Source organism: Pinus tabuliformis, chromosome 5_1 (genome assembly GCF_031772625.1).
Source record: "Pinus tabuliformis cultivar Carrire ecotype Pingquan chromosome 5_1, CPIR1, whole genome shotgun sequence".
NCBI lineage: Eukaryota > Viridiplantae > Streptophyta > Pinopsida > Pinales > Pinaceae > Pinus > Pinus tabuliformis.
This window is the reverse complement of record NC_142305.1, coordinates 811379848-811956563: the sequence shown is the minus strand read 5'-3', so window position 1 is coordinate 811956563 and position 576716 is coordinate 811379848. Positions and strand designations below refer to the sequence as shown.

The 576716-nt window shown below is 36.8% G+C and overlaps 2 protein-coding genes and 1 pseudogene across 2 annotated transcripts; 1 reads left to right on the top strand and 2 right to left on the bottom strand.

Annotated features, from left to right (window-relative positions):
- Positions 1–266831: 266831 nt before the first annotated feature.
- LOC149167403 (transcription factor RSL2-like) lies at positions 266832–267447 on the bottom strand. Its single transcript, XM_089430472.1, has 3 exons — positions 267247–267447; positions 267053–267118; positions 266832–266909 (listed from the first exon to the last, which is right to left on the bottom strand). The coding sequence occupies exons 1-3, from the start codon at positions 267445–267447 to the stop codon at positions 266832–266834; spliced, it is 345 nt and encodes a 114-aa protein (XP_089286598.1).
- A 55569-nt stretch (positions 267448–323016) lies between these two features.
- Positions 323017–323937, top strand: LOC149167402 (inactive LRR receptor-like serine/threonine-protein kinase BIR2 pseudogene; annotated as a pseudogene).
- A 224895-nt stretch (positions 323938–548832) lies between these two features.
- Positions 548833–549426, bottom strand: LOC149167401 (GAG/POL/ENV polyprotein). The gene has a single exon (XM_089430471.1). The coding sequence runs from the start codon at positions 549424–549426 to the stop codon at positions 548833–548835; it is 594 nt and encodes a 197-aa protein (XP_089286597.1).
- Positions 549427–576716: the final 27290 nt, after the last annotated feature.

Genomic DNA, 576716 nt, shown 5'->3' with positions numbered 1-576716 from the left:
GGGACAGTGTACTATCAGTTGCAGGAATATTCCATGGAGGATATCCCTTACGGGCAGAAGGAATTCATTCCTTGGAGATTGTGCAATTACTTCTTTAGTTTAGTGAGTGTGTGATGAGGCCAATCACACAGGTGGCATCACTGGATCCCAAGAAAAACTGCGCAAGGAAATAGGAGGCTTGGAGGGCTGAGGGAAGGCATATCTACTATCAATTCAGTTTGTGAGTTGTATTTTTTTTTATTGCAGAGAGAGCAGGATAGCTTGTGAGCTGATTCTTTTTGTAATATGAACATATTTTCCACTTGTATGATAATACAGAGATTAGGGTTTTAGGCTAGGGCTTTCCCCGAGTTATTCTTCTATGTTCATGTGTGATTGATTTCTCTTCATCTCTTATATGTGTTCTATTTGATCTTGCTCATATTCGATTATGCTTCCGCAAGTTTGTTGTAGAAGTAGATCTTGTATTTTTCTTTAGTATATTGCATAATCTATTGATCTACAGTGGGAATTTCTACATGGTATCGAAGCAAAGGTGATCAAAGGGAAGAACAGTATACAAGAAGGGAGAAGTTCGAAGTTTGAGGTTCCTGAATATAGAAATCGAGTTCTTATCACATCTCAATTTCACCAATGGCATTCAACGGTTTAAGACTCGAGTATGCCCTTGATGGCAACTCGAATTATATAGCCTAGAAGGATCACATGGAAGTAGTATTAGAGGATAATGTTTTAAAGGACTTCATTGATCAAGAAGTCCCCAAGTCAGCAGCAACCGATGCTACAGAATTGGCGGAATGGAAGAAATGTGTGGCTAGAGCAAGGAGAATCCTCCTAGAGGGAGTTTGAGACCACATTGTCTCAAGCCTCCATGGGAAGGAGACAACATTTTTGATGTGGAAAACATTGAAAGATCTATATCAGAATAGCAGCGATCAGAGGAAGTTGGCGCTGAAAGACAAGCTTCGGAAAATCAAGTGTGAAAAGGGCGACACGATCTCTACATATCTGAACAAGCTCACCACCTCCAAGGATGAGCTTGGAAGTGTAGGTATCACGATAGCTAATGATGACATGGTGAGTCTTGCACTCCTCGATCTTCCTAAGAGCTGGCATAGCTACCAAGACTCAGTCAATGAAAGAGAAAAACTGCCAGATTGGGAGTGACTTTGGTCGGACCTGTTGCAATAGATAAGAAGAAGCACCAGAGATGGATCCTCATCAAAGCAAGATGATGAGGAAAATATAGCCTTAGCGAGTAAGGCGAGGAAAGGGAAAGGGAAGGCGTCCTATTCCAAATCCAGTTCTTCCCATGGTGGGAAGAAGTTTGACAAATCAAAAGTATGATGCTTTCATTGTCATGAAGTGGGCCATTATGCTATGAATTGTCCACAGAAGAAATCCAAGAAGGGATCCTCGGAGGGATCTGATGGTGAGGCACTGGCCTCACAGTTTGAGTTGGATTTCTCTCTTATCACATGCATGGTTTCATCCATCGTGGGATGTGTGTGGTACCTGGATAGTGGAGCCTCTTTCCACATGTCAGGTGACAAGAATCTTTTCAATACCTTGGAGGAGAAGGATCTCTAGATGTAGATCAAGATGGTGATGATGGAATGTACCGTGTTTCAGGTGAAGGTACGGTTGTGTTTCAAAGGGAGCATGGAGCTCCTCTCACCCTGACTGAATTAAACTATGTACCAGGTCTGAAGAATAATCTTGTGTCCATTGCTATGTTAGAAGATAAAGGCTATGATGTAGTCTTTAGTAAAGGAAAGGTATTCCTGAGGCATATTGGCACTAGACAGACTAAGTGAATCGAGATTCGAGTAAAGAATCTCTACAAGCTGGAGGTAGACGATTGTGCTGCATTGAGTTCCAAAGCTGAGATGGTGTAGAGCCAAGATGTTGGCGAGCTATGGCATAGAAGATTGGGCCACTTGCACCATGGAGCCCTGAAGATCATGTAGCAGATTTCTACCAGACTTCCCAAGGGAAAAATGGAGCAGACGAATACATGCAAAGGTTGTACCTTGGGTAAGTATGCAAAATCTTCCTTTCCGGATCGAGACAGTAGAGTTGGAGAAATCCTGGAGCGAGTTCACTCAGATGTTTGTGGACCATTCTCTACAGCCTCCACCGCTAAACAAAGGTACTATGTTATTTTTATTGATGATTTTTCTCGTAGATGCTGGATCTATTTTATGCAAAAGAAGGATCAGACCTTCTTGAGGTTTTGTGAGTTTAAAGCCTTGGCAAAGAAAGAATCTAGAAAGAAAATAAGAGCCTTGCGTAGCGACAATGGTGGAGAGTATGTCTCCCAATAGTTTAAGGACTCCCGCACTGCAAAAGGAATTAAACGGGAGTTAAGGGCACCCCATAACTCACAGCAGAATGGGGTGGTTGAAAGGAAGAATAGATTGATTGTGGGAGCAGCTTGAACGATGTTGCATGACCAAAGCCTACCACTTCATTTGTGGGTCGAGGCATGCAATACAGCAGTATCCTTGCAGAACAGAAGCCCGCACCATATACTGGGAATGAAGACACCTATGGAGGCCTTTTTTGGGAAGCAACTAGATGTGAGTCATTTCTGAATCTCTGGATCATCAGTTTACTATCATGTGACCAAAGATGCCTAGAAGAAGCTAGATCCAACAGCTAAGTTGGGAATACTTGTGGGGTACACCGATACACCCCACAACTATCGGGTGTACCTTCCTACCAATCAAAGGACAGTTGTACGCAAGGATCTGAAGTTTGACGAGCAGAAAGCCATGCGAGTATCACTTGAGAGGGAGCTCAAGTTGCATGCAAAGGAGGAACTTTCAGCTCCTAAGGAGGAGGAGCCTCAGATTGATACAGAGTAGTGGCATGCAGAGGATCTGGGAGTGGAGACATCCACTCATGTTGAGACTTCCAGAGATGGGCAGAAACACTCAAGGGAAGCTTACAAGTTGATGTTGGATGCGCAAAAGAATGTGGGACAACCATCTTCTCAGCACAGACAGAGGAGGTCGCTCGAGTGGTACACTGGGTACATGGCCCTGGTTGGGGAGTGTGTAGAGTCCAAACCTTCTTCATTCGAGGAGGCAGTGCAGCAACCAGTCTGGGTTGATGCAACGGTAGAGAAGTACGACTCTATCATTCAAAACAATGTGTGGGATGTTGTCCCAAGGCCTCAGGATAAGTCAGTGGTTAGTTCCAGATGGCTTTACAAGGTAAAGCAAGCAGCTGATGGCAATGTTGAGAAACATAAGGCAAGGTTTGTTGCCCGAGGTTTCTCATAGGTTGAGGGGATCGACTACGATGAGACCTTTTCTCCTGTAGCAAGGTACTCATCTATCAAATTGATGTTGGCACTATCAGCTCAGATGGGTTGCAAGATCCATCAGATGGACGTGAAGACAACATTCCTTAATGGGAAGATTGAGGAGGAGGTGTACATTGAGCAACCAGAGGTTTCGAGACCTTCAATCTTGAGTCGCATGTGTGCCGAATCAAGAGGGCTTTGTATGAGCTGAAGCAAGCACCCCATGCCTGGTACGCCAGGGTTGACAGCTATCTCACTGGGTTGGGCTTCAACAAGAGTGAAGCAGATGCAAACCTTTACCACATCATGGTAGAAGGTAAGCCATTTATCATTGTTCTTTATGTCGATGATCTGATTTTGATAGGTGATGATCAGTTGATCTAGTCTTGCAAGGAGGACCTTGCAAGAGAGTTCGAAATGAAAGACATGGGTCTTATTCACTACTTTCTAGGCATGGAGGTGTGGTAGAAAGATGGTGAAGTATTTGTGTCTCAAGGCAAATATGCCAATGAGATACTCAGGCACTTTCACATGGAGAAGTGAAAGCCCATGCAGACTCCTCTAGCTGGGAACTAGAGGAAGGAGGATGCTAATTCAGGTGAGGTAGTAGTTGCTACTGTTTATCGGCAAATTGTGGGTTCACTTATGTATCTGGTAAAAACACGACCAAACTTATGCTTTGCGGTGAACCAGCTTAGTAAAGCTATGGTTCAGCCTACCAATTTGTTTTGGAAGGCAACGAAACATGTACTGAGATACCTTAGAGGCACATCTCAGTTCAGATTGTGGTATAGACGGACAGAGGGAGTGAAGCTTCAGGACTTCACAGATGCAGATTGGGAAGGGATTCCATCAAACCAGAAGAGCACTTCTGGATGAATCTTGAACCTTGGTTCACCTGTAGTTTCCTGGTACAGCAGGAAATAGAGATCAGTTACACCTAGCTCAGCAGAGGCTGAACACATGGCTGCTAGTCAGGCTGCATGTGAGGCCATTTGGATGCGGAAGATTCTAGTGGGATTGTTTGGTCAGAGGATGGATCCAATCGTGATATACTGCAATAATCAGAGTTGTATCAAACTCTCTGAGAATCCAGTTTTTCATGACTGGTCCAAGGACATTGATATCTGGTATCACCATCTTCGAGACTGTGTGGTCAAAAGGATCATGTTGTTGTTGTATGTTTCGGCCGAGGAATAGGATGCAAATATTTTGATGAAGGCATTATCAAAATGCAAGTTCAAGTTCCACAGAGACAGGATTGGGGTTACTGATAATCCATTTCTTGTTGAGAGGGAGTGTTGAAAATAGCAACAAGAAATGCTAAATATAGAATTGCTAAAAATAGCACTGCCATAAATAGCATTTCAGGATACCTTCCTATTTTAGCTAGTCCCTAAACTAAAATAGAGAAGTATTCGAATTTGATCTTAGTAGTTGTTTGTAAATTAATTAATTAATTCATCTTGAGTTAATTAGTTGTAGAAAATCAAACACGAAGCCTATGTGAGGACTTGCAACAGTTATCCCATTAATTGAGGAATTTATCCCTTATTTAAAGAGATATGAATGAGTTGTAATTTGAGTTGTAATTAGTTAGCTCGGTTAACTGAGTTAAGTGTAGTTAGATTAGTTCAAATAGTTTGTTGAACTAATTGTGAGTTTAGTTAGTTAATGCATGCATGCATGTAACTACTGCACTTCAAATAACTGAATATTCTCTCATAAATAACTCATGCATGTTAGTTCAGATAGAGACCCAGTTGAGATCAGATGATGGGACAATGTACTATCAGTTGTAGGAATATTCCTTGGAGGATATCTCTTGCATGCAGAAGGAATTCATTCCTTGGAGATTGCGCAGTTACTTCTTTAGTTTAGTGAGTGTGTGATGAGGCCAATCACACAGGTGGCATCATTGGACCCCAAGAAAAATTGCGCAAGGAAATAGGAGGCTTGGAGGGCTGAGGGAAGGCATATCTACTGTCTATTCAGTCTGTGGGCTGTATTTTTTTATTGCAGAGAGAGCAGGATAGCTTGTGAGCTGATCCTTTTTGTAATCTGAACATATTTTCTACTTGAATGATAATACAGAGATTGGGGTTTTAGGTTGGGGATTTCCCCGGGTTATTCTTCTGTGTTCATGTGTGATTGATTTCTCTTCATCTGTTATATGTGTTTTATTTGATCTTACTTATATTCGATTAAGCTTCTGCAAGTTTGTTGTAGAAGTAGATCTTGTATTTTACTTTAGTGTATTGCATAATCTATTGATCTACAATGGGAATTTCTACAATAAACCCAAAAAATAAAGAATAAACCTTAATTTGTAGAGATGGTGAGGAAATTTTTTATTCCTACCATAATCCCAAAAGCACAAGACATTGTGACCTACCTATTGGCGGACAAGGATTAGACATCAATGAATGCAACACATAGGCAATGTATTTTGCATGTTTCAAAGATCCTCTTACTCTATCATGCAGTTCTAGGGAACTAGAAACAATACGACAAGTAACTTAGTAGTGGATGTATTGCAAATTATGCATAACTACAATATATATTAATGAAAACAGTTAGATTATTTTTAAACTTCCTTAAATTAAAACATTCAACACACATTCAAATAAGCAATAGAATGATCTTTAGACTAAATACACACATAAGAGCATATAAATTGTTCATGAATTCTTAATAAGCCAATATGCTATGCTTTTCATGAGGAAATAGCCAATTTTATAATTTACCACACCTCATTATTAACAACAGTCTTCATTGATCAATTTTTAGGTTGCTTCAATTTGCTTCTTGATGCCAATCATTTGCACTATCCTTTCTATTGATGTATCTCCCTCATGAAGATGTAGTGTTATTCACTGAAACATAAAGATGATGACTTAGAAAACATTGATATAATTGAAAAAAAGTTAAAAAATTAACATCAATAATTCAATCCCACTAACTTGGATTCAAGCCCTTGTTTTTCTTTGGAGATTCTTTATAGTCTCACCCCCTATACAAATGATCAACCCAACTTATCATATATAAAGATGATTACTAATGTAAGAATTAATTATTATAAATACCCAACACATAAAAAGGCATCACATTACATATCCACTTACAGATTATAAACGTGACAAAACAACCTTATTGTTTGGAACTTTTATTTACACTTGTTTTGCTCCAAGTTGCACATTGTTGAAACCTCATGCAAGAAGTGTAGTTTAGCCTCCTGCATCTGCTTGGATGACATCTAAACAATGTCAAAGAGACTACCTTACTATCAATAAGTAATCAAATAAAATGATTAATTCTAGTTGGAAGTCATACAAGTGTAATTTTGAACTTGTCAGGTTTGAACATCAAAGTACATAATGAGAAATACCTATGCAATGACATCATTGATTAGCTATTTGGTCCTAATGATTTTCTCCAAGATTCCCATCAACTCCACTTACCTAGTCAAAGAAGTTGGATTAGAATTTGTATCTCTAATTACTTGAATTTTTGCACCTGATTGATGTTGAAGATACTTAATGGTTTCTCTATATTTCCAAGTTATAAGGCCAACTTGTACCAAATGAATACATCAAGAACATTTCTCAAAGAATTCTACAAAAATGAAATCGTGCAAAAAAAAAAAAAACCAACTAGATTCTATATACATGTAGTCATATATGTAGCTTGAGCAATCACATGGAAAACAACTGTAAATTTCATTTGCTTACTTTGGCATTGGGAACATCCATTTTTAGAGCATATGTCTAAAAACCAAAATATGACCTTATTTTGTTGATTAACCAACATCACCATGTTGTGAATTCCAAGTAAACTAGGTTTGAGACTTTTGTACAAGAACATGATTTGTGGGCTTCAACTACATGAGTGGCAGCAAGCCATTGGTTTTTCAAAAGAAGTCCTTGAATCTCTTGATGTTGAGCCACAAGCTTCTCCTCTAGAAATGAAGGGTGTGGAGGCAAAGGGCTTGGTTCTATTCCACAGAGGCCATCACGAATCTCACCAACAAGAGTAGGGTGAAGTGGAAAAAGCCCTGGACCCCTAGCATAAGGGCCCTCTCGCAATGGAGACATAGCCTATGGACCACCCTTAAGGGGTTATGCAAGAAAATGAATTCTTCTAGCCATTATGAAAATTTGAAGTAGTATATTTCCTTATTCAATTGATTACATAAATTTTTATATAAATTATTTTTAAAGCCATAAATGTCTTAAATATCCAACATCCTTAAATTAAATTCCGCTCTAAAATATTTTTAAATCAACTTAAATGGAAGGTCCTAAGACTAGGTATGTTATGAAGGTTGTTTAAAGAAAAATGGTAAACAAAAAAAAAATGATCTAGAGTGTGGAACCCAACTACTGACAAGAAAATTTAGGAACAAACAATTCTTAATAATGTACTACAATGTCCCAGAAAAGGATGTGTCACTTCATCAAAAAAAAAATTCAATAATTGGCAAAGAAAAACTTTATCTGCAATTTTTTGAAAGTGCTTCATCTATAAATGAGAGGCATTACATTGCTTGGAATATATCAAGCATATCAAAACCAACTCATGTGTGGCTCATTCTTTAGCAAAATCGTTGGAAATAAGCACTTTCCTAAACTAAACTATTGCAAAAAATATAGTTCTTTGATGTCAAAGACACCCAGTACTTACACATGGCCCAAAAATCTTATTTAGGATTCTGGGAACCATTGAAGCGACGTCTATGGCTTCAGATGCCACCATATATAGCACTAAAAATGTTCAACACCGAGCCATGACCACAAAAGTGATTGTCAAGACAATAGAAAATAGCATGCAATAAAATATTTGTAGCAATAAACAATGGCATGCCATGCACTAACAATTTAAGGAAAAAAAAATACTAGGGTCTATTTCTATTCGAATTAATAAAGAATCAAGATGGATAATCTTCTCTCCAAAACCTTCAAGGTCTTCTGAGGGTTTACAACGCATGCATCCCACAAATAAACAAAACTTCAAAATATAGCAACCAGATAATATTTATCAACCAACATATGAGAGTTGATGGATTAAACCCAAGTGATGTGATAGGGTGAGGGATGTGGATAGGTGGGAATCTAGAGATGCTAAACAAGGTTTGAAAAAATGAGATTGCATTGCCTACCATTATCCATCCTAAGAGTGGTTATTTCCTATTCGTTTTGATAATTTTGAGTGAAGAGTTGTGTTATAGATGTGGATAAATATTGGGGAATAAAAATGTCGAGAGGACTATGTGTATTTTGTGGTATCAAAGGGGAATAATAGATTTTATAGTTGATTGCAAAAATTTTGAGCAATTTACGATATGGACACCATGGGAGCGAGTGAGGGTTGGACAGAGTTATTTTGTCTAAGGTAAGAGAATTAAGGTTAGGGTTAGAAGGTTCCACGAATATATATTTTTTTAATGGAAAATTCACATTAGAAGGTTTGATCCATACTCAATTTGTCAAATCAAAACAGTGCATGATGAAAAACTAGTAACAATCCATACTTGAATTTTAGGAAGAGTACATTTTTTTTATTCTTTAATCTAAAGATGAATCCTAATTTTTTTTAATAGGGATATGTACTGCTGAATTATTTTTCCTCAATTTTAGTGCATCTTTAGTCGTTAACACATGGATGGTGTCTGTATCGTGGTGGGTAGAAATTATTTTTGACAGTTATACACAGTGAATCACATGTATTGATGGGGTTTTTTTATGGATTCGTTATATAAAAAATCCACCATGCTTGAGAGCTATGGACTAAATGTAGTTATATAATCAAGAGATGTTGAGGTTCTATTATATCAAGGCAGGTTTTTAAATAAAACCGCATACTCTGGATCTAGGAATCTAGTATTGTTCCCTACATTACTCCATCATATCTTCAACATCTACACTAAAATAAATGCATCTAATGCAAACAATCAAATAAGATTAGAAATGAACACCTACACTGAAATCATTTCATCTAATGCTGCAAACAATCAAATAGGATTACAAATCAACATCTACATTGAAATCAATGCATCTAGTGCTAACAATCAAATAGGATTAGGAATCAACATCTACACTAAAATCACTACATCTAATGCAAGCTCAATCAAACAAGATATAAATTAACATCTTTAATGAAAAGAATGCATCTAATGCAAGCAATGAAATAAAATTAGAAATCTACATCTACATAGAAATCAATGCATCTAATTTGCAAGAAATCACATAGGATTAGAAATTAGCATTTGTACACTTAAATCAATGCATCTAGTGTAAGAAATTTTCTTCCCTTTCTCTCCCCCTCCATCTATATCGATATCGCCCTCCATCTCTCCTTATTTCTCTCTCTATCTCACCCCCCACAAACACACTCTCTCTCTTCATATCTATCTATCTTGACCTCCCTCCCACTATTTATCTCTTCTTCCCTCTTTCCCCCTTCCATCCATATCTTTATCTCCCTTTGTCTCTCCATATTCATCTCTCTATATCACCTTGCAAACATACACATTATTTACCCATATCTATCTATATCTCCCTCCCTCTCCCTCTCCCTCTCCCTCTCCCTCTCTCTTCCCCTTCTCTCCCTTTGTCTGCCCTTCTATCTATATTCCCTCCTACTCTCCTCTCTCCCTATCTATCCATATCCCCTATCACTCGCTCTCTCTCTCTCTATCTCTCCACTTTTCTCCCTATATGTATTTCTTCTTACCTCCCTCTCTCTCCCCTACAACTCCATCTGTCTCTCTCCCTCCCTTTCAATTCCTCTCTCTCTTCCTTTCTTTCTCTCCTCCCTTTGTCTCTCCCCCTCGCCACTCACTCACTCTCTCTCTCTATCTCTATCTCTATATCTCTTAAGCTTCATCCTACAACTCAGTTGACTATCTCCCTCCCTCTCTCATTCCCTCTCCCCCTTCTTGTCATCACTTCTTCTTTGTCTTTCTATCTCACCCCCAAACAAACGCACTCTCTCTCCATCTCTCCCTTGTCATTCCCTTTCTCTGTCCCCACCTTTCTCTCTCTATACATCTTGAACTTCTTCCTCCCCTATATTTTTCTCCAGCTCCCTGTCTTTCTCATAGACTCTCTCCTCCTCTTCCTCTTTCCATCTTTGTGCCCCTCTCTCTCTCTCTTACCCTTCTCTCCCACTCTCTCTCCTCTATATTTAGAAAATTTTAAAATACTTTTACAATTAGAATATTATGTTTAAATATTTTTTTATTTTGATGTCGTGCAAAAATTTGTTTTTTTTATATAATACATATTTAAAATGTAAGATTTCAGATGTGTGTTGTACATTCACCTCGAGGGAAAATGTTAATTTTCCATTGAAATATTATCTAAAATTTCAAAAATATTAATGTTCCATCTACCTCCATGAGAGATACATAGAGTGATTCATGTCTTCCAATTGAAACTATTTAGGTTTTATTTCTTTAGGTAGCTTTAGGTTATGATTACTTTAGGATTTTAAAAATATTATGTATTTCGTTATTTTATATTTATAAAAAAAAAATAGGTTAAATAAAATTAACATATTGAGTCAACTTGTATGACTCTTTTTGCGTTAATGACTATTTTTCTAATGCCTACGGCATATATCAACCACATTTATTAACGTGGTTGTGCTAATATATATTATAATATAAAAAATATATATATTATATTAAATTTAATAATATTATATTAATCCAAAATTAATAAATTTAATATTAACATTAAAATATATTAATATTAAATTTGTCATATTAATATCACATTTCATAATTTAATTTAGTAATAATGATATTTTTTTTAACGCTAATATTAAATTTAATAAGGTTTATACATGACATGATAACAAAAATTATAATAAAATTTGGAATTTTAAAATGAGGAAAAAACTTAAATTTTAGATCTTTATTAATTCTACAATCTAAATTATGGGATTCACAAAAAAAATTATAGAGCCTCGATCGAGTTATTTGAAATTTAAAAGCTTTATCAAGCGCTTCAAGCACTCGATTGCCCCTCTAAATTCCTAAAATCCACACTTTCAACAACCCTTTTGCAAAATTTCCTGCAACACCATTTTGTGCCCTAGCAGACTTAGGGAAAATTTTTTCCTTAGGTGGCATAGTTGATCATGTTGGATTCATGAAGGAATCATCTACCCAATGGCATATGAATTTGACATTTTAGAATTCATATGATATTTTAGATCTAATTTATTTTTTTCTCTTTTTGTAAGCTTGGTAGGACTACATCTTCATCATGTCCAACTTCTCACCCCAGTCAGGGGGGTAGCACTAGATTTGAACCCTAGGCTTCTGGTTCAGTGAGATTTCATTTCCACGGTCATTTCCAATTGAGCTACCCCAAGTGGACTAGATCTAATTTCTTTTAAAAATAATGCTTGAAATTGTTTTGAACAGTTTTAAAGAGGTTGAATTAAAAATCAATATCATAAATTATACACAACGAAAAAAATTCAAAAAATGTCACTATCTTCGTTTACGAGTCCTCTTCAAAAGGGTACTCTTGGTTTTTAAATTCATTTAAATATTTGAAAAAAAAACTTATGTGAAAACATGTGTCTGCAAAATGTAATTGAAATATTACTTCGCCAGTTTCGAAAAATAATAAAAAATATAATTTTGCATAAAAAAAAAAAAAATTAATATGAAAAACTTAACTTTCTCCATGTACACATGATCATAATTATATTTTTTTTAAATTACACATATTAGACTAAGTTATGTTATGTGAACACACACATACATCTTAGGATGTGTGAAAATTTGCAAGGACAAGCATTTCATTTAATGGAAAATTGACATATTATATTACTCTAATTTTTTTTCAAAAAATATCATTAGGACAACAACATAATTCTCCATAATTTTTATTTTTACTCTGAATCAAGATTCACAATGGTTATATGAATTTTGAGGGATTGAATTTGATAAAAGAGGAAAAACTTGAAATTTCGTCACCACATTTGACCAAAAAGTGTAACCCATCTTCATGCATTCACCCAATTACACTAACCTACTACTTCACGGCTCTTACACCTAGAATCAAGTATTCTTATGAGTCATGGAGCACCCCCTCGGAGAACTAAATGAGTTCTAACTAATGCCTGCCTCATGTAATATAAGGACGCCCCTCTTATCATCACCTCTATAAGGTCCCTAAAATAATGACCACTAAGAATACCACATATAACGACCTAACCTATGGGAATAGTAGCTAGTCAAGTCTACATGCAAGGGAAGGGCATCGAGCCTAAAGCCTCGCTAGGTAGACCCACTATAATACATGCAAACCAACATCACCAAGACTAAATGAAGCAGGGTCGATCACTCTGCTAGCCTTAATGTGACCTCGTGGTTGACCATTGTGTTAGAAGGGCTTCCCAGGAAACATGCCACTACAAATGCATTTTCTCTCCCTAAATAAAAATAATAGGTTTGTTTGCGTGGTATTGGAGAGTTTACATCACTCCCCTAATCCAAGACCCTAGCACAATCTACTATGGGTTTGTTGCCAAATAAACTAAAATATCTTGAGTTAATTTTAATTAGGCGTTAATTTAAACAATCGCTTAGTATGTCAAATATGTATGGATGAAACATGTATTGTGTTTTTAAACTCATATTCAATGAGAAACCATGCATAGAAATGCTCATGCAAATATTGATTTTAAGTGAACCCTGATTAGAAGAGAGTACGATCTTTTTCTTTTTACAAATGCAATGATGAGTACAGTCCTCGCACACTCTCATTAAGCTCTCTAACACATAAAATAGATTAGAATCACAACTATAAAATAACAACAAAAGAAAACAACTAAAAAACCTAATCAAAAACAAAGAAACCTAACTAGAAATCAAGCATGCACTAAAAGAAAAAATCCAATCAATAAACACGTTCTTAAGAATCCAAAAGAAAAAGGTTGGCAAGATGATGTTGATAGAGAGTTATCTAGCTACCAATGCCACTACTGGGAATCAAACCCAAGAGAGTTCAAAACCCTACAAAAAGAGAAACAAAGTAACTTATTGTAATAAAATATGAGTATTTTAATAGTAAAAAGACACAAAAAAATATGGAGCTAAAGATAAACACCAAGTGGGAAAAAACATGTACCAAAAATAAAAATAAATTATAGGTAAAACCCTACCAAAACCCTAATTTAAAGGCTTCAACACTATGGTGTAGACTAAACTAATAAATGTTGGGATATTAACATTCTGGTACAAAGTTAGCTAAGCAACAAAATGCCTATGAATGCTCTGGTACTAATTGGAGCAAGGAATTGGTAGGGAAAAATCTTGATCCTTGGTTTTTTAGCATCAGGGTTTCAAATCCAAATTAATTCTATGTCTCATGAGTTTTGTATAATGTTGAATAAATTGAAAAAATTAAGCTGCAAAATCAGATAAAGGCTACAAAATTGCACTCACTAGAACTCCCCACTAGAGTTCCCAATTCTATTTAAGGTATAAATTTCACTTGCAATAGAAAGTTACTTTAACCCTAGCAAGATTTCCCAAGATTAATATAAGCAAATACCAATTCATGCATTCCTATATAAGAAATTATAGAGAGAGTAAAGAAACCATACCTGTTATCGGGAATAGTTGACTAGTCTATGCATCCAACTTACGGAAACCTATGAAGATTTCTACTGATGTCCATACTCCTGAATACCTACACAGAACAGAGAAAATAGCCAAACCATATACCTTGCAATATTTGTTAGCCTTAACATAAAACCAAATTCATAATCAACATGTCAATACAAGAGAATTAGCATGATAAAATGTGATAGAGGGTGAAACACTATTTGATTTTGTATTCGAACCAAAGTTTGTACATTGTTGTGCATTTCCATGGCCTTCATCAGCATTCCTTCCCTCACTAACAACTCACTATCTAATGGACCTGTAATGATGGATTATCACCAGGAAAACTATGAGAGATTACTCTGGCAACACTTCGATATGTGTTAATTTTTCCTCTAATGTGATCTATTGAGAGACTTCTTTTATATATTTTCCTAGGTAGTGATCACATCGAATGTTGACATCTTCTCAACCATCTCTGGTCCTTTGATCCTTGTCCTTTTTAAGTGATCAATTTTAACCTTATCCATGCAATTTCTCACTCTCTTGCTCCATCACAGTGTAACTAAGGCATTGTTGGCTCATTGTTGTGTGAAGCCAGTGTACACAATGTGTTGTTTGGCCTAGTGTTGCTAGGCTACAAATACATGGGAGCATTGAATACATCAATTCATATTTTTTGGAGTTTTCCACAAATAAATTTTGACAACCTCATTTTACAGATGATGCTCCCTTCTAGTAAACCCAAGAGAGTGACTTTTTAAACTATAACAGAGTGCATTGTCAAGATATTGTTTGTAATGAATTATTCATTAAATAATAAATTAACATAAAAATATATTAAAATAGAACATTTGATTTTTGAGTTAAAAATAATTATTATTTATTTTTATAATTTAATAAATTTTATTTTATTCTATAAATACAAAATAAAAATCATAAAACAAAACAAAAACAGAAAAAATAAAAATTAAATAAAAGAATATTAAACATAAGAAACATGAAAGAAATATAATAGGGATTTTTATTTTATTATTATACAATTTAGTGCTTTGAAACTTGAAAATTGAATTTAATACTTTTGTTAAGGAATTCCAATGATTTATCGAACATAAATTTATGATGGTAATTGTTTGTTATAAATAAAAGAATATTAAACATAAGAAACAGGAAAGAAATATAATAGGGATTTTTTTAATTATTATACAATTTAGTGGTCTGAAACTTGAAAATTGAATTTAATACTTTTGTTAAGGAATTTCAATGATTTATCGAACATAAATTTATGATGGTAATTGTTTGTTTAAAATATGAAAACGTATATATGTATTAATAGTTTTGATATAACATTCATTGCCGCATTTTGTTATATTAGAATTATTTTTATAATATATATTATTTTAATTATAAATATTTATAATTTATAATATAAGTATTTGATAAATATGGTATATAATTTGGATATTTATCTTAATTGATTTATAATGTCAAGAATTTGATAAATATCGTATATAATTTTGATACTTATCTTAATTGATACATTAATTTTAATTTAATTTTTATAATGAAATTAATAGATCAATATATTGATGATGTTGATAAGTATGTTTATTTTGAAATAGAGTTTTCAAAAATTTCATTTAACTATCCCTAATTATTAGGTGAAGGGTAGGGATTTCATTTTTTTGGAATATTTCAAAATATTTTTAGTGTATATACAAATAAAAAATTTGAGATTTATTGATTTTTTTGGGTATGTGGTATTGATAATCCATAGTATTATCCTACAACATTGTAACAAAGTCTACTTACATGTTAAAAATCTCTATAGTAAAATGGGGCTAAATCTCCATGGATAGAAATGGTGTTTCATGTGTTTTCAAAGTATATATGATTAACTTATACATTAATTCATTTTATAATTAATAAAAATAATAATAATTTAAAATGAAGTTATTATTTAGTTTATGAATTTTTTAATTTTAACATTATGAAATATATTATGAATTAAGCGCTTCTATGGTTATTAGTCTTTGCCCAAACAAAATTCTAACAATCTATTTGCAATTTAACTTTTATCAATTTACCTTTCACTTATCGAAAACTTAATGTAAACATATTTAAAAAAATGTAAACACTTGATTTGACAAAAAATTTGATGTTTTATTTTAGCTTTAACATTATTGGTACACTCTCACCAAAAAAACCCTTCCATAACTCTGACGAGTCAAAATTTTTCATAGTGTCATCAGCCTCCGTATCCACCTCTACCTATAATGTTTTTTATTTTAGGGCCCGATTATCGAGATCCTGTGGGCTTCGGTGCGAATGCCATGTCGGTAACCGCCTTGAAGAACCTCACACATATGATGTTGAACCACCTCTCACTTATGTTGTTTCGCCATCTAGTTAACTGCCTTTAACCACCTCGCTCATACGCTATTGGCAATATTAACTATGAAGCGATATATTTTATTCCCACATTTTGAACTCTCCACACATCCTGAGTGGTTGCTTTGATGCTTTTTTCAACACCGGGTGCCCGATACCATTTTCTCAAACTAGGAAACGGAGCCCATGGCGTCGCTCTGAGGTTATGGTGAATATGTTAATGAACCATCAAAAAATTTGTTAATTGAGCAAGAGACTCGTCGCCTCCCAAATGGACTTTGTTTTGGTGATCATGGCTTTCTACGCTCCTCGAATTTCAAAATTAGAATTTATATTAGTCCAACTGGGATAGCTCATTTGAAGGGATGGAAATGATGTGGGTCTTGTCTTCAATGGTTGAGCTCATCTTTATCTGTATCAATGAATTATCCCTGCAAGGAAACTAAAGATGTTGGTCACTGTAAGCTTAAACTCAGTCTTGATCTGTAAGCTTAAACTCAGTCTTGATGTGTAGACTTAATTAACTCCTCCCTCTCTTTTGATATTTGTTATTTTTTTTAAATTTTGTAATATGAACCATGTGGATACTTAATTTTGCAATTTTGGACAATATATGTAAGGACCTATGATTCGTGCAACGGGCGAGGTGACCTTTTTCGTGCAAAGGCTAGGCGAGCCGCAGCAAAACAGGTGAAGTACAACCAAGGGCGAGACACATACACGCGTATGGAGGCTTGTTTGTGCCAAGTTTATATGCGGGCGAGCTGGGCGAGCTACCCGCGAGCTGACCAAACGATGGATTGCTTTAAGCGAGTTGTGGGGGGGCGGTCCCATGAGCTGGGCGGGGCGACCCTCCTCACGGGTGAGAAGGAGCATGTTTGGACAGTCGACTGGACGAGTGAGACAAGTTCGTTGGGTGGCACGACTCGCCCCACCCATCATATATATTGTTGAACGGATGGCCGAGTTGGAGGCATTCATTCAGCCAACGATCAAGCATCCGATCATCGCTCATCAAAGGAGTCGAAGTGAAGTGCGAGGAGTAGGCATAGCAGGCGCAGAACCGTGGGAGTTCATGCACCCACCCGCCGGGCAGACAAGCACGGAGGCTTGCACGAGTTTGGTGAACGGGTGGTGAGTCGGGTGGATGGCTGCAGGAAGGTGCCCGCCCAATGGTTGAACAGGTTGAATGGGTGGAGGGCTGCATGAAGGCGCGTCCGCCCGTGTTGAACGAGCTCGGGTGGAGGACACACGAAGGCGCCCGCCCGACGGGTTGAACGAACTCGGGTAAGGTTGGCACAACTGGATGGAGATGTGCTACAACGTTGGGTAAATGGCACATGCCTAAATCCCTTCCATATGTCAACGAACACAATCGCAAGCTAAAGGGGTCTCAAAAATGAGACTGCAAGTAGGCAGTAGGTAATATATTTTAGCCAATTCATTTCAGCATTCGTTTGAAGTTTATGTATTTTATCATCCTTTTAGAAAGAATAAGCAAAAGTGTCAATGAGGTTGCGGAAAAATTGCCATAATACTGCAACCCATTTGTGGTCGGGAGGAATAGGTAGATTTAAAAGTCACTCATAAGTGCATGTATTTCCAGCTCTTAAGTTACACGTAGGCAGACACTTTTTCAGTCTTTATGACCACACCTTGTATCCGTCCTTTCTGTCGTACGAGCAGTCATTTCCATAATAAGTAACTAATAGTGAAACTGTTGAGTGGAAGTCATAAAATATTTTCTCGTTAGGAACAGATTTAGTTAATAAATATCCTCCATCATGGCAAATTTAATAAGCCATGTGGCCCACTCTGTGCTTTACGATTCCACGTCGGAAACATCAGGTCCAGGTCAACCGAAGATGGCAAAGAATGGTTAGGATACATGGGGAAATTTTTCATAGTAATTAGTTGCCAAAGTCCAGTTAGGAAACATCATGTCAAGCCTGCATACTTAATTTGCAAAGATAATGAAGAAAGCTACAGAATTCCAAGTGTAGGTAGTAGAGAAAATCCAAGTCCGCTCTGAAGAACAGCAGCAAAAACGCAAGAGTGTGAAGCCTGAGGTGACGATTGTCCATCAGATACGCAGAGCAATGGAAAATGGAATTCTTTTAGTTCAACAGGATGAGCTATATGAGCGAATTGCATTGCTGGAAAATATATAAGGAAAATATGACAATTCGATCTTAGTTAACAATGACCTTACTGATTACTTCCAATTTCTGATGCTAAAAAGGGAGGTATATACAGAAGAAATCCAGAAGGAAGATGGCACCAAAATAGATAGAGTCAGGGAGGATTTCAAAGGATTGCAGAGGTCAACACTAATCAATTTAAGAAGTTTACCAGTGTTTAGCACCCAACTGGTTGCAATGCAGCGTACCAAATTACTAGCCAATAGAATGCATGGGGGGTCCCTGTGGATCGACAATGAGTACCCAATTCACATAGACGATATTCATCATCTCATAGGGCTGTCAGTCGAAGGAAATGCGGTAAGCATGGCATTCTAGGCAAGTTCCAAAAGAGTAAAGAAGAAGGGAGAAGAGAATTATTATGAAAAATATGGAACGAAGCGAGGCGGAAGGGGAGCAAAAATTAACATGATCAGAAAAATTGAGATAAGGTTCACCTACTACATAATAGCAGGTAAAACCATGAAACACTTTGCGAGGAATGAATGCACTCTAGATGCAATTTCGGTTGCGAAGCACTGCTACAATGGGGAAGTGCTCAATTGTTCTGCTTTCATCTTAAAAGAGCTCTTCGAAGCATGTGAAGATATTTACAGGTGGAGTACCAATTTCCTATTTGGATACATACTGATGTCTCTGGCGATGTGGAAATGGTAGCCACCAAGGGGGAGGGAGATGATGCATGTCGTTGAAGGACAACCGTTAGCACTCCATTAGGAGATAGGGAGAGCTTTGGGGATCTGAGTAGTAAAGAAATTAATGATGTAGCTTTCAAAGAATGGTATGAGATGATGATGATTACAATCAGGTCAATAGAGAGGATACCCAAACCACTACTAGATAAGTTCTCTGAGGAAATATGGTTTGGAGCCTCGCATGGGCACACTTACCTATGACAATGGTGCATCCATCTAAACACTTTCAAGATGAGAACACAAAAAAAAAAAATTAGACTGAAGAGGCACACCATAGCGAGATTGGATCATGGCCAAGGGTCGCGTGCGAAATTACTAAGGGGAAGTACCGATATCTATTTGGTAGATTGAAACCACAGTTGCAAGCGGGAGAAACAGGGGAAAGCAGCAAAAAGAGGCTAGTTGAAGATGACATTCCCCCAATGGTGTTGCAAATGGAACAGAAAATGTTTGGCTAAGGAAGAAGATCACAAGCTTCAACGAGCACTCAGGTGAGGCCAACTAGCCCAAGCAATTTCAAGGTTCTACTATGTTTTCGTTAATTATTACAACTTTGTTAGCTATGGAAATCCCTAATAGGGTTGCTCGAACCCCATCCCAACCAATAGTCCCAAAACCAAAAAAGAAAAGAGTAATTAGGAACCTGATCGTTAAGAAGCTGAGAACTACCCTGACAATTCACATTGTCAACCTTACTAATGAGGTCCAACAATCAATCTTTGCATCCCTAGTTATTGAAGAAATTCCCCCCAATACCTCTACTATCCTACCTCAGTCGCAAGAATCTTCCCCCACATGGCCTCCACATCTACAACCTTTTCGGAAACCATCCCTTTCGGCACACAACGAGCAACTATAGAAATGGAGGTTGAGTCAACAGAGTAGTTTAGAGGGGCCACCTCTACCAGTGGCACCCAACAGACCTCACTAGTCTCTCTACTTTTTGTGTCGGACCCACTCCAGGAGAAAGGACCAACCACAATTCTTCCGTAGGAGGGGGGGGCGAATCATACCAGTCACTTTTCCCTATAAGTTTCCCGATGGTCCCTAACCCTAATATCATTCCTCCCACTCCCCAATTCACCCCACAATCATAGCCAGTTCATTCGCCCACCTCCCATTCTGAGAAATCCATCGCTAGGGGCCTACCAATTTAGTAAAATTTTCCAGAATCGAGCACAATGAAATTCGACACCCTACAGCACTGGTCTTCGGCATATCTATTTGCATTTATTCAACAAACGATGCAAAGAGCTGAAAAGATACATGATCATATAGCCAGAGAGCATGAGCAACAAAAACAACAACAATAGGAGGTGACAGAGGAGAGAGATCAACTGCAACAAGCAAGTACAGATTTGAAAACGCAGGTTGATCAAGTAATGGAGAATTTTCAGTCATTATGGCCAAGGATCATAGATGCCAACACGAAATATCCAAGGGATATTACAGCCTGCACACTGGTGAGCTGTTGTGACCGTATCCAAGTAGCATGTTCAAATCTAGTAGCAACCAATGCTGATATGAAGAAGAAGTTGGAAACAGGAAGATCAACGCTGCCAGACCCGGTCGAAATATATGCGAGAACAATATAGGGCAAGATCAGTGAGGTATAAGCCAAGAAGCAAGCACACGTTGATGTGCTAGCAGATGGATATGCCCTGATGGATAGAGTTCAAGACTAGCCGAGAAGCCTCACATTGAAGAATCATTTAGTATACCCTATGAGAGAGGACCTACAGGGACTGTCTTCCAGTAGTAGGGACTACATGGATTCCAACTAACTCTAGCAGATTGATGAGAATATCACCACCATTCAAGCCCAGGTTGATTAGATTGAAGAAGAGTCAGTGGAGAACAGTGGGACCGCCTGCGAAGTCAAAATCCAACTAAATTAACATCCAATACAGCCGAAGACTTCACCCAATAGGCTGATGCGATCATTTCTGAATTGGAGGTTGCCCTCCAGAAGTATAATGAATTCAGGTAGTAAACGACCATCGTTGTTTCAGAGTTGGGGCCTTCGTTTGGAAAGGAAGGAAAGTAGATGGAGAAAGGTGTAATGGGAGCGAAAACTACCACTCAAATGACAGTCGAGACAACATGAGCATTAGCTCATTACCCAACAGAACCAGAGCATCCACCACCAGGAGTACCCACTAAGACACTAATAGGACCGGTAGAGCTCGAGATGAAATGACTCGAGGACGAGGCAAAGAATTGTGGTCAGGGCCTGTTGGGGCCTGTTGGGGCCTTCATTTTGATTTTAAAAGATTTTGATTATTTTGAATTTCCATATAAAGAAGAGGAAATGGATGGTGACAGTAATGATCAAGCTGCAATGAAGACAGTTGGGGCAGAAGGAAGGAATAGGCAGTTGCAATATGGTTGTAGCAAAGTGTTAGTAGAAGGTAGAGGCAGCCAAGCAGACAAGACAGATGAGAGGCGGCCAAGAAAATGAATAGTCGACCGGGAAATGGAAGTGCAAGCAGTAGAAGGAATACAAAAGGAGAAGGTCGTAAGGAGAAATGGGTTGGTTGGTTGGTTTTAGTTTGATGGATCAGTTGCATCTAGACGCAGATGAGCAGAACCTTTGGGTTGAATATTGAACCAGTAGCCGAGAAGCAGGCTGAGTCTGTCATAGACAGTTAGATCCTATAATCGGGTATTTCTTGTAGTTACCTATGGCTAAGGCCGATGTATTATGCATTTCTTTTCTTTTGACTTAAGATGAATGAATATATGGACTGGTTTATTAGTATGATGTATGTGTTCACTTATCATATATGGACCCACTAAAATTTTAAATATACTGCTAGTCTATGTATGTGGTAGCTTCATAGTGTTGAATGATATGTTGTTGTCCCAAATTTGTGTATGATTTTGTTTACATACTGATGGTTGATATACCCTTGACCCCATGGTGAACCCTTATTATTTCTGGTCGCAGCACGCCTCGAGTGAGAATTCTTACCCTTTGGGTAAGGTGAAAATGCCAGTGTTGTCCTAGACTACAACGAGGCATTGTTGGCCCTCCGCGCCTGAACCCAGGGTCTCCCCCTGATGACACTTTTATGCATATCAGAACTAGCTCATTTGTGGCTCATTTTTTAGTAAAATTGTTGACATTAAGAACTTTCCTCAGCGAAACTACTGCAGAAAATACAGAGCTCTGATGTCAAATACACCCAGTACTTACACATGGCCCCAAAATCTTATTTAGGATTCTAGGAACTAGTTAAGTGAGGTTTATCGCTTGAGATGCCACCATATATAACACTAGAAATGTTCAACACCAAGCCACGAAATGTTCAACACCAAGCCACGACCACAAAAGTTATTGTCAAGATAACATAAAATATCATGCAATAAAATATCTGTAGCAAAAAACAGTGACATTCCATGCATTAATAATTTAATGACAAAAAAAAATACTAGGGTTTATTTCTATTTGAATTAATAATTAATCAATATGGATAATCTTCTCTCCAAAACGTTCAAGGTCTCATGAGGGTTTACAATGCATGCAGCCCAAAAATAAGAAGAACTTCAAAATATAACAACCAGATAATGTTTATCAACAAACGTATGAGAGTTTATGGACTAAACACAAATGATGCGATAGGGTGAGGGATGTGGATAGGTGGGAATATATAGATGCTAAATGGGTTTTGCAGAAATAAGATTGCGTTGGATGTCATTATCCATCATAAGAGTGGCTATTTCCAATTTGATTTGATCATTTTGAGTGAAGATTTGTGTTATATATGTGGATAAATATTGGGGAATAAAAACAAGGGGAGGATTATGTGTATTTTGTGTTATCAGGGTGTAATAGTAGCTTTTATATTCGATTGCAAAAAATTTAAGCAATTTACGATATGGACACCATGGGAGCGAGTGAGGGTTAGACAAAGGTAGTTTGTCTAAGGTAATATAATTAGGGTTAGGGTTAGAAGGTTTTTTTCATGGAAAATTCACATTAGAAGGCTTGATCCATACTCAAGTTGTCAAATAAAAATAGTTCATGACAAAAAACTAGAAAAATCGATATTTTAATTTTAGGAAGAGTACCCTTTTTGCTTCTTTGATCTAAAGATGAATCCTAAGTTTGTTTAATAGGGATATGTACTGTTGAATTACTTTTCCTCAATTTTAGTGCATCTTTAGTCATTAACACATGGATGTTGTCTATATCGTGGTGGGTAGAAATTGTTTTTGACAGTTGTACATAGTGAATCCCATGTATTGATGGGGTTTGTGGATGGATTCGTTATATAAAAAATCCACCATGCTTGAGAGCTATGGACCAAATTTAGTTCTATAATCAAAATACGTTGAGGTTCTAATATAATGAGGCAGGTTTTTAAATAGACCCCCATACTTTGGATCTAGGAATCTAGTATAGTTCCCTACATTACTCCATCATATCTTCAAAAATAAAATGCTTTTTTAACTTGATAAGGCTAGTGATTTCCCTAGTGTATCTGATTGACTACACACTAGAGCATATTTGAACAAAATAATAAGATGTGAGCCATGGATAGGTTGTGTTTCATGTGGGGTAGGAGGGAAGCCTTAAGGTAACCCTAGACACATTGCAAGAACTTGAAACTATTGTTTGGGGGTGGGAGGATGCCCTCAATAACCCCACAATGAATTTGAAGGTGTGACCTATCACCTGGATAGGGCATTGGTCAAGAAACCAAATCTGTGTTTCTTGTCATTGTTGAAAATATTTCTAGGTGGGGCAATATAGACAAAGGAATTAGAAAGAGAGAGCAAGTTTATACCATTCCTTTTATATAAACTGATGAGAACTCAATCTCATCAACAATATAAACCCTAGATAAGCAACATAGTTGAGATAAGTATTCTCCCTCATAACAATATATAATAAGAGACAAAAGGAGATAGAAAAGTCTCCAAGAATAATAGCTTGATTTATTGGCATAGCTATAGAACCTTTATCTACATTTAAACCTCAAACCAACTTGAAATGGACTTAATCTACATGTTGGTTTATTCAATTTTGTATTGAAAGAAACTAAATGCCAATATCAATTTTCAACTTGAGAATTGTTGGGTTGTTTCAAAAATTACATGCAAAGTATATGCATGCTATAATTTCTAGTCACACATTTTTTTTCCAACCTAATAAATCTTGTAGTAAATTTAAATAGAAACTTAAAGCTATGCAAATGATGAAATCATAAAGTTATAAAGTTTGGTTATTAAAAAGATGAATATTGAGGGTGATTTAGTTTGCATACGTTTAGAGAGTTAAATACTAAAGTAGACGGACTATAAAAGGATGGAAATCAAGTTGATGTAGGGATATAACATTTAGAGGAATCCCTTGTGGGGGATATAAATTTGTTTGTAATACCTGTATAATCACATTTTTTTCATATTTAAATATTAGCTATGTAATACAGTATATGAAATAAGGGAATAGGTTCAAGCAAGCGTAATGGAAAAGTGAATAAATGGACATATTTTCAATATTTTGTAAGAAACAAATTCCTAATAACAATAATGAAAAATTGAATGCTAAATGTAATCTTACCATTTTGATCTATTTGATTATGATAGTTGCTCCACTTCAACATCTGAATTAATACTAGTTTTCCTACACATATTCATAAGACCAATGAGGAAAAATTAAATTAAATTTGACCAAATATTAAATTTAATTGCATGAATAAATAATAATTAAAAATACTCGAGTGCATGATTACCTAAATAAGCTCCTCTCAGTTTCGATAATAAATTATTGGAGTAGTTTAATCTTAGAGAAAGCCTCCCTCCACTCGATGAAGTACCATCGAAGTCAACATTGACTTTGTTATTGATTTGTTGGATCGAGGGTGTTTTTCTCCAAGATCATCCAAATCCTAATTTATTCTCTACTAAACAAGGGCAACCACATGAAGGTGGAAGATTTCATGGCCCCTCCCCCCCTCACATCACTCTCAATTCCCCAGTACCCAATCTATCTACTAGGAAATAGTTGAAGGAAAGACATTAAGATACATAAAGAAACAAATACGGAACATTCATTCATTCATTCATAGATCCACAAAATATTTCATATAAATAAATTTTATCACAAAAAATATGTTTACATAATATCAAACAAGGTCATTCTAATTATATAACAAGTACAATCGTTCATTATTTTCTCTCTTTCTCTTCTTTAGGAATTTAGCAAGGACGTATTCTTCCCTTTCAATTATTATGGGATCTATATGTCTTGCTCCCGACCTGACCATACATCTATGTTGCTACAAGGGGGACAAAGCATCATCTACAATAATAAATAAATGTTAACTTTGTATTTATTACTATTATTACAATTGTTTTATTAATAAAAAGAGTAATAGAGTGTTCTTTACCTACTTCGATAGTGGAGGGAAGCAGAGTACTTTCAGACGTGACCATATGTTCCTCCTCTTTAATGGCCACATAATGTACATTCTTTGGGGTAGAAACAAGAAAGGTTATAATTAATACACCATTTGCATTTAAAAAAACTTAATTGTAATCCATTATACAATTTTTTTATAACACGAGTTACCTCCTGTACCGAGTTGAACATTGGTTTTAAGAGGCACTCCACTATCACTAGGCTCATGTGTTCCATTATTACTTGGGACATTTGTATTGACATTTCTTCCCTACTTTTTACAATCAAGCACATTACTTTATGGAAAAAAAATAACCAATACATTGTAAAAGTAATAATTTATAAATGCTCTTCATTGCTTTTATTTACTTGAGTGTGAAGTTGGGTGTCGGAAGGTTGTGTAGACCCTAAGCTTGTCTTACATTTAACCACAAATTGATATCTGTGCTTGTAAGGAAGCTTGAGGTCTTCCTCTGTGGGAGCCTCTTTGAATTATGACCCCTGCAATTTTGCATGAGAACATGCATTTTTCTTCTTTTGTGATATTAAATTAAAATTGTTAGGAATTTATAATTTGGATGCAATTTTATTTTTTTACTTACAATTTTTGTAGCTAGTTTTATGTAACCACTTGGGAAAAGATGATGATTCCCATTTTTAGCTATTCTAGCATTCATGGTTTTGGATGTATCTGGGAGCCTATATTGAAAATATTGAAAAAATTAATTAGATCACAGTGATGATAAAGCATCATAATTAAATTATTAAATGTGCCTCATACCTTCCTAGTTTGGGTGGTGTCTTTCCTTCTTTTCGAAGCGCCTTCTTGTTTGCATCTTCCATGAGGGTTTTCCATTCCCTCTCTAGAATCATTGGAGAGCATCCTACTTAGTGTTCCTTTCCAAATGAACCCTCTACTAGTCCCACAGATATTTTAAATGTAAGCCTGCCTTTGAGGAACTTTAGTTTTGTTGAAGGTACCCTCATCGAACAATCCAACCATCTTGTTCATAAGTTCATCCTTCAACTTGGAACTTTGGTATTTCTAGCTTGTGGGAATAGTGGGTCCAAAGCGTTCCAATGTTAGGTCATACATGTGACTATAGAATACATGGTTTCTTATAAAACGATATTATCATTAGTTTAAAATAATCACATACTATATATAAATTTCAATTATATTGTACTTAATATTTAAAACACTTCCTAAATACCCGGAAGCTTCTCTAATTTCATGGGTACATGGTCATCATCTACCAAAAACATAATTGGTAGTGAACCTGTGATATTAATATGATAAGATCTAGGAAGTCTCGATTCAAAATGTGTGATGTGATCATGCTCTGCATCCACATCATGATCCCTCATACTCTCCTCTCTCCCTCTCTCTCCATCTCCCTTATCACTCCCTCTCTATTTCTCTCTCCACCTTTCTCTCTCTATATGTATTTCTTCTTGTCTCCCTCTCTCCCCCCCTCCAACTCAATTTCTCTCCCTCCCTCCCTCTCAAGTTCTATCCCTCTTCCTTTCTCTCCCACCTCCCTCTGTCTCTCCCCCTCATCACTCACTCACTCACTCACTCTCTATCTCTCTCTCACAAGCTCCCTTCTGCAACTTTGTTGACTATCTCCCTCCCTCTCTCATTATCTCTCCCCCTTCTCTCCATCTCTCCTTCTTTGTATTTCTATCTCACCCCCAAACATACACACTCTCCCTCCATCTCTTCCTTGTCACTCCCTCTCTCTCTACCTTTCTCTCTCTATATGTCTTGAAATTCTTCCTTCCCCACCTTTTCCTCCAACTCCATCTCTCAAGCTCCCTCTCTCTCTCGAAGACTCTCTCCTCCTCTCCCTCTATCCATCTTTATGTCCCCCTATCTCTCTCTTACCCTTCTCTCCCACTCTCTCTCCTATATCTTTAAAAAAATTAAAATACTGATAATTAAAATATTCTGTTTAAATATAAAAATGTATTTTGATGTTGTACAACAATTTATTTTTTATATATAATACATATTTCAAATGCAATATTTCAAATGTATGTTGTATATTCACGTGGAGGGAAAATGATAATTTTCCATGGAAATATTATCTAAAATTTCCATAATATTAATGTTCCATCTACCTCCATAAAAAATGCATAGAGCGCTTCATATCTTCCAATTGAAACTATTTAGGTTTTATTTATTTAGGTAGCTTTAAGTTATGATTACTTCAATATTTTAAAAACATTATGTATTTTTTTATTTTAGATTTATAAAGAGATAGGTTAAATAAAATTAACATATTGAGTCAACTTGTATGACTCTTTTGCATTTATGACTCTCTTTCAAGTTGAACATCTCAAGATATAATGAAGAGGGAGAGAAGTGCAGAATGAATTTTATTGCATTAAGAAAACCAAGTACATTCCATAACTTAGCAAGGAAGAGATGTACAATACCCATCTCAAATACACAACACATGGCAATAAGTTAATTTTAATATATTATATAATATTTTATCATAAAATCACAAACTAACATGAATGGAATGTTCAAAATCCGTTTTTATAAAAATAAAATATAATTTTGGTTATAAAAATACCAAAAATCAAATATTTGTTTCAGAAAATAAAAAATACTAAATTAAATACATTTTTTAAGAAAAAAATTAATTAACAATAAGTAATAATTATTTTTTTAGATTTTTTTTAAACACTTCCCTCCATTCCAAAATGCAAAAATAATAATAGAAATAGGGAAATATCAAAAATATTCCTTTCCCTTCTCAGTGTTTCCCACCACTCATTCCACTTTCTCTGGCTATTTCATAAGCTAAGTGTTATTTCACACTCTTTTGTCAAAGCCTATTTGTGATATATCTATTCTTTGATAGAGTCTTTGATAGATTGATCAAGGTTTGATTCCCTTGGAGATTATTTAGACCAGACCAAAGAAAACATGAGCACTCATAACTCAAGCTCAATGCCTCTGATGGTGGATGAGGTAAGGGAGGGCGTTGCGGCATATATCAACCACATTTATTAATGTGGTTGTGCTAGTATATATTATAATATTAAAAAAATTATATTATATTAAAGTTAATAATATTATATTAATCCAAGTTAAAAAAATTAATATCATTAGAAAAACAACATAATTCTTCACAGTTTGTATTTTTACTTTGAATCAAAATTCATAATGCTTATATGAATTTTGAGGGCTTCAATTTGATAAAAGAGGAAAAACTTGAAATTTCATTGCCACATTTGGCCCAAAAGTGTAACTCATCTTCATGCATTCACCTAGTTAGACTAACCTCTTGCTTAACACCTCTTATGCCTAGAATCAAGTATTCTTATGAGTTATGTAGTACCCCCTATGAGAACTGTATGAGTTCTAACTAATGCCTACCTCGTGTAATACAAGGATGCCCCTCTTGTCACCCCTATAAGGTCCTCAAGATGATGGCCACTAAGAGTACCACATACACTGACCTGACATGTGGGAATAGTATTCAGTCAAGTCTACATGTAAGGGAAGGGTATCGAGCATGAAGCCTCCCTAGATAGTCCCCCAATAATACATGCAGACCAATGTCACCAAGACCAAATGAAGTAGGCTAGATCACTCTGTTAGCCTTAATGCGACCTCGTGATTGGCCATTATGTTAGAAGGGCTTCCCATGAAACATGCCACTACAAATGGATTTTCTCTCCCTAAATCAAGATACTAGGTTTGTTTTCATGGTATTGGAGAGTTTACCTCACTCCCTTAATCTAAGACCCTAGCACAATCTACTATGTGTTTGCTACCAGATAAAGTAAAGGATCTTGAATTAATTTTAATTAGGCATTAATTTAAACTATCTCTTATTATGTCAATTTTTTATGGATGAAACTTGTATTGTGTTTTTAAACTCATCTTCAACGAGAAACCATGAATAGAAATGCTCAAGCAAATATTTATTTTCAGTGAGCCCTGATTAGAGGAGAGTACGATATTTTTTATTTTTCAAATGCAATGATGAGTATAGTCCTCACACACCCTCATTAAGCTCTCAAACACATAAAATAGATTAGAATCACAGCTATAAAATAACACAAAAGAAAACAAAGGAAAACAACTAAAAAACCTAATAAAAAACAAAGAAACCTAACTAGAGAGCAAACATGCACTAAAAGGAAAAATCCAATCAACAAACACACTCATAAGAAGCCAAAAGAAAAGGGTTGGTAGGACAATGTTGATAGAGAGGTATCTAGGCACCAATGTCACTATTGGGAATTAAACCCAAGATAGTTGAAAACCTTGCAAAAAGAGAAACAAATTCACTTATTGTAAGAAAACGAGTATTGTACATAGTAAAAAGACACAAAAAATATGGAACTAAAGGTAAACACCAAGTGGGAAAAAATGTGTACCAAAAATCTAAATAAATTATAGGTAAAAGCTTGCCAAAACCCTAATTTAAAGGCTTGAACACTACGGTGTAGACCAAACTAATAAATGGTGGGCTATTAACACTATGGTGCAAAGCTAGCTGAGCAACAAAAGGCCTATCAATGCTCTAGTACTAACCGGAGCAGCGCATTGGTAGGGAAAAATATTGATCCTTGGCTTTTTAGCATCAAGGTTTCAAATCCAAACTAATTCTATGTCTCATAAGTTTTCTATAATGTTGAGGAGATTGAAAAAATGAAATTGCAAAATTAGACAAAGACTACAAAAATACACTCATTATGCCTCCCCACTAGAGTTTCCAATTCTATTTAAGGTATAAATGTCACTTGTAGTAGCAAGTTACTTTAACCCTAGCAAGCTTTCCCAAGACTTGCCCATACCTCTTATTGAGAAGAATTGACTAGTTTGTGCATCCAACTCGTGGAAACCTATGAATATTTCTACTGATGTCCATACTCCTGAATACCTGCACACAATAAAGAAAATAGCCAAACCATATACATTGCAAGATTTGTTATCCTTAACATAAAACCAAATGCATAATCAACATGTCAATACAAGAGAATAACATGATAAAATGAGTTAGCGGGTGAAAAACTATTTGATTTTGTATTATACCAAAGTTTATACATTGTTGTGCATTTCCATGGCATTCATCTACAGTCCTCCACTCACCAATAACTCAATATCTGTTGGACCTGTAATAATGGCCTATCACTAGGAAAATTATGAGAGAATACTCTGGCAACGCTTCAATATGGGTCAATTCTTCCTCTAATGTGATCTATTGAGAGATTACTTTTATAGATTTTCCTAAGTAGTGATCACATCGAATGTAGACATCTTCTCGACCATGTCTGGTCCTTTGATCCTTATCCTTTTTTATTGATCAATTTTGACCTAATCCACACTTATGCATGCAAGTTCTCACTCTCTTGCTCCATCACAATGTAACTGAGGCATTGTTGGCTCAATGTTGTGTGAAGCCATTGTACACAATGTGTTGTTTGGCCTAGTACTGCTAAGCTACAACTACGGGGGAGCATTGAAGACATCAATTTATATTTTTTTTGGAGTTTTCTACAAATAAATTTTGATAATTACTCATTAAATCTTTAATAAATTAATATTAAAATATATATTAAAATAAATAAATTATTAAAATTAAAAATTTAAATTTTCAATTAAAAATAGTTTATTTATTTATTTTTATAATTTAAAAAATTAAATTTTATTTTATAAATACAAAATAAAAATCATAAAACAAAGCAAAACAAAATATAAAACATACAAATTAAAAATAAAAGAAAAGAATAACAAACATAAGAAACACGAAAGAAATATAATAGGGATTTTTGTTTTATTATTATACAATTTAGTCCCTTGAAACTTGAAAATTGAATTTAATATTTTTATTAAGAAACTCCGATGATTTATCGAAGATAAGTTTATGATGGTAATTGTTTGTTTAAATATGAAAACGTATACAAGTATTAATAGTTTTTATATTAACATTTTATTGCCGTATTCTGTTAGGTTAGAAATATATATATATATAAAACTTCAAAGTATTTGATAAATATGTTATTTAATTTTGATATTTATCTCATTTGATTTATAATTTCAAGAATTTGATAAATATGGTATTTAGTTTTGATATTTATTTTAATTGAAATAGATAAGTATGTTTATTTTGAAATAGAGTTTTTAAAATTTTAATTTAATTATTAATAATGATTAGGTGAATGATAGGGATTTAATCTTGATGGAATATTTCAAAATATTTTTAGTATATACAAAAATCAAAGATTAAGATTTATTGTTTTTTTTGGTATGTGGTATTTACAAGCACAAACTCAATACATAGGAGACTATAGACTTCCTAAGCTAGCTTTGAATTGCAACCAAAACCACCTAAGGCTCAAACTAGGTTGGTATAAAGACACTAGGGCCTGGTTAAACCATTAGGAGATTGACGAGAATGTTGCATTGCAAAACATTAATAACATTAAAAATATTGTTACTTCTAAGTTCAAAGAAAAAAATGTGGTGTGAGAAAGATTTAGCAGCTAAAAGAAAATTAAGATATTATATCGAGGTCATCAACCCCACCCTAGAAGATCGAAAGTATCTCTCTGTTTTATCTAGCTCAAAGAAGAAAATTAATATAGCCAAGATTAGAACGAACTCTCATGAGCTCCATAGTGAAACAGGTCGTTGGGCAATTCCTAAAACACCATGGATGGAAAGGTTCTGCCATCTCTGTGAGAATACGAACATCGAGGATAAAAATCACTTCCTCTTAGAGTGTCTCCCATACACCCACATTAGATCTCAGTTTCAAAATCTTTATTGCAATACTCACCTTCCTAGGATTTTACATTGTCAAAGAGCTTCTCTCCAAGTTTTTTGAGGATAGGACTAAAATCTTAAATCAAACTAAATAATTCGTTTCTTTATGTCCAATAGACCAAAGTTTGGTCTTAGTGGAGGTTAACCACCATCATTATCATCATAATTAATGGTATTAGCCTATAGTATTATAACAAAGTCTAGTTGCATATCAAAAATCTTTATAGCAAAGTGGGGCTAAATTTCTATAGATAAAAATCTTGTTCCATGTATTTTCAAAGTGTATATGATTAACTTATACATTAATTCTTTTTGCAATCAACAAAAATAATAATAATTTAAAATAAAGTTATAATTTAGTTAGTTTATGATTTTTTTAATTTTAACAATGTGAAATGTATTATGAATTAAGAGTTTAGGTTCTTATTAGTCTTTGTTAACCAAAATTCTATTTGCAGTTTGACTTCTATTGATTTAGCTTTTACTTATAAAAACTTAATGTGAAATTTTAGAAATAAATAATACAATTTACAAAAATAAATAAATAAATAAAACTTGATTATAAAAAAAATTGATGTCTTATTTCAACCTTAAAGCCATTGATCGTAGTATCCCGATAAATTTGTCGATAACTTTGATAAGTTGACATATTTACAGCAACAAGTCTCATCAACCTCCGTATCCACCTCTGCACGTACACTAACGTTTTTTTATTTTACGGCCCGATTCTCGAGATCCTGTGGGCTTCGATGTGAATGGAAGCACCTCACACATATGATGTTGAACCACCTCTTACTTATGTTGTTTCGCCATTTAGTTAACCGCCTTTAACCACCTCACTCATATCCTGATGCGCTATTAACTGTGAAGCGAGATATTGTATGTCCACATTTTGAACTCTCCACAGATCCCGAGTGGTTGCTTTGATGATATCATTTGCTCAGGCTGAAAGAGGGAGCCCGTGGCGTTGCCCGGAGGTTATGGTGAATATGTTAATGAACCATCAGAAAATTGGATAACTGATCAGGAAAATTGGATAAGTAAGCAGCTTGTCATAGCTCCCAAATGGACTTTCTTATGGCAATCATGGTTTTCCACGCTCGTCGAACTTCAAAATTAGAATCTATAGTGGCCAAATTGGGATAGTTCATTTAAAGGGATGGCACATCATGTCTTCCATGATTGAGCTCATCTTTATCTGCATCAGTGAATTGTCCCTATAAGGAGACTAAAAATGTTGGTCACTATAAGCTTGAACTCACTCTCGGTGAGACGTAATTAACTCCTCCCTCTCCTTTGATATTTGTTATGGCTTTTAAATTTTGTAATATGAACCATGTGGATCTTGGTCTCGAGACTCAATTAACTCCTCCCTCTCCTTTGATATTTGTTATGGCTTTTAAATTTTGTAATATATACCATGTGGATACTTAATTTTGCAATTTCGGACAATATGGATATGGAGAGTGGTATGTTATACACTCTGGAATCAATCACATAATTGTTCTTTGAAATGGTTGATTATAGTCTTAAATGGAAGCGAGGTGTTAGTTCATATATATATATACTCGTTTTACCTAACACATCTTAATATAAATTTAAAAATATAATATATATATATATATATATATATAATTACGTATTTAATATAAATTTTAAAATATATATATATATATATATATATATATAATTACGTATTTAATATACGTAAAGCAAATGTATGAGTATTTTCTGTGCTGCCGATCTGAAGATCAAATATTATTTCTGCGCTGCGGATCTGGTGTATAGTATTTCTGCGCTGCGGATCTAAAGTGTTTCTTATCTTCGGTTTTCTGCGCTGCGGGACAGGTAATATAATATTTTATTATATTGTTTCTGCGCTGCGGATCTGAAGTGTGCATTTTAGCCGCGGATACTGAGCGCTCCTGCAGGAAATTTTCTGCCATACTTTTTCAAATTTATTAATAATCATATTTAATCTACGATTTTTGATCTGCCGCAATCTACTGTTCTGGGTTCCACTGTGGGGCAATCTACCATTTTCGAGAGTGAAACAGTTTGTTTGCACATTTTGGATTCTAGATCTAATCTTCTGTGGCTAGATCAAGATCTAGGCGGCTAGGTTTTAGTTCTAATCTTTTGCAGCAAGATCTAAATCTAATCTTATCTTCTGCTTTATTTCTTTGCGGCTGGGTTCTACGGGCAAGTAAAATATGGCTCCCAGCTTCGCGAAAATCGCTGCTGGCTCATCCGCCACTTCTGGAGGGCAAGCTCCTGCCCATATCGTCAGTGAAGCCCCAGCTCCCACTGTCCAGGTGGTCCAGGCCTCACTCGATGAGGCTTTGAAGTTTTCCGAAAGTGCCCTAATCTGCCGGTTCAATGGTTTTTGGCCGCAACTGACAGCTCTCCACGACTGGATCTCGGAGGTATGGAAGCCTGTCATTTCTGATGAAATTAATATCTACCCCTGTGCTAGGGGTTTCTTTATAGTAGATTTTGAAAATCCTGAAAGCAGACAATGTATTCTAGATTCGGGTCCTTGGTTTTGGGAAAAATCAGGCCTATTCATGAAGCCATGGAACCCATCATTCGATCCCTCTACAGCAGTCATAACTTCAGCACCAGTTTGGGTGAGATTGACAAGCCTACCTTTGCATCTTTGGAATCTCTTGTCGCTAAAAGCCATTGGAGATGCAATTGGGAAATTTTACTGCAGGTGCCCAGAAACAGAGGAATATGCAAGAACCACCTATGCACGGTGTGGAAATGGATTTCAGCACTGGATTCCCAGCTGAAATAAACCTAACAAGTAAAGACTATGTGTGGAACCAGAAACTCGATTACGAAAGTGTCCTCTTCAGATGTCGATCCTGCTTTGAGACAGGGCATCTAGTCAAAAATTGCCCAAAAGCCTCCCAGAAAAACTCTGTTAGAAACAACCACCACAGATCTACATGGTGGGAAGGAGCACAAAAAAAACACTATACTGTCACCAAAGAAGAATACTCTGGAGAAAACTCTGAATCACAAGAAATCGAGCACGAAAGAAACAACTCTCAAGACAGGCAAGGAGAAAGCCCCGCCCAAAAAATCAACAATTATGAGGATTCTACTGCACAAAATAAGTCTTCATTTAACAGCAAAGCAGATCTCCTAGACCAAACTTCTTCTCCGACCATCTTCAAAAGGACAAACACAATAAATCGCGAAGCTAAGACACCAATGTCCCAGGAACCAGAAGAGATGAAGGGGATGCAAGATAAAGAAAGTTGGAAGACCGTAGAGAGAAAAAAGAAAGCTACAGCACCAATCTCGCCAAGAAAGACGAGGAGCCAGATAATCAAAAACTAAGAAAGTTATAGGTCCGATAGACCAATTTGGTCTCAGTGGATGTTAATCATCATCATCATCATCATCATCATTAAATTTAAGAAAAGTAATACATCTTCAACAGTAATACATCTTCAACCCTCTCAATGAATCTGTAAAAAATCTTATCCTTATGAATGAATACTATATAAAATTTTTTAAACATTATGTAAATTAACTATATAAATTTGTATTATTTAAATTATGTTTTATATAAAATATAAATAAAATTATTATTTTATATTCTAATTAAAATTTTAATAATTAAAATTTACATTTTTAATTAATATTATGTGGATAATTGTCACAATTTTTTTATAATATTTAGATTTTTTTTGTTATAATTTTCAAATGCAGTTGCAATATTTATGTCATGATTTTTATATATTTGTGCAATGATTTTTTATTATTAAATCACCTAAAATTACTACTCGCTAATTAGGCAAGTATTTGCATAAGAAATGGATAGGTACAATATACAAATAAATATACTTACCAAGAGTTACTACCCACCATTATTTATGTGTTCTTCAACAGTTTAGCTACTATGAGTAAAAAATTAAGTAGTAGACTTACTAGTGGTTACTACACATTAAAATTTATGCAAGTGCTTATCGCCTAGTAGGAAATATTTTTTCTGAGAACATAATTTCCACTTGTTATGGATTGATACCTATTCACATTTACCAACCATTTAATTTATATAGCTACGTTATTATTTATTAACAACCTATTAATAATGGCTTAGAAACATGGTTAAGTTTGTAGACTTACTTGTGGTTACTACCCACTAAAATATATATAAGTGCTTATCCCTTAGTAGGAAGTATTTTTTTTCTGAAAACATAATTTCCATTTGTTATGGATTGATACCTATTCACATTTACTAGCCATTTAATTTATATAGCTATTACTATTTATTAACAACCTATTAATAATGGCTTAGAAACATTACCGCTTATCTTGTTTATGGAACCAACTTTCACCAATAACATGCCAACTTCACAATCTTTATCTAAGTACAATGAATGGGTCCATTCTTTATTGTTGATAATTTTTTAATGCACTACGTTACTATTTATTAACAACCTATTAGTAATGGCTTGTAAACATTACCGCTTATCTTGTTTATGGAACCCAACTTTCACCAATGACATGCCAACTTCACAATCTTTATCTAAGTACAATGAAGGGGTCCATTTTTTATTGTTGATAATTTTTTAATGCAATCATTCCACATTCATAGATTGACCTAAAAATATTTATACTTAGCATGGTGTAAATACGAGTATAGATTCATTTTAAGCACAAAATCTAACATGCACCGAGAGGGATCATCTCTCTCTCTCTCTCTCTCTCTCTCTCTCTCTCTATAGATATTCTAACTTGTATTTTTGAATGCTATATAGAGTGCATAACTTGAGAAAAACTATTTAACAATAAAACCTTTTTTTTTCAATTGCTTTATGTGATATACACATGATTTTTTAAAAATAATATACAAGATGCATAGTTGACATTGACATTTTACGTATGGATTACGGTTATGTTATTAATATGTTTTTAAGTATACATGTCAATATTATTTGATCCTTCATATTAAAATATTTTATTGATAATTCACATTAAGTATTTTTATTATTATGAAAAATTTTAAATGTTGCATATTAATTCTATATTAAGAATCGAATGAATAACGTATCTCCATCTTATTATTTTTATGAGGAAGTATTTATACTTTTAATTTTACTTTTTAACTTTTAATTTATATTTTTTCTTTGGACATTTTATTATATAGAACATTAAAATATTTTCTTTTGACATTTTATTTCTATATATAGATATATATGAAGTTGATATCGACACAAATTAGTTAACGGAAACTAGTTTTGAAAAATATAGAGTTTAAACATCTTACTCACACTTTTTATTACTTCTAATTATTTTATATTTTGTTTAAAGTTGATATCAAATTATATCATTTTATGTGGACATTCAAATAATTTATTTATGACTACTAGTGAAATATTTTTACCACATTGGATTATAATATCAACTAGTATAGATCTATCTTAACCACAGATCTAGCATGCCATATCCCTCTGCACTTGATACATCATGGTTAAGATGGATGGATAAGAAGGAGATCATCTTGAAGAACAGGGATAATATTAAAAATATTACAAATTCCAAATTTAAGGATACGTTGTTGGGTGATAAAGAGTTAGAGGGAAAAGTGAAACATAGATATGGTGAAAACTTTAAATACTCTCAATTAATGTTTTACCTTCTTAAAGTACAATATGTCTTACCTTCTTAATGTACAATAGACCATATTGATCTTAGTGGATGTGTGTATGTGTATGTCTTTGTGTGTGTGTGTATGTGTATGGGAGTGAACGCATAAATAGAATGAACACCTTCAAAGCCAGCTTTTGTACAAAAATGTAAAACATAGATAATTGAAATGATATAAACATATAAAAAAAATGAATTTTCAACTGTTTTATACCAATATACACAATTTTATTTTTTTACAGTATATAACATAAATTGTTGACATTGAAAATTTCTTGTCAAGACATTCTAATATTTTATTTAATATGGATAATAAATCTTTTAATTGTTATGAATATTTTTTAAATATTACATACTAATTTTATATTAAGAATTGAATGAATTAGACATCTCTCTTATTCTTAATTATTTTTAATTGCTTCCTACCTTGTGACATTGAAATATATTGAAATATATTATTGATGTTAAAGCATATGTATGTTTGTTTATGTTTCCTTTTCTAAGTTGATATTGAAATAAATTAATTAAGATGTACATTTGAACTTTAAATATAAGCCATATTTATTTTTTGTATTTTTTAATTACTCTATTTTTTTTAAAGTAAACATAAATTTGTATTACTTAGCAGCACATAGAATTATTGTATTTATAACTGAAAGTAATAGTAAAATAATTTTACTTCAGTTATGATATGAACAACCAAAATAAGTATATTCATTTTCTCAAGTGAGACTTTGTTTTATAATACTTTTAATTAATTATATATATATATATATATATATATATATATATATATATATATAACATTATTTTTTATTTAAAAAATATATTTTATTATTTTATTTTTATTTTAAAAACGACAGGTGCCCATTCTAAATTGAACAAGCACATCAATTAGTTTTTAATTTATATTTTCTAAATCTTATTTCACATGGACATTCAAAAATATTATCTTATTTATTTTTTAATTAATTTATCTTCTAAATATTCTTTCACATAAACATACATAATAAAAAAATTTAAAAAAAGGATTTATAATTAGCCAGCTAAATGCTAACCACCAACTCATATTTATAGAATATTGTTTTTTATAAATTCCGCATTATTATTTTTTAATTTAAAAAATATTTTATTTTTATTTGAAAAAAAAAAATATTTCCCATATAAAACAGAATCTCAAATTGTAAAATACACCTCTCATTTAAAAAAACAGCAAATAGATCCATCTTCATGGCTTGAATATGAATATGGACTCGATTGATGGCTCTGAAACGTCAACTGAAATCAGTGAATACTTCCTCCATCGGTCAAAATTAGCAAACGGTTAGGTTAAGAAAAATATTAAAAATATTTATTAATAATAAAAAATGATTTAATTGGTTTTAGGTTTTAAATTGCTACAATTAAAAAAATTGTTTTTCAAAATTTGTATATGTTTAAAGGCTCTGAAGGAGGACAATAATGGATATCTGTCATTAAATTTCAAAACGAAGGTCTTAATTTTGCTCAAGATTAGCCGTCGATGCTACAAAATTTTTTAACTTAAACTACAACATTGGTTAATTATTTCCAGGATATTTTGCAAACACTGTTCGATTAATTATATGAGAATGGTCGATCTGCATCGGAAGCGGACAGACTGATTAAATCAATTCTTTTATAAAAATTTCCGAAACCAATCGTTGCTAATGACAATGACATTCGCAGCTATACATTCGATTGTTAACGAACCTGTCATTCTAGACGCGTCTTAATTTGTTTGCGTTCCTGAAAATTGTAACATGGAATAACTACAATATATTATATACTCCACGCTTTGCATGGACGAAATTGCGCACCGTGCTCTGCATATTCTACTTTTATATGCCTCCTGCGTTGACTTCTCCAATTCCTCAGTTCAGCAAGGATCCAAAATAAGCTATTTAGGTGGAAAACAACAAAAACCCTTTATACCTTCCATGCTGTGCTTAGGTTTCAGTTTTCATAGATTTAGATTATTGGCATGTGCTTGGCTTGACGAAAGAAGCATCGACAGCGTGAAAGGAAATGGGCGCTTGCATCCAGTGGTCATCCGAGCTCAGAATCTGCATTCACCAGCTTTATCAGAAAACTGCTCCCAGAGAAACACAGATTTATTAAAAAATTGCATCCAGAGATGAAAGCCATTTTACTCACTGCACTGGATCTCTGTCTGTATAATTGGGTTTGGCAAAGCCAAACAAATTAATATCAAGACTGGGACAGCTATAATTTGCTTAGTTGTGTAAATGTGTATGCGGGTTATAAGATTGGAAATCAATTATTAAAAGGAAGGAATCAATTAATGAATAATGATAAAATAGTATGCCATTAAAAAAATTACGAATAAATTGTCATTGATGAAAAGCATAAACTAACACTAAATCGTAATCATGTAAGCCATTTGGTTTATATGTATCCTGATTAGCTCCTCACCTTAATTTGAAGCTGTAAGAATTTAACATAGTGGATAGCATCCTCAAGCATCGTACTCATGTCAACCTGTAAAACAGATGGCATAAACTTGTTTCAGCTTAAATAAAGAGAATGCCAGACTTCAATCAAACCCATTCTTTCACAACAAAATATGAACATACAAAATATCTAAACAGCCTTATTGAAACCTGGGCGCCTTTCATAATTACCTTGGTTCCATTGGGAATAAGATTCTGCAATACTTTCAGACGCTCGTTGATTCTCTCTCTCCGTTGCTGCACACAATTTTTTTATAATGTTATATAACATATACTAAACACAGAGCAACGAATCTGAATCAATCTGAGTATAGTACAGTACGTGCAGAATGCCTAATGACTGGAGTTTTTAGTTGGGTCGTACATACCCTTGCGTAAAGACTTTGAGGATCCGTTGCAGAGCCTCTTCGAGCGCGAGGTTTTCCATCTGTGTTACAGGACAATGTGGGTTCTATGGACGCCAGCATTGAGGAGCTGCTGCTCATCGGCATGTAATTGATACCTTCCTCTATTGCTGGCACGGCATTCACCTTCGCCCGATCGGCCATTAATCGTTCCTGTGCATAGAAAATAAAGAACAAGTGTCATTAATGGCGAGAATTAGTTTCATTGGTAAATAAATAAATAATAATGATGATTAACGTGAATTAATAAATTGATTGACTGGAATTTTTTGAGAAGTAAATTTCCCCTGTAAATCTTCGGATACTCTTATAGATCCAAAAGATTATACTCTGCAGATACTTACAGTGCAATGTCGCTTCAGAGGCGGATGCTGTTCTTCAACAACAACGTCGTTAATTGGTATTTGATATGTTTCTTCTCTTCTGTTCTCCCGCTGAAGTTGATTGACATAACATATTGGACCATCTCCTCCTGATTTTGATTTTAAAACCGCATCTACCTTCTCTATTTCACCTTCAATGACATTTTGCATCACAATGTTGTAAGCTGGCAGGCTTGAAAAGCTGTGCTGAGGCATTGATGATGCAGAAAGCATATTTTCCATCCAGTCTTCACCAGAATGAAACGCTTCTGCTGTCGCAAATGGGCAACCATCAAAGCCCACAGGGAAATCCTTTTGTTGAGCTGACGAGGAAGACGATGAAACAGATGTATCTCTGGATTGATCAGAAGGGCATGAGTTCATGCAACCTTCATGCAAATAAGAAGAAATGGATTTAGGGTCCTGCAAGGAACTGTATATATACTCATTGCTTCCAACCAAATTGTATTGAGGACTTGTCCGCCCAATTTCAGAACATTCATAATTCAGAGATTGCTCAACATAAGGAGATAGAAAGACGTCCGAATATGCACTGATTGTGGCATAGACTTCCATGGGCTTTTCAGGAGCCTCGTATTTTCCGAACATATTGTACTCAATTCCGGTGGAATTGTCATCTGAGTGAATGGCATGAGACAACCATGTGGACAGAAGGCTGTCATACTCGGTCACCGATTCGCTGAAACTTCCCATATTTACCATCAATTCATCAGAAGACCATATTTCAGACATCTTTCTATAATTTTGCAGCAACAAAAAATTAACTTGCAACCCGTACTATAAAGCAATAACGAATAAAGGACATGCGTCACTGTGCAAGAGGGCCCAAAGATGCGAAAGACATTGAAATGCAGAGTGCAAGAAATGACGAGTGACGAGATCATGTCCATCCATATATATATATGGTTTTTCAGTCTCCTGGGTTGCAGATGAAAGTGAGAGTGTGAAGATATTTTACGAAAACTTACCTTTAATTAAGTTTTCCGTCTAGGTTTCTCTCCACTCCACCGTTTTCCCTCTAGGTTTTTGTCTGCTCGATCTTCTCCCTCTAGGTTTTTCTCCACTGCATCATCAATGGTGGAGAGATATGGTGAAACTTATGAAGTAATCTCACATCCACCTCATCAATTTATCACTAAGACTTCGTAATATATGTTCTTACCCGACCTTCATCAATTATAAAATATAAAGAAAAATTGAATTTGAAGACCTATTGATGTGAAAGAAGAAACAGCTATGGATGCCCAGACGGCCACAGAGTACAGACAGCTTAGAGTGGGTCCGCCATGTCGGCGATTTTTTATTTGTGTAGAGCCGGCCAGGGTTGGAGAGAGATTATTAGCTTCACACGTTCTCGCAACGATCCACCCAGTCCATCTTGCCCGTCCGATCATACCGCCAAAGCAATAGGATGTTCCATGCCTTACACGTGTCGTGGACATTACATGAACGTGCACTCATAGAATAACAGAACCCGGTGATCTATTTCGCTCCACCGATTATTTAAACACTTCCATGATTAGATCTTATCCTCTGCAAAAACAAAAACAAAAAGAAAACAAAAATCAACCATATAAGAAAGCACGTAGAAATTGTAAATCTTTTGTGCAATAAATTAGAAATTGTAAATCTTTTGCGCAATAAATTTTTAAACGTTATGTAGAATTAGAACCATAACAAAGCTCGACTCGACTCATATGTAAATTTCTACCAAATGTTTATCAATGATCAGATCAGATTGGGAAGGAAAATCCATTTACAGTAAAATTAGGTTTGATTTTGTGCATACAACATTGCAAGATAGTGACCAAATCAACTTTCTAGAATGCAGGCCTACAGTTCTATTCAGTAGGTTAGAGTGCGCATGCAAATTTCCGGTTGGTGGATTAAGGGTTGGAGTGCCCATTCAAATTTTTGCGTTGGTGGATTGGAGTTAGAGCATTGTCATTGCGTTGGCAAAATTGACAGAATATCAAAGTATATATTGAAAAGGGATGAGATATGAGTTTGACCCGGGGAGATAGGAAATGGCATGACGACGTGGACAAACGATAAGGTGTAAGTTTGACCGAAGAAATAGGAAATGTGACTATGACGGGAGTGAGGAAGAGTAACTTTTCATTCGTAATGTATAATGTAATGTCAAGTTAAGATAAGGTAACGGATAATATCTTTACTAATTTGGTCTAATTTATTAATTTATTAATTTGGTGTTGGGTTGGGTTTGGTTCGGTTCGGCTGATTGTAGTTTAAAAATTAAATTATTATTTTTGTTATAATATGTTTAAAATGAAAAAAGGGAAAGTCAAAGTGAATCATTGGTTATGTTATTAAAAATTGAAAATTTTGTTTTAATAGGTTTTTTTATTAAAGGTAAATGTGGATGGATTTATAGTGAGAGAATGTAATATAGTAGATTGTAAAATATCATTTTATTATTAAATTAAATGAAATATGAGGAAATAGAAAGTTAATATCATATATTAATATATTTTATGGGTCATTGGTACAATACAATTAGAGGTTGCTAGTCATTGGTTCATATCACATCCCCTCGTTGTCCATGAGAGGGCTTATACCTAAATAATTTGTATCAAGAAAAGTTTTTTAACTTTTAATGGAAAGATCTCAAAACCAAAGTTCTATCCATAATGCATAAAAAATTTACCCATAAGAGAATGAGGAAAAACTTCACTTGAGATGATCCACAAGTGGTCATTGAAGCACCAAACCTATTGAGTACTTTCTATATGATTGCTCACTATAATCAATCTATCCAAACAGTTTCATTTAAAATATTCAAGACAAATAATTGATTGGATGCATGTTTTTTATATTTGGATTATAGAAGTATGAACACAACATTAAAAGAATATAATGGACAAATAACTTAAATAATTTCCAAAAAGAATGGCGAAACTCCAAACTTTGAATTTTTTGAACTTGCAATTATGTACAAAGTTGAGTGAACAAATATTCGACATCATAGGATTATTAAATCTTTTAAGAACTTTTAAACTTAAATATAGTATTGAAAGTATTTTTCCTAGATTTCTTGAATACTATTAATTTTGAACTTCACAAAGGAACTTACCAATGCATATTACTTGTTTTGTTTATTAGTCATTGCTTTGCTAGGGATTGTAGCATTCACCTCACACTCAAGTGTGTTGACTTTCAATTATTTGTTTGTGTTTTTGCAATTTTAACCAAAGTTTCAGAAAAATGTTTAATATTTCTATTTTTGCATAAATTCAAAAATAATTTTCTAATTTTTAACAAATATTTTTTCTAATTTTTGATTGGCTAAAGGAGATTTGATGGGACATAATTCCCTTGGTGGAGGGTATTGTGACAATTCATTTTAAAATTAAAATAAAACTAATTTTGTGAGTGGTCATTCCATTGGTGAGTGTTTTCACTGACACTGTCATGATAGTGCTCTGTTCAATTATGCAGTTGCAAGTCCTTTTCATACGTTGATGGGTGGGAGGGTTGAAAAAATATCCAATTAATATTGTTATGTTTCCTATTGAATTTCCACGACCTTGGGACTAGTTTAGAGTCTTAAAATCACTGATGCTACCAAACCAAGAATCTCAACCATAAAACTGCCTTGCACAGTGGAAATATAAAGCAGTAAATCACATATGCACAATATACACAGTTTTAAACAAAATTGTACAATAATGTACAATCACCAATCTTTGTTATATTAATTCAAATATGATAAATACAACAGTCTATGGTTACAAGATACAATGACAAACTTCGTTGCGCAAATTCTATGTTGTATCTTGTCTTGTCGGACCTTCGCTCTCGTACTCCTCACTAGTAGTGCCTTAGTCCATCAAGGCCACTACACATCGAGACTCTGAGAGGGTTGCCTCCTATCACTATTGCAAGTCATGCCTGCTTTAATGAACAAGGGCTCATCAACAACTCTCTGGGTTGACCAATTCCCGAGCTCCAATCTACCACGCTAGCAACAACTTTAGTTCATCAAAGTGTTGTACATCAGCACTGTCCTTCACCCAACTTTTAGTTGCTCTTCGTCCTTCAAGATAGCCTGTATAGGGCTACTTTGGGTAGCCAACGCACTGCCCTCCAACCAGCTCTATGAAACCCAATCCAATCATTGTCGATTTTATTCCTAAGATGACATTCCACCACCACGAAATGTTATCCACATGGCACCAACAGGCTATTGCAATCATGATCCAATCTAGTCACACACTTGACCTAATACACCTCTCCAAAATGTTGTTTTCCTCTTGTTGCACTTGTTGTCACTGCATCCCTGGTTAGGGCACACCACACTTCCCTCCACCAAACACACAGTTAGCCATGCAAGCCTTCTAAGGCTACTAATCACCAAGGGAAGGTGCCTCCACTCCCACGTTTCCCATGTCTACCTGTTTAACCTCAAATGCAGCCCTAGAGACAACCCAGTTGTTGGCTATGGCCTACAGCCTAGCACAGCAACTGCTCTAGGCCTTCGGCCCCCTCCAAAACTCCACCAAATAGCCCCAAAACATAAATGACTTTCTCCTTATCTCCTCAACCCAAACAACCCTATAATCTAGCCCTAAAACACACTTGAAACAACCTTGTTTTAACCCAAAACACATCGATTGCACCTATATCAACTCGGCCTTCAACCACATGCTTCTCCCATGTTGTCCAGGTAGATTTACCACATTGTTCCAAAATCTCCTCAACCTCCTTAATCTAGCTGTGGCTTCCTCCATGAAATTTCAGATCTCTCTATGAGATGTATTGCCTAAACTTGGATATTATAAATGACCTCAATGTGCCTTTTATTTATACACATACAATGGCTCAGCGTCTCACTTGAAGTGACACTTATTAAGTTGGCCTACTTGACAATAAAATTAATTATATCAACTTCCAAAATTCATCTCTCTAACGAAAACTCAAATTCGGACAACTTTTGATGCGTTGGAATCATCTTTCTGAGAACTATCATCCTCATCCATCATATGTCATGAATCCGTCATGTTTATGCCCCAAAAACACAATGGGTGCCAAAACTCCACACTTGGGTTCCAACCCCACAAGCTGCCCTTGTGGCGCTTTGTCCTCCAAACCCTAAACCCTAGGGCTTGGAGTACTTCCCAAGCTACACAATTCAACACTCCCTCTTAGCAAGGGAGGTACTTCCAAGACTAGGAAGTATCTCGTCATCATCATCACTTTTCGCAACACTTTCCCAACTCTTGGCACTCACAATTGCAACAATTCCTATACGGTGAACTACGCCCTTCATGGAAGTGTTGTTGTCACTGCCAGAAGCAACCTGCTTATTTTTCTTATCCTATAACGTCTTCTAGTCTTTCCCTGATTCCTTCTTCGCAGTTGTAGGAGCACCATTACTCACCAATGACCACATGCTCTTCTTGGGTTGCAGAGTCTCCCTCTAAATCTGCAAGCTCCCTCTCGAATTAGACTCCTTATGAGTATCTGGAACCTGGGCCTTCTTGAAAAAGTGTACCTTCTTCTTGGGAACCTGTGTCTTCTCCTATGAAGCTTGCAGTTGCACCTAAACCTAAACTTTCTCCTACTTCTCTAGAACCTGCACCTGTCCCTGCTTCTTTCCATGATCCTGAGGCTTAGCAATCAACCTATAGATTCCATGCTCTCTAACTCCAAGTACAATCCCATCAAACTTAGAGCCTTTGAGCCTGAGTATTGCCTTTCCATCCCAGAACAAGACCTAAAACCCCTTCTTCTCCATCATCAAGATAGAGATCACATTATATTTGAGTCTTGGTACAAACAGTACATCCTAGACCCACATCATACATCTTGTCTCCATTCTTAGTGGCACAACACTCAATCCTTAAATATCCAACTAACTCTTGTCTCCCAACACCATGTGCAACTTTGAGTCCCATCCAACTAGAGTCTCAAAAATATCCTATGACCCTGTCATATGCTTCGTTGCACCACTTTCCACGTACCATCCATCCTCTTTGATAGTACTCTACAAGAAATGAGAAATCATAGCAAAATCCTCCTCTTCTTCTTTCAATCTTCTAGCGAGTTCATCCATCTCTGCTTTATTGGCAATAAGGGTGATCTGCTTCCCTTTTCTTTTCTCATTATCTCCCTTCTTCTTCTTTGAACATCTCGAAGAAAAATGACCCATCTCACCACAGTTGAAACACTTTACTTTACTCAAGTCATTCTTCTAATAACCCTTCATTCATGATTCAAGTGCCATGTCATCATCTGAAGCTTTCTACTTCGGCTGAATATCCTCGTCTTGCAACTCTTCCTGAATGAAGTCATCCCATAGCCTATCCCAGTCTAGCATATTCTCCCTGCAAACAATTCCTTTGATGATAGGCTTCCATTCCTCAGTGAGCCCTTTCAAGGCAATCCTTACCATATCTCCATCTGTGACAATCACACCGATGGCAGCAATCTCATCTTTGACCTGAGACAATATCGTCAAATACAAGGTCACGCTTTCACCCTTTAACATCTTGGTGGACTTCAACTTATCCTCCAATACCAATACTTGATTCTATTTCTTATTCTAGAACAAATTCTGAAGAGACACCCACATCTCATGTGTGGTGTTCTTCCCAAACAAATGAGGTATTAGAGCATCCCTCACACCATCAAGGATGATCAATCTCATGCTCGCATCCAAATCTTCCCATAGAGTTAGCTCCTTATGGTCAGTTGGCTTCTTGAAATATTTTTCAACAAAATATCAGATCTTGTTGACCTAGAATATCAACTTGATCATTTCCTTCCATGGTGATCTAGGTGGATATTGTTGGCCACTCACCTATTCCACTTCGACCCTCACCATTGTTCTGTCAGTTTTTTCAGTTTCCTTAATTCTAGCACAATTTACTAATTTTGGCAGTGTTTCGGGTCCTGAACTTTCGAAGCCATTTTGAGGCCTTAAACGACGTGTTTTTGGCAATATTCCTCTGGGAGATTTCATTCATGCACATCAAACAAAGATAATATGACCAAGGTACAGCCCTGGGAAGTTGGCTTCCCAACTAACACCAATTGGGCCCATAAACTTTTGGTGTTACATCTCCTTGGGTTAGGGTTTTGGTTCTTTATGGTTTTTTCCTTATCGTTCAATAATAAAAAGGCCCTTGAGCCTCATTGCAACTCAGCTTAGAGGCATGTAGCTGCCACATATCTTCTCAGAGATAAGCTACCATCGCCTGAGCTAGTCTCATTTCCATTATGTTTCTAAGCATATTTCATTATTTGATATTAATGAAAGGAAGTGTTATTTATGTTTCATCTCTTTATTTATGGTTAGATCTATAATTTTTTCTGTTCCTATTTAAATTTTGATCAGTGGTATCAGAATGTTCTGCTCTTTCTTTGTTTTTCTTTACATTTCCCCAATGAGGTCGGGATATAAGGAGTTAGAGCTCGAACTGGTCGAAACTTTGCAAGACCAGCCTTGTAAATCCCAACGGCCTCCCATGGGGGAAGAAAAGAAAGACGAGGGAGCAAGAGATCTAATCAAAATATTGCTCAAGGAGGCCCTTGAGAAACAAAGGAACGTGATGATGGATAACTTTGCCCAGATCCCTCAATTGTTGCCCATCGACGGCGCATCCACATCCAACAGCCACTCTAGAGGCTCCAAACCTTTTAAGGTGCAATTAAACTTTGAAATTCCCATATTTGAGGGCCAAATAGATGCAAACATCATAGGTAACTGGTTGAATCTGCTAGAAGGATTTTTTTCTATTCATGAATTTTCCAACCAGGAAAAGATTACTTTTTCTCTCCTCAAAGTTGCTCCCCACGTCAAGGACTGGTGGGAAACCTATTGTGAGTAGAAGGATGAAAATACAACCTCACTATTTTCAGCTGCTCCCACTTGGAATTCATTCCAAGACACCATCAAGGAGCAGTACTACCTTGTTAGGAGCTACGAGGACAAATACATAAAGTGGACCACGCTACGACAGGTAAGGGACCAAGATGTGCTGGAGTTTACCAATGTTTTTCATACCCTTCGTACAAAGTTGGGTATCAAGGTTTCTGAGAAACATTTGGTACTCAAGTACCGCGGTTTCCAACATAGATACATCCAAGATGAGATGGAGTTCTTGGACATCTCCTTGCTTGGCACGGCGTAATGATACTTTGTCAAGATCAAGTAGAAGTTTAAATAGAAGAAGCCAAAATTTGGATCTGAGAATCCGAAGTAAGGGAAAGGTGACCCCAAACCATAGAACAAAGGACAAAGCCAACGCGAGACAGCCCAAGACAACCTGCTAAGGCCACAAGCAATGGAAAACACTACGAAACCAAAGAAGGACGCGGGAAAGTGGTGTGAGTTCCGAATTGAAGGCTTCAAATATGATGCATGTTCTGAATCTGAGGCAGAACCCAACAAGGGGAATGACAAAGGGAAGAATGTTATTGATTCAAAGCCAAATGCCACCATCACCACCGCAAAGATCCAGAAGGAGGAACCCGAAGATCCAGAGGAGGAGGAGCGTCTCTTCCACTCCTAGATATGGGTAAAGGGTTCCCAGCTACAGTTCATTATCGAAAATGGGAGCCAAAAGAACCTCATTGCAGAAGAGGTCACAAAGCGACTGGGCTTACCTACCACAACACACCCACAACCATACACCATCGGGTGGCTTCACCAAGGACAGGATCTCCGCGTGAGCCAACAATGTCGCCTTCCATACAACATCAAGCCCTTCATGGATGAGGTATTATGTGACGTTGCTTCTATTGATGTTTTTGATGTATTATTAGGCCGACCATACTTGTGGAATCGACATGTTGTGTATGAGTCAAGGTCTTGCATTGTTATTGTTACATTGGGAAATAAGTTGTACAAGATACCGGAGGTAGCACCCCCTACCACCATCTCTCTAGTTTCTACAAAACAATGCAGTAAGCTCATTTCCAAAACCAGCAAATTTGTTTTCCTGATGATACACCCTCAATGAAAGAAGAAGACGGTGGCCACGATCTCCAGACAGTGCCCCTCTACACGACAACAATAATTGGACAAGGTCATGGAGGAGTACGAGGACATCTTCACCTCCCCCATTAGGGTGCCTCTACATTGTCAGGTCAAACACTCCATCGATATGACCCCAAGTGTGTGTTACCCAATGGACCAATCTATCGACACTCAATTCTCTAGAACGATGAAATCAAGAGGCAAGTTCAGGAGCTGCTGCAGAAAGGTCACATTCGGCCGAGTTCATTGCCCTGTGGGAGCCTGATCATGTTGGTACAAAAGAAGGATGCGACTTGGAGACTCTAGATTAACTATCGGGCACTGAACAAGATCACTGTCTGGAATAGGTACTCAATCCCATGGATTGATGACCATCTAGAACAACTCAAGGGGGGAAACTATTTCAGCAAGATTGACTTGAAGTTCGGATATCACCAGGTATCAATCGAACCCTCCGATGTGTGGAAGACTTCCTTCAAAGCCAAGGAGGACCTTTTTGAATGGTTGGTTATGCCTTTTGGGTTGACGAATGCTCCTGCAACCTTCATGAGGCTGATGGATGACATCTTGCGGCCATTCACCAACTCATTTGTAGTTCTATACTTAGATGACATCCTGATCTTTAGCCAGAGTTAGGAAGAGCACCTCCACCAAATTTGACAAGTTCTGTAAACACTACGGCAACACAAGTTGTGTGACAATTTGGAGAAATGCACTTTTCGTATGACCCAGATTCAGTATATGGGATACATTATTGATGAACAGGGGTTGCATGTGGATCCAACCAAGATCCAAGTCATTCGGGATTGGCCAACCCCAACCACTCTAACAGAGCTCCATAGCTTTCTGGGTCTTGCCAATTTCTACCATAGGTTCGTGTTAGGGTTCTCTCATATCACTTGGCCCTTGAGTCGAGTCATCAAAGGAGGAGTGAAAGCAAAATTATTTTGGTCTGGATCTCAACAGAAGGCATTCGCAGAGTTGAAACATCACCTCTGCTCTGCACCAGTACTCACATTACCAGAATTTCAACAACCATTTGAGATCGATACAGATGCCTCTGACTATGCTATTGGGGCATTCCTTACTCAACAGGGGCATCCAGTGGCATATCATAGTGAGACACTTCCAGACTATGTCTGGAAGTATCCCACTTATGATAAATAGATGTATTCCATTGTACATGTCTACCGACAATGGAAGCATTACATTTTGGGGAAGGAAATGGTCATCCACACAAACCACCGACCCTTGCAGTTAATACAAACGCAAGGGAACTTGCATAATGATCACCATCATAAGTGTTCCACAAACCTACAACAGTTCCATTTGAATATCAAGTACAAGAAGGGCAGCACAAATAATGTTGTAGACTACCTCAACTGACCATCGATCATGGCATTAACCATTGTTCTCAACTCTTGTGGGCATGAGACCTCTGATTGGCCACTTCTCTACAAAAGTGACCTAGAATTCAACCACACATACCATATGCTCTTGGAGGTTTAGCAAGTTCCATATTTTCATATCAAGGATGCTTTGTTATGCCATCTAGGACACCTTTATGTTCCTTCAAGCAAGCATGCAAATATGATTGGGAAGCGCACAATAGTCAGGCCATTGGGAATTTTGGGGTTGAGAAAATGGTGGCAGTACTACAGAAGTATCTCTATTGGCCGAATCTTCAACAGGATGTCGTGAAGTACATCAGATCCTACACTGCCTGCACCATTTCCAAATTGACCATCAAGAAGAGAGGTCTTTATACTCTGATGCCTACCCCTAATCGACCTTGGGAATCCATCTCCATGGATTACATGTCAGGCCTTCCTTCTACTAAGCATGGAAATGACTATGTTTTTTTGGTCGTCGACAGATTCTCGAAGATGGCCATTATGGTGGCCTGCAAGAAGAGTATCACAGTAGAAGCCATTGCTAAACTCTTCTTTGAATGAGTCTGGGTACACTTTGGGATCCCACAGTCTATCTTCTAAGATCGAGACAACAAGTTCCTCAGTACATTTTGGTCTAGTCTCTGGTCGATAATGGACACCAAGCTCACTAAGTCCACAGCTTTCCATCCCCAAATGGATGGCCAAGCAGAGGTCATCAATAGGATGATCATACACATTCTGCGCATGTACAACTCAAAGAATCCACGCACATGGGATAAGAGACTCACCTATGTCCATCACATCTACAACCGGGCTCTCCACGGCTTGGCTGGCCACAACCCTTTTCAGGTGGGCTTGGGATTCCAACCAATATGTCCCATCGATGTGGCCATACCATTTGCAGTGACTCAGGCAGATTCGGCTCATGTCCAGTCCAAACTCGACAAGGAAAATAGCTTCATTGAGCACATTCAACAGACCTGCCAACAAGTCCATGACATATTGGACAAAGCCAATGCTAAGTACAAGCAGTGGCATGATCAGCATCGGGTGCCACACAATTTTTAGGTGGGCGACAAAGTTTGGCTACATTTGTAGAAGGAGCGCCTCACTAGGCCCCATCACAAGATTCACCCACTTCGATATGGGCCATACACCATCACTAAGGTTATGGGAGATAATTCTTTTGAGCTTAGCATTCCCCCATTCCTTGGCCTGCACCTAGTGTTCAATGTGGATCACCTTCAGCCATACTTTCCACCATTATTGGACACATCTGACATTGTAGAACAGCTCACACCAACAAAGTTAAATCCATACTACATGGAACAAGCTGCAACTGATTAGATCATGGACGTGTAGATCAAGAACACTCACCAGTGAAAGGTTCAACTATATCAAGTTGTCAAAGTTGGCCAATTCTAGCACCAAGTAAAATGGCTCACTAGGGACCAAGTTTAGTAAAAGTTTCCTCATCTCATGGAGGAACTCAACAGAATGGAGACAATTGCTTCCTAAGGGGGATGAATGATCTAGGTGGATATTGATGGTCACCCACCTATTCCACTTGGACCCTCACCATTTTTCTATCATTTCTTTTTCTAGTTTCCTTAATTGTAGCACAATTTACTATTTTTGACAGTTTTTCAGGTCCTCAACTTCTGGAGCCGTTTTGAGGCCCTAAATGACTTTTTTTTGCCAATATTCAATTGGGAAATTTCCTTGAAATTGAATTTTCAGTTGTAGTCCTCAGATAGATCGTTCCAACGAGGTATCATGCACATCAAACGAAGATAATATGACCAAGTTACGACCCTAGGAAGTTGGCTGCCCAACTAACTCCAACGGGGCCCATAAACTCTTGGTGTTACATCTCCTCGGGTTAGGGTTTTGGCTGTTTAGGGTTTTATCTTATTTTTCAATAATAAAAATTCCCTCAAGCCTCATTGTAACTCAATTCATAGGCATGTAGTTCCCACATCTCTTCGCAGAGTTAAGCTACCATCACCCAAGCCAGTCTCATTTCCATATGTTTGTAAGTATATTCCATTATTTGATATTAATGAAAGGAAGTGTTATTTCTACTGCATCTCTGTATTTATAGTTATATCTGTAATTTTTTGCGTTCCTATTTAAGTTTAGATCACATGGACTATAGTTTGACAACCCCTCCAACCTGTCCTCATATTAGATACCTGCTTGCAAATTTGACATTATAGTGAACCCTTCACTCTAAAATGTGACAAACTCCGTCTCATTGTACTTTTCTACGCACAATTGTGATTTAATTACTTTCAAAGTAGCTCAAACACCCTTTGATACCATGTTGAATTTCCACGACCTTGGATCTAGGTTAGAGTCTTAAAATCACTGATGTTACTAAACTAAGAATCTCAACCATAATACTACTTTGCATGGCAGAAATATAGAGTAGTAAATCACGTATGCACAACATACACAGTTTTAAACAAAATTGTAAAAAAATGTACAATCACCAATCTTTGTTATATTAATCCAAATAAGATAAGTACAACATTCTATGGTTACAATATACAATGACGAACTTCCTTGTGCAACTTCTATGTCGTATCTTGTCTTGTCGATCCTTCGCTCCCGTACTGCTCACTAGTAGTGCCTTAGTCCATCAAGGCCACTACACATTGAGACTCCAAGAGGGCTACCTCCTATCACTATTGCAAGTCACATCTGCGACAATGAACACGAGCTCATCAACTGCTCTCTGGGTTAGCCAATTACCGAGCTCCAATCTGCCACTCTAGCAACAACTTTAGTCCATCAAAGTGTTGCTCTTAGACACTGTCCTTCACCCAACCTTTAGTTGCTATTCATCCTTCAAGATAGCTCATCTAAGGCTACTTTGGGTAGCCAACATGCTACCCTCCAACCAGCTCTATGACACCCAATCCAATCACTGTTGATTTTGCTCCTAGGATGACATTTCACCACCACGAAATGTCATCTGCATGGCACCAACAGACTACTGCAATCAAAATCCAATTCAGTCACACACTTGACCCAATACACCTCTCCAAAATGTTGTTGTCCTCTTGTTGCACTTCTTTTCACTGCATCGCTAGTTAGGGCACACCACACTGCCCTCCACCCAACACATAGACAACAATGCAAGCTTTCTAAGGTTTCGGTTCACCAAGGGAAGGTGCCTCCACTCCTACATTTCCCTTGTCTACCTTGTTTAACCCCAAATGTAGCACTAGAGATGGCCCAGTTGTTGGTTATGGCCGACAGCCTAGCACAATAGTTGTTGTAGGCCTTTAGCCCCCTCCAAAACTCCACCAAATAGACCCAAAATAGCAACAGCTTGCTCCTTATCTACTCGGCCCAAACAACCTTGTAATATGGCCCTAAAAGACATTTGAAACAGCCATGTTTTAACCCAAAACACATCCACTACACCTACATCAACTCGGCCTTCAACCACAAGCTTCTCCCACACTGTCTAGGCAGATTTACCACGTAGTCCCAAAATATCCTCAGCCTCCTTAATCTAGATGCGGCTTCCTCCACGAAATTTCAGAGCTCTTTATGAGATGTATTGCCCAAACTTGGATGCTCTAAATGACCTCAATATGCATTTTATTTATACACATACAATCGCTTAACATCTCACTTGAAGTGACACTTATTAATTCGACCTACTTGACAACCAAATTAATTAACCACACAATGTATCAACATTTCAACATTTCCACACATATTATAACTCTTTGCAATTGCTCTTCCCAACAATTAGATCTGTAAAAGTTTTAAATGGAAATAGTTTAAAATTAATTATGTCTATGTGGAATAAACTAATATCTACAACCCCATTCTCCCACACATACCCCATCCTCTGCACATCATTTCACACAGATTCACAGTTGTATGCAACTGCTCTCTCACACAACCCAATCTGTAATTTTTTTTTGAAAGGAAAAGCGTTTTTAATGGAAAATAATACAATCTTGTCTTCATCCTTGTTCTCCCGCACACACCCTATCGTTTGTATGACCTTCATTCTACACAACGAAAACTTATTCCTTAGCTCCATATTCTAACCCCTGTTCTCTCACACATATTCCGTTCTCGACACATCCTTCATTCTACACATATTCATAACTCTATGAAACTATTATTCTGTACAACTAAATATGTAAAAGTTTTATATAGAAAAGAGTTTAAAATTAATTTTGTATTTGCACCCCTATTCTCTAGCACATACTCTATCCTCCGTAAAGTAAAAGCTTCGCACAAAGAAACATGGGAGTGTTTAATACATTTTTTAGTTTTTGACACATACACAACTTTTCATGACATGAATTGCTACTCAATTGACTCACTTGTAGTATGGTTCATATATTCATTTTACTATACAACATTTCTTCCTCACACGAATTGAAAACATAGTTTATTTAACATTGCATAATACATGTTCAATTGACAAATGTGAAATCACTAATGCACTTAGTTTTCGTTAACAAAGTTTGATTTTAGTTTGAATATTCCCATGCAACTTTGGCCAATCATTGCAAATTTATCTATTCTCTTATATGAACATCAACATATTTCTTTCACAACTAACAGGCCTACATATAATGTGTCAAAGGAGATAAGGCATCTAAGTCATGAATTGACATCTAAGATCTGAAATCACTTTGTCGACCGCACAATAAAAACCCCGCTTTCTGCGATAGCACCATTGTCAAAGCACCCTCACCTATGCAAAGGACCCCATTCTCCTGCACATACTTCATCCTTTGCAGAGTAAACACTCTGAATAAGGAAAACTAATAATATTAGTTCAAGACTTTTTCAACTCGCCCGACCTTTGCAAAGGACCTGTAACCGCATTAGGTCTGGCATCATTGAGTAGAGCAGTAACATTAAAAAGTAAGTGTCATGGCACCCTCGCCTATGAAAAGTACCCCCGTTCTCCCACACATACTCTGTCCTCCACACAATAAAATATCTACAAGAGGAAATGTTGAATTGTGTAGCTTGGGAGGTACTCCAAGCCCTAGGATTTAGGGTTTGGAGGACAAAGTGCCACATGGGAATCTTGTGGGCTTGTAACCCAAGTGTGGGGTTTCGGCACCAATCATGTTTTTGGGGAAAAACCATGATGGATTCATGGAATGTGATGGATGAGGATGATAGTGCTCGAAGAGATGATTCCAATGCATCGAAAATTGTCCAAATCTGGGTTGTCGTTAGAGAGATATGAATTCTTGAAGTTGAGATCTCTCGTTCCATCTACGCGTCAGTGCATTATTTAAAGATGTGTGTAAGTGCATAGTCAGTGAATTGAATGCTAAGAGGATTGGTATTTACCCATATCTTTATTTTCCATTAATCAAAGGACATACATAGGGATGATAAAAAAAATCAAGATGGTAGCTTTACATCCGTAATGTGTTTTAGACACAAAATAGTAGTCAGTGGTGATTTATAGGGAAACGAGTCTGCAAGCATTTGAAATAGCTAGTATAGTGATGAAAAAATTTATTTGAAGTGATACAAATAACTCATTTCATCCTGATAATGCTTGTCGACTAGCAGAATGTGTAATATTTTCTCTTTGCAGAATACTTCATTTGCAATGTTGTGGTCTTGCACATAAATTTCCTATTGGAAATTTTCTTTCACACATGCGTTCTTTATTATTACATTGTGAATTAGATACTAATCATAGGATAGACATTGGGATGATAAAAATATATGGATGTCAGCGTTATGTCCAATACAAATATTTCATGACATATGTCAGACACAAAAATGTAACAAGTGGTGGTGATTTATAGGGAAAGGAGTTGACAAGCATTTGAAATCATTTGTGGAGAAAGGAAAGATGTTATTTTCTCATATTGACATGATCATTTTCTAATCAACTACATATTTTGAATAGCGGTTCATGTAATGTTTTCTCTTTGCAAATTGTGTTTAAAAGCTTGGAGTATTGTGCAATATTTTGTTGCCTTACATAAATTGTTATCTTCGAAGTTGCAGTTGCATAAAATCACATTCTTAGCTTCAATAGTGTCTCAAAGGTGTCTCTATTAATTCGTGTTTGGTATAAGTAATGCAGAAATACAAAAGCTCTACCATACTCTTAGCTTTTAAACCAGTTCACCTTTACCGATTTTCTATTCACATTTATTATTGACAATGTCTTAGTTTATTATCATGATCAGGTAGTTTGAAATTATTTTATATGGTAAATTCCTCTTTCTTATGACATGTATAGCAGTGATATTAAAAAAGTGGGAAACTGTAGAGTAAATGGAAGTGATGGCAGTTAGCTTTCGCATGTTTAATTTCTGATTATGGAGCATGTCATGTGTAATAGTTTTGAGATGAGTAATAATAATTGTTCCGAGAGAATGGGTGTGTTGAGCAAGAAACGTAAAAAAATTCATTGCAATGTTTTGTATGTGTGTATGCATTCCATGTTATTATATAGCAAGAGAATGTTATTAGAGGTTAACATTTGAAGGTTGGAAATTTTAGGTTTTTGAACAAATCTATAAACATAATACTAGTGGTAGATTTTCCTTGTGCAAAACTTATAATGAAATTACTTATGTGGGATTCAGATACATTGTAAATGATGGCTAATTAATTAGTGTAATCTATGCAGAGGTACAAAGTGTTAGTTTCTATTCCTTGACTTCTGCAACTTGCTTGAAGTCATTGGTTTTTTATTTCAAATGAATTCTAATGTTAAATGACATTTCCCCTTACTATAGTAGCGATTTCAAATGCTTGCTAATTCATTTCCCTAAAAATCACTATCTTTTATTATTTTTTGTCTCAAACATGTTATGAAATATTTGTATCGAATATAAAGTTGTTGCTTAGTCAATTCAGTGTCCTAAATTTCTACATGAATTATCAATCCAGGAGTCGTAAACTGATCAAGTGTAGTGCACTATATGTGCTAGATAACCCTTGTCTTACCACACTATTTTCAATTTTATGTCGTTTTGGGTTTTTTGTTCTGTTAATCTCCTAAAGTGCTATAATGCAATTGAAATCCTAACTTATTGCTAGAATGAGAGTTCAAACGTTCTTTTAGATCAAATTTGGATGTGGAGTTGTTAAGAAGATGAAAACAAAGCTAATTCTCTTCCTTGTTGTAATATTTCCCCAAAAGTATGAGCTCAAAAGACTCTTAAACTATTGTCTATAAAGTTAGAACTTGAATGAGAAAGTGAATGTGCAACTATATAAGTCAAACTAAAAATGAAGTACTAGAAATGAAACTGCTACCTCTGTTGTCCATTCTAACTATGAATTTAAATTCTAATAAACTACTACAACTGAAATTAAAGGCAAGAAACTTGAAAACTTCTTTTAAACTAGCCAGCCATCTCATTCATAATCATAACATTCTGCCAATGTTGGCATTAAAAACATCATTTATATGGGATGAGAAAGTGACACTAAACTATATAATGCTATACTAATGGAAAGCAAGTTATCTCATTCATAATCATAACATTCCGCCAATGTTGGCTTTCAAAACATCATCATGTAATCATGAGAGAACAAAAGACTACAATAAGCAGAAAGGAAATTAAACAATCAAATCCCATTCATAACTTCACATATCGCCAATTTCATTCTTAAGGAACAATAAAGACTCAATGAGACATGAACTTATGTAATGAGTATCCTACTAAGCAAACTAAGTAGCAAATAAATCAAATCCCATTCATAACTTCACATATTGCCAATTTCGTTCTTAAGGAACTAGAAAGACTCAATGAGACATGAATTTATGTAATGAGTATCCTAATGAGCAGAAAGCATAAACAACTTTGAATTGAAAAAAAAAAAGTACAGCAGAAGGAGTTAGTCCCAAAAATGCAAGTTAAAAAACTATAAATAAGCTCGAGCATAAATGAATTCAATACCTATTGCTACTCTGAAATGCAATCCATCTATTAAATTAGTGACAAGCTGCAAAACTTGTACAAGGTTAGAACGATTAGAAACATAAATAAACGCAATCAATATACAACTGAAATGGAAAGAAACATAAACGAAAATGTATAGAACGAAAATAAAGAACCTCAGCTACACAGGGGCCCTCTGTACAGCTTCAGTTTAACACGCAAAGCTTACTTCAATGCACTCAAACAACCATGTGAAAATAGAGTCTTGTATTATAAAAACTGAGTTTGATATGTCTCGTCTACAAAGCGGAATTACACTATGCAAATAACATTAACAATATTCACTAGTCCGCGTTACAAAATGTTAGAATTTATAGAAGAAATTGCTAACTGTTCTAAGAGGAAATTCTTCAGTGTTGGACACATAAACAGAACATGTATCCACAGGTTCAGCCTCCCGGTTGCTACAAGTAGTAAATCTATGCGTGGTGGATGTTGGATTTAGTTACACAGGTGGCATGCAGGTGGAAAAACGAGTCCACAAGTTCAGGAATAGTTTCAGACTCCTCCTACATGTAGAAACAGAGTTCTAAATGGCATAAAACACCTCTCTTGACTCCCCTTTGACCGGGGCCTTTCCTTCCGAATCTGACCAAGTGGATAGGACCCTATCCATGTGTCAACATTTCTTGAGCTGCCCATGTGGCTCATTCCTCTACTGGACACTTGTAACCTGTAGGAGTATCAAAGTGGCTACGGAATGACCAGTTAGCTGCGTAAACTGGTTACATTTCGTGGCTGAAGAACAAAACCTAATTCAAACAACACACATAATGACATAATTTGAAAATCATTTACGATACACTCCTAAGATCAACATGAAATGATTTTTGATGACTTAAGATGGACTGATATAAGAAAATAGAGGAAAAAGGGTTAAGAAAATGAAAAAATTGTAACAATCCTCTTTCATTACATCTGTTTTGAAACCTCTGCTAGGAAATCTAACCTCTTTTTCTTCTTCTTTGCTGCTACAATCATTCTAGGTTTCCTCATAAGGCATCTGTATTTGAGGTTGATGAGGGACCTGTTTAACTTTTTATTCTTCTTCTTCAACTTTTTGTTTTTCCTTTGCCATAATCCTAAGTGCAACATGGTATTGTCATGGATGATTTTATCCAATTTATTCTACCCCTTGAATGTTTCATTCTCACTTTGGATATGTCTGTTTAAGACTTCTAATTCATAGATGTCTTGCTTCAATGAATGAATCGAAGTTTCCTAAGATGTATCTGGCTAGTTAGATGATGTACCCTGTTCTGCTGTTGTATTCTTTTGTTCCAAAGATTCAATGAAATCATAAGCTTGTTGCTGTGATTGATCAACTTCTGGAGATGCTCTTCTTGGACTAGTTTCAAAGTCAAGTTGAAGAGAAGGTGAATAATGTGGACTTTGCTCAAGTGAAGTATGTTCTGCTGTTTCGGTCGGAGTTTCTCCTCCCAAGTCTATGAATTGAGCTCCTTTTGTTTGTGTTTTCCTCAACTTACCTTTAAGCCTATAGCTTCTTCTTAATTCTTGTGAGCTTATATTCTCCTTTTCCATGACCTGTTTCTTCTTTCCCTTTTCTTTTGCTTTCCTGGACTGTTCTTTAATATGAATTAATTTTTTAGAAAGCAGTTGCTCTTCTTCATTCTCAGGAGTCTGGTAAATTTCTTCAACTTTCCTCTTTTCTTTCTATTTTGTTTGCTTCATAATTGCAGTTAGAGTTTTAGAAGGTAGTTCTTCCTCACTGGTTTCTTTTGTCACACTAGTAGGAGTATCTTGAATTAAAGTTGCTTTCTTCCTCCTACTTTTTCTAACTGAACTCCCTTCAGGTGTTTTAGGTGGGTCTTGGAAGAAGTTCCTAACCAAGAAATTTTCCCATGTATCCCCTATTTCTTTCAAGTGGTTTTCAACTAATATTTTTATAAGACCATGATGGTAGAGATGGGGATCTATATCTTCTACCTTCTTTTGGAAAGTGGTAGAAATTTTTCTTAAACTATTCAGTAGAAAATAAGGGAGATTAATGGTCTCATTTTCTGAAGTTCATTGATAACCTGATTTGATACATGTATATTGAGCCATATCTACCCTCACAAGTGATAAATTTTTGAATGATAAAGAGTAAACTACTCCTCTTCTCTTTTAATGCTGATACAAGAATTCCCTTTTTGAAAATTGATATGTCCATACCTGGGTTAAGAAGAATAACTCTCCAGACCTTTTCATCAAAGTCCTTGTTTTTGAACCACCTTTCTCCATGCTTTGGCAGTTCTGTTGCTGCTGCAATAGAAGTCTCAGTTACTGAAAACTTTACATCCCCAATTTCCACTTCTACTCCATTGAATGCTCTTGCAAATGTTTTTGTAACCTCCTTGTTATGGCCTTTGAACTTTTTGATGAACTTCAGCCAACCAACCTTTTTCAATGTTCCTTTTAGCTATGGGTATCCTTCCATGAATTTGACTCCTTCGGGCTCTGTCCTCACAATGAGACCCATTCTGCCTTTTTCACTGCATAAACACCACTGTAGAAGATGGATATATGAAAACAAAGTGGTTATGTGGAAGCAAAACGGTTATATGAACAGGAATGGAAGAAGATCATGGAGAAAACTAATGGGTATGGAACTAGAAAAATATTGAGTACGAAATGAAGAAGGGTTTACGAAGCGAGAAGACTCGTATGGACAGAAATAGTGTGAGGGCTGTAGAATTCAGTGTACAAACAGTTTACGTAGAGGCAGAGTATTACTCGTAAACAGAACTTGCAAGACTGAGTAGAACCTGAGAAGTTTGAGTTTATAAGAAAAGGCTGCAGGAGTAGAAGTCAAGAATTTCGGTGAGGAAAAGCCGTATTCAACCAGCTTACGTTCCCATCACTAGCCATTTCAATAGGTGGAAGAAGGCTATACAATTACGTATGAGTGAAAATCGGAAATAGATTATGAGATCATTAGGGATTGAATAGGAAGGTATGGTGAAGTTATGGCAGCGATCAAATCAAATCATGACATGTTGAGGAGTAATGATCATTCAAACTATGTAAATTATGCTTTATAGTGCCATTTGAAATAGATTTTATTTTCAGTTTTGGAATCATACCTTTCCTGTTTACTAACCCTTTGACTGCTTGCTCTTTGTAGGTACTTTAAGATGTTGATGTATCTTCATAGAAATTCTTTCTTTAATAGCTGATGTGTCTTCAGAGGTTCCTCCTTAAATACCTGCATTTGATTTTTTTTTTTCTTCCAACAGTCCAACTGTTATTGCAGAGTAACAAAATTAGCTGCAGAATCAGAAAACAACTGCGGAATTGGAAATTAGCTGTTGAATTGAAAATCAGCTGCAGAATGAAACATAGTAAATGAAGTATGACATAATGGATGAAAAATAGAGAATAATTGTATGAATGGAAACATGGATCAGTGGACATGAAAGAAATTTTGAAGGAAATTTTATTGATGTAGTGAGATGGAGTGAACTTTGTAGAGATGAAATGGAATGGAATGAAATGGACAAACCATGAGTGAAATGAGCAGAGAAAATTTTAAGAACCCCCCTAAATTTATAAATATAATAAATGGGCGAATCTCCATGGTATATAGGAAAAATAAAAGGCGATTTTATCAATAATATAATATGTATATATAATTTTTTGGCGAATCTCTCACCAGGCATGGCGAATATTTTACTCAATTATAAAATCTTGTAAGATCTTGGCGAGTCTTTCACTAAATAATAAAACTTTGTAAAGTCCTAGTGAATCTTAGCATAGGCTACATGCTGGTTTAATTCCCCCATTTAAATAGGCTACATTCCAGGTGAATACCATGGGTCAATACCATGTGCCATTTTGGTGAATACCATGTGCCATTTTTATTTTTATTAATTCTAATATTAGGGTTAATAATGGTTTTTTGCATGGTATTAATAATAATTTAGTCCATGGTATTTGTCCCATAGTATTTTGGCCATAGGTTTCACCTAAATATAACCCATTTTTTGAGTGTTCGTAAATATAAGGTGACTTATGGAGTAAATATAAAAAAATGTTTTATTTGTTTACCATACCTCTCGTTTATTTATATTTTTATTAATTTACCATACCTCTTTTACAAATATGGTATTTGGCCCATAGGATTCACTTAAATAAAACCTCTTTCTTGAGCCTTCATAAATAGAACGAGGTTATTGACTAAATATAAAAAGAGGTTTTTATTTACGATACGTCTAGTTTATTTATATTTTTATTTATTTACCATACCTTTTGAGTAAGTATAAAAATACGTTTTATTTATTTACCATACCTCCACTTTATTTATATTTTCATTTGTTTACACCCTTACATGTATATAAGGTGACTTATGGAGTAAATATAAAAAATGTTTTATTTATTTACCATACCTCTCATTTATTTATATTTTTATTAATTTACCATACCTCTTTTATAAATATGGTATTTGGCCCTTAGGATTCACTTAAAGAAAACCTATTCTTGAAAATGGGCGAATGGATTCACTTAAATAAAACCTATTCTTGAAAATGGGCGAATGGAAGGTTGTAAGTCCTAATTTCAAGGGCTAAATTCACCTTTTTTACCCTCTCCCTTAAAATAAGGTGGGCTATTTGAGGTGATTTGTAAAAATGTACTATGATACAAAATATTCGCCCACTAAAAATTTAAAACCCCTTAATTTCGCCAAAGGGCGAACATTCGCCCCTAAAATTATCCTTGGAAATGAGAGACCACTTTTTTTTTTTGGAAAATATAGGGCGTCAAATTCTTCTGATTTTCACCCTATATTTTCTATATTAGAATGCCAATCAATGACTGGTTTTCAAGATTATACATTTTATTTTATTTTTAATGATGAAAAGAACAAAGACTAGGCTAGTGGAGAAGAATGATTCTTCTTCACCAGCCTCATTTCTGAATTATCTTGAAAGATTTTGATAAACTCCTACTTTGAAATTGGCTTCTGATAAACCTTCAATCTATGTCCATTCACAAGGAAAGGAGTCTAGTGCTCATTGATAAATTTGATTCTTACTACTCCATTGTTGAAAACTTTTTCAATCTCATATGGCCCAAGCCAATGAGTTTGAAATTTTCTTTGAAAATCCTTGAACTTGGAATCGAATAGCAATGCCCAATCTCCTTCTTGAAACCTTTTGTCCTTGATGTACTTGTCATGCCACTTAGCTCTCTGCTACTGAACTAGATCAGTTCTTTGAACTGCTTCTTGTCTGATTTCATCAAGTTCCTTCAACTTCTCTAGTCTATACTTCTGAGCTTCTGATAGATTCTTTCCCAACTGAACTACCATCTTGAAATTTTTCACTTGGAACTCAATGGGGAACAGAACTTCCTTTCCATACACAAGTTCATACAGTGTGTGTCCCATTGTGTTCCTCCATGTAGTTTTGTAGGCCCACAAGGCTTTAGGAAGCCTCTCTACTCGGTCTCTTCTATGTAGATGCACAGTCTTGGTAATGATTCCTTCAATCACCTTGTTTGTATACTCCACTTGACCATTTTCTTGTGGATGATAAGGAGTGGATTTTCTATGCTTGATCTTATAATCTTCCACAAGCTTCTCCATCATTCTGAATGTGAATTGGGCTCCTTGATCTATCACAATTTCTCTTGGAACACCAAAGCAAGTAAAAATTTCCTCAAAAATAAAATGAACTATTGCATTTTCATTAGCAGCTAATAATGCTTTGGCTTCTACCCATTTAGTGACATAATCAGTACATACCAATAAATACTTTTTCTGTCTAGATGGAGGATTAATAGGTCCAATAAAATCTAAAACCCATTTTTCAAAGGGTTCGATAAGTACTTGAGGTTGTAATGGCATCTCATTTGAGGGAGCAGGTTTCCCTACCCTTTGGAAGTTGTCGCACCTTCTGACATATTCTTTTGTATCTTTGAAAATGGTTGGCCAATAATATCCTAAAGAAAGGATTTTATAAGTTGTCCTTTTTTCAGCAAAGTGTCCACCGCATGGCTCATCATGACAGGCTTTAAGAATATCAGGAATTTCATCTTCCCTGACACATCTTATGATCACATAATCTAGCCTGTTTTGTACAATTCGTTAGAAATCCATGAATATCTTGAACTATCTTGAATAATCTTTCTTTTTTCCTTAGGAAATAAATGTGGAGGTAACTTCCCTGTAACCAAATAGTTAGCAATGTCTGCAAACCAAGGATTTCGAGTAGTTACTGCAAATAAGTATTCATTAGGAAATTTATCCTCTACCGGAGAGTCTTCTTTGGTATTCTGAATCCTAGACAAGAAATCAGCAACTGTGTTTTGTTTCCCAGGTCTATCCAACACAGTAATATTGAATTCTTGTAAAAGTAAAAGCCATCTTGTAACTTTGCCATTAGTAATAGGTTTGTTCATCAAATATCTAATTGCAGAGTGATCAGTATGAATAAAAGTTTCATAGCCGGTTATATAATGTCTAAATTTGTTAATTGCATGAACAACAGCTAGGAACTCTTTTTCAGTCATAGTATAATTCAACTCAGTGGGAGTCAAATTCTTACTTTTGTAGTAAATGGCATAAGGAATCAAGTCTTTTTGTCCTAGTATAGCCCCTAGAGCTATATCTGAAGCATCTGTAGAAATATGGAAAGGAAGTTTCCAGTTTGGTCCTCTTAAGATAGGTGCTTCAGATATTTTTGTTTTCAAGGCTTCAAATGCTAGTTGGAAATCAGGATTCTACTTGAATTCACAATCTTTTGTAAGCAATTTGAAGAGTGGAGATGCTATTTTAGTGAAGTTTTCTATGAACCTTCTGTAATATCCTGTAAATCCTAGAAAACTTCTAACATCTTTTTGACAATTTGGAATAGGTAACTTGGAGATGACTTCAACTTTAGATTTGTCTACTTTAATCCCATCCCCTGAAATATGATGTCCTAAAACAATACCTTCTGTAAACATCATAAAGCATTTTTCATGACTTAATGAAAGATTTGTTTCTTTACATCTTTTAAGGACTTTTTCCAAATTTTCCAAGGCTTCTTCAAATGTGTTACCATAGACTGTAAAATCATCCATATATACCTCTACACAATCATGTATTAGATCAAAAAAAATTCCTAGTACTACTCTTTGGAATGTTGCGGGTGCATTACATAATCCAAAAGGAAGCACTCGGTAGGCAAAAGTTCCCCATGGACAAGTAAATGTGGTCTTATCCTGATCTTCAGGTGCTACCTGAATTTGATTATAACCACTAAAACCATCCAAAAATGAAAAGTACTTTTTACCTGCTAGTGTATCTAATACCTGATCTATGAAGGGAAAAGGAAAGTGATCCTTCAAGGTTGCTTTGTTCAATTCTCTATAATCAATGCACACCCTCCATTTACCATTCTTTTTAGGCACTATTACCAAGGGAGAAACCCATTGGCTATCTGAGATTGGATAAATGAAGTTTACATTGAGTAGTTTTTGGAGCTCTTCTTTCACAATCTCCCTAAGATTTGGATTCATCCTTCTTTGAGGTTGTCTGTTTGGTTTATTTTTTTCCTCAATATAGATATGATGGATACAAGTCTTAGGGTCAATACCTTTCATATCAGTATACTCCCATGCAAATGCAGCAGAATGTTTTTGTAAGATTTTGGTTAGCTCTTCTTGTTGTAACTTCTCCAAGTTTTTGTTGATATTTAATGTTTTGCCTGAAAAAATTTCAATCGTAGAACTGCCAAACTCTTCCATGGAGTAAAGATACATCTGCCTAGATGACAAGTGTTCAATATCATAATCTATCTAAAATTGTGTGTGATCATATTCTGAAGATTTTTCAAAATTTTCTAATGTGTTCAAAATTTGACTATCCTCACTAATTTCTGATATAGTAAAGACAGGTTGTATAACATCTTCATCATTGAACCATTCATTGTCATCTACTTCTGTAATTGCTTTTGCTGGAGGATAAAAAGTAAATTTATTTGTTGAACTACCATCAGAAATGTACATGTCACCAGATCTACAACTAATAAAAGCTTCAGCTGTGGCTAGCCAAGGTCTTCCTAAGATTAGGGGATGCCCTCCTAGATCATTCTTGGGAGTCAAAATCATGAAATCCACAGGATATTCCCAAGAATATAAAGAGACTGAAATGTATTCTAACACACCATATGGTGTGATTACTGATCTATCTGCAAATTGCAGTAAGGTAGGTGTGTAAAGAAGATTAGGAAGTTTAAGCTATTCCATAGTTTGTCTACTCATAATGTTTATAGCCACCCCTAAGTCAATCAATGTATTTGGAATTTCAATCCCATTTATGTGTGTCTTGACAATTGGACTTCCTGGATCCACATATTTCTGCATGGTAATCTTTCCCATCAAGATATCTACTATTTTCCCTACCAGGTGGATTCTTTTTGTGTCTCTTGGTTTCCTACCTGGGCTTTTGATGCTCAACTCCTTTATTGTTTTTGCTAGAATAGGAATTTCTTTAATGACTTGTAACAAAGGAATCTTGATACAAACATTCTTTAATTCATCTAGGAAATCATAATTGGGCAACAAGATCTGTTTTTCCACTCCTCTGTCAATTTGTAATCTCTCAAGAAAGGGAGGTGTGGATGTAGATACAGGTTGCTCAACTATAGGAGTTGTGTGAGTTGATTCTTTTTGTTTTTCTTCTTGAATTTTTGGGTTTTGAGGAGATGTCTCCTTGAAACTCTTATTGACATTTAGAGAGTCTTCCTCAGAAGCATCTTGTTCTTGAATATCTATAGAAGGTTTTTCCTTTTCTAAAACCCTACCAGACCTAAGTTGAACATCATTAAGATCTAGAGGTACAATCATGTAAGTAGGAAATTGTTGCCCTTCTACCATGTAAGCATTCTAAGGGTTTTTATTATTGGGGTTTGGTAATGGTTGGCTGGTAGATGATTTGACTTTTGTTGAAATGGAAGTAAGAGTTGAGGATTTTGACTTTGTTGAGGAAGTTGTTGTGGTCGAAATGGCAATGAAATATGAGGGCTTTGATTTGGAAGTTGTGGTTGTAGATTTTGCTATTGGTTTGGTGGGGAAGGATAGCTCTGATAAGATGGAGGATATTGATAATATTGAGCAAATCTCCCATAATGATTTTGTACCCCTTGTGTCCATGACTGAGATTGATACTGATTTTGAGGTTGAGACCAAGGTTGTTGCCAAGGATTCCAATTTGGTGGGGCTTGAAGATTCATTGGATTGTTAAATCCTTGATTTTGTTGCCCTTGCCAAGGTCTCCTTGAAACAAAACAAAGAGGTTCTACCGGATTTGGAACTACTTCTTCCTGAAAGACAGCCTTAAGACCTGGGATTGAAGGACAATCCTTGGTCTCATGACTTTCTGAGCAAATTATACAAGTTTCTACAACTTTTGCATCTAAGGGGCATTCCCTTAGAGCATGTTTCTTCCTGCATTTTGGACAAAAGATGGCTAAAACATCAGCTTCTATTTTTTACTTGTTTTGGATTTTGAGGGTGTCTAGTTGCTCACTAAGGCTCCCTAAAATATCAGTTTTGAATTCATCAAGCATATTGCCAATTTCTGCCCTACTTACAGTTCCAGTTGCAAATTTGTTAGCTCTAATAAGAGAAGGATCTCTAGGCCCTTTCCCAGTTTTAGATTTCCTCTTGAGAGATGGACACATAGTTCTAATATGTCATTCAATGGTAGTTGATAGACGTCTCCCTTTCCCATCATATTTATGATATCTATCCATTCATCTCTAATGGTTTTCAACAAAAGGGCTTTTAAGGTCTCTTCCTCTAAATTGTTCATTTTTTCTCTTTTCAGGTTGTATTGAAACATTTCAAGCAAATATTCTAGGTTCTCATCTTCTTTTTGCATAATTTTGAATACCTCATCCTTATGATTGGTAGGCATACAGTAATCCAAGTATCTATCCAAAAATTCATGCCTCATATCATTCCAAGTCCTAATGGATTGAGTGACTAATCCCATAGACCACTTCAAAGCTGCCCCTTTCAGTGTTGAAGGGAACAATTTGAGTTTTTGTGAGTCTTCTAAATAGTCATAGGTTCAGCATAAGACTTCAAACTCAAACAAAAATGTCTCAAGATCCTCACTTCTTAACCCATGAAACTTTGGGAGGTCGAATGGTGAAATGTTTTTCATTGTTGAATGGGTTTCCTCATCTACTATAGGGAATCCAAATGAGTTATCTCCTTCCCTATTTCCTCTACCTCCTCCATTGTTACCTCTACCTCCTCCATTGTTTCCTCTACCTCTACCTCTACCCCCTCCTCGGAATAATGAAAATTCTCCTTCTTACTCTTCTTCTATCATGGTAGTTTCTTCAGAACCTTTAGGTTCTTCTATAAATCGCTGATGAGAGAGAGTTTCTATTTCCTCTTCTTCTCTAGGAGTTCCTATTTCTTCAACTATGATAGGTTCCCCTATAGAGGTGAAAAAAAAAATTTCTCCTAGATTGAGTTTGGTGGATGAAGTGGAAGAATCTTCTGATGGAGTTGTTGCCCCTTGAATTCCATGAATCCTAAGGTTGGGAGTACGAGTTTGGGATGGAGGTGTATTATTTCTAATCCTTGGTGAAGTAGTTGGAGTTGTGGAAATCGAACTTCTGCCCCTAGCGACAAATCTTCCCCTAGAATCTCTCTCTTTATGCATGTCATTTTTTTTTTATTTTTGATGTTTTGTTTGTTTTCTTTTTAATTGAATTGATAATTCTTTTTCTGATCCTCCAGATCACACTAAGTGCAAGACGAGAGCATACTGAAAAATTATTAATTTGATCCGGACTTAAACAGGAACGCAATAAAACACAGAGATAACCATAAACATAGATATGCAGCGGAAATAATACTTCACTTCATTAATGTAAAACACTGAAATATGCTTACAAACAGTAATGGAAATAAACCAGCTAGGGCTATGGTAGCTTATCTCTGAGAAGCGATGTGGTGGTTACATGCCTCTGAACTGTGTTACAATGAGGCTTAAAGGCCTAATTATTGTTGAGAAACAATGGAAAACCCTTAACATTCCAAAATCTAACCCTAGAAGATGAAACGCCAAATTGTGGGCCCCGTTTGGGTAAATTAGTACATCAATTTCCCAGGGTCGCAACTTTGGCATACGATCTCCGTTTGACGCGTACAATAGCTCGTTAGAAAGATCTATCCAAGCACTACAACTTTGGGAGGCAACATGGGTCCATGGACCCATGTTGCCCCAGATTTCCCAAAAAACGTCGTTTAGGGCCTCAAAACGGCTCCGAAAGTTCAGGACCTGAAAAACTGCTAAAAATAGTAAATTGTGCTACAATTTAGGAAACTGAAAAAGCTGAAAGAGACAGTTGTGGGGGTCCAAATGGGATAGGTGGGTGGCCACCAACATCCACCTGGATCATTCCTCCCCCCTTAGGAAGCAATGGTCCCCATTGCATTGAGTTCCTCCCTGAGATGAGGAAGCTTCTGCTGAGCTGGGTCTCTGGTGAGTTGTTCTGCAATCTCTTATGTGTCCAGAAATGGTGGGAAGCATGGTCGACGACTGTCCACATTGAACACTCGGCACAAGCCAAGGAATGGAGGAATGTTGTACTTCAAAGCATTGTTGCCCATAGCCTTGGTACTGGTGTAAGGACCATGTCGGAGTCGCCTGAGTTTCTGATGGGTTCTAGTAAGGCGTTCTCTCTACAGATGTAACCAAACTTTGTTGCCCACCTGAAACTTGTGTGGTACCCCTGTGGGTGAGGAGAAGTTGTTCCTGTGTCTTGTCATGACTGTATCCCTTTACTGTTGCTGCTGCATGGAGGAACCCTTTGCAGAGGTCATGGATGTAGCAACGATCTTCCCCTTACTTTGGGAGTGAACCAGACAAATAAATTTCCTGGTCTGGGAGATGAGCTTGCTCCCTTTCTTAGCAGTGATCAAAGATGTGGCAGTAGGTGGGGCTACCTCCGGTATCCTGTATAATGAATTATTTAAAGAAATAATGACAACATGAGGCCTTGACTCATACACAGCATGTCGCCTCCACAAGTATGGTTGGCCTAATAATACATCACAAACATCCAGAGGTGTAACATCACACAATACCTCGTCTATGAAGGGCTTGATGCTGTAGGGAAGGCGGCACTGTTGACAAACTTTGAGATCTCGTCCTTCATGAAGCCACCCGATACTATACGGCTGTGGGTGTGGTGTAGTCGGTAGGCCCAACCGCTTCACGACCTCTACTGAAACGAGGTTCTTTTGGCTGCCACTGTCGATAATGAATTGTAGCGGCGAACCCTTCACCCACATCTGTGAGTGGAAAAGATCCTCCCCTTCCTCTGGATTTTCGGGCTCATCTTTCTGGATCTTAGCGGTGGCAACAGTGGCGCTGGGATCCACATCAATGATCTGCTTCCCTTTGCCATTCCCCTTGTCAGGTTCTGGCTCAAGGTCCAAACATGCATCTAATTCGGAAGCCTTCAACGCAGCCACCAGCAACTGCTTGGTCCGAAACTCACTTGTGTTACGAGTGGGACTCTTGTGGAACTCACACCACTTCCCTGTGTCCTTCTTCAGCTTCATGGTGTTGTTCTTTTCTTGCGGCTTCGACGGGTTGTCTTGGGTCACCCCACCTTGGCTTTGTCCTTTGGGCTTCGGATTTGCAGATCCAAAGTCTCGCTTCTTCTGTTTGAACTTTTGCTCGATTTTGACAGCGTATCGGTACACCATGCCGAGTGAGGAGATGTTCAAGAACACCATCTCTTCCTGGATGTATTTGTGCAGGCAGCCATGGTATTTGAGTACCAGATGCAACTCAGAATCTTTGATACCCAACTGTGTGCGAAGGGTATGAAAAATGTTTGTGAACTCTGGCACATCTTGGTCTCGTCCCTGCCGCAGTGTGGTCCATTTGATGTATTTGCCCTCGTAGCTTTTGACAGGGTAGTACTACTCCTTGATGGCATCCTGGAAGTCATTCCAAGTGGGTGTGGCTGAAAATAGTGAGCCTGTACTTTCATCCTTCCACTCGCAGTAGGTTTCCCACCAGTCCTTGACGTGGGGGGCTGCTTTGAGAAGAGCGAAAACAATCTTTTCCCGATTTGAAAATTCATGAACAAAAAAATACCCATCTAGCAGATTTAACCATTTATCTACGACATCTCCGTCTATTTGACCCTTGAAGATGGGGATTTCAAAATTAACTTGTACCTTAAACGATGTGGCGTTTCGAGAGTAGCTGTTGGAAGTCGATGCATCGCCTCTGGGTAGCCGCTGAAGGATCTGTGCAAAGCTATCCATCATCGCGTTCCTTTGCTGCTCGAGGGCTTCTTCGAGCAAGATTTTGATAGGATATCCTGCCCCCTTTTCTTTCTTCTCATCCTCCATGGGAGGTCGTCGAGATTTGCGAGGCTGGTCTTGCAAAGGTTCGACTAGTTCAAGCCCCAACTCCTTATATCCCAACCTCGTTGGGGACATGCAAAGAAAAACAAAGAAAAAGCAGACCACTCTGATACCATTGATCTGGACTTAAACAGGAACGCAATAAAACATAGAGATAACCATAAACATAGATATGCAGCGGAAATAATACTTCACTTCATTAATGTAAAACACTGAAATATGCTTACAAACAATAATGGAAATAAACCAGCTAGGGCGATGGTAGCTTATCTCTGAGAAGAGATGTGGTGGCTACATGCCTCTGAACTGTGTTACAATGAGGCTCGAAGGCCTATTTATTGTTGAGAAACAATGGAAAACCCTTAACATTCCGAAATCTAACCCTAGAAGATGAAACGCCAAATTGTGGACCCCGTTTGGGTAAGTTGGTACATCATTTTCCCGGGGTCGTAACTTTGGCATACGATCTCCATTTGACGTGTAAAATAGCTCGTTAGAAAGATCTATCTGAGCACTACAACTTTGGGAGGCAACATGGGTCCATGGACCCATGTTGACCCAGATTTCCCAAAAACCGTCTTTTATGGCCTCAAAACGGCTCTAGAAGTTCAGGACCCGAAAAACTGCTAAAAATAGTAAATTGTGCTACAATTTAGGAAACTGAAAAAGCTGAAAGAGACAGTTGTGGGGGTCCAAATGGGATAGGTGGGTGGCCACCAACATCCACTTGGATCATAATTCCTCTTTTTTTAATTGAACTGATAATTCTTTTTCTGATCCTCCGGATCACACCAAGTGCAAGAGGAGAGCATACTCAAGAAATTATTAATTCTTCCTTCTTTTTTTTATGAATGTAAAAGATAGGCTACCTAGTTACACTTCCCTGACAGCGGCGCCAAAATGTTTAGTCAATTTAGTGTCCTAAATTGCTACATGAATTATCAATCCAGGAGTCATAAACTGATGAAGTGTAGTGCACTATATGTGCTAGATAACCCTTGTCTTACCTCACTATTTTCAATTTTATGTCGTTTTGGGGTTTTTGTTCTGTTAATCTCCTAAAATGCTATAATGCAATTGAAATCATAATTTATTGCTAGAATGAGAGTTTATAATTTCTTTTAGATCAAATTTAGATGTGGAGTTGTTAAGAAGATGAAGACAAAGTTGATTCTCTTCCTTGTTGTAATTTTTCCCCAAAAGTATGAGCTCAAAAGACTCTTAAACTATTGTCTATAAATTCAGAACTTGAATAAGAAAGTGAATGTGCAACTACATAAATCAAACTAAAAATGAAGTACTAGAAATGAAACTGCGACCTCTGTTGTCCATTCTAACTGCAAATTTAAATTCTAATAAAGTACTGCAACTGAAATTAAAGGCAAGAAACTTGAAAACTACTTTTAAACTAGCCAAACATCTCATTCATAATCATAACATTCCTCCAATGTTGGCTTTAAAAACATCATTTATATGGGATGAGAAAGTGACACTAAACTATCTAATGCTATACTAATGGAAAGCAAGTTATCTCATTCATAATCATAACATTCTGCCAATGTTGGCTTTCAAAACATCATCATGTAATCATGAGAGAACAAAAGACTACAATAAGCAGAAAGGAAAGTAAACAATCAAATCCCATTCATAACTTCACATATCGCCAATTTCATTCTTAAGGAACTAGAAAGACTCAATGAGACATGAACTTATCTAATGAGTATCCTACTAAGCAAACTAAGTAGCAAATAATTCAAATCCCATTTATAACTTCACATATCGCTAATTTCGTTCTTAAGGAACTAGAAAGACTTAATGAGACATGAATTTATGTAATGAGTATCCTAATGAGCAGAAAGCATAAACAACTTTGAATTGAAAACTAAAGTACAACAGAAGGAGTTAGTCCCAAAAATGCAAGTTAAAAACTACAAATAAGCTCGAGCATAAATTAATTCAAGACCTACTGCTACTCTAAAACGCAATGCATCTATTAAATTAGTGAAAAGATGCAAAACCTGTACAGGGTTAGAACGATTAGAAACAAAATAAACGCAATCAATATATAGCTGAAATGGAAAGAAACATAAACAAAAATGTACAGAACGAAAAGAAAGAACCTCAGCTACACAGGGGCCCTCTGTATAGCTTTAGTTTAACACGCAAAGCTTACTTCAACACACTCAAATAACCATGTGAAAACAGAGTCTTGTATTATAGAAACAAAGTATGATATGTCTCATCTACAAAGCGGAATTACACTATGCAAATAGCATTAAAAATATTCACTAGTCTGCGTTACAAAACACTGGAATTTATAGAGGAAATTGCTAACTGTTCTAAGAGGAAATTCTTCAGTGCTGGACACGTAAACAGAACATGTATCTGCAGGTTCAGCCTCCCGGTTGCTACAGGCAGTAAATCTATGCGTGGTGGATGTTGGATTTAGTTACTCAGGTGGCATGCAGGTGGCAAAACGAGTCCACAAGTTCAGGAACAATTTCGGACTCCTCCTACGTGTAGAAACAGAGTTCTAAATGGCATAGAACACCTCTGTTGACTCCCCTTTGACTGGGGCCTTTCCTTCCGAATCTGACCAAGTGGATAGGACCCTGTCCATGTGTCAACATTTCCTGAGCTGCCCATGTGACTCATTCCTCTACTGGACACATGTAACCTATAGGAGTATCAAAACGGCTGCGGAATTGCCAATTAGTTGTGGAAACTGGTTACATTCTATGGATGAAGAACAAAACCTAATTCAAACAACACATATAATGACATAATTTGAAAATCACTTAAGATACACTCCTGAGATCAAAATGCAATGATTTTTGATGACTTAGGATGGACTGATATAGGAAAATAGAGGAAAAATGGTTAAGAAAATGTTTGGAAAAGAGGTAGCTTTGGGGCTCAACAATTGTCATTCATATTTTTTATCATTTCGATGTTTTTCCTATGATTAACAAAAAACACAGTTGTGGGTAAATATCATCCCTTTCAACATTCAATTTACTGAGTACACATGTGTGCACATCTTTATTCAATATATTGATGTGCATAATTTATCAACATTTCCCATCCTTGTTGCACGCATCCATTCTCCCACAGAACACTTCTAGTTTGCATGTATTAAAAATATACTTAATCTAATATTCCATGATAATAATAAGTATTTAATCCACATAATATGCATTATTTCTCATTTACAAATCATTATTTCTAGTTGTTTCTATTACATTACAAATTAAAGTTTTTGTTTCTAGTTATTAAATTGATTTCACGTCTACGAATTAAAGTACCCTATGCACCTTATCCTCCATACATATTCACTACTCTATGTGATTCGGAGGATCACTATGCAACTTATCTTTCACAAGGCTAAATATTTACAACCTTCATGTAGACATTTGATTCATATTTGTATGAAACTGCTCTTCCACATAGAGAAATCTATAAAAGTTTTAAATGGAAGAGTTTAAAATTAAATCTATTTGTGTGGAATAGGATCCCCTCTGCATCAAAACCACATGTCAAGTTTTGTGGGACATAGGTATGTGGAAGGTATGTGCGAGGGAATATATGCGAATTTTTCTAGCTGGCTTGAAAGCATCTTGACAATTAGGTTTGCATTGTAATATTCAAAATTGTGTGTTAAGTCATGTGTAAACCAAATTTGGTTTGGTTTTAGAGAGTAGTGGGGACCAACTGTCAAGTTCATCCACTGTAGAAGTTCATTGAATATATCTTTACATAATATTTATATTTGAATGTCCTTGCAAAATTTTATATGTATATCTATTATTAGTAGTTTTCAGTTAACTTCCATGGTCATAATCATAGTCTAAAGAGACTTCACATTTGTCCCGAAAAATAATGGAAATTCTGGCATGTTCTTGATAAAATCTGGCATAATTTTTTTGTAATTCCAGGTTATAACTATCAATATTCAATATTTTCGGTGTCCTTGAGGTTTTTGATTATTCTAAATCCATTTCCACTAACAAAAACATGATTCAAGCACTTGTACCACCAGATTTTTGTTGGAAAAAATGTCAGATTCCAACGATTTTTGGATGTGTAGGAAAACTTACCGCCTTGGTAGAAAACACCTATTATTTTCTATTGTAAATTTATGATTCTTATGACATTTATATCAATTATCTTAAAGCAGGAGAAAAATGCGGAGTAAGTAATTTCAAAAAAAAATTCCATTACATTCCATAAGAATTGCCTTTGGTATGTTTAATTTCTATTTCATTAGAGAATTTTTGAGGTTTTAAATTGGCCTCCTAGGAATATCATAAAATAATAGTGGAAATAATAAAATAAGATTAGATTGCATCATCAAATTTTATGGGGAAAAAGAAAAACTACTCTTTTAATTTGTTTTTTCAACTTATACCCCTACAGTTTTACTCAAATTTCAAGCGGGAGCACTTGTTTATAATTCCTCATCCAAGGAATACCCATGTTGCATACTTTTGATGGATGTTTCTACAAAAAAAATGAGAAATACATGAAAAAACGTGATTGCAATCACATTTTTTCATGTATTTGTCAATTTTCGTGTAGCAGGGTCCATTGAAAGTATGAAATATGGGTACTCATTGGATGATAAATTAGATTCTACATCCAAAGAGTTCTTAAGCTCGAAATTTTAGTAAAACCGTAGGCAGATAAGTTTCAAATACAAGTTGAAAAAGGAGTTTTTTTATCTTTTCTATTTTTTAATCTTCTTACTTTTCTACCCCAAAAATAGTGAATTATCCCCCATGGTTGACATCATCATCTTGAATCCTATTGGTTCTTATAAAGTTGATTTTTGTCGTACATTTTTGTTTTGAGGCCCATGTTCTTCCTCAAAATTTCTCTAATGATTCATAGATGTGTAACACTTTTCACATGAGTAATATTAAAAACTAGTGATTGTGAAGAGAACAGAGAATTGTAAAGTTAAGTGTAATTTGAAAATGTTATTCATTCACAGATTATTTTTTACTGCAAAGAGAAAATGGGTAGCAGACGAAGGAAAGAGGTTATTTGCAGTGAATCATACAGTTAACTCACATACTAATATCAATCGTAGATTTGGCTAGTCGATAACATATGAGTGATATGTGAATCTGTTAACATAAGAGAAAACAAGAAACAAGATTTGGAGTAACGAATTAGCAAAAGTTGGGTGTGTTCCAGAGATCTTTGATTTCATAGAAACTTTTTATCTTTTTGCAAACAATCTTAATTCAAGAATGAGAACAATTAAGCTAGAAGAAAAAAAGGTTCCTCTAAATCCCAAAGCATTCAAATGGTTACTCAAGTTACCATAACCAAACAGGAATTTAGAATTGATTGATGTGAATAGCTACCTCAAGGCAGAAGAAAACGAGATTGACATTGTGGAAGAATTCATTTCTCCAACTTCTGAGGTTCCTTTTGATCTTTCTTTGCTAGATATTTCTTTGTTTAAACAATCGTTTATGGGTTTTTATTTGTTATTTTCTCGCATAATGGGCCAAGAAAGTACAACAAATGTTCCAAAAATCATTTTCTATGTGCTTTATGAGATACAAAAATAATTATATTTTCGATTGGGTTGATGTCATTTCCAATCTATTAGCTATTCAATTAAACAAATTATCTAGGAGAAATAGATTATTTATGATAATGCATCTGATAAAAACCCTCACATCAAGGAATGTGTTTAATTATTTACCCTGTCATCCTAAACTCAATTTTTATGAGGAACCAATATGGTTTTGGTATCCTATATTGTGGAACCATATAGCTTCTTTAAATTTTTTTTAATGTAAGATGTGTTTATAAGGCAAGTCTATTGCATGGTAGCTAGAAAACAACCTCCCTGAATATATGTAAAGGTTGAGGTTTTCTCATCTGAAACTAAAAATTGAAGGTTTCATGTAAAGTTTGCAAGCTAGTTTATGTCTTATGAGCAATGCATCGATATTGCAAAAGCATATATCGGAAATAGACAAAAAAACAACATCACAAAATGGAAATTTGATGACGAAGTTCAACCCTCCTAAGCTACATCTCTGAGTCCAACTTCCAATGTTGGCCCTTTATATTATATGCTCAAATATGTAATTACATCAACATACAATGCTCAAATTGCAAAAATAGAACTGCTATTATGTCTAGAACACGCAAAAACCCTTGTGTAGGCTCTTCTTGGGCTAAAAAAGGATTAAATTTATCCAAGTTAGGCCTCCTTCTTCATTTCCCTACTAACTATTCTGCCAAATCAACCTTTTGTCAAAATTGGCAACAAATTTTTCTTTGCCAACCTTGTATAGTGAAAATTTTATGCGGGTTTGGTCATAAAGCTATCGATAATGGTGCATTTTGTACGACAGTTAGTTTGACACCCACACCCTATTTTTCTACCCCCGGGTTGGTTGTATGGTGCCCATATGATAGGGGAGGCAAGCCAAAGGCCACACACCCCCCCAACCCTGCTCCTGGTCATTTGAGGTGACATATGGCCATGGGATAGGCACAAGCAGGGTGCCACGCGCCTGCCCCTCCCATTCATTCCATCAATGGTTACTTTGGTAACATGGAACCCAAGGCTATGGCATTACACCCTGCCCCTTCCACCTTCATGCACAGTCATGTAATATTCCATATGCCTTGTGTCTAGGCTAGTCAGGCGAGCCCTTCGGCCAACCCACCTCACAACATGCCAACTGGTACACAATAAATTAAAACGACCCACAATTATATAACAAGAACCATGATGGCATATTGGTAGTGCGGTAGTTTGTGTTGTCAAAGTTCATGGGGTCGAACCCTGAGGAGGTCATTTGATCCATAAACTAAAATTTTTCACAAATATCGAGGGCCACTTGGTGCCCTATTATAGGGCCACATGGTTCCCTTCAATTGGCCAAAACCAAAACCTGTCAACCAATAAAAACATGTCAACTACCCCTGTAGGATCACGCCATGTGTCTAGTTCTGATTAGCTTCATGCTACACAGTCACCCTACTAACATCAACGCCACATCAGTGTACGGATTTCCACATGGCATCCATACACTGCCTAGTCAACCCTGCAAGTTGATCTTTTTATTGTTTGCCAAAAAATTCAAAACACGATAACTTCCTCATATGGTGTCTAATTGAGGCAATTCAAGCATCATTGGAATTATAACGATGAGATCTATGATTTGACACCTGTTTCAAGAGATTTTGATCACTTTTATTTTTGAACATATTTTGATCACCTAGATCATTCCTCCCCATTGAAAGATTTTGGACCACCAAAAATTTGTTTTTACTCAACAAGTAAGTGAGGGTAAAGCTCCTTCACTTTTCCAATCTCAATCAACCTTGTTTTACTTGGATTGGTACCTTTGAGCCCCACTCAAAAGTACTCCACATTGCCTCTGCATGAAGTCCTTATCCTCCTATCAAGAATTGAGTCTTCCTACAACTCAATTAAATATTTAGGAGAAAAATATTCTATAGATGGAATCAGAACATTCTCTTATTGATCATCAATCATTATAATCTCATACAATCTCAATTTTTCCACATTCACAACAAAATAAATTTGCATGTAAGGTGGAAAATATAATCAGAAAGCATTGTTACCAATATTCTCCAAGATTTTGAAAGGACCATATCTGATTGTCTTGAGATTTTTACCTTCACTTTGTAGTCTTTCCTTGTTGATATACAACCAAACTTGATCCCCCACTTGGAAATCATGATCAACTTGATGCATGTCATGTCTTGCTTTGTACTTGGCTTTGCTTTTCTATAGTTGTTCTTCTACCCCTTGATGCATTGGCTAAAATTGTTCAATGAAATGTTTGGCTTCATCCACATCACTATGTTTATCTACTGCAATATCTTTACCAAAGATGAAATCCAAAGGAGACTTTGGCAAATAACCCAAACAAGCTTCAAATGGAGATACTTGTGTAGATGAATGCTTGGCACGCTTGTAGGCATGTTGGATGTAATGAAAATGTTCATCCCAAAGTTTAATATGCATACCACTTTATCCTCGAAGAAGGTTCACTACTATTATGTTCACCATTTCTACCTGGTCATCGGTTTGTGGATGAAATGTGGTGCTCTTCTTCAACTTTGTTTCCATGAGTTCCCATAAACTTGACCAAAACTTCCTGACAAATCAAGAATCTTGTTCATAAATAATAGAAGTGGGTAAACCAAAGTGAACCCATACATTTTGGAAGAACATATATGCGGTATGTTAAGTTATAACATGTTTCTTACATGGCATCAACACACACATTTTGCTGAAACAATCCACACAACATATAGATAATCATTACCTTTTTTAGGCATTGGTAGTCCTCCAACAAAATCCATAGAAACACTTTCCCAAGGATGAGAAGGAATAGGAAGTAGAGTGTACAAATCCAATTTCATATTGCTTGGCTTGCTATTAGCACACATGGAACATCCTTTTACATTTTATGAAATGGTTTCATTCATGCGAGGCCAATAGCAATACCTCTAAATTTGAGCAATTGTTTTTCTTACACCAAAGTGAACAACAATAAGAGAAGTGTGGGATTCCCTTATGACATTGACTCTTTCACCCAGTGGAACACATAACTTGCCAAGATGATACAATAACTTTTTATGAACATGATAATCGAACTCTTCAACATGATTTCCTTAACTCAAAGTTGCATAAACATATTTAAAATCTTCATCTTGAGCATAATGTTCAATATAAATTTCAGACATGATTGAGTTATGCTTAAGAATAACATATGCATTGACAATAGGCCTTGATAACATATTTGCAGCTTTATTGTATATATCATTCTTATTCCCTTCTTACCAAATGAAATTGTTGTAGGAATCCCATCCACCTAAAATTTCTAGCTTGTTGTAGCTTGGGTTTTTATTGTAAATATTTCAAAGGTTTATGGTCAGTATGAATAATCGTTTATTTACCCATCATATAATGCTTGCATTTCTTCATGTTGTGTACCAAAGAATACAAATCCTTATCATAAGTTGGATAATAAATTACTGCATTGGTAAAGGTTTTAGACTAATAACATATTAGCTTACCATGCTACATCAGAATTGCTCCCATAGCATATTCGCTTGCATAGGTTTGAATTTCAAATGGTTGATTAAGACCTGCAAGTCCTAGAATTGGTGTTCTACTAATTTTCTCTTTCAAAGCGTCGAAGTATTTTCGTTGCTTTCCACCCCACAGAAAGACCTTTTTCACATTTTTCAAAGCATGTAATGGTGTTGCAATGAGTGAGAAGTTAGAGATAAATTTTCTCCAATATTGGATTGCTCCCAAAAATATTTTAAATTAACGGTTACATTGTTGGGTTTAGGCCAATTCACAATGACATCAACTTTTGACGAATCAATCTTCAATTCACCCCCTCCTACAATATGACCCAAATAAACCAAAGAGGTTTTCCCAAATTCACAGTTAGACATCTTCAAATACAACTTCTCCTTTTTCAAGACATCTAAAACTTGTTTCACATGCTTGACATGCTCTTCATGAGTCTTATTGAATTTCAGAATATCATCTAAGTAGACTATAACAAAATCATAAAGGAATGGTTACAATCATAACTCTCATGAATGTTGTAGGTGCATTACAAAGCCCAAACGACATAACTAACCATTCAAAAAAAACTTGTTTTGTCTTGAAAGAAATTTTCCAAATATCATCTTCACCAATCCTTATCTGGTGATAACCTCTTTTCAAATCAAACTTAGTAAAGTAAGAAACTTCCTTTAACCAATCTAGAAAATCACCAATGTGAGGAAGAGGATAGTGATTCTTTACCGTGCACTACAACAAAACATGTAATTTGCGCCAGATTTAGCTCCAGATTTTAGTGCATTTTTTTCTCAATTGGGATGAGTAGTCTAGCAATAAATCTAGATCTATTGTACAATTTTTAAAGCATCCTTTTTTACGCTAAATCTTTCATCTTTTTTTATGCCAAATTTTTCATCATATTTTGCACGAAAATTTGCATTTGGTTTTACAACAGATTTTTCTTCTAGTATTGTGCCATTTTTTATATCATTTTTTGCTTCCTATTTTGTGTCATTCTTTACTTCTAGTTTTGTGTCATAATTTGCAACGAGTTTTACACCATCTTTTGCATCTGATTTAGTGCCTTTCTTTGCATCTAGTTTGTGCTAGTTTTTGCATCTAGTCTTATGCCATTTTTTGCTTCTAATTTTGTACCTAATTTTACATCTATTTTTGCGCCAGTTTTTGTGCCTTTTTTTGCACTTTTTTGTGCATCCAATTTTGCACCATATGTTGAATCTTATTTAGCACCAAATTTTGCATCCATTTTTGCATCCACTTTTGTGTTTGATTTGTCTCCATTTTTTGCATCCTATTTTGCACCATATTTTACATCTAATTTTGCATCATTTGTTGCATCCAATTTAACATCATTTTCAACACCATTTCTTGCATCCAATTTTGCATCCTTTTGAGCGTCTAAATTTTCATCTACAGTTTAACCATGTGATCCATCCACCTTTGTATCTCCTTTTTGGTCTAATGTTACATTCAATTTTGAGCCATTTTTTTCGTCTACTTTTGCATTTGTTTTTGCACCAAGTTTTGCATCATTTTTTGCATCCAATGTTGCATCTCAATTTACATCCAAATTTCAGCCATTTTTATGCCCATTTTTGCTCCATTTTTTCTACTTTTTTGTCCAATTTGGAACCATTTTTTATGTCCAATTTTGCATCCTTTTTGGTATCTAATTTTTCATCCTCTTTGGCATCCAAATTTATATCCTTTTTTCTACCACATTTTTTGTCCACATTTGCATCTCATTTTGCACCATTTTGCACCTAGATTTGAGTTTGAATTTACATATAGTTATGCATCATTTTTGGCATCCAATATGGCATCCTTGGTTTCACCATTTTTTAGTCCCATTTATGCATCTTGTTTTGTGTCTTTTCTTACATGCTTTTTTGTGCCAATTTTGCATCCTAATTTTACACGTCATTCTTTGCATCCTTATTTTGGTGTCCATTTTATGTCCTTGTTTGCACCCAATTTGGTATCCTTTTGTATGCCCTATTTTTTTCCCTTCGTTGTGTCTAGTGTTGCACCCTTTTTTAATTCTTTTAAAGCCCTTTTTGTTTCATTTTTTGCATCTTGTTTTCATGGCTAGTTTAACATCCAATTCTAGTCCCAATTTTGCATCCATGGTTACATCCACTTTTGGCTTGTTTTTTAGAGTTATACTTTTCTTTCCATTTAAGACCCCCTTCATGGGTTAATTTTACTAATTTCAATTACATAGTGAAATATATTATAGTTTCTAAATATCATTTTAAAAGATATAACAATTCAAATTGATAACTTAATGTTTGAAAACTTTTAAGGGTAATTGACAACATTCATAAAAAATTAGCAGTATCATCATATATAACAATTCTCCATAAAAAAAACATTGAAAATTTTCAATATACATATAGACTTCATAAATTTCTCTACCCTATGGTTAAATATAGACTTCATGGCATAGGTCTTCAGATGATATACCTAGAATATTTTAAGGACCTTAACCGATTTGCATTTCTTAAAATTTCTTGTTGTTCTTTCTACATTTTTTCTCCTGAGCAATGGAATTCAAAGTTATTGGTTGCTTATCAAATGATGCATATATGTTAGAGAGATCCTTGCCAAATTTTCCACAAATAGTGGCTTTATGGCTTTGGTGTAACCAGACACTACCTTGTCCTTTATCTCGATAGGACTATGACCATGAAGGTGCTCATTATTAGTTTCATGTATGTTTTGTCTTTCTTAACATTATTAGTGTGACAAGCTTATCAATACAAGTACAACCTCACTCAAACCTTGGACAGACAAAACATAAATAAATATAATTCTCATAATCCTCTAAATATAATACACTTTTCACCTATAGTAAACAGAAATGTAGAATGTGTTGGAACAAAGATTGAAAATAATTCTTCGCAATATGTCACAAACTATAATGCATTTAGAAAATGATAACTAGGATAAGCCAAGGGAGGCATGGGCAAGGCGCCTCATCAAAATATAAGCAACTATGGCCTTTGATGATATTTAGGTTATTTAAGTATTTTTTTACGAGTCCAACAACAAGAATAACCATTAAAACCTTGAAAGAAAGGGGGACCCAAAATTTAGGCATACAGGCTAAAACAATTGGGGGTTGTTGTAATAGTTACAAGAATTAGCGAACCACTGGTAGAATCGAGCATCTTTGCCTTCATCCATTCCAAAGATAAACACAAGGATGTATGGAAACATACTATGGGTTTCACTTTGAGTTACTTGACCATTTACAGATGTACCTTTCATCTATATCATAGTTAGGTCCTATTATCCATATTCACCAAACTATGAGTTCACATCGTAAGCCTTCAATAATTACACAGATAACATGACGGAGGGTTCATTGTTCAGAACATAAAGTGGGTTTGGTGTTTCTCTACTGCCAGTGAGTGTCCATATCCATGGTGAAGTCACTCAAGAAATCACAAACATTTCTTCATTTTCAGTGAACATCCATATCCCTAACAAACTTGCTTGATCACCTCTCTATGAAGGTAACCTTGCTCATGAATTTATCCCTTTTATTTGATTTTTATTTTACGTGAACTTAGAATTATTTCTTAGGGATTTCACTACACTAGGGAAGATGAGGGATCCTAATTTATTTTATGGGAAAGAGAGTTTATTTCTTATTTTTTAGAAACTAAAAGATTTTCTAACTTATGATCCTGATTTTTAGAATGTTGCTACACAAACTTTTGCAATGAATTAGCTATATGTTCTTCAATGAAATGGTTAGCTATACATATAAGGAGTAGGAACTATGGCATATAACATCAATCCAATGGTTCCAACCACACCATGTAAAATCCACGGCTCTAAGCAACACTTATATGCACATTCCAACACATATGCATTCAACACATAGGAAATTTGGAATACAACATTTAATTAACGTAACACCACAGTTCAATGTCTTCAACGTAGAGTTTTAATTGACAACAGGAAGCTTTAATCATCAATGCACCAGAGTTTTGACGAACCTATATACTAGAAAACACACTAAAATTCAATCAAACACAGAGATATTCACCATCATACAACAAACATTCCATGACCTTCATATGCTCTATATAGAAGAATGCATCATATCCAAATAATTTTGCATATTTATACTCGCTCTGGAATTTCGCTTGAATCGCAGACTTATATTCCATGGGAATCCAATTTACTGTTTATAGGTATTGTAGGATACCTTTTTTACAACATGTCATCAAGTTTTTCATGGGGAGAGGAATCGAGTGAACCTGTATTTTTTATGAGGAGTCATACAGAGACCTGCTCTCAGTAGCACATATGTACATTATATTTCATGAGGAAAATGTTGAAATGTTTCTCTTGACAATCGAACTACACCACTCACGACATGGTTTTGAAGAGAGGAACATCATAAATATCATTAAAAACTCACAGCAAACCTTCAATTCAACATTTATATATGGTCTCGAGCACCATACCAATGTATACATGATTACACATTTCAACTATAATGGCTCGTTCACTATATACATGGTCTTCAATAAAATGAGTTCATCGCATCCAACCAACATATATCATAAAAGAAGAATGCCACATACCATGATACACCATAAGACTTTCAAAAGAAGTTATAACAATAATACTTGAATGTACATACCACCGCCCTTTTAAAGACTATGCTCCATCACCAGTGCAATGTTGTAAATTTCCCATACAACTAGCATTTCACAAATTCAAGGCACAATGCATATGATGAATCCAACATGCATACTATAAATACGTCCACAACGAATTTCAAACCAACATGCCAGAGTTGAAAATCTTCAACACAAAACTAGTTCATAATTCTAGGTGTTTATCAACACAAACAATGTGACCAACCATTCATACAAACCATTCTTGGTTTTAAATCTCGTTTTTCACTCATCTCCTTCTTGAATTCAGATTTGGTGATATCCAGTTAGATTTTGATCTCTCTCAAGTACAAATCAAGGGCATAAATGTAGAAAATGTGCTTGATCCTAATTTTTTTTACTACTATAGCTTAATTATTGATCCAAAATCCCTCATGTACAACCTGCTTCAAAGCAATGTTCTCAGTTATAGCGTCTTAATAATCTTTGACATGAATTTTCCATCAAAATAAATTGATGGCTGGGCTACAGAGTTGTTTAATAGGCATCAAGAATGGAGTGGTATTACAAGGAATCACATGAAGCTTGAGCATAGGGATAACTCTTTTGAGAGACTTGGTCTACACCAGTGAAACGTTAAGTGTGAGTGTTCTTATAGGGTAATAGTCTAGCAAATAAAATTGACATGGAAGTAATGTATGTTGAGGAAAGCGATGCTAACATGGGCGAGACAGATATCCAACGTGGAGAATAAAAATGAAATGGATTCTAGTAGTGATAATGGCTAGGAAAAAGTAAGGTTTTTGCAGTAAGGAGAGTGCAAATTGGCAGAGAATTCGGCTCATAATTCTTATGAAGAAGATAGTTAAGCGCACATAGGGCTAAGATAGTTTCAAGATTTTAGATTCCCTTCAATACAGTACATGAACAAGTGACCTTTTCAAAGTGCAATCATTCACTTCACACTCTCCAACTAGTGCATAGAGCCATATAATGCAAAGGTTCTAAAAATTTCATACCATGAAGAGGTAATGGGCCTCGGATAGAATAAAATCACAGGAGCAAAGGGAAAGATTACTAAAATTGGAGACCTTGCTGACAGATAGAGATCACGGGGAGTGTTTTTTATTTGATTTTCAAAATTTTATGCAACACACGCCAGTGTTATTCAAGGAGAAGCTTAAAGTAGGGACCTGCAAACCTGATACTCTGATACCATGTTAAACACACATGGAATGTGGACAAAAGAAGTAGGATAAATCGTGAGTTAAATTTAGTCACAAGTGATATACATTTATAATACCTTGTAATGACCCTTTGTTTCCATATACCAAGTGGTCTCTTGGACTCCCTTTGACTATTTACATTCCACACCAACTCTTAGATGATTAGGTGTCCAACAATTAGATTAGTTTATATGTATATATGTAATATTTTGAGGCATCCCATATATGTGCCCCAACTACATGCCATCACAGTGTGATAGGTTATGTTATACATGGCCGGGCTCATAATAGTTCATGTAGCCCACTAAGAGTTCATGTTCCCCTCGTAGATCCTGTCTCTAATTCCAGTCAAAGTGTCATAGGCAGTGCTTTTGTCTCTTTTGATGAAGATGCTACATCGAGTAGACCTTCTTTATCCATTTCAGGTACACCTACATTTTTAAATCCTCTTTAAATTTTATGTGTTTATCTCTTAAATTGTCTTTAATTTTTAAATTGTCTTCAACTGATGTGTTTGAATTTAATGTATATTTTATTATGCTTCTATTTTGTTAATTATATATGTTAAAATATGTTTATGATTTACAGGTCCTCAGTAGGTCGAATCTGAGGATCAGAGTGCAGCGTTGATCCCTCTATGGGATGATGTTATAACTCATATCACATTAGAGGATGTTACAACCCATCATACATGGATCACATTAGAGATAAAGAAGATACCTACCAATTCACTCACTCATCTTGCATTGTATTTTATGTTGGATATCATCACTAGGTTTATCAACACATATTAGAGGTCAGGCCCACATAGCCACATATTACAGTATATATAGAGGATCAGGAAGCATGAAGTTAGAGACTTAGATTCTTAGGAGGTGTTTTAAGAGGACACCAAGGAAATTGATGATTTTGGGGAGTTGTTCAACATCCCCCTGAATCTCCCTGCTAGATATAAAGATTTTATTCCATTAAAATAGTTTGGTAATGTTCATGAAACCCCTTTCATGTATGATAGATTCATTGGAGTCTGCGTCAAGTACATAGATATATATATATATATATGAAAATCTTGACTCTTATTGTCAATTTATGCATAATTATTTATATTAAAATTTCTAATTTGTATTATATTGAATTTATATTATTAAGTTCATGATAACATGTAGACACAAAGAACTACATGGATGCGCTTATGAGGTCATCTAAGGGGGTGGTTGATCAGTCAGGCCATCCTCGACTAGAGCATGTTTCCATGGATCCTCCTCCACCTCCACCTTATATGTTCACTAATGTGGAGAGTCACTATGTACAACCACATGGACCAATAGTTGAGGTAAACTTTTTTATTCCTAATATTTCAACATTTTCTTTTTTTAAGTTACACATATATGTTAATTGATATGTAGACTAATTATAATTTGTCCTTGTCATTGTGTACACAGGTCCATATGCAGAGGGTCGTTGATTCCATTATTATGTGGAGACATGTGTGGAATGTTGGATTTATAGGCAATGATGATGTGGGTCCATCAATGCAGGTCTCAATCATCGAGCCACAAGCAGGGGAGCACCAAACTCGTATTCATGATCAAACCCCCATCCTATCTTACTTGCATTTGGACTTGAATAGGGTTATTAGATTCATGTATATATAATTAAAAATGTGGTTCAATATCATTTATTTTCATATTTTTTATTTTGTTCAAATAATGATCTAATTAGTCTGAATTTGAATGTGTTATATTGCAGTACCAGCTTATGGACACTTACTCTGTAAAACATAACTCACATAGGAGTTCTAGTGGTACTTAGAGTGTTATAGTTTGTATATTTTTAGACTCATTTCATCGGGAATATTCACATGTGTGATACATACTTTGTATATTTTCACATGGACAGTTTATGGATGTACATCAAGGACATTAGTTTAGTTTATGGATGCTTATTATTTCAGTTTATGGATGTTCATGTGATATTTGTAATTTGTATATATTTTCATATGGATAGTTTATTGATACATGTATTCACTATTTCAATTTATGGATTTGTATTAATATTGTTTATAATTTCTCATTAATTTTTTAAGTTTATGGATTTGTTAAAATTATTTCACTAATTTAATAATTTTCTATATACTATAACTTTTATTAGTAAAATATATGTTAAATTTTGATTTCCAATTTCATAGACTAAGAAAATAAGTACAATCTTAAGTTATGATGCAAGTCACTTTGATACTTAAATGAACTAAAATATATCATGTATCAATTTAATATTGAACATGGAAATAACTATAATCATGCTTCATATTAGCTTGTAGAGCGTGTCTTTAGTGCAATCAATATGTATGTTATTACAATTCAATTTTAAAAATAAATTATTTGAATTATAAATTCATTTGTGTGTGTGTGTGTGTGAAAAAAATTATAAGCCACCTATATCCCATTGTATGGACAACTTTTATAAGTATTTCAATCAATTTCTTATCTCAAGGTTCAATTAAAAAACACAAATAGGATTGAAATAAGTTTTATTCAAATTTAATATTAAAAGATGTCATTTAAACAACAAATAGGTTTTATTCAACATTATTTACTTTGAGATTATCTACAAGAGCTTAGTCACAACATGATATAAGTCAGTCATATTGAAATTTAACATATAGGTCAAACAACAATATATGGAAACATTTCTATAATTTTATACAATGTTATCAACTTTCTTAAATTACAAGTAATTAAATCCAAGTATTTCAATAAATTCCTTATGATGGAAATAAGTTTTATTCAATTTTTAAAAACTCAAATATGATTGAAATAAGTTATATATTTAATTTTAAAAGATATGGAGATGTAAAAGTTGCAAATACAAGTTTTATTTAATTTTATTTTGTTTGACGTTATCTACAAAAGCTTAGTTATAATGCACATCATCAATATTTGTTTTTGCTTACACTGAAATCAATGCACAATGTTAAACAAATTAGCTTGAGATTAATGTACACCATATATCTAGTTACATCATTATAAGAAATCAACATCTTCACTGAAATCAATGCATCGAATGCAGGCAATCAAATAGGATGAGAAATCAACATCTACACTAAAATCAATGCATCTAATGCAAACAATCAAATAGAATTAGAAATCAACATTTACACTAAAATCAATGCATCTAATGCTACAAGAAATCAAATAGAATTATAAATCAACATCTATATTGAAATAAATGCATCTAGTGCTAGAAATCAAATAGGATTAGGAATCAACATCTACACTGAAATCAATGCAGATAATGCAAGCTCAATCAAACAAGATTATAAATTAACATCTTTAATGAAATGAATGCATCTAATGCAAGCAATGAAATAGAATCAGAAATCAACATCTACATATAAATAAATTCATCTAATTTGCAAGAAATAAAATAGGATTAGAAATAAACATTTGTACACTAAAATCAATGCATATAGTGCGAGCAATTTTCTTCCCTTTCTCTTCCCCCTCCATCTATATCAATATCTCCCTCCATCTGTCCTTATTTGTCTCTCTATCTCACCCCCCAGAAACACACGCTCTCTCTATTCATATCTACCTATCCCGCCTCCCTCCCACTATCTCTCTCTTCTTCCCTCTCTCCCCCTTCCATCTATATCTCTATCTCCCTCTCTCTCTCCTTCTTCGTCTCTATGTATTACTCTACAAACATACACATTGTTTCTCCATATCATTCTATATATTCTTCTCTCTCTCTCTCTCTCTCTCTCTCTCTTTCTCTCTCTCTCTCTCTCTCTCTCTCTCTCTCTCTCTCTCTCTCTCTCTCTTCCCCTTCTCTCCCTCTATCTCCCCTTCTATCTCTCTTCCCTCCTACTCTCCTCTCTCCCTTTCTCTCCATCTCCCTTGTCACGCTCTCTCTCTCCATATCTCTTTCCACTCCCTCTCTCTCTCCACCTTTCTCTCTCTATATTTCTTTCTTCATACCTCCCTCTCTCTACCCCTCCAACTCCAATTATCTCTCTCTCCCTCCCTCTCAAGTCTTCTCTCTCGTCTTTCCTCTCCCACCTCCCTCTATCTCTCCTCCACATCACTCACTCACTCTCTCTCTCTCAAGCTTCGTCCTGCAACTTTGTTGACTATCTCCCTCCATCTCCCATTCTCTCTCCCCCTTATCTCCATCTCTCCTTTTTTGTATTTATATCTCACCCCCAAACATACACTCTCTCTCTCCATCTCTCTCTTGTCAATCCCTCTCTCTCTCCACCTTTCTCTCTATATGTCTTGAACTTCTTCCTTCCCTATCTTTTCCTCCAACTCTATTTCTCGAGATCCCTCTCTTTCTCAAAGACTCTCTCCTCCTCTCCCTCTCTTGATCTTCATGTCCCCCTCTCTCTCTCTTAACCTTCTCTCCCACTCTCTCCCGCTCTATATTTCAAAATTTTCAAAATACTTTGACAATTAAAATATTAAGTTTAATATATATATATTTTTTAACTTTGATGTCATACAACAATTTAATTCTTCTATATAATACATATTTAAGATGAAATATTTCAAATGTGTGTTGTACATTCACCTGGAGGGAAAATGATAATTTTCCATGGAAATATTATCTAAAATTTTCCAAATATTGATGTTCCATCTACCTCCATCAAAGATACATAGAGCACTTCATGTCTTCCAATTGAAACTGTTTAGGTTTTTTTCTTTAAAGGTAGCTTTAAGTTATGATTTCTTCAAGATTTAAAAAATATTATATATTTCATTATGTTATATTTATAAAAAAAAATAGGTTAAATAAAATTAACATATTGAGTCAGATTATATAACTATTTTTGTGTTAATGACTCTTTTGTTGATGCTTAAGGCGTATATCAACCACATTTATTAATGTGGTTGTGCTAACTATATATATATTATAATATAAGAAAATTTATATTATATTAAAGCTAATAATACTATGTTAATCCACAATTAATAAATTTAATATTAACATTAAAATATATTAATATCATTTCATCATTTAATTTAATAATAATAATAATATTCTTTTAATATTAATATTAAATTTAATAAGGTTTTTACATGACATGATAACAAAAATTCTAATAAGATTTGGAATTTTAAAATGAGTTAAAAACTTAATTTTGAATTATTCAAAAAAAAATTATAGAGTTTTGATCTAACTACATAGCTCGATCTAGCCATGGCACTTGATCAAGCCTCTTAAGTCCTAAAATCTACAATTTCAACACCCCTTCTACAAAATTTCCTGCAACTCCATTTTATACCCTAGTGGACTTAGGGCTAATTTTTTCCTTAGGTGGTGGAGTTGATCATGTTGGATTCATGAAGGAGTCCTCTATCCAATGGCATATGAATTTAACATTTTCAAATTCATATGATATTTTTCATCTAATTTCTTTTAAACATAATGCTTGAAAAAATTTTGAATTGTTTTAAAGAGGTTGAATAAATAATCAATATCATAAAATATACACAATGAAAAAAGTTCAAAAAATTCCATTATCTTCATCTACAAGTCCTCTTCAAAAGGGTACTTTTGGTTTTTCAATTTATTTAAATAGTTGAAGAAAATCTTACGTGAACACATGTGTTTGCAGAAAGTAATTGAAATATTACTTCGCCAACTTAAGATGTTTGACTAAGTTATGCTACATGAACACACACATGCATATTAAGATGTGTGAAAATTTGAAAGAACAAGCATTTCATTTAATGGAAAATTGAAATAATATAGAACACTAAATATGTTTGCAAAAAATATCATTATGACAACAACATAATTCTCCACAATTTGTCTTTTTACTCTGAATCAAAATTCACAATGCTTATACGAATTTTGAGGGCTTCAATTTGATAAAAGAGGAAAAACTTGAAATTTCATTGCCACATTTGGCCCAAAAGTGTAACCCATCTCCATACTTTCACCCAAGGACATGGTAGAAAAACAATAATAAAAATATGCTTCAAGAGGAATCAGTTAGCTAATACCATCAAAAACATACCAGTAAGAAATTACTAGATGTTAATTGAAAATTAGTTCACAATAGGTTACTAGCATTAGCATGGAATAAATAGAAAACATTCAAAATAAAACATATGAGTCATACACCATGAGTTATTACATTAACATATAAGCAATATGAAAGCACACACGCACACATAATTGGAGTATCAGTTAGCTATTAGAACTATTATAGAAATGTGTAGGAATATGTGCCAAAAATGAAGAACATATTACTAATAATGTTGCAAATTCAAGTACAAGTTCCATAGGCCCATCAAGATACAATAATAGAATGATGGTTTCTCATATCATCTCAAAAAAAAAAACCCTAGCCTCACCAACACATCCTAAAATATTCCAAGAGAGAGATTGCTCCCGCTACCAAAGCACAAAAACATTTATCTAGATGCTAGTAGATCTCAAGCACTGAAATCCCCCTTCTGTGAGGTATGAGGACATATTTATATGAATAGGTTAGGTGATATTTCACCTTCCCCTTAATTTTTCATATGCCTTATGACCCTTGAATCCTAATGAATTTTCCTATTCATATCAACTCACATGACTTTAGAATTTTTAATTTAATAATTATGACATAAAATAACATTTGCAATATAACAAAAGGAACACAATGGAATTCGATGTTACGTCAGATTTGAAATTTGGATTATTGCTATGGTTGAGAAATCAAAGTGCCATGTCGATCATTATTTTCTAATGATTAAATTATGGAGAATCTAGAGATTTATCCTCTACTTGTATCTCTTGATGTAAACTGATCATGCTTTCATAAATATTGTATGGTCCTTTAACTTGTTTTCATGACTTGTGTTTCTCGCCTAGTGTATTTCCTAGTGAAGCTTTGATAAGCCCAATACCTTCTAAGGTGATCCACCCCAATGTGTTTGAGTTTCTCCAAATCCATAAGGCGAATCCTTTCCTTTGGACGCATATGCTTCTACCATATCCTTAGTATTGAATAACTCCTTTAAAAGCTTTATTTCCTCTTCTGCCACCCCCTGAGAAAAAATTTCAATCATAAGGTCAATAGATTTTTCGTTTTCAAGTTGTAATGAAGCACAATGATAAGAATAAAATCATCTCCACAAATTAGAGCTATAAAAAATCACCGTTTTCCAATTCCCACTCTATGTCTGAGCTTACCATATGACATATGGAAATGATATCTTGTTCAATCATATTTTAGCAGTGACATTGCATTCGTTATTCTAATCAATAACAAATACATATCGGGGACCAAACAAAGCACTTTTTCTAGAACAATTGAAATCAAAATCTAGTTTTTGCTACCAAAGTAATAGAGTTGGAATGTGTATGTGTACAAGACGTGCTTTGTATTCTTGCCCATTTTGTCTCTCAGAACAAGTTCTAAAACTATATATATATTCTTCATTTATGTGAAACTAGTCACCTACAAGAAAATCATGCACCTTCTTATTGACCTCAATCCAACTACATCTGGGTGCCTTTTCAATGTCTTTTTCTTTCATTGTCTAGTGCATATTTCTCATGTCTTCCCACTTTTAAGTAGCTCATAAGGTGTCAAAGAGTTTAGTTTGAAAAGCAGTTGTTCTGCACATTTTGTCATCTCTGTATTGTTATGAATGCTAACAAGCACCAAGAAAACAAAGCCAAAATAAAGCATTAGGTTCTATTGGCATTTTCTCATCAAGTCTAGTGCTTCATTGAGATCCTTAACACGGTTAAGAAGGTCGACCATGAATTTTTGGTGTTCAACCTTGAGTATAATGTAATAATCATAGTACCAATCAGCTGTCAATCCTTCATTCACATGGCCAAAATGGATTCGCTTTTAATTATGTAAGCATGGACTCCTTTGTCGTGTTTTAGAGCTCGTGCATCTGAAAATTCTAGTAGCCAAAATGCCCTGATGACCAAGCTAGGTATAACATATTCAAGAAACAATGTCAAGGTTGGGTAGGCATGTCCATTATGTGCATAAACACCAATCAATGCATTCCATGATACCACATCTAACCAAGCCACAACCATGTGATCTTATTATTCCCACACCTAGCATTCATAAATATAAGGAAATTCTACACAGAAACATCCAACTCAAATCCACTTTGAATTACATAAACATGAATCGACTTGTCCTATTTCAAGGCTTTGACATACACATGATAAGAGGTAGTTGAGTTTGTCTTCAAGCCTACAACCTGCACAAGAAAATTTATGGCATGCTATCTATATACTTGGAATCTCACTCCATTTGTTTAATGCACAATAAATATACAAATGTTTTATAAATATTTAACAATACTAGTATCATCACATAAATAGAAGTTTTCTAGGCTTCACGGGACATAAATAGAAGTACTAGTATCATCACATAAATAGTTGAATCTCTCTTCATGGGACTATGCTTTGGTGGAAGTGATTGCCATTTACCACATACATAGTTAAGACCCTACCAATGAGTTATTTGGGTATTTGTATTAGTCATCAGTACATAAATCTATTCGTCCATGGTATCTACGATTTTTCTCATCATATAGCTTACAAACAGACCCCAAAAGCTGGAAATTAATTGGTTTCATGGCATTTGCTGATATAAATCCCAGTGGCATCGACTTTAGGTTTTTCCTTCTATAGTTTTTTCAGCTATATCTATTTGCAAAATTTTGCAATGTTTCCTAACGCATCACATGGGAACCTTGCCGGTGATTCTGATCGCATCATTCGCTAAAGGGGAACGAAAAATTGCAAGGGTTTCTTAGTTAATGTAGATCACTCGAGTTGTAGATCCAATATTGTGAATCCTCTCCCTAGATCAAGATTCATGTTTGTGTGTGCTTGATTTTGAGTTGTTGCACAAAGAGGCTATTATTGTTACTTCCTGCAATCTGATGTACATCATTTCCCATTGTTGTGTACAATTCAAGCAATCAATCCTCCTAAGAAATAATTTACTTACTAAGCTATAACATAAGCTTGGATATAAGTAGCTCCTTGCACACAATAAACTTATCAAAATCTTATCAAAAATTTAATTAGTGTTAGTCTTTATAATGTAATATAAATTTTATCATTGATGTATTAATCGTATTCATTATTTCGAAAATGTAACTATCTTCATAATGTAATATAAATTTTAACATTGATATATTTATCATATTCATTATTATACCTATCGAAAATGTGACTATCTTCATAATGTAATATAAATTTTAGCATTGATGTATTTATCATATTCATTATTATTATTATTTATTTTTTTCAAAGCATGTTCTGCATACTTATAGAGTCAAAAATAATTTATTATGACTCAAAAAGAAAATGTATTTGAGTCAATTCCCATTTCAACTTTTGAAAGAAGAGAAAAATATTTTTTATATTGAGTCAAAGTCTACCAAAGTTGCCAAGTCCGCTCTTGACAACCTTTTATAATTGTGCAATTATTTTTCATTATTAAACCACCTAAAATTACTACCCACTAATTAGTAAAGTATTTGCATAAGAAATGGAGAGGTAAAAGATACAAATAAATATACTTACCAAGAGCTACTACCCACCATTATTTATGTGTTCTTCAATATTTTAGAGTAAAAATTAAGTTTGTAGACTTACTAGTGGTTACTAACCACTAAAATGTATGCAAGTTCTTATCCCTTAGTAGGAAGTATGAAACACTAAAATTTATGCAAGTCCTTATCCCTTAGTAGGAAGTATTTTTTTTTGTTGAAAACATAAGTTCCACTGCCAGGGACTATGCTGACCTACAACACTTGTTATGGATGATACCTATTCACATTTACTAGCCATTTAATTTATATAGCTATGTTAATATTTATTAACAACGTATTAATAATGACGTAGAAGCATGCTTATCTTGTTTATGCAACCCAACTTTCGCCAATGACATGTATACTTCACAATCTTTATCTAAATACAATGAATGGGTCTAATTTTTATTATTGGTAATTTTTTAATGAGATCCTTCCACGTTATACTTTACATGGTGTAAATAACAGTATAGATCCATTTTAAGCATGAAATCTAACATGCACTGATAGGGATCAACTCTCTCTCTCTCCCTCTCTCTCCCTCCATATATATATTCCAAATTGTATTTTTGAATGCTATATAGAATGCATAACTTGAGAAAACTAACATAAAAAAATATACCTAAAAAATGACCAAAATGTAAGTTAACGAGGCTACTTCAAATTTTTTAATCATTAAAACTTTTTTTTTGAATTGCTTTATATGATATTAACATTAAAATATATATATATATAGTTGACATTAAAATATTTTACATATCATGTGCATTAAGGCATTTTATGTATGGATTACATTTTATGTATGCACTATATTGCCCACATTAAAAATGGTTATTTTGTTATCAATATGTTTTCAAGCATGTGTCAATATTATTTGATCCTTCATATTAAAAAAATTATTGATAACTCACATTAAGTATTTTTATTATTATGAATTTTTTTAAATGTGACATATTAATTCTATATTAAGAATTGAATGAATAACACATCACTCCCTTATTATTCCTATTAGGAATTATTTATACTTTTTATTTTAGTTTTTAACTTTCAATTATTATTTTTCTTTGGACATTGAATATTTTATTATATAGAACATAAAAAAGTTTTATTTTAACAATTTATTTCTATATATAGATATATATGAATTTCATATCCACATAAATTAGTTAACACAAATCTTCAAATACCTAAGATCATGTTTTCAAATAGTTTTGAAAAATATAAGGTTTAAACAACTTACTCACACTTTTTTTTACTTATAATTATTTAATATATATTTTTTTAAGTTGATATCAAATTATATCTTGTTATGTGGACATTCAAATAATTTATTTATGACTACTACTTAAATATTTTTATCACATTGGTTTATAATATCAACTAGTATAGATCCATCTTAACCAGTCATAGGAATCAAATCTCTTTAGGTGGAACCCTTTTTTAAAATATTTACACATCTAAAGATTGATATCCCTCAACAATTGATACATCATGGTTAAGATGGATGGATAAGGAGGAGATCATCTTGAAGAATATGGATAATGTTAAAATATTACTAATTCCAAATTTAAGGATAAGCTGTGGGGTGATAAAGAGTGAGGGAAAAATGAAACATAGATATGGTAATAAGGTGGTGAATCCCAATCTTCAAAACCAGAATTATCTATATATCTTGACTAGTATCAAGAAAAAAATGAACATTGCTAGAGTGGGGGAAAAGGAAACATAGATACGGTAAGAAGGTGGTGAACCTCAATTTTCAAAACCAGAATTATCTATATATCTTGACTAGTATCAAGAAGAAAATGAGCATTGCTAAGATAAGGAATAATAGTATCAAGAAGAAAGTGAACATTGCTAAGGAATAATTCTCATGAGCGAGGAAAAAATGAAACATAGATATGGTAAGAAGGTGGTGAACCCCAATCTTCAAAACCAAAATTATCTATATATGTGACTAGTATCAAGAAAAAAATTAACATTACTAAGATAAGTTATCATGAACTTTAAAGTGAAATTGGGTGTTTGTCAGTTTCCCAAACTCTGTGGGATGAAAGAGTATGTCACCTATGTGATACTAATATGGTTGAAGATGGAAAGCATTTTTCTTAGATTGTCTGGATTTTATTCAACATAACTATGGTGATATGGGAATTCTTCTCTTACTCCTTTTCCAGCATAGAAATAAAACTTTAAATAATCTCAATTAATGTCTTACCTTCTTAAGGTACAATATGTCTTACCTTATAAAGGTACAATAAACCATATTGATCTTAGTAGATGGTATGTGTGTATGGCAGTGAATGGATAAATAGAATGAACACCTTGAAAACTATCTTTTGTACATGGATTGCGTAAATTACATAGCTTAAACATTCAACTCCAACAAATATTGGCTTGATTAATGCTTAAACAAAGAAAAAAATGTAAAAGATAGATACTTTAATGTTATAACCATAAATAAATAAATATATGAAATGAAATTTCAATTTCTTTATATAATATATAAACAATTTTGTTTTTTTTTACCATATGTAATATATAAATTGTTGACATCAAAAATTTCTTGTCAACATCGACATTGGAATATTTTATTTAATATGGATGATAAATCTTTTAATTGCTATGAATATTTTTTAAATACCACATACTAATTTTATATTAAGAATTGAACAAACTAGACATCTCCCTTACTTATTTCTTCTTACCTTCTCACATTGAAATATGTTATTGTGGTTAACACAAATATATCTATGTTTGTTTATGTTTTTTTCTAAGTTGATATTGAAATAAATTAATTAAGATGTATATTTGAATACTTTAAATATAAGTAATATCTATTTTTTGTATTTTTTTAATTACTTTATTTTTTAAAAGTAGACATAAATTTGTATTACTTCGCATGCATATAGAAATATTTTATTTATAATAAGAGTAAAATAATTTTACCTCGGTTTTAATATCAACAATCAAAATAAGTGTATTCATTTTCTCAAGTGAGACTTTGTTTTATAATACCTTTAATTAAAACTAATCAAATATGTATATCCAAAGAATAATCCCAAGAACAATGTACTTAGTTTAATAATTACGGAGTTTAATAATAAATATTTTTTTATTTAATATAATTTTGTGACTAGTTTAATAATTTTCAACAATGTGCTTAGTTTAATAATTACGGAGTTTAATAATATTTTTTTTAATATAATTTTGTGACTAGTTTAATAATTTTCAACTTATTTTAAAACGATTCAAATTATTAAAATTAAATTAAATTTAAAAAAAATGACATTTCAACTAAATGATAAAGAAAATAAGATTTATTTCAACCAACTTAAATAATAAAGAAGATTAAGCAAGAGTAATCATTTTGACGAACTCTAATTTAATTAAACAATCTTTAATCATGTAAATGTGTCACTACCTATAAGGCATAACTAACTAGTTTAATAATAAATATATATTTTTTTCCTCAATTTAATAAAAAAAATTGTTAGATTTATTATTTTACTTGATTAATAAGAATTTTAATTTAATGAGATTTTTGTTGAATCATTTAAAATATATTTAGTTATACTTTAGACAGAAAATGTAAATCTTTTTAGAATAAGTTAAAAATGTAAAACTTTATAACTTTCAGCAAAGACATTATCAACATTTGCAGAACTACAATTAACAAAATACCTCAATCTATTAATCACTAAAACTTAAATTAGCTATATTTAAACTAAGTGGTTTATTTTTTTAATTAATTTATCTTTTAAACTTTATTTCACATAGACATCAAAAAAAAATTATCTTATTTATAACTAAGATTGAGAATGAAAATTTTTATGAGTTGAACATCAACCACCAATACACATTTATAGTAAGACATTGATTTTTATAATCCTACATTATTATTATTTTAACAAAAACATTATCACTACAATAAGACATTATTATTGTAACAGGTTGGGATTAAATTCTCCACTACCACATTGCAGAACAACAATTAATAAAATACCTCAATCTACTAATGAGTGAAGCCTAAATTAACTATATTTAAACAAAGTGGCAAATACTAGTGACTATGTAAGACTTATTTATTCTTTTAATTAATTTTTTTAAATCTTATTTCAAATAGACATAAAATAAAAATAAAAAAAATAAAATATATATATATATATATATATATATATATATATATATATATTAATATTATCTTATTTATAATTAAAAATAGAATGAAATATTTTATTAGTTGAATGTCAACCACCAACACACATTATATTATACTAAGACATTGTTTTTTATAATCCTACATTATTATTATTAAATTATTTAATGAATATTTTATTTTTATTTTAAAAAATAGGTGAAATATGAGACAAGTAAAATCTACCCAATCTAAGTTAAACATAGAATCTCAAATTGCAGAATGCACCTCTTCGAGGAAAAAAAAAAACAAATAGATCATCTTCATGTTTTGAATATGAATATCGACCCGACCGATGGCTCTAAAAAGTCAACTGAAATCATTGAATATGAACGTCAAAGTGAAACCGGTGAATACTTCCTCCATAGGTCAAAATTAGCAAATGGTTAGGTTAAAAAAATATTACAAATATTTATTAATAATTAAAAATGATTTAATTAGTTATTGATAATCCATTGAGAGTGTTTTTAGGTTTTATATTACTACGATTATAAAATTTGTTTTTCAACATGTTTATATGTTTAAACTTGAAAGGCTTTGAAGAATGACAATAATGGGTTTCTTTTAACTTTCAAAACGAAGGTTTTAATTTTGGTCAAGATTAGCCGTCGACGCTACCAAATTTTTGAACTTAAACTACAACTTTTTGAACTTAAGCTACAAACACTGTTCATTGCCTGGATTGATTATATGAGAATGGTCGATCCATGCATATGTGCTGCATCGGAAGCGGACAGGCTGATTACATATTCTTTTATAAAAATTTCCGAATCCAATCGTTGCTAATGATATTCGCAGCTATACATTCAATTGTTAAGGAACCTGTCATTCTAGACGCGTCTTAATTTGTTTGCAACATGTAATAACTACAATATATTATACTCCACGCTTTGCATGGACGAAATTGCGCACCATGCTCTGCATATTCTACTTTTATATGCCTCCTGCGTTGACTTCTCCAATTCTTCAGTTCAGCAAGGATCCAAAATAAACTATTTAGGTGGAAAACAACTAAAACCCCGTGTACCTTCCATGCTGTGCTTAGGTTTCAGTTTTCATAGATTTAGATTATTGGCTTGACGAAAGAAGCATCGACAGCGTGAAAGGCAATGGGCGTTTTGCATCCAGTGGTCATCGGAGCTCAGAATCTGCATTCACCAGCTTTATCAGAAAACTGCTCCCAGAGAAACACAGATTTATTAAAAAATTGCATCCAGAAACGCAACCCATTTTACTCACTGCACTGTATCTCTGCCTGTATAATGGGGTTTCGCAAAGCAAAACAAATTAATAAAATGAAAAAACAGAATATCAATAGTGGGACAGGATTAGTTGTGTAATGTGCATGCAGGTTATAACAGAAAAAGATTGGAATTCAAATATTTAAAAGGAAGGAATCAATTAATGAATAATGATAAAATAGTATGTCATTAAAAAAATAGTTCAGCCAAGTTGCCATGGTTGGTAAATATCGTGTTTGCCAGGATATTTGGCAAACACGATTCACTGCCTCGATTGATTATATGAGAATGGTTGATCCATGCATCTGAAGCGGACAAACTGATTAAATCAATTCTTTTATAAATTTTTCCGAAATCAATAGTTGCTAATGACATTCGCAGCTATACATTCAATTGTTAACGAACGTGTCATTCTAGATGGGTCTTAATTGGTTTGGAGTTGTATTTGTAATTTTTTGGATTTTTAGGGAATTGAATCTGATAAAATTTGAGGTGAAATTTTGATTGATGTTATTTAAACTGATTTTTTATTATATATGGATTATTGTGCAAGGGTTACGGGTTAGGGTTACTCATTAAGCTTGTAATTTTAGAGAAATTAAACCCAAAAACTTCCAAAAAAATCAAAAAAAGAATTCCGATTTGTGCTTGTAATTTTAGAGAAATTAAACCCAAAAATTCCAAAAATATCACAAAAAACAATTCGAATTTGTTTGCCCTCCCTGGAAATTTTAACATGGAATAGCTACAACATATTGTACTCTTCGCTTTGCATGGACGAAATTGCGCACTATGCTTTGCATATTCTAGTTTGATATGGCTCCTGCATTGACTTCTCCAATTCCTCACTTCAGTAAGGATCCAAAACAAACTATTTAGGTGGAAAACCACTAAAACCCCGTGTACCTTCGTGACTTCTCACTATCATCCGCATCCTACATTTTCCTAGTTGTATTGACACTCTCCTGCTTATCAAGTGGCTATGGACATTCTGGCATCGAACACTTCTGCTCAGGAGGCATTCATCCGTGCCACGATGGATGCTGAGAATGCATTCGGGCATGGGGCCCCTCCCTCGGACACATGGCATTCGTCTACTCCATTGCATCCTCCGCCAGATGGCTCACATTCGCCCTCGCCTCTGCATGGGCGCGCACACGCGGTTCACGACCGTTGATCTCGCACCCCAACCGTGCTATTAAAATTTCTGAACCTGCACCAGCTCTGGTTTTTGGCCAAGATGTGCTAACTGATCATGTAATTAGCCTCTAGAAACGAGCTCTTGTAGGGAAGTGGCACTTTGCCGAAATGGATGACGCAAACATGAGAGTCTGGTAAAAATCTAAATGGTGAATTCTACTAGACTACATGCCTACAATGGTTTTCTCAACGGATGGTACAGCGTCCATTTTCTCTGCCACGAAGACCTCATTAAAATTAAATCCACTCCATGGGTAAATGGGTCTAGTTTCTTGGCTTTATACTCCTGGTACATAGGTTTCAACTCGCTGAAGGAAACTCCGCAGAACAATCTTATTTGGGTCAAGCTACTCGGCCTCCCCATTGAATTTTGGTAGAAGAGGGTCTTCACCGATATTGGTAATGTAATTGGAAAGTTCGTGTATGTGGATCAATGGTGTCTCGGGTGGCATGGATCCTCGGTGTCTCAGGTGGCATGGATTCTCATTGAAAAGGAATACAAAGGAGGCTTTCTGGACCACATTGCACTCAGCTAGGGTGATACAAATCTAATACAGTGATTGGATTTCTGGGGCATCCCATTCCGCTGTCTAAATTGTCATCGCACAGGACATTTACTGGACCATTTCCCTTGGCGTTGGACTCGACGTCCTCAGAATGGATTTTGGCAACAAGCCAAAGGTGTATTTGTTGATGCTTCGTCTCATGGGGGGTCTGAGACACCAACGCTCAGCCCTGGCTCTCCACAGAATGCAGGTATTGCTCTACCCACTGTTTATTGTCAATAGTTCCATCAATCTTCTATTTTTCAATTAGGATCTGCACCTATACCCATATTATCCTCCTCACTACATTCCGAAGGGTTGGATCTCCCTTCCATTGATCCCACATTACACTGGATTGTTCCTCACATTCTCACTCCACGTGACTATCTGTCACCCCCGCAAGCTGCTCCGCGACATCCGACGCTTCGTGATCTTCTCTCCTCCATTCACATTATTTATGTCCTGGTGAATACACCACCTCACAACATTTCCCCTTCCCCGGCTACTGACCCGACTCTCGACCCAATTCTCGTATCTCCACACTCACCCCTTCACTCTCCCACGAATTTCGTGGATAGTGACCTGGACTTCCTCCTCTAGAAGAAATCTTTGGACCTCCGGTCACTCACCATCCACAAACCTGTTGGCCCCTCTTCCCCCAACATTAGCCCTACATCTGCTGGTAACATCATTGTCCACCACAAAAAGCCATGAGACAGCAGGCACTTTCGTGGACAACCATGTCCCCTTCCATCTTTTAGTCCTACTGATTCTCATTCCGTTATTGATGTTCCATTGTTGATTATATCCCTACTCAGGCCCCTGGAGCACAGAAGCCTGCTCAAGGACAAACATGACCTTTATTCTTTCTCTCAATACAAGGGGAATGGGGATTGCTCCTAAATTTCTAGCCCTAAAGGATCTCTTCTCCTCCCTACGCCCCTACATCATTCTTCTACAAGAAACTATGCACTCTGCTCCCTAGGTGATTGATTACTTTTGGAAAATGCTTCCGGACTGGCACATGGTTGCCACAGATGCACATGGACACTCGGGTGGTATGATCGCTATCTGGGATCCTCAATGGGTCAAGGTCAAGGCTTTCTCCTATTTTGCTGGGATTCTCCTTGCTGGTCAAATTCGTGGCCTCTTGGGCCGAATCCATATACTCAATGTATATGCTCCTTACTGCAATTGGGAGCACTTTTGGCAACATCTGGTTAAGTCGAAGTTGCTTGACCTTTCTTAGCTTGTCATGGCAAGAGATCTAAATTTCATTGTCGGTTCACATGAGAACTGGGGATGCACTAGAAGGGTCGATGTCATGGCGGACAGGCTCAAATATATTATCCTCGAACACAATTTGGTGGATATCTGCCCCTCCACTATTAATCCTACTTCGAATAATAGACAGTTGGGCACGAGTTACATTGCTAAGCGAATTGATCGCTTCCTCCTACATGAACAGATCATCGAGCGGCTTGGGATGGTTTCCTCTGATGTTATCAGCTGCCACATATCAAACCATCACCCTATTTCTCTCAATTGGCGCCAGGATGAGTACTATGCTGGATTGCCCTTCAAATTTAACAGGATTTGGCTGGAGGATCCCACATATATTGATCTTGTAAATGATGTATGGCACAGAGATGTGATTCGACACCCCTCCCATCTAAGGTACTTTCTGGATAAGCTCGAATCCTATGGAAGGAGACAAAGCAGTGGGAGATAAGGAAGAAGAGGCACTTGAACAGAGATATTGCAGCTATTAAAAAGAAACTCCTGGAGATCTGCCCCCACTTATCTGGACACTCTCTCCCTGATGACATTTGAAGCCGCATTCATGCATTGGAATCACAAAGGCAGAAACTGTTGCACATCAAGGAGACTATATAGAGATTAAAGAGCAGAACTATCTGGATCCAGGAAGGCGACTAGAACACCAAGTTCTTCCACAAATATGCTAATTACAGGAGTCGGGCCAACTCTATATGGGATATTTATGACACAAATGGAAACATATTCCATACACAAAAAGATATTATTCGGGCCACCATCTCCTTTTTTCAGCAAGCCTACTGTCGTAGAAGACTGGACTGCCTTGAGGATCAAATTTTGGAGATGCAACACTACCCCATCATGTTCGACAATGATGTAAATCGGGCCCTCCTCAAATCTGTCTCCACGGTGAAAATATTGGAGGTCCTCAAAACTTTCAAAGGCGACAAGAGCCTCGGTCCTGACGGTTGGACCGTCAAACTGTTCACTCATGTTTTTGACCTCTTTCAAATAGATCTGGTAAACTTGGTTGAAGAATCCTAGGTACAGGGATATGTTCATCCCCTCTTAAACTCCACCTATATCGCATTGATTCTGAAGAAGCCTCTTTCTCATACCTTCTCAGACTTCTACCCCATTTCACTATGTAATCTTGTCTATAAAATTATCTCCAAGACCATTGCAAACCGTATGTGTCTCACTCTCTCCTCATTCATCTCCCCACAGCAATTCAGTGTTCTTAAAAATTGACAGATACACGATGTCGTTGCAATCACATAGGAATTTCTGCATTCTATTCACACTAAGAAATTAAGTGCTGCAATCATGAAGGTGGACCTTAAAAAAGATTTTGACTGTCTGGATTGGGGTTATTTGCGATTGGTCCTCCACAAGGTGGGTATTCAGCCCTGCGCTGCTGAGTGGATCATGGCATGCGTATCAAATGTTCAATTTGCAGTGATTATAAATGGATACCCAACAACATACTTCAAGGCCGAGAGGGGACTTCGACAGGGTTGTTCTCTTTCACCCCTCCTTTTTATTCTGGCGTTGGATGGACTAAGCCTACACATTTCAAATGTTGTTGTTGAAGGCCAATTTCAACCACTCCACATCGGCAGAAATATTCGGATCTCCCACAGCTTCTTTGTCGATGACATGCTCATCATGGGGATCCTCAACAGGTTTGCTTGGCTACATCTTTTCCATATTTTCACTAAATTCGGAAATGAAAATGGTCTAATAATGAACCAAAGTAAATATTTTATTGTTCATGATCATGGCGATATGTTTATTACTGATTACAGTGCTAGTTTATTTGGGATTGCTTCCGAGAACATGTCTGGTAGTATGAAATATCTTGGCTTCCATATTAAGCCATGTAACTACAGGATCCTAGACTGGCAATGGCTTGTTGACCGATTCTATTGGAAAATTTCAGGCTAGGAATTTAGATGCCTTTCTATGGGAAGGCGCTTCACTCTAACTCAGGCTGTGATAACTCAAATGGGTGTGTAATGGGCACACTTATTCCATTTGCCAATCACCATCATCAAAAAATTAAAGGGGATCATTTCTCATTTCATCTAGTCCGGAATGCGGCTGAGGCATAAATATCATCTTACCAAACTTGATCATATCTTCATGCCAAAGCGGCTAGGAGGCTAGGGCATACTACACTTGAAGATATTTGGCCATGCTCTTCTGCTCAAATCATTATGGTGTGGGATCTTTGGAGAAGGCACCTAGAGTTCAGTCATAAAACATAAATACCTTAAAGACATTGACTTTATGCTCTAGATGTGTAGGGGATGTATTGGCTACAACACTGACTCTTCTGTCTGACGCAACTTTACAAAGATCAGTCATTATTTTCTATCACTGTTCACATGGAAACTGGGTATTGGACACCACATTGCTATTGGATAGGATTGCATCTTGGGCCTTGACGATATTGTCGCAATCTTGGACCCCCTCCTTCATGGTCTTAATGACAAGGGCATATACTTCTGGCAACAAGTCATTTTGACTTGGCATAACAGTTGCCTAATTTGGAAATGCTCCACGGAGCTGGGAGTGTATGGATAGACTGATTTGGAATGGGAAAAGATCTGCACATAACTACAGCTGACCGGGATCCGCAGGGATTCAGAAAGAGATTCAATCTCATGGAGAGGAAAAATGAATGGTGACAACATCATTGTGGCAGATACATATCACATACTCTACTGTTGGGATGCCATTCAACCTGAGCTATGTTGGTTTTCAAAACTTTGGAATTCTCACATCCCTACAAAAAACACTCTTTTTCTCTAGTTAGTCTGGAGGAACAAAAATTTGACATGGGAAAACCTTCAAAAAAGAAATTGGTCCAGTCCTGGGATTTGCATTCTATGCAGGAGTGTGGAAGAAGATAACTAGCAATTGTTCATCATGTGTCCTGTGGTTTCTAAAATCTAGCAAAATCTTGCTACCAGATATGGACTCCAACTCCCACAGTACCATGAATGGTGGAGTCAACAACACATTGCATGGCGCTATATTCCTCCTATTTTCCTTTGGGAGATCTGGAGATGGAGGAACAATATAATTTTCAATGACTACCGAGAAAATTGTGCATTGGTGATGGAAATAATCAGAAGCACACTCTCATCTGAACTACAATTGGGCATGAACACTATAAAGTCTGAAAAAAAAAAAAACAAAACAAAACAGACCCAGAGATCATATACCCTGTGGGGTTTTTTGATGGTTCATCACAATGTAGCACATGCAGATGCGGTTTCATAATCCTATTTTCACACATATCATGTTCACTGGGGTGCAAGTAAAGGAGCCAATACAAAGGCAGAGGCAATTGCATTATGGGGTCTACTCTGGTTTGTTATTTTCATGGATATTCCTTCTATTTACATTTTCAGGCACTCAAAGATCATCATTGATTATGTCTGCGGCCAAGCTACCATATACAAGCCCGCACTACAACGCTAGTTACAACAAATCACAACACTCTGGAGTTCACTCCAACACTCCTCAATTCAGCATATTAGCAAGGATTTCATTTTAGATGGGGACAATCTCTCAAAAAAAGGCATTCTGGACAAACTGGATGGCTTTCACATTGAAATCAAGATGGGAGACACTTGCATGGAGGCCTAGATGCTGCCACTACCGGGATAAAATTACTCATCCATACATACTTCTTCTTTTTTATGATCTGATAGATCTTCTCTGACATTCTCTATCTATTAGTAACTAGTTACAACATTTCAGAATTTCATACGAGGTCTATTATCAGCTATACAAGCCTTAAACTATTATATTAGATCTTTCTACAAATCCACTATTATTATAGGTCAAGATATTGCTACATGGACTCGTTATAGGGATATATACTTGTATGATTTCATGATGGCTGGTATGCACCTATACCATCTCTGATATTGTTGTTGTTTTGGATGCTTCGCTAGGAAGCAAATGTAACTATTTTATGACTGAATATAACGCTTAGCAAATGTAGCTATTTTATGACTGAATATAATGCTTTTTTCATTCTGAACAAAAATAAATAAATAAATAGATAGATAGATTATTGGCATCTGCTTGAAAGGCAATGGGTGCTTGCATCGACAGCATGAAATTCAATGGGTGTTTGCATCAAGTGGTCATCCAAGCTCAGAATCTGCATTCACCAGCTTTATCAAAATATTGCTCCCAGATATTTATTAAAAAATTGCATCTAGAGACGCAAAACATTTTACTCACTGCACTGGATCTCTGTATAATTGGGTTTGGCAAAGAAAAACAAATTAAAAAAAAAATAAAAACAGAATATCAAGAGTGGGACAGCTATAATTTGCGTAGTTATGTAAATGTGTATGTGGGTTATAACAGGAAAAAAAAAATGGAAATCAAAAATTAAAAGGAAGGATTCAATTAATGAATAATGTTAAAATAGCATGCCATTAAGAAAAATTACGAACAAGTTGTCATTGATGAAAAACATAAACTAGCACTAAATCGTAATCATGTAGAGGGTTTGGTTTATATGGATCCTGATTAGCTCCGCACCTTAATTTGAAGTTGTAAGAATTTAACGTAGTGGATAGCATCCTCAAGCATCGTACTCATGTCAACCTGCAAAATGGATGGCATAAACTTGTTCCAGCTTAAATAAAGAGAATGCAAGACTTCAATCAAATCTGTTCATTCAGAGCAAAATTCCATTGAAACCTGGCCTTTAATAATTACCTTGGTTCCATTGGTAATAAGATTCTGCAATACTTTCACACGCTCGTTGATTCTCTCTCTGTTGTTGCACATTTTATAACATTTACTAAACATAGAGCAAGGAATCTGAATGAATCTGAGTATATTACAGTAATGACTTAGTTATTTGGGTCGTACATACCCGTACGTAAAGACTTTGAGGATCCGTTGCAGAACCTCTTCGAGCAGGAGGTTTGTCATCTGTTTTAAATGTTGTACCAGCTGTTGAGGACATTGTGGGTTCTATGGACACCAACATTGAGGAGCTTCTGCTCATAGGCATGTAATTGATACCTTCCTCTATTGTTGGCAGGGCATTCACGTTCGCCTGATCGGCCAATAATCGTTCCTGTGCATAGTAAAGCAAGAACAAGTGTCGTTAATGGTGAAAATTAGCTTCATTGGTAAATATTGCTAATCGAAATATAAAGATATAAAAAAATCTTATATTTTATAATTTAGCATAAAAGAGATATTTTCGCATGATATTACATAATTTATTGAATAAAAATAAGTAAATAATAATGACGATTAACATAATTTAATAAATTGATTGACTATAATTCTTCGAATACTCTTATAGATCCAAAAGATTATACACTGCAGACACTTGCACTGCAATGTCATTTACGTCGTTAATTGGTATTTGATATGTTTCTTCTCTTTTGTTGACATAACATAATGGATCGTCTGCTCCTGATTTTGATTTTAAAATTGCATCTACCTTCTCTAGGTTCCATGCAAGTTCTATTTCACCTTCAATGACATTTTGCATCACAATGTTGTAAGCTATTGTTGGGAATTTTCTGCTAAATTCCAAAACAAATTAACTGAACAAAACAGAGAATGATGCTCTATTTTCCACAGGATCTTTAATACAGGGAAGCAAAAATTGTTTGCTTAGCAGACAGAGTTTCTTACACCCATAAAACAAACTTTGTATACATTAATAAAACAACCTGTTACAAAAGGATCTTCCTCTTAACAGAGGGATTCACCGAGAACTTCCAAAAAAATTACTGTCTCTTTTAGAAATTTTACACTACTGTATGTAAAAATTTCCTTTACATTTACTGCTGTAAATAAAAAAAATCTCTTACATATGCTGCTGATCAACGAACAAAACAAAACATCTGCGTTATTCACATACAAAACATTTTTACTCCCCCTGCTACGCATTCCATTTCATATTAACCAACAAAAACTTTCACTTCATTTTCACTGTTGTGTATATTTTTGTTTTTTCTTCTTGCTTGGACGCTGTTGCGTTTTTACATTGCAATACCTATGCAATGAACAACTCTAACCTTCACACTGTTGTGTGATTTTCATATCACATATCGCACACACCAAAAACATAACAATACATTCGTTTTTACTTGTCCCGTAAAGAACTACACCCGTGAATAAAATTAAAAACAATATAATTGAAATACTATTAGCTATGCCCATACTTCCATGCATGATAAAAAAATAAAATTAAAAGGTTTTACCTATATTCTAAGAATAGGAATAAATACCATTAATTACTTCACTGAAACAAATGGCGGTCAAACCCAAAACTTCACGCAAGGTTCATGGATCAATGGCGGAGACCTGTACAGCAGCTTTAGTTTCAATCGGACGGTGGACAGCTTTGACCTCAATCGAACGGCTATCGCTCAATCAAACCAAATGAGCTTTACATTCCGGGAAAAACCACTTTTCAAAAACTGCCAGCCACGTGTGAGACTATGTACATTATCGGAGCCGTTTGAGAAAAAACCACCACTCGATGAAAAGCGGTGCGATGGAATATTGACGGTTTTGCAAAATTAATAGCGCGGCGGGTGAAATTATAATTTCAACACTCCCCTTTAATTTCAACTGTTGGTTATCAGTCATACCCAAACATTTCCTCAAAAACTCAAAACTTTTCTGTCCTAATGGCTTGGTTAGAATATTAGCAACCTGCTTCTGAGTTTTGCAATGTTGTAAAACAATTTCACCATTGTTTACCAATTCTCTGATGTAATGAAACTTTGTGTCAATGTGTTTCGTTCTCTTATGAAACACAAAATTTTTGGATAATGCAATAGCTGAGCTATTGTCACAAAAAATCACAGTTCCTTTTGTTTACTCTTAGCATAAACTCCTTCACATTCTTCTCATCCAAACTGCTTGACATGCTGCTACTGTAGCTGCCACATATTTTGCCTCTACTGTAGACAATGCTACAATAGGCTGCTTTTTAGAAGCCCATGAAATGGCTCCTGAACCCATGTGAAAAACATAACCGAATGTGATTTTCCGATCATTTACACTTCCAACCCAATCACTATCAGTGTATCCAATTAAATCTGAACATTCTGAAGTAGTATATAAAATGCCAAATCTTTTAGTACCTTTGACATACCTCAGAATTCTTTTTGCTGCCTGCTAATGTGCTTCTTTTGGCCTCTCCATGAATCTAGAAATTAAACTAACAGCATACATTATGTCCGGCCTAGTTGCAGTCAAATACATGAGGCTGCCAACTATGCTCTTGTACAAACTAGGTTCAAAATCCTTGCTGCTGTCCTCTTTGCTGAGTTTTAATCCCATCGTTGTGGGAGTGATTGCTGCCTTGCTCTCCTGCATATTAAATCTTTCCGACACTTCATTAACATATTTTGCTTGTGTGATAAAAATCTCATTTCCATTTTGTTCTACTTCTATTCCTAAGAAGTATCTCAACAAACCCATGTGAGTCATTTCAAATTCTTCTTTCATGACTGCTTTGAAATTTTCAATAAAATAAACATCATTACCTGTGAAAATAACATCATCAACATATAACACAACAATTAGTAATTCACCGTAATTTTCTTTGATGTAGAGGGTAGGTTCTCCCTCACACTTTTCAAATTCATTTTCCAGTAGATAGGAATCTATCCTACTGTACCATGCTCTTGGTGCTTGCTTCAGCCCATAAAGAGCTTTCTTCAATCTGCACACTTTGTGCTCTTAGCCTTTCTTTTCATAGCCTAGAGGATGCTCAATGTAGACCTCTTCCTTTAACACTCCATTTAGGAATGTTGACTTCACGTCCATTTGGTAAACTTTTCACTTGTTTTGTGCTGCTATGGACAACACTGTTCTCACTGTTTCCATTCTAGCAACCGGTGCAAAAGTTTCCTCATAGTCTCTCCCATACTGCTGCTTGTATCCTTTGACAGCCAATCTTGCCTTGTGTCTTTCTATTTTGCCTTCAACATTACTCTTGGTCTTGTAGACCCATTTGACTCCAATGACCTTTCCTTTTGGTAGTTCAACCAAATCTCATGTCTTGTCTCTTTCTATGGCATTGATTTCCTCATCCATAACTTCTATCCATTTCCTATCCTTAATTGCTTCTTCGAAATGATCAGGGTCTTCAACATGACAATATAAAACAAACAAAGAATTCATACCTTCATTTTCTGCCTCTTGTTCATAAATGTCGCTTAAATTTCTGAACTTCTTACCTCTTTCCTTTGGTGTACAAGTGCTTGAAGAAGCACTTGAATTTCCTCCTTGTGGTGTGCTTGTAGAAGCACTTTCATTTCTCCTCAAGGGTGTCCCTTGCTGACCTTGTGTTGGTGCTGCTATTTGGGGATGTATTTCAGCCATCTCCTCATCATCTTCATTATGTAACAAGGAGCTTTTAACATTCACTATTTTCTCTATGCTTCCATCCCAAGCTTTCTCCTCAATGAACTAAACATATCTACTCACAATGAGCTTCTTGGTGGATGGGTCATACAACCTATAAGCTTTGGATTCCTCACTGTATCCAATGAAAATACATTTCTCCTCTTTTCTGACTAACTTCTTCCTTAGCTGATCTAGAATGAGTGCATAAGCCACACATCCAAAAACTTTCATGTGGGTGACTCCTTGCTTTCTCCCACTCCATGCTTCTTCCGGCACTTTGTTCATCACTGCTTTTATAGGGCATCTATTCAAAATGTACGCTACACAATGTACAGCTTCAGCCCAATAATCATTTGGCAAATGCTTTGCCTTTAACATACTCCTTGCCATGTCCATGATTGTCCTATTCTTCCTTTCAGCAACTCCATTTTGCTGCGGGGTGTACCTAGCTGTAAACTGCTTATGAATTCCATTTTCTCTACAAAACCGTAGAAATCCTTTGGAGATATATTCACCTCCTCTATCAGTTCTCAGAACTTTGATATGCAGCCCGCTTTGGTTTTCCACAAGTGCCTTGAAATTGCAAAATCTTTCAAACACTTCACTCTTGTTCTTAAGGAAATAAACCCAAGTTTTTCTTGTAAAATCATCAATGAATGTTAGTATGTAGTGCCTGCCTGCAAGTGACGGAGTTTGCATTGGTCCACATAAATCTGAGTGGACAATTTCTAAGGGTGCTTTTTCCCTTATGCTTTTCCCTGATGGAAAACTTTCTCTGTGTTGTTTCCCCAAGATGCAACCTTCACAAAAGCTGTCTGATTTCTCTATCAATGGTAGTCCTCTTACCATTCCTTTTCTACTCAACAAGTTAAGACCTCCAAAGTTGAGATGTCCAAATCTCAAGTGCCACAACCAATTTTCATCTTTCGGTTCGCTTTGGTAAGCCTCTTGAGTCACTGCTGCGATTTCTTTATTTTTCAAATCTACTTTCATCCTGAGAGGGAACATCCTATTCCTTGTCATCTTCACTTCAGCAATACATTGTTTGCTGGGTGCTCTATCCATGATGGTGCATACATCATTCACAAAGAAAACATTGTAACCCTTTTGAACAAGCTGTCCAATACTTAAGAGATTACATTTCATTCTAGGAACATAATAAACATCTGCTATGGTTTTCTTTTCACCTTTCTTTGTTAAAACATTTACCTCTCATTTTCCCATAATAGAAACTTTATTATCAGTCCCTAGTGTAACTTGTGACTTCACATTTTGATCTAACATAGAAAACAGGGTTATCTTTCCTGTCATATGGTTGCTCCAACCGGAGTCTAGAAACCATATATCTTTAATCTCTTCTGCAGCCATATTACAAGCTAAAAACAAATTATTTTGGCTAATATTTTCTCTAGTGAGATTTGCATTAGTTCTATTGCTCATATCATGCTTCTTCTTCCTACATTCATTTACATAATGCCCATATTTTTTACAATAATAACATTGGACATTGGATTTTTCATACCTTTGTCCTTGAGCATGATGTTGTCCACTTTGTTGGCTCCTACCTTGGCCTTGATTCTGATTTGGATTGTTGCCTCTTCCTTGAGCATTTGTTGCACTGTTTCTTCCACCTCTGTTTTGGCTTCTGCCTCTTCCTCTCTTGTTTCCTCTGCCTTGACCTCTTCCTCTTCCAAAGAACATCTGGGTCTTGAAGGCATGCTCTAGAGATGAGTTTTCATTTCTACTCAATCTCTGCTCATGTGTTATCAGTGATGCATGTAGTTCATCAACTGAAAAGTTTGTAAGATCCTTTGTCTCATCTATGGTGGTGACAATCACATCGAACTTTGAGGGTAGGACCCTCAACAGTTTCTCCACAATCCTCCTTTCTTCAAGAATCTCTCCATGAGACCTCATCTGTGTGACCAGACCACTCACATGTGCGAAGAATGAGTCAATATTATCTGACTCCTTCATGCAAAGACTCTAAAAATCTCTTCTTAGCAACTGTAGTTTTGTTGTCTTCACTTTCTCCATGCCTTGAAAGGTTGTCTTGAGGGTTTGCCATGCTTCTTTGGATGTCTTGGCTGCTGTTATCCTTGGAAACACACTCTCATGCACTGCTTGATACAATAATACAAGGGATTTAGAATCCTTCTTCTTATAGCTCTTCAACAGATCTTTCTCCGCCTGAGTTAACCTATTAAACTCATCTTCATCTGTTGGTTCTTCAAATCCATCTTCAACAAATTCCCATAAATCTTGTGAAGCAAGCAAAGCTTTCATGGTTATTGCCCAATAGTCATAGCTTTTCCCATTAAACTGTGGGAGCTGAGTATTAAAGATACCCATGCTAGTGTTGGTGCTGGAGCCAGGCATTCTTGCACTCTTAAAAATACTTAACTGTGTATTAAAAATCACTGACTGTCTTCACACAAAAAACTTGAGAAATACATTGAATTTTTCTTGACTGAGTCTTCACTCTGCTGGAGAAGGTGTTGCAGCAAAAATCCTTCCTTCAGCTTCTTTGACACCTTCAAAGAGCCTGGACAAACTCTAATACCACTGTTGGGAATTTTCTGCTAAATTCCAAAACAAATTAATTGAACACAACAGGATCTTCAACACAAGGAAGCAAAAATTGTTTGCTGAGCAGACAGAGTTTCTTACACCCACAAAACAAACTTTGTATTCATTAATAAAACAACCTGTTACAAAAGGATCTTCCTCTTAACAGAGGGATTCACCAAGAACTTCCAAAAAAAATTACTGTCTCTTTTAGAAATTTTACACTACTGTGTGTAAAAATTTCCTTTACATTTACTACTGTAAATAAAAAAAATCTCTTACATATGCTACTGCATTCTTCACATTCATTATATCAACGAACAAAAAAAAACATTTTTACTCCCCCTGCTGTGCATTCCATTTCATATTAACCAACAAAAACTTTCACTTCATTTACACTGCTGTGTATATTTTTGTTTTTCTTCTTGCTTGGACGCTGCTGCGTTTTTACATTGCAATACCTATGCAATGAACAACACTAACCTTCACACTACTGTGTGAATTTTCATATCATATATCGCGCACACCAAAAACATAACAATACATTCGTTTTTACTTGTCCCGTAAAAAACTACACCCGTGAATAAAATTAAAAACAATATAATTAAAATACTATTAGCTAAGCCCATACTTCTGTGCATGATAAAAAAATAAAATTAAAAGGTTTTACCTATATTCTACAAACAGGAGTAAATACCATTAATTACTTCACTGAAACAAACAGCGATCAAACCCAAAACTTCACGCAAGGTTCATGGATCAATGGCGGAGACCTGTACAGCAGCTTTAGTTTCAATCAGACGATGGACAGCTTTGACCTCAATCGAACGGCTATCGATCAATCAAACCAAATGAGCTTTACATTCCAGGAAAAAACCACTTTTCAAAAACTGCCAGCCACGTGTCAGACTGTGTACATTATCGGAGCCGTTTGAGAAAAAACCACCACTCGATGAAAAGCGGTGCGATGGAAGATTGGCGGTTTTGCAAAATTAATAGCGCGGCAGGTGAAATTATAATTTCAACAGCTGTCAGGCTTGAAAAGTTGTGTTGAGGCATTAATGATGCAGCAAGCATATTTTCCATCCAGTCTTCACAAGAATGAAACGCTTATGTTGTCGCAAATAAAAAACCATCAAAACCCACATGGAAATCTACATTACCATTACGATGCGCTTTTACATAAGAATCCTTTCGTTGAGCTGACGAGGAAGACGTTGAAACAGATGTATCTCTGGATTGATCGAAAGGGCATGAGTTCATGCAACCTTCATGCAAATAAGAAGAAATGGATTTAGGATGAACTGTATATATAGTCATTGCTTCCAACAAAATTGTATTGAGGACTTGTCCACCCAATTTCCATCACCAGAAGCGCCATCAGAACATTCATAATTGAGAGATTGCTCAACATAAGAAGATAGAGAGACGTCTTAATATGCATCGATTGTTGCATATATAAATTCCATGGGCTTTTCACAACCCTCATATTTACGGAACATATTGTACTCAATTCTAGTGGAATTGTCATCTGATTGAATGGCATGAGACAACCATGTGGACAGGAGGTTGTCATGCTTGGTCACCGTGTCGTTGAATCTTCCCATTTTTCAGACATCTTCCTATAGTTTTGCAGCAATAAAAATTAACTTGCAGCCCATATTATAAAGCAATAACGAATAAAGCACATGCATCAATGTGCAAGAGGACCCGATGATGCGAAAGAGATTGAAACACATAGTGCAAGAAATGACCAGTGACGAGATCATGTCCACCCATATATATATATATATATATATATATATATATATATCTTGGGTTGCAGATGAAAGTGAGAGTGTGAAGATATTTTAGGAAAATTTAAAAGAGATATTAGGAAAACTTACCTTTAATTAAGTTTTTCGTCTAGGTTTCTCTCCACTCCATCGTTTTCCCTCTGGGTTTTTCTCTGCTCCATCTTCTCCCTCTAGGTTTTTCTCCACTCCATCATCATTAACGGTGAAGAGATATGGTGAAACTTATTAAGTAATCTCATATCCACCTCATCAATTTATAAATAAGATTCCATAATAAATATGCTTACCCGACCTTCATCAATTATAAAATATAAAGAAAATTTGAATTCAAAGAACTATTGTTATGAAAGAACAAACAACTATGGATTCCCAGACGGCCGCAGAGTACAGATAGCTTAGGGTGGGTCTGTCATGTCAGCGATATTTTATTTGTGTAGAGTTCGCCGCCAGATATTTGTTGAAATCGTAATTTCAACGCTGCCTACGTACGCAGCCCAAAACCACCGAACGAAACCATAAAACCGCCAAGGGATATCGCACCGCCATCCAACGAAAGGTTGTTTCCGTATTCTTGGCTCCGATGCGTTTTGGTGCAGGCACGTGGCTCTCGCCTGACGTAAGCAACTCTGACATATCGGGAGCTATCGTTCACTCATGTGAGGGCTTCCGATATCTTTGTCCACCGTCAGATTTTCTCCATCGCCCTCCACCGTCGATCAATCAAAGCTGCATGCGAGGTGCATTAAAAGGCTTGCGTGGATTAAGTCTTTGAGTTTGACCGCCGTGGAAGAAATGTCTTGGAATTTAATGGTGGTACGAAGATTTTGGTGGCCCTTTTAATATGAGTATGGGCACGTTTTAATACATATTTTTATATATGTTTCTTATATACGGCATGTATTAATGTTCGTAAAAATATGTTGTATTTTGTTTTAATTGCGTTGACCATTTTTTGTAATGAAACATATAACATATGCTCGCGTTTTTTTTATGGTATATGGGAGATATGTAAGTGTTCGCAGCAGCGAGAGAGAACCAGGATGTATGCACAGCAGTGCACAAATGTATTTGGTAATGTTTTGTGAGGCATTGTAAAACAGAGGAATAGCAAAAACCATGTGTGGTTTTGCACAGCAGTGCATAAAGGAAATGGTGGAGCGATTTTTGTAAGCCTGTGTAAATTTCTTTTACAGCAGTAAACATATGTAAATTTTTAAATTACAGCAGTAAAGTTTTTGTTACAGCAGTGAATGTAAAAGGGGATTTACAGCAGTAAACCCAGTTCAGTAAATTCTCAGAAATGTTTTTTTTATGGTGGTGAATTACTCTGTTTCTCTGTGAATTTTTTTTTAAGCTCCTCTGTGCACAAAAGGATCCTGTGGAGGTAAAACAGAGCATTGCCTCTGTGTGATTGAATCTTGGTTTTTGGTATTTTCTCCATTTAAAAATACCCAACAGTGGTATCAGAGCAGGCTTAGGCTCTTTAAAGAAGTTAAAGAAGCTGAAGGGAGAAGGTTGTTGCTGCAGCAAAACTTCTCAGGCAGTTAGAAGACTCAGACAGCGCAGGATTCAGGTATTCTTCAAAAGCATTTCTTTTGTTATTGCAGAAGACAGTTAGTTGTTTTAAAAAAAATACACAGTCAAGGAATGGCTAGCACAAGCATGGGTATGTTCAACACCCAGCTCCCACAGTTTAATGGGAAGAACTATGACTACTGGTCAATAACCATGAGAGCTTTATTTGCCTCTCAAGATTTATGGGAAATAGTTGAATCTGGGTTTGAAGAAGTAGCAGATGAAAATGAGTTCAATGCACTAACTCAGGGAGAGAGAGATCAACTGAAGAGCAATAGGAAGAAGGATGCAAAGGCCATTTTATTGTTGCATCTAGCAGTAGACCAGAGTATATTTCCAAGGATAGCAGCAGCTAAAACATTAAATGAAGCATGGCAAACCCTCAAGACAGTCTATCAAGGCATGGAGAGAGTGAAGACAGCAAAATTGCAAATGCTGAGAAAGGATTTTGAAAATTTGAACATGAAGGAGTCAGACAACATTGAATCATTCTTCACTCATGTGATTGGTGTAATCACACAAGTGAGAACTCATGGAGAAACAATTGAAGATAGAAGAATAGTGGAGAAAATATTGAGGGTCTTACCCTCAAGGTTTGATGCCATAGTCACCACCATTGAAGAGACAAAGGATCTCTCAAACTTTTCAGTTGATGAGCTACATGCATCACTGATAACACATGACCAGAGGTTGAGTAGGAATGAAAACTCATCTCTTGAGCAAGCCTTCAAGACCCAGATGTCCTTTGGAAGAGGAAGAGGTCAAGGAAGAGGAAACCGAAGAGGAAGAGGCAGAAGCCAGAACAGAGGTGGAAGGAACAACCCATCAAATGCACAAGGAAGAGGCAGCAATCCAAATCAGAACCAAGGTCAAGGCAGCAGCCAACAAAGAGATCAGTATCAGGCTCAAGGACAAAGGTATGATAAATCTAATGTTCAATGCTATTATTGCAAAAAGTATGGACATTATGCTAGTGATTGTAGAAAGAAACAACATGATAAGAACAGCAGACAAAATGCCAATGTTACAAGAGAAAACAGCAGTCAAGACAATGTCCTGTTAGCTTGTAACATGGCTGAAACACATAGTGAAGACATATGGTTTTTAGACTCAGGTTGCAGCAACCATATGACAGGGAATATAGCCCTCTTTTCAGCCTTAAATCAGAATTTGAAATCAGAGGTCACACTAGGAACTGATAGTAAAGTGTCTGTTATGGGAAAAGGGGAGGTAAAAATATTTACAAAGCAAGGAGAAAGGAAAACCATAGCAGATGTCTACTATGTCCCCGGAATGAGATGTAACCTATTGAGTGTTGGACAGCTTATCCAAAAGGGTTACAATGTTTACTTTGTAAATGATGTGTGCACCATCATGGACATACCACCCAGCAAAAGATGCATTGCTGAAGTGAAGATGACAAGGAACAGGATGTTCCCTCTCCGGATTCGGGCAGACTTGAAGAACAAGAAGGAGATGGCAGCAGTCACCCAAGAGGCCTTCCAAAGCGTGCCAAAGGATGAGAACTGGTTATGGCACTTGAGATTCGGGCATCTAAATTTTGGAGGTCTAAACTTATTGAGCAGAAAAGGAATGGTAAAGGGATTACCATTGATAGAGAAGTCGGACAGCCTTTGTGAAGGTTGTATATTGGGCAAACAACATAGAGAGAGTTTTCCATCAGGGAAAAGCATAAGGGCAAAGGCACCCTTAGAGATTATCCACTCAGATTTGTGTGGACCAATGCAAGCTCCATCATTAGCTGGCAACCTATATTTCTTGACATTCATTGATGATTTTACAAGAAAGACTTGGATATATTTCCTCAAGAACAAAAGTGAAGTCTTTGAGAAATTCCAAAACTTCAAAGCACTTGTGGAGAACCAAAGCAGTCTGCACATAAAAGTATTGAGAACTGATAGAGGAGGTGAGTATATCTCCAATGAATTCCTAAAGTTTTGTAGAGAAAATGGAATTCATAAACAGTTTACAACTCGGTACACCCCACAACAAAATGGAGTTGCTGAAAGGAAGAACAGAACCATCATGGAGATGGCAAGGAGCATGTTGAAGGCAAAGCATTTGCCAAATGAGTATTGGGCTGAAGCTGTACATTGTGCAGTTTATATATTGAACAAGTGTCCTACAAAAGCAGTCTTGAACAAAGTGCCAGAAGAGGCATGGAGTGGGAGAAAGCAAGGAGTTACCCACATGAGAGTTTTTGGGTGTGTGGCCTATGCACACATACCAGATCAGCTAAGGAGGAAGTTGGACAGCAAAGGGGAGAAATGCATCTTCATTGGATACAGTGAGGAATCCAAAGCCTACAGACTGTACATTCCATCTACCAAGAAGTTCTTTGTAAGCAGGGATGTTCAATTCATTGAAGAGGAAGCTTGGGATGGAAGCATAGAGAAAACAGTGAATGTCAAGAACTGTTTGTCTCATGATGAAGATGAAGAGGAAGTGGCTGAAATGCATCCCCAAACAGCAGCGCCAACAGAAGGACAACAAGGGACACCATTGAGGATAAATGAGAGTGCTTCTCCAAGCACACCACAAGGAGGAAATTCAAGTGCATCTTCAAGCACTTGCACACCCAGTGAAAGAGGTAAGAAATTTAGAAATCTAAGTGACATTTATGATGAAGGAATGAATTCCTTATTTGCCTTGTATTGTCATGTTGATGATCCTATTCATTTCGAAGATGCAATTAAAGATAGGAAATGGATAGAAGCTATGGATGAAGAGATGAATGCCATAGAGAGAAACAAAACATGGGATTTGGTTGAGTTACCAAAAGGCAAAGAAGTCATTGGTGTGAAATGGGTCTACAAGACCAAGAGCAATGCTGAAGGCAAGATTGAAAGGCACAAGGCAAGGCTGGTTGTCAAAGGCTACAAGCAGCAATATGGGAGAGATTATGAGGAGACTTTCGCACCGGTTGCAAGAATGGAAACCGTGAGAGCAGTGCTGTCCATAGCAGCACAAAACAAATGGAAAGTCTACCAAATGGACGTGAAGTCAGCATTCCTAAATGGAGTGTTGAAGGAAGAGGTGTACATTGAACAGCCTCTCGGTTATGAGAAGAAAGGTGAAGAGCACAAAGTGTGCAAATTGAAGAAGGCTCTTTATGGGCTGAAGCAAGCGCCAAGAGCATGGTACAGCAGGATAGATTCTTATCTATTGGATAATGAATTTGACAAGTGTGAAGGAGAACCCACCGTCTACATCAAAGAAAAAGATGGTAAAATTTTAATTGTTGTCTTATATGTTGATGATGTTATTTTCACAGGTAATGATGATCAGCTCATTGAGAATTTTAAATCAGTCATGAAGGATGAATTTGAAATGACTGACATGGGTTTCTTGAGATACTTCTTAGGCATAGAAGTAGAGCAAAATGAAAAAGGAATTTTTATATCTCAAGCAAGATATGTAAATCAAATTTTGAGCATATTTAAGATGGAAGAATGCAAGGCAGCAATCACTCCCACAGTGATGGGATTAAAACTCAGCAGAGAGGACAGTAGCAAGGATTTTGATCCTAGCCTGTACAAAAGCATTGTGGGCAGCCTTATGTATTTAACAGCAACTAGGCCTGATTTAATGTATGCTGTTAGTTTAATTTCCAGGTTCATGGAGAGGCCGAAGGAGGCACATTGGCAGGCAGCAAAGAGAATTTTGAGGTATGTCAAAGGTACCAAAATGTTTGGAATTTTATATAATGTCTCAGAACATTCAGATTTGGTTGGATACACTGATAGCGATTGGGCTGGAAGTGTAGATGATCGGAAGAGCACTTCCGGTTATGTTTTTAATATGGGTTCAGGAGCCATCTCATGGGCTTCTAAGAAGCAGTCCATTGTAGCATTGTCTACAGCAGAGGCTGAATATGTGGCAGCTACAGCAGCAACATGTCAAGCAGTGTGGATGAGAAGGATGTTGAGAAGCTTAGGCCAAGAGCAGGCAAAAGCGACAGTGATTTTTTGTGACAATAGCTCAGCTATTGCATTGTCAAAGAATTCAGTGTTTCATAAAAGAACGAAACACATTGATACAAGGTTTCACTACATCAGAGAATTGGTGAACAATGGAGAAATTGTCTTGGAACATTGCAGGACTCAAGAACAGGTTGCAGACATCTTGACAAAGCCGCTGGATCAGAAAAGCTTTGAATTTTTGAGGAAGTGTCTCGGTATGACCGAATGCCCAGCTGTTGAAATTAAAGGGAAGTGTTGAAATCGTAATTTCAACGCTGCCTACGTACGCAGCCCAAAACCACCGAACGAAACCATAAAACTGCCAAGGGATATCGCACCGCCATCCAACGAAAGGTTGTTTCCATATTCTTGGCTCCGATGCGTTTTGGTGCAGGCACGTGGCTCTCGCCTGACGTAAGCAACTCTGACATATCGGGAGCTATCGTTCACTCATGTGAGGGCTTCCGATATCTTTGTCCACCATCAGATTTACTCCATCGCCCTCCACCGTCGATCAATCAAAGCTGCATGCGAGGTGCATTAAAAGGCTTGCGCGGATTAAGTCTTTGATTTTGACCGCCGTGGAAGAAATGTCTTGGAATTTAATGGTGGTACGAAGATTTTGGTGGCCCTTTTTAATATGAGTATGGGCACGTTTTAATACATATTTTTATATATGTTTCTTATATACGGCATGTATTAATGTTCGTAAAAATATGTTGTATTTTGTTTTAATTGCGTTGACCATTTTTTGTAATGAAACATATAACATATGCTCGCATTTTTTTTATGGTATATGGGAGATATGTAAGTGTTTGCAGCAGCGAGAGAGAACCAGGATGTATGCACAGCAGTGCACAAATGTATTTGGTAATGTTTTGTGAGGCATTGTAAAACAGAGGAATAGCAAAAACCATGTGTGGTTTTGCACAGCAGTGCATAAAGGAAATGGTGGAGCGATTTTTGTAAGCCTGTGTAAATTTCTTTTACAGCAGTAAACATATGTAAATTTTAAATTACAGCAGTAAAGCTTTTGTTACAACAGTGAATGTAAAAGGGGATTTATAGCAGTAAACCCAGTTTAGTAAATTCTCAGAAATGTTTTTTTTATGGTGGTGAATTACTCTGTTTCTCTGTGAATTTTTTTTTAAGCTCCTCTGTGCACAAAAGGATCCTGTGGAGGTAAAATAGAGCATTGCCTCTGTGTGATTGAATCTTGGTTTTTGGTATTTTCTCCATGGAAAAATACCCAACAATATTATTAGCTTCACACGTTCTCACAACGATTCACCTAGTCCGTCCTGCCCATCAGATCATACTGCCAAAGAAATATGGTATTCCATGTCTTACACATGCTGCGTACATTACATGAAAATGCACTCATCGAAGCACAGAACTACGGTGATCTATTTCGCTCCACCGATTATATAAACACTTACATGCTTAGATCTTATCCACTGCCAAAAAAACCTTCAAATATTGACCATATAAGAAAGCATGTGAAAATGGAAAATCTTTTGCGAAATAAATTTTATAACGTTATGGAGAATTAGAACCATAAAAAAACTTGACTCATATGTAAATTCCTACCAAATACAGATCAATGATGAAACTGGGAAGGAGAATCCATTTACAATGAAATTAGCTTTAATGGGAATGGGATATCTTCCAGCATGATACTGTGCATCCATCATTGCAAGACGTGACCAAATCAACTTTCTAAAATGCAGGCGTAGAGTTATATTCCGTAGGTTGGAGTGCGCATGCATATTTTTGAGTTGATGGATTAAGGGTTGGAGTCGCAAGCAAATTTTTGCGTTGGTGGATTGGAGTTAGAGCATTGTCATTGAGTTCGCAAAATGTAGAGAATATTTAAGTACATTGCCAGATTTTCCATAGATTAAAAGGATATGAGATATGAGTTTGACCTGGGGAGAGAGGAAATGGCCTAATAAGGTGAACAAATGATGGGGTATAAGTTTGACCCGAGGAGATAGGAAATGTGACTATGACGGAGCAAATAAGAGTAATTTTTCATTCGTAATGTATAATGTAATGTCAAGTTAGGATAAGGTAACATATAATATATTCATTAATTTGGTGCGTAAAATATAATATATTAATTTATTAATTTGGTATTTAGTTTGGTTGGATTTTAATTTTAAAATTAAGTTATTATTGTTATATGTTTAAAATAGGATAAATGGAAATTTAAAGTGAATTATTGTGGTTATGTATTTAAAAAAAATTCTATTGAAGGCAAATGTGTCATGTTCTTATAATACTAGTATAGCCCCTTTATTGTTATTGTTGTGTCCATGTAGCCCCCATATTGTTATTTTTGTACTCCATAGAATCTCATTATTGTTATTGTTGTGTCCTTCCCTTATTGTTGTTATGTAGGTTTTGATTATAATGTGATCCCTTAGACACCTATATATACAGAGGTATTGTCATTTGTATCATTCAAGAATTATCTATTTATGTAATGTAAAGGAGGTTTCCCCCTCGAAAAGGATAATTTTTAAGTTGTTGATCTATCTATTTGTGAGTTGGTTGCATAACATTTGGTTGCAAATGTGTCATGTTCTTATAATACTAGTATAGCCCCTTTATTGTTATTGTTGTGTCCATGTAGCCCCCATATTGTTATTTTTGTACTCCATAGAATCTCATTATTGTTATTGTTGTGTCCTTCCATTATTATTGTTATGTAGGCTTTGATTATAATGTGATCCCTTAGACACCTATATATACAGAGGTATTGTCATTTGTATCATTCAAGAATTATCTATTTATGTAATGTAAAGGAGGTTTCCCCCTCGACAAGGATAATTTTTAAGTTGTTGATCTATCTATTTGTGAGTTGGTTGCATAACATTTGGTATTGGAGCTTTGGATTCTATGGTTTCACTGCTTCAAACAGGTCATCGTGGGAGATTGGGCATAACTATTCCTTGAAGAATCCAATCTTTCTTTGACTTGTTGGGTTGCAAAGATGAATTAGAGGGCTATTATAATATGGAATTTCAGATCTTTGATATTTGCAATTATAAATATATAGCAGCTGCAATATCTAGCTCCTAAAATGCAAGAAAAATGTGTGTGTGTGTGTTTTTTAAATTTTGCATAACTTTTGTTTGAAAAATCAGTTTGAAGTGATTCAAAGGGCAGATTGAAGCATAGATATCATTGGTTGATTTGAAAATGCCTTGAAACAAAAAAAATGGACACACCTAGTAAGCAACCAGAAATCTCTTCTATGACACATGAAGAAGAGGAAGAAATGCAACATGATATATCAAAATTATGAGACCAAGTGCAACAAATTTCACTAGCACAAAGAGTAACCAAAAATGAAATGGAAGCTAAGATGGATGGTTTGAAGAATGATTTAAAAGCAGACATGGAAGGTTTGAAATATGGCATAGAAGCAAAAATGAAAGGCAACATGGAATATTTGAAGAATGGTTTAAAAGCAGATACGGAAGGTTCGATGAAGTTGCTACAAGAAATGCTTCCAAATGGAGAAAAGGTATTAGATGAAACTCATGATGAGAACAAAAGGAATATTCCAAAGATCAATATGAGGAAGTTTGATGGAAACTATCTAGTAACATGGATACTACAGATGGAGCAATATTTTGATCTCCATAATGTACAACACACACAAAAGGTACGCATTTCATCTTTATATTTAGAATCCAATCAGTTTGTATGGTATCGATGGCTTTGTTCTCGTAAACCTCTTGTCACTTGGTCAATTTTTACGGAGGAAATGATAACACATTATAAGGATACAAAGAGAAAAAGCTTCTTTAGCCAATTGATAAATCTCAAACAAAAGGGTTCAATAGCGAAGGATATTGAGGACTTCCAAAAATTGAATATCAGGGTAAATGATATTCTAGAGGTGCATAGGATTGATGTCTTCATAGGGACCTTAAAGGATAACATCCAACATGAGTTTTTCCTTTGGGAACCTGATTCATTGGAGAAGGAATTCAAGGTGGCAAGAAAACTAGAAAGCAAAATTATGGCAACAAGCAAGTCTACCACTCACAACTATAAAGACGGAAGTGTTTCTACTCCCAGCCTTCAATAACCTACAAGGTTGACACCACAAAAATTGGAGGAAAAAGGAGAAACAGGGCTTTGTTGCAGTTATGATAATAAATACATTAAAGGTCATAAGTATGTTGAGAATAAATTATTTTACATAGATTGTAAAGAGGAGGAAGAAAAAGATCAAGAAACGTCAAAAGAAGAGGATATACGCCAAGAACCAACCCCAAAAAAGAAGAAATGAATATGACCATATCCTATAATGCATTAGTAGGAATAACCACTCCTCTAACTCTCGAGATAGAATGACATATCAACAATAAAAAGGTAATAGTATCTATTGATTCGAGTAGTACCATAACTTTATTCATTGTAAGATAGCGAGGGAATTGAATTTATTCCTATATCCAGCCCTAGAGTGTCAAGTAATGGTTGCAAATGGAGGAACTATAAATTTCTCTGGAAAGTGTTATAATATCAAGTTGTCCATGGGGGAATGTGTATTGAATAGTGCAATGCTTTCCATTCCAATGGTAAGTGTGGATGTTGTACTAAGAGTCCAATGGTTACAATCTTTAGGGACGATAGCTTTTAATTTTCAAGAACCTTTCTTCATTTTTTTTGGGAAGGAAAGGAAGTTGAATTTAGGGGTAACGTGGGGAAACCAAGAAAGATAATCATCTTTAATGACACGAAAAATATTCTAAATAAAGAACAATGAGGCGTAATTGCACAATTATGCTCACTGGATGTTCAAACATCGAAATCGTCTATTTATTTCTCCAGATCTCCAAAAAGTCTTAGACAATAATTCCAAGGTACTTGAGAATCATAAGGTTCTCTCACTTATTTGTGATCATGATCATGCTATTCATTTTATTCCAAGAAGTATTCCTCCAAACATTAGGCCTTACAGATATCCCTATGCCCAAAAGAGTAAAATTGAACATATGGTTGCAGAAATGCTAGAGGCTGATATAATTCAACCTAGTCAATTTTTTTTCTCTACTCCAGTAGTATTGGTGCTCAAGAAGGATGGATCATGGCGCATGTGTCCAGGTTATAGGGAGCTCAACAAGCTCACTATTAAAGATAAATTTCACATTATTGTTATTGATGAATTACATGGAGCAATTTACTTTACCAAGTTGGATCTTTGTTCAGGATATCATCAAATTAGAATGAAGAATAAAGACATTCTGGAAACAACATTCAAAACTCATGAGGGTCATTATGAATTTTTTTTCATGCCTTTTGGCCTTACTAATGCACCTTCAACATTTCAAGGTTTAATGAATTCCATTTTCAAACCCTTCCTTAGAAAATTTGTGTTAGTATTTTTTGATGATATAATAATCTACAACAAGTCTTGGAAGGATCATTTTCAGCATGTTGACTAGGTGCTCAAACTGTTGGAGGAGAAACAATTATCTGCAAAAACCTCCAAATGTTTCTTTGGATTACAAAAGGTGGAATATTTGGGTAATATTATATCTCATGAGGGTTTTAAGGTAGACCCTAACAAAATTAAATCCATTAAGGAATGGAAAATACCCACAACCATAAAGAAACTCCAAGGATTTCTTGAGTTAACAGGGTATTATCGCAAGTTTATTAAGAATTATGGGAGAATAGTGGCACCTCTAACATCATTATCAAAGAAAGATGCATTTTCTTAGACTCCAGAAGAAACTAATGCCTTTGAACATCATAAAGAGGCAATGTGCCAAGCATCAGCCTTAGCTATGCTAGACTTCAAAAAAACCATTGTGGAATGTGATGCCTCAGCAAATGGAATTGGTGTTGTTTAAATACAAGAAGGAAGACCCATTACTTTTGAAAGTCATTCAATCAAAGGAAAGTATTTACACAAACCTATTTATGAGAACGAAATGTTGGAAATGCAACATACACTAAAGCAATGGCGACCTTACCTAATGGGAAATCACTTCGAGGTAAAAACAGATCATGATAGTCTTAAATACTTTTTGGAACAAAGATTATCTTCAGAAGAGCAGAAAAAATGGGTCACAAAGATGTTGGGTTATGACTTTGAAATCATCTACAAAAAGGTGAAGCAAAATGTTGTTGCAAATGTACTCTTAAGAAAGGATGAGGATGTCAAAGAAATTCTTTGTTTCATTTCTATTATCCAACCTGATTGGATAACAGAAGCAAGGGATGAATGGAAGAATGATGAAGAGGTGTGGACACTCATCCAAAAGTTGCAGTAGGATCCTAGTACATTTGATACATTTAGCTGGAAAAATGATTCATTATGGTACAAAGATCGCTTATATATTTGTAAGAATTCTCAACTCAAACAAAATATTCTTTTGGAATTGCTCTCCTCTCCCTTAAAAGGGCACTTAGGATTTTTAAAAACTTACCACAAGGTCAAAAAGGATTTTTTGGGGGATGGACTTAAATTTGATATTCAAAAGTTTGTGGTAGAATGTTTGGTTTACCAACAAAATGAAGTGGTTACAATTAAGATTTTGGGTCTATTGCAACTTTTAGTCATTCCAAGTCGGTGTTGGGAGGAGGTCTCAAAGGATTTTATCACAAGTTTACCCAAGTCTAACGGAAAGAGTGTCATCATGGTGGTAGTTGATAGACTTTCCAAGTATGCACACTTTTGTGCATTATCTCATCCTTTTAAATCTAGTAGAGTTGCTATTGTGTTTATGGAAACAATTCAAAAGCTTCATGGCAACCCAAAGTTTATTATAAGTGACAGAGATCCCATTTTCACAGGAAATTTTTGGACAGATTTTTTTTCTTGTCTTGGTACTCAATTAGCTCATAACTCATCTTATCATCCTCAATCTAATGGAAACAAAATGAGATAATGAACAAATGTTTGGAAGGATTTCTTCGTTGATTTTTATCTGATAAGAAAACATAATGGGTCAAGTGGTTACCTCTAGTTGAATGGTGGTATAACATTTCCTTCCATACTGCATCAAAAATGACCCTATTTATGGCACTTTATGGATATCATCCACCATCCATCACATAATATTTAAGAGAAAAGTCTAAGGTTCAAGCAATGGAAGATCACATCGAGCATGAACAACAAGTTCTCCAACTCTTAAAGGACAACCTCACTCTGGCACAAAATCAAATGAAACTACAGGTAGATCAACATCGCAGTGAAATAAGTTTTGAGGTAGGTGACTAGGTATTTTTATGGATACAACCATACAAAAAAATGTCCCTCAAGCAAGCTAAGGAGGACAATAAATTATCACCCAAGTACTAAAATCCTTACAAGGTGTTGCAAAAGATTGGTACTATGGCATACAAATTGGAGCTACCTACATCTTCCTGAGTACACCCAGTTTTCCATGTTTCATGCTTAAAGAAGGTTATTGATGACAAGCTTCCAATTCAGATAGTGTTTCCAAAACCTAACAAAGAAGGAAAAATCATATTTGAGCCTGAAGCAGTCACAGAAACAAGAAGCATGCAAAACTACTCAAGAGTTGAGGACAACACTTTTTTTAAGGAGAGGGGCATGTTAGGTACCTATAATACTAGTGTAGCCCCCTTATTGTTATTGTTAGCGTAGTTCACAATAAACCAAAATATTAAAGTTGTGCCTACACTCACCTCATCGGTGAAATTGTGAGAGTTCGTCTTACCAACATATCAACCAAGCCCCATACTTCCTCAAATATGATTTGATTTTTTTTTGGATTATCTCTCAGAAACAAGAAATATGATACAAAATAGAAAAATTCCTAGAAGGGAATTTCAAGAACTAGACAGACATTCACTAGACAAAAACATTTTTTCGAGAGTACAATCTAACAAATAAATTTGTGAAGACCCTAACATGTTTCAAGTATGATAATAACAGATAAAACCAATCCATATAGCATAACCCTATTCTCTAACATAATGACTTGATTAGTCTTAACAATTTCTCAAGAGTAGAGCCTACCAATAAACTTCTAATGTACCCAAACACATTTCAAGTGTGATAATTTCAGGTAAACAATCCAAAATAGTATAGCTCTGAGCTCCAGCATAATGACTTGGTTGGTACTAATTATCTCATCAAAATTGTCTGATGTGAAAAGCCAAAAGAGTTTTGACATTACATAATATAGAACCTAAACATCCAATCCTATCTAATTAGAAACCATGTATTGTAAATTAACTAACAAATATCCATTCACTTCCCTAGAATATCCCACATACTTGAATAAGATTTTACAATTAAGATATGAAATTACACCCCCTTTCTATTATAATTTTGATGACGCATCTTCAAGAGAATACTGTATGTCCACAAGATGCAGAAGTTTCTTCCATTGAATATGTCAAAAACTTTAATAAACTTTAAAAATATGAATTTGTACACCTTATGATCTATAAACCTTCATGGATATTCCATTGGACACTTTGTCACAACAGATTTGACAATATTATATTAAAAATCCAAAATTCTACACTATTACAATTTTATTTAATTTCTAAATCTGTAGATTTAACTATAATTAGTGCATGCGTGTGAATGTAAATTATGAAAAAAAGTAGAGAATGAAAAAATAAGTTCACGCAAACACATAAGAGAAAAGATATGCTCTCTGGGAAACCCTTTTGGGAGAAAACCCAGCTAGAAGGTGAGGTCGCTTCGCTCTCTTTCTCTATCTCGAAATATGGATGCGAGTGCAAAGAAGCAATGCATGTGGCTTGTGGGCTGCTTAAGTGCACAAATCCTATTTGTGTGCTCTACCTCCTACCTCTTATCTCTCCTAGCTACATTTTCTCAACTATGGAATAAAATTCTCTCGAAAGAATGGAATGCTTCTTCCTCTTAGTGGCCTAGTTATAACACAACATGATAGCCTACTAGTGGTTAATTTTGACTACATCAACTCTTAACTAGAGTTACAATATAGACCCTTCTAGTGTATTCTACATCATAATCATGTGGCTAGCCTCTTTTCCATGAAAAATGGGGGTTAACGCGGCATCCTCCCAAACTATAGGTGTGAAAATAGGAAGGTCAACTTTTGAGTGGTATAACATGTGCATATGGACTCCGATTGACACACTTCTTGCGGCGTTGGAAAGATTTTTGTGTGTAGAATAGCATGAAATAGTGTAGCTCTAAAGAGATAAATTTTTACCCCAAAATGACATTGTTTGATTCCTCAAAATGCTCTTGGAAGGTTTCAGACCTCGTTTTACAAAACTGGGTCTTGCCGGTAAAAACGGTCTTGTGAGTTGATTCCTCTATTTTTTTCCACTCCAAATGCATCAATATAGATGAAAAATAATATAATGATCTAATCCAAATCACCTTCTTATGTTGGAGCGCTGAAAATGCATTTCGGAGCACACCATTTTTCCACGAGGCGTAAGACACATGCGCCTACTTTTAGCTTATAGTTGTAGATAATATGAATGAATGAATAACATGGCCATTCAATTACAAACATTGTAACATGATTATCCTTCATGTTGGCCAAGTTGGTTGCAAAGTAACAAGTAATAAAAGGAATATAACCTATCAAGGGCATGTTATAAGAACATATCTTTGAATACTAGATGATTTGATTTCTTTTATACTTATCCAATCTCAAGAGGACCCTTATATTCATAGTATGAATTATCAGATAATAAATAAATTACGAATGTATAACATCAAGTTAATAACATGTTACATAACAAGTTCCCTTTGGAAATCTGTAATTTGGTTGAAACAATTTTACTTTTATTCATCAGAAACATATTTAGGATATTATAGATATATACCTATCTCTCTCTATATATAGGGTTAAATCCAACAGGTAAACATAAAAAAAAGCTTATTTTTGTAGAAATGAAAACATACCATTTAACCACAAGACATAAGATACCTTCACTTATTATAGTTGTCAATGATTAGCAATCAATGAAGATAGGACATTGACATAAGGCATATCAATCAGCAACATATACTAAAATTTTAATGATCCGACAAGATAGGAAAACAAATCTAATACAAGATAGAAAGCTAATGTTGGTTCAAGTGGTAGGCCACGAAGCAAAGAACATGCATTTTCTCAATCCTACATGTTCAATTATACTTCTTGCACACAATTCAAAGGTACAGTTCATTTAAAATTATAATCATGTTCAAATAAGCCTAAAAAAGAGTCATTTAGAAATTATCAAGACCAACAAGAGATTGGATGATTCAAAGATCATACTCCACAGTTGTCAATGGAAAACTAGATTTGTGCATGGTAATTATGCCTAAGAAATCTAGTTTGGGATATGGTTTAATGCTACTGACATGACATGAACCTAAAGTCAGACGCACAATACAACATAATTTAGAGGCAATAACGATAAATCATAAATCATATATATAAGACTACAACTCTATCATAGATGAGATATAATACAATAAAAAATAAAAATAAAAATAAAAATCAATTAGATTTGGTAAACGGAGCTATGAGCATTTGAACCACTATTCTTTGCAAACTTGTTAAGGAAAATCCAAAAGGTACAAGCAACTTCATAACTATTATTTTCAAAAGGGAATGTAATGTAAATAATAGCTTGTTGGGGCATGCTAGTACTAATAGATCATAAGTCTTAGTACCCTACAAGTCGAAAAATGAGTGTATTATGACAACTAATAAAATATGTAAAACCTCCCCAACCATATAGTAAGTGATACAACATGTTCGACCATGTAATTATTCATACATAATATCTCAAGGAGATCACTGCAATCCCTATAGCACATATCTCCATGTACGTATTCAAATGAAAATTTTTTACTGTATCTAACAATATATTATCAAACAAGGAATTACCGATACAAAGAATATCATTTCATATGGCTAAAGAAGCATTGAAAAGAGTCAATGAATGATATAAATGTTGAAAATAGCAACAAGAAATGCTAAATATAGAAGTGCTAAAAATAGCACTGCCATAAATAGCATTTCGGGATACCTTCCTATTTGAGTTAGTCCCTGAACTAAAATAGAGAAGTAAAATTCGAATTTGATCTTAGCAGCTATTTGTAAAATAATTAATTAATTCATCTTAAGTTAATTAGTTGTAGAAAATCAAACATGAAGTCTATGGGAGGACATGCAATAGTTATCCCATTAATTGAGGAATTTATCCCTTAGTTAAATAGATAAGGATGAGTTGTAATTTGAGTTGTAATTAGTTAGCTCAGTTAACTGAGTTAAGTCTAGTTAGATTAGTTCAAATAGTTTGTTGAACTAATTGTGAGTTCAGTTAGTTAATGCATGCATGCATGTAACTGCTGCACTTCAGATAACTAAATATTCTCTCATAAATATCTCATGCATGTCAGTTCAGAAAGAGACCCAGTTGAGATCAGATGATGGGATAGTGTACTATCAGTTGCAGGAATATTCCATGGAGGATATCTCTTACATGCAGAAGGAATTCATTCCTTGGAGATTGCGCAGTTACTACTTCAGTTTAGTGAGTGTGTGATGAGGCTAATCACACAGGTGGCATCATTGGATCCCAAGAAAAACTGCGCAAGGAAATAGGAGGCTTGGAGGGCTGAGGGAAGGCATATCTATTGTCTATTCAGTTTGTGAGCTGTATTTTTTTATTGCAGAGAGAGCAGGATAGCTTGTGAGTTGATTGTTTTTGTAATATGAACATATTTTCCACTTGTATGATAATACAGAGATTGGGGTTTTAGGTTGGGGCTTTCCCCAGGTTATTCTTTTGTGTTCATGTGTGATTGATTTCTCTTCATCTGTTATACGTGTTCTATTTGATCTTGCTCATATTCGATTAAGCTTCCGCAAGTTTGTTGTAGAAGTAGATCTTGTATTTCGCTTTAGTATATTGCATAATCTATTGATCTACAGTGGGAATTTCTACATGGTATCGAAGCAAAGGTGATCAAAGATAAGAGCAGTATACAAGAAGGGAGAAGTTCGAAGTTTGAGGTTCCTGAATATAGAAATTGAGTTCTTATCACATCTCAATTTCACCAATGGCATTCAACGGTTTAAGACTCGAGTGTGCCCTTGATGGCAACTCGAATTATATAGCCTAGAAGGATCACATGGAAGTAGTATTAGAGGATAATGTTCTAAAGGACTTCATTGATCAAGAAGTCCCCAAGTCAGCAGCAGCTGATGCTACAGAGTTGGCAGAATGGAAGAAATGTGTGGCTAGAGAAAGGAGAATCATCCTGGAGGGAGTTCGAGACCACATTGTCTCGAGCCTCCATGGGAAGGAGACACCATTTTCAATGTGGAAAACATTGAAAGATCTATATCAGAACAACAGCAATCAGAGGAAGCTGGTGACATGATCTCTACATATCTAAACAAGCTCACCACCTGCAAGGATGAGCTTGGAAGTGTAGGGATCACGATAGCCAATGATGACATGGTGAGTCTTGCACTCCTCGGTCTTCCTAAGAGCTGGCATAACTACCAAGATGGTCAATGGAAGAGAAAATCTTCCAGATTGGGAGTGACTTTGGTCAAATCTGATGTAGGAGGAGATAAGAAGAAGCACCAGATATGGATCCTCATCAAAGCAAGATGATGAGGAAAATCTAGCCTTCGTGAGTAAGGCGAGGAAAGGGAAAGGGAAGGCATCCCATTCCAAATCTAGTTCTTCCCATGGTGGGAAGAAGTTTGACAAATCAAAAGTACGATGCTTTCATTATCATGAAGTGGGCCATTATGCTACGAAATGTCCATAAAAGAAATCCAAGAAGGGATCCTCGAAGGGATCTGATGGTGAGGCACTGGCCTCACAGTTTGAGTTGGATTTCTCTCTTATCGCATGCATAGTTTCATCCATGGTGGGATGTGTGTGGTACCTAGACAGTGGAGCCTCTTTCCACATGTCAGATGACAAGAATATTTTCAATACCTTGGAGGAGAAGGATCTCCAGATGTAGATCGAGATGGACGATGATGGAAAGTATCGTGTTTCAAGTGAAGGTATGGTTGTGTTTCAAAGGGAGCATGGAGCTCCTCTCACCCTAACTGACTTAAAGTATGTACCAGGTCTGAAGAAGAATCTTGTGTCCATTACTATGTTAGAAGATGAAGGCTATGATATAGTCTTTAGTAAAGGAAAGGTATTCCTGAGGCATATTGGCACTAGACAGACTAAGTGAATTGGGATTCGAGTAAAGAATCTCTACAAGCTGGAGGTAGATGACTGTGTTGCATTGAGTTCCAAAGCTAAGATGGTGCAGAGCCAAGGTGTTGGTGAGCTATGGCATAGAAGATTGGGCCACTTGTACCATGGAGCCCTGAAGATCATGTAGCAGATTTCTACAAGACTTCCCAAGGGAAAATTGGAGTAGACGAATACATGCAAAGGTTGTACCTTGGGTAAGTATGCAAAATCTTCCTTTCCAGATTGAGACAGTAGAGTTGGAGCAATCCTGGAGCGAGTTCACTCAGATGTTTGTGGACCATTCTCTACAGCCTCCACCGCTAAACAAAGGTACTATGTTATTTTTATTGATGATTTTTCTTGTAGATGCTGGATCTACTTTATGCAAAAGAAGGATCAAACCTTCTTGACGTTTTGTGAGTTTAAAGCCTTGGCAGAGAAAGAATCTAGAAAGAAAATAAGAGCCTTTCGTAGCGACAATGGTGGAGAGTATGTCTCCCAATAGTTTAAGGACTTCTGCACTACAGAAGGAATTAAACGGGAGTTAATGACACCCCATAACCCACAGCAGAATGGGGTGGCTGAAAGGAAGAACAGATCGATTGTGGGAGCAGCTTGAGCGATGTTGCATGACCAAAGCCTACCACTAGATTTGTGGGTCGAGGCATGTAATACAGCAGTATACTTGCAGAACAGAAGCCCGCACTGTAAACTGGGAATGAAGACACCTATGGAGGCCTTTTCTGGGAAGCGACCAGATGTGAGTCACTTCCGAATCTTTGGATCATCAATTTACTGTCAGGTGACCAAAGATGCCAGGAAGAAGCTAGATCCAACAGCTGAGTTGGGAATAATTGTGGGGTACACTGATACACCCCACAACTAACGGGTGTACCTGCCTACCAGTCAGAGGATAGTGGTACGCAGGGATCTAAAGTTCGACGAGAAAAAAGCCATGTGAGTATCACTTGAGAGGGAGCTCAAGTTGCATGCAAAGGAGGAACTTTTAGCTCCTAAGGAGGAGGAGCCTCAGATTAATACGGAGCAAAGGCATGCAAAGGATACAGGAGTGGAGACATCCACTCATGTTGAGACTTCCAGAGATGGGCAGAAATGCTCAAGGGAAGCTGACAAGTTGATGCTAAATACACGGGAGAATGTGGGACAACCATCTTCTTAGTGCAGATAGAGGAGGTTGCCTGAGCGGTACACTGGCTACATGGCCCTGGTTGGGGAGTGTGTAGAGTCCAAACCTTCTTCATTCGAGGAGGCAAAGCAGCAACCAATATGGGCTGATGCAATGGTAGAGGAGTACGACTCTATCATTCAAAAAAATGTGTGGGATGTTGTCCCAAGGCCTCAAGATAAGTCAGTGGTTAGTTCGAGATGGCTTTACAAGGTAAAGCAAGCATCTGATGGCAGTGTTGAGAAACATAAGGCAAGGTTTGTTGCCTAAGGTCTCGCAGGTTGAGGGGATCGACTACGATGATACCTTTCCTCCTGTAGCAAGGTACTCATCTATCAGATCGATGTTGGCACTATCAGCTCAGATGGGTTGGAAGATCCATCAGATGGATGTGAAGACAACATTCCTTAATGGGAAGATTGAGGAGGAGGTGTACATTGAGCAACCAGAGGGTTTCGAGACCTTTGATCTTGAGTCGCATGTGTGCCGAATCAAGAGGGCTTTGTATGGGCTAAAGCAAGCACCCCGTGCTTCGTACACCAGGTTTGACAGCTATTTCACTGGGTTGGGCTTCACCAAGATTGAAGCAGATGCAAACCTTTACCACATCATGGTAGAAGGTAAGCCATTGATCATTGTTCTTTATTTCGATGATCTGATTTTGACAGGTGATGATCAGCTGATCCATTCTTGCAAGGAGGACCTTGCAAGAGAGTTCGAAATGAAAGACATGGGTCTTATGCACTACTTTCTAGGCATGGGGGTGTGGCAGAAAGATGGTGAAGTATTTGTGTCTCAAGGCAAGTATGCCAATGAGATACTCAGGCGCTTTCACATGGAGAAGTGAAAGCCCATGCGGACTCCTCTAGCTGGGAACTAGAGGAAGGAGGATGCTACTTCAGGTGAGGTAGTAGGTGCTACTATTTATTGGCAGCTTGTGGGTTCACTTATGTATCTGGTAAACACATGACCAAACTTATGCTTTGCGGTGAACTGGCTGAGTCAAGCTATGGTTCAGCCTACCAAGTTGTTTTGGAAGGCAGCGAAGCATGTGCTGAGATACGTCAAAGGCACATCTCGGTTCAGATTGTGGTACAGATGGACAAAGGGAGTGAAGCTTCAGGGCTTCACAGATTTGGATTGGGCAGGGATTCCATCAAACCGGAAGAGCACTTCTGGAGGAATCTTGAACCTTGGTTCAGCTATAGTTTCCTGGTACAGTAGGAAACAGAGATCAGTTGCACTTAGCTCAACAGAGGTTGAATACATTGCTGCTAGTCAGGCTGCATGTGAGGCCATTTGGATGTGGAAGATTCTGGTGGGATTGTTTGGTCAGAGGATGGATCTAATCGTGATCTACTACGATAATCAAAGTTGTATCAAACTCCCTGAGAATCCAGTTTTTCACGACAGGTCCAAGCACATTGATATCCGATATCACCATCTTCAAGACTGTGTGGTCAAAAGGATCATGTTGTTGTTGTATGTTTCGACTGAGGAACAGGATGCAGATATTTTGACGAAGGCATTGTCAAAATGCAAGTTCGAGTTCCACAGAGATAGGATTGGGGTTACTGATAATCCATTTCTTGTTGAGAGGGAGTGTTGAAAATAGCAACAAGAAATGCTAAATATAGAATTGCTAAAAATAACACTGCCATAAATAGCATTTCGGGATACCTTCCTATTTTAGTTAGTCCCTAAACTAAAATAGAGAAGTAAAATTCGAATTTGATCTTAGTAGTTGTTTGTAAAATAATTAATTAATTCATCTTGAGTTAATTAGTTGTAGAAAATCAAACATGAAGCCTATGTGAGGACATGCAACAATTATCCCATTAATTGAGGAATTTATCCCTTAGTTAAAGAGATAAGGATGAGTTGTAATTTGAGTTGTAATTAGTTAGCTCGGTTAACTGAGTTAAGTTCAGTTAGATTAGTTCAAATAGTTTGTTGAACTAATTGTGAGTTCAGTTAGTTAATGCATGCATTCATGTAACTGCTGCACTCTAGATAACTGAATATTCTCTCATAAATAACTCATGCATGTCAGTTCAGATAGAGGCCCAGTTGAGATCAGATGATGGGACAGTGTACTATCAGTTGTAGGAATATTCCATGGAGGATATCTCTTGCATGCAGAAGTAATTCATTCCTTGGAGATTGTGTAGTTACTTCTTTAGTTTAGTGAGTTTGTGATGAGGCCAATCACACATGTGGCATTATTGGACCCCAAGAAAAGCTGCGCAAGGAAATAGGAGGCTTGGAGGGCTGAGGGAAGGCATATCTACTGTCTATTCAGTCTATGAGCTGTATTTTTTTATTGCAATGAGAGCAGGATAGCTTGTAAGCTAATTCTTTTTGTAATCTGAACATATTTTCCACCGATCTCTTCATCTGTTATATGTGTTTTATTTGATCTTACTGATATTCGATTAAGCTTCCGCAAGTTTGTTGTAGAAGTAGATCTTGTATTTTTCTTTAGTATATTGCATAATCTATTGATCTACAATGGGAATTTCTACAATAAACCCAAAAAATAAAGTAAACCTTAATTTGTAGAGATGGTGAGGAAATTTTTTATTCCTACCATAATCCAAAAAGCACAAGACATTGTGACCTACCTATTGGCTGACAAGGATTAGACATCAATGAAGGCAACACACAGGCGATGTACTTTGCATGTTTCAAAGATCCTCTTAATCTATCATGCAGTTCTAGGGAACTAGAAACAATACGTCAAGTAACTTAGTAGTGGATGTATTGCAAATTATGCATAACTACAATATATATTAATGAAAACAGTTAAATTATTTTTAAACTTTCTTAAATTAAAACATACAACACACATTCAAATAAGCAATAGAATAATCTTTAGACTACATACACACATAAGAGCATATAAATTGTTCATGAATTCTTAATAAGCCAATATGTTATGCTTTTCATGAGGAAATAACCAATTTTATAATTTACCACACCTCATTATTAACAACAATATTCATTGATCAATTTTTAGGTTGCTTCAATTTGCTTCTCGATGCTAATAATTTGCACTATCCTTTCTATTGATGTATCTCCCTCATGAAGATGTAGTGGTATTAACTGAAACATAAAGATGATTACTTAGAAAACATTGATATAATTGAAAAAAAGTTAAAAAATTAACATCAATAATTCAATCCCACTAACTTGGATTCAAGTCCTTGTTTTTCTTTGGAGATTCTTTATAGTCTCACCCCCTATACAAATGATCAACCCAACTTATCATATATAAAGATGATTACTAATGTAAGAATTAATTATTATAAATACCCAACACATAAAAAGGCATCACATTACATATCCACTAACAGATTATAAACGTGACAAAACAACCATATTGTTTGGAACTTTTATTTACACTTGTTTTGCTCCAAGTTACACATCGTTGAAACCTCATGCAAGAAGTGTAGATGAGCCTCCTGCATCCACTTGGATGACATCTAAACAATATCAAAGAGACTACCTTACTGTCAATAAGTAATCAAATAAAATGATTAATTCTAGTTGGAAGTCATACAAGTGTAATTTTGAACTTGTTAGGTTTGAACATCAAAGTACATAATGAGAAATACCTATGCAATGACATCATTGATTAGCTACTTGGTCCTAATGATTTTCTCCAAGATTCCCATCAACTCCACTTACCTAGTCAAAGAAGTTGGATTAGAATTTGTATCTCTAATTACTTGAATTTTTGCACCTGATTGATGTTGAAGATACTTAATGGTTTCTCTATATTTACTAGTTATAAGGCCAACTTGTACCAAATGAATACATCAAGAGCATTTCTCAAATAATTCTACAAAAATGAAATCGTGCAAAAAAAAAAAACCAACTAGATTCTATATACATGTAGTCATATATGTAGCTTGAGCAATCACATGGACAACAACTATAAATTTCATTTGCTTACTTTGGCATTGGGAACATCCATTTTTCGAGCATATGTCTAAAAACCAAAATATGACCTTATTTTGTTGATTAACCAACATCACCATGTTGTAAATTCCAAATAAACTAGGTCTGAGGATTTTGTACAAGAACATGATTTGTGGGTTTCAACTACATGAGTGGCAGCAAGCTTTTGGTTTTCCAAAAGAAGTCCTTGAATCTCTTGATGTTGAGCCACAAGCTTCTCCTCTAGAAATGTAGGGTGTGGAGGCAAAGGGCTTGGTTCTCTTCCACAGAGGCCATCACGAATCTCACCAACAAGAGCAGGGTGAAGTGGAAAAAGCCCTAGACCCCTAGCATAAGGGCCCTCTCGCGACGGAGACATAGCCCATGGACAACCCTTAAGGGGTTATGCAAGCAAATGACTTCTTCCAACCATTATGAAAATTTGAAGTAGTACATTTCCTTATTCAATTGATTACATAAATTTTTATATAAATTATTTTTAAAGCCATAAATGTCTTAAATATCCAACATCCTTAAATTAAATTCCGCTCTAAAATATTTTTAAATCAACTTAAATGTAAGGTCCTAAGACTAGGTAGGTTACGAAGGATGTTTAAATAAAAATGGTAAACAAACAAAAAATGATCCAAAGTGTGGAACCCAACTACTGACAAGAAAATTTAGGAACAAACAATTCTTAATAATGTACTACAATGTCCCAGAAAAGGATATGTCACTTGATCAAAAAATAATAAATGCAATAATTGGCAAAGAAAAACTTCATCTACAATTTTTTGAAAGTGCTTCATCTATAAATGAGAGGCATTACATTACTTGGAATATGTCAAGCATATCAGAACCAACTCATGTGTGGCTCATTCTTTAGAAAAGTCATTGGAAATAAGCACTTTCCTCAACTAAATTATTGCAAAAAATATAGTTCTTTGATGTCAAAGACACCCAGTACTTACACATGGCCCAAAAATCTTATTTGGGATTCTGGGAACCGTTGAAGCGACGTCTATGGCTTGAGATGCCACCATATATAGCACTAAAAATGTTCAACACTGAGCCACAACCACAAAAGTGATTGTCAAGACAATAGAAAATAGCATGCATAAAATATTTGTAGCAATAAACAATGGCATGCCATGCACTAACAATTTAAGGACAATAAAATACTAGGGTCTATTTCTATTCGAACTAATAAAGAATCAAGAAGGATAATCTTCTCTCCAAAACCTTCAAGGTCTCGTGAGGGTTTACAACGCATGCATCGCACAAATAAACAAAACTTCAACATATAGCAACCAGATAATATTTATCAACCAACATATGAGAGTTGATGGATTAAACCCAAGTGATGTGATAGGGTGAGGGATGTGGATAGGTGGGAATCTAGAGATGCTAAACAAGGTTTGAAAAAATGAGATTGCATTGCCTACCATTATCCACCCTAAGAGTGGCTATTTCCTATTCGATTTGATAATTTTGAGTGAAGAGTTTTGTTATAGATGTGGATAAATATTGGGGAATAAAAATGTGGAGAGGACTATGTGTATTTTGTGGTATCAAAGGGGAATAATAGATTTTATAGTTGATTGCAAAAATTTTGAGCAATTTACGATATGGACACCATGGGAGCGAGTGAGGGTTGGACAGAGGTATTTTGTCTAAGGTAAGAGAATTAAGGTTAGGGTTAGAAGGTTACAAGAATATATTTTTTTAATGGAAAATTCACATTAGAAGGTTTGATCCATACTCAATTTGTCAAATCAAAACAGTTCGTGATGAAAAACTAGTAACAATCCATATTTGAATTTTAGGAAGAGTACATTTTTTTTATTCTTTAATCTGAAGATTAATCCTAAATTTTTTTAATAGGGATATGTACTTATGAATTATTTTTCCTCAATTTTAGTGCATCTTTATTCGTTAACACATGGATGGTGTCTATATTGTGGTGGGTAGAGATTATTTTTTACAGTTGTACACAGTGAATCGCATGTATTGATGGGGTTTTTTTATGGATTCGTTATATAAAAAATCCACCATGCTTGAGATCTATGGACTAAATGTAGTTATATAATCAAGAGATGTTGAGGTTCTATTATATCAAGGTAGGTTTTTAAATAAAACCTCATACTCTGGATCTAGGAATCTAGTATTGTTCCCTACATTACTCCATCATATCTTCAACATCTACACTAAAATCAATGCATCTAATGCAAACAATCAAATAAGATTAGAAATCAACACCTACACCGAAATCATTTCATCTACTGCTGCAAACAATCAAATAGGATTAGAAATCAACATCTACATTGAAATCAATGCATCTAGTGCTAGCAACTCAAATAGGATTAGGGATCAACATCTACACTGAAATCACTGCATCTAATGCAATCTCAATCAAACAAGATATAAATTAACATCTTTAATGAAAAGAATGCATCTAATGCAAGCAAGGAAATAGAATTAGAAATCTACATCTACATAGAAATCAATGCATCTAATTTGCAAGAAATCACATAGGATTATAAATTAGCATTTGTACACTTAAATCAATGCATCTAGTGCAAGAAATTTTCTTCCCTTTCTCTCCCCCCTCCATCTATATCGATATCGCCCTCAATCTCTCCTTATTTCTCTCTCTATCTCACCCCCCACAAACACACACTCTCTCTCTTCATATCTATCTATCTTGACCTCCCTCCCACTATTTATCTCTTCTTCCCTCTTCCCCCTTCCATCCATATCTTTATCTCCCTTTGTCTCTCCATATTCATCTCTCTATATCACCTCGCAAACATACACATTATTTACCCATATCTATCTATATCTCCCTCCCTCTCCCTCTCTCTTCCCCTTCTCTCCCTTTGTCTCCCCTTCTATCTATATTCCCTCCTACTCTCCTCTCTTCCTATCTATCCATATCCCTTATCTCTCCGTCTCTCTCTATCTCTATCTCTCCACTTTTCTCCCTATATGTATTTCTTCTTACCTCCCTCTCTCTCCCCTACAACTCCATCTGTCTCTCTCCCTCCCTTTCAATTCCTCTCTCTCTTCCTTTCTTTCCCTCCTCCCTTTGTCTCTCCCCCTCACCACTCACTCACTCTCTCTCTATCTCTATCTCTATATCTCTTAAGCTTCATCCTACAACTCTATTGACTATCACCCTCCACTATCACCCTCCCTCTCTCATTCCCTCTCCCCCTTCTCGTCATCACTCCTTCTTTGTCTTTCTATCTCACCCCCAAACAAATGCACTCTCTCTCCATCTCTCCCTTGTCATTCCCTTTCTCTCTCCCCACCTTTCTCTCTCTATACGTCTTGAACTTCTTCCTTCCCTATATTTTTCTCCAACTCCCTGTCTTTCTCATAGACTCTCTCCTCCTCTTCCTCTCTCCATCTTTGTGCCCCTCTCTCTCTCTCTTTCTCTTACCCTTCTCTCCCACTCTCTCTCCTCTATATTTAGAAAATTTTAAAATACTTTTACAATTAAAATATTATGTTTAAATATTTTTTTTTATTTTGATGTCATGCAAAAAAATTGCTTTTTTATATAATACATATTTAAAATGCAAGATTTCAGATGTGTGTTGTACATTCACCTCGAGGGAAAATGTTAATTTTCCATTGAAATATTATCTAAAATTTCAAAAATATTAATGTTCCATCTACCTCCATGAGAGATACATAGAGTGATTCATGTCTTCCAATTGAAACTATTTAGGTTTTATTTCTTTAGGTAGCTTTAGGTTATGATTACTTTAAGATTTTAAAAATGTTATGTATTTCATTATTTTAGATTTATAAAAATAAAAAATAAAAATAGGTTAAATAAAATTAACATATCGAGTTAGCTTGTATTACTCTTTTTGCGTTAATGACTATTTTGCTAATGCCTACAACATATATCAACCACATTTATTAATGTGGTTGTGCTAATATATATTATAATATAAAAAATATATATATTATATTAAAGTTAATAATATTATATTAATCCAAAATTAATAAATTTAATATTAACATTAAAATATATTAATATTAAATTTGTCATATTAATATCACATTTCATAATTTAATTTAGTAATAATGATATTTTTTTAACATTGATATTAAATTTAATAAGGTTTATACATGACATGATAACAAAAATTATAATAAAATTTGGAATTTTAAAATGAGGAAAAAACTTAAATTTTAGATCTTTATTGATTCTACAATCTAAATTATGGGATTCACAAAAAAAATTATAGAGCCTCCATTGAGGGTTTATGAAACCCTTGATCGAGTTATTTGAAATTTGAAATTTGAAATTTAAACGCTTTATCGAGCTCTTCAAGCACTCAATCGAGCCTCTAAATTCCTAAAATCCACACTTTCAACAACCCTTTTGCAAAATTTCCCGCAACACCATTTTGTACCCTAGCGGACTTAGGGAAAAATTTCTCCTTGGGTGGCATAGTTGATCATGTTGGATTCATGAAGGAATCATCTATCCAATGGCATATGAATTTGACATTTTAGAATTCATATGATATTTTAGATCTAATTTATTTTTTTCTCTTTTTGTAAGCTTGGTAGGACTACATCTTCATCATGTCCAACTTCTCACCCCAGTCGGGGGCTTAGCACTAGATTTGAACCCAAGGCTTCTGGTTCAATGAGATTTCATTTCCACGGTCATTTCCAATTGAGCTACCCCAAGTGGATTAGATCTAATTTCTTTTAAAAATAATGCTTGAAATTGTTTTGAACAGTTATAAAGAGGTTGAATAAAAAATCAATATCATAAAATATACACAATGAAAAAAATTCAAAAAATGTCACTATATTCGTTTACGAGTCCTCTTCAAAAGGGTACTCTTGGTTTTTAAATTCATTTAAATATTTGAAAAAAAAAACTTATGTGAAAACATGTGTCAGCAAAATGTAATTGAAATATTACTTCGCTAGTCTCGAAAAATAATAAAAATATATAATTTTGCATTAAAATAATAATAATAATATGAAAAACTTAGCTCTCTCCATGTACATCATGATCATATTTATATTTTTTTTTAATTACACATTTTAGACCAAGTTATGTTATGTGAACACACACATACATCTTAGGATGTGTGAAAATTTGCAACAACAAGCATTTCATTTAATGGAAAATTGACATATTATATTACTCTAATTTTTTTTTCAAAAAATATCATTAGGACAACAACATAATTCTCCATGATTTTTATTTTTACTCTAAATCAAGATTCACATTGGTTATATGAATTTTGAGGGATTGAATTTGATAAAAGAGGAAAAACTTGAAATTTCATCGCCACATTTGACCAAAAATTGTAACCCATCTTCATGCATTCACCCAATTACACTAACCTACTACTTCACGGCTCTTACACCTAGAATCAAGTATTCTTATGAGTCATGGAGCACCTCCTAGGAGAGCTAAATGAGTTCTAACTAATGCCTACCTCATGTAATATAAGGACGTCCCTCTTATCGTCACCTCTATAAGGTCCCTAAGATAATGGCCACTAAGAATACCATATATAATGACCTGACCTATGGGAATAGTAGTTAGTCAAGTCTACATGCAAGGGAATGGCATCGAGCCTGAAGCCTCGCTAGGTAGACCCACAATAATACATGCAGACCAACATCACCAAGACTAAATGGAGCAGGGTCGATCACTCTGCTAGACTTAATGTGACCTCGTGGTTGACCATTGTGTTAGAAGGGCTTCCTAGAAAACATGCCACTACAAATGCATTTTCTCTCCCCAAATAAAAATAATAGGTTTGTTTGTGTGGTATTGGAGAGTTTACCTCACTCCCCTAATCCAAGACCCTAGCATGATCTACTATGGGTTTGCTACCAAATAAAGTAAAATATCTTGAGTTAATTTTAATTAGGCGCTAATATAAACAATCGCTTATTATGTCAAATATGTATGGATGAAACATGTATTGTGTTTTTAAACTCATATTCAATGAGAAACCATGCATAGAAATGCTCGTGCAAATATTGATTTTAAGTGAACCCTGATTAGAGGAGAGTACGATCTTTTTATTTTCACAATGCAATGATGAGTATAGTCCTCACACACTCTCATTAAGCTCTCTAACACATAAAATAGATTAGAATCACAACTATAAAATAAAAACAAAAGAAACCAAAAGAAAACAACTAAAAAACCTAATCAAAAACAAAGAAACCTAACTAGAAATCAAGCATGCACTAAAAGCAAAAATCCAATCAATAAACACATTCTTAAGAATCCAAAAGAAAAAGGTTGGCAAGATGATGTTGACAGAGAGGTATCTAGCTACCAATGCCACTACTGGGAATCAAACCCAAGAGAGTTAAAAACCCTGCAAAAAGAGAAACAAATTAACTTATTGTAATAAAATATGAGTATTTTAATAGTAAAAAGACACAGAAAAATATGGAGCTAAAGATAAACACCAAGTGGGAAAAAACATGTACCAAAAATAAAAATAAATTACAGGTAAAACCCTGCCAAAACCCTAATTTAAAGGCTTCAACACTATGGTGTAGACTAAACTAATAAATGTTGGGATATTAACACTTTGGTACAAAGTTAGCTAAGCAAAAAAATGCCAATGAATGCTTTAGTATTAACTGGAGCAAGGAATTGGTAGGGAAAAATCTTGATCCTTGGTTTTTTAGCATCAAGGTTTCAAATCCAAATCAATTCTATGTCTCATGAGTTTTGTATAATGTTGAATAAATTGAAAAAATTAAGCTGCAAAATCAGATAAAGGCTACAAAAATGCACTCACTAGAACTCCCCACTAAAGTTCCCAATTCTATTTAAGATAGAAATTTCACTTGCAGTAGAAAGTTACTTTAATCCTAGCAAGATTTGCCAAGATTAATATAAGAAAATCCCAATTCATGCATTCCTATATAAGAAATTATAGAGAGAGTAAAGAAACCATACCTTTTATCAGGAAGAGTTAACTAGTCTGTGCATCCAACTTATGGAAACCTATGAAGATTTCTATTGATGTCCATACTCCTAGATACCTACACAGAACGGAGAAAATAGCCAAACCATATACCTTGCAATATTTTTTAGCCTTAACATAAAACCAAATTCATAATCAACTTGTCAATACAAGAGAATAGCATGATAAAATGTGATAGAGGGTGAAACACTATTTGATTTTGTATTTGAACCAAAGTTTGTACATTGTTTTGCATTTCCATGGCCTTCATCAGCAATCCTCCCCTCACTAACAACTCACTATCTAATGGACCTGTAATGATGGATTATCACCGGGAAAACTATGAGAGATTACTCTAGCAACACTTCAATATGTGTTAATTCTTCCTCTAATGTGATCTATTGAGAGACTTCTTTTATATATTTTGCTAGGTAGTGATCACATCGAATGTTGACATCTTCTCAACCATGTCTGGTCCTTTTAGCCTTGTACTTTTTAAGTGATCAATTTTAACCTTATCGATGCAATTTCTCACTCTCTTGCTCCATCACAGTGTAACTAAGGGATTGTTCGCTCATTGTTGTGTGAAGCCAGTGTACACAATGTGTTGTTTGGCCTAGTGTTGCTAGGCTACAACTACATGGGAGCATTGAATACATTAATTCATATTTTTTGGAGTTTTCCACAAATAAATTTTGACAAACTCACTTTACAGATGATGCTCCCTTCTAGTAAACCCAAGGGAGTGACTTTTTAAACTATAATAAAGTGCATTGTCAAGATATTGTTTGTGATGAATTACTCGTTAAATAATAAATTAACATAAAAATATATTAAAATAAAACATTTTATTTTTGAGTTAAAAATAATTTATTTATTTATTTTTATAATTTAATAAATTTTATTTTATTCTATAAATACAAAATAAAAATCATAAAACAAAACAGAACAGAAAAAATTAAAAATTAAATAAAAGAATATTAAACATAAGAAACATGAAAGAAATATAATAGGGATTTTTATTTTATTATTATACAATTTAGTGCTTTGAAACTTGAAAATTGAATTTAATAATTTTGTTAAGGAATTCCAATGATTTATCGAACATAAGTTTATGATGGTAATTGTTTGTTATAAATAAAAGAATATTAAACATAAGAAACATGAAAGAAATATAATAGGGATTTTTTTTATTATTATACAATTTAGTGGTTTGAAACTTGAAAATTGAATTTAATACTTTTGTTAAGGAATTTCAATGATTTATCGAACATAAATTTATGATGGTAATTGTTTGTTTAAAATATGAAAACGTATATATGTATTAATAGTTTTGATATTAACATTTATTGCCGCATTTTGTTATATTAGAATATTTTTAAAAGATATATTATTTTAATTATAAATATTTATAATTTATAATATAAGTATTTGATAAATATGGTATATAATTTGGATATTTATCTTAATTGATTTATAATGTCAAGAATTTGATAAATATCGTATATAATTTTGATATTTATCTTAATTGATATATTAATTTTATTTTAATTTTGTTTAATTTTTATAATTAAATTAATAGATCAATATATTGATGATGTTGATAAGTATGTTTATTTTGAAATAGAGTTTTCAAAAAATTTCATTTAGCTATCCATAATTATTAGGTGAAGGGTAGGGATTTCATTTTGTTAGAATATTTCAAAATATTCTTAGTGTATATACTAATAAAAAATTTGAGATTTGTTGGTTTTTTTTGGGTATGTGGTATTGATAATCCATAGTATTATCCTACAACATTGTAACAAAGTTTACTTACATGTTCAAAATCTCTATAGTAAAGTGGGTCTAAATCTCCATGTATAGAAATGGTGTTTCATGTGTTTTCAAAGTATATATGATTAACTTATACATTAATTCATTTTATAATTAATAAAAATAATAATAATTTAAAATGAAGTTACTATTTAGTTTATGAATTTTTTAATTTTAACACTATGAAATATATTATGAATTAAGCGCTTCTATCCTTATTAGTCTTTACCCAAACAAAACTCTAGCAATCTATTTGCAATTTAACTTTTATCAATTTACCTTTCACTTATTGAAAACTTGATGTTAAATTTTAGAAATAAATAACACATTTAAAAAAATGTAAATACTTGATTTGACAAAAATTTTGATGTTTTATTTTAGCTTTAACATTATTGGTACAATCTCACCAAAAAAAACTCTTCCATAACTCTGAGGAGTCAAAATTTTTCATAGTGTCATCAGCCTCATATCCACCTCTACCTATAATGTTTTTTATTTTAGGGCCCGGTTATCGAGATCCTGTGGGCTTCGGTGCGAATGCCATGTCGGTAACCGCCTTGAAGAACCTCACACATATGATGTTGAACCACCTCTTACTTATGTTGTTTCGCCATCTAGTTAACTGCCTTTAACCACCTCATTCATACGCTATTGGCAATATTAACTATGAAGTGATATATTTTATTCCCACGTTTTGAACTCTCCACAGATCCTGAGTGGTTACTTTGATGCTTTTTTCAACACCGGGTGCCCGATACCATTTTCTCAAACTGGGAAAGGGAGCCCATGGCATTGCCTTGAGGATATGGTGAATATGTTAATGAACCATCAAAAAATTTGTTAATTGAGCAAGAGACTCGTCACCTCCCAAATGGACTTTGTTTTGGCGATCATGGTTTTCTACACTCCTCGAATTTCAAAATTAGAATTTATAGTAGCCCAATTGGGATAGCTCATTTGAAGGGATGGAAATGATGTGGGTCTTGTCTTCAATGATTGAGCTCATCTTTATCTGTATCAATGAATTATCGCTGCAAGGAAACTAAAGATGTTGGTCACTGTAAGCTTAAACTCAGTCTTGATCTGTAGACTTAATTAACTCCTCCCTCTCTTTTGATATTTGTTATTTTTTTTTATTTTGTAATATGAACCATGTGGATACTTAATTTTGCAATTTTGGACAATATTTGTAAGGACCTGCGGTCCGTGCGACAGATGAGGTGACCTTCTCCGTGAGAAGGCTAGGCAAGCTGCAGCAAAACAGGTGAAGTACAACCAAGGGCGAGACACATACATGCGTATGGAGGTTTGGTTGTGTCGAGTTTATATGTGGGCGAGCTAGGCGAGCCACCCATGGGCCGACCGAACAATGGATTACTTTGGGCGAGTTGTGAAGCGGCAATCCCATGAGTTGGGTGGGCCGACCCTCCTCACAGGCGAGCAGGAGCATGTTTGGACAGTCGGCTGGACAAGTGAGACAAGTTGGTCGGGTGGCACGACTCGCCCCACCCATCATATATATTGTTGAACGGATGGCCGAGTTGGAGGCATTCATTCAACCAACAATCAAGCATTCGATCATTGCTCATCAAAGGAGTCGAAGTGAAGTGCAAGGAGCAGGAATAGCAAGCGCAGAACCGTCGGAGTTCATGTGCCCGCCCGTTGGGCAGACAAGCACGGAGGCTTGCACGAGTTTGGTGAACGGGTGGTGAGTCAGGTGGAGGGCTGCACGAAGGCGCCCGCCCGACGGTTGAACGGGTTGAACGGGTGGAGGGCCGCACGAAGGCACGCCTGCCCGTGTTGAACGAGCTCAGGTGGAGGACACACGAAGGCGCCCGCCCGACGGATTGAATGAACTCGGGTGAGGTCGCACGAAGGCACGCCCTCCGCGGTGAACGAGTTCGGGTGAGGTCGCACGAAGGCGCCCGCCCGTGGTGAACAAGTTCAGGTGGAAGGGCCGCACGAAGGCGCACCCGACGAGTTGGAAGTTCGGGTGGAGGGTCACACGAAGGCACCCGCCCAACGAGTTGGTGACTCGAGTGAACGAGTTGGGTGGAGGGCCACACAAAGGCGCGCCTGCCCAACCGTGTCATGCATGAGGTGGGTACCTGGTGAGGGCGCCCATGCACACGAGTTGGCAAACCAGAAAATTGGCTAAGTGTGGATTGTGGAGGTGACCACCGTGCAAGGTGTGCATGAGGTGGGCAGCTCGTGGCAAAGACACGAAGTTGGAAATTTGTCTAAGTATGAAACTTGGGGTTTCCAAGGTAATACTTGTATTTTTATAAAAGTGGAAAATATATTGAAATCGGGCAGACTCATATTCAAGGAGTTGCCCCTCCCTTTATATTGTTGCAATTGTTTTTCATATGTATAATTGTTGTGGATAATGAATGTGTATGGGTGTTCATTAGTATAAAGGCTAATCTAAATATTTGGTAAAGAAAAATAAACTAAGTATCGAATGTTAAGCCGTAGTCCATGAACATTAGTATTGGTGAAAAGAAAGTGTTCGGTGGTGCCGCACCTTGCTATATGTGGTTGAAAGACTACCGCAGGTGTAGGGGCGTGACAGGTGGTATCAGAGCAGCTGATTTGGGCATTGAAAGGTTGAAGCTGTTGCACACCTACACTATTGTGCAGGTAGTATCAGAGCAGCTGATTCGGGCATTGAAGGGTTGAAGCTGCTGCACACCTACACTATTGTGTAGGTGGTATCAAAGCAACTGATTCGGGATAGAAGTGTTGATGCTGCTACACACCTACACTATTATGCAGGTAGTATCAAAGCTCACGGTTGGAGCTGACTATCAGAGCAAGGCTGAAGACTTTGACAAGAAGTTTTACAGGAAGCTTGATGAAGTGACAGTGGAATCAGGGTACTTGCAGGTGAAGGAAGCTGGTTTCACATACAAGTGGAATCAAGGGCTGGTTCGGTTTTGTAGGGAACTTGGTGAAGCTGGTGGATGGTCTATACTAGATCACAAAGAAGGAAGCTGTTGGCAAACATGGCAGGTGAATCTCATGTTGTAACAGGTGAATCTAGCCACAATGCAACCGAGGCTTTCATAGAAAGGATATTGGAAAGAATGGAGGAATTGGAGTCTTACTGGACTGTGAAGATGGCCGTGGTCATGAGAGATCAAGAAGCCAATGCGAAGATGAGGGAAGAACTCGATGAACTCTGGACTCAGCATGAGTACACTAATCTCAAGTGTACACAACTTGAAGATGAAGTCAAGGAGATTGGAGAAGCAAGAGACTGAGGTTTGGCAGAAATCTTGAACTTGCAGAAATCTCTTGATGAAGCAAAAGATGAGATCGCGGTGTTGAAGAAGGCCGTGAGGCATAACTTAGGTGGAGGAGTGTCTCATGTGAAGATCAAGGAACCGGAATCTTATGATGGTACAAGAAGTGCGAAGACTCTTGGTAACTTTCTCTAGGATATGGAGAAATACTTGGAACGCTTGGGTCTATCCGATGATGAGACAAAGGTGAAAGTGGTTGCTCAATTCTTGACGAAGGATGCTAAGATGTGGTGGCGAAGGAGGATGGATCAGATTGGCAGTGGCAGTGCTGATGACATAACTTCATGGGATGATATGAAGAAGGCTTTGCAGACCCACTTCAGTCCTCAAGATGGAACATGGGAATCAAGGATGAAGATTAAGTTTATTAAGCAGACAGGGAACCTACAGACATATCAACGAGAGTTTGCAAGTGCGGTTCTGGAACTTCTTAACATGGTGAAGAGGGACAAGGTGTTCAACTTCATTATTGGATTGAAACCTTGGGAACACAATGAAGTGAAGAGACAGAAGATAAAGACACTTGAGGAGGATTTTGTTGCTGTGGATGGACTGGTAGAGCATTATGATGAAACTTCTGATGAGAAAAAGAAGAAGTTCGATAAGCCGAAAGAGAAGAAGAAGGATTATGCTTCAAAATCGGATGAGAAGATGAAGAAGAAGGATGATGCTTCGAAATTGGATGAGAAGATGAAGACGAAGAAAGCATTGAAGTGTTGGATATGTGCTAAACCACATACGGTGAAGAATTGTCCTTCAAGACCGAAAGTGGCTGCTATTGCACAGTCTAATACGAAGAAAGAAGAAGCTTCTGTGGGGATGATGCAGATACTTGGAGCTATTGCTGCTACAGAAGTTGTCTCTCAAAGAGATCCTGAGAGGAACAGCTTGGAGTATGTTTGGATGAATATTGGGGGTGCTGATGTGCTCAATATGGTGGATAGTGGGGCTACTCACAACTTCATGAGTGAGGATGTTGCGAGAAGGATTGGGCTAAAGTTTGTACCGGTGAAGGCACAAATGAAGACAGTGAATTCTCCTCCTAACTTTGTGCTTGGTGTAGCTGAAAGAGTGGACACAACACTAAATGAGTGGACCAGGAAAGTCGACTTCACTATAGTGTGGATTGATGACTATGAAGCTGTGCTAGGAATGGAATTTTTGAAACAGTATGATGCGATGATTGTTCCACATTTGAAGAAGTTGTACATTTACGATGGAAGGGAAGATGTACCCATTGGTGTTCCAACCATTAGTGAGGATGAGAAGCGCATGGATGATGTGTGTAAGCGGTTGTCTACTGTTGAGGCAAAGCTTACTGAATAGTCATTGGTTATCGAGACACTATCTAATAGTATCTTGGATTTGTCAAGAAGGCTAGAGGAGGTTGAGGATGATAATGACAAGGATGTTTATGTGAGGCCGAATGTCCAGGAGGAGGATTGAGTTGCATATCTGCAGAGGATGGAGATAGAGGATCCTGACAGATGGATTGAGCTTATTAGTGAGGGTGAGACTTCAGGCTCTACTCCATCTACATCTTCTTAGATGACTTAGAAGATGGGGCTCGTTGTTGGCTGCTCATGGCAGTGAGTCCTTAAAACAGGTTGAGCAGGTATGACAGGTGATGTAGGAATGGTTTGGCATTAGCATCATGACATGTTGTAGATGAGATGGAGTTTCCATGGACTTGAGCATGGGAGAGATTCTTGTTGAGTCCAGGATGTGGCCAAATATAAGAAAAGGTTGATGTAGACATAAGGATGGACATTCTTATGATTTGAGCGTGATAGTTAGATTGATCACCAAACTAGTTCGATTCATGAGGGCTAGTAGTGTACCAGAGAGATGTTGGCATTATGTTGGAGTATCTGACGACAGTTCATAGGATGGGACGACACATGGTGGAGACCGTCGTTTTGCATATCTTGCAGGGATGTTCGTAGTATATGGACTAATTGATATCATGGACCAGGGATGAGATGGTTATCTTTGATAAGATGATGATCTTGGTGGCAGGAGGTTACCAAGATGGCATATTGTCGAGGACGACAATGACTTCAGGTGGAGGAGGATGTAAGGAATTGCGGTCCGTGCAACGAGCGAGGTGACCTTCTCTGTGTGAAGGCTAGGTGAGCCGCAGCAAAATAGGCGAAGTACAACCAAGGGCGAGACACATACACGCGTATGGAGGCTTGGTTGTGCCGAGTTTATATGTGGGCGAGCTGGGCGAGCTACCCGCGGGCCGACCGAACGATGGATTGCTTTGGGCAAGTTGTGAGGGGGCGTTCCCACGAGCTGGGCTGGCCGACCCTTCTCACGGGTGAGCAGGAGCATGTTTTGACAGTGGGCTGGATGAGTGAGATGAGTCAGCCAAGTGGCACGACTCACCCCACCCATCATATTTATTGTTGAATGGATGGCCGAGTTGGAGGCATTCATTCAACCAATGATCAAGCATTCGATCATTGCTCATCAAAGGAGTCGAAGTGAAGTGCGAGGAGCAGGCATAGTAGGTGTAGAACCATGGGAGTTCATGCGCCCGCCCGCCGGGCAGACAAGCATGGAGGTCTGCACAAGTTTGGTGAATGGGTGGTGAGTCAGGTGGAGAGCTGCATGAAGGTGCCCACCCGATGGTTGAACGGGTTGAACAGGTGGAGAGCCGCACGAAGGCGCGCACACCTATATTGAACGAGCTCGGGTGGAGGACGCACGAAGGCACCCGCCCGACGGGTTGAATGAACTCGAGTGAGGTCGCACGAAGGCGCGCCCACCCACAGTGAACGAGTTCGGGTGAGGTCACACGAAGGCACCTGCCCGTGGTGAGCGAGTTCGGGTGGAAGGGCCGCACGAAGGTGCGCCCGATGAGTTGGAAGTTTGAGTGGAGGGTTGCACGAAGGTGCCAGCCCGACGAGTTGGTGAATCGGGTGAACGAGTTGGGTGGAGGGCCACACGAAGGCACGCCCGCCCAATCGTGTCATGCACGAGGTGGGTACCCGGTGAGGGTGCCCGTGCACACGAGTTGGAAAACCGAAAAATTGGCTAAGTGTGGACTGTGGAGGTGACCACCGTGTAAGGTGTGCACGAGGTAGGCAGCTCATGGCAAAGACACGAAGTTGGAAAATTGTCTAAGTATGAAACTTGGGGTTTCCAAGGTAATACTTGTATTTTTATAAAAGTGGAAAATATATTGAAATCGGGCGAACTCATATTCAGGGAGTTGTCCCTCCCTTTATACTGTTGCAATTGTGTTGTATATGTATAATTGTTGTGGATAATGAATGTGTATGGGTGTTCATTAGTATAAAGGCTAATCTAAATACTTGGTAAAGAAAAATAAACTAATTATTGAATGTTAAGGCATAGTCCATCAACATAAGTATTGGTGGAAAGAAAGTATTCGGTGGTGTCGCACCTCGCTATAAGCGGTTGAAAGACTACCGCAGGTGTAGGGGCATGACAATATGGATATGGAGAGAGGTATGTTGTACACTCTAGAATCAATCACATAATTGTTCTCTGATTCATTATATTCTTAAAATCTTAAATGAAAGCGAAATGTTGGTTCATATATATATAGGCTCGTTTTACCATTAAAAAAAAATATGAAATTGGATATTTAATATACATGTATCTAAAATAATATAAATTTAAGAAAAGTAATACATTTTCAACTCTTCCATCTTAATCAATATTATAAATAGGATAAGTTTTTAAAAGTATTGGTATTATCTAAAACATATTTTATATAAAAATTTAAATATATTTATTATTTTATATTTTAATGGGATAATTTTAATAATTAAGATTTATATTTTAAATTAATGTTACGTTGATAGTTGTTTTAAATTTTTTGGTTATAATTTTCTGATATAGTTGTAATATTTATGTTATGATTTTCAGATATTTGTGTAGTGATTTTTTATTATTAAAACCTCTTAAGATTACTACCAACTAATTAGGTAAATATTTGCATAAGAAATGGATAAGTACAAGTTACAAATAAATATATTTATCAAGATTTATTACCCACCATTATTTATGTGTTTAGTCATAATTTTGAGATGTAGTTGCAATATTTATGTTATGATTTTTAGATATTTTTGTAATGATTTTTCATTATTAAAACACCTAAAATTACTACCTACTAATTAGGCAAATATTTGTATAAGAAATGGATAAGTACAAGATACAAATAAATATACTTACCAAGAGCTTCTACCCACCATTATTTATGTGTTCTTCAACATTTTAGGGAGTAGGAGTAAAAAATTAAGTCTGTAGACTTACTTGCCGTTACTACCCACTAAAATTTATGCAAGTCCTTATCCCTTAGTAGGTAGTACTTTTTTTGAAAACATAATTTCCACTAGGAGGGACTACGTTGCCCTACAACACTAATTATGAATTGATACCTATTCACATTTACCAACAACCTATTAATAATGACCTAGAAACATTACCACTTATGTTGTTTATGGAACCCAACTTTTAAGTGACATGTCAACTTCACAATCTTTATCTAAATACAAAGAATGGGTCCAATTTTTATTATTGGAAATTTTTTAATACAATCCTTCCACATTCACATATTAACCTAAAAATATGTATGCTTCGCATGGTGTAAATACCAGTAAATCTAAAATGCATATTAACCTAAAAATGTGTATGCTTCGCATGGTGTAAATACCAGTAAATCTAAAATGCACTGAGATCCCCCCTCTCTATATATATAGAGTGCATAACTTGAAAAAAATAACATTATATATATATATATATATATATATATATATATATATATATATATATATATATATATATATATATATACTTAAAAAAGATCAAATTGTAAGTTAGTGAGACCATTTCAAATGTTAGAAAAAAAAAATGTTTTATGTGAAATATACATAAAAAAAAAAAAAAAATTAAACAATATATAATATACATAATTGACAAAATATTTTACATATCATGTATTTCATATATAGCATGGACTACATTCTCCACATTAAAAATGGTTCTTTTGTTATTAATATGTTTTTTAAGTATATGACAATATTATTTTATCCTTTGTATTAAAATATTTTATTGATCCTTTATATTATGGCTATTTTATTATTATGAATATTTTTAAATGTGGCATACTAATTTTATATTAAGAATTGAATGAATGACACATCTCTCTCTTATTCTTCTTCTTCTTTCTTCTTCTTTCTTCTTCTTCTTTTTTTTTCACGTGTGGTTCACAGATGAATGACACATCTCTCTCTTATTCTTCTTCTTCTTCTTCTTTCTTCTTCTTCTTTTTTTTTTCACTTGTGGTTCACGGATACCCGTGGTCACTGGGGAGCCACTACGTCCATGGATCAACAATAGGGTGGTCCCCACCTGAAGGGGGTCACACCCTGTGACCTCCGGATTGGAGGGGCACTGATTTGAATGATTGAGCTAACTCTTGGGGCTTCTGTCTTATTATTCTTATTAGGAAGTATTTATACTTTTTATCTTTCAATTATGTTTTCCTCGAGATTGAATATCTTATTACATAAAACATTAAAATATTTTTTTGTAACATTTTATTTCTATATATAGATATATATGAAGTTTAGATGGACATAAATAAGCTAACTTATATCTTCAAATACCTTAGTTAGACCATGTGTTTAAATACTTTTGAAAAATATAAGGTTTAAACATATTACTCACACCTTTTTTTAACTTCTAATTATTTTTATCTTTTTTTTTAAGTTGATATCAAGTTATATCATGTTATGTGGACATTCAAATAATTTATTTATGACTACTGGTGAAATATTTTTATCACATTGGGTTGTAATATCAACTAGTATAGATCCGTCTTAACCACGGATCTAGCATGCCTAGAGAGGAATCAAATCTATTTAGGTAAAAACCCTTTTTAAAAGCTTTGCACATCTAAAGATGGATATCCCTAGGCACTTGATATATCATGGTTAAGATGGATGGATGAGGAGATAATCTTGAATAATATGGATAATATTAAAAATATTATTGATTCCAAATTTAATGATAAGTCCTAGGGTGATAAAGAGTTAGAGGGAAAAAAGAAACATAGATATGGTAAGAAGGTGGTGAACACCAATCTTCAAAACCAAAACTATTTATATATCTTGACTAGTATCAAGATGAAAATTAATATTGCTAAGATAAAAACTAATTCTCATGAGGGAGGGAAAAAGGAAACATAGATATGGTAAGAAGGTGGTGAACCCCAATCTTCAAAACCAAAATTATCTATACTATTATCAAGAAGAAAATGAACATTGCTAAGATAAGAATTAATTTATGAGAAGAGTCTTAAGCGAAAATCACATCATAATTCATATTGTCAACACGTTTCGAACCAGAGTGTGGTTCATCCTAATGATGAACCACACTTGTTGGTTCGTAAAGCGTCAACGATATGAATTATGATGTGATTTTCGCTGAAGACTCTTTTCATAAACATGATATGGATCACAAAAGCCTTAATTCATCAAAAATAAGAACTAATTCTCGTGAGCTTTAAAGTGAAATTAGGAGTTTCTCAGTTCACCAAACTCAGTGGGATGGAAGAGTATGTCACCTATGTGATACTAATAGGGTTGAAGATGGAAAACATGCTTTCTTAGATTGTCTGGATTATATTCACATCCCTGCTAAGTAAGCATAACTATGTTGATATGAGTATGAGAATGCTTCTCAATCTCTTTTTCAAGAAAAAAATTTATTTTTAAATAATCTCAATTAATTCCTTACCTTCTTAAGATACAATATGTCTTACCTTCTTAAGCTACAATAGACCATGTTAATCTTAGTGGATGTGTGTGTGTTGTGTGTGTGTGTTGCCTGTCTGCCTTTACGTGTATGTATGAATGCATAAATTAAATGAACACCTTGGAAACCAACTTTTGTACATGAATTGTGCAAATTACATAGCTTAAACATTCAACTCTAACAAATATGTAAAAGATAGATACTTAATGTTATATATATATATATATATATATATATATATATATATATATATATATATATATATATATATATATATATATATATATATATATATATATATGATTGTTTTATATAATATATACATAATTTTGTGTTTTTCACAATATATAATATATAAATTGTTGACATTAAAAATTTCTTATCAACATAGACATTGGATTATTTTATTTAACATAGATAATAAATATTTTAATTGCTATGAATATTTTTGAATACCACACACTAATTTCATATTAAGAATTGAATGGATTAGACACCTACCTTACTTTTAATTGCTTATTACCTTCTCACATTGAAATATGTTATTGTGGTTAACACATATATGTATGTTTGTTTATGTTTTTTTCTAAATTGATATTGAAATTAATTAATTACTTAAGATGTATATTAGAATAATATATATATATATATATAAGTAATATCTATTTTTTTTATTATTTTAAGTATTTTATTTTTAAAAGTAGACATAAATTTGTATTACTTCCTATGCATATAGAAATATTTTATTTATAACTAAAAGTAAGAGCAAAATCATTTTACTGGGTAACCAAAATAAGTATATTCATTTTCCGAAGCGAGACTTTGTTTTAGAATACTTTTAATTAAAACTATTCAAATATGTATATTTTTTTTTTTATTATAACTCACATAATTTTTTATTTAAAAAATAATTTTTATTTTTATTTTAAAAAGGACATTTTTTTATTTAAAAAATATTTTATTTCTATTTTAAAAGGGACATGTCTATTCTAAGTTGAAAGCGCATATCAATTTGTTTTTAATTAATTTATATTTTAAATCTTACTTCACATGGACATCTAAAATTATTATCTTATTTATTTTTTAATTAATTTATCTTTTAAATCTCATTTCACAAACAACATATAAAAAAATTATTATCTTATTATGCTTGCTGCCAATAGTTATTAGATATTTGGTGTTTATGCTGAAGATGTATTACTTTGGTCAAATCTTTCAAATAATTTTCAATTTTATAAAATAAAATTTATGATTTATTTTTAGGCCGATAGGTCTTTCCTATGTATCAACTTTTAGTCAACACTTTTACCCTGATCCCTTCGATCAGGTGATACACTTTCAATCGTTGATTTGAAGTGTCACTGCTTTTCCCAAATATCGGTTGAGTTGCCTTCTTTTCACCTCCGAGTTTTGTTGTGCGCTCCATGGGATGGCAAGATATTTTTACTGCTCTTTCCCATTCTTTTATGTCACTCTTGAAGATATTTTCACTACTTTTTCCCATTTTTTTATGTCACTCTTGGCCTGAGAGTTAATCGTTTCTCCACCTCAAACGCCGAGGTGGCGGAGATTTTTTTATACACCGAAGACGACGATTCCAGGCCTCTATTTCCGCCATGCTAGCAGCCACGTCGTAATATCTCTGGAATACTCCACACGGAGATCTTTTCCTTCTTACATTCCAATTTTTTTTTCTATTTATAGTCCCAATATCACAATATTTCTTTATCGGTTTTTGGTCTTATCCTTTTTCGCTTTTGCCGTGTGAGTTATGGTGTGAAACCCTGTTGATCGATCCATTGTTGAAACAAGTTTTTGATCTAAAAATCTTCTCCATGCTGTGAATGATAAGACGAAATCGTGTGTACTTGTCACCTCCTGCTTGCGAAGGCTTCTTTCGGCGATAAATTTGATGCTGAAAATTTCTTCAGCAGGTTTAAGGCTTAAAGAAACAGCTTTTCCGTGCAGAGATATATTTGCGAGCGATCGAAGATTCACTGTCGGATTTTGCTAGATTTGAGGTGGAGAAAAATGTCTTTTGCAGACTTTTTCCTGTAAAATCATGATTGTTTGAAAGCATTTTTCTGCAAGAAACTATTTTGCTTGTTTATCGGAAGAATAGATGCATTCTAGTGTGGTTTTTCTGGTTCATTCGGGCTTGGATGGTCTCTTTTTGTATGCTTGGGCTTTTCTTTCTGTAAGCGTTGGCTTTATTTGAAAAGAATCCGTTTTTTTTGGGTTAGAATGAATGTTTTGTTTATCTCTATGCATATGTAAGTCTGATAATGTGAGTAGTTGTTCAATTTTGGCTTCTATCTGCTTACAGTCGCAAAGAGTTTGTATACCCTTGATAATGGAGTCTAATTATTGAGTGTTTCTTTAGAGTAAAGGAAAAGAAAAACGAACTAATTAGTTTTTAGTTGTTTTGCATTTACGGATTTGTTTTCAGGTAATTCTGAAAATTTACAGTTAACTTTGTACGGAAAGCACTAATTAGTTATAAATTATATACCCCATACACCAATTAAAACTACCTCCGGCCAACTCTTTAGCACCCCCAAAGCCATGATCTGGTGCATCTTGAAGTAACAGCTCTTTCTGATGCGGTGCCAACATAAAAATCCCTAGAACATTCTAAAATAAAGAAATGTCGATTTGAAGCTCTGTAAGGAGCTTTTCGAAATTTGACTTCCATTCTTTGATTTGCCTCGAGAGGTTGGGCTTGCAAAGGAAACAATTGAGGCAATGTTGCGCCATTAACGAGCGATCAATCAAATCTGTGGCCTTCCGAACTTCATTTTTCCACAAACCAATTAACTTTTCTAGAAAAATTCAACAATTCCAATTTAATAATCCTATCGACCTCTCTTTGTACCTTTTGGGACAATTTCTAGTTTTATATATTACAAATTTTATATTTAACATTTATGTGTAATGCTATTGGTTATGATATTAAGGTCCTTAAGGCGATGCCTCTTGTTTCTAGAATATGTAGCATGTCAAATCCCACATTCAGTAATTTGTTGTACATAAGTAAGCATCCTAATTAGGAAATATTTTTATATTGAATGTTAAATTCTGAGCTTTAATGCCCTGAAACACCCTACTGCACATATAAAAGAAAAGTGAAGCCAAACCAACTACTTAGTTTAATCAATTTTCAAGCTTTGGACTCTTCGAAGATGGCAAGAATTTTATTAGAAAAAAACATTTAATTTTTCTCTTAAATTTCCTCCCTGAAGAAATAATATGGTTGATTAAATCGGTCTTCCATGTTTGCCTTCAATATGCCGTCCACCAGGCTTGAATATGCCACCACCAGTATACGACTGAAATGATAACTGGTTTAGTCGCTCGTACAGTCCCAATGTTGTGAAAGTTTATCACAACATACTTAATTAAAAGTTTTGTTGATTTTGATTTTTTTTAATACAAATTATTTTAATAAAAATCATATTTTTTACTTTATTTTGCTATAATATATATTGATTTCAATATTATGTATACTAGAAATTGTACCAAAAGGTACAAAGAGAGGCCGATAGATTTATGAAGTTGGAATTGTTGAATTTTTATAAAAGGTCGGGCCACCTTCTCCGCTACTATTGATATTGTACAGTTTATTAAATATGAAATAGAGTAAAAGATATAGGAGATAGAATAGACTGGGAATGTAAGATCTTTATACTGGAAGTGAAAAAGAGAACAAAGCAGCATGTCAAAGCAGAAATACTTAAAGAAAACCACAAGACTTTCTATTCATTCACATGTATTTAAAAACGTTGACATGACTGAAACAAAAAAGAAGAGAATTAGAAAATTTCATGTAAATGTATTTTATTTTAAAAACAAACAACTAACCACTCTATAAATGTCATTGCAGAAGCCCATGTAAGGTATACATATTCCTATATATCTTTTTTGAAAACAAAAACAAAGATAACTTAACGTGAGTAGCATAACATCTAGCATTCCATGAACAATAGAAACCACACTCAAAAGGCCAAATCTATGTAAACTGAGTTTTTATTAAAATTGTAGGTACAAAAAAACTTATGACACTCCATAACTATGCATCATGTTTGGTGGAACATAGTAGACTTATTACACTTGAATACTTCTAAATATTTTACTTGGTATTGTGTGTTTATCACAAGCAATTATACAGGAGATAGTTACATGCTTTGCAATGTATTTTTTGAAATTTTACATATGGTCTACACATAGAGACATGTTTGGTAGCTAATAACTAAACATATATACAATGAAAGTATTATTTGGCTTCTAAACATATGTACAATAAGAGCATTTTATTACATATAGATGTAATTGACAATGAGCAGGTAATCATATATGCATGATGGGGCATGGCATCGGCAACAGAGTTGTTCCTGCAAATGACGCTGCATTTTTCTGTGTGTGTCACTTTCATGGATGTGAATTGTTATCTTGAGTATTTCTTTTACCTTCTTTAACAATTCAATGGTTGGATGCAAACGGTAAAGAGGCAATGTTTGCTGGGGCAGGATGCTGAATTTCTTGGCAATACTCATACAACAATCATAAATAGCCTGTATCCATACCTGTTTCCATCCAAAAATAAAATATTGTAAGTGACAATGGATGTGTTTGACGAAAGCATGTTTTTTAAAGCGCTGAAGTAAAATAAATAATTTTTTAAAGAAATTTCTAAATTGCAGTGAATGCTAGACCTTGTTGTTCATGGCGGGAAATATTTTGTTTGAATATTTGAAATAAAATAAATGATTTCAAACTAATATAAAATCATATGAGGTTAAATGTAATAGAAAGCAAATGTATGTGAAATTTGGTTATTGCAGCAAGTGGTGTTTACCATGTGGGTAATTCTGGAAAACAGGTTGTATGATTGGCTAGAGTATATTCTCCTGCATAGATTTTGATGCAAGCAATGATTCCTCTTGTTGTCTACGCTTAAGATATGGATTCTTGTGCATTTCTGCAATGCGTGAGAATGGGAATGCTGGATTGATTTGAATGTCTGCCAATGAACGCACTCTTGAAATTGCAGTGAACGTTAGCCCTTGTCGTTCTTTGGTGCCGATGTCTACTGTTGCTTTGTCTAATGTCATTCCTTGTGACTTGTGTATTGTTAAAGCCCATGCCATTTGAAGTGGTATTTGACGGCGTGCACCCCTTGTGATGGGAGAAATGGGTACATATGCTGGGTGTGAAATGTTCCATGGTGTTCCTTTGTATTGTATAAAGTCGATAACCACGAAGGATGGTAATTCTGGGGGATTTGAACCAATAGAATAAAATATTGAGATGACCTTCCCAAGTGTGCCATTGACGAGGCCTGCATGTACCCATAAGTTGCTGGTGAGCATAACTTTTTGTTCATTGCATAAGAGCACTTTTGCAGGCAAATGCTCATCTTCCGTTGTAGTAGGATTTCTCTGCCTTTGTTGTTCTGCAGAGCAAAGTGCTACTGGGATGTTCAATTTTTTAAGCATTTTCTTATTATGCAAAACAACTGAGTTGTTTATTGCATATAGGTGCATGGATTCTTCAAATGTGCGTTGCTCTTCATGTGTAAGAGATGAACTTGTTCTTGACATTAGGTGTTGCCAATCTTCAAGTGTAGATATTCCATTTCTGAGATTTGTGAGTATTTGTCGGAAAGCAACCTGGGACGGGCTAGCTCCTTGTTGATGAAAAATGGTTGAAAGTGTTATGAATATGTCGAAGCTGCACCAAAGTGCAGTGCCACGCAATGTCCCAGCGTATAAAGGAATGTCTTTTACAGGTGGTAGCTGGCCTAAATCTCCGACAAGGATAATTGAGCGATTACCAAATGGTGCATTTTGGTGAAGAGGGAATGCCTCTCTTAGACGATCATCAATGTGAGTAAGAATTTTTGGACCAATGAAGCTCATTTCATCAATGAGAATGTACTCTACATGACGGAGTTGCTCTTGCAGTTGTAGGAGTGGTTGGCCTTCAAGAGGATGCATTGTTTGGATAGGGATACGAAGGGCGGAGTGAATTGTGAGGGCATTTATGTTGAAAGCTGCAACGCCTGTTGGTGCAAGTAACAACAAAGGGTTTTTGTTTGCTGGTGAGTTTTCCACAAATGCATGGTGCAGACATTTAATCAAATGGGATTTTCCTGTCCCAGCTGTTCCTTGTATGATGATTTTGCATGGGGGTTTTGGCGAAGGGGTTTTAAAGTGTGAAAAAATAGTGGTGAAGGCTATGTTTTGGGTAGGAGATAATGTGTGATCTTGGGGAAGGTTGCAAAAAGAATGATGTTCGTTTTGAATCCTTGAGCGGTTGAATTCAACGAAATTTATCGTTGTTTCTTGCAAGTGGGGAGGGATAGTATTATGTGACCAATTGTGGTTGGCATCAAAGTCGCGGTAGCCAATCATGTCAAGGTCATTAATTGCAATATTGTAACCTGGGTGCAACTGAGAGAGGATTTGCCATTCGTTCATCTGCATGGAATCAGGAGGGATGTCGAGGGTAGTTTGATCTTCAGTATGTGGGGTTTGTGGGTTTTCAATTTCTCGATGGACATGCCATGGTGTATATGTACCCTTTTTTTGTTCCCAGTGTGCAATAATTTCTGCATCAGTTGAACCAATATCATTGGGGAGTGTTCGGAAGGGGAAATACAATAGTAATTCACTCCAGCAAAAAGTGGCATAAGAAGGATCATCAGAGGAAGGAATGACATTGTAACGGGGCAAGACATGTACAATCATTGGTGGGAATATGTGTTTCCATTGGTTTTTTTTCCACTGGGAAGAATATGACCATGAGCGTGAAGCTTCAAGGAGGGGCAGTGATTCCAATGAGACAGGCCTATTCATGTATGCAAGGATAAAGTTTGGTGTCAAACCAGGGTTCTCAGTATCTTGTGAAACACGTTTGAAAACAGACTTGTTGACATTCAAAGACCGAAATGTACGGCTACTGAGAGAAAGAGGTAACTTTTGTAACATATGGCATATTTCTTGTGCTCCAATGTCTCTATCTGCAATGGTTTCTGTAAGGAGTTTTAGGATAACAACAACCGTAGGTGCTTCTGGAATGGCACTTTGTGATAGCCGTGATAGCATTTGACGGTAGCTCTCAGATATTGTTTCTGATTTTGCTGCATATTTTGAAATATATTTTAACACAGCATGGCAAGAAAGGACTGGTTGGCAATCAACATTTGCTCTCGAAATAGAGAGGAGATCGGCATTGTGAATATTCAATCTCTCATCATTGCGTGCAGGGACATAGGTTTTATGACCTTTATCATCAATGAAAAGTGAAGATGTGGACTTCAACTCCCATGGTACTCCATACCGACAGCTAAGTACATTGTCTTTCTTGCGAAGACAAGAAGACTCATGACACTTTGTATGACGTTGAATGCAGTTGACAAGCTCTGTATAGTCTTCAAATTGATTGGATGTGAATATTGATGCTGTGTCATGAAGACATGGGTTATGAATTGTTGATTGCTGAAGTGGAATACTTCAGTGCTCTGCTTGACGTGGATTCCAAGCAGTTACGTAGTGGTCGAAATATTGCTGTGCATTAGCAACTTCTAATGCATTGTTCCAGTCAATTGTGTCCATGTTTGGTGCATTTTGCAGCCAAAGGAAGCCATGAATGTGTGCAGATCCTCTAAGTTTCCATTCGTATCTGAATATAATATGAAGGTAAAATCGCGTTAAAACATATATATGAAATGTAGAAAATTAATGTAGAAGAAAATGGATATTAAAAAATACCTGCACCAATAGTCTACTGCATGGAGGCCTTTTTGCAGGATTTCTTCGAGAAAAATTGTAAATCTGCAATGCATATATTGGGCTGTTAGATGTGGGTTCTTAATTATGTTTTGGATTTTCCATTGGAAGTGGTTGACTGAATTGGAAGGAACACTGGCAGGCATGATCATGTGCAAGTCATGCCATTTAGTATCAGCTGCACTGAGAGTGAAAAAGAATGTAGGACTTCCTATTTGCGTTATCATGTCAGTCAGCTCAGATCGTCGTCTGTTCCAGAAAGATCGTGTTCCTCGTATGGCTGAACCGAACCGCATTATTTGCTCTGGCAATCTTGAATCTGGAGAGTCACGAAGACACTGTCGTAGGTCTGAAACCATTGTTGGCAAGTTGTTCTCAATGTACTTTTTCACAAAAACACTAGCAGTAGTTTGGCTACGATGGCGCATCAGAATGTTATAAAGATAGTAGCGGAATCTTGGGTGTTGGCCAAATCGGTTATCATGGTAGTGCAACAAGTGTAAAGCATATTCATGCATCTCGACTTTTGTAACTCTTGGTTGCATGATCATGGTAATGCCTGTAGGGAAGAGTGTGGGGAATGCCATGGCAAAGAGGCCTATGGTGTTGTATTCATTCATCGTTGTTAAAGATATTGGAGGCCAATCGACAGAGCTTGTTGAATTTGAATGGGTCAAGTGCAAATAATTACAAATGTGCTCAAGCTCAGTACTTGAATTTGGGAGTATTGGAACAAAAGAAGAGGGTTGGATTTCTAACGGAGGTAGCATGACATCAGTATCATAAGTAGAATCAATATTGGTTTGATGGGGTTCAAAAGTGGAGGTGGTTACATTATGGAGAAGAGAAGAAATATCGGTAGGGTGATCTGGTAGTGCAGAAATAGTAGATGAATTGAATTGAACATCAAAGTAGTAAGGGTCATTTTTTGTTTTGTAATCAAGCGTTGTAAGGACACGTGATTTGCAAACAAAGAATTCATAAGCCTTTTCAGATGGATTTTTCCTTTTCACAATGAGGATGTCTAAGTCAGAAATCATTCGGGGTAAGTATTTGGCAATAGTGGTGATGTCTTGAGGGAAGCTAATTGTATGGCCACTATATTTGTATTGACCACCACGAGCATGAGTGACTTGTAGAATGGGGTTTACACGTGCAATGAGCATTTCTTCAACTTGTGTTAACTGTTGAAGGACATAGGGTTGTTCACCAGGGTTCATGTTGTTTAGTTCAGAAAAACGATTGGTAGATTTAGATGATGCACAACGAAAACAAGAAAGTCTACCGTGTAAAAGCTTTGTTTTCATTCCTGGGTATGCTTCTTTGCATATTGTGCAAACATGCATGCTAGAAAGTTCATCAATCCTTTCTCGAAAGCGACGGTGTTCTTCATTAAGGGGAGGGTTATATTGGATTTGATGAAGGTGAGATGGGTTGGTTTGTATAGTTGGGAGAGCATTTGAGGTGGGAAGGGATGTAGAGGAAGTAGTAGGGTTGTTGCGGTTTTTATAAAGTAGTCGTCGCCGTGCATTTATTGTATCCTTTTGTTGTGCATAAAGAAGACATCGCCACTCGTGTTTGTCCGCATTTTGATTGTTTTTTGGCATATCTAAACAAGTACAAAAAATTAGTGTTAGTTTTCATAAACAAGTATTGCATGTTTGGAGAATGTATTACAAGTTCTAGAAATTTTTTTTCTTATTTGAACATCAGTGAATGTAGGTAGATTAGTTAGAAGGAAAAACATGCAATTAGGATTACTATAAAATCATATGTTATTATGGCATCTATTATTGAGAGGAGAGGAGCAAGATAACCAAGATTTTGCTTCCTTCTTCTTTTCTTTTTTTTCAAGTTTGAACAATAGCATGAATAGATTAGCAAGCAAGAGATCAATGTATAGACATGTAAACAACGAACGGGAAAATTATGTAGTAAGTCTTTACAAATGTTGATATCTATATTATGTAAAATGAAAAGTGGTAAACATACATATTTTGGAATAACTGGAAGAGAGTATTTGCAGCAACAGTGTGCATCACAATAACATGGGTGTAATTTACAACAATATGAAACAATGAGTTGTGCAAAAATGTTTGTTTATGTAAAAACAGTGGTGTTTGAAGAGACCTAAAAAAACTTTTCAAAGGCGGCGAACAACAGGTCGTTTTGAAGTGGACATTGCTTGAATGTCATTGAGGGCTTCTTTGCATGCAGAGGCATATTGAATTTCTTCTGAATTTATCAGTATTGGTTGTAAGCGTTGAACACCATTGAAGTAATCTGCTTTAATGGAAAGTGTTAGCAGGAAGTGGTGTCCTGAAATTCGGCCACAAATTTCCTGCAGATCAACTGGTTCGATAGAAAGAAGGAACAGGTCTTTTGCCGTGATGCCCATGAGCTCGTTTCCTGCATAATTGAACCCTGTGACATTCTGCAGATGCCCGGTGTGGTCATGTAGCTCAATTTTAAGTTTGTAACGGTAGTCACATTCTGGGAAGTCGCCGTTACATTTTGTACAATGGCAAAGATTGTTAGAATGCTCCACAACCTTCTTCATGCATTGTTTTCCATTGAAATCTAATGGACATGCTAGAAAGTAGAAGTTGTCCATGTGAAGAGTAGTTATTGTTGCACAAACTGAAACCCATATTGCTTTAGCGGAGGTTTGCATGCCAGCAATTTCATTGAACGTCTTTCGTGGTAGGGCATGTTTCGAAGCAACACCATAGTTTCTACTCAAAGATGGAGAAGAAGAGCTATAACCTGTTTCACGGAACCATGCATGTAGTTGATGAGTTTCTTCAACTTGTGGATTTATGATGAACGAGTTCGGGTGGAAGGGCCGCACGAAGGTGCGCCCGACGAGTTGGAAGTTCGAGTGGAGGGTCGCACGAAGGTGCCAACCCGACGAGTTGGTGACTCGGGTGAACGAGTTGGGTGGAGGGCCACACGAAGGCACGCCCACCCAATCATGTCATGCACGAGGTGGGTACCCGGTGAGGGTGCCCGTGCACACGAGTTCGAAAACCGAAAAATTGGCTAAGTGTGGACTGTGGAGGTGACCACCGTGTATGGTGTGCACGAGGTGGGCAGCTCATGGCAAAGACACGAAGTTGGAAAATTGTCTAAGTATGAAACTTGGGGTTTCCAAGGTAATACTTGTATTTTTATAAAAGTGGAAAATATATTGAAATTGGGCGAACTCATATTCAGGGAGTTGTCCCTCCCTTTATACTGTTGCAATTGTGTTGTATATGTATAATTGTTGTGGATAATGAATGTGTATGGGTGTTCATTAGTATAAAGGCTAATCTAAATACTTGGTAAAGAAAAATAAACTAAGTATTGAATGTTAAGGCATAGTCCATCAACATAAGTATTGGTGAAAAGAAAGTATTCGGTGGTGTCGCACCTCGCTATAAGCAGTTGAAAGACTACCGCAGGTGTAGGGGCGTGACAATATGGATATGGAGAGAGGTATGTTATACACTCTACAATCAATCACATAACTGTTCTCTGATTCATTATATTCTTAAAATCTTAAATGAAAGCGAATTGTTGGTTCATATATATATAGGCTCGTTTTACCATTAAAAAAAAATATGAAATTGGATATTTAATATACATGTATCTAAAATAATATAAATTTAAGAAAAGTAATACATTTTCAACTCTTCCATCTCAATCAATATTATAAATAGGATAAGTTTTTAAAAGTATTGGTATTATCTAAAATATATTTTATATAAAAATTTAAATATATTTATTATTTTATATTTTAATGGGATAATTTTAATAATTAAGATTTATATTTTAAATTAATGTTACGTTGATAGTTGTTTTAAATTTTTTGGTTATAATTTTCTGATATAGTTGTAATATTTATGTTATGATTTTCATATATTTGTGTAGTGATTTTTTATTATTAAAACCTCTTAAGATTACTACCAACTAATTAGGTAAATATTTGCATAAGAAATGGATAAGTACAAGTTACAAATAAATATATTTATCAAGATTTATTACCCACCATTATTTATGTGTTTAGTCATAATTTTGAGATGTAGTTGCAATATTTATGTTATGATTTTTAGATATTTTTGTAATGATTTTTCATTATTAAAACACCTAAAATTACTACCTACTAATTAGGCAAATATTTGTATAAGAAATGGATAAGTACAAGATACAAATAAATATACTTACCAAGAGCTTCTACCCACCATTATATATGTGTTCTTCAACATTTTAGGGAGTAGGAGTAAAAAATTAAGTCTGTAGACTTACTTGTCGTTACTACCCACTAAAATTTATGCAAGTCCTTATCCCTTAGTAGGTAGTATTTTTTCTGAAAACATAATTTCCACTAGGAGGGACTACGTTGCCCTACAACACTAATTATGAATTGATACCTATTCACATTTACCAACAACCTATTAATAATGACCTAGAAACATTACCACTTATGTTGTTTATGGAACCCAAGTTTTAAGTGACATGTCAACTTCACAATCTTTATCTAAATACAAAGAATGGGTCCAATTTTTATTATTGGAAATTTTTTAATACAATCCTTCCACATTCACATATTAACCTAAAAATATGTATGCTTCGCATGGTGTAAATACCAGTAAATCTAAAATGCATATTAACGTAAAAATGTGTATGCTTCGCATGGTGTAAATACCAGTAAATCTAAAATGCAGATCCCCCCTCTATATATATAGAGTGCATAACTTGAAAAAAATAACATTATATATATATATATATATATATATATATATATATATATATATATATATATATATACTTAAAAAAGATCAAATTGTAAGTTAGTGAGACCATTTCAAATGTTAGAAAAAAAAAAATGTTTTATGTGAAATATACATAAAAAAAAAAAAATTAAACAATATATAATATACATAATTGACAAAATATTTTACATATCATGTATTTCATATATAGCATGGACTACATTCTCCACATTAAAAATGGTTCTTTTGTTATTAATATGTTTTTTAAGTATATGACAATATTATTTGATCCTTTGTATTAAAATATTTTATTGATCCTTTATATTATGGCTATTTTATTATTATGAATATTTTTAAATGTGGCATACTAATTTTATATTAAGAATTGAATGAATGACACATCTCTCTCTTATTCTTCTTCTTCTTTCTTCTTCTTTCTTCTTCTTCTTTTTTTTTCACGTGTGGTTCACAGATGAATGACACATCTCTCTCTTATTATTCTTCTTCTTCTTCTTTCGTCTTCTTCTTTTTTTTTTCACTTGTGGTTCACGGATACCCGTGGTCACTGGGGAGCCACTACGTCCATGGATCAACAGTAGGGTGGTCCCCACCTGAAGGGGGTCACACCCTGTGACCTCCGGATTGGAGGGGCACTGATTTGAATGATTGAGCTAACTCTTGGGGCTTCTCTCTTATTATTCTTATTAGGAAGTATTTATACTTTTTATCTTTCAATTATTTTTTCCTCGACATTGAATATCTGATTACATAAAACATTAAAATAATTTTTTTTAACATTTTATTTCTATATATAGATATATATGAAGTTTAGATGGACATAAATAAGCTAACTTATATCTTCAAATACCTTAGTTAGACCATGTGTTTAAATACTTTTGAAAAATATAAGGTTTAAACATATTACTCACACCTTTTTCTAACTTCTAATTATTTTTATCTTTTTTTTTAAGTTGATATCAAGTTATATCATGTTATGTGGACATTCAAATAATTTATTTATGACTACTGGTGAAATATTTTTATCACATTGGGTTGTAATCTCAACTAGTATAGATCTGTCTTAACCACGGATCTAGCATGCCTAGAGAGGAATCAAATCTATTTAGGTAAAAACCCTTTTTAAAAGCTTTGCACATCTAAAGATGGATATCCCTAGGCACTTGATATATCATGGTTAAGATGGATGGATGAGGAGATAATCTTGAATAATATGGATAATATTAAAAATATTATTGATTCCAAATTTAATGATAAGTCCTAGGGTGATAAAGAGTTAGAGGGAAAAAAGAAACATAGATATGGTAAGAAGGTGGTGAACACCAATCTTCAAAACCAAAACTATTTATATATCTTGACTAGTATCAAGATGAAAATTAATATTGCTAAGATAAAAACTAATTCTCATGAGTGAGGGAAAAAGGAAACATAGATATGGTAAGAAGGTGGTGAACCCCAATCTTCAAAACCAAAATTATCTATACTATTATCAAGAAGAAAATGAACATTGCTAAGATAAGAATTAATTTATGAGAAGAGTCTTAAGCGAAAATCACATCATAATTCATATTGTCGACACGTTTCGAACCAGAGTGTGGTTCATCCTAACGATGAACCACACTTGTTGGTTCGAAAAGCGTCGACGATATGAATTATGATGTGATTTTCGCTGAAGACTCTTTTCATAAACATGATATGGATCACAAAAGCCTTAATTCATCAAAAATAAGAACTAATTCTCGTGAGCTTTAAAGTGAAATTAGGAGTTTCTCAGTTCACCAAACTCAGTGGGATGGAAGAGTATGTCACCTATGTGATACTAATAGGGTTGAAGATGGAAAATGTGATACTAATAGGGTTGAAGATGGAAAACATGTTTTCTTAGATTGTCTGGATTATATTCACATCCCTGCTAAGTAAGCATAACTATGTTGATATGAGTATGAGAATGCTTCTCAATCTCTTTTTCAAGAACAAAATTTATTTTTAAATAATTTCAATTAATTCCTTACCTTCTTAAGATACAATATGTCTTACCTTCTTAAGCTACAATAGACCATGTTAATCTTAGTGGATGTGTGTGTGTTGTGTGTGTGTGTTGCCTGTCTGCCTTTACGTGTATGTATGAATGCATAAATTAAATGAACACCTTGGAAACCAACTTTTGTACATGAATTGTGCAAATTACATAGCTTAAACATTCAACTCTAACAAATATGTAAAAGATAGATACTTAATGTTATATATATATATATATATATATATATATATATATGATTGTTTTATATAATATATACATAATTTTGTGTTTTTCACAATATATAATATATAAATTGTTGACATTAAAAATTTCTTATCAACATAGACATTGGATTATTTTATTTAACATAGATAATAAATATTTTAATTGCTATGAATATTTTTGAATACCACACACTAATTTCATATTAAGAATTGAATGGATTAGACACCTTCCTTACTTTTAATTGCTTATTACCTTCTCACATTGAAATATGTTATTGTGGTTAACACATATATGTATGTTTGTTTATGTTTTTTTCTAAGTTGTATTACTTCCTATGCATATAGAAATATTTTATTTATAACTAAAAGTAAGAGCAAAATCATTTTACTGGGTAACCAAAATAAGTATATTCATTTTCTGAAGCGAGACTTTGTTTTAGAATACTTTTAATTAAAACTATTCAAATATGTATATATTTTTTTTTATTATAACTCACATAATTTTTTATTTAAAAAATATTTTTTATTTTTATTTTAAAAAGGACATTTTTTTATTTAAAAAATATTTTATTTCTATTTTAAAAGGGACATGTCTATTCTAAGTTGAAAGCGCATATCAATTTGTTTTTAATTAATTTATATTTTAAATCTTACTTCACATGGACATCTAAAATTATTATCTTATTTATTTTTTAATTAATTTATCTTTTAAATCTCATTTCACAAACAACATATAAAAAAATTATTATCTTATTATGCTTGCTGCCAATAGTTATTAGATATTTGGTGTTTATGCTGAAGATGTATTACTTTGGTCAAATCTTTCAAATAATTTTCAATTTTATAAAATAAAATTTATGATTTATTTTTAGGCCGATAGGTCTTTCCTATGTATCAACTTTTAGTCAACACTTTTACCCTGATCCCTTCGATCAGGTGATACACTTTCAATCGTTGATTTGAAGCGTCGCTGCTTTTCCCAAATATCGGTTGAGTTGCCTTCTTTTCACCTCCGAATTCTGTTGTGCGCTCCATGGGATGGCAAGATATTTTTACTGCTCTTTCCCATTATTTTATGTCACTCTTGAAGATATTTTCACTACTTTTTCCCATTTTTTTATGTCACTCTTGGCCTGAGAGTTAATCGTTTCTCCGCCTCAAATGCCGAGGTGGCGGAGATTTTTTTATACTCCGAATACGATGATTCTAGGCCTCTATTTCCGCCATGCTAGGCCTCTATTTCCGCCATGCCTCTATTTCCGCCATGCTAGCAGCCATGTCGTAATATCTCTGGAATACTCCACACGGAGATCTTTTCCTTCTTACATTCCAATTTTCTTTTTCTATTTATAGTCCCAATATCACAATATTTCTTTATCGGTTTTTGGTCTTATCCTTTTTCTATTTATAGTCCCAATATCACAATATTTCTTTATCGGTTTTTGGTCTTATCCTTTTTCGCTTTTGCCGTGTGAGTTATGGTGTGAAACCCTGTTGATCGATCCATTGTTGAAACGAGTTTTTGGTCTAAAAATCTTCTCCATGCTGTGAATGATAAGACGAAATCGTGTGTACTTATCACCTCCTGCTTGCGAAGGCTTCTTTCGGCAGTAAATTTGATGCTGAAAATTTCTTCAGCAGGTTTAAGGCTTAAAGAAACAGCTTTTCCGTGCAGAGATATATTTGCGAGCGATCGAAGATTCACTGTCGGATTTTGCTAGATTTGAGGTGGAGAAAAATGTCTTTTGCAGACTTTTTCCTCTAAAATCGTGATTGTTTGAAAGTATTTTTCTGCAAGAAACTATTTTGCTTGTTTATCAGAAGAATAGATGCATTCTAGTGTGGTTTTTCTGGTTCATTCGGGCTTGGATGGTCTCTTTTTGTATGCTTGGGATTTTCTTTCTTTAAGCGTTGGCTTTATTTGAAAAGAATCCGTTTTTTTTTGGGTTAGAATGAATGTTTTGTTTATCTCTATGCATATGTAAGTCTGATAATGCGAGTAGTTGTTCAATTTTGGCTTCTATCTACTTACAGTCGCAAAGAGTTTGTATACCCTTGATAATGGAGTCTAATTCTTGAGTGTTTTTTTAGAGTAAAGGAAAAGAAAAACGAACTAATTAGTTTTGAGTTGTTTTGCGGATTTGTTTTCAGGTAATTTTGAAAATTTACAGTTAACTTTGTACGGAAAGCACTAATTAGTAATAAATTACATACCCCATACACCAATTAAAACTACCTCCGGCCAACTCTTTAGCACCCCCAAAGCCGTGATCTGGTGCATCTTGAAGTAACAGCTCTTTCTGATGCAGTGCCAACATAACAATCCCTAGAACATTCTAAAACAAAGAAATGTCGATTTGAAGCTCTGTAAAGAGCTTTTCGAAATTTGACTTCCATTCCTTGATTTGCCTCGAGAGGTTGGGCTTGCAGAGGAAAAAATTGAGGCAATGCTGCGGCGTTAATGAGCGATCAATCAAATCTGTGGCCTTCCGAACTTCATTTTTCCACAAACCAATTAACTTTTCTAGAAAAATTCAACAATTCCAATTTAATAATCCTATCGACCTCTCTTTGTACCTTTTGGGACAATTTCTAGTTTTATATATTACAAATTTTATATTTAACATTTATGTGTAATGCTATTGGTTCTGATATTAAAGTCCTTAAGGCGATGCCTCTTGTTTCTAGAATATGTAGCATGTCAAATCCCACATTCAGTAATTTGTTGTACATAAGTAAGCATCCTAATTAGGAAATATTTTTATATTGAATGTTAAATTCTGAGCTTTAATGCCCTGAAAAACCCTACTGCACATTTAAAAGAAAAGTGAAGCCAAACCAACTACTTAGTTTAATCAATTTTCAAGCTTTGGACTCTTCGAAGATGGCAAGAATTTTATTAGAAAAAAACATTTAATTTTTCTCTTAAATTTCCTCCCTGAAGAAATAATATGGTTGATTAAATCGGTCTTCCATGTTTGCCTTCAATATGCCGTCCACCAGGCTTGAATATGCCACCACCAGTATACGACTGAAATGATAACTGGTTTAGTCGCTCGTACAGTCCCAATGTCGTGAAAGTTTATCACAACATACTTAATTAAAAGTTTTGTTGATTTTGATTTTTTTTAATACAAATTATTTTAATAAAAATCATATTTTTTATTTTTTTGCTATAATATATATTGATTTCAATATTATGTATACTAGCAATTGTACCAAAAGGTACAAAGAGAGGCCGATAGATTTATGAAGTTGGAATTGTTGAATTTTTATAAAAGGTCGGGCCACCTTCTCCGCTGCTATTGATATTGTACAGTTTATTAAATATGAAATAGAGTAAAAGATATAGGAGACAGAATAGACTGGGAATGTAAGATCTTTATACTGGAAGTGAAAAAGAGAACAAAGCAGCATGTCAAAGCAGAAATACTTAAAGAAAACCACAAGACTTTCTATTCATTCACATGTATTTAAAAACGTTGACATGACTGAAACAAAAAAGAAGAGAATTAGAAAATTTCATGTAAATGTATTTTATTTTAAAAACAAACAACTAACCACTCTATAAATGTCATTGCAGAAGCCCATGTAACGTATACATATTCCTATATATCTTTTTTGAAAACAAAAACAAAGATAACTTAACGTGAGTAGCATAACATCTAGCATTCCATGAACAATAGAAACCACACTCAAAAGGCCAAATCTATGTAAATTGAGTTTTTATTAAAATTGTAGGTACAAAAAAACGTATGACACTCCATAACTATGCATCATGTTTGGTGGAACATAGTAGACTTATTACACTTGAATACTTCTAAATATTTTACTTGGTATTGTGTGTTTATCACAAGCAATTATACAGGAGATAGTTACATGCTTTGCAATGTATTTTTTGAAATTTTACATATGGTCTACACATAGAGACATTGTTTAGATAATCTTCGGCAAAATCACATAACCAATCTTTTGTCGACGCGTTTCGAACCAACCAGTGTGGTTCATCGTCAGGACAAGTTGAAGAACTAATCTGGCTTAGCGAGATTAAATAGAGTGTTCAGAGATTCCAACAGCTATAATGCTAACGACTAATTTTGACCTAATGATCCTGGTCAAACCACTAAATTAGTTAATTAATATTTCTTGAAAAAACTAAATTAGGTCAATAAAGGAATTCATTTGTCAATTTTAACAATAAATAGGTATATTATTATTATTATCCCAACTATTAAGAGAAATTAATATTTTAATTATAATGGTCATTAATAAATTATATCACATAATATATATTAATTAATCTATATTCAATTATTATTCCAATATAAATTACAAGTAAAGATAATCCATTACTAATATTTTTAGAATTTAGTTATCCTAGGTAATTGAGTCATAATTATTTAATGGTCCTTGGTAAGATAGATCTTGTTCTTTAGAATATATCATATTTATTGTTTAAATTAAATGGTCCATTAAAATGATAAGTTATATAAAATAATATATGTTTATTAAATAATCTATATCTACTAATAATTAATAATATCAAACAAATTGTTAAACCATTATTAGTTACATTAGGTAAACCCATAATCTAGGGTCGTTAAAGCTAGGTCTATTAATAATAGTATAATCATTTAAACCTAATGGTCAAATAATCAATATTAGAACTATATTTATTATTCCAATAAAATATTAAAGTTAACTAAGACTATAGGTAAATATATTATTACTTACAAGATGAATATCATAATTTAGGGTTGATATATCATAATTTATCCTTTAAACTTAATGGTCAAAATTCTAATAATAATCATTATTTAATCAATATTTATTTATTCCAAAAATATTACAGTTAACTATGTCATTAATATTTGTAAGGTTTAAAGCGGGTCTTTTCTAGTCATTAGTTAAAGGGAAACTTAATTCTAAGGCTAAGAAATATATAAAGTATAAATAATGAAATTATGGAAAAAACAAATCTAATTATAATATGCCCACTAGTATCATAAACAGGTAAGGTTAATACAATAATTAGCCCGAAACTCATTCAAAACTTAATAATGACCCAAACACTCCATAATAACAGGGCAAATCTGCCAAAGGAGAAAAAAGGAGGGGGAAAGACAAAAACCCTAAGACCAAAAAAAGGAAAGGAGGCTAGGAAGACAAGGCTGGGACCCAGCAACTGCTAATCTTCCAGCCAGCAAGGCTGGGACATAGAGACATGTTTGGTAGCTAATAACTAAACATATATACAATGAAAGTATTATTTGGCTTCTAAACATATGTACAATAAGAGCATTTTATTACATATAGATGTAATTGACAATGAGCAGGTAATCATACATGCATGATGGGGCATGGCATCGGCAACAGAGTTGTTCCTGCAAATGACGTTGCATTTTTATGTGTGTGTCACTTTCATGGATGTGAATTGTTATCTTGAGTATTTCTTTTACCTTCTTTAACAATTCAATGGTTGGATGCAAACGGTAAAGAGGCAATGTTTGCTGGGGCAGGATGCTGAATTTCTTGGAAATACTCATACAACAATCATAAATAGCCTGTATCCATACCTGTTTCCATCCAAAAATAAAATATTGTAAGTGACAATGGATGTGTTTGACGAAAGCATGTTTTTTAAAGCGCTGAAGTAAAATAAATAATTTTTTAAAGAAATTTCTAAATTGCAGTGAATGCTAGACCTTGTTGTTCATGGTGTGAAATATTTTGTTTGAATATTTGAAATAAAATAAATGATTTCAAACTAATATAAAATCATATGAGGTTAAATGTAATAGAAAGCAAATGTATGTGAAATTTGGTTATTGCAGCAAGTGGTGTTTACCATGTGGGTAATTCTGGAAAACAGGTTGTACGATTGGCTAGAGTATATTCTCCTGCATAGATTTTGATGCAAGCAATGATTCCTCTTGTTGTCTACGCTTAAGATATGGATTCTTGTGCATTTCTGCAATGCGTGAGAATGGGAATGCTGGATTGATTTGAATGTCTGCCATTGAACGCACTCTTGAAATTGTAGTGAACGTTAGCCCTTGTCGTTCTTTGGTGCCGATGTCTACTGTTGCTTTGTCTAATGTCATTCCTTGTGACTTGTGTATCGTTAAAGCCCATTCCATTTGAAGTGGTATTTGACGGCGTGCACCCCTTGTGATGGGAGAAATGGGTACATATGCTGGGTGTGAAATGTCCCATGGTGTTCCTTTGTATTGTATAAAGTCGACAACCATGAAGGATGGTAATTCTGGGGGATTTGAACCAATAGAATAAAATATTGAGATGACCTTCCCAAGTGTGCCATTGATGAGGCCTGCATGTACCCATAAGTTGGTGCTGAGCATAACTTTTTGTTCATTGCATAAGAGCACTTTTGCAGGCAAATGCTCATCTTCCATTGTAGTAGGATTTCTCTGCCTTTGTTGTTCTGCAGAGTAAAGTGCTACTGGGATGTTCAATTTTTTAAGCATTTTCTTATTATGCAAAACAACTGAGTTGTTTATTGCATATAGGTGCATGGATTCTTCAAATGTGCGTTGCTCTTCATGTGTAAGAGACGAACTTGTTCTTGACATTAGGTGTTGCCAATCTTCAAGTGTAGATATTCCATTTCTGAGATTTGTGAGTATTTGCTGGAAAGCAACCTGGGACGGGCTAGCTCCTTGTTGATGAAAAACGGTTGAAAGTGTTATGAATATGTCGAAGCTACGCCAAAGTGCAGTGCCACGCGATGTCCCAGCGTATAAAGGAATGTCTTTTACAGGTGGTAGCTGGCCTAAATCTCCGACAAGGATAATTGAGCGATTACCAAATGGTGCATTTCGATGAAGAGGGAATGCCTCTCTTAGACGATCATCAATGCGAGTAAGCATTTTTGGACCAATGAAGCTCATTTCATCAATGAGAATGTACTCTACATGACGGAGTTGCTCTTGCAGTTGTAGGAGTGGTTGGCCTTCAAGAGGATGCATTGTTTGGATAGGGATACGAAGGGCGGAGTGAATTGTGAGGGCATTTATGTTGAAAGCTACAACGCCTGTTGGTGCAAGTAACAACAAAGGGTTTTTGTTTGCTGGTGAGTTTTCCACAAATGCATGGTGCAGACATTTAATCAAATGGGATTTTCCTGTCCCAGCTGTTCCTTGTATGATGATTCTGCGTGGGGGTTTTGGCGAAGGGGTTTTAAAGTGTGAAAAAATAGTGGTGAAGGCTATGTTTTGGGTAGGAGATAATGTGTGATCTTGGGGAAGGTTGCAAAAAGAATGATGTTCATTTTGAATCCTTGAGCGGTTGAATTCAACGAAATTTATGGCAGTTTCTTGCAAGTGGGGAGGGATAGTATTATGTGACCAATTGTGGTTGGCATCAAAGTCGCGGTAGCCAATCATGTCAAGGTCATCAATTGCAATATTGTAACCTGGGTGCAGCTGAGAGAGGATTTGCCATTCGTTCATCTGCATGGAATCAGGAGGGATGTCGGTGGTAGTTTGATCTTCAGTATGTGGGGTTTGTGGGTTTTCAATTTCTCGATGGATTTTGTTCCCAGTGTGCAATAATTTCTGCATCAGTTGAACCAATATCATTGGGGAGTGTTTGGAAGGGGAAATACAATAGTAATTCACTCCAGCAAAAAGTGGCATAAGAAGGATCATCAGAGGAAGGAATGACATTGTAATGGGGCAATACATGTACAATCATTGGTGGGAATATGTGTTTCCATTGGTTTTTTTTCCGTTGGGAAGAATATGACCATGAGCGTGAAGCTTCAAGGAGGGGCAGTGATTCCAATGAGACAGGCCTGTTCATGTATGCAAGGATAAAGTTTGGTGTCAAACCAGGGTTCTCAGTATCTTGTGAAACACGTTTGAAAACAGACTTGTTGACATTCAAAGACCGAAATGTACGGCTGCTGAGAGAAAGAGGTAACTTTTGTAACATATGGCATATTTCTTGTGCTCCAATGTCTCTATCTGCAATGGTTTCTGTAAGGAGTTTTCGGATAACAACAACCGTAGGTGCTTCTGGAATGGCACTTTGTGATAGCCGTGATAGCATTTGACGGTAGCTCTCAGATCTTGTTTCTGATTTTGCTGCATATTTTGAAATATATTTTAACACAGCATGGCGAGAAAGGACTGGTTGGCAATCAACATTTGCTCTCCAAATAGAGAGGAGATCGGCATTGTGAATATTCAATCTTTCATCATTGCGTGCAGGGACATAGGTTTTATGACCTTTATCATCAATGAAAAGTGAAGATGTGGACTTCAACTCCCATGGTACTCCATACCGGCAGCTAAGTACATTGTCTTTCTTGCGAAGACAAGAAGACTCATGACACTTTGTATGACGTTGAATGCAGTTGACAAGCTCTGTATAGTCTTCAAATTGATTGGATGTGAATATTGATGCTGTGTCAAGAAGACATGGGTTATGAATTGTTGATTGCTGAAGCGGAATATTTCGGTGCTCTGCTTGACGTGGATTCCAGGCAGTTACGTAGTGGTCGAAATATTTCTGTGCATTAGCAATTTCTAATGCATTGTTCCAGTCAATTGTGTCCATGTTTGGTGCATTTTGCAGCCAGAGGAAGCCATGAATGTGTGCGGATCCTCTATGTTTCCATTCGTATCTGAATATAATATGAAGGTAAAATCTCGTTAAAACATATATATGAAATGTAGAAAATTAATGTAGAAGAAAATGGATATTAAAAAATACCTGCACCAATAGTCTACTGCATGGAGGCCTTTTTGCAGGATTTCTTCGAGAAAAATTGTAAATCTGCAATGCATATATTGGGCTGTTAGATGTGGGTTCTTAATTATGTTTTGGATTTTCCATTGGAAGTGGTTGACTGAATTGGAAGGAACACTGGCAGGCATGATCATGTGCAAGTCATGCCATTTAGTATCAGCTGCACTGAGAGTGAAAAAGAATGTAGGACTTCCTATTTGCGTTATCATGTCAGTCAGCTCAGATCGTCGTCTGTTCCAGAAAGATCGTGTTCCTCGTATGGCTGAACCGAACCGCATTATTTGCTCTGGCAATCTTGAATCTGGAGAGTCATGAAGACACTGTCATAGGTCTGAAACCGTTGTTGGCAAGTTGTTCTCAATGTACTTTTTCACAAAAACACTAGCAGTAGTTTGGCTATGATGGCGCATCAGAATGTTATAAAGATAGTAGCGGAATCTTGGGTGTTGGCCAAATCGGTTATCATGGTAGTGCAGCAAGTGTAAAGCATATTCATGCATCTCAACTTTTGTAACTCTTGGTTGCATGATCATGGCAATGCCTGTAGGGAAGAGTGTGGGGAATGCCATGGCAAAGAGGCCTATGGTGTTGTATTCATTCATCGTTGTTAAAGATATTGGAGGCCAATCGATAGAGCTTGTTGAATTTGAATGGGTCAAGTGCAAATAATTACGAATGTGCTCAAGCTCAGTACTTGAATTTGGGAGTATTGGAACGAAAGAAGAGGGTTGGATTTCTAATGGAGGTAGCATGACATCAGTATCATAAGTAGAATCAATATTGGTTTGATGGGGTTCAAAAGAGGAGGTGGTTACATTATGGAGAAGAGAAGAAATATCGGTAGGGTGATCTGGTAGTGCAGAAATAGCAGATGAATTGAATTGAACATCACAGTAGTAAGGGTCATTTTTTGTTTTGTAATCAAGCGCTGCAAGGACACGTGATTTGCAAACAAAGAATTCATAAGCCTTTTCAGATGGATTTTTCCTTTTCACAATGAGGATGTCTAAGTCAGAAATCATTCGGGGTAAGTATTTGGCAATAGTGGTGATGTCTTGAGGGAAGCTAATTGTATGGCCACTATATTTGTATTGACCACCACGAGCATGAGTGACTTGTAGAATGGGGTTTACACGTGCAATGAGCATTTCTTCAACTTGTGTTAACTGTTGAAGGACATAGGGTTGTTCACCAGGGTTCATGTTGTTTAGTTCAGAAAAACGATTGGTAGATTTAGATGATGCACAACGAAAACAAGAAAGTCTACCGTGTAAAAGCTTTGTTTTCATTCCTGGGTATGCTTCTTTGCATATTGTGCAAACATGCATGCTAGAAAGTTCATCAATCCTTTCTCGAAAGCGACGGTGTTCTTCATTAAGGGGAGGGTTATATTGGATTTGATGAAGGTGAGATGGGTTGGTTTGTATAGTTGGGAGAGCATTTGAGGTGGGAAGGGATGTAGAGGAAGTAGTAGGGTTGTTGCGGTTTTTATAAAGTAGTCGCCGCCGTGCATTTATTGTATCCTTTTGTTGTGCATAAAGAAGACGTCGCCGCTCGTGTTTGTCCGCATTTTGATTGTTTTTTGGCATATCTAAACAAGTACAAAAAATTAGTGTTAGTTTTCATAAACAAGTATTGCATGTTTGGAGAATGTATTACAAGTTCTAGAAAATTTTTTTCTTATTTGAACATCAGTGAATGTAGGTAGATTAGTTAGAAGGAAAAACATGCAATTAGGAGTACTATAAAATCATATGTTATTATGGCATCTATTATTGAGAGGAGAGGAGCAAGATAACCAAGATTTTGCTTCCTTCTTCTTTTCTTTTTTTTCAAGTTTGAACAATAGCATGAATAGATTAGCAAGCAAGAGATCAATGTATAGACATGTAAACAACGAATAGGAAAATTATGTAGTAAGTCTTTACAAATGTTGATATCTATATTATGTAAAATGAAAAGTGGTAAACATACATATTTTGGAATAACTGGAAGAGAGTATTTGCAGCAACAGTGTGCATCACAATAACATGGGTGTAATTTACAACAATATGAAACAATGAGCTGTGCAAAAATGTTTGTTTATGTAAAAACAGTGGTGTTTGAAGAGACCTAAAAAAACTTTTCAAAGGCGGCGAAGAACAGGTCGTTTTGAAGTGGACATTGCTTGAATGTCATTGAGAGCTTCTTTGCATGCAGAGGCATATTGAATTTCTTCTGAATTTATCAGTATTGGTTGTAAGCGTTGAACACCATTGAAGTAATCTGCTTTAATGGAAAGTGTTAGCAGGAAGTGGTGTCCTGAAATTCGGCCACAAATTTCCTGCAGATCAGCTGGTTCGATAGAAAGAAGGAACAGGTCTTTTGCCGTGATGCCCATGAGCTCGTTTCCTGCATCATTGAACGTTGTGACATTCTGCAGATGCCCGGTGTGGTCATGTAGCTCAATTTTAAGTTTGTAACGGTAGTCACATTCTGGGAAGTCGTCGTTACATTTTGTACAATGCCAAAGATTGTTAGAATGCTCCACAACCTTCTTCATGCATTGTTTTCCATTGAAATCTAATGGACATGCTAGAAAGTAGAAGTCGTCCATGTGAAGAGTAGTTATTGTTGCACGAACTGAAACCCATATTGCTTTAGCGGAGGTTTGCATGCCAGCAATTTCATGGAACGTCTTTCATGGTAGGGCATGTTTCGAAGCAACACCATAGTTTCTACTCAAAGATGGAGAAGAAGAGCTATAACCTGTTTCACGGAACCATGCATGTAGTTGATGAGTTTCTTCAACTTGTGGATTTATGATGAGAGTGCTTGTTGATATCGTCCCTATTGTGGTGCCATTAAATTCAGATACACGACCTCCTTTGATTGCAAGGATTGGTGGGTTGTCGAAAGAGTATAATTCAGCAAGGTTTTGTCCTATAGAGTCACAATGGTCTCCCCATAATGTTACATCAATGCTAAAATCCGACTTGTCTTTTAATATGAGTGTTCTCCTTAATGTCTCACTTCTGTCTTTTCGTCGAATTGTTGATGCAGGTGAGGTGGAAGTAACAACACCAATGACATCCACATTCGTATTTGGACTTGCACTTTTTATTTCAGCAATAGTCTTGAAGTGAAAGCTCTGGTAAGGAAACGTTGGATCATCTATGGGACATGGATTGATAGTGGAAGCATCAAACAAGTAAATTTCCCATTTGTTCTTGAGGTGGTTGTAGTTTGGATTTTCTTCTTTAATTGTGCCATTTGAAACAATGTATAGCTGCCCAACTTGAATTAGACTGAAAAGAGATTTAGCCAATTCAGCAAATGCAGAAAGGTGGATCTCTTCCTTATCACGATTGATAAGGTCAAACCCAAAAACTTTTCCTGATCCTCGCACATTGTTGTAAGTCTTCAATGATGTTTTTGCAGATGCTCTACCTTGGATTGACCAGTATTTTCGAGCAGGATTGAGTGCCGTGAATGGAATTGTTGTAGTTGTTGCCGTAATTGGTGGAGTAACTACAGAGGGCAAGGTATCTTCTGTTGATGAAGAGCTAACTTGGGATGTACCTGCCTTTGCATGTAGTAGTGTTGATGAGTCCTTCGTCAATGCTGCTGAGCGCATCACAACTTCAAGCTCAACCACTCGGATGGACCTTATGTAAAAAAATGAGAAATGAATTAATGAAGATTTTTTTATTTTTTTTTGTGTAATGCAGGAAGCGTATAGAAGACAAAAAATAGAAAAGGGTAAATTCAAAAGTTGGGCCTTACGAGGAGTTTTGAAGCACCGTGCAAGCGGCTTTTTTAAGCAGAATTATTGAGCCAATTTGAATGTCTTCAGATGCAACTTGTTGGCTATATGTTGATGGTAGCAAAGTCTTGTGTTGATGTGTTCCATCAAATAGAGTAATGCAAAAGTGCGAGGATGTTGTTTTTAATGATGTAACATAACCAATATCGATTATCTGGAGCAATGGTTGAATATCAGTGGAACCATTCAACAGCAGAGGAATGGCATTTGTAGTCAATGTTGGCTCCATAGCATTAATAGAGGGATTCTATTTCTATGATAGTAGTACCTGTAATTCATCAAATCACCACAGCACAAAAGTCATGTAAAGAATAATGTGATGTGAATGAGGGAACTAATCTAGCAAGGCTAACTTTCGATGGTGAAACAATAATAAGGGCAGAAGGTTTGAGAGTAAATTGTCATTCACAACACTATTAAAGATGAGATGACCTTGTAGGTGTTGTCAGTTAAGGTTAGCTTAGGTAGAAGTACTAATGCATCAAAAGATCCATGTGATGTTAATTTGGACTCATCTGTTTTTTCAATAGTAACACCTATTGCTTCCATCAATTCTGATAAGATTTGAAACAGAGCCGTTGCTGAATCAAATAAACAAATCGTTGGTTGTCCACATAGATCCCGTGTGAAATTTAGGAGACTGATTCCTCGAAGATGAAGAATCTGAGTCAGTGGATCTCGACAGATTCACCACAGTGAGTGGAGGAAGTCCTAACAACCATCTGGATTGACGGTGAGGGACGAATGTAGTCACAATGACTGGTATATTTTATCAGATAAATTTTAAGGTGATATTCTTTAAGTCTCAAAAATGAAAGCACTCAGGTACTAAAAAAGAAAAAATACACTAAAAATGACAATCGGCAAACAAAGTTAAATTACCTTGTCTGATAAACACCAATTACTGGAGATGAAACCCAGTCTCTCAATGAGTAACAGAGAAGGATGGCCAAATGTACGGTTACGGTTACTTTTGAGCTTCGCCCGAACCTCAGATTGAGGGGCCAAGTACTCTCGTGAAGACGAGCACCCTCCCAAAAAATGAAGACAAAGTAGGTCCATCTGTTTGAGGTACCAGGACAGCCCGTCCCAGTCACCTTAGGTAAGTACCTAGAAGTATTGGCCACTAGAGATACCTCAAATCACAGACATTACCAGGGGGGACATAGTCGTAGACAGCACGTTGTGTGGGCAGGATACCTGAGTCCCCAACTCAGTTCCGAAATCCTCGAAGGGACCCCCGTTACACAGAATGCCCAAAGGAGCTGTAAAAGAAGGCAGGCTACCTTCAATTACAATCCAATGTTGTCTCGCATTTCGCTCCGTTGTGAGTGGAGTGGTCCTGGTAATATGAGTGCAGAAGGATTTTTCACTCTTTAACGACACTAGTTTGATTTGCAACCTTGGGTAGTTGACTCACTCTCTTATCCCAAGGTCCTAATATATCTAATGTTGGTTTGCTCTAAAAAAGAGTATCTGATTGATTTTAGTGTAAATTTTAGTGTACTTTCTTATTTGTCTTCAGAGGGGGTATTGACGTATGAATATGATGAGACTCTCGACTCATTAAACCGTGCAGAACAATGCTATAAAAAAAATTTCAATTTCTTATGCAAACAAGTCTTATTCTACACATGTATTATTTCACATATTCATGTATTCATCAGTGCATATAAAGTCATTCAACACTTTGCATAACCAAAAGTTCCTTTTCTCAATATTCCCTAACAACTATTGAACCAAAACAAAGCAGCCTACAACTATTTCGACAGAAGGAGATATACAGTTTATCAGCTTTTCTTTCAACAAAAAATTCTTTTATGAGAGAAAAACTAAAGCATTTTCTTAAAAAATAAATTTTAAGACATCAAATTTGTTAGCATAATAATGTTGCATATCCTAATTTAGCCCTTGGGACAAGTTCCCCCCCCCCTTTTGGTCCACAAAATCACTTGAAAAACATGGAAATGGGTCACTAACGCACAACTGAAAGTTCATTTTATCAATATTCCCTAACAACTATTGAACCAAAACAAAGCAACCTACAACTATTTCGAGAAAAGGAGATATATAGTTTATTAGCTTTTCTTTCAACAAGAATTTCTTTTATGAGAGAAAAACTAAAGCATTTACAAACCGTAAGGTTATCTGAAAAAGGTACCTGTTACACACATGTTCATCTATTTGACATATATTGACAGGAAGTGTAGAAAGGATCACCTTTGGTTCTTTCTAGATTCGTTTGGGGATTTCTGTGCGGTAAGAAGAACTCCTCCTGACCGGCTCCAAGATGATTCCTGCACAAAAGAACGATTGTGACGTTAACTAAAGAAGCTCGAAATCCAAACATGATACTGAGGAATATTAAACTTTATCATGTCTTAGTCCAAGACCATTAGTATTGAGAATCCCAGAGAGGGAGGTATTGGGTATTCTAGCAATAGCAACACGTTTTTATACACTGAATCCTTGCCTCAAAAGCATCATAAAATGTCATGAACCTAAACTTGAAGTCTGATTTTTTTTCAAAACTAAAAGAAACTCACAGCACGAAAACCAAAACTTTGAAACTTAAATATATATAATCGGAACTTACAAACCATATTATTCAGAGGTAGGATTAAATATGAGTGAAAAAGGGTCTCTTCATAGTGAATATATAGTGAATACGTACACATATCACAAGTGTTTGTACTAATCTCATTGATTCTGATGATGAATTAGTAAAACGGTAAAAGATACAAGTTGGATGGATCCCATTCATTACATAAATATTTATTGAAAAAATAAAATAAAAAATAGATGTCGTTGATCAAGAATGACATGCACTATCATATTGATGGGGACATAATTTAAGTTTATAAAAATGTCAAGTTCAAACGCGATACACATTTTGATCATCAACCTTTATTAATCACAATTGTGTGATTCAGCAGCACCGTATTAAAGAGATATGCCTTCCCATGCCTACAGTGAAATGTCTGGCAAAATAAAAAACAATAAATAGTGAGTTTGTCTTAAACTACAGACAAAAACAGGAAAAAAAATTCACCTATGGCAAAATTGCAATCCGCAAGCTTGAAATGTTTATTATCACACCCACATAAAACAACAATGTGTATTAGCTGAAATCTTAATGCATATGCAACGCTGCATCTCATGTTGATTTAGCAATACGTTGATGTTAATTACAATTATTTCTTCACAAAATGCCAGATCAAGAGATATGCCTTCCCATGCCTACAGTGAAATGTCTGGCAAAATAAAAAACAATAAATAGTGAGTTTGTCTTAAACTACAGACAAAAACAGGAAAAAAAATTCACGTATGGAAAAATTGCAATCCGCAAGCTTGAAATGTTTATTATCACACCCACATAAAACAACAATGTGTATTAGCTGAAATCTTAATGCATATGCAACGCTGCATCTCACGTTGACAATGTGTATTAGCTGAAATCTTAATGCATATGCAACGCTGCATCTCACGTTGACAATGTGTATTAGCTGAAATCTTAATGCATATGCAACGCTGCATCTCACGTTGATTTAGCAATACGTTGATTTTAATTACAATTATTTCTTCACAAAATGCCAGATCACTTGCTAAGGCTCGTTCCATCCTTGCCTAGAAAAGCACGGAAGACATCGAAAATGTTAAAATCAATCTATCAACTTGAACATTAGGACTTTCTATGGCAGCTTTCGGAGGGAATAGTAGGCATAAAAAATAGATGTCGTTGATCAAGAATGACATGTACTATCATATTGATGGGGACATAATTTAAGTTTATAAAAATGTCAAGTTCAAACGCGATACACATTTTGATCATCAACCTTTATTAATCACAATTGTGTGATTCAGCAGCATAGTATTAAAGAGATATGCCTTCCCATGCCTACAGTGAAATGTCTGGCAAAATAAAAAACAATAAATAGTCAGTTTGTCTTAAACTACAGACAAAAAACAGGAAAAAAAATACACGTATGACAGAATTGCAATCCGCAACCTTGAAATGTTTATTATCACAGCCACATAAAACAACAATGTGTATTAGCTGAAATCTTAATGCATATGCAACGCTGCATCTCAGGTTGATTTAGCAATACGTTGATGTTAATTACAATTATTTCTTCACAAAATGCCGTTGCGGATTCCAGAAATGTTCAGCACGTTAGGTTGAGTAGCTGTTTAAGGTTCATATACCAATCATTCTAATTTCTATATCAGTACTACTACTAATCACGGGAAAAGAGCGCTGAGCTCCTTACTAATTAGAAAGAAAAGAGAGCATAAGGAAGGAGAACTCCAAATTTATGTAAACCTTACCACTTAAAATACGGAGCAGATCGACATGGCCAGAGGGACATGAACGCAGGAATTTAATTTTGGTGAAGGGTTAATACGTTTGCATTATCTATATTTATATTTATTTTACAAAAACATATTAATTTTTTTAAATCAAACACATTGATTAACGATTTCAGCCACATAACTTTCGAGAGTCACGTAATTTAAGCCAGTTACGAATCAATATGATCTTACTATCGCCATTACTCGTCTTTATCTCTTTTTCTATGTTGACTATATAGTCAAGTTAGGCAAATAATTATGTAGTTTAAATATTCTTAAATTTTTATTTAAAATTAAAGGAAAAGAATGCAATAACGTGTTTAAACTTTACACATATTTAGCTTAGTTGTACGCTGAAAATGGTATTTGGATAATTAATCCTGTACACACATGTATATTACTATTTCTATTCCAATTCCAATTCCAATTTGATTAAAATTTCTACAACAAGGACACAAACAGAACAGTTATTTGATTAAAATTTCTACAACAATGACACACACAGAACAGTTTTTTGGACGGTTTCAATAATGGTTACCATTAAAAAAAATATCGAAAATAAACTGAGTTTTAATTTTTAAGACATTAACTGTACCGGAGACAACTATAAATCGATAGTTAAAGTGAATTATACTAACTATAATTGAAAATGAAAGAATGTATATGTCTGTGTGTGCATTTTAACTATGTATTTATCAAGCATCATCAAATCTGATAAATCTATAATTAAAATGGATTATATTAATTATAATTAAAAGTCCATAAAGCATGAAGAGAAATTAAATCTTATAAATTCAGTGTTAAAATTGATTATACTAATTATATATAACAGTAAAAATAGACACCAAATTAATGTAAAAAACAAAATAAATTATTTCTTGATATAAAAGAATGATATCGGAATTCAGCTGGAAATTATATATTTTTGAAAGTATCACATCTGGTCTAAAGAACTAATGTAGTGGCTCAAAAGCTTGCTGATAAATTACGAATTTAGTAATCGTCTTATCACCAACTTTACTTGGACAACAGATTCACATTGAATTTTGAAAACAAAAGATTATAAAACAAATTTATCATTAGAAAAATGAAATATATTTCTATTATAATAATCAAATCCATACAATATTCACATTATATTGACTCACAAGTTAAAGTGTCTGCATTTGGTCTACCGACGGTCCTATTAATCTTCAATATGAAGTCTCAGCAAGAATCATTATGCGTACTGAATAGGAGCGTTATAAACATATATAACCAGTACAGAGATTATTGTTTTCTTTCTTTCAACTCTGAGAAAGAACCAATATGTCCTCACTAAGACTATTACAAGACAACCTCAATAATGAAAGTTAGAGAGTGGAAAATTTTACTTATTTATCATAAATTTTATTATAAATTTGTTTTAAAATGTTTGGATCTATTTTTAAAATAACTAATATTATAGTTAGAATTTTGAAAAAATATAGATAAAGTATTTTGTGGAAAAAAGAAATCAATATTATTGGAATTTTGAAAAATTATAAATAAAGGTAAAATTGTATTTTATTGAAAAATAAAAAATTGAATTTTTCAATCTTTTAACTCACTTTATAAAAGGTGAAGGTTAGTTATTTTATTTTACATATTATCTTTTTATTTGAATGATTTCCTCTAATGTCTTCTACTCAAAGATTACATTATTTTTTTGCATTTCATAAGTTTTTTCACTTTATTTTTTTGGATAGATTTTAAAGGTAAAAGTAATTTACAATTGGATTCTCCACAGCAAAAATCAATTATAAATAACCAAATACCTCAGTTTACCAATCTAAATTGACCCAATTCTAAATATTAACACTTACTTAAATTTAATATTTTTACTTTAATTTAGTTACCTTTGAATAAAGCATGAAACAATAATTACTACATTATATAATCCTTCTTTATTAGTGTGAGAGTAAAATATTTTTAATAATTAAATGTTAGCTACCAACACATTTATAATAAAGCCGTGTTTTTTATAACCTACATTATTATTTTTTAATTTAAAAAATATTTTTTTTTTTTTTTCAAAAAAGGTCACATCTAAGTTGAACAAAATCTAACAGAATCTCAAATTATAAAATGCGCAAAAAAATAGTTAATAGATCCATCTTCATGTCTTGGATATGAATATGGACCGGACTGATTGGCCCTGAAACGTCAAACTGAAATCAGTGAATATTAACGTCAAAGTGAAACCGGTTATAACAGAAAAAAGGTTGGAATTCAAATATTAAAAAGGAAGGAATCAATTAATGAATAATGATAAAATAGTATGTCATTAAAAAATAGTTCAGTAAAGTTTCCATGGTTGGTAAATATCTTGTTAATGAGGACGTTAGGAGGTTAAATCTCCACTCAACCGTTAAAAAAAAAATTATGAAATTAAAAAAATTACTTGTCATTGATGAAAAACATAAACTAATACTAAATCGTAATTATGTAAGCGGATGGGTTTATTGTTGGAAATAATACTGAGAGGGGGTGAATCAGTGTTATCAAGCCAAATATTCCTTTTTAAAAATCAGAGGATATACGCTACTTCAGTTAGTAAAACCCGCATATATACGCAACTATCTAGAAGGAAACCCGCGTATACAATGCAAACTTATGATTTACTTTATCTTTCAGATGTTGATTATTAATCTGTGTATCTGAGTGAAACAAACAGTAACCAGACCAGTAAAACAGAACAGAAGACAGTCACACACAAGAACACAAGATATAAGGTGGAAACCCAATGTGGAACCATCTACTGCAATTCGTCTCTATCTTTCTTTAATTAGAAACTTCCTTTTACAATGTACTGGTGCAGTCCTTTACCAGTACGCAGGCTACAACCTGCAGAGAGCTACAACCCTCTCTCGTTTTCCAGTTTCTCCTGGAAGGGAGCTACAACCCCTTAGCTCTTGTACTAGCCAAGATACTAGTACGTAGGTGCTGGCCTACTGAAGGCCACAACCTTCTCTTTCTTCCAGGGACCACGTTTCATAAATTTTCAGACCGGATCCATGAACATCAATCAATCATCAAGATTTCTGCTTCAACCAATCTCCTTTCCACCAAACAGAACTGATTCACAATAAACACTTCTCTGACCGTTGTACCCAGAACACAGCAACAGTAACCATATACCAAATTCTGAACCCAGAACACTGCAACAACAAACAAAGGTATCTAGATCACAATAAAATATGTATACGCTACTTAAGCAACCTGAAACCTGCATGCATACGCTCCTGTTTGTGGAGCAATCTGTGTATATGCAATTTTCCTTTACTGAACCTGCGTGTATACGCGCCTTCGCTTCACTAAACCTGCGTACAGATCTATAAAGGGGAATTTACTCTTTCAAACAGTCAAATGCTAAATAACCCAGATTTATAGATCAAGTGTGCGCCTCACAAAACAGATCAAAATCATACAAAGATACTATCATTCAAGCTTTAAAGATTATGACCCATCAATAGATCTTATCCTTCTTTATGCGCTTAAGTTACTCCTTCATTCAGATCCAGATCTACACCATAACCCCAATCACAAAAGTTTCAGATCTAGCACATGTTAGATATTCAATTGATTCCAAAGATACTTTGCCAAATGATCTCCTTCCCCTTTTATAGTCTTAGGCCTTTCTCAATACCACAGTCCAAAACCATAATAACACAATACCATGGGCCCAATACTTGGGATCAACACTTCTGACGAGATACCATGGTCCAAAACCATAGGTTCAAGTACCAAGGACTAACTACCACGGACCAAAGGTAAGTTTTCCAACATATACACGCTTTTCCTTGCGTGAAAGTGCGTGTATACGCATACGCGCCTTTGTAACGTCTAACCCGCATGTATACGCATCTTCGTCTAAATGAACCTGCGTATATGTCTTTTCCTTCATTCTGAAAGCCAGAACTGAGATCTTTTATCAAAGAGAGTTGCTATCAAGGACAACACGTGTGCCATAGCTCTAAACCTGTGCCATAATGCCAACAATCTCCCCCTTTGGACTTGATGGCAACTCCAAGATCCTCAAATTCATTCTCCCCCTTTGTCATCAAGGGCAAAGGGTTGTGCTCCCTCTGAGTACATGCTAAAATCTCTGCCCTGCAGTGCTAACCATGCTCCCCCTGACTGTAGGCAAGATCTACAAAAAGATGTTCTTCAAGAAGAACCATGACTTATACATCATAAAAGACCTTCCTATCACCAAAAGACTCAATACATACATCCATCACCCAACCAAGTGGGGATCATCCACCCAACCAAGTGGGGATACATCAGAAATTTATGACAACCAAGTTCATTACATGATCATCTCAGGCATAGTGGGGAAACCAAAATAGGCCATTACATGACCTTGACACCATAAAAGAGATACCACAAAGGAGATACATGACATAGAGACGAAATATCTAGAACAAGACTTATGAAAGTCACCAATAACTGATAACAGCAGCATCTGTCAATCACCATTTAGATCAGCAACCAAGATTTCCTTCTGTTCTCCCTCTGCCTTTATTCCACCCGAACTCAATGACAGCTGTGAACTAGAACCAAAAGCTTCTAAGATAATGCCAACAATGCATCATTAGAAGTTTATCTACTCCCCCTGAACCTGTGCCGGATGGTCTCTGTCAGACCCATATCAGAATATCTCCAACCAGAGCCTGTCCCTACTGATATCCATCAGACCTCCATATACGCAAATGTCTCTGCACAAACCGGCGTATGTACGCAGATCCTCCTCAGGAAACTCGCGTACACCCATTTTTCTCTGAAACAGACAAGATTTAACAGCAAGATGATGCATCAACTACTCCCAGCTTCTGTCTGAGGTATTCAAAAGTCTCCCTGGGCAGTGGTTTACTGAGAATATCAGCAACTTGTTCCTTAGAAGGAACATACTCCAATTTGACCTTTTGTTCCAACACTTGTTCCTGGAGAAAGTGACACTTGACCGGTATGTGTTTGGTCTTTGAATGCATGATAGGGTTCTTTGAAATGCTTATTGTACTTGTATTATCACATAAGATGGAGATAGGTGGTGTACAAGTGATTTGAAAATCCTGCAAGGTCTGCATCATCCAAAGGAGTTGAGTGCAATAAGATGTAGCAGCCACATATTCCGCTTCAGCTGTAGATAAAGCAATCGAACTATGTTTCTTGCTGAACCAAGATATTAATCTGGAACCCATAAAGAATGCACCACCACTTGTGCTCTTCCTGCCATCCACGCTTCCGGCCCAATCTGCATCTGTATAAGCATGAAGTGTGAGATCTGTTTCTCTAGGATACCATAAGCCATAATTTTGAGTTCCTTGAAGGTACTTGAAGATTCTCTTAACTGCCTGAAGATGAGTTACTTTAAGATTTGCTTGAAATCTTCCAACTATTCCCACTACATGAATGATGTCTGGTCGCGTACCTGTCAAATAAAGTAGACTTCCAATCATAGATCTATAGGTTGGTTGATGCACTGCTGCTGATTCATCATTTGCACTGAGGTTGCATCCTGTAACCATGGGGGTACAAACTGGTTTTGCATCTTCCATGTCATATTTCTTCAAGATCTTCTTGAGATATTTGGTTTGAGACAAAAAGATACTGCCTTCATTTTGTTGGATTTGCAATCAAAGAAAATATGTTAGTTCTCCAAGCAAGGACATTTCGAATTCTTTCTGCATCACCAAGGCAAAGCTTTGACTCATAGCTTCTTCATTGCTGCCAAAGATAATATCATCTACATACACAACAAGTATTAGCAATTTGTCATTTTCAATTTTTATATAAATATTGCTATCTTCTGATCCTTTTGTTGATGAAGGTATTTGTCCAAACAATAGTACCAAGCCCTTGGAGCTTGTTTAAGACCATAGAGGGCCTTCTTAAGTCTGCATACAAGATTTGGATCATTCCCAAGAATGAAACCATCTGGTTGCTCAATGTACACTTCTTCTTCTAAGTCTCCATTCAGAAAGGTTGATTTCACGTCCATTTGAAATACTTTGAATTTTTGAAAGCTTGAGAGAGCAAGGAACATTCAGATGGCCTCAAGTCTAGCAACGGGAGCAAAAGTTTCTTCAAAGTCTATTCCTTCTTGTTGAGCATACCCTTTACAGACAAGTCTAGCCTTGTTTCTAATAACTTCCCCATTTTCATTCAACTTGTTCTTGAAGATCCATTTTGTTCCTATGACATTCTTATCCTTTGGTCTAGGGACCAACTCCCAAGTGTTGTTCTTTTCGATCTGCTCAAGTTCTTCATCCATTGCCTTGACCCAGCATTCATCTTTGCATGCCTCTTTTACATTTTGTGGCTCAGTGGAGGAGAGCAAAGCCAAATAGCTTGAGGCTTCTGCAATTGTTCTTCTTGTTTGTATACCTGCCTCTTTCTGCCCCAAAATTTGAGATTCTGTATGATTCTTCTGAACATACGTGGATGGAGTCTTCTCTTCTATCCTTATCTGTTCCTCTGGTGCCTCTTGAGGTTCTTCTTCATCATCAATCTGATTTGGAGAGTAGTCTTCATCCTCTTCGATATTTTCATAATTTACTTGCCTAGGAATGTATCCTTTTTCATCAACCACTACATCAATGTTGTCAACAATTATTCCAAGTCTTTTATTGTAACACTTATATGCTTTGCTGTGGGGAGAATAACCAAGGAGAATGCCTTCATCTGCTCTAGGTTCAAGTTTTCCAAGCTGTTCATCATTATTCTTAATATAGCATTTGCTTCCAAAAATTTTGAAATGCTTTACCGAAGGAGTCTCACCATACCAGAGCTCATGAGGAGTTTGAGTGTTGTTCACTCAAACATTTGTTTTGTTGAGAATAACAACCGCAACAAATTCAGCTTCACCCCAGAAGGTTGCGGGAGTTCCAGACTCATCAAGCATAGCACGAGCCATTTGTTGGACCATTCTGTTCATCCTTTCCACCACTCCATTTTGCTAAGGAGTCCTAGCTGTAGAGAATTCCCTTCTTATTCCATGTTCTTCACAGAAATTGAAAAATTCATTTGAGGTAAACTCCCCACCTCTGTCGGACCTGAGGCACTTAATTTTGTGATCTGATTCGTTTTTAGCCAAGGATTTGAAGGATTTGAATTTTTTGAATGCTTCGTCTTTGTGCTTCATAAGTCCTAACCAAACCATCCTGGAGAAGTCATCAATGAATAATATAAAGTATTCTTCTCCTCGAGCTGACCTTATCCTAAATGGACCACATACATCTGTATGGACTAGCTCAAGAGGCCTGCTAGCTGATCCTTCCTTCTCAGGGAAGTTAGTTCTGGTTTTCTTACCAAAATGACATGATTTGCATATTGTGTTGTCTGGAATTTGATACCTGGAAGACCACGAACTGCCTGGTATTTGCATGTTTTCCTTATTTGTGAAAAGCTTAGATGCCCCAACCTCCGATGCCATAACCAGTGTTCATCATCCTTGCTCAAATAGCATTGTTGTTGTCCTTCTTCAAATATTGTATAAATTATTTGGAGTTCTTCTACCTTTGATCACTGTTTTTCCTGTATCAAGATCACGAACACTACATCCATTTGATCGAAATATTACCTCGGTTCCTTGATCACACATCTGAATGACACTCATTAGATTACGCTTCAAGCCATCAACATACAAAACATTTCCAGCTTTGACCTTTTCTTTCAACTGCGCAGTGCCTCTTCCTTTTATGACTGCAGGGGTATCATTTCCAAAAGAAACTTTCTTTCCCTTTTCTGAAACACTATATGATTCAAGTTTTTCTTTATCACATGTCATATGCTTCGAACATCCACTGTCGATGTACCATAGATTTTCCTGTCCTTCTGCATAAAAAGCTATCCCACGTCTTTCTGGTTGTGGTTCCTTTATTCTCCATGTTCTGGTGCTTGAGGCTTGTTCCTTTGTCTGCCGAAACCTGCTCCTGCATTTAGAATCTTCATGACCGAAGTTATTGCAAATATAACATTCAATTTCATTTTCAAGAGCCGAAAAGTTGTTAAAGGTCCTTTTCGTAATCCCAGTCATACTTCTTTGTTTTTGAGCTTCTCTAGTCATGATTGTCTTGTAGGCAACACATTGAGCTGCTTTGTGACCAAAGTTATGGCAAGAGAAACATTGGCCATTGAAGAAACTTCTGTGATTATCAAATCTACCACCCAAATGATTGTAGTTTCTATTGTCATCCATTCTTGAAGCAAATTGAGAAGTTTTTACCTGTGGCTGGTTGTAGCTTTTGTTCACCCTTAAGATGGATTGCCCCTAATTTACCTAGTAGTCTTTGTTTATTCTTGATGTAATTCGTCCTTGTTTTACCTGGTGATCTCCATTGGGCTTTTGCTCAGTCCTCCTTGCTACATCAAGATAACTCTTTGAGGTGGATGCTTGAGATGCTTCTCCATTATACCCCAGACATGTCTTGATTAGTGGAGAACGTTGTACATTGATAATCTCATCCAGAGTTTCAGATCCTTTAACAAATTTAAGATTAATAGCCTTTGTTTTCTCAATTTCTTTTCTAAGGCCAACAATTTCACATTCTAACTTCTCAAGAAATTTTTCTTTTTCATCAAGTTGGAATTGCAGAGTATCAATGATCATATCTTTTTCTTCTAAACATGTTTTGAGTCTAGAAATCTCTTCATAAAAACCATCTACATCTATAGCATCCATGTAATCACCATCTTCAAAAGCCATTAAAAGTTTATAATCATTACCTTATTCATCTTGTTACAGGGAAAAGTGTCTATATAGAACTGCTCTATCCCATTAAGGTGTGACAGTTGCCTTAGAAACAAACATAGAAAAGCTACTTTCATTTTTCCTTTATGAATTATAGATAGAGAGGAACAGAAAGACCAACCTCTGTCTTGCGCTAATCTCCTGATTTGATTCCTCTCTTCTTTGATAGTCTTCAGCTACCTGCTCCCTTGCACGCCCAGCTTCACAAAGTACCTGTAATATCACAAACGCATAGCACTATACAAAGACATGGATCTATAATCATAAACAATCTAGGATCATATGTAAATTGACCATACAAATGTAACAAGCATCAATGACACAAAAGCATGGAGGAAAACTCGAATAGCTTTTATTGATAAACAAGAAAAGAGCCAAGAGGAGTTACAACCAGTTGTTCTGACCCAGCATCGACCTCCCAGCAAAGAAGCCCCTCTTCACCTCAAACAAAGCTTAGAACACCCAACAATCTGATGTTTGTCTCAAGAAACCAACAGCAGTTCCTTACAATATGCAAAATTCCAGCCTCTCACCTCTGGATCTCTGGGATGAGAGATCTATATATAGATATTTGTAGAGGTGTGAGTCAGCTCTGGGTTTTTTATTAGTGTCTTCTCTCTGATAGTTCTTGATGCCACTTGGAGATCTCATTGATCTCTTACTCATCCTTGGGCGATTCTGAGAGGCAAGTGTCCCAGGAGAAGTTTCTGGAAGATTCCATGATCATCCACCTCGCAAACTTTCTCCGCCACTTGTCTTTTCCCGTCCATCGCACCCCATAGAATGGATTTTTGAAATGCAACGCACTTCCCGTATGTACAAGGTGCGATGCATCGCACCCTGGCCATGGAGCAAGTGAATTGATCCAGTTTTGACCAGTTTTGAGTAGTTTTTCATGGAGAACTTCTGGGAGAAGCTGTAGTTAGTTGACCTTGTTCTTTTAGGGGTTGGAACAACACCTTTAGGGACTTAGGAGCCCTTAGTTTATGGACATTTATGCTTGGGGTTGTAGTGCCCAAAAATGTCTATAACAGTTGCCCCCTAAAGCATGAGGTCGTTAATCCTTTTGATGTCGGGTGAAATGCTTTATTATGAGGATCCGAAGTTCTTTCAAGCTAGGAGGAGACCTGTAATAAGATACAATACAATACATTATCTTCATAATATTTTCATGATCTAGCTGAGGCGGGCATTCCCATGCTCAGCTTTATAAATTCATTTTCATGTACATAGGACAGACAATCGTCTGAGTGTAGACTGATGATTCTGGTAGAGCCATCATCCCTTTGATTGGATGATTATCTGTGCAGCAATGATGTACATTTAATGTCTTTATTTCCCTGACTATATATCGCAGCCCGGATGGATGAAACTAGATCCGGGGTCTTCAATCTCATTCGATCTTCACTCGAAGTACAAGTCGATCCATGTGAGAGATGTTCTGGCGTCGAACATGGAAAGACATCACCTGATTACCAGCCAATGATGTAAGCTGTTAACAGGCGCGAGAGGAATCACCGATAATGATAATGACCCTCAAGGTACTGCAGCACAATTCACGTGGTGTGAATAAAGGACTTGGCGTCGAACACCACGCAAAATCTTTCGATCGAACCATTGATGTAAACCTGTCGCCGGAAGTGAGAAACTTGCCATTGAGGCATGCAAGCTTCAAAGTACTGAATGGGGTGTTCCTAGATCGACTTCTTGGATAATGAGCTGATGTCGACAAGAAGCGATCCATCACAGGAGGGCCTTAATGAATCCCACATCAATGACACGGAACGGAGCAAATGATTTTAATGGAGGTGAAAACGATCTGGCGACATAAGGTTCAGGGTGGCGGTCATGAAAGAATGGAGTATAAATGTATTGTAGCGGGTGAGACACAGGTGAATTCTCTGAATGACTTCTCTTGAACATATCGGCGACACTGACGTGATGGATTGGTAGCATTAACCCAAAATATGGATGGTGTGATGGGACCATGGTGATGTGACAGGTGAATGAAACAACCCAACCCAACTTGGATGCAGAGTGAAAGTGTCATGTTCAAGAGCGACTTGCTACCAACAAAGTTTCTTCAAATTTTCTTCCCAAATTTTCCCCAGTCATTGCTGACCAGTACCTCTTTATTTTTGTCAATCTTGAGGAGGATAACATATGCTTGTTCTATAATTTGCCCTTCGAGAAAACCCATCGCTATGTTTTAATGAGCCTAGCGATAGTGAAACTCGTTCTCGTCTATAGACAAGTTTGTCGCTATTAAAATTTTAACGAGTTTAACGACAAAGATAACTCGGTCCTTTTCAATTTTAGAGAGTCTGAAAAGGAACGTAAAGGAAACTCCAAAATTCATTTTTCGTCATCTAATCCCTTAAGTCTGAAAAAGTATAAAACAATACAGAAGGGATGAATTTTCAATACTTTTAACGAGCCGAACAAAACAAGCGCTCGATCTTTTTGTGTAATAACCCCTCAGGTCCAAAAATATTAAAATTTAGAGGAGGGATAGCACTTCTGGTCCCTTTAACGAGCTGGAGAGGCCAATGGCTCGGCAATCTTTTCATATTTTATGAGTCAGTTGAAAAGAGCTTAAAGGAGACTCGTCTTTTGAGGAACGAGTGATAAAATTGGGTAGCAGCTGATTCCAGGTAAGGTTTGGAATTTTCCAATCACGACAGTGTTACAAGGATGGCTAGTGAGATCACTCTTCGCAGCTTTTCCTCAAAAGGGGTAAACAATCAAATGGAGGTGAATGATCGGCCAATACAGAGTGAAGGTGATGATGAGAACATGACCAAGGCTTTTAAAGGCTGAAGTACTACATTCACGATGGTTATTTACCGGGAAATAGTTCATTTTTTAATGAGCTTAAACGTGAGGAGAAACATTTGCTCATGGCTTATGTTTATTTTTTAACGAGCTTGAACTATGCGCTAAAACTGCTCGATGCGGGTTTATTTTTTAACGAGCTTGAACCCTGCAGTAACACTGCTCGTGGCAGGTTTATTTTTTAACGAGCTTGAGCCCTGCAGTAACACTGCTCGTGATAAGTTTGCATGCCCCCAGCATAATAACGCAAATCGAGGTGCATGCCCCCCAAGCTTCATTGCATTCATCTTGGTGGTTGGAATGAAGGTTTACCTTCGAGATCTTCGAAAGTCTCGACTTTGATTTTACGAATTCGTAATCAAAGACTCGATTTGGAAAGGGAGTCATTTCATTTTTTAATGAGGTTGACACAGTAAAAGAACTATCCTCAAAATCCACCATATTTACAGTATTTGATAGAAAATCAAAAACTGAAGGATGATTAAGGTTGCTGGAATAATCTTCGTGGTAATCCGGAAGATGGGAGCGATGGTGGTAATCTTCCCATGGTGCCTCTCCTATCATCATTGATTGAACGACTCCTTCATCTGTAGAATGTACATGCGACCAAGGATCTGAAGAGGTGCCATATTCCTTAGATCTATCTATCCAAACACTCGATGAGCGTTGATTTGGGTTTGCCCCCCAAGCCAAGAAAATTGATTGCTACAATATTTCTAAAATGGTGATGATCCATGCTGACAAAATGTTTAGGAATCTTCCGAATCCATTAGATATAGAAGATTTCATATTATAGGTTTCCACTGTGGCCACTTCCATCAAATTACTCGGAGGCGGTAGGGCAAAAGTACCCATTAAGGCAGGGTCTTTTAGGAGGCCTACTCCAATATTTTGAAGCGAATGGTTGCTTCCATGGATCATTGGAATGTTTCCCGTAACTTGTGAACTGTTGGGGAGAAATGTTTGTTGGTCGACGATTGTAATTCCTCCTTGGAAGGGAAATGCAATCTTCCTGAAGTAGGTCGACACAACTATGGCCATGGCATATATCCAGGGCCTTCCCGGTAGGATGTTGTAATCGAGGTTTCCGTCGATTACTTCAACATCAATTTCTACTTTTTTGCCCCCTAGTTCAACTTGCAAGTTACTTAAAATCCCATATGGGGTGTAGGATCGTCCATCAAATGATTTTAACGTCGTTGACGATCTCGACAAGGGTGGTGAACCTAAATTTTTCCAGCAACTCATCGACATAATACATGTAGATGCCCCCTCATCAATAATTGTTCGATCAACAATTTTGTTGAGGGCTTTCACTTGAATAAGGAAAGCTAGTTGAGCTGGTAACTGAGGGTCATATCCTTTATGATCGAAGGCCACAAGATTGGAATCCATTGGGTCAATCCCACCTATTGCTGATGATAAAGCTTGCTTTTGGGAGAGGTAATTTTGCGGTACCTCAAGTGTCAACATAGCGGATGGCGATTAGGCCAGGTCCTCTATTATATTATAATTCTGTGCTACTTTTGCACAAGGATTAAATGTCGATTTGTGTACTACTCCCTTTGGCGACTTTATCATTGGTTCAGGAATGATGGGTGGCACAACTTCAGTCAAAGTTGTTGTCAAACTACTAGGTTGTTCATTAGCCTTGTTATTCGACCGCTGTGGATTCGCGTAATCTTTATTCCTTGTCAAAGCATCATTTTACTGCTTTGAGATAGACAACATAAGCACTTGGGATCGGGAAGCATTTTGATTAGCAACTAGTTTGGTTCCTGGGTTTGGAAACGGATCAGTCAATACTGCTGAGGTTTTTGAACTCTTAAAGAGTTTCTTAACTTCAGCTTTATGTGGACAATCTCTCGTCTGATGATCCTCATCGCATATATGACACCCCGCAGGGGGTTTCCTTTGTGCAGAAGGGTTTGCAGAAGGTTTTCCAGGAGATGACTCATCCTGCTTCTTTTTTCTCCCTTTCTTTTTCTTCTTGCCCTTTGGTTGCTTCAGTTGTTTGCCCTTGTCGGTCGACATGGCATTTACCTCTGAGGCGAGAAGTTCTTCATTTTCATTTTGATCAGAAATCTTACAGGCTTTCTTAGACGTAGCCTTTGTCGATTTCGTGCTTGTCGTACCTATCACGCCATCACCGGCATGAGAGTCTTTGTTTGATTTAGGAGGGGGAGGAACGGAACATTCCGGTCTAGGAGCATCAAGTATTTTATCGTAGAGCATCCCAGACTGAGTATAGATCAAGTCTAGATATTGTGCACGAGCAATAACTTGCTCTTCGGTGACGACTCCTCCCTTTGCCACATCTTCTGTGATAGAAGGTAATAATGACTTAATAAACCATTCAGCTAGCAGCTGATCAGGAACATATGTTTTTACCATTCTACGACGACGTCGCCACTCATGAATATGATCAGATATGTGAGTGGCCGTTGTCTGTTTGAAATTGGTAAGAAGTTTCGTTCCCGTTTCGTACCTTATCGGTAATTGAAAATGGGTTAAAAAGGTTGTGGCTAGGGTACTGAAGTTGTCAAATGAAGCTCTAGGTAATTCTATATACCATTTTGTTGCCGGACCAGTTAACGTTCGCTGAAAAAGGCGAAGCCTAATCGAATCATCGTTTAGAATGTTAGATGAACACCACAGATGAAAGGTCATCACATGATTCGACGGGTCTTCACCCGGATTTCCATTAAATTTAGGAATATTTGACGGAAGTTTATGCGGAATCGCCAGCCACCAAGGGGCATAAGCAATTGGATCATTCATCAGCCGGTTTAGATCTGGTAATTCTAGAGTTGCTACAAAGGGCAACTGTTGATTCAGGTTAGGCGAAGCATACCCAGGATAAGATGAAATCGCCTGAGCAGTGGGTCTTTTCATACCAGCATAATGTATTTGATGCTGGCAACTTTGACAAGGTTGATGGGCATAACCATTATAGTATGGTTGTTGATAACCGCTTTGGAAATGCAGTTGCCCATTACTTACAAAGGCTTGTTGCTCAGGTCCTTGATATGATTGTTGGAATTGCGGTTGTTGAGATTGAACCAGTCCTGGTTGTTGGACCATTTGCTGTTGTCCAATACTGGATGATTGACCAAGATGAGGAGTCATAGTACTTGTTTGAGCCTGAGTCGCTCCAGATAAGGAGGCACTAACCTTAGTTTGTGATTGAGTCGTCGAGACAAGAGGTTGTTGTATTGCAACCTGAGAAACTTGGGGTTGACATACAACAGGTAGCGCTTGTACTTGTGACGCAGTCACCATAGCAGGTATAGTGGGAATATTCGACACAGGGTGGACTGGTTGCATTGAATATACAACCCTTGGTTGCTGAGGCAGTATTGGTACCCAACCGCTGGATGTAATTCCAGTTTGACATGAACTTTGTTGTAAACTCCCATATGGTTGTTCTCCGGGGGGAACAATGAAAAGGCATACTGTCCTCCATATGGTGGCAATCCAGTACTTAAAGGGTAGATTGGCCTTTGAAGACACATTGGATCAATTTGTTGAGTTTCAACATAAGAAATACCAGATGATAATCCGGATGAAGAAATAGGAACAGACCATGTCGTCGAAACAGTCCCTGATTGGACTCCGGCTTGTTGTTGATAACTTGCCGGGACAGATGGTATACCGGTGAACATTGTTGGAGTAGCAGCAGGAGGTTTTGCTGCTGCTGTGTCAGATGACACAGTCCTAGATGTCGATGGTTGTTCAGACATATCTAGTCTATCCAAAAGATTTCCTAGCAATTCTACAAGAACTTGCGATGAAGGGAGACTAACTTTGAAGACCAACGAGGGAAAGGTGATAATTATTCCGTTTAAAATAAATTTTATACGCTTTGACACAACTTGTTTTTTTAGTTTTTAAGAGTCGAGAAAAAACAAAAGATGACTCTAGTCGCCTTCGATTTTTAATGAGCCTGAAGTGACAAGTGCTCAGATGGACCTTTTCCGTTAAAGAGTCTAAAAGGAACGAAAGGGACTGCTCTGGAAATCTAGGTAGAGGGATTACCAAACCAATCGCAAAACTGCAGAATACTTTTTACGGTACGGCAGTCAATCTTCCCGAATGCTATGTTCAGTGCATTGCGATCGATAGGGCGGCAGACATGGCTTCCTATGGATAAAGGTTTAAGCCTATTGGGGTCTCCCAAAATATACTCGACGGTACGTGGGAGCACAAGTCTGTACTGGCACTTATCGTCTCAAAGTGGAGGAATCACCCAACCATCAGTGAGAACAACAGTTACCAGGCTTTACGACGTCGGAATACGTCTCTAGCCTAGACTTCTAAATGTTGTGCGTTAGGTTCCAAAGCATTGTTAGATTCATTGAATTTATTTTATAGTTGATCTTGTTTATGAAGTTTTCCTTTCAGGTTCACCGCGAGATGTAGATGTAATTCCTAAAATGCAATCTAAAATGATAAACAATATTTTTATCTTCTTTGTGCAATGAAAATCCTAGCTACTAAGGAAAGAAAGACATAATCTTTTCACAAAGAGCAAAGAGCACACTCTAAATGCACTTTCCTAAATCAAGCCAATCAAACTGTCTATATGCAAATGCACATGCATGTATTTGTTTTCGACTTTCTTAGTATGTGAATGCTAAAAAGAAAGTTGATGCACAAATATGAATTTCTTTTCAAGCGACAAATATCAACAAGTTTCTTTTCGAAATCAAAAATGGAGATGATCACAACACCTTACGATTTTTAAATGAATACTTGTTCTAGACACTAGAAAATTACAAATTCAGACCAAAAGCAATAGTAACAGGATAATCGACTATCAACAGCAATCAAACTCTTTCCTACGATTGAAATTGACACTTGCGACAGTTTCAAATCAAAGGATGACAACACGATTATGCTACTTTTGCAAAGCAGAACTGTAAATGACTCAACAAACACACAAAAACATCTACAGTTCTTTTGTACAAAGGAGGCAGAATAACAACAAGGAAAAGGGGTTTCAAACATCCATATACTGATCACAGGTAGCAAAATTCAAGAATAAAACTGGAAAGAATGAATCACAGAAGCCAACACTACACAGAGCTAGTCTGATCAGCGCACTTGTAACACAGAGAATTTGAAATGCAGCGCAGCTTGTCCACTCGGGAAGTGCGTTGAAGTTCAGATTCTCTGAACAGTACCTGCGCTGGGCCAGAAACGAGACTCTGTTCGGGTTCCGTATCACAGTTTGCAGTTCAGTTATTGGCTTTTGGCCGAGCAAAAAGCAATCAGTAATGCAACAATCAGGGGTAGATCTAAGGAGGATCTAAGAGCTATCACAAGGGCAATCAGATAGTTTGTGAATCAGTTGTTTAAATCATAAACAGATCCAGTAGATGGATTGAAGTAGCAGTTATCTACTTTGCATTTGCTATGGCAAGTGCAGTTCGAATGCTACCTATAAGTTTATGAAATAGACAACAAAGAATGATAAACAAACAAACTAATTATCTCCCCAGCGGAGTCACCATTTTGTTACAGGGAAAAGTGTCTATATAGAACTGCTCTATCCCACTAAGGTGTGACAGCTGCCTTAGAAACAAACAGAGAAAAGCTACTTTCGTTTTTCCTTTATGAATTATAGATAGAGAGGAACAGAAAGACCAACCTCTGTCTTGCGCTAATCTCCTGATTTGATTCCTCTCTTCTTTGATAGTCTTCAGCTACCTGCTCCCTTGCACGCCCAGCTTCACAAAGTACCTGTAAGATCACAGAAGCATAGCACTATACAAAGACATGGATCTATAATCATAAACAATCTAGGATCAGATGTAAATTGACCATACAAATGTAACAAGCATCAATGACATAAAGCATGGAGGAAAACTCGAATAGCTTTTATTGATAAACAAGAAAAGAGCCAAGAGGAGTTACAACCAATTGTTCTGACCCAGCATCAACCTCCCAGCAAAGAAGCCCCTCTTCACCTCAAACAAAGCTTAGATCACCCAACAATCTGATGTTTGTCTCAAGAAACCAACAGCAATTCCTTACAATATGCAAAATTCCAACCTCTCACCTCTGGATCTCTGGGATGAGAGATCTATATATAGATATTTGCAGAGGTGTGAGTCAGCTCTGGGTTTTTGATTAGTGTCTTCTCTCTGATAGTTCTTGATGCCACTTGGATATCTCATTGATCTCTTACTCATCCTTGGGCGATTCTGAGAGGCAAGTGTCCCAGGAGAAGTTTCTCGAAGATTCCATGATCATCCACCTCGCAAACTATCTCCGCCACTTGTCTTTTCCCATCCATCGCACCCCATAGAAGGGCTTTTTAAAATGCAACGCACTTCCCGTGTGTACAAGGTGCGAAGCATCGCACCCTGGCCATGGAGCAAGTGAAATGATCCAGTTTTGACCAGTTCTGAGTAGTTTTTCATGGAGAACTTCTAAGAGAAGCTGTAGTTAGTTGACCTTGTTCTTTTAGGGGTTGGAACAACACCTTTAGGGACTTAGGAGCCCTTAGTTTATGGACATTTATGCTTGGGGTTGTAGTGCCCAAAAATGTCTATAACACATCTTCATCACTATTTGATAGGCCATCACTGTCTTCATGAGTGTAGTAACTTTGCTTAGTTGCATTCTGTTTGTTGTTCCATCTAACAGGTTCCTTCCCTTTGTCAATCTTATCCTTATGAGGACACTTGGCAGCATAATGACTGACTCTTCCACAAGCAAATCATTTGAAAGGTAACTTACCTTGGAATCTTCCAGCACCCCGTTGAAGATTCTTGACAAATTTTGATTCTTCTTCTTCTTCTGACACATGTCCTGACTCATAGTAGTCTCCTTTGCCTGAAGCCTTGAAAGCAGCTTCTCTTCTGTCCGATGGTCCTCCTTTCCTCATTTCACAAGCAGTTAGAATCTCGTGAAGCTGTGACATGGTAAGGTTTCGTAGATTCTATTTTTCTTCTATTGCAGAAACTTTAGATTCAAACCTAGGGGACAAAGATCTTAGAACTTTTTCAACCACAACAGCCTCTTTTATTTCTTCACCCAAGTTTTTCATACAATTAACAATCTCATCTACACGAAGGAAATAGTTAGCCACACTTTCATCATTGTGCATTCTGAGATTTTCATACTGAATTCTGAGGGTTTGAAGTTTTGCTCATTTTACCTGTTCATATCCTTCATAGCTCAGAACAATCTTGTCCCATATTTCTTTTGCAGATTTATATTGCATAACCTTGACAAATTCTGATTGAGATAGACATCCTAATAGGGTATTGACTGCCTTTGCATTTGTTTCATATTTCTTCTTCTCAGTCGGATCTGTAGGAGTTGCCGATAGAAAAGTGTACCGTGTATCGATGATATCCCAGAATTTTGTACCAAGAGATTGAATATAGGCAGTAACTCTTACCTTCCAATATACGAAGTTTGTCCCATCAAAAATCGGTGGCCTGATAGATGCTTCTCTCTCGTAGTTGCTCATGATGATGGATCTTCCTCCAAGTGATCAAGCTTCTTCAGAAGGACCTGCTCTGATCCCAATTGTTGGAAATAATACTGAGAGAGGGGGGTGAATCAGTATTATCAAGCCAAATATTCCCTTTTAAAAATCAGAGGATATACGCTACTTCAGTTAGTAAAACCCGCGTATATATGCAACTATCTAGAAGGAAACCCGCGTATACAATGCAAACTTATGATTTACTTTATCTTTCAGATGTTGATTATTAATCTATGTATCTGAGTGAAATAAACAGTAACCAGACCAGTAAAACAGAACAAAAGACAGTCACACACAAGAACACAAGATATAAGGTGGAAACCCAATGTGGGTGAAAACCACCTGCTGCAATTCGTCTCTATCTTTCTTTAATTAGAAACTTCCTTTTACAATGTACTGGTGTAGTCCTTTACCAGTACGTAGGCTACAACCTGCAGAGAGCTACAACCCTCTCTCGTTTTCCAGCTTCTCCTGGAAGGGAGCTACAACCCCCTTAGCTTTTGTAATAGCCAAGATACTAGTACGTAGGTGCTGGCCTACTGAAGGCTACAACCTTCTCTTTCTTCCAGGGACCACATTTCATAAATTTTCAGACTGGATCCATGAACATCAATCAATCATCAAGATTTCTTCTTCAACCAATCTCCTTTCCACTGAACAGAACTGATTCACAATAAACACTTCTCTGACAGTTGTACCTAGAACACAGCAACAGTAACCATATACCAAATTCTGAACCCAGAACACTGCAGCAACAAACAGAGGCAGCTAGATCACAATAAAATATGTATACGCTACTTAAACAACCTAAAACCTACGTGCACGCTCCTGTTTGTGGAGAAATCTGTGTATATGCAGTTTTCCTTTACTGAACCTACATGTATACGTGCCTTCACTTCACTAAACCTGCGTACAGATCTATAAACGGGAATTTACTCTTTCAAACAGTCAAATGCTAAATAACCCAAATTATCAGATTTATAGATCAAGTGTGCGCCTCACAAAACAGATCAAAATCATACAAAGATACTATCATTCAAGCTTTAAAGATTATGACCCATCAATAGATCTTATCCTTCTTTATGCACTTAGGTTCCTCCTTCATTCAGATCCAGATCTGCACCATAACCCCAATCACAAAAGTTTCATATCTAGCACATGTTAGATATTCAATTGATTCCAAAGATACTTTGCCAAATGATCTCCTTCCCCTTTTATAGTCTTAGGCCTTTCTCAATACCACGGTCCAAAACCATAATAACACAATACCACGGGCCCAATACTTGGGATCAACACTTCTGACGAGATACCATGGTCCAAAACCATAGGTTCAAGTACCAAGGACTAACTACCATGGACCAAAGGTAAGTTTTCCAACATATACGCGCTTTTCCTTGGGTGAAAGTGCGTGTATACGCATATGCGCCTTTGTAACGTCTAACCTACGTGTATACGCATCTTCGTCTAGATGAACCTGCGTATATGTCTTTTCCTTCATTCTGAAAGCCAGAAGTGAGATCTATTATCAAAGAGAGTTGCCATCAAGGACAACACTTGTGCCATAGCTCCAAACCTGTGCCATAATGCCAACATTTATATGGATCCTGATTAGCTCCGCACCTTAATTTGAAGTTGTAAAAATTTAACGTAGTGGATAGCATCCTCAAGCATCGTACTCATGTCAACCTGCAAAACAGATGCCATAAACTTGTTTGAGCTTAAATAAAGAGAATGCCAGACTTCAACCAAACCCATTCTTTCACAACAAAATATGAACATACAAAATATCTAAACAGCCTAATAGAAACACGGGCGCCTTTCATAATTACCTTGGTTCCATTGGGAATAAGATCTCGCAATACTTTCAGATGCTCATTGATTCTCTCTCTCCGTTGCTACATAAAAAAAAAATTATAATGTCATATAACATTTACTAAACACAGAGGAAGGAATCGGAATGAATCTGAGTATATTACAGTACATGCAGAATGCCTAATGACTAGAGTTGTTAGTTGGGTCGTACATACCCGTGCGTAAAGACTTTAAGGATCCGTTGCAGAGCCTCTTCGAGCACGAGGTTTGCCATCTTTGTTAAATGTAGTACCAGCTATTGAGGACAATGTGGGTTCTATGGACGCCAACATTGAGGAGCTGCTGCTCATCGGCATGTAATTGATACCTTCCTCTATTGCTGGTAGGACATTCACCTTCGCCTGATCGGCCATTAATTGTTCCTGTGCATAGTAAATAAAGAACAAGTGTTGTTAATGGCGAGAATTAGTTTCGTTGGTAAATATTGAAAAAAAAAAAAAAAAAAAAACTTATAATTTTTAATTTAGCATAAAAGAGATATTTTCGCATGATATTACATAATGTATAGGATAAAAATAAATAAAATATAATGATGATTAGCATAAATTCATAAATTGATTGACTGGAAATTTTTGAGATGTAAATTTTTCCCTATAAGTCTTCGGATACTCTTATAGATCCAAAAGATTATACTCTGCAGACACTTACACTGCAACGTCGCTTCTGAGGCGGATGTTGTTCTTCAACAACAATGTCGTTAATTGGTATTTGATATGTTTCTTCTCTTTTGTTCTCCTGCTGAAGTTGATTGACATAACATATTGGACCATCTCCTCCTGATTTTGATTTTAAAACCTCATCTACCTTCTCTAAGTTCCATGCAACTTCTATTTCACCTTCAATGACATTTTGCATCACAATGTTGTAAGCTGGCAGGCTTAAAAAGCTGTGTTGATGCATGGATGATGCAGAAAGCATATTTTCCATCCAGTCTTCACCAGAGTGAAATGCTTCTGCTATCGCAAATGGGTAGTTACCATCAAAACCCACAGGGAAAGCTACATTAGCATTACGATGCGCTTTTACATGGGAATCCTTTTGTTGAACTAATGAGGAAGACGATGAAACAAACGTATCTCTGGATTGATGATCATAAGGGCATGAGTTCATGCAACCTTCATGAAAATAAGAAGAATTGGATTTAGGATCCTACAAGGAACTGTATATATACTCATTGCTGCCAACCAAATTGTATTGAGGACTTGTCCGCTAAATTTCAATCGACCCAGAAGCGCCATCAGAACATTCATAATTCAGAGATTGCTCAAAATAAGGAGAATATGCACCGATTGTTGCATAAACTTCCATGGGCTTTTCACAAGCCTCGTATTTGTCGAATATATTGTACTCAATTCGAGTGGAATTGTCATCTGATTGAATGTCATGAGACAACCATGTGGACAGAAGGCTGTCATACTCGGTCACCGATTCGCTGAAACTTCCCATATTTACCATCAATTCATCAGAAGACCATATTTCAGACATCTTCCTATAATTTTGCAGCAACAAAAATTAAGTTGCAGCATGTACTATAAAGCAATAACGAATAAATCACATACGTCACTGTGCAAGAGGGCCTAAAGATGCGAAAGAGATTGAAATGCAGAGTGCAAGAAATGACGAGTGACGAGATCATGTCCATTCAATTAAACACACACATATATAGATATGGTTTTTCAGTCTCCTTATTGAAATTGTAATTTCACCTGCCGCGTAATTACTCTAAGAAAACTGCTTGTCTTTATCACACTGCCTTTTTACGGACAGTGATATTCTCCGGAGGGGCAGCGATACAATCACCATCTGACGCGTGTCCTCAGTACATTTTTCAAAACAGCTTTTCATCAAAGCATAATGTTCGTTTGGATTGACTGAGCAATAGTCGTCTGATTGAAAGGATGGTGGATGTCCGTTGATTGAAACCAAGCTGCGTACAGGCCTGTAGCAAATGAAATTGATGTGAAGTTTTTGATTTTGACCGTCAGTAAAACAATTAATGTGATTTATGTTTGTTCGTGGATTGTAGGTGAAATGTTTTAATTTTAATATTTTTAAATCGACGGGAGTATGGCACAAGAGTAATGGTAATATCATTATGTTGTTTTCATTTTTTTTTTTTTGAATATGTAATGCAACACACAATAGTGTTGACTATGGGTATTGTGAAACGCACAGCAGTGAGAATATAGAAGAACAGGGGCAGCGTGGAAATTTTTTTTTGGTTGATTGTAATGCAATATAGCGCAGCAGCGCATGGATGTTTTTTTTGTTGATTGAAGTATAATGTAACGCACAGCAGTGCGAGGGTAGCTTTGTTGATTGTTCGTTGAATGCAATATGCATAGCAGCGCGAAGGGAATGTAAGTTTTTTTTGTAATGGAACATGCAGTAGTATAAATATATGTAATTTTACACACAGCAGTGTAATATTTTGCAAGCAGAAACAGAGTAATTTTTTTTGTATGGAACTGGAAGTTCTTGGTGAATCCCTCTATTAAGAGGAAGATCCTTTTGTAACAGGTTGTTTTATTAATGAATACAAAGTTTGTTTTGTGGGTGTAAGAAACTCTGTCTGCTCAGCAAACAATTTTTGCTTCCCTGTGTTAAAGATCCTGTGTAAAAACAGAGTATCATTCTCTGTTCATTATTTTGTTTTGGAATTTAGCAGAAAATTCCCAACACTGGTATCAGAGCTTGTCTAGGCTCTTTGAAGGTGTCAAGGAAGCTGAAGGAAGGGTTTCTTGCTACAGCAGTTTCCCCATCAGAGTGAATACTCAGTCAAAAAAAAAAAATCCAAGGTATTTCTCAAGTTTTTTTTGTGTTGAAGATAGTCAATGATTTTAATACACAGTCAAGTATTTTTAAGGGTGCAAGAATGGCTGGCTCCAGCACCAGCACTAGCATGAGTATCTTTAATACTCAGCTCCCACAGTTTAATGGGAAAAACTATGACTATTGGGCAATAACCATGAGAGCTTTGCTTGCCTCACAAGATTTATGGGAATTTGTGGAGGATGGATTTGAAGAACCAGCAGATGAAGAATAGTTTAATAACTTGACACAAGCAGAGAAAGATTTGTTGAAGAGCTATAAGAAGAAGGACTCAAAAGCCCTCGTATTATTGTATCAAGTAGTGCATGAGAGTGTGTTTCCAAGGATAGCAGCAGCCAAGACATCCAAAGAAGCATGGCAAACTCTCAAGACAGCCTATCAAGGCATGGAGAAAGTGAAGACAACAAAACTACAGTTGCTGAGGAGAGATTTTGAAAATCTTTGCATGAAGGAGTCAGACAATATTGACTTATTCTTCACACAAGTGATTGGCCTGGTCACTCATATAAGGTCTCATGGAGAGATTCTTGAAGAAAGGAGGATTGTAGAGAAACTGTTGAGGGTCCTACCCTCAAAGTTCGATGTGATTGTCACCACCATAGAAGAGACAAAGGATCTCACAAGCTTCACAGTTGATGAACTACATGCATCACTGATAACACATGAGCAGAGATTGAGTAGAAATGAAAACACATCTCTAGAGCATGCCTTCAAGACCCAAATGTCCTTTGGAAAAGGAAGAGGTCAAGGTAGAGGAAACAAGAGAGGAAGAGGCAGAAGTAAAAACAGAGGTGGAAGAAACAGTCCAGCAAATGCTCAAGGAAGAGGGAGCAATCCAAATCAGAACCAAGGCCAAGGCAACAGCCAACAAAGTGGACAACATCATGCTCAAGGACAAAGGTATGAAAAATCCAATGTTCAATGTTACTACTGTAAAAAATATGGGCATTATGCAAATGAATGTAGGAAGAAGCAGCATGATATGAGTAATAGAACTAGTGCAAATTTCACTAGAGAAAATATTAGCCAAAACAATTTGTTTTTAGCCTGTAATATTTCTAAAGAAAAGAGTGCAAATGTATGGTTTCTAGACTCCGGTTGCAGTAACCATATGACTGGAAACATAGCCCTGTTTTCTATGTTAGATTAGAATGTGAAATCACAAGTCACACTAGGGACTGATAATAAAGTTTCTGTTATGGGAAAAGGAGAGGTAAATGTCTTAACAAAAAAAGGTGAAAAGAAAACCATAGCAGATGTTTATTATGTTCCTGGAATGAAATGTAATCTCTTAAGTATTGGGCAGCTTGTTCAAAAGGGTTACAATGTTTTTTTTTTGAATGATGTATGCACCATCATGGATAGAGCACCCAGCAAACAATGTATTGTTGAAGTGAAGATGACAAGGAATAGGATGTTCCCTCTCAGAATGAAGGCAGATTTGAAAAATAAAGAAGTAATTGCAGCAGTGACTCAAAAGGCTTTCCAAAGCGAACCAAAAGATGAAAATTGGTTGTGGCACTTGAGATTTGGACATCTCAACTTTGGAGGTCTTAACTTATTGAGTAGAAAAGGAATGGTAAGAGGATTACCATTGATAGAGAAACCAGACAGCCTTTGTGAAGGTTGCATCTTGGGGAAACAACACAGAAAAAGTTTTCTATTAGGGAAAAGCATAAGGGAAAAGGCACCCTTAGAAATTGTTCACTCAGATTTATGTGGACCGATGCAAACTCCATCACTTGCAGGCAGTCACTACATATTAACATTCATTGATAATTTTACAAGAAAAACTTGGGTTTATTTCTTGAAGAACAAAAGTGAAGTGTTTGAAAGATTTTGCAATTTCAAGGCACTTGTGGAAAACCAAAGCGGGCTGCATATCAAAGTTTTGAAAACTGACAGAGGAGGTGAGTATATCTCCAAGGAATTTCTACGTTTTTGTAGAGAAAATGGAATTCATAAGAAATTTACAGCTAGGTACACCCCACAGCAAAATGGAGTTGCCGAAAGGAAGAACAAGACAATCATGGATATGGCGAGGAGTATGTTAAAGGCAAAGCATTTGCCAAATGATTATTGGGTTGAAGCTGTACACTGTGCAGCATACATTTTGAATAGATGCCCTACAAAAGCAGTCATGAATAGAGTGCTGGAAGAAGCATGGAGTGGGAGAAAGCAAGGAGTCACCCACATGAAAGTTTTTGGATGTGTGGCTTATGCACACATTCCAGATCAACTAAGGAAGAAGTTGGACAGCAACGGAGAGAAATGTATTTTCATTGGATACAATGAGGAATCCAAAGCTTACAGGTTGTATAACCCATCCACCAAGAAGGTAATTGTGAGTAGAGATGTTCAGTTCATTGAGGAGGAAGCTTGGGATGGAAGCATAGAGAAAACAGTGAATTTTAAAACCTCTTTGTCACATGATGAAAATGATGAGGAGATGGTTGAAATACATCCCCAAACAGCAGCACCAACACAAGGACATCAAGGGACACCCTTGAGGAGAAATGAAAGTGCTTCTCCAAGCACACCACAAGGAGGAAATTCAAGTGCTTCTTCAAACACTTGTACACCAAATGAAAGAGGTAAGAAGTTCAGAAATTTAAGTGACATTTATGAACAAGAGGCAGCAAATGAAGGTATGAATTCTTTGTTTGCTTTATATTGTCATGTTGATGACCCTATTCATTTCGAAGAGGCAATTAAGGATAAGAAATGGATAGAAGCTATGGATGAGGAGATCAATGCCATAGAAAGAAACAAGACATGGGATTTAGTTGAACTACCAAAAGGAAAGGAAGTCGTTAGAGTTAAATGGGTTTACAAGACGAAGAGTAATGTTGAAGGCAAAATAGAAAGACACAAGGCAAGATTGGTTGTCAAATAATATAAGCAGCAGTATGGGAGAGACTATGAGGAAACTTTTGCACCGGTTGCTAAAATGGAAACCGTGAGAGCAGTGCTATCCATAGCAGTACAAAAAAAGTATAAAGTTTACCAAATGGACATGAAGTCAGCATTCCTAAATGGAGTGTTAATGGAAGAGGTTTACATTGAACAACCTCCAGGCTATGAAAAGAAAGGCCAAGAACACAAAGTGTGTAGATTGAAGAAAGCTCTTTATGGGCTGAAGCAAGCACCAAGAGCGTGGTACAGTAGGGAAAATGGATTTGAAAAATGTGAGGGAGAACCCACTCTCTACATCAAAGAAAATGATGGTAAATTACTAATTGTTGTGTTATATGTTGATGATGTTATTTTCACAGGCAATGATGTTTATCTTATTGAAAATTTCAAAACAGTCATGAAAGAAGAATTTGAAATGACTGACATGGGTTTGCTGAGATACTTCTTAGGAATAGAAGTAGAACAAAATGGAAATGGGATTTTTATCTCACAAAGGAAATATGTTAATGAAGTGTTGGAAAGATTTAACATGCAGGAGAGCAAGGCAGCAATCACTCCCACAGTGATGGGATTAAAACTCAGCAAAGAGGACAACAGCAAGGATTTTGATCCTAGTTTGTACAAGAGCATAGTTGGCAGCCTCATGTATTTGACTGCAACTAGGCTGGATATAATGTATGTTGTTAGTTTAATTTCTAGATTCATGGAGAGGCCAAAAGAAGCACATTGACAGGCAGCAAAAAGGATTCTGAGGTATGTTAAAGGTACTAAAAGGTTTGGCATTTTATATACTACTTCAGAATGTTCAGATTTAGTTGGATACACTGATAGTGATTGAGCTGGAAGTGTAGATGATTGGAAAAGCACATCCGGTTATGTTTTTTACATGGGTTTAGGAGCCATTTCATAGGCTTCTAAAAAACAGCCTATTGTAACGTTGTCTACAGCAGAGGCAGAATATGTGGCAGCTACAGCAGCAGCATGTCAAGCAATTTGGATGAGAAGGATGTTAAGGAGCTTATGATAAGAGCAAATAAAAGGAATTATGATTTTTTGTGACAATAGCTCAGCTATTGCATTATCCAAGAATTTGGTGTTTCATAAGAGAACGAAACACATTGACACAAAGTTTCATTACATCAGGGAATTGGTAAACAGTGGAGAAATTGTCTTAGAACATTGCAGAACTCAGGAGCAGGTTGCAGACATTCTGACCAAGCCTTTGGGGCAAAAAAGTTTTGAATTTTTGAGGAAATTTTTGGGTATGACTGATAACCCAGCAGTTGAAATTAAAGGGGAGTGTTGAAATTGTAATTTCACCTGCCGCGTAATTACTCTAGGAAAACCGCTTGTCTTTATCGCACCACCTTTTCACGAACAGTGGTATTCTCCAGAGGGGCAGCGATACAATCACCATCTGACGCGTGTCCTCAGTACATTTTTCAAAACATCTTTTCATCGGAGCGTAATGTTCGTTTGGATTGACTGAGCGATAGCCGTCCGATTGAAAGATGGTGGATGTCCGTTGATTGAAACCAAGCTGCGTACAGGCCTGCAGCAAATGAAATTGACGTGAAGTTTTTGATTTTGACCACCAGTAAAACAATTAATGCGATTTACGTTGATTCGTAGATTGTAGGTGAAATGTTTTCATTTTAATGTTTTTAAATTGATGAGAGTATGGCACAAGAGTAATGGTAATATCATTATGTTGTTTTCATGTTTTTTTTTAATATGTAATGCAACACACAATAGTGTTGACCAAGGGTATTGTGAAATGCACAGCAGTGTGAATATAGAAGAACAAGGGCAGAGTAATGGTAATATCATTATGTTGTTTTCATGTTTTTTTTTAATATGTAATGCAACACACAATAGTGTTGACCAAGGGTATTGTGAAATGCACAGCAGTGTGAATATAGAAGAACAAGGGCAGAGTAATGGTAATATCATTATGTTGTTTTCATGTTTTTTTTTAATATGTAATGCAACACACAATAGTGTTGACCAAGGGTATTGTGAAATGCACAGAAGTGTGAATATAGAATATAGAAGAACAAGGGCAGCGTGGAATTTTTTTTTGGTTGATTGTAATGCAATATAGCGCAGCACCGCATGGATGTTTTTTTTTGTTGATTGAAATATAATGTAACGCACAGCAGTGCGATGGTAGCTTTGTTGATTGTTCATTGAATGCAATATGCGTAGCAGCACGAAGGGAATGTAAGTTTTTTTTGTAATGGAACATGCACCAGTATAAATATATGTAGTTTTACACACAGCGGTGTAATATTTTGCAAGCAGAAACAGAGTAATTTTTTTGTATGGAACTGAAAGTTCTTGGTGAATTCCTCTATTAAGAAGAAGATCCTTTGGTTGTTTTATTAATGAATACAAAGTTTGTTTTGTGGGTGTAAGAAACTCTTGCTCAGCAAACAATTTTTGCTTCCCTGTGTTAAAGATCCTGTGTAAAAACAAAGTATTCTCTGTTCATTGTTTTGTTTTGGAATTTAGCATAAAATTCCCAACACTCCTGGGTTGCAGATGAAAGTGAGAATGTGAAGATATTTTAGGAAAAATTACCTTTAATTAAGTTTTCTAGGTTTCTCTCCACTCCACCGTTTTCCCTCTAGGTTTTTCTCTGCTCCATCTTCTCCCTCTAGGTTTTTCTCCACTCCATCATCAACGGTGAAGAGATACGGTGAAATTTATTGAGTAATCTCATATCCACTTCATCAATTTATCAATAAGATTCCGTAATATATCTGCTTACCCTACCTTCATCAATAATAAAATATGCAGAAAAATAGAATTTAAAGATCTATTGTTGTGAAAGCAGAAACAGCTATGGATTCCGAGACGGCCGAAGGGTACAGACAGCTTAGAGTGGGTCCGTCATGTCGGTGATTTTTTTATTTGTGTAGAACCGGCCAGGGTTGGCGAGAGATTATTAGCTTCACACGTTCTCGCAACGATCTACCCATTCCGTCCTGCCCGTCGGATTATACCGCCAGAGCAATAGGATGTTCCATGCCTTACACGTGTTCTGGACATTACATGAACGTGCACTCATAGAATCACAGAACCCCGGTGATCTATTTCGCTCCACCAATTGTCTAAACACTTACATGATTAGATCTTATCCTCTGCAAAATATATATATATATATATATATATATAAAAGAAAGCATGTAGAAATGGTAAATCTTTTGCTCAACAAATTTTTAAAGGTTATGGAGAATTAGAACCCTAACAAAACTCGACTCATATGTAAATTTCTGCCAAATGAAATTTACAGTAAACTTAGCTTTAATAAGAATGGGATATCCTCCCTTCTTTTCCAGCCGATGATACTGTGCATCCAACATTGCAATACAGTGACCAAATCAACTTTCTAGAATGCAGGCCTACAGTTCTATTGCGTAGGTTGGAGTGCGCATGCAAAAATTTGGGTGGGTGGATTAAGGGTTTGAGTGCGCATGCAAATTTTTGCGTTGGTGGATTGGATTTAGAGCATTGTCATTGGGTAGGCAAAATTGAGAGAATCTCGAAGTACATTGCCAGACTTTCCATATATTGAAAAGGAATGAGATATTAGTTTGACCCGGGGAGATAGGAAATGAATGTCAAGGTGAATCATTGTGGTAATGTTATTCAAAAATTGAAAATTTTGTTTTGAACGGTAAATAAATATTTTAAAAGGTTTTCAATTAAAGGTAAATGTGAATGGATCAATTGTGAGGATATGGATATGGATATGGATATCATGCAGTAGATTTTAAAATATTATATCAATCATTAAATTAACTATAATTCGTATTTTTATTTTTCAAGAAAAATAAAATATGAGAGGAAATAGAAGGTTAATATCTTATATTAATATAATTTTGTGGGTTATTGGGACCCGATTATCACCACCCTATTGTCAAAGTAAGTGCCTTTCACAATCTATTTTCACCGAAGTTCAGGCAGTAATGAATGAATAGGGCAGTTACAATTTCATTAATTTATATAATATTCGTTAGTGCAAAGTCTATGAGGAGTCAATTCTTCAATGATTTGCATAAATAAAGATTTATTGATTTATATAATATTTTTTAGTGCAAAATTTATGAGAGAGTCAATAATTTGCATAAAGCTCTATCCATAATGCATACAAAATTCACTTATAGAAGAATGAAGAAAAACTTTTTAATTGACATGATTCAAATGTGATCATGAAAGCAACAAACCTATTGAGTTATTTAATGATTTCTCACTATAATCAATCTATCTAGATAATTTCATTTAAAATATGCAAGGCACAAATAATTGATTAGACTCATGCCTTTCATATTTGAATCACAAAAATATGAATGCAAGGCACAAATAATTGATTAGAGTCATGGCTCATATTTGAATTATAAAAATATGATCATAGCATTAAAAGAATGTTATGGACAAGTAAAGTAAATAATTTCCAAAAAGTATGAAGAAACTTCAAACTTTGAATATTTTGAAGTTGCAAATTTGTACCGTGTTGAGTGACCAAATATTGGAGATCCTTAAATTATTAAATCTTCTTAAGAATTTTTAAACTTAAATATTGTATCGAAAGAATTTTTTCTAGATTTAATGAATACTATTATCTTTTAACATCACAATGGGGTTAACCAATGGGTATTACTTCTTTTGTTTAATGGCTATTAATCTTATTAAGGAAAATTTAAAATTATGGTGTACGTTTAAATTGCAAAGTAAAAGGCTAAGAAATGACAGTATTAAATGTACACATATGATATCTAAACATCCAACTTATTTGAGTAAATAATATTAAGTTTTAGCATACCTTAGATAATATCTTAAAAACATGTGAATTGATAATAAATATAAAATAGTAAATTTAAATTTTGAATATTAGAATAATTTAAGAGTCGATATGTGTAAGCAAGTTTTTTTCTTATATAATAATTGTTTTGAAATGGGTGTGTGGTATTTTTAAATTGTATTAGATATTCTTCTTCTTTTTACCTTTACATATCGCGAATTATTATATAAAATAAGAGTAATAGCTACAACACAGCATAGTCCTTGCCTCTACTCCTAATTAATTCATTAAAGGTTGTACAAAATATGGAGAAAACTTTTCACAAACTCTCCGCACAGTAAAAGCTCTCCACACAACAAAATTTCTCCGCATAAAGCTCTCCACACAAGCATCAAAAATAGTTTAAATATTCATGAATATATAGCTCTGTAAGCTCTCCTCCATATTTATATTTCGTAAGCATTTTCCACATTAGCCATTTCACAAGCCTTGATAGACATTGCTCTCCAATACAATGACCTAATATATATAAAATATTGGTATATATTAAACTCACAATTGGGGGAATAGTAGCTAATAATAATATACTACAGGCAAATATTATAGTCCCTTAATTAATATATACATTATATGCTCATACCATTCTTATTTTCCAAAACAATTCATTTGATTATGTAATCCTGTATAACTAGGTGTCACATTCATTCTAGTTTTGTTATGGTAATAAGTAAAGCATGTTGTACTAAATAATAAATAAATTGTAACTTAATTATTTTTCCAATAATTTAACTCATGGATCATGTAGCAACTACACCAGATAAAGGTGAGATTTTGAAAAAAAATCATAGTACTCCACAAAATACACAGCTAAGGAGAAGTTGAACCATTGTGCAGAGCTCTGAACTCTGCACAAAGGCATGGTTTCCATTATGCGGAGCTCCATACTCTACATCAAATTATTTTCTCAATGATTGTCATCCATAGCATGGTCTTGAGATATTGTACTAACATGGTTATTATTTTTCATTATTCAAGGTCATTATTCCCCTTGAGAGGAACTGCATTGTTTGGATTGGTGGCCCTATTCTTGTCTTTCTCATCACTTTCCAGCAAGTGCTTGGCTTTCTTGGTTTTGGAATTCAAACTCGATTCAATTTTGTTTATTTTTTTACTTTTGATATCTAACGGGATTTGTGTGCTTGCAGATGTGGATTACGAAGGAAGAGTACAAGGAGTCAGGATCATGATAGTAACCTTGAATAGTATTGTATGTTCCTTTCTCGCTTTAGCAGCTATGGTAGTAGGTAATGAAGTGGAAACCATAATTTTTTACTTGAACACATAAAATCACGGTAAAACATGATGGGTACAGATGGTAAAATTTGCTTAATCATTGTTGGCTTTGGAAAAACCAACAAATCATGCAAAATTGTAATTGAAACAAATGACATTGTCATTAGCAATTGTATCATTGGTGATAACTACCAATAAAGTTGTAAATTCGTCGAGTTACACAACATGTGTAGTGCCTCTTCCAAATCTTTTTTGGTAATATCCTTTGTGACAAAGAACGAAGAGAAACCATGGAGCAGAGATTTCTCTTCTGAATATTACGAATTAGTTAATTAAGATTACATTGGAGACATCAACAATAAATAAATGCAATGATACTGAACTAAACTGGACTAACTGAAATTGAACTATGACACTTGGATGGACAGATGTGACACCTAACAGGTGCTTCGAATTAGATTCTCCAATACCCCCCCCCCCCCTTAATTTCAACCACAAAAAAAATTAAACAAAGATGCCTATTGGTCTATGTCTCAGCTAGGTTTACAATTTAAAATTTTGATATCATCTAGATTTCCTTTTCTTTTTATTTTCTTCCAGATCCTATAGCCTCTAGATTGTTTCAACTTTTTCTTTTTGTTGTATCCTTCAAACCTCAATTTCATCGTTTGTTGGTGCAGGTCTTCCATTGTTCCAAGTTGTCTAAGCATGTCCTGGACTTTTCAAAAAATGGTTTATATTGCCACATGTCATCTCTTGTAGTGTTCTTTTCATCATCAATCTACTGCAACATAAGTTTATAACAAAAATTCATCTCTTCAGGACTCCAGTACCTTAAAATTTCATTAATGTTTTTATCATCAAAGTTGTCTTCAAGTTTCACTACTGCAAACTCTACGCAGACCTCATATAGACATGGTGTTGCAAGTCATGCTTAAAGGAAATTTAACTCTTCTTAATAATTGCCATGTTTATCTGCACATTCGAAATCAATGGTAAGATTGAAAACATTTGCAGAACCACATTGGTTATGTTCCTTTTCTTTGTAATGAGAGCTTTCTCCTATTGCATTTCTTTCTTTTCCTCTTCCTCTATCTAAGTTTTGTCTTTGTGGGCTTCCTTCTTTACCTCTTCCTATATCTTTGTCTTTGTCTCTTCTAGTTCTTTACTAACATGTGTTGTTGCAGACAGGTTGTCTTCCACTTAGTTTTCAAACTCAAGTAGGCTTGATCACCAAATAACATCATGTCTATATGATGTTTTTGTTTCATCATATGCAACCATTCATCATTAGCCAGCAATCACTCATCAAAGTTTACATCAGCAATATTAATTGTTGATTCACTAATCTAGAACTCTTTTCTACCAGAATTAACCAAGATCTTTTACTTCTATGATGTTAGCAGAATTTCATGTGAAAGAGTATAAAACAGCCACATGTTCATAATTTAAATAAGAGGAAACATAATGACAACCATCAAATCAAGAACACACACACATTGATAACGGATTTCACCCAGTGTGGGTTACGTCTCCAGGTCCAGTGTCGAGAGTTGGGAGATTGCTTCATTATATGCTGCAAAATGATGATGAGTACATGGTACATTATTTTTCATTACAAGGATAAATTCCCTCAACAAGAGTGGCATGTCTCTCCACAAAACATTCTCCTATAGGAACTCTCACTCATATGGGTCCTCCTTCAACATGACAAGATAATAAATTCTCACATGGTGTGGCATACAAGTATCCTTCAACATAATGGTAACAAGGATCTCAACAACAAAATCATCATATCAGCAAATCAAAAGAAAGGCATGGCATCACTACATCATATACTTCCACTTTCAGGGATGGCCTAAAAATGCATAGCTCTGCTGACGAAATGCACTGCACCTTTGAATTCATGGCACGAAATTGTGTTGAATGACTATAAACTTGGCCCCTTTCTGACACTGTCAAAATTTGGACCCTTGGGAATCTAGAATATTCTCTCAAAGATTCCTTCTTGGAGATGGGTGAAAAATTCGTTGTCCAAATGAAAATTCTGAGCACATCACCGTGCTACTTGTGAAATTTCTGAGAAAAATCAATATAAAGTCAACATCATTATGTCTATCAAAAATAAAACCTCCAAGGGAATCTTTTAGATTCCTCAAGATTCTATAAATATTCCTCACTGCTGACTGCCTGAAATTCTACTGCTCAGATGAGGAAACAGACCACACCATCACGTTCCCTGTGAAATTATATTTCGGTTGATTATAAACTTGGCATGAATCTGAAACTATGAAAGCCACCCTCTAGGGAATCTTTTACATTCCTCATTGATTCTGCATGGAATATTCCACGTAATATTATTTCCTCAAAATTTGTGCCCAACTCGGCATGGTTCCTCCTCATCTCCTAGTTTTGCATGCTCTCTTCCGGTCGTCCTCTCCTCCCCCGTTGGGCAAATGAGCATGGTTTAAATAAATATTTTTGGGAAGACAATGCAAATATGTGCCCATTTGGCACATGGTTGGGTCATTGGTTTGGAGGGAAAAGGTCCCAGGATCAATCCCACAGGCCTCCCCCATATAACATGTATTTTCTTTATTAAAAAAAATAGGCGCGTTAGTTTTTTTGGTGGCATAGTTTATGCGTTTATTTTTTATTTCGGTGGTTATTTAAAGCTGGAGGGTGGACAAGTTGGGTTGCCTGTGGCCAAGCTGGCCACCAGGCTGAGTGGGTTTGAATCTCGTCGACCATGTATGTAGTTATGATACGTATATCAGAGGTGGGTTAGTGGGGTTTGACCACCCACCAACCAATTTTCTTATATATATTTCAATGAGCGGTGGGGATTGGAGGGGGTGGTGGCCTGCCACCCCATATATTATTTTTTTAAGTTTTTCATATATTATAACATATTGGACAAAACCCACCGACCAAAATTAGGAATCACTGGAAAAATTAACAAGGTGATAAATTCACCCATTACGGTGGCTAGAATCTATGCACCGAAAAATTCCAATTTTTTTCCTCGTCAGTGGCTACTAATGAGCCTAGTTTGACCGAAACTTTTATCGTGAATATATTGAGCATACGAACTCAGATTTGATTTTCATTTACATTGTTGGAATCAAGATGACGAGCACTAAAATCTGGTCCTAGTTTGGGTGAAATTCGAGAACATTGATTATTGAGCCTTTTCGGAACCACTTCTGAATTCTGAGCATTTTTGGAGCCACCTGGATCATTCCTCCCCACTAAGGAGCTTTTGGTCCTCCAAAATCATGAACATAATCTACAACTATTGTGTTACATTGTATGCACAACAAGTGTCCTGACAGGCCACACTTCTTTCTCCTTCACCCTTGTTCTTCAGAGCCATAAGTGATGAGCTGACACCTGCATCCTCTGCAAACCTGTAGTACATTCTTTGCAAACTACATGTTCAATTACATGACCAATCATGACCCAAGCATCCCCATACTTTCCAAGAATTTATAATACACACTCTTTGGTCAAGTGTACATCATAATAGAAATCAATACCCCAACTATCAATAAAGGCCAAAACATCATCGTTGCTTTAATAAGCGATGGAAAACACATCATCACTTCTACAATTATATCGCAACACATGATTTACAAAATACGACCATGAAAAGCTACTATATCTAGAAAAACCATATCTCGCTCATTAAAATGAATGGATCATCATCTCCCTATGGTGGATTCACTTGTTGAACGAATTTTCTATTTGGTTCCTGTGCGTGTGATTTTTCCTTAAGATGTTGCTTTGGATGGAGCCTCCAACATGTTTCTCTTTGATTTCCACCTTTGTTGCAATGATTGAAAAAAGTCTTCTTCCTCCAGACCTAATTAACCTTCTTCTTTCCCTGATGTGGAGAAGGCCTTTCACACCTCATCATCTTTCTTGTTGTCATTCTCTTCCAACACTCAACAACCATATGGTTATGAAAACCACAAAAACTATATGGTTTTCTACACCATGATTTCTGGTCATCATTAACAATATGCTTGTAATGAAAATTAACTTTAGAATACTGAAAAGTTGTATACCTCCCTTGACTACCTCTAGTGAAATCCTGGAGATGAGGGCTTCTCTTAGCTCTTCCTCTTCAATGTGCATTATCGTGGGAGGATTTTGATGTGTTCCAATCATCCTCTTTCCTCGATAGTTTCAATAATGGCTTGGAAGCTTTTGCTAACTTTGAGCACTCTCCTTCAGTGTATCCCATCTTGGTAAGGAATCTCAGGTTGTGTCCTGAAATGGGTACCTCAAGGCTTCCAATAGAAATAGCGTCATGTGAATATGAAACTGAAGAATGATCAACATTATTCACCTTAACTTTCGATTATGAAGCAGGTGATGATGGATTTTCTAAGCCTTCATTATGCTTCAACTTTTCCAAGGCCTCTTCCATGGCCCCTAACTAAATTGTAATCTCTGGTTCTCCTCTTTTTCTCCTCATAGAAGTCTCCTCAATTCAGCATTCTCTACTTGAAGGCTCTGATTGATCTCCTCATCTAAATGATGAGAAGAGGATGAAGAAGATGAATAAACACTAGAAGGTGGAGATGGAGCATCGTCCTCTGCTCTTTCTTTCTCCTGTTCCTCTCTTTCCATTTTATCCTCATAATTTGCATACATTAAATCTACCATGTTGGCCATCCTGTAGAAGGCCTCGTAGAGATCTCTGTCATCCTCCATTTTCTTTCTTGTTGCACATCCAATCTCACACTCGCAATTTGCATCAGCAAAAATACCGCTCTCATACTAAACTTGATTTGGATCTCTCAGCTACAGGAATTAACCAAAATCTTTTATTTATGTGATGTTCGCAAAATTGCATGTGAAAGAATATAAACAACATGTGCATACTTTAAATAAGAGGAAACATAATGAAAACCATCAAATCAAGAACACACATGAACACATTGATAACGAAGTTCACCCAGTGTGGGTTACGTCTCCGAGCTCGGTGTTAAGAGTAGGGAGGCCACTTCATTTTATGTTGCAAAATGATGATGAGTACATGGTACATTCTTTGTCATTACAAGTATAAATGTTTGTGGCATGACTCTTAACGATAAGTTCTCCAATAGGAACTCTCACTCATATGGGCCCTCCTTCAGAATGACAAGATAGTAAATTCTCAAATGATGTGGCATACAGGTATCCTTCAACATAATAGTAACAAGGATTTCAACAACAAAATCATCATCTCAGCAAAACAAAAGAAACACATGGAATCATTGCATCATATACCTCTACTTTCGGGGATGGCCTGAAAATGCACAGCTCTGCTGATGAAATGGACTGCATCGTTGAATTCGTGGCATGAAATCATGTTGAATGACTATAAATTTGGCCCCTTTTTCTAAAATCGTCAAAATTTGGACCCTCGGGAATCTCAAAGATTCCCTCAAAGATTCCTTCCCGGAGATGGGTGAAAAATCTGCTGCTCGGATGAAAATTCTGAGCACACCATTGTGCTCCTTGTGAAATTTTGAGAAGAATGACTATAAATTCAACATCATTTGTCTCTGTCAAAAATCAGCCTCCAAAGGAATATTTTAGATTCTTCGAGATTATGTAAAGATTCTTCACTGCTGACTGCCTGAAATTTTGGTGCTCGGATGAGAAAACATATCACACCATCACATTCCCAATGAAATTCTAGTTCGGTTGAGTATAAACTTGGCATGAATCTGACACTGTGAAAAATCACCCTTCGAGGAATATTTTAGATTCCTCACTAATTTTGCATGGAATATGCTATGGTATATTCAAGGGAATATTCCCCTAGAATATTCTCACCTCAAAATTTGTGCCCGACTAGGTACGTTTCCTCCTCAGCTCCTGGTTCCACACGCTCTGTTCTACTCGGCCTCTCCTCCCCCGTTGGGACAAATGAGCATGGTTTAAATAAATATTTATGGGCGAACAATAAAAAGACGTGGCCATTGGGCACATGGTTGGGTTGTTGGCTCTGAGGGCGGAGGTCCTGGAGTCAAGCGCGTGATCCGAACCCATATAACACACATTCTTTTATTAAAAAAATGGGCACATTAGTTTTTTTGGCAGCATATTTTATGTGTTTATTTTTTGTTTTGACGGTTATTTAAGGTTGGAGGGTGGTCAAGTGGGGTCGCCCTTGTGCGAGCTGGACAGTTCGCCAGGCAGGTTTGAATCCCACCAGCCCCGTATATATTTATGATACGTATATTGGAGGTGGGTTTGCGGGGTTTAACTGCCAGCCAACAAATGTTGTTATATATATTTCAACGAGCGGTGGGGGTTGGCAGGGGTGGTGGTCCACCACCCCATATATTATTCTTTTTATTTTTGCATATATTATAACGTATTGGATAAAACCCACCAACCAAAAATTAAGGGTCACTGGAAAAATTAATGAGGCAACAAATTCTCCTACTCGGACGGCCAAAACTTGTGCACCGAAAAATTCTAAATTGTTGCCTCGTTAGTCACTACCACTGGGCCTAGTTTGACCAAAACTTTGACCGTGAATATCTTGAGTATATGAACTCGGATTTGAGTGTTGTTCATGCCATTGGAATCATGACAATGAGAACTACGATTAGGTTTTGGTTTGGGTGAAATTCAAGAGCTCTAATTTTTTAGACTTTTCTGAGCCACTTCTGAATTCTAAGTGCTTCTAGAGCCACATGTATTGGGTTTGTGTTATATTCTTTCCATGAATAATCGCACACGCGGGGGGTCACATGGAGGACGATATCCCCCCTATTCGTTGCACGAGGCGCAACAGGGGGTCATAGGGGGGGCGATATTCGCCCATGTTCATTGTGTCAGGCGCAGTGGGGGGGTCACTACGACCCCCCTGTCGGGGGTTTCATGGGGACAGAAGCCCCCCTTGTACGGGGTTCAGGGCAGCGCCCCAGGAAGAAAACTTTGGACCCTATATTAGGTGGGCAGACCTATATATGGTTTTGTGCATGAGTTTTGCACATGTGCTTGATGGTTTTCTTCCCATGGTATTTTGTAGATATGGTTAAGGGAACTACGGTTATGTTCTAATCCAGGGTTAATGGATTGGGGATTATGAATGCTTTGGCATATATATATATATATATATATATATATATATATATATATATATATATATATATATATATATATATATATATATATATATATATATATAACATTGAAATGAATATAATGAAAAATCAATCTAGTAGTCCCGATTTTTGGATCCAAGGGAAAATCACAGTGTATTTATTTTGTGTTTCTCGCCATTATATACTTTATATTTTTTTTTAAGAATTTGTTTGCAGGTAATTTTTGTACAAGGTTAAAACCTACATTTGGAATTAGATTTGTTTTGGCTTCAAGGGGACGCCTTTTTTGCTGAGGGGTTTTTCTCAGGCCTGTGGTAGACCATGTTCAGTGGGAGATTTTTGGGATCAATTCTTACGGTGAAAGAAGATGGTGAGTAGTGGAAAGATGGAGATCTGTAAATTTAATGGTTAGATTTTTTAGTTCTGGAAGCTCAAGATGTAGGATCTGTTGGTGGATAAAGATCAATGGATCACAATAGATCTGGGTACTAAACCAATGGCAATGTCAACAGAAGACTGCGCGAAGTTGGATCGAAAGGTAAAGAGCATAATACGGTTGTGTATCTCAGATTCAGTATTGTTGAATGTATCAGAGAAGTTACAGGGAAGGATTTGTGGGTCATGTTAGGGACTTTGTACCAATCTATGTCTCTGGGGAATAATTTGTTCTTGCGGAAAAAGTTGCATAACCTGAGGATGAAGGATGGAGACTCGGTGACAAAGCATCTAAACGCCTGTAATACTGTGGTAAGCTAGTTGTTATATGTTGATATAAAAATTTCATATGAAGATAAGTGCATTAGTTTGATGTGTTCTTTACCATATTTGTGGGATAGCCCGGTTGTTGTTATAGCTAGAAATACAACAACCTTGAAGTTTGATGAAATAGTCTCATCCTTGTTGTCGGAGGAGATGAAATGGAAAAATATGGAGAAAGAGAATGGAGATTTATTTTTTGTACAAGGAAAGTCCCAAACAAAAAAAAAATAAGTCCTCGAGTGGGATTTCTAAATCTAGAGGGAGATCTAAATCTCCAGAAAAACCTGTAAATGTATGTTGGAAACGCAGAAAGGAAGGGCACTACAAAAAGGACTGTAGATCTAAAGCTTCTGAGAAAGGAAAGGGATTTGATTATGCTCCTTCTACAGAGGTGAAAACCACCTCAGATAAAGGTGGGGATGTGTACTTGGCTTCTTCTTCAAGTACACTTGTAGATCATGAGGCATGGTTGATTGACTCAGGTGCATCCTTTCATTTCACTCCCCATAGGGAATGGTTCTGTGAGTATGAGAAATATGATGGTGGTGATGTCTTATTAGGGGCTGATAGGAAGGATATAATCATCGAACGTGGAAAAGTCAAGATGAAATTAAAAGGCGAAAGGATTGTAACAATTCTGAGTGTTTTGCATTTTCCTGCATTGGGCACAAATATGATTTTTGTAAGCAAGATGGATGATGCAGGTGTAAAAAACGTGTTCGAGAAAGATACCTGCAAGATGGTTCGGGGAACACTGATATTGATGCAGGGAGTTTAGATTGGAACTCTGTACAAGCTTCTAGGTAGTATTGTGATTGATGGGAGCAACAATTTTGTGGTTCCTGAAAGTGGAGCAGAAAATCTAGTGGTCTCTAGAGAAAAGACCATGAGATGGCATCAAAGGCTTGAACATATTGGAGAGAAGGGCCTTTGAATACTTCATGGTAATGGTATGGTAGAAGGTATGTCTAATTACTCTCTGGATTTACATTTCTGTGAACATAGTGTATATGGGAAGCAAAATCCGATGAGTTTCCCCTCTGGTGTTGAGAGGGCGAAATGGATATTAGAGCTTATGCACAGTGATGTGTTTGGACCTATGTTGACTCCATCAGTGGATAATTTTGTGTACTATGTATCATTTATAGATACTTCTCAAGGAATACATGGATGTATTTCCTCGGGAATAAATTTGAAGTCTTTGATAGGTTTAAAGAATTTAAGAATCTGGTGGAAAACCAAACAGAGAAGAAGATAAAGGTGTTGAGGACATATAATGGTGGAGAGTTTTGCAAGAAGGAATTTGAAGAGTTCTCTAAGAAGTGTGACATAGCACGACAGAAGACTACTCCATAAACACCTCAGTGAAATGGAGTTGCAGAAAGAATGAGCAGTACGTTGATGGAAAAGGAAAGAAGCAAGCTCAGTGGTGTCACGTTAGGATAGGAATTCTAGGTAGAGGTGGTGGAGACTGCATGTTACATGGTTAATAGATCACCTTCATCAGTGTTGAAGGATAAGTCTCCACATGAGGTATGGACTGGTAAGAAACCCTCTCTTTCACATATGAGGGTATTTGGCTATGATGCATATGTACATGTTCCAAAGGAGAAAAGAACCAAGTTGGATAGTAAATCTGAAAGATGCATATTTATTGGGTATAAGGATGATTTAAAAGATTATAAGCTTTGGAACCTAGAAACAAGGAAGGTTTTGTACAATCGAGATGTGGTGTTTAGAGAGGTGAAAGATGTTATTAAACATGAAGTCCTACCAAAGGAACCTGAGAAGATATAGTTTGAGCTAAAGGAGGAAGAATTAGACTCTACAGTAGAACAAGAATCAGAAGATGAAGAGCCACAAACTCCAGTTGTGAGAAGATCAGTTTGAGAAATAAGGCAATCAGAAAGATATAGTCCATCTGCTTTCTGTTCAAATTTTGCTTTATCTATTATTGATTATGATCCCAAAAATATTAGGGAGGCAGTACATTCAGAGGCCATGGTTGATGAAATGGTATCTTTGGACAAAAATGAGGCTTGAGATCTAGTGGAGGTGTCACCTGGAAGGAAACAAATTGGACGAAAATGGGTGTTTAAGAAGAAGATGAATGCAGAAATCAAGGTGGAGAAATACAAAGCTCGGTTGGTAGCAAAAGGTTATTCCTAGGTGTCAGGAATTGCTTTTGGTGATATTTTTCTCCTCTTTCCAAGGTAGCTTCTATTAGATTACTTTTATCTATTTTTGATGCTTTTGATTTTGAGGTAGAACAGATAGATGTGAAGAAATCATTTCTTCATGGGGATCTGGAAGAAGAGATCTACATGAAGCAACCTGAAGGATTTGTGGTGAAGGGTAAGAAAGAATTGCTATGCAGGTTAAAAAAGTCTTTGTATGGGTTAAAACAGTCACCAAGGATGAGGTATCATAAATTTGATACATTTATACGAGGACTTGACTTCACCAGAAGCAAAGCGGATCACTGTGTGTATTTTTAATTAATTAGTGACCATGTTATTTATCTAATCTTATATGTGGATGATATGTTGCTGATTGGAAATGAAAAAGAAATTATCCAGGATTTGAAGACCCAATTTTCCTCCAAATTCAACATGAAGGATCTTGGTGCTGCAAACTATATTTTGGACATGGAAATTAAACGAGATTGGACAAATAGGAAGCTCTGGTTAAACCAGAGGAAATATGTCAAGACAATATTGCAGAGTCTTAATATGTAGGATAGTAAACCGATGAAGGTTCCTATTCCTGTAGGTTTAAATTTATTTGTTGAACAGTGTCCCAAGACACAAGAAGAGGAAGAGGACATGTCCTATGTTCCATATGCAAGTGTAGTCAGTAGCCTAATGTATGCAATGGCATGTACTAGACTAGACATTGCACAGGCAATGGGAGTATTGAGCAGGTTTATGTCAAAACCAGGGAAGGAGCATTGGACAACAGTGAAGTGGGTTTTTAGGTACTTGTGTGGCACTAGTGATAATGGATTTTTCTACCAAGGAAGACCATGATTGGAAACAGTTTTCGACATCCATAGATTTGTTGATGTAGACTAGGCTGGAGATCCAGACTAGAGAATATCTACAAGTGGGTATGTGTTTAACCTATTTGGAGGAGCAGCCAGTTGGATGAGCAATAGACAGTCTGTAGTGGCACTTTCAACTACAGAAGCAGAATAAATAGCAGCCACTCATGCAAGCAAGGAATAAGTTTGGTTGCAGAGATTATGTTCAAGTATGGGGTTAGTAAAACAAGCTATAAGGATAGACTGTGATAGCCGAAGTGCAATTTTCTTGGCAAAGAACCCTGGTTATCATTCAAAGACAAAGAATATTGATGTTCAGTATCACTTTGTGAGGGATATGGTTGAGGACAAAAAGGTGTTGTTGGTAAAGGTGGACACTTTGAAGAATGATGCATATGCATTGACAAAGTCTATGACCACTAAGAAGTTTACTTGGTGTAGAGAAACAATGGGCATTGTAGGGTTGGACCAATGACTAAGCTCTCCTATGACCCCCTGTGTTGAAAAGAAAACAACAAGTGGGAGAATATTGGGTGTTTGGTATTCTTTCCACAATTAGTCGTATGGGGGACACAACCCTCCTTGTTGCAGAGTTTCAGGGGGCGATAACCCCACTATACGAAGTCCGGGGTAGCGCCCTAGGAAAAAAAATTCGACCATATATTAGGTGGGCAGTCCTACATATGGTTTTGTGCATGGGTTTTGCACATGGTTTTGGGCATGATGGTTTTCTACCCATGGTATTTTATAGATACAGTCAAGGGAACTATGGTTATGTTCTAATCCAGGGCTAATAGATTGGGGTTTATGAATTCTTCAACGTGTATATATATGTATTGTAACATTGAAAGGAATGTAATGAAAAAACAATCTGGTATTCCTGGTTTTGGGATCTAGGGGAAAATCTCTGTGTATTTGTTTTTGGTTTCTCGCCTTTGTATACTTTCTGGTTTTCTTTAAGAATTCGTTTGCAGGTAATTTATGTAGATGGTTAAAACCTACAACCCAGATCATTCACAATAACATTCACTGCTCCAATGGCAGCTTCACTGTCATCAGTGAGCACTATTGTTGGATCCACCAAATTGTCATCAAGATTTTTTGTTGGATTCACCAAAGTTTCATCAACAAGCTTTGTTGTTAGATTCACCAAATCTTCATCCACTTACAGTTATGCATAGTGGGATTCATAAGCATCTATGTGCTCCTTCTGTGCTTCTTCTACAAATTTTTCATAGCCATCATCCACGTGTGGCTAAGCACTGTGGGATTCACAGTATTATATTGTGCAGAGGACAAATTATGTGCGAAAGAATGGGGGTACTTTGCATAGGTGGGGGTGCTCTGACACTGAATTTGTTATGTTACTTCTCTACTCAATGATGCCAGACTTGATGCAGTTACAGGTCCTTTGCAGAGGATGGGGGGTTGAAAAAATCCTGAACCAATATTATTATGTTTCCTTGTGCGGAGATTTTACTTTGCAAAGGATGAAGTATGTGAAAAAGAACGGGGTCCTTTGCATGGGCTAGGGTTCTTTGACACTGGTGATATCGTTGAAAGCAAGGCTTTTATTGTGCGGTTGACAAAGTGATTTTAGATCTTAGATGTCAATTCATGACTTAGATTCATTATCGCCTTTGACGCATTATATGTAGGTCTGTTGGCTGTTAAAGCAATCTATTAATGTTCATCTTATATGGTTAACAAGTAAGACAATAAAGCAATTTACAATGATTGGCCAAAGTTGCATGGAAATATTCAAACTAAAATTGAACTTTGTTACCAAATACTAAGTGCATTATTGATTTCACATTTGTCAATTGAACGTGTATTATGCAATGTTAAATAAATTATGTTTTCAATCCATGTGAGGAAGAAGTGTTGTATATTAAAATGAATATGTGAACCATACTATAATTGAGTCAATTGAGTAGACATTTGTGTCATGAAAAGTTTTGTTTATTTCTGCAAAACTAAACAATGTATTAAACGCCCCCATGTTTCTTTGTCCGAAGCTTTTACTGTACGGAGGATAAAGTATGTGCCAAAGAATGGGGGTGCATATATGACTTTATTCTGCAGAGATAAAATTAATTTTAAACACTTTTCTATTTAAAACTTTTACAGATCTAGTTGTGCATAACAATATTTCTTACCTTCTTAAGCTACAATAGACCATATTTATCTTAGTGGATGTGTGTGTGTTGTGTGTGTGTTGTGTGTGTTGCCTGTGTGCCTTTACGTGTGTGTATGAATGCATAAATTAAATGAACACCTTGGAAACCAACTTTTGTACATGAATTGTGCAAATTACATAGCTTAAACATTCAACTCTAACAAATATGTAAAAGATAGATACTGAATGTTATATATATATATATATATATATATATATTCTATTGTTTTATATAATATATACATAATTTTGTGTTTTTCACAATATATAATATATAAATTGTTGACATTAAAAATTTCTTATCAACGTAGACATTGGAATATTTTATTTAACATAGATAATAAATATTTTAATTGCTATGAATATTTTTTAATACCACATACTAATTTTATATTAATAATTGAATGGATTAGACACCTTCCTTACTTTTAATTGCTTATTACCTTCTCACATTGAAATATGTTATTGAGGTTAACACATATATGTATGTTTGTTTATGTTTTTTTCTAAGTTGATCTTGAAATTAATTAATTAAGATGTATATTAGAATAATATATATATATAAGTAATATCTATTTTTTATTTTTTTTAATTATTTTATTTTTAAAAGTAGACATAAATTTGTATTACTTCCTATGCATATAGAAATATTCTATTTATAACTGAAAGTAAGAGCAAAATCATTTTACTGGGTAACCAAAATAAGTATATTCATTTTCTAAAGGGAGACTTTGTTTTAGAATACTTTTAATTAAAACTAATCAAATATGTATATTTGTTTTTTATTTTTATTATAATTCACATCATTTTTTATTTAAAAACTATTTTATTTTTATTTTAAAAGAGACATGTCTATTCTAAGTTAAAAGCGCATATCAATTTGTTTTTAATTAATTTATATTTTAAATCTTATTTCATGGACATCTAAAATTATTATCTTATTTATTTTTTAATTAATTTATCTTTTAAATCTCATTTCACAAACATATAAAAAAATTATTATCTTATTATGCTTGCTGCCCATAGTTCTTAGATATTTGGTGTTTATGCTGACGATATATTACTTTGGTCAAATCTTTGAAATAATCTTCAATTTTATAAAATAAAATTTTATGACTCTTCGAAGATGGCAAGAATTTTATAAAAAAAACATTTAATTTTTCTCTTAAATTTCCTCCATGAAGAAATAGTACGACTGAAATGATAACTGGTTTAGTCGCTCGTACAGTCCAACATGTTAGAAATCTGCAGTTTCTAAATCTTAATGTGACCCGATTAAAGCATTAAAGCGTTAAAAGCGTTAAAGCATTAAAGCGTTGAATTGGTATATGATGGACGTACCAGATTTAGTGTTAAATAATATAAAAAAAGGATTGGGTCCTCTCTCCCCCTGCCAAGAGTCGCATTCTTCACCATCAAGAAGCGCATAAAGAAACAGGGCTAGAAAGAGAAACCGAATTCTGAGAAGAAGAGTAGGAGTCAGAAGAAAGTAGATGGCAGCCATTACATCTTCCGCTGTTAATCAAGGTATGTCATCTTAAACAATAGATCATATTAAGTTTTGTTTGTGAAATATTCAGTATTGATGATCTTTGGGCTGTTAATTTGAATTGTTCATAATTAATCAAGAAAGATTTACATTTGGTATCAGAGCCACCAATCAATAACTGAATATTTCCTATGATTGCAATTGATCTGTTCTGTGCTTTACTCATGATGTTAATCAAATCCTCTGCATGCCCACAATTTTCTAATCAAGTGATTTGCTTTCTTCGCGTATCTGCTTTAATTGATCCACCATCCACTACTTTATTACTGAGTAAAATAATTCTGTCATTCCGTGATAAAATATAATAACGAATATGATACCGGCGATTGCCCATATCCGATTCGTTGGTGAAATGTAGAGCTCAGGAATTTTTTCGGTGGAATTTTGATTCATAATTCGATTCATAATTCTCCACGTATTCGCAACCTATTGCGATCAATTTAGTTTGAATATGCGGGCATGAATATTATCTCGAAAGTCTCTTTTAATAGAGGGATGAATCACTTTGTGCTTGTAGTATACCGGAATGCCGCCACTACGGTTGTGCTTGCTCCTTTCGCCTTCCTCATTGAAAGGAAAGTGCGAGCGAAACTCACTTTTCCCATATTCTGCCAGATTTTTGCATTGGGTTTTGTTGGGGCCTGTAATCGACCAGAATTTTTACTTCGTGGGATTGAAATTGTTTTGAATAAAGTATGTGTTATAAATCATTTATGCACATGAGATTTATGATTTTGTTAATCACCAAAGTGGTCAAAATCAGAATAGTCATTTAGTGCATAAGTGACATAATGATTATTGATAGAAATTGCCAGTTATAATAATACCAATTAACACTGGCGTCACTAATGATAGAACCTGAGAGCTTACCCAAAGGAAAGTCTTGTTCTATAACTAGTTGACATGATGAGGTTTAATAGATATTTTGATTAAATAAATATTGATCATCCAAAGATGTCAGTTCTATTTAATTGAATATATTTATTACCTACTTATGTTTTGGTATTTAATTATGTTAAGTATAAGATAGTATCTACCCAAAGGAGTGCTATATTATGCTATTATGTCTACATCTGAATCGCGTTAGTTATGAGCTTACAGTTATTTCATTTTTTTTTAATTTGCAGGAGTTCCCATGAATACGCATGCTTCATCTATTACATTGTTCACTGGTGTTAATTTTTCTGAATGGAGAGAACAAGTCAATTTCCATTTAGGTGTTCAAGATCTTGACTTGGCACTCCTTGAGGATAAACCTGCTGCTCTTACAAAAGATAGTACTGAGGCAGAAAAATCACACCATAAAGCATGGGAACGCAGTAACAGATTGAGCCTTATGTTTATTAAGATGACTGTTGCTAACAACATCAAGTCAACAATTCCACAAACAGAAAGTGCTAAGGAATATATGCAGTCTGTGGAAGAGCATTTTCGTTCAGCTGATAAGTCACTCGCTGGTACTCTTATGGCAGAACTCACGACCATGAAGTTTGATGGGTCACGAACTATGCAAGAGCACATTATAGAGATGACTAATCTTACAGCAAGGTTAAACTCCCTGGGACTTACAGTAGAGGATTCTTTTCTTGTCCAGTTCATCCTGAACTCGCTACCTTCTGAATATGGACCTTTTCAGATTAACTATAACACTATAAAGGATAAGTGGAATGTTAATGAATTGGCCAGTAGACTTGTTCAGGAAGAAGGACGTTTGAAAAATCAAGTGAATCACTCAGTAAGTTTTGTGAGTAATAAAGCTGGTAAAGAAAAGAAAGGAAAATCAAGTCATTTCAAGAAGAAAAAGGCACCTGCTAAGAATGGGCAGGATAAGGAAAAGAAGGAACTAAAGGATGTTCAATGTCATTTCTGTAAAAAGAAAGGACATTATCAAAGTGACTGTCCGAAAAGGAAAGCTTGGTTCGAAAAGAAAGGTAATTATCTATCTTTCGTATGTTTTGAATCAAATTTAGTTGAAGTTCCCATTAATACATGGTGGCTTGATACTGGTGCTACAACTCATGTTTCCAATAATATGCAGGGATTTCTTATGATCCGAACCATAAATCCAAATGAAGATCGTTTTCTCTATATGGGAAACGGAATGAAATCTTCAATTGAAGGCATTGGGACTTATCGTCTAATTCTAGAAAGTGGATATGTATTAGACTTATACAGTACCCTTTATGTACCTTCATTATCTAGAAACCTTATTTCTGTAAGTAAGTTGGATAATTCTGGTTTTAGATGTATGATTGGATCTGGCTGTTTTGATTTATATAAGAATACTGATAATGTTGGTTCTGGTATTCTAATTGATGGTTTATATAAATTGAAACTGAATGACACTTATGCGAATTCCTTGTTGAATGTAGTAAATAATGTTGGATGTAAACGTAGCATGGTGAATGAAAATTCTGCTTTCTTGTGGCATAAAAGACTAGGTCATATATCCAAAGAAAGAATGATGAGACTAGTAAGTAATGAAATTTTGTCAAATTTGGACTTTAGTGATCTAGAATTATGTGTGGATTGTATTAAAGGTAAACAAACCAAACATAATAAGAAAGGAGCCACCAGAAGCAGCCAGCTTCTTGAAATAATACACACTGATATTTGCGGACCTATGGACACTCCAGCCTTTAATGGAGAAAAGTATTTCATCACTTTTATTGACGATTTTTCCCGTTATGGTTATGTCTATTTGCTTCATGAAAAATGTCAATCTGTGAATGTCCTTGAGACGTTTGTAAAGGAAGTTGAGAGGCAATTAGATAAAAAGGTGAAAATCATAAGGTCTGATAAAGGTGGTGAATATTATGGTAAATATAATGAGTCAGGCCAGTGTCCAGGTCCATTTGCAAAATTCATCGAAAGTCATGGCATATGTGCGCAATACACAATGCCAGGTACACCACAGCAAAATGGTGTAGCAGAAAGGCGCAATAGGACGTTAATGGATATGATTAGGAGTATGATGTCAGATTCTACACTACCTAAGAATTTGTGCTCGTATGCTCTCAAAACCGCTAATTATTTGTTGAATAGGGTTCCTAGTAAAGCTGTTCAAAAGACTCCTTTTGAGTTATGGACTAACAGGAAACCTAACTTAAGACACCTGCATGTTTGGGGTTGTCCAGCGGAAGCGAGAATTTATAATCCACATGAAAAGAAATTAGATTCTCGAACGATCAGTGGGTATTTTTTAGGTTACCCTGAGAAATCTAAAGGGTACGTGTTTTACAGTCCTAATCATAGTCCAAGAATTGTAGAAACTGGTAATGCAAGGTTCATTGAGAATGGTGAAGTCAGTGGGAGTACTCGAAGAGAAATAGTAGAAATAAAGGAAACAAGGGTAAATGTTACATTGCCTAGAATAGTTCCTCCACCTACTATTACTCCAAATGTTGTTCCAACTATTGTAGAACAGCATGATGATAATGAACAACATATAAATGAAGAAGTACTTCCTGAAGGAAATGACTTACATAATGCTGATATGCATGAACCACAACAAGTAGCATTAAGAAGACCTCAAAGAAATCGTAGGTCAGCTATTTCTGATGATTATGTGGTTTATATGCAAGAATCAGATTATGATATTGGAATCAATAAGGATCCAGTTTCGTTTTCACATGCTGTAGAAAGTAAAGAGTCAAAGGAATGGATTAATGCCATGAAAGAAGAACTGAAATCCATGCAACAGAATGAAGTTTGGGATCTCGTTGAGTTACCACATGGCTGTAAAAGAGTCGGATGCAAATGGGTTTTTAAAACCAAACACGACTCTAGTGGTAATATCGAACGGTATAAAGCTAGACTTGTTGCTAAGGGTTACACTCAGAAAGATGGTGTTGATTACAAGGAGACATTTTCTCCTGTTTCGAAAAAGGACTCACTAAGAATAATAATGGCATTAGTAGCTCATTATGATTTGGAGTTGCATCAAATGGATGTGAAAACAGCCTTTCTGAATGGAGATCTTGATGAGGATGTTTACATGGATCAACCTGAGGGTTTTTCTATAGAAGGTAAAGAACAATTGGTGTGTAAACTTAAGAAGTCAATATATGGGCTTAAACAAGCATCCCGGCAATGGTATATTAAGTTCAATACCATTATTACATCCTTTGGTTTTAAGGAAAATACGGTTGATCACTGTATATACCAAAAGATCAGTGGGAGCAAGTTTATTTATCTGGTCCTTTATGTTGATGACATCTTGCTTGCTGCAAATAATTTAAGTATATTGCATGAGACTAAGGAATTTCTCTCAACGAACTTTGAAATGAAAGATATGGGAGAGGCATCCTATGTGATTGGAATAGAAATATTCCGTGATCGATCACAAGGAATATTGGGATTGTCTCAGAAAGGATATGTCGAAAGGATTCTAGAGAGATTTGGAATGAGTAAATGTTCACCTGGGACAGTTCCTGTACAGAAAGGTGATAAATTCAGTCTCATGCAATGTCCTAAGAATGATGTTGAACGAAAGGAAATGGAATCAATTCCATATGCATCTGTTGTTGGTAGCCTGATGTATGCTCAAACCTGTACTAGACCGGATATCAGCTTTGCGGTCGGTATGTTAGGGAGGTATCAAAGTAATCCAGGAAGGGAACATTGGCAAGCTGCAAAGAAAGTTTTGAGGTACTTACAAGGCACGAAAGATTACATGCTCATGTATAGAAGATCCAATGAATCGGAGGTGATCGGATATAGCGATTCAGATTTTGCTGGATGCATCGATACTAGAAAATCGACTTTTGGTTACCTGTTTATGTTTGCTCAAGGTGCCATATCGTGGAAAAGTGCGAAACAGACTATCGTTGCTTCATCCACTATGGAGGCAGAATTTGTGGCATGTTTTGAAGCCACAATTCATGCATTATGGTTGCGGAACTTTATTTCAGGACTTGCGGTTGTCGACACCATTAGCAAGCCGCTGAAAATTTATTGTGATAACTCTGCAGCAGTATTTTTCTCAAAGAACGACAAGTACTCTAAAGGTGCCAAACACATAGATCTGAAGTATCTTGTTGTGAAAGATGAGGTTCAGAAACAAAGAGTGTCAATCATGCACATCAGGACAGATCTTATGATTGCAGACCCTTTGACGAAAGGGTTACAACCAAGACAATTTAAGGAACATGTTCAAAGAATGGGTCTTGGTTGTCTTAGTAATAATTGATGTGTGACATTCTGAGCTCTTTTATGTGTTTCTGATATACAATTATGTGTCTCTTGTTTTAATATAGTAGTACGTATTTTATGTAATTTTAAACAAGAAAGAGTCTTATAAAGATATTATGTTTAATCATTATGATATAAGACATTATGTGGACCATTATGCTGTTTTATATAAATTATGAGTATGAATTGATGGTTTGTTGGTATTGTAGTATATGGAAGGAAATGCATTGAATTAATAGTGCACAACCGCCATAACTCTCAGCAATTTATCATAGTATGATGTTCAACACTTAATATTATGAATAGTCGGGTCAAGTGGGAGAATGTTAGAAATCTGCAGTTTCTAAATCTTAATGTGACCCGATTAAAGCATTAAAGCGTTAAAAGCGTTAAAAGCATTAAAGCATTAAAGCATTAAAGCATTAAAGCGTTGAATTGGTATATGATGGACGTACCAGATTTAGTGTTAAATAATATAAAAAAAGGATTGGGTCCTCTCTCCCCCTGCCAAGAGTCGCATTCTTCTCCATCAAGAAGCGCATAAAGAAACAGGGCTAGAAAGAGAAACCGAATTCTGAGAAGAAGAGTAGGAGTCAGAAGAAAGTAGATGGCAGCCATTACATCTTCCGCTGTTAATCAAGGTATGTCATCTTAAACAATAGATCATATTAAGTTTTGTTTGTGAAATATTCAGTATTGATGATCTTTGGGCTGTTAATTTGAATTGTTCATAATTAATCAAGAAAGATTTACACAACATACTTAATTAAAAGTTTTGTTGATTTTGATTTTTTTAATACAAATTATTATAATAAAAATCATATTTTTTACTTTGTTTTGCTATAATATATATTGATTTCAATATTATGTATAATATTACGATAAAATAAGCGTTTGGATATCAGTTTACAAGAAAATTATATGTGTTCGAGTTTTACTGGTACTAATGTTTTTGCGCTAATACAGATGCCATTGTATAACCTTATGGATTTGTTGGTTTCTTTTCACCCTTTGGATGGAGGTTTCTTCGCATTATAGTTTCACACATAAATCTGGTTTGGAGTTTTTGCAAATAGAAATAGAAGTTCATTAACTAAATTATTAATTATTTTTTCAAAATTTCATAACTATTAAGAAGTTCATTAATTAAATTATTAATTATTTCTTCAAAATTTCATAACTATTAACAATATTTTGGTGAGGCTTGCCTATTTGTACCAATTTTTGTGGGTTTAAGAGAAAATTTAATAGAGTTTTAATGTTATAAATGAAAGTTAGAGAGTGGAAAATTTTACTTATTTATCATAAATTTTATTATAAATTTGTTTTAAAATGTTTGGATCTATTTTTAAAATAACTAATATTATGGTTAGAATTTTGAAAAAATATAGATAAAGTATTTTGTGGAAAAAAGAAATCAATATTATTGGAATTTTGAAAAATTATAAATAAAGGTAAAATTGTATTTTATTGGAAAATAAAAAATTGAATTTTTCAATCTTTTAACTCACTTTATAAAAGTTTAAGGTTTCTTACATTATTTTACATATGGTCTTTTTATTTGAATGATTTCCTCTAATGTCTTCTACTCTAAGATTATATTATTTTTTGCATTTCATAAGTTTTTTCACTTCATTTTTTGGATAGATTTTAAAAGTAAAAGTAATTTATGATTGGATTCTCCACAATAAAAATAAATTATAAATAATCAAATACCTCAATTTACCAATCTAAATTGACCCAATTCTAAATATTAACACTAACTTAAATTTAATATTTTACTTTAATTTAATTATATTTGAATAAAACATCAAACAATAATTACTATATTATATAATCCTTCTTTACTACTAAAAGTGTGAGAGTAAAATATTTTTAATAATTAAATGTTAACCACCATCACATTTATAATAAAGCTGTGTTTTTTATAACCTACATTATTATTTTTTAATTTAAAAAAAAAAAAAAAAAAATTAAAAATTTTAAGGTCACATCTAAGTTGAACAAAATCTAACAGAATCTCAAATTATAAAATGTGCAAAAAAATAGCAAATAGATCCATCTTCATGTCTTGGATATGAATATGGACCGGACTGATTGGCCCTGAAACGTCAAACTGAAATCAGTGAATATTAACGTCAAAGTGAAACCGGTTATAACAGAAAAAAGGTTGGAATTCAAATATTAAAAAGGAAGAAATCAATTAATGAATAATGATAAAATAGTATGTCATTAAAAAATAGTTCAGTCAAGTTGCCATGGTTGGTAAATATCTTGTTAATGAGGACGTTAGGAGGTTAAATCTCCACTCAACCGTTAAAAAAAAAATTATGAAATTAAAAAAATTACTTGTCATTGATGAAAAACATAAACTAATACTAAATCGTAATTATGTAAGCGGATGGGTTTACTGTTGGAAATAATACTGAGAGGGGGGGTGAATCAGTGTTATCAAGCCAAATATTCCCTTTTAAAAATCAGAGGATATACGCTACTTCAATTAGTAAAACCTGCATATATACGCAACTATCTAGAAGGAAACCCGCGTATACAATGCAAACTTATGATTTACTTTATCTTTCAGATGTTGATTATTAATCTGTGTATCTGAGTGAAATAAACAGTAACCAAACCAGTAAAACAGAACAAAAGACAGTCACACACAAGAACACAAGATATAAGGTGGAAACCCAATGTGGGTGAAAACCATCTGCTGCAATTCGTCTCTATCTTTCTTTAATTAGAAACTTCCTTTTACAATGTACTGGTGCAGTCCTTTACCAGTACGCAGGCTACAACCTGCAGAGAGCTACAACCCTCTCTCGTTTTCCAGCTTCTCCTGGAAGGGAGCTACAACCCCCTTAGCTCTTGTACTAGCCAAGATACTAGTACGTAGGTGCTGGCCTACTGAAGGCTACAACTTTCTCTTTCTTCCAGGGACCACGTTTCATAAATTTTCAGACCGGATCCATGAACATCAATCAATCATCAAGATTTCTGCTTCAACCAATCTCCTTTCCACCGAACAGAACTAATTCACAATAAACACTTCTCTGACCGCTGTACCCAGAACACAGCAACAGTAAACATATACCAAATTCTGAACCCAGAACACCGCAACAACAAACAAAGGTAGCTAGATCACAATAAAATATGTATACGCTACTTAAACAACCTAAAACCTACATGCATACGCTCCTGTGTGTGGAGCAATCTGTGTATACGCAGTTTTCCTTTACTGAACCTGCGTGTATACGCGCCTTCGCTTCACTGAACCTGCGTACAGATCTATAAAGGGGAATTTACTCTTTCAAACAATCAAATGCTAAATAACCCAGATTATCAGATTTATAGATCAAGTGTGTGCCTCACAGAATAGATCAAAATCATACAAAGATACTATCATTCAAGCTTTAAAGATTATGACCCATCAATAGATCTTATCCTTCTTTATGCGCTTAAGTTCCTCCTTCATTCAGATCCAAATTTGCACCATAACCCCAATCACAAAAGTTTCAGATCTAGCACATGTTAGATATTCAATTGATTCCAAAGATACTTTGCCAAATGATCTCCTTCCCCTTTTATAGTCTTAGGCCTTTCTCAATACCACGGTCCAAAACCATAATAACACAATACCACGGGCCCAATACTTGGGATCAACACTTCTGACGAGATACCATGGTCCAAAACCATAGGTTCAAGTACCAAGGACTAACTACCATGGACCAAAGGTAAGTTTTCCAACATATATGCGCTTTTCCTTGCGTGAAAGTGCGTGTATACGCATACGCGCCTTTGTAACGTCTAACCCGCATGTATACGCATATTCGTCTAAATGAACCTGCGTATATGTCTTTTCCTTCATTCTGAAAGCCAGAACTGAGATCTTTTATCAAAGAGAGTTGCTATCAAGGACAACACCTGTGCCATAGCTCCAAACCTGTGCCATAATGCCAACAATCTCCCCCTTTGGACTTGATGGCAACCCCAAGATCCTCAAAGTCATTCTCCCCCTTTGTCATCAAGGGCAAAGGGTTGTGCTCCCCTTGAGTACATGCTAAAATCTCTGCCCTGCAGTGCTGACCATGCTCCCCCTGACTGTAGGCAAGATCTACAAAAAGATGTTCTTCAAGAAGAACCATGACTTATACATCATAAAAGACCTTCCTATCACCAAAAGACTCAATAGATACATCCATCACCCAACCAAGTGGGGATCATCCACCCAACCAAGTGGGGATACATCAAAAATTTATGACAACCAAGTTCATTACATGATCATCTCAGGCATAGTGGGAAAACCAAAATAGGCCATTACATGACCTTGACACCATAAAAGAGATACCACAAAGGAGATACATGACATAGAGACGAAATATCTAGAACAAGACTTATGAAAGTCACCAATAACTGATAACAGCAGCATCTGTCAATCACCATTTAGATCAACAACCAAGATTTCCTTCTGTTCTCCCTCTGCCTTTGTTCCACCCGAACTCAACGATAGCTGTGAACTAGAACCAAAAGCTTCTAAGATAATGCCAACAATGCATCATTAAAAGTTTATCTACTCCCCCTGAACCTGTGCCGGATGGTCTCTGTCAGACCCATATCAGAATATCTCCAACCAGAGCCTGTCCCTACTGATATCCATCAAACCTCCATATATGCGGCTATCTCTGCACAAACCGGCGTATGTACGCAGATCCTCCTCAGGCAACTCACGTACACCCATTTTTCTCTGAAACAGACAAAATTTAACAGCAAGATGATGCATCAACTACTCCCAGCTTCTGTCTGAGGTATTCAAAAGTCTCCCTGGGCAGTGGTTTAGTGAGAATATCAGCAACTTGTTCCTTAGAAGGAACATACTCCAATTTGACCTTTTGTTCCAACACTTGTTCCCGGAGAAAGTGACACTTGACCGGTATGTGCTTGGTCTTTGAATGCATGACAGGGTTCTTTGAAATGTTGATTGTACTTGTGTTATCACATAAGATGGAGATGGGTGGTGTACAAGTGATTTGAAAATCCTGCAAGGTCTGCATCATCCAAAGGAGTTGAGTGCAGTAAGATGCAGCAGCCACATATTCCGCTTCAGCTGTAGATAAAGCAATCGAACTTTGTTTCTTGCTGAATCAAGATACTAATCTGGAACCCATAAAGAATGCACCACCACTTGTGCTCTTCCTACCATCCACGCTTCCGGCCCAATCTGCATCTATATAAGCATGAAGTGTGAGATCTGTTTCTCTAGGATACCATAAGCCATAATTTTGAGTTCCTTGAAGGTACTTGAAGATTCTCTTAACTGCCTAAAGATGAGTTTCCTTAGGATTTGCTTGAAATCTTCCAACTATTCCCACTGCATGCATGATGTCTGGTCGTGTACCTGTCAAATAAAGTAGACTTCCAATCATAGATCTATAGGTTGGTTGATGCACTCCTGCTGATTCATCATTTGCACTGAGGTTGCATCCTGTAACCATGGGGGTACAAACTGGTTTTGCATCTTCCATGTCATATTTCTTCAAGATCTGCTTGAGATATTTGGTTTGAGACAAAAAGATACCGCCTTCATTTTGTTGGATTTGCAATCCAAGAAAATATGTTAGTTCTCCAAGCAAGGACATTTCGAATTCTTTCTGCATCACCAAGGCAAAGCTTTGACTCATAGCTTCTTCATTGCTACCAAAGATAATATCATCTACATACACAACAAGTATTAGCAATTTGTCATTTTCAATTTTTATATAAATATTGCTATCTTCTGATCCTTTTGTTGATGAAGGTATTTGTCCAAACGATAGTACCAAGCCCTTGGAGCTTGTTTAAGACCATAGAGGGCCTTCTTAAGTCTGCATACAAGATTTGGATCATTCCGAAGAATGAAACCATCTGGTTGCTCAATGTACACTTCTTCTTCTAAGTCTCCATTCAGAAAGGCTGATTTCACATCCATTTGAAATACTTTGAATTTTTGAAAGATTGAGAGAGCAAGGAACATTCGGATGGCCTCAAGTCTAGCAACGGGAGCAAAAGTTTCTTCAAAGTCTATTCCTTCTTGTTGAGCATACCCTTTACAGACAAGTCTGTCCTAGTTTCTAATAACTTCCCCATTTTCATTCAACTTGTTCTTGAAGATCCATTTTGTTCCTATGACATTCTTATCCTTTGGTCTAGGGACCAACTCCCAAGTGTTGTTCTTTTCGATCTACTCAAGTTCTTCATCCATTGCCTTGACCCAGCATTCATCTTTGCATGCCTCTTTTACATTTTGTGGCTCAGTGGAGGAGAGCAAAGCCAAATAGCTTGAGGCTTCTGCAATTGTTCTTCTTGTTTGTATACCTGCCTCTTTCTGCCCCAAAATTTGAGATTCTGGATGATTCTTCTGAACATACCTAGATGGAGTCTTCTCTTCTATCCTTATCTATTCCTCTGGTGCCTCTTGAGGTTCTTCTTCATCATCATTCTGATTTGGAGAGTAGTCTTCATCCTCTTCGATATTTTCATAATTTACTTGCCTAGGAATGTATCCTTTTTCATCAACCACTACGTCAATGTTGTCAACAATTATTCCAAGTCTTTTATTGTAACACTTATATTCTTTGTTGTGAGGAGAATAACCAAGGAGAATGCCTTCATCTGCTCTAGGTTCAAGTTTGCCAAGTTGTTCATCATTATTCTTAATATAGCATTTGCTTCCAAAAATTTTGAAATGCTTTACCGAAGGAGTCTCACCATACCAGAGCTCATGAGGAGTTTGAGTGTTGTTCACTCGGACATTTGTTTTGTTGAGAATAACAACCGCAACAAATTCAGCTTCACCCCAGAAGGTTGCAGGAGTTCCAAACTCAACAAGCATAGCACGAGCCATTTGTTGGATCATTCTGTTCATCCTTTCCACCACTCCATTTTGCTGAGGAGTCCTAGCTGTAGAGAATTCCCTTCTTATTCCATGTTCTTCACAGAAATCAAAAAATTCATTTGAGGTAAACTCCCCACCTCTGTCGAACCTGAGGCACTTAATTTTGTGATATGATTCGTTTTTAGCCAAGGATTTGAAGGATTTGAATTTTTCGAATGCTTCGTTTTTGTGCTTCATAAGTCCTAACCAAACCATCCTGGAGAAGTCGTCAATGAATAATATAAAGTATTCTTCTCCTCGAGCTAACCTTGTCCTAAATGGACCACATACATCTGTATTGACTAGCTCAAGAGGCCTGCTAGCTGATCCTTCCTTCTCAGGGAAGTTAGTTCTGGTTTGCTTACCAAACTGACATGATTTGCATATTGTGTTGTCTGGAATTTGATATCTGGAAGACCACGAACTGCCTGATATTTGCATGCTTTCCTTATTTGTGAAAAGCTTAGATGCCCCAACCTCTGGTGCCATAACCAGTGTTCATCATCCTTGCTCAAATAGCATTGTTGTTGTCCTTCTTCAAATATTGTATAAATTATTTGGAGTTCCTCTACCTTTGATCACTGTTTTTCCTGTATCAAGATCACGAACACTACATCCATTTGATCGAAATATTACCTTAGTTCCTTGATCGCACATCTGACTGACACTCAGTAGATTACGCTTCAATCCATCAACATACAAAATATTTCCAGCTTTGACCTTTTCTTTCAACTGAGCAGTGCCTCTTCCTTTTATGACTGCAGGGGTATCATTTCCAAAAGAAACTTTCTTTTCCTTTTCTGAAACACTATATGATTCAAGTTTTTCTTTATCACATGTCAAATGCTTCGAACATCCACTATCGATGTACCATAGATTTTCCTGTCCTTTTGCATAAAAAGCTATCCCACGTCTTTCTGGTTGTGATTCCTTTATTCTCCATGTTCTGGTGCTTGAGGCTTGTTCCTTTGTCTGCCGAAACCTGCTCCTGCATTCAGAATCTTCATGACCGAAGTTATTGCAAATATAACATTCAATTTCATTTTCAAGAGCCGAAAAGTTGTTAAAGGTCCTTTTCGTAATCCCAGTCATACTTCTTTGTTTTTGAGCTTCTCTAGTCATGATTGTCTTGTAGGCAACACATTGAGCTGCTTTGTGACCAAAGTTATGGCAAGAGAAACATTGGCCATTGAAGAAACTTCTGCGATTATCAAATCTACCACCCAAATAATTGTAGTTTCTATGGTCATCCATTCTTGAAGCAAATTGAGAAGTTTTTACATGTGGCTGGTTGTAGCTTTTGTTCACCCTTAAGATGGATTGCCCCTAATTTACCTAGTAGTCTTTGTTTATTCTTGATGTAATTCGTCCCTGTTTTACCTGGTGATCTCCATTGGGTTTTTGCTCAGTCCTCCTTGCTGCATCAAGATAACTCTTTGAGGTGGATGCTTGAGATGTTTCTCCATTATACCCCAGACCTGTCTTGATTAGTGGAGAACGTTGTACATTGATAATCTCATCCAGAGTTTCAGATTCTTTAACAAATTTAAGATTAAGAGCCTTTGTTTTCTCAATTTCTTTTCTAAGGCCAACAATTTCACATTCTAACTTCTCAAGAATTTTTTCTTTTTCATCAAGTTGGAATTGCAGAGTATCAATGATCATATCTTTTTCTTCTAAACATGTTTTGAGTCTAGAAATCTCTTCATAAAAACCATCTACATCTATAGCATCCATGTAATCATCATCTTCAAAAGCCATTAAAAGTTTATAATCATTACCTCGTTCATCTTGTTACAGGGAAAAGTGTCTATATAGAACTGCTCTATCCCATTAAGGTGTGACAGCTGCCTTAGAAACAAACAGAGAAAATCTACTTTCGTTTTTCCTTTATGAATTATAGATAGAGAGGAACAGAAAGACCAACCTCTGTCTTGCGCTAATCTCCTGATTTGATTCCTCTCTTCTTTGATAGTCTTCAGCTACCTGCTCCCTTGCACGCCCAGCTTCACAAAGTACCTGTAAGATCACAGAAGCATAGCACTATACAAAGACATGGATCTATAATCATAAGCAATCTAGGATCAGATGTAAATTGACCATACAAATGTAACAAGCATCAATGACACAAAAGCATGGAGGAAAACTCGAATAGCTTTTATTGATAAACAAGAAAAGAGCCAAGAGGAGTTACAACCATTTGTTTTGACCCAGCATCAACCTCCCAGCAAAGAAGCCCCTCTTCACCTCAAACAAAGCTTAGATCACCCAACAATCTGATGTTTGTCTCAAGAAACCAACAGCAATTCCTTACAATATGCAAAATTCCAGCCTCTCACCTCTGGATCTCTGGGATGAGAGATCTATATATAGATATTTGCAGAGGTGTGAGTCAGCTCTGGGTTTTTGATTAGTGTCTTCTCTCTGATAGTTCTTGATGCCACTTGGAGATCTCATTGATCTCTTACTCATCCTTGGGCGATTCTGAGAGGCAAGTGTCCCAGGAGAAGTTTCTGGAAGATTCCATGATCATCCACCTCGCAAACTGTCTCCACCACTTGTCTTTTCTCATCCATCGCACCCCATAGAAGGGCTTTTTGAAATGCAACGCACTTCCCGTATGTACAAGGTGCGATGCATCACACCCTGGCCATGGAGCAAGTGAAATGATCCAGTTTTGACCAGTTCTGAGTAGTTTTTCATGGAGAACTTCTGGGAGAAGTTGTAGTTAGTTGACCTTGTTCTTTTAGGGTTTGGAACAACACCTTTAGGGACTTAGGAGCCCTTAGTTTATGGACATTTATGCTTGGGGTTGTAGTGCCCAAAAATGTCTATAACAGTTGCCCCCTAAAGCATGAGGTCGTTAATCCTTTTGATGTCGGGTGAAATGCTTTATTATGAGGATCCGAAGTTCTTTCAAACTAGGAGGAGACCTGTAATAAGATACAATACAATACATTATCTTCATAATATTTTCATGATCTAGCTGAGGCGGGCATTCCCATGCTCAGCTTTATAAATTCATTTTCATATACATGGGACAGACAATCGTCTGAGTGTAGACTGATGATTCTGGTAGAGCCATCATCCCTTTGATTGGATGATTATCTGTGCAGCAATGATGTACATTTAATTTCTTTATTTCCCTGAATATATATCGCAGCCTGGATGGATGAAACTAGATCCGGGGTCTTCAATCTCGTTCGTTCTTCACTCGAAGTACAAGTCGATCCATGTGAGAGATGTTCTGGCGTCGAACATGGAAAGACATCTCCTGATTACCAGCAAATGATGTAAGCTGTTAATAGGCACGAGAGGAATCACCGATAATGATAATGACCCTCAAGGTACTGCAACACAATTCACGTGGTGTGAATAAAGGACTTGGTGTCGAACACCACGCAAAATCTTTCGATCGAAGGCCATTGATGTAAACCCGTTGCCGGAAGTGAGAAACTTGCCATTGAGGCATGCAAGCTTCAAAGTACTGAATGGGGTGTTCCTAGATCGACTTCTTGGATAATGAGCTGATGTCGACAAGAAGCGATCCATCACAGGAGGGCCTTAATGAATCCCACATCAATGGTACGGAACGGAGCAAATGATTTTAATGGAGGTGAAAATGATCTGGTGACATAAGGTTCAGGGTGGCGGTCATGAAAGAATGGAGTATAAATGTATTGTAGCGGGTGAGACACAGGTGAATTCTCTAAATGACTTCTCTTGAACATATCGGCGACACTGACGTGATGGATTGGTAGCATTAACCCCAAATATGGATGGTGTAATGGGACCATGGTGATGTGACCAGTGAATGAAACAACCCAACCCGACTTGGATGCGGAGTGAAAGTGTCATGTTCAAGAGAGACTTGCTACCAACAAAGTTTCTTCAAGTTTTCTTCCCAATTTTTCCCCAGTCATTGCTGACCAGTACCTCTTTATTTTTTTCAAGCTTAAGGAGGATAACATATTCTTGTTCTATAATTTGCCGTTCGGGAAAACCCATCGCTATGTTTTAACGAGCCTAGCGATAGTGAAACGCGTTCTCGTCTATAGACAAGTTTGTCGCTATTAAAATTTTAACGAGTTTAACGACAAAGATAACTCGGTCCTTTTCAATTTTAGAGAGTCTAAAAAGGAACGTAAAGAAAACTCCAAAATTCCTTTTTTGTCATCTAATCCCTTAAGTCCAAAAAAGTATAAAACAATACAGAAGGGATGAATTTTCGATACTTTTAACGAGCCGAACAAAACAAGCGCCCGATCTTTTTGTGTAATAACCCCTCAGGTCCAAAAAGATTAAAATTTAGAGGAGGGATAGCACTTCCGGTCCCTTTAACGAGCTGGAGAGGCCAATGGCTCGGCAATCCTTTCATATTTTATGATTCAGTTGAAAAGAGCTTAAAGGAGACTCGTCTTTTGAGGAACGAGTGATAAAATTCGGTAGCAGCTGATTCCAGGTAAGGTTTGGAATTTTTCAATTACGGCAGTGTTACAAGGATGGCTAGTGAGATCACTCTTCGCAGCTTTTCCTCAAAAGGGGTAAACAATCAAATGGAGGTGAATGATCGGCCAATACAGAGTGGAGGTGATGATGAGAACACGACCAAGGCTTTTAAAGGCTGAAGTACTACATTCACGATGGTTATTTACCGGGAAATAGTTCATTTTTTAATGAGCTTAAATGCGGGGAGAAACATTTTCTCATGGCTTATGTTTATTTTTTAACGAGCTTGAACTATGCGCTAAAACTGCTCGATGCGGGTTTATTTTTTAACGAGCTTGAACCCTGCAGTAACACTGCTCGTGGCAGGTTTATTTTTTAACGAGCTTGAGCCCTACAGTAACACTGCTCGTGATAAGTTTTCATGCCCCCAGCATAATAACACAAATCGAGGTGCATGCCCCCCAAGCTTCATTGCATTCATCTTGGTGGTTGGAATGAAGGTTTACCTTCGAGATCTTCGAAAGTCTCGACTTTGATTTTATGAATTCGTAATCAAAGACTCGATTTGGAAAGGGAGTCGTTTCATTTTTTAATGAGGTTGACACAGTAAAAGAACTATCCTCAAAATCCACCATATTTACAGTATTTGATAGAAAATCAAAAACTGAAGGATGATTAAGGTTGCTGGAATAATCTTCGTGGTAATCCGAAAGATGGGAGCGATGGTGGTAATCTTCCCATGGTGCCTCTCCTATCATCATTGATTGAATGACTCCATCTGTAGAATGTACATGCGACCAAGGATCTGAAGAGGTGGCATATTCCTTAGACCTATCTATCCAAACACTTGATGAGTATTGATTTGGGTTTGCCCCCCAAGCCAAGAAAATTGATTGCTACAATATTTCTAAAATGGCGATGATCCATGCTGACAAAATATTTAGGAATCTTCAGAATCCATTAGATATAGAAGATTTCATATTGTAGGTTTCCACTATGTCCACTTCCGCCAAATTACTCGGAGGCGGTAGGGAAAAAGTACCCATTAAGGCAGGGTCTTTTAGGAGGCCTACTCCAATATTTTGAAGCGAATGGTTACTTCCATGGATCATTGGAATGCTTCCCGTAACTTGTGAACTGTTGGGGAGAAATGTTTGTTGGTCGACGATTGTAATTCCTCCTTGGAAGGGAAATGAAATCTTCCTGAAGTAGGTCGACACAACTGCGGCCATGGCATATATCCAGGGCCTTCCCGGTAGGATGTTGTAATCGAGGTTTCCCTCGATTACTTCTACATCAATTTCTACTTTTTTGCCCCCTAGTTCAACTTGCAAGTTACTTAAAATCCCATATGGGGTGTAGGATCGTCCATCAAATTCTTTTAACGTCGTTGACGATCTCGACAAGGGTGGTGAACCTAAATTTTTCCAGCAACTCATCGACATAATACATGTAGATGCCCCTCATCAATAATTGTTCGATCAACAATTTTGTTGAGGGCTTTCACTTGAATAAGGAAAGCTAGTTGAGCTGGTAACTGAGGGTCATATCCTTTATGATCAAAGGCCACAAGATTGGAATCCATTGGGTCAATCCCACCTATTGCTGATGATAAAGCTTTCTTTTGGGAGAGGCAATTTTGCGGTACCTCAAGTGTCGACATAGCGGACGGCGATTGGGCCAGGTCCTCTATTATATTATTATTCTGCGCTACTTTTGCACAAGGATTAAATGTCGATTTGTGTACTACTCCCTTTGGCGACTTTATCATTGGTTCAGGAATGATGGGTGGCACAACTTCAGTCAAATTTGTTGTCAAACTACTAGGTTGTTCATTAACCTTGTTATTCGACCGTTGTGGATTCGCGTAATCTTTATTCCTTGTCAAAGCATCATTTTGCTGCTTTGAGATAGACAACATAAGCACTTGGGATCGGGAAGCATTTTGATTAGCAACTAATTTGGTTCCTGGGTTTGGAAATGGATCAGTCAATACTGCTGAGGTTTTTGAACTCTTAAAGAGTTTCTTAACTTCAGCTTTATGTGGACAATCTCTCGTCTGATGATCCTCATCGCATATATGACACCCCGCAGGGGGTTTCCTTTGCGCAGAAGGGTTTGTAGAAGGTTTTCCAGGAGATGACTCATCCTGCTTCTTTTTTCTCCCTTTCTTTTTCTTCTTGCCCTTTGGTTGCTTCAGTTGTTTGCCTTTGTCAGTCGACACGGCATTTACCTCTAAGGCGAGAAGTTCTTCATTTGCATTTTGATCAGAAATCTTACGGGATTTCTTAAATGTAGCCTTTGTCGATTTCGTGCTTGTCGTACCTATCACGCCATCACTGGCATGAGAGTCTTTATTTGATTTAGGAGGGGGAGGAACGGAACATTCCGGTCTAGGAGCATCAAGTATTTTATCGTAGAGGGTGCCAGACTGAGTATAGATCAAGTCTAGATATTGTGAACGAGCAATAACTTGCTCTTCAGTGACGACTCCTCCCTTTGCCACATCTTCTGTGATAGAAGGTAATAATGACTTAATAAACCATTCAGCTAGCAGCTGATCAGGAACATATGTTTTTACCATTCTACGACGACGTCGCCACTCATGAATATGATCAGATATGTGAGTGGCCATGAAATTGGTAAGAAGTTCCGTTCCCGTTTCGTACCTTATCGGTAACTGAAAATGGGTTAAAAAGGTTGTGGCTAGGGTACTGAAGTTGTCAAATGAAGCTCTAGGTAATTCTATATACCATTTTGCTGCCGGACCAGTTAACGTTCACTGAAAAAGGCGAAGCCTAATCGAATCATCGTTTAGAGTGTTAGATGAACACCACAGATGAAAGGTCATCACATGATTCGACGGGTCTTCACCTGGATTTCCATTAAATTTAGGAATATCTAACGGAAGTTTATGCAGAATCGCCAGCCACCAAGGGGCATAAGCAATTGGATCATTCATCAGTCGGTTTAGATCTGGAAATTCTAGAGTTGCTACAAAGGGCAACTGTTGATTCAGGTTAGGCGAAGCATACCCAGGATAAGATGGAATCGCCTGAGCAGTGGGTCTTTGCATACCAGCATAATGTATTTGATGTTGGCAACTTTGACAATGTTGATGGGCATAACCATTATAGTATGGTTGTTGATAACCGCTTTGGAAATGCATTTGCCCATTACTTACAAAGACTTGTTGCTCAGGTCCTTGATATGATTGTTGGAACTGCGGTTGTTGAGATTGAACCAGTCCTGGTTGTTGGACCATTTGCTGTTGTCCAATACTGGATGATTGACCAAGATGAGGAGTCATAGTACTTGTTTGAGCCTGAGTCGCTCTAGATAAGGAAGCACTACCCTGAGTTTGTGATTGAGTCGTCGAGACAAGAGGTTGTTGTATTGCAACCTGAGAAACTTGGGGTTGACATACAACAGGTAGCGCTTGTACTTGTGACGCAGTCACCATAGCAGGTATAGTGGGAATATTCGACACAGGGTGGACTGGTTGCATGGAATATACAACCCTTGGTTGCTGAGGCAGTATTGGTACCCAACCGCTGGATGTAATTCCAGTTTGACATGAACTCTGTTGTAAACTCCCATATGGTTGTTCTTCGGGGGGGAACAATGAAAAGGCATATTGTCCTCCATATGGTGGCAATCCAGTACTTAAAGGGTAGATTGGCCTTTGAAGACACATTGGATCAATTTGTTGAGTTTCAACATAAGAAATACCAGATGATAATCTGGATGAAGAAATAGGAACAGACCATGTCGTCGAAACAGTCCCTGATTGGACTCCGGCTTGTTGTTGATAACTTGTCGGGATAGATGGTATACCGGCGAACATTGTTGGAGTAGCAGCAGGAGGTTCTGCTGCTGCTGTGTCAGATGACACAGTCCTAGATGTCGACGGTTGTTCAGACATATCTAGTCTATCCAAAAGATTTCCTAGCAATTCTACAAGAACTTGCGATGAAGGGAGACTAACTTCGAAGACCAACGAGGGAAAGGTGATAATTATTTCGTTTAAAATAAATTTTAGATACTTTGACACAACTTGTTTTTTTAGTTTTTAAGAGTCGAGAAAAAACACAAGATGACTCTAGTCGCCTTCGATTTTTAATTAGCCTGAAGTGACAAGTGCTCAGATGGACCTTTTCCGTTAAAGAGTCTGAAAAGGAACGAAAGGGACTGCTCTGGAAATCTAGGTAGAGGGATTACCAAACCAATCGCAAAACTGCAGAATACTTTTTACGGTACGGCAGTCAATCTTCCCGAATGCTATGTTCAGTGCATTGCAATCGATAGGGCGACAGACACGGCTTCCTATGGATAAAGGTTTAAGCCTATTGGGGTCTCCCAAAATATACTCGACGGTACGTGGGAGCACAAGTCCGTACTGGCACTTATCGTCTCAAAGTGGAGGAATCACCCAACCATCAGTGAGAACAACAGTTACCAGGCTTTACGACATCGGAATATGTCTCTAGCCTAGACTTCTAAATGTTGTGTGTTAGGTTCCAAAGCGTTGTTAGATTCATTGAATTTATTTTATAGTTGATCTTGTTTATGAAGTTCGCCTTTCAGGTTCACCGTGAGATGTAGATGTAATTCCTAAAATGCAATCTAAAATGATAAACAATCTTTTTATCTTCTTTGTGCAATGAAAATCCTAGCTACTAAGGAAAGAAAGATAGAATCTTTTCACAAAGAGCAAAGAGCACACTCTAAATGCACTTTCCTAAATCAAGCCAATCAAACTGTCTATATGCAAATGCACATGCATGTATTTGTTTTCGACTTTCTTAGTATGTGAATGCTAAAAAGAAAGTTGATGCACAAATCTGAATTTCTTTTCAAGCGACAAATATCAACAAGTTTCTTTTCGAAATCAAAAATGGAGATGATCACAACACCTTACGATTTTTAAATGAATACTTGTTCTAGACACTAGAAAATTACAAATTCAGACCAAAAGCAATAGTAACAGGATAATCGACTATCAACAACAATCAAACTCTTTCCTACGATTGAAATTGACACTTGCGACAGTTTCAAATCAAAGGACGACAGTACGATTATGCTACTTTTGCAAAGGAGAACTGTAAATGACTCAACAAACACACAAAAACATCTACAGTTATTTTGTACAAAGCAGGCGGAATAACAACAAGGAAAAGGGGTTTCAAACATACATATACTGATCACACGCAGCAAAATTCAAGAATAAAACTGGAAAGAATGAATCACAGAAGCCAACACTGCACAGAGCTAGTCTGATCAACGCACTTGTAACACAGAGAATTTGAAATGCAGTGCAGCTTGTCCACTCGGGAAGTGCGCTAAATTTCAGATTCTCTGAACAGTACCTGCGCTGGGCCAGAAACGAGACTCTGTTCGGGTTCCGGGTCACAGTTTGCAGCTCAGTTCTTGGGTTTTGGCCGAGCAAAAAGCAATCAGTAATGCAACAATCAGGGGTAGATCTAAGGAGGATCTAAGATCTATCACAAGGGAAATCAGATAGTTTGTGAATCAGTTGTTTAAATCATAAACAGATCCAGTGGATGGATTGAAGTAGCAGTTATCTACTTTGCATTTTCTATGGCAAGTGCAGTTTGAATGCTACCTATAAGTTTATGAAATAGACAACAAAGAATGATAAACAAACAAACTAATTATCTCCCCAGCGGAGTCACCATTTTGTTACAGGGAAAAGTGTCTATATAGAACTGCTCTATCCCACTAAGGTGTGACAGCTGCCTTAGAAACAAACAGAGAAAATCTACTTTCGTTTTTCCTTTATGAATTATAGATAGAGAGGAACAGAAAGACCAACCTCTGTCTTGCGCTAATCTCCTGATTTGATTCCTCTCTTCTTTGATAGTCTTTAGCTACCTGCTCCCTTGCACGCCCAGCTTCACAAAGTACCTGTAAGATCACAAAAGCATAGCACTATACAAAGACATGGATCTATAATCATAAACAATCTAGGATCAGATGTAAATTGACCATACAAATGTAACAAGCATCAATGACACAAAAGGATGGAGGAAAACTCGAATAGCTTTTATTGATAAACAAGAAGAGAGCCAAGAAGAGTTACAACCAGTTGTTCTGACCCAGCATCAACCTCCCAGCAAAGAAGCCCCTCTTCACCTCAAACAAAGCTTAGATCACCCAACAATCTGATGTTTGTCTCAAGAAACCAACAGCAATTCCTTACAATATGCAAAATTCCGGCCTCTCACCTCCGGATCTCTGGGATGAGATATCTATATATAGATATTTGCAGAGGTGTGAGTCAGCTCTGGGTTTTTTATTAGTGTCTTCTCTCTGATAGTTCTTGATGCCACTTGGATATCTCATTGATCTCTTACTCATCCTTGGGTGATTCTGAGAGGCAAGTGTCCTAGGAGAAGTTTCTGGAAGATTCCATGATCATCCACCTCACAAACTGTCTCCGCCACTTGTCTTTTCCCATCCATCGCACCCCATAGAAGGGATTTTTAAAATGCAACGCACTTCCCATGTGTACAAGGTGCGAAGCATCGCACCCTGGCCATGGAGCAAGTGAAAAGATCCAGTTTTGACCAGTTCTGAGTAGTTTTTCATGGAGAACTTCTAGGAGAAGCTGTAGTTAGTTGACCTTGTTCTTTTAGGGGTTGGAACAACACCTTTAGGGACTTAGGAGCCCTTAGTTTATGGACATTTATGCTTGGGTTTGTAGTGCCCAAAAATGTCTATAACACATCTTCGTCACTATTTGATAGGCCATCACTGTCTTCATGAGTGTAGTAACTTTGCTTAGTTGCATTTTGTTTGTTGTTCCATCTAACAGGTTCCTTCCCTTTGTCAATCTTATCCTTATGAGGACACTTGGCAGCACAATGACCGACTCTTCCACAAGCAAAGCATTTGAAAGGTAACTTACCTTGGAATCTTCCAGCACTCCGTTGAAGATTCTTGACAAATTTTGATTCTTCTTCTTCTTCTAACACGTGTCCTGACTCATAGTAGTCTTCTTTGCCTGAAGCCTTGAAAGCAGCTTCTCTTCTGTCCGATGGTCCTCCTTTCCTCATTTCACAAGCAGTTAGAATCCCGTGCAGCTGTGACATGGTAAGGTTTCGTAGATTCTATTTTTCTTCTATTGCAGAAACTTTAGATTCAAACCTAGGGGACAAAGATCTTAGAACTTTTTCAACCACAACAGCCTCTTTTATTTATTCACCCAAGTTTTTCATATAATTAACAATCTCATCTACACGAAGGAAATAGTTAGCCACACTTTCAACATTGTGCATTCTGAGATTTTCATACTGAATTCTGAGGGTTTGAAGTTTTGCTCATTTTACCTGTTCATCTCCTTCATAGCTCAGAAAAATCTTGTCCCATATTTCTTTTGCAGATTTATACTGCATAACCTTGATGAATTCTGATTGAGATAGACATCCTAATAGGGTATTGACTGCCTTTGCATTTGTTTCATATTTCTTCTTCTCAGTCGGATCTGTAGGAGTTGCCGATGGAAAAGTGTACCCCGTATCGATGATATCCCAGACTTTTGTACCAAGAGATTGAATATAGGTAGTAACTCTTACCTTCCAATATACGAAGTTTGTCCCATCAAAAATCGGTGGCCTGATAGATGCTTCTCTCTCGTAGTTGCTCATGATGATGGATCTTCCTCCAAGCGATCAAGCTTCTTCAGAAGGACCTGCTCTGATCACAATTGTTGGAAATAATACTGAGAAAGGGGGGTGAACCAGTATTATCAAGCCAAATATTCCCTTTTAAAAATCAGAGGATATATGCTACTTCAGTTAGTAAAACCCGCATATATACGCAACTATCTAGAAGGAAACTCGCGTATACAATGCAAACTTATGATTTACTTTATCTTTCAGATGTTGATTATTAATCTATGTATCTGAGTGAAATAAACAGTAACCAGACCAGTAAAACAGAACAGAAGACAGTCACACACAAGAACACAAGATATAAGGTGGAAACCCAATGTGGGTGAAAACCACGTGCTGCAATTTGTCTCTATCTTTCTTTAATTATAAACTTCCTTTTACAATGTACTGGTGTAGTCCTTTACCAGTACGCAGGCTACAACCTGCAGAGAGCTACAACCCTCTCTCGTTTTCCAGCTTCTCCTGGAAGGGAGCTACAACCCCCTTAGCTTTTGTACTAGCCAAGATACTAGTACGTAGGTGCTGGCCTACTGAAGGCTACAACCTTCTCTTTCTTCCAGGGACCATGTTTCATAAATTTTCAAACTAGATCCATGAACATCAATCAATCATCAAGATTTCTGCTTCAACCAATCTCCTTTCTACTGAACAGAACTGATTCACAATAAACACTTCTCTGACAGTTGTACCTAGAACACAGCAACAGTAACCATATACCAAATTCTGAACCCAGAACACTGCAGCAACAAATAGAGGCAGCTAGATAACAATAAAATATGTATACGCTACTTAAACAACCTGAAACCTACGTGCACGCTCCTTTTTGTGGAGAAATCTGCGTATACGCAGTTTTCCTTTACTAAACCTGCATGTATACGCGCCTTCGCTTCACTAAACCTGCGTACAGATCTATAAAGGGGAATTTACTCTTTCAAACAGTCAAATGCTAAATAACCCAGATTATCATATTTATAGATCAAGTGTGCGCCTCACAAAACAGATCAAAATCATATAAAGATGCTATCATTCAAGCTTTAAAGATTATGACCCATCAATAGATCTTATCCTTCTTTATGCACTTAGGTTCCTCCTTCATTCAGATCCAGATCTGCACCATAACCCAAATCACAAAAGTTTCAGATCTAGCACATGTTAGATATTCAATTGATTCCAAAGATACTTTGCCAAATGATCTCCTTCCCCTTTTATAGTCTTAGGCCTTTCTCAATACCACGGTCCAAAACCATAATAACACAATACCACGGGCCCAATACTTGGGATCAACACTTCTGACGAGATACCATGGTCCAAAACCATAGGTTCAAGTACCAAGGACTAACTACCACGGACCAAAGGTAAGTTTTCCAACATATACGCGCTTTTCCTTGCGTGAAAGTGCGTGTATACGCATATGTGCCTTTGTAACGTCTAACCTGCGTGTATACGCATCTTCGTCTAGATGAACCTGCGTATATGTCTTTTCCTTCATTCTGAAAGCCTGAACTGAGATCTGTTATCAAAGAGAGTTGCCATCAAGGACAACACCTGTGCCATAGCTCCAAACCTGTGCCATAATGCCAACATTTATATGGATCCTGATTAGCTCCGCACCTTAATTTGAACTTGTAAAAATTTAACGTAGTGGATAGCATCCTCAAGAATCGTACTCATGTCAACCTGCAAAACAAATGCCATAAACTTGTTTGAGCTTAAATAAAGAGAATGCCAGACTTCAACCAAACCCATTCTTTCACAACAAAATATGAACATACAAAATATCTAAACAACCTAATTGAAACATGGGCGCCTTTCATAATTACCTTGGTTCCATTGGGAATAAGATCTCGCAATACTTTCAGATGCTCGTTGATTCTCTCTCTCCGTTGCTACATAAAAAAAAAATTATAATGTCATATAACATTTGCTAAACACAGAGGAAGGAATCAGAATGAATCTGAGTATATTACAGTACATGCAGAATGCCTAATGACTAGAGTTGTTAGTTGGGTCGTACATACCCGTGCGTAAAACTTTGAGGATCCGTTGCAGAGCCTCTTCGAGCACGAGGTTTGCCATCTTTGTTAAATGCAGTACCAGTTATTGAGGACAATGTGGGTTCTATGGACGCCAACATTGAGGAGTTGCTGCTCATCGGCATGTAATTGATACCTTCCTCTATTGCTGGCAGGACATTCACCTTCGCCCGATCGGCCATTAATTGTTCCTGTGCATAGTAAATAAAGAACAAGTGTCGTTAATGGCGAGAATTAGTTTCATTGGTAAATATTGAAAAAAAAAAAAAAAAAAAAAAAAACTTATACTTTTTAATTTAGCATAAAAGAGATATTTTCGCATGATATTACATAATGTATAGGATAAAAATAAATAAAATATAATGATGATTAGCATAAATTCATAAATTGATTGACTAGAAATTTTTGAGAAGTAAATTTTTCCCTATAAGTCTTCGCGAATTGAGTATAATATATTCGACAAATACGAGGCTTGTGAAAAGCCCATGGAAGTTTATGCAACAATCGGTGCATATTCTCCTTATTTTGAGCAATCCCTGAATTATGAATGTTCTGATGGCGCTTCTGGGTTGATTGAAATTTAGCGGACAAGTCCTCAATACAATTTGGTTGGCAGCAATGAGTATATATACAGTTCCTTGTAGGATCCTAAATCCAATTCTTCTTATTTTTATGAAGGTTGCATGAACTCATGCCCTTCTGATCATCAATCCAGAGATACATTTGTTTCATCGTCTTCCTCATTAGTTCAACAAAAGGATTCCCATGTAAAAGCGCATCGTAATGCTAATGTAGCTTTCCCTGTGGGTTTTGATGGTAACTACCCATTTGCGATAGCAGAAGCGTTTCACTCTGGTGAAGACTGGATGGAAAATATGCTTTCTACATCATCCATGCATCAACACAGCTTTTTAAGCCTGCCAGCTTACAACATTGTGATGCAAAATGTCATTGAAGGTGAAATAGAAGTTGCATGGAACTCAGAGAAGGTAAATGAGGTTTTAAAATCAAAATCAGGAGGAGATGGTCCAATATGTTATGTCAATCAACTTCAGCAGGAGAACAAAAGAGAAGAAACATATCAAATACCAATTAACGACATTGTTGTTGAAGAACAACATCCGCCTCAGAAGCGACGTTGTAGTCTATCATACTCGGTCACCGATTCGCTGAAACTTCCCATATTTACCATCAATTCATCAGAAGACCATATTTCAGACATCTTCCTATAATTTTGCAGCAACAAAAATTAAGTTGCAGCCTGTACTATAAAGCAATAACGAATAAATCACATACGTCACTGTGCAAGAGGGCCTAAAGATGCGAAAGAGATTGAAATGCAGAGTGCAAGAAATGACGAGTGACGAGATCATGTCCATTCAATTAAACACACACATATATAGATATGGTTTTTCAGTCTCCTTGTTGAAATTGTAATTTCACCTGCCGCGTAATTACTCCAAGAAAACTGCTTGTCTTTATCGCACTACCTTTTCACGGACAGTGGTATTCTCCGGAGGGGCAGCGATACAATCACCATCTGACGCGTGTCCTCAGTACATTTTTCAAAACAGCTTTTCATCGGAGCGTAATGTTCGTTTGGATTGACTGAGCAATAGCCGTCCGATTGAAAGGATGGTGGATGTCCGTTGATTGAAACCAAGCTGCGTACAGGCCTGCAGCAAATGAAATTGACGTGAAGTTTTTGATTTTGACCGTCAGTAAAACAATTAATGTGATTTATGTTGGTTCGTAGATTGTAGGTGAAATGTTTTAATTTTAATATTTTTAAATTGACAGGAGTATGGCACAAGAGTAATGGTAATATCATTATGTTGTTTTCGTTTTATTTTTTTTGAATATGTAATGCAACACACAATAGTGTTGACTAGGGGTATTGTGAAACACACAGGAGTGAAAATATAGAAGAACAGGGGCAGTGTGGAAATTTTTTTTTGGTTGATTGTAATGCAATATAGTATAGCAGCGCTTGGATGTTTTTTTTGTTGATTGAAGTATAACGTAACGCACAGCAGTGCGAGGGTAGCTTTGTTGATTGTTCGTTGAATGCAATATGCATAGCAGCACGAAGGAAATGTAAGTTTTTTTTGTAATGGAACATGCAGCAATATAAATATATGCAATTTTACACACAGCAGAGTAATATTTTGCAAGCAGAAACAGAGTAATTTTTTTTGTATAGAACTGGAAGTTCTTGGTGAATCCCTATATTAAGAGGAAGATCCTTTTGTAATAGTTTGTTTTATTAATGAATACAAAGTTTGTTTTGTGGGTGTAAGAAACTCTGTCTGCTCAACAAACAATTTTTGCTTCCGTGTGTTAAAGATCTTGTGTAAAAACAGAGTATCATTCTCTGTTCATTATTTTGTTTTGGAATTTAGCAGAAAATTCCCAACACTGGTATCAGAGCTTGTCTAGGCTCTTTGAAGGTGTCAAGGAAGCTGAAGGAAGGGTTTCTTGTTGCAGCAGTTTCTCCATTAGAGTGAAGACTCAGTCAAAAAAAAAAAAATCCAAGGTATTTCTCAAGATTTTTTTTGTGTTGAAGACAGTCAATGATTTTAATACACAGTCAAGTATTTTTAAGAGTGCAAGAATGGCTGGCTCCAGCACCAGCACTAGCATGGGTATCTTTAATACTCAGCTCCCACAGTTTAATGGGAAAAACTATGACTATTGGGCAATAACCATGAGAGCTTTGCTTGCCTCACAAGATTTATGGGAATTTGTTGAGGATGGATTTGAAGAACCAGCAGATGAAGAAGAGTTTAATAACTTGACACAGGCAGAGAAAGATCTGTTGAAGAGCTATAAGAAGAAGGACTCAAAAGCCCTCGTATTATTGTATCAAGTAGTGCATGAGAGTGTGTTTCCAAGGATAGCAGCAGCCAAGACATCCAAAGAAGCATGGCAAACTCTCAAGACAACCTATCAAAGCATGGAGAAAGTGAAGACAGCAAAACTACAGTTGCTGAGGAGAGATTTTGAAAATCTTTGCATGAAGGAGTCATACAATATTGACTTATTCTTCACACAAGTGATTGGCCTGATCACTCAGATAAGGTCTCATGGAGAGATTCTTGAAGAAAGGAGGATTGTAGAGAAACTGTTGAGGGTCCTACCCTCAAAGTTCGATGTGATTGTCACCACCATAGAAGAGACAAAGGATCTCACAAGCTTCACAGTTGATGAACTACATGCATCACTGATAACACATGAGCAGAGATTGAGTAGAAATGAAAACACATCTCTAGAGCATGCCTTCAAGACCCAAATGTCCTTTGGAAGAGGAAGAGGTCAAGGTAGAGGAAACAAGAGAGGAAGAGGCAGAAGTAAAAACAGAGGTGGAAGAAACAGTCCAGCAAATGCTCAAGGAAGAGGGAGCAATCCAAATCAGAACCAAGGCCCAATGTTACCATTGTAAAAAATATGGGCATTATGCAAATGAATGTAGGAAGAAGTAGCATGATATGAGTAATAGAACTAGTGCAAATTTCACTAGAGAAAATAATAGCCAAAACAATTTGTTTTTAGCCTGTAATATTTCTAAAGAAAATAGTGCAGATGTATGGTTTCTAGACTCCGGTTGCAGTAACCATATGACTGGAAACATAGCCCTGTTTTCTATGTTAGATTAGAATGTGAAATCACAAGTCACACTAGGGACTGATAATAAAGTTTCTGTTATGGGAAAAGGAGAGGTAAATGTCTTAACAAAAAAAGGTGAAAAGAAAACCATAGCAGATGTTTATTATGTTCCTGGAATGAAATGTAATCTCTTAAGTATTAGGCAACTTGTTCAAAAGGGTTACAATGTTTTTTTTTTGAATGATGTATGCACCATCATGGATAGAGCACCCAGCAAACAATGTATTGTTGAAGTGAAGATGACAAGGAACAGGATGTTCCCTCTCAGAATGAAGGCAGATTTGAAAAATAAAGAAGTAATTGCAGCAGTGACTCAAGAGGCTTTCCAAAGCGAACCAAAAGATGAAAATTGGTTGTGGCACTTGAGATTTGGACATCTCAACTTTGGAGGTCTTAACTTGTTGAGTAGAAAAGGAATGGTAAGAGGATTACCATTGATAGAGAAACCAGACAGCCTTTGTGAAGGTTGCATCTTGGGGAAACAACACAGAGAAAGTTTTCCATCAGGGAAAAGCATAAGGGAAAAAGCACCCTTAGAAATTGTTCACTCAGATTTATGTGGACCGATGCAAACTCCATCACTTGCAGGCAGCCACTACATATTAACATTCATTGATGATTTTACAAGAAAAACTTGGGTTTATTTCTTGAAGAACAAAAGTGAAGTGTTTGAAAGATTTTGCAATTTCAAGGCACTTGTGGAAAACCAAAGCGGGCTGCATATCAAAGTTCTGAGAACTGATAGAGGAGGTGAGTATATCTCCAAGGAATTTCTACGTTTTTGTAGAGAAAATGGAATTCATAAGAAATTTACAGCTAGGTACACCCCACAGCAAAATGGAGTTGCCGAAAGGAAGAACAGGACAATCATGGATATGGCGAGGAGTATGTTAAAGGCAAAGCATTTGCCAAATGATTATTGGGTTGAAGCTGTACACTGTGCAGCATACATTTTGAATAGATGCCCTACAAAAGCAGTCATGAATAGAGTGCTGGAAGAAGCATGGAGTGGGAGAAAGCAAGGAGTCACCCACATGAAAGTTTTTGGATGTGTGGCTTATGCACACATTCCAGATCAGCTAAGGAAGAAGTTGGACAGCAAAGGGGAGAAATGTATTTTCATTGGATACAGTGAGGAATCCAAATCTTACAGGTTGTATAACCCATCCACCAAGAAGCTCATTGTGAGTAGAGATGTTCAGTTCATTGAGGAGGAAGCTTGGGATGGAAGCATAGAGAAAACAGTGAATGTTAAAACCTCTTTGTCACATGATGAAAATGATGAGGAGATGGCTGAAATACATCCCCAAACAGCAGCACCAACACAAGTACATTAAGGGACACCCTTGAGGAGAAATGAAAGTGCTTCTCCAAGCACACCACAAGGAGGAAATTCAAGTGCTTCTTCAAACACTTGTACACCAAATGAAAGAGGTAAGAAGTTCATAAATTTAAGTGACATTTATGAACAAGAGGCAGCAAATGAAGGTATGAATTCTTTGTTTGCTTTATATTGTCATGTTGATGACCCTATTCATTTCGAAGAGGCAATTAAGGATAAGAAATGGATAGAAGTTATGGATGAGGAGATCAATGCCATAGAAAGAAACAAGACATGGGATTTAGTTGAACTACCAAAAGGAAAGGAAGTCATTAGAGTTAAATGGGTTTACAAGACGAAGAGTAATGTTGAAGGCAAAATAGAAAGACACAAGGCAAGATTGGTTGTCAAATAATATAAGCAGCAGTATGGGAGAGACTATGAGGAAACTTTTGCACCGGTTGCTAAAATGGAAACCGTGAGAGCAGTGCTATCCATAGCAGTACAAAAAAAGTAGAAAGTTTACCAAATGGACATGAAGTCAGCATTCCTAAATGGAGTGTTAATGGAAGAGGTTTACATTGAACAACCTCCAGGCTATGAAAAGAAAGGCCAAGAACACAAAGTGTGCAGATTGAAGAAAGCTCTTTATGGGCTGAAGCAAGCACCAAGAGCGTGGTACAGTAGGGAAAATGGATTTGAAAAATGTGAGGGAGAACCCACTCTCTACATCAAAGAAAATGATGGTAAATTACTAATTGTTGTGTTATATGTTGATGATGTTATTTTCACAGGCAATGATGTTTATCTTATTGAAAATTTCAAAACAGTCATGAAAGAAGAATTTGAAATGACTGACATGGGTTTGCTGAGATACTTCTTAGGAATAGAAGTAGAACAAAATGGAAATGGGATTTTTATCTCACAAAGGAAATATGTTAATGAAGTGTTGAAAAGATTTAACATGCAGGAGAGCAAGGAAGGAATTACTCCCACGGTGATGGGATTAAAACTTAGCAAAGAGGACAACAGCAAGGATTTTGATCCTAGTTTGTACAAGAGCATAGTTGGCAGCCTCATGTATTTGACTGCAACTAGGCCGGATATAATGTATGTTGTTAGTTTAATTTCTAGATTCATGGAGAGGCCAAAAGAAGCACATTGGCAGGCAGCAAAAAGGATTCTGAGGTATGTTAAAGGTACTAAAAGGTTTGGCATTTTATATACTACTTCAGAATGTTCAAATTTAGTTGGATACACTGATAGTGATTGAGCTGGAAGTGTAGATGATTGGAAAAGCACATCCAGTTATGTTTCTTACATGGGTTTAGGAGCCATTTCATGGGCTTCTAAAAAACAGCCTATTGTAACGTTGTCTACAGTAGAGGCAGAATATGTGGCAGCTACAGCAGCAGCATGTCAAGCAATTTGGATGAGAAGGATGTTAAGGAGCTTATGCTAAGAGCAAGTAAAAGGAATTATGATTTTTTGTGACAATAGCTCAGCTATTGCATTATCCAAGAATTTGGTGTTTCATAAGAGAACGAAACACATTGACACAAAGTTTCATTACATCAGGGAATTGGTAAACAGTGGAGAAATTGTCTTAGAACATTGCAGAACTCAGGAGCAGGTTGCAGACATTCTGACCAAGCCTTTGGGCCAAAAAAGTTTTGAATTTTTGAGGAAATGTTTGGGTATGACTGATAACCCAGCAGTTGAAATTAAAGGGGAATGTTAAAATTGTAATTTCACCTGCCGTGTAATTACTCTAGGAAAACCGCTTGTCTTTACCGCACCGTCTTTTCACGAACAGTGGTATTCTCCGGACGGGCAGCGATACAATCACCATCTAACGCGTGTCCTCAGTACATTTTTCAAAACATCTTTTCATCGGAGCGTAATGTTCGTTTAGATTGACTGAGCGATAGCCGTCCGATTGAAAGGATGGTGGATGTCCATTGATTGAAACCAAGCTGCGTACAGGCCTGCAGCAAATGAAATTGACGTGAAGTTTTTAATTTTGACCACCAGTAAAACAATTAATGTGATTTACGTTGGTTCGTAGATTGTAGGTGAAATGTTTTCATTTTAATGTTTTTGAATTGACGAGAGTATGGCACAAGAGTAATGGTAATATCATTATGTTGTTTTCTTTTTTTTTTGAATATGTAATGCAACACACAATAGTGTTGACCAGGGGTATTGTGAAACGCACAGCAGTGTGAATATAGAAATATAGAAGAACAAGGGCAGCGTGGAAAATTTTTTTTGGTTGATTGTAATACAATATAGCGCAACAGCGCATGGATGTTTTTTTTTGTTGATTGAAGTATAATGTAACGCACAACAGTGTGAGGGTAGCTTTGTTGATTGTTCATTGAATGCAATATGCGTAGCAGCACGAAGGGAATGTAAGTTTTTTTTGTAATGGAACATGCAGCAGTATAAATATATGTAATTTTACACACAGCAGTGTAATATTTTGCAAGGAGAAACAGAGTAATTTTTTTGTATGGAACTGAAGGTTCTTGGTGAATTCCTCTATTAAGAAGAAGATCCTTTTGTAACAGGTTGTTTTATTAATGAATACAAAGTTTGTTTTGTGGGTGTAAGAAACTCTGTCTACTGAGCAAACAATTTTTGCTTCCCTGTGTTAAAGATCCTGTGTAAAAACAAAGTATCATTCTCTATTTATTGTTTTGTTTCGAATTTAGCATAAAATTCCCAACCCAACACTCCTGGGTTGCAGATGAATGTGAGAATGTGAAGATATTTTAGGAAAAATTACCTTTAATTAAGTTTTCTAGGTTTCTCTCCACTCCACCGTTTTCCCTCTAGGTTTTTCTTTGCTCCATCTTCTCCCTCTAGGTTTTTCTCCACTCCATCATCAACGGTGAAGAGATACGGTGAAATTTATTGAGTAATCTCAAATCCACTTCATCAATTTATCAATAAGATTCCGTAATATATCTGCTTACCCTACCTTCAACAATAATAAAAAAAGCAGAAAAATAGAATTTAAAGATCTATTGTTGTGAAAGCAGAAACAGCTATGGATTCCGAGACGGCCGAAGGGTACAGACAGCTTAGAGTGGGTCCGTCATGTCGGTGATTTTTTTATTTGTGTAGAACCGGCCAGGGTTGGCGAGAGATTATTAGCTTCACACGTTCTCGCAACGATCTACCCAGTCCGTCCTGCCCGTCGGATTATACCGCCAGAGCAATAGGATGTTCCATGCCTTACACGTGTTCTGGACATTACATGAACGTGCACTCATAGAATCACAGAACCCCGGTGATCTATTTCGCTCCACCAATTGTCTAAACACTTACATGATTAGATCTTATCCTCTGCAAAATATATATATATATATATATAAAAGAAAGCATGTAGAAATGGTAAATCTTTTGCTCAACAAATTTTTAAAGGTTATGGAGAATTAGAACCCTAACAAAACTCGACTCATATGTAAATTTCTGCCAAATGAAATTTACAGTAAACTTAGCTTTAATAAGAATGGGATATCCTCCCTTCTTTTCCAGCCGATGATACTGTGCATCCAACCTTGCAATACAGTGACCAAATCAACTTTCTAGAATGCAGGCCTACAGTTCTATTGCGTAGGTTGGAGTGCGCATGCAAAATTTTGGGTGGGTGGATTAAGGGTTTGAGTGCGCATGCAAATTTTTGCGTTGGTGGATTGGATTTAGAGCATTGTCATTGGGTAGGCAAAATTGAGAGAATCTCGAAGTACATTGCCAGACTTTCCATATATTGAAAAGGAATGAGATAGTAGTTTGACCCGGGGAGATAGGAAATGAATGTCAAGGTGAATCATTGTGGTAATGTTATTCAAAAATTGAAAATTTTGTTTTGAACGGTAAATAAATATTTTGTTTTGAACGGTAAATAAATATTTTAAAAGGTTTTCAATTAAAGGTAAATGTGAATGGATCAATTGTGAGGATATGGATATGGATATCATGCAGTAGATTTTAAAATATTATATCAATCATTAAATTAACTATAATTCGTATTTTTAATTTTTCAAGAAAAATAAAATATGAGGAAATAGAAGGTTAATATCTTATATTAATATAATAATAGAAGGTTAATATCTTATATTAATATAATTTTGTGGGTTATTGGGACCCGATTATCACCACCCTATTGTCAAAGTAAGTGCCTTTCACAATCTATTTTCACCGAAGTTCAGGCAGTAATTTCATTAATTTATATAATATTCGTTAGTGCAAAGTCTATGAGGAGTCAATTTTTCAATAATTTGCATAAATAAAGATTTATTGATTTATATAACATGTTTTAGTGCAAAATTTATGAGAGAGTCAATAATTTGCATAAATAAAGATTCAATAAATTTTAATGGAAAGATCTCAAGAATGAAGCTCTATCCATAATGCATACAAAATTCACTTATAGAAGAATGAAGAAAAACTTTTTAATTGACATGATTCAAATGTGATCATGAAACCAACAAACTTATTGAGTTATTTAATTATTTCTCACTATAATCAATCTATCTAGATAATTTCATTTAAAATATGCAAGGCACAAATAATTGATTAGACTCATGCCTTTCATATTTGAATCACAAAAATATGAATGCAAGGCACAAATAATTGATTAGACTCATGGCTCATATTTGAATTATAAAAATATGATCATAGCATTAAAAGAATGTTATGGACAAGTAAGGTAAATAATTTCCAAAAAGTATGAAGAAACTTCAAACTTTGAATATTTTGAAGTTGCAAATTTGTACCGTGTTGAGTGACCAAATATTGGAGATCCTTAAATTATTAAATCTTCTTAAGAATTTTTAAACTTAAATAGTGTATCGAAAGAATTTTTTCTAGATTTAATGAATACTATTATCTTTTAACATCACAAAGGGGTTAACCAATGGGCATTACTTCTTTTGTTTACTGGCTAATAATCTTATTAAGGAAAATTTAAAATTATGGTGTACGTTTAAATTGCAAAGTAAAAGCCTAAGCAATGATAGTATTAAATGTACACATATGATATCTAAACATCCAACTTATTTGAGTAAATAATATTAAGTTTTAGCATACCTTAGATAATATCTTAAAAACATGTGAATTGATAATAAATATAAAATAGTAAATTTAAATTTTGAATATTAGAATAATTTAAGAGTCGATATGTGTAAGCAAGTTTTTTTCTTATATAATAATTGTTTTGAAATGGGTGTGTGGTATTTTTAAATTGTATTAGATATTTTTCTTCTTTTTACCTTTACATATATCGAATTATTATATAAAATAAGAGTAATAGCTACAACACAGCATAGTCCTTGCCTCTACTGCTAATTAATTCATTAAAGGTTGTACAAAATATGGAGAAAACTTTTCACAAACTCTCCGCACAATAAAAGCTCTCCACACAACAAAATTTCTCCGCATAAAGCTCTCCACACAAGCATCAAAAATAGTTTAAATATTCATGAATATATAGCTCTGTAAGCTCTCCTCCATATTTCTATTTCGTAAGCATTTTCCACATTAGCCATTTCACAAGCCTTGATAGACATTGCTCTCCAATACAATGACCTAATATATATAAAATATTGGTATATATTAAACTCACAATTGGGGGAATAGTAGCTAATAATAATATACTACAGGCACATATTATAGTCCCTTAATTAATATATACATTATATGCTCATACCATTCTTATTTTCCAAAACAATTCATTTGATTATGTAATCCTGTATAACTAGGTGTCACATTCATTCTAGTTTTGTTATGGTAATAAGTAAAGTATGTTGTACTAAATAATAAATAAATTGTAACTTAATTATTTTTCCAATAATTTAACTCATGGATCATGTAGCAACTACACCAGATAAAGGTGAGATTTTGAAAAAAAATCATAGTACTCCACAAAATACACAGCTAGAGAGAAGTTGAACCATTGTGCAGAGCTCTGAACTCTGCACAAAGGTATGGTTTCCATTATGCGGAGCTCCATACTCTACATCAAATTATTTTCTCAATGATTGTCATCCATAGCATGGTCTTGAGGTATTGTACTAACATGGTTATTATTTTTCATTATTCAAGGTCATTATTCCCCTTGAGAGGAACTGCATTGTTTGGATTGGTGGCCCTATTCTTGTCTTTCTCATCACTTTCCAGCAAGTGTTTGGCTTTCTTGGTTTTGGAATTCAAACTCAATTCAATTTTGTTTTTTTTTACTTTTGATATCTAACGGGATTTTTGTGCTTGCAGATGTGGATTATGAAGGAAGAGTACAAGGAGTCAGGATCATGATAGTAACCTTGAATAGTATTGTATGTTCCTTTCTCGCTTTAGCAACTATGGTAGTAGGTAATGAAGTGGAAACCATAATTTTTTACTTGAACCCATAAAATCACGGTAAAACATGATGGGTACAGATGGTAAAATTTGCTTAATCATTGTTGGCTTTGGAAAAACCAACAAATCATGCAAAATTGTAATTGAAACAAATGACATTGTCATTAGCAATTGTATCATTGGTGATAACTACCAATAAAGTTGTAAATTCGTCGAGTTACACAACATGTGTAGTGCCTCTTCCAAATCTTTTTTGGTAATATCCTTTGTGACAAAGAACGAAGAGAAACCATGAAGCAAAGATTTCTCTTCTGAATATTACGAATTAGTTAATTAAGATTACATTGGAGACATCAACACTAAATAAATGCAATGATACTGAACTAAATTGGACTAACTGAAATTGAACTATGACACTTGGATCGACAGATGTGACACCTAACAGGTGCTTCGAATTAGATTCTCCAATACCCCCCCCCCCCCCTTAATTTCAACCACAAAAAAAATTAAACAAAGATGCCTATTTTCTATGTCTCAGCTAGGTTTACAATTTAAAATTTTGATATCATCTAGATTTCCTTTTCTTTTTATTTTCTTCCAGATCCTATAGCCTCTAGATTGTTTCAGCTTTTTCTTTTTGTTGTATCCTTCAAACCTCAATTTCATCGTTTGTTGGTGCAGGTCTTCCATTGTTCCAGGTTGTCTAAGCATGTCCTGGACTTTTCAAAAATTGGTTTACATTGCCACATGTCATCTCTTGTAGTGTTCTTTTCATCATCAATCTACTGCAACATAAGTTTATAACAAAAATTCATCTCTTTAGGACTCTAGTACCTTAAAATTTCATTAATGTTTTTATCATCAAAGTTGTCTTCAAGTTTCACTACTGCAAACTCTACGCAGACCTCATATAGACATGGTGTTGCAAGTCATGCTTAAAGGAAATTTAACTCTTCTTAATAATTGCCATGTTTATCTGCACATTCGAAATCAATGGTAAGATTGAAAACATTTGCAGAACCACATTGGTTATGTTCCTTTTCTTTGTAATGAGAGCTTTCTCCTATTGCGTTTCTTTCTTTTCCTCTTACTCTATCTAAGTTTTGTCTTTGTGGGCTTCCTTCTTTACCTCTTCCTATATCTTTGTCTTTGTCTCTTCTAGTTCTTTACTAACATGTGTTGTTGCAGACAGGTTGTCTTCCACTTAGTTTTCAAACTCAAGTAGGCTTGATCACCAAATAACATCATGTCTATATGATGTTTTTGTTTCATCATATGCAACCATTCATCATTAGCCAACAATTACTCATCAAAGTTTACATCAGCAATATTAATTGTTGGATTCACTAATCTAGAACTCTTTTCTACCAGAATTAACCAAGATCTTTTACTTCTATGATGTTAGCAGAATTTCATGTGAAAGAGTATAAAACAGCCACATGTTCATAATTTAAATAAGAGGAAGTATAATGACAACCATCAAATCAAGAACACACACACATTGATAACGGATTTCACGCAGTGTGGGTTACGTCTCCAGGTCCAGTGTCGAGAGTTGGGAGATTGCTTCATTATATGCTGCAAAATGATGATGAGTACATGGTACATTATTTTTCATTACAAGGATAAATTCCCTCAACAAGAGTGGCATGTCTCTCCACAAAACATTCTCCTATAGGAACTCTCACTCATATGGGTCCTCCTTCAACATGACAAGATAATAAATTCTCACATGGTGTGGCATACAAGTATCCTTCAACATAATGGTAACAAGGATCTCAACAACAAAATCATCATCTTAGCAAATCAAAAGAAAGGCATGGCATCACTACATCATATACTTCCACTTTCAGGGATGGCCTAAAAATGCATAGCTATGCTGACGAAATGCACTGCACCGTTGAATTCATGGCACGAAATTGTGTTGAATGACTATAAACTTGGCCCCTTTCTGACACTGTCAAAATTTGGACCCTTGGGAATCTAGAATATTCTCTCAAAGATTCCTTCCTGGAGATGGGTGAAAAATTCGTTGCCCAAATGAAAATTCTGAGCACATCACCGTGCTACTTGTGAAATTTCTGAGAAAAATGAATATAAAGTCAACATCATTTTGTCTATCAAAAATAAAACCTCCAAGGGAATCTTTTAGATTCCTCAAGATTCTATAAATATTCCTCGCTGCTGACTGCCTGAAATTCTACTGCTCAGATGAGGAAACAGACCACACCATCACGTTCCCTGTGAAATTATATTTCGGTTGATTATAAACTTGGCATGAATCTGAAACTATGAAAAACCACCCTCTAGGGAATATTTTACATTCCTCATTGATTCTGCATGGAATATTCCACATAATATTATTTCCTCAAGATTTGATTTTCATTTACATTGTTGGAATCAAGATGACGAGCACTAAAATCTGGTCCTAGTTTGGGTGAAATTCGAGAACATTGATTATTGAGCCTTTTCGGAACCACTTATGAATTCTGAGCATTTTTGGAGCCACCTGGATCATTCCTCCCCACTAAGGAGTTTTTGGTCCTTCAAAATAATGAACATAATCTACAACTATTGTGTTACATTGTATGCACAACAAGTGTCCTGACAGGCCACACTTCTTTTTCCTTCACCGTTGTTCTTCAGAGCCATAAGTGATGAGCTGACACCTGCATCCTCTGCAAACCTGTAGTACATTCTTTGCAAACTACATGTTCAATTACATGACCAATCATGACCCAAGCATTCCCATACTTTCCAAGGATTTATAATACACACTCTTTGGTCAACTGTACATCATAATAGAAATCAATACCCCAACTATCAATAAAGGCCAAAACATCATCGTTGCTTTATTAAGCGATGGAAAACACATCATCACTTCTACAATTATATCGCAACACGTGATTTACAAAATACGACCATGAAAAGCTACTATATCTAGTAAAACCATATCTCGCTCATTAAAATGAATGGATCATCATCTCCCTATGGCGGATTCACTTGTTGAACGAATTTTCTATTTGGTTCCTGTGCGTGTGATTTTTCCTTAAGATGTTGCTTTGGATGGAGCCTCCAACATGTTTCTCTTTGATTTCCACCTTTGTTGCAATGATTGAAAAAAGTCTTCTTCCTCCAGACCTAATTAACTTTCTTCTTTCCCTGATGTGGAGAAGGCCTTTCACACCTCATCATCTTTCTTGTTGTCATTCTCTTCCAACACTCAACAACCATATGGTTATGAAAACCACAAAAATTATATGGTTTTCTACACCATGATTTCTGCTCATCATTAACAATATGCTTGTAATGAAAATTAACTTTAGAATACTGAAAAGTTTTATACCTCCCTTGACTATCTCTAGTGAAATCCTGGAGATGAGGGCTTCTCTTAGCTCTTCCTCTTCAATGTGCATTATCGTGGGAGGATTTTGATGTGTTCCAATCATCCTCTTTCCTCGATAGTTTCAATAATGACTTGGAAGCTTTTGCTAACTTTGAGCACTCTCCTTCAGTGTATCCCATCTTGGTAAGGAATCTCAGGTTGTGTCCTGAAATGGGTACCTCAAGGCTTCCAATAGAAATAGCGTCATGTGAATATGAAACTGAAGAATGATCAACATTATTCACCTTAACTTTCGATTATGAAGCAGGTGATGATGGATTTTCTAAGCCTTCATTATGCTTCAACTTTTCCAAGGCCTCTTCCATGGCCCCTAACTAAATTGTAATCTCTGGTTCTCCTCTTTTTCTTCTCATAGAAGTGTCCTCAATTCAACATTCTCTACTTGAAGGCTCTGATTGATCTCCTCATCTAAATGATGAGAAGAGGATGAAGAAGATGAATAAACACTAGAAGGTGGAGATGGAGCATCGTCCTCTGCTCTTTCTTTCTCCTGTTCCTCTCTTTCCATTTTATCCTCATAATTTGCATACATTAAATCTACCATGTTGGCCATCCTGTAGAAGGCCTTGTATAGATCTGTTTCATCCTCCATTTTCTTTCTTGTTGCACATCCAATCTCACACTCACAATTTGCATCAGCAAAAATACCGCTCTCATACTAAACTTGATTTGGATCTCTCAGCTACCGGAATTAACCAAAATCTTTTATTTATGTGATGTACGCAAAATTGCATGTGAAAGAATATAAACAACATGTGCATACTTTAAAGAAGAGGAAACATAATGAAAACCATCAAATCAAGAACACACATGAACACATTGATAACGAAGTTCACCCAGTGTGGGTTACGTCTCCGATCTCGGTGTTAAGAGTAGGGAGGCCACTTCATTTTATGCTGCAAAATGATGATGAGTACATGGTACATTCTTTGTCATTACAAGTATAAATGTCTGTGGCATGACTCTTAACGATACGTTCTCCAATAGGAACTCTCACTCATATGGGCCCTCCTTCAGAATGACAAGATAGTAAATTCTCAAATGATGTGGCATACAGGTATCCTTCAACATAATAGTAACAAGGATTTCAACAACAAAATCATCATCTCAGCAAAACAAAAGAAACACATGGAATCATTGCATCATATACCTCTACTTTCGGGGATGGCCTGAAAATGCACAGCTCTGCTGATGAAATGGACTGCATCGTTGAATTCGTGGCATGAAATCATGTTGAATGACTATAAATTTGGCCCCTTTTTCTAAAATCCTCAAAATTTGGACCCTCGGGAATCTCAAAGATTCCCTCAAAGATTCCTTCCTGGAGATGGGTGAAAAATCTGCTGCTCAGATGAAAATTCTGAGCACACCATTGTGCTCCTTGTGAAATTTTGAGAAGAATGACTATACATTCAACATCATTTGTCTCTGTCAAAAATCAGCCTCCAAGGGAATATTTTAGATTCTTCGAGATTATGTAAAGATTCTTCACTGCTAACTCCCTGAAATTTTGGTGCTCGGATGAGAAAACATATCACACCATCACATTCCCAGTGAAATTCTAGTTCGATTGAGTATAAACTTGGCATGAATCTGACACTGTGAAAAATCACCCTTCGAGGAATATTTTAGATTCCTCACTAATTTTGCATGGAATATGCTATGGTATATTCAAGGGAATATTCCCCTAGAATATTCTCACCTCAAAATTTGTGCCCGACTAGGTACGTTTCCTCCTCAGCTCCTGGTTCCACACGCTCTATTCTACTCGGCCTCTCCTCCCTCGTTGGGACAAATGAGCATGGTTTAAATAAATATTTATGGGCGAACAATAAAAAGACGTGGCCATTGGGCACATGGTTGGGTTGTTGGCTCTGAGGGCGGAGGTCCCGGAGTCAAGCCCATGATCCGAACCCATATAACACACATTTTTTTATTAAAAAAATGGGCACATTAGTTTTTTTGGCAGCATATTTTATGTGTTTATTTTTTGTTTTGACGGTTATTTAAGGTTGGAGGGTGGTCAAGTGGGGCCGCCCTTGTGCGAGCTGGACAGTTCGCCAGGCAGGTTCGAATCCCACCAGCCCCATATATATTTATGATACGTATATTGGAGGTGGGTTTGCGGGGTTTAACTGCCAGCCAACAAATGTTGTTACATATATTTCAACGAGCGGTGGGGGTTGGCAGGGGTGGTGGTCCACCACCCCATATATTATTCTTTTTATTTTTGCATATATTATAACGTATTGGATAAAACCCACCAACCAAAAATTAAGGGTCACTGGAAAAATTAATGAGGCAACAAATTCTCCTACTCGGACGGCCAAAACTTGTGCACCGAAAAATTCTAAATTGTTGCCTCGTTAGTCACTACCACTGGGCCTAGTTTGACCAAAACTTTGACCGTCAATATCTTGAGTATATGAACTCGGATTTGAGTGTTGTTCATGCCATTGGAATCATGACAATGAGAACTATGATTAGGTTTTGGTTTGGGTGAAATTCAAGAGCTCTAATTTTTTAGACTTTTCTGAGCCACTTCTGAATTCTAAGTGCTTCTAGAGCCACATGTATTGGGTTTGTGTTATATTCTTTCCATGAATAGTCGCACACGCGGGGGGTCACATGGAGGACGATATCCCCCCTATTCGTTGCACGAGGCGCAACAGGGGGTCATACGGGGGGCGATATTCGCCCATGTTCATTGTGTCAAGTGTAGTGGGGGGGTCACTACGACCCCCCTGTCGGGCGGTTTCATGGGGGCAGAAGCCCCCCTTGTACGAGGTTCAGGGCAGCGCCCCAGGAAGAAAACTTTGGACCCTATATTAGGTGGGCAGACCTATATATGGTTTTGTGCATGAGTTTTGCACATGTTTTTGTGCTTGATGGTTTTCTTCCCATGGTATTTTGTAGATATGGTTAAGGGAACTACGGTTATGTTCTAATCCAGGGTTAATGGATTGGGGATTATGAATGCTTTGGCATATATATACGGTTATGTTCTAATCCAGGGTTAATGGATTGGGGATTATGAATGCTTTGGCATATATATATATATATATATATATATATATATATATATATATATATATATATATATATATAGCATTGAAATGAATATAATGAAAAATCAATCTAGTAGTCCCGATTTTTGGATCCAAGGGAAAATCACAGTGTATTTGTTTTGTGTTTCTCGCCATTATATACTTTATATTTTTTTTTAAGAATTTGTTTGCAAGTAATTTTTGTACAAGGTTAAAACCTACATTTGGAATTAGATTTGTTTTGGCTTCAAGGGGACGCCTTTTTTGCTGAGGGGTTTTTCTCGGGCCTGTGGTAGACCATGTTCAGTGGGAGATTTTTGGGATCAATTCTTACGGTGAAAGAAGATGGTGAGTAGTGGAAAGATGGAGATCTGTAAATTTAATGGTTAGATTTTTTAGTTCTTGAAGCTCAAGATGTAGGATCTGTTGGTGGATAAAGATCAATGGATCACAATAGATCCGGGTACTAAACCAATGTCAATGTCAACAGAAGACTGCGCGAAGTTGGATCGAAAGGCAAAGAGCATAATATGGTTGTGTATCTCAGATTCAGTATTGTTGAATGTATCAGAGGAAGTTACAGAGAAGGATTTGTGGATGAAGGATGGAGACTCGGTGACAAATCATCTAAACGCCTTTAATACTGTGGTAAGCTAGTTGTTATATGTTGATATAAAAATTTCATATGAAGATAAGTGCATTAGTTTGATGTGTTCTTTACCATATTTGTGGGATGGCCCGATTGTTGTTATAACTAGAAATACAACTACCTTGAAGTTTGATGAAATAGTCTCATCCTTGTTGTCGGAGGAGATGAAATGGAAAAATATGGAGAGAGAGAATGGAGATTTATTTTTTGTACAAGGAAAGTCCCAAACAGAAACAAAAATAAGTCCTCGAGTGGGATTTCTAAATCTAGAGGGAGATCTAAATCTCCAGAAAAACCTGTAAATGTATGTTGGAAATGCAGAAAGGAAGGGTACTACAAAAAGGACTGTAGATCTAAAGCTTCTGAGAAAGGAAAGGGATTTGATTATGCTCCTTCTACAGAGGTGAAAACCACCTCAGATGAATATGGGGATGTGTACTTGGCTTCTTCTTCAAGTACACTTGTAGATCATGAGGCATGGTTGATTGACTCAGGTGCATCCTTTCATTTCACTCCCCATAGGGAATGGTTCTGTGAGTATGAGAAATATGATGGTGGTGATGTCTTATTATGGGCTGATAGGAAGGATATAATCATCGAACGTGGAAAAGTCAAGATGAAATTAAAAGGCGAAAGGATTGTAACACTTCTGAGTGTTTTGCATATTCTTGCATTGGGCACAAATATGATTTTTGTAAGCAAGATGGATGATGCAGGTGTAAAAAAAGTGTTCGAGAAAGATACATGCAAGATGGTTCGGGGAACACTGATATTGATGCAGGGAGTTTAGATTGGAACTCTGTACAAGCTTCTAGGTAGTATTGTTATTGATGGGAGAAACAATTTTGTGGTTCCTGAAAGTGGAGCAGAAAATCTAGTGGTCTCTAGAGAAAATACCATGAGATGGCATCAAAGGCTTGGACATATTGGAGAGAAGGGCCTTTGAATACTTCATGGTAATGGTATGGTAGAAGGTATGTCTAATTACTCTCTGGATTTATATTTCTGTGAACATAGTGTATATGGGAAGCAAAATCCGATGAGTTTCCCCTTTGGTGTTGAGAGGGCGAAATGGATATTAGAGCTTATGCACAGTGATGTGTTTGGACCTGTGTTGACTCCATCAGTGGATAATTTTGTGTACTATGTATCATTTATAGATACTTCTCAAGGAATACATGGATGTATTTCCTCGGGAATAAATTTGAAGTCTTTGATAGGTTTAATGAATTTAAGACTCTGGTGGAAAACCAAACAGAGAAGAAGATAAAGGTGTTGAGGACATATAATGGTGGAGAGTTTTGCAAGAAGTGATTTGAAGAGTTCTCTAAGAAGTGTGACATAGCACGACAGAAGACTACTCCATAAACACCTCAGTGAAATGGAGTTGCAGAAAGAATGAGCAGTACGTTGATGGAAAAGGAAAGAAGCAAGCTCAGTGGTGTCACGTTAGGATAGGAATTCTAGGTAGAGGTGGTGGAGACTGCATGTTACATGGTTAATAGATCACCTTCATCAATGTTGAAGGATAAGTCTCCACATGAGGTATGGACTGGTAAGAAACCCTCTCTTTAACATATGAGGGTATTTGGCTATGACGCATATGTATATGTTCCAAAGGAGAAAAGAACCAAGTTGGATAGTAAATCTGAAAGATGCATATTTATTGGGTATAAGGATGATTTAAAAGATTATAAGCTTTGGAACCTAGACACAAGGAAGGTTTTGTACAATCGAGATGTGGTGTTTAGAGAGGTGAAAGATGTTATTAAACATGAAGTCCTACCAAAGGAACCTGAGAAGATATAGTTTGAGCTAAAGGAGGAAGAGTCAGACTCTACAGTAGAACAAGAATCAGAAGATGAAGATCCATAAACTCCAGTTGTGAGAAGATCAGTTTGAGAAATAAGGCAATCAGAAAGATATAGTCCATCTGCTTTCTGTTCAAATTTTGCTTTATCTATTATTGATTACGATCCCAAAAATATTAGGGAGGCAGTACATTCAGAGGCCATGGTTGATGAAATGGTATCTTTGGACAAAAATGAGGCTTGAGATCTAGTGGAGGTGTCACCTGGAAGGAAACAAATTGGACGAAAATGGGTGTTTAAGAAGAAGATGAATGCAGAAAGCAAGGTGGAGAAATACAAAGCTCGGTTGGTAGCAAAAGGTTATTCCTAGGTGTCAGGAATTTCTTTTGGTGATATTTTTCCCCTCTTTCCAAGGTAGCTTCTATTAGATTACTTTTATCTATTTTTGATGCTTTTGATTTTGAGATAGAACAGATAGATGTGAAAAAATGATTTCTTCATGGGGATCTGGAAGAAGAGATCTACATGAAGAAACCTGAAGGATTTGTGGTGAAGGGTAAGAAAGAACTGGTATGCAGGTTAAAAAAGTCTTTGTATGGGTTAAAACAGTCACCAAGGATGAGGTATCATAAATTTGATACATTTATACGAGGACTTGACTTCACCAGAAGCAAAGCGGATCACTGTGTGTATTTTTAATTAATTAGTGACCATGTTATTTATCTAATCTTATATGTGGATGATATGTTGCTGATTGGAAATGAAAAAGAAATTATCCAGGATTTGAAGACCCAATTTTCCTCCAAATTCGACATGAAGGATCTTGGTGCTGCAAACTATATTTTGGACATGGAAATTAAACGAGATTGGACAAATAGGAAGCTCTGGTTAAACCAGAGGAAATATGTCAAGACAATATTGCAGAGTCTTAATATGCAGGATAGTAAACCGATGAAGGTTCCTATTCCTGTAGGTTTAAATTTATTTGTTGAACAGTGTCCCAAGGCACAAGAAGAGGAAGAGGACATGTCCTGTGTTCCATACGCAAGTGTAGTCAGTAGCCTAATGTATGCAATGGCATGTACTAGACTAGACATTGCACAGGCAGTGGGAGTATTGAGCAGGTTTATGTCAAAACCAGGGAAGGAGCATTGGACAACAGTGAAGCGGGTTTTTAGGTACTTGTGTGGCACTAGTGATAATGGATTTTTCTACCAAGGAAGACCATGATTGGAAACAGTTTTCGACATCCATAGATTTGTTGATGCAGACTAGGCTGGAGATCTAGACTAGAGAATATCTACAAGTGGGTATGTGTTTAACCTATTTGGAGGAGCAGCCAGTTGGATGAGCAATAGACATTCTGTAGTGGCACTTTCAACTACAGAAGCAGAATAAATAGCAGCCACTCATGCAAGCAAGGAATAAGTTTGGTTGCAGAGATTATGTTCAAGTATGCGGTTAGTAAAACAAGCTATAAGGATAGACTGTGATAGCCGAAGTGCAATTTTCTTGGCAAAGAACCCTGGTTATCATTCAAAGACAAAGAATATTGATGTTCAGTATCACTTTGTGAGGGATATGGTTGAGGACAAAAAGGTGTTGTTGGTATAGGTGGACACTTTGAAGAATGATGCATATGCATTGACAAAGTCTATGACCACTAAGAAGTTTACTTGGTGTAGAGAAACAATGGGCATCGTAGGGTTGGACCAATGACTAAGCTCTCCTATGACCCCCTGTGTTGAAAAGAAAACAACAAGTGGGAGAATGTTGGGTGTTTGGTATTCTTTCCACAACTAGTCGTATGGGGGACACAGCCCTCCTCGTTGCAGAGTTTCAAGGGGCGATAACCCCCCTTTACGAAGTCCGTGGTAGCGCCCTAGGAAAGAAAATTGGACCCTATATTAGGTGGGCAGACCTACATATGGTTTTGTGCATGGGTTTTGCACATGGTTTTGGGCATGATGGTTTTCTACCCATGGTACTTTATAGATACAGTCAAGGGAACTATGGTTATGTTCTAATCCAGGGTTAATAGATTGGGGTTTATGAATTCTTCAACTATGTATTGTAACATTGAAAGGAATGTAATGAAAAAACAATCTGGTATTCCTGGTTTTGGGATCTAGGGGAAAATCTCTGTGTATTTGTTTTTGGTTTCTCACCTCTGTATACTTTCTAGTTTTCTTTAAGAATTCGTTTGCAGGTAATTTATGTAGATGGTTAAAACCTACAACTCAGATCATTCACAATAACATTGACTGCTCCAATGGCAGCTTCACTGTCATCAGTGAGCACTATTGTTGGATCCACCAAATTGTCATCAAGATTTTTTGTTGGATTCACCAAAGTTTCATCAACAAGCTTTGTTGTTAGATTCACCAAATATTCATCCACTTACAGTTATGCATAGTGGGATTCATAAGCATCTATGTGCTCCTTCTGTGCTTCTTCTACAAATTTTTCATAGTCATCATCCACGTGTGGCTAAGCACTGTGGGATTCACAGTATTATATTGTGCAGAGGACAAATTATGTGCGAAAGAATGGGGGTACTTTGCATAGGTGGGGGTGCTCTGACACTGAATTTGTTATGTTACTTCTCTACTCAATGATGTCAGACTTGATGCAGTTACAGGTCCTTTGCAGAGGATGAGGGGTTGAAAAAATCCTAAACCAATATTATTATGTTTCCTTGTGCGGAGATTTTACTTTGCAAAGGATGAAGTATGTGAAAAAGAACGGGGTCCTTTGCATGGGCTAGGGTTCTTTGACACTGGTGATATCGTTGAAAGCAGGGCTTTTATTGTGCGGTTTACAAAGTGATTTTACATCTTAGATGTCAATTCATGACTTAGATTCATTATCGCCTTTGACGCATTATATGTAGGTCTGTTGACTGTTAAAGAAATCTATTAATGTTCATCTTATATGGTTAACAAGTAAGACAATAAAGCAATTTACAATGATTGGCCAAAGTTGCATGGAAATATTCAAACTAAAATTGAAATTTGTTACCAAATACTAAGTGCATTATTGATTTCACATTTGTCAGTTGAACGTGTATTATGCAATGTTAAATAAATTATGTTTTCAATCCATGTGAGGAAGAAGTGTTGTATATTAAAATGAATATGTGAACCATAATATAAGTGAGTCAATTGAGTAGACATTTGTGCCATGAAAAGTTTTGTTTATTTCTGCAAAACTAAACAATGTATTCAACGCCCCCATGTTTCTTTGTCCGAAGCTTTTACTGTACGGAGGACAAAGTATGTGCCAAAGAATGGGGGTGCATAGATGACTTTATTCTGCAGAGATAAAATTAATTTTAAACACTTTTCTATTTAAAACTTTTACAGATCTAGTTGTGCATAACAATATTTCTTACCTTCTTAAGCTACAATAGACCATATTTATCTTAGTGGATGTGTGTGTGTTGTGTGTGTGTTGTGTGTGTTGCCTGTGTGCCTTTACGTGTGTGTATGAATGCATAAATTAAATGAACACCTTGGAAACCAACTTTTGTACATGAATTATGCAAATTACATAGCTTAAACATTCAACTCTAACAAATATGTAAAAGATAGATACTTAATGTTATATATATATATATATATATATATATATATATATATATATATAGATATATATATATATATATATATATATATATATATATTCTATTGTTTTATATAATATATACATAATTTTGTGTTTTTCACAATATATAATATATAAATTGTTGACATTAAAAATTTCTTATCAACGTAGATATTGGAATATTTTATTTAACATAGATAATAAATATTTTAATTGCTATGAATATTTTTTAATAATTTCTTATCAACGTAGACATTGGAATATTTTATTTAACATAGATAATAAATATTTTAATTGCTATGAATATTTTTTAATACCATATACTAATTTTATATTAATAATTGAATGGATTAGACACCTTCCTTACTTTTAATTGCTTATTACCTTCTCACATTGAAATATTTTATTGTGGTTAACACATATATGTATGTTTGTTTATGTTTTTTTCTAAGTTGATCTTGAAATTAATTAATTAAGATGTATATTAGAATAATATATATATAAGTAATATCTATTTTTTAATTTTTTCAATTATTTTATTTTTAAAAGTAGACATAAATTTGTATTACTTCCTATGCATATAGAAATATTTTATTTATAACTGAAAGTAAGAGCAAAATCATTTTACTGGGTAACCAAAATAAGTATATTCATTTTCTAAAGCGAGACTTTGTTTTAGAATACTTTTAATTAAAACTAATCAAATATGTATATTTGTTTTTTATTTTTATTATAATTCACATCATTTTTTATTTAAAAACTATTTTATTTTTATTTTAAAAGGGACATGTCTATTCTAAGTTAAAATCGCATATCAATTTGTTTTTAATTAATTTATATTTTAAATCTTACTTCATGGACATCTAAAATTATTATCTTATTTATTTTTTAATTAATTTATCTTTTAAATCTCATTTCACAAACATATAAAAAAATTATTATCTTATTGTCACACTCTCATAACTATATACATAAAAAAAAATTAAAAATAAATATTTCGAAACACATATATGCATGGTAACTCTCAACCATATAATCTCTTACCTATTATGATGCCAATTCATATTATCGTGGTCTAAGTTTTACCGCATAGGGGTTATATATATAATGCATCAATTATATGCACTGCACGGTAGTCGAGTTATGGCGGTTGTAACATGTTGTATAACGTTAGTCTTGCCAACCCACAGTACGTGATTTATGTTAATGGGCGCGGAGATCTTTGGTCCGGCAGCTGCCTTTGCCGGCGCCGAGTCACTGGTTGCTTTTATGGCGAGGGCTCATGCCTTGACAGGTGGCTTGACTTACCTGCGGGTCCATGTGACACCTCGGGCCCCGTCTTCTCGTCCTCCCCGCTCCAATTTCCCGCGTTGCATCGACGGCCGAGATCCACCGTTCAGATCGGAGGGCTGGGATGAGGCCAAGGGCTTTGGGTTAATACTTAAACCCCTTGCTGCACGCCGAGGTTCATTTGTTTCTCCCGGGCGCTCACACATCGTTTCCTCAGACCCTGGTTCGAGTCTCATTGCACTTCCGGATGCCATGATACACCCTTCAGAGTCTCACGCAGGTATTGTATACCTCTGCCTGCATGATTGTTTGCTACGGTTTCGTTTCTTTATTTGGTTATTCGCACTCAGGGACTAAATTGGTCCGCTCGTTTATCTTTTGGAGGCCTATACTAATTTCTCCCTTTTCTGGCAGCGCATGCAGGTGGATCTGTGTGAGCCTCTTAACTGTGTATCTGCAGCGCCTCGACTCCTTCGACATTTGCAGGTATGGTTGCTCTTAATTTCGGTGTTCTCTTTTGGGTGCGAGAGCTCTAAGGTTCCTTCGACCCTAATGTTTCCATTTGGTGAATGTTGCAGTCCGGACCCCTGATGCGGGTTTCCTTTGGTTTTCATGCTGAAGAGGCGTTTTCCCCATGGTTATGGATTTTGGTGATCAGGCTTAAAGCCATGCCGGTTCCAGCAAGATATGATAGGTCGTGAATGTTGCGTGCTCCATTTTGCTTAACTGTGACTTAGATTTGGGCTTTTCTGCCCATTGCGGGATCTAGGGCACTATTGCCTCTGTATATAATTTATTTTCATCTGTGTTTGAGCTAGCTATGTGCCGAACTCATTTGTTAACGGAATCGGCCTGTACATTTTCATGTTTCCAACTATATATATATATATATATATATATATATATATATATATATATATACGAATGTTACGTTCCAGGGTTATAATCTCTGAGTTTTCTATTTTCAATAAAAATGCATTCGAAGTTATTTATTCAGTCTGAGTTCGTTTCTGGGTTACTTGCGTTCTGAATGATAATGATATGATTCCCGGTTTCATTGTTATTAATGGTTGTCTGCCTCCGACTATGATTCCGCTGCATTACTGCGACGGCAGGAGTCCTCAGGCTTACCTAAATCTTATTATCTATTTTTTAGAAATATATGGGGTCATAACCTCTGAATATTTTGCATGATTCGGGTAATCGATGTTTTCGTTTTGTTAATGTGACACTGCCATAATTATTACTTGTTTCGCAAAGGTTAGCTTTATTCCCGGTAAGGGTTATTCGGAAGCATGTACAGTTTTTCCTTTGTTTAACATGGTTTACTCCGGAGATAGTTTTCTCACAGCCGGACTCGCGGCTGTGTTAACGCATTCTCTGGGTTGTTAACCCTATTATGACACTGTTTAATATCTTATTTCCGTAAGCGGTATATATATATTGAACTTCCCTGTTGGCTATAACTCGGTTATTGCTTCCACGGCTTGATTGCATATGGTTATTGTGGTTCCACTATTTCATACGTTTGCAGGGTTTGCTCTTTTCCTTTCCTGAGAGATATGTTAATTCCGAAAGTCGACAGTCACATGTATCTTGATTAATTCTTCCCTTCCATCGATGTTTATGTTTATGAAAAAGATTTATCGGCTGGCATTCCTTGCCTGGCCCAAAATGTTTTATGATGTTACTCTCACTACATGAATAACTGGTTATGTTCTAGCTGCTTGTTTCTCTGTACGCTTTTGCTTTACCAGAGACTGCCCCTGCGTCTCTGTTTGTTCCTTAATATAATTGTCGGTTAATGGTCTGTTATCTAAGTTGAACTACCCTCTGTTCAACTATAATATTCTTTTGATAATCTGGTATTTAAGTTAAACTACCTCTTGTTTAACTACATTTATCATCATAACAGTAATTAAAGAGATAGAACACACAATCATTTCCCGACTACATGAGTACTCCGTGTATTCCACACATATTTTCATTCAGTTTCTCTGCAGTATGAATTCGTACCTGGTTCGCCAGAGTCGTACAGGGGTACTTTAGTAAATTCTTCTGCAAGCAAGTCTGCTCTACCACCCAACCATGAGATCCGTCTTCATGACTGGATTCTCCCCCCGAGCCATCTTGCAGGCCTTCAGCCCTCAACAAGATTTGTGCACCTCGTGCCTGGTTATCTGGTCCTCACCAGACTTAACCAATTTTCTCTTGTCATTTCCTTTTTCCTTTTCCTGGAAAAGGATCCTTCTGTCTGTCCCAACAGCACAGAACTTCCTCCCTACAACCAGGACTTTTCCTGTTTGGGAGGGCAGTTTCAATCAGTTATTACAACTGATCTCTTTCTTTGAAATCCACCTCCCAGAGGCTGCCAGCATTTCAAGAAAAATATTTAAATTACTCAATAAAGTAGTTTATCAAAGTTTTGTTTTTTTTAAACATAAAACAACAACTACCATACTGTCTTTTACCATAGTAAAATTTCACATTTACATCTTCTGGGGTCATTACATCTCCCCCTCCTGTGATTGGACATCGTCCCGATGTCTGTTTCCCTTAAACAAATTCGGGTAAGCTTCTTTAAGGAGTTCCTCATCCTCCCAAGTGGCCTCTTCAGGCCCATAGTGCTGCCACTACACTTTAGCTTGGAAAATAACCCGCTTCCGCAGCCGCACCTCTCTCCGGTCGAGAATGTTCTGTGGTTCGACCAGAACCTCGCCTTCCGGCTCGACCTGCAACAGCAACAGATCTAGTTATTTCCTTGTTTGAGATCAAAGCTTAACTAGAACGACCAGATTAATTCTTACCCGAACATCCTGCCATTGGATCACATGTTTAGGATCGTAGACGTATTTTTTTAGTACAGATACGTGAAAAACATTGTGGATCTTAATATGACTTGGCAGGGCGAGTTGATAAGCTACTGGCCCCACTCTCGCCAGGATTTGAAAGGGTCCAAAATAGCGAGGGGCAAGTTTGGCACACCCACTCCACTGCAAGGTACTCCTTCTGGTTTGAATTCTTACAAAAACATGGTCTCCGACCTGGAATTCTTTGAACCTTCTCTTCCGGTCTGCAAAACTTTTATGTCTGTCCTGGGCGGCCTTTAAGTTGGTACGCACCTTTTTCACCATGTCTTCCATTTCCTTGAGCATTTCCGGACCAAATCTTAACCTATCCTCAGGTCCACCCCAACTTGAGGGTGTGCGGCACTTTCGCCCATACAGGACCTCAAAGGGACTTAGCTGTGTTGACGAGTGATACCCATTATTATACGCGAATTCAACCAGGTGGAGGTATTCCTCCCATTGGGTTGGTTTCATCATAACACATGCTCTCAGCATGTCCTCCACTACCTGGTTCACCCGTTCCGTTTGACCATCGGTCTGGGGATGATAGGCTGTGCTAAAGTTCAGCTGTGTTCCCAGTTCAGCAAACAATGTCCTCCAAAAAGTTGATGTGAACTTAACATCACGATCAGAAATTATTACCTTCGGAAGTCCATGCAATTTGAACACATTTTGCATGAAAATATGAGCAATTTGCACAGCCTTATACGTGGACTGTACAGGTATGAAGTGTGCTGCCTTACTTAACTTATCCACTACCACCATAATGGAATCATTATTTTTCTTCGTTCGAGGCAACCCGGTTATAAAGTCCATGGAAATAGTTTCCCATTTCCATTCCGGAATGGGTAAGGGTTGTAGCAGCCCTGCTGGATGCAAATGCTCCGCCTTAATCTGTTGACATTCCAGGCATCGCGCCAGATATTCAGCTACATCCTTCTTCATTTTTGGCCAATAGTATTCCTTCCGAAGTGCGGTGACCATTTTTTGGTATCCTGGATGCCCGGTGTAGTGGCTGATGTGAAATTCGTCCAGAATCAGTTTTCTAAGACTATCTTCATCAGGTACATACAGCCTTTTATTAAAGTACAGCATTCCAGCATCATCTAATTCATATCCCTGTGGTGTTTCCCTATCAGGAAGTCGCTGTACCTGCTGTTTAATTTGCTGATAAACAACATCCTGATCAGCTGCCATCTTTATCTTTTCGAGTAGGGTACTCTGCCATCTACTGACCGAAATTTTGCACAAGCACTGCACCTTTCGACTCAATGCGTCAGCTACCCGGTTCTCCTTTCCTTTTAGATGTTTAATTTCAAAATCAAAGCCACTTAGGAAGTCTGCCCAACGAGCTTGCCTCGTATTTAAGGTGGGTTGGCTGAAATAATTTGTTAGACTATGATGGTCTGTCAACAACAGAAACTTTCTTCCCAAGAGGTAATGTCGCCACATCTTCAGTGCATGAATAACGGCTGCCAACTCCAAGTCGTAGGCAGAGTATTTCTGCTCATGCTCCTTTAGTTTCCTTGACTCGTATGCAATTACTCTTCCTTCCTGCATCAACACTCCTCCCACACCCTCTTTACTTGCGTCAGTACAAACCACGTAATCCTTATTAGGATCAGCTATGCTCAAAATGGGTGCGGTGGTGAGTAAGTGTTTAAGCTGCTCAAAGCTTCGCTGACACTCTGAGGTCCATTTGAATACCCTTCCCTTCTTTTGTAAGGAGGTGATAGGGTATGCTACCCTTGAAAAACCTTCCACGAACCTTCTATAATAGCCAGCTAGCCCCATAAAGGACCTAATATCTGCCACGTCCTTTGGTACGGGCCATTCCATTATAGTCCTTATTTTTTCAGGGTCCACTGCAATCCCCTCCTTGGTGATTATATGGCCTAAGTATTGTATCTCTTCCCGGAAGAAATCACACTTACTAAACTTAGCATATAACTGATGTTCTCGCAGCGTTTGTAACACTATTCTAAGATGTTCCTCATGCTCCTCCCTTGATCGGGAGTAGATCAGAATATCGTCAATAAATATCAACACAAACTTATCCAAGAACCTGTGAAACACACTGTTCATCAAACACATAAAGGTAGCAGGTGCATTGGTCAGGCCGAAAGGTAGCACCACAAACTCGTAATGTCCATACCGTGTTCTGAAAGCTGTCTTAGCGATATCCTCCTCTTTAATTCTAATCTGATGGTAACCAGACCGCAAATCGATCTTAGAAAACACCGTTGCCCCCTTCACTTGATCGAACAGTTCATCAATCCGGGGCAAAGGGTATTTGTTTTTGATCGTGAGCTTATTCAGCTGACGATAATCAATACACATCCGAAGTGTTCCGTCTTTCTTTTTGACAAATAACACTGGGGCTCCCCAGGGTGATACACTGGGACGTATGTAATTTTTGTCTAGCAGCTCCTGCAGTTGCATTTTCAATTCTGTTAATTCTGGTACACTCATTCGGTATGGTGCCCGTGACACAGGTGCTGCCCCCGGGGTCAGTTCGATGGTAAAGTCCACATCTCTTTTAGGTGGTAATCCCGGTACTTCCTCTGGAAAAACATCTGCAAATTCTTGCACCACTGGAATATTGTCCAGCATAACGGTTTTGTTCTTCTGATCTGCGTAACCCACCTGAATAGCATAAATCTGACATTTCTTTTTGATACATTTAGCTAATTGAGATGCTGTAATGGGTCGGATCCGTACAGGATGCTTGATCCCTTGCAGTTCTTGCTGCTCACCAAGATCATTCTTATAGTAAATGGTTTTAGTCTTGCAGTTTATTAATGACCAGTGTTTCTCCAGCCAATCCATCCCAATCAGGATGTCGTATGAACCCAAGGGTAATACGTTCAAATCCACAACTATTGGCTGCCCTGCTACGGTTAAAGAGCAATTATTTATTTTTGCCAAGACCTGTCTCTTGGCTCCCGTAGCTAGTTGGACCAACCATGGATTTCTGAATTTTTCAGATTGTAACTTACACTGTTCTACTATCTTTGGGCTAATATAACTTAAAGTAGCTCCTGGATCAATGAGAACAGCTATAGAAAGGTTTGAGATTTTACCTTCAAACTCCACCATCGTCGGCTGGTATTCCGCTTGGCAATCATCCAAGGCTGCATTAATCCTTGGTACATTACGTGCCACATCCCCAACAGTCGATGCTTCATGAATCTGGGATATCTGATCCGTACCCTTTCGCTGTGGGCAGTTTTTAACATAGTGAGGTCCTCCACAGCCCCAGCATTGAACTGGAGGTCTGGTCATTCCTTCACCTTCTGGCCTAACAGGCTGTTCACTTACTCTAGTTTCACCTGTTGGCCTTGCTCGGGGCACACTTTTTGCTACAGTTCTGTTGTTTAATCCTTTACCAGCTCCCTTACCCCCAATACTGCGACCTCCTTTGCTGTTTCCAACAATCCGACTACTCCTTCTTTCATTCCATCTCTTATTTGAGGCATCCCCCTTCTGTTTATTCTGCTGGTAGCAGATCCTTGCTTTGCGGATAGCCTCATCCATGGTTCTGGGATTGTCAAACTCAATCCTCTCTCTTATGTATGAAGGTAAGCTACTCACAAACCTTTGCACTTTGGCTTTTTCCTCCTTAATATAGGGTACATAACGTAGCAGAGAAGTAAAACGATTAATGAATTCGTCCATAGTCTACTGCCCCAGTCTTAAATCATGGAATTCTCTTGCCTTTTCATCGTAGAAGCGCTCGGTCAGGTATCTTTCTTTGAAGTATCTCTGAAACTTCTCCCATGTGATGGTCCGTTCACTTACCCCCTTGACAATCTTGATTTCCTCCCACCACAGGGTTGCTTTACCTTGTAACTGGAAAATGGCCAGTCGCGCCTTCAGATTATGATCATACTCATACAGCTGAAAATATTTGTTCATATTTATTAGCCATGCTTCAGCCGCTTCTTCCTGTTCTCCATCAAAATGTGGAGGTTTAATTTTTCGAAATTCTCCCTGCAGCTCCATTCTCTGACGTTTTGAAGTTTGTTGTTCTGGTACATTATCAGAATGGTCCTCCTTATCTCTCGAATTTTCAGGTCCAATCTGATAGTCCTGCTCTTCTGTTATCTTCTGCTGCTCCGCGCTGGGATTAGATAAGGGTGGGTTCTACCTGTCCGACAAACTCTTCAGAATTCTCTCTTGTTCCACCGTCAAGCGCGCGTTGTCTTCCCGTAAACGTGCCATCTCGTTTTTCAACTCCTGAACAGTTTCCAGTATTGCGAGATTGGTACTCCGTGTTTCCTCGCCCAACTGTACCCACAGCTCTGGGTTTTCCCGAGGGGTGCTGCCGGCTCCTTGCATTACGCTTCTTTTTTCCTAGCTTAACTATTAGCTGTTAAATTCCTGCATCTCACCCCTAAGATAAACAGAAACAACAGTTAAATGATTTATTAATTTTTCCTATACAGATGCATGGTGTAATCTTCTGCACAGTGAAACATGTCATTTCTGAGGCCACAGTGTTGAAACTGGGCTCTGATACCAATTTGTCACACTCTCATAACTATATACATAAAAAAAAAATAAAAAAAAATATTTCGAAACACATATATGCATGGTAACTCTCAACCATATAATCTCTTACCTATTATGATGCCAATTCATATTATCGTGGTCTAAGTTTTACCGCATATGGGTTATATATATAATGCATCAATTATATGCACTGCACGGTAGTCGAGTTATGGTGGTTGTAACATGTTGTATAACGTTAGTCTTGCCAACCCACAGTACGTGATTTATGTTAATGGGCGCGGAGATCTTTGGTCCGGCAGCTGCCTTTGCCGGCGCCGAGTCACTGGTTGCTTTTATGGCGAGGGCTCATGCCTTGACAGGTGGCTTGACTTACCTGCGGGTCCATGTGACACCTCGGGCCCCGTCTTCTCATCCTCCCCGCTCCAATTTCCCGCGTTGCATCGACGGCCGAGATCCACTGTTCAGATCGGAGGGCTGGGATGAGGCCAAGGACTTTGGGTTAATACTTAAACCCCTTGCTGCACGCCGATGTTCATGTGTTTCTCCCGGGCGCTCACACATCGTTTCCTCAGACCCTGGTTCGAGTCTCATTGCACTTCCGGATGCCATGATACACCCTTCAGAGTCTCACGCAGGTATTGTATACCTCTGCCTGCATGATTGTTTGCTACGGTTTCGTTTCTTTATTTGGTTATTCGCACTCAGGGACTAAATTGGTCCGCTCGTTTATCTTTTGGAGGCCTATACTAATTTCTCCCTTTTCTGGCAGCGCATGCAGGTGGATCTGTGTGAGCCTCTTAACTGTGTATCCGCAGCGCCTCGACTCCTTCGACATTTGCAGGTATGGTTGCTCTTAATTTCGGTGCTCTCTTCTGGGTGCGAGAGCTCTAAGGCTCCTTCGACCCTAATGTTTCCATTTGGTGAATGTTGCAGTCCGGACCCCTGATGCGGGTTTCCTTTTGTTTTCATGCTGAAGAGGGGTTTTCCCCATGGTTATGGATTTTGGTGATCAGGCTTAAAGCCATGCCGGTTCCAGCAAGATATGATAGGCCGTGAATATTGCGTGCTCCATTTTGCTTAACTGTGACTTAGATTTGGGCTTTTCTGCCCATTGCGGGATCTAGGGCACTATTGCCTCTGTATATAATTTATTTTCATCTGTATTTGAGCTAGCTATGTGCCGAACTCATTTGTTAACGGAATCGGCCTGTACATTTTCATGTTTCCAGTTATATATATATACGAATGTTACGTTCCAGGGTTATAATCTCTGAGTTTTCTATTTTCAAGAAAAATGCATTCGAAGTTATTTATTCAGTCTGAGTTCGTTTCTGGGTTACTTGCGTTCTGAATGATAATGATATGATTCCCGGTTTCATTGTTATTAATGGTTGTCTGCCTCCGACTATGATTCCGCTGCATTACTGCGACGGCAGGAGTCCTCAGGCTTACCTAAATCTTATTATCTGTTTTTTAGAAATATATGGGGTCATAACCTCTGAATATTTTGCATGATTCGGGTAATCGATGTTTCGTTTTGTTAATGTGACAGTGCCATAATTATTACTTGTTTCGCAGAGGTTAGCTTTATTCCCGGTAAGGGTTATTCGGAAGCATGTACAGTTTTTCTTTGTTTAACATGGTTTACTCCGGAGATAGTTTTCTCACAGCCGGACTCGCGGCTGTGTTAACGCATTCTCTGGGTTGTTAACCCTATTATGACACTGTTTAATATCTTATTTCCGTAAGCGGTATATATATATATATTGAACTTCCCTGTTGGCTATAACTCGGTTATTGCTTCCACGGCTTGATTGCATATGGTTATTGTGGTTCCACTATTTCATACGTTTGCAGGGTTTGCTCTTTTCCTTTCCTGAGAGATATGTTAATTCCGAAAGTCGACAGTCACATGTATCTTGATTAATTCTTCCCTTCCGTCGATGTTTATGTTTATGAAAAAGATTTATCGGCTGGCATTCCTTGCCTGGCCCAAAATGTTTTATGATGTTACTCTCACTACATGAATAACTGGTTATGTTCTGGCTGCTTGTTTCTCTGTACGCTTTTGCTTTACCAGAGACTGCCCCTGCGTCTTTGTTTGTTCCTTAATGTAATTGTCGGTTAATGGTCTGTTATCTAAGTTGAACCACCCTCTGTTCAACTATAATATTCTTTTGATAATCTGGTATTTAAGTTAAACTACCTCTTGTTTAACTACATTTATCATCATAACAGTAATTAAAGAGATAGAACACACAATCATTTCCCGACTACATGAGTACTCCGTGTATTCCACACATATTTCATTCAGTTTCTCTGCAGTATGAATTCGTACCTGGTTCGCCAGAGTCGTACAGGGGTACTTTAGTAAATTCTTCTGCAAGCAAGTCTGCTCTACCACCCAACCATGAGATTCGTCTTCATGATTGGATTCTCCCCCCGAGCCATCTTGCAGGCCTTCAGCCCTCAACAAGATTTGTGCACCTCGTGCCTAGTTATCTGGTCCTCACCAGACTTAACCAATTTTCTCTTGTCCTTTCCTTTTTCCTTTTCCTGGAAAAAAAAGGATCCTTCTGTCTGTCCAACAGCACAGAACTTCCTCCCTACAACCAGGACTTTTCCTGTTTGGGAGGGCAGTTTCAATCAGTTATTACAACTGATCTCTTTCTTTGAAATCCACCTCCCAGAGGCTGCCAGCATCTCAAGAAAAAATATTTAAATTACTCAATAAAGTAGTTTATCAAAGTTTTGTTTTTTTTTAAACATAAAACAACAACTACCATACTGTCTTTTACCATAGTAAAATTTCACATTTACATCTTCTGGGCTCATTACACTTATTATTACACTTATTATGCTTGTTGCCATAGTTCTTAGATATTTGATGTTTATGCTGACGATATATTACTTTGGTCAAATCTTTCAAATAATCTTCAATTTTATAAAATAAAATTTTATGACTCTTTGAAGATGGCAAGAATTTTATTAAAAAAAACATTTAATTTTTCTCTTAAATTTCCTCCATGAAGAAATAGTACGACTGAAATGATAACTGGTTTAGTCGCTCGTACAGTCCAACATACTTAATTAAAAGTTTTGTTGATTTTGATTTTTTTAAAACAAATTATTATAATAAAAATCATATTTTTTACTTTGTTTTGCTATAATATATATTGATTTCAATATTATGTATAATATTACGATAAAATAAGCGTTTGGATATCAGTTTACAAGAAAATTATATGTGTTCGAGTTTTACTGGTACTAATGTTTTTGCGCTAATACAGATGCCATTGTATAACCTTCTGGATTTGTTGGTTTCTTTTAACCCTTTGGATGGAGGTTTCTTCGCATTATAGTTTCACACATAAATCTGGTTTGGAGTTTCTGCAAATAGAAATAGAAGTTCATTAACTAAATTATTAATTATTTCTTCAAAATTTCATAACTAGTAAGAAGTTCATTAATTAAATTATTAATTATTTCTTCAAAATTTCGTAACTATTAACAATATTTTGCTGAGGCTTGCCTATTTGTACCAATTTTTGTGGGTTTAAGAGAAAATTTAATAGAGTTTTAATGTTATAAATGAAAGTTATAGAGTGGAAAATTTTACTTATTTATCATAAATTTTATTATAAATTTGTTTTAAAATGTTTGGATCTATTTTTAAAATAACTAATATTATGGTTAGAATTTTGAAAAAATATAGATAAAGTATTTTGTGGAAAAAAGAAATCAATATTATTGGAATTTTGAAAAATTATAAATAAAGGTAAAATTGTATTTTATTGAAAAATAAAAAATTGAATTTTTCAATCTTTTAACTCACTTTATAAAAGGTTAAGGTTACTTACGTTATTTTACATATGGTCTTTTTATTTGAATGATTTCCTCTAATGTCTTCTACTCTAAGATTATATTATTGCATTTCATAAGTTTTTTCACTTCATTTTTTGGATAGATTTTAAAAGTAAAAGTAATTTATGATTGGATTCTCCACAATAAAAATAAATTATAAATAATCAAATACCTCAATTTACCAATCTAAATTGACCCAATTCTAAATATTAACACTAACTTAAATTTAATATTTTACTTTAATTTAATTATATTTAAATAAAACATCAAACAATAATTACTATATTATATAATCCTTCTTTACTACTAAATGTGTGAGAGTAAAATATTTTTAATAATTAAATGTTAACCACCAACACATTTATAATAAAGCCGTGTTTTTTATAACCTACATTATTATTTTTTAATTTATATAAAAAAATAAAAAAAAAAATTAAAAATTTTAAGGTCACATCTAAGTTGAACAAAATCTAACAGAAGCTCAAATTATAAAATGCGCAAAAAAATAGCAAATAGATCCATCTTCATGTCTTGGATATGAATATGGACCGGACTGATTGGCCCTGAAACGTCAAACTGAAATCAGTGAATATTAACATTAAAGTGAAACCGGTGAATACTTCCTGGGTATCTGTCTATTAAATTTCAAAACGAAGGCTTTAATTTTGGTCAAGATTAGCCGTCGATGCTACAAAATTTTTGAACTTAAACTACAACTTTTTGAACTTAAGCTACAAACACTGTTCATTGCCTGGATTGATTATATGAGAATGGTCGATCCATGCATATGTGCTGCATCGGAAGCGGACAGGCTGATTACATCAATTCTTTTATAAAAATTTCCGAAACCAATCGTTGCTAATGATATTCGCAGCTATACATTCAATTGTTAAGGAACCTGTCATTCTAGACGCGTCTTAATTTGTTTGCAACATGTAATAACTACAATATATTATACTCCACGCTTTGCCTGGACGAAATTGCTCACCATGCTCTGCCTATTCAGTTCAGCAAGGATCCAAAATAAACTATTTAGGTGGAAAACAACTAAAACCCCGTGTACCTTCCATGCTGTGCTTAGGTTTCAGTTTTCATAGATTTAGATTATTGGCTTGACGAAAGAAGCATCGACAGCGTGAAAGGCAATGGGCGTTTGCATCCAGTGGTCATCGGAGCTCAGAATCTGCATTCACCAGCTTTATCAGAAAACTGCTCCCAGAGAAACACAGATTTATTAAAAAATTGCATCCAGAGACGCAAGCCATTTTACTCACTGCACTGTATCTCTGCCTGTATAATGGGGTTTGCCAAAGCAAAACAAATTAATAAAATAAAAAAAAACAGAATATCAATAGTGGGACAGGCTTAGCTGTGTAATGTGCATGCAGGTTATAACAGAAAAAGATTGGAAATCAAATATTAAAAAGGAAGGAATCAATTAATGAATAATGATAAAATAGTATGTCATTAAAAAATAGTTCAGCCAAGTTGCCATGGTTGGTAAATATCTTGTTATTGAGGAGGTTAGGAGGTTAAATCTCCAGTCAACCGTTAAAAAAAAATTATGAAATTAAAAAAAATTACGAATAAATTGTCATTGATGAAAAACATAAACGGACACTAAATCGTAATCATGTAAGCCGTTTGGTTTATATGTATCCGGATTAGCTCCTCACCTTAATTTGAAGCTGTAAGAATTTAACGTAGTGGATAGCATCCTCAAGCATCGTACTAATGTCAACCTGCAAAACAGATGGCATAAACTTGTTTCAGCTTAAATGAAGAGAATGCCAGACTTCAATCAAACCCATTCATTCACAACAAAATATGAACATACAAAATATCTAAACAGCCTAATTGAAACCTGGGCGCCTTTCATAATTACCTTGGTTCCATTCGGAATAAGATTCTGCAATACCTTCAGACGCTCGTTGATTCTCTCTCTCCGTTGCTGCACACAAATTTTTTTGTAACGTTATATAAGATTTACTAAACACAGAGCAAGGAATCTGAATGAATCTGTGTATATTACAGTACGTGCAGAATACCTAATGACTGCAGTCGTTACTTGGGTCGTACATACTACATACCCGTGCGTAAAGACTTTGAGGATCCGTTGCAGAGCCTCTTCGAGCACGAGGTTTACCATCTGTGTTAAATGCTGTACCAGCTGTTGAGGACAATGTGGGTTGTATGGACGCCAGCATTGAGCAGCTGCTGCTCATCGTCATGTAATTGATACGTTCCTCGATTGCTGGCAGGGCATTCACCTTCGCCCGATCGGCCATTAATCGCTCCTGTGCATAGTAAATAAAGAACAGTGTCAGCTGAATGCAAATGAGAGAGTACTTCGATTACTCTTATAGATCCAAAAGATTATACCCTGCAGACACTTACACTGCAATGTCGCTTCAGAGGCGGATGCTGTTCTTCAACAACAACGTCGTTAATTGGTATTTGATATCTTTCTTCTCTTTTGTTCTCCAGCTGAAGCTGATTGACATAACATATTGGACCATCTCCTCCTGATTTTGATTTTAAAACCTCATCTACCTTCTCTGAGTTCCATGCAACTTCTATTTCACCTTCAATGACATTTTGCATCACAATGTTGTAAGCTGGCAGGCTTGAAAAGCTGTGTTGAGGCATTGATGATGCAGAAAGCATATTTTCCATCAAGTCTTCACGAGAATGAAACGCTTCTGCTGTCGCAAATGGGTAGTTACCATCAAAACCCACAGGGAAAGCTACATTAGCATTACGATGCGCTTTTACATGGGAATCCTTTTGTTGAACTGATGAGGAAGACGATGAAACAGATGTATCTCTGGATTGATGATCAGAAGGGCATGAGTTCATGCAACCTTCATGCAAATAAGAAGAATTGGATTTAGGATCCTGCAAGGAACTGTATATATACTCATTGCTGCCCACCAAATTGTATTGAGGACTTGTCCGCCAAATTTCAATCGACCCAGAAGCGCCATCAGAACATTCATAATTCAGAGATTGCTCAAAATAAGGAGAATATGCACCGATTGTTGCATAAACTTCCATGGACTTTTCACAAGCCTCGTATTTGCCGAACATATTGTACTCAATTCCGGTGGAATTGTCATCTGATTGAATGGCATGAGACAACCATGTGGACAGAAGGCTGTCATACTCGGTCACCGAATCGCTGAAACTTCCCATATTTACCATCAATTCATCAGAAGACCATATTTCAGACATCTTCCTATAGTTTTGCAGCAACAAAAATTAAGTTGCAGCCCGTACTATAAAGCAATAACGAATAAAGCACATGCGTCACTGTGCAAGAGGGCCCAAAGATGCGAAAGAGATTGAAATGCAGAGTGCAAGAAATGACGAGTGACGAGATCATGTCCATTCTCTCTCTCTCACACATATATATATGGTTTTTCAGTCATATGGTTTTTCAGTCTCCTGGGTTGCAGATGAAAGTGAGAGTGTGAAGATATTTTAGGAAAATTTACCTTTAATTAAGTTTTCTAGGTTTCTCTCCACTCCACCGTTTTCCCTCTAGGTTTTTCTCCACTCCATCATCAACGGTGAAGAGATATGGTGAAATTTATTGAGTAATCTCATATCCACTTCATCAATTTATCAATAAGAATCCGTAATATATCTGCTTACCCTACCTTCATCAATAATAAAATATGCAGAAAAATAGAATTTAAAGATCTGTTGTTGTGAAAGCAGAAACAGCTATGGATTCCCAGACGGCCGAAGAGTACAGACAGCTTAAGAGTGGGTCCGTCATGACGGTGATTTTTTATATGTGTAGAACCGGCCAGGGTTGGCGAGAGATTATTAGCTTCACACGTTCTTGCAACGATCTACCCAGTCCGTCCTGCCCGTCGGATTATACCGCCAAAGCAATAGGATGTTCCATGCCTTACACGTGTTGTGGACATTACATGAACGTGCACTCATAGAGTCACAGAAACCCGGTGATCTATTTTGCTCCACCAATTGTCTAAACACTTACATGATTAGATCTTATCCTCTGCAAAATATATATATATATATATAAAAGAAAGCATGTAGAAATGGTAAATCTTTTGCGCAACAAATTTTTAAAGGTTATGGAGAATTAGAACCCTAACAAAACTCGACTCATATGTGAATTTCTGCCCAATGAAATTTACAGTAAACTTAGGTTTAATAAGAATGGGATATCCTCCCTTCTTTTCCAGCCGATGATACTGTGCATCCAACATTGCACAGTATTGCGTAGGTTGGAGTGCGCATGCAAAACTTTGGGTGGGTCGATTAAGGGTTTGAGTGCGCATGCAGATTTTTGCGTTGGTGGATTGGATTTAGAGCATTGTCATTGGGTAGGCAAAATTGAGAGAATCTCGAAGTACATGGCCAGACTTTCCATATATTGAAAAGGAATGAGATATTAGTTTGACCCGGGGAGATAGGAAATAAAAAGGAATTAGATATTAGTTTGACCCGCGGAGATAGGAAATGGCATGATGAGGCGAACAAACGTTGAGGTGTAAGTTTGACCCGAGCAGATAGGAAATGTGACTACGACCGCGAGCAAATAAGAGTAACTTTTCATTCGAAATGTATAATGTAATGTGAAGTTAAGATAAGGTATGGTATATTATATTCATTAATTTGGTATGTGATAAGGTAAAATAATATATTAATTTATTAATTTGGTGTTTGGTTGGGTTGGATTGTAATTTTAAAATTAAATTGTTGTTGTTATTATATATATAAAGGGGAAATGAATGTCAAGGTGAATCATTGTGGTAATGTTATTCAAAAATTGAAAATTTAATTTTGTTGTGAACGGTAAATAACTAGCATTTGCACCTTATGTTGCAAAGGAAACGCCGTAAGGCATAGAGTGGGGAAGAATAGCATAGAGTGGGGAAGAATGGGGACATGTATAGAGGGGAGAGAATAGAGACATGTGAATGGACATTGTTGAAAACAAGGGTGGATGATAATGAGTTAGAGTTGAAAGTATTAGTTATGTGTATTTTGAACATGAATATTTTGTAAATAATAGTAGTGTGTGGAAAAATGGCAACATGTGAATGGACATTGTTGGAAGCTAGGGTGGATGATAATGAGTTATACTTGAAATGATTAGTTATGTGTATTCGAATATGGCTATTTGGTAAATAATAGTAATGTCTTGTAAAGGTTATCGATTATCCATGTTGTTGTTTTTGTATATGTGAACATGTTTTTGTACATTTTTTTTTTGAGATGTAATTTTTCCATATGCTACCTATTTATGGTGTTCTTAGAAAATACTATTATATTGTAATGGAAGAGGTGAAAGAAACGATACGAGATTTTGAACAACATCATGATCGTCATTCCATATTTGAAAATCCATGAAAAATTGTTGGAGCCATGATGATAATAATAAAAATTCCAGCATGATTTTGAAAAAATCTAGCTGATTTTTTTGAAAATGTCAATTACAGTGGTCAAGCTTCAGTATTTTGGGTACCCAGGCATTCATGATGGATGCTAAATCCATTTCCGCCATCCAAAAGAAATTTAAACACTCCCATAGTCAAATTGTGACCTCTTTAGATAAGATTGGAAAAAAATGGTCTACGTTTGTGTGGGAAACATGATTGAATATCAAAGTTCCAAACGAATGTGTACACGCATAGAGGATTATTATGGAAGATTCCTTCTTCAAGGAATCGTAATATAAGCCATGAGGATATTAAATGTCCTTAAAAATTAAAGCACAAAACTCGGGAGCTTAAGACCCAAGAATGGAATTTGGTATTTGGTAACATTTTACAAGGGAAACATGATTGAACATCAAAGTTTCAAATGAATGCGTACATGCATAGAGAATTATTATGGAAGATTCCTTCTTCAGGGAATAGTAATATTTTCAAACGAATGCGTACACGCATAGAGGATTATTATGGAAGATTCCTTCTTCAGGGAATAGTAATATAAGCCATGAGGATATTAAATGTCCTTAAAAACTACAGCACGGAACTTGGGAGCTTCAAGACGCAAGAATGGAATTTGGTAACATTTTTAAATGGAGTTTCCAATACAAACTCACAGGAATCACCCACAAGCTTTCAAGTTCATGGCCCCTAAATTTTTGCATTCTTGATAATGTGTTCTCACTATTTCAATGTCAATTTCATGATGGTTCCAAAAAAAATTACAAAACAATTTTATAAGTTTTAATTTTTATCTATAAAATAGCTACTCCATCATGAAGAACGAATATTACCTCTCCTCAGATAGAGGTAGCATTCCACATAGCTTTTCATGGCAACATTCTTAGATTAACTTGAGATATAGGCACAAAATATTGCTGAGTATTTACATGATCATGTCTCCTGCAGTTTAGGAACATCTACTTTATCCCATAACAAATTTACATGAAATTGTGTTAATGCATAAATTATCCTGAAACTGATGAAATAGCCTCCGCAAGACATTAAACCACCTTCACCATTCTAAGTATTAGATGATTACTAACATTTATGCCAAGCGTAATGCTGGCACAAAATATCAAATTCACAAATGCGAGACGCTAATCCAATAATTCATATATGGACAAAATAAAAATAAAAGGGTTGCTTCAAACCTATAGGCCTAGAATTAATAAAGGAAGCAGAATTTCACATGTAAAAACTATGATTACCTTGTTAAAGAATAAGTAGTTCTATTTCAAATATATCCCATATTACCTTGGAAGGCAAAAGCAATCCAAAATGAAATTTCACATGTAAAAATTATGACTACCCTGCACAAGAATAAATGGTTTTATTCTACATCGATGCAATATTATCTTCAAAAGAAAAATATGATAGGAGTACATTGGATTACAAAATTGTGAATACAAATCTTACACAACTCAATTCACTACACAGAAAAACCAATACAATCCGCAACAAAATTTCAAGAAAAATTATGAACTATCTATTCTATAAAGGAATCTCAATGACGACATTATCCGCGTGAGAAATTATGAACTATCTATTCTATAAAGGAATCTCAATGACGACATTATCCGCGTGAGAATCAGAATTAATATTACCCATAATATCTAACTGAGGCCCAAGTGCCTGTTCTTCTGCAGGGTTAATCTCCACTGAATTCTGAGGCTTTTCGGTCGATGGGTGTTGATCAACATTAATAATTTCAACACTGCCTCTGCAAATGGGGCATATGGAGCGCTGGGAGAGCCAAACATCTGCACAGGGAACATGGAAACAATGGCTACATTTTGGTAACACAAGGCATTTATCACCATCCTTGAATTGATCAAGACAAACCAAGACTACGATGCAGTGGAGAAGACGTAGTAGTTAATGAGTTGGAGTAATGGTTAGATAGCAACAAAGGTGGGAACAAACTCTATTTTTTATATTAAGTTTTGGTTCTTTGGAACAAAGATTGTGTTTTATTATGTATGCATCACAGTGTCCAATTTTTTTCCCCGATGCAATGATAGTAGCTATTGTTAAGAAACATCTTGACGCTTTGAATATCATAAGAGATGAATCTTGGTATTTCATACAGTGAGAAGAGGCGTTTGGTAGAAGTTAGAATGAACTGAGAATTCAGCTTTCTTTTTCATTGAAGGTTTGACATTTCAGAATCATCCCAGGGATACATTGACAATTTGGCCATGGATTTGTGATCCAACTATGCCAGCTAATTCCACTGAGTGTCAACTTCAATTTCCATATCCAATTTCTAGTAGTTTTAACAGTCTGGTTTGAAGGTGGCCAGGGCATCCGTCCCAATCGATGTTTGGGCCCTTAGCCAAATAAAATATTACCTCTCCTCATATAGAGGTAGCATTCCACATAGATGTTCATGGAAACATTCTTAGATTAACTTGAGATATAGGCACAAAATATTGCTGAGTATTTACATGATAATGTCTCCTGCAGTTTAGGAACATCTACTTTATCCCATAACAAATTTACATGAAATTGTGTTAATGCATAAATTATCCTGAAACTGATGAAATAACCTCCGCAAGACATTAAACCACCTTCACCATACTAAGTATTAGATGATTACTAACATTTATGCCAAGCGTAATGCTGGCACAAAATATCAAATTCACAAATGCCAGACACTAATCCAATAATTCATATATGGACAAAATAAAAATAAAAGGGCTGCTTCAAACCTACAGGCCTAGAATTAATAAAGGAAGCAGAATTTCACATGTAAAAACTATGATTACCTTGTTAAAGAATAAGTAGTTCTATTTCAAATATATCCCATATTACCTTGGAAGGCAAAAGCAATCCAAAATGAAATTTCACATGTAAAAATTATGACTACCCTGCTCAAGAATAAATAGTTTTATTCTACATCGATGCAATATTATCTTCAAAAGAAAAATATGACAGGAGTACATTGGATTACAAAATTGTGAATACAAATCTTACACAACTCAATTCACTACACAGAAAAACCAATACAATCCGCAACAAAATTTAAAGAAAAATTATGAACTATCTATTCTATAAAGGAATCTCAATGACGACATTATCTGCGTGAGAAATTATGAACTATCTATTCTATAAAGGAATCTCAATGACGACATTATCCGCGTGAGAATCAGAATTAATATTACCCATAATATCTAACTGAGGCCCAAGTGCCTGTTCTTCTGCAGGGTTAATCTCCACTGAATTCTGAGGCCTTTCGGTCGATGGGTGTTGATCAACATTAATAATTTCAACACTGCCTTTGCAAATGGGGCATATGGAGTGCTGGGAGAGCCAAACATCTGCACAGGGAACATGGAAACAATGGCTACATTTTGGTAACACAAGGCATTTATCACCATCCTTGAATTGATCAAGACAAACCAAGACTACGATGCAGTGGAGAAGATGTAGCAATCGCCATGGATTTGCCATCGGAAGCTTGCAATAAGGGTGGGAAAATGATAGTTAATGAGTTGGAGTAATGGTTAGATAGCAACAAAGGTGGGAACAAACTCTATTTTTTATATTAAGTTTTGGTTCTTTGGAACAAAGATTGTGTTTTGTTATGTATGCATCACAGTGTCCAATTTTTTTCCCCGATGCAATGATAGTAGCTATTGTTAAGAAACATCTTGACGCTTTGAATACCATAAGAGATGAATCTTGGTATTTCATACAGTGAGAAGAGGCGTTTGGTAGAAGTTAGAACGGACTGAGAATTCAACTTTCTTTTTCATTGAAGGTTTGACATTTCAGAATCATCCCAGGGATACATTGACAATTTGGCCATGGATTTGTGATCCAACTATGCCAGCTAATTCCACTGAGTGTCAACTTCAATTTCCATATCCAATTTCTAGTAGTTTTAACAGTCTGGTTTGAAGGTGGCCGGGGCATCCCTCCCAATCGATGTTTGGGCCCTTAGCCAAATAAAATATTACCTCTCCTCAGATAGAGGTAGCATTCCACATAGCTTTTCATGGCAACATTCTTAGATTAACTTGAGATATAGGCACAAAATATTACTGAGTATTTACATGATCATGTCTCCTGCAGTTTAGGAACATCTACTTTATCCCATAACAAATTTACATGAAATTGTGTTAATGCATAAATTATCCTGAAACTGATGAAATAGCCTCCGCAAGACATTAAACCACCTTCACCATTCTAAGTATTAGATGATTACTAACATTTATGCCAAGCGTAATGCTGGCACAAAATATCAAATTCACAAATGCGAGACGCTAATCCAATAATTCATATATGGATAAAATAAAAATAAAAGGGTTGCTTCAAACCTATAGGCCTAGAATTAATAAAGGAAGCAGAATTTCACATGTAAAAACTATGATTACCTTGTTAAAGAATAAGTAGTTCTATTTCAAATATATCCCATATTACCTTGGAAGGCAAAAGCAATCCAAAATGAAATTTCACATGTAAAAATTATGACTACCCTGCTCAAGAATAAATGGTTTTATTCTACATCGATGCAATATTATCTTCAAAAGAAAAATATGACAGGAGTACATTGGATTACAAAATTGTGAATACAAATCTTACACAACTCAATTCACTACACAGAAAAACCAATACAATCCGCAACAAAATTTCAAGAAAAATTATGAACTATCTATTCTATAAAGGAATCTCAATGACGACATTATCCGCGTGAGAAATTATGAACTATCTATTCTATAAAGGAATCTCAATGACGACATTATCCGCGTGAGAATCAGAATTAATATTACCCATAATATCTAACTGAGGCCCAAGTGCCTGTTCTTCTGCAGGGTTAATCTCCACTGAATTCTGAGGCTTTTCGGTCGATGGGTGTTGATCAACATTAATAATTTCAACACTGCCTCTGCAAATGGGGCATATGGAGTGCTGGGAGAGCCAAACATCTGCACAGGGAACATGGAAACAATGGCTACATTTTGGTAACACAAGGCATTTATCACCATCCTTGAATTGATCAAGACAAACCAAGACTACGATGCAGTGGAGAAGACGTAGCAATCGCCATGGATTTGCCATCGGAAGCTTGCAATAAGGGTGGGAAAATGATAGTTAATGAGTTGGAGTAATGGTTAGATAGCAACAAAGGTGGGAACAAACTCTATTTTTTATATTAAGTTTTGGTTCTTTGGAACAAAGATTGTGTTTTGTTATGTATGCATCACAGTGTCCAATTTTTTTCCCCGATGCAATGATAGTAGCTATTGTTAAGAAACATCTTGACGCTTTGAATATCATAAGAGATGAATCTTGGTATTTCATACAGTGAGAAGAGGCGTTTGGTAGAAGTTAGAATGAACTGAGAATTCAGCTTTCTTTTTCATTGAAGGTTTGACATTTCAGAATCATCCCAGGGATACATTGACAATTTGGCCATGGATTTGTGATCCAACTATGCCAGCTAATTCCACTGAGTGTCAACTTCAATTTCCATATCCAATTTCTAGTAGTTTTAACAGTCTGGTTTGAAGGTGGCCAGGGCATCCGTCCCAATCGATGTTTGGGCCCTTAGCCAAATAAAATATTACCTCTCCTCAGATAGAGGTAGCATTCCACATAGATGTTCATGGAAACATTCTTAGATTAACTTGAGATATAGGCACAAAATATTGCTGAGTATTTACATGATAATGTCTCCTGCAGTTTAGGAACATCTACTTTATCCCATAACAAATTTACATGAAATTGTGTTAATGCATAAATTATCCTGAAACTGATGAAATAACCTCCGCAAGACATTAAACCACCTTCACCATACTAAGTATTAGATGATTACTAACATTTATGCCAAGCGTAATGCTGGCACAAAATATCAAATTCACAAATGCCAGACACTAATCCAATAATTCATATATGGACAAAATAAAAATAAAAGGGCTGCTTCAAACCTACAGGCCTAGAATTAATAAAGGAAGCAGAATTTCACATGTAAAAACTATGATTACCTTGTTAAAGAATAAGTAGTTCTATTTCAAATATATCCCATATTACCTTGGAAGGCAAAAGCAATCCAAAATGAAATTTCACATGTAAAAATTATGACTACCCTGCTCAAGAATAAATGGTTTTATTCTACATCGATGCAATATTATCTTCAAAAGAAAAATATGACAGGAGTACATTGGATTACAAAATTGTGAATACAAATCTTACACAACTCAATTCACTACACAGAAAAACCAATACAATCCGCAACAAAATTTAAAGAAAAATTATGAACTATCTATTCTATAAAGGAATCTCAATGACGACATTATCCGCGTGAGAAATTATGAACTATCTATTCTATAAAGGAATCTCAATGACGACATTATCCGCGTGAGAATCAGAATTAATATTACCCATAATATCTAACTGAGGCCCAAGTGCCTGTTCTTCTGCAGGGTTAATCTCCACTGAATTCTGAGGCTTTTCGGTCGATGGGTGTAGATCAACATTAATAATTTCAAACCTGCCTTTGCAAATGGGGCATATGGAGTGCTGGGAGAGCCAAACATCTGCACAGGGAACATGGAAACAATGGCTACATTTTGGTAACACAAGGCATTTATCACCATCCTTGAATTGATCAAGACAAACCAAGACTACGATGCAGTGGAGAAGATGTAGCAATCGCCATGGATTTGCCATCGGAAGCTTGCAATAAGGGTGGGAAAATGATAGTTAATGAGTTGGAGTAATGGTTAGATAGCAACAAAGGTGGGAACAAACTCTATTTTTTATATTAAGTTTTGGTTCTTTGGAACAAAGATTGTGTTTTGTTATGTATGCATCATAGTGTCCAATTTTTTTCCCCAATGCAATGATAGTAGCTATTGTTAAGAAACATCTTGACGCTTTGAATATCATAAGAGATGAATCTTGCTATTTCATACAGTGAGAAGAGGCGTTTGGTAGAAGTTAGAACGGACTGAGAATTCAGCTTTCTTTTTCATTGAAGGTTTGACATTTCAGAATCATCCCAGGGATACATTGACAATTTGGCCATGGATTTGTGATCCAACTAGGCCAGCTAATTCCACTGAGTGTCAACTTCAATTTCCATATCCAATTTCTAGTAGTTTTAACAGTCTGGTTTGAAGGTGGCCGGGGCATCCCTCCCAATCGATGTTTGGGCCCTTAGCCAAATAAAATATTACCTCTCCTCAGATAGAGGTAGCATTCCACATAGCTGTTCATGGCAACATTCTTAGATTAACTTGAGATATAGGCACAAAATATTGCTGAGTATTTACATGATCATGTCTCCTGTAGTTTAGGAACATCTACTTTATCCCATAACAAATTTACATGAAATTGTGTTAATGCATAAATTATCCTGAAACTGATGAAATAGCCTCCGCAAGACATTAAACCACCTTCACCATACTAAGTATTAGATTATTACTAACATTTATGCCAAGCGTAATGCTAGCACAAAATATCAAATTCACAAATGCCAGACGCTAATCCAATAATTCATATATGGACAAAATAAAAATAAAAGGGCTGCTTCAAACCTACAGGCCTAGAATTAATAAAGGAAGCAGAATTTCACATGTAAAAACTATGATTACCTTGTTAAAGAATAAGTGGTTCTATTTCAAATATATCCCATATTACCTTGGAAGGCAAAAGCAATCCAAAATGAAATTTCACATGTAAAAATTATGACTACCTTGCTCAAGAATAAATGGTTTTATTCTACATCGATGCAATATTATCTTCAAAAGAAAAATATGACAGGAGTACATTGGATTACAAAATTGTGAATACAAATCTTACACAACTTAATTCACTACACAGAAAAACCAATACAATCCGCAACAAAATTTCAAGAAAAATTATGAACTATCTATTCTATAAAGGAATCTCAATGACGACATTATCCGCGTGAGAAATTATGAACTATCTATTCTATAAAGGAATCTCAATGATGACATTATCCGCGTGAGAATCAGAATTAATATTACCCATAATATCTAACTGAGGCCCAAGTGCCTGTTCTTCTGCAGGGTTAATCTCCACTGAATTCTGAGGCTTTTCGGTCGATGGGTGTTGATCAACATTAATAATTTCAACACTGCCTCTGCAAATGGGGCATATGGAGTGCTGGGAGAGCCAAACATCTGCACAGGGAACATGGAAACAATGGCTACATTTTGGTAACACAAGGCATTTATCACCATCCTTGAATTGATCACGACAAACCAAGACTACGATGTAGTGGAGAAGACGTAGCAATCGCCATGGATTTGCCATCGGAAGCTTGCAATAAGGGTGGGAAAATGATAGTTAATGAGTTGGAGTAATGGTTAGATAGCAACAAAGGTGGGAACAAACTCTATTTTTTATATTAAGTTTTGGTTCTTTGGAACAAAGATTGTGTTTTGTTATGTATGCATCACAGTGTCCAATTTTTTTCCCCGATGCAATGATAGTAGCTATTGTTAAGAAACATCTTGAAGCTTTGAATATCATAAGAGATGAATCTTGGTATTTCATACAGTGAGAAGAGGCGTTTGGTAGAAGTTAGAACGGACTGAGAATTCAGCTTTCTTTTTCATTGAAGGTTTGACATTTCAGAATCATCCCAGGGATACATTGACAATTTGGCCATGGATTTGTGATCCAACTATGCCAGCTAATTCCACTGAGTGTCAACTTCAATTTCCATATCCAATTTCTAGTAGTTTTAACAGTCTGGTTTGAAGGTGGCCAGGTCATCCCTCCCAATCGATGTTTGGGCCCTTAGCCAAATAAAATATTACCTCTCCTCAGATAGAGGTAGCATTCCACATAGATGTTCATGGAAACATTCTTAGATTAACTTGAGATATAGGCACAAAATATTGCTGAGTATTTACATGATAATGTCTCCTACAGTTTAGGAACATCTACTTTATCCCATAACAAATTTACATGAAATTGTGTTAATGCATAAATTATCCTGAAACTGATGAAATAACCTCCGCAAGACATTAAACCACCTTCACCATACTAAGTATTAGATGATTACTAACATTTATGCCAAGCGTAATGCTGGCACAAAATATCAAATTCACAAATGCCAGACACTAATCCAACAATTCATATATGGACAAAATAAAAATAAAAGGGCTGCTTCAAACCTACAGGCCTAGAATTAATAAAGGAAGCAGAATTTCACATGTAAAAACTATGATTACCTTGTTAAAGAATAAGTAGTTCTATTTCAAATATATCCCATATTACCTTGGAAGGCAAAAGCAATCCAAAATGAAATTTCACATGTAAAAATTATGACTACCCTGCTCAAGAATAAATGGTTTTATTCTACATCGATGCAATATTATCTTCAAAAGAAAAATATGACAGGAGTACATTGGATTACAAAATTGTGAATACAAATCTTACACAACTCAATTCACTACACAGAAAAACCAATACAATCCGCAACAAAATTTAAAGAAAAATTATGAACTATCTATTCTATAAAGGAATCTCAATGACGACATTATCCGCGTGAGAAATTATGAACTATCTATTCTATAAAGGAATCTCAATGATGACATTATCCGCGTGAGAATCAGAATTAATATTACCCATAATATCTAACTGAGGCCCAAGTGCCTGTTCTTCTGCAGGGTTAATCTCCACTGAATTCTGAGGCTTTTCGGTCGATGGGTGTTGATCAACATTAATAATTTCAACATTGCCTCTGCAAATGGGGCATATGGAGTGCTGGGAGAGCCAAACATCTGCACAGGGAACATGGAAACAATGGCTACATTTTGGTAACACAAGGCATTTATCACCATCCTTGAATTGATCAAGACAAACCAAGACTACGATGCAGTGGAGAAGATGTAGCAATCGCCATGGATTTGCCATCGGAAGCTTGCAATAAGGGTGGGAAAATGATAGTTAATGAGTTGGAGTAATGGTTAGATAGCAACAAAGGTGGGAACAAACTCTATTTTTTATATTAAGTTTTGGTTCTTTGGAACAAAGATTGTGTTTTGTTATGTATGCATCACAGTGTCCAATTTTTTTCCCCATTGCAATGATAGTAGCTATTGTTAAGAAACATCTTGACGCTTTGAATATCATAAGAGATGAATCTTGGTATTTCATACAGTGAGAAGAGGCGTTTGGTAGAAGTTAGAACGGACTGAGAATTCAGCTTTCTTTTTCATTGAAGGTTTGACATTTCAGAATCATCCCAGGGATACATTGACAATTTGGCCATGGATTTGTGATCCAACTATGCCAGCTAATTCCACTGAGTGTCAACTTCAATTTCCATATCCAATTTCTAGTAGTTTTAACAGTCTGGTTTGAAGGTGGCCAGGGCATCCCTCCCAATCGATGTTTGGGCCCTTAGCCAAATAAAATATTACCTCTCCTCAGATAGAGGTAGCATTCCACATAGCTGTTCATGGCAACATTCTTAGATTAACTTGAGATATAGGCACAAAATATTGCTGAGTATTTACATGATCATGTCTCCTGCAGTTTAGGAACATCTACTTTATCCCATAACAAATTTACATGAAATTGTGTTAATGCATAAATTATCCTGAAACTGATGAAATAGCCTCCGCAAGACATTAAACCACCTTCACCATACTAAGTATTAGATGATTACTAACATTTATGCCAAGCGTAATGCTGGCACAAATTATCAAATTCACAAATGCCAGACGCTAATCCAATAATTCATATATGGACAAAATAAAAATAAAAGGGCTACTTCAAACCTACAGGCCTAGAATTAATAAAGGAAGAAGAATTTCACATGTAAAAACTATGATTACCTTGTTAAAGAATAAGTAGTTCTATTTCAAATATATCCCATATTACCTTGGAAGGCAAAAGCAATCCAAAATGAAATTTCACATGTAAAAATTATGACTACCCTGCTCAAGAATAAATGGTTTTATTCTACATCGATGCAATATTATCTTCAAAAGAAAAATATGACAGGAGTACATTGGATTACAAAATTGTGAATACAAATCTTACACAACTCAATTCACTACACAGAAAAACCAATACAATCCGCAACAAAATTTCAAGAAAAATTATGAACTATCTATTCTATAAAGGAATCTCAATGACGACATTATCCGCGTGAGAAATTATGAACTATCTATTCTATAAAGGAATCTCAATGACGACATTATCCGCGTGAGAATCAGAATTAATATTACCCATAATATCTAACTGAGGCCCAAGTGCCTGTTCTTCTGCAGGGTTAATCTCCACTGAATTCTGAGGCTTTTCGGTCGATGGGTGTTGATCAACATTAATAATTTCAACACTGCCTCTGCAAATGGGGCATATGGAGTGCTGGGAGAGCCAAACATCTGCACAGGGAACATGGAAACAATGGCTACATTTTGGTAACACAAGGCATTTATCACCATCCTTGAATTGATCAAGACAAACCAAGACTACGATGCAGTGGAGAAGACGTAGCAATCGCCATGGATTTGCCATCGGAAGCTTGCAATAAGGGTGGGAAAATGATAGTTAATGAGTTGGAGTAATGGTTAGATAGCAACAAAGGTGGGAACAAACTCTATTTTTTATATTAAGTTTTGGTTCTTTGGAACAAAGATTGTGTTTTGTTATGTATGCATCACAGTGTCCAATTTTTTTCCCCGATGCAATGATAGTAGCTATTACTAAGAAACATCTTGACGCTTTGAATATCATAAGAGATGAATCTTGGTATTTCATACAGTGAGAAGAGGCGTTTGGTAGAAGTTAGAACGGACTGAGAATTCAGCTTTCTTTTTCATTGAAGGTTTGACATTTCATAATCATCCCAGGGATACATTGACAATTTGGCCATGGATTTGTTATCCAACTATGCCAGCTAATTCCACTGAGTGTCAACTTCAATTTCCATATCCAATTTCTAGTAGTTTTAACAGTCTGGTTTGAAGGTGGCCAGGGCATCCCTCCCAATCGATGTTTGGGCCCTTAGCCAAATAAAATATTACCTCTCCTCAGATAGAGGTAGCATTCCACATAGCTGTTCATGGCAACATTCTTAGATTAACTTGAGATATAGGCACAAAATATTGCTGAGTATTTACATGATCATGTCTCCTGCAGTTTAGGAACATCTACTTTATCCCATAACAAATTTACATGAAATTGTGTTAATGCATAAATTATCCTGAAACTGATGAAACAGCCTCCGCAAGACATTAAACCACCTTCACCATACTAAGTATTAGATGATTACTAACATTTATACATGTCCAACAGCTCCAACTTTGGGGAAAATAGGCTTTCAACATTTATATATGCCACCCAAAATGCTCACAGAAAATGTCAAATTCAGAGTCCCAGAGTCCCAATTTTGTAAAAATGGATTTTGAAAAAATGGAATGTAAGCATTGATGTATGCCAAGCGTAATGCTGGCACAAAATATCAAATTCACGAATGCCAGACGCTAATCCAATAATTCATATATGGACAAAATAAAAATAAAAGGGCTGCTTCAAACCTACAGCCCTAGAATTAATAAAGGAAGCAGAATTTCACATGTAAAAACTATGATTACCTTGTTAAAGAATAAGTAGTTCTATTTCACATATATCCCATATTACCTTGGAAGGCAAAAGAAATCCAAAATGAAATTTCACATGTAAGAATTATGACTACCCTGCTCAAGAATAAATGGTTTTATTCTACATCGATGCAATATTATCTTCAAAAGAAAAATATGACAGGAGTACATTGGATTACAAAATTTTGAATACAAATCTTACACAACTCAATTCACTACACAGAAAAACCAATACAATCCACAACAAAATTTCAAGAAAAATTATGAACTATCTATTCTATGCATAAATTATCCTGAAACTGATGAAATAGCCTCCGCAAGACATTAAACCACCTTCACCATACTAAGTATTAGATGATTACTAACATTTATACATGGCCAACAGCTCCAACTTTGGGGAAAATAGGCTTTCAACATTTATATATGCCACCCAAAATGCTCACAGAAAATGTCAAATTCAGAGTCCCAGAGTCCCAATTTTGTAAAAATGGATTTTGTAAAAATGGATTTTGGAAAAATGGAATGTAAGCATTGATGTATGCCAAGCGTAATGCTGGCACAAAATATCAAATTCACAAATGCCAGACGCTAATCCAATAATTCATATATGGACAAAATAAAAATAAAAGGGCTGCTTCAAACCTATAGGCCTAGAATTAATAAAGGAAGCAGAATTTCACATGTAAAAACTATGATTACCTTGTTAAAGAATAAGTAGTTCTATTTCACATATATCCCATATTACCTTGGAAGGCAAAAGCAATCCAAAATGAAATTTCACATGTAAGAATTATGACTACCCTGCTCAAGAATAAATGGTTTTATTCTACATCGATGCAATATTATCTTCAAAAGAAAAATATGACAGGAGTACATTGGATTACAAAATTGTGAATACAAATCTTACACAACTCAATTCACTACACAGAAAAACCAATACAATCCGCAACAAAATTTCAAGAAAAATTATGAACTATCTATTCTATAAAGGAATCTCAATGACGACATTATCCGCGTGAGAATCAGAATTAATATTACCCATAATATCTAACTGAGGCCCAAGTGCCTGTTCTTCTGCAGGGTTAATCGCCACTGAATTCTGAGGCTTTTCGGTCGATGGGTGTTGATCAACATTAATAATTTCAACACTGCCTCTGCAAATGGGGCAAGCGATTCATGCTTGCACTTGGATACCAGCAATCCTGTTTGAGCTGGGTGAGCAGCGGCCATTTGTTGAGATTAGGCAGGTACAGGATTGTGTTTGAAACGACAGGAGAGCACTGATTAAGCCATGACAATTTTTGGGTGTTTGGGCTTGCTACGGCTCATGCTACTCATTCTCCAACTCATATGCCTCAGTTTGTCCGAGACCATTTCTCCAGGAAACGATGTACAGTGTCTTCAGACTACTTACAAGGAATTGAAGGACCCTCAAGGGAACCTCCGCACCTGGAACTTCCGGAACACTAACAATGGGTTTATTTGCAATTTTCTGGGAATTACTTGTTGGCATGATGATGATAACAAAGTGAAGTCAATTTCGCTTCAAGAGTTGGGGCTTCAAGATGAGTTTCCATCTGGAGTACAGAACTGCAAGAGTATGATGAGTTTGGATCTCTCTCAAAACAGTCTTACGGGTACCATTCCCAAGGAGCTCTGCCAATGGCTTCCTTTTCTGGTAACCATTGATCTCTCCCAAAACAAGTTTATGGAACCTATTCCTGCTGAGGTTCATAATTGCACATACCTTAATATCCTCCGCCTGAATGGAAATCAACTTACAAGGGAAATTCCCTGGCAATTGACACGGATCGATCGTCTCAAGGACTTCAATGTAGCAAACAACAAGCTTACTGGAAATATACCTTCATTCACTCACAACTTTTCTGCCTCTAATTTTCAGGGTAACCCTGGGCTATGTGGGCCTCCCCTTTCAAAGACGTGCACAGCACCGAACAATCCCATGTTTGTTGCGACTTTTCTTCTATTTGGCATAGTGTTAATTGTCTGGATTTTACTTGGTCTTCATTGGATGATTTCTAAAGCAAAAAGCAGAAGATCTGTCAAAATCCCACCGCCAAGTACCAATGAGCCCAATGATTGGCAGAAATATGTCCGAGCTCGGAGATCTGTTAAAGTTTGCTCGTTCGAGATGCCCATCAGGAAGGTGAGATTGGCTGATCTTGTGGCGGTCACTGGCAACTTCAGCTAAGACAATATCGTTTTGCAGGGAAGGAAAGGTATAATCTACAAAGGCAAACTGCCAGATTGAAGACTCCGGCCATGTTCAGCACAGACTGAAAAAGATTTCAAGTGCGAGATGAACGCATTGGCCCACATGGGTGTTGATCAACATTAATAATTTCAACACTGCCTCTGCAAATGGGGCATATGGAGCGCTGGGAGAGCCAAACATCTGCACAGGGAACATGGAAACAATGGCTACATTTTGGTAACACAAGGCATTTATCACCATCCTTGAATTGATCAAGACAAACCATGCATTCAAGATCGATGTTGATGCAAAAAATTTTGACATCATTCTTCTTATCATTGCTGCTCTGTTCGGCGTTGGTGGTGCAAAAGGAAATAGGCAATTTCTGGAAATCAGACTCAGAAAGACCAGATCTTAGGGTGAACGGCGAGGGCGAAAATTCATGAACCGTTTCAGTTTCATGAACCGTTTTAATTTTTGATCAACGATCAAGTTTTGTTTGATCGTCTAACACCACAAATCTACGGTGAATAATAGGACACCGCGACGGCTAGGGTAATTCATTTCAAATGGAGACGCCTTACGGCGTAATTATCAATAAAAGAATGTATAAAATTTATTTAATTATTTTTTAATTATATATATATATATATATATATATATAATTTTATTTATAATTATATATTATATTATATTATGATAAATGTTGAATTTCTAGAAAATCCGTTTATGAACATAAACCGAAGGCGCTCCTTACCTTGGGAAAAACAAATTCATGATAAAAAAAAACAACTGAAATGTGCACCTTAAATTAATTAATTACTTTATGTAGATCCCCTCAAAATGAATTTGTAAGTTTCATAATAAGGTAAAATCGTACGCAACCGCTTAACAAATCTGCAACTGTGCACGTCGATTTAGAGATCTGGATTGTGTAGCAATTACAACAACCATTCCGTTAAAATATAATTCCGTTATTTTTGAGATATTGGGTAAGGAAATAATACCAAGAACCATATAATAATATGTTCAGGCTTACACAACTACGGTACTGGAAGATGAAAGTTATTTCTTAAGATTACAATTTTAAAATAAATTCGCTTATCAAATTGGATGGTTTTTATACATTTTCAAAAGAGGATCTCCACAATTTTGTAATTTTTTGAATTATACTTAATGTAACAAAACATTTACCCTCCAAGTTCCATCCCTGCTGCCCAGCCTTCTAACTTCAAAACAAGAAACACCAATTAATTGATTACGGAATTCTTTGAACCTTGAAAGCTGCTCTGCAATCTCAACTGCTAGATCACAATTGCAAACAGTGGATTGAATCGTAGCCTGTAGGATGATAGCAACAGTTAATACTTTTTATTTAGAAAAAAGAATATCACAATGACAAATAGCGGATTGAATCGTAGGATGGCAGCAACGGTTAATAGCTTTTATTAAAAAAAAAAATGGAGAGGAGTACATTTCTTTTCGGAGATAAAAAACAACAAGCGTTATATTAAAAATATATGCTGTTACATTTTCCAGAAATCCACAGAACTGCCTCGATGTCTGATAGGGATAAAAAATAAATCACAGAAACACCTGTAGCGAAAAAAACAGAGCAATCCCTCTGCGAGAGTGGGGAGATCTCCAAACAACTCGAAATAAGCCCGCAGACGAATCACAGGGATCGGAGATAAGGTCCAGCAACGCCTCCCAGGAAAATTGATCAAGGGAACATCATGCAAAGGGGAAAGCCCCTGAACCTATTATAGCACCCTTCTCCAGGCACTCAAAATGTATCAGCCCAGGCAGAGCAGAAACTCCACGATTAGAGAGCCAATTATATGGGGTATTCTGTTCCCGACATACATAGTTGAAAGAAACAAAGTGGAGACAATCCTTCATGCAGGGGATCTGAGAATCACCAAACAGCGCACTCAGGGAGAACTTCCCCATTGCCCAATCAATAATCACCTTCGAATCACTTGAGACGACAATCTCATCCACTGCGAGCCACGAGGCACATCTGAGGGCGAAAATTCATGAACCGTTTCAGTTTCATGAACCGTTTTAATTTTTGATCAACGATCAAGTTTTGTTTGATCGTCTAACACCACAAATCTACGGTGAATAATAGGACACCGCGACGGCTAGGGTAATTCATTTCAAATGGAGACGCCTTACGGCGTAAATATTTTAAAAGATTTTCAATTAAGGGTAAATATGTTGGGGATTTTTCTGTTAAAATTCCAAAAACACACAAACTGAACACACACAGAGACAATGGTCTGTTTCTCTTCAGGATTTTTTGCACAGGAAAGTTTAAAAAAATGACTGAGAACAGAGTATTACACTTCCACACAAATATTTGTATTCATTAAAGACAATGCTCTGTTTCTCTCGAGGATCTTTTGCACAGGAAAGTTTAAAAAAAATGACTGAGAAGAGAGTATTACACTTCCACACAAATATTTGTATTCATTAAAAACATATTGCCTGATACAAACTTCATCCTCTTTCACTCAGAGGGATTTACCAAAAATACATTCAGCTAACAAAAGGTTACTCTGTCTGAGAATTTTACACTGCTGGTGTGTAAAAATCTCTTTTTCTTTTACTGCTGTAAAACCCTTTTACACTTACTGGTGTAAAAATATTTTTCTCATACTGCTGAAAAAAAAATTTACATATGCAGTAAATTTTACATTACATTCACCAAAAAAAATTTCAACCTCCATAGAAAAACAACTTACATTTCAACCTGGTTTCTTTGGTTCTCACTGTTGTGCGGTATCTCACCTTTCTAAAACATATGCGCTCCCCCATTCTGTCTTTTTGCACTGCTGTGCAATATTTTCTCCTTGCATCATACACTAGGAAACTCATAAAAAAATTACACTGGCATATGCGTTCCCCTTTTTTTTACACCATCCACTGCTGTGCAACACCCTTGGTTTTCTTTGAAAGTCAACCGGGTATTTTTCGTTGCAGCTAAAACTATATTTTTTATTTCTTCATTATGTAATATATAAACCCAAAACAAAAACATGTATGAAAAACAACGACTCCCAAAGCAAAGGCATTAAGTTTTACGTGCCGTAAAAAAAACTTAAATATTTTACCAACCACTATGACATTTTTATTAAATGCCTTAATATCAAAACCTGCGGTCAACCAAAATTGATTTTACTCCACGCAATGTATTTAATGCAAGCTTGTATGCAGGTATGCAGGTTTCATTGATGTACGGCGGAGAACGACGAAGCAAATCGGACGGTGGACAAGGATATCGGAAGACCTTTTGCTGCAGAACGATAGCGTCCGATAAACCTGTACGGAAGCATAATTGGCTGAGGACGTGTGGCTGAAATTTGTTGGATCGGAGTCGATTATACGGAAATTGCTTTCACTGCAAAAGCGGTCCGAAATCTGTCAGGCGGTTTGCTAGTTTCGCTGAGCAGTTTCGGGGTTGTACGTGCTGGCTGGGTTGTTGTCCACGCTGCGTCCACGGTGCCTGCAGTTGGAATTAATATTTCAACACTCCCCCTTAATTTCAACTGCTGTAAAATAACATCTTCCTCACATAGGGGGATTCACCAATTGCTGTTACAATAACATCTTCCTCACATAGAGGGATTCACCAACTGTTGTTACAATAACATCTTCCTCACATAGAGGGATTCACCAATACTGCTTTTCATGCAGTTCCACAAACAATCAAAGTTGTCTTCCTCTTAACAGATGGATTCACCTGAGACTGTGCTGAAGAGCACCTTCCTCTTGACAGAGGGATTCACTAGTATATGCTGAAAAGCATCTTCCTCTTGACAAAGGGATTCACCATGACACTGTGTTGAAAAGCACCTTCCTCTTGACAGAGGGATTCACCAAAGAACTTCACTTCCTCTCTTCTCGCACTGCTGTGCGTTATATACTTTGCTTCAAATACAATACCAAAAAAAAATTGGATTTTATCTACGCTGCTGCGTTTCACCATTTTTTTTATTACATAAATCAACACATATATTCTATGCACTGTTGTGCATCTCCCCTTTATTGTTCGCTGCTGGCTTGCCTCTGCAATTCGCACTGTTGTGCGTAAAAATTTCTCACACTGCTGTGTCCGTTACCCTCACTGCACTTCTATGCATCTCATTCTATTTTCTTCATTCGCTGCCCTTTTCGTTTCACTCATTACACTGCGTTACTTGCATATAGAAGGAATCATCCTCACGTTGTTGCGCTTCATTCTCCACACACAAAAAATTAACACGGGTTGCCCCTGTTCCTTTTTACACCCTTGCTTCACACAATATTCGTCTTCATTTTTTTTATTTACACAATGCACTGCTGTGCATCTATTGGATTTCAGTTCAATGAACAACACACTCACTGCACGTACATTTACTACTGTAAAGAAAAATTTCTTTTACATGTGCTGTTGTCCATTACATTTCGTTTCTTCAAAAAAATCTTCATGCTGCTGCATTTTTCATATTCACGTTGTTGTGTGTTTTTACTACATATTCTCCAACAACAAAGACAAGACTTACATTACCCTTTTCACTGCTGTGTGAAAAATTTCATTGCATTCTCAAACACTAGGCATTTACGCTCTGCTGCGTTTTTCCCTCTTCTCATTTTCCTCTCACTGCTTTGCGTTTTCATTGCCAATACAAAACATTTCCATCTTCTGTGTATTACACTTATTCTGTTGTGAGTATGTTCTCTCATATTACATAAAAGGAAAACTACATTCCATTGCTATGCATTTCAATCCATGTGTTCCACAAAAAAAATTTCCATGCTGCTATGCATTCTAATCCATGTGCTCCACACACAAAAGTTTCCACGCTGCCCCTGTTCTATGTTTTGCCTTCGCACTGCTGTGCGGGTCTCCTTGCTTTGCATTTTTCTTATCGCGCTGTTGCACTTCACATTTCAACGCTGCCCCTTTTTCTTCTCTGCACTTCTGTGCATATTGCATTGCATATGTGATAAAAAAAAACAAAGCAAAAACATTACATTTTTTTAACACCGCTACGTATTACATTTCAGAGGGATTAACAAAAAGATTTCATTTGCGCTATGCTGCTCTACAATACATCCTCCACGCAGTCTCCATGCCTTGCAGACTTTTTTTTGCTTTTATGGCAGATTTAATTTCATATCTCTCCCCTATAACAAGATCTTCATCAAAGAATGACTGTTAAAACAGTTCAGCAATAATGATCAAGAAATACAGGCTCCCCCTTGAATTTCATATGCCTTCTCAAAACAAAATACTCGAGCTGCTGCACATTTCACATTTTTCTTCAACAACAAAAATCACCTCACGCTGCTGCGTGGATTCCCATTTCTTCAAAGGACTACACTGCTGTGTATATTCACTCACGCTTCCCTTTTTGTTTTCTCAACAAAATAACTCCTTTGCAGTACGTGCTCCCCCTAACTGTATGTATCATCTTCTTTCGGCAAAGTTTTCTCAAAAGAAACTTAGATCGACTGGGGAGCTCAAGGGGCCCATGTTAAGTTACAATCACGTGCCATATGCCCAATGTTATGACACTTGAAACATTCTACATTGTTCATGAATAAGATTTCATGATTTCTTCTTGTAAAACTATTTCTTGGAGGTTGTCGAGGACCATAACATCTATCTCTATGAAATGCTCTACAGCCTTTTGCCATATGACCAAAGTTTGAACAAGAGTAACAATAACCATAAAATGAACTTTGGTACCTGGGAGATGGAGGTTTCCTTGATGTACTTCTGAAGTCTTTCTGCCTTGAGATCCTTTGATGATAACCATTGCATCTTGCCTCTTTGACATCAGCTACATTTCTTCTTGGAGCTGGTTTTCTACTTGGAGTAGGATTTCTTCTATTGTAGCCTTCATTTTTCTCCTTGCCTTTGCTGGAACTAGGAGCATCACAATTTCTTTCTGCCTTTTTCACATCTCCTTTGCTTAAAGCATTTTCATTTTTGTTTGAGGGTTCCCATACATACCCGAGTCCTGATTTGTCAGATGGAGATCTGTGATAGCTGAGCATGTCATCCAAGGCTTGAGAGCGCTTCATGATTTTGTTCATCCCTTCAACCTTTTTCCTGAGGAGGACTATTTCTTCTTCCAATCTTTCACATTCATTATTTTTCTTTGTAAGTTGTTCCTCAGTTTCTTCCTTGCTACGAGTAGCTTCAGCTGCTACTATTTTAAGGGAGATAATATCTGACTTCATTTTGGAGATTTCTGCTTGACTGCTCTCCATTTTCTTTTCAGCTCCTTGTGCCTGCTTCCTGGCTTCTTGTAGTTCAGACTTAAGGGAGGAGACCTCTGCCTTGTACTCTCCAATTTCTTCTACAAGTTTGTTCACTCTCTTGTGCCTTTGTTCCAGTTGACTTGACAAGGCGTCTTCCTGCTTCTTTGCTCTATTCAACTGATTTGTCATGGATATGACTTCTTCATAATGTTTCCTCTTGCTTTCATCAAGTTCCTTCTTAAGCTTAGCGAGCTCTTCATCCCTTTCTTGTACTTGAAGCTTGATGAGGTCAACCTTCTCATTTTCAGCTTCTATAATGGGTTCAGAATTTCCTTCTTGACTGATGGTCATGTTCAGTGCTCCCTTTGCATGAAGGTCATGCAGTATGTCCCAAATATCCTTTGCTGATGAATATTTTCCTAGATTCTTCTTTAAAGAATCAGGCAGTCCATCCAAGATTGTCTTTGCTGCTTGTGCATTGTACTCCTTGGATTCTCTATCCATCTTGCTATCATCAATCACTGATTCCCAAATTTCAATCCCTTTAGACTGTAAGAAAGCCCTCATTTTTATTTCCCATATATCAAAGTTCCCATCGAACCTTGGAGCCTCGAATAAAATGCTTTCAAATAGATTGTTTTCTATTTTAGTAGAAGAGGGAGACACAACCTTAGGAGGATTGGACACTTTCTTCCTTGACCTTGCCATTCTTAACTATGCTTAAAATACCTGACTGTTTCTTCAACAGCAACACAGAAAATTAATCTGAGAAATACCTGGATTCTTTTGCCTGAGACTTCACTCTGCTGGAGAAGCTTTCTCTGCTGCAACAAGAATCTTTCCTTCAGCTTCTTTAACACCTTCAAAGAGCCTAAACCTGCTCTGATACCACTGTTGGGGATTTTTCTGTTAAAATCCCAAAAACACACAAACTGAACACACACTGAGACAATGCTCTGTTTCTCTCCAGGATCTTTTGCACAGGAAAGTTTAAAAAAAATGACTGAGAACAGAGTATTACACTTCCACACAAATATTTGTATTCATTAAAAACATAATGCCTGATACAAACTTCATCCTCTTTCACTCAGAGGGATTTACCAAAAATACATTCAGCCAAAAAAAGGTTACTCTGTCTGAGAATTTTACACTGTTGGTGTGTAAAAATCTCTTTTTCTTTTACTGCTGTAAAACCCTTTTACACTTACTGGTGTAAAAATATTTTTCTCATACTGCTGTAAAAAAAAAATTACATATGCAGTAAATTTTACATTACATTCACCAAAAAAAAATTTGCTCACACCATACGCGGCTCTTGCTTCCCCTTTCATTTTTACAACATCCAAAGAACAACTTACATTTCAACCTGGTTTCTTTGGTTCGCACTGCTATGCGGTATCTCACCTTTCTTCATTACAGGTCAACTCATAAAAACATTTCTAAAACATATGCGCTCCCCCATTCTGTCTTTTTGCACTGCTGTGCAATATTTGCTCCTTGCATCATACACTGGGCAACTCATAACAAAATTACACTGGCATATGCGTTCCCCTTTTTTTTACACCATCCACTGTTGTGCAACACCCTTGGTTTTCTTTGAAAGTCAACCGGGTTTTTTTTCGCTGCAGCTAAAACTATATTTTCTGTTTCTTCATTATGTAATATATAAACCCAAAACAAAAACATGTATGAAAAACAACGACTCCCAAAGCAAAGGCATTAAGTTTTACGTGCCGTAAAAAAAACTTAAATATTTTACCAACCACTATGACATTTTTATTAAATGCCTTAATATCAAAACCTGCGGTCAACCAAAATTGATTTTACTCCACGCAATGTATTTAATGCAAGCTTGTATGCAGGTATGCAGGTTTCATTGATGGACGGCGGAGAACGACGAAGCAAATCGGACGGTGGACAAGGATATCGGAAGACCTTTTACTGCAGAACGATAGCGTCCGATAAACCTGTACGGAAGTGGAATTGGCTGAGGACGCGTGGCTGAAATTTGTTGGATCGGAGTCGATTATACGGAAACTGCTTTCACCGCAAAAGCGGTCCGAAATCTGTCAGGCGGTTTGCTGGTTTCGCTGAGCGGTTTCGGGGTTGTACGTGCTGGCTGGGTTGTTGTCCACGCTGCGTCCACGGTGCCTGCAGTTGGAATTAATATTCCAACAAAATATGAATGGATCTATTGTGAGGATATGGATAGGAATATCATGCAGTACATTTTAAAATATTATATCAATCATTAAATTAACTATAATTGGTATTTTTAATTTTTCAAGAAAAATAAAATATGAGGAAATAGAAGGTTAATATCTTATATTAATATAATTTTGTGGGTTATTGGGATCCGATTATCACCACCCTATTGTCAAAGTAAGGGCCTTTCACAATCTATTTTCACCGAAGTTCAAGTAATAATGAATGAATAGGGCAGTTACAATTCCATTAATTTATATAATATTCTTTAGTGCAAAGTCTATGAGGAGTCAATTCTTCAATAATTTGCATAAATAAAGATTTATTGATTTATATAACATTCTTTAGTGCAAAGTTTATGAGACAGTCAATAATTCAATAATTTGCATAAATAAAGATTCAATAAATTTAATGGAAAGATCTCAAGAATGAAGCTCTATCCATAATGCATACAAAATTCACTTATAGAAGAATGAAGAAAAAAAATTTAATTGACATGATTCAAATGTGATCATGAAAGCAACAAACCTATTGAGTTATTTAGTGATTTCTCATTATAATATCTAGATAATTTCATTTAAAATATGAAAGGCACAAATAATTGATTAGACTTATGCCTTTCATATTTGAATTACAAAAATATGAATGCAAGGCACAAATAATTGATTAGACTCATGCCTTTCATATTTGAATTATACAAATATGAACATAGCATTAAAAGAATGTTATGGACAAGTAAAGTAAACAATTTCCAAAAGTATGAAGAAACTTCAAACTTTGAATATTTTGAAGTTGCAAATTTGTACCATGTTGAGTGACCAAATATTGGAGATCCTTAAATTATTAAATCTTCTTAAGAATTTTTAAACTTAAATATTGTATCGAAAGAATTTTTTCTAGATTTAATGAATACTATTATTTTTTAACATCACAAAGGGGTTAACCAATGGGCATTACTTCTTTTGTTTACTGGCTATTAATCTTATTAAGGAAAATTTAAAATTATGGTGTACGTTTAAATTGCAAAGTAAAAGCCTAAGCAATGATAGTATTAAATGTACGCATATGATATCTAAACATCTAACTTATTTGAGTAAATAATATTAAGTTTTAGCATACCTTAGATAATATCTTAAAAACATGTGAATTGATAATAAATATAAAATAGTAAATTTAAATTTTGAATATTAGAATAATTTAAGAGTCGATATGTGTAAGCAAGATTTTTTCTTATATAATAATTGTTTTGAAATGGGTGTGTGGTATTTTTAAATTGTATTAGATATTATTCTTCTTTTTACCTTTACATATCTCGAATTATTATATAAAATAAGAGTAATAGTTACAACGCAGCATAGTCCTTGCCTCTACTGCTAATTAATTCATTAAAGGTTGTACAAAATATGGAGAAAACTTCGCACAAAACTCTCTGCACAGTGAAAGCTCTCCACACATCAAAATTTCTCCACATAAAGCTCTCCACACAAGCATCAAAAATAATTTAAATACTCATGAATATATAGCTCTGTAAGCTCTCCTCCACATTTCTATTTCGTAAGCATTTTCCACATTAGCCATTTCACAAGCCTTGATAGGAACCATCCTCCACATTGCTCTCCAATACAATGACCTACAATATATAAAATATTGGTATATATTAAACTCACAATTGGGGGAATAGTAGCTAATAATAATATATTACAAGCACATATTATAGTCCCTTAATTAATATATACATTATATGCTCATACCATTCTTATTTTCCAAAACAATTTGATTATGTAATCCTGTATAATTAGGTGTCACATTCATTCTAGTTTTGTTATGGTAATAAGTAAAGTAGGTTGTACTAAATAATAAATAAATTGTAACTTAATTATTTTTCCAATAATTTAACTCATGGATCATGTAGCAACTACACCAGATAAAGGTGAGATTTTGAAAAAAAATCATAGTACTTCACAAAATACACAGCTAGAGAGAAGTTGAACCATTGTGCAGAGCTCTGAACTCTGCACAAAGGCATGGTTTCAATTGTGCGGAGCTCCATACTCTACATCAAATTATTTTCTCAATGATTGTCATCCATAGCATGGTCTTGAGATATTGTACTAACACGGTTATTATTGTTCATTATTCAAGGTCATTATTCCCCTTGAGAGGAACTGCATTGTTTGGATTGGTGGCCCTATTCTTGTCTTTCTCATCACTTTCCAGCAAGTGCATGGCTTTCTTGGTTTTGGAATTCAAAATCGGTTCAATTTTGTTTATTTATTTACTTTTGATATCCAATGGAATTTGTGTGCTTGCAAATGTGGATTACGAAGGAAGAGTACGAGGAGTCAGGATCATGATAGTAACCTTGAATAGTATTGTATGTTCCTTTTTCACTTTAGCAGCTATCGTAGTAGGTAATGAAGTGGAAACCATATTTTTTTACTTGAACACATAAAATCACGGTAAAACATGATGGGTACAGATGGTAAAATTTGCTTAATCATTGTTGGCTTTGGAAAAACCAACAAATCATGCAAAATTGTAATTGAAACAAATGACATTGTCATTAGCAATTGTATCATTAGTGATAACTACCAATAAAGTTGTAAATTCATCGGGTTACACAACATGTGTAAGTGCCTCTTCCAATTCTTTTTTGGTAATATCCTTTGTGACAAAGAATGAAGAGAAACCATGGAGCAGAGATTTCTCTTCTCAATATTACGAATTAGTTAATTAATATTACATTGGAGACATCAACAATAAATAAATGCAATGATACTGAACTAAACTGGACTAACTGAAATTGAACTATGACACTTGGATGGACAGATGTGACACCTAATAGGTGCTTGGAATTAGATTCTCCAATACCCTCCCTTAATTTCAACCACAAAAGAAATTAAACAAAGATGCCTATTGGTCTATGTCTCAGCTAGGTTTACAATTTAAAATTTTGATATCATCTAGATTTCCTTTTCTTTTTATTTTCTTCCAGATCCTATAGCCTCTAAATTGTTTCATCTTTTTCTTTTTGTTGTATCCTTCAAACCTCAATTTCATCGTTTTTTGGTGCAGGTCTTCCGTTGTTCCAGCTTGTCTAACCATGTCCTGGACTTTTCAAAAATTGGTTTATATTGCCACATGTCATCTCTTCTAGTGTTCTTTTCATCATCAATCTACTGCAACATAAGTTTATAACAAAAATTCATCTCTTCAGGACTCTAGTACCTTAAAATTTCATTAATGTTTTTATCATCAAAGTTGTCTTCAAGGTTCATTGTTGCAAACTCTACGCAGACCTCATATAGACATGGTGTTGCAAGTCATGCTTAAAGGAAATTTAACTCTTCTTAATAATCTCCATGTTTATCTACACATTCGAAATCAATGGTAAGATTGAAAACATTTGCATAACCACATTGGTTATGTTCCTTTTTCTCTGTAATGAGAGCTTTCTCCTGTTGCATTTCTTTCTTTGCCTCTTCCTCTATCTAAGTTTTGTCTTTGTGGGCTTCCTTCTTTACCTCTTCCTATATATTTGTCTTTGTCTCTTCCAGTTATTTACTAACATGTGTTGTTGCAGACAGGTTGTCTTCCACTTAGTTTTCAAACTCAAGTAGGCTTGATCACTGAATAACATCATGTCAATATGATGTTTTTGTTTCATCATATGCAACCATTCATCATTAGCCAACAATTATTCATCAAAGTTTACATTAGCAATATTAATTGTTTGATTCACTAATCCAGAACTCTTTTCTACCGGAATTAACCAAGATCTTTTACTTATATGATGTTAGCAGAATTTCATGTGAAAGAGTATAAAACAGCCACATGTTCATAATTTAAATAAGAGGAAACATAATGACAACCATCAAATCAAGAACACACACACACTGATAACGGATTTCACCCAGTGTGGGTTACGTCTCCAGGCCCAGTGTCAAGAGTTGGGAGATTGCTTCATTATATGCTGCAAAATGATGATGAGTACATGGTACATTATTTTTCATTACAAGGATAAATTCCCTCAACAAGAGTGGCATGTCTCTCCACAAAACATTCTCCTATAGGAACTCTCACTCATATGGGTCCTCCTTCAACATGACAAGCTAATAAATTCTCACATGGCATGGCATACAAGTATCCTTCAACATAATGGTAACAAGGATCTCAACGACAAAATCATCATCTCAGCAAATCAAAAGAAAGGCATAGCATCACTACATCATATACTTCCACTTTCAGCGATGGCCTAAAAATGCATAGCTCTGCTGATGAAATGGACTGCACCGTTGAATTCATGGCACGAAATTGTGTTGAATGACTATAAACTTGGCTCCTTTCTGACACTGTCAAAATTTGGACCCTTGGGAATCTAGAATATTCTCTCAAAGATTCCTTCCTGGAGATGGGTGAAAAATTTGTTGCTCAGATGAAAATTCTGAGCACATCACCGCGCTACTTGTGAAATTTCTGAGAGAAATGAATATAAATTCAACATCATTATGTCTATCAAAAATCAAACCTTCAAGGGAATCTTTTAGATTCCTCAAGATTCTATAAAGATTCCTCACTGCTGACTGCCTAAAATTCTACTGCTCAGATGAGGAAACAGACCACACCATCACGTTCCCTGTGAAATTATATTTCGGTTGATTATAAACTTGGCATGAATCTGAAACTATGAAAAACCACCCTCTAGTGAATCTTTTAGATTCCTCATTGATTCTGCATGGAATATTCCACGTAATATTATTTCCTCAAAATTTGTGCCCAACTCAGCGTGGTTCCTCCTCATCTCCTAGTTATGCATGCTCTCTTCCAGTTGTCCTCTCCTCCCCCGTTGGGCAAATGAGCATTGTTTAAATAAATATTTTTGGGAAGACAATATAAATATGTGCCCATTGGGCACATGGTTGGGTCATTGGTTTGGAGGGAAAAGGTCCCAGCATCAATCCCGCAGGCCTCCCCCATAAAAATAGGCACGTTAGTTTTTTTAGTGGCATAGTTTATGTGTTTATTTTTTATTTTGGTGGTTATTTAAAGTTGGAGGGTGGACAAGTTGGGTTTCCTGTGGGCAGGCTGGCCACCAGGCCAAGTGGGTTTGAATCCCGTCGACCATGTAAGTAGTTATGATACGTATATCAGAGGTGGGTTAGTGGGGTTTGACCACCCACCAACCAATTTTCTTATATATATTTCAATGGGCGGTGGGGATTGGAGGGGGTGGTGGCCTGCCACCCCATATATTATTTTTTAAGTTTTGCATATATTATAACATATTGGACAAAACCCACCAACCAAAAATTAGGAATCACTGGAAAAATTAATAAGGTGATAAATTCACCCATTACGGTGGCTAGAATCTATGCACTGGAAAATTCCAAATTATCGCCTCATCAGTGGCTACTAATGAGCCTAGTTTGACCAAAACTTTTATCGTGAATATATTGAGCATACGAACTCAGATTTTATTTTCATTTGCATTGTTGGAATCAAGATGACGAGCACTACAATCTGGTCCTAGTTTGGGTGAAATTCTAGAACATTGATTATTGAGCCTTTTTGGAACCACTTCTGAATTCTAAGCATTTTTGGAGCCACCTGGATCATTCCTCCCCACTAAGGAGCTTTTGGTCCTCCAAAATCATGAACATAATCTACAACTATTTTGTTACATTGTATGCACAACAAGTGTCCTGACAAGCCACACTTCTTTTTCCTTCACCGTTGTTCTTCAGAGCCATAAGTGATGAGCTGACACATGCATCCTCTGCAAACCTGTAGTACATTCTTTGCAAACTACATGTTCAATTACATGACCAATCATGACCCAAGCATCCCCATACTTTCCAATGATTTATAACACACACTCTTTGGTCAACTGTACATCATAATAGAAAGCAATGCCCCAACTATCAATAAAAGGCCAAAACATCATCGTTGCTTTAATAAGCGATGGAAAACACATCATCACTTCTAAAATTATATCGCAACACATGATTTACAAAATATGACCATGAAAAGCTACTATATCTAGTAAAACCATATCTCGCTCATTAAAATGAATGGATCATCATCTCCCTGTGGCGGATTCACTTGTTGAACGAATTTTCTATCTGGTTCCTGTGCGTGTGATTTTTCCTTAAGATGTTGCTTTGGATGGAGCCTCCAACATGTTTCTCTTTGATTTCCACCTTTGTTTCAATGATTGAAAAAAGTCTTCTTCCTCCAGACCTAATTAACCTTCTTCTTTCCCTGATGTGGAGAAGGCCTTTCACACCTCATCATCTTTCTTGTTGCCATTCTCTTCCAACACTCAACAACCATATGGTTATAAAAACCACAAAAACTATATGGTTTTCTACACCATGATTTCTGCTCATCATTAACTATATGCTTGTAATGAAAATTAACTTTAGAATATTGAAACCTTTTATACCTCCCTTGACTATCTCTAGTGAAATCCTGGAGATGAGGGCTTGTCTTAGCTCTTCCTCTTCAATGTGCATTATCGTGGGAGAATTTTGATGTTTTCCAATCATCCTCTTTCCTCGATAGTTTCAATAATGGCTTGGAAGCTTTTGCTAACTTTGAGCACTCTCCTTCAGTGTATCCCATCTTGGTAAGGAATCTCAAGTTGTGTCCTGAAATGGGTACCTCAAGGCTGCCAATAGAAATAGCATCATGTGAATATGAAACTGAAGAATGATCAACATTATTCACCTTAGATTTCAATTATGAAGCAGGTGATGATGGATTTTCTAAGCCTTCATTATGCTTCAACTTTTCCAAGGCCTCTTCCATGGCCCCTAACTAAATTGTAATCTCTAGTTCTCCTCTTTTTCTTCTCATAGAAGTCTCCTCAATTCAGCATTCTCTACTTGAAGGCTCTGATTGATCTCCTCATCTAAATGATGAGAAGAGGATGAAGAAGATGAATAAACACTAGAAGGTGGAGATGGAGCATCGTCCTCTGCTCTTTCTTTCTCCTATTCCTCTCTTTCCATTTTATCCTCATAATTTGCATACATTAAATCTACCATGTTGGCCATCCTGTAGAAGGACTCATAGAGATCTCTTTCATCCTCCATTTTCTTTCTTGTTGCACATCCAATCTCACACTCGCAATTTGCATCAGCAAAAAGACCACTCTGATACCAAACTTGATCTGGATCTCTCAGCTACCGGAATTAACCAAGATCTTTTATTTATGTGATGTTAGCAGAATTGCATGTGAAAGAGTATAAACAACATGTGCATACTTTAAAGAAGAGGAAACATAATGAAAACCATCAAATCAAGAACACACATGAACACATTGATAACGAAGTTCACCCAGTGTGGGTTACGTCTCCGAGCTCGGTGTTAAGAGTAGGGAGGCCACTTCATTTTATGTTGCAAAATGATGATGAGTACATGATAAATTCTTTGTCATTACAAGTATAAATGTATGTGGCATGTCTCTTAACGATACATTCTCCAATAGGAACTCTCACTCATATGGGCCCTCCTTTAGAATGACAATATAGTAAATTCTCAAATGATTTGGCATACAAGTATCCTTCAACATAATGGTAACAAGGATTTAAACAACAAAAGCATCATCTCAGCAAAACAAATGAAACACCTGGAATAATCGCATCATATACCTCTACTTTCGGGGATGGCCTGAAAATGCGCAGCTCTGCTGATGAAATGGACTGCATCGTTGAATTTGTGGCATGAAATCATGTTGAATGACTATAAATTTGGCCCCTTTTTCTGAAATCATCAAAATTTGGACCCTCGGGAATCTCAAAGATTCCCTCAAAGGTTCCTCCCTGGAGATGTGTGAAAAATTTGTTGCTCGGATGAAAATTCTGAGCACACCATTGTGCTCCTTATGAAATTCTAAGAAGAATGACTATAAATTCGACATCATTCTGTCTCTGTCAAAAATCAGCCTCCAAGGGAATCTTTTAGATTCTTCGAGATTATGTAAAGATTCTTCACCGCTGACTGCCTAAAATTTTGGTGCTCGGATGAGAAAACATACCACACCATCACATTCCCTGTGAAATTCTAGTTCAGTTGAGTATAAACTTGGCATGAATCTGACACTGTGAAAAATCACCCTTCGAGGAATATTTTAGATTCCTCACTAATTTTGCATGGAATATGCTATGGTATATTCAAGGGAATATTCCCATAGAATATTCTCACCTCAAAATTTGTGCCTGACTAGGCACGTTTCCTCCTCAGCTCCTGGTTCCACACGCTCTGTTCTACTCGGCCTCTCCTCCCCCGTTGGGACAAATGAGCATGGTTTAAATAAATATTTATGGGTGAACAATACAAAGATGTGGCCATTGGGCACATGGTTGGGTTGTTGGCTCTGAGGGCGGAGGTCTCAGAGTCAAGCCCATGATCCGAACCCATATAACACACATTTTTTTATTAAAAAAATGGGCACATTAGTTTTTTTGGCGGCATAGTTTATGTGTTTATTTTTTGTTTTGACGGTTATTTAAAGTTGGAGGGTGGTCAAGTGGGGCCGCCCTTGTGCGAGCCGAACGGTTCGCTAGGCAGGTTCGAATCCCACTAGCCCCATATATAGTTATGATACGTATATTGGAGGTGGGTTTGCGGGGTTTAACTACCAGCCAACAAATGTTGTTATATATATTTCAATGACCGGTGGGGGTTGGCATGGGTGGTGGTCCACCACCCCATATATTATTCTTTTTATTTTTGCATATATTATAACGTATTGGATAAAACCCATCAACCAAAAATTAAGGGTCACTGGAAAAATTAATGAGGCAACAAATTCTCCTACTTGGACAGCCGAAATTTGTGCACCGAAAAATTCTAAATTGTTGCCTCGTTATTCACTACCACTGGGCCTAGTTTGACCAAAACCTTGACCGTGAATATCTTGAGTATATGAACTCGAATTTGAGTGTTGTTCATGCCATTGGAATCATGACAATGAGAACTACGATCAGGTTTTGGTTTGGGTGAAATTCAAGAACTCTAATCTTTTAGACTTTTTTGAGCCACTTCTGAATTCTAAGTGTTTCTAGAGCCACATGTATTGGGTGTGTGTTATAGTCTTTCCATGAATAGTCGCACATGCGGGGGGTCACATGGAGGACGATACCCCCCTATTCGTTGCACGAGGCACAATAGGGGGTCATAGGGGGGGCGATATTCGCCCCTGTTCATTGTGTCGGGCGCAGTGGGGGGGTCACTACAACCCCCCTATCGGGGGGTTTCATGGGGGTAGAAACCCCCCTTGTACGGGGTTCAGGGCAGCGCCCCAAGAAGAAAACTTTGGACCCTATATTAGGTGGGCAGACCTATATATGGTTTTGTGCATGAGTTTTGCACATGGTTTTGTGCTTGATGGTTTTCTTCCCATGGTATTTTGTAGATCTGGTTAAGGTAACTACGGTTATGTTCTAATCCAGGGTTAATGGATTGGGGATTATGAATGATTTGGCATATATATATATATATATATATATATATATATAACATTGAAACGAATATAATGAAAAATCAATCTAGTAGTCCCGATTTTTGGATCCAGGGGAAAATCACAGTGTATTTGTTTTGTGTTTCTCACCATTGTATACTTTCTATTTTTTTTTAAGAATTCATTTGCAGGTAATTTTTGTACAAGGTTAAAACCTACATTTGGAATCATATTTGTTTTGGCTTCAAGGCGACGCCTTTTCTGCTGAGGGGTTTTGCTCGGGCCTGTGGTAGACCATGTTCAATGGGAGATTTTTGGGACCAATTCTTACGGTGAAAGAAGATGGCGAGTAGTGGAAAGATGGAGATCTGTAAATTTAATGGTTAAATTTTTTAGTTGTGGAAGCTCAAGATGGAGGATCTGTTGGATAAAGATCAATGGATCACAATAGATCCGGGTACTAAACCAATGGCAATGTCAACAAAAGACTGTGAAGTTGGATCGAAAGGCAAAGAGCATAATACGGTTGTGTATCTCAGATTCAGTATTATTGAATGTATCAGAGGAAGTTATAGAGAAGGATTTGTGGGTCAAGTTAGGGACTTTGTACCAATCTATGTCTCTGGTGAATAATTTGTTCCTAAGGAAAAAGTTGCATAACCTAAGGATGAAGGATGGAGACTCAGTGACAGAGCATCTAAATGCCTTTAATACTGTGGTAAGCTAGTTGTTATATGTTGATATAAAATTTTCATATGAAGATAAGTGCATTATTTTGATGTGTCCTTTACCATATTTGTGGGATATCCCGTTGTTGCTATAGCTAGCAATACAACTACCTTGAAGTTTGATGAAATAGTCTCATCCTTGTTGTCAGAGGAGATGAAATGGAAAAATATGGAGAGAGAGAATGGAGATTTATTTTTTGTACGAGGAAAGTCCCAAAAAGAAACAAAAATAAGTCCTCGAGTGGGATTTCTAAATCTAGAGGGAGATCTAAATCTCCAGGAAAACCTGTAAATGTATGTTGGAAATGCAGAAAGGAAGGGCACTACAAAAAGGACTGTAGATCTAAAGCTTCTGAGAAAGGATAGGGATTTGATGATGCTCCTTCTACAGAGGTGAAAACCACCTTAGATGAAGGTGGGGATGTGTACTTGCCTTCTTCTTCAAATACACTTGTATATCATGAGGCATGGTTGATTGACTCAGGTGCATCCTTTCATTTCACTCCCCATAGGGAGTGGTTCTGTGAGTATGAGAAATATGATGGTGGTGATGTCTTATTAGGGGCTGATAGGAAGGACATAATCATCAAATGTGGAAAAGTCAAGATGAAATTAAAAGGTGGAAGGATTATAACACTTCTGAGTGTTTTGCATATTCCTGCATTGGGCAGAAATATGATTTTTGTAAGCAAGATGGATGATGCAAGTGTAAAAAAAGTGTTCGAGAAAGGATACCTGCAAGATGGCTCGGGGAGCACTGATATTGATGCAAGGAGTTTGGATAGGAACTCTGTACAAGCTTGTAGGTAGTTTTGTTATTGATGGGTGCAACAATTTTGTGGTTCCTAAAAGTGGAGCAGAAAATTTCGTGGTCTCTGGGGAAAAGACCATGAGATGGCATCAAAGGCTTGGACATATTGAAGAGAAGGGCCTTTGAATACTTCATGGTAATGGTATGGTAGAAGGTATGTCTAATTACTCTTTGGATTTATATTTCTGTGAACATAGTGTATATGGGAAGCAAAATACGGTGAGTTTCCCCTCTGGTGCTGAGAGGGCGAAATGGATATTAGAGCGTATGCACAGTGATGTGTTTGGACTTGTGTCAACTCCATCACTGGATAATTTTGTGTACTATGTATCATTTATAGATGACTTCTCAAGGAATACATGGATGTATTTCCTCAGGAGGAAATTTGAAGTCTTTGATAGGTTTAAAGAATTTAAGACTCTGGTGGAAAACCAAACAGAGAAGAAGACAAAGGTGTTGAGGACATATAATGGTGGAGAGTTTTGCAAGAAGGAATTTGAAGAGTTCTCTAAGAAGTCTGGCATAGCACGACAGAATACTACTCCATAAACACCTCAGTGAAACGGAGTTGCAGAAAGAATGAGCAGTACGTTGATGGAAAAGGAAAGAAGCAAGCTCAGTGGTGTCACGTTAGGATAGGAATTCTAGGTAGAGGTGGTGGAGACTACATGTTACATGGTTAATAGATCACCTTCATCAGTGTTGGAGGATAAGTCTCCACATGAGGTATGGACTGGTAAGAAACCCTCTCTTTCACATATGTGGGTATTTGGCTATGAGGCATATGTACATGTTCCAAAGGAAAAAAGAACCAAGTTGGATAGTAAATCTGAAAGATGCATATTTATTGGGTATAAGGATGATTTAAAAGATTATAAGCTTTGGAACCTAGAAACAAGGAAGGTTTTGTACAATCGAGATGTGGTGTTTAGAGAGGTGAAAGATGTTATTAAACATGAAGTCCTACCAAAGGAACCTGAGAAGATATAATTTGAGCTAAAGGAGGAAGAGTCAGACTCTACAGTAGAACAAGAATCAAATGATGAAGATCCACAAACTCCAGTTGTGAGAAGATCAGTTTGAGAAATAAGGCAATCAGAAAGATATAGTCCATCTACTTTCTGTTCAAATTTTGCTTTATCTATTATTGATTACGATCCCAGAACTATTAGGGAGGTAGTAAATTCAGAAGCCATGGTTGATGAAATGGTATCTTTGGACAAAAATGAGGCTTGAGATCTAGTGGAGGTGTCACCTGGAAGGAAACAAATTGGATGAAAATGGGTTTTTAAGAAGAAGATGAATGCAGAAGACAAGGTGGAGAAATACAAAGCTCGGTTGGTAGCAAAAGGTTATTCCTAGGTGTCAGGAATTGCTTTTGGTGATATTTTTCTCCTGTTTCCATGGTAGCTTCTATTAGATTACTTTTATCTGTTTTTGATGCTTTTGATTTTGAGGTAGAACAGATAGATGTGAAGAAATCATTTCTTCATGGGGATCTGGAAGAAGAGATCTACATGAAGCAACCTGAAGGATTTGTGGTGAAGGGTAAGAAAGAACTGGTATGCAGGTTAAAAAAGTCTTTGTATGGGTTAAAACAGTCACCAAGGATGTGGTATCATAAATTTGATAGATTTATATGAGGACTTGGCTTCACCAGAAGCAAAGCGGATCACTGTGTGTATTTTTAATTAATTAGTGACCATGTTATTTATCTAATCTTATATGTGGATGATATGTTGCTGATTGGAAATGACAAAGAAATTATCTAGGATTTGAAGACCCAATTTTCCTCCAAATTCGACATGAAGGATCTTGGTGTTGCAAACTATATTTTGGACATGGAAATTAAACGAGATCGGACAAACAGGAAGCTCTGGTTAAACCAGAAGAAATATGTCAAGACAATATTGCAGAGTCTTAATATGCAGGATAGTAAATCGGTGAAGGTTCCTATTCCTGTAGGTTTAAATTTATTTGTTGAACAGTGTCCCAAGACACAAGAAGAGGAAGAGGACATGTCCCGTGTTCCATATGCAAGTGCAGTCAGTAGCCTAATCTATGCAATGGTATGTACTAGACTAGACATTTCACATGCAGTGGAAGTATTGAGCAGGTTTATGTCAAAACCAGGGAAGGAGCATCGGACAATAGTGCAGCGAGTTTTTAGGTATTTGCGTGGCACTAGTGATAATGGATTTTTCTACCAAGGAAGACCATGATTGGAAACAGTTTTAGACATCCATAGATTTGTTGATGTAGACTAGGCTGGAGATCTAGACTAGAGAATATCTACAAGTGGGTATGTGTTTAACCTATTTGGAGGAGCAGCCATTTGGATGAGCAATAGACAGTCTGTAGTGGCACTTTCAACTACAGAGGCAGAATAAATAGCAGCCACTCATGCAAGCAAGGAAGAAGTTTGGTTGCAGAGATTGTTCAAGTATGGGGTTAGTAAAACAAGCTATAAGGATAGACTATGACAGCCGAAGTGCAATTTTCTTGGCAAAGAACCCTGCTTATTATTCAAAGACAAAGAATATTGATGTTCAGTATCACTTTGTGAGGGATATGGTTGAGGAAAAAAAGGTGTTGTTGGTAAAGGTGGACACTTTGAAGAATGATGCAGATGCATTGAAAAAGTCTATGACCACTAATAAGTTTACTTGGTGTAGAGAAACAATGGGCATCGCAGGGTTGGACCAATGACTAAGCTCCTATGACCCCCTGTGTTGAAAAGAAAACAAGTGGGAGAATGTTGGGTGTGTGATATTCTTTCCACAACTAGTCATATGGGGGACACAACCCTCCTTGTTGCAGAGTTTCAGGGGGCGATAACCCCTCTATACAAGGTCCGGGATAGCGCCTTGGGAAAAAACATTGGACCCTATATTAGGTGGTCAGACCTACATATGGTTTTGCACATGGTTTTGGGCATGATGGTTTTCTACCCATGGTATTTTATAGATCCAGTCAAGGGAACTATGGTTATGTTCTAATCCAGGGTTAATAGTTTGGGGTTTATGAATTCTTCAACATGTATATATATGTATTGTAACATTGAAAGTAATGTAATGAAAAAACAATCTAGTATTCCTGGTTTTGGGATCTAGGGGAAAATCTTTGTGTATTTGTTTTTGGTTTCTCGCCTTTGTATACTTTCTGGTTTTTTTTAAGAATTCGTTTGCAGGTAATTTATGTAGATGGTTAAAACCTACAACCTGGATCATTCACAATAACATTGACTGCTCCAATGGCAGCTTCACTGTCATCAGTGAGCACTATTGTTGGATCCACCAAATTGTCATCAAGATTTTTTGTTGGATTCACCAAAGTTTCATCAACAAGCTTTGTTGTTGGATTCACCAAATATTCATCCACTTGTAGTTATGCATAGTGGGATTCATAAGCATCTATGTGCTCCTTCTGTGCTTCTTCTACAAATTTTTCATAGTCATCATCCACGTGTGGCTAAGCACTGTGGGATTCACAGTTTTATATTGTGCATAGGAAAAATTATGTGCGAAAAAATGGGGGTACTTTGCATAGGTGGGGGTGCTCTGACACTAAATTTGTTATGTTACTTCTCTACTCAATGATTCTAGACTTGATGCAATTACAGGTCCTTTGCAGAGGATGGGGGGGTTGAAAAAATCCTGAACCAATATTATTATGTTTCCTTGTGCCGAGATTTTACTTTGCAGAGGATGAAGTATGTGAAAAATAACGGGGTCCTTTGCATGGGCTAGGGTTCTTTGACACTGGTGATATAGTTGAAAGCAGGGCTTTTATTGTGCAGTTTACAAAGTGATTTCAGATCTTAGATGTCAATTCATGACTTAGATTCCTTATGCCTTTAACGCATTATATGTAGGTCTGTTGGTTGTTAAAGCAATCTGTTAATGTTCATCGTATATGGTTAACAAGTAAGACAATAGAGCAATTTACAATGATTGGCCAAAGTTGCATGGCAATATTCAAACTAAAATCGAACTTTGTTACCAAATACTAAGTGCATTATTGATTTCACATTTGTCAATTGAATGTGTATTATGCAATGTTAAATAAATTATGTTTTCAATCCATGTGAGGAAGAAGTGTTGTATATTAAAATGAATATGTGAACCATACTATAAGTGAGTCAATTGAGTAGACATTTGTGCCATGAAAAGTTTTGTTTATTTCTGCAAAACTAAACAATGTATTAAATGCCCCCATGTTTCTTTGTCTGAAGCTTTTACTGTACAGAGGACAAAGTATGTGCCAAAGAATGGGGGTGCATAGATGACTTTATTATGCAAAGATAAAATTAATTTTGAACACTTTTCTATTTAAAACTTTTACAGATCTAGTTGTGCATAATAATATTTTCATAGAGTTGTGAATATGTGTGGAATGAAGGATGTGCCGAGGATGGAGTATGTGCAGGAGAATGGGGGTCGGAATATGAAGCTAAGGAAGAATTTTTCGTTGTGTAGAATGAAGGTCATACAGACGATGGGGTGTGTGCGGGCGAACGGGGGTGTAGATGAGATTGTATTCCTTTCCATTAAAAACTCTTTTCCTTTTAAAAAATTTACAGATTTGGTTGTGTGAGAGAGCAGTTCAATAAAGCTGTGAATCTGTGTGAAATGAAGGATGTGCAGAGATGGGGTATGTGTGGGAGAATGGGGGTGTAGAAATGAGTTTATCCCATAGAGATAGAATTAATTTTAAGCTATTTTCCATTTAAAACTTTTACAGATCTAGCTATTATGAAGAGCAATTCCAAAGAGCTATAATATGTGTGGAAATGTTGAAATGTTGATACATTGTATGTTTCTATCGTTCCATCTATGAATCGGTGCATTATTTAAAGATGTGTGCAAGTGCATAGTCAGTGAATTGAATGCTGAGAGGATTGGTATTTACCCATAGCTTTGTTTTCTATTAATCAAAGGACAGACATAGGGATGATAAAAAATCAAGATGGTAGCTTTATATATGTAATGTGTTTGAGACGCAAAATAGTAGAAGGTGGTGATTTATAAGGAAACAAGTCTGCAAGCATTTGAAATAGCTAGTATAGTGAGGAAAAATGTTATTTGAAGTGATAAAAATAACTCATTTCATGCTGATAATGCTTGTCGACTATTAGAATGTGTAATATTTGCTCTTTGCAGAATATTTCATTTGCAATGTTGTGGTCTTTCACATAAATTTCCTATTGGAAAATGTATTTCACACACGGATTCTTGCTTATTACATTTGTGAATTAGATATTAATCACATGATAGACATTGGGACGATAAAAAGATCTGGATGTCAACTTTATGTCCAATACAAAGATTTTGTGACATATTTCGGACACAAGAATGTAACAGGTGGCGATTTATGGGGAAAGGAGTTGACAAGCATTTGAAATCATTAGTCAAGAAAGGAAAGATGTTATTTGCTCATATTGACATGAGCCTTTTCTAATCAACTACATATTTTGAATAATGGGTCGTGTAATGTTTGCTCTTTGCAAATTGTGTTTAAAAGCTTGGAGTATTGTGCGAGATTTTATTTCCTTACATAAATTTTTATGTCCGAAGATGAGGTTGCATAAAATCACATTCTTGGCTTCAATAATGTCTCAATGGTGTCTCTATCAATTCGTGTTTGGTAGTAGTAATGCAAAAATACAAAAGCTCTACAATACTCCCAACTTTTAAATTGACTCAACGGTTTTCTATTCACATTTATTATTGACAGTTTCTTAGTTGATTGTCATGATCAGGTAGTTTGAACTTATTTTATATGGTAAATTCCTCTTTCTTATGACACGTATAATAGTGATATTAAAATAGTGGAAAACTATGGATTAAATGGATGCAAAGGTGGTTAGATTTGGTATGCTCAATTTCTGATTATGGACCATGTTATGTGTAATAGTTTTGAGATGAGTAATAGTAACAGTTGCGAGAGAATGGGTGTGCAGAGGAGAAAAAAAACAAAAAATCATTGCAATGTTTCGTATGTGTGTATGCATTCAAGGTTATTATATAGCAAGAGGATGTTATTAGAGGTTAAAATTTGAAGGCTAGAAACTTTAGGTTTTTGAACAAATCTGTAAACATAATACTAATAGGAGCTTTTCCGTGTGCAAATCTTATAATGAAATTACTTATGTGGCCTTTGGATACATTGTAAATGATGGATAATTAATTAGCATAATGTATGCGGGGGTACAAAGTGTTAGTTTATATTTCTTGACTTATGCAGCTTGCTCGAAGTCATTGAATTTTTATTTTGAATGAATTCTAATGTTAAATGACATTTTTACTTACTATAGTAGCGATTTCGAATGCTTCCTGATTCGTTTCCCTAAAAATCACTATATGCTATTATTTTGCGTCTGAAACATGTATGAAATATTTGTATTAAATATAAAGTTGTCATTTACATTTTTTATGATTTCGATGTTTGTCCTCTGATTAATAGAAAACACCTTTTTGGTAAATAGCAGCACTTTCAACATTCAATTTACTGATTACACATGTGTGCACGTCTTTATTCAATGTACCGATGCACATAATGTATCAAAATTTCTCGTCCTTGTTGTGCACATTCATTCTATCGCAGAACACTCCTTGTTCACATGCATTAAAAAGATACTTAATCTAATATTGCATGATAATAATAAGTATTTAATCCATAAAATATTCATCATTTCTCAACTACAAATCATTCTTTCTAGTTGTTTCTATTACATTACAAATTAATTTTTTTGTTTCTAGCTATTAAATTAATTTCACATCTACAGAATAAAGTACCTTGTGCACCTTATCCTCTGCACATCTTTCATTCCACAAATTCACTACTCTATGTCACTTCTCTTTCGCATAGCTAAATATTTACAACCTTCACGTAGACATTTAATTCATAGTTGTATGAAAATGCTCTTCCGCACAGCTAAATCTAGAAAAGTTTTAAATGGAAGAGTTTAAAATTAAATTTATCTGTGTGAAATAAGGTCCCCTCTGCATCAAAACCACATGTCAAGTTGTGTGGGAGATAGGTACATGGAAGGAATGTGCGAGGGAATATATGCGACTTTGTCCAGCTGGCTTGAAAGCATCTTGAAGATGAACCATCGTTGCTGGTTCGAAACGTCGATCTAAAAAGAAACTGAATGTGATGGATCCAGAAGAAAATATACACAAGCATCTTGACAGTTAGATTTGCACCATAATATTCAAAATTGCATGTTAAGTCATTTGTAAATCAAATTTGGTTTGGTTTTACGTAGTAGTGGGACCAACTATCAAGTCCATTCGTTGTAGAAGGTCGTTGAATACGTCTTTGCATAATATTTATATCTAAATGTCCTTGCACAATTTTCTATTTATAGCTATATTGGTAGTTTTAAGCTAACTTCCATGGTCATAGCCATAGCCTAATGAGACTTTAAATTTGTCCAGAAAAAAGAATGGAAATTCTGGCACATTCTTGATAAAATCCGACACAAATTTTTTGTAACTTCATGTTAGAATTGTCAAGCTTCAATATTTTCGGTGTCGCTGAGGTTTTTGATGATTCTGAATCCAATTCCACTGTCAAAAACATGATTCAAACACTTATACTACAGATTTTTGTTGAAAAAATAAATGTTAGATTCCAACGATTTTTGGAAATGTGGGAAAAAATTTCTCCTCCGTAGACAACGCCTATTATTTTATATCGTAAATTTATGATTATTATGACATGTATATCAACGATCTTGATCTGGATTTAAACAAGAACACAAAAAAATATAGAGATAACGATATACACAAAGATGCAGCGGAAATAATACTTCATTTCATTAATGTAAAATATTGAAATATGCTTACAAACAGAAATGGAAATAAGCCAGCTAGGGCGATGGTAGCTTATCTCTGAGAAGAGATGTGTCGGCTACATGCCTCTGAGCTTTGTTACAATGAGGCTCGAAGGCCTATTTATTGTTAAGAAACAATGGAAAACCCTTAAAATCCCAAAACCTAACCCTAGAAGATGAAATGCCAAATTGTGGGCCCCATTTTGGGTAAGTTGGTACATCAACTTCCCGGGGTCATAACTTTGGCAGCCGATCTTCGTTTGACGCGTAAAATAGCTCGTTAGAAAGATCTATCTGAGCACTACAACTTTGGGAAGACTAACATTGGTCCATGGACCCATGTTTCTCCCAGATTCCCAAAAAATGTCGTTTAGGGCCTCAAAACGGCTCCGGAAGTTTAGGACCCGAAAAATGGCTAAAAAAGTAAATTGTGCTACAATTTAGGAAACTAAAAAACTGAAAGAGACAATTGTGGGGGTCCAAGTAGGATAGGTGGTTGGCCACCAACATCCACTTGGATCATTCCTCCCCAATGCATTGAGTTCCTCCATCTGCTGAACTTGGTCCCTAGTGAGTTGTTCTACAATCTCAGATGTGTCCAGTAATGGAGGGAAGCATGGTCGAGGGTGGTACACATTGAACACTTGGTGCAGGCGAAGGAATGGAGGAATGTTGTGCTCCAAAGCATTATTTCCCACAGCCTTACTAATGGTGTAAGGACCATGTCGGCGTGGTCGGAGCTTCTGATGGGCTCTTGTAAGGCGTTCTTTCTGCAGATGCAACCACACTTTGTTGCCCACCTGAAGCTTGTGTGGTACCCCTGTGGGTGAGGAGAAGTTATTCCTATGTTCTGTCATGACCGTATTCCTTTGTTGTTGCTGCTACGTGGAGGAAACCTTCACAGGGGTCATGGATGTGGTGACGATCTTCCCCTTACTTTGGGAGCGAATCAGACAGAAAATGAATTTCCTAGTCTGGGAGATGAGCTTTTTTCCTTTCTTAGTAGAGATCAAAGAGGTGGCGGTAAGTGGTGCTACCTCCAATATCCTGTATAATGAATTATCCAAAGAAATAATGATAGCGCGAGGCCTTGACTCATACACAGTATGTCACCTCCACAAGTATGGTTGGCCTAATAATACATCACAAACATCCAGAGATGTAACATCACACAATACCTCGTCTGTGAAGGGCTTGATGATGTAGGGAAGGCAACAACATTGGCGAACTTTGAGATCTCGTCCTTCATGAAGCCACTCGATATTGTACGGTTGCAGGTGTGGTGTAGTTGGTAGGCCCAACCGCTTCACAACCTTTGCTGAAATGAGGTTCTTTTCACTCCCACTGTCAATAATGAATTGTAGCGGTGAACCCTTCACCCACATTTGTGAGTGGAAAAGACGCTCCCCCTCATATGGATCTTCGGGCTCATTCTTTTGGATCTTGGCGATGGCAATAGTGACGTTGGGCTCCACATTAATGATCTACGTCCTTTGCCATTCCCTTTGTCAGGTTCTAACTCAAGGTTGGAACATGCATCTAATTCGAAAGCCTTCAACTCAACCACCAGCAACTGCTTGTTTCGACACTCACTTGTGTTATGAGTGGGACTCTTGTGGAACTCACACCACTTTCCTGTGTCCTTCTTCGACTTCGTGGTGTTGTTCTTTTCTTGCTACTTCGACGGGTTGTCTTGGGTCACCTTGCCTTGGCTTTGTCCTTTGGTCTTCAGATTTGCATATCTAAAGTCTCGCTTCTTCTGTTTGAACTTTTGTTCGATTTTGACAGCGTATCGGTACGTCGCGCCGAGCGAGGAGATGTTCAGGAACTCCATCTCTTCCTGGATGTATCTGTGTAGGCAGCCGCGGTATTTGAGTACCAAATGTAGCTTAGAGTCCTTTGATACCCAACTGTGTGCAAAGGGTATGAAAAATTTTTGTGAACTCTGGCACATCTTGGTCCCTTCCCTGCTGCAGTGTGGTCCATTTGATGTATTTGTCCTCATAGCTTCCAACAGGGTAGTACTGCTCCTTGATGGCATCCCGGAATGAATTCGAAGTGGGTGTGGCCGAAAATAGTGAACCTTTATCTTCATCCTTATGCTCACAGTAGGTTTCCCACCAGTCCTTGACGTGGGGAGCTGTTTTGAGAAGAGCAAAAATAATCTTTTCCCAACTGGAAAAATCATGAAGAGAAAAATATCCCTCTAGTAGATTTAACCATTTATCGACGACAGTTGCGTCTATCTGACCCTCGAATATGGGGATTTAAAAATTAACTTGTACATTAAACAGTGTGGCATTTTCAGAGTAGCTGTTGGAAGCCGATGCGTCGCCCCTAGGTAGCAGCTAAAGGATCTGGGCAAAGTTGTCCATCATCGCATTTCTTTGTCACTCGAGGGCTTCTTCAAGAAATATTTTGATAGGATCTCCTGCCCCCTCATCTTTCTTTTCATCCACCATGGGAGGCCATCGGGATTTGCAAGACTGGTCTTGCAAAGGTTCGACCAATTCAAGCCCTAGCTCCTTATATCCCAACCTCATTGGGGACATGCAAAGGAAAACAAAGAAAAAAACAGACCCCTCTCATGCCACTAATCTAGATTTAAACAGGAACGCAAAAAAATACAGAGATAACCATATACACAATGATGCAGCGGAAATAATACTTCATTTCATTAATGTAAAATATTGAAATATGCTTACAAACAAAAATGGAAATAAACCAACTAGGGCGATGGTAGCTTATCTCTGAGAAGAGATGTGGCGCCTACATGCCTCTGAACTGTGTTATAATGAGGCTCGAAGGCCTATTTATTGTTGAGAAACAATGGAAAACCCTTAACATCCCAAAACCTAACCGTAGAAGATGAAACGCCAAATTATGGGCCCCGTTTTGGGTAAGTTGGTACATCAACTTCCCGGGGTCATAACTTTGGCACCCGATCTTTGTTTGACGCATACAATAGCTCGTTAGAAAGATCTATCCGAGCACTACAACTTTGGGAAGAGAAACATCAGTCCATGGACCCATGTTATTCCCAGATTTCCCAAAAACGTCGTTTAGGGCCTTAAAACGACTCCAGAAGTTCACGACCCAAAAAACTGCTAAAAATAGTAAACTGTGCTACAATTTAGGAAACAAAAAAACAGAAAGAGACAGTTGTGGGGGTCAAAGTGGGATAGGTGGTTGGCCACCAAAATCCACCTGGGTCATTCCTCCCCCCTTAGGAAGCAATGGTCCCCATTGCGTTGAGTTCCTCCTTCTGCTGAACTTGGTCCCTAGTGAGTTGTTCTGCAATCTCAGATGTGTCCAGTAATGTTGGGAAGCATGGTCGAGGGCAGTACACATTAAACACTTGGTGCAGGTGAAGGAATGGAGGAATGTTGTGCTCCAAAGCATTATTTCCCACAGCCTTAGTAATGGTGTAAGGAAAATGTCGGCGTGGTTGGAGCTTCTGATGGGCTCTTGTAAGGCGTTATTTCTGCAGATGCAACCACACTTTGTTACCCACCTAAAGCTTGTGTGGTACCCCTTTGGGTGAGGAGAAGTTATTCATGTGTTCTGTCATGACCGTATTCCTTTGCTACTACTGTTGTGTGGAGGAACCCTTCGTGGGGCTCATGTATGTGGTGACGATATTCCCCTTACTTGGGGAGAAAATCAGACAGAAAATTAATTTCCTAGTCTAGGAGATGAGCTTGTTGCTTTTCTTAATAGAGATCAAAGAGGTGGCGGTAGGTGGGGCTACCTCTGGTATCCTGTATAATGAATTGTCCAAAGAAATAATGACAGTGCGAGTCCTTGACTCATAAACAGCATGTCGCCTCCACAAGTATGGTTGGCCTAATAATACATCACAAACAACCAGAGGTGCAACATCACACAATACCTCATTTGTGAAGGGCTCGATGTTGTAGGGAAGGCAGAACTACTGGCGAACTTTGAGATCTCGTCCTTCATGAAGCCACCCAATATTGTACAGCTGCGGGTGTGGTGTATTCAGTAGGCCCAACTGCTTCACAACCCCTGCTAAAATGAGGTTCTTTTGGCTCCCCCTGTCAACAATGAATTGTAGCAGTGAACCCTTCACCCACATTTGTGAGTGGAAAAGGCGCTCCCCCTCCTCTAGATCTTCAGGCTCATTCGTCTGGATCTTGGCGATGGCAATAGTGACACTGGGCTCCACATCAATGATCTGCTTACTTTTGCCATTCCCCTTATTGGGTTCTAACTCAGGGTTGGAACATGTATCTGATTCGGAAGCCTTCAACTCAGCCACCAATGATTGCTTGGTCCGACACTCACTTGTGTTATGAGTGGGACTCTTGTGGAACTCACACCACTTTCTTGTGCCCTTCTTCGACTTCATGGTGTTGTTCTTTTCTTGCTGCTTCGACGAGTTGTCTTGGGACACCCTGCCTTGGCTTTGTCCTTTGGTCTTCGGATTTGCAGATCCAAAGTCTTGCTTCTTCTGTTTGAACTTTTGTTCGATTTTGACAACGTATCGATAAGTCATGCTGAGCAAGGAGATGTTCAAGAACTTCATCTATTCCTTGAAGTATCTGTGTAGGCAGCCATAGTATTTGAGTACCAAATGGAAATCAGAGTCCTTGATACCCAATTGTGTGCGAACAGTATGAGAAATGTTTGTGAACTCTGGCACATCTTGGTCCCTTCCTTATCGCAGTGTGGTCCATTTGATGTATTTGTCCTGATAGCTTCCGACAGGGCAGTACTGCTCCTTGATGGCATCTCGGAAAGAATTCCAAGAGGGTGTGGCCGAAAATAATGAGCTTGTACTTTCATCCTTATGCTCGCAATAGGTTTCCCACCAATCCTTGACGTGGGGGGTTGCTTTGAGAAGAGCGAAAATAATCTTTTCCCAACTGGAAAAATCATGAACAGAAAAATAACCCTCTAGAAAATTTAACCATTTATCAACGGCATCTGCATCTATCTGAACGTTGAATATGGGTATTTCAAAATTATCTTGTACCTTAAACAGTGTGGCATCTCCAGAGTAGCTGTTGGAAGCTGATGTGTCGCCCCTGGGTAGCGCTGAAGGATCTGAGCAAAGTTGTCCATCATCGCGTTCCTTTGTCACTCGAGGGCTTCTTCGAGCAAGATTTTGATAGGATCCCCTACCCCCTCATCTTTCTTTTCATCCGCCATGGGAGCCCGTCAAGATTTTCAAGACTGTTATTGCAAAGGTTCGACCAGTTCAAGCCCTAACTCCTTATATCCCGACCTCATTGGGGACATGCAAAGAAAAACAAAGAAAAAAAAAAAAAAAGACCCCTCTAATACCACTAATCTGGATTTAAAAAAGAATGCAACAAAATACAAAGATAACCATATACACAAAGATGCAGCGGAAATAATACTTCATTTCATTAATGTAAAATACTGAAATATGCTTAGAAACAAAAATGGAAATAAACCAGCTAGGATGATGGTAGCTTATCTCTAAGAAGAGATGTGGCAGCTGCATGCCTCTAAACTATGTTACAATGAGGCTCAAAGTCCTATTTATTGTTGAGAAACAATGGAAAACCCTTAACATCCCAAAACCTAACCCTAGAAGATGAAACACCAAATTGTGGGCCCCGTTTTGGGTAAGTTGGTACATCAACTTCCCGGGGTCGTAAATTTGGCACCAAATCTTTGTTTGACACGTACAATAGCTCGTTAGAAAGATATATCCAAGCACTACGACTTTGGGAAGAGAAACATCAGTCCATGGACCCATATGCTCCCAAATTTCCCAAAAAACGTTGTTTCGAGCCTCAAAACGGCTCTGGAAGTTTAAGACCTGAAAAACTGCTAAAAATAGTAAATTGTGCTACAATTTAGGAAACTGAAAAACTGAAAGAGACAGTTGTGGGGGTCCAAGTGGGATAGGTGGTTTGCCACCAACATCCATCTGGATCATTCCTCCCCCCTTAGGAAGCAATGGTCCCCATTGCGTTGAGTTCCTCCATCTGCTGAACTTGGTCCCTCGTGAGTTGTTCTGCAATCTTTGATGTGTCCGGTATTGGTGGGAAGCATGGTCGAGGGCAGTACACATTGAACACTTGGTGCAAGTGAAGGAATGGAGGAATGTTGTGCTCCAAAGCATTATTTCCCACAGCCTTCGTAATGGTGTAAGGACCATGTCGGCGTGGTCGAAGCTTCTGATGGTCTCTTGTAAGGCATTCTTTCTGCAGATGCAACCACACTTTGTTGCCCACCTGAAGCTTGTGTGGTACCCCTATGGGTGAGGAGAAGTTGTTCCTATGTTTTGTCATGACCGTATTCCTTTGTTGCTGCGACTGCGTGGAGGAACCCTTCGCTGGGGTCATGGATGTGGTGACGATCTTCCCCTTACTTTGGGATCGAATCAGATAGAAAATGTATTTCCTAGTCTAGGAAATGAGCTTACTACATTTCTTACTAGAGATCAAAGAGGTTGCAGTAGGTGGGGCTACCTCCGGTATCTTGTATAATGAATTATCCAAAGAAATAATGACAGCGCGAGGCCTTGACTCATAAACAGCATGTCGCCTCCACAAGTATGGCTGGCCTAATAATACATCACAAACATCCAGAGGTGTAACATCACACAATACCTCGTCTGTGAAGGGCTTGATGTTGTAGGGAAGGCGGCACTACTGGCGAACTTTGAGATCTTGTCCTTCATGAAGCCACTCGATATTTTACAGTTGCAGGTGTGGTGTAGTCAGTAGGCCCAACCTCTTCACAACCTCTGCTAAAATGAGGTTCTTTTGGCTCCCACTGTCAACAATGAATTGTAACAGTGAATCCTTCACCCACATTTGTGAGTGGAAAAGACGCTCCCCCTCCTCTGGGTCTTCGGGCCCATTCTTCTGGATCCTGGCGATGGCAACAGTGACACTGGGCTCCACATCAATGATCTGCTTCCCTTTGCCATTCCCCTTATCAGGTTCTAACTTAGGGTTGGAACATGCATCTGATTTGGAAGCATTCAACTCAGCCACCAGCAACTGCTTGGTCCGACACTCACTTGTGTTATGAGTGGGACTGTTGTGGAACTCACACCATTTTCCTGTGTCCTTCTTCGACTTCGTGGTGTTGTTCTTTTCTTGCTACTTTGACAGGTTGTCTTAGGTCACCCTGCTTTGGCTTTGTCCTTTGGTCTTCGGATTTGCAAATCCAAAGTATCACTTCTTCTGTTTGAACTTTTGCTCGATTTTGACAGCGTACCGATACGTCGTGCCGAGCAAGGAGATGTTCAGGAACTCCATCTCTTCCTGGATGTATCTATGTAGGCAGTCGCAGTATTTGAGTACCAAATGCAACTCAGAGTCCTTGATACCCAACTGTGTGCGAAGGGTATGAAAAATGTGTGTGAAATCCAACACATCTTTGTCCCTTCCTTGCTGCAATGTGGTCCATTTGATGTATTTGTCCTCATAGCTTCCGATAGGGTAGTACTGCTCCTTGATGGCATTCTGGAATGAATTCCATGTGGGTGTGGCTGAAAATAGTGAGCCTGTACTTTCATCCTTATGCCCGCAGTAGATTTCCCACCAGTCCTTGACGTGGGGGGCTGCTTTGAGAAGAGCGAAAATAATCTTTTCCCAACTGGAAAAATCATGAACAGAAAAATAACCCTATAGTGGATTTAACCATTTACCGAAGGCATCTACATCTATCTGACCCTCGAATATGTGGATTTCAATATTAACTTATACCTTAAACGGTGTGGCATTTCCAGAGTAGCTGTTGGAAGCTGATGTGTCGCCACTCGGTAGCTGCTGAAGGATCTGGGAAAAGTTTTCCATCATCGCGTTCCTTTGTCACTCGAGGGTTTATTCGAGCAAGATTTTGATAGGATCTCCTGCCCCCTCATCTTTATTTTCATCTTCCATGGGAGGCCGTCGGGATTTTCGACGCTGGTCTTGCAAAGGTTCAACCAGTTCAAGCCCTAACTCCTTATATCCCGACCTCGTTGGGGACATGCAAAGAAAAACAAAGAAAAAAAGCAGACCCCTCTGATACCACTGATCTGGATTTAAATAGGAAAGTAACAAAATACAGAGATAACCATATACACAAAGATGCAGTGGAAATAATACTTCATTTCATTAATGTAAAACACTGAAATATGCTTACAAACAGAAATGGAAATAAACCAGCTATGGCGATGGTAGCCTATCTCTGAGAAGAGATGTGGCGGCTACATGCCTCTGAACTGTGTTACAATGAGGCTCGAAGGCCTATTTATTGTTGAGAAACAATGGAAAACCCTTAACATCCCAAAACCTAACCCTAGAAGATGAAACGCCAAATTGTGGGCCCCATTTTGGGTAAGTTGGTACATCAACTTCCCGGGGTCATAACTTTGGCACCCGATCTTTGTTTAATGCGTAAAATAGCTCGTTAGAAAGATCTATCCGAGCACTACAACTTTGGGAAGAGCAACAAAGGTCCATGGGCCCATTTTGCTCCCAAATTTCCCAAAAAAACGTAGTTTAGGGCCCCAAAACGGCTCCAGAAGTTCAGGACCCGAAAAACTACTAAAAATAGTAAGCTGTGCTACAATTTAGGAAACTGAATAACTAAAAGAGGCAATTGTGGGGGTCCAAGTGGGATAGGTGGTTGGCCACCAACATCCACTTGGATCATTCCTCCCCCCTTAGGAAGCAATGGTCCCCATTGCGTTGAGTTCCTCCATCTACTGAACTTGGTCCCTGGTGAGTTGTTCTGCAATCTTGAATGTGTCCAGTAATGGTGGGAAGCATGGTTGAGGGTGGTACACATTGAACACTTGGTGCAGGCGAAGGAATGGAGGAATATTGTGCTTCAAAGCATTATTTCCCACAGCCTTAGTAATGGTGTAAGGACCATGTCGGAATGGTCAGAGCTTCTGATGGGCTCTTGTAAGGTGTTCTTTCTGTAGATGCAACCACACTTTGTTGCCCACCTGAAGCTTGTGTGGTACCCCTATGGGTGAGGAGAAGATGTTCTTGTGTTCTGTCATGACCGTATTCGTTTGTTGTTGCTGCTGCATGGAGGAACCCTTCGCAGGGGTCATGGATGTGGTGACAATCTTCCCCTTACTTTGGGAGCAAATCAGGCAGAAAATGAATTTCCTAGCTTGGGAGATGGGCTTGCTACCTTTCTTAGTAGAGATCAAAGAGGTGGCAGTAGGTGGGGCTACCTCTGGTATCATGTATAATGAATTATCCAAAGAAATAATGACAGCGCAAGGCCTTGACTCATACATAGCATGTCACGTCCACAAGTATGGCTGGCCTAATAATACATCACAAACATCTAGAGGTGTAACATCACACAATACCTCGTCTATGAAGGGATTGATGTTGTAGGGAAGGTGGCAGTACTGGAAAACTTTGAGATCTCATCCTTCATGAAGCCACCTGATACTGTACGGCTATGGGTGTGGTGTAGTCGGTAGGCCCAACTGCTTCACGACCTCTGCTAAAATGAGGTTCTTTTGGCTCCCACTTTCAACAATGAATTATAGCAGTGAACCCTTCACCCACATTTGTGATTGGAAAAGACACTCCCCCTCCTCTGGATCTTCAAGCTCATTCTTCTAGATCTTGGTTGTGACAACAGTGACGCTGGGCTCTGCATCAATGATCTACTCCCCTTTGCCATTCCCCTTTTTGGGTTCTAACTCAAGGTTAGAACATGCATCTGATTCAAAAGCCTTCAACTCAGCCACTAGTGACTGCTTGGTTCGACACTCACTTGTGTTATGAGTGGGACCCTTGTGGAACTCACACCACTTTCCTGTGTCCTTCTTCAACTTCGTGGTGTTGTTCTTTTCTTGCTGCTTCGACGGTTTGTCGTGGGTCACCCCACCTTGGCTTTGTCCTTTAGTCTTTTGATTTGCAAATCCAAAGTCTCGCTTCTTCTGTTTTAACTTTTGCTCGATTTTGACAGTGTATTGGTACGCCATGCCGAGCGAGGAGATGTTCAAGAACTCCATCTCTTCCTGGATGTATCTATGTAGGTAGTTGCATTATTTGAGTACCAAATGTAGCTCAGAGTCCTTGATACCCAACTGTGTGCGAAGGGTATGAAAAATTTTTGTGAACTCTGGCACATCTTGGTCCCTTCCCTGCCACAGTGTGGTCCATTTGATGTATTTTTCTTCATAACTTCCAACAAGGTAGTACTACTCCTTGATGGCATCCTAGAATGAATTCCAAGTGGGTGCGGCCAAAAATATATAGCCTGTACTTTCATCCTTATGCTCGCAGTAGGTTTCCCACCAGTGCTTGACGTGGGGGGCTGCTTTGAGAAGAGCGAAAATAATCTTTTCCTAACTGGAAAAATCATGAACGGGAAAATAACCCTCTAGCAGATTTAACCATTTATCGACGACATCTATGGCTATCTGACCCTCGAATATGGGGATTTCAAAATTAACTTGTACCTTAAACATTGTGGCATTTCCAGAGTAGCTGTTGGAAGCCGATGCGTCGCCCCTGGGTAGTCGCTAAAGGATCTGGGCAAAGTTGTCCATCATCGCATTCCTTTGTCGCTCGAGGGCTTCTTCGAGCAAGATTTTGATAGGATCTCCTACCCCCTCGTCTTTCTTTTCATCCGCCATGGGAGGCCATTTGGATTTGCGACACTGGTCTTGCAAAGGTTCAACCAATTCAAGCCCTAACTCCTTATATCCCAACCTCGTTGGGGACATGCAAATAAAAATAGAGAAAAAAAAGTAGACCCCTCTAATACCACTGATCCAGATTTAAACAGGAATGCAACAAAATACAAAGATAACCATATACACAAAGATGGAGCAGAAATAATACTTCATTTCGTTAATGTAAAATACTGAAATATGCTTACAAATAGAAATGGAAATAAACCAACTAGGGCGATGGTAGCTTATCTCTGAGAAGAGATGTGGCAGCTACATGCCTCTGAACTGTGTTACAATGAGGCTCGAAGGCCTATTTATTGTTGAGAAACAATGGAAAACCCTTAACATCCCAAAACCTAACCCTAGAAGATGAAACGCTAAATTGTGGGCCCCTTTTAGGTAAGTTGGTACATCAACTTCCTGGGGTCATAACTTTGGCACCCGATCTTTGTTTGACGCGTACAATAGCTCGTTAGAAAGATCTATCTAGGAATTACAAATTTGGGAAGAGCAACATGGTTCATGAACCCATGTTACTCCTTGATTTCCCAAAAAACGTCGTTTAGGGCGTCAAAACGGCTCCGGAAGTTCAGGACCTGAAAAACTGCTAAAAATAGTAAATTGTGCTACAATTTAGGAAACTGAAAAATTGAAAGAGACAGTTGTGGGGTTCGAAGTGGGATAGGTGGTTGGCCACCAACATCCAACTGGATTAGATCTTTAAGCAGGAGCAAAGTGTGGAGTAAATGGAAGGGTTTCTTTTCGAATTTCAGATTTTTTCCATTACATTCCACAAGTATTGCCTTAGGTATGTTTAATTTCTATTTCATTAGATAAATTTTAAGGTTTTAAATTGGACTCCTAAAGAATATTATAAAATAATAGTGGAAATAATAAAATAAGATTAGATTACATCATTAAATTTTGGTGGGGGGGGGGAGGGAACTACTCTTTTAATTTGGTTTTACAACTTATACCATATAGTTTTACTCAAATTTCCAGCAAGAGCACTTGTTGGATGTGGAACAAAATTTCTCATCCAAGGAAAACCCATGTTACACACTTTTGATGGATGTTGCTAGATGAAAAATGAGAAATACATGAAAAAATGTGATTGCAATGGGTACTCCTTGCATGAGAAATTAGATTCCACATCCAAAGATTTATTCTTCTTGAAATTTGAGCAAAACAATAAGGAGATAAGTTTTAAATACAAGTTGTGATCCAGATATTTTAACTTCAAGGATGCATATAGAATTAGATATAAAAGAGCACGTAACCAAGTATCTTAAACACATGAAAAATAAATGGAAATCATAAAGCAACCATGAGATCAAAGGCACACAAATGATTTGATTACAAATTTCACCCAGTGTGGGCTACGTCTCCAGGCCCTACTCAAAGTGGGGAGGCCTCTTTCATTAAATGGCAGAAAAAATGAAATATAATCAACTTTACATAAACGACCCTTATACCTCCAATTTTTGTCATGGATGAAAAATGCAAAGTTTAGATCCAGAAATGGACATCACCATTGGATTCATGGTGCGAAATCATGTCAAACGACTATAAACTTGACCATATTATGAGAAAGTGACCTCTGGAGCTCCAAGGAATATTTAGATTCCCTGCAAGAATATTCTCCCAAGATTCCTTCAAAAATATTTCTCAGCTTCCGTTCCCGAATGGGCATGGTTATGGACTAGGCACTCCTAGTTCCACCTGCAAAAACTCGTTTTTGACTCATGGTCCCACCACCTCCTCCCCAGTTGAATGATGAAGCGAGTTCATATACAAAGTCGTGGGTGGACTTACCAACGTTGGGTCAACAACCTGTTGGTTGGAGGTACTATGTTAAGGCGTGCAAGTGGTGGGAGGTTTCGAGGTCCAACCCCATCGAACCTTTGTTTTGGTGTAACAAATGTTATATATGGCGCACGAGGATTTGTTTATTAGTTCTGCTATTATGGATGGGTATGACCGTTAGCAGTTGTGAATACACCACACCTCGTTATATATATTAACATATGTGGCTTGGCGGGTTTTGACCATTCGCCAACCACTTGATACTTTTTAAATATAACCATTGGAGGGGTGGCAGGGGTGGTGGCCCACCATCCCACACGTATTTTTTATTTTTATTTTTATTACAAAAATGGTTAAAATTTTGTTGTCAGTTTTTAAGGGTCACTAGGAAAATTAAAGAGGTGACAAATTCACCCTTTCCTACCGTCATTTTCTGTGCATCATCCCTTCACCAAATTGTTGCCTCGTTAGTGACTGTCACTTGGCCTAGTTTTACCAGAAATTTGATTGGATATATCTTGAGCATACGAACTCAGATTTGAGTGTCTTTCACATCGTTGGAATCAGGGCAATGAGCACAATGATTTGGTCCTAGTTTCACTTCCATCTGATGAATTTTATTTTTTAGATTTTTCAAGGTCAGTTCTATTTCTGGAGCCACCTGGATCATTCCTCCCCACTAATGAGCTTTTGGGTCGCCAAAAGCTTTATCATTCAATTGGAAGTGAGGGTATTTCTACCTCACTTTCTCCTTTTCAATCCATTAGGACTTACTTGAATGCATTCCTTTGAAACCAATATGAAGGTACTCCACATCTCCCCGTCGTGAAGTCCTAGTCTTCCAATCAAGAATGATATCCTCAGGTAACTTGTCCAAGAATTTAGGTGAAAAATCATCCCCTGTAGGAACATGTCCAACCTCTTCGATGTCCATGATCAATGGAGGCTCATATTAAGTACATATGCATGTATGTTGGAAAATCAAGACGAAAAGCAGTGTCTCCAATCTTCTCTAATATGGTGAATGGGCCATATCAAATTGGTCTCAACTTCTTTCCTTCCCCTTTCATTATGTATTTGCTGATGTGGAGCCATACTTTGTCCCAAACCTAGAAATGGTGGTCGACTCGGTGCTTGTCATGTCAACTTTTATATTGAGCTTGACTTTTCTCCAACTACTCCTGCACTGCCTGGTGAATCATTTGAATTCGCTGAATGAACTTTGACACTTTGTCCCTGTCATATTTCCCATTGGAATCTTCATCTCTCCCAAAGACCATGTCTAAGGGATCCTTTGGAAAATATCCAAAGCATGTCTCGAATGGTGAGCTCTGAGTGGATGAATGCACTGCTCGGTTGTATGCATGTTGTACATAGGGAAGTTTCTCATCCCACAACTTGGGATGCTTGCCACAATAGCCTCGGAGTAAATGTATCATTGTGTGGTTGACAACCTATGTTTGTCCATCGGTCTGCAGATGAAATGGCATGCTCCTCTTCAACTTGGTATCCATCATTCTCCATAAACTCGTCCAAAAATCTCTAATAATGTGAGAGTCTCAATCAAACACAATGGACGTGGGCAACCCAAAGTGGACCCATACAAATTAGAAGAAGAGATGATTAGTATGCTCTGCAGTGACTTGCTTTTTACAAGGCATTAAGACACACATTTTTCTAAAGCGATCGACAACGACATATACATAGTCATGACCTCTCCTAGACAAAGGAAAATCACCTACAAAATCCATTGACACACTTTCCCATGGACAACTCGAAATAAGGAGTGGTGTGTAGAACCCCAATTTTATATCAGTGGGCTTGCTAAGTGAGCACAACACACATCCCTTTACATATCGAGTCACAATATTTTTCATGTGAGGCTAATAACACAACCTCTGCAAATGACACAAAGTTTTCCTTACACCAAAATTACCTAACACAAGAGAGGTATGTGCCTCTCTAATTACATGTATTCTCTCGGTTGTGGGGATACAAATTTTGCCAAGGTGGTACAAAAAAATTTCCTGCAAATGGTAATTGTCCACCTACGGTCCATGATTCATATTTGCATAAATATCCTTAAAATCATCATCATCAACACATTGTTCAACATATCTTTCAAAAGATAAAGAATCATTTTGCAAGACTATAGACATAGAAATAGGAGGGCAAGAATCATATCTACCACTTTGTTGTGGGAGGCGTTCTTGTATTTTATTACCAAGTGAAACTACTAGAGGAATACCATCCATCTAAAATGATGTGCTTGTTGAAGCTTGGTCTGCAGTTGGAGGTACTACAAGGGTGGATGATCTGTGTGAATGATGGTATCCTTGATAATAAAATAGTCCTTCCACTTCTTCACGCTTTGAACCAATGCATACAACTCCTTGTTGTATGTGGGATAGTTCACAACATCTTGGGAGAATGTCTCTGAATGGTAACATACAGGTTTCCTCTGCTGCATCAATACTTCTCCCATGGCGTATCCACTGGCATCTGTCTCAATCTCAAAAGGCTATTGGAGGTCAGGTAAGGCCAAAACTGGTGTGGTACTGATCTTCTCTTTCAGTGTATCAAAGGCTTTCTGCTGCTTTCCTCCCCACTGAAAGGTTTGCTTCACACTCGTCAATGCATGTAAGGGGGATGAAATGACGGAGAAGTTGGCAATGAACCTTCTCCAGTATTGTACTACAACCAAAAAGGTATGAACCTTTGTAACATTGCTAGGTTTAGACCACTTTATAATCACATCAATTTTAGAATGATCTATTTTTAATTGTCCACCTCCGACAATGTGACCCAAGTAAACCAAAGAGGTCTTACCAAATTCACACTTAGAAATTTTGACATACAATTTTTCTTTTTGCCAAACATAAAGCACATTTTTAACATGACATGCATGATCTTCCCATGTCCTACTAAAAACAAGAATGTCATCAAGATACACAAGTACAAAATCATCAATAAAAGGTCTGAAAATATCATTCATCACCCTCATGAATGTGGTTGGAGCATTGCACAGTCTAAATGGCATCACCAGTCATTCAAACAACCCTTGTTTTGTCTTGAATGTAGTCTTCCATACATCTTGTTCTACAATCCTGACCTGATTATAACCACTACGCAAGTCCAGTTTTGTGAAATGGACAGCATTTTTCAATTGATCTAACAAATAATAAATGCAAGGGAGAGGATGTTGATTATTCATCGTTATTTTTTTGAGTGCTTTGTAGCCCATGCACATCCTCCATGTTCCATCCTTTTTCAACACCAACATGATGAGTGAGCCACATGGAGAAGAACTTGGCCTTATGACCCCTTGGTTCAATGATTCATGTACCTGCTTCTGTATCTCCTCCATCTCAATGGATGACAACATTTACATACCAATGTTGGGTAAAGGAGCATCCTACTGCAAGTGAATCTCATGTTGTATCTCATGCTTTGGAGGCAACCCACTTGGTTCCTGAAAAAGCCCATTATAGTTAGAAATAATTTCATAAAATTCCTTTTTATGAGTGAGATCACAACCTTGGAGAGCTTCAGATGCCTATGCATCTTTTTCTCTCACAACCATGAGCATGCACGCTTTGTTGAAATTGATCAATCTCTTCATCTGACCTGCACTTACAATATTGGCACTGATTTTGGCGCGATGATCTCTAACAATGTATTCCACCTCATCTTTCGTGAGATGATACTTGTTTTCATGGTGAAATAAAATTGCTTTCCTGTCATACAAATATGGACTCCCAAATACAATACCACGGATATCCAAGGGTACAACATCAAGATCAACCTCATCTACTAGTTTGGATGCAATCACAAATCTAGCTCTACACTGCATGGTTACATGTAATTTAGCTTTATCACACCCCCAAACAAGAGGGTAGGGTTTCAGATGAGGCTTGGTCTCTAATTCTAAATTCTTAACCAATGATTCTGAAATCAAATTTGCTTGTGAGCCCAAATCAAACAAGGTTTCCACTTTAGCATGTTTCATTATGATTCTAATGTGGAATAATTCAGTCCTCTTTCATTCATTAACAAGAGACTCATTTGAAGAACTTGTACTTGCATGAAATTAAATTAGAATTTTCATTACCATGAAGAGAAAGAGTACCTGGTATGCACATTGTTGTGATCTATGTCTCATCATCGGAATCATATCCAAGGTCCTGTTGTACGGTTTCCACCGTCTTTTGCTTGTTGTTCCCACCAAATCTCTTCGGTTTCAACTTCGAATGAAACTTCCAACAGTGTTCGCCATCATGGCCTTCCTTTTTACAATGTGTTCAATAAGGCTTTTCTCCTTCCTCCTTCTTGGTTGTAGATACCTTCTTGTCCTTTCCCTTTCCTTTTCCTTTGAACTTTCCATTATAAGGTTTGAAAGATGATTTCTTTTATTGCTCTTAATTATCATTCTTGCCCCTGCTTTCAAGGTGAATGGCCTTCACACTAGCCACATCAATAGTAATAGGCTCAAATAATAACAAAGAATATCTAATGTAACTATGTAAAGGCACCAATATACTTTGTTACAGTTTTTGGTGAATCAAGTGAAATGCCCAAGTTTAAAGCTTGTTTTCAAAACTCTTTTGTGAAGCTTTGTACATTTTTACCCTTTCCTTGTCTCAAATATTTCCATTCCATTAAAGCCTTTTGTTAATAACCCAAGGAGTAAAACTAAAATTTTAATGCTTAACAAAAATTGGACCAAGAAGAAAGGAGATTACCCAAGTTTCTGTTGTCTTTCTGCAACTTGCACTCCCACTAGACAAGAGCGGTGCCACTCAGCCAAAGAGATTCTAATTGGATCTTGGCCTCATCTTCCTTGATCTATTGAATCCATAAATAAGCCTCGATCTATCTAATCCAATGATTTAGTTTCTCTGCATTACGTTCTCTATTATATGTGGGCAAATCAAACTTTACATCTAACTTAAAAAATGGCTTCTTAGATGTATTCATATGATGCTTGTTAGAGTGATGAGAAGAAGAAGAAGAAGAATTGTCACTAGATGATAGAGAGGGTGGTTTAGGTGGCTCTCCTCTTCCACCTTCATGATTTACCGATGCATGGTCATCTAGTTCTTTATTGTCAGACTTTATTTTCTTCTCATATTCTACAAACAACTTGTCAACTTTCTCTATTGTGGTGAAGAAGATCATGCAATAATTTCTCTCTTACTCCATTCAAGCTTCCTCATCTTCCATGTTATGTCTTCGTGGTGCACTCCCCGCTTTAAGATCACAGGATTTGAGTTCTCCTTCTCCTCCTTGGATTTTGTTCCTAGTTAGCATTAACTCATGCATCTCACATCAAGAAGACCTGTTATGATACCAAACTTGATCCAGGTCTTTTAAATTCAAGGATGCATACATAATTTCATGTAAAAGGGCATGTAACCATTAAATTAAACACATGAAAAAGAAGTGGAAATCATAAATCAACCATGAGGTCAAATGCACACAAACAATTTGATTACGGAGTTCACCCAGTGCGAGCTACGTCTCCAGGCCCTGCTTAAAGTGGGGAGGCCTCTTTCATTAATTGGCAGCAAAAATGAATTACAAACAACTTTAAATAAATAACCCTTATAACTCAAATTTATTTCATGGATGAAAAATGCAAACTTCAGATGCAGAAACGGACATCACCATTGGATTCGTGGAGTGAAATCATGTCAAACGACTATAAACATGACCATATTCTGAGCAAGTGACCTTTGGAGCTCCAAATAATCTTTAGATTCCATCAATATTCCTTGCAATAATATTCTCCCAAGATTCCTTCACAACATTTCTCGATTTCCATGCCTGCCTAGGCGCGGTTCCGACCTGGGCACTCCTAGTTCCACCTACATTAACTTGTTTTCATCTCACGGTCCTGCCACCTCCTCCCCGATCGAATGACGAAGTGAGGTTCATAGAGAAAGTCATGGGTGGACATAACAACATTGGCCCAATGGCTCATTTGTTGGTGGTGCTATGTTAAGGTGCACAAGTGGTGGGAGGTTTTGGGGTCTAACCCCACAAAACCTTTGTTTTGGTGTAAGAAACGTTATATATGGTGCGTGGGGATTTTTTTGTTGGTTCTGCTATTATGGATGGGTATGAACATTGAAGGTTGCAAATAGACTGCTACCCATTACATATATTAACATATGTGGTTTGGCAAGGTTTGACCACCCACCAACCACTTGCTATTTTTTTAATATTATTGTTGGAGGGGTGGCGGGGGTGACAAAAATGGTTAAAATTTTGTTGTCGGTTTTTAAGGGTCATTGGGAAAATTAGAGAGGTGAAAAATTCACCCTTTCTGTTCATCATTTTCTGCGCACCATCCCTTTTCCAAATTGTTGCCTCGTTAGTGAAATCCACTTGGCCTAGTTTGACCGGCTATATCTTGAGTATATGAACTCAGATTTGAGTGTCGTTCACACCGTTGGAATCAAGGTGACGAGAAATATGATCTGGTCATTTTCATCTAATTACTTTGATTTTTTTGTTTTTTCAAGGCCACTTCTATTTATGGAGCCACCTGGATCAAGTTGAAAAAGTAGTTTTTTATTTTTTTCTATTTTTTTATCCTCTTATCTTTTTACTCCAAAAATAGTGAATCATCCCCCATGGTTGACATCATCATCTAGAACCCTATTGGTTCTTATAAAGTTTATTTTGGTTGTACATTTTTTCTAATGATTCAGAGTGTCATGTGTAATAATTTTCACATGAGTAATAGTAACAACCGGTGATTGTGAAGATAATGGAGAACTGTAAAGTTAAATGGAATTTGAAAATGTTATTCATTCACAGAGTATTTTTTACTACAAAATGAAAATGGGTAGCAGACAAAGGAAAGAGGTTATTTGCAGTGATAAGGTTAACTCAATTGTTGATATCAAAGGTAGATTTGACTAGTCGACAACGTATGAGAAATGTGTGAATTTGTTATCAAAAGATAAAATAAGAAACAATATTTGGAGTACTAGATTAGCGAAAGTTGGGTGTGTTCCAAAGGTCTTTGATTTCAGAGAAACCTTTTATCTTTTTGCAAATAATTTTAATTCAAGAATGAGAACAATTACGCTAGAAGCCACGAAGGCTCCTCTGAATCCCAAAGGATTCAGACGGTTATTCAAGTTACCATAATGGAACAAGCATTTAGAATTGTTCGATCTGAATAACTACCTCAAGCCAAAAGCAGACAAGATTGACATTGTGCAAGAATTCATTTCTCCAACTTCCGAGGTTCCTTCCGATCTTTCTTTTCTAGATATTTCTTTGTTTAGACAATGATTTAGGGATTTTTGTTTGTTATTTTCCCACATAATGGGCCAAGAAAGTACAAAAAATGTTCCAAAAATTATTTTCTATGTGTTTTATGAGACATACAAAAATAATTGTATTTTCGAATGGGCTACTGTCATTTCCAATGTATTAGCTATACAGTTATATAAATTATCTTGGAGCAATCGATTATTTATGACATTGTATCTGATAACAACCCTCATGTCAAGGCATGTATTTAACGATTTTTCCTATCATCCTAAATTCAATTTTGGCAAGGAACTAATATAGTTTTGGTATCCTATATTGTGTAAGCATAGAGCTTCTTGAAATTTTTGTTTAATCTAAGATGTATTTATATGGAAAGACTATTGCATGGTAACTAGATAAGAGCCTCCTTGAATATTTGTATAGGTTAAGGTTTTCTAATCTGAAATTAAAAATTGAAGGTTTCATGTAAAGTTTGCAAGCTAGTTTGTCTTATGAGAAATGGATCAATATTGAAAAAGCACGTAAACCAAATTAAATTTTGCATATTTTAACAGTGAAAATAGGCAAAAAACAACATCACAAAACAACAATTTGATGACAGAGTTCACCCCTACTAGGTTGCGTCTCTGAGTCTAGGTTCCAATGTTGCCCCTTTATATTATATGCTCAAATATGTAATTACATCAACATACAATGCTCAAATTACAAAAATAACATTGTTATTGTGTCCAGAACATCCAAAAACCCTTATATAGGCTCTTCTTGGGCTAAAAAAGGATGAAAAATGGCCAAGTTAGGCCTACTTCATTTCCATGCTAACCGTTATGAAAAATCAACCTTCTGTCAAAACTAGCGACAAATTTTCTTTGTCGGGCTTGCACAGTGACAATTTTGCACAGGTTCGGCCACAAATTTGATGATAATTGTGCATTTTGTATGACAGTTAGTTTGACACCTATGCCTTATTTTTTCATTGAGGGTTAGGTGTATGGCGCCCATGTGACTAGGGAGCACAAGCCAGAGGCCACATGTCCCATCAGCCACGCCCTTGGTCGTTTGAGGTGTCATATGGCCACAGGATAGGCACAAGTAGGGTGCCATGCACCTGCCCCTCTCGTTCATTCTGCTAATGGTTACTTTGGTAACAGGGAACCTAGGGCTAGGGCCTTATGCCCCGCCCCTTCCGCCTTTGTCCACAGTTTTGTAATATGTCATATGCCTTGGGACTGGGTTGGTCAGGCGAGCCCATCAACCTGACCCACCCCCAAATGCAGCAACTGGTACGCAGTAAATTAAAGCAACCCACCATTATATAACAACAACCACGATGGCATATTGCTAGTGCGGTAGTTTGTGTTGCCAGACATCATGGGATCAAATCCAAAGGAGGTAAATCGGTCCATAAACCAAAATTTTACACAAATATTGAGGGCCATGTGGTTGCCTCTCATAGGGCCACATGGTGCCCTTCGAATGGCCAAAACAAAAACTTGTCAACCAATAAAAGCACGCCAACTTCCCCTATAGGATCATGCCACGTGTCTAGTTATGATTAGCTCCATACTACATAGTTACCCTACTGACATCAGCACCACATTAGCGTATGAACTACAATGTCGCATCCATACATTGCCCAGTCAACCCTGCAAGTTTACTTTTTTACTATTTGCCAAAAACTTCAGAACACGACAACTTCCTCATACGGTGTCGAATTGAGTCAATTCAAGCATCATTGGAATTATAACGACGAGATCTACAATTTGGCACCAGTTTCAGGAGATTTTGATCACTTTTATTTTTTAGCATATTTTTTATCCCCTGGATCATTCCTCTCCGCTGGAAGATTTTGGACCACCAAAAGTCTATTTTTAATTAGAAATTAAGTGAGAGTACAGCTCCCTCACTTTTCTGATTTCAATCCACCTTGCTTTACCTGGATTGGTACCTTTGAGCTCCACTCGAAGGTACTCCACATTGCCTCTGCATGAAGTCCTTATCCCCATGTCAAGAATTGAGTCTTCCTACAACTCATTTAAATATTCAAGAGAAAAATCTTCTATAGATGGAATCTGAACATTCTCTCCTTGATCATCAATCATTAGAGGCTCATACAATCTCAATTTTTCCACATTCACAATAGAATAAATTTGCATATCTGCTAGAAAATCTAATTGTAAAGCATTGATACCAATCTTCTCCAAGATTTTGAAAGGGCCATATCTGATTGGCTTGAGATTTTTACCTTCACCTTGTAGTCTTTCCTCACTGATATACAACTAAACTTGATCTCCCACTTGGAAATCATGATCAACCTAATGCTTGTCATGTATTGGTTTGAACTTGGCTTTGCTTTCTCTAGTTGTTCTTGTACCCTTTGATGCACTAGTTGAATTTTTTCAATGAAATTATTTGCTTCGTCCATGTCACTATGTCTATCTACTGCAATATATTTACCAAAGATGAAATCCAAAGGAGACTTTGGCAAATAACCCAAACAAGCTGCAAATGGAGATACTTGTGTAGATGAATGCTTGGCACGGTTGTATGCATGTTGAATGTAATGAAAATGCTCATCCCAAAGTTTAGGATGATTACCACTATATCCTTGAAGAAGGTGCATTATTCTTACATTCACTATTTTTCTATATTCGTCAGTTTGTGGATGAAATTTGGTGCTCCTCTTCAACTTTGTGTCCATGAGTTCCCATAAAATTGACTAAACCTTCCCGAAAAATCTAGAATATTGATCAAAAATAATAGAAGTGGATAATCCAAAGTGAACCAACACATTTTGGAAGAACATATTTGTGGTTTGTTCAAATGTAACATGTTTCTTACATGGCATCAACGCACACATTTTGTTGAGACAATCCACAACAACATATAGATAATCATGACCTTTCCTAGACATTGGTAGTCCTCCAACAAAATCCATAGAAATACTTTCCCAATAATGAGAAGGAATAGGAAGTGGAGTGTAAAAACCAAATTTCCTATTGCTTGGATTACTAGTAGCACACATGGAACGTCCTTTTACATACATTTAAATAGTTTCATTCATGCAAGGCCAATAACAATACCTCTAAATTTGAGAAATTGTTTTTCCTATATCGAAGTGACCAACAATATGAGAAGTCTTGGATTCCCTTATGACATTTACACCTTCACCCTGTGGAACACATAAATTTCCAAGATGATACAACAACTTCTTATGAACATGATAATCCAACTCTTCAACATGATTTCCTTGACTCAAAGTTGCATAAACATCTTTAAAATATTCATCTTGAGCATATTGTTCAATATAACTTTCATGCATTAAGAATAACAAACGCATTAACAATAGGCCTTGATAACATATCTAAAAATTTGTTGTATATACCATTCTTATACCTGATTACCAAATGAAATTGTTGTAGGAATCCCATCCACCTAAAATTTTTAGCTTGTTGTAGCTTGGTTTTCGATTGTAAATATTTCAAAGGTTGATGGTCAGTATGAATAATCATTTCTTTACCCATCAAATAATGCTTCCATTTCTTCACGCTTTGTACCCAAGCATACAACTCCTTATCATATGTTGGATAGTTAATTACTACATTGGTAAAGGTTTCATAATGATAACATATTAGCTTACCATGCTACATCAAATATACTCCCATAGCATATTCGCTTGCATAGGCATTAATTTCAAATGGCTGATTAAGATCTGGAAGTGCTAGAACTGGTGTTGTACTTATTTTCTCTTTCAAAGTGTCAAAGGATTTTTGTTGCTTGCCACCCCACTGAAAGACCTGTTTCACACTTTTCAAAGCATGTAATGGTTCTACAATGAGTGAGAAGTTAGAGATAAATTTTCTCCAATATTGGGTTGCTCCCAAAAAGCTTCTAACTTATCTTACATTGTTGGGTTTAGGCCAATTCACAATGACATCAGCTTTTGAGGGATCAATCTTCAATTCACCCCCTACTACAATATGACCCAAATAAACCAAAGAGGTTTTCCGAAATTCACACTTAGACATCATCAAATACAACTTATCCTTTTTCAAGACATCTAAAACTTGTTTCACATGCTTGACATGCTCTTCATGAGTTTTATTATATTTCATAACATCATCTAAGTAGACTATAACAAAATCATTAAACAATGGTCACAACACATCATTCATAACTCTCATGAATGTTGCAGACACATTGCAAAGCCCAAACAACATAACTAACTATTCAAACAAACCTTGTTTTGCCTTGAAAGCAATTTTTCAATTATCATCTTCAACAATCCTTATCTAATGATAGCCACTTTTCAAATCTAACTTAGTAAAGTAAAAAAATCCCTTTAACTGATCTAGAAAATCACCAATGTGAGAAAGAGGATAATGATTCTTTACTGTGGTATTGTTCAAAGCTCGAAAATCCACACACATGTGCCACGTACCATCTTTATTTGGGACAACACAGTAGGAGACCCACAAGGAGATGTGTTAGTCCTGATGATCCCTTTGTAAAGAAATTCTTGAATTTTCTTCTTGATCTCTGCATTCTCCAAAACTAACATTCTATACATGCCAATATTTGTAAGTGGTGCATCCTACTACAAGTGATTCTCATGTTGGATTCGTCTTTTACGAGGAAACCCTCCAGGTTCCTGAAACATATTTTCATAAGTGTTAACAAGTTCAACCAATTGATGCTTGAGTTTAGAATCACATCCTATGAAAACTTCAGATTCAGCAGTATCTTTAGCTTTAATCATCAACAACATAAAATTATTACTATCATTTACAAGCCTTTTCATATGACCATCACTAACAAGAGATAAGGTCATCTTCTTGCGATGTGATCTAACAATATACTCAACTCCATATTTAAAAAGATGATATTTTTTCTCATGATGATAGAATATCCTTTTCGGTCATACAAGTATGGACTCCCTAAAAAAACTCTGCATATATCAACTGGTACAACATCAATCTCTACCTCGTCTATAAAGTTGGCAGTGATGGTGAATTTAAGTTGACATTTTCTTGTCACTTGTAATTTTGCATCATCACATACCCAACCCAAAGGGTAAGGTTTAGTATGAAGTGTAGTTTCTAGATTAAGTTTCTTGACAATTGCCTCAGAGATAAGATTAACTTTGGATCCACTATCAAACAATGTATCAACCTTTGTATGATTTGTAATGAACCTAATATGAAAAATATCACTTCTTTCTTTATCATTTTGAGATTCTACAGGCTTACTAGAATAACTAGTACTTGCATTAGAAGCTATAAGTTTCATTCCCATGGCTGTGATTTTAGTTTCATCACCTAAATCAGATCCTATATCTTATTGAGTTGTAGTAGCAGTCTTTTGTTTCCTCTTGTTATTGAACTTCTTTGGTCTCATTTCTGGATGTAATTTCCAATAGTGATCTTCACCATGGCCTTATTTTAAACAATGCATAGAGGCAAGTTTCTCTCATTCTTTCTTGACAGTAGCATTATTTTTTCCTTTGCCTTTAAACTTCCCCTTTCCTTTGTCTCAAAATTTGGAAGGTTTCTTGCTAGTCTCATGAGGAACCTAAACACAGATCTTAATCAGCCATTTGAAGGTTTCTTGCCTCTTGATTCTCAATGAGTTGCCTAAACACATAATTGATTTAGATTGGTGGGATTAAACATAAGTACAGTATGTCTCAAATAACTATGTAATCCACTTATCTATTTAAGGAGAGTATCTTGTGAAGACATATCAACATCCAAGATTAAAGCTCTTCTTCTAAATTCTTTTGTGTAACTTTGGACACTCTAACCTTTAGCTTGCCTAAAATTTTTCCAATCCATAAAAAAAAAAAAAAAATTAATTAATTAATTAATTAAAAAATAAATAAAAACTAATAAATAAATTTAAAAAAAATTAAAAATAAAAATAAAAAATAAAAAATAAAAATTGCATGTAAGCTAATGGGTAAAATTACCTTCTTAATGCAACTATAAAATCATTCCAAGAAGATATAATTTTACCATTTTTCTTCAAGTCTTCTTGAGTTTTGGCCTCCCACCAGATGAGGGCTTCACTTTCCAAGTGAATAGAAGTTAGATGGATCTTTGTAACATCATCATCAATCTTTTGAATCTTGCAATAGACTTCAATTTGACGAACCCAAGTATTCAAATTTTCAGAATTTACTTTCCCATTGTACATAGGCAATGCAAACTTGAAATCAAGCTTAATTAAAGGAGACTTAGCATGTCCTTTTGGAGATGGAGGAGGAGTAGGTCTATGAGATGAAGGAGGTGAAGAAGGAGGTGAGGATGGAGGTGTAGATGGAGGTGAAGGAGGAGGTGGAGGTGGAGGCTTGCTCCCATCACCACCATTACCTTTTGGATGATTTGAACTTTCTCCTTACAACCTTGTTGTCCTCTCATTGTACAACACTTTCACCATCTCAGACATATCATAGAAATCCTTTCTAAAAGCTCTCTCATCCTCAGACATCATCTCTTGTCCTTCTTCATGTGCCATGACTGGTGGAGTTTGTGACCTCCTTGAACCAATTTGAGGGTTTGGTTCTTCAAGCACTCCTTCTCCTCTTCTCAATTTAGACCTTGAGAAAACACTTGTAAAAATTGTCAAACCTTCACAACAACCATGCTCTGATACCAAACTGATCTGAAATTAAAAATTGAAGGTTTCATGTAAATTTTTCAAGCTAGTTTATGTCTTATGGGAAATGGATCAATATTGCGAAAGCACATAAACAAAGTTAAATTTTATAGATTTTAACAGTGAAAAATGGACAACAAATATCATCACAAAACAACAATTTGATGATAGAGTTCATCCCTCCTAGGCTACATCTTTGGGTCCAGCTTCAAATGTTGGCCCTTTATATTATATGCTCAAATATGTAACATCAACATATAATGCTTAAATTGCAAAAATAACACTATCATTGTGTCCAGAACTCCCAAAAACCCTTGGTGTAGGCTCTTATTGGACTCAAAAAGGCTTAAAAATGGCCAAGCTAGGCCTCCTTCTTCATTTCCCTGCTAAATGATCTACAAAATTGACCTTCTATCAAAATTGGCGATGGATTCTACTTTGGCAGCCTTGTATAGTGACAATTTTGTATGGGTTCAGCTCTGCTGATAATGGTGCATTTTATCAGATGGTTAGTTTAACACCAGTGCCATATTTTTCTACCCACAGTCAGTAGTATGGTACCTTACCCGCACCCCGCTCCTCTTCGTGTGAGGAGTCATATGGTCATGGGTTGGTCATGGGTTGGGCGCGGGCAAGGTGCCATGCGCTCGCCCCTCTCGTTCATTCTGCCAATGGTTAGGTTGGTATCATGGAACCCAAGGCTAGGGCCTTACACACTGCCCCTTCCGACTTCACCCATGGTTATGTAATATGCCATATGCCTTAGGGCTAGGTTAATGGGCGAGCCCACCAGCTCGCCCCTCCCCCTATGCACCAACTAGTACATAATAAATTAAAATTACCCATCATTATATAACAAGAACTATGATGTTGTACTGGTAGTGTGGTAGTTTGTGTTGTCGGAGGTCATGGGGTCGAACCTTGGGTCAGTTGGTCGATCCATAAACCAAAATTTTGCACAAATATTGAGGGCCACGTGGTGCCCTCCAATTGGCCAAAACCAAAAACTTTAAACTAATGAAAACACACTAAATACCCCTCTACGATCATGCCACATGTCTAGTTATGATTGGCTCTATGCTGCACAATCACCCTGCTGATGTCAACACTATGTCAGCATACGGACTGCCACTTGGCATCCATACACTGCCCATTCAACCCTGCAAGTTGACTTTTTTAATGTTTGCCAAAAACTTCAGAACATGATAACTTCCTCATACGGTGTCAGATTGAGGCGATTCAAGTGTCGTTAGAATTAGAACGATGAGATCTACGATTTTGTGCCAATTTCAGGAGATTTTGAGTAGTTTTATTTTTTAGCATATTTTTGATCCCCTGGATCAGTTTCCTATCTGGTGAAGGGGAACATGAGGAAATAGAGAAATATGGTTATTTGAATGTATTATTTTGATGATAGGCCATTTTCATTGCCAAATTTTGTCCTAGATAGGTATTTTTTTATTGAAGTTTGCAGGAAATATCATCGTCGACTACCTACATTTGAACAGAAAAAGAAAAAACAATTTATTTCTTTTTCGTTTACTATTGGAAAAGTAATTGTGAACAATACCACTGACACTAACGATCTTGCAAATTATTTATTTTATTTTTACTTAGGTGAAGTTTAACCTATTGAAGGCTTTGGTAGAGAAGAAAAATCATGAAACACCTAGATTCTATTAGGTACAGGAACTTGTTTCCAAGAACTAGAGAGCAAAGCGAGGAAATTCATAGTGTATCAAAAAAAGAACAAACAATGCTAATAGGTGACGAATAGATCACTGAAAAATATAGTTTTGGCACAATAGGAAGATATAAGCAAAGAGGAACAAATCCTATGGTACAATCTCAATCTTGCACATGGAGTGTTGGTCTGACTTCATCTACCAGCCAGAAAAGGAATAAGAAATTTGCAAGTGGAAAATTGGTTGGAAATGGGCTATCAGATGGTGGGGACGAAAAAGAACCTCTTCATACAATAACTCCAAAAGGAGCACACACAATTGAATCAACTATATCCAAGATTCCACCTAAAATAGGGAGCACTGAAGAGGGCATGGACATCGAAGTTGATAGCATTATACTACCTTTTGAGTTAGTAATTGTTTGCAAGAAAATCACAAAATGCTGGAGAAAATTGTCAAAAAGGTCATTACTTTTGATGACTATTCTGAGACACTACAAGATGAAAATTATGACAGGGGCAATAAAAGATTGAATATTGTAAGGGTACAAGTTTGTAACAAAAAATTTGTTGATCGAGTATAAATGAATGTTGATCTATCTGGGATTTCAACACCAGGGCTAATGAAATTGCATCAATCTAATGGTGATGCACTTGCAAAGTTTTTTAGCTAATGAGAAATAGAAAATATGAAGCTAATGGGAAAAATAAAAGATATAGAAGATACTATGAGCCTGGGTCCTTTGTTGAAGACTCCACTAGCAATACGCAGACCGCCATTGGCAATTTATAGTCTTGGCAGATCTCATAGATTTGATAAACCCATCAATCTTATTAATGTAGTGCAATCATATATTTTTAGTAATATATATGAAATATTGTGAATTATTGAACCTTAATAGCAAGCATCTTTTGATATGTGGCATTTAAAGCAGAGAACTAAGTCTTATGTCGAGTTGGTCAAAAGTGGCCTTGAGGGAGACAGAGAATTCGTAGACAATGACCTACTAACTTTTAGTCGGAAGCTTGATTTACTATCTGAACTAGAAAAAATATAAACAAGGGTTTTCGAATGTGATCGAATGAACCAAATCAAGGTTGCATGATATGAGAAAATTAGAACGTTAGAGGACATTATTTTTTAGTGTGGAGGCATAGAGAATAGAAGAGCTAATGTGTATATCAAGGCGGTAGTGGTTTTTTGGGATTTAAATGGTCCATGCATTACGTATGAGTCTGGATTAATTTTGAAAGCCAAGATGATGGCTGAATTGGAGAAGCTGAAACAATCACAGGAAATAGAGTTTGATGATATAACTAAATTTACGACATTGGAAATTAGCAAATGGCTGATTAATTTTGTTTGTGTTAACGAAGAGTACTCTTCCTTGGCTTTGCAATTGCAAGAAGAAACAAGATAAATTGAAGAGGAGATATTTAAGGAACCTACTAAATAGGACATTACTGTCGCTTCGATGAAAAAAATCATTCAAGCTAAGGTGAAGGAATTCATTGTAGAAATCGTGATTCCGAGAGAGAGTTGATAGCCAAACAATGTCGAGCTATGCTTTTGCATATTATAAGTGTTTTAATACATTGGAACATTCATTTTCATGTTCATAGTATTTAACTATTGAATTTTTCTGGGTATGTTATTGATCCATAAATTGTCGTGGATGTTCCACTAGACAATTTGTCACAACAGATCTAATAATAATATATTAAAATTTTGAATTTCTACACTATTACAATTTTATTAAACTTCTAGATCTGGAAATTTAAATGTACTCAGTACATACATCCGAATGGAAATTATGCAGAAAAGTAGAGAACAAAAAAATCATCTCTCACACACACACACACATACGACATAAGATATGCTCTGGGAAACCCTTTCGGGAGAAAAAACAGCTGGAAGGTGAGGTCGCTTCACCCTCTTTCTCTGTCTAGAAATATGGATGTAGGTACAAAGAAGTAATGTCTGTGGCCCGTGGGCTGCTACAGTGCACAAATTCTCTCTGTTTCCTCTGCCTCCTATCTCTCTTAGCTATATTTTCTCAGCTATGGAACAAAATTCTCTCGAAAGAATGGAATGTCTCTTCATCCTAGTGTTCTGGTTATAACATAACCCAATAGCCTACTAGTGGTTAAATTTTACTACATCGACTCTTAACTAGAGTTAAAATATAGAATATTCTAAAGCATTTTACATCACAAATACGTGGCTAGCCACTTTTCCATGAATAACAGGGGTTGAAGCAGCATTCTCTCGAACCATGGTGGTGAAAATAGGAAGGTCAACTTCTCAGTGGCATAACTTTTGCATACAGACTCCGATTGACGCACTTCTTGCACCGTTGGAAATATCTTTGTGTGTATATAGCATGAAATGGTGCAACACTAAAGAGGCAAATTTTTAACCCCAAAAAACGTCATTTGATGCCTCAAAATGCTCCCAAAAAATTTACAAACCTTGTTTCGCCAAACTAGGTCCTGCTAGTAAAAATGGTCTCGTGAGTTGATTCCTCCACTTTTTCCACTCTCAATGCATTGAGATGGATGAAAAATAATATAATGATCCAATCTGGATTATTTATCATGGAATAGTCTAATTCCTACATGCAATTTCTTGTTTTTTTTGTTGCAGATGACTTTTAGAGATTATAGTCGACAAGAGCCCAATCCCAATGCCCACTGGGATGAATGTATTTACTTTTCCAACTTAAGTATTAGAATTTTGATATATGCTTTATGCAAAAAATACTATTTTTTGGACCATGAGTTTGTAATCAAACCTTGTTTGAATTCTAGTTATTGTCTTTTCTATTTCTCAGTCTATTTACCAATTATGTAAAGAATTTTGAGATAATAGTTTTCATGGGATGTTGTATAGGCCTGAATTCTGGGACATTGTGCAGAAAACACTAATTAAACATGTGTTTTCCAGTATTTTCTTTGAGATTTTATATATTAGCTAATGTTTTGTAATTCATGATAATTAAGTTAGATTTTTGTTTACTCTATCCTAATACTAAAACTGTTTATCATTTATATCAAGAATTCTAAGATAATATTTTGGATGTGAACTTGTATTAATACGTATTTTGTAGGATTCTTTAAGAACATTGATTGAACATAAGTTCATGACACTATGCTTTTGAGATTTTATATTCCTTAATGCAATTTCTTGGTTTTTGTTGCGGATGACTTTTATAGATTGTAGTCAACACGAGCCCAATCCTTAGCAACTATATTGTTGGATATGGGATCACGTACAAATAAGATTTTGTAATTATCTCTTTGTGCAATTATTTTTGTTTAACTTTTTATGTGGTTCCATGATTTTGAGTGTTAGTGAATATGATTGTAATTTGGTATTAAAACTAGCATAGATCCATCTTAATGCTACATCTACCAAGCATCGAGAGGGATCAAATTTCCTGAGATGTAAACATCTTTTAGAGTGAAAAGAGATTTGATTCCTCTCGACACTTGATAGATCTAGAATTAAGATGGATCTTGGCTTGTATAATATATATGTAGTTGATATTGAAATATTTTATTTATAATTCATGTTCTCCACATTAAAATGTTAAACCATATCCCCTCGTATTCTTTTCCTATATGTATACAATTTAATTATTTTTATTAATAATAATTTTAAAATATTAGATATCAAATCTTATTAAACATTGAAAGAATTACAAATATCCCTCATACATTGAATTAGAAAGCAATTGTTAATGGAATAATAATTCTCTCAATCTCTCTCTATATATGTTTCATGTTAAAATCTTTTACTCAACCTATGTATTGAAATATTTTATTATAACCTACGTTAAACATTTCTCCATTATTTATACTTTTAAAATCTTATATATCAACTCCATATTAAATAAAATAAATACACGTCTCTCTAGTTATGTAAATAAAAATATAAGAATTTTTTTTATTTAAATTACTTTATTTTTTCTAGATGGAACCAGAAGCACATTGGGAGTGTGCCCTAGAACAATGAGTCGACAACTATTCACTAAGAGAACAAGTAGTGTAAGGATCATAGCACTGGACATTGGATGTAGGTTTGACTTTGGCAGTGGATTTTATACTTCGTGGGAAGGAGGTGAATCCTAGTATTACTTTGAGGGTGGAGATGTGAGCTTCTGGATTCCCTTATTGTGGATGCAGGCATTATATCATTTTAGTTGTTGGTTAGAGAAAATGTGCATATATATGTATGTGTATGTTATTGTAAATATTGTATTGAGTTGGATTTATAACCATAGATAGTATGATTATTTGTTGGTTGAAGAAAATGTGCATCATTATATATGTAGTTGATATTGTAAATACCGTAATGAGTTGTGCTATAAAGATCCAATTAACGGTATGATTGTCATGTTTTCAGTAGTGGTCATTGTAAATAATGCAATGAGTTGTGTTATAAATCTCCATGGGTAGTATGTTTTGTTTTCAATGGTTTGTTGGTCATAGGTGTCATAAATCACTAAGGATGGTGTTCCCCCAAGGGGGAGGGGTTTGTAACAGCCCCTTGTTGATTTTCCATGTAAAAAAAATACTAATAATAGAATACCAAGGTCATGGGACATGTATTCCAAGTTGAATGGTGGGAAAAACATCCTAGTGGGTGTCACTTACGGTTTATTATGGCTAAGGAAATTGGTGAAGGCATTGGCAAAGGAAAAGAGGCATTAATTGGAAATTATTTATGAAATAAAGGAAAATAGGAGAAAGGAAGTTGAAAGGTCACAGATTTTCATAGAGGGAAAATGAAAGAAAACGAAGAAAATAGAGGCCTCAATGATAACAAGGCTTATGAGGATCAGTTCAAACCTTTTTCTGTTAGTTCAGTGTTTGACACTCTCATTCTATTTTCTCTCTCATACTCTTGCACACTTAAAAAAACATTGGAGCATTGTTGGAGCATACTTGGAGCACTCTAGTTTCATTGGATTTGGAGAAAGAATGCAAAGGAAAGGTAGGAAAGTGCAAGGGGACAGTGAGATGAATACCTACAACATAATTGCTTTGCAGGTATCGAGTTGCATGTATGATTTCCTTGCTAGTTTTAGCATGCATGGTATATTCATGTGGTTATTTGGTTATTATCCATCGTTTCCATGGAGGATTGCCTAGATTGACAATGGTTTTGCCTAGCCTTTCCATTTCCTAGAAAGCCTTGGTGTTGTGGGTTTTTCCACTGTTGTTTCTTATTAGTGCTTAGATTCCTTATGTTTGTGGGTTGAGTTACTAGTTCCTGCAGTCGTTGGTTGGAACAAATGCTTTGGAGCCCTATTAAAACTTGGGTTGAGTTACTTGTCCTAGAGCCTTGGTTGGAAAAATTCTTTGAAGCCCTCTGTGGGTTGAGTTACTAGTCCTGGAGCCTTGGCTAGACAAATGCTCTAGAGACCTAGAAGGTTGTGGGTTTGGTTTATTAGTTCCTAGAGTCGTAGTTGGGACAAATGCTTTGGAGCCCTAGACAGCTTGGGTAGAGACCGATATGGTTGGTGTTAGTGATGTCCAACGTTGAGGTGAAATCGTTGGTTGAGGGTTGAGGTGGTTGGACTTTGGAAGCCCTTGCTTCGTTTTGGTTGGTTTATTCCATTAGATCCCATATTCACGCTTGGAATATGGCGAAAGGATGATTGGCTAAAAGAGAGATTTGGTTCAGCCCAATCTATGGTCAGGTGGTACGTAGAAGTCCCTGACTTGGTTGGATTTCACATATGTTAATAAGAGCTCTTTTCCTCTTGTATTTTCATGAGAAATTGTACTTGTTATTATGTGGCTTTGATGGTTGGGTTATCATGGTGTATATTTTGTTCATTTATTGGTTATATGTTGGTTATAAGATGTATATTGGCTATGGCTCTTGATGTGTTTTTATTTGTGGTTGAATGGTTAATGAATTCATGAGCTAATATATGTTATTGCAGATATTATGGGAGGGCATTAGACCTTCTTGACAACTCTAAGATAAGTATCAGACTCCTACATTTAAATATGCATTCATGACTTGTAGATTACATGTTCACCATGTGTTTGATGAAATGATTGTCATGGTTAGGCCTACTTAGGTTAATTATTTGATCAATTTTTGTGTTATAGGTTTTGTCCTTTTGCCATTTATTATTTTGGAAAATATCAAGTTCTAGGAAGTGGTCTGGAGACTAGCCCTGAAAAGGTGGCTCTGATACTAGGGTTGCGAGTTCAAACCTGATAAATATGGGTTGAAATCGCTTAGAGACAGTGTTATGCATGCAAATTGAGAGTTAAAGTAACTGACTTGCATGCTTGTGCATGTAGGTGGGAGTCCAAGTTAGTAAAAAGGGTGACCATCTCAAGATTTTGGCACCTGGGGTGGTTGTTTAGCTCTTGGGGTCCTTGAAGCTCCTAAGGAAGGTCAGTAAAGAATTGGTTTTTTGAATCCACTTCCTTAATGAAGCTAGGAGGTTGGGTCATTTCATAGTATCTCTTCCTCTCATGTTTACCCTAGCAGGCCAGTGAAAATGGGTAAATGTGGGAGGGGATGGTTACAAAGAGCTTGCTTTAGACTGGGTATTGAGATGTACACATTCACCTATTATATGCATTCAAGCTCCTCTATCAATTACCCATGTTCTTTCATATTCATATGAACCCGTAAGTACAAAGTAGAGACTTCCATCCTTGATTTCCTTAAATAGATGAGAGATGAAGTTGGTGATGTATCCTTTGATGGATTCAAAGAGACACCTTAGAGCCTTGGGACACTCCTTCATGTACCTTGCCATTGAGAAGAGAGAGAAAATATAGTTGATTCAAAGATGTCTTCTAACAAGAGTGCCAACAAAATTTGATCTTCAAGCTTCCTTCCTTTAGCTTAGCTTTGATACCATGTTGAGAAACCGAGTACTAGATAGATTAAACCTTGATTCCTCTTTTTGGATAATCACTTGAGAATGTTGTCCATATTCTTATTAATTTATGTTCTCTTCATTAAGAAATTATTAAAAAACTCAAAGCATAAAGATCACAAAGAGACAAATAACACCAGAAATTATGCTCCAAGCCAAGGAAAAACCCTACAAGGGGGGGAACCCAACAATCCTTCTCTTATAGAATAAAATCAAAATGATATATCCAAGACCCAGAATGCCACAAATATCCAAGTCAACCTTCCAACAATTCAAAGTCAACAAAATTCAACATTGGTCAAACCCTTTTCAAATATGGTCAAATGATAGAAAATTTCAAGCCTGCAGTGGAGGTCGAATTTCAACCCTGCAAGAACCTAATAAAACCATAGAAATTTTACATGTGTGAGAAAAATTAAGGCATAAAACTAATCTTCTCTTTCTCCTTTGACTTTCTTCTCTCTCCTTTGTCTTTGGTTGGTATTTATTCTTGTTCTTGCACAAAAATTGATGTGATGAGTGAGTGAATGAACGAGCTTCCAAGAGGTCAAGTTGATTTGTATTTATAGTTGTCCAGGAGGGTCGAATAGCTGCCACACAAGATGACTTATCCAAGTAGGGCCGACTTCGTCTTGTGTTGACTCTTTGACTCAAAAATAAAATTCTTCTTTTCTTCACAAAAAGTCAAAATGGGACTTGACTCAAATACATCTCTTTTGACCCTTAATAAAAAAAAAAAAATTACTCTTTTTGACTCTATAAGCATGAAGAACACGATTTGACAAAATTAAATAATAATAATAAATATACCAATGATAAAAATTACATTATGAAGATCGGCACTAGTTACATTTTTCAACAAAAAGGTGGTCATTTAAAGCCTTAAACATTTTTTCACTCTTATTTGTCAAACTGGGGCCATAGGTAAAAATGACCTTGCAAGTTGAATCCTCCAATTTTTCCACTATGAAGGATTCAATATGGATGAAGAATAATATAATAATCCAATATGAAACAAGTGTTATAGTACTCTTTCTACATGCACTAAAAAACATCGAAAGGGAGAATATCCCCAAGAGACTATTGAGAAGGGAAAGGAAAAGTATTCCTTAATAGAAGAAAGTGTAATGGCTAATTGATGGTTGGATGGGGGTCCAAAGTTCTAGATATTAAGAATATTTAATATTCCATGAGAGCATTAGATCAGATTGAGTGAGAATAGAGCCATGTAGGAACTTCCTTCACCCTAATGGTATCATGGAACGCAATGGAATTCATAGTTGATTCATATGATTAGGTGGGGAATCACTCCTTAGCAACTATATTGTTGGATATGGGATCACTTACAAATAAGATTTTGTAATTATCTCTTTGTGAAATTATTTTTCTTTAATTTTCTATGTAATTCCATGATTTAAAGTGTTAGTGAATATGATTGTAATTTGGTATTAAGACCAGCATAGATCCATCTTAACTCTGGATCTACCAAGCACTGAGAGGGATCAAATCTCCTAAGATGTAAACATCTTTTAGAGTGAAAACAGATTTGATCCCTCTCGATACATGATAGATCCAGAGTTAAGATGGATCTTGGCTAGTATATTATATATGTAGTTGACATTGAAATATTTTATTTATAATTCACATTCTTCACATTAAAATGTTAAAACATATCCCCTCATATTTATTTCCTATATGTATACATTTAATTATTTTTATTATTAATAATTTCTAAAATATTAGATATCAAATCTATATTAAGCATTGAAAGAATTACAAATATCCCTTATACATTGAATTAGAAAGGAACTATTAATGGAATAAGAATTCTCTCAATCTCTCTCTATATATGTTTCATGTCAAAAACTTTTACTCAACATATGTATTGAAATATTTTAGTTATAACCTAAGTTAAACATTTTCTTCGTTATTGATATTTTTAAAATCTTATATATCAACTTCATATTAAATAAAATAAATACACATTTCTCTAGTTATGCAAATAAAAATGTAAGAATTTTTTTAATTTAAATTACTTTAATTTTTCTATTAAAAGTAGATCTAAAATTATGTTATTTAATATGAACATTGAAATATTTTACTTACACTGTAAATTAATTTTTTTACTCAGCTCCATATTAAGTAGTGAAGAAATTAAATTTCTTCCTCATACTGAAAGGTAAATTATTATTTTTTTTACTTTCAATTATTTTATATCTTTATATAAGGTTATATAAAACTATGGTGCAAATTGAAGTATTTTATTTTGTTATTACTATGTTTAATTTGTTAATTTTTTTTAATTATTATTTTAATATTTTTAAATGTAATGTTACATGACAATATCTCTCTCATAATGGGTTGTAGAGCACCTCTAATCACATGTAAATATAGAATGAATTACACATCATGTAACATCAATACTACTATTTCATGTCATCTTCATACCAAGTAGTGAAGAAATTACATTTCTTCCTCGTATTAAAAAGTAAATTATTTTGTTACGAATTTCCCACATACGAGTTGAGCCCTGGTTTCCCTAGGGTGTGAGCTTGAATGCTTATGTCATGGCTGCTACGGGGAGGCGCATTCTCCTCCACCCTAGATTAATGAGAGAATGACCTTCCATGCAATGGTAACATCAATTGCAAAATGACCCCAGAAAAGATATTTGAATGCAAAGTTTGTAAAGAAAAGAAAAGATATCCCATCGGTTGAGCTACCAATGGGTGTGAGAAGAACCTCAGTAACCTTCTTGGAGCAAGCGCTAATAGGTAAGTTCACTAGGATGTGGCCATCCCCAAAATCAATGGAGGTATGGATTGAAAAAACCTAGAGATCAATCATGATTGGTAATATCAAGTTATATGCTTGTTGTAATGACTTTTGGCCTTTCTATTTTAGAAAAAATAAGGTAGAGATATAATTTTTATAAATGGACCCTACTTCTTCAGAAATAGGGGATGTATCTCAATAAGTGGACTCTGGAATTTAATCCAGATGAAGACATCCCAACTACAATCCAAGTTTGGGTAAAACTACCCAGACTTCCTTATCCTGCTAGAGTAATGATTGCCTGAGGGAAATCAGAAATGGAGTTGCCAAATTCGTTGATCGGGAACGACCAAAAGGATCACAGTTTGCATGCGTAAAAATATGCATGGAGGTTGATCTTGAAAAAGGGATGCCCTCGTAGATTAACTTAAATTTAGGGGAATGGACTCATTGCCAGTCATTGGATTACAAACATATCCCTTTCAAATGCTGATACTGTAATGAGTATGGGCACTTTGCAAGAGACTATAAAAAGGCCCCTCCTAAAAATGTGTCGGACGAGGAAGCGGATCAATGGCATACTCAAAAGAATTGTGGAAATAAGAACAAAGAAGGGACCAGTAAAGAGAAAAACGGTAAGGAAAAGAGTGAGACGATAGCATCTGAAAATTTCTTTGAAATACTGCAGAACTATGAAGGGAATGAGGACATAGAACCCAAAACTAATGAGCAAGACCCGGAGCCAGATGAGAACCAAGTAGAAGAGGCAGGAGAAGAGGAGAATAAAAATTCAACAGAACGAAGGGGATGCAATGCATACAACTCAAGACCTGGACATGCTGCAAGAAAAAGAAGAAGTAGAATATAACATCCCCTCAGGGGTAACAACTCGAACCAAAACTCAAATTTTGGTTTGGTCTTATGAAGGAATTAGTCTTGAATCAGAGAGTGGTAAAAGAAAGCACCATGGAAAACCACCTATGAAAACAGTGAGAGAAAGGGATCTAAGAAAAACTAAAAAGCTTGGGAGCCAATCTATGTTGCAAGAAATCATCAAGTTAAAAACATTGAAAGGTGCAGATGGGAAAAAAGAAAGTGGACGGACTCTCAAAGCTCCCTATTTAAAATTATTATTCTATCTTGGAATTTAAGGGGCATGGGAGGCCCCCAAAAACTCCTAGCTCTAAAAAAGTTGATAGGAAAGGAAAGAACGATTGTTTTGCTACAAGAGACAAAACTTGAGGTTGTGGTCTCAATTGAAAACATAAAAAAATAAATCTAGAAGAATAGTAATGGAATAGCTCAAGACTCGAAGGGTGTGTCAGGAGGATTGGGAGTATTCTGGGATGATTCACAACTTAAAATTGTGGGCAACCTTAGCACGCAGCATTGGATAGTAGTATTTTTTGAGGAAAAAAGTAGTGGAGAGAAAATACCAGTGGTATCTTTCTACAGGCCTACTATATATGGTGAAAAATGGAATTTTGGGACTCTCTAGGAAGAATAAGGGATAAAATTTGGCACGAAAACTGTGTGCTGGGAGGAGACTTCAACATAATTTTGAAGGTTGCACAGAAAAGAGGAGGAAGCTCTATTTGGGATCCTTTTCGAGAACGGGTGGAAGATATAATTTTTGAGTGGGATTTGGTGGATCTTCCACCAAAGAATGGAATATTCAATTCGTCAAATAAACATACTAGTGGAACCATTCATATTTCATCTCAATTGGATCGGATCCTAATTCACAGTTGTTGGTTGGATAAAGGCATGGAATGTAGCTCATGTATTATGTCTTAAGGAGAGTCATATCATAAATCAATACTGATAAACTTATACCTTGTTGTGGATCTAGGACCAATCCCCTTTAGATTCAATATGTCCTTGCTAAAGGAATATGGAGTTTTGGAGTTGATCACTCAAACCTGGAAAAGGATGATCATGGGATCACCCTCTTATGTTTGGGAAAACAAATTGAAGGCGATAAAAATAGAGTTAATAAAATGGTTGAAGCCAAAATATCAACCTCCAAGGTGGAAGAGACAAGAGTTGCAAAAGAGGCTAGATTCTCATCAACGACAAATGGAAAATATGGAGGTAACATCAAATCACTTAGAGGTAGAAGCGACCCTAACAAAAGAAATCTTTGTTGAAGGCAGAAAGGAAGAAAAAAATTGGAGGCTAAAATGCCGAAGTCTATGGCTTCAAGAGGGAGATCAAAACATAGCCTACTTTCACAGAATGGTGAAATATAGAGAAGCTCAAAACAGGGTCAAAGAAATAACACATGAAGGAAAAGAGAAAATCACCTCCATCGAAGGTATCAAGCAAGAGGCTCATAATCATTTTTGCAACCTGTTTCAAGAAGAAGGGGGATTGGATGAGGCGAAGGTTGTTGAATTCTTGAACCCAATTAAATTATCTCTAACCATGGAGGACAATCATTGGCTGGTAACAAAGATAAGTGAAGAAGATTTGGTCGAGGAAATATGGGGTTTGGCACAAGATAAGGCACCTGGTACAGATGGATTCTCAATTTGGTTTTAAAGTGCTTTATGGAGCCTGATTAAAAAATATCTCCTCCACATAGTAAACAACTCTAGATCAAAGGAAAGATTAGCGGATGGAAAAAATTCCTTCTTCCTAGCCCTCATTCCAAAATAATCCAACCCGTTAAGCTTTGATAGATATTGTCCTATTTATTTATACAACTCTTCATCTAAGACAATTTAGAAAATAATAGCGTACAGGCTAAAAAAATTCTACCCTCTTTGATCTCTGAAAACCAAGGGAGATTTATGGAGAAGGGAAAGATAGTAGACAATATAATTTTGTTGCAGGAGGCTATCCACACCAACAAAGAATTAGGAGAAGTAGGTATGGTTATTAAACTGGACATGGCAAACGCTTTCGACAAGGTGAGGCACATCCTTTTATTCAAAACTATGATGAAAATGGGCTTTAATGAGAAAGCAATTCAATGGATTGCATCTTGTATTAGTTCCCCCTGGATAGCTCTGTTGGTGAATGGAAGACCTGTGGGTTTTTTCAAAGCAACGAGAGGGTTGAGGAAAGGATGCCCCATGTCCCCCTTGTTATATGTTATATTGGCATAGTCTTTCGACAAGAACCTTGAAAGGGACAGGTTGGAAGGAAAATTAGTGGGGCCAATCATTGCTCAAAATATAAAAAATGTTAATCACTCACTCTTTGCAGATGGCACCTTGTTATTGGGAGGGGCCTCTAAAATAGTTGCAAGTCACTTTCTCAAGATAATGCGTAACTACCATGAGCTATCTGGAGGAAAGCTTAACAAGGATAAGTGTCACATATATGGTTGGAATAGTTATGAAGAAATCTTGAATGAAATTGCAAGGGATCTATCCTTCTCGATAAGCAAAGAATGGAAATCTTTAACTTGGACTACTAATATCCACAGGTGTAGCAAATAGTAATGATTGGGAAGGCATGATTTAGAAAATCAAGAAAAGAATATTGAGTTGGGAAACTCAATGGGTTAATATTGCTAGGAAATTTGTTCTAATTAAAGTTGTAATTTTTTCCCTTCCTCTCTATTAGGGGATGGCGTTATTAGCTCTAAATGGAATTTTGTCCAAGATTTGGGGCCATATCAGAATTTTTTTGTGGCAAGGTGTTAAGTCAAATGAAAACATATTCCATCTCATGAATTGGCAAACAGTTAGGATTCCCAATTACTCTAGAGGCCTAGATTTGAAGGATCCTGAATTAATGAACATAGCTATGGGTGCCAAGATAGTCTGGAGGATGATCTCTCCTACCACCGAATGGTGGAAGACATCCCTCCTTCAAAAAGTATTTTCACAAAAGCCGACTTCTAAGACCAAAAAGTGAAGAATGGATAGAGAAGGGATCAAAGATATGGAAGCTTTGCAAGGTGGTTTCCCCCCTAATAATCAACCATCTAGGCTAGAAAGATGGAAATGGGAAAAGAATTCAACTATGGAAGGATCATCCTCCTACGAAGGAGCTTCTAAATGAGAATCCCAAAATGTTAGAACTGGAACATTGGATGAAATCTCAACAGTTGGTTTTTCATTAATGATCTTTCATCCTAGGATGAAAGTGGACACTCAAGAGGTTGGATATGCCCAGAAGTTATAGGTCAACTATTGTATGAGTGGAGCTTGATGATTCAGATTTTAAAAGGTTACGCACCTGTTACAAATAAAATATATAAATAATATAAATATGAGTAATGAGGATAATTGTAATAATGATTAGTTAATAATAATTAGTAGTTAGGTTGGAGATTCATGTCCTATTTAGACATGCCTCTTCAACCTAACTACTAATTATTATTAACTAATCATTATTACAATCATCCTCGTTACTTATATTGATATTATTTATATATTTTATTCATAACATTACCTTCCTCCTCAAAGCTTGTCGATGAAAAAGGCTTGATCTCTTTTTCAGCTTCGAATGTCTTTCTATCTCGGAATAGTCATCATCGTCGATACAAGCTGATATGATCTTCTAAGTGACAAAAAAAATTGTCGTACTAAGAATGGATCAGACCATCCTAGATTAATATTTTGTGTAGTATTGTGATCACTGGAATTTTGTAACGACCTATCAGCATAAGACTGGATTGTTGTTACGTCATTATTCTCTGGAACATCAGTTTGTTGTTTCTGGTCTAAATGGTCTCAATACGTAGCATGGTTGAGTTGTCTACTCTCATGATTCGGATGTCGATATGGGATTTTACTTTCCATTATTAGGTGTGTGGAAATTTTTTGATTTTCTTCAGGGGATGATGTTGTTGAGTTCGTTACCAAACCTTCACTTGGGGTGTTTATCATCTGAACTGCAACATCCAAGCGCGTCTTTTCTTCAACTTTCTTGTCTTCTTCCTGAGTTGTGACATTCACTAGATCAGTATTTGTTGTTTTGTCATCAACTTGAATTCTTACATTTGATGCTTCCTTCTCGATAAGTTGTTGTACCTTGTTTTCTAATGACTTCTTATCCTTCTTAAGTTTCTTAATTTGCGTCAGTAATTTTTCACTATGGTTTTTAAGTCAAGAAACTTCTTCATTTTTGTCAACAATGATTTTGTCAATTTCATTTTGCATATTTTGTAATACTTTTTTACCTTCTTGAGAAATTACTTTTGAAATATCTTATATATCTTTTGGCGTTACTGAATTTGGTTTCAGCATAACATCTTGGATTGTTATTTTCTTCTTCTTGTAAGAAAATGTTAGAAACTTTTTCTTCATATTTAAGATGACATATTCTACTGTTTCCATCCAGGGTGATCCCAAAATAATGTCACCTGGATTGTTCCATAGGGTTTGAACTGAGAATTGCGATACAAATGTATAATCTTCAATGTTTAACTGTAAATTGGTTGTGTCATACATTTTATTGCGAAAAAAATCTAACTTTTCAGTTATATTTGAATCCAGGATCACTAGTTGGTTTGCGATTTTAGGTGTTATATAATTTGCATCTTTTGCTGGAGAAATAGAAATAATAACATATTTTCCTACTAAATTTCCTTTAATGTTAAATAGCGCTTTACCATCTCTGGGTAAGGTTTCTGGGAATCTTATGGTCTTCATTTTTGTATTAGACTCCATTTTTGCTTCTTGCATATTAAATACTTTTTAAATCATTTTTTTTTTAAATAAATCCCTTTTTCTTTTTTTTTCTTTTTTTTTAATTATTTCTTTTTTTATTTTTATATGAATATATAGGTCAAAGTTTTCTCTTTTCTTTTCTTTTTTCTTTTTTTAATTTAAATTCTTCAGTCTTCCTTGAAAAGCTTCCTTACTATACCTCTTAGGTAATTTGGTAGTAATCTTGTACTTATATTTACCTTTTATAATATTTTTCTTTTAATCTTTTCCTTTATATGTAATTTTTATAATATTTTTCATATATATATATATATATAGAAGTATGCTTGAATTTTTTTTATTTTTTTTAATACCTTAATACTTTGCTTAGAAACTCTAATTGCTTTTTTTTAATAAGACACTTACGGGAATTCTTTTGTCCACTTTTATTTAATCACTTTCCAAACTTATATAATAGCCTACTTCTTCGAATTTCCACGTAGGGCACAATGTTTTAAGTCACCAGTCACTCTAATGTTACATGAAAAGTCACATCTTTTCTCGGTTGAACGTCTTTTCTCCTTAATGCAACCTTTTAATTACTTGAATGGTTGATTGCAGATAGTTAAATGCTCTTTGATACGAAAGCATTGATGGTAGAGGCGATCGGTGGTGAGGAGGGAAAGCAACAACAATGTTTCTCGACAGAGTCGACAGAGTGGTGCAGGCAGTATGGTGTTGGCAATGACAGTTAGAGTGTGTGCTGACAGAATGGGTGTTGTGGTGTTGTGAAGGTATATGTTATGAAACCAGCTCAAGAAAAGTTAGAAAAGATAGATCAATTCCTTAGAATTCAGCCTCTTCGAGGGGGCAACCTCCTTTACATTACATAAATGAACAATTCTTCGATGATACAAATGAAAATACCTCCTTTCTATATATAGGAGTCTAAGGGGTCATAACATAATCAGAGCTGACATAACAATAATAATGTAAGGGCACGATAATAACAATAGTGGGCTTCTATGTGGCACAATAGTAACCATATAGTCACTACATGGGTACATCAATATAATAAGTGGGTTGTACTAATAACAATAAGGGGTTATACTAGTAGTATGGGGGCCTAACATGACCCTCTCCTTCAAAAAGCATTGTCCTCAATGCTTGAGTAGTTCTTGATGCTTCTATATAAAATTCTTGTCCTCCCATGTGGAATCTTCAGTGGGTAAGTTCTTCCACTCGATGAGATACTCTGAAATTGATCAATTTCGTAGCTGTTGGGTTCTTGTTTCTGTGACTACTCCAGGTTCCAATATGATTTTTCCTTCCTCTTCAATTTATGGCAATATTTTTGAATTGGGATCTTTTGCAACTTTTGAATAAGTGGCCATACTTCTTCGTCCTTATTCCATTCATCCCTTGAATCGTTTATCCAATCTGGTTGGATGACAGAAATAGCACAAAACATTGCTTCCACATCATCATCCTTGAAGAGTCTTCCCATTCAGTAAGGTCGCCATTTTTTAAGTGCATGTAGTATTGCCAACATTTCCTTCTCATAAATAGCTTGCTTGAGATGTAGCAATAAAAATACCCAATCACCTACATCAAAACATTTTTCACTACGATGTTGATCTACCTGTTGTTTCGTTTGATTTTGCACTGAAGTGGCGTTATCCTTTAAAAGTTGGAGAACTTTTGTTGATGCTCAATGTGATCTTTCTCTGCTTGAACCTTTTTCTTCTTGATATGTCCTTCTATCTCTAGAGTTTGAGGAGTGGTAATTTCTTCCAATCCTTTACAAGATATGGTCGGATTCATTTCTTGATGCTCAATGTGATCTTTCACTTCTTGAACATTTTTCTTCTTGATATGTCCTTCTATCTTGATAGTTTGAGGAGTGGTAATTTCGACCAATGAATTACAAGATATGGTTGGATTCATTTCTTCTTTCTCAATATGATCTGTCACTTCTTGTACCTTTTTCTTCTTGATATGTCCTTCTATCTTGAGAGTTTGAGGAGTGGTAATTCTTGCCAATGCTTTACAAGATATGGTCTGATTCATTTCTTCTTTCTCTGGGGTGGGGTCCTGGCGTATATCCTCTTCTTTTGATGTTTCTTGATCCTTTTCTTCCTCCTCTTCATATTCTATGTAAAATAATTTCTTCTCAACACACTTATGACCTTTAGTGCATTTGCTATCACAATCGTAACAAAGCCCTTTTTCTCTTTTTTCTTCCAATTGTTGTGGTGTAACCCTTGTAGGTTGTGGAAGGCTGGGAGAAACAACACTTCCATCTTTATAGTTGTGAGGGGTATGCTTCCTAGTTTCCATAATTTTACTTTCCACTATGTCACAAAGACCTTTTACTCTTTCCAATTTTTGTGGTGTTGCTCTAAAGAAGGTGTTGCTCTTTGTATCCTCATAATGTGCTATCATTTCCTCCGTGAAAATTGACCATGTAACAAGTTGTTTATGAGAATAAAGCCCTTCATACCAACCCTAGAATCCAAAGCTCTGATACCAAATGTTATGAAACCAGCTCAAGAAAAGTTAGAAAAGATAGATCAACGCCTTACAATTCAGCCTTTTCAAGGGGGAAACCTCCTTTACATTACATAAATGAACAATTCTTCGATGATACAAATGAAAAGACCTCCCTTCTATATATAGGAGTCTAAGGGTTCATAACATAATCATAGCCGACATAACAATAATAATGTAAGGGCACGACAATAACAATAGTGGGCTTCTATGTGGCACAATAGTAACCATATGGTCACTACATGGGTACATCAATATAATAAGTGGGTTGTACTAATAACAATAAGGGGTTATAATAGTAGTATAGGGGCCTAACAGCATACAACAGTGATATGCAGCTGTGGTGAACAACGCCAGTGTGGTTAGAGTGGAGAGCAGCCAGTGGCAAGATGGTGGTGGTTTTCTATCAGAACGTCTGTTGAGTGTGGTATGTCAGTTGCAGCGGTGCAGGGTATAGGTTCTGAACTTGCTCCCTCGATGTAACGGTAGAAGAATATGTGCAAGGCTGCATACACTAGAAGGGTGGTCATTGAATGTCACTAGTGGTTCGATGGCAGCGTTGAGAACAATAGTTTGTCAGTTGCACTTACTTGATAGGTCGTCAGCCCAATCGGCGGGCAGTTGCAGCGACGGAAGAAACAGTGGTAGCAGGCCTTGATGTTTGTTTGTGGCACAACTTCGACAGCTACAACTGGTGTTAGCCAGCGGTAGTTATAGCTTTCGTTATTTTCTCGTTTTGTTTTTTTTTTATTATTATTATATTTTTTGTTGGAAATAATACTGAGAGGGGGGGTGAATCAGTATTATCAGGTCAATTTCATTTCACAAACAGAATTGTATACGCTACTTCAGTTAGTAAATACCGTGTATGTACGCAACTTCAGTTAAGGAAACAAGCGTATATGAGCAGACTTGTAATTTAAATTATTCTTTAGATGTTGATCATTAATCTGTGCATCAAACCATATGAACAGTAACCAAGAACAGTAAAACAGAACCAACAATCACACATAAGAACACAAGATATAAGGTGGAAACCCAATGTGGGTGAAAACCACCTGTTGCAATTCGTCTTTGTCTTCTTTCAATTAGAAACTTATTTTTACAATGTTTCTGTACTGGTGCAGTCTTATAGCAGTATGCAAGCTGCTACCTGCAGAAGGCTACAACCTTCTCTCATTCTCCAGCTTCTCCTGGAAGGGAGCTACAACCCCCTTAGTTCTTGTACTAGCTGAGTTACTAGTACGTAGATGCTAACCTACAGAAGGCTACAACCTTCTCTTTTCTTCCAGGGACCTCGTTTCATAAATTTTTAGACTGGATCCATGTATATCAATCAAACATCAAGTATATCTGCATCAACCTCCTTTGTACAAACAAATACTGAATCAAACAATAACTTCTCAGAATGTTGTAACCAGAAAACAATACCAGTAACCAAACACCAATCCTGAAACCAGAATACTGCAGCAATAAATAGAAGCAGCTAAAACATATTTCATGAGATATACGCTACTTCATTATATGTAACCTGCATGCATATGCTTATGTATCAAGGCCATCCAACGTATACGCTATTCTACGTTAGCGAACCAGCGTGTATACGCGCCTTTGCTGCGTTGAACCTGCGTACAGATCTATAAAAGATAATTTATATTTTTACTTATTCAGACATTAATTATACCCAGATTATCATATTTATAGATCACGTCATGCGTCAAATATAACAGATCAAAGATTTCACAAAGATATTTCTCTTCAAACCGCCTTAAGATCTTGACCCATCAATAGAACTTATCCTTCTCCTTGTGCTCGGGTTCCTCCTTGATTCAGATCTAGTTATGCACCATAACCCAATGACAGTATTCTCAATCTTGCTCTTCATAAGATATTCAATTGCTTCAGTTCCTCCCTTGCCAAATGATCTCCTTCCCATTTTATAAACTTAGGCCTTACTCACACCATGGTCCAAAACCATAGAGATCCAATACTAGGGACTCAATACCTGGGTTCAACACTTTGGATGCAATACCAAGGACCAAAACCATAGGTTCAAATATGACGGACTAAATACCATGGACCAACCATAAGTTTTCCCACATGTACGTGATTTCCTTTGCATGAAAGTGCATGCATATGTATACGTTCCTTTTGATCGGTACACCCACGTGTATACGCGATTTTGTTAAGATGAACCTGCGTATACCTCATTTTCTTTCATTCTGAGAGTCTGAACTGTGATCTGCCCTTTGAGTGAGTTGTCATCAAGGACAACACTTGTGACATAGTGCCAAACCTATGCCATAATGCCAACATTTTTTTAATTCAACTTCTTTTTAGAAAAATTATATATATAATTTTTTTAGTGTTTATTTATTTTTGAACCTTTTTTTATATATATTTTCTTTTAATTTTAATTTTAATGGCCAAAGGCCTAGAAAAATGGACAAAAGGAGAAAGTCCCAAATTCTGAGAAAAATGCTTCAATTATATGACAATAAGGTTGACAAATTTTGATAGCCAAAGACTTGGATCGGAGAACGAGCTTTGTGAAGCATGAAGCGGCCAAAGGATCGAGCTGCTCTGATACCAAATGAAGTGAACAAAGTTCCTTCTATAAATTAATTACTCCATAAGACTTGGAATATGAAGATATCCATTGATATTATATATTAAATGTGTGAATAAGAATAAGAATGAATTACAATGAGAACGAGAGGCTTGCTTATATATCAAGCAAGTGTCTCTTCATGGAGAGTCATGTCCTATTTAGACATGCCTCTTCAACCTAACTGCTAATTATTATTAACTAATCATTGATGATCTTTCATCCTAGGATGAAAGTGGACACTCGAGACGTTGGATCTGCCTAGAAGTTATAGGTCACCTATTGTATGAGTGGAGGTTGATGATTCAGACTTTAAAGGTTGTGCACCCATATGTACAAATTTGGTAGATGAAAGAATTTGGGGAGTCAATAAAAATATTTCATACATAGTGAAAATAGGATACGAATTTCTGCTTCATAAGCATGGGACTATTTCAACTAGAGGAATGTGGAAGTGTGTTTGGAATGTTGATGGATTGCCCAAGGTAAACATTTTTTGTTGGGAGCTCATACTGGGGGAAATCCTTACAACAAAAAATATAAGGAAAAGAAAAATTCAAGGCTCGTCCAGATTTTTTCTGTGCAAAGATGTAATGTCCCTTCCTAAATTATTTTGGAACGGGATTTATTTCTACATTTTGGGGGCCAATTTTGGTGAAGATGGGGCCCATTTGATTTTTGATAGAAGACTTAGGAGTTAGAGGCAATTTGATTTTATATTATTTTTTTTGTTAATGATATGTGGGGACCACCCACATAAGAAATAAGTGCTCCCTAAACCAATGATTCAAAATGCATGAGAGGGAAGAAAAGGCAGGAAGAAAGGCTCCACAAAAGTTATAAAAGGAAGGCAGCACACTTCATTTGGCAGTCTTGGCTTATCGAATTTGATTTTGTTGCTCGAGTTGTTTATCTGGGTCACTTGTTGTTTAGCAAGAGTTTTCCAAGAGGATAAATCACCCTTTATGCGGGGGACTTCCAGTGCTACCATAGAGAGGTTCATCCATTATCATCCAAAGGATATTTGTAGAGAGATTTCCAGCATTTATATTTAGTTCGCCCCAACAATGCGTATTTCTAGAGGACACAGTAGTGGATCTAGTGTGGCCATTGCAACATTCTTTTGGAGGGATATTTCCAGGAGAAATTAGGAGAATAAGGCTCAATATATTTGTTGGCTATTGGGTGAGTTTGAGGGCTGGAAGTGGCTGAAATATTCAAGAGTGATTTTGCAAACTTTGTGGCCAACGCAAAAGAGAGAAACTGGGCATACATGGGAGATAGAATTTCAGCCATTGGGGTTATTTCTTGCCGACATAAATAAGGGAAGTATTAATGGAGTTGATTTCTACATTTCAAGAGTGTCTGGGGAGGATTTTGTTGGTGGTTTGACAATCAGCATGCTTCAACAACTATTGGAAGGCATAAGGCTTCTGGGGATCGATTTTGGAAGGTCAAAACCAGACCAAACCATTTCTGGGTTTTTCTATTTTTTTTACAAGGACCTCAAAAATAATTTTACAAAATTTTATAAGAAACAAAGGTGGGAATTTCAGCCATATCTTTGTAGCAGACAATGTAGAATTGTTGGGGACTACACAGTGCCTTTGGGGGTCGATTTTGGGAGGTCAAAATCAGGCCAAACCATTTCTGGGTTTTTATGTGTTTTTCTTGAGGAGCCTATATATAAATTTTCAGAACTTTCTAAGCACCCAAGGTGGGCTTTTCAACCATATATTTGCAGTAGACAATGTAGAACTGTTGGATAGTGCAGTGCCTTTTGGGGGTCGATTTTGGGAGGTGAATATCAGGCCAAAACATTTCTGGGTTTTTGTGCATTTTTCTTGAGGAGCCTAGATATAAATTTACATAATTTCCTGAGCAATGGAGGTGGGGTTTCCATCCATATCTTTGCAGGAGACATTGCAAAATTGTTAGGGACTGCGTAGTGCAGCAGTTGGTCAGTTGATTGTAGCTTCGTGTTATCATTGCTTCACCTGGGCTTTTCTCTTCTTTCCTTTGAGGCAAGCCCAGTGCATTTCTTCCATATTTTGTACTCTCGCACCATTTTATAATGAAATGGCTCAGCTCCTTCCATATTTTGTACTCTCGCACCAGTTTATAATAAAATGGCTCAGCTCCTTCCATATTTTTGATAGTTATGGGCGTTTTCTAATTGTTTTGAAATTTCTGTTGTGAAAATTGTTATTTGCTTGCATATCATTATTTTTCCTATTTTGGAACATTACAAAGGAGGAAGATACTATTAAGCATTTGTTTAATAATTATCGTTTTGCTTAATCTGTTTGGAAGGCTACTTTCGAAGAAGTTATAGAGTTGGATGATGTCCCTTAGACATGGGAAACGAGCTTTGTACCCTGGATCCAAAAAATCAGGTGGTAGTGCTTGACATTAGTTGTAGTTGCTCAGCATTAGAGAGCCCTCCCTAAATATATTCGTTGGCTAATTTGGCTAGCGTGCAATCATGCAGTCTTCCAGAAAAAACAAGTCAAAAGTATCATCATTGCGACCAAAGTTAAGCAGCTTTTAGCAGAGGCAATAACATCCAAAGGATTCCATCCAACATACCTTATTATAATCCCAGAAGCAAAAAGAAAGTGGTGTAATGTATACCATCCTAAATTTCAAGTTGGTTTTCGTATGAAGCCTATCTACAGTCCCAATTGGAAGCTTCGGATGGAGGAAAAATGGAAGAACATTTTCTTCATGTATTTCGATGGGGCATCAAAAGGAAATTTTGGACAAACAGGAGGAGGAGGGGTGCTTTTAGATCCTGACAAAAAAGAAGATATAAGGTATGCATGAGGGTTAGGGATATCCACAAATAATGAAGCTAAGTATCTTTCCCTTTATCAAGGACTGGGATTGGCTAGGGAAAGAGAAATCAATAGATTGACTGTCATTGGCGACTCTCTCTTGATTATTCAACAAATACCCAAGGCAAAGAATGGAAAGGATTCTCCTAGAGACTCATTGCAATGTCGAATCAACCATCAATTGGAGACATTTGAAGAAGTGGAGTTATTCCATGTACTAAGGGCACACAATAAAAATGTAGATGAAATGGATAATTTGGGAGCAACGATGCCCCAAGGAAACTTGTTAATCAATGGCAAGCCTAGGGGCATTCTTCCCATTCCATGATTATGGAAGAATTATTTTTCCTTCAAGTGGATATAGTGCAAGTAAAATTGGAAACTCTCATGGTTATAGAGGAGATCCCAACAAAATTGACAACAAGGGATATTCCTAGGCATCCTCTAGTAGGATTCTTTCAAGATGAAAGAGATTTAGTAGTGGATAGAGAGGGAAACCCAGCAAAGAATGTGGAGAATCATCCAGCATAGCCAAAGGAAGCAGGAGACAGTCTCACCCCAATTTTAAGCAACTAATGTATTGCAAATATGCATTTTTTGGTAGTGTCTTTTGGAGGATATACAATTTTAGTCAAAGCAGAATTTTACAGTTTAGTAGAAAGGAAAGAAGAAAAAAATGTCTTGTAATTAGTTTAGGAATAGGAGAAGAGGTATTTGAATATTTTTGTAAAAGAATTTGGCCTTCAATATGGACAATGTCTTTATAAATTCAAATTTTGTTCTATTGAAAAAAAAAAGTGAAATATTTTTTCTACTCATCTCTATATTAAGCAGTGGAGAAATAATATTTCTTCCTCATACTAAAAGGTAAATTATTTTTTTTACTTTCAGTTAGTTTATATATTTATATAAAGTTATATAAAATTAACATGCAAATTGAATTATTTTAATTGTGGCGGACATTAATCTCTTTTGTTATTACTATTTTTATTTATTAATTTAAATTATTATTTTATTATTTTTAAATGTAAAGTTACGTGACAACATCTCTCCCATATTGGGTTGTAAGCACCTCTCGGCGCAATGATTGATTTTAATAGGGTAGTTGGGAGAGTAATTATTCATTACCTTTATTGACGGTTTACACATAACTAATATAGAAATTTTCATTTAGCAATACTAATAACTAATTCTATGCTTTGAATTTTTCATTGCATTAATAACAAAACTTGCAAATAATTTTGTCCTTGGCATTTGAGTTCGTGATTTGAAACAAATATATAAATTTATTTAAGTCAAAGTAAATACTAAACAAAAATAAATATAATGCTTCTGATCATTAGATTTAAAACTAATTATATATAAAATTAAAATATCAAAATATATTTATATATTTTAGATTATTGATATATTATATCGTAAATTATTTCTAGGGAAAATTTTAGGGGGTTAATATTTGTAAGTGGGAAAAAATTTCATGTTTTTTCAAAAAAAATGATTCGTCAATTTCCATTGTTTTCTAAAAGATGATTCACCCAAATTTTATATTATAAAGTTATTTTACCTTACAAATCACCAAAGTTTTATAGAGATAATATAAAATCATTAGAGAATTTAATATTTTTATAAAAATATGGCCAAGCATTTTTCACTTTGCATATTAGGGACTAGTAAGATGCACCAAAGTTTCTAAACTTTAAGATAAAATTTCATCCTTAAAAATTTTCCTTGATTATTTCATAGTTTGCTTTTTAAAAATTAAAAATAAAATTAGCTTAGAGATTTGTGCATTGGCTGGAAGATAAGCCTCTCTTGGAGCTCTCACCTATTAGAACCAAGAAGGAAAACCTTCATTTTAGTTGAATGTAAGTTGAGAGGAATTTGTTAGGCTTCTCTTCTAGTTCAAAAGTAGTGGAAACCTAAATAACTAGGCTTTGCTTTCCTAATATTAAAGGACAAGCATTATATTATGTTACACATCATGGTTATTTTTTTAATATTTTTCGATAGAGAAGAGTGGGATTTAATATTCCTCTATAGCCCATGGGATCCAAAGAAATATAATTTTCCATGCTCTCTAGTTTTTAATCAAGTGGAATAAATCTTAGTATGCCCATTGTGGGTTACAGCACATCATTTCCTCTTTATCTTTTGGGATGAAAATAGTGTGAAACATATTAAAAGTAAATGGGGTAGATAAATTGATCAAGAATAATCCAAAAAAAAATTGTACTATGCAAGAGTATATGACGAATTACATCTAGACAAGGGAATCCTGAATACCATATAATTCAATATTGATGAGTGGAGCCATTAGCAAACCCCAAATTATGAATTGAATCCTTTCAAGTACCATATATCATGAATATGGATATTTTACCAAAAAAATTCCAAAATCTCAAGAGGGAACCACTACAAATTAAAAAAAATAAGAATATTTTTGAGTTTAAAAGTCACAAGAAAATGTAGAAAATATTAACATAATGGGTCATCATAGTCATAGCAAGGGAAAATCGAATGGAAATTTAAAAAATCCAAAAAGACATGGATAAAATTCCAATGGAACCCACTTTAGGATTACTATAAAAATATAAATATATGGACCATATAAATAAATGAAACAAAATACAAAAGAAACAAGTGTTGTGTTCATCCAGTAGTCCTTGTCAGTGTTTCTTTAAAGCAACGTCCTTTCTTTGAAGGAGCATCCTTTTATAAGGATCTGCTACTGTTTATAAAGATCAAAGGCGTGGCATAGACATAGTCACACATTTCTAAATCACATGATAGCATAAAATATATCTTACTATTAAGGATGTTTATATCAAGTGAATAATTAAATAACATACAATATATTACAACCATTAACACCATTAAGGATATTAAGGATTGGATGACATGGCAAGGTCCTTCAACGAATGAGGAGAAGCCAAGTGGAAATCCCCCATTGGCCCCCGCATGTCGCAAATCGTAATCACAGGTGGGTCGGCATTAAAAAAGAGCCCGAGAACAGTCAAGGTGTGATGCGATAAGGCAGGCAGGAAGGCTTTCAAGAATCGGCCAGAGGTACGATGTGATGGATCGCATATCACAATCGCACACTGCAAGAAAACAGAATCCCGCATTATGATTACCCGTTGATTCACTGTTGAACTGCAATTTATGATAAGACAGTTGGCCAACAAAATATGGCTCGCCGCGTGGTGAAATTTTCGCCCAGTTAGCACGTTTTTGGGGCTAAATTGTAGGATCATGCCGGAAATGGGGCAATTTGTGGAGCAAATATTGGGAGAACTAGGAGAAGTCATAACTTCTTCAGTTTTTCACCAAATTGGATGCAAAAAAGAGGCTAGATAGCCATTTTTTTAACATTCTGGACTAACTAGAGCAGGTTTTAGAAGCATTTGAGCATTGTAAACACAAATTTTTACACTTTTCAGCATAATAGAGAGGCCCAAGCCATTGGAAGCTGGACCAAGGAGACGTAGCCCAGGAGGGGTGAACTCCTTTATCATGTGCTTGTTGTAATTTTTTTTCATGATGTTTTGTACATGTTTATGTCGTTGTTCAACATTTTATTTATGTTAAATTTCTCATAAAATTAACATAAAAACTCTTCATTTCACTTGCAAAAATTGATGAATCCTTAAGCACAATGAAATCATTTTGTTTATAATCTAAGGAAGATCTTAGCACTGAAAACTAATATTCTAAATCAGATCAAATTTGGTATCAGAGCACTAGGTTTTCTTTATGAAAGAAGGATTTAATTGTTTGCAAGTTTATGTCATGCTTACAAGGTTAAAACTCAAAAGAGGTGAAGGAAAGCTGGTTGGAATCCCTGAAGTTGGGTCAAGGGGAAGAAGAGAAAGGTTGCCACAATATCCAACACCAGTTCAGCCTCAAGTTGCAGTTGAGACTCCAAAGATCATGTCTTATGAAGGAGAACCTACAAACATGACAGAATATGAGAAGACCTTCATAAAGGCTTTATTTGGTATGGAAGAGATGGTGAAGGTCTTCTATGAAGAGAGGAATATCAGATTGCAAGGAGAAAGTTCCAAACCTCCAAAAAGATAAGGCTCTTCAAGAGGAGGTAATGGAAATGGAGACAAACCTCCACCCTGTCCACCATATTCTTCATCTTCTTCTTCACAAGCATCTTCACACTCTTCCACTAATACAAACCTTACTCATACTCATCATCATTCTTCAAAAGGAACTAGTAAATCACCTTTTTTAAAACTTAATGTTAAATTTGAGCTGCCCATATATAATGCTGAAGTGAATGCAAAGAAGCTTGATAATTGTATTCGTTAGTTGGAGGTATATTGCAGGATTCAAAACCTTCAAGAGGATGGCATAAAGATTCAGTTAGCTTCCTTGAGAATGGAGGGAGCAACACTAGTATGGTGGGAATTAAAGACCCAAGAGGAGATTAAAAAACATGGTAAGATATCAATTTCTTGGAATGATTTCATTGTTGCAATTAAAAGAAAATTCTACCCTCTAGCTTATATGCAGAAAGCCATCATGAATTAGCAGAACTTTAGACAGCTTAAAGGTCAAAATGTGCAAGATTACACCCAAGAATTCAGAAAAAGGTCTCTGATGTTAGGGGTAGATTTTTAATCACAAGACACTTTGTTGAAGTACATAGACGGTTTACACAGTTACCTTAGGCATATTATATTAATTTTAATCCCAATAATCTACATGATGTGTGTGTGCAAGTACTCATCTTGAGGCAAGAGAGAAAAACACCCTAGAAGAAGGTAGTAAAAAGCAATTTAAGAGTAAGGGAAAAGAAAACACTTTCAAAGGGAAGGCAAAGAAAATGTGTCTATCAAAAAAGGAGAGAAAATTACATGCAAACATTGTTCCAGAGAGGGTCACGATGAACCTCACTATTGGAAGCTTCATCCCGAAATGAAACCAAAAAGAAACAACAACAAGGGAAAACAAAAGACAACTGCAACCACTCAACAGGATTTGGGATCCAATTCGGGTGATGAAACTAAAATCACAGCCATGGGGTTAAAAGCAAAAGAATCCATTGCTAGCATTAGTTCTTCAAACTCACAAAATTAAACTCCAAATGAAAAGAGCAGAATAGAACTTTTTCACATAAGGGTGATATCAAAACACAACAAGATTGATACACTTTTTGATAGTGGCTCTCAAGCCAATCTTATCTCTGAAAACATTGTCAAGAGTTTAAATCTAGAAATTGTTCCACATCATAAATTGTATCCACTTGGATGGGTATGTGACAATGCGCAATTGTAGGTTACTAAAACGTGTAAACTGAGATTCGATATTACTGCAAATTTCATAGATGAAGTGGAGCTTGACGTTGTGTCATTAGATATCTATGGCATAGTTTTGGGAAGCTTGTACCTTTATGACAGAAAATCTATCTTCCATCGACATGAAAACAAATATCATTTATTCAAAAATGGAGTAGAATATATTGTGAGAGCTCACAGCAAGAAAAAAATCTTTCGCTTGTTAATGCAGGGTGGATGAAAAGACTATCGAATTCAAGCAAGAATTTTGTGCTTCTAATGATCAAACCCAAAAATGATGTTGATAATGAAGCTTTTGAAGGTCGTGATTTGAATTTTAAATCTGCATTGGTTGACGTAGTTAACCAATATGACAAGATGTTTCAAGAACCAAAGGATTACCTCCCAAGAAAGGAATCCAACATGAGTTACAGTTGCAGCAAAAGTTCCATCTTCCTAACATTGGCATGTACAAGATGTCAATGATGGAAAGCACAGAAATTAAGACGCAAATCTAGGGATTGTTGAATAAAAGGATCATTCGGCCTACTCCTTTACCGTGTGGTGCACCTCTTGTTTTGGCACCTGAGAAGAATGGTAAGCATTTCCTTGAATGGGATTCAAGAAGTGGTTTTCAACCAAAGTAGATTTGTTGAAGGAGATATAGGGAAGACGACATTCAAAACTAGGCAAGGTTTGTTTGAATGGATTGTTATGATTTTTGGTCTTTTCCACGCTCCTAGTACTTTTACGCATATGAAGAAAGATGTGTTGAAGCCATTTCTAGACAGGATAGTCTATTTGGATGACATTTTCATATTCATAAAATTTCATTATGAAAATGTCATGTGTGAGAAAAAAATACTTGATGTCATAAGTCAAGAACATTTGTTTATGAAGATGTCAAAGTATATGTTGGATAAAACTTCTTTGATATACTTGAGCCATGAAATTGGTTCTTCCAAGCGTGTTCAGGTTCCCAAAGGCTTTTTGGCAATCTACATGGGACAGTATAACCTACGTTAAACATTTCTCTGTTATTTATAATTTTAAAATATTATATATCAACTCCATATTAAATCAAATAAATACACGTCTCTCTAGTTATGTAAATAAAAATATAAGAAAATTTTTAATTTAAATTACTTTAAGTTTTGTAGATGGAATCAGAAGCACACTGGGAGTGTGCCCTAGAACAATGAGTCAATAACTATTCACTAAGAGAACAAGTAGTGCAAGGATCATAGCATTGGACATTGGATGTAGGTTTGACTTTGGCAATGGATTATGGACTTCGTGGGAAGGAGGTGAATCCTAGCATTACTTCAAGGGTAGACGTGTGAGCTTCTGGATTACCTTATTGTGGATGCGGGCATTATAGCATTTTATTTGTTGGTTAGAGAAAATGTGCATATATATGTATGTGTATGTTATTGTAAATATTGTATTGAGTTGGATTTATAACCATAGACAGTATGATAGTTGAAGCAAATGTGCATGATTATATATGTAGTTGATATTGTAAATATCGTAATGAGTTGTGTTATAAAGCTCCAATTAACAGTATGATTGTCATTTTTCCAGTAGTGGTAATTGTAAATAATGCAAAGAGTTGTGTTATAAAGCTCCATGGGTAGTATGTTTTGTTTTCAGTGGTTTTTTGGTAATAGGTGTCATAGAGCACCAAGGATGGTGTTCCGCCAAGGGGGAGGGGTTTGTAACAGCCCCTGGTTGCTTTTCCATGTAAGAAAAATAGTAATAATATAAGACCAAGGTCATGGGACATGTATTCAAAGTTGAATGGTGGGAAAAACATCCTAGTGGGTGTCACTTACTGTTTATTATGGCTAAGGAAATTGGCAAAGGCATTGGCAAAGGAAAAGAGGCGTTAATTGGCATTTATTTATGAAATACAGGAAAATAGGAGAAAAGGAAGGTGAAAGGTCACAGATTTTCATAGAGGGAAATTGAAGGGAAAATGAAAGAAAATGAAGAAAATAGAGGCCTCAATGATAACAAGGCTTATGAGGATCAGTTCAAACCTTTTTTTGTTAGTTCAGTGTTTGACACTCTCATTCTATTTTCTCTCTCATACTCATGCACACTTAGAGAAACATTGGAGCATTGTTGGAGCATACTTGGAGCACTCTAGTTTCAATGGCTTTGGATAAAGAAGGCAAAGGAAAGGTAGGAAAGCGCAAGGGGACAGTGGGATGAATACCTACAACGGAATTGATTTGCAGGTATCAAGTTGCATGTATGATTTCCTTGCTAGTTTTAGCATGCATGGTATATGCATGTGGTTATTTGGTTATTATCTATCGTTTCCATGGAGGATTGCCTAGATTGACAATGGTTTTGCCTAGCCTTTCCATTTCCTAGAAAGCCTTGGCATTGTGGGTTTTTCCACTGTTGTTTCTTATTGGTTCTTAGATTCCTTATGTTTGTGGATTGAGTTACTAGTTGTTGGATTCGTTGGTTGGAACAAATGCTTTGGATCCTTATTAAAACATGGGTTGAGTTACTTGTCCTAGAGACTTGGTTGGAAAAATTCTTTAGAGCCCTATGTGGGTTGAGTTACCAGTCCTAGAGCCTTGGCTAGACAAATGCTCTAGAGCCCTAGAAGGTTGTGGGTTTGGTTTATTAGTTCCTAGAGTTGTAGTTGGGACAAACGCTTTGGATCCCTAAACAACTTGGGTACAGACCGATATGGTTGGTGTTAGTGATGTCCAACGTTGAGGTGAAATCATTGGTTGAGGGTTGAGGTGGTTTGGCCTTTGGAAGCCCTTGTTTGGTTTTGATTGGTTTATTCCATTAGATCCCATATTCACGCTTGGAATATGTCACATGGATGATTTGCTAAAAGAGAGATTTAGTTTAGCCCAATCTATGGTCAGGTGGTACGTAGAAGTCCCTGACTTGGTTGGATTTCACATATGTTAATAAGAGCTCTTTTCCTCTTATATTTTCATGAGCAATTTACTTGTTATTATGTGGCTTTGATGGTTGGTTTATCATGGTGTATATGTTGTTCATTTACTGGTTATATGTTGGTTATAAGATGTATGTTGGCCATGGCTCTTGATGTGTTTTTATTTGTGGTTGAATGGTTAATGAATTCATGAGCTAATAGATGTTATTGCAACTATTATGAGAGGGCATTAGACCTTCTTGAAAACTCTGAGATAAGTATCAGACCCCTATGTTTAAATATGCATTCATGACCTATAGATTACATGTTCATCATGTGTTTGATGAAATGATTGTCATGGTTAGGCCTACTTAGGTCAAGTATTTGATCAATTTTTGTGTTATAGGTTTTGTCCTTTTGTCATTTATTATTTTGGAAAATATCAAGTTCTAGGCAGTGGTATGGAGACTAGCCCTGAAAAGGTGGCCCTGATACCAGGGTTGCGAGTTCAAACCTGAGAAATATGGGTTGCAGTCGCTTGGAGACAGTGTTATGCATGAGAATGGAGGGTTACAGTAATGGCCTACATGCTTTTGCATGCAGCTAGGAGCCAGGTCAGTAAAAAGGGTGACCATCTCAAGATTTGGGCACCTGGAGTGGTTGTTTAGCTCTTGGGGACCTTGAAGCTCATGAGGAAGGTCAGTAAAGTATTGGTTTATTGAATCCACTTCCTTAATGAAGCTATGAGGTTGGGTCATGTTATAGTATCTCTTCCTCTCATGTTTACCCCAGTAGGCCAGTGAAACTAGGTAAATGTGGGAGGGGATGGTTACAAAGAGCTTGCTTTAGACCAGGTATTGAGATGTACACATTCACCTATTATATGCATTCAAGCTCCTCTACCAATTACCCATATTCTTTCATATTCATATGAACCCGTAAGTACAAAGTAGAGACTTCCATCCTTGATTTCCTTAAATAGATGAGAGATGAAGTTGGTGATGTATCCTTTGATGGATTCAAAGAGACTCCTTAGAGCCTTGGGACACTCCTTCATGTACCTTGCCATTGAGAAGACAGAGAAAATATAGTTGATTTAAACATGGCTTCTAACAAGAGTGCCAACAAAATTTGATCTTCAAGCTTCCTTCCTTTAGCTTAGCTTCGATACCATGTTGAGAAACTGAGTGCTAGATCGATTAAACCTTGATTACTCTTTTTGGATAATTACTTGAGAATGTTTTCCATCTTCTTATTAATTTATGTTCTCTTCATTAAGAAATTATAAAAAAACTCAAAGCATAAAGATCACAAAGAGACAAATAACACCAGAAAATAGTCTCCAAGCTAGGGAAAAACCCTACAAGGTGGGGAACCCAACAATCCTTCTCTTATAGAATAAAATAAAAATGATATATCCAAGACCCAGAATGCCAAAAATATCCAATTCAACCTTCCAACAAGTCAAAGTCAACAAAATTCAACGTTGGTCAAACCCTTCTAAAATATGGTCAAATCATAGAAAATTTCAAACCTGCAGTGGAGGTAGAATTTCCACCTTGTAAGAGCCTGATAAAACCATAGAAATTTTACATGTGTGAGAAAAATAAAGGCAGAAAACCCATCTTCTCTTTCTCCTTTGACTTTCTTCTCTCTCCTTTGTCTTTGGTTGGTATTTATTCTTGTTCTTGCACAAAATTTGATGTGATGAGTGAGTGTATGAATGAGCTTCCAAGAGGTCAAGTTGATTTGTCTTTATAGTTGTCCAGGAGGGTTGAATGGCTACCACACAAGCTGACTTATCCAAGTATGGCCAACTTCGTCTTGTGTTGACTCTTTGACTCAAAAATAAAATTCTTTTCTTTACAAAAAATCAAAATGGGACTTGACTCAAATACATTTTTTTTTACCCTTAATAAAAAAAAATTACTCTTTTTGACTCTATAAGCATGAAGAACATGATTTGACCAAAATTAAATAATAATAATAAATATACCAATGATAAAAATGACATTATGAAGATCGACACTAGTTACTTTTTTCAACAAAAAGGTGGTCATTTAAAGCCTTAAACTTTTTTTCACTCTTATTTGTCAAACTGTGGCCACAGGTAAAAATGACCTTGCAAGTTGAATCCTCCAATTTTTCCACTATGAAGGATTCAATATGGATGAAGAATAATACAATAATCCAATATGAAACAAGTGTTATAGTACTCTTTATACATGCACTAAAAAACATCGAAAGGGAGAATATCCCCAAGAGACTATTGAGAAGGGAAAGGAAAAGTATTCCTTAATAGAAGAAAGTGTAATGGCTAATTGATGGTTGGATGGGGGTCCAAAGTTCTTGATATTAAGAATATTTGATATGCCATGAGAGCATTAGATCAGATTGAGTGAGAATAGAGCCATGTAGGAACTTCCTTCACCCTAATGGTATCATGGTACATAATGGAATTCATAGTTGATTCATATGATTAGGTGGGGAATCACTCCTTAGAAACTATATTGTTGGATATGGGATCACTTACAAATAAGATTTTGTAATTATCTCTTTGTGAAATTATTTTTGTTTAATTTGCTATGTAATTCCATGATTTAAAGTGTTAGTGGATATGATTGTAATTTGGTATTAAAACCAGCATAGATCCATCTTAACTACGGATCTCCTAAGCACCGAGAGGGATCAAATCTCCTGAGATGTAAACATATCTTAGAGTGAAAAGTGATTTGATCCCTCTCGGCACTTGATAGATCTGGAGTTAAGATGGATCTTGGCTAATATACTATAGATGTAGTTGACATTGGAATTTTTTTATTTATAATTCACGTTCTTCACATTAAAATGTTAAAACATATCCCCTCATATTTATTTCCTATATGTATACATTTAATTATTCTTATTATTAATAATTTCTAAAATATTAGATATCAAATCTATATTAAGCATTGAAAGAATTACAAATATCCCTCATACATTGAATTAGAAAGCAACTATTAATGGAATAAGAATTCTCTCAATCTCTCTCTATAAATGTTTCATGTCAAAAAATTTACTCAACCTATGTTAAACATTTTCTTGGTTATTTATATTTTTAAAATCTTATATATCAACTTCATATTAAATAAAATAAATACACATTTCTCTACTTATGCAAATAAAAATGTAAGAAAAATTTTACTTTAAATTACTTTAATTTTCTATTAAAAGTAGATCTAAAAATATGTTATTTAATATGAACATTGAAATATTTTACTTACACTGTAAATTATTTTTTTTACTCATCTCCATATTAAGTAGTGAATAAATTACATTTCTTCCTCATACTGAAAGGTAAATTATTTTTTTTTACTTTCAATTACTTTATATCTTTATATAAGGTTATATAAAACTATGGTGCAAATTGAAGTATTTTATTTTGTTATTACTATGTTTAATTTGTTAATTTTTTTTTAAGTATTATTTTAATATTTTTAAATGTAAGGCTACATGACAACATCCCTCTCATAATGGGTTGTAGGGAACCTCTAATCACATGTAAATATAGAATGAATTACATATCATGTAATATCAATACTACTATTTCATGTCATCTTCATACCAAGTAGTGAAGAAATTACATTTCTTCGTATTAAAAAGTCAATTATTTTGTAATTTTTTCGCGCACGGACCTCTGCGTGTGCCCCTCTGAGAACCCCCTCCTCACATCCATCACTCCAATGGGAGGCTCTGCGCCTCCCTTCCCCCTCTCTACTGATCTTCTTGCCTTCAAGAAGCTAGTAGGAGACTACAGCAAGCGTCCAATCTCAGCCACCTAGCAGAAGTTCGTCAAGAAGATGGAAGCAATCCTGACCGTCGCTCTCCCAGCTGAAGAACCATGCCAGGCTGCCCTAAACATCACAGAGAGAGGACTCATCAGCCAGTTCACTGGGCTATGGCCATCACCAAGATCCATCGAATCGTGGGTGCAACGCAACTGGCGACCACTGGTTTTAGAAGGAATAAAATGCCATTTCGTTGGTAAGGGTTATTTTTTTTTCATATTCAACTGCATTGAAGATAAGAACCTCATATTTAGAATTGGGCCATACTTCATGGGCCCCCAAGGTCTGTATCTGAATAAATGGACACTAGACTTTGACCCAGGCCAAGATGTGCCCTCAGCAGTCCCAGTCTGGGTGTGCCTTCCTCATTTACCACTGCACTGCTGGAGTCTGAAGACCTTAGAATCTATCGGAAACACCCTTGGAAAATAAATTGACAAAGCAAATAGGAAGGGACAATACTCCTATTCCAGAATATGTGTCGAGGTTGACCTGGAAGTGGGGCTTCCAGAAGCCATAAGACTAACAGTGGCAGAATGGTCTCATGTGCAAGAACTGGATTATGAGTAATTTACTTTCAAGTGCAGGCACTTCCATAGATACGGACACTTTGCAAGAAACTTTAAAAAGAAAACTGAGGAATAAGCAGAGAAAAGGAAAGGATACCAATGGACAACAGTGCATAAGACGGCCTCATCAAAGCAGCCCAGCAAACCAAGAGGGAAAGGGGCTCAAGCGGGACCCATAGCGCCATCCTCAGAGCCACAACCGGAAGGGGCAGCAACCCCTAGAACAGACTTCCCCTCAAACTCCTTCGTAGCCCTCAGCACACAGGAAGAAACCCTTATTACAGCAAGCAACACAGAACAGCAGGTTGAACCCCCATTAAACAAGGAAGGAAACGCAGAAGCTTCCCTTGCCCAAACTAATTCCTCCGAGAGAATCTCTTAATCAACCTCTTATGCAGACATGATAAGAAAGAAGCCCTTAGAAATGACAAGCTCATTGAGAGAGGAGACGTTTGAAAGACCATCGAAGCGGACAGGGAGGAAATCCCACAAGGAAGCAAGAGAGGAAGAAACAGAGAGGAAAAAAATGCAAGGAAGTCAATCCACTCTAGAAATGTCTATAAGTCGAACTACCAGAACACAGCCATCAAAGGGAGGCCTCTCCTCCATTACCCCAATTAAATAATGCGTATAGTCTCTTGGAACTATAGAGGCTTGGAGAACCCCATGAAGGCAGCAGCTGTTAAAGATCTTATGAAAATAGAAACCCCAGAGATCCTCATGCTCCAAGAGGTACAAAAATTGAAGGGGAAGCCCTTCTAGATTTAAGCAAAATGAACTAGAAGACCAAAGTTGGGAAGGTCGTAAGCGCAAGCGGAACCTCAGGAGGAATTGCCACGATCTGGATGGAGGAATTGTTCCAGCTCGAAAACTCTTTCGAAACTCAACATTGGATTTACTCCGAGCTTCGACATAAAGCAAGTAAGCTCACTTTCACCCTGTTTAATCTTTATGTTCCCACCCTTTACCTTGAGAAAAAAGAGTGTTGCAAAACACTCTTCGACTTTGTAGATAGCTATTCTCCTATGAAAATCATAATAGCAGGAGATCTAAACATCCTCCTAGATCTGAAAGAAAAAAGAGGGGGCAATAATAGCAGAGATCCTTTGTTACCCTTTGTGGAGGACATAATTTAGCAGTGGGATCTTCTTGATCTTAAATCCAAGAAGGGGAGATACACTTGGACCAACAATAGAACAGGGACAGCACACATCTCATCCTAGCTAGACAGATTCCTAGTGTAGAGCACTCTTATTATGGAAAAGAGAATAGTGTCATCGAGAATCCTACCAAAGCTCACCTCAGACCATAAACCCATCCTCTTACAACTGGATGAGGAAGAAAATCTGGGGCCTATACCTTTCCGTTTCAGCCCTTTGTGGATAAAGTAGGAAGGGTTTATGGAAGTTGTCACCAAGGCCTGGTCTATCATGATCACCGGGTCACCCAGTTATGTATGGGAGAAAAAACTGAAAGCAACCAAAATAGCTCTGAAAGAATGGATCAAAACTCCTCCCAACACTTTCACCACACATAGAAAATAAATTGTCCAATAGTAAGCAGAATTACAACTGGAGAGGGAGGGAAAAGTTATAACCATGCAAGAATTGGAGAAGGAACAAGCTGCCCAACTTGCTTTTTTCATCTCCTTCAGAAAAGAAGAAGAATTTTGGCGACTTAAGTACCAAAGCCTATGGTTGAAAGCAGGTGACCGTAACAAAGCCTTCTTCCACAGGCAGTTCAGAGCCCGCCTCTCCCGGAGTTACATTTCAGAAATCACCTCAACAGAAGGGACAGTCGTCAAAGGTTTCACCCAAGTTAAAAAAGCTGCTGAAAATCATTTCCAGCAGTTATATACAGAGGATGGAACAGGAAATGAGGCGATCTCCAATGACTTCCTCTCTCAGATCCCTTCCTTGGTTAATGAGGAACATAACTCAAACCTTATGAAGCCCTTCACATAGGAAGAAATCAGTAATGTAATATGGGACATGGAGCCTGACAAAGCCCCAGGCCCAGATGGTTTCTCAGCACATTTCTACAGAGCCTATTGGACAATCATCAAAAATGACCTTCTAAGAATGGCAAAGGCTTTCCAGAAAAAGGAAAAAGTGGGAGGCAGCACCAAATCCACCTTTCTTGCCTTAATACCCAAAGAAGTGAATCCGGCTACCTTTGACAGATTTAGACCCATTTCGTTATGTAACATATCTTACAAAATACTTGCTAAATTGCTCACAAACAGAATGAAGCCCCTACTAAGTAATCTTATTTCTCCCAGTCAAGGAGGGTTCGTAGTAGGAAGGCATATTTTGGACAATGTGATACTTGTACGGGAAACCATGCACTCCAGCCATCAGAGGAAGGAATAAGGGATGTTGATCAAGTTGGACATGACCAACGCCTTTGATCGAGTAAAACTATCATTTCTCTACAAAGCCCTCATCTCCTTTGGATTCAGCCCAGCCTTTGTGAACCTGATCAAGGCCTGCACTGACAAACCTTGGATAGCCCCGCTGGTAAATGGTCGACCTGCCTCTTATTTCCAAGCTTCAAGGGGGATAAGGCAAGGATTCCCGCTATCACCCTTTCTGTACATTATAATGGTAGACACCTTGAGTAGGAAACTGATAGCAGAAAGAAACAAAGGTTCTCTCCTGGGCATCCGACCGATGACCGGAATAGAATCAATCAACCATGCCTTGTTTGCAGATGATTCTCTTCTGTTGGGAGGAGTTTCCACATGAATAGCAAAATAATTCAATGGGACCTTGCAAAGCTTCTGTATCATTTCAAGAGCACTTATCAATAAAAGAAAAAGTGCAGTGTATAGTTGGAATACAGAGGAACAAACCATCCTTTGGATTTCTAGAATCCTGGACTTTTCGAGCTATTCCTCCTGGGACAAAATATAATACCTAGGACTACCTTTAATCCTGGGGACTAACCGAGCCTCACTCTGGACTGAAGTCATCAGCAAGATCAAAACCAAGATAGCTTCTTGGGGTGGGAAGTGGCTCAACTACGCTAGCAAGCTAATCCTCATAAAGTCTATCCTTTCCTCCCTCCCTACCTATTAGGCCTCTTTCCTCCTGGCTCCAAAGACAATCACGGATCAGATTTCACAGCTACTTAGAAACTTTCTATGGAAAGGAGGCAAAAGAAACGAGAGGAAATTCCACTTAGTCAGTTGGGACACAGTGAAAAGGTCAAAGCTAGAAGGAGGTCTCTAGATTAGAGACCCTGGCCTGGCCAATATTGCCTTAGGTGGCAAAATCCTTTGGTAGATCTACTCCAACAAAAACCATCCAGTCAGCCAATTACTTTGGAATAAATACTTCAAAAGAGTCTCATTGAGAAACCTCCAAGCAGGAAGTATTCCCAAAGGCACGCCATTGTGGAACTTATGTAGAAAAGGGCTTGCCAACATCCAAAACCAGCTTTATAGAGTGCCTAGAAAAGGAGCAAATACTTTGATATGGCAAGACAAAATCATGGGCAATCCCCTTGTAAAACATTCAGTGGAATTAGCCGACCTTTGTGACTAGCTCTCCCAAAACGGCCTGCTCAGTCTTGCTGACATTTCTACCTGGGATAGACAAGGAAAATGGGAGGACTGGGTCCTCCCCAATCTGCCAGCACATTTACTTCACCAAAAGCACCTTCTCTTGGACAAGTTGAAGGGCTCGGCACCTGTTAACATACATGCCTCAGATCTTTGGAGGTGGGGGAAGACTGGAGTCTACACCCCTGTGCTTGGTTTTGTAGCCTTGATTCCCACACAAAATCAAGCTCACAACCCATCCATCTGGTAGCGTACATGGGACACATATGGAATCCCCAAGGTGAATTTTTTCACTTGGCTTCTCATTCATAAGAAAGTGTTGACAGGTGAGAATCTTTCCCACGGAGGCATAGTAGGGCCGCATTGGTGCACCATGTGTAGATCCGCACCTAAAAACGTGGACCACCTCTTTGTAAGTTGTGCCTTTGCCCAAACAGTATGGGCCCTTGTCCTTCACGGCCTCAACGCACCCGCCCCTCTCTAGGGTACAGTCATGGACCTCTTCTCCACCTGGACCGCAAGGTATCCTAGGACTCTCAGTGCACAATCACTGTGGAACTGGATCTGGCACTCCATTCCCAAGTTCATTTGCTGGAAACTCTAGATCGCCCAAAATAACTAGATATTCAACAATGTAAAGTCCTCACCCTTAACAGTGGTGGCCAAAGATAAGGCGCCCTTGATGGAAGCTCTTGGAAACTACCCCAGCAAGTTAGATGACAATCTCATAATTGAGGAACAAAACTGGCTGGGAACCCTTCTCATTCGGGACAGAAAAAAGGCACCTACCCGCTCCACATTCAACCCTGACTAGTGCATTAGAACAATAGATGCAGAGTTCCAAACCTGGTGGAGGAAGTAAGGAAAGGTAACAGTTTTCTTCGATGGCACCTCTAAAGGAAATCTAGGGATCTCTGGTGCAGAAGGTGTGGTCTACTCTCAGGATGGCTCCCAAATAGATAGCTACAGTTGGGGACTAGGGCAGAACACAAACATCCAGGCAGAAATTCTTGGGTTTCTTAAAGGCTGCCAGATCACACAGGAACAGGGACACAAAGCTCTTCAAGTCTTCAGGGACTCATAACTCTTGATAAAAACGTTAAACTCAGAGGAGCATTTTAGCAATCCAGCTCTCAACAATACTCTCCAGAGACTTCGGGGCCTACTGGTTCATTTTACCTCCTCCTCCTTTTTTCACATCCTCCGTAGCTCAAACAAGGAAGTGGACATCAAATCCAATGAGGGATGCAGGTTGGCTCAAGCTTAAAAAAAAATCTCAAAAGAACCTGTGTGGACAGCCATACCATAGCTCAATCAGCACTGCGTAGACCAAACTTCGAAAATATCGAACACTCAGACTTCACACTTTGGGTCATTTTGGTTCAAAACAAAGAAGGGAAGGTTGCTTGGCATATTATGGATTTTTGTATTCATTCCTCCTTGTAATGTCGGTTGATTAGGCTGCAGCCCAACTGTTGATCTATCAATATATTAACCATTTTAGTTATAAAAAATAAAAATAAAAATAAATAAATAAATAAATCAATTATTTTGTTACGGATTTCTAGCACGCGAGCTAAGCCTTGGTTTCCCTAGGGTGTGAGCTTGAATGCTTCTACTATGACTACTACAGGGGGGCATCCCCCTCCACCCCAAATTGATGAGAGAACTACCTTCCACGCAATGGTAACATCAATTGCAAAACAACCCCGGAAAAGATATTTGAATGCAAAGTTTGTAAATAAAACAAAAGATATCCCATCGGTTGAGCTGCCAATGGGTGTGATAAGAACCTCAGTAGCCTTCTTGGAGCAAGAGCTAATAGGAAAGTTCACTAGGATGTGGCCATCCCCAAAATCAATGGAGGTATGGATTGAAAATACCTAGAGATCAATCATGACTCGTAAAATCAAGTTATATGCTTGTTGTAATGACTTTTTGCCTTTCTATTTGAGAACAAAGAAGGCAGAGATATAATTTTTAGAAATGGACCCTACTTCTTCAAAAATAGGGGGATGTATCTCAATAAGTGGACTCTGGAATTTAATCCAAATGAAGACATCCAAACTGCAATCCAAGTAAAACTACCCAAACTTCCTTTATCCTGCTAGAGTAATGATTGCCTGAGGGAAATCGGAAATGGAGTTGCCAAATTCATTGATCGGGCAGGACCAAAAGGATCACAGTTTGCATGCGCAAAAATATGCGTGGAGGTTGATCTTGAAAAAGGGATGCCATCTTAGATTAACTTAAACTTAGGGGAATGGACTCATTGCTAGTCATTGGATTACAAACATATCCCTTTCAAATGTCGATACTGCAATGAGTATGGGAACTTTGCAAGAGACTGTAAAAAGTCCCCTCCTAAAAATGTGTCAGACGAGCAAGTGTATCAATGGAATACTCAAAATAATGGTGGAAATAAGAACAGAGAAGGGACCAACAAAGAGAAAAACAGTAAGGAAAAGAGTGAGACAACACCATCTAAAAATTTCTTTGAAATACTGCAAAACTATGAAGGGAATGAGGACATAGAACCCAAAACTAACGAGCAAGACCGAGAGCCAGTTTAGAACCCAGTATAAGAGGCATGGGAAGAGGAGAATAAAAGTCAACAGAATGAAGGGGATGCAATGCTTACAACTCAATACCTGGACACACTACAAGAAAAAGAAGAAGTAGAATATAATATCCCCACAAGGGTAACAACTCGAACCAAAATTCAAATGTTGGTTTTGGTTTATGAATGAATTAGTCTTGAAATGGTGAGTGGTAAAAGAAAGCACCATGGAAAACCACCTAAGAAAACAATGAGAGAAAGGGAGGTGAGAAAAAATAAAAAGCTTGGGAGCCAATCTGTGTTGCAGGAAATCATCAAGTTAAAGACATTGAAAGGTGCAAATGGGAAAAAAGAAAGTGGAGGGACTATCAAAACTCCCTCTTTAAAATTATTATTCTATCTTGGAATTTAAGGGTCATGGGAGGCCCCCAAAAACTCCTAGCTCTAAAAACGTTGATAGGAAATGAAAATCCAGTGATTGTTTTGCTGCAAGAGACAAAACTTGAGGTTGTGGTCTCAATTGAAAACATAAAAAAAAATCTAGAAAAATAGTAATGGAATAGCTCAAGACTCGAAGGGTGTGTTAGGAGGATTGGGAGTATTCTGGGATGATTCACAATTTAAAATTGTGGACAACCTTAGCACGCAGCATTGGATAGCGGTATTGTTTGAGGAAAAAAGTATTGGAGAGAAAATACCAGTGGTATCTGTCTACAGGTCTATTATATATGGTGAAAAAAGGAATTTTGGGACTCTCTAGGAAGAACAAGGGAGAAAATTTGGCACGAAAATTGTGTGTTGGGAGGAGACTTCAACATAATTTTGAAGGTCACGCAGAAAAGAGGAGGAAGCCTTGTTCGGGATCCTTTTCGAGAACGGGTGGAAGATATAATTTTTGAGTTGGATTTGGTGGATATTCCACCAAAGAATGAAATATTCACTTGGTCAAATAAACATATTGGAACCATTCATATTGCATCTCAATTGGATCAGTTCCTAATTCACAGTTTTTGGTTGGATAAAGGCATGGAATGTAGCTCATGTATTATGTCTTAAGGAGAGTCATATCATAAACCAATACTAATAAACTTATACCTTGTTGTGGATCTGGGACCAATCCCCTATAGATTCAATCTGTCCTGGCTGAAGGAAGATGGAGTTTTGGAGCTGATCACTCGACCTGGAAAAGGATGATTATGGGATAACCATCTTATGTTTGGGAAAACAAATTGAAGGCAGTGAAAATAGAGTTAATAAAATGCTTGAAGCCAAAATATCAACCTCCAAGGTGGAAGAGACAAGAGTTGCAAAAGAGGCTAGATGCTCATCAATGACAAATGGAAAATATGGAGGTAACATCGGACCACTTAGAGGTAGAAGCGACCCTAACAAAAGAAATATTTGTTGAAGGCAGAAAGGAAGAAAATAATTGGAGGCTAAAATATTGAAGCCAATGGCTTCAAGAGGGAGATCAAAACATAGCCTACTTTCACATAATGGCGAAATATAGAGAAGCTCAAAACAGGGTCAAAAAAATAACACCTGAAGGAAAAGAGAAAATCACCTCCATGGAAGGTATCAAGCAAGAGGCTCATAATCATTTTTGAAACCTATTTCAGGAAGAAAGGGGATTGGATGAGGAGAAGGTTGTTGAATTCTTGAACCCAATTGAAGCATATCTAACAATGGAGGACAACCATTGGCTGGTAACAGAAATAAGTGAAGAAGAGTAGGTTCAGCCAGTATGGGGTTTGGCACAAGTTAAGGCACCTGGTATAGATGGATTCTCAATTTGGTTTTACAGTGCTTTGTGGAGCATGATTAAAAAGGATCTCCTCCACATAATAAACAACTCCAAATCAAAGGAAAGATCAGCAGGTGGAACAAATTCCTCCTTCCTAGCCCTCATTCAAAAAGAATCCAACCTAGTAAGCTTTGCTAGATATTGTCCTATTTCTTTATACAACTCTTCATATAAGATAATTTAGAAAATAATAGCATACAGGCTAAAAAAATTCTACCCTATTTGATCTCTGAAAACCAAGGGAGATTTATGGAGAAGGGATAGATAGTAGACAATATAATTTTGGTGCAGGAGGCTATCCACACCAGCAAAGAATTAGGAGAAGTGGGTATGGTTATTAAACTGGACATGGTGAATGGTTTTGACAAGGTGAGGCACATCTTTTTATTCAAAACTATGAAGAAAATGGGCTTTAACGAGAAGGCAATTCAGATAATTGCATCTTGTATTAGTTCCCACTCGATAACTCTGTTGGTTAATAGAAGACCTGTGGGTTTTTTCAAAGTAACGAGAGGGACAAGGAAAGGATGCCCCATCTCCCCCTTGTTATATATTATATTGGCATAGTCTTTAGACAAGAACCTTTAAAGGGATAGGTTGGAAGGAGAATTAATGGGGCTAATCATTGCTCAAAATATAAAAAATGTTAATCACTCTCTCTTTGCAGATGGAACCTTGTTATTGGGAGGGGCCTCTAAAATAGTTGCAAGTCTTCTCAAGATAATGTGGAACTACCATGAGCTATCTCGAGGAAAGCTTAACAAGGAGAAGTGTCACATATATGGTTGGAATAGTTATGAATAAATCTTGAATGAAATTGCAAGGGATCTATCCTTATCGATAAGCAAAGAATGGAAATCTTTAACTTGGACTACTAATATCCACAGGTGCAGCAAATAGTAATGATTGGGAAGGTGTGATTTAGAAAATCAATAAAATAATATTGAGCTGGGGAGCTCAATGGCTTACTGTTGCTGGGAAATTTGTTCTAATTAAAGTTGTAATTTTCGCCCTTCCTCTCTATTAAGGGATGGCGTTATTAGCTCTGAATGGAATTTACTCCAAGATTTTGGGGCTTATCAGAATTTATTTGTGGCAAGGTGGTAAGTCAAATGAAAGCATATTCCATCTCATGAATGGGCAAATAGTTAGGATTCCCAATTACTCTGGAGGCCTAAGCTTGGAGGATCCTAAATTAATGAACATAGCTATGGGTGCCAAGATAGTCTGGAGGATGATCTCTCCTACCCCCGAATGGTGGAAGAAATCCCTCCTTCCAAAGTAGTTTCATAAAATCTGACTTCTAAGGCCAAAAAGTGAAGAATTAATAGAGAAGGGATCAAATATATGGAAGCTTTGCAAGGTGGGTACCCCCCAATAATTGATCATCTAGGCTAGAAAGCTGGAAATGGGAAAAGAATTCAACTATGGAAGGATCATCCTCCTATGAAGGAGCTTCTAATTAAGAATCCCAAAAAGTTAGAACTAGAACATTGGATGAAATCTCAATAGTTGGTTTTCATTGATGATCTTTCATCCTAGGATGATAGTGGACACTCGAGAGGTTGGATCTGCCCAGAAGTTCTAGGTCACCTATTCTATGTGTGGAGCTTGATGATTCAGACTTTAAAAGGTTGTGCACCCATATGTACAAATTTGGTAGATGAAAGAGTTTGGGCAGTCAATAAAAATATTGCATACACAACTAAAATGGGATACGAAGTGTTGCTTCATAAGCATGGGACTCTTTCAGCTAGAGGAATGTGGAAGTGTGTTTGGAATGTTGATGGATTGCCCAAGGTAAACATTTTCTATTGGGAGCTTGTACTGGGGGAAATCCTTAAAGCAAAAAATCTAAGGAAAAGAAAAATCCAAGGGTCATCAATATTTGTTCTATGCAAAGAGGATGTAATGTCACTTCCTAAATTATTTTGGAACAGGATTTATTTCTACATTTTGGGTGCCAATTTTGGTGAAGACAGGGCCCATTTGATTTTTGATAGAAGACTTAGGAGCTAGAGGCAAGTTAATTTTATATTATTATTTTTTGTTAATGATATGTGGGGACCACCCACATAAGAAATAAGTACTCCCTAAACCAATGATTCGAAATGCATGAGAAGGAAGAAAAGGTAGGAAGAAAGGCTCCACAAAAGTTATAAAAGGAAGGCATCACACTTCCTTTGGCATTCTTGGCTTATCGAATTTGATTTTGTTGCTTGCGTTGTTTATCTGGGTCACTTACTGTTTAGCAAGAGTTTTCCAAGCAAATAACTCATCCTTTATTTGGGGGACTTTGAGTGCCATCCTAGAGAGGTACATCCATTATCATCCAAAGGAGATTTGTAGAGAGATTTCCAACATTTGTATTTAGTTCGCCCCAACAATGCGTATTTCTAGAGGACACAATAGTGGATCTAGTGTTGCCATTGCAGCATTCTTATTGAGGCCTATTTCCAGGAGAATATGGAGAAGAAGGCTCAGTATATTTGTTGGATATTGGGTGTGTTTGAACGCTGGAAGTGGCAGAAATATTCAAGAGTGATTTTGCAGACTTTGTGGCCAGCGCAAAAGAGAGAAATTGGGCATACATGGGAGATAGAATTTCAGCCATTGGGGTTATTTCTTGCCGACATAAATAAGGGAAGTATTAGTGGAGTTGATTTCTACATTTCAGGAGTGTCTGGGGAGGATTTTGTTGGTGGTTTGACAATCAGCATGCTTCAACAACTAATGGAAGGCATAAGGCTTTTGGGGGACAATTTTGGAAGCTCAAAACTAGACCAAACCATTTCTGGGTTTTCTGGTTTTTTTACAAGGACCTCAAAAATAATTTTACAAAATTTTCTAAGAAACAAAGGTGGGCTTTTCAGCCATATATTTGTAGCAGACAATGTATAATTGTTGGGGACTGCCTTCGAGGGTTGATTTTGGGAGGTCAAAATCAGGCCAAACCATTTCTGGGTTTTTATGTGTTTTTCTTGAGGAGCCCATATATAAATTTTCAGAATTTTCTAAGCACCAGAGGTGGGATTTTCAACCATATATTTGCAGTAGACAATGTAGAATTGTTGGGATAGCGCAGTGCCTTTTGGGGGTCGACTTTGGGAGGTGAAAATCAGGCCAAAACATTTCTGGGTTTTTGTGTGTTTTTCCTGAGGAACCTAGATATAAATTTACAGAATTTTCTGAGAAACGGAGGTGGGGTTTCCATCCATGTCTTTGCAAGAGACATTGCAAAATTGCTAGGGACTGCGCAGTGCAGTAGTTGGTTGGTTGATTGTAGCTCTGGGTTATCATTACTTCACCTAGGCTTTGCTATGCTTGCCTTTGAGGCAAGCCCAGGTGCATTCCTTCCATATTTTGTACTCTTGCACCAGTTTATAATAAAATGGCTCAGCTCCTTCCATATTTTTGATAGTTATGGGCATTTTCTAATTGTTTTGAAATTTTTGTGGTGAAAATTGTTATTTGCTTGCATATCATTGTTTTTCCTATTTTGGAACATTATAAAGGAGGAAGATACTATTAAGCATTTGTTTAATAATTATAGCTATGCTTAATCTGTTTAGCAGGCTACTTTCAGAGAAGTTATAGAGTTGGACGATGTCCCTTAGACATGGGAGGCAAGCTTTGTAACCTGGATCCAAAAAATCAAGTGGAAGTGCTCAATATTAGTTGTAGTCGCTCAGTATTGGAGAGCCCTCCCTAAATATATTCGTTGGCTAATTTGGCTAGCGTGCAATCATGCAGCCTTCCAGAACAAACAAGTCAAAAGTATCATCATTGCAACCAAAGTTAAGCAGCTTTTAGCGGAGGCAATAGCATCCAAAGGATTCGATCCAACATACCTTATTATAATCCCAAAAGCAAATATAAAGTGGTGTAATATATACCATCCTAAATTTCAAGTTTGTTGTTGTATGAAGCCTATCTACAGTCCCAATTGGAAGCTTCGGATGGAGGAAAAAGACTTAAAAGAATGGAGGAAAGGGAAGAACATTTTCTTCATGTATTTCGATTGGGCATCAAAAGGAAATTTGGGACAGACGGGAGGAGGAGGGGTCCTTTTAGATCCCAACAAAAAAGAAGATATAAAGTATGCATGAGGGTTAGGGTTATCCATAAATAATGAAGCTAAGTATATTGCCCTTTATCAAGGACTGGGATTGGCTAGGGAAAGAGAAATCAATAGATTGACTGTCATTGGTGACTCTCTCTTGGTTATTCAACAAATACACAAGGCAAAGAATGGAAAAGGATTCTCCTAGAGACTCATTTCAATTTCAAATCAACCATCATCTGGAGACAGCTGAAGAACTGGAGTTAGTCCACGTACTAAGGGCACACAATAAAAATGTAGATGAAATGGCTAATTTGGGAGCAGTGATGCGCCAAGGTAACTTGTTAATCAATGGCAAGCCTAGGGGCATTCTTCCCATTCAATGATTATGGAAGAATTGTTTTTCCTTCAAGTGGATATAGTGCAATTAAAATTGGAAACTCTCATGGTTATAGAGGAAATCTCAACAAAATTGACAACAAGGGATATTCTTGGGCATCCTCTAGTGGGATTCTTTCAAGATGAAAGAGATTTAGTAGTGGATAGAGAGGGAAACCCAACAAAGAATGTGGAGAAGTGTTCAGCATAGTCAAAGGAAGCCGGAGACAATCTCACCCCAATTTTAAGCAACTAATGTATTGCAAATATGCATTTTTTGGTAGTGTCTTTTGGAGGATATACAATTTTAGTCGAAGCAGAATTTTACAATTTAGTAGAAAGGAAAGAAGGAAAAAATGTGTTGTAATTAGTTTAGGAATAAGAGAAGAGGCATTGAATATTTTTGTAAAAGGAATTGGCCTTCAATCTGGACAATGTCTTTATGAATTCAAATTTCGTTCTATTGAAAAAAAAAAAGTGAATTATTTTTTCTACTCATCTCTATATTAAGTAGTGGAGTCTTCCTCATACTAAAAGGTAAATTATTTTTTTTACTTTCAGTTAGTTTATATCTTTATATAAAGTTATATAAAATTAACGTGCAAATTGAAGTATTTTAATTGTGGCAGACTTTAATTTCTTTTGTTATTACTATTTTTTATTTAGTAATTTAAATTATTATTTTATTATTTTTAAATGTAACGTGACAACATCTCTCCCATATTGGGTTGCAAGGCACCTCTCTCCGCAATGATTGATTTTAATAGTGTAGTTGGGAGAGTCGGTCTTCATTACCTTTATTTATTTAGACAGTTTACACATAACTAATATAGAAATTTTCATTTAGCAATATTAATAACTAATTCTGCACTTTGAATTTTTCATTGCATTAATAACAAAACTTGCAGATAATTTTGTCCTTGGCATTTGAGTTCGTGATTTGAAACTAATATATAAATTTATTTAAGTCAAAGTAAATACTAAACAAAAATAAATATAATGCTTTTGATCATTAGATTTAAAATTAATTATATATACAATTAAAATATCAAAATATATTTATATATTTTATATTATTGATATATTATATCATAAATTATTTCTAGGGAAAATTTTAGGGGGTTAACATTTGAAAGTGAGAAAAAAATTCATGCTTTTTCAAAAAAATGATTCATCAATTTCCATTTTTTTCTAAAAAATGATTCGCCCAAATTTTATACTATAAAGTTATTTTACCTTACAAATCACCAAAGTTTTATAGAGATAATATAAAATCATTAGAGCTTTTAATATTTTTATAAAAATATGGCCTAATATTTTTCAATTTGCATGTTAGGGACTAGTAAGATTCCCCAAAGTTTCTAAACTTTTAGATAAAATTTCCTTGATTATTTCATAGTTTGCTTTTTAAAAAATAAAAATCAGAATAGCTTAGAGATTTGTGCATTGGCTGGAAGATAAACCTCTCTTGGAGCTCTCACCTCTTAGAACCAAGAAAAAAAACCTTCATTTTAGTTGAATGTAAGCTGAGAGGAATTTTTTAGGCTTCTCTTCTAGTTCAAAAGTAGTAGAAAGCCAAATAACTAGGCTTTACTTTCCTAATATTAAAGGACAAGCATTATATTATGTTACACATAATGGTTATATTTTTTAATATTTTTCGATAGAGAAGAGTGGGATTTAATATTCCTCTATAGCCCATGGGAACCAAATAAATGTAATTTTCCATGCTCTCTAGTTTTCAATCAAGTGGAATAAATCTTAGGATGCCCATTGTGGGTTACAGTACATCATTTCCTCTTTGTCTTTTGGAATGAAAATAGTGTGAAACATATTAAAAGTAAATGGGGTAGATAAATTGATCAAGAATAAGCCAAAAATAAAATTGTACTATGCAAGAATATATGACGAATTGCATCTAGAAAAGGGACTCCCGAATACCATATAATTCAATATTGATGAGTGGAACCATTAGAAAACCCCAAATTATGAATTGAATCCTTTCAAGTACCATATGTATCATGAATATGGATATTTTACCAAAAAAAATTCCAAAATTTCAAGAGGAGAGAACCACTACAGATAAAAAATATAAGAATATTTTTGAGTTTAAAAGTCACAAGAAAATGTAGAAAATATTAACATAATGGGTCATCATAGTCATAGCCAAGGAAAATCAAATGGAAATTTAAAAATTCCAAAAGACATGGGTAAAACTCCAATGGAACCCACTTTAGGATTACTATAAAAATATAAATATATGGACCATATAAATAAATGAAACAAAATACAAAAGAAACAAGTGTTGTGTTCAGCCAGTAGTCCTTGTCGGTGTTTCTTTAAAGCAATGTCATTTCTTTGAAGGAGCGTCCTTTTATAAGGATATGCTACTATTTATAAAGATCAAAAGCATGGCATAGACATAGTCACACATTTCTGAATCACACAATAGCATATAATATATCTTACTATTAAGGATGTTTATATTAGGTGAATAATTAAATAACATATAATATATTACACCATTAAGGATATTAAGGATGTTTATAATATATTACAACCATTAACACCATTAAGGATATTAAGGATTGGATGACGTGGCAAGGTCCTTCAACGAATGAGGAGGCACTAAGTGGAAATCCGCCATTAGCCCCCGCATGTCGCAAATCACAATTGCAAGCGAGTCAACATTAAAAATCAACCCCAGAACAGCCAAGGTGCGATGCGATAAGGCAGGCGGGAAGGCTTTCAAGAATCGGCTAGAGGTGCGATGCGATGGATCGCAGATTGCAATTGCACACTGCAGGAAAACGGAGTCTCGCATTCTGATTCCCCGTCGATTCACTGCCAAACTGCGATTTACAATAAGATAGTCGGCCAACAAAATATGACCAGCCGCGCGGTGAAATTTTTGCCCAATTAGCATGTTTTTGGGGCTAATTTGTAGGATCATGCTAGAAATGGGGCAATTTATGGAGCAAATATTGGGATAACTAGGATAAGTCATAACTTATTCAATTTTTCACCAAATTGGATGCAAAAAAGAGGGTAGATAGCCATTTTTTGAACATTCTAGACTAATTGGAGCAGGTTTCAGAAGCATTTGAGCATTATAAACACAAATTTTTACACTTTTTAGCATAATAGATAGGCCCAAGCCATTGGAAGTTGGACCAAGGAGATGTAGCCCAAGAGGGGTGAACTCCTTTATCATGTGCTTATTGTAATTTGTTTTTGATGATGTTTTGTGCATGTTTATGTTTTTGTTTAGCTTTTTATTTATGCTAAATTTCTCATAAAATTAACATAAAAACTCTTCATTTCACTCGTAAAAATTGATGAATCCTTAAGCACAATGAAATCATTTGGTTTATAATCTGAGGAAGATCTTAGCACTGAATACTAATATTCTAAATCAAATCAAATTTGGTATCAGAGCACTAGGTTTTCTTTGTGAAAGAAGGATTTAATTGTTTGCAAGTATATGTAATGCTTACAAGGTTAAAACCCGAAACAGGTGAAGAAAAGTTGGTTGGAGCCCTGAAGTTGGGTCAAGGGGAAGAAGAGAAAGGATGCCATAATATCCAACACCAATTCAGCCTCAAGTTGTAGTTGGCACTCCATAGATCATGTCTTATGAAGGAGAACCTACAAACATGACAGAAGATGAGAAGACCTTCAGAAAGGATTTCTTTGATATGACAGAGATGGTGAAGGTCCTCTATGAAGAGAGGAATAGCAGGTTGTAAGGAGAAAGTTCCAAACCTCCGAAAGGATAAGGCTCTTCAGGAGGAGGTAATGGAAATGGAGACAAACCTCCACCCTCTCCACCATTTTCTTCATCTTCTTCTTCACAAGCATCTTTGCACTCTTCCACTAATACAACCCTTACTCATACTCATCATCATTCTTCAAAAGGAACTAGTAAATCACCTTTTTTAAAAATTGATGTTAAAATTGAGCTGCCCATATATAATGGTGAAGTGAATGCAGAGAAGCTTGATAATTGTATTCGTCAGTTGGAGGTCTATTGCAGGATTCAAAACCTTCAAGAGGATGACATAAAGATTCAGTTAGATTCCTTGAGAATGGAGGGTGCAGCACTAGTATAGTGGGAATCAAAGACCCAAGAGGAGATTAAAAAACACGGTAAGATCTCAATTTATTGGAATGATTTCATTGTTACAATGAAAAGACAATTCTACCCTCTAGCTTATATGTAGAAAGCCATCATGAATTAGCATAACTTTAGATAGCTTAAAGGTCAAAATGTGCAAGATTACACTCAAGAATTTAGAAAAAGGTCTCTGATGTTAGGTGTAGATTTTCAATCATAAGACACTTTGCTGAAGTACATAGGGGGTTTACATAGTTACCTTAGGCATACTATATTAATGTTTAATCCCAATAATCTAGATGATGTGTGTGTGCAAGCCACTCATCTTGAGGCAAGAGGGAAAAACACCCCAGAAGAAGGTATTAAAAAGCCATTTAAGTGTTAGAAAATTATATATTATAGAGCAATGGAACACATAAAATATTGCAGAAATATAAACACAGAAAATGCATAAAACAAGAGAGACACAGATATATGTGGTTCACCCAGCTTGGGCTACATCCACAAAGAAACAGCCAGTCCTTCAATTTATATTATCTAGCAAACTGAAGAGCTACAACCTATAGCATATCCGTTGTAATTCTCTTCGCTCTCAATCTCCTCTCTCTTCCTCAATTAGAATACAGATCTACATAGACGCAATACAATTCCCTCATATATAGCGAGGGGTTTCCTTCTAGGGAAAAAACCCTAAATTAAACATAACTTCTACCGTCAGATATCTGCCTAATGAATGACCCAGATTGACTATGAAATTACAACAATTTACAAGGCAATTTTGCATCTATTCTTAGCTTCTGGGGCGCTGCCCCCGATCCCCCTGCCAGGGGAGGGCTCCCAAAAAGTTGCAGCCGCCCCCCCTGGACCCCCCTGCAGCGAATATTTTACGGGCAGCGTTGCCGCCCCATTTCGAACTGGGGTCCAATGCGGCGATACCCTTGAATACAAAAGATAATCAAGCTCCACACTCAACAATCTCCCACTTGGAGACTGATTATAGCAAATCCATCGCTGCTTCATTTGCTGGACAATGACTACACTTTGGACCTGGTTGTTTCTCATCTTCTTCATCATACTTGAAGAGCAATTGAAACTGAGCAGATTCTTAGTTTCTCCCTAGTTACAACTTTTGTTAACATATCTACAGGATTTTGGCTAGTGTGTATCTTTTCCAGCTTCAACTGTCCATCTTCCAATGCTGATCGTATGAAATGGTACTTGAGCTGTATATGTTTAGTCTTCGAATGAAATGCAGAGTTCTTTTCAAGATGTATGGCACTCTGGCTGTCACTGTATAACCTGCCCAACTCCTGCTTCTTACCCAATTCATCCAGAAACCTTTGTAACCAATTCATTTCTTTACTATCCTCTGTAGCAGCAACATACTCTGTTTCTATTGTTGAGATTGCAAAAACACTTTGCAGTTTTGAGACCCAACTGACAGGTGTTCCACCTACAGTAAACACATACCCTGTTGTGCTCCTCTTGTTATCTCTATCACCCGCCATATTTGCATCAACATATCCCTGTAGAGCAATGTTTAAACCACCAAAGCATAATGCTTGATTTATGGTACCTCTCAAATACATGAAAATCCACTTCACCGCCATCTAATTTTCGTTTCCTGGATTGTTCATGTACCTACTTACAACTCCCACTACATGTGCAATATTAGGCCTTGTGCATACCATTGCATACATTAAGCTTCCAACTGTTGATGCATATGGAACTTTAGACATATGAGCCATTTCTTCCTGAGTCTTAGGACACTCCTCTTTACTTAATTTGAAATGGATAGCCAAAGGTATACTAATTGGTTTTGCATTATGCATATTAAACCTTTTCAACACCTTTTCTATGTACTCACTTTGAGACAATGTTAATTTGTGATTCTTCCTGTCTCTAGTTATTCTCATACCAAGGATTTGTTTTGCAGCACCCAAATCCTTCAGTGCAAATGAGTTTTCCATTTTTCTTTTGAGCGCATTTATTTCCTGCATGTTAGAACCTACAACAAGCATGTCATTAACATATAATAACAATAAATATAGCTGCCATCATTTTGCCTTTTGAGATAAACAAAATGATCAGAGTGACATCTAGTATAGCCTTGATCAAACATAAACCTGTCAAATTTTAGATACCACTGCCTTGGAGCCTGTTTTAAGCCATACAATCTCTTCTTCAACCTGCACACTAGTTTCTCCTTCCCTTTTACCTCATATCCTTGTGGCTGCTGCATATATATCTCTTCCTCCAAATCCCCATGGAGAAATGCTATCTTTACATCTAACTGCTCAAGATGCAAATCTTCAGCTGCTACTAGACTTAAAATAGTTCTGATTGAAGTCATTTTAACAATAGGAGAAAATATCTCATCAAATTTTATACCCTTTTTCTATGCAAAACCTTTCACCACAAGTCTAGCTTTATACCCTTTTCTACCTCCATCTTCTTCCTTCAACTTGTAAACCCATTTATTCTGCAATGTTTTTTTTACCTGCAGGCAACCTGACTAAGTCCCAAGTTTGGTTATGTGCTAACGATTCCATATCTTCTTTCATGGCTTTCTCCCACTTCTTCCTGGTTTCTACCTGCACTGCTTCTTCATAACGTTCTGGTTCATCAAAATCAGTGAACAATACATAATATAATGAAGGAGAGTATCGTTCAAGGGGTCTACTTATCCTGGTAGATCTTCTAACACCACTTTCAGGTGTTTGAGGTGCTTTTTGTTGTTGTGGTTGTTGTTTTGGCTGTTGATCATTATGATTTCCAGGCACCATCGCTTTTTCTGTGATCTCGTCAAGCACTGTGTATTCTCTGTTTTCTTTTTCCTATTTCTTTTCCTACAGTTGATCCTTATACAAGACCTTTTCATTAAAAAATGACATCTATGCTCCTAATGATTTTGTGTTTTTCATAATCATAAAAGCAATAACCAAAATCATTAACACCATATCCTATAAAGGTACATTTCTTTGATTTTTCCTCAAGCTTTGTTCTATTTTCTTTATTAATGTGGACAAAGGCTTCACAACCAAAAGTCTTTAAAAAAGAGTAGTTTACCTTTTTACCTATCCATGCCTCCTCTGGAATACCACCATCCAAGGAACTTTAAGGCCCTCTGTTTATTAGATAAACAACAGTATCTACAGCATCTGCCCAAAATTGTAAAGGCAATCCTGCATGCAATCTCATGCACCTTGCATGCTCCATGATTGTCCTGTTCATCCTTTCTGACACGCCATTTTCTTCTGGTGTTCCTGGAACTGTCTTCTCTCTACGAATTCCATTCTCTGAACAGTACCTATCAAACTCTTTGCTGCAATATTCACCTCCATTGTTTGATCTAAGACACTTCAACCTTTTTCCGATCTCATTTTCAACCAAAGCTTTCCATTTCTTGAAAGTATCAAATACATCAAATTTATTTCAAATACAATAAATCCAGATTTTTCTGGTTGCATCATCAATAAAAGTAACATAATAACGAGAGCCACCAAGAGATGATACCTGAGCAAGTCCCCATACATTTGTATGCACAAGCTCTATTTTTTCGCTCTTCTTTTCTTTCCCAACTCTAAGGAATCTGACTCTCTTCTGTTTTCCATAAACACAATTCTCACAGAATTTTAAATCAACATGCTTCAAACCTGGCAACAAATTTCTTGAGTGAAGAATCTGCATCCCCTTCTCACTCATGTGCCCGAGCCTATGATGCCACAATGTTGTGTCTTCTCTTGTAGAGGTTAAAGCATTAACAGAATTAGAAATACAATTGCATAAATACAATGTACCAACCTTTCCTCCTTTTGCTATTACCAAGGATCCTTTAGTGACCTTCCAAGTTTTATCTGTGAAAGTAGTTACGCAACCTTCACCTCCCAAGTTCCCTATTGAAATCAGATTTTTCTTTAGATCTGGAACATGCCGTACCTCCTTCAATAGCCACTGATTTCCATTTTGTTGTTTTATGAAAATTGTACCCATTCCAATGATTTTACAGGGTTTATCTTCACCCAATCAAACCTGTCCAAAATCTCCTTGAACATAATCATAAAAATGTTTCCTATCAAGTGTGGCATGGAATGAGGCCCCTGAATCTACCACCCAGACATCAATAATATTTTCTAATGAAAGAACCAAAGCATCTTGCAACACAGCACTTGTTACATTCACTTCATGATTAGTTTCTTATTGTGCATCTCCTTCTTTTCCCTTTCGAGACTTGCAGTCTTTCTTCAGGTGTCCTTTCTTCCCATATTTCCAGCACACTATCCCTGATCTGGACTTGGATCTACCTTTTCTTGACTTCGATATCCAAGGCTTTTTCCTCTTTCCATTTTTCTTCCCCTAGTCTCTGCAGTCAAAGCATTACCTGATGTCTCACTGGAGATTTTCTGTCGCATTTCCTCGCTAAGGATTGCACCGACAACATCATCAAACTTTAAAGTACTAGATCCATAGACAGAGTTACTAATGGCCATAACTAAACCATTCCAACTTTCTGGAAATGAGCATAGAAATAAAAGAGCCCTAACTTCATCATCAAAAGTTACCCCTACAAAACTTAACTAACTAGTAACTGTATTAAATTCATTTAAATGATCAGCAACAGATCCACCTTCTAACATCTTCATATTAAATAAACACTTCATAAGAAATACCTTATTTGAGGCCGAGGGTTTTTCATATAGTTTGGCCAATGTCAACATTAAACCCTCTATTATCGTTTCCCTTGAAATATTAAAAGCTACCGACGCTGCTAGGCACAGTCGTATTATTCCAAGTGCTTTTCTGTCGAGAATATCCCATTCTGTCTATGTCATACTCATCGACTTCTTTGTCTTTCCGCTCAATGGTTGGTACAGATCTCTTTGATACAGATAATCTTCCATCTGCATCTTCCACAGTTGGTAGTTTTGGCTGTTGAATTTTTCGACCCTAAACCTACCATTTTCCGCCATTGCTCCCACTCGAACCAGGAATCCTTCTCTCCTGCGAGTTTATTAGCCAAAAAAGACCTTTGTCTTTGATACCAGTTGTTAGAAAATTATATATTACAAAGCAAAAAACACATAAAACACATAAAACAAGAGAGACATAGATATACATGGTTCACCCAGTTTTGGCTACGTCCACGGAGAAACAGCCAGTCCTTCAATTTATATTATCCAGCAAACTGAAGAGATACAACCTACAGCATATCTGATGTAATTCCCTCTTCTCTCTCAATCTCCTCTCTCTTCCTCACTCAGAATACAGATCTACATAGACCCAATACAATTCCCTCATATATAGCGAGGGGTTTCCTTTTAGGGCAAAAAACCCTAAATTAAACATAAATTATACCGTCAGATCTCTGCCTAATGAACGGCCCAGATTGACTATGAAATTACAACATTTTACAATGCAACTTTACATCTATTCTTAGCTTCAGGGGCGATGCCCCCAATCCCTCCGCTAGGGGGGGGCTCCCAAAATGTTGCAGCCCCCCCAGACCCCCCTGCAGTGAATATTTTACAGGCGATGTTGCCGCCCCATTTTGAACTAGGGTCCAATGCGGCGATACCTTTGAATACAAAAAATAATCAGGCTCCACACCCAACATTAAGAGTAAGGGAAAAGAAAATACTTTCAAAGGGAAGGCAAATAAAAATGCGTCTATCAAAAAAGAAGGAGAGAAAATTACATGAAAACATTGTTCCAAAGAGGGTCACGATGAAGCTCACTGTTGGAAGCTTCATCCCGAAATGAGACCAAAAAGAAACAAAAACAAGGGAAAACAAGAGACAACTACAACCACTCAATAGGATTTGGGATCCGATTCGGGTGATGAAACTAAAATCATAGCCATGGGGTTAAAAGGAAAAGAACTCATTGCTTGCACTAGTTCTTCAAACTCACAAAGTGAAACTCCAAACGAAAAGAGGAGAATAGAACTTTTTCACATAAGGGCGATATCAAAACACAACAAGATTGATAAGATTTTTGATAGTGTCTCTCAAGACAATCTTATCTCTGAAAACATTGTCAAGAGCTTAAATTTGGAAACTATTCCACATCATAAACCATATCCACTTGGATGGGTATGTGACAATGTGCAATTGCAGGTTACTAAAATGTGTAAATGGAGATTTGTTATTACTGCAAATTTCATAGATGACGTGGAGCTTGATGTTGTGTCGTTAGATATCTATGGCATAGTTTTGGGCAGCCTGTATCTTTATGATAGAAAAGCTATCTTCCATCGACATGAAAATAAATATCATTTATTCAAAAATGGAGTAGAATATATTGTGAGAGCTCACAGCAAGAAAACAAACCTTTCACTTGTTAATGCAGGGTAGATGAAAAGACTAGTGAATTCGAGAAAGAATTTTGTGCTTCTCATGATAAAACCCAAAAATGATGTAGATAATGAAGCTTTTGAAGGTTGTGATTCGAATTTGAAATCTGAATTGGTTGACGTAGTTAACCAATATGACGAGATGTTTCAGGGACCAAAGAAATTACCTCCCAAGAGAGAAATCCAGCATGAGTTAAAATTCCAGCAAAAGTGTTTTCTTTCTAACATTGGCATGTACAAGATGTCAATGATGGAAAGCACAGAAATTAAGACGCAAATCCAGGGATTGTTGAATAAAAGGATCATCAGCCTACTCTTGTATCGTGTGGTGCACCTCTTGTTTTAGCGCCTGAGAAGAATGGTAAGCATTTCCTTGAATGGGATTCAAGAAGTGGTTTACATCAGAGTAGATTTGTTGAAGGAGATATAGGGAAGACAACATTCAAAACCAGACAAGGTTTGTTTGAATGAATTGTTATGATTTTCGGTATTTTACATGCTCCTACTACTTTTACGCATATGGAGAAAGATGTGTTGAAGCCATTTCTAGACAGGATAGTCTATTTGGATGACATTTTCATTTTCAGAAAATTTCATTATGAACATGTCATGTGTGAGAAAAAAATACTTGATGTCGTATGTCAAGAACATTTGTTTCTAAAGATGTCAAAGTATATGTTGGATAAAACTTCTTTGATGTACTTGAGCTGTGAAATTGGTTCTTCCAAGCATGTTCAAGTTCCCAAAGGCTTTTTGGCAGTCTGTGTGGGACGTGGAGAAGGTGAGTTGAAGTTAGACCTCTCCAAGATTGATGTCGTAACAGTCTATGGTGGTATTGACTCCATTCCTGCAGACACAGGTGAAAGAATCATACATCCTCGTGAAGTCGCAGATGCCTTTGCTCTACTCGCAATTTACGCAGGCAGGCTCAAGATAGTCATTTGGATAAGAGGTTTTTTGGGAGCAGCCCAATGTTGGAGGAGAAATTTTGTTAATTTTTCTTCTATTGTAGTTCATTTGCATTCGTTGGCAGTTGTGAGAAAGGTCTTCCAGTGGGGAGGCAAACAACAAGAGGCATTTGATGCTTTAAAACAAAAGGTCAGTACGTCTCCAGTACTTTCTTTTCCAGACTTGAGACAATCATTTGAATTTCAGGTTGTTGTATGTGACTATACCATGGGCATAGTCTTTTTGCAATTTGCTAAGCCCATTTCTTTTCATTCAAAAATTTTCAATGATAAAGTGTTTAAGTTGGAGCGACAAAGGCAGTTCCATTGGATGGGTTTTCTTCTACTATTCCACTCGGTCAAAAGGTATAAGAAAGGTATAAGCGACAAGTTTGTTGATGTACTTTCTAGGCCTATAGTTTGTATAAATACTTTCCTCAAACATCATTTTGTTTTATATAAAAGTTATGTTCAGAAAAAATACATACTTTCAAGATGTATATTCAATCTTGAGTCAAAGGAATCAAGTGGAGGAATTTGTTTATCATTTGCATCATAATGTATTGTATCATCTTGGTAAGAAGGATGTTGCTACTGATAGTAACATGGACAAGGCCAAGGAGTTCATTGAATGACTCCAAATGGTACATCAAACAGTGCAAGAATATCTTGAAAAGGTTAAAGGCAAATACACAGAAAGGCACAACAAGAATCGTGGAGATCACAAGTTCCAATTCAGTGATCAATGGATCGAGATTAGAAAGGTGAGGGAATTGTACCCTCATCTGCTGGTCAATTGAAAGTGATATTTGGGGTACAAAAGACTTCCAGTGGGGAGGAGTGATTAGGTGCTCAAAATTAGACTCAAAAATCAAAGTGTCAGAATCTTGATAAACTTAGCTTCAGATCAAAGATCTCATCATTTGATTCCAACGGTGTGAACGACACTCAAATCTGAGCTCATATGCAGAAGTTAGAGCAAGTCAAAGTTCAGGTTTGACTTAGACAAATGGCAGGATTGGATGACATGGCAAGGTCCTTTAGGGAATGAGGAGGCACCAAGTGGCAAGCCTCCATTGGCCCCTGCATGTCGTAAATTGCAATTGCAAGCATGTCGGCGTTAAAAAATCGGCCCTAGAATAGCCAAGGTGCGATCCGATAAGGTAGGCGGGAAGGCTTTCAAGAATCAGCCGGAGGCACGATGCGATGGATAGTAGATCACAATCGTACACCGTAGGAAAATAGAGTCTCGAATTATGATCACCTGTCGATTCACCACCGAACTGCAATTTGCGATGACACAGTCGACCAACAGAATATGGCCCACCACACAACGAAATTTTCGCCAATTAACGCGTTTTTTGGGCTAATTTGTAGGATCATGCTGAAAATGGGGCAATTTGTGGAGCGAATATTGGGAGAACTAGGAGAAGTCATAAATTCTTCAATTTTTCACTAAATTGGATGCAAAAAGAGGCTAGATAGCCATTTTTTGAACATTCTAGATTGATTGGAGTAGGTCTCAGAAGCATTTGATCGTTGTAAACACAGATTTTTACAATTTTGAGCATAATAGAGAGGCCCAATTCATTAGAAGTTGGACCAAGGAGACTTAGCCCAGGAGGGGTGAACTCCTTTATCATGTGCTTGTTGTAATGTGTTTTTGACAATGTTGTATACATGTTTATGTTGTTGTTCAATTTCTGATTTATGTTAAATTTCTCATAAAATTAACATAAAAACTCTTCATTTCACTTGCAAAAATTGATGAATCCTTAAGCACAATGAAAGAATTTTGTTTATAATATGAGGAAGATCTTTGCACTGCAAACTAATATTCTAAATCAGATCACCTAACAAACCCACTTGTCCCATGCTCCACTCAACCTAGCAGCAATCAGAATTAAACACCAGGTGGCACATACTTTTATCACAATTGGCTTACATGGTGAATTGGTCCCACCAGTCCATTACGTGGGGGAGTAAAAAAGTGAGCAGACCTAGTGCACCCCATTGTCCCATGCTCCTCAACCCAACATGCAGTGAGCATCTTATTCCATAGCTCAGAGAGTACAGTGATAACGAGATTTAGGATATTTGGCATGCTTAAACTGTGATGGCACTTTGGCGTTTAGGACAGATAACAAGTTTGAATTTGGCCACCGTATGGTTACGGCCATGGCGCTATGGGTTTACTGAAAACAACAAAGTCGAATCTGGTCACTTTTATTGCGATAAAAGTAAAATCAAACAAAAGAGGTTCTCAGAGCATCAGAGTATTGATAGGCTACATATTTTATCCACATGAGAAGAATGCAAAGAACGATTCCTTGTACATTTCCATTTTCATTGGTTTGGTCAAAAATGGCATTAATGTCAATGCATTGTTTGAGTTCAAATTGCATGATCACAGGGAGAAGGGAAAACACAAGGTTCATAGTCAATGCATTGTTTGAGTTGAATCTGCACGATCACAGGGAGAAGGGAAAACAAAAGGTTCATAGCCATTTGGACTTGGCACTTTAGATTCTGGTAAGTTATTTACTATTTATTATTGCATTTTGGATTATCTCACTTGGAATTTATATAACCACAAGTAAACAATCCACCAAGATATTTGATAATCATAGTTAATACAGGATAGTTAACACAGGACAAGAGATGAATCAAAGTGCTTCTTACATAACCTCATATATCCCTCAGATGTCTCAAGACTTGTCGTGGGAGATGAACCAAAGTACCTCTAACAAAACCTCAAATATCCTAGGGATGGCCCCATACATCTTGTAGGATGGTGTGCAAATAGTTTTTTGCCATAATTGTTTGATAAAAATCATTCTTATATTTCTAAAAGTTTATTTTTAAAAAATGTAGTCACAACAAGCACATATAAGATGGAATTGGATTATTTAAGACCTACTTCTTTTGTTTTTTATTACATAAACATATATTTACAAATATGGGATTGCAAAACAAAATCTTATAATTGCATAGGTAGCAGCATCTGAGTAAGCAGTATAGATGGAAGAGGCACAGGTAGCTAAGGTGCTTAGCAGGTGAATAACTCATGCTACATCATAAAATGATTCAAGTAAAACAACGACAATGTTATTTTTTTCTCAAAGGGCATGGAATGGGCTCGGTCTTTTGCCATCATATTTATTTGCACCTACGATAATGACAGAGAATCTCTGCAAGCCCAAAAATAGAATATAAGAAAGCCTTAGTAGAAGGAATAATCTAGCCACAGTAGCAATTCTTTGGGCTTTAATGTGAGTATAAAAGCTAAATAAGTTATAACACTTGGTGTGAAAGTGTAAGATTTGAAATATTTTTGTCTGTAAGTGAGAAATTATAAATTAAAATGTATAGGTTTGATTTGCATTTATTACAATTTTATAACTCTAGCAACTCCGACAAATTACATTTTATACATTTCTGTAAAGGAAACAAGTGAAGTTTTTATTTTAAATTTAAAATAAATTTTGCAATAATATGACAAGTAGATTTCTAATCTTTAAATCCTCCTTACCGATCAGTTTTTTGAAACAGATCTTACTCTGAAACATGTCTTCTAATGTGGAAGGTCTTTGCAACTAAATATATATGCAATTGAATAGATATATACTTTCTAGTGCAAAAGGTCTCTGCAATTGAATAGATATACTTTCTGGTCTCTGCAACTGAATATATATACTTTTTGGTGTAGAAGGTCTCTACAAGTGAAGAATCATATGTTAATGTTACTATTTTTTATCACCCTAAAATTTTTGTTTCTAAGCTTTGGAAAGTTTGCCTTGTTTCTACTCATAGTCTTATAGGTTTTGAGTCATCTTATCTCAATATAGTGACCATGTGTTTTGACATCACTAAGATTCCAAAGGATTGGTGTTAGTCTTGGTCTAGTCTTTCCATGGTCACTTTAGTGTCTAAGATTTAGAAAAGAGTCTTGATGGTATGGTCAAATAGGGTCAACACTCCGTTCTTGCCCATCACTGGTCCCACATCACCTAAAATTCCATGTGTCAAACTTGTGTCAAGGCTTTCGTAGTAAAAAAACTCACTCTAGGTGTTTTCATAGTGCAAAACCCAGAATTTGCACTGCCTGCACTATGAAATCGAGGATTCTGAACTAGGAGTTTTTGTAGCGCACTACGAAACCCCTGAAGCAGCCTGTTTCAGCATAAAAATCTATGTTTTCTGCTTTTACTAGTCAACTTCCAGAAGGTCTCCTGAGCAACTGAGAACTCAATTTCAAAAACTGAAAGAGGCTTTTCTTCCTAACATACTAAAATACAAAAACCTCTTTCAGTTTCTTCAAATTCGTTCTGAGGTGGGAGGAATTTATGGTTAAACTTGCGCTACAAAACTGTTGTAGGTGCAATTTTTCACAAACCAGAATTTGCCAGTTTGCACCTGATATTCAAAGACAGTTTGTGGTCACAGGAAAAGGTATTTTGGAATTTTGAAGGAGGTTTTTCTTCATCAACTCTCCAGCTACAATAACCTATCTCACTTTCTTCATAAGTGTTTTCAGTTGGGAGATACTAAGCTTTCTTTGAAACCCTAATTTCAGAGAACGGATTTTTCCTGTTTTACACGTGTTTTTCAATGACAAATTCCGGACAACTGGAGAAGTTTTTTAAAAAACCAGGAGAGGTTTTTGTTCTAGACAACATGGAATAAAAAAACCTCCTTCCATTTCATAAAAATTTTCATGGATGAGGAGATAAAGGCTCTGTCCCACGTGCCAACTTTCAAGGATCCTAAACCTAAAAATAGGGAAACATGTTCCCTAATTTCTAGGGTTTGTCATCAGCAGTCAGGTGATAACGTGGGAGGCTTCATCAAATTCGACTTAATGAGGTTACAGTTGTCAAAGAATGCATTTAATGTTTAGTTGAGGTGGTTTAGTCATAATAAGGAGTTACACTCCTAGTTGTATTAGGTCACTAGGACTGCTAGTTAACAGCTAGTTGTAATTAATAGTTTGTTTTAAGTGTCAATAGGTGTCAAATTAGGAGGAATTTGAATTCCCCTCATGATATAGGAGGAATATAAGTCCTGTAATGAACTCTATATATTGGAGAAAATCTAATGTAACAAGGGTTGGAAAAGGTTATAGAAAAAGACTACTTTTGTAAATGCTATGCAGGGTCTAATATATACAGAAGTAGTTGGACTTTTCTGAAGCTAAGATTCTTAGTGTACTTCAGTGAGCTTTATATTTTATCTTTGATATGTTTTACTTCCATAGTCTCAATGCTTATTACTCAAAATTCATGGAGGAACATGCTCTGACTTCCTTTAAGTGTTAAACTATGGTGAATTGAGTTCTTGGGTCCTATCTTTGGATGTTTTTCTTCAATATTTTAATACTTATTACTCAGAATTCATGGTTACTGATGCTCTGACTTCCTTTAGGTATTAAACTCTGATCAATCACTTTAAGTTCTTTCCTTTTGAATACCTTGATGTATCATTACTCAGAATTCATGCCCACATGCTCTGACTCCTATGAACTTCAAGTTATTGAGACTTTCCTGAATGTGTCACTCTTTCATTGAAGTATTTACAAGCCTCAGTTTTATAAGAAGAGGTATTTGTTATCCTTATCTCTGTCACTGACTCCATAGCCCAATGGTGGCAAGTCTCCATCTTTCAACCTATAAACATATAAAATCCCAAACTATAGAGTTAGCCATCTATCCATATCTTAAATCAATATCATTAACCCTTTGAGAGAGCCCTCTCAGGCTGAGGAGGCTAAGACTTAGCCAAAAGTTGGTTTGAAAGAGTTACCCAAGGTCCACCTGATTAACAGCCTATCAGGGGTTGATTTTTTGATAACATTTTGGTGCGTCTACCGGGATCCTGAAGTTTATTCATTCCCGAAATCAAGAAGCTGAACTTCTGAAGGTAGCAGGAGCTTAGACATCTTTTTGAGGCTGCAAAACTACCTTGGCGACTCCACAAATCAAATAAAAAATTGGAAGGTGACTCCACTACTAGAAGATTAGTAGCTTGATGAAGTTTCAAAATGAGTTCCATTACAAGAATGAATGCCAGGTATGCCCCTATGAATCGGTCTCATATCCCTGGTTTTCCAAATCCTATTCCAAAGGTTGATTGGTTAGATGATCTTCCAATATTCAAAGATGAAAAAAAAGACAATGATGCTCTTCATTTGGTTAGGTTCCATATGCATGTACGCAGTATTAAGGTTCAGTTCCCTGAAGATTGTCTCATGAGGATGTTTATGACCACTTTAGAAGGAAAAGCATGGTCTTGGTATAAAAGCTTGGAAAATGGCTCATTGTATTCTCTTGCTGATTTCCATGATGTATTCTATGACATGTATAAAGAGTGTCATCCCTCCTTATTGCTGGTCAAAGATTATTGTAAACATTCTACAAGTTTTATTCAATATTTGGAGGATTGTTATGATGATGATGAGTTTATGGATGAAGAAATTTTAGAGGCTCTTCATAACAATACATTTCAACACCAAGAAGAAAGTATAACATCCCATGAAATGCAGCATGAAAATTAGTAGGGGTTTACTTATGAAAATCATATTACATCCTCCGAGATTGATGTAGAGATGCAGCAAAATTGCCGGTCTTTTGATCATAAAGAGTATGAAAATGATTACAAACACCAAGAAGAAATGCTGGAAGAAATTTTTTATAACCCTCAGGAAGAGGAAAAGGTTGTTCATTTTTGTAATTCCTTGCAGCAGCTTACATCAAAGAATGATCATAATAATGAGGAAAATTACATTGTTTGTGGGAATCATTCAGAAAAGCAGTTGGATAGCATATCAAATAAATGTTGTGTAGCTGAGGATCAGTTGTTTGAAGATATAGAATGTTATGAGAATCATCAATCTAACCATGTGTTTTTTGACCCTATAGCTTACTACATGGAAAAGATTTATTGTTCAGGCTTCAAGTTATATTTTCATCTTGAAGAACAGTTACACCTCATGCTGCCTTGGTTATTTCAGTATCTGGTTTATTTTTTCTTCAAGCATAGTCAAGAGATTCAAGTGTCAGATCAGATCGACAACTAGCTTCACTGGAAGTTTCATGTTCCTTGAGCTACAAGTGGAGATTGCAACTGATAGGGTAGGTAGGAATGTGCAAATAAGCTCAGGGTAGGTTGATTGAGCATCTGTTTCAGTAGGTGGAGTATTGAATTCTTCTTTCAGAAATCATTAAAGGTTTGAGGAGAAAATTGGGAAGAAGTTCAGAGTTTTATTCTAAAAGATGGATAGCGGCACTGGAGCTACAAGTTCTTAGTATACCACAAGGGCACACTATCCCTAGTGGAGCCACTGTTATCACCCCAAAATTTTTGTTTCTAAGCTTTGGAAAGTTTCCCTTGTTTCTAGTCATAGTCTTATAGGTTTTGAGTCATCTCATCTCAATAAGTGTCATTCTCTTTTCCAAAAAAAAAAAAAAGAAAGTTTCACAGCCTCATTCCATGTCCTAAAAGCCTCACCATGTGTTTTGACATCACTAAGATTCCAAAAGATTGGTGTTAGTCTTGGTCTAGTCTTTCCATGGTCGCTTTAGTGTCTAAGATTTAGAAAAGAGTCTTGTTGGTATGGTCAAATAGGGTCAACACTCTGTTCTTGCCCATCACTGGTCCCACATCACCTAAAATTCCATGTGTCAAACTTGTGTCAAGGTTTTCGTAATGAAAAACTCACTCTGGGTGTTTTCATAGCGCAAAATCCCAAATTTTCACTGGCTGCGCTACGAAATCGGGTATTATGAACTAGGAGTTTTCGTAGCATGCTAGGAAACCCCTGAAGCAGCCTGTTTCAGCATAAAAATCTCTATTTTCTGCTTTTACTATTCAACTTCCAGAAGGTCTCCTGAGCAACTGAGAACTCAATTTAAAAAACTGAAAGAGGCTTTTCTTCCTAAACTACTAAACTACAAAAACCTCTTTCATTTTATACAATTCATTCTTAGGTGGGAGGAATTTATGGTTAAACTTGAGCTATAAAACTGCTGTAGGTGCAGTTTTTCACAAACCAGAATTTTCCAGTTTGCATCTGATATTCAAAGACAGTTTGTGGTCACAAGAAAAGGTATTCTGGAATTTTGAAGGAGGTTTTTCTTCAACTCTCCAGTTACAATAACCTATCTCACTTTCTTCAATAGGTACAGAATTAGAATTTGTAATATGTAATTATTTTGTATTTAGGAAATAAATAATTATTATTATTTTCAAAAAATTAAACTAATTAAATTGCAATTTTGATTTACTTAGAGATAACTAATTCTTAAGGTGTCATCCACTTAACATTACAATAGTAGAAATGACACACTTAAGATCACAATAGTATAAATTTAAATTATAGTCTTATGTTCAATTTTTATATTGAATATTTAATATAATAATAATTTGTTTTAATAATTTTCAACATAGCTCAAAAGATGAGTGCTTTATTTATAAATTTGAATATGAAAACTTTAAAGAAAAGAAACTAGCTAACTTAATTATTCTTGGAAATTGATCATGTTATTGAGACTCTAATTTCACCAAAAAGAAAAAATCAAATAAAAAAAATACTGGTGTCTATTAATGAAAATACATAAACTAGTACATATATCATATTCATGGTTGTTCTACCATTATTTCTACTATTGGAAAGGGAAACATCATCCCTCGTACATGTTCATTTGCAATACATGAACAAACTTTCGACAAGCTATGTATCAAATGGAAAAAAAACTCTATGCAAACAACCAACATACTGAAATACAAATTCATAACCACCTACAGTAATTGTTCCTCCAAAATATATTTAAATGAAAATACCTATGGAAGAGAGATTAAACCCTCACCTATGATTGTGTTACCCTCATAGAAATTGGATCTTAGATAGCTAACAGTAACCAATAGCCCTTCTTTGGATAGAGCATCAGCAACCATGTTTGATTCTCTATAGATGTGCTTGAAATAGATATTCTGGAAAGAGATTATAAGTTCTATGATACGATCCATCCAGCATCTAAGGTCAGGTGGAGAAAAAATAGTGTTTCCCATAATACCATCAACGAGGGTTTTAGAATCCCCATAAACATGTATACCATCCATAAATTTCTCCCTTGCAAACCAAAGGAGTCCCCACCAACTTATCTCTTGACATGGTTTACGTATTTTTTTCAATGAATCATTTTTTATCAAATAAAACTAATCAATGAGAAAAAAATATTGCAAATAAGAAATGCACCTGAGTAAAATAACGTAGAAGGCCAGCATGATCTGATGGATGAGCTCATTTTCCAAAGAATCACGACATCATATTATATTATGACATTTGAAAACTAAATTAAAATTTGTTATGTCTAAAACTAAAGAATATAATAATCTGTGTGAAAGGAAATATCAAGAATTTGTAATCTATTCCATCATAATTTGGACATATCCTCCAAGATTCTTCTTCTTGAATGAAAAATGAGCTCTCATTTATACATAAACTTTCTTTAATACAAAAATATCAAATACTAAATATAGATCCATAAGTTTCTCATATGATTACAACAATTTGCTAGTAATTAGCAAGTCAATAATATCTCCAAAATATTTGCTCAACTCACAATTAATCTCTTTAAAAGATCCAAGATTATTTCCATATCTTGAGTGATTGACTAAGGTTCCCAAATCCATGGGAAATCTTCAATGATTAAATAGGAAATTTGAATTTGAAGCTAACTAATAAAAAATTGTATTATTGGAAGCTCTATATGGTTCTGTAATCATAAACAAACTAACATGAATATCCAAGATAAGCGAAATTGTATTTTTTTCTAATATTTAATCATAAATTCAGTTAAAATACTAAAATAAATGCATTGAAACTTATTGTTTCTAATCCCACATATAAGCATAAAAGTGGAAAAAATAATGTTGTATAAAATCAAAAAGAAAAATAAAAGCTAAGGGAAAAGGATGTGAAAATATTGTACTTTTGTGATTCAACAACTAATAATATCAATCATTAACAAAAAGATTAATGAAAACCTCCATAGGGAAGTATAGGTTAAAAGGTAGTACCTCCAAAGCACAAGTAATCACCCATGCAAACTATTTTCTCTTTCCCTCCTGTGAAATCATGGAATCCTTTTGGTGCATGTTATAGAATAACTTATTTTGTTTTATACATGATTTTTAGTCCAGCATGGAAACATAACAACCACACCATATCTTATTTCTCTATTGGTAATTATCAACATTCACTAATCAAATCTTGGCCTTAAGCTCTTTTAGGGGTAAAAACTAGGATATTACAAATTTCACATTGTTTTTAATGTGGAACTCCTTTCATCATATTTTTCTCCTCTATTAAACATTTTATATGTAACTAAATAACTAGTGTATACACAATTAAAGAAGGAATGCACATAAAATTGTGGATACTAAGATGGAGATAATTTGAAATTAGGAAATAAAACTCTATTAGATTATCAAACAAGATAATTTTTTCACTAAAAGCTAGACTCATAAGAATTCACTAGTCTTGATATCTTTTAGGCATAAAAAGTAACATATTGCAAAATTTACCTTTTTTTAATGTGGAGCTCCTTTGATTATGTCAAGAGGCACATTCTACATACTAGTATGGGGGAATGTGTAATTCCTTTTGTGATCCACCTCCAATGCACACATGTCCCCTCTAAATTAAAAATAAAATATTCTCTAAATAAAAAGAAATGGTGGTTATAATAAAAAAACAAAAATGAATATACATATTTAGTTTATCTTAATTAAAATCATTGTAAAACATCAATAATCTCACTCTCACTATGCTTAGTGATTTCATTGTTCATATGATATCTCAACATGAGGATGTGATAAAAATATTTCACTCTCGGTTCTCAACATGGATATGTGATAAAAATATTTCACTCTCGGTCAAATCCATAAATAAAATATTCGATGTCCATATTAAATAAAATAATTTTATATCAACTTTTCAAATAAAGAAGATATTTAAAAATATTTCAATATACGACTTACATAAATATTTGAATATCCATGTTAAGTAATATATTTCAATATCAACTTCAATATGTGTATATATACAAAGAGAAATTTTAAGAAAGTGTTTCAATGTTAACCATAATAAAATATTCAATGTTCAAAGAGAAGTAGTTGGAAGTAAGAAAATACAATTACTTCATGATAAGAGGAAGATGTGTAATTCATTCAATTTTTAATATAAAATGTGTTGTTTAAAAAATATTATTAATAATAAAAAATTCAATATGTGCTGAGCATAAATAAAATATTTCAATGTGCAAGGTTAAATAATATTAAAATATATTAATAACAAAACACATTTTTAAGTGGAAAACTTGGTACATAAATAAAATATTTCAATGTCCACGTTAAGTAAAATATTTCAGTGTCAACTATATATATTTCTATACATAGTTTAAAAAATATATTTATGTATTATATAATGTAATTAAAAAAAATTATTATGGTTAAAATGTTTCAAGTAGTCACTATATTCAATATTTTGGCCCTTTTCAAGTTTTTTTTTCTATCAATTTTGTCTGAAATTCAGCAAAGATTTGTGGAATTGCAAGTTTAGGTTGTGTAGTCTACATAAATCAAATTTCCAATGAGATTTTGAAGGCATTGAATCCATTCGTAAATTCAAAATGTGCTTCAAGCAACGAAAAATTACACAAGGTGTGGAAGCATCTACCAACCGGAATTCATTTTGACCTTCTAAGGTCAAAACCCATTTACCACAAGAAGTTGGTTCCCTTAATTTATTTGATTTATATTTGTAATCGAGGAAAATCTATATTGTTAAGAAGTTAGATGAGTGTCACTTAATTTTTATGTAAAAGGGATAACCTAGCTAAATTTGGGATTTTGCTAGACAATATAAGACATAGATTGAGTTCGTTGCATTTTATATGAGAGCTCTATGGAAAGAGTTTATATATGTAACTAAAGAGATTAGATTAGAGATGGAAATAGAGAAATCGAGATAGAGGAGCAAGATATATGAGTTCTGTGTGTGAAGGGAAGATTGCGCACAAGTGTGTAGTTTTATTTTCTTCCCCTTTGTTTTATGGTTTTGGCCTAGTGTGAATTTTGTATTGAAGAAGCCTGATTAGTTTTATCTAGCCATGCGATATTATCAGTACTTAGGTTTTATATCATGCTTCCTTATAAACAATATTAAATTTAAGGGCTTGAACTTTATTAATGAAAAATGTTGTAACGTAGAAAACTTTAAAAATTTGAGTTCGCTCTAACGTTCTTTCAGTAGAGGATACTGTTGAGTTCTCCATGATAACATTATTGTCTATTAGCTCATCACTCACTGGGTGTGTATTACTTGTTTCCAATCGATGCCATTCTGACACGACAATGTCATTCTGATATGATAGTTTGTTAGATCCCTACATTTGTGTTTGAATCAAAATTGATCTGATAACATATTGATCGATCTGTTATCTCTGGATTCTAATATCCTACATCAAGTTCCAATACACAATAAAACTCTAATACATTCATCTTGATCTGACACTGCCATCGTTATGATCATTTTGGGTTGAATTGTAACACAAAGAAATGTTTGACAATCTAATGCCCGATGTGGTCTACCACCTTTCAATTGCACTCTCATCCATCACTTTGTTCATCTGCATAACAAAATTGTGGTAAGTGTGTGGAGCTCAAAAGTTTGGGTTTCACTCATTTTTTTAATTAGTTGTGGAGTTTTTAAAAAGGGGTGTGATTAGCACTAGCTTCTATAAAAGGAACTGTTATCCACTAAAACCATGCTCCAACTACAGAAGATATATCCAACCTCTAGAAAGGAAGGATAAAAGAGTTTGATCCACGATTTATTTTAATTTGATAAATTGACTAAGTGAGATCAAAGGTATCGATTTTGGTATCAGTATTCACACATGTATTGTAACTATTGTAAGACTAATCTTGAACACTTGTGATGCATGTTGCTTTAACCCATGTTTAACACTTGAACTCATTCACTTGTTGTAATACATAATTTATTAATGAAACTGTGTTGTATATGTTGTTAACGTTGTCCTACCCATGGTGGCTCCCTTCTCGTACATCAGATAGACCTTTCACATAAAACTTGCTATAACAACCACTCCACTCGCGCAGACTCACACGTTGAGCGTTGTATGTGCTATCTTCCCTTGTGTGTTGTGATTGTTGCACCCATGTGGACTGCTCCTCCGAAAGTTGTGCACGTCATGTTGTGTTGTGTGTTCCTAGAAGAGTTGGAGCTTCCTCCCAACTGACTTGGGAATCACTCCCACCCTCTCCCTATACAATGAAAGAACCATTGACACAAGTAACACTAGCAATCACCAAGCAAGCGAACCCCACTTCTCGAAGACAAAGCAGACCACTCTCCTGTGTTCACAAACAAGAGTTGAGGCAAATCCTTAAGATAATGGCAACTGGGCCATCATACCAGATGGGACTGTTGTGTGAGGTCTAGTTGGGACTTCATACCGAGGTGATCCCCTGAATGTTGGCAGGTCCAGCACCGTCAACATTTCTGGCACTAGAAGGAGGTTACCTAGTTGTATATGGTTGAACATCCTCTCACACTCATTCATCAACCATCTGGTCAAGGCAGTAACTCACACTCCCTCTCACCTATGCGCGACTGTGTAGTTGGTTACTCCTCACCTCCTAGGACTGAACACGAGATTCTGTATCTTCAACTTCACTCCATCCATCCCATCACTCGCCAATTCGTGAAAGCAGTCGGACTGATCCCAAGCATACAACATCTTTCATATGCATCAAGGAAGCCAAAAGCCAATCCTACAGGAGTTTTTGTATCATCAATGGAAGAAGCAGACTTTGCCACACCTAAAGGTCTGGCAGAAGCTATTGAAGATGGAGAGGAACCTCTGGTCTTTCGGTAAGGCAAACGAGGCACCCTTATGATCTTGGGATCATACTCTAGTACAGAAGGTGGAGGAGAAGGCAGCGGAGGAGGCGGAGGCGGAGATGAACCGATGGACTCATAGCCGAAACCATCAGATCCTGAAAGAGAGGAGGAGTGCAAAGAAGAAGAAGAGATGGCTAACCCATATTTGGAATGGATGACTCAGGGACCATTGGCTCTCCCTGGGTGTCTTACACAAGATGTTGAAGTGAGCAGAAAGAAAGAACATCAAGTTTACCCTTGACAGCACGGTGAAGGCAGAAGATGACTTGGACAAATTCTACCTACAGTTGCAGATCCTTGAGGTAGGATATGACAATGTAGCATGTAGATTATTTCCATGTACCTTGGACGGTCATGCAGTTGCATTCTATCACAACCTTCCACCAAACTCTATACAGAACTGGGGTGCATTCAAACGCATGTTACTTGAGAAGTTTGATGATGACAAGACCCTAGCCATGCTACTCAAAGAATTGGGAAGCCTAAATATGGAGGGAAAAGAAAAGGTAAAAGACTTCAATCAGAGGTTTACATGCATATTGAACAAATTTGCAACGGACACCAAACCTCATGACTCCATCACTATTCATTACACATCTGCACTATCGACCAGCATTGCGCAGTTCGTCAAGCGATTTGCGAAACCAACACTCTTGGAAAACTACAAAGACGCTATTGTTGTAGAAAAGGACCTACGTGCAATTGGAGTCATCAAGGATGACGAATCAGAAAAGGACTCCAAATATGCGAACAAGAAGTCCCAAGCAATGCCGAGCAAGGGTAGATATAAGGAAGAAACTGATATTGAAACCCTCACTCGCCTTGTGAAGAACTTGACTACAGAAGTGTCCTGTTAGAGTCGGTATTGTCATCTCTCCGTCAGAGATCAAATCCTCTTGTTGCATTTCATATTAGGTGTCCCGCCCAGTCATTTGCATTCCATTAGGCTCATAGATCATCTGACGGTAGTGGAATTCCTCCAGTTTCCCTCATGTTATCTACCTGATGGCACATATTTGCTCATGAAAAAAACATATAGAGTCCCCTTTTTATCCTGAAAATTGCAAAGGTTGTCTTTAGGGTTTCATGGTCAATTAGGTCTAGGGTTTCATTAGGGTTTCGTTAAAAAATGTGTCAAAATGTCCAATAATTACCAGTAGGCCATGAGGAGGTTGCAACATCAATAAATTTCATCACCAAGTGTTCGAAAATGTGTTTTTCCTCAAAACTTTGTTTTCAGGAAAAAATAGAGTATTTAGCTTTTATTGTAAAAAAATCATGAAAAATTTGTTTTCCTCATTGTAAACTCTTTCATCTGCATCCTAGTTTCTTTCCTTAGCCCAAAAGCTCTAACACCTGCAAAAACAAGCAAACCTCAAGTCATTTAGTTCATCACAAAGCCAAAAAGGTGAAAAAGTCCAAAAAAACAGAGTTTGAAGATAAAGTCATTTGCAAAACATTATGAAAGTGGGTTTTGGCAAAATAAATTTGAAAAGCTCATGCATAAATCATTTCTCCAAGTGTTTGAAGTTCATTTCTATTCCAAGAGCAAGGAGAACCAAAGAAAAATGGTTTGGGTGAGTGAGTGTGAAGTTTGGGTAAAATGTTGCTGTAAGTTTCCGATGTGGCGCACTGGGCAGGAGGCGCGGCGCATTGGGCCTCAGGATCCAGTGAAAAATAATACGGGCACGCCGCATACGGAGGGCGCGGCGCATTGGGCTGGATGCGCGGCGCATACAGCTAGAGGGCCCAAAAATCGCCAGAACGACCTCCAATCGCCAAAAATCGCACGGATTTGCCAGGTAGAGCCTCCATCATTGTGTTTCATCCAAGTTTGTACTTATATTATGGTGGTTGATGAATGGTAATGATTTTAAAAAACAAAACATCAAACCCTACCATTTGAAATTCCAAGAAACTTGCTGCCTAGGGTTTGATTAACCATTTTGCTACCAAGTCTATCATCCCTCCATCACTCCCTTATCCCATTTTTCCCTTGATTTCATTGTTCCCTAAGTTCCCCTACCCCCTAAAATCTCTAATCCCCTATTCCAAGTTTTGTTTCCCAAAATCCTAAATGTAAAACCCCAAACCCTAATCCTATATAAAAACTCCCAAAACATCCCATATTCCCCTAACTAAATCTATCCCAACAGTCCCTAAATTCCCATTATTTTTCCCTCCCCTTACAGTCCCTTGTTTTATTGTTTTCTCTTGGTGACTGAGGTCAAACAATCATCAAAGGCAGTCCAACACAGTTTGACACATCAGCACCTATTTCTCTAAGGCAATTTGTCTACCAACAACTATGGCATCTGACCCTTCATATGATTATGAAGAGGATACCCAAAGTGACTCACCCTTGGAGGGACATTCACCCAGGAGGCCTCATAGAGGTGGCAGACATATCAGAGAAGAACCAACCACTCTTCACGAGTTACAGGCCTGCCCTCTTGCCATCTTTTGTTTCTAGCATCAGTCATGTTATGAATTTTGTGAGAAGGTTGCTAATATTCAATTTCATCATGAGTTGGCCCGCTTATTTGTGTTGCATTTACATGGTGATCAAGCCACTCTTGCTGGTGTCACTTTCACATTAACACCAGAAACCATTTCATTGGCAACCGGCATACCAAACATTGGAGAACCATGGAACAAGAGGCAGAAAATTGACCGGTAGCACTATGAACCATACATCAAACTCGGTTTTTTGAGACAGCTCAAGAGAGTGTTTCCTTTTCTGTTCCTCAAGGATGAATATGCTCCTTTAATGAAACTCATCATGAAGTATTTCACCTGTGAGGGCCGATTCTCTCGCTTGTATGATTATCACATCAGGTTGTTGATGCATTTTACTCGAGTATGCATGATGAACATTCCTTATTTCATATGTCGAAATATAGAGAAGATGACCACTCTTGTGCAGCACAAGACCCCTCAGTAGCAGTTCAACAGTATTTATCATTTTTCTCTCATCAAAATTGTGGTCGTTCATCAGCTTGGTTTACAAGGCATCACTTGGGATGACTTCATCTCTCATGAGTTTTTCAGAGCTTCATAGGGACCTTCAAAGGCTGGGCATGAGACAGGTGGACCTTCTTATCATCATGAGGGCCATGAGACCGCTAGTGTGTCGGTGTTCATCTCCTATCAGAGGGGTACTAGATGGTTGTTTGCAGCAGCAAAGCGAGTGTTATGTCCACCCGGGGTGGAAGGGGCCTCGCTTCCTTCATCAACACAGTAGGTTCAGGACTGAGGCAAGAGGCCACTACAGGAAGAAGGACCATCAGGTGAGCAGGAAACTGATTTCATCCTCATTGAGGGTGATGATACTAATATGGGCTCACAAAGTGAAAATCTTAGAGAGATCATTAAGGAGCAGCAGGCGGACATTAATGCCTTGTCTACCAGCTTGGATAGAGCCTAGTGTCCTATACAGTACTTGGAGCAGAGGAACAAGCAGCTTGAGGATCAGCAGGTGGTTATGGAGTTGCAAAACATTCGGCAAAACCACCAAGCTGCCCGAAGGAGGAGGGTGGAGTTCACTTCCTTGGAGCAAGAGATCAATGCCGATAGGGAGTCATGGATCGAAAGAGTCAATATCCACTTGGAGAGGAAGTTGGAGAAGGCAATAAATGAGAAGAATATGCTTATAAATTTGTCATATCATTACTTGTCCCAGAACTTGGTGTGCCAAGCAAGAATCAGGAATTTGAAAGCAAAGTTGAAGAGAGCATCAAGGAGGCAAAAAGAGGATGAAGGACTTTAGATCTTGGCTGAGGCTTCCTTGGCCCATCACAGCACTTGATAGAGAAGATGCAGCCTAAATTTCAAGAAATTTGGAGCAATTTTTGCATTTTTGCAAATTTTTGGCACAAAAAACAGGTTTTTCTGCCCTATGCGCCGCGCCATGTGGCGCTCGCTTTTTCTGGAGGCCTCCAAATCTCAAAAACTCAACATTTTTGAATTTCTCATGCAAAATTACAATTTTCTAACTATGGCCAAGAAATTTGGGCAGGTTTGGAGCCCTCAAAAAGGTCAAAAACACTCAAAAAATGACCTCACTACCCCTATTTTGACACACAGGAAGTAGTGTTGGGAGAATGGACTTTTGGGGGAGCAAATGGAGGCCAAATTGAAAAATTCCACTTGGGTTGGAAAGTAGACAAGAAGACCTTTCCAACAAGCACACCTAGAGCTCATTTGGACATCGAGAAGGCCTCCAAAAGTGGGTCCAAATAGGCACTATGCATAGAGAATCAGGCATGGCACATAGAGAAAAATTGCCAGTTTGACCAAGTTTTGCTCTGTTTTTCGCCCAGCTTCGCCTAGTTTGACTTTTTCACTTTCCTAATAGAAAATTTATGATGTACTTTGATGAAAATTGATGGATTGTGATGTAAATGTGTTGGATTTTCACTTGTAGAGGTAGATTCATCAGTTTAGAGGTTGTTTGAAACTGAATGAATCAGTTCCCTTATTTCTACAGGCATGTTGTTATGTTTCCTAGTTTTTAGTTCTCAGTTTAGAATCAGTTGGATCAGCCCCTAAATTTGTGAGCTCAACTCCTAGAGGCAAGGATGAGCTATATTTGTCTATATTATGTTGTTTTCAGTCATTAGCATGGTTGGACTCTTAAGAAAGCATTGAGCTTCATTGTACACTCATATTTTCATTTTGGCTAAGGAATTGAGACCAGGATTGCAGCACTCTTTGGGATTCATGTGGAAATTTTTCTTGGTACAGTGCTTTTATTTGAGGTTGTGAATTTGTTTATGTGATTGCATTTCTATCTTATTTCTTCTGAACTAAACAAACAAGAGTGTAAGTAGAATTCATTGAAAGTGCAATGCTCTACTTGAAGTTTGCTTTAGTTGTTTGATGTTTTCAGCTGTTTGGGGAGGATTCATGATTGCTCTTGCCCTCTTCAACACCTCACTTGTATTTTCCCTCCATCTCACTAAAATTTAAGTGCCAAAACGATTGCCTACCTTGCCCCATCGAGATCTCTGCAGAACTGAGCCTCAATCCCCGCACCCCAAAATGTGTCTTTCCCTCTGAGCCAACAAATCACCATTATATCAAATCAAACTCTCTTTCACATATACGTAGCCTAAAATCACAAGATATTTCAGTCATCTCAAGTCCCATATATCATCATTTGCTGAGATTGACCCAGAGAGAGCCCTCTCCTGACCTAGTAGGGCTAGCTACCAGGTTGAGCGTCGTTTGATGTTGGCCCTAGATCCTACCTTTTCAGCCTGAGGTAAATCTAGGAACTAACATGTCCAAGCTCAAACAATGGAAAATGGACACATCTGTAAGAATCCATCCGCCCAGACAGAGACAGGGAAGCATCTCATCAGGAAGCAACTGGTACTCTCCAAAAACTATGCAGAGCTCTGTGTTCCAAGTTGAACACTGTGCAAATCCTAAGTTCTATTCATTCCACGAAGAACATCACCCTAATAACACTTGTTTAGACTGGAAGTGAGTCACGAACTCTGTATGCAGTCATACTTTCGATGCGGAAAACAGTATGCAGGAGCAGTCAAAAGACGCTGCTAATGACGAAGAGGGTGAACCTGATGAACCATCAAGTTTTGGGCATGTGGTGAATGTGTATCAATGCTCGTAAGCAATGGAAAAGATGAACACCGAGAAGTAGCCCCAAAAGAAAAATGACAGTTACAATCTTAGGAGTGAAGGGGCTTCCCTTACACTTGGGGAAGCACAAGAAAAGATGAGACTGCTGATGAGGAAGGTTGATCCACTGGCTGTCGTCCAAGAAGATAGTGATGAACAAGAGTACGTCCATGAGCAGCAAGATGCAGAACACTCCTCCGGACAACACGAACATCCATTCTACCTCAGACACCTCGGTGAGTCTACCACCTTTGGACTACAAAATTGTTGATGACATCAAGAAAACTTTGGCTAACATCAGTTTGTTCAAGTTAGCAAAGATCTAGAGTCAGCGAGACATCCTATTGCACGCAGTGGGACAGACAGCAATGGACAGAGTAGCCTCTACCAGCAAGGGAGAAAGCACACCTCCTGGACTACTTTCCACTGTGCTCAACACACTCCGAATGGAAGAAGAAAACTCAAGTTTCCCTCCATTTTTGTTATCATTTGAAATTTTTAACTGCAATTTTCACCACTGCTTGGTTGATTCTGGTGCGGCAGTCAACGTCATGCCGCTCTCCATTGTGAAAAAGATCAATGCAGGATGGAGTGAGACATTCACGTGAATCATCCAGCTTGATCGAACATCGGTACCAGCCATTGGTGAACTGCAAGAAGTGATCATCCGACTATCTCATGATGGTCAAGTCCACCAATGCATCAACATAGTAGTTGTGGACATACCGGAAGCATACGATCTACTACTCAGCAGAGACTGGTCTAGCAAGCTAGAGGGATATTTTTATATAGACTTGTCTCACATGTGGCTTCCATACAAGGGAAAATTCAACCAAACCTGGGTATTGTCTGAGAGGTATATGAAGCACAATGTCACTCCCCTTAGCAGTGAGAATGAACCATTGGCCTTTGCAGAAGTCATGTTTGGCAATTGCCTCCTTGAAACAGCATTGGGGTGTTATCATGCACGGCCAGCTCCAACCCCACCAGACACACAGTTGGGACTCCTTCCTTGCCCAACTGATGGTAATGAAACTTATACAGTACATTGTAACAATATTAGCAGTAGTAGTAGCAACAGTACTAGCAGATCAAGCGATCCGTGTACAGACAAGTTGTGGACCATGTACTTTGACAGATCAAAGACACAGGACGGCTCAGGAATCGGGTGTGTCTTGATCGACCCTTACAACATGAAGCATCTAGTTTCAAGTCGCTTGGAGTTCGAGTGCATGAACAACATTGTTGAGTATGAAGTACTCGTGTTAGGCTTGTAGAAATCCATCAGCCTCAACATGGTCGCGCTCAAAGTTGTAGGTGATTCAGAGATAGTGGTACGACAAGTACGTAACACCATTCATTATTTGTCACCGCATCTCAAAAGTTACCAGCAAGAGGTATGGAGACTAATCTCTAACTTCGAAGAATTTAACATCATTGTTGCACCACGTATGCATAATGCGGCTGCCAATGCTCTGGAAAATGCAGCTTCAAGAATGTCACTGGTTAGGGATAGATTTACTATTGAAATTTTGTACAAACCATCTATCCTGGGTAACATAACTAATTTATGTGTGCTTAATGATGGTCAATAGATACCGCATTTCATGGCCGACGTTGACATCTTCAAAGATGCGGTGATAGACAATGACGAGCATGAGCGCTCTCTACAAGAAGAAGCTGGTAATAAGAAAGGCCACCTTATTACAAAATGTGTGGAAGCATTGGAAAAGCTTTATGACTTGCAAGAACATTTTCAGGGGCCAAGGAACAGCAAGACCCATAGTTCCACCATGATGCATGAACTAATCAACCTAGGAACAGAACAAGATCCGGAGTTCGTCAATCTTGGTACATGTTGCATACAGCAAGAGCGGTAATTCTTTGTCCGCTTGTTCAAACAGTACCGAGATGTGTTCACATGGACGTATGATGATCTGAAAACTTATGACACGCGGATCATCCAACACATCATCTCGATCAAAGAAGGGGTCAAGCCATATCAGCAGAAGTTGAGGAAAGTACATTTGTTGCTTGAACCCCTCATACAAAAAGAGCTTACTAAGTTGTTGGATGCATGGATCATATACAAAGTTTGTCATTCCACATGGGTTTCAAATCTTGTTCCTGTATGCAAGAAGTCTGGGGAAATCCTCTGGTGTGTTGATTTTCGGAATGTAAATTGCACCTCGGACAAAGCCAACTACCCCGTGCCATCTATGGACCACATTCTGCAAACAGTATATGAGGCACGGATGTTTTCTCTTCTTGACGATTTCTCAAGGTAAAATCAGGTTCTGGTAGCAGAACCTGATAGACTTAAAACTACTTTCTGTACCAAGTCGGGTACGTTTGCTTATAGACAAATGTTGTTTGGGCTTGTAAATGCAAGGGAAACCTTTCAACGTGCCATGGACATCACTTTTTGCTGACTGATTGGACAGAGCGTAGTGGTATGCCTTGATGATGTGACTATGTTCTCAAGAAGATGAGAAGACCACATAGACCATCTAAAGAAAAATTTTGAGCGATGTCGGAGATACGGGATTTCCTTGAATCCCAAAAAGAGCATATTTGCAGTGTCTGAGGGGAACCTTCTCAGACACATTTTTTCCAAAAGCGGGATCAAGGTGGCAGTCCTTCTTGGGCAAGATAAACTTCCTCTGGAAGTTCATCTCTGATTATGCGTAGATAGTTATGCCCATGCAGGACATAATCAAGAAAGATACAGTCTACATCTGGGGCAAGAGGGAAAAGTATGCATTTGCCCAGATCAAGCAGGCCATTACAGAAGCGCCTACACTCTATAGCCCAGACTTCAAGAAAGATTTCTTGTTATACACCTTCGCCTCTGATAATTCACTAGCTGCAGTACTCACTCAGAAGGACGAAACAAACGATGAACGTCCCATCTCCTTCATGAGCGCAAGCATGCAAGGACTAGAGCTCAACTACCCTACCATTGATAAGCAAGCGTATGCAGTGTACAAGGCGGTGAAACACTTCAGGCCCTACTTGCTAAAGAACCACTGCATAATCTTCGTCCCTCACCCAGTAGTCCACACATTGCTTGTACAACAAGAACTGGGTGAACGACATGCGAATTGGATGACAGGCTTGCAAGAGTATGATCCTGAAATCAAGCCAGTTCACATGATCAAAGGACATGGGCTCTGCAGACTTGCAGCTGAAGTAGTACACACTCTGGAGAGTGAAGAAGAGCTCACCGGCTAGGAGCTAGAAATTGAGATGTATGGTATAAGGTGAGAAATACCCACTGAAGACGGAACCTCTTAGTACTCAGATGTGCGTCAGTACCTTGAGCATGGTACCATACCCTCTCACTTTTCCATTACACAGAAGAGGGCATTGCGCCTCAAAGCCTTAGCATATTAGTTGGTGTATGAAGTGCTTTATAGAAAGCACAGTAATGGAATTTTTCTCAGGTGCCTGGAGGCACATGAATCAAAGAAGGTACTTCAAGATTTTCATGACGGACCCGTCAGGGGTCACTTTGCGGGAAACACCACTATGCACAAAGTTATGCAAGCCAGTTTTTACTGGCCCATATTATTCAAGGATGCACATGCTTATGCCCGCAAGTGCCCGGTCTATCAACAATGCACCGGCAGAACACGAAGATCAGTAGCCCCACTGCACCCTGTTGTAATGACCAAACCATTCCAACAGTGGGGCCTGGACATCATTGGGGAAATATTCCTGCATTCTTCAAAGCAACACCGCTACATTCTAACAGCAACTGATTACTTCACGCGGTGGACAGAAGCAGTTTTGCTCAAACAAGTGAACAACTAGGAGGTCATCAGCTTCCTCCAGCAGAACATCATCTCACGCTTTGGCGTTCCGGTATCACTTGTTTTTTTATAATGAAACATACTTTTCGTCTTTGAAACTCTATGATTTTTCATTACAGAATGGTATTGTGCTAAAACATTCATCTAACTATTACCCGCAAGGAAACGATCTCGTAGAATCCACAAATAAAAACCTCATCCGCATAATCAAGAAGACTGTTTTCTCTGAGCAGCGCAACTGGCATACCACCCTGACGAATGCATTATGGGCTAACCGTGTAACCCCCAAGCCCTCTCTAAATACCTCACCGTACTTCCTGGTCTAAGGTAAAGAATCCATCCTCCCACCCAATATCTACTTGCCTGCACTTCAGTGTTCCGAAGAATCCGAAGGCAAGTCATGCCAGCTAGTTCAGCGTAAGATGGATGTCCTCTATAAGCTTCAGGAAGAAAGGTTGAAAGAGAAAGAAAAATTCACATTCCACCAGAACTGTATCACGAGATGGTTCGATAAGAAGTCTACAGGGAAAGCTAACTTCGATGTTTGTGACTTAGTCCTGAAATGGGATAAGTCCCATGAAGACAAAGACAAACATACGAAGTTCCAGTCCCTGTGGATCAGTCTGTACAAAGTCCACGAGAAACTTGGCCCACACACGTACCGTCTCCAATCACTTGACGGGAGGGTTGACAACCTGCGTGTCAATTGCCAAGATCTCAAGCATTACTTTCAGTAGACCGGGCCGCGCCCCATGCCATGTACATAGTCTTCTTGCTTCTTGTTGTTTTCTTCTTGTTTGCCTTGCTTACTATCTTTGATTTTATTTTGTTTGCTTTGCTTACTATTTTTGTTTACGTTTGTTTTGGTTGCTTGATAGCTTACTATTTTTGTTTCTGGAAATAAGTGCTTCCAACTACTACGTTCTGGATTTTGAATAGAGTATGTGGCTGAGATTTGAAGAAAATTGTGACACTGCAGCACTTGGCCAATATTATGTCCGTCTTCTCTATGCTTGGTTATAACCTTTGGCTAGTGAAGTCTTGATGGAAAATATGAACCGTCTACAAGGGAATTTTTGGTCCAACCATGAACCCGTGTCCACACTGGGAAGACCCATGCATGTACTTAGCCTTCTTCTCTATGTGTTCAAGCTCATCCAACTAGTAGAAACAGAGAAAGGGAAAATCTAAACGAGCAAACCTATGTCAGAGGTCTTACATGCTTCTCTGAAGGAACAACCTCTTCTTCTCTCAATAAGTCGGGATCCCTCTTCCGCCCCAAAAATAAATAAGTGCCTATGCACAGTCTTCTTGAAAAAATATAAAGGTAGAAGAAGAGAAAGACTTCCTGCGTAGAGAGGTGAAGCATGCAACTCCACCGGGGTACTGACCAGGCTCGTTGGCAGTGGAGCAATGCGTGTGTTCCTGCGTGACTCCGTTGGGGTACTGTCCAGGCCTGTTGGCAGTGGAGCAACACCAGAGATGAAAACTTATACTCTGAAAATTTTCAACTCGCGAGCTAAACTACCCTTCCCGAATTCATAACTCTGTGATCAAGCTGAATTTTTTATTGTGTTTGATTGAGTTGGAAAAAGGTGAACCATGTATGACCATGGGGTAAGTGGAGAATCTGAAGTAACCTACATAGTGATTCAATACTCCCTAAAAGACCAAGGCCCTGTGCTACCAATGAACCAAAACATAGAAGTTGGAGTTCTACCAGTGTGTTGCCAAGTGTTGTAATGGCCACAACCACCCTCCAAAATTTTGGCTTGCACCCAATTTCGAAGCCTCCCTTGAGAGTTTCACTTATGACTGCACACACTCGGGTTCACTCTGTGAGCTCGTGTGAGTCTTTGTATCCACCTTGCTTGTTCATTTCATCCAAGTTTTTGCATGTTGATGTCAATGCCATGCTTGCGACCATGTTCTAGTCATGCTCAATGACTTCACTTCATGTGTACATGTTATGTTCGCTACAAAAACATATATCGCACTCACACATGGAGTCACATTCACTGTCGTGCAAGCATCATCACAGTCGACCAACGATCAATCACAAGTTTCGCACTTGTCACTTGCACCGTCAGTCAATCAGGTTGAACATGTGTGTCTGGATGGTTTGATTCATCTCATCATCGAGTCATGTAAGTGTGTGTTTGCAGGATCACATATGCATCTTTCACTCGTTCACACACTTAGTCATTTTTGTTGAAGTTCTGATGACTATACTCCCCTCCGAAAGCCGGACCATCCCCCCGCCATCGACTCGATCGACTGTCACCCAAAACAGTGCAGAAGCACCAAGCAACTCATTTCAAGTTGCACTACCCATAAGCAAATCAATCAGCCTTCATGCTAGTCAACTAGAGAGTTTGTCCCAGCAACCACCCCGGGACTGACTCCCTTCAAAAATTGTGCAGAGGCTGTAGACCTTGCCCGCTCTGCTAACTAGGAAAATTACGTAGATAGTCCAGACAAACACCAAGTGCCCATCCCTGTCTCCCTCGGAAAATTGTGCAGTTTTTCCAACCAGGCCTATCGACAATCAACTGGCTGCTCACTATGAAAATTGCACAGTTTTCATGAGCAAGCCCTCTACTACCTAGCAGTCTGCTCATCTCAGAAACTGTGCATAGGTGATCAGTAGTCCAGCCTCCCAGCATCAGCGTAGTTTTTAGACCATAAGCTCCTGACATCCAACTAACAGTTCCCCTCAGGAACTACGTAGTTTTTGCTGCCAAGCTCCAGTAGCTAACTGCCAGTTCCCCTCAGGAATTATGCAATTTTTGTTGCCAGTGACCCAGCAGCAGACTCCCAGTTCCCTCTAGGAATTGCGTAGTTTTTGCTGCTAGTGTCCCGACAGCCAACTGCCAATTCCCTCCAGGAATTGCGCAGTTTTCGCTTCCAAGCTCCCACTGCCCGCTCTTTCCGAAAACTGCACAGATTTTCCCTTCCCAGCTTTCCTGTAGCCCGGACTGTTCCTCCCAAAAATTGCGCAGTTTTTCCCTCCAGCTAAGCTAGACCTTGCGGACAATCACTGTCGATCTGGATTGCCTATATTCATCACCTAGTGACTGTTGTGCAGTTTTCATTAGCAGTACCAGAGCCTCCATCCCGCCTCGCAACTTTGTTACCTCTCCCAATCACCTGCATCCGAAATGATCATGTATCATAGTAAACTAGGAGGTTTTTCGATTTGATGTCGTCTCTTCATGAGTAACTGCAGGTACAGGTACACAAACAAACATGGCACGACGACGAATGGGATGAACGAATGGAGCACAAGCAGAAGGACAGGTTTACCAACGGACGAACAAACGATGCATGCGAAGAGATGTGCTCGTGAATGGATGATCATGCAAAGATGTGTTCACAGACGAATGGATGAGCAAACATGCAAAATGTGCTCATAGACAGACGGACGAAGGAACATGCACCTTTCGCGAACAGACGAACATGTCAAGCCTTCCAACATACAAGCAAGGAGCAACGTACAAAAGCAACATCAAGTGAACCAACGACCATCGAAGACTCTGTGCACTTTGTCATGCAGAGGTGAAGTTGTGACACACCGTGAGGACATCCATCACCCAGCAGCACTGCAGCTCGACATGCACACTAGGAGAAGCATGAATGTACCAGCACTATCACGTCGAGTCATGTCATGAGTCAAGTCATCCACATCTCTATTGTGGCCCATACTGTCAATCAATGTAATGTAACGTGGAAGTACAATATACCCACTTGTTGTACAAAGAGTCATGTAAAGTCAAAAAGTCATGGAAGTCAAACAATCATGAGGGTATTCGAACAGCCACAAGGGTCAGTTTCACCCTTGGCTATAAATACCCCCTCATCTGTACATGCAAAGTTCTTTTCACCTCAACTCCTCCCACATAGCCAAGATAGTCTGTAATCTTTTCTTTGAGGAGTAAGTAGTGGCTCCAACACCCTACCCATGGGGTTAGTGATGTATGTTGTAACGATGTGTCTTGGAACTTTCACTTAATTCAGAAGCCTACTAATAGGCCAACATGTTTTAACACATGTATTATAACTATTGTAAGACTAATCTTGAACACTTGTGATGCATGTTGCTTTAACCCGTGTTTAACACTTGAACTCATTCACTTGTTGTAATACATAATCTATTAATGAAAATGTGTTGTATATGTTGTTAATGTTGTCCTGCCCGTGGTGGCTACCTCCCCAGACATCAGACAGACCTTTCACATAAAACTTTCTATAACAATCGTTGCACTCGCGCAGACTCATCCGCTGAGTGTTGTACGTGTTATCTTCCCTTGTGTGTTGTGATTGTTGCACCCGTGTGGACTGCTCCTCTGAAAGTTGTGCACGTCTTGTTGTGTTGTGTGTTCCTAGCAGAGTTGGGGCTTCCTCCCAACCAACTTAGGACTCACTCCCACCCTCTCCCTCTACAGTGAAAGAACCATTGACACACGTAACACTAGCAATCACCAGGCACGCGAACCCCACTTCTCAAAGACAAAGCAGACCACTCTCCTGTGCTGAAAAACAAGAGTTAAGGCAAATCCTTATGATAATGGCAATCAGGCCATCATACCGAATGGGACTCCCACACCAAACGATGTGAGATCTAGTTGACACTTCATACTGGGGCAATCCCCTGAATGTTAGCGGGTCTAACACCGTAAACAGTATAGTTTTATGAAAAGAGAGTTGGTGTATTTAGGCTTTGTAATTTCTAAATATTGTTTAAATCTAGAGAAAGTTGGAGCAGTTATTGATTGGCATGTTCCAAAATATATTTGTGAAGTGAGGAGCTTCCATGGTCTTCTATGTTTCTATAGGAAGTTATTTAATAACTTTAATATCATGTGTGCACCCATTGTGGAAACCATTAAAGAAAGTAAACAACCATTTATGTGGACTATGGCAGTTGATAGGAATTTTAAATTGTTGAAGCAAGAGATCACAAAACAACTAATATTAGCCGTATTAAACTTCAACAATTGTTTTCAAGTTGAAACAAATGCAAGTGAATATGTTATTGGAGCTATTTTGATTCAAGAAGGGAAGTCAATTTCTTATTTTAATGAAAAGTTGAATGAAGCAAAACAAAAATATTCTTCCTATTACAAATACTTTTATGCTATAGTTAAGTCTTTAAAAAATAGAAGGAATTACCTTATTCTCAAAGAATTATTTTTCTTACACTAACAACCATGTTGTACAAATTATCAGTAGTTAGAGAAAATTTAATCAGAGACATGCTCAGAGGGTAGAATTTATACAAATGTTCACTTTTGTGGCTAAACACACAAGTGGTTTATCAAATAAGGTAGTTGATACATTATGTAGAATTAATTTAATTCCACATGAAATTCAAATTAATGTTTTGGGATTTGATGAGCTAAAGGATATGTACAAGAATGATACAGATTTCAAGGAATCATATGCAACATGTGAGAATCCAATTAACGTGAACAAAACTCAATGGTCTAGTTACATGATTCAAAAAGGTTTGGTGTTCAAAGATAGTAATATTTGCATACCCAAATGCTCCGTGAGATATAATTTTATTAAGGAAAACACATTGGATGATTGGAAAAACACTTTGGATATGATAAGACCTTTGTTGTATTATTTTTTTTTATCTTTAGCTAGGTATGTAAGTTTATGTAAAGAAATTTATTGAAATATGTAGAGTATGTTAGCAGGAAAGTAGGAGAAGTCAGAATGTAGGATTATACCAGACACTACCAATTTCTAGTAATCCATAAGACTCTGTTAGCATGGATTTTTCTTTGGGTTTACCTCAAATTTAGTTAGCTTGCCACCGACAGGTTGATGCAAAAACATAGGTGGTAAACATGAGCGTGGGAAATATCTTGAGGATCTTGATAAGTGAGCATTCAAAATAGTGAGATCAATTACTTTCTTGCAGCAAGAATGTAAGAGTTGTAGGAAAGGGTGAAGCAGCAATTGCAAGCGAACATAAGAAAATATAAATGGAGAGTAGACATAAAAAGAAGACAAATGGACTTTGAATTAGGTGACTTAGTGATCGAATATATCAAGAAATGTAGGTTTCCTATGGGGACATACTGATCCAGAAGGATCCTAAAAGGCTAAATTTTCGATGTTCTCAAAATGCAACAAAACCAATCTAAAATTGAAGAGCTCGTTATTCTGAATCCAATGGCATGAATGACACCTCAATCTGACATCGTATAAGAAATTTATGGCCCGTTGAAGTTTTTTTGAAATAGATAAAAAAATTTCAGGGAGGACCCATAGGTCGCACATGGCATTCTAACGTCAATTGTACAGATACTGACATAATCATAGTGACGTGTCCATATGGATGGCAATAAGGTGATGACACGTGGCAGGTGACATCAACAGCCCAGTCAGTCGTACAGACCAACCAAAACATGCCACATGGCGCCCAGTCAACATTGTTGATTTTTCTTAAGGAGATGACATTTTTCACCTTTGGATAGTCGGCGGCGACAAATTTTCGCCTGGTTAATTTTTCTGGTAACCCCAAAAATCGACAGAAAAAAAATGAGCGGTTGGCCTAATTAATATTAAAATTTAAAAAAAATCAACCCTTCAGTGGGCTGGCCAAAGACCAATGGTATATATATATATATATATATATATATATATATATATATATATATATATATATATATATATATATATATATATATATATATATATATATATATAGTATTTAATAGTGTCGACAACGAGATTCGAACCCGCTTGGCAGGTCCACTGGCCGGTTTGTCGACGTCGGCTCCGATATATCACTATAAACAAAAATTGACAACAACAAACAACTCTTTCATTTTCAACACGGGTCTCTTGGACCCTAATCTGGGACCTTACCATTGGGCCATGGGTGGAGGCCTTTGATTGATTCACCCACCCGATGGCATTTAAACCCATGGTTGCCGATGGAATGAGTGGGCACGGTGACCTGACGACATAACGGGACCACATTTCACAACCCAGCATGGAACCCTTCGCGCATGAAAACTGAGGTGGAGAATATTCCTAGTATATTCCAGGATATTCCTAGAATATTCTTGTAAGGGAATCTAAGAGATTCCCTAGAGCTCCAGAGGTTACTGGCAGAGAACAGGGTCGACTTTATAGTCAGTTTTCACATTTTTCACCAAGAAATCAACAATGCAATATTTTTCTTCAGCAGAGCTCTACATTTTTAGGCCATCCTCAGAAGTGGAGGTATAATGTGTCATTTTTTAATTATGTAATTTGATTTCGCTACCAATTAATGAAAGAGGCCTCCCCACATTGAGCAAGGCTCGTAGACGTAGCCCACACTGGGTGAACTCTGTTATCAACTTCTTTGTGTGCATTTTTTCTCATGCTTGTCTTTTATTTACACTTCTTTTATGTGTATGCTTCACTTGGTTTCATGCTATTTTAAATGCAATTATGTATGCATCCTTGAATTAAAATAGTTGGATCAAGTTTGGTATCAAAACATGTCTTCTTGATGTGAGTTGCATGAGTGAATGTTACCAGGAACAAGATCCAAAGATGTGAAGGGAAACTCAAATCCTTTCATCTTGAAGCAAGGTGTCTAGCACGAATATGGAACATGGCCGGATGAGGATGCTCAGTTGGAAGAAGAGAGAAATTATCGCAAGATATTCTTCACCATGGTAGAGAAAGTGGAAAAATTATTTGCACAATATGAGAATATAATGGCAAAGCCTGAGGAGAAAGAGCCAAATGATCATGCCTTCGTAAAATGAGGAGAAGGAGGAGAGCCTCCTGAACCTCCCTCTCCAACTTCTAGTGAAATTTCTTCTTATTCCTCTTCTCATCATTCTAAAAGGCATCATACGAATGCATCTTAAAATCTATTTTTTAAGGTAGATGTAAAGGTTGATTTTCCCACATATAATGGAGAATGTAATGCAGAAAAGTTACATAATTGGATCAAACAAATCGAGGTCTATTTTTGGATTTAGCAGATCGATGAATATGAGGCCAAGATCCAATTAGCATCTCTTCGACTGAGTGGCACCGCTCTCGTCTAGTGGGAGAGCAAGTTGTAGAAAGGTAGCAAAAATTTGCGTAATCTCCTTTCTTCTTGGTCCAATTTTGTTTCTACATTAAAAGATCAATTATATCCTTTGGGTTATCAACAAAAGGATTTAATGGATTGGAAATATTTGACACAAGGAAAGAGAAATATTTGACACAAGGAAAGGGTCAAAATGTTTAAAGTTTCACAGAAAAGTTTAGAAAACAAGCTTTAAATTTGGGCCTTCCAATTGATTCACCAAAAACTGTAACAAATTATATTGGTGCTTTACATAGTTACATCGTCCATTCTTTGTTGTTATTTGAGCCTACTACCATTGATGCGGCCAGTGTGAAGGATGTTCACCTCGAAAGCAGGGGCAAGAATGACAAAGAGGACCATTCCAATAAATCATCTTTCAAACCTCATAATGGAAAGTTCAAAGGAAAAGGCAAGGGAAAGGAAAATAAGCGAGCTACAGCCAAGAAAGAAGGAGTAAAGCCTTATTTCACACATTGCAAGAAGGAAGGCCATGATGATCAACATTGTTGGAAGTTGCATCCCGAATTGAATCCAAAGAGATTTCGTGTAAAGGGAAAGCAAAAGACAATGGCAACCATGCAGCAGGACCTTGGATCTGACCCCAATGATGAGACACAGATCACAGCAGTGGGCATAAAAGGTAACCTTTCTCTTCATGCTAATGAAAATTCTTAAATGCATGCAAGTACAAGTTCTTCAAATGAGTCTCTTGCCAATGAACAAAAGAGGATTGAATTGTTCCATATTAGAGTTGTGATGAAGCATACTAAAGTGGAACCTTGTTTAATCTGAGCTCTCAAGTAAACTTGATTTCATAATCCTTGGTTAAGAAATTAGGGTTGGAGACCAAGCCGCATCCAAAACCCTACCCTCTTGGTTGGGTGTGTGACAAAGCAAAATTTCATGTAACCAAATAGTGTGGGGCTCGATTTATGATTGCATCTAAACCAGTAGATGAGGTTGACCTTGATGTTGTACCTTCGGATATCTAGGGAATTATATTGGGGAGACCATATTTGTATGACAAGAAAGTAGTTTTCTTTCGCCATGAAAATAAATATCATCTCACGAAAGATGAGGTGGAATACATTGTTAGGGCTCATAGTGCCAAGAGCAGTGCAATTCTTGCAAGTGCAGGTTAGATGAAGAGATTGATCAATTCCATCAAATGGTGCATGCTCATGGTTGTGAGATAAAAATATGCAGAGACATATGAAGCTTTCCAAGGTTTTGATCCCACTCATAAAAAGAACTGCATGAAATTGTTTCTAACTATAATGGGGTTTTTCAAGAACCAAGTGGGTTGCCTCCAAAGCATGAAATAAAACATCAAATTCACTTGCAACAAGATGCTCCTTTACCAAATATTGGTATGTACAGGTTGTCTTCCATTGAGATGGAGGAGATAAAGAAACAAGTGCAGGAATTACTAAACCAAGGCGTCATAAGGCCAAGCTCTTCTCCATGCAACTCACCCATCATGTTGGTGCCAAAGAAGGATGGCACATGGAGGATGTGCGTGAACTACAGAGCACTCAACAAAATAATGGTGAATAATTGGTACTCTCTCCCTTGCATAGATGATTTATTAGACCAATTGAAAAATGTTGTCTATTTCACAAAAATGGACTTGCATAGTGGCTATCACCAGATCAAGTTTGCAGAACATGATGTATGGAACACTACATTCAAGATAAAATACGGGTTGTTTGAATGGTTGGTGATGTCATTCGGACTGTGCAATGCTCTAGTCACATTCATGAGGGTGATGAATGAAATTTTCAGACCTTTTCTTGATGAGTATCTTGATGACATTCTTGTTTTCAGTAAAACTTGGGAAGATTGTGTGAGTCAAGTTAAAAAGGTGATTGATATTTTGCAAAAAGAAAAATTGTATGTCAAAATGTCTAAGTGTGAAGTTGGTAAGACCTATTTGGTTTACTTGGGTCACATTGTTGGAGATGGACAGCTAAAAATAAATCCTTCTAAAGTTGATGTGATTGTAAAGTGGGACAAACCCACCAATTTTACAGAAGTTTGTAGCTTTTTTGGTGTGGTACAATACTGGAGAAAATTCATTGCCAATTTCTCTGTCATTTCATCTCCCTTACATGCTTTGATGAGTGTGAAGCAGACCTTTCAGTGGGAAGGAAAGCAGCAGAAATCCTTTGATACACTAAAAGAGAGGATCAGCACCGCACCAGTTTGGCCTAACCTAATGTCCAACAGCCTTTCAAGATTGAGACAGATGCTAGTGGGTACGCCATGGGAGTCGTGTTGATGTAGTAGAGGAAACTTGTATGTTACCATTTAGAGACATTCTCCCAAGCTGTTGTGAACTATCCCACATATGACAAGGAGTTGTATGACTTGGTCTAAAGTGTGAAGAAGTGGAATCATTATTTGATTGGCAAGGAGACCATCATTCACACAAATCACCAACCCTTGAAGTACCTCCAGTCACAAACCAAGCTTCAACAGGCATATCATTTCAGATGGATGGGGTTCCTTCAGCAGTCTCATATGGCAATAAATTACAAGAAGGGCACTACAAACAAAGTGGCAGATATGCTCTCTCGCCCTCCTATTTATGCATCTATTGTTTTACAAAATTCTTCTTTATCTTTTGAAAGTTATGCTAAATAGTATGTTGATGATGAAGATTTTAAAGAGATTTATGCAAATCTAAATCATGGATCGTAGGTAGACAATTACCATTTGCAGGGAAAATGTTGTACCACCTTGGAAAACTTTGTATCCCCAATAATGAAAGAATACATGTAATCAGAGAGGAACAGACCTCTCTTGTCTCAGGTCATTTCGGTGTAGGGAAAACTTTGTGTCATTTGCTGATGTTTTTTTATTGGCCTCACATGAAAAACATTGTAACAAGATATGTAAATGGATGTGCATTGTGTTCAATTTTCAAGCCCATTAATACAAAATTGGGACCCTACACACCACTCCCTATTCTGAGTCGTCTATGGGAAAGTCTCTCAATGAATTTTGTTGGCAGTTTTCCTTTCTCTAGGAGAGGCAATGACTATATATGTCATTATGGATTGATTTAGTAAAATGTGTGTCTTAATGCCTTGTAAAAAGCAAATCACTACAAAGCAGAATGCTCATCTCTTCTTCCAATTTGTATGGGTCCACTTTGGGCTGCCTGCATCCATCGTGTTTGATCAAGACTCTCGTTTCTTTGAAGAGTTCTAGACGAGTTTGTGGAGAATGATGGACACCAAGTTGAAGAGGAGTACGACATTTCATCCACAAACCGACAGGAAAATAGAGGTTTTCAAACTCACAGTGATACATTTACTCTATGGCTATTGTGCCAAGCATCCCAAGTTGTGGGACAAGCAACTTCCTTATGTACAACATGCATACAACAGGGTTGTGCATTCATCGACTCAGAGCTCACCGTTCGAGACATGCTTTGGATATTTTCCAAAGGATATCTTAGACATGGCCTTTGGGAGAGATGAATATTCAAGTGATAAAGTGACAAGGATAAGGCATGGAAGTTCATTTAGCGGATTCAAATGATTCACCAGGCAGTGCAAGAGAAATTGGAGAAAAGTAAAGCTCAATACAAATCTCGAAATGACAAGCAACGGGTTGATCATCAATTTCAAGTTGGAGATAGGGTGTGGCTCCACATCAGTAGGGGCAGAATGAAAGGGGAAGGAAAGAAGTTGAGACCAATCCAATATGGTCCTTTCACCATATTAGAGAAGATTGGAGATAATTATTTTCATCTCAATTTTCCAGCATACATGCAGATGTACTCAGTGGTGAACGTTGAAAACTTGAAGCTTTATGAGCCTCCTTTGATCATGGACACTGAAGAGGTTGGACAGGTTCCTATAGTGGATGATTTTGCACCTGAATACTTGGACAATCTACCTAAAGATATCATTCTTGACAAGAGAACTAGGACTTCACGACGGGGAGACGTGGAGTACCTTCATATTGGTTTCAAGGGAATGCATCCAAGTAAGGCTCACTGGATTGAAAAGGATAAAGTGAGGGAGAAATTCCCTCACTTTCCTTTTCACTGATAAAGCTTTTGGCAGCCCAAAAGCTCATTAATGGGGAGGAATAATTCAAGACGATCCTAAAAGGACAAGTTTCCAAAGTTTTCGAAAAACCATGAAACCAATCTCAAATCGAATAGCTCATTTTTAGAATCCAACGGCGTGAATGACACCTTTATCCAACATCATATGAGAAAGTTATGGTTCGCTAAAGTTTTTTGGAAACAGCTAAATTTTTTGCAAGCAAGACCCATAGGGGACACATGGCATGTTGACGTCAGTAGTACGAACATTATGTCAGTCATACGGATGATGATGTCAATAAAATGACATGTTTGTACAAACATAGGAGAGCCAATCAGGTGACACCGCGTGGTAGGTGACATTAGCATGACGTCAGTAGCCCAGTGGGTCGTACATACTAACCAGAACATGCCATGTGGCACCCAGTCAGCATTGCTGATTTTTCTTAAGAAGGCGTCATTTTTCACCTTTGCGGTGATTAGTGGCAGAAAATTTGTCGCCTAGTTAATTTGTCTGGTAACCCCCAAAAAACAGTGGGAAAAATGAGCAGTTGGCCTAATTAATATTAAAAAAATATATAATAGTAATAATAATAAATAAATAAATAAATAATTAACTTGTCGGTCGGCTGGCCAACGGCCAACGGTTATATATATTATATTTAATAGTGCCGACAGTGGGGATTGAACTCGCCCAGTGGGTTAGCTGATCAGTCCACCAGCGCTAGCTTTGATATATCACTCCAACCAAAAAACGACAACAACAAAAAACTCCACAATTTTGAACACGAGTCGCCCAGACCCTAATCCAGGCCCTTACCACTAGACCACAGGCAGTAGCTTTTGATAGGTTTGCCCACCTGATGTTATTTGAACCCATGGCTGCCGACAGAATGAGGGGGCATGGTGACTTGACGACATAATGGAACCACAATGAAAAACCCAGCATGGAACCCTGTGCACATGAAAACTGAGGCAGAGAATATTCTTAATATATTCCAAGAATATTCTTGTAATGGAATCTTGCATGGAATCTAAAATATTCCCTAGAACTCCAGAGGTCACTGGCACAGAACAAGGTCGACTTTATAGTCATTTTTCAAAGTTTTTTGCCAGGAATTCAACGGTGCAGTTTGTTTCTTCAGTAGAGGTTGAAATTTTCATGCCATCCGCAGAAGTGGAGGTATAAGGTGTCATTTTGTAATTTCATGTAATTTGATTTCACTACTAATTAATGAAAGAAGCCTCCCCACATTGAGCAGGGCCCGAAGACATAGCCCACATTGGGTGAAGTATGTTATCAACTTGTTTGTGTGTCTTTGTTCTCATGGTTGTTTTTTTATTTCCGCTTATTTTATGTGTATACTTCACTTGGTTACATGCTATTTTAAATGAAATTTTGTATGCATCCTTGAAGTAAAAGATTTGGATCACATACAGTAAACATAAACATAAGAAAATTGGTCCATGTAATATTTTAAGAAAATTTTCTTCAAATACTTATGAGTTAGAACTCCTATATGATATTGAGATTTCTCCAATTTTTAATGTTGTATATTTGTATCCCTTTAAGGATACATACAATGTTACAACAAATGAGCCTCCAAGTAGTGAATATCAGACCAGTGGATGAAATAAACAACTGCCTAAAATAATTCAAAAAGAGATTGAGATAGTTTTGGATTAGAATATACGTAAAAGAACCAAAGGTAAAGAATATTTTCATTGTTTGATTAGGTGGAAGAACCAGTGAGCAGAAGATGCTACTTGGATAATAGCAATAGAAATATCCAAGTACGGAATCATCATTAAAGAAATGATGACTAGTTCCCCTATTCCTTGGGAGTTTGATGTAAGAGCATCTACCAACTAGAATTCACTTTGACCTTTTGAGGTCAAAACCCATTTACCAAAGGAAGTTAGTTTCATTAATTTATTTAATTTCTTTTTGTAATCTAAGTAAATCTATATTTTTAATAAGTTGGATTAGTGTCACTTAATTTCTATGTAAAAGGGATAATCTAGCTAAATTTGGGATTTTGTTAGATAATGTAGGTTAGAAATCGAGTTTGTTGGGTTTTATATGAGAACTCTATGGAAAGAGTTTATATATATTTAATTGAACAAATTAGATTATAAAGGGGGGAAAAGAAATATGGATAGAGGAGTAAGAGATCCAAGTTCTAAGTGTGAAGGGAATACTGTGCACAACTACATAATTCTATTTTCTTCCCTTTTTCATTTCAGAATTGAAATGTATATGAAGTGTTGAATCCTCTATGTGTTATCATTTCAATTTGGTGTGTATTTCATATTGAAGCATCCCAATCGGTTTTCTTTAGCCACAGGTTAATATCATTCCTTTGGTTTTATGTCAGGCTTCCTTATTAATAGTATTAAATTTCAAGGATCATCCTTGTTTCTAACCTATATCATTTCAACCCGACAATGTCATTCTAATATGATAGTCTATGAGATCCCCGAGTTGGCATTTGTATCAAATTCGATGTGATAAAATATTGGCTTATTCTCTCTCACTATATTTTTATATCCTACAGTGGGTTCTGATATACAATAAAACTTTGATACATTCATCCTTTGTTCCTTAATCATCTCCCCTTATAGAGAATTGTTGATCCACCTTGCATAAACTTCATCTACTAAGTTATTTAGTTACATATAAGAGTTCCAATAGAGCTAGGAAATATAAGCAAAGGAGGACTATATTAAATATAGCATGAAACCTATAATATCCTAGCTTTTACCATAAAGAGGCCTAGCTAGTGAATGCTTATGAGTCCTAATAGAGGTATATGACTATAATATCCTACTTTTTATTGTAGAAAGAGCTCAACACCAATGCTTGACTTGTGAATGATTATGAGTCACAATAGACAAGTAAGACCATGGTGTAATGTTATGTTTCTATGGTGTACTCATGTTTATGTAAAATTAAGTATAGAAGGAAATAAATTATGTTATAATATATATGAAAAGTATTGCTTCAAAAACGACAAGGGGATTATGATGCCAAAGGGAAGAGGAAATGGTTTGCAAGGGTTATTTAACCTTAACACTTGTCCTTTAAAGGTACTACCTTTATCTTATAATTCCTTGCAAATATTTTTATCAGTGTTTGGCTTGAATTCTCATTCCTAACATCTCCCCATGCTCCATAGGAAGGAAATACTCTTGATGCAGGGCATGTATATCTTGTGAAAATTCTTCGTAATAAGAATTCATTCACTATTATTCATGGAGGACTCCTCCATTTTGTAAACATCATTCATCTTCCATGTTATGGTCATTTCCCCCTCTTTTTTATGGAGAATCCCATGTTGAAGCATAATAGTTTGTGCATGCAAATAGTGAAATAACTCATTGACTTATGGTTGGAAATAGATTGTAGAAGTTGGGTACTTGTTGTTAACAATATGAGGATAAATTGGGTTGCTTTAAGGGGAAAAAACATCCCTAGAATGTCCACAACAACTAAATCAATCATTATTAAAATTACAACGTTGTTATTTTTTATCATGCAAGGACATTTTGAGCCAAATGATCCCCTCAAATTTAATTGTAGAAGGAAACTAGCATCAATATGTAAACTACCATGGATATTCCAATGGATAGTTTGTCAGAACATATTGGATAAAAATAATCTTAAATAAAAACTATATATTATGATGGTTAATTTCCCCTAGATTTATAGAATTAATCATTATTCTTTTGCTTATGCATGCAATAAATAAAAATTCAAAAAATATATAACTATGAAATACAAATACACATAAATCACAATGAATACCACGATATGATCTAGGAAACCCTTTCAAGAGAAAATTGAGTTAGAAGGTGAGGTTTCTCTTCTCTCTTTTGTTTGAAATGGGAATGATGCAAGTACAATAAAGAAGACACTCTTTATGGAATTTCCTTAGACCTATGGCTTTGTGGGATGCTATAGAACACAATCCCCCTCTATTATGTTCTCTCTCTATCCACATTTAGCTACTCTGCTCTACTACAAAATAAAATGCAAGAAAATAGAATGGAACCCCTTTTCCTTCTAGTGGCTTGGTTCTAACATAAATCGATAGCCACCCAAGGGTTAAATTTGACCCATTCAACTCTCAACATGAGTTACAATTCAACCCTTGTAGATTCCTCTTCATAGTCCACATGTGGCTAGCCCCACTTCCATGAGTAACAAGGACTAATGTGACGTCATCTCAAATTATGGTGGTCAATAACAATAGGTCAACTTTCAGGACGCATAAATTTCTCATATGAGCTATGATTGAGGTGATTCTTGGATTTATGGAAAGGCATTGATGTGTACATTATATAATATAGGTTCATAGTAAGTTCAAAACGATAAAAGGTAGCCTTTTAAGGCCTGAAACTAGCTTCTAAAGCTTTTCACCCCTATTTTCTAAACTAAGGGCACTAGTAAAAATGACCTTGCAAGTTGATTCCTCCAATATTTCCACTTTGAAAGCTTCAATATGGATGAAGAATAATATAATGATATAATCTAGAACAAGTATTATACTACTCTTTCTACATGCATAAAAAAAGAAGGTAATAATATCCCAAAAATACTATTAAGAAGAGAAGGATAAGGTCTTCCTTGTATATTGTAAGCCAACATTAAAAAATAAATAAATAAATAAATAAAAATAAAAATGCCATGGCTAATTGATGGTTATATGAAGGCCCAAGTTTCTCTATACTAAATAGACTAGATATACAATGAGAGCACTAGATCAAGTTGAGTGAAAATAGATCCAAGTAAGAACTTCTTTCACGTTATTGGTATCATGGTATGAGTAAATAATGAGATCCATAGTTGATTCATATGATTAGATAGTGAATCACTCATTAATGACTAAATTGTTCAATATAGATCATTTACAGATAAAATTTTGTAATTATTTGTTTTTGAAATGAATTTTGTTTTAAGTTACTATGTGATTCCATCATTTCAAGTGGTAGTAAATATAATTATAATATGTTATTAATATGGTTAATGTTAATAGGTTACAATTTCTTACTAATATAGCTAATGTTAATTGGTTAATTGAGAAAATCATGATACATTATCTCCTTTTAATTTTATTTTTTAATTTAATTATTTAATATTTAGATGTTTTAGATGTAATAAATATGGAAATTCTGATTTAATAATACTAATAACTAATTCTCCACTTTTCTCCACTTTAAATGGTCCATTCGAATAAGAACAAAAACTTGTGAATAATTTTATCTTTTGAATTAAATATTTGAAACAAATATATAATTTTATTCAAGTAAATGTTTATACCAAACAGAAAGAAGTGTAATGTTGTCCATCATTAAACTTTAAAGTTAATCATATATACAATTAAAATATTATATATTTAAACCTAAGTGACCATGTTGCATATTTTATTAAAATATTACTTTAAAGTTAATCATATATACAATTAAAATATTATATATTTAAACCTAAGTGACCATGTTGCATATTTTATTAAAATATTACTTTAAAGTTAATCATATATACAATTAAAATATTATATATTTAAACCTAAGTGACCATGTTGCATATTTTATTAAAATAATAAAATATTTTAGATTATTAATATATTATATCATATTTGGTTTTTTAACCCTTAAAAAATAAATTAGTTTAGAGATTTATACGTTACGTGGAAGTTACTACTCACGTGGAGCTCTTAACTCTAGAACAAAGAAGAAACGTTTTGATAAGAAATTTTTAGGCAGTTCAACGGTAGTGGAAACCTAGATGACTCGGCTTTGCTTCCATGAGATTAAAGGACAAGGATTATCTTACACCGCACACCGTGTATATATATTTTGGAACTCTCATTGTGAGTTTAGATTGAGTCATTTCCCCTTTATGTTTTTTGGGATGAAAACAATTTTAGACAGATATATTAATTACGTAGAGCCAAAAGGGAGTTTTTATTCATATACAAGAAAATATGTGAAGTGGATCTAGATGAGGGACTTCCAAATATCATGAAATTCAATATGGATGGATGGAGCCATTAATAGAGCTTAGATTACGAAAGGAATCTTTTCAAGTGTTATATTTATTATGAATATAGATATTTTGTGAAAAAATTTCTAAAATACTAAAAGAAGAAGAAGATCACTACAAATAAAAATGTAAGAATAAATTTTAAGTTTAAAAGTGAGAACAAATGTAGAAAACCTCAACGTAAAGGGTCATTGTAGTTAGGGAAATCCTAATGGAGATTGAATCAATTCGAAGCACTTGTCAATATAGGTGGTTTAGAAAATCCAAAAGGCATGGTTAAATAAATAACTTTAAAATGAAGAAATGGAGCCTACTTTATATATATATATATAACTCAAATTAAAAAAGAAATAATGAATGATGATTTAATGGACTCAACTGAACTACTGTCAAGTTATTTATTTGCATAAATTATGTAACATTCTACTATAAATTTGGAGTATATAAATTTATGAAATGATAATACAATATGTGTAGAATCAGATAATTGTTAAGATAAATAATCTCCCTATCCCATGTTTGTTTACCAGCTGTCATAGTCAGTTCCAGTTCAGTTTGTTTAATTGAATTTCAATGGAGTTCTACTTCAGTTATTTATTGTTGATGTCTCCGAGTGTATTCTATTCATTGCTACTGAGTAATGTGAATAGATACTCCACTCCTAAGCTCTCTCCATTTCCTATTTTGAGTTTATTCTCTTCTCTTCTCTTCTTTCCACCTCTACAAACCTTGTCATTGTATCAAAGTGAGGTTGTGTAAGACGCCTTGAGAGCAACATTGGTTGTGATTATGATAGTTTGGTTGTTTGATTGAGCCGTATTAAGAGTTGAATTATTGAGTACCTACTATATCTAGAGGAGAGTGCTTGTTGTTAGTATTTGAGTTGCATGAAGATTGTTGGAGCATGATCTAGCGTGAGAATATTGTCATTGAAAAGTATGTTGACTTTGATGCATATGGAAAATTTGTTTTTCATGGAATATGTCGACTAACACACCCTAGCACAATTAGCAGCAATGTTACTAACGCACATCAGTAGTTCAAAAGTTGCATTAATTGCACAAAATTTATGTGTTTTTGGTATAGCATACCTCTCTTCATTAGGAGTGACGACCTCAAATTCAAGGAAAAAAAAGGCACAAAATTTTGTTGCATGACAAGTCATGGGTCAAAAACATTTTTTTTATTCAAGAAAAGACAAAGTTTTCTTTGAACGCAAGCTCATTGATTCATGCGTAGCTCATTTCACTTTTGTATGAATTCTATTATATAAAAAGTAAAAAAAAAAAAAAAATGGTTTATAATTGACATTCATTGTTTTTTTTAATGTTATTAAAAAAAGAAGGGGGCTAGGTCCTTTTCTTGTGAAGTTGTGAAGGTGCTCATATTTGAAAGTGTTTTTTTAATTCAAAAAAAAGGACTTTGTTTGAAATTCTTTTCAAAAAAAAGACAAAGAAAGCCATTGTGGAACAATATTAGTGAAAGTTTAGCGCGTAGCAGAAGCATGGAGAAGGATTGAACCACCGTAGAGAATTTTTCATTACAAGAATCCACTATGTCTACAAGTCGATTTTCTTGTTCAGCCGCAGCCGGCCAACGCTCAACAAATGGGAAAAGCCAAGAGGCTAAGAAATTTGAAGCAATAGTAAGATTTGTTTGAGGTCTATTTGAAAGAGTTGGAATTGAAAAGGCAAAAGAATGCCTCCATATTAAGATGCATAAAGGAATGCATAGATGACAACATTATTCCCCTCACTGCAAATGCAAAGACAACAAAGGAGGCTTGGGATACCCTTGAGAGGAATGTGTAAGGGAGAGTAATCAAGTTGAAAATGAAAAGGAAGGTGGATCTATAACAGTAGATCTACAAAAAGATGAAGGGTTTGGTGAATCCCACTTGAAAGTGGATGACAATGATGATGGTGTATTGCCAACAATAGAGAAAGAGCACATAGATGCTCGTGAATCCTAATGTACTCAGCCACAAGTGGACGATTATTTAGTGGATCTAGCAATAGATCTTGCTAAAGATAGTGAAACTACCGTTGAAGCAGTAAATGAATTGATGGACCCAACAATTAAAATTATTGATGTTAAATTTGATGAAGAATAGTTAGCTAGTGATGAGTGGTTGCACATGATGCAACAAAAACATCTCATCGATATGTTGTTATTTTCTGACAAAAACCCACATGTGTCTAGAAGCCAAGTGGAAGACAACATCTTTTCAACAGCGTAGGTTAGTAAAAAAGTGGTAGAGACAAAGAAGGAAGCATAACAGGAGAAACCTCTCATTGCATAGAAAAATGAACAGAACCAATATGGTTATGAAGATGTTTTTTCATTTAAACTTAACATTGATTTTGAGTGCGCAGATGTTAGCGGCAACCAAGAAGAAGCAAAAAAATATTGAAGAAGAATTAAAGTTCCTTGAAACATGGCTTGAAACACCATGTGTTGATGAATTCTGCATAGAAATTGCAACAATGAATGTTGAAGACAGCAAGGATGATGTAGAAGATGAAAAAGATAATGAAATTTTCATGTTTTTGAGTCCTAAAGATATAAAATACTATTATGGACTTATGTTATAGAAAATTGATGATGAAGATCACACAATAGAATATGGCATGTGGTAGTAATCCACATACAAACATATTTTTGAAGAAATATAGGTCATGCATGGATAGCCTAAGGAAACTATGAAAGAGTTGCACCAACAAATGAAGAAACTAAAATTTTACGCCTACAACGAAAATAAAAAGTTGAAGCCATTCAGAGGCTACAAGAACTAGAAGAAAAGAAAAAGAAAAATAAATATGTCCTAGCTCATGTTAAACTTTTTGAGTCATATTTGTAAGCCTAGTTGAGACTCAAACTAACAGGAAAATTAGTTTAAATTTTTGTAACAATTGAGATTAGAAGGGGGTGTTATGATAATTAATCTCTAATCTATAAATTGTCATGGATATTCCACTGGACAGTTTGTCACAACATATGTGATAATATTATATTGAAAATATAAAAATTCTACACTATTACAGTTTTATTAAACTTCAAAATCTGTAGATTTAACTGTAATTAGTGCATGCATGCGAATGGAAAGTATGCATAAAAATATAGAACAAAAAAATATGTTGAAACACACACATAAGAAACAAAATATGCTCTAGGAAACCCTTTCGAGAGAAAACCCAGCTGGAAGGTGAGATTGCTTCGCTCTCTTTCTCTGTCTAGAAATATGGTTGCGGGTTTAAAGAAGTAAGGCATGTGGCCCGTGGGTTTCTATAGTGCACAATTCCTCTCTACGTGCTCTACCTCCTATCCCTCTTGGTTGTCTTTGCTCATCTATGGAACAAAATTCTCTCGAAAGAATGGAATGTCTCTTCCTCATAGTGGCACGGTTATAACACAACTTGATAGCCTATTAGTGGTTAAGTTTGATTACATCAACTCTTAACTAGAGTTACAATATAGACTCTTCTAAAGTATTTTACATCAAAATCACGTGGCTAGCCCATTTTGCATGAATTATGAGGGCTAACACAGCATCCTCTAGAACCATGGTGGTGAAAACAAGAAGGTCAACTTCTGAGTGGCATAACTTTTGCCAACAAACTTTGATTGATGTGTTTCTTATGTCGTTGGAAATATATCTATATGTTGAATAGCATGAAATAGTGTTCTACCAAAGCAACAAATTTTTACCCCCAAAAAACGTCGTTTGATGCCTCAAAACTCTCCTAGAAGGTTTCAGACCCCGTTTTGCCAAACTGAGTCCAGCCAGTAAAAACAGTCCCATGAATTGATTCCTCCACATTTTCCACTCTGAATGCATCGATATGGATGAAAAACAATATAATGATCTAATATGGATCAATATCCTTGTCCCATGTTTGCCTGCTAGTTGTCATAGTTAGTTCCAGATTATTTCGATTAGTTGAGTTCTACTTTAGTTATTTATTGTTGATGTCTCCTATGTAATATATTTAATTGTTAATGAGTAATGTGAATAGATAGTCTTCTCCTAAGTTCTCTCCATTTCCTATTTTGAGTTTATTCTCCTCTCTTCTTTCCTCCTCTACAATCCTTGTCAATAATTTGTAATAGAAATAATTATGTCCTATGTAAGAAACAAGCAATACTAATTATTTTCAGAAAATGAAAGAACTATTTAAATTGCAATATTGATTTACAAAAGGACAACTAGTTCTTGAATTGTCATCTACTTACTATTACAATTGTAAAAATTTAGATTACAATCCTTCATACAATTCCTAGATTGAATATTTGTGCAATAGTATTTTTTGTAAATCATTATTAGCATAGATCAAAGAATGAGTCCTTTATTTATAAAACTAGAAAGAAAATAAACTAGATAACTTAATCATTATGGGAAATTCACCATTACTTCAACAGCAATCATATTATTTGGACCTTGATGTCACCAAGTGATTTCTTGACATGATTTTAATTGGTTCTTCTTCCATGAACCATTGTTGATAAAATAAAATTAATCTATGAGAAAAGAACCATTACAAAAAATGAAACACACTTTCATAAATTTAAAGAAAATTGTGAAATTAAATTGCATAAAGTAAGTGAAAGACCACCGTGTTCTCATGGATTGAGTATGATAACCAAAACTAAATTAAAACATGCTACATCTAAAAATAAATGAAATAGCAATCTATGTAAAGGAATATAAAGAATTTGTATTAAATTCCATCAAATTTGGAGATATCCTTTAAGAGTCCACCTCTTGAATAAAGAAGACACTCGTATTTATACATAACCTTACTTTAAAATTGAAATAAAAAAATATTAATATAGATCCACAAGTTTGTCATGTGGTTACAATAATTTGTTAATAATTATCAAGTCAATAATATCTCCAATAAACTTGCTCAACTCATGAATAGTCTCTTCAAAAGCTCAAGGATTATTTCCATATCATGGGTGATTGATTAGGGATCCCAAATCCATGGGAAATGTTCAATGGTTGAATATAAAATTTGAGTTTGAAGCTAGTTAATAAACATTTGCATTATTGCATTCTCTAAATGATCAATAATCATCAAAAAATTAACCCAATTGTCAAAGATAAGTGAAAGTATATTGTTTCACTAATATTTTGATCATAAATTCACTTAGAATCCTAAAACGAATGCATTGAAAAATATTGTGCCTAACCCCATATATAAGCATTAAAAAAGGAGTAATACATGGTTAGCCAAGGGAAAAGTATGTGAAAACAATCATATTTTTTTATTCAACAATTAATAATATTAGTCTTATTAATACCAAACCACAATCATATTCTCTAAAACTTGAAATCATGGAATTACATAAAAAAAAAAATAGAAGAAAAATCATTCCACAAATACATAATTATATAATACTATTTGTAAATAACCCAATTCCATCAATCTCATTTCTCAAGAGTGATTCATGACTCAACCATAGGAATTAGCTATAAACTCCACGGTAAGCCCATAATGTGATACCACTATGGTGAAGCAAATTCCTACATTACTCTATTCTCACTCAATTCAGCATAGTGCTCACATGGCATGTCCAATCTACTTTGTGTAGAAAAATTATGACCCTCATCCAACCATCAATCATCCATGGCACTCCCTTCCAATACCTTACACTACACAAGGAAGTTATTTCCTTTCTTTTCTCAGTAGTCCCTTAGGGATCTTCTTCTAATTTAGTGCCTTTTAGTGCATGTAGGAGTACTAGGCTAATGGTTTCTTTCTAGGATTAACTTGGATGGAAACATTTGGTTCAAAATTTTGTGAGGAATAATAACAATAATGAAATTTTAATGGTGTTTGCTTAGACATCCTAGCAGTTTTTCCCCCTTAAAACCATCCCATTTCCACTTATATTTTAAACAACAAGTCCCCAACTTTCACAATATATTTCTAACCATAATTCAATGGGTTCTTTTATCATTCATAGGCATAAACAACCATGCTTTCAAATGAGTTCCTCTATAAACAAGTAGTGCAAAATGCTCATAACATGGAGATGAATTTTGTTTATGAAATGGAAGAATCCCCCAAGAATAGTAGTGAATGAATGATTATTCCCAAGAATTTTCATGAGACATACATATTTAACATGGAGAGTATGATCTTCCAAAGAAGCATGGGAAAATTTCAAAAGTGGGAATTCAAGTTTAAGATTGATGAGAAATTTTGTAAGGAATCATAAATTAAAAGGTAGTACCTCCAAAGGAATAGTGATCACCCATGCAACCAGTTTTCTCCTCCCCTCTTGTGCCATCATGGACTCCTTTTGGTGCATATTATAGCAGAGGATATTTCATTTTATACATGATTTTACATAGATGCATGCATCATGGAAACATAACATCCATGCCATATCTTACTTCTCTATCGAGACTCAAACATTCACTAGTTAGGCCTTGGCATTAAGGTCTTTTAGAGGTAAAAACTAAGACATTACAAATTTCATGTTGTTTTTAATGTGGAACTCCTTTCATCATATTTTTCACCTCTATTAAACATCTTAGATGCAACTAGATAGCTAACTTATACGCAACTAAATGAAGAATGCACATAAAGTTGTGGATACCAAGATGGAGGTAACTTGAAATTAGGAATAACACTCTATTAAGTCATCAAAGAAAATGTTTTTTCACTAAAACCTCTACTTATAAGCATTCACTAGTACTGATTTGGGTAAAAACTAGGATATTGAAAATTTCACCTTCTTTTTAACACTGAATTCCTTCATCATATTTCCAACCTCTATTAAACATCTTAGATTCATCATATTTCTCACTTATATTAAACATCTTAAATGTAACTAAATAACTAGTGTATACACAATTAAATAAACAATGAGCATACAATTATGGATAACAAGATGCAGATAACTTGAAATTAGGAAATAATATTCGATTAGGCTGTCAAATAAGTGTATGTTTTCAAAAAAAAAACTAAATCAATATAAATTCTCTAAAATTCCTTCTCTTGTTGCAAAAAAGTAATGTAATGTATGTGTATTGAATTACTTATGAAATTTAGATGATAAATTGTTTTATATTATACCCAAAAAAAAAATTGTTTAATATTGTAGAAAAAATAAATTACTTTACTTACATTTTTTATATTAATAAAAACTAGTTACATTTCACTAGAAAAGAGATCTATAGTATCCATATCTAAAATTAACACTATAAATATGTTTAAATACATAATGCAAAATTACAATTTTTTTTTAAATAAAACACATAAATAAATATAGAGAACTAAATATAACCTAAAAATTTTAAAATAAATCACATTTCCAATCTCTTGGGGGTCAAACTTAGGCTTCATGTTTGAATGAGGTTAAACCTAACATTGGTAGATCATTTTAACCTAAAATCTTCCAGATTCTTTCACAGGCCCTGAAATTTAGTTGGCACCCTAAATGTGCATGCCACTCCACTTGATGTGTGCGCACTTTAGAAAGTCGATTTGGTCAATATCTTACAATGTTGGATGCACAATATCATCGTCTGCAAAACAAGGCAAGGTATCCAATACCCCCTCCATTGTAATAATAAACCGTTTATAAATCATGTACTACCTTCATAGCTATCATGACCAGCTTCTTCAACAAGTTCTTAATGGATTTTTGATGTGATTTCTTTAATGGCTCCATCATCAAAATTTGGTTTTTCCCTTAAAGCACACTACGTAGGACCTTCCTTTGTAAAATCAATGATTACGTCAGAATTGTTGCTTCATTAATCTTCTAGGGGGCAGCGGCAGCCAAATAAAATATCATCAAGGTGATGCCCATATTCCTTAGAATAAATAATATTTTCAACTTCAATAATATTTTGTATGGTGATATCATCATTATCTTCTTGATCGGGAACATCCTCGTCACCTTCTTCCAATACATTTTCTTCATCTTTGTCAATTTCTTTGTTGCCTTCAAAAAGACCACAAAGATCCTCCTCTTGCAAGGTTGTCAATAGCTCTCACTGAGTCTCTTCAAACTTTTGCAATCTTAGGCCACAAAACCAAAGAAATATTTAAATCAAATATTTGAAAGACAGAATAGGCTTTAGATTGCAAGAATGTTTGAACAAGTCATAATTCTTATCCCCAAGAGAGCACAAATAACCTCATCATGAGATCTTCATCTCTTTCCTTACAATTTGAAATATGCCTCATAAATGTGAAGACATGTGAGACAACATCCAAAGAGGCACCATCAAATGGTGAAGCCTCTCATACAATTTTGTATGGAAACTTGTTTGGTATCCCTCGATATCTTCAACACATGCAAATCCCAAGGGGCCATTTTTTGTCAATACAAAACTTCCACTGTGAAAATTGAAATTTGTAATTTCATACCTATTCACAATGGTGTTGCTAAGGTGAGCTTCGAATGCCCACGCAATTATGCTTGTCTCACCCTTCAAGCATTAAATCTTCAAAGTCTGTAAAAGCAAGTTCTTCATTATTCGAACAGAGTTGCCTGGATGGAAGGATATTCAAGCTCGAACTTCATCCCATTTCATGTTCTACATAACGTAAGATTTTGTGGTATCCTTCGAAAAAGAATAACTTTCAAATATGCAAAGTTTACTGGTAGAGCAGATTTCCTCCTCTCAATGCATGGCTTAACCCAGAGCATTGCAATCCCAATTTCAGTAAATTTAACTTGTGAAACTCAATAGTTCTGATTGTAATGATGACATTTTGATTCATAGAAACTGCATTTTATTTCACACGCACCAAGGGTATTTCCATTTCATACAATTATGTTATTGTAGTTGATATGAAACTATTTTATAGGTGTTTTAATTAGTTCCTTTTTATAGTATTAACGGGTGTGAAATGTGTCCATTACGCTTATGCCCCCATTGTTGTACTCATCTCCCATCCTCAGCTGGTGCTACCATGTCTTCATGGTATCTTAACGACATCTTCTTGGTTTCTCAAACAAGATTATGGGTAACAGGACCAATTGGGTGTAAGCCACAGAATAAGCATTATTAATATCGAGGAGATGTTGAACTTATGAGTTAATAAAGTACAAAAGTACACTAAAGAGACACACTAAAAGCATATTGTACCAAATAACACTTCCGACTAAGTTGTCCTTATACTAACCACTGATGTAAAAATATTCAATCACCTTTCACGCATTTTAAAAGGACGTGAATAATTATTGATATCCTAACTCTGTTATGGAAAAAAAAGGATTTCAATCTGAGTTTGATACAACCTAAATCATGACAATGGTATGGAGATACAAGGATATCGACCAATTCCATACTATAGCAGATATCATACATTTTTGTACATTTGTTGTTAAAAAATATGGGGGAGCACATATTTGAGGCTATTGTAAAGCAAAGATTCTTCACCGGGCAACTCGTTGACTTAAATCTTTTCAGTTCTGGTTTAACATTCAAGGGGTAGAAAATTGTTAAAAGGCTACTTATTGGCTTAAATATTTAACTTTTTTATTTGAACTGTTGTTGTAAACTTCTTCTATGGTAGTTATTCATTAAGAGACTTCATTGAGTATTGGTAAGGAACAGAAATATATTTCTAGATATTTTTTTATTTATGAGTAGTCCGCTATTTTTGACATCTAAATTCTCTTAGCAACAAATATAAAACATTATTTGTTGTTTCTTGTGGCAAATTTCTCACAAATTTGTCTAAAGATGATTTTGTCATTGTGCATTTCTACATAAACATTTAACTGTTGTTAAGATAAGGTTTTTTTTTTCCTAGAGATATGACAATGGCATTATGCTTTCCTATGTAAAGGTTCATTGAAACTTTTTTTTTAAATACAGTATAGACTTTGGAAATTTTCAAAATATTTTTTTGCTAAGTTGCATGTGTGCCTTTTCGGTTGGTTGGTCCATGATGAATATAATTACCAAAAAAAACAACACTAAAATACTAAATTTAATATGATGATCATTATTTGAAACAAAAGTAAAAAAAATTCAATTTAGCAACCCTATCGACTTCTCTTTAAATTGGAATTGTTGAATTGGAAAAATTATACTTTGGTTTGAAACAATAATTGTTGTATTAGATTTAGGTTTTTTAGTGTATTTGTATTAAGTTGGTAATACACAACTAAAATAATAATTGAAATATTGAGATGATGAAAGTTGACTAAGATATAATTTATCACTTATTTTACCAATGAAAAATTTAAAACCATGGTGAAGAAATATTGATTTTCTAGAATGGGCAATTTCTACTAAGAAGAAATGTTAGGCATAGATTATTTTTGCCTCATTTTAGGTGCCCTATATCATTTGATGAAGGGAATTTAATAAAAAAATTGTCGACGTTTGATATGTTGCCATTCAAAATGTATGATGTGTTCTTATTGACATTTGTATTCCCTGTTATTGGGGGTTATCTCATTTAGGAAATTATCTATAATCGTTGTAAATCAAGATAATGTATTATTAATCTGGATAAAGTTGAACTCAGCTCAAAGGATGACAGATTATAAGACTCTTACTATTGTTGTATATTGGTTGCTTCAATAGTAGGTTTTGGATGACACTGTTTGCTTAAAGTGATCTCTGCTTAATGTACCACAACTAGTTTCCATAGGTTCTTTCATAGTGCATCGCATTCTACATATACATGTGTGGAGTAACTCAGAAACAATATAGTGCCCCATCTCCATGGAGTCTCATAGTTTGTCTATACATATCAAACAAGTCATGGTGCCATATGCACACTTTTCTTAGCAATGAGAAATGAGGTCTTCTTTTCACCTACAAAATAAGATGTGGCAGTTATTCAAAGGATGGTTCTTATATTGCCAACAATGGAAACTTTTATAATTCTACATCATCTAATGGACCCTCAGATGCATGGAGCTTTTGTATGTACTCTTTGTTATGGTATTCTCCTAATGTTACATTTACATATACTCTCTGGTATGGACATCATTTGGAAATCATTTACCTAGGTTTTATATTTTCATCATTATTTAATAGTAAACCAAAAAACATAGTCAATGACCCAAAAACAAAAAACAAAAAATTTAATATTCAACCAAAAAAATCTAGCCCATAACCCATTTTTTAATCCAAATTAAATACTTGGAAGATCTTTGCCACAAATCAAAGAGTGATTTTTAGTGGAGTTGGGATAGTGAGAATTTGAAAAACATTTAATTCATTAGAAATATAATTAATATTATAATAATATTTTTTACAATTTAATTAAAATCAAATGTAAAAACAAAGTATCTCATTATAAATATTTTTCTTTCTATTTTTAGGTAATATAATAAAATATTAAACTATAGAAAAAAATTATATTATGCCATAAAAACATGTGAGTAAACATGAGTACCCTGATGGCTTGTCCTTCACATTCGCTTCCCCACTCTGACATCATAAGCCATGGCTGACTTGTTCCTCTTGTAGAAGTTAAATGATCCCTCTACAGATCTCGCAGGCCTGGTACTATGTCGATTATCCATGGATAGAGAGTTTTTGATTTTTTTTCCCTTTATGATGATGATGCTTGTGCTCATGATTCACGCTATTACTTTTTTTCACGGGTCTTAGGATCGAGACCAATGACATTTTTTTTTTTACTTCTTATTCCTATCTTTTTCTTATACAAAGACTTAAATTACGATGAAAAGTAATAGATGGAAAATATATTATTTACAGAAGTATTAAATATTTTTAAAGATTTTAATTTTAAATAATTTTCTTGCTAAGCTTAAAAATAAAATAAAAATCACTACACGTATTTAAAAATCGTACATGAATTATACGATATCTAGGGCTTTCAGAATTATAAAAAATTATTAGGTGGATGGTAGGGATTTAAACTCCATAGAATAATGTAGAATATTATTAGTAGTATGCACAAATAAAAAGTTGAGATTTACCTCCAAAATAGCTATGTTCTTTTTTTCCTTTCAATTAAATTGATTAATTAAAGAAAATGCCACATTAACAAGTGTTATGGTTTTTTTGGTATAAATGCTATTGATAAGCCATTGCATCTTAACAAAGCCTATTTGCAAACATGGTAAAGTGGGGGTGGATCTCCATGGTTAAGAATCTTATTACATGTTTTTGTAAATGTATAATAATAATTGTTATTTAAAATTAATTTATAATTTATACTTTAATAGTTACAAGTTTTTATTTTCTTTAAAATTTAGTAGTTAATTTTTTTGAATTGTTAATTTTGAATATGTAATCTAAAAAAAATTCAGACACTAAGTCTATTTGTACATTTAAAATGCATTTTAAATAAGAAAAATTCAATATCTTTAGAAAAAAATTATGCTATAGAATCCCAATGAAAATAGGAAAAAAAATTCAAAACAATTATACTACTCTATAAAAATTGCTTATAGACACTTATAGAGATGTATCTGAGTTGAATCTATTGGAAAGCAAGTATATATTTCAATGTTAATAACTTAATGCTTTTCAATTCCAATATTAATAAGATATGAATTTAGTTGCTTCCAATTTTAGTTGAACGCTAATTTGAATTACCTTTACAACATCAAAATTTGAAATTGTTAAAAAAAAAAAAGAGTAACGACTTTAAAAAGAAAAATCACAAGATTATAAATGCAAATTAACTCCACTTTATTTTATATATAGTGGTTAAAATAGAGTACATAGAAACAAACTTCTAAAATCCCCACTGCTATTGATTTTGATCTTAATTAACTTAACTATGGTGCTTTTGTTAATAGAAACCAAATCTTGTGTTTGATTAAACTATGGTTTTAATCTTTAATAAACTATGGTTTTAATCTTAATGCCATTTCCATTCACATAATCTTAAAAACCACCGCTTTTGATTAAAATTTGATGATTTTGATCTTATTGAGCCACTGCTTTTGATTAAACTTTAATTTTGATCTTACTGATTTAAACTTTAATTTTGATCTTACTGATTTTAATTAAATTGTTTTCAATACATAAACAAAATTGTAACAAGCTTAATTATGGTCCAATAATACAAAAGTGATTATAGAATTTACAGAGAGGTAGATACTTGGCGGCTCAATGATCCTATTATTATGTGTCTAGGTAATGTCCATAACATGTATGAGGCACGGAACATCCTATTGCCTTGGCGGTATAATCCAACCGGAAAGCCAGATGGGCCAGATCGTCAGGAGAATGTGTGAGGCTAATAATTATACTCAATTGCCAATCTTGGCTAGCCCTGCACAAATAAAAAAGACGCCTTCTCGCCACATGGCTGTCTCATGCCATCCAATTCGATGAAAATTCTACGAGAGTTGTGTACAATATTTCTGATAAGTACAAGGCTTGTGATACAGATTTCTGATATTTCCATGGGATGAAATAGATTCACCCTGTCAGGTACATTTAAATACATTTTCCGTGAACAAAATAACCAGCTATATAATAGGTATTTAATGTCCTCAGAGCAGCACACGACTTAACGCGATAACACGAGCGGGCAAATTCGGCATTAAATAATATTTGCCCGCTCTCGTGTTATCAAGCTAAGTTGCGTACTGCTCTGAGGGCATTAAATACCCAATATATGACTAGTTAGCTCAAGCCGTTGACCTTCTCTCCAAAATAAGCAGATTGGATTGACTGGGAGTAATCAATGACACCTCCTTTGTGGGAATGCCCTGTAGCTCTGGAAATTTCACACATTAGAGGCAATGTTGATCTTCTTTCATTGATTTTTGGATGCAATATTGCTTCTGAACTGATGGTCTCTTCTTTCATTGGACTGTGTACACTTGAGTCTGGTTCCATCGGGTTTAGAAGTCATTTGTGAAGTTTGTATACCAACTTTTTGATGGCCTGTAGGCAATGTTGATCTTCCTTCATTTTTTTTGGATGCAATATTGCTTCTGAACTGATGGTCTCTCATTCCATTGGACTGTGTACACTTGACTCTGGTTCCATTGGGTTTAGAAGTCATTTGTGAAGTTTGTATACCAACTTTTTGATGGCCTGTATCGGCATTGTATTTTGCTCTGTAATGGCCTGTATCGACATTGTATTTTGCTCTGCAATGGCCTAGTATACTATAGATTTTGGTTTTTTTTGTCTTATTTCCAAAGGAATCCTTCCTCTGGAGTATCCAAATTTTTTGGGACTATATATTATTTCCAAAGGAATCCTTCCTCTGGAGTATCCAAATTTTTTGGGACTATATATTTTTGCAAATGTAGCCTCCTTTTGTTTTAACAAATAAAAGAGAGGGTGTTTTTTCTCTTCAAAATAAAAAAGTACGAGGCTTGTGATAAGGCCATGGAATTTTATGGAACAATCAATGCATGCTCGACGTCTTTCAATCTCAGATATGTATATTGTGATGGAATTTTTTTCCAATGGAGATTGAGTGGACAAGTCCGGAATGTAATTCAGTCGGAAGCCTTGAGCATACATGTTGTCGCTTGCAGGATACTAAAGCCATCACAAATTATTGGGAGAAGGATTACATTAGCACATGACCATCAATCTAGATTTATATATGTTTCACCTTTTTATTCGTCACTTGAACAAGAAGATTCCTTTGTAAGAGTGTGTTGTACCACATGGTGTTATTGATGTCAAAGGGTTGTTTGAGAGGAAAACAATATCATTCATAGGTTCAAAGTAGTGTGACAACTAGACACATTGCATATCCTCATTGGGTGAGATCCAAAGAAACTTGAATTTTATTGAGTTTTTGACAAGGTTATGAAGCTATAATAATCCTACAAATAGCATAATTGCATAGGCCTCGTAGAGATATTTCCAATGGTATATCCTACTCTAAAAAACTCCTTTGAGATGAGAATTTGTGGCCATTTGAAAATCAACATTAGTTGGAGGCCCAAACTATATAACAAAAACCCAAAAATATTGATTTTCTAATGAGTTCGCCCCTTTCGAGTGTATCCATGGTTCATTGATCAAGTCAACAACAGATATTGGCAGAACTTGCATGACCTTTAACATTGTTAAAGAGTGTGCACCTTTTCACTGATTGGACAACTCTAGGAACTGAATGAGAAAGTGGATGGTGGATGATGTCAAGAGTTGCAGGACACCTAATAGAATGATGACACATGGCAAGCATTCATTGAAGCACATATGGGCCAATTCGGTATCAACACTTAGCGAAGTTTCATTACATGAGTATGGTGACGTACATGACATGTGGTCATTCTACTCCCTCGTCCATGATCGGGCAGCCCAAACACATCGCAGTGAATCATAGGGGATGACATGGCAATGTTGACACATGGCAAGTGATTACAAGGGATGATGTGGTAGCATGTATGACATGGTGATGACATCAACAGGGTGATGTGGCACCACCTGACGCTGCTATGTGGCATGTCCATTTCATAATTTTGGATTACTAAAAAGTCCAAAATGAGTGACACGTGGGACCCTTTGTGGGTTTCCACATGGCATGATGATGTCATGTTGATGTCATCATGTGGATGACCAATAATCCCCCATGACAAGGGTCACATGGGGTGGTCGTGTGGTCATATTGGGTTGAGGTCATAAGGCATGAATGTCAATCTAAAAAATAGTCACATGGAATTGTCGTGTGGGTGTTATGGATTGGTGTTGTCTACCTTGTATGGTCATAAGCACTAGGATTTACGGACATGTTCTCTGGTCCTATCATCGGCCCTCCATGAAAAGGGTCACATGGGGTGGTCGTGTGGTCATATTGGGTTGAGGTCATAAGGGGTGAATGTGAGTCTAAAAAATAGTCACATGGAATTGGCGTGTGGGTGTTATGGATTTTTGTTGTTGACCTTGTATGTTCATAAGCACTAGGATTTACGAGCCTATTCTCTGGTCCTATCGTTAGCCCTCCATGAATCAATTCCACCTAAAAACTTATATATACGTATTATCAAAGCTCCAAACAACACACAATTCAATTCAACGAGTTTATATTATTTTGATTTAGAGATTGAAAGTAAAGTCATAGTTATGAGCTCGATTAAGTTTTCTTATTCAGTTCATTGATGGTTTGGATGGCATTAATTTCATGGTAAAAGTTTGAAGACAAATCTTATGGTCTAGCCTCATTTTGTAGAGGTTTGGCAAGAGAAATGGTCCAAGTTTAGAGGAGATCAAAACTTGGTGGACAGATCAATATACGCCTAGCACAAATTAACGTATCAGTATATATATATATATATATATATATATATATATATATATATATATATATATATATAGTTCATAACCTTTGTCACAACTATTCTTTGTAATTTAAATGATCAACCTTTCGACCTTGACTAGGTTTATCAATGATAATTAGACATATAGTGGCAATTTTTGACATAATCACTATTTAGAGCGGGGTCTAGCGTTGGCAACAGAGGCCATCGCCAAAGGCCTATGGTAGAGGTCTAGTTATCACTTATAAATCAAGCCAAGTTTGAAAGGTTGATCATACAAATTACGAAGAATATTTGTGACAGAGGTTATGAATGATATGCCACGTCAATTTGATTATTGAACATATGGCATTCTTAGTCAGCAAGCATGCTAAATTAGTTTGGTGATCGTATTTATGGTTGTGTTCACAATAAGCTGAGGTTTTGGGCTTGGCTGGCCTTGTATTGAGCTAACTTGACACTAGTAGGTCGAGCAACATGTATTGACAAGTAAGATTGATCACAAGTTTGGGGCTTGACCCATATGAAAGAATCTCTTAATAAAAATAATTCGACAACATAACATTACAGGCGTCATCGAATAGGAGAGTTGGTAATGTATATGTGTTGTAAACCTGAGGTTGCAAGTTCAACCCTTGACAGTTATTAGGTCAAATGATTTTTTATTTATTTATATAATTATCATTTTGTAACATTATTAACTAATTGGAGAAGGAAATTTTGACAGATCCATTGCTAGAATTTGGGCATACTATAGAGCACACTCAAAAAGGGACAATTTGTAGAATGCTTAAATTAATATATATGGTTTAATATGGAATCTGGGAGTTTTGGGACTTAATTTTGAGCCAAATTGGATTTAGAAAGAAGCATGGTGATCATGGCTCAAAGGTGGATGCTCTTGAAGGCATGAAAATCCTTACGGGTGTACATTTGATGACTATAATCTCCTTTGCATGATTTTGAGGGTTTATGAGCAGGTTGCAATGGTTCTGGATATATGGTGAAAAATAAGTTTAGAGAAGGAGTTTGTGTGACCAAATTGATGAACTAGTTGGAGTAGAGTATAGACAACAACATGATATCCAGTGACAATGGTTGATATGACAATTTGTGGCAATGATTACAATGACAATGTTTTATAGGAAATGACAATGATTGCAAATTGTAAAAATGGTTGCATATTCTGACAGAGTGTGCAGTGATGGGGATTGCATATTGTGACATTACTTATGATTTAGTGATTGACAACCATAGATGATGACAATGGATCCAATTGGAAAAAATTTTAAAAGAGGTCCTCAAGGAGTTGAAAAAAGGAGCTAGGTACCTCCACTAAGGTTGGAGCCTCAATCTAGCTGGAGCTTAGAGTATATTGGAGCTTTCTCATCATTGAGGTTGGAACCTCAATCAGGTTGAAGCCCAGAATTTGTCATAGCTTTCTCATCATCGAGGTTGAAGCCTCAATAAAGTTGTAGCCTATAATGAGTCGATGTTTGCACACGTTTGAGGTTGGTGCTTCAATCAGGTTGTAGCCTACTGCAAATATCAGCTTGCATATCTTGGGGGTCAATGCCTCCAGCAAGTCAGAGCTTGAAAATCTATGTAATAAATTGAAGATAAGAAGAAGAAGGATTTGTGGTTTTCCACATAAAAGCTTGTGTATATTTAAGGCGATGGCCTCTTGATTTGTTATTGATGTGAAGATAGCTTTATGGTGCACTATTTTATCTGTTGATATGTTACTTATGGCTATGGTTCATTGTATTATGATTATTTGATTATGTAAAGTTATGAAATGGTAAATTTCTCTCACAATGATTCACGCGCCCCCCGCCCCCTCCGCCCCGCCTCCTAGTGTGACCTTTGGTCCAATAGAACGCATTGTAATGCTAAGGAAGGTCTCCCTGAATGTTTTGATGGATACCCATATATAACAGCGAAAGTGGATCGTTCTTGCGAAGATTTGATGGCAAATGTCCTTTTTGACATCATCGATGTTGGAACTCAGCTTTTCAAACCTGATGGCTTCTAGCAATGTGATGCAAAATCTCTTGGAAGGTGAAGACAATGGTTCACTATATTTGCGAACAAAAAAGGTGTTGTGTCTAGACCAATATCAGAAGGAGATAATGATGTGTGTTATGTTAGTCGGCTTCAATGGGAGAACAAGAATGAAGAATCGTATCGAATACCAATTAGCGGAGTTGATGAATACCAGCATCTGCCTTTGAAGCGACATTGCAATGTAGGTTTAGCGACATTGTAATGTAGGTTTATGTAAATTGTAATTTATTTTTCTTACCTTATTTTTATGTAGGATGTATGGAAGCAAATGAGAACGAAATATCACATTCATGGCTTTGATTCGCAATGCATTAATTTAATTTGTTTTAAAGATATTTAATATACAAGAGCTTAATTTTTCATGGTGTTTTAAAATATTTAAAATTTTAATATAATCAGTTTATTAATTATAATTTTAAAAATATTGAATGTTAAAAATTAAATAATTTATTTTTATTTTTATAAATAAATGAACTTATGTAATTTTTTATAAAGAAATGAATATCTACTAATTATTTATTTGGATTTATGAGTTTTTTTTGTTTTTTTTACTTCAATTATACTGAGCCTAGTGTAAATTCCTTGTAGATTCAAAGTGTAGATTGTAATATGCTAAAACAATTGACTTGAATCTACTCTACTCATTAGGGGAAATAATAAACGATCGATAAAATCACAAAGCATAAAAGAGAAAGAATTCAATCACACACAACACAATGATTTTCTAGGGAAAGCCACAACTAAAAACCCCTACTATATGTATATTGCATTAATCAAAAAATATGAGAAGATTACAATGTTGTTCTCAAGCCTGAGCAACCTCTACACTATCTCTATCTATCTCCCTGCTTCACAAACAAGCTCAAGACAATACTTAGCCAATTTTGTTACCTGCCAAGCTCCTATTTCCTTACACTATTCCCTTGGGAATTAGCCGACATTTAATTGGGAAATCCCATAATTACGAATTGCATAATCCTCATAGGCTTTCCTCTAATTGCACGCACCTCATGTAAAATTCAAATGATTATACAACTGATAGCACAATGTCCCTAAACTCCAATCTCAACTAGGTCTTTCTTTGATCTGACATGCATGAATTAATTATGAGTGAATCTTCAGTTTATTGATCAGTGCTGGTTACACCCCACTGCCGCAGGCTACACCCCACTACAGTAAGTTACACCCCACTATAGTAAGTCACTGCCACTACAGTGAGTCACGTGCCACTACAGTAAGTTACACCCCACTAATGTTGGTTACACCCCACTGTTGTTGGTTACACCCCACTACTGCAAATTACACCCCACTATCGCAGGTTACACCCCACTCCAATAAGTTACACCCCATTGATTTTGGTTACACCCCACTGCTGCTAGTTACACCCCATTGTTCTGATCTCACTAATTCCTCCATCAGTTGGAAGTAGTTTAACTGAATTTAACTCAGTTAGACTTAATTAAATAATTACAACTCAAAATTAATTCCACTAGTGCTGCTAAGTGTTGGAGACACTCTACATGACTCTAGTTAGACTCCCAACTCGAATTTAACTGAGCTAACTAAGTCAAATCAACTTAGTTAACTATTACAAGTTGTCATGAGATATGGAATTACAATTTAATTCCTAATTTAATTCAAGGAAAAATTAAATTAGGATTTTCTTGTTGCATTTTCAACACTCCCTCTCAATAAGAAAGGGATTATCTACTACCTCGATCCTACCTCTGTGAAACTCAAATTTGCATCTTGACAATGCCTTTATCAAAATATATGCATCCTGCTCCTCTGTAGGAATGTACTCCAACAACATGATTCTCCTCTGCACACAATCTCGTAGATGGTGATACCGGATGTCGATATGCTTGGACCAATCATGAAAAAAAAGATTCTTAGAGAGTTTGGTACAGCTATGATTATCACAGTAAATCATTGTAGGATCCACCTGCTAACCAAATAATCCAACAAGGATCTTCCTCATCTAGATAGCCTTACAAGTTGCTTGACTAGAAGCCATGTACTTTACTTTTGTTGAACTGAGTGTAACTGATCTCTGCTTCCTTTTGTACCAAGAAATTGTTGCTAATACTAAAGATTCCCCCTGATGTGCTCTTCCTGTCAGATCGACTCCCTACCCAATCTTTATTTGGGAAGCCTTGAAGCTTCACTCCCTCTGTCTATTTGTACCAAAGACCAAACTGAGTGGTGCCTTTGAGCTATCTCAACACATGTTTATTTGTCTTCCAAGAGAGTTTGGATGGCTTAACCATGGCTTGACTAATCTGGTTAATTTCAAAACACATGTTCAGTCGTGTGATCACGAAATACATAAGTGAACCCACAAGCTTTCTATAAATAGTAACCTCCACTACTTCACCTGAAGTGGCATCTTCCTTCCTCCAATTACCTGTTAGAGGAGTCTCTATGGTTTTAATGCTATCCACGTGGAACTTCTTCAGTATCTCGTTGGCATAATTTCCGTGAGAGACAAACAATTTCCCATCTCCTTGCCATACTTCCATACCAAGAAAGTAATGCATGAGCCCAAGGTCCTTCATCTCGAATTCTCTTGCAAGATCCTCTTTGCAAGATTTTATCATCTTCTCATCACCTGTTAGAATCAAATCATCGACATATAATACTATAATCAAAAATTTACCTTCAACCACAATATGGTAAAGGTTCGCATCTGCTTCACTTTTGGTGAAGCCAAACCCGGTGAAATAGTTGTCAATCCTGTTGTACCAAGCACGAGGTGCTTGTTTTTGTCCATATAATGCTCGCTTGAGTCTGCACACATGTGACTCTTTGTTGAAGGTCTCAAATCCTTCTGACTGCTTAATATACACCTCTTCCTCAATCATGTCGTTGAGGAATGTTGCCTTCACATCCATCTTATGTATCTTCCATACCATTTGCGCTGACAATGCTAGAATAGATTTGATTGAAGAGTACCTTGCTATTGGAGCAAAGGGCTCATCATAATCAATTCCCTCCACCTGAGAGAATCCTTTGGCAACAAATTTGGCCTTGTGTTTCTCCACACTCCCATCTGCTGCTTGCTTTACCTTGTAAAGCCATATGGAACTCACCACTAACTCGTCTACTAGTCTTGGGACCACTTCCCAAACATTTTTTCTAATAATGGAGTCATACTCCTCAACCATGGCATCAACCCATACTGGTTTCTGCACTTCTTCATCAAATGAGGATGGCTCAACCTCTACACTCTTGCTCATCATAGTCATGTAGTCAGCGTATCAATCTAGTGACCTCCTCTGCCTGCGTTGTAATGTGGGTGCTCCCACATTCTCTCTAGCATCGTGCATCAATATTTCAGCCTCTCTGGTGTGATTCCTTCCATCTATGGAAGTATCTACATGAGTGGGCGCTTCCACTCTTTGCTCCTCTGCATTTGGATACTCCACATCATCCTAATATTCCTCTACTAAAATCTCCGCATTTTCATGTAACTGAAGCTCCATTTCAAGGGAACATCTCATTTCCTTCTCTTCATCGAACTTCACATCTCTACAAACCACTATCATCCTGTTGGATGACACATACACCTGATAGTTGCGAGGTGTATTAGTGTACCCCAAAAATATTCCCAACTCAGTTGTTGGCTCTATCATTTTCCATGCATCCTTGGTAACATGACAGTAGACTGATGAACCAAAGATCCTGAAGTGTGCCGCATCTGGTTTCTTACCTAAAAAAGCTTCTTCTAGTGTAATCATCCGAAGAATTTGATGAGGGATTTTTTCTGCAAATAACAGTTGTGTTGCATGTTTCAGCCCACAAGTGCAACAGTAGGTCCTGATTATGTAACATCACTTGTGCCGCTCCCACAATAATTTTGTTCTTTCTTTCAGTCACCCCATTATGTTGTGGGTTATGAGGTGTTCTTAACTCTTGTTGAATGCCTTCTGAAGCACATAAGTTCTTGAATTCATTCGACACATATTATCCATCGTTATCACTTTGAGAAATTTAACTTTCCTGCCCGTATCTTTCTCCACTAGTGCTTTAAATTCACAAAATTTAGCGAACGTCTGATCTTTCTTCTGCAAGAACAAAATCTAGCACTTACGAGAAACATAATCAACAAATATTACATAATACTTGTGCTTGGTCATGGACACTGTTGAGAATGGTCCACACACATCTTAGTGAACTCTATCAAGGATCACTTGCACTCGACTGTCTTTATCATGAAAGGAAGCTTTGGTGTACTTCCCTAATGTACACCCTTTGCATGTGTCTCTCTACTCTAGTGTACCCTTGGGAAGTCCTGTAGAAATTTGTTTCATGATATTCAAAGCTCCATGGTGCAAGTGACCCAATATTCTATGCCACAACTCACCGATGTCTCGGCTCTGCACCTTCTCTGATTTTGTGCTCAAAGAAGCACAGTCTTCTACATCCAATTTGTAGAGGTTCTTCACTCGAACCCCAATCCGCTTCACCTATCCTAAGGCTATGTGATGAAGGAAAGCCTTTCCCTTGCTAAATATCACATCGTAGCCACGGCCCTCCAACATGGAAACTAGAGCCAAATTCTTCTTCAAACCTGGAACATAGATGACATTTTTTAATGTGAGAGGAGTATCAAACTCCCTCTAAAAGGTAACAATACCGATTGCGTTCACATTATACCTCCCATCATCTCCCATATCGATGTGCATCTGGAGGTCCTTCTCCTCCAAGTCACTGAAGAACTCTTTGTTGCCAGCCATATGGAATGAGGCTCCACTATCCATGTACCACACACTACCCATCACTGATGTCACTGTTATCATCCCAAGAAACTCTCTTAGGTTGTATATCAAATATGCTCGGGAACATTACAAACTCAACAAAATTGTTGGATAAATGGTGGATGAATGAAAGAAATGCTGCATATTCAAGCCAGACAACCACTTCTACTATGCTTACTGTTATAGACATTTTTGTGCCTTACAGCATTGAGCATGAAATGTCCATAATCTAAGGGATCCAAAGTCCCTAAACATGTTTTTCCTACCCCTAGAGGAACAAGGCTAACAAACCACAGCAATTCACAGAAGTTCTCCACCTGAAACTGCTCAGAAACAAGTCAATTCAGGATCATTTCAGTGGCTACACTAGCTGTTTGCGCTGAATGTCAAAGCCAACACTGGCTACCTGCGTTGAATGTCAACTGGAACAAAGGCTACCTGTGCTGAACGAGAGTGGACAAGTGGCAGGCTCATTTCTCAAGGTGTCAAAACCCAGGAAGCTTCCAAAATGACACTTGCCTCAGGGAATTCGACTGGTGATGAGTAAGAGGTTCCAAATCTCCAAGTGGAAGCAAGAACCTCCAAGTGGACTCAAGAACTGACAGAGGGAGAGGACACTAGTCAGATCTCAAGCTGACTCATCCTCTCTCCAAACATCTATATATGGATCTCTGCTCCATGAGATCTGGAGGCTGGAATTTTGTTATTGCAAAGAATTACTGTTGGTTTGAGACTGGAATCATTGGGTGCTTAATGCTTTGAAGGTGCTGAAGATAGGAATTCCATTTGCTGGGAAGGAGATGCTGGATTGGAGCCCTCTGGGTTGTATCTCTTCCTGAACCTTGTTATTCATCAATAAAGCTATCTTGGTTTCTCCTATATGTTGATGTATTTTGATGTATCAATGTATTAGTGTATTTGGTTTATTTCTAATCCTAAACTAGTTATGAATGTGAACATCTGTCTTTTCTTCTCTTGTCTCAAGTAGCTGTTCTCTTGTCGCAAGTAGCTGTTCTCTTGTGATCTTGCAGGAAGTTATAGCTGGAGAAGCAAGAAGGCAAGTAGCTGTGAACACCCAAAGAGAAGGGAGATTAGATCGAGGGACAAACGGAAGACACCGGTAAGTCTATTGATCTCTCTTCTTTCACATTTCATAAAGGAAGAAACTAGAATAGATGTACTCGTTTGTTGCTAAGGCACTGTCACACCTTAGGTGGATAGGATCGTCCTACATAGGCATTTTTCCCCACAACAAATTGGCGACTCTGCTGGGGAGATTTGTTTAGTCATTTTATTTGTTTTTCTATTATTGTTTGCATCATAGACTTGACAGCAACAATCGAACTGCATCTTTCCCGGATGCAAAGTAGAAAGTTGCTGCTTTGATCCAATTGCTGGACTTGTCTATGATCTAAACAATGGATTCACAAATGATTTGATGATCCTTGTGATAGATCTTAGTAGCCTCTCAAAGCATCCCTTTGATTACACCTTGCTTGTTGCTTTTATTTGGCCTGAAACAGTTGATTGAGTAGAAATCTGTGACCCAGAACCTGAGGGAAACGAGAGTTTCTCCTTCAGCGCAGACCCAGTGAAGGGATTCTGCATTTCAACGCAGGTCCCGTGAAGGCTACCTGCGCTGAATGTCAAAACCCCTGTGTTGAGGTTGCGTTGAACCAGTTTGCTCTTGTGCAGCTGGGGTTCTCTGCTCTGTTTTGCCTTGTTTTGATCTATGATTTTTGCAGCCTATAACCAGCATAGGTACCAGTCTAATAACTCCTTTTCTCTGCTTACATTCCGCCTCCTTTTGTACAAAAAGACTGTGAGTGTTTTTATGTGTTTGTGGCATCATTTACATTTTTCCTTTGCATGAGTGAAATAGTCATCCTGTAGCTTTTGATTCAGATCTGATTGTGATCTTAGAAGAGAGTTCATTGGCTGTTTGCAGATTGATTATACATTTACTTTTGCTTATTGGTTTGAATTTGTCTCTTTTAAGTGTCGAAACAAGTCTTTATTTCGAAAATCGTTAAGTGTTGTAATCTCTTCTATCTTCTCTGATTTCGAAAAAGTGAACTTGTTTGTATTGATCATTTAAAAGCAAATTCAAAGTTGTACAAAAAGCTTTCTTTGTAGGCATCAATACTAAGAAAGCGGAAAACAAACACCTGCATTGTGCATTTGCATTTGATAGTTTGCATGTTGGATTTAGGAAAAGTGCATTAGAGTGTGCTGATTGCTCTTTGAGAAAAGATGGTGTCTTTCTTTTCCCTTAGTAGCTAGGATTTTCAAAGTTGAAAAGATATAAAGCTTGCTTATCATCTTTAGACTGCATTTAGGAATTTGTATCATACATCTCGTGGTGAACCTTGAAAGGCAAACTTTAAAAAGATCAACCTAAAATAAATTGAATGAACTTAACAACGCTTTGTAACATAACGCACAACATAGAGGTCTAGGCTAGAGACGTGTTCCGACGTCGTTAAGCCTGGTGACTGTCGATCTCGTGGATGGTGGGTGATTCCTCCTGAGGGACGATAGCGCCAGTACGGATTGTGCTCCCACGTACCGTCCCATATATATTGGGAGACCCCTATAGGCATAAAACCTTTATCCTTAGGAAGTCGTGTCGGCCGCCCTACTGATCGCAATGCACTGAACACAGCATTCAAGAAGATCGACCGCCCGTACCCTAAAAAGTATTCTGCGGTTTTGCGAAAAGTTTGGCACACCCTCTGCCTAGAACTCCAGAGCAGTTCCTTTTGGCCTTTTTCAGACTCTATAACAGAAAAAGTCCATCCGAGCATTTGTCACTTCGGGCTCGTTAAAACATCGAAGGAGACTAGAGTCATCTTTAGCTTTTTCTCGACTCTTTAAAATTGAAAAAGCAAGTTGTGTCTAAAGCGTCGTTAAAATTTATTTTAAGCGAAACAATCACCCTTTAATTCCTGCGTTGATCTTTAGGTTGAAAAAATGGAGCACACCAACCAAGGAATTCCCCTTGGTGGAAATCCTAGTCCCTTCTCCTCTTGGGGAGATGTTGGTGCGCCCCACATGGCCACATTGTCGCTTCCAGGACTGACAATTGGCCTGCCAGTCTGGCTCTTTTCAACCAATGTCGTTCAGAACACCACCCTTCCTGAACAGTCGAGTCAATAGTTAGACCATACCAGAGTTGCCAACCAGCCTTCTACCTCATCTAACTCTTCCTCTCCTCCTTCCTCTTTGCTTGACGGAACTGGTAAAGCAAAAAACCAAGTTCCTAAGGAGAAGAAGGAAAAGAAGAAGAAAGAGAAGAAGAAGAAGGAGCCAAAGGCGACTGGGGGCAAACAAGTGTCGTCTGACAAAAATCCACACACAGCACTGACCAGGACTAAATCGCCATGTGTCATATGCAAGGGAGACGATTTCCACAGAGATTGTCCCTGTATCCCTCGAATACTAAGGGACTGGTCTCCCCGTTCGCACAATTCGGTAGCATCAACCTCTGATAGCCATGTTGAATGCTCACCGTCGACTAGTGAAAGTGAAGTCCTAGGACAGAGAGGGAAATCTAGATTTCCCTGCAAACTGTGTGAAGGCGATCACGCCATCCACCGTTGTCCCTTCTTAGACGAGGCTAAAAGATTTCTGGAAGATCGCCCGATTTTACGAGCGCAACTTCCTCCTGGATATCAAAAACTCCTGCCAAGTCCTTCGCTAGTTGAGAACCCGACTGGCCCGCCCAGGTGGTCAGCCGAAGCACCTATCATTGAAGATGAACCGTCTGGATCCATGCCTGACGAAAGTCAAAAGGTTGAGACGGCAGTTGACCCGGTTTTGCCTTCAGAGGCTCTATCTTCGAATGATACCATCACAGAGGAGAATAAAGACGACACCGTCCAAATTCTCTTCATCAACACTAACTCTGATGAACAAGGGGGCAATGCCCCCATTCCTTTATCGTAGGAAGGAAGTTCGTCGGAGCGATATCCGGCCGTCTATTCGGTCCCACCACCAAGCAACCTGGTTGTGTCCTTTGACTGGAACCAACTAGGCAGACCCCAGTTGCCAGCAAGTATACCATTCAGAATTATCGTTCAAATATACAGAATGGTAATGGCTGGCACTATCATTGATGAGGGGGCATCTGTGAGTATCCTTTCCTCTATTGCTTGGAAAGCGCTTGGTTCGCCAGCGCTTTTGCCTGAAATGAGAAATCTATCAGGTTTTGATAAAGGAACCAGTCGACCTTTAGGGATCCTCCCCAATGTGCCCATAACATTGAAAGGGAAGACCGTTCAAATGAACGTGATGGTCGTTCAAGGACCCTTGGATTATAACCTACTCCTTGGACGAGACTATATATATTGCATGGGAGCCATCGTCTCCTCACTCTTTAGAGTAATGTGTTTTCCGCATGAAGGAAGAGTGGTCAAGCTCGTGGACCAACTTTCATTTCCCGGATCACGCATCGCAAATAGTCATGTACCATCCCTAAATGGTCTATTCATGCAAGAAGTGTCTCAACCCACGGTCCGTCCTCCTGATGAGCGCGAGTAATCCGGGAGGATATGACTGGAACCCAGGGGGCATGCGTCCTGGTCTGCTTCGGCAGGGAAACTTTGGGTATAAAGTAGGTTTCCGCGGGAGAATATGACTAGTCTGTACCCCGTCCGTCTAGGAAGAGGGTTATTCTAGAATAAGATTCTTTTGTCAAAGTTATGTGAGAGGACGGGACCCGTCGCTCACCTTTGTCTATTTCGGTAGACATTGCTGAGGAAGTGTTTTGTTTGAAAGATTAACGAGACAATCTTTGGGTAACCTGAAAGAGGTAGGCCTCTCTCGGTGAAACGAAAGTTTTGACGGAAATGAAGTAGGGGTAACCTTGAAATCATACTCTATACCTGGGGGCATGCAAACCTTTTGGAGTGCAAGCAAAGAGCGGTTATTTATCTGTTTTTTAGGTTAGCCGTTTCCTAACTTGCATAAAGAAAGGATGCGGAGCAAAGCTTAGTAAGATGAAGCTCCATAAAAAATAGAATCTTGATGAGACACTCTTATCATATGACTGGGTAATCAAGTAGTTTTAGCACACAGTTCATGCTCGTTAAAAAATAAACGCAAGATCCGAGCAGTTTTAACGCGGACTTCATGCTCGTTAAAAAATAAACATAAGTTTGAGCAAATGTTTCCACCCGCGTTTAAGCTCGTTAAAAAATGAACCTATCCCAGTAAATAACCACTGTGAATGTAATATCATCAGCCATTAAAGCCTTGGTCGTGTTTGCACCGTCACCTCCTTGGTCGTGTTTGCACCGTCACCTCCACTTTTCATTTGGCCGATCGTCCTCCTCCATATGATTGTTTACCCATTTTGAGGAACAGCTGCGAAGAGTGATTTCACCTAGCCATCCTTGTGACACTGCCGTGATTGGAAAATTCCAACCTGTACCTGGAATCAGCTGCTAACCCTGTTTATCACTCGTTCCTCAAAAGACGAGTCTTCTTTAAGCTCTTTTCAACTGACTCGTAAAATATGAAAAGATTGCCGAGTTTTGGCCTTCCAGCTCGTTAAAGCGACCGGAAGAGCTATCCCTCCTCTAGATTTTAATCTTTTTGGACCTGAGGGATTATTGCACAAAAAGATCGAGCGCTTGTTTTGTTCGGATCGTTAAAACTATCGAAAACTCATCCCTTCTGTATTGTTTTATACTTTTTCGGACTTAAGGGATTAGATGACGAAAAAGGAATTTTGGAGTTGACTTTATGTACCTTTTCAGACTCTCTAAAAATGAAAAGGACCGAGTTATCCTTGTCGTTAGACTCGTTAAAATCATTAAATAGCGACAAACTTGTCTTTAGACGAGAACAAGTTTCACTATCGCTAGGCTCGTTAAAACATAGCGATGGGCTTGCCCGAAGGGCAGGTTATAGAACAAGCATATGTTATCCTCCTCAAGCTTGACAAAAATAAAGAGGTACTGGTCAGCAATGACCGGGGAAAAATTGGGAGAAACTAAAGAAAACTTTGATGGTAGCAAGTCGCTCTTGAACATGACACTTTTCCTCCGTACCACAATCGAGTTGGGTTGTTTCATTCACCGGTCACATCACCATGGTCTCGCCATACCATCCATATTTGGGGTAATGCTACCGATCCATCGCATCAGTGTCGCCATATGTTCAAGAGAAGTCGTTCAGAAAGAGTCAACCGTGTCCCATCCACTGCCATACATTATCCTTCATCCATTCATGACCGCCACCCTGAATCATATGTCACAGATCGTTTTCACCTCCATTAAAATCATTAGCTCTGTTCCGTGTCACTGATGTGGGATTCATTAAGGCCCTCCTGTGACGGATCGCTTCTTGTCGACATCAGCTCATTATCCAGGAAGTTGATCTAGGAACAACCCCTTCAGTACTTTGAATCTTGCATGCCACAATGGCAAGTTTCTCACTTCCGGCGACAGGTATACATCAATGACCTTCGACCGAAAGATTTTGCGTTGTGTTCGACGCCAAGTCCTTTATTCACACCACGTGAATTGTACTGCAGTACCTTGAGGGTCATTATCATTATCGGTGATTCCTCTCGCGCTTGTTAACGGTTTACATCATTGACCGGTAATCAAGCGATGTCTTTCCATGTTCGACTTCAGAACATTTCTCACATGGATCGACTTGTACTTAGAGTGAAGATCGAACGAGTTTGAAGACCCCGGATCTAGTTTCATCCATCCGGGCTGCGATATATATTCAGGAAAGATAAAGACATTGACATGTACATCATTGCAGCAGATAATCATCCTACTCAAAGGATGATAATTGTAGAGCCTCTAACTTACACCTCATCATCCACTATTACCTACTGTTTTTCATCACTTACCTCTCTCTTTTGCCTCATTTTCATTGTAAAACCACCCAGATCATTACATTAGATGTCATTAAGCATGATCAAGTGAGCTTTGCTAATGTGTGACTGTTTTGTTTAGATTTTGACATATTTACAGGCATTCCGCAGCCATCTGCTGATTCCGCAGCCATCTGATGATCCCGCAGCCTTTTTGTTAATCTCAAGGTTCCACGTGTCATTTTGCCAAATGAGCCACATGGGCACTTAGGAATCAAGGTGCTCGAGGTTCCTGTGCTATTTGTTCAGCCATCCACGTCATCTGTACCTCCGGTCAACAAGGGTCAAGTTACGGTCAACAAAGGCAGCTTAACGGTGATACATAAGCTGTTGGGTCACGTCAGTTCAAACGATGACTTGTCCATGTTACGCGGGTTGTGGGGGACATAATCCAACTCTGGATTCAATGCCCATAACGACCAGAACCTCCAGCTCATCCACGCAGGCTTATGACGTGTTATTGAACCTTAATTACGCATGACAGTTAGTTTATTTTTCAGTTTTAGCTGTACGCATTAGGCCATCTTTCAGATGCCTATAAAAACTTGCGTCTGCGTACGCTTATGTTACTTTTTAGTTGCTGTGTTTTTATGAACTCGTTATCATTTTAGTGCATTCCAAAACTCTGTTTTAATAGTGCTGCTCTAGCACTCTTGACTGTAATTTTCTGCACATGGAGTAATAGAAGCAGTGTTGTCCTGAAGTTTTCAATACCTTGAGTCTTCTTTGGCATATATGAATGGAGGGCCCCTGTTCATGTTAGCCTTGTATAGTATTTTATGATCAGCATTTCCTTATTTTCCATTCAGCATTTCCTTTTCTTGAAACATGTACAGCTTGATTTATTTTCATGTTATTTCATTTCTGGCCTTTATTTTAAGCTGATCAGCATTGTTCTTTTGCAGGTTTTTAACCCGGGATTGCTTGTGTGTTGTGTATTTGCTTTATATCTAGTGGTAGTTTCATTTGACAGATTCTAAGTTGCTGCCTTTACTTTATTTTCATCGCTGATTTTTAGTTTTATTTCTCAAAAGTTGTCTGCTAACATATGAATGGTCTCTTTATTATAAATTGTCTATCTTTTAGAGATCAGAATACTAATAACTTGCAGCTGGCTTTGGGTACTTTTTAGACTAATCTTTAACTACTTTCTAATCGTGTCTTACACAGTACTTTGTGTTAGAGGCAGAGAGTTAGAAAGAGCAAAACATTACAACTAGTCTTTAAAGTAGATTTTTCTCATTTTTTATCATTTCTTAGACTTATCTTTAGCTACTTCCTAATCGTGTCTTACACAGTACTATGTGTTAGAGGCAGAGAGTTAGGAAGAGATAAACATTATCATTGGTCTTTTAAGTGATTTTCTTACCTTTTATTTGCAGCAGCATTAATGGTGTCTAATGCCATTAGAAAGTGGTTCTTTGCTTTCAGTTCATTTTGATTTATTTATTTCTTTCAAGCTTTTCCTTTTCAGCAAGTAGTTAGAAACCACTAATCACACACTCTCACTCATCTAGAATTCACCTTACACACACTTTCACTCATCTGTTTATAATCATCACTCCATCTTAGGAAGATAAAATTAACCACAAACAACACCCCCAAACGACAAAAAGACTCTAAGAGGTTGCTTAAGTACATATAGTACACCTTCACTTCATCAGCTTACGAGCCCCGGGTTGACAATTAATGACATCAATTTAGGAACACTAAATTGACTAAACATTTTGGCGCCGTTGCCGGGGAAGTGAAATTAAGTAGCCATATTCTTAGAAAAAAAAAACATAAAAATTTCAAGGAAAGAAGTTGATAACCTATCAAAGTATGCTCTCCTCTTGCACTTCAAAGTGATCTGGAGGATCAGAAAAGAGAAAGTTATTGATTTAGTAGTTTCTTGAGTATGCTCTCTTCTTGCACCTAGAGTGACCTGGAAGATCAGAAAAAGAACTATTAACTTGACTTGAAGAAAAATAAAAAATGACATGCATAGAGCTAGAGATTCTAGGGGAAGGTTTTTAGCTAGAGCTCGAAGTTCAATTTTTACAAGTCCATCTGCTTCAAGGAATAGACAAGAGACACCTCCCTTATCTCCAACCGAAACTCCTAGTCCTAGAATTCCTGGAATTCAAGAGCCAAGAGTTGACTCTCCTACACCTTCTATTGAGTTTGAACCAAGAAGAGACTCTTCTCTTTCTCCTACAGGAAGACCAATTGTAATTGAGGAAGTAGAATCACCTGAAGAAGAAGGAGAAATCTCTTCTCATTCACCCTTTGTAGAGGAACCAGAAGATTTTGAAATCCCTAGGAGAATCATCATGGCAGAGGAAGAAGGAGGTGGTAGAGGTAGAGGTAGAGGAGGAGGAGGAAATAACAATAATAATGGAGGAGGTAGAGGTCCCATTGGAGGAGGAAATAGAGATGGGGATAATTCATTTGGGTTTCCCATTGTTAATGAGGATTCCCGAGCTACTATGAAAAACATATCACCGTCTGTCCTCCCTAACTTCCATGGGTTAAGGACTGAGGACCCTGAAACATTCTTATTTGAGTTTGAAGTTGTGTGTCGAACTTATGACTATCTGGATGATACTTAGAAACTCAAATTGTTCCCCTCAACATTAAAAGATCAAGCTTTGAAATGGTTCATGGGGTTACTTACTCAATCCATTAGGACTTGGGATGAAATGAAACAAACCTTTTTCGATAGGTATTTGGACTATTGTATGCCTATTAATCCCAAGGACGAGGTATTTAAAATGATGCAAAGAGAAGATGAGAGCTTAGAGGATTTACTTGAAAGATTTCAATATAACTTGAAAAGAGCAAAAATGAGTAGCTTGGATGAAGAGACCTTAAAAGCCCTCTTATTAAAAGCCATTAGGGATGAATGGATAGATATCTTAAACATGATGGGGAAAGGGGATATTTCTCAACTTTCACTCAATGATATAGCAGAACTTTGTATCCATCTCTCAAGGGGCAAATCAAAAACTCAAAAAGGGCCTAGAGATCCCTCTCTCCTTAGGGCAAATAAATCTGCAACGGGATCAGTGAGTAGGGCTGAAATCGGCAGTATGCTTGATGAATTTAAAACTGACATCTTAGGGAGTCTTAGTGAACAACTTGATACCCTTAAGATTCATAATAAACAAAAAGCAGAAGCTGAGGCTTTGGCTATCTTTTGCCCAAAGTGTAGAAAGAAGCATGCTTTAAGGGAATGCCCCTTAGATGCACACGTTGTAGAAACATGTGTAATTTGCTCAGAAACTCATGAGACCAAGGATTGTCCTTCAATTCCTGGCCTCAAGGCAGTCTTTCAAGAGGATCCATATACACTTGAATCTCTCTGTTTTATTGCAAGGAGACCTTGGCAAGGACAACAGAATCAAGGGTTTAACAACTCTATGAATTCTCAATCCCAACCAAATTGGAATCCTTGGCAACAACCTTGGCCTCAACCTCAAAATGCTTTTCAAGCATGGATGCAAAGCATGCAAAATCCTTATGCGAGACTTGCTCAATTCTATCAATATCCTCCATCATTTCAGAATCAGCAAGCTCCACAACTTCCAAATCAAGGTCAACAACTATCATTGCCATACCCTCAACAACAACAACCTCCTCCACAAAATCAAAATTCTCAACTCTCCCAGCAGAAATCAAATCAACTTCCCTCTCAGCCATTACCAAATCCGAATAATAGGAACCCTCAAAATGCTTACATGATGGAAGGTCAACCATTCCCTACCTATATGGTTGTTCCTCTCAATGAAGTACAACTCAGATCAGGTAGAATCCTAGATCAACCTTCTACAAGTGTTCAACAACCAAGCATTTCTGAGGAAGAATCTCTCAAAGCCAATAAAGGTTCTGAAGTATCACTTCAAAACCAAAATATCCAAAAAGAAAAAGAATCAATCTCTACAACTCCCATAGTTGAGCAACCTACATCTTTAGCCACACCTCCTTTTCCTGAAAGATTGCAAATTGACAAAGGGGTGGAAAAGCAAATTTGGTTGCCTGACTATAGCTTTCTAGATGAATTGAAGAATGTCTGTATCAAGATCCCCTTGTTACAAGCCATTAAGGAAATTCCCATTCTAGCAAAGACAATAAAGGAGTTGAGTTTGAAGAAAACAGTAAAAAGAACGAGAGATACCAAAAGGATACATCTAGTTGGAAAAATTGCAGACATTATGATGGGTAAGATTACCATGCAAAAGTATGTGGATCCCGGTAGTCCTATTGTCAAAACTCATATTAATGGGGTTGAAATCCCAAATACTTTGATTGACTTAGGAGCCGCTATCAACATCATGAGTAGACAGACCATGGATCAGTTAAAGCTTCCTAACCTTCTCTTTACACCTACTTTGCTGCAACTTGCAGATAGATCAATCATTAAACCTGATGGTGTATTGGAAGATATTCCAGTCTCTCTAGATTCTTGGGAATATCCAGTTGATTTTATGATTTTAACTCCCAAGAACAATCTAGGAGGACATCCTCTTATTTTAGGAAGACCTTGGCTGGCAACAGCTGATGCTTTCATAAGTTGTAGGTCTGGGGACATGTATATATCAGATGGTAATTCTACCAAGAAATTCAACTTGTCTCCTCCAGCAAAGGAAATAACAGAAATAGGAGAAGATGAATGGGTAGAGGATGAAGATACTATTCAACCTGTTCTAACCATCTCTGAGATTAGTGAGGACAGTCAAATTCTAAATACATTAGAAAATTTTGAAGTATCTTTAGAATATGACTCTGCACATTTTCAGATAGATTCAGACATTGAATATCTCTCCTCTAGACAGATGTCTCTCTTCTCAATGGAAGAGTTTGGTAGTTCTACAGTTGAGATCCTTCCAGGAAAAACATTGAACATTAACAAAAACTTGGGAAGACCACAACAAGAAGAATTAACCAAACTGTTGCAAAAACATTCCACTGCCTTTGCATGGGAATACACTGACATGAAAGGAATCGATCCTAAGACTTGTATTCATCACATCTATATTGAAGAAAACAGCAGACCTATTAGGCAACCACAAAGACGGATGAATCCAAACCTTAGGGAAATCGTGAAAGAAGAACTACAGAAATTGCTCAAAGTAAACTTCATTTACCCCATTTCAGATAGCCAATGGGTCTCTCCCTTGGTTATAGTGCCCAAAAAGAATGGTAAATGGAGAGTTTGCATTGACTATCGAGAATTGAACAAGGCAACCTTAAAGGATCATTTCCCTCTACCTTTTATCGATCAGGTACTAGACACTTTAGCAGGTAAAAAGTATTTCTCATTCTTGGATGGTTTTAGTGGGTATAATCAAATTCAGGTAGCACCTGAAGATCAAGACAAAACCACATTTACCTGTCCTTGGGGAACTTTTTCCTACCGAGTACTCCCTTTTGGATTGTGCAATGCACCCGCTACATTTCAAAGGGTTGTACTAGGAATCTTTTCAGATCTGATTCATGATTGTGTAGAGGTATACATGGACGATTTCACAGTGTATGGTAATACATTTGAAGAAGCTTTGGAAAACTTGGAAAAAGTACTGGTAAGATGTAAGGAAACAAATCTTTCTTTAAGTCATGAAAAGTGTTTTATGAAGTTTACTCAAGGGATTGTTTTAGGACATCATATTTCAGGAGATGGGATTAAGGTTGATAGATCCAAAGTCGAGGTCATCTCTAAGTTACCTATTCCGAATTGCCAGAAGGATGTTAGAAGTTTTCTTGGGTTTACTGGGTATTACAGAAGATTTATTGAAAACTTCACTAAGATAGCATCCCCTCTTTTCAAATTGCTTACCAAGGACTGTGAGTTCAAATGGGATCCTGAGTGTCAATCTGCTTTTGAAGCTTTAAAGACTAGAATATCTGAAGCACCCATCTTAAGGGGGCCAAATTGGAAACTCCCTTTCCACATTTCTACTGATGTTTCAGATACAGCTCTAGGAGCTGTTTTGGGACAAAAGGACTTGATCCCTTATGCCATTTATTACACAAGTAAGAATTTGACTCCCACTGAGTTAAATTATACTGTTACAGAAAAAGAGTTCTTAGCTGTGGTACATGCGATTAATAAGTTTAGACACTACATAACCGGCTATGAAACCTTTGTCCATACTGATCACTCTGCCATAAGATATTTAATGAACAAACCTGTCACTAATGGTAGAGTTACAAGATGGCTTTTACTTTTACAAGAATTCAACATTACTGTGTTAGATAGACCTGGAAAACAAAACACAGTAGCTGATTTCTTGTCTAGAATCCAAAACACTAATGAAGATTCTCCAGTAGAAGATAAGTTTCCAGATGAATACTTGTTTGCAGTGACTACCAAGACTCCTTGGTATGCAGATATGGCTAATTATCTTGTTACAGGAAAGCTTCCTCTACACTTATTTCCTAATGAGAAAAAGAAAATCATTCAGGAGAGTGCACATTATTCTTGGATTTCTAATGAATTGTTCAAAACAGGGCCAGATTGTATAATCATAAGGTGTGTTCGGGAAGATGAAATGCCTGACATCCTTAAGGCATGTCATGATGAACCATGCGGCGGGCACTTTGCTGACAAGAGGACAGCCTATAAAATCCTTTCTCTAGGATATTATTGGCCTTCTCTCTTTAAAGATGCAAAGCAGTATGTTAGAAGGTGTGATAGCTGCCAAAGAGTTGGGAAACCAACTCCTTCAAATGAAATGCCTCTACAACCTCAGGTATGCATCGAACCCTTTGAGAAATGGGCTCTAGATTTCGTTGGACCAATTAATCCACCATCAAAGCAAAAGAAGTATATACTGGTTTGTACTGACTATGTTACTAAGTGGGTAGAAGCGAAAGCATTGCCTTCTGCCACTGAAAATTTAGTTGTTCAATTTCTTTTTGAGGATATTTTCACTCGTTTTGGTGTCCCAAGGGAAATTGTGACAGATCAGGGCAGCCAGTTTACATCTAAATTGATGGAGAAGCTGATGGAGGAATATAAGATCAAGCACAGAACATCTACTCCATACCATCCACAATCAAATGGCCAAGTGGAATCTACCAATAAATTTCTTGAAGGCATTATCACCAAGACTGTTCATCTTCATAGAAGAGATTGGGCGGAAAGGCTCCCTGAAGCCTTATGGGCCTATAGAACTACATGGAAGAACACAACAGTTAATTCTCCCTATGAACTTGTTTATGGGAAGGAAGTCCTGCTTCCTATTGAGTTCCAAATCAAGACCTTCAAGATGGCAGTCCAATTGGGAATGAGCCTCTCAAAAGCTCAAAGACACAGAATGGACCAGCTAAATGAGCTAGATGAAATAAGACAAGATGCAATTCTAAGGACCGATCTAGTTCAGCACCAAAGATCTAAATGGCATGATCGTCATATCAAAGAAAGAAAGTTTCAGAAAGGAGATTGGGCTCTATTGTTTGATTCAAAGTTCAAAGACTTCAAAGGAAAGTTTCAAACTCATTGGCTTGGGCCATATGAGATTGATGAATTCTTTAGCAATGGAGCAGTTTGAGTGAAAACTATTGATGAATTTCATACTCCTCTTATTGTGAATGGCCATCGCTTGAAGATCTACCAAAAGCCATTCTCAAAAGAAGAGTTTATCAAGTTGTTTAAAGAAGATTCTGCAATCAGGTTGGTGGAGAAGGATTCTTCTCCTCCATCAGCCTAATCTTTGGTTTTTGAAAAAAAAAAGAAAAAAAATATAAATGTATGAGCCTGAAAACCAATCTCTGATTGGCAATCTCATGCAGAAAACCTGAGGTGAAAATCAGGGACACCTGACACCTCATGTTTTCCAAAAAAAAAAATCTCCCTTATTTCATCTCATTTTCATCATTACCACCATTTCATTCATTTTCACTACACTTCATTTTTTTCATCCATCCATCCATTCACTACATTCCATTCCATCAATAAAGTCATTTTTAGATAGCTAAAGTTGTTTTTGTGCAGCCGGAGGTTACCACTGCAGTTTTCGCAGTTGTTTGGCAATTCTACAGCCATTCAGCCATTCCGCAGCCCTCTGCACCTGCATAAGAAAAACACAGTATGTTTGAAAAAAATTTACAGTTCAGTAGTCATCAACAATAAATGAAAAGAGTCATGCAACAGCAATAAATCAATGAAGGGTTAGTGGCAAATCATCAAAGGCAAATCCAAGCGCGGATATGAGGTATGATTTAAAATCCTAAACTTACGGTTATCTCATTTTGCAAAGTTTTCTGGGTTATGTTTATTTGCCACTTAATGTAATGATTACCAGTTTCTCCCATCATGCGACCATACATCCACGTATCTCCCAAATCTATCAGTCCTTAGGTATCACGATTTTGAAATTCAATTGCGGCTGTTCTTTCATTAAGGCTTTCGTACCTAAGTGACGTAGCCTACTGTACTACGTCTCTCTATGACACAATCCCGCAGCCAAGTGTAAATCTACGCCCGAAACCTAAGGACCTAACCATTTCTACTCATCATTTCATAACCCTTCTACCCTCCTACGCTCATATCATTCCATTCACGCTGTTTCATTCCCACGCTGTTTCATTCTATTCACGCTGTGCTCACTACGCTGCTACCATTAACCATACTCTGTTTTATTCCTCTCTACTAATTCTGATCACCAGTGAAAGTCTATTACGGTTGTATCAAGAGCCGTAATCCTCTGTGTTAAGGCCGTAAATCCACTGTGTCAAGGTCGTAAATTCACTGTGTTAAGACTATTGCTGAAAGCCGTGTAACCTCCTTTTCCACAAAGTTCTAGAACAGAGCCGTGAATTTACTGTGTTAAGGCTATTATTGAAGCCGTGTTTTAGAACAGAGTCGTAGAGCCAATGGGGAAACTCTTAAGGGCAGAACCAGAGGGTTCAAAATTTCTGGAGGGATATCCTCAGGTTAAAGAAGCGTTGCAAAAAGCAAACTGGCTACAATGCATCCAGAAGTTCAGAGGTTACCACAAAGAGGTTACGAAGGCCTTTGCACGGTCCTTCAGAGATAAAGATAATCAAGTGGAGATAGGGGATTTAAAGTTCACAGTCACTGAGAGCAGCATAGCACAAGCTACCTCACTCCCACAGACTGGAGAAAGATGGTTTAAGAACCGGTCAGTTCAAGATCAACAGTGGAAGCAAATCTTAAAGAACCCAGGTATGGATACCAGCATCTTTACAAAAGGGATTCCTGTTTCTTATGTTAAGGAAGAATGGACAACTTTACTCTTATTAGTGCAAAAATTCTTCACTTGTGAGGGAAGATTTGGAGTCTTATATGTTTACCATGCAAAGGTCATGATGCATTTCCTAGGAGATGATATTAACCTTCCATATTTTCTACTCTCAAGTCTTAAGAAAATGTGTTCAATGGCCCAAAGGAATCCAAGAAATATTGAATCACATCTATGTCATCATGGTCTTGTTAAAATGCTAGTTGAGGAACAATTAAAATCAAAAAGAGAAACTTGGGAGAGATTCCTTGTGAGAAACCATTTTGAAGAAGCAGGAGAAACCTCTGTGCCTAGAAAGAGTAGAAGAAAAAGAAAAGAGGCTACCCCTGAAACTGTTGTCCAAGAGGAAACTGTCCAAGAACAGATTGAAGAAGAAACTGATGTACATCATTCTGAACATGAAATTGATCTTGAGCCTGCTGTGAACATTGATCAAACAGCCCAAGGAGTCATCACAGAAACCCTTGCAGAACTTGTCCAAGAAGTTGCTCAAAAGAGAATAGAGAGAAGGAAGAAACAAAAGAAAGATAAGGGCAAAGATGTAGTCCAAGAAACCTACCTCACTCCTGAGAATTCTAGTGAGGAAGACACTCAGCCCTTAGCTCAAAGAATGGCCAAACTCCATGAAACTGCCCTTTCCAAAAAGGTGGAAAAACAGAAGCAAAAGGTACAAAAAGAAAAACAGAGCACTACCACCGTGAGAAGAAGCAGAAGGATACAAGATAAAGTAGGGGCCACAAAAGGTAAAAAGTCACTCATCATTGACTTGAGCACACCTGAAAAGGTTGCTACAAGTCCTCCACACGCTGAGTATGTTGAGACTAGTCCTCCACGTGAGGAGAGTCCTTTTGAGCATGAACCTGAGCATGAACATGGATCTGAATTTGAGTATGAGCCGAGTCCAAAGAAGTCACCTGAGGTTGACCTGGATCAGCAGAAAGTTTATAATTATCTGGAGACGTTGGAGCAAGCAGCTGCTGGCCCAAGCAATGTTCAACCTTTGGAGCAACAAGTTCACTCATTAAAACAGGAAATTTTTGAGATTGAGGTTCTAAATCGCCATATCATGCAAGAAAATGAAAAATTGAAGGAGCAAGCTAAATTGGATAAGATGATCCAAGATAACACCATGCTTCATATGGGCCTGTGGCAAAAGGAAAACAAAAAGCTCAGGAAGAGATGCAAGAAATTAAACAGAGCTTTGATCAATTTAAAATTCAGATGTCTGATGAAAAGACCAAGAGTCAATGTGGCCACACAGAGGAAGAAGAGGAGATTAGATGTCTTGGCAGAGGCATCACAGCAGGTTGATTAAGCAGTGTTTTTGCATGAGGACATGCAATGCCCTCGTAGTGGGGGTATGTAGAGCCTCTAACTTACACCTCATCATCCACTATTACCTACTGTTTTTCATCACTTACCTCTCTCTTTTGCCTCATTTTCATTGTAAAACCACCCAGATCATTACATTAGATGTCATTAAGCGTGATCAAGTGAGCTTTGCTAATGTGTGACTGTTTTGTTTAGATTTTGACATATTTACAGGCATTCCGCAGCCATCTGCTGATTCCGCAGCCATCTGATGATCCCGCAGCCTTTTTGTTAATCTCAAGGTTCCACGTGTCATTTTGCCAAATGAGCCACATGGGCACTTAGGAATCAAGGTGCTCGAGGTTCCTGTGCTATTTGTTCAGCCATCCACATCATCTGTACCTCCGGTCAACAAGGGTCAAGTTACAGTCAACAAAGGCAGCTTAACGGTGATACGTAAGCTGTTGGGTCACGTCAGTTCAAACGATGACTTGTCCATGTTACGCGGGTTGTGGGGGACATAATCCAACTCTGGATTCAATGCCCATAACGACCAGAACCTCCAGCTCATCCACGTAGGCTTATGACGTGTTATTGAACCTTAATTACGCATGACAGTTAGTTTATTTTTCAGTTTTAGCTGTACGCATTAGGCCATCTTTCAGATGCCTATAAAAACTTGCGTCTGCGTACGCTTATGTTACTTTTTAGTTGCCGTGTTTTTATGAACTCGTTATCATTTTAGTGCATTCCAAAACTCTGTTTTAATAGTGTTGTTCTAGCACTCTTGACTGTAATTTTCTGCACATGGAGTAATAGAAGCAGTGTTGTTCTGAAGTTTTCAATACCTTGAGTCTTCTTTGGCATATATGAATGGAGGGCCCCTGTTCATGTTAGCCTTGTATAGTATTTTATGATCAGCATTTCCTTATTTTCCATTCAGCATTTCCTTTTCTTGAAACATGTACAGCTTGATTTATTTTCATGTTATTTCATTTCTGGCCTTTATTTTAAGCTGATCAGCATTGTTCTTTTGCATGTTTTTAACCCGGGATTGCTTGTGTGTTGTGTATTTGCTTTATATCTAGTGGTAGTTTCATTTGACAGATTCTAAGTTGCTGCCTTTACTTTATTTTCATCGCTGATTTTTAGTTTTATTTCTCAAAAGTTGTCTGCTAACATATGAATGGTCTCTTTATTATAAATTGTCTATCTTTTAGAGATCAGAATACTAATAACTTGCAGCTGGCTTTGGGTACTTTTTAGACTAATCTTTAACTACTTTCTAATCGTGTCTTACACAGTACTATGTGTTAGAGGCAGAGAGTTAGAAAGAGCAAAACATTACAACTAGTCTTTAAAGTAGATTTTTCTCATTTTTTATCATTTCTTAGACTTATCTTTAGCTACTTCCTAATCGTGTCTTACACAGTACTATGTGTTAGAGGCAGAGAGTTAGGAAGAGATAAACATTATCATTGGTCTTTTAAGTGATTTTCTTACCTTTTATTTGCAGCAGCATGAATGGTGTCTAATGCCATTAGAAAGTGGTTCTTTGCTTTCAGTTCATTTTGATTTATTTATTTCTTTCAAGCTTTTCCTTTTCAGCAAGTAGTTAGAAACCACTAATCACACACTCTCACTCATCTAGAATTCACCTTACACACACTTTCACTCATCTGTTTATAATCATCACTCCATCTTAGGAAGATAAAATTAACCACAAACAACACCCCCAAACGACAAAAAGACTCTAAGAGGTTGCTTAAGTACATATAGTACACCTTCACTTCATCAGCTTACGAGCCCCGGGTTGACAATTAATGACATCAATTTAGGAACACTAAATTGACTAAACAATAATTTCATCAAAATTATCGGTCTACCATCAGACGATTGTCTGTTCTATGTACAGAAAAATGTATTTATAAAGCTGAGCATGGGAATGCCCGCCTCAGCTAGATCATGAAAGCAGTATGAAAAATAATGTATTGTATTGTATCTTATTACAGGTCTCCTCCCAGCATTGGATGAACTTCGGATCCCCCTGATAAAGCATTTCGCCCGATAAACAGCCTCATACTTTAGGGGGCAACTGTTATAGACATTTTTGTGCCTTACAGCATTGAGCATGAAATGTCCATAATCTAAGGGATCCAAAGTCCCTAAACATGTTGTTCCTACCCCTAGAGGAACAAGGCTAACAAACCACAGGAAATCACAGAAGTTCTCCACCTGAAACTGCTCAGAAACAAGTCAATTTAGGATCATTTCAGTGGCTACATTAGCTGTTTGCGCTGAATGTCAAAGCCAACACTGGCTACCTGCGTTGAATTTCAACTGGAACAAAGGCTACCTGCGCTGAACGAGAGTGGACAAGTGGCAGGCTCATTTCTCAAGGTGTCAAAACCCAGGAAGCTTCCAAAATGACACTTGCCTCAGGGAATTCGACTGGTGATGAGTAAGAGGTTCCAAATCTCCAAGTGGAAGCAAGAACCTCCAAGTGGACTCAAGAACTGACAGAGGGAGAGGACACTAGTCAGATCTCAAGCTGACTCATCCTCTCTCCAAACATCTATATATGGATCTCTCCTCCATGAGATCTGGAGGCTGGAATTTTGTTATTGCAAAGAATTGTTTTTGGTTTGAGACTGGAATCATTGGGTGCTTAATGCTTTGAAGGGGCCGAAGATAGGAATTCCATTTGCTGGGAAGGAGATGCTGGATTGGAGCCCTCTAGTTTGTATCTCTTCCTTAACCTTGTTATTCATCAATAAAGCTATTTTGGTTTCTCCTATATGCTGATGTATTTTGATGTATCAATGTATTAGTGTATTTGGTTTATTTCTAATCCTAAACTAGTTATGAATGTGAACATCTGTCTTTGTGTAGTGTTCTTCTCTTGTCTCAAGTAGCTGTTCTCTTGTCGCAAGTAGCTGTTCTCTTGTGATCTTGCAGGAAGTTATAGCTGGAGAAGCAAGAAGGCAAGTAGCTGTGAACACCCAAAGAGAAGGGAGATTAGATCGAGGGACAAATGGAAGACACCGGTAAGTCTATTGATCTCTCTTCTTTCACATTTCATAAAGGAAGAAACTAGAATAGCTGTACTCATTTGTTGCTAAGGCACTGTCACACCTTAGGTGGATAGGATCGTCCTGCATAGGCATTTTTCCCCACAACACTTAACCCCATACATGGGTGAACACCCCCTAACTACAAGGCTTTAGACCACCAATTACTCACATTTTTAGGGAAAATGTGAAGATGGAGAAGACTGATCACACCAGTAGATGCACAGGACCCTGAGATGGCCAGCTGCAACCAATTTAAAGGTCTATCGATCTATTTCTTAATGCACGGACAGGATGATAGCTCTCTGGAATTAAAACAACAGAAACCTACATACAAATTCAATTGTACAGCTAAATTCTAACAGAGAGGTGGGAAGACAGCCCCTCTAATGCTAAACATCAACAGCACATGAAACAATGCATAACAGGCACAGCCTGGAACAAAGAAGAAGAAATGGAAAGTGAGCAATCAACAGCAAAAGAAGCTTGAATTAGCTGGAAATGAAGACCAGAAGCTACAGGTGTCACAATAGTTGCAGTCTCCAGAAGTTGAAGTTTACACCAAAATAACATTCATCAACCTATTACATTCTGTCTTCTGAGTTTATATAGAGTCTGTTTACAAAATTGCTCTGCTAGGTTATGCGAGGAAGGATAATAATGGGCCAACAACCATATTAATTCTTTGGAATGGGCTTCTGACATGATCTGCTGCTTTAATGGACAAATCGACCTTTCTCTGGCGTTCTGTGGTCCTTCTCGGGCAGATGAAGTACTGACTGATACAAGTTCCATGACGAATAACTGCGTTAACTGCTCGAGGTTATCCTATTTTTCCTTTTCCGTGTTGTTCTTTGAATATGGTAACTCAGGTTTTAATGCAGAGAGTGCTGGATCATGGCTTCATTTATCCTTCGGGTGCACAGGACAGCCACAAACATGAAAATTGCATTGAAAACAAGCGGGAGGCGATGGAAGACACAGAGGCATTAGCAGCCGTTGGATCAGCTAAATCAACGATGGAGATCGCATCGGGAGGAGCTATCGGGAGTAATCGCGGGTGAATGAATATGGGCTATCGGATCGTAGTCGGGCAAATCCAACAGTGATCGCAAGCGGAAGGTACACAAAGGTTAACGGCCGGGGAACAGGTACGGTGGCGGAAAGCGGTTTCCCCGCACCGCTTTTCAGGAGAAGGCGGTTTACGTACGAGGGCATGCGATCCAACAGATTTATGACACGTGGCTGGCGGGAAACCACTTCCCCGTGGATTAACGTGCGCGCAGGTCGTGTGATCGGGGGGAGCTTCCACCGTCTGATCGTGCGATGGACGGCCAGATGTTAAGGAAAGTATGCAGGGTTTAAATTTATGGTAAACAAAGCAGAGACCGTCAAATCGTGGGCGATCGACGGTGGAGATCAAGGCGGGGGTATAGCAGGGTTTTAAAAGAGAGCGCAGAGTTATATGCTCAAGTCATATGGTGACTCAGAGCTTAGCGCTCGAGGCTTTAAAAACACAGGCTTACACAGCGAAACAAAGGATAACATGAATGTTTAAATGGGGAACAAAGAGGTTTCGGGGAAAGAGAAACATAGAAGGTAGAGCTATGGAGTTACAATGAGAATGAGGGAGAAAAGGAAACCAACAGCTGCGAGCACCTCAGCAACCAAAACCAGCATTGTACAATCTGATTTTTAACCTTTAAACACTAAAGCTATAGCAGAGCTAACATTGGCTCCTTCTGGGGATGAGATCCTCCATGTGAGGTCTCAAGAACCTGCAGACCAATGCCTTCATACAAAACTCAGCTTTAAAAACATTGCCTAGTATCCATTGGGCATGGAGTCAAATCAAGTCTACACTAAAAAAATAAGGAAAATGCTTACAATCAACACAATTACTCAAAAATTGGCCAACTGATAGGCCATGAAAATTGTTTCTCCTGCTCTTGGCCTCTTCATCATAGAGCTGCAAAACAGGATTTATTTGATCCTCTACCTCAAAGAGTTTAGGAGATTTGAGCTTAATAGGTAGAAATGGATCAACCTTCATCTCCCTTCTGTGTACTCTCCTCCTGGGATGTTCTTCATGGGAGCCTTTGTACACCTGTTGGATAACCATGAATGTTGTGCACATTTTTGTGTCATGTGTGGTCTGCACAACTAATATGAATGATGAACCATTGTTTTCTTGTGCAGGGGATATATAGACATCATCTGCTCCTTTATTTTTGTTTAAACAATCCTCATCCAAGGAGGAGTTCCAAGACTGTGCATCTTCCTCCTCTGTCATCTGATAAGCTGCCATTTTAATCTGTGTGGAGGCCATCTGAGCAGGTTTCAGAATATCAAGACTGAGATGATCAATTTCAGCCTTGAGCATTGGATTTTGTTCTGCCTCAGTGTTCAAGGGGCAACTGTGAGGGATTCTCTTTTGAGCAGACAGAGAAACAAAAGATGATGGAGAGCTTTCCTATCCCTTTTTAATCACTGGACTGGGGACCAAAGCAGGCTGGAAAATTGGCAGATCTGCATAGCCATGTGAAGATGAGCTAGCATCGAGCACAGATTCTTGGAGGATGAAGGTGTCAGCTGTTGATTGCTGCTGTTGATCAGCTTGTTGTTCTATAGCTACAACAAACTGGTAAACAATGCCTCTGGATAATGCTTTTTCATAAGCAGCCCTCATTAGGAAAGGGGCACTGCCCTTATCTTCCAAACCATGGACCTCCTCCTCTTCTTCATACTGCACTTCTTCCATGACTATATTCTGACAAAAGGTCTTCACCCTTTTATCTTCATTTGTAACTTTATTTCTTTGCAAAATCTGCAAATGCTCATTTTCTCCTCTATGTGGATTTGGAGTTGGAAAAGAAAAGGAACAATGAGCTCCTGCTTCTTCAAAATGCTGCTCAGCCTTTAGTTTGGAAAATTCAGAGGCTAAAAACTCAATCATCCTAGCTAATTCATCAATTTCAGGCTCTGAGGATGATGAGGACTCAACTCCCTGTCTTCTTCTTTCAGCATCACCTTCAAGTATTTCTTCTACTTCAAATGTTGCGGCTTGCATATCAGCCAAAGAAGTACATCCTCTTTCTCTTAACAGCAGGCAGAACTGAGAATCAAAGGCATTGGCATAAGTGATCATGGCAGAAGCAGGGGTGGCTCTTACTTCAACTGGAATTCTGTTGTACATATGATTGAATCTGATGTTGAAATCAAATGGCAGCTCACCATCTTCTCTCTGCAAGTTCCCAAATTCATCATGATAAAAGAGCATATCATTATTGTTTCCCCAGTACTCTAAGAACACATCATCTAGGGCTTGAATGTCTGCAATAGACCTAGGGGGTAGATTTCTGAACCATTTTCTAACTTCCCCATCTAGGCTTTGAACAAAAACCCTCATCCAGACATCCTCTTCATTAATATCTAGATTATCAGCATAACAATAAAAAGATTCGAGGTGCTTTTCTGTTGATACTCCTTTTGTACTAGTAAACTTTGGGATAAATTCTTAATAATCTCCTACAAGCATGGCATATAATGGGACAGGCAAGACCAGGGATCCATACCTAGCAGCAACTATTTTTTCTATCTTTGTGAGGGCTTGTTGGCCTGCCATGACTAAAGTATACAAAAGGGATACTGATGGACTGAGTGGAATGAATCAATGAAAAGAATGACAGAAACATAGGAATATGATGGATAGCATGGATGATTTTTCTTTGAACTAGAATCCGAAGGGAAATGAATGACTAAGGAGTTGTATGAATCTCTGAAGTTATTTCTACACTAGCAGAGATACATAAAAAATTCCAAGGCTTACCTGATTTTGATGCTCCTTACTACGATATTGTCTTCTCAGGATCAAGCACTGGTTCAGCTGATGGTTTCTAAGGATTTCTGCGAGCATACCTCACCAACTGCGCCAGAACTACAATGTGGAGTCGCCAAAAGATGGTCTTCCTCCAATGGAGTCGCCAGATAGATGATTACAACCAGAAACTGTTTTCAAACCTTGTCTATCATCAAAGCTTGAAGCTGTGTCGTTCTCCCAGGGAAGCTGAGCTTCAATTCTCCTCTCCCCGGCAACAACGCCAATTAATGTTATAACCCCAAGAAATTCTCCTAGGTTGTATATCAGAGATGCTCGGGAACATTACAAACTCAACAAAATTGTTGGATAAATGGTGGATGGATGAAAGAAATGTTGCATATTCAAGCCAGACAACCGCTCCTACTATGCTTAACCCCAGACATGGGTGAACACCCCCAAACTACAAGGCTTTAGACCACCAATTACTCACAGTTTTATGGAAAATGTGAAGATGGAGAAGACTGATCACACCAGCAGATGCACAGGACCTTGAGATGGCCAGCTGCAACCAGTTTAAAGGTCTTTCATTCTATTTCTTAATGCACAGACAGGATGATAGCTCTCTGGCACTAAAACAATAGAAACCTGCATACAAATTCAATTGTACAGCTAAATTCTAACACAGAGGTGGGATGACAGCCCCTCTAATGCACAGCCTGGAACAAAGAAGAAGAAGTGGAAAGTGAGCAATCAACAGTAAAAGAAGCTTGTATTAGCTGGAAATGAAGACCAGAAGCTGCAAGTGTCACAATAGTTTCAGTCTCCAGAAGTTGAAGTTTAAACCAAAATAACATTCATCAACCTATTACATTATGTCTTCTGAGTTTATATAGAGTCTGTTTACAAAATTGCTCTGCTAGGCTATGCGAGGAAGGATAATAATGGGCCAACAACCATATTAATTCTTTGGAATGGGCTTCTGACATGATCTACTGCTATAATGGACAAATCGACCTTTCTCTGGCGTTCTGTGGTCCTTCTCGGGCAGATGAAGTACTGACTGATACAAGTTCCATGACTAATAACTGCATTAACTGCTCGGGGTTATCCTGTTTGTCCTTTGTCATGCTGTTCTTTGAATATGGTAGCTCAAGTTTTAATGCAGAGAGTGCTGGATCATGGCTTCATTTCTCCTTCGGGCACACAAGACAGCCACAAACACGAAAATTGAATTTAAAACAAGCGGGAGGCGATGGAAGACACAGAGGTGTTAGCAGCCGTTGGATCAGCTAAATCAATGGTGGAGATCGCATCGAGAGGAGCTATTGGGAGTAATCACGGGTAAATGAATATGGGCCATTGGATCGCAGTCGGACAGATCCGACAGCGATCGCAAGCGAAAGGTACACAAAGGTTAACGGCCGGGGAACAGGTATGGCGGCGGAAAGCGGTTTCCCCGCACCGCTTTTCAGGAGAAGGTGATTTACGTAGGAGTGCGTGTGATCCAACAAATTTATGACACGTGGCTGGCAGGAAACCACTTCCCCGCGGGTTAACGCACGCACAGGTCGCACGATCAGGGGGAGCGTCCACCGTCCAATCATGCGATGGACGGCCAGATGTTAAGGAAAGTACGCGGGGTTTAACTGTATGGTAAACAAAGCGGAGACCGTCGGATCGTGGGCGATCGATGGTGGAGATCAAGGCGGGGGTATAGCGGGGTTTTAAAAGAGAGCGCAGAGTTATATGCTCAGGTCATATGGTGACTCAGAGCTTAGCGCTCGGGGCTTTAAAAACACAGGCTTACACAGCGAAACAAAGGAGAACAGGAATGTTTAAACGGGGAACAAAGAGGTTTCGGGGAAAGAGAAACAGAGAAGGCAGGGCTATGGAGTTACAATGAGAACGAGGGAGAAAAGGAAACCAACAGCTGCGAGCACCTTAGCAACCAAAACCAGCATTGTCCAATCTGATTTTAACCTTTAAACACTGAAGCTGTAGCAGAGCTAACAGTCACCATGCAAGCGATGAAGGTGAAATCTAGCTCTAATTGTGAAGAAAGAGATTCACCTATCCCTCCTCCTGAGGGCTCCTTGTGTGGAGACTTTGTGGCATAGTGTCCCAGCTCGTGACAGTGAAAACATTTAATCTTCAACAAGTCCTTCTTGTCACCCTTACTAGAATCTGATTTGGAATGGGATGACTTCCCCTTCCCTTTCTTCGCCTTTCCAGGTAAGGCACAATTCTCCTCATCATCTTGCTTGGATGAGGATCCATCTCTGGTGCTCCATCGAATCTCTTCTTGTACCAAGTCGGACCACAACCACTCCCACTCTGGTAGTTTCTCCCTCCCATTAACTGAGTCCTAGTAATTGTTCCATCTCTTGGGAAGGCCTAGAAGTGTTAGGCTCACCATATCATCTTCAGCAACTACAACACAGACACTTCCAAGCTCTTCCTGACATTGGGTGAACTTGGTCAAGTACTTCAGCATTGATTCGCCCTTCTCCATCTTGATCTTTCTTAGCTTGTCCTTTAGTGCTAGCTTCTTGTGGTCACTATTATTTTGAAACAGGTCCGTCAGGGTCTTCCATGTTGCAAATGGCTTCCTTACAGTGGAGATTTGAGACAATATGATCTCGAACTCCTTCTAGGATAATCCTTCTCGCCTTTGCCACATACTTTCTCCACTCTATCAGATCTTGAGCATCAACTGGCCTAGGAATATCTTTGTCTATGAATTCCTTAAGCATGTTGCTTTCCAACACTATCACCATCTTGTCCTTCCAAAAAATATAGTTCAAACTACCCTCAAGGGTATATTCAAACTAGAGATTGCAATATGCTAAAACAATTGACTTAAATCTACTCTACTCATCAGCGGAAAGAATAAACAATCGAATCTGAAATCACGAAGCATAAAAGAGAGAATTCAATCACACATAACACAATGATTTTCTCAAGAAAGCCACAGCTAAAAACCCTTGCTATCTGTATATTGCATTAGTCAAAAAATATGAGAAGATTACAATGATTTGCTCAAGCCTAAGCAACCTATGCACTATCTCTATCTATATCACTGCTTCACAAACAAGCTCAAGCCAATACTTAGCCTATTTTGTTGTCTGCCAAGCTCCTATTTCCTTGCATTGTTCCCTTGGGAATTAGCCCATATTTAATTAGGAAATCCCACAATTATGAATTGTGTAATCCTCGTAGGCCTTTCTTTGATTTCATGCACCACATGTACAATTCAGATGATTATACAACTAATAGTACATTGTCCCTGAACTCAAATCTCAACTAGGTCTTTCTCTTATCTAACATGCATGAGTTAATTATGAATGAATCTTCAGTTTACTGATCAACGCTGGTTACACCCCACTACTGTAGGTTACACCCCACTACCATAGGTTACACCCCACTATAGTGAGTCACACCCCACTAGAGTAAATTACACCCCACTATAGTAAGTGACACCCCACTATAGTAAGTGACACCCCACTACAGTAAGTTACACCTCATTGATGTTGGTTACACCTCATTGTTTCTAGTTACACCCCATTGTTCTGAGCTCACTAATTCCTCCATCAATTGGAACTAGTTTAACTGAATTTAACTCAGTTGGACAGAATTAAATAACTACAACTCAAAATAAACTCAATTAGTGCTCCTAAGTGTAGGAGACACTCTACATGATTCTAGTTAGATCGCAACTTGAATTTCACTGAGCTAACTAAGTCAAATCAACTTAGTTAACTATTATAAGTTGTCACGAGATATGAAATTACAATTTAATTCCTAATTTAATTCAAGGACAAATTAAATTAGGATTTTCTTGTTGCATTTTCAACACCTAGGTCAGGGCCAGCCCCATTGTTCGATGGAAGAACAATTTACTTACCAATAACTCTTATGATTTTTCACCAGTAACGAATTTTGAACCAATTATATTGAATCTTCAAATAAAGTCGTACATAGTTTGATTAGGAATATCCTCTCATTTTCATTCAACTAAAATTTGTTTGGTTATTTTACTAGCATAATCGCATTTGTAAATGTGGTCGATATACACAGATTGGTGTAGCACAACCACATTTAATAATGTGGTTGTGCTAGTTGATGACTAGTGTGCATGGAAAAAATGAGTAGGCAATTGTTTACTATAGTGGTCTAAGACGAAACCTATTCAAGATATGGTTAATGAGGGTTTATTACGTTCAACATATAATTGACTATAAATAACCATGGTTGTTGACATCAAACTATACTCTAAGATTAATTATGATTAACAATGGTTGACCACAGGTGACCATGGTTGTCTATGTTTGATCATGGTTGATGATGGTTGACCATGGCTAACTTTAATTGGGCATGGTGACCAGGGGTGAATAGGGTTTGATAACTTTGAAGATGGTTGACGATAGTTTCCTATGATATATATGGTTTCCCATGTTAACAATGGATGGCCATGATTGAGCACGTTCAATAAGGAGACCTTGGTTAACCATATTTGTCCATCCTAACCATGGTTGACAATGTTTGGCCATGAGGAGTGGGAAGAGCATGGGTTGTTCAAGGTTAACTATGGTTGACCAGAGATGACCATGGTTGACTATGGTTGACCATGGTTTACTATGGCTAACTAAGGTTATCAATGGTAGAACATTAGTGAAAACCTTTGACCATGTATGACTATGGTGGGCCATGCCCGAGTTTGTCTAACCACAATTGACGTTGGTCAAACATAGTTGACTATGGTCAACATGTGGCTAGTTATGTGTGTACGTGGTTGATCAAGGTTTTTAATGTTTCCCTATAGATGACTATGGTTGACCATGGCTGACTATGATGCCCATGTTAACTATGGTTAACCATGGTTGCCCAAGTTGTCTACATTGTACCAGATTAACTATTGTTAATTAATAATGATTATGGTTGACTATGGTCAACATATGGTTGACTGTGGTTGACTATTGTTAATTATGGTTGACTAAGGTTGAATGTTGTTAACTATGGTTGATCATGGTTGATGATGGCTGAAGAGGGTCAACCATGGTTGATAATGGTTGATGATGGCTAACCATGGTTAATGAGGTTTAACCGTGATTGACCATGGTTGACTATGTCTAACTAAGGTTGTTTATGGTAGAACATGGGTGGAAATGTTTTATAATGTTTGATAATGAGTGACAATGTTTGACAATGCTTTACTATTAATGACCATTCCTAAGTTTGCTTGACCATATTTGACCATAATTTAGCTTGGTCAAACATGGTTGACTATGGGCATACATGGTTGGTCAAGGTTGGCAGTGTTTACCTATAGATGACAGTGGTTGACCATGGTTGCCCATGATGCCCATGTTAACTATTGTTGACCACGTTCAACCATGTTTCCCATAGTTGATCATTATTAACCATGTTGATCATGTAGAAAATTATAGTAAATGGTTTGACCTTAGTTGACCTTAGTTGACCATGGTTGCCCAAGTTATTTATGGTGTACCATGGTTGACTACTACTAACTAAGGATGATTACGGTTGACTATGGTCAACATATGGTTAATCGTTATTGACTATGGTTGACCATGGTTGATGATGTTTGAAGAGGATCAACCATGGTTGACAAAAGGTTAATAAGGATTGACCATGGTAGGCCATGGGTGATAAGGATTGACAATGATCGATTATGGTTAAATATGGGTGACCATTGATGCCCATGTTAATCATGGTTGACCATTGTTGAAATGGTTTGAGAATTTGAATATGGTTGAACTTCTTGTCCATGTTTGATCATGGTGATCTTGTTTGACCATGAATGTAATTATAGGAGCATGGTTGACTATGGTCAAGCAAGGTTCACTACAAAAAACATGGTTGATCATGGTTGGAACCATTTTGCAATCGATGAATATGGCTAAGCATGTTAACTATGCTTAACATGTATGTGTGTGCCTATATATATGTATGTATGTATGTATGTAATCCCCCCCCCAAGAAAAATTCTTTATGACTTAAAAAAATAAATAAATAAAAATAAAAATAAAAAGTATACATGTGATTGTCTCCTTTAGGACTAACCTATACTTCCAAAAATAAACTTGACCAATAAGATATAGTTTCTTATATTTTTGCTTTTATATGTGTAAGTTGGGAAGATGATTTATATTAGTGTTGGGTCTCCAAAATGTCATCCACTTTTACCCACATTTCCATCATTTTTCCCTCATTACGTAACTCTATAACCCCATAACCCTACATTAAGTAACCATTTTCATGATTGTATGGGTTTATCATTATTATTTTCCAAGTCATTGATTTTAAGTATTTTAAGAGAATTTGTGATTAAATATTAGGATATTAACATGTTTTCATATATATCTAAAAGTGGCTTGAGTTTTGTGATATTGTAGGCCTACTTAGAGATTCTGGAAGGATCATACTTGGCCACCCAACCACAAATTCGAATTTCAAATTCCAACTCATGAAAATTTGTAGAATAATTGTAGAAGATGTGGATCATCAACTAAGCACATTCAAAGGAGAAGAATCATGGATATTTTGATATGTTTCTCTTACCAAAACTAAGAGAAAATTTTGAGAGGATTTGTATCTTATATTTTTAGGTGTTTGGTTGTAACCACAAGAGATAAATGTGGATTTAAGAGAGATTTACGGATCTATATTTATTGAATAGTTAGCTTCAATTTTTGTATAAATAGGAGTGCATCCTTCATACAAAGGGTTCCCAAGTGAGAGGTTCCCAAATTCCCAAGTTGGAGGTTTCTAGTTGCTAGATAGGAGGTTCCAAGTTCCATCCAAGATGTAAATTGTAAAGTGAGGATAGAGAATTCTTGTAATATCTTGTAACTTCACTTTATTAAATACATATTTCCACTTTGATCTCCAAGACGTGATGATTGTTCGATGTGCTTGTTGAGGAATGGAGGGGCCCCATAAACCACAGTTTGCACATATTTGTACATATTGGTAACATAGTATAGTTATGTTATTTCATTTCTTTTCAGCAAATGTGTTTTTATTTTATGCAAGTGTGTTTTTCCTTTCAGCAAAGTGTGATTTCATTTATGCAAGTGTGGTGTGATTTCAATTATGCAAGCGTGGTGTGATTTCAATTATCCAAGTGTGGTGCGATTTTCATTTATGCAAGTGTGATGTGATTTCATTTATGCAAGTGTGGTTTTCAAATTCTTTATGATTGGATGAGAATTGGATTGGATTGATTTAATTTTCTTTGTAATTAGTTTCAATTGCATTAAATTAATCTATTCTGATAAATAACTACCTAGTACATATAGTACAGGTATACCTCATCAGTTTATGAACCTCAGGTTGACAATTAATGACAAGGATTTAACTCAGAAATAAATCACCCAACATTTTGGCGTCATTGCTGGCCACAGTCCTAATGGTGCATACGTTCAACTTTAAATGGGCATTCGATCCTATTGTCAACAAGAGACAACGAATAGGCGGATTGGTAAAGAGATTTGTTGGTAAACATGAGGTCTTGGTTTTGATTTTGGTGGAGATCATTCGGCCTCACATGAAAATTTTAGACCACCATGACGAGGCCACGTGGAAACTAATGGTGGGCCCACGTGGCACTCCCTCGTTAGCCGTCCACAACAAAACTGCAACCAATGAAAAACAATCACGTGTCAACCAGTCAAACAGTGCCAAGTGTCAACCATCCATTAACCAATGAAGGTCCAGTCAAACTTGTCAATTCATGACCCAGTCACCATACGGACTGCTGATTGGGCATTCCTGCAACTCAAAATTCATTTTTTTAGTTGTTTCCTAAAACGAACAGAACGTAATTTCGGGAGCATCTGAAGTCAGATTTCAGTGAAATGAATTGTGTTGGATTCAGGGCGATGAGATCTACGCTTTGGCACTAGTTTCAATATGATCCAAGCATTTTGAATTTTGAGCATTTTCTTGATCCACGGGATCATGGACAAGGGTGGAGCACTAGAGAAAAAGAACAAACGCAGTTACGGACTTAGACTTTCATAAAAAACCTGCAAATATTAAAAATCCAACTGCGATAATTGACAAACCACCATCTGAGTCTAATTGCAAGTTGTAAAGCGACAAGGCAATGCAACGATCTGTGTTTTGGTAGCTGCAGAATCGACACAATTCAATAGCTTATGAAAATTTGGTTTATGGTCTATTGATAAAGCATTAAGTGTATGGAGAAGAGGTATCAAGCTCAAAATTGGTTAGAAACACAATGAAGAAGTCACCAACAAAACAATAACAGGTGATCCATGGTACTTCTTTCCAATCAGGTAAAAGTGCATTTAATTTTTCGTCCTTGAATTTGTTTTATTAGTACTATTTCTGAGTTTTTTGTATATATCAGATGAAGAGAGACTAATCATCTCTCTCTTGATAGGCTTACATTTTATTGCAGAAATTGTTAAGTTTTTGCAGGTTCAAGACAATGAAAGAAGATCACTATATGCACGAGTGCCTTTTAAAGACCAAGTTTCTTTCAAAAGAGCATGATCATTCCATGTCAAATCAGATTCATTACACCATTGCTACTAAACAGATACCAATTTTACCATTGCTACTCATTCTAAGCCTACAGTTCATCCATAAATTTCTATCTCTCTACTACCAAAAACTCATTTCCCTTTGCAATATTCATACTTTCCTGCCTCGTTTTCACTCACCCTTAACACAAAAATAAAGCCATTTAGCTCCCTTACAAAGTTGAGTCACCCCATTTTCATTTTCCTTCCTGTCAAATAAAACTTACTTCAATGTAAATTTTCCATCTATAGTCCTTCAAATGATTATTTTATACTTGTGTTAGATGACGGAGGATTCATTAAGGCCTCCCTTCTAACAAGTCTTGAGCCATCGACTCTGACACATAATATGGGATCAATACTAGAGATCTTTCAAGTACCTTGAGGCTTTCATGTCTTAATGGCAAGCTCTCTCGCCAATAAACAATGGTAATACATCAATGTCCCATGTTTGTCGGATCTTCTAGGTGACTCGGCTACAACACATCTATTCCTACCTAGTAAGATGTACTTAGGCATCTTGACTCTCATTGACATCAATGGTGAGTGGTCTCATGTTAATTAATGGCATTGATCAATGGCCAATAATCCAACAATTTTTTTTCTATATTCGACATCGACACATCTATTCACATAGATAAGAATTATGCCACTGAGTGGGAACGAATAAAGACTATACGATTTCAGCAGCTTGAAGAAAGACTCAATTCAGAATTCAACAACCATAGCAATAAAGATTCCAATCTCATCTGCTATTCATACAACCAAGAGAAAGAAAAAGCAGATCATACTTGTTTACTTCACATTCCATGATGTGGCAGCAGCAATCACATTCTTCTATATACATAGCTTGTCCACTTTTCAGGTAAGTGAAGGTATGTTGTTTTCTAATCTTTACTCATGTAATTCCTTAAATGTTAAAATTTTGATTTTGGAAAATACCCCACCTCATTTATATTCCCTTTCTCATTTACCAAAAACTAAAAACACCTTTAGTTGGGGGGAAGAGATATCAATTCATATTCACATTTCATTTCATCCTAACCAACATATTTTTCCCAATCAACTATTATTGAATTTTGATTCCAAAAGTTTATATGTTTTGCAATGATCAATTGATGAGCACATTAAATGTTTGAAAGTCACTATGGGACTTAAAAAGGAATTCTCAATGTTTTCAAGTATTTTAATGCAACAAAAAAATAACAACAGTATTGTTACACAAGAGCCAATACACATAAAATTTTGGTTGTCACACAAGAACCAACCATAAAAAATATGTATTGCAATCAAATGTATTTCAAAGTACACTTTGAAAAAACAATAAAGTTATCAAATGATATGGCTGTACAAAGTTAAAAAAGAATCAATACAAAGCCAAAGCTCATATATAAGCAAAACATTTCAAGAAGGTCAACTTATGATTGAGGGAATCAATGCAATAGTTGCATGAGGACATGCAACATCTTCAGTTGGCGGGTATGTTGGGTCTTCAAAATGTCACCCACATTTCCATCATTTTACTCTCATTCCGTAACTCTATAGCCCCATAACACTACATTAAGTAACCATTTTCATGATTGTATGGGTTCATCATTATTATTTTCCAAGTCATTGATTTTAAGTATTTTAAGAGAATTTGTGATTAAATATTAGGATATGAACATGTTTTCATATATATCTAAAAGCGGTTTGAGTTTTGTGATATTGTAGACCTACTTGGAAATTCTAAAAGGGTCCTACTTGGCCACCCAACTACAAATTCGAATTTCAAATTCCAACTCATGAATATTTGTGGAATAATTGTAGAAGATGTAGATCATCAACTAAGCACGTTCAAAGGAGAAGAATCATGGATATTTTGATGTGTCTCTTATCAAAACTAACATAGAATTTTGAGAGGATTTGTATCTTATATTTTTAGGTGATTGGTTGTAACCACGAAATAAATGTGGATTTAGGACAAATTTAAGGATCTATATTTATTGAATAGTTATCTTCAACTTTTGTATAAATAGGAGTGCATCCTTCATACAGAGGGTTTCCAAGTGAGAGGTTCCCACGTTCCCAAGTTGGAGGTTGCTAGTTTCTAGTTAGGAGGTTCCAAGTTCCATCCAAGATGTAAATTCTAAAGTGAGGATAGAGAATTCTTGTAATATCTTGTAACTTCATTTTTTGAAATACATACTGCCACTTTGATCTCCAAGATGTGATGATTGTTCGGCGTGCTTGCTGAGGAATGGAGGGCCCCCATTAACCACAGTTTGTGCATATTTGTACATATTGGTAACATAGTATAGTTATGTTATTTCATTTCTTTTAAGCAAGTGTTTGTTCATTTTATGCAAGTGTGATTTTTCTTTCAGCAAGTGTGTTTTCATTTTATGCAAGTGTGATTTTCCTTTCAACAAAGTGTGATTTCATTTATGCAAGTGTGGTGTGATTTCAATTCTTCAAGTGCGATTTCATTCATGCAAGTGTGATTTTCATTTATGCAAGTGTGGTGTGATTTCATTTATGCAAGTGTGGTTTTCAATTTCTTTATGATTGGATTAGAATTGGATTGGATTGATTTAATTTTCTTTGTAATTAGTTTCAATTGCATTAGATTAATCTATTTTGATAATAACCACCTAGTACATATAGTACAGGTATACCTCATCATTTTACAAACCCCGGGTTGAAAATTAATGATAGGGATTTAACTCGCAATTAAATCACCCAACACTTAGATTAGATAAAAATTACATAATGTAGTTTTTCCATGCCCACTGATCTGCCACAAGGGAAACCAAAACAACAACATAACATTGCTACTTTTGTCAAAGTAAAAGGTTTAAAATTGATTATAAATTCTATCAATTTTTTTAATAATAAACAAGCTACATCCTATTTTAAAGGCTTGATAGCCTTCTTAATCAACATTTTTGGCAAAAATATGACCAAATTACATAACAACAAATGTCGTGGACAACTTTTATGCAGCAAGAAAGTCCATGAGGATCATGTCTAATGGTCATGACTCCTTGTATAAGTCCGTGAATTCCATGTTTGCTAGCTTCTTTGCCAATGTTTTGACTTTGTTGTCCAACCTTCTAACTTGTCTTTGCACTTCATCCACACTTAACAATGTTTCATATTGCTCTTTTGATATGAGGTACCCACTGTATTAATACCTCAATAAGGCATATTTTGTCACAACCCTACACCAATGAGAATCAATCACCTACATTATATCCCCTTTTATCACCATGAATTTTTTGCAAATGAGTCTCCATCAAGTGAGTTGATAATCCCTTGAGTGTAGAAGCATTGTCCATAAGGAGATCATTACTGCACCTTGCACCATTAACTCTAGTTCATGATTTGTATGTGTCTTATCTTCGTTCCTTTGTCAGGTGAAGGAATCCACCACCCCTACTCATGCTAATAACACTTAGTCATAATTAGTCTTCATTGGAGAACAAATGGTCACCTACCATGAGGGATACATTTTCTATCTTACCAACAACGTGTGTATGTGTGTGTGTGAATATATATACACACTCTTGATAAGATAATAAACTATGACTTCTTATCTTACCAACTATGTGTGTGTGTGTAGAGAGAGAGAGAGATCCAACCCATTTTACAAAACCAAATAATACACCAGTGTTTTTATAATAGATCGAGTACGGATATGATACGAATAGAGTAAACATCCATTATAATGGGTAAAATAAATTAATTTTCTTTGTAATGCATTGGAGCTAAAAACTTGGATACGAGGAAAAAATAGCATGCTATAGGCAAAAAATATAATGAATGGGAAAAGCCTTATTTCCTTTCTTTATTTTTCTTTCAATACACTCTGTGATAGAGTATAGAATGCATAACGGGGAGAAAGAGAATGAATGAAAAGCTTAGAGCCATAAAATAACTTCAATAATGAACTAAAAGCTACCTTACCATCATCTACATATATAGTCAATAAATAGAACTGACATAGCTCACCTTTAGATGTTGAAAAATCCTCTTAGCTATGTATTATCAACTTACACTAGCTCAACTCCTTAAATTTCCCTTTGAATCCATTGTAAAGTTATAGGTATTTGTTGGAGTCCATATCAAAATCAAATACTAAGAGTGAGACAACCTTCTAACTCCACTATCAATTCTTGAATGTTTGTGAAATGATAAACAACACTCAAAAACCAATTTACAAAACCAAAACTTCCCATGTGTGAAAATATTACATACTAAATATGCCTTATACATTCCAAAGTATCAACATAAATGATGTATGACAATTACAAAACTTTCAAACTTTCAAACATGTGCCAAATATCTTACGTTCACATGCCGCCTTTCTCATGAGTTCATAATATATGTTCACAAGTCATTCAACATACCTTACATCCTAACACCATTGTAAAACCATAAAAAATAGTATTACATTATGAATTAAAGCTTAAACACATTATATCATCATCATTCATGCAAATTTATAGCATATGGTCGTGGGCCTTACATAAAAGTTCACTTAATACCTCAATGCCTTAACAACAATACTCCTTAAGTCTTGTGTAGTAGCAAGCTGTAATCTTTATAACATAGTTCAAAACTTTTAACCTATGTCATGATGTCACTTATACAACATCCTTTATGACATGCAACAACAATTATTACTTTTACTTGTCATTGCTTGTATCATTGTTATTATAATGTATCTCTCAAAAATAAGTCATGATATATCACCACCTCGGGTCTATTTTATATGTAACCTAATGCTTGATTATTGCTTTATACATAAATTTGTATTGCAATTAAAGTAAAAATGCATACATTTATCACCATGCAATACATGGTAAATATTTTACTCAATGATTTTGTATCGAATGATATTCCAAGTCATTCTTCTTTCTATAGATATAGCGCACATGAGCACACATGTAACATCCTCCTCCCATATCTACCCAAGCAACCGGCGAGCCAGGGTAAACATGTAATGAGAGGCCACTATGGATAAGATTCAACCTCCTTGGTGACTTTAAGGAAATGGAATCGAAAAAGAAATAAATTGAACAAGATAATAACCAAAACCCCGTTTGCCATGATAGGCGTTTCGTCGAACATATCATCGATATGTAATCTGTAGGTGTAAATAATAGAATTAAGTGTAGGGATCTCATACTTATCTGAGAATCGCTACGAACCATTGTTCCCTCATTCCATTTATTGCATTATCCTCCATTAAGTCATAGACATGTTATCCATTCACATACAAATAAAAACATGATGAGAGCCATACATAGTTGTTATCATAAAATGTGCATATAACTAGCATAATAGGAACAGGAATACAATAAACATATCAACCATCAAATCCATAAATACATCAGTACCTTTACACATGAAAATCAAGGGAATGGATTTCTCATTAATGAATGCAATGAACCAACTGGAGATGGGACTACCACATTCCACCCAACCATAGAATGGTTGAGCCAAATCTCTCTTCAGCCATTCACCCCCATGCCATATTCCAAGCATGAATGTGGGATATCATAGAACAAATCAATCAAAACTCATCTAGGGCTTCTAGAGGTCATCCACCTCAACCCATAAAACAGTGATTCCACCTCACGGTCGGACATCACCAAAAACCATCATCAGATTGGTCTCCATCCAAGCCTTCCAGGCTTCCAGAGCGTTTGTCCAACTAAGGCTTCCAGAACTAGGAAGTCAACCCACAGCTTATATAGGGCTTCCAGAGCATTTGTCCAACCAAGGCTTCCAAGACTAGCAACTCAACCCACCAAGGGCTTCCAGAGCGTTTGTCCAACCAGGGCTTCTAGGGCTAGTAACTCAACCCAAGCTGTTATAGGGCTCACAAAAAGATAGAAAATATAGATGGACCCTAGAAATAAGCCTCTTCGAGGGGGAAACCTCCTTTACATTACACAAATGAACAATTCTTGGATGATACAAATGAAAAGACCTTTTTTCTATATATAGGAGTCTAAGGGGTCATAATATAATCAGAGCCGCCATAACAATAATAATGTAAGGGCACAATAATAACAATAGTGGGCTTCTATGGGGCACAATAGTAACAATAAGGGGACTACATGGGTACAACAATATAATAAGGGGGTTGTACTAATAACAATAAGGGGTTACACTAGTAGTATAAGGGCCTAACATGCCCCTCTCCTTCAAAAAGTGTTGTCCTCAACGCTTGAGTAGTCCTTGATGCTTATGTATAAGATTCTTGTCCTCCCATGTGGAATCTTTAGCGAGTAAGTTCTTCCACTTGATGAGATACTCTGAAATCGATCGATTTCGTAGCTATCGGGTTCTTGTTTCTATGACTGGTCTAAGTTCCAATATGATTTTTCCTTCCTCTTCAAGTTCTGGCAATATTGTTTGAATTGGGATCTTCTGCAACTTTTGAATGAGTGGCCACACTTCTTCGTCCTTCTTCCATTCATCCCTTGCTTCGTTTATCCAATCTTGTTGGATAATAGAAATAGCAAAAAACAATGCTTCCATATCCTCATCCTTTCTTGAGAGTGCATCTGCAACAAAATTTTGCTTCCCTTTTCTATAGATGATGTCAAAGTCATAACCCAACGTATGTGTGACCCATTTTTTCTATTCTTCTAAAGATAATAGTTGTTCTAAAAAGTATTTAAGACTATCATGATCCATTTTTACCTTGAAGTGTTTTCCCATTGGGTAAGGTCACCATTTCTTAAGTGCATGTAGTATAGCCAAAATTTCCTTCTCATATGGTCGGATTCATATCTTCATGCTCGATGTGATCTTTCACTTCTTGAACATTTTTCTTCCTGATATGTCCTTCTATCTTGATAGTTTGAGGAGTGATAATTCCGTCCAATGCATTACAAGATATGGTTGGATTCATTTCTTCTTTCTCGATGTGATCTTTCGCTTCTTGAACCTTTTTCTTCTTGATATGTCCTTCTATCTTGAGTGTTTGAGGAGTGGTAATTCTTGCCAATGCTTTACAAGATATGGTCGAATTCATTTATTCTTTCTCTGGGGTTGGTTCCTAGTGCATATCCTATTCTTTTGATGTTTCTTGATCCTTTTCTTCCTCCTCTTCATAATCTATGTAAAATAATTTCTTCTCAGCACACTTATGACCTTTAGTGCATTTGCTATCACAATTGTAACAAAGCCCTTTTTCTCTTTTTTCTTCCAATTGTTGTGGTATCACCATTGTAGGTTGTGGAAGGCTAGGAGAAACAACACTTCCATGTTTATAGTTGTGAGGGGTAGAATTCCTTTTTTCCATAATTTTGCTTTCCGCTTTTCTTGCCAACCTGAATGCCTTCTCCAATGAATCAGGTTCCCAAAGACGAACCTCATGTTGAATGTTATCCTTTAAAGTCCCTATGGAGACATCAATCCTCTGCTTCTCTGGAATATAATTTTCCCTTATATTCAATTTTTGGAAGTCCTCAATGTGCTCTGTCATTGAACACTTTTTTTTGAGATTTATCAATTGGCTAAAGAAGGTGTTTCTCTTTGTATCCTTATAATGTGTTATCATTTCCTCCGTGAAAATTGACCACGTGACAAGTGGTTTACGAGAACAAAGCCCTTTATACCATAAAAATTGATTCGGTTCTAAATAATTAGATGCAATACGTACCTTTTGTAACAGTGGTACACCATGTAGATCAAAATATTTCTCCATATATAGTATCCAATTTACTGGATCCTTGCCATCAAACTTCCTCATCTTGCTTTTTCTTGATTTTAGGAGCTCGATCTTGAAATGGCTGTAACTCTGTACTTTCGGATCTTTAAGTTCTGAAATTGTGTTCTGTAATAGCCCTCTAAGTCCTCTTTCTAGCTCCACAAGTCTGATCGCAATTGGATTCTTGAAGGAAGATCTATTCCCAATCTCCCGCGATGACCTAATTATAGACTAGTTTAGTAGAGAGTGAACTTGTACGAAGTACCACATGTCACTGTTTCGACCTTAGTACCTGAAAATTGTACACAGAAAACTACAGGCTGTCCTCTTTCTGAAACTTTTGATGAAATTTCAATCTGATGCTCAGAGAGAAAGTTATGACGATTTTCCCAAGGTGACCTGTTTGGAATGTAATTCGGGGGTCTGTAAGAACCCTCACTTCCTCAAGTTATATCTCCGCAAATATAGTGCGACAGGATTTGAAATTCAGAGCTAAGGTTTAGATCGATTTCTTCTCAAATGGGTTTTTTTTCGCTTCTGAAACGTATCAAAAAAAAATTATAGCAAAAAATCCATGATGACCTGTTTGGAACAGCGAAACCCTAGAATCCAAAGCTCTGATACCAAATGTTATAAAACCAGCTCACAAAAAGATAGAAAAGATAGATGAATGCCTTAAAATTCAGCCTCTTCGAGGGGGAAACCTCCTTTACATTACACTAATGAACAATTCTTGGATGATACAAATGAAAAGACCTCCTTTCTATATATAGGAGTCTAAAGGGTCATAATATAATTAGAGCCGACATAACAATAATAATGTAAGGGCACAATAATAACAATAGTGGGCTTCTATGGGGCACAATAGTAAAAATATGGGGACTACATGGGTACAACGATATAATAAGGGGGTTGTACTAATAACAATAAGGGGTTACACTAGTAGTATAGGGGCCTAACAGTTTGTCCAACCAGGTCTTCCAGGACTAATAACTCAACCTAATCTAAGGAAACATGAGAACCAACCGAAACAAAACAATGAAAGTAAACCCACAATCACCATGGCTATCTAGGAAATGGCAAGGCTAGGAAATTCACTATCGATCCAGGCAATCCCCCATGCCAATGACAAATCACAACTAAGAAACCACATGCATGTGCCATGCATGCCAAAACTAGTGAAGAAATCATATATGCAACTCGGTACCTGCAAGAAAATCTGATGTAGTTGCTGATGTCGATGCCTTCTTGCTTTCCTTCTCTTCTTTTTCCTTCTTGCTTCAAGAATCCAAGTATGCCACACACACCAAGAGTGCTCCAAGGAAACTCTAAGTCTTCAAGAGTATGAGAGAGAGAGAATAATGAGAGAGCTCTAAAACTAGATTGACAAAAGGTTCACACTAAAAGAAAGAAGCCTGTCAACTAATCCTTAGAAGCCTTTTTATGTATGAGGCCTCTATTTTCTTCATTTTCCATTATTTTCCTTCATTTCCTCCTCACATGCAACCTGTGACCTTTCACCTCATTTTTCTCCTAATTTCCATTATTTTCCTTCATCTTCCTCCTCACATGCAACCTATGACCTTTCACCTCCAACATAGTTACCGATCAAACGGGAACTATTACCTCAAAACGGGTACCCGAGCCCAAAAATCCCAAAAAACATGAAAAAACAACCCAAAAATAAAAAGCGTTGATTCTGCATCACCATTTTTTTTTCAAAGTAAATTTTCAATATTTTTTAAAAATAATAGTAAAAACAATAAAAGTCATTTGTTTGGTGCAAAAAACACCTTGAAATCAAAAAGTGTTGATGCTGGAATAACGTATTTTTTTTCAGGGTACATTTTCAACATTTTTTTAATAATGACGTTAAAAATAAAATATCATGACTCTGAAAAACTTTAAATTTCCAACGATTTTCAATCATGACATTAACGATAAAATGTCACGTCTTTGAAAAGTCTTAAAGTTCCAACGATTTTTAAGCATGACATTAAATTTAAAATATCACTTCTTTGAAAAACCTTAAAATTCCAACAATTTTCAAGCATGGTGCTAAGAAAAAATATTTATCACTGTTTTCAACCATAACATTAAAGATAAAATATCACGACTTAAAAACATTAAGATCTTGACAATTTTTCAACCATGGAATTAAAACCAAAAGTTATGACTACAAAACAATTTTAGGTTTTCAAAATATTTCAAGCATGACATTATGGAAAAAATTTATGACTAAAAAAATTTAAAAAATGAACACCTGAATGAAAGAGTTATTATACAAAGAGTATTTTTTTTTAAATGCTAAATGTATAGCGATTTTAAAATCTTAGTCTAAGACAACTTGATACATTGCAAAAAAAAATTAAAAATCAACTATCAAATTGACACGCAATGTAGGTGAGTTCAACCCATCGTAATGAAAACTTAAAGACCAACCATGAAATTAACACATTGTGGGGCAAACTCGATTCATTATAACGAAAAATTTAAAATTAACTATCAAATTGCACATATTGGGATCGGGTTACTAGACAAACATCGACACGGACCCTATATATATATCAGATACATAAGAAAACAAAAATTCAAATATTGAAAAAAATAATAATAATAAGAAGTAAAAAAAAACACAACAAACAAACAAACAAACGTAACAAAAAAAGCAAATATAAAAAATATATAGAAATGCAAAAATTCAAATATTGAAAAAAAAACAATAAAAAAAAACACAAAAATACAAAAGAAAACAAAAATTCAAATATTGAAAAAAAATAAAAATAAAAAATAATAACAAGTAATAAAACATTAAAAAAAATGACAAAAAAAATCAAATATAAAAAATATATAGTAATGACATAAAAAAAAAAAAAAATAAATAAATAAATATTGAAAAATAAAAATAAAAAATAAAAAATCTTAGGGCACCCCACGGCCCAACTGGCCCAAGGGTGGCAAGGGGACTATTGATGACAAAAAATAAATTAAATATTATAAAAATAAAAATAAAAATAAATAAATAAATAATAAATAAAAATAAAAAAATTAACTTGTTAAAATGAAAATTTTAAATAAGAAATAAATAAATAAAACAAAAATTAAATTAAAAATAAATAAATAAATAAAATTAAAAAAACAAACAACAAAAATTAAAAACAAAAACAAACAAACAAACAAACTTTTTTTAAGTTAAAAATAAAAACATCATTTAAAAAAAGTTAAATAATTACCAAAAAAAGAATATGAATATATATATATATATATATATATATTCAAAACAATTAAAAAAAATCCCCCCTCCCTTCGCTCCACCCCCCCACCTCCCTCTCCCTACCCACCCCCTCTGTCACGCAGTCAACCCTTTTTTCGCGAGTTGCCCAACGTGCAGCACCGGCTAAACACTTAAAATTTTCCATTGTTAAGTTGTTTTCCGAACTATGCCTAACATTCATATATTTTTCCATGTTAACTTATTAATGTGTGAAATACATTAATAACCACAAAACCATGCAAGAGACAAGTAACACAATCTATACAAGTAATATATGTATAATTCGTTGTTTTACAATTTCCCCGGGAGCATAGCTCAACCGGTTCTTAACATTTACAAAGGGAGGTTGTCATGCATCTCAACCAGTCCACCGACCCGGCTACTGCACCGTGCAGGTCTGCCCGAGTTACCACCGCACACTTAGTTCAGCATCCACCGAACGTTTCCACTATGCCCAGCAACTCGTCGTTATCTCGCCGCAGGCGCACCTACCCTAGCTCTTCATTCGACCGTGGGCGCTCTCACCTGACCCACCATTCAGCTGTGGGCACACTTCACCCGACTCGTCGTTCAACTGCGGGCGCCCTCACTCGGGGTCGCCCTACCCGAACCTCCACGCTACTTCTTTCAACCTTGCCACAGTAACCCTGCTGTCCGGCGGTGTGGCGACCTGTGGCTCGCTCGCTTGGTTCGCCCCGCCCTGTGGCTAACCTGTTACCTGACCCGCATTTCCCTTGCTCACTGTTCTATCTTCTCTGCCCGACCAGTGGCCTCATCCTCTGCTCCTTCGCTTGGATGGTTCCCCCATAAACTATGAACCTCCGGTGCAATGTGATGTGGATGACTTGCTTGCCTTTTGCCACCATAGCTTCGCCCATATATACAGTGGTTCGATCTTGGTAGGGGCTTCGAATTTTAGTCAAGCCAACCTATCATCCGTCATTTCACCATTTTACTCCGTCGGCCATGGTGTGGGGCGCCCATGTGTGGGACTGCCCACCCATATAAACTTGCCAACTCTCTGACACTTAGCCATTTTTCGAAATGACTCTTGTGCGGTCGCACCTTGGCTCGTTCGGTTAGCTCGTCACACTCTGCGGGCGTGCCCTTGACTCGCCGGTTAAACGCGCCCAGCTCGTCTCGCCTTCATGCGCCCACGCCGACTCATCGTTAAACATGCCCAGCTCATCTCGCCTTCATGCGCCCACACTGACTCTCACCTACTCGTTGGTTAAATGCGCCCGGTTGGTGCGCCCGACTCACCATCTCGCAACAATGACTCGTGGGCGTTACATTCTCCCCCACCTAAAGTCATTGTCGTCCTCAGCAATCCAGCTATCCTCCGTAGCTTCATGTTGTACTTCACAATATTTTTCTTCCATCTCCACAGTGAGTCCTCCATCTCCCAGCTATCCTCCTCCGGTGCATCCTTCCATCTAATGAGAAATTCCCGTCTCATGTTACTCCCAAGTCTTGTCGTTCGAAGATCCAGGATCTTCTCCAAAACAAGGTTTGGTCTGTCAATAATCATGGTTGGTCCCCTCAGTGGCTCCACCCTATCTGGATGTTCTGCATCAAGTCGACACTTCTTCAACTGACTGATATGAAAAATAGGATGTTTTGCATGCATGTGGCACGGAAGTTCCAACTCATAGGCAACTTCTCCCACTCGCTTCTTAACTCGAAATGGCCCCTCATACTTCCTTGTCAAAGATCTTGCAGTCCCCTTAGGTGGCTGAAACTGATCTCTGGTAATCCTGAGAAAAACCATATCTCCCACACTGAAGTGTGCATCCCTCTTGTCCTTATCTGCCCATTTCTTCATCCTCCTTGCAGCCTCATGCAAGCGCAACCGTGCCAACTCCAAGGTCTCATCCCATGCCTTCATGAACTTCTTCACATGAGGACTCCTCAAGAAACCTCTCATCAATATGGTGTGAGGAGCGACTAGAAACTACCCATTCACCAACTCAAATGGACTATACCCTGTCGTGGAACTCTTCTGCATGTTGTAGCTGAACTGAGCTACATCCAAGAGTTCAGGCCAATTCTTCTGATCAGTTGTCACATAATGTCTCAAGTAGTCCTCTAGCAATGCATTGATTCGCTCAGTCTGCCCATCTGTCTACAGATGGTAACTCGAACTCATCAACAATTCTGTCCTGACTAGCTTGAACAATGTGGTCCAAAATCTGCCTGTAAATTACGGATCTCGGTCCAACACAATGCTCAATGGCATCCCCCAATACTTCACTATGTTCTTGAAGAACAACTCCGTAGTCTTCTCGACTCCACAAGGTATCTTCGTTGGAATGAAGACATCATACTTGGAAAAACGATCAACCACGACCATAATCCCATTGTACCCCTGCACCTGCGGTAACTGAGTGATGAAGTCCATCGAGACACTCATCCATGGTCTCTCTGGAATTGGTAAAGGCTGTAACAACCCTCCCTACCTCTGGGTGTCCGATTTGTCCTGCTGACAAATAATGCATGTGTGCACATACTCCTCTACATCCTCCCTCATCTTCTCCCAAAAGAATCCTCTCTCCAACAATGCCAAAGAACGACGTTGCCCTGGGTGGCCAGCCCATGGAGAATCATGGCACTCCTTCAAAAGGTGTCTCCTAAGTCCAGATGACTTTGGAACATAGAGTCGGTTCCCAAAGAATAAGAGTCCATCTCGAAGAAAAAACTTCCGTGTCTTCCCCTCCTTTATCTGCTTCACAATATTCTGCGCCTGAGTATCAGTCTCAATGCTCTCCTTGAGCTTATTCTACATCTCTTTTGTCATCTGTACTCGACTCCTACTTTGTGTTGCCTGGTCTTCCTCCCCCTCCAATGCTGCTAATTGTCCCTTCCTACTAAGGGCATCTCCAATTGCATTGAGTCTACCCAACCTGTACTCAATAGTCATATCAAACTCTGCCAATAAGTCCTGCCAATGAGCTTGCTTCGCTGACAGCTTTGGTTGTGATGCAAAATAACTCGCTACAACGTTGTCAGTATTGACAACAAAAGGCTTCCCAATCAAGTAATGCCTCCATACCTGCAAACAGTGGATGATCGCAATCATCTCCTTCTCATGAACCGGATACCTCCATTCTCTATCCTGCAACTTCCGACTCTCATACGCCACCGGATGCCCATCCTGCATAAGAACTCCTCCTATCACAAAATCTGAAGCATCTGTGTGTACCTCAAATGGTCGCTCAAAGTCAGGTAACTTCAGTATCGGTGCTGAAACCATCCTCTTCTTCAAGTCATCAAATGCCATCTGACATTTCTCCGTCCAATTCCATCACTTGTCCTTCTTTAGAAGGTCTGTCAGTGACGAGGTCACTTTGGAGTACCCATCTACAAACTTTCGTTGGTAGTTGGTCATGCCCAAAAACACCCTCATATCATGGACATTCTTCGGTTCAACCCAATCCTCTATCGCCTTCACCCTGTTCGGCTCCATCCGTATGTACCCTTGACCCACAATGTGTCCAAGGAACGGAATCTCAATCTGGGAAAACATACACTTCGACTTCTTCAAGTACAACTGACTCTTCTTCAGTACCTCAAACACCAAATCCAAGTGCTTTTTATGATCCTCCATGTTATCACTGTACACCACGATGTCGTCCAAGTATAGTACTACGAACAAATCCAAGTATGGATGTAGTACATAATTCATCAAAGTTCAAAATGTAGCAGGAGCATTGCATAACCAAATGGCATAACAAGGAATTCAAAGCTTACATACCTTGTTACAATCACGGTCTTCCTCTCATCTCCTTCCGCTATCCGCACCTGATAGTACCCATGCCTCAAATCCAGCTTGGAAAACACTCGGGCTTTCGCAAGCTTATCGAAGCAATCTGCAACTAATGGAAAAGGATACATGTTCTTTATCGTTTTCTTGTTGAGAGCACGATAATCACAGCACATTCGTAGCTCATTCGTATCCTTCTTTCGCTGGAATAATACTGGAGCTCCATAGGGGGACCTTGAAGGTCTTATGAAACCTGCATCAGTTAACTCCTTTAACTGTCGTTTCAATTCCTCCAACTCTGGTCCTGACAATTGATAAGGAGCTTTGGCCAGAGGTTGCTTCCCTGGCTCTAGCTCAATGCTATGGTCCACTACACGCCTTGGTGGAAGTTTCTTTGGTAGCTCATCAGGCATCAAATCTGCATACTTGGCCAGCACCTCGAAAATTTCAGCTGGAACAGGCGTCCCCACTCCATCATCGCTATCAACTTCTCTGATGACTGTCACATATGTCTCTACATCTGACTCCCGCATAGCCTTCTCCAAACTTAGTGCAGAAACATGTTGCACCTTGACTTCCTTCCTTTTCTTATGAGTAGGAAAAGTCCAAGTCTATGATCCTCCAATCAGCATAATCTCATCGCAAAAGGGGACAATAACCACTCTATTTCCCTTCAAGAAATCCTACCCCAATATCACATCAAAGTTGTTCATCTCCATCACTGTGAAGTCCAACCGACCCTGCCAGTCTTTGATTCGAATTGGCACTTCGTGTGCCAATCCAGCCACTTTAGCCCTTGAGTTCACTGCCTTGACCTCCACATTTGATGGAAAAATATGTAGCCCAACTTCCTTTGCTAAACATGTAGTCATGAAGTTATGTGTGGCACCCATGTCCACCAATGCTTGGATGGTCTTGCCATGAACCACCAAGTCCAGGAACCCCAAACTGTGAATCCAAGATTTCTTGTTCAAAACTTCAGACTGCATACATACTTGGTCTCTGCAATTCCCTCTGATACCATCTGTCATGCCCTCAACCCTTTTTTCGCGAGTTGCCCAACGTGCAGCATCGGCTAAACACTAAAAATTTTCCATTGTTAATTTGTTTTCCGAACTACGCCTAACATTTATATATTTTTCCACGTTAACTTATTAATGTTCGGAATGCATTAATAACCACAAAACCATGCAAGAGACAAGTAACACAATATATACAAGTAATATATGTATAATTTGTTGTTTTACAATTTCCCCGGGAGCAAAGTTCAACCGGTTCTTTTAAAATTTACAAAGGGAGGCTTTCGTGCAACTCGGTCGGTCCACCGACCTAGCCGCTGCACTGTGCAGGCCTGCCCGAGCTACCACTGCACACTTATTTCAGCCTCCACCGAATGTTTCCACCGTACCCACCAACTCGTCAATGTCTCGCCACGGACGCACCTGCCTTGGCTCTTCGTTCAACTGTGGGCACTCTCACTCGACCAACCGTTCAGCTGCGGGCACACTTCACCCGAATCGTCGTTCAACTGCGGTCGCCCTCACCCGGGGCCGCCCTGCTCGAACCTCCGCAATCCTTCATTCAACCTTGCCGCGATAACCCTGTTGCCCGATAATGTGGTGACCTGTGGCTCGCCCCACCCTACAGCTAACCTGTTACCCAACCCGCGATGCCCTTGCTCACTCGTTGTTCTATCTGCGCCACCCGACCAGCGGGCTCATCCTCCGCTCCTTCGCTTGGATGGTTCCCCCATAAACTATGAACCTCCGCTTCGATGTGAAGTGGATGACTTGCTTTCCTTTCGCCACCATAGCTCCACCCATATATATGGTGGTTCGATATTGGTAGGGGCTTCGACTATCATTCGTCATTTCACCATTTTACTCCGTCGGCCATGGTGTGGGGCGCCCATGTGTGGGACCGCCCACCCATATAAACTCACCAACTCTCTGACACTTAGACATTTATCACAATGACTCTTGTGTAGTCGCACCTTGGCTCGTTCGGTCAGCTTATCGCACCGTGCAAGCGCGCCATTGACTCGTCGATTAAACGCGCCCAGCTCATCTCGCCTTCGTGCGCCCACAGCGACTCTCTCCGACTCGTTGGTTAAACGCACCTGATTGGCGCGCCCGACTCACCATCTCACAACAATGACTCGTGGGTGTTACATCCTCGCTCCCCTCATCCCCTCCCCACCCTACCCTATTCCTCCACCCCCCCCCCCCACGCCCCCCCACCTCCACCACCCACGTCGCCCCCTTCCCCTCCCCACCCAGCCCCCAGCCAGTGACCAAGACACCGTAGGCCGATTCCGGGAATCGACCTGCGGCCACTTGGCCGTTCGCTGGGGGCCCGGGCAGGCAGGGGGAGGAGGGGGTTGAGCGCTGTCCCCGCTACCCCCCCAGGCACCCAGCCAGCGGCCAAGAGGGCCCGGGTGGGCGAGCAGGGCTGAGCGCAGCCCCCGCCGCCCGCCCGGGCCCCTAGCCAGCGGCCAAGAGGCCACAAGCCGATTTCTTGGCTGTTGGCTGGGGGCTTGGGCGGGCAAGTGAATCAACCTACGATGTCTTGGTCGCTGGCTAGGGGGCTAAGCACAGTCCCTGCTGCCCGCCCAGGCCCCCAGCCAACGGTCAAGAGGTCGCAGGCCGATTTCTTAGCCGTTGGCTGGGGGCTCGGGTGGGCGGGTGAATCGGCCTACGATGTCTTGGCCGCTGGCTGGGGGCTTGGGCGAGCGGGGGGGCTTAGCGCAGTCCCGCCACCCACCCAGGCCCCCAACCAGCGGCCAAGAGGTCGCAGGCCAATTTCTTGGTCATTGGCTGGGGGCTCGGGCGAGCGGGGAGGGCCGAGTGGGGAGGGGAGGGGGGTCGAGAGAGGAGGAGGAGGGGAGGGGAGGAGGCGGAGGGGAGAGGGGAGGGGGGGGTTCGGGTGCGGATGAAGAGGGAGGTGATGGGGTCGAGCGGAACGAAGAGGGAGGCGAGTTATTTTATTAATATATATGTTTTATTTTTTATTTTATTTTAAATTTATTTTTTTTAATTCTTTTGATTTTTTTTAAATTTTTATAATTTAATTTTTTTTTGTTATTTTCTTTTAATTTTATTTCTTTATTTTTATCATTGTAATTTTAAAAAAAAAAACAAACAAACAAACAAATAAACAAATTTCTTAAATTTTATTTTATTTAATTTTTTATTTTTTATTTTGTTTATTTAAATTATTTATTTTAAATATTTTTTATTTTTTTATTTTAATTGATTTTTTTATTTTTATTTTCTTTTCTTTTCTTTTTTTAATTTTTTTTGTAATTATTTTAAGTTTTTTTATTTATTTATTTTTTGTTTTTTAACTTGAAAAAAATGTTTTTATATATTTTTTTTGGTTAAATTTGTTTTTCTTTAAATTATATTTTTTTTGAAAAAAAATCATTTTGTCTTTAAATCATTTCTTTATTTATTTTTTATTTTTTCCGTTAATTTTTTATTCAATTTATTTATTTTTACGAGTTAATTTTGGTTTTTTTTTTACATTTTTATAGGGTTTTTTTCTTTTTTCTTTTTTTTTTATATATTTTTTTGTATTTGATTTTTTTTTATGTTGTATTACTAACATGAAAATCACCAACATTTAAAGAAATTATCCACACTTAGTTCATTAAAAAATTTGAAGTGTAAAAACTAAGCCCTCTAAACAAAAAGTGTTCATGTTCATCAACACTTTTCAAAATTGAGATGAAAATCACTAACAAAAAAAAAAATTGTTCACACTTGATACATAAAAAAAAAAAAAAAAAAAAAAAAAAAAAAAAAATGGCCTCTAAAAAATGTGTTGATGTTGCATCAACACTTTTCAAAATCAACATGAAAATCATTAACATTTAAAAAAATTGTTCATACTTGGTACATAAAAAATTTAAAGTGGCAAAAATATGCTCCAAAAAAAGGTGTATTCTGAATCACCATTTTTCAAAATCGAGTGATTTTTTGCTACCTCAAAAAAACGGGTACTAGGTCATTTTCTCGTTTGATCAGTAACTATGTTCTCCTTTTTCTCCTAATTTCCGTTATTTTCCTTTATTTTCCTCTTCACATGCAACCTGTGACCTTTCACCTCCTTTTTCTCCTAATTTCCATTATTTTCCTTCATTTTCCTCCTCACATGCAACCTGTGACTTTTTACCTCCTTTTTCTCCTAATTTTCATAAATAAATGTGTCAAAATACATTTTTTCTTCTTTAATGCCTTTTCCAATTTCCTTAGCCATAAACAACCAAATGAACACCCCCCAAGATGTCTTGCCCACCATTCAGTGTGGAATACGTGTCCCATCATCTGTGATATTTATATAATTTTACATGGAATTTTCACTAGGGCTGTTACAAAACCCTCCCCTTTGGGGGAACATCATCCTCGGCATTCAATGACACCTATGACTGATTCAGGTGGCTCCAGACACAGGTAGAAATCCCAAAGGACTCAAAAAGGGGCAAAATTCAAAGTGGTCAGATTGTTCCTGAACCAGCACCAGATCGAAATGTTCATCGCCCTGATTCCAACGGTGCGAACGACACTCAAATCTGAGCTCGTATGAGGGAGAATGAGCAAGTCAAATTTTTGGTCAAAATTGGGCTATGGGCCAGGTTTAAGTGTCCTACGATTTGACCGACCCTGGGGCATGAAGCCTAGCTCCTGAAAGCAGGCGAAATTGTTGCCTCTTTAATTTTTCTAATAACCCTTATGTTAGACAAAATCGAAAAATGGCCCTATTATAATAAAAATAAAAATATATATATAAATGAGGTGGAGGGCCACCACCCCCGCCACCCCAAACTATATTACAATAAAATTAAAAAATTTATGGGTCAATGGGCCATGACTGCCGCCGACCCTCCCTCAACCATCACACACTTTAAACAATGTTACAAAGGGGTGGGCAGGCCACCTCCGGTGGACCCGGCACACATCCCAACCCACTTAACAAACACATGGTGTATTAAAGGAGAGGTTGGTGGGAGTTGAACCCACGGCCGGCAGGAGGGCCGGCCCCACCCACGCAGCAGCCCCATATGGCAACATATACCAACCAACACTCTGCCACCATGTGTCACTCAAACAACGCCCCTCGTACCATATATGATGGCTCCCACACAATCGACCGACGGAGGTTAAGGGGTGGGCCACCCAAGGCAAACCTGACCCCATCAACAATTAAATGCGGGTTAAACTAATTGTTAAATGCGGGTTTTTAAAAATAGTCTGTGCTAAAAAAGGGAGGAGTCAGGGTTTGACCACCCGACATCCTCCACCAAATCCAAAATTTCAAACCAATCCACCTACAACTGTTTTGTTGAACAATCCGCCCAACACATTTTATTTAAACCTTCATTCATTTGAGCGCCCGGCATGGAGGAGCCGAGAGCGTGCACAAAAATCGAGGCAATAATTATTAATTAATTTATTGTAGGTGGAACCATGAACCCAGAAAAAAGACATGCGGAACCATGATTGGGCGAAATTCTCAGGAGGGTGAAATTTTTGCAGTGTCCAAATTGGACAAGCTTTATGTCGATCCTACACCTCTCAGCTACACGAACCTGATGGCGTAGTCATAATTTTGATCTGAGCAGCAGATCTTCAGATGACCTAGAGGAGGGAATCTTTGAAGAATCTATGGGGAATCTAAAAAATTCCTTAAGCCCAAGATTTCCACTTTCTCAGAATTCATAAATTTGACAATCGATTTTACCCTATTCGATGCCACAAATCTGATGGTGCATTTAGATTTTCCATTTGAGCATTTCATTTTTGGGCCACTTTTCAAAGTGGAGTGCAGGTGTCAGCATTCATGTGCAAGCAGCCATCTCCATGCGATTCGACGCCGCGAGATTGATGCTACGGCTAGCTTCAGCAGTTTGACATCCTTTTCTTCATATGGCCCCAGGATGTGAGGTATATGCAGTATGTTCATGTACTTCTTTTTGCCATGAGATGCATTGTGCTACATAGATCCCTGTTTGATGTTTGATGTGGGATCTTATTTTCTTTATTGTTTCATGATTCTTTCTTGATGTGATGCAGAATCATCTGTGGGATGTACTTGTTGTCATGATTTATCATGTTTTGTTTGAGATCCCTTTGTCGTTATGTTGATAGGATACTCATGTGTCGCCATGTATGTTTGCATTGAGATCCCTTTTATGCCATGTTGGCGGGATGCTCATTATCATCATGCATGAGTTTAGGTCATACTGATAAGAGTCCTTTTTGGATGAGAGTTCCTGCAGTGGAACATCTCTTGGAGCTACTCCTGTGTGAGGGCATTTTCCTTGTATGATAGCGACCTCACCACCTATGTACATCATCACTATTGATAGCGCTTAATGCAGCGGCCTACACCATCTTGACACCAGGGCCTAGAGATGTAGTCCCTCTTGGACGAACTCCGTTATCAACGTCTTATTATTTTTACGTTGTTGATGATTGTCATATTCCTTCTCCTTTACAACATGCATATATGTTCAATTATGTTATTTTAAATGCAATTCTAATCACATCACGAAAGTAAAAGATCTTGGTTAAATCCGAGAGTTGAGTCAACTCGAATCAAGTTTGGTATCAGAGTGGTCTTTGCGTGGATGTGAATTGCAAGTGTGAACAATGGAACGTGCAGCGACAGAGGATGAAAAAGTGATGTACGATACCATACTCAAAATTTCCCAAAGGGTGGAAATAATGTATGAAGCTCTACAAAAAGAGACAGAGGAAAAGGAGCGATTGCAACTTTAGTTGCGAGCCACAGAAGAGGCCCTAGAAGAACTGAAGCACAACAAACAAAATCTTCAAACAGAGAATGTTGAATTAAAGATGCTTCTACATGAAGAGAAAGAGGAGAAACATAGTCTGCTATGACAGCTGCAAGCAAAGGCCGAGGCCTTGGAAAAGCTGCAGCGTAACCATGTGAGGTAAAAAGTAGTTCTCCATCTTCATGTATGTTTCCTGATGATCACTTCGTTGTTTTTGAAAATCATACCACAGGAATTGGCTCCAAATTGTTGAAGAGAATGGGGTATGAAGGAAAAGGCTTGGACATTAATGGCTAAGGCATTGTCAACCCCATGAAAGTAGAAGAATTACCCCGTCAGGCAGGACTTGGGTATGTCAAAAAGGAAGTTGGGGAATATGTCGAGACGACAAGCGAACCACCAGCAACAGATGATAAGAATCCCTCATCATTTCTTTCCAAATCGACGGACGAGGTAAAATATGTTGATTTCTTTTCGGTTTCATCTTCACATAGTATGATTTCTGTTGGAGATTTGTAGATCCCAATTACAGGGAAAAACATGAGGCTCCTTACCAGGACGAGGCACGAGGAGGAAAAAGAACTTGGTGTTAATAACCAAGGCATAACTCAACCATTGGAGGTTGTGCAGAGACCTCAATTTGCAAGCTTGAGACACACCGAGGGGGAATGCTCAAAGGTGTCAGATGCTTCTGAGACATCGTTGAAATCGTCGAGGAAAGAGAATGATGGGAACACATCCCCATCATCTCATGGGAGTGCCCATGGCAGGGAAAGAGCTGAGGAAAGCTCTCATCGCCATACATACACCAGAGACGAAAAGGAAAGGTATAACCACTCTTGACATTCGAAAGTTCATTTCGATTATAATCATGTTGTTAAAGATGGATGTAAATCATGGCATCGAAAGACATGTACCTTTTGTGGATTACATAACCATACATTTTCTAAGTGTTGGGAAACAATATCAGCACCCAAAAGGAGGCGTGAAAGACCCTCTCAACAGCAAGCAAAGAAACATGTTAAGTAGATCTGGAGGAAGAAGATGTATTGCAGTCATTGCAACGAAGTGGCCATCAAAGAGCCACTTGTTGGAGGCTCCATCCAGAGCAGCGCCTTAAAGACAAAGCGTCAGTGCATGAACCCGATGAAACGATTGTTCAACTAGCGAATGCGCCATAAGGAGGCGACCCATTCACATTGATAAGTGAAAAATGGTTTCTAGATATGTTAGCTTGTCATGGTCGTGCTTTTGTAAATCATTTGTTGCATTTTAAAATGTAAAAGTGATGATGTGTTTTCCATCACTTGTTAAGCAACAATGATGTCTGGTCTTATTTTGTGTTGCATTTTACACTCTGAAAGTGATGTTGTGTTTCCATCACTTGTCAAAGAAAAAATAGTGTTTGGCCTTATCTTTGTAAATCATGTGTTGCAGTGATGATGTGTTTTCCATCACTTGTTGAAGCAACAATGATATGTTGGCCTTGTTTTCGTAGCTGGGGTATTGTTTCCATTTCGATGTAAACTTGACCACCGAGTATGTGTTATAAACTCGTGGCAAGTGTGGGATGCTTGGGTCATTAGTTGGTCATGAAAGTCAAGCATGTAATTTGCAAAAACAATGTACTATAGGTTGCAAATGTTGCAGGTGTCAACTCATCGCTTGGGGCTCTGAAGAACAAAGGTGAAGGAGATGGAAGTGAGACCTTTTCAAGGACGCTTGTGATGCAAACAAGGTACACAGAAGTTGCAGATTATTTTTCAAGCTTTTGGAGGACCAAAAGATCCTCAATGGGGAGGATTGATCCAGGTGGCTCCAGACATAGGAAGAAATCCCAAAGGACTCAGAAAGGGGCAAAATTCAAAGTGGCTAGATTGTTCCCGAACCAGCACTAGATCGAAGTGCTCATCACCCCGATTTCAACAGTGCGGATGACACTCAAATCCGAGCTCGTATGAGGGAGAATGAGCCAGTCAAAGTTTTGGTCAAAGTTGGACCGTGGGCCAGGTTTAAGTGTCCTACAATTTGACCGACCCCAGGGCATGAAACCTAGCTCCCGAAAGTGGGCAAAATTGTCGCCTCTTTAATTTGTCTAATAACCCTTATGTTAGACAAAATCGAAAAATGGCCCTATTGTAATAAAAATATAAATATAAATATAAATGAGGTGGCGGGCCACCACCCCCGTAACCCCAAACTATATTACAATAAAATTAAAAAAAAATATGGGTCGATGGGCCATGACCCACGTTGGCCCTCCCTCAACCACCGCACGCTTTAAACAATGTTACAAAGGGGTGGGTGGGCCACCTCCGGTGGACTCGGCCCACACCCCAACCCACTTAACAAACATATGTCGTATTAAAAGAGAGGTTGGTGGGAGTTGAACCCACGGCCGATGGGAGGGCCGGTCCCGCCCATGCAGAGGCCCCATATGGCGACATATACTAACCAACACTCTGCCACCATGTGCCACTCAAACAATGCCCCTCGTACCATATATGATGGCTCCCATGCAATTGACCGGCGGAGGTTAAGGGGCTGGCCACCCAAGGTGGACCCAACCCCATCAACAATTAAATGCGGGTTAACTAATTGTTAAATGCGAGTTTTTAAAAAACAGTTTGTGTTGAAAAAGGGAGGAGTCGGGGTTTGACCACCGGACCTCCTCCACCAAATTCAGAATTTCAAACCAATCCACCTACAATTGTTTTGTTGAACAATTTGCCCAACACATTTTATTTAAACCTTCATTCATTTGAGTGCCCCGCATGGAGGAGCCGAGAGCGTGCATGGAAATTGAGACAATAATTTTTAATTAATTTATTGTAGATGGAACCATGAGCCCAGAAAAAATACAGGCGGAACCATGATTGGGCAAAATTCTCAGGAGGGTGAAATTTTTGCAGTGTCCAAATTGGACAAACTTTATGTTGCTCCTACACCTCTCAGCGACACGAACCTGATGGCGGAGTCAGAATTTTGATCTGAGCAATAGATCTTTAGATGACTCAGAGGAGGGAATCTTTGAGGAATCTAGGGGGAATCTAAAAGATTCCTTAAGCCTCATATTTCCACTTTCTCAGGATTCAGAAATTTGACAGTCGATTTTACCCTATTTGATGCCACAAATCTGATGGCACATTCAAATTTTCCATTTGAGCATTTCATTTTTCGGCCACTTTTCAAAGTGCAGTGCGGGTGTCAGCATTCATGTGCGAGTAGTCATCTCCATGCGATTCGACGCCGTGAGATTGATGGTACAGCCAGCTTCAGCAGTTTGACATCCTTTTCTTCAGATGGCCCCAGGATGTGAGGTATATGCAGTATGTTCATGTATTTCTTTTTGTTACGAGATGCATTGTGTTGCATAGATCCCTGTTTGTTGTTTGATGTGGGATCTTGTTTTCTTTATTGTTTCGTGATTCCTACTTGATGTGACGCAGAATCATCTGTTGGATGTACTTGTTGTCATGATTTGTCATGTTTTGCTTGAGATCCCTTTGTCGTTATGTTGATAGGATACTCATGTGTCGCCATGTATGTTTGCATTGAGATCCCTTTTATGCCATGTTGGCGGGATGCTCATTATCATCATGCATGAGAGTAGGTCATACTAATAAGAGTCCTTTTTGGATGAGAGTTCCTGCAGTGGAACATCTCTTGGAGCCACTCCCACGTGAGGGAATTTTCCTTGTATGATAGCGACGTCACCACCTATGTACATCATCATTATTGACAGCACTTAATGCAGCAGCCTACACCATCTTGACACTGGGGCCCAGAGACGTAGTCCCTCCTGGACGAACTCCGTTATCAACGTCTTGTTATTTTTATGTTGTTGATGATTGTCATGTTCCTTCTCCTTTACAACATGCATATATGTTCAATTATGTTATTTTAAATGCAATTCTAATCACATCACGAAAGTAAAAGATCTTGGTTAAATCTGGGAGTTGAGTCAACTCGGATCAATAACCAGAAATACTGTTGAAAACAAAACATACTGCCCATGGAGCTTTATAACACAATTCGTTGCAGTATTTATAATGAATGACCCGCTCAAAAGCAAAACATCATGACAACATGACCAGATAAAAACCATACTGCATATTGGAGCTTGATAACACATCTCATTACAATATTTACAATGATATACACATTTACTTAACCAGCAAATAAAGGATAGATGCATGTATCAATCAAAAAGGGAATCCATAGGCTCACACCTCCACCCTCAAAGTGATACCAGAATTCACCTCCTTCCCAAGAAGTCTAGAATCCACTGCAAAGTCAAATCTGCATCCAATGTCCAGCGTTATAATCCTACACCACTTGCCCTCTCAGCAAATAGTTACCAACTCATTGTTCCAGGGTGCACTCACAATGTGCATTTGATTCCATTTGGAAATGCTAATGACCAAAACAAATGCTTCCGTGACCTTCATTTCTCTGCTACATAGTCCCTCAGGAATCCAGTCACCCCTTACGTGCAGTCACTCACCTTCCAAGTTCCGTTGGCACCCCCATCCTGGGCAGTCCATCCCTTGGCAAGGCTTCCTCGCATCGGAATATAAAACAACCAAGGCATATCCATGCCTTAAAACTATTATATTGGTCATATCATGCTTATAGCAATCAATGGACACTATTGGGTACCAGTGTCCCACAATGGCCCTGCTCCTTAATACTTTACCAGCATGTTGTTGCATGTTCCAATTTCTTTTGTTGTTGCTGCTAATTCTTGCATTCAATTTCAACCACCCAACCAAGCATTTTCGTGTTTCTTGTACCAAGCACATAACTTCCGTTATATTTAAAATAAATTGAAATAACTTCAAATCACACCTCATTGGTAGCTCGTTAATAAGGTACATTTGCAATCATGTTTACTTCCTGTCACAACAAGTCAAACTAACTGTTTGATCAAAACATCATGTATAAACATATCACATATGGTTAGCTCAAAACACAACCATCATAAATCATAAATGACATGTAACCATCATAAATCAAAATCATAGATCACATGTAATCATCAAAGACCAAAATCATAAATCACGTGCATACTAAAACTGAATACAATACCGATACTTATCCTTCATCGATCCTTAATTTTTCCTTTGTTCTTTCTGTACACACACCGAAGGTTGCCTATTTTGGGCAAATTTAGTGTTTTATCAAATGCCTAACCCTCTAGACTTAGTAGCTAGTCTAGAAACAACAACCAAGTAATTCACTACCTTTTCTTTAATCAACAGATAAGAGAGGTAAGAGGAGAAACCAACCTGTAGCTTTCACTTTCTCCCTCTCTCCTTTGACCGATTCCGTCGCTCCTTTCCATACTTAACTCACTTGGAAAGTACCTGCACACAAGCCAAGACAGAAACCCATCAAAGCATACAATAAAGATCTGTTAATTAAACATATCATAGAATCCAGAATACAATATACATCATACAAGAACATGAATGGACAAAGCTTTGAATTCTTTATTGATAAAAGGAAAGATTACAACCAATGAATGTTCATGCTTGATTCAGTGTCTTCCTTCTAGTTTCGATCCCTTCTCTCCTCATGAAGCAACAATTCGACATCATTACAATACTCTTACTAATCTCATTCAAACAACATCTCCTTAGCTCAAGAAATTCCAACCTAGACCAACCTTTGAATGCTTGGTCAATTTATAGCTGAATGGAGGAGGTTAAGCCATTAATGGCCTTCTTGAATGCTCTGCCAAATTTGGGAATTGGTTCTATGGAGAAAGGGATAATGGATTGAGGTTCATTCATCCTCTTCCTCATCCAAATGCGAGCTCAACCAACTTGGAAAATTCCAGAAGTATCCATTGGATGAGGAATCCAATGGATTCATTAGTTGAAACTCACTCAGCGCAAGTGAAACAAAGGCTAAGTGCGTTGTAGCGCACCCAGTCAGTGCAGTTCCTGCATTGCAATGCAGGCTAGGTTGACCTCATTAGGGAATGAAAACAACTGAATTAGGGATTGATGGACCCTAATAGTACTGATCTGGAATTCAGGGTTGATGTGCCCAAATTGACCTGTACCAGTTGCCCCCTAAAGCGTGAAGTCAAAAATAAACATGTCGAGTGAGATGCTTTACCATTTGGAGAGAAGGTTTTGAAGTGGAAGGTGGTCTGCATCAGTTACAATACAAATATCATGATATTTGATTTTTCTCACGAACTAGATGAGAGAAGGCATACCCATGCTTAGCTTATAAACTTTCATTACATGTACAAATATAGTCATCTACAGATATAGACCCATGAATGGATGACCATAAATGTAAGGCCATTGTACATTTGATATAGTACTCCTGAAAAGTATAATGCAGTCCGGGATGAATGAAACTAGATCCGGGGTCTTCAATCTCGTCCAATCTTTCACTCAAGTACAAGTCTAACCATGTGAATAGATGATCTGAGGTCGAACATGGAGAGACATTGTCTGATTACCAGCCAATGATGTAAGCCATTAACAGACGCAAGAGGAATCATCGATAATGATAATGACCCTCAAGGTACTGCTGTACATTTCGCAAGGTGTGAATAAATGATTTGATGTTGAACACCATACAAAGTCTTTCGGTCGAAGGCCAATGATGTCAACCTATCACCAAAAGCGAGAAACCTGCCATTGATGTATGCAAGCCTCAAGGTACTGAAAGGGTGTTTCTAAGTCAACTGCTTGGATGATGTGCTAATGTCTAAAAGAAGCGACTCATCGCAAGAGGGCCTTGATGTATCCCACATCAATGACACAAAATGAGGTAAATGTTTTTGGAGATGAAACATCGACCGACAACATAAGGTTTAGGAATGGCGGGCATGAAAATGAATGTTTACAGTATTGCAAAGGATGAAGTTTGAACTGAATGACTTCTCTTGAACATATCGGCGACACTGAAGTGAATTAGCAGCATTGACCCAAAACAAAGTGATGGATGGTACGATAGACCAACGGTGTGATAACCATCAAGTTGAATGACCCAACCCACATAGTCACGTGATGAGGTCAAAGTGTCACGTTCAAGAGCGACCTGCTACCATAAAGTGTTCTCGGCTTTTTCCCATTTTCCCCAGTCATTTCTGACCAGTGCCTCTTTATTTTTTGTCAAGCTTGAGGAGGATAACATATGCTTGTTGTATAATTTCACCCTTTGAGCGAATCCATCACTATTTGATGCTTTAACGAGTCTAGCGAAGGTGAAACTCGGCCTTGTCTAGATGGACAAGATTGTCACTATTTGATGTTTTTAACGAGTTTAACGACAAAAATAACTCGGTCCTTTTCATGTTTAGGGAGTTTGAAAAGGAACGAAAAGGAAACTCCACAAGTTCTTTTTCGTAAATTTGTCTCTCAAGTCCGAAAAAGCATAAAACAATACGAGAGAGAACCTATTGATCATGTTTGATCAACGAGTACCTTTTTCGTAGTTAATCTATCTCATCCAGAAGAAGGGGTAAAACTATACTGAGTAGATATCGATTCTAATCCAGTAACGAGCTAGAAACGACAAGCGCTCAGCAATCTTTTCATGTTTAGAGAGTCTGAAAAGAGCTTAAAGAGGACTCCATTTTGAGGAACGAGTGGTGTCTAGGGTAGCAACTGGTTCCAGTGATGTTGGAACTTCTCAAAACATGTGGATTTATGTGAAGAGGCTAGCTAATAAGACCAATCATTGCAACTCCTCAAAAAATGGTAAAACAACCAAGTGAAAGTGTATGATCGGCCAAAGGGATGGTGGTGATGGGATAAAAACAACCAAGGCTCATCTGACGAAAAAGGCTGATAGAATGGCAATCACGAGGGTTAAAAATGGAAATGGGTTCATTTTTAGACAAGCTTGAACCATAGGGAACTATGCTTGGATTCAGTTTCATGTTTACACAAGCTTGAAATGAAAAACTATGCTTGGATTTAGTTTCATGTTTACACAAGCTTGAAACGGAAAACTATGCTTGGATTCAGTTTCATTTTTACACAAGCTTAAAATGAAAAACTATGCTTGAGATTGGTTTACATGCCCCCAGCATGATGAAAGGGAGAGTCTCTTGTAACCATATGGAAGTCGCTGCAGTGAAGCGGGACGGTTATCCAACACCTTTTCGACTTTGTCCAGATAGGGACAAAGGTGAATGGGATGATTCCCTTCACATAACCTACAGGGAAACTTAATTTTACCACTAGGTACATGCCCCCCAAGCTTCATTACATTCACCTAAGTAGACTACTCGTGGCTATCAGGTGGATGGAATGAAGGTTCTTTTACGAGATCAAGTGAAAGACTGGACTAGGATTTTACGAGATCTACTCAAAGACTAGACTTGGAACTTTGCTCCAGGGGAGCTTGTTTCATGTTTTAATGAGCTTGACACAAGACAAGGAACTCTGCTCGGATTCTTTGTTTCATTTTTTAACGAGGTTGACACAAGACCAAGAATTATCCTCATACCCTTGGTTTCATTTTTTAACGAGGTTGACACAAGACAAGGAACTATCCTCATTAGCCCTTGTTTCATTTTTTAACGAGCTTGACACAAGACAAGGACTATCCTCATATCCTTCGTTTCATTTTTTAACGAGGTTGACACAAGACCAGGAACTATCCTCATGGACCTGTTTCATTTTTTAATGAGGTTGACACAAGACCGGGAACTATCCTCATATCCTCCGTTTCATTTTTTAACGAGGTTGACACGAGACCATGAACTATCCTTAATTCCTTGGTTTCATTTTTTAATGAGGTTGACACAAGACCAGGAACTATCCTCGTGGACCTGTTTCATTTTTTAACGAGGTTGACACAAGACCAAGAACTCCTCATGGACCTGTTTCATTTTTTTAATGAGGTTGACACAGTAAAAGAACTATCCTCATATTCATTATTTCATTTTTTAACGAGGTTGACACAAGACCGAGAACTATCCTCGTATTCCTTGTTTCATTTTTTAATGAGGTTGACACAAGACCAGGAACTATCCTCATACCCTTTGATCACAACTCATAAGTGGTCATGGAGGAGAGATCCGGTTCCAATGCCCCCAATAAATGATGTACAACATCACTGAATTGATCGTCAGTTGATGTAGGTATGGAACAGGTTGCCACATAATTAACCTATGGCGGGGATGATACCATTGGTACAAAAGGACCATTTAGGGAAGATGGTTGACTGGGAGCCATATTTGGACCGGGAAATGAAAGCTGGTCAACGGTGACAATTCTGCCTTCATGTGGGAAACAAATCACTCGAAAGAGTGTTGAAACAATAGCTCTCATGTCATAAACATAGTCGCGCCCAAGAATTAAATTGTAATCTAAAGGTCTTGGGACTACCATCATGTTCAGATAAATGGTTTTTCCTCCCAAAGTAATAGGTAATTGAGGGAGGATCCCTAACGGTTGACTGGTTCCTCTGTTAAAACCCAACAGATTCTGGGTAACAAGCACAAGCGGTGGCAAACCAAGTGCTTGCCAAGCAGTTGAGGAAAGGATACTCATTGATGCACCTTCATCTATAATAGTGCCAGGTACAATCATATTACAAACTTGTACTATGATTTTGAAAGGCACATAAGAGGGAAGGCGGAATCCTGCCAGCCGATTTCAATCAAAGGAAGTGACTAGACTACTTGGAGGGGGTACCATAGAAACAGGAGGATTAACCCCTTGAGTTACGAGAACTGTAGGATTCTCCTCCTGTCTTGATGGAACAGGAGGACTGCCCCCAAGTTCATTAGAATCTGAAGAAACAAAAAGAACTTGAATGGTATCATATTCACTCTCTTCGGGAAAGGTACGATTAACTGAAGGTGAAATCGGGTCAATTGTTACCTTGACCTGTTGATTTGGGTTGGGTATAGACTCATTGGATTCACTTTCAGAGAGAGTGGGTTTGACCGACAGTTGACTTTGGTCAGTAAATTCATCAACTAGTGAAGGATTTAGGGAGAGTTTCCTGTAACCAAATGGAAGTCGTTGCGGTGAAGCAGGACGGTTATCCAAAACTCTTTTGGCTTCGTCCAGATAGGGACAAAGGTGAATGGGGTGATTCCCTTCACATAACCTACATGGAAACTTAACTTTACCCTTCTTTCCATGAACTTTACTACCACTAGTTGATGGTGTGTCACCAACATGATCTCCAGAAGTTGATGACACAGGATGGTGTGAATGAGAAGACCATTCTTCTAAGATCCGAGGAATATCAGGACAATTTCGAAGAGTCTCCCGCACAAAGTTTGCATGGATATCGAACTTTGTGAGGCTTGATGGACGATTTCTCATCATATGTTGCATTCAAAGCAATGGTTGCTTGGTTGCCCCTTTGCTGAATTTGCTTCTTCTTCTTCTTAGCCACCTGGTTACTAGTACCAATACTTTCACCAGGTGAAGAGGAAGAAGGGGAGGAAGAAACAACTGAGGAAGAAGGCAAAGGATCAACTTTAGGATCGAATGGAGGTTGATTTTGTCCAGTTGGAGGTGTACTCAATTGCAGAGAAAACATGACATTTTGAACAAAGGAGGTTTAAAACAACCATACTAGCAAGCCAATGGTAAATCCCAGAAGGGACAATGTAGCCATATATGGAGCACCAATATTTCCAAATGGAGGAAAAGGACTAGGATTCCCATCAAAATTAATTTCTTGATCAGTGGAGTCCGGATTTGTCGCCATATGTTTCAACCTAAGATCAACTAAGGAGCGAGCGTGGAGGATGTTATCCACGGTCAATTAATTTTTTACGACACTGGAACACAACTTCGCTTTTTCATTTTTAAAGAGTCAAGAAAAAACAAAAGATGACTCTAGTCACCTTCGATGTTTAATGAGCCTAAAAGGACAAGTGCTCAGATGATCCTTTTACTTTTAAAGAGTCGAAAAGGAACGAAAGTGACTGCTCTGGAGATTCTAGACAAGAGGGTTTACCAGACAAATCGCAAAACTACAATATACACCTTGGTGATAAATGAAAGAGAAATGACCAAGGACCTTACATTCGGCAATCAATCTTCCCGAATGTTGTGTTCAGTGTGTTGCGATCGGTAAGGTGGCAGACTTGACTTCCTAGGGATAAAGGATTTCAACCTACTAGGGTCTCCCACCATATACTTGACGGTACAAGGAGCACAAGTCCGTACTAGCACTTATTGAATCATAGAGGAGGAATCACCCAACCTCATTGAAAACAATGGTCACTAGGTTTAAAGACGCGGGAACATGTCTCTAGCCTAGACCTCTAGATGTTTTTCATTAGGTTCCAATGTGTTATTAGATTAATTCAGATAAATTTTAAGTTGATCTTCTTTAGAATTTGCCTTTCAAGGTTCATCGCGAGATGTTTTCTGAAATTCCTAAAAATGCAACTAGAATGAGAAGCACTCCTTCCATTTAATTTCAGCAATGAAAATCCTAGCTATGAGGGATAGAGCATACAAGTACTTTTTGAACAAGCAACAAAGAGCACAAACTAATGCAATTCCCTACACTATTCCTTTCAAGCATTCACAAACTACAAAATGCAAATTGCATGTATTTCTTTTCAATTTCTCTTAATGTGAATGATGCAATAAAAAAAACTAATGCACAAACGATTCAGACCTCTTTTCATAAAAAATGATGATTTACGACAATTTCTTTTAAAGGGAAAGGAAGACTATACGACACTTTCGATTTTAAAGAAATGAAGATTTTCGACACTTTAAATGAAAATACAAATCAAATGCACAAACAAATCAATCGATTATTTATGAAGGAAGACTTTAGGACACTTCATTTGCGAAGAAAATGACGATTTTACGACACTTTTCTATCGACAAAACAATCGATCAACTATATTCTAACTTTGACTATAGACTGATAATGACAAAGAAAACATTAAAGAAACATTAATCAATCCAATCAAAGTAGGGCTGGATTAAGGAGATGAAAAACTATTTTCAGAGATAAGACATCATTTACATTCAACAAGCAATTCAAACTGATGAAAATTGACAAAAAATTTCAGTTCCTAGATGGGAAAACTGACCCTAAAGGGATCATTGCCGGAAGCAGTTAGAGAAAGTTCGCTGCATCGCATTGGATCTATGCGGGAAGTGCACTACAGTGCACTGTGTCAGCCACAGAAGTGCGTTGATTACAGCAAGCCATTCTAAAGGCGATTTTATGCTTAAATTTGATTCAATTTTCAATGAATTTAGACTTGAATTCAATAAATGAAAGGAAGTACAGTATGTCAAAGTGCTTTAAGAGACCGATAAGCTACTACAAGGGATAGGATTTCTCCCTAGCGGAGTCACCAATTTGTTTTGGGCAAATTTAGTGTTTTATCAAACGCCTAACCCTCTAGACTTAGTAGCTAGTCTAGAAACAACAACCAAAGTAATTCGCTACCTTTTCTTTAATCAACAGATAAGAGATATAAGAGGAGAAACCAACCTGTAGCTTTCGCTTTCTCCCTCTCTCCTTTGACTGATTTCATTGCTCCTTTCTGTACTTAACTCGCTTGGAAAGTACCTGCACACAAGCCGAGACAGAAACCCAACAAAGCATACAATAAAGATCTGTTAATTAAACATATCATAGAATCCAGAATACTATATACATCATACATGAATGGAAAAATCTTTGAATTCTTTATTGATAAAAGGAACGATTACAACCCATGAATGTTCATGCTTGATTCAGTGTCTTCCTTCCAGTTTTGATCCCTTCCCTCCTCATGAAGCAACAATTCGACATCATTACAATACTCTTACTAATCTCATCCTTAGCTTAAGAAATTCCAACCTAGACCAGCCTTTGATTGCTTGGTCAATTTATAGCTAAATGGAGGAGGTTAAGCTATTAATGGCCTTCATGAATGCTCTGCCAAATTTGGGAAGTGGTTCCATGGAGGAAGGGATAATGGATTGAGGTTCATTCATCCTCTTCCTCATCCAAATGCGAGCTCAACCAACTTGGAAACTTCTAGAAGTATCCATTGGATGAGGAATCCAATGGATTCATTAGTTGAAACTCGCTCAGCACAGGTGAAACAAAGGCTAAGTGCACTGCAACGCACCCAGTCAGTGTAGTTCCTGCATTACAATGCAACCTGATAGAAGGCTACCTACGCTGATCTCCTTAGGGACACTTTTTGGATGAATGGTGTCATGGAAACTCTTAGGAGGCAAGCATGATGTAGGTTGACCTCATTAGGGAATGAAAACAACTGAATTAGGGATTGATGGACCCTAATAGTACTGATCTGGAAGTTGGGGTTGATGTGCCCAAATTGACCTGTAACATTGCCACACCCAGTGCCTTCTCCTCCACCAAGTGCACATACGCATAGTGTGCATCACACACATACAACAACACATGCCATAAAACATCATGCAACGCAAGCACCTATACCTGACATAAAACACATACACCTACACCCAGTGTACGTACGTATATGTGCACAATGTACATCATAAGACAGACATCCACACACAACATGCCACAACAAAAAATGCATACACGTACACCTAGGATAAAACACAACTCGTACACCTATACCTGATGTACAATGCAACTCATACTCTTACACCCAGTGCATAAAACAATACATGCACCTACACAATGCACATACATAGTACCACATGCCCTCAAAACAACATGTATGACATGCACACAATACCACACGTGCACCAGTACCATATGTACAACATGTACATAGTACCACCTACACAACGTGTGCACAACATCACATGTACATGACGCAACCTGCACAACGTGTACACAACACCACATGTACACTACACCATTGTACAACGTGTACACAATACCACATATACATAGTACCACACGCACGACATGTACGCGACACCACATGTACATAGTGCCACATGCTCAACATGTACATAGCAACACATGCACTCAACGCCACTTGTACAACATGTACACAACACCACACACACATGGCACTAATTGTACAGCCATGCACACCACACCATATGTACATAGTACCAATGTACCACATGCACGCAACACCACTTGTACATAGCACTACATATCCAACACGTACATAGCATCATCTATACACAGCACTGCATATCCAACATGCGCATAACACCATATGCACACAACACCGCATATCCATCATGCACACAGTACAATATGTACACAATACCGCATATCCAACATGTACATAACACCATCTATACCTAGTATTGAATATGTAACATTCATATAACACTATCTATACCATCATGTACATAGCACTGCATAAACAACATGTACACACACTATATATACACAACACCGCATGTGCACACATCATATATGAAACATGTACAAAATATATAGTATATGCACAATAGTAGTACCACACATCCAAAACAACATTGTCCTTACCAAGAAACCTTGCTTCCCATGTCTTATCCATGCTTGTCTTAGCATGTCGCAGACCACGCTACTTTCATTCCGTTGGTGTATCCTTCAGCGTTACCTGTCATAACATAAACATAGGCATAATACAAGCATATAAATTCATATTCACATGACACTGACCTCATATATTTGTCATGACTACTCTTCCACTTGATTCCTCGTGAGACCAGGAACCTCTTCATGCCATTTTCCTGCATAAGCAATCATTCCTCCACAAGAATGATTCTTAATGACCTTGTCAGACAGTGACATAGATACATGTACACATACATACACCATAAAATAATAATGATCTCGTCAGTCAACGTCATACATAGATACATATGTACATATAAACATTAACATAAAATAATCATGATTCATGATCACCCTGTCAAATATGACATACATACATACATGTATACATATATAAACAACAACATAATCATGATCATAAAATAATTACCAGATATCAAGGTCAAGGTTAAGAGAACTTCCTTTATTCATGCACAACATGCATGATATTGAGAACAATAATTCCCAACATAGCCAAGGCATCTGACACCTCAGATCCATTTACTTTACCTTTTTTGGTTACCTTTCTCATGACTATACTGCCACTGTCCATTTACACCAATGGACCGAACCAATCTAATCTGATTGTCATAGTCTTACCTTCCACTACGCTTACTCATACACTGAGCTTCATCTGGGTCTTGCATTACTTGCATTACCTATTGGGTACCACACAACTCTCCCCAAGCTCCATTAACTTTCCTCTTTCCCAACCAATTCCCAAGACTCGAAACAATAAAAGGAAAGTCAAGAAACAAACAAGAAGAAGATCATGGAAAACCAACAACAATACAACACCAAAAACAAAGTGGCATGGCCATGAGCCATACATAATCAAAACCACAAATCAAGCATAAAAAAATCATAAAACACTGAAATCACAAGACTTCCAAAAAACACCATGACTCAACCCCCATGATTTCCCACTACTTCCAAGGATTCATGAGTGAAAGCTCAGCTCGAGCCTTCTTCAAGATCTATGACAGTCTCTTTTGTCATTTGATTCCCTACATCATGCAACATTAACTCATGCTTTTATTCATGCCTTTTCAATATTATCTCAAATATCAACCTTAAGATAACAACCTATCAAATATATATTCATGAATATAATACATATCCATATAATGTCAGTCAAAATTAAGGTTAAGAAATTTTTTGTATTCATGCAAAGCACTCATTCATTTGGAATTATGGTTTGCAAACATAGCCAAAGGAATTCTCACCCAATTCCTTTATTTTACCTTGTTACCTTGTTGCATTTGAGTCTTATTGTGTGCTATCACATTTACCAAGATGTTAGTTATATAAACAAATCAACTATTGCCTTGTCAAGATAATACCAAACACGTTGCCTTGCAACTGCTCAATCATGTCAGTCACATGTTCCAAAAATCAAGGCATTGTGTCTATTAATTTGAAATCAGCCTTCACCAATACTAACAACCATGTCATAGTCGACAATCAACTCACAATCATAGTCATAATACTAAAACTAGCACCCACTTGCACGCAAGTGCATATCAGTTGTCTCAACACATATTGTGTTAGTACAACCGTATTAAAACAAGAGCATTCCTTCATACAATTTTATAAGCACAAACACATATCACGCACTTAATCAAGCATTCAAACAACCTATAAACATACCCCCTTACTATCCATGGTCCACACTAAGGTAGAAGGAGGAAGCTACTATAATGGCTTGATCTCCAATGTCCAATTATGGAAATGGGATCTCCAAAGCTCTATTAAATTTAACCACGCTTGAAAAGAAATTGATTTTCATTTCTCATACATTTTGTATGATATTAAGTAAAAACATTTCACTTATTCCATTTGTAACATAATAATTAAAAACATGCCACTTTTCCATTTCCTTACATGCAACTTTTCAAATTCCTTGCATGCGACCTTTCAAATTCCTTAAATGCAACTCTTAAAATTCTTTGCATGCAAATAGGCATAGATCAGCTACATCCATATTATCACACGACAATACTATCCCATCCAAAAAAATAACATTTTCTTCAAACAATTACCATGATTTTACATTTTCTTCAAACAACTACTATATTATTATATTTGCATGTAAGCATTTCTTCAAACACTTTACATGCAAACTAATATAGCAAACTATTTGCATACAAGTAAGCATATATAAACTACATCAATACTATTACACATCAATATTATCCCCAACCACAAACAACATACTCATTGGGGCATTTTATCAAACAGTTTGTATGCAATTAATCATTGAACCATTTAAGCATTTCATCAAACACTTTGCATGCAAACTAATATAGTGAATGATTCAATGCATATATCCTAAACTATAGTAGTACAAGTTATGAAAACTAAACCATATGATCAGTGGTATTTTTCCTCATTATGGTTCAAGTTTCAACTTCTGAGATTTCATAAATGAAAATTTATAACAAAATACCAACAAAATCCTATTTGGTGCACAATTCTAAGAGTATCCAGAAATCTCGACTTCCACTAGTCATATCTCCTAAAATATAGCGAATAAATGTCTGAAATTTTTATCACCATATCAGTGGGATTTCCCCTCATTGTGGAAAAAAATTCAGCTCCTGAGAGTACCGATAAGAAAAGTTATAATAAAAATATCAGCATGACTTGTTTGAGGCCTGATTTTAGGAGCGTCCAGAAGGCTCGACTCCCTCTACTCATATCTCCCAAAATATTACGACCCAATATCTGAAATTTATACCACATAATCAGTGGTATGTCCCCTTAATGGGAAAATTTTTAAGCTTTTGAAAGCCTACAGAAGATAAGTTATTGCAGAAATTCCAACATGACCTATTTAAAGGTGCATTCAGGAAGGTCATCTTCCTTAGATAATAATTCCTAAGTATTGTGAACCAATATCTAAAATTTTGACCACATTATTAGTTGTATTTACCTTCAATATGGACAATTTTTTCGACTTCTAATATGCCACAGAATAAAAGTTATAACAGATATGAAAGAAAGGTCTACAATTTAAACCTATGTTCTTCATTTCACCTATGATAGAGCCCATCCAGTCCAAGTTTTTGAACCATGCTCTGTTACCACTCTGTAACACCCTCCTCCCATATCTACCCAAGCAACCAGCTAGCTAGGGTAAACATGCAATGAGAGGCCACTATGGATAAGATTCAACCTCCTTGGTGACTTTAAGGAAATGGAATCGAAAAAGAAATAAATTGAACAAGATCATAACCAGAACCCCATTAGCCATGACAGGTGTTTTATCAAACATATCATTGATATGTAATCTATAGGTGTAAATAATAGAATTAAGTGTACGGGTCTCATACTTATCTGAGAATCACTATGAACCATTGTTCCCTCATGCCATTTACTGCATTATCCTCCATTAAGTCATAGACACATTATCCATTCACATACAAGTAAAAACATGTTGAGATCCATACATAGATGCTATCATAAAATGTGCATATAACCAACATAATAGGAACAAGAATACAATAAACATATCAGCCATCAAATCCATAAATACATCAGTACATTTACACATGAAAATCAAGGGAATGGATTTCTCATTAATGAATGCAATGAACCAATTGGAAATGGGACTACCTCGTTCCACCCGACTGTAGAATGGTTGAGCCAAATCTCTCTTCGGCCATTCACCCTCGTGCCATTTTCCAAGCATGAATGTGGGAACTCATAGAACACATCAATCAAAACTCATCCAAGCCTTCCAGGGCTTCTAGAACTAGTAACTCAACCCATGGCTTATACAAGGCTTCCAAAGCGTTTGTCCAACCAAGGCTTCCAGGACTAATAACTCAACCCACCAAGGGCTTCCAGAGCATTTGTCCAATCAGGGCTTCCAGGACTAGTAACTCAACCCAAGTTGTTACAGGGCTTCCAGAGCATTTGTTCAACCAGGGGTTCCAGGACTAATAACTCAACCCAATCTAAGGAAACATGAGAACCAACCAAAACAAAACAATGAAAGTAAACCCACAATCACCATGGCTATCCAAGAAATGACAAGGCTAGG

Coding starts and splice junctions, on each gene's coding strand:
- LOC149167403 (XM_089430472.1), bottom strand. CDS start 267,447: ATGGCCGATCGGGCGAAGGTGAATGTCCTGCCAGCAATAGAGGAAGGT. Junction 267,119..267,246: donor AAAGTTTTACGCACGGGTAT/GTACGACCCAAC, acceptor TTTTTTATGTAG/CAACGGAGAGAGAGAATCAA. Junction 266,910..267,052: donor TTATTCCCAATGGAACCAAG/GTAATTATGAAA, acceptor TTTGTTTTGCAG/GTTGACATGAGTACGATTCT.
- LOC149167401 (XM_089430471.1), bottom strand. CDS start 549,426: ATGAAGAAATGGGCAGATAAGGACAAGAGGGATGCACACTTCAGTGTG.